Genomic DNA, 548,391 nt, shown 5'->3' with positions numbered 1-548,391 from the left:
AAACAAGCTTGAGACCCAGGGGCTAGAGCCTGCTGGAAATGCTCCTCTTGCGACCTGGGGCAACCTGATGTCTACGAGCTGCTGACCTTCTAGGACTCCGTCAGCAGCCTGAAGCCAGGAGTTGAAAGCTCACTTTTCTAGACGACAGGGACAATGCCTTCTCGACTATGGTAACCTCAGTGCCTTGTAGAGTGCCAGAAGCACAGCAGGCTTTCAATGAAGGTTGAAAAGGTGAATGAACGCATCACTACTGATTTTTAATTAAAGTAATCGAATAATAATATATACTGTTTTCAGTTATGATCATCAAAAAATAATAATATTTATCAATTACTAAATACATATAGCCTCTTTGGTGGTGGGTAGGGATGGAGAAGGGTGGCAAAGAGGAAGGTTGATTCAGTGGCATGGTCGGAGCAGATACACTGAGTGGTGTGCCCCCCACCGCTGTATTCTTTGAAGCATCAGTTGACCTTTTTGTGGAAACTTGCTCTCATTCTTCAAGCTGATTTAGGTGTCTCTTCTTTGTCTTCATATAACACTTTTGTGTGTAAGTAGTAGAGGACTTCATTTATGGAATATTTATCCACCGTTCCCTCAGTGCTAGACACGGTGATAGGTATTCACTGAACTGTATTACAGAGTGTATTTTGCAGAATATCTGAGCTATTATAGAAGGGTGACAGAGCCAGAATTATTAAAATCCAAGTACCCTAGCAACCTATTGTTCTTTTTTGTATGCTAAACAGATTATTTTATTGTGGATTGTCTTCAACCAGATTCACTTCTAAGACAGCTTTCATTTACTAGCAGATTTCCATGTTTCGGCTCTGTGTTTCGAAATTGGTATATTCTCTCTTTTTAAACATCTTTATTGGAGTATAATTGCTTTACAATGGTGTGTTAGTTTCTGCTTTATAACAAAGTGAATCTGCTATACATATACATATATCCCCATATCTCCTCCCTCTTGTATCTCCCTCCCACCCTCCACCCTCCCTACCCCACCCCTCTAGGTGGTCTCAAAGCACCGAGCTGATCTCCCTGTGCTATGCGGCTGCTTCCCACTAGCTATCTATTTTACATTCGGTAGTGTATATATGTCCAGGCCACTCTCTCACTTCGTCCCAGCTTACCCTTCCCCCTCCCCGTGTCCTCAACTCCATTCTCTAGTCTGCGTCTTTATTCCTGTCCTGCCCCTAGGTTCTTCAGAGAAATCGGTATATTCTCAGCAAATGCCAGCTACTCTTGATATTGGCCAGGGCTTGTACAATTAAGTAGGTAAAATGGTCAGGTAAGAATTATTTGTCATAACCAAATACAAAGTAATTTTTATATTATGCTTGCTGATGCTCTATTCACTGAATAAAAGTTGACCATCCATTTCTAGACCTTCTTCAAGTGCTTCCCCCCAAGTCATGTTTTTAAATTGATGTATAATTTGTATACAGTGAAATGCATATTTTAAATATACAGCTCCATGAATTTTGACAAATGTTGACACTTGTTTAACTACTACCTCAGGCAAGATATAGAATATTTCTATCTTCCCAGAAAGTTCTTAGAGTCCTTTTGCAGCCAATCCCCCTCCCAGAGGCAAACACTGGTTTAATTTAAGTAATCATTAATTAGTTTGCATGTTCTCAAAGTTTATATAATTGGATTCACACAGTATTTACTATTTGTGTCTAACTTCTTTCACACAACTTTGTATTTTGAGATCTATCCATGTATATCATTCCATCGTATGAATATACCACAGATTATTTTTCAATTCACCTGTTGATGGATATTTACATTTTCAGTTTTGACTACTACAAATAAAGTTGCTATGAACATTCTCAAACAAGTCTCTCTGTAGACATATATTATTTTTCTAAGAGCAGAATTTTGGAGTCATATAGTAAGTATATGCTTAACTTTATAAGAAGTTGGCAAACAGTTCTCCAAAATGGTTTTTACTCTTTTTACACTCTGATACTACAAATTTGTGTGGTTTCTAATTGCTCTACATCCTTGTCAGCATTTAGTGTTGTCAATCTTTTTACTTTTAGCCGTTCCAATGGGTGTGGATTTTCCTAGTGACTAATGATGTTGATTTTTAAAAAAATGTGTATCATAAGCTATTCAGATATCTCTCATGAAGGGTCTGTTTAAGTCTTTTGCTTGCTATTAATCAGGTGATTTCTTATATCACATTTATTTGTAGGAGTACTTATATATTCTGTATACAAGTCTTTTATCAAATCCATGCATGGTGAACATTTTCTCTCTGTTTTGGCTTGCTTTTTCATTTTTAAAATGATGTCTTTGATTAGCAGAAAATTTTAATTTTGATGAAGTCCAATTTATTATGTTTAAATTTTATGGTTATTGTTTTAAGTAGCCTATGAAATCTTTATCTACCCTAAGGTCATGGAGCTATCCTCCAATGTTTTCTTCTAAGAACTAAGCTTTATAGTTAGTATAGATAGTGTAGATATATAGCTCAAGTATTTACATCCATGATTCATCTTTAATTAGTTTTTGTAGGTGGGGTGCATGTGTGTGTATGTGTTAGGGTGGGGCAGGGCTCTCTCCTCCTTGTTTCCAGAGGGGTCATGGCTGCTGCCTAGGGCTGAGTTGCTCAGCTGCCACCCTGATGGGCCTAGAGAACAGAGCCTCAAGCTGAAGAGAATTATTCTTGAGCCTTAAAGTCTAATGGAATTTTCCCTGACAGGTCTCAGACTCGCCTGGGACCCATGTGACCCCTTCTTTTTGACTTCTTCTTTTGGAACAGGAATGCTGGTCTCACCAGTGTATTTTGAAGCAGATAATTTGTTTTGTAGTTTCACGTGTTCATAGAAAGGAATTTTGCCAAAGGATGAATCATACCTCTAGTTTCATCCATTTGTTCCATCACCGTTTGTTGAAATTACCCTTCTTTCTTCATTGCATTGTCTTGTATTAGTCTGGGTCTCTTTTTAGACTCTCTATTCTGTTCTTTTGATCTATTTGTCTATCCTTATGCCAATATCATATTGTCTCAATTGCTGTAGCTAATTAGTAAGTCTTGAACTTACTTCTTACTTCTTACTTCTTACTTCTTCCTTCTTCCTTTATTTCTGTTTCATGCTTTACTGTATTGGCTAGGACCTTCAGCAGTACAATGTTGAATAGAAGTGGTGAGAGCACACACCTTTGCCAAGTTCTTGATCTTAGGGGGAAAACAGCCTTTCATAAAGTCTGATGCTAGCTGTAGGTTTTTCACTGATTTTCATTATCATTTCATTGATACTGTTTGTCAGATTGAGGAAGTTCTTTTCTATTCCTAGTTTACTGGAAGTTTTTATCATGAATAGATATTGGACCTTGTCAAATGTTTCTCTGCCTCTATTGAGATTTTTCAGTTTTACTCTGTTAATGTGATGGGTTTAATTGATGGGGTTTTGAATTGTGGGAGAAGGGAATTTCCCCCTCTTTTTCCTCTTAGTTCTTTTGAATGGCAATTAAAATGACATAAGGCAGATTAACAGGAGAAAATCAAATTTATTACATATATACAGGGAACCCTCATAAGCATAAAGAATTCCAAAGGCAGTAAGGCAAGATGAGGTATATTTATTATTCTGGACTGGAGAGAAGGAGGTAGGGGTCTGGGACTTCAGAGGGACATAAGGCATTCACAGGAAGATGAAAAGAATTAATATTTGGTAAGCATATGTTTGCTAGGCCATCTAGGGACAGCGGAACACAGATAGGACTTTGATCTAACTAGCCTTGGTAGGTTCCTCCCTGTCTACCACACCTAGTTCATACTTTACTATAGTATCCATGGTGTTGACTCCTTCCTCAGACAGGTCTTCTATCATAAATTCTTTTAGACAATAAATAGGGGAAGGTTCAAAGTTTCTTCCTGAGCCTTTTCAGCATGCCAGAGTGGCACATCTTGGGGCAGCCTACCCTGAACCCCATCAAAATGCTAAACCAATTTTGCTTCCATGGGATACATGCTATTCGGTCATGATATATATTTTCTATATATTCCTTTCTATATATTTCTGGATTCTATCTGCTAATATTTTATTGAGATTTTATTTTTTTTTCATATGCTACTATCATCGCCAACTCCTAACAAAACATGCCTTTTTTTGAATAATCAACTTTAACTAGTGAAGAAAACTGCTGGGAGTCATAGGCCTCCAAAAGCCCTTTAACTTTTTCTTGTTTTGAAGGCTGTGGAATACCTCGTACAGCTGAACTCGTGTCGTTCACTTGCTAGGTGACGAGCTAATAATTCTCCTGTCGTGGCTTTGACCTGGCAGATATCTAGTTCCCTAACATTTGTAATATGTATATACAACACAATATGCCCTTGTTACCACGTAAGAGCTTCTAACAACCTGAAATGAAAGCATTCCAATTTCCTGCTGCAGAGTAGCTTCAAGAGTTAGGCTGAGTGTATTAATTTGCTAGGGCTGCCATAACAATAGAAACTGGCTGGCTTAAACAATAGAAATGTACTTTCTCACAATTCTGGAGGTACATTTCACAATAGAAATGTACTTTCTCACAATTCTGAGATCAAGGTGCTAGAAATTTGAGATCAAGGTTTTCTATTTTACTCAATAAGTCAAAATCCATTATTATCATTATTTATTTTGATAAATATATAAGAAATATTTATGATTCATAAATTTATCAGTTGGTTGGTTTCTTCGGAGGCCTTTCTCCTTGGCTTGCAGACGGCTGTCTTCTCCCTGTGTCTTCACATGGTCTTCCCTCTGTGCATGTCTGTGGCGAATTTCCTCTTCTTATAATGACACCAGTCATATTGGATTAGGGCCCACCATTATGACCTCATTTTAACTTAATTACCTCTTTATTTGGACCCTCTGTCCAAATAAATTACATCTTCAACATGTGAATTTGGAGGCATACAGTTCAGCCTCAAAACTCCTTCCTCTGGGCCCCCAAATGCACGTCCTTCTAGCATGCAAAATACATTCAGCCCGTTACAACAGCTCTCAAATCTTAACCATTCCAGCATCAGTTCCAAGTCCAAACTCTCATCTAAATATCCTCTAAATCAGGTATAGGTGCTTCAGGTGTGAGGCATTCTGAGGTAAAATTCCCCTTCAGCTATGAGGCTGTGAAACCAGATCTGCTTCCAAAGCACAATGATAGGACAGATAGGACAAGCCTAGGATATACATTCCCATTCCAAAAGGGAAAAATTGAAAAGAATAAAGGGGTCACAAGTTCCAAGCAACTCTGAAATCCAGCTGGGCAATTTCCACTAGATTTTGAGGCTTGAGAAGATCCTTTTCGGTTTGATTATTTGCTCTGTCCTCCAGGATGGGTGTGTGTGTGGGTGGTGGCTCGGTGGAGCTTGTAGGCACCTAAGTGGCGTGACGTGGGCATCCAAGCATGGGAGGGGTGGTGGTGAGGTTGAGAGGCTGGTTGCATACAGGGGAGTTTATCAAATAAGCAGAAATAGTAAGTTCAGTGAAAGTCTGGTTTCACACTGTGGGAGAAGGGGAATACATATGTGGAAAGAGAAAACTAGGATGAACCCTATAGTGCTTGATTGAAATTGGATATTTTGATATGAACTCATGGATTTAATAGATGGGTAGTTTTAGAAATAAATACAGTATGAGCTGTCCTAGCTTTCCTCAAACATGACCAAAGCTTTAGCAGAAAGAAAAATTAAGTGGAGCGGCAGATTCAGCAAAAGGGTGAACATAAAACTGTACCTAAGGAAGTATACTAGTGGTCAGGTCAGTGTGACATATCAGTGCAATTTTGCATAGTGGAGCCTTGGTGCTGAGAACAAGAAATATGTCAGAAGTTCAGGAAACAAGCTAAGGCAGAAATAGAGGTAAAGGTGACCAGCAGGAGTTGGGCAAAGTGAGATCAACCAGGATGTCTTTGTAAAAACGGCTAGTATATTTGGATCGCTGTTAGAGCTGGTCTTAGGACAAATAGTTGAATCATCCTGGAGAGTGAGTCCAAGGTAGTACCTCTCAGAATTGGAGAGCCCTGAAAACCAGGATGGGTTGTTTGAGTCATCAGCTCATGCGATGATCACTTTGGGCTTGTAAATAATGGAGTGAGCTAAGAGACAGAAAGAAACTTTGGTTTTCTTTCTGTCTCTTAGAAAATAGACATTTGGTTTAGAAGAAATACTGGGCCAGATTTGAGGATCAGGGGATGCACCTACCTTCCTAAGGAATAGGATATAGCAATTCTAATGGAAAGCTGGAAACCCTAGATGCTGAGGATGGAGATGAAGCAGCTTAGAATCTTTGGAGGATGGGAATAGACCAGTCAGTTGTCTCCTACTGTTGTCATCTTCTTCTCCCCCTTGCTTGGTGATGCTTGTCTTAGTTGAAGCCAGGTGTAGAAACAGGGGTCAAAGTCCATTCAGGTGGATGAGGCTTTTTAAAATGAGAGATGTGAATTATGAATTAATGTCTTTCAGTTTGGCTGTGCATGGATTAGTTACTAATACCTGATAAGGTTCTTCCCATTGTGGCTGCAAAGAATCTTTTATTTGATGTCCTTTCCAATAAACAAAATCTCTAGGTTTTAATTTATGATCCTTTTCGCTTCTTGGAGTTTGCTGTAAAGGTAGTTACTAATTTTTTTTAAAGTGTCTTAATAAGACCCTGGTAATAATGTAATATATTTCCTTTGAAACATTGTGGGTGAAAGTTTCCAAAATATTGTTTTCCCAGAAAACCATTTTCTCAGATACCCAATGGATTAAAGAATGTACATGCTGGGGAGGCTTCCCTGGTGGTGCTGTGGTTAAGAATCCGCCTGCCAATGCAGGGGACACGGGTTCGAGCCCTGGTCCGGGAGGCTCCCACATGCTGCAGAGTAACTAAGTCCATGCGCCACAACTACTGAGCCTGCGCTCTAGAGCCGGTGAGCCACAACTACTGCACCCGCGTGCCTAGAGCCTGTGCTCTGCAACAAAGAGAAGCCACCACAATGAGAAGCCTGCGCACTGCAACCAAGAGGGTAGCCCCTGCTCGCTGCAACTAGAGAAAGCCCTTGTGCAGCAAGAAAGACCCAACGCAGCCAAAAATAAATACATTTATTAAAAAAAAAAGAATGTACATGCTGGAGTAACGGCAGTTCGGCTTCACTAGACACTATAAGTTTTGTTTTGTTTTGTTTCATCAGGTCTAAACCATATATGCGTGGTGGGGTCAAAATTCCCCCCTTTTCTTGCCGTGTCCGTTTCCCTTCTGTAGTGGCAATTTCTTGAGCCTGTAGAAAGAAACCTTTTACTGGGTTAGCAGGGTTAACGGTGAGCATTCTCGAGGCTGAACAGGATGAATATTTAAAGCTGCTTGTTGGGCTGCAGCAACAGCAAGCTGTTTCTTTTAGCTTCTCTAGTGTCAGATTTGGAATGCCCTGTTGTCTTGGTAATTGCTAACTGTTTTGGCACTTGTATAACAGTTAATAACTCTGCAACCTGTCTTTTTTTTTTTTGCGGTACGCGGGCCTCTCACCGTTGTGGCCTCTCCCGTTGCAGAGCACAGGCTCCGGACGCGCAGGCTCAGCGGCCATGACTCAAGGGCCCAACCGCTCCGCGGCATGTGGGATCTTCCCGGACCAGGGCACGAACCCGTGTCCCCTGCATCGGCAGGCGGACTCTCAACCACTGCGCCACCAGGGAAGCCCTGCAACCTGTCTTTTCTTTTAGTTTTTACAGGTTGTCCTGAAGAGGTTAAAAACCTCATTGTTTTCATAGCATTCCAAAGTTTTGTGCCACTCCAAAAGAATAGCGACCATCATTATAAATATTTGTCACCTGGTCTTCAGCTAGTTGACAAGCTAGAGTTAAGGCAATTCACTCGGCTTGTTCTGCTGACTTTTTTTCTGATAAATAAAAGCTTTCAGTTATATCCTCTACGGATGTGATTACATCTCCAGCTCTGTAACGTCCCTGCTCGTCCCTTAAGTAGGAACCATCTGTAAATCTAATTAGATCAGCCTTATCAACGGGGCTTCTTGTAAGTCATTCCAGGGAGCAAGAAGATAATCTGTCAACAAAACGCAGTCGTAGTTGTTTTCTTCCTGTGATGCTGGAAGCAAGGTTACAAGATTAATGTTATTACATCAAACCAAGGTGGTGCGAGGTGCAGAAAGCAACATTACTTCATAAGAAGTTTGTTGGCTTTCAGAATTGTGCTGAATGTGGTGAGAGTTTAGAAGAGACTCAACTGGGTGTGGGACATAAATACTTAAAGGAGACCCTATTCCTGTTTCTTCAGTAGCCTCTCTGAAATAACCTTCAGACAAAGTGGAAATCCTTTTGCTACCTAGTCTAATTTAGTTTTGGAGCATAAAAGCAAGTCATCTGTAAGCATTTTTGTAAAAGCATCAGAGTAAGACAATAACTGTCTATAAATGAAAGACTTAAAAAGCGTTGTTCAATGCTTTTTCTCATGTATCAGAATTTATTGGTTAGATTACAGACTGTTTATATTGTTCTGACTCTGTAGCTATTATTTACACTTTATTATTTACACAATGCAATACAGTGCATTGTGATTATATTTTCCTTTTCTGTACAACTTTTTGTTTTGTTTTAGGGGTTAATCATTGTGCCATGTTTTTTCTTTGCTTAGTTTGGGATGTGCCTATGAGTAATTCATCCAGAAACCTCCATCTGAGATATTTGTCTCTTCTCAGGAAGTTCAGATACATAAAGTATATACCAATTTTATCTTCCTCTTGCAGACATCCCTCCTGGAACGTCTGTCCTCCTCTGCCAGTCTGGATTGGCGACTCTCTAAGCTTGCCTCCTGGCTACTATCCTGTCTAGTGTCCTGGAGATTCTCTTTTGTTCTCTCTTACATGCATCTTCTGTTTGCTCAGTTTCATGTCTTCCTCTTTCTCAATTTACTCTCCTGTTTGAAGATGGAAGAGATCATATCCTCCATTCATTTCCTCAGAAAGACTATTTCTTTTCCCCCCAACTTTTTATTTTGAGAAAATTTAAACCTAGAGAAAAATGGCAGGAATTTTGCAATCATCACATGTTATTTTAAATATTTTACCACATTTGCTATTTCTCTCTGTCTCTCTCTCTCCTCTCTGTCCCTCGTCTTCTCCCTATCAATCTATTATCTTTATATGAACTATGTGAGAATTATTTACAGATGTCATAATTCACTCCTAAATACTTCATTGTGTGTTTTCTGAAAGTCCTGCATGTGGGACCTGACTTTCATAACCACAGTACACATAACACACTCAGGAAATTTAACATCAATATAATACTGTTATCTAAAATACATCCGTACTCGCAGTTCCTCAACTGTCCCAATAATGTCCTTCACATATTTTTTTTTCTCCCATCCAGGAATCAAACAAGGGTCTTGCATTGCATTTTGTTGTTAGGTTTTTGTGATCTCCTTTAACTGAAAGAGTTCATTAACCCATTCTTTTCCCCACTTTTCATAAAATTGACATTTTTGAAGATTCCAGGGCAGTTGTTTTGCAGAATGTCCCTCGGTTTGGGTTTGTCTCATTTCTCATGATTATATTCAGGTTAAACATATTTTGTTTTCTGTAGGTATGCTATTGTATCCTTAAAAGTGTTATGTTTAGAAGGTTTAGCTCTTGCCTTTGAGACTCAGAGGTAAGCTATATAGAAAACAAATACATACATATACCTATGCATATACCTACACATATATGCACATAAAGTTTGTGCATAATTTCAAGTGGTCCACAGACCTTCCCTTTAAGCCTATCCATGTAAGCACATGAAATCTTGGCAAAGTTTTCTGCTGTAAGTACAATTGGCACGGGTGATGGGACTCATGTTTTCACTACTCAACAACAGTGCTTGAGTTACTTTTTAAGTCACATAGTGCTTACTAGAAATGTTACCTCTTAAGGTACTGTTATGGGCTGACTCGTTTCCCCCAAATTCATATGTTGAAGTCCTAATCCTCCGTACCTTAGGATGTGACTGTTTTTGGAATAGGGTCTTTAAAGAGGTAATTAAGTTAAAATAAAGTCATTAGGGTGGGTCCTAATACATGATGGTTGGCGTCCTTATGAGAAGAGAAGATTATGACACAAAGACATCAGGGAAGTGCACACACAGGGAGACCACTGTGTGAAGACAGCCATCTGCAAGTCAAGGATAGAGGCTTTAGAAAAATGCAACTCTGCTGACAACTTGATCTTAAACTTCTAGCCTCCAAAATTATGAAAGAATACATTTCTGCTGTTTACATCACCTAGTCTGGGGTACCTTGTTATGGCAGCCCTAGCAAACTAATATAGGTACCTTTCTGAATCCCCTGAAAAAAGTTTATTATTTCCTCTTCTATTCCCCTGGCATTTCATTAATACTACTAGTATAGCACATCTCACATTATATGATGGTTTAACATGTCTATTTCTTCTACCAGACTGAAGTTCTTTAGAAGAGATACAGAAACGGAACATTCTTGCATCTCCTAACACCTGGCATAAAATCTGGGGCTTGGTGGTTCTCAGTTATTATTGTTACTCTGCATTGAATAAAAGCACCCAGCGTGGCGTTATTTCATGGGTGAGGCTTCCTTTGAGGTAATAGCTATTTCTGAAATGCTGGATGTAGAGAAAGATTTGGATCACATACCTGTAAGGTTGTCATAATTTATAACAATTTGTTTCACTAGACATTTATGACTTAAACCTCCAAGGTCATGTCTGAAACCATTAAATAATTTTAGCAAATGTTCATTGAATGTTTTCTAGGTGCCAGCCATTGTGCTAGATAAAATGGAACAAAATGGCAAGCCTAACCTAATGTAGCCCCTGCATCAATGGAGCTGGAATGCCAGAGAGATTCCAAGTTTTGGGGAAATAGCCCAGTGCCTGTCAGGCTTTAAAGAAGTGGAGTGAACTCACAGCCCTTATCTTCATGAACTGACACTTGTGGGGCTGCTCTCCCAAACACTGGTGAACTCAGGCAGCATGGCGGGACTCCAGTTTTGGGATGTCTCTTCTGGAGATGTCCCTAGAAATTGTGTCATGAATGACACTCCCTTGAAAACACTAAAAACAGCAAGAGCCTAGGAAAGCTTGGACACTTTTTGGAAATAAAATTATTTCTGGGTTTTGAAATGAACAAGAGTGGGCCACTAGAATTCTAACACTAGTAGGGCAGATCTGCACTTGAGGCAAAGAAAGAGAAGTAGTTCTCCAGACCCCAGACACAACCTTAGAAAAGTTGACTGTTCAGTAGAAGACAGTTGCCACAATTGGAGGCATCAAATCAGGTTTCTGACTTTTTGAATCATCAGAGGTAGTAATCAAGGGTTCAGGTGATGAGCTGGGGTGGGTTTCTCTGGTTAAGTACATTAGTGCCAGCCTCCAAAACTGCAGAGGGTCAGTTAGTGAATATTTTAAGCTTTGTGGGCCAAGAGGCATAACCAAAGATACTATGTAGGTATGTGTATGAAATTAAAAATGTGTGTACTTATATAGTAAAAGGAAACAAATTTCACAAATTTTTATTGATAAAATTAAAAATAAAGTAGTAGAGCTTTTTTTTCCCCTAGGGTTGGGGGATAACCTTTTGTTTAGTTGAGGTTCAAAATTACTGTTACCTGTCTTCAATATGCATCTGTGCTGACTGGTAATGAGATTTTATGTATTTCATCTTGAGAAGTGTTTTTTCATACACGTAGGTATGCAAAATACTGATATCAGTCCACAAGCATTGATTCTACTTTATCAATCATTGTTTGGATGTCTAGTAACCCAGTCACTTTATTAGTATTTCAGTTCCAAGAACCAGGGTCCTATAGTCCATGGTGAGATTTTGCCTTGTCCTTTCCTGTATACTGCTGCCTCTTGGCCCTGGTTTTGCATTGCTAACACCAGTCCCACCTGGACAGCTTGGTCTAGATTCAGCTCCAATATTGGATCTCCACTTGCCAAGGGCTAGCATCTGTCCTTTCTATACCACCTGCCTATCTGGTTAGCCTTTTTTCGTAATAAGCCCTCCTTGAAGTTGGCCACCTGCCCACGCATCCCTGCTCTTATGTTACTTGAGGTCTCCCTGTCCTGATGGACTTTTTCTGCTGGACCTGAGCCTAATATGTACCTCACCTCCACCACCCTCAGCGTATCTAGTTTCTCTGAACTTTTCCTGTCTGGCTTGTCCAACTACCACCCAAGCTCGAGTGGGAGAACCAGCAAGGGCAGTTCTATAAGACTTAAGGAAGTTGATGTTGGCAGGCCCTTGGGGTTTTCCTGAGACATTAACAAGTGGGCTTTCTGTGATTCTAGAAAATTCCCAGAAATCTGTGGACAGGGGGACCTTGTAGAATGTAAAAAATATTTATGATTGGTGGGGGATGTAATGATAGCTGCTTTTCAGAGCCCAAGTGTTCTAAGCATTAGAATATGCAGAGTGAAGCTTTCAGAACCCAGAAGGTGGAGATTGTTCTAAAACTGAAGGGAAGAAGAATTGTGAGGCTTCCAAGTTTCAAGTAACTTAGAAAACGTAGGTTCAGATGACACAGGCAGTCTAGTCCAAAGTCTAAATTGCCGGGAAGCTGTGGATTTGGCTGGTGTCCAATGTTTAGGAGAACTGTTAAGAAATTTCTAAGACTTGAGAAACTCAAAAGAGGTTGGAGCTTAGGACTCAGGGGAATTGTTATAGCAGAAAATATGACCAGAAGCTGGGCAATGCCAACATCTCTACTGTACATACCTGTACATGTCCCAGGTAGATTGTCTGAGGTTTACTACCCTCAGGAGCTGAAGGATTAAGATATTTCTCCATTATAATATCCAACATTTATTAGCATGGAGATAATCTGAGATCACTTTGAAAATGAAGAATCTAATGTCAAGAGTCAATTAACTTGTAACAGACATAAGACTTTATCAGAGGCCTCCTGACTTCCTTACCTAACATTTTCTTGTGTTCTCAAGGTTGAAGGGGGTGGGGGAACAAAGGTGGAAGAAGAGAGGAGGGGTGTTCTGACAGTGTGGGAGATTAAACAACTGGTTATGATAGTGTAGCCAAGTTGACATACAAAACAAACCACCACAGAGACGTAGATAAAGCCAGGAGCACTGTGAACCAGACTCAAGGAGACTAGATAGATTGTCCTAAGTGCACATAGGCAATTAGAACCCAGAAACCAAGAAAAACTGAAGGCTTAAGTCAGATGAGTACACAGAAGCTGTAGGTCCTAGGAATCTCCTAATTTTGAGGCAAATTGCAATGTAGACTTAATCTATCTTTTATAAAATCAGTATGTCATAACACAACAATAACAACAAAATACTCTGCAGTGGGAGCCTGAAGACAGGGCAGAATCTCGTTTCTGAGAGATCGCTCACCAAGGTGATCTGGGCAGATGATCAAGTCCTCTAGCTTTATCTGTACAGTCATCAATTTTGATTAGAATCCAGAGTGAAAGTTTGCAGAAGAGAATCCAAAAGCGCATACAGGACTCAAAGCACGTGTTTAGACTTGATTTCGGAGAGGCAGCAGTGAGTGGTGGCTTGAAGAGAGATCTTAGTTCCCTGCCCAGGAGTTGAACCTGGGTAGCCTGGATGAAAACCAGGAATCCTAGCCACTAGACCAGCAAGGGGTAGAGGCTAGAAGCAAATTTTCCCTGGCTCTTTCCCCCATTGAAAAATGCATTTCTCAAGGAGGCAAAAACTTTAAAAACAGGTACAAAGTTGATTATTAGAGACACAGCACAACAACAAGTGGGAGAGCACACAGAGAGACAGTTTGTTTAGTTAAGACGGAAGCAAGACAGAGATACATACCAGGAGAGAAAGGGTACGGGCGTCCCCCACAATGTGGAGGAGCCCCGTAAAAGGCGGTTAAGTCATTTATACAGGTCAGTTCTTCCAGTCTTTGTCTTCCCTCTGGCCAATCGTCTTGTTTTGTTCCCTTGGCTAATTTGTCTCAGGACCCTCCCCTAGGTGCACGCGTACCCCTCAGCCAAGATGGATTTCAATGCAAAGGTATCTGGGAAGAAAAAAACAGGACATTATGGCCCGGCATCCCCTGACTTTTGAACCCCAAAGAGCCTTTCTTTGCATGTGTAGTGTCTCCCTTGCCCCAAGGAGGGGAAATACGTTACCTCTTGAGCCTTTACTCAAACAGGGTTTCTTAAGGTGTCCACAGGAGACAAAGCCTGGCTATTTACCCTCTCTCTGTTGTTACTTCCATTTCAGAGTAAACAGGAGGCTGATTGTAAATGGCTAACGTGGAGCCTACCTATCTCCTGTCTCAGGCAATGCAAACAGGAAGCTACTTGTAAGTGTCTGTTCTGAAGCCCACTTTTTCCTGCCCCATGAAATGTAAACAGGAGGCCAGTTGTAAATGCCTAGCCTGGAGCCCATCTGTCTCCTGCCTCAGATTGATCTTGGCTACATTAAAAAAAATCACGTGGAAGGATACTTAAAAATACTGCCGCCTTTGCCAAAAGTCCAGAAGATTCTAATTCAATCAATGTGGAGCCTGGCCTTCAGAATTTAAAAACTTAAAATTAAAAAACTACTTTGGGTGCTTCTAAGTTTACCTGGTACCAAGAACCATTTGCCAAACGTATTCAAATACGTTTTTGTTCATTTCTGAATTTTTGAAGACCTGGTAGTTCATTGTGGTCCATGGAAAGAAGTCTGCAAGACCGTGAATTAGATTTTCTCTGAACCTTAATTCCTTCTGTTACTGCAACAAATGCAGATGCTTCTACTAGCAGGTCTGTAGGTGGAGTTGGTGAAGTGGGGGGGCATAGTGGATGGAGAAAGTGACGGGAAAGAATAGCACAAATCCTCAAAGCCACGAAAGGAAACATGGCTTTTATGCTGCAGATTTTTTCATGAAGGGAGTGCACTTCAATGACAGAAAAAGGGATGTAGCTACAATTTTCAGAAATATTCTTAATATTTATGTCATTGTATATTAGGATAGATTCATTTCTTATTTCTTTCCACGGTCTTTAGGGTTGTAATAATTTGAATAGTGGTTTCCAAAGAATGTACTGCAGTCTACAGGATTTTTATAATCTTTACACTAAAAGAGAGTTTTCAAGCTTTATTTGATTAAATAAAGGAGGTTATCATAGGACTAATGTTCTGTTGACTTAAAAAAAATGCACAACGTGAGAGTTGCCAGTTAAGTTTTATTTGGGGCAAAATGAGGACTGCGGTCTGGGAGACGGCGTTGCAGATGCTTCTGAGAAACTGCTCCGAAGAGGCAAGGCGAGGAGCCAGTTTATATAGAAGTTTTGTAACAAAAGGCAGGTAGTCTGTACGTCAAAAAATTACTGTTAAAGAAAACCAGATATCTCAAGTTAAGGAATTTAGTACTCTTCTATGTATGTGAAGATGCAAGTGTCTGGGCTCACTGAAATCATTCCTTTAATATGCACCTCAGCTATCTGGGGGCCAGTGTCCTGTGTTTTCATATCCTGAGTTTCCTCAGCGCTCACGGTAGGGAGTGGCTGCCGTCTGATGGCTGCTAGATGGCAGGTATTCTTTTCAGCCCTGGGTTTCCTCAGGGCTCACTGGCTCATGTTGGAGGGTTACAATCGTTGATGACTGTGACACCCTTTGTTTACTGACATGGTAGAAAATATTTCATTTATCAGTTCCATGGAATCACACTTTGAGAATTATTGCCTTAGGGCGTTTAAAATAGAAATGTGTAAAACCCACCATTTATTAGAACTCTCTTAGGCCACACTGCTACTAATTTAGCTTCTTTCATCAGAAATCAGTAACCCCCTCTCAGCATGAAATATATGTATCATGAGACCAATCTCGTCTATGTAAATAAGAAAGGATCGCATTTAATTAGTTAGTGAAAATTACCTTGGATTTGGGGCTATAGAAGACTTGGGTTCCAGTCCCACTTCTGGCATCTAGTAAATGTGACTTGGGATAAGTAAGTCACATAATTTAAATAATCAGAGCCTTACTTTACTCATCTTACAAAATAGGGCTACAGTGTTTGTAAGGGATTCTGTTATGTTTGACATGAGATAATGCATGTGAAAACATGTCAAGGTGTGAATACTCTAAAATGCAAGTCATAATTATCACATGATTAATACTTTATACAGATTTGGCAGAGTTGGAGTTTTTATATGGTTAAAGCACATGGTTAATATGTTAGTTTTCAACAGTGACAGGAAGTTTATATAAATGTAGAAACTTTCTAGAATTTTGGTAACAAGGTGTTTTGTTTGGGGTTATTTTTAAAGAAAATCAATGATCATTGTATTAAAATTTGATTATTATATTATTCTTGTTACATATATTTTGATTAGTATTTAGTAGAAACTATAAGGAGAGAAAGAACAGTTGTCTACAATGTACTAGAAATGAACTTTTATCTCTCGACACTGTTATTTTTTCCTCTCTCTTGATTGCCCAATCACTAAAGAGCTGTGCTCTTCCCAAACATTTAAAAGTCAGTTACAGCCCCGTAATTCATACAGTTTCTCTTTGCCAGACTAGAAAAACGAAGGAGTTCTACCATTTTCTGGTAGAACAGGTTTATACAGCTAACAGAACAATGGATTCTACTCTGGGTTTATCAACGGAAGAACCTGTTATGAGAAACACTGTTAAGAAGTACAAAATAATTTGTATTGTAAGTACATTTTAACATTTTCGTCTCTGTAGCTTTGTGACTAATGGTAGGGGTATGACTCCCCGATTGTATTTGTTTGTGTTGCTGTTTAAATGTAAAGTTTTAAGTAATTGTGTTCAGTTTTATCCCTTATGACAACTCTAAAGCAAAGTGAATCACATTTTGCAAATAAGAAATTTGAGTAACAACAAATTAATATTTGATCAATCTAAAAGGTTGGGATCTGTGGCAGAACATTTAGCAGCACTGATTTTACCATGATTATAATTATATTTATCTCCCAAGTCACCATTTTTAATTTATTTTGCATGAATATTTTAAGACAAGAGAGTGAGGAATTAAAATCACTGTGTCTTATATTCTTCGTTGGACTCTTGATTTTATCCTATTTTACTTCACTCCTAGAGGTGGTCTCTTTTTCCTATTTTCTCTTTCTTGTTCCCTTACATGGTAAGATATTCCCTGTCCTAAAACAACAACAACAATAACAAAACAAAAACAAAAAACTTTCCTTGACTTTATTACATTCTCTTTTCCTTTTACCATCAAACTTTCAGCTCTAGCCATTGTCTCAATTTTCTCACCACCCAACCATTTTTTGTTCTCTAGCTTTGCTTTTACTGTACTCAAGTCACCTCCTCAAAAGTCAGCCCTTCTCCCCTATCCTTCTCCTGCTGAGTCTCCTAACAATAATACACAGATATTGTGGAGCAGTTTCTCATTTTGAATTCTTCTCTCCCCTTGCTTTCATGATGGCATTGACATTCCCATTTTTATCACTTTTCTCCTTACCTGCTTTATTGGCTGATTTATCTTTCTTCTCATTATGCATTTCACCAAACCCTATCTAAAGATCCTTTCTTTAGGAAATCTCACCTTCTTTAATGGTTTTAAGAGCATATTCTCCACCAAGAATTCCAAGTCGGCCACTAGTTCTGACCTGTTGCTGAGTGTCTACCACACCATTCCAAGTGCCTGCTTGCTGGCTCATCAATCCAGCACCTTCCTTGTAGCTAAAACCATTTGCATAGTTTTCTCACACCTATACTGCTGCAGTTTCCTCTTAAATTCCCTACTTTTCTTCTTTTTTCTTTCTTTCTTTTTTTTTTTTTTTTTGCGGTATGCGGGCCTCTCACTGTTGTGGCCTCTCCCGTTGAGGAGCACGGGCTCCGGACGCGCAGGCTCAGCGGCCATGGCTCACAGGCCCAGCTGCTCCGCGGCATGTGGGATCTTCCCGGACCGGGGCAAGAACCCGTGTCCCCTGTATGGGCAGGCGGACTCTCAAACACTGCGCCACCAGGGAAGCCCAATTCCCTACTTTTCTTAATGTCATTGCCATTCTCTCTGTCACGCAAGCATTGTTTGGAGGAGTAAATGAAACAGTGTGTATATGTATTGAGCTCAGTGACTATAACAAAGGAAACTCTCAAGATATTCTATTTATTTATTGTTCTGGGAACTTTGGCATTCTCTTTTAGCTCTTATGCCATTTACTATATTTATCCTACCTTATTAATTCAGGGAATTATCAACTCCTCGGGAGCAAAGTCTGTTCATCGTTTATTTCCCTTCGTTGTATCCTTTTAGTGGGTTGTTAGTACACGTAAACAGAAGCTCAATAGTTTAAAATCATAGCTTCAAAGTTACCCTATTGTTTCTAAATTTTAGTACAAGTTTTATTTAAAATTTTTTAATGTACCTATTGTGTTTCTAGCATTCTTTTTTCAGCCAAGCTAAAGCCAAATGTTGGTTTCTCAGTGATTTCTGGAGCCCAAAGCACTCCCCTCTCCATTTTGTAGATAGCGTAAGATAGTTTAAGATATATTTGCACCTTAATATCAAGAAGCTTGTTCAGAATTACATACCTAGAGTCAATGATTATACAACATTGAAAATGAACCTTTTTATCCTTGAGGAGATTACAGAATAATGCGAGAGCAAGTCATAAATATATGGAACAAGTACAAAATCACTAAGAAATAGACATGAAGATTTAACATTAAAAAGTTTTAAAGCATCCTAAGGACAGCTAGGTGTTGTCTATTGTTCCAGCAAGTTTGAATGGCCAAAGGACCAAAAATAAGATGTAAACTGAGATATAGCCGAAATGTAAATCTATGACACATGAGGTTTACCACAGGAGAGTTTCCCAGTGCTTTGTTGCTTTGTAGCGTTAGTAGCCTTAGTCAGCTGTGGCTCTTGAGCATCATAATAAGGGAAAAAGTGCTAATGATGTTATTTAATAACTGTTTATGTTTACTTTGCCCTCTCCATCGTCTCCACTGAATGAATACCTGCTGGAAGGTCACTGACCCTTGGGCTAATTTTGAGTCTTCATGTAAAAATTGTTTTCACAGTATTTTAACCATATTTTCCCAATCACTGAATTCACTTCTATTGTAAAAATTAGATATGTTAATTTCCAGATGATTTTTCAGAAGGAAAACAGACAAAATCTATAGTTTATGTAGGGTTTTTATTATCTAAGCAAATTTTGATGTTGTTTTTTTTTTCTTTTATAAAAGCGATTTTTAAAAAAGAAACATAACAAAGTTTATTTGTATTGTAAAATACTTGAAGTAATCTGTGTACCTGTTGCACTTGTATTCTTTATGGTGATACATATTATTTAAGCTCTGTCATCCAGTATGCTTATCATTGGACTTAATGGATAGGGAAAGAGGTCAGTGGGAAGAATTCTCTTTAATTTATATCACAGTTTAACTTCAGTAATAGTATAAAGTCCATTACACTGAAGAGCTTTGTCAGTAGTAGTGATAATGAATGACATACACAATCTTTGGTCCCATGACTTCCTGGTTACCCCTAAAACATTTGTTTGCACTGCAGATCAAAGCAGATAATTTGCTAGTTAATTATTTGGACATTATATATATATATATATATATATATATATATATATATATATATATTTATTTATTTATTTATTTTTGCGGTACGTGGACCTCTCAGTGTTGTGGCCTCTCCCGTTGCGGAGCACAGGCTCCGGACGCGCAGGCTCAGCGGCCATGGCTCACAGGCCCAGCCCCTCCGCTGCATGTGGGATCTTCCCAGACCGGGGCACGAAACCGTGTCCCCTGCATCGGCAGGCAGACTCTCAACCACTGTGCCACCAGGGAAGCCCTGGACATTATATTTTTATATGTTAAATATTCTCATTATTCTCTGATGGTCAGAGTGGGAGAGAAAAACCCTGCTTCCTGGGAATGAGGTAGTTGACGATTTCACAGTTTTGGAATGCTTTTAAATAAATGATCTCCAAACATGTATCTAGTTAAGAAAGGAAAATGGGCAAAGGTAAATGGCCCCTTGGTTTCATTTGTACTTTAACTCAATTTGGGGTTAAACTAACTAGGACTAACGTATTTGAATTTGAAGATCTGTAATAAATGGTATTTTAACATTCTTCCCAAACCTTTCTTACTTAATGCCTGAAAATAATCAGGCATTAAATAAAATTCTGTCCCCTTATCATTGTTGGATCTGGTAATGCGAAAAGCTAGCAGGCTGTGCTCCCTTAACAATCACCAAGGGAGGGCAGTTGTCTGGGTCTTTGTATATTTTAATAAGATGGTAAGTGTCACATTTTTTTGTTAATAGGTTCTTCTCACTTTGTTGGTGGCTGTGTCACTTGCGTTAGGCCTGGTGGCTGGACTCAGGCAACATGAAGAGCAAGGTACTCCCCTCAACATTTTCTCAGAAACTTTCCTTCTTTCTTCTTTCTCCTCCCCTTCCCTGTTATATAACCTGGACTCGCCTCCTTTCTAGGCTAGGCTAGGCTCCCCTTTCTCCCATGCCCCACTTGTCAGGAGCCCACATCTGTGGTTAGCACTCTCCACTGCCGCTTCTGGACTTTCCTCTTTGACCTCATCTCCCTGCTTCTTTGAGATTCATATCATTCCAGTATTTGCCCCTTTTCCTCACTTTCATAGAGGACTTTGGTAACTGAATCAAAGATTCCTTCTCTCCCAGCTCCTACTCTAATCATTAATATCCTATGATAAACTTGACTTCGAAAGTCTTAGTTGCTTCACTCCCATGACTTCCTACCACCACTTTTGTACCTTGATATCACGTTAGTGTTACCCCATCCCAGAAATATCACCATTTCTTGGTTAGGCAGTGCCACTTTCCTGAAATGTAGTGCACAATAAAAGCTTCACATTTTTTTTCTCGTAAGAAGCAAAGAAAAATAGGAGATCTGTGGCTCAAAGTATCAAAACACCTCCCATCCCTTTTGCCATATTGCATTAGTACGAACAGTAAATAAACCATTTGCAAGAGATTCAATAAAAAGCACTTTCTATAATCTTACTATGTATTGTTTTGACACTTTTACTAAGGGAAAGTATGAGGTCAAGTGTTAGATAATTTATTCTCCTTTTTTATCTGGTTGATTAACTTCTAATTTGACTCCAATGGGGAAAGTCTTCTTCAGTGGGAGACTCTTGGTGAGGTTAACTGGCAATTTTCCAATTATGTTTTCACTTAGTAATTTACAAACACTCAGTACCCCTGCTGTAACATGGGAACACAGTGGAACTGAAAAGATGGGCATTGGCTGGAAAATTACTGTCTTTTCTTGGTCACTTGGCTGTTGTGTTTCTGAGCTGCAGTACCAGTCCTAGATCTAGCAAATGCTGGCAGATCATTTTGGTGGTATTATTCTGATGTTAGTGTGCACAGGTGGGCATCATTTCTTGGTTATTTCATCCCACAAATCACATAAACTAATTGCAAAAGGCATATGGTAATCTCTGAGCAAAATCTCCAATTATTCCAGCTCTTTCCCTCCTTTCCTTACGTTAGTACAGCTACTGACTGGCTCCCTAGTCATTGTTCCTTATTCTCTTCCTTTCATCTCAGTCTATCAGGGCTTGTGTGGCATCACTCTCCTCTCCCTCCCACCCAGGGGATTGGTGTTTAACGCCAGCTTCTTTTTGCCAGCATCCTAACATAGTCACCCCCTCATTCTTCCACCACAACTGTTTCCTAAACCCCAACCCTTGATCATCTTCACCATTCTCTGCTCCAATTAACCTACTTTTCATAGGCAATATATATTTTTTCTAGTGCGAGTTTTTAAACAAGTTTTTCTAGTTTGAGTGACAAATTTCTCAATTTATGTGCACATCCTTTTTACCTGTTCTTCAACAATTGAGCACTAACGCTGTGCTAGGCACTATTCTAATTACTGGGGATATAGTGATAAAGGAAACAGACAAAAAATCCTTCAAAGGGTTTACATTCTAGCATGGAAGACAGATAATTAAAATTGAGCAATATATATATATATATATATATATATATATAATATGAAGGGAAAGTGCTAAGGAATAAGTAAAACTGAAAAGGGGAACATGAAATATTGAGTCAGGGTGGGTGGGGTGTGCGTAATGACTTTTGAGTAAAGAGCTAAAGGAAGTGAGGAAGAAACAAGGATATTTTGGAAAAGAACATTCCAGGCAAGAGAAAATAGCAAGTGCAAAGGCCTAAGGCAGGAGCTTATCTGGCATATGTTCTATTTAAGGAATAACAGGAGATCAGTGAGCTAGAGCTAAGAGGCCCAGAGGGAGGATAGTCATAAAATGAGATCAGCCAAAGAGGAGTTGATCACAGAGGGGTTGGTAGGTCAAAATACGGCTTTTGGCTTTCATTCTGAGTGTGATGGGGAGTGATTGGAGGTTTTGAGCAGAGGAATGACATGACATGCTGTGGTTTGCTTTTCAACATGATCGCTCAGGCTGCTGTGTTATGAATAAATGGCAGAGCGAAACCAGGAGAAATAGAGAGACCAATTAGAAAATTATTGCAATAATATAGACAAGCCATATGTCTTGGACCAGGGTGGTAGCATTGTAACTGATGAAAAGTACTTGGATTCTGGAGATCTTTTGATGTAATAGATAGATTTTATCAACAGATTGGATATGGAGTGAGAAACAGAGAAGTCAAGAATGACCTCAAGATTTTCAGCATGAACATCAGAAAATATGGCATTTCCATAATTCAGATGGGGAAGGCTATAGAAGGAGCTGGTTTGGGAAGAATAATCAGGAACTCAGTTTTGGATATGTTAAATTTGAAATACCTACTAGATGTCCAAGTAGAAAAGTCAAAAAGTAGTTGTATATAAAAGACTGGCTTTTGGGGGAAGTTCTGGCTGGACATGCAACATGGTGGTTACCAGCATCATACGTGGGATTTAAAGCAATGTGACCAGGGTATGCCAACCTTAAAGGACCGGAAGATGAAGGGAGGAGAACACAGAAGACTAGGAAGGAGGGTCAGGAATGTGGGAAGAAAGCCAGGTGATTGTTTTGTCCTGAAGTTCAAGTGCGGAAAATGTTTCAAAGGAGTGAATGTAAAAATGTAAAGACGTTTTATGTAAATGGCATATAAACTTTTCCCCTTACTTTCTCACAGGACTTTGTAGCTATCTAATTACAATGCATGCACTTATTGTTATGTACCTATCTACTTAATACATAGTGCTCTTTGGTGTGTATCCAACATGCCATTTGACCTATGCCCTCTCCCAGAGTTGCTTTTAGGAAATTTGATATCATTCTGACTTGTGATCCTGTACACATTTCTCCTGATCTATCTCTGGGAGCTTTCCAGATCTCTTTATCCCTATTGATCCCTTGGTGTGAGTTTTGCTGTGAAATTTGGTGAGCACCTTTGACATAATAATGTTTACTCTTCAACTCTGGGCAATTTTATTATGATTTCTTTAATAATATCATTTCCATTTTCTTTGTTTTCACTTTTCAGTAGTACCTCCCTGTTTCAAGGTCAACTAAGTAGTAGCCTTAATTATATCTGCAAAGTTCCTCTGCCATGTAAGGCAGTATATTCACAGTCTCGAGGATTAGGGGATGGAATCTTCTTGAAAACCATAATTCTGCCTACCACACCCCTCTACTGAGTTTTCCATTACTGCTCTCACGTTTTTATTTCTAAGAGCACCCTGAACGTGATTTCCCTTTTTAAAATTATAGTTTACTTTCTTATTTAATGGATGCAATTTCTTTTCTGAGCATCTCAATATCAGTTGTGTGTTTGTGTGTGCGTGATCGTGTGTGTGTTTAACTCTTCTGCTCCTTGCAATATTTCCTCTTCAAAAGTTTTTCTTTTTTTCTTGTTTGTTTTGGTTTTTCATGTGGATGCTATCCTCAAAGGTCTGGTAATCATCTGTTCACATTTAAGAGTAAGACTTGTTCATCTTTTTTTCTCATTATGGCCATCCTCCATGTCTGCTGTCTCTGTGATGAAAGCAACTCCTCCCAATTTCTTCCAAATTTTGAGCCTTCTATTCTGTAGTGGGAGGTGGGGTGGGTAGCTGCTGCTTCATATGCAGACTTTCAACCAATTCCACTACATTTAGCCTCTGCTTGTCCCTCCTACCCTCTCCTTATGGCCCCTGGTGTATCTGAGTCTGGGACCTCTCTGGAGTCCTGGGGAAAAATCACTCATTATGTATTACTCATTATTTATCACTTTGCACTGATGAGTCATACAGTGCAATAAAAATTATCTAATTGTCTGTCCTAGTCTGTGCTGGGTACTTCTTGGGCTTGCACCCTCAAGCTATGAGACTTCGGATAACTTCTAAGCACAGATTTCCTTATTCTTTCACTCTACAGGCAGCTGCAGGAAAAAATGCTTTGATGCTTCACATAGAGGACTGGAGGGCTGCCGGTGTGATGTGCAATGTAAAGGCCGAGGCGACTGCTGCTGGGACTTTGAAGACACCTGTGTGGGATCAAGTATGAATCCTGAGAGCAAGTTTATTAGCATGTTGGTTGTGCTATCTAATGATAGCACATTTGCACGAGCATTTGCATGCAAATGCAAATGCTCACCTTGTGTATTAGTTTGCTCAGGCTGCCATAACAAAGTCCCACGAACTGGGTGGCTTAAACAACAGAAATTCATTTTCTCACAGTTCTGGAAACTAGAAGTCCAAGATCTAGGTTTGGCAGGGTTGGTTCCTTCTGAGGCTGTGAGGGAGAATCTGTTCCATGCTTCTCTCCTAGCTTTTGGCATGTCTCCAGCCATCTTGCGTGTTCCTCCACTTGTGGCAGACGTAACTCAAAGCTCTGCCTTCGTCTGCAGATGGCCTTCTCCCCACGTCCTCACAGTCTTCCCTCTGGGTGTGTCCACGTCTGAATTTCCTCTTGTTGTAAGAAGAATACCAGTCATACTGGATTGGGGTTCACTCTAATGACCTGATTTTAACTTGGTTATCTGCAAAATCCTTTTCTAAATAAGGGCCCATTCACAGTCATGTTGAAGTTAAGACTTCAACATTTTAGGGGAGGGACACAATTCAGCCCATTACACCTTGTATTCAGGATCTAGTATAATCCTGACCCCCCTTTCAGTACTAAAGATAGAACCCACACTTTATTTAGTTGAGGTTGAGGAATAACAGTCTCCAGTAGATGAAATGTTGTCAAATTACACAAGTTTCAAGGGAGTTTTCTCATGGCTTTTCATCTTATTTAGTCTCATTTTTAGTGGTTCTCAAATTTCAGGTTGCATAAGACTCCACTGGAAAGCTGGTGATTCTTAGCGATTCTGATGCCAGCGGTCCACAGAACACAACTTGAGAAACACTGTTCTTGAGGCAGAAGAGACAGTTTGCAATATTTAATTTTCTAAGAAATCAAGGAGGTGGTGGGGGGAGGTGTCTAGTGGTTCGAGGAGAGAAGATTAGGACAGTACAGCTCCTTAAATTATGCTCTCTGAAAAGGGCAAGAAGGAGGGTATAGCCTAGTATGGATAAGATCTGTACTCCTTTTAATTCATCTCCAGAACTCTTTTCTTTCTAAGTACATAGTATATAATTGAGAATGAAGAATTCTGTGCATGACTGAAACACACAGCTGTCACCTAGCCAATGCATTTGTCTGAGCACAGGGGCTGATGTTGATTCTAGTCACTGTTTCCTGCAGGTGGCCCCAGGAAGCAGCCTCAGTCCAGCCTCTTGCTGTTGTTAGCACTGGGATTTATTGAAACTGATCTCACATTAAGTGCCTAGCCTGGGCAAATATCAGAGGCATGGTGGGGAGCTGATCTACCTTTCTTTCACTCTCAGCTGGGAGGTACCCTGCCTGCCTACATTCTTACAGACCTGACCATGTTCCTGTTACTTCTGTTGTCACTGCCACTTCCTTGTTGTCTGTCCTTAGATAAGGCTGGGCAGGCTGCTCTTAGGTGGCAACAGTCACTCAAGGTTAGTAGTTCTTTACCATTGGAAGTTCCTACCCTTGGGTGGGAATAGGACAGGTGTTCAGAGTTTCTCCAGACTCAGAGGTCTACCTGATAGGTAGACCAGAGCTGCAGCTTATAAAGCTACATTTCTCTCTGCCACCCATGCCAAACGAAGAAAAGTGGTGGATTGCCCCTTATTCGTATTATGAATTTTCATTTATGAATGAAGATAAACCAAGAATTTGACCATAGGATAATACAAGAAGAAATGCATGGAATTTGTATTTTTGTTATTGGATGCTTAAATTAAGTTGTATGCTCAAAACCGAATTGTGTAATTTTCCAGCTCGAATATGGACGTGCAATAAATTTCGTTGTGGGGAGACCAGACTGGAATCCAGCCTTTGCTCTTGTTCAGATGACTGTTTACAGAAGAAAGACTGCTGTGCTGACTATAAGAGTGTTTGCCAAGGTAAGCAGGTGTTGACCCATTTGCCTGCGTGAGTTCAGTGACCCTAGAGCTGGCCTAGGCTGCAGACATTAAATCAAGTCCAAGAATTTTTAGCCACTCTACGTGGAAGAAAAGACCCAATGTGTTTACTGTGGGAAGAAATGGGTTTTGTGCACGATAGAGGAAGGGAGCTCAGAGCAAAGATATTATAGAAGAGAAGAGAAAAGTTAACATTCCACATGTTCTGTAAAGCAAGGTCTTTTTCAGTCCAATGACTATGCTAGACATTCTTGTGGTTTGAGACACTGGACGGCAGATCCTAAAGTTAAAACATCACAGAAGAGATTCTCTGGCCTGAATAGCAGTTAGTTAAATGACTGATTTCGGACTGGCAGGGAGGTAATGCAGAGAGCCAAGGTTAGAATCCAGGTTATTCAACGCCTGATTTCACCTGCTTTGCCACTTTATAAGTGATGTAGATTTTTAAAAAAATCACCAATCCCTCTGCACATCTGATGAGACTTAGGAAAAACGTCATATACACATAGCAACAAGATTGCTTCAAGCTATCAACCCCTTTTTCCTAACACCACACCCAGTAGAGTTAACTAACTTACATGTGTAATATTTTTAGACAAAAAAAGAGATTAAGGTGAATTTTGATTTTTTTTAAATAAGAGGAAAATGTTATAGTAGAAACATTATTAAGTATAGTCCCTCAGTAAAAAATAGGCTTTACACTAATAGATGAATCAGTTTTTATGCAAAATGTAACTGAAAATCCGCTAAAAGGGGCAACCAGAAAGGAAAGTAAAAGCCTGAAATGGTAAGTCTGTTTTTAAATAATAATTGATATTTAATAGTGAATATCGTGTCATTAAAAATCCCCCTAAATTCACAAAGGCAAGTGTAGTTTGCAGTTTGCTTATTTCTCTAATAAGTTCATTGAGCACAGTGCCTCTGAGCTTTGTGGTCTCCTGCCTTCTGCCCTAATTTTATAACTCTTTTTTTTTTTTTTTTTTGCGGTATGCGGGCCTCTCACTGTTGTGGCCTCTCCCGTTGTGGAGCACAGGCTCCGGACGCGCAGGCTCAGCGGCCATGGCTCACGGGCCCAGCCGCTCTGCGGCATGTGGGGTCTTCCCAGACCGGGGCACGAACCCATGTCCCCTGCATCGGCAGGCGGACTCTCAACCACTGCGCCACCAGGGAAGCCCTAACTTTTATATTTTAAGTTCAGAATTTTGAAAAGAAATATGATGAATTTCTAACATATGGAAAGAATAGTGTGTTTAACCATATGTCAATCACCTTGCTTCAGTAGTGATCAACTCATGACCAATCTTGTCTCATACCAATACAGTATGAATGTTAAGCTGGCTCAGAGGATCGAAGAGATTAGAACTGAGAGAATGTTGGAATAAAATCACTAAAGATGTAACTTGTGGTGGGACACAAATGATTTGCTTTGCTACAGGACAATTTATCTGCTATCAGATAAGAATCAGTTACACTGCTATTAGTTTTCTACCAATTAACTCCTACCCTTACTAAGTTGTAAAATGAATAAGTGGTAAAGAATAAGCTAGATAAAGGTATATACTCCTAGATAACTAGATAATCCATAGGTGGGCTTTTTGAATAATTCCCAGCATGACATTAAAATGAAGTTTAATGATCAGTCCTCCTTTTGCTTATTTTCCAGCTTTGGGGTTTTTTTCTTAATAAAATACCTCCAACCTCTCTTTGAACATTTTAGATTACTACAAAGCAAATCCCAAGGTTAATGTCATTCATCTATAAATATTTTCAGTCTGTATCTAAAAAAGATGAAGATTTAACAAAATTAGAATACCATCAATATATCTAAAAATGTCTTCAATAATTATTTATTGTTAACAAATGTCCAATCTGTGTTCAGATTTTTTTGTTTTATAATATTAAAAAAATATTTGTTTGAAGTAGGATCCAAACAGATTCCATACATTGCAACTGGCTGATATATTTCAAGTCCTTTAAAAGTGGGTTCTCCCTTCCTTTTTTCCACCCCATGCAATTTACATGTTGGATAAATGGAGTCACTTGTCCTGTAGAATTGTCCAGTCTGGGTTTTGCAGATTGCATCCTCTGTGACTTAAACAGTTTGTCATCCCCTATTTTTCCTGCAAATTGGTAGTTAGAACTAGAGGACTGTTCAGATTCAGGTGTTTATCTTTCTTTCTTTCTATCTATCTATCTATCTATCCACCTGTTTACTATGTACCCTTCACAGGTGGTGGTGTTACTTCCATCAAGAGGAACATCTTGTCTGCTTGTCTCTTTTTTGGTCATGTTAGCCATTGATGATCATTGCCTAGATCCATTAGGGGTTGCAAATGATGACATTCATATTCTATCATTTCTACTTCATTAACTAGTGGGAATGTTTTATAAACAGAAACATCCATGGAGTGATGGAGTGTAATTTTTTAGTTACATGGAGTGTAATTTTTTAGTTACAATCTTAAAAATTTGTTTGTTTGATTTTCCCCGTTTGATGTTAATATCAATTATTCTCATTGGGGCTTCCCTGGTGCTGCAGTGGTTGAGAGTCCGCCTGCCGATGCAGGGGACACGGGTTCATGCCCCGGTCCGGGAAGATCCCACATGCCGCGGAGCAGCTGGGCCCGTGAGCCATGGCCACTGAGCCTGCGCGTCCGGAGCCTGTGCTGTGCAACGGGAGAAGCCACAACAGTGAGAGGCCCGCATACTGCAAAAAAAAAAAAAAAAAAAAATTCTCATTGGCTATTTCTCTTTTTTTTTATGCTTTCATTTTTCTTTAGATTGTATACCTATATTTATTAAACTCATTTTTCCTAGCAGTTGGGAAAACACTGTCCTTGAGGGAAAAAACATTATTTAAAAAAGAAAAAAGAAATTGTCCCTTTCCAGTTAAAGGAATTCCCTTTATTTTCTTGGTAAAGATGGGTTTCCTGGTATTCAGTTAGTGTAGATTACTAATCTGTGCAAATCGCTAGAGGCACTGACCTTGCCAACATGTGAAGTAGCATTTAACATGTTCTAGAAGAATTTTGTCATTGCAGTAACATGAATTAAGTCGTTTGGAAAGAGCATGTCCATTGAACATTGGTTTCTCTTTTCTTATCTAAAGATTTTGATGTTATGCTTTTCAGGAGAAACCTCATGGGTTGAAGAAGAGTGTGGCACAGCCCAGCAGCCCCAGTGCCCAGAAGGGTGAGAAGGAAACGGACATGTTTATTCTCCTTTAACAGACGGCACGCAGGAATGTAGCTGAGAGGCAGGGTGGAATTTCTCCCACTCTGTTTACATCTTAGAACAAAACAGTTAACAAAAGATTAGATTCCTTGTGGCTTCCAACTCATAACATACTTTGGTTTGCTTTATTGTTTAAAAAGCATTTTTATATTAAGTTATTATATTCATATTTTACAACAATGACTTAAAAAATGGTTGAAATATTTGTAGTAACATCCCAAGGTCCTACGATCAGGATTAGAATTTAGATCTAAATGACTCCAGCCAGGACATCCCAAAGCTGGGATTTTGAAATGTCTCTAATATAAAATCTCATTTCTGGTGATGTTTTATTAGTGCTCTGCTTGCACGCTGCTGACTTCTACCATAAAACTACAAATAATTAGCTCCATGTATACCTGCCCCTGTAAAATACTACATTTATTTGAGGTGAGGCAATGATACTAATGTGCCATGTTGTAATGATTCCAAAGTGCTGGGTGTGTGGGTTGGGACTGAGTTTTGAGAGGTTGAATAACTGCTCAGTTAAACAGCTCATAAAGAATGAAGCAGAGAATCAAACTTGTCTTTCTGAGGCCAATCCCTTCCTTTTTCTCCACAGTGCACTGCCTGGTCATTGTAAACACTCAGGGCTAGAGAAATTTCATATATGGTATACCTGGGTGTCACAGATAGCCAGTGCCAAGGAGCAAACAGAAATAAAGTTAGCTAACATTATTTAAACTCTAGAACTCAAAGGGTGGTAGATCTCCAAGTTGAAAGACCCAGATAAGTTATGTAACACCTTTTAAAAAATACTGTACATTTTTACTATGGATTAATAACGTACTGGACATACTGATTGTAAAGGGAAATAATTTTTAAAAAGAGAAAGGAAAACTTGACTTAGAACTATTTCTGGCTATATTTTCTTAGTGTTTTCTAATTTAGAGAATTATAAGTAGTACAGAAAAGTGTCTTTTTTAAAAAATCAAAATAATGGACAAATTCTTATTTTCCATTTTCAGATTTGACCTGCCACCAGTTATTTTGTTTTCCATGGATGGATTTAGAGCTGAATATTTACAGACATGGGGTTCTCTAATACCTAATATCAATAAACTGAGTAAGTCTCCTCTAATCAGGGACATGCAGATGATAGACACCTAGTTAGTTAATGTCTAGATTAACTAACACTTTTCTTTCTGACCTTTAATGTTAGCGGTTTGTCTTAGTTCTGGGTCCTCTCAAGAGTTTGATGCGTTTACTACACAACAGCTATTTTCATCCTTCTTGGCTCCTCCTTCCTTCTTCTGCAGTGTGTTTATCTTTTTGTTTGTTTATTTTGATTTGTTTTATATTTGAATATAACTTCTGCTCTGTGAAAATCTGTTCATGGATACTCTCTCAAAATTGGCATTTGTCAGCCCTGGGTTCTGGGTCTCAGCAAGGTAGATATGACCAGTAAGGATGGGAACCTGAAGGAGCCTGAGCAGACTGGACAGAATCGGCAGATACCAAGGCTCCAGTAAGTGAAAAGTCCAGTATCTCTGTCCAGTTCTGGAATCAAAGTGCCTGGAACCTGGCTCCACCACTTACGAGCTCTGAGACCTTCGGCAAGTTTACTTGCACGGTTGGTGCCCTAGTCTCTTCATCTGTAAAATGGTCACTTACCACCTCATAGAAATACTGTGAGACCATGGACATAGTGTACATTGGATGATTTTCAGTTATTACTGTAATTATTATTTTTATTGGCATCTTTATCATGATGTACTTCTGAGTTAGGGTACTTGGACTTCACACAGTTTTATAAAGTCAATAATAAAGAAGAATGGAGAACCTGAGGACGCAAAGTTAAGAAGTATCAGAGGGTTGGCTCTAGGGTGCATCGTCTTCACTGCCCTTCAGTTCCTCTCTTACTTCCCCCTTCTACCAGGCCCTCTTTTAACTCCATGGTCCTGAAAATTTCTGACAATTTTACTGGTTTCCTCTTTTTATTTTTCTCCAAATTATTAAAAACTAGCTTTTGACTTTGAGTAAGGTGATCACCTTTTCTGGGCCTCAGTTTCCTCATTTGTAAAATGAGAGGATTAGACCTAATGATTTCTACTACTAATCCCAGCACTAAAATTCCTTGACTGTAGAAAGATCAATTACTTCCCCCCTACAGCATAAGGGGCTTTGTCTCTTCAGGTTCTCCTACACTCTCTGAGGTAGATCTTTAGCAAAGAGATTTAGATGTTGGGCCTCTGACAGAACTGGCTCCAAATTCAGGATTTGTCACTTACTGCTGAGTTACTTTAGCCTGAAAAGCCATTAACAACTCTCAGTTTCTATTTCCTTATCTGCATTTCCCTTGGTAGTCTGGATATCAAATCCTGTGTCCAAAAGGGAATTTATCTAGCCAGGCTGAACTGCACCCCTTTAGAAGTGGAATTATTTTATTTGCTCATCCCCTTGAGAGTTGGAAAGGACACCAGTGAAATATTGGGCCATTAAGAGCCTTCCTTTATAAGGTTTAAAATATTTTTTAAGTCATTTGTACAACATCTCGATCCTTTAATGTGTGAAGCCATAACTAATTAGGTCTACCAAGGCAAAATGGGCTCTTCATTTCTAGGAGGTCCAATTAAAAGTAGATGTGTTAAAAGATTTAGGATTAGGACCTCCCAAGAATGGTAGGGTTGAGGTGAGGTATGTGACAGCAGGCATCACTTTAAGGAAGTCTAGAACCTCATCTCTAGTGTCTTATCAAGCTGCCTGGAAACTGAGCATGGACTAATACCACAGTGCAGTGAGTTATATCAGTGACTACTAAGGGGTCATGGACTCTAGTGAGAACATGAGGTTGTTGTCTTGTCCTAACGTGGGTGCGAGTAGACAAAGAAGGGCCGGGATCAACAAACTGTCAGGTGAGATAGAAATGATTTGGCTTGAACTAGAAGTCAGATTTCTTGGAAAGTTAGATGTGAAACTGGGGATAGTACAAGACTAGTAGTAAGTATCCTTGCATCCCAGCGATAAATCTCACTTGAAAGTGGTGTATGATCCTTTTAATGTGCTGTGGAATTTGTCTTGCTAGTATTTTGTTGAGAATTTTTACATCTAAATTCATGAATGTATTGGCCTGGAATTTTCTTTTATTATAGTATCCTTCTCTGGCTTTGGTGTCAGGGTAATGCTGATCTCATGAAATGAGTTTGGGTGTGTTCTCGCCTCTTCAAATTTTTGGCAGAGTTTGAGAAGAATTGACATTAATTCTTCTTTAAATGTTAGGGAAAATTAACCTGTGAAGCCATCTTGTCTTGGGCTTTTTCTTTGTTTGGAGGTTTTTGATTACTTGTTTTTGGTCTGTTCAGATTTTCTATTTCTTCATAATTCAGATTTGGAAGGTTGTATGTTTCTAGGAATTTATCCATTTCTTCTAAGTTATGCAGTTCGTGGGGTGTAATTGTTCATAGCAATCTCTTATAATCCTTTCTATTTCTGTGGTATTGGTTTCGGTTTCTGATTTTATTGATTTGAGTCTTTTTTTCCCTTAATCTAGCTAAAGGTTTGTCAATTTTGTTTATCTTTTCAAAAAACCAACTTTAATTTTGTTGATTTTTGGAACTGTGTTTCTATTCTCTATTTCACTTATTTCTGCTATAATCTTTGCTGTTTTTTTCTTTTTTACTAACTTTGGATTTTGTTTGTTCTTTTTCTAGTTCCTTAAGGTGTAAATTTAGGTTGTTTATTTGAAATTTCTTCTTTTTTAATGTAGGTGTTTATTGCTATGAACTTCTTTCCTAGTACTGCTTTTGCTGCATCTGTACATTCTTCAGCTATTTCACCTACTCATCCATTCAGTCTTCCACTTCTTCTTATAGTTTATAGTTACTATGGATATATATTTATTCCATTTATGTTTTCAGAATATTTTTCGGTTGGTACTTTCTTTTTAAAAATATGTTTTTTAAGGAGTAAAACATGCAAATGATAAACTTTTACAAGTGACATTACAGGGTATACAGTAAAAAAACAAACAAAAAAACCAACCAACCAACCAACCAACAGACTCTCTTTCCTGATCTTCCTCATTTTTCTCTGTAGAAGCAACTATTCTTATTGGTTTATTGTGTGTCCTTCCAGAATTATTCTGTTCAGTCATAATTTAGATTCTTAAGACCTGGAAGAAACAATGGTAGAAGATCTTGCTTTTGGTGAGTTATTCTGTAATAGCTCTGGTTCAAAGGCAGGTGATCGAAAATGGTAGCTTGAATCTGTAGATAGTCAACTGATGTGTCCTGTTTAAAAGTACGAAGGTGTCATGTTTTTACATCACTGGTAGCTTAGCTTTGTTTTTTATTTTATACTCTGTGCCTTTAGGCATTTAAGAATTTGAACCATTTACCCGTGTTTCAGGGAAATAAAAACAGAAACTGACCTTATATCTCTCTCTATTGTATGGTTGTTTTCCCCACTTAAATTCTTTTATCAGTGGATGAGATCTCATTTTATTTTCTATCACATGACTTCTTAACAATATTAAATGCGTCTTTCCCTGATTGAGGACATGATTTATTTATTGGGGGTATTGACTGAGAAAGAAAAAAGCTGATTATATGTTATGTCTTGGAGCAGGCCTCAAACTCGAGTACATCAGAACCACTTGGGGTGCTTGCTAGAAATGCAGATTTTTTGAGCTCCTTTTCTTCCACCTTTCAACCTCCCCCATCCCCACCAGAGTCTTATTTAGTAGACTTGGTATTGGATCCAAGAATCTTCTGAAGGAGGAAATTCCTGGATCATATTGGAAACACTGTTCTCGAGGCTGGGAAGGAGACCAGTTCCAAGCCTATCTGAGAAAACCTTCATTATTTCCAGTTGCAATGTTTGTTGCTTTCTGGACAACAATCCTTTGCACTTTTTGTTTTAACCTAAATAGAATCTCTAATGGTGAAGCTCTCTTTTAGAATTAGAGTTGGTAGGATTTTGGTATGGAAAACTTCTCATACTTCACTGCTGCAGAGGAAATATCAGTGTGCCTTAGTGGTTCTGACCTCCTTGAGCAGAGTTATTGCACAGATGAAAACAATAGAATAACTGAAAGCAAATTTGATGCCGTGCTTTGGGGAAAACAGATCGCAGGAAACTCCACTGATCAGATGGAAACTGTACTGAGTTAAAATAATAAGTGGGAAAGTTAGTTCATCTTGTAACATTGCTTTGTGGCATGGGCTTATGCATTTACACAAGTTAAATTCCTTTTCAGTTATCTAGATAGTCGTGTTCACTTTTGTTATATTGGATAATTTATGTATAAGAACTGGCTGAGAAGCGGATGTTATATAGAAATTCTTGTTGTAATGACCTGGGTCAGAAAGAGGGGAGCAGCAAAAGCAAACAAAGCTGGCACTGTGTAAAGCAGGATACATTTAGCTCAGGGGTCAGCAAGCTGTGGCCCACAGGCCAAATCCGGCCCACTCTGCCTGTTTTTGTAAGGCCTGTTAATGCTAAGAATTGTTTTCATTCTTAAATGGTTGGGAAAAAAAAAATATTTTGTGCCATGCAAAAAAAATATGTGAAATTCAAATTTCAATGTCTACAAATAAAGTTTTATTAGAACACAGCTATGCTCATTTGTTTACATGTTGTCTATAGATGCTTAGAGGCCTTAATAGCAGAGTTGAGCTGTTGCAACAGAGACCATATGGGTTTGCAAAGCCTAACATATTTATTATCTGGTTCTTTATAGAAAAATTTTCCTGACCCTTGATTTAACTCACTCCTCTCCTGAAAACTGTCATTCCTTGGAATGGAGGAATTTTAAGCATCAGAATTTCGACCTCTTTCCATCTAATTCACCCCTTAATTAGTTTTCTATTTCTCTGTGAAACTTGCACGTTCAGATTTTTAGTTATTCAAACAACTTCTGAGGAAGAAACAACGTCTTAATTTCTCACTATCCTTTGCTGCAGAAACATGCGGAATTCATTCAAAATACCTGAGACCTGTCTATCCGACCAAAACCTTCCCAAATCATTACACCATTGTCACGGTAAGTGCTTAGCCCAGTGGCAAGACTGACAGGCCCCCGAAGGGCAACTGACCACACCAGACATGCTTAGGCGGAACTGGCCAAGCCGCAGGTCACACATTTCACGAGCATGTGTGGTGGCAGTCACAGCTAATTCAGACTGGGAAGGAGTGTCTCAGTATGGGGTCAATCCAGGGCTGTGAGATGTTAACTATGAATGAGTGTCCCAGCATTAGGTTCATTTACCTCTGTGACAGGCCAGGATAGCCTCTTTGATGTGAGAAATACCCTCTATTCTGATCTGTTGATTAACCTCCATTTATCTGAAGGTCTGCTGGGAATGGTAGGCTATGTATGAGGACAGCCACTCTGATGTGGGAAATTTCTTTCTTTCCTAGTCTTTTTTTATTATATCTAATTTGATAAAGTCTCTTGTTTCATAATTGAATTCAAACCGGCTACATCTCTTTATAAATTTATTTATTTTAAAACATTTATTTATTTATTTTTGTCTGCCTTGGGTCTTTGTTGTTACGCACGGGCTTTCTCTAGTTGCAGTGAGCAGGGGCCACTCTTTGTTGCCGTGTGCGGGCTTCTCATTGTTGCGGAGCACAGGCTCTAGGCGCACAGGCTTCAGTAGTTGTGGCGCACAGGCTCAGTAGTTGTGGAGCACGGGCTTAGTTGCTCTGCTGCATATGGGATCTTCCGGGACCAGGGCTCGAACCCGTGTCCCCAGCATTGGCAGGTGGATTCTTAACCACTGCGCCACCAGGGAAGTCCCAAACTGGCTATACCTCTTTAGATAAAGCAAGTAAAGCAAATGAATTCTCCTCAATGTATGAGAAGACGTACATGAAATGATCAAAATGAACAAAAGGAAGATTAACTTATTTAATATTTATAGATTTAGAATACATCTTAAGGCGTTCTCTGCCTCAGGCTTTATTGCCAAAGGATATTATGTCTTTACTACATTGCATTTAGTCTTTTATTAGTATGGAACAGTAATTACAACTTATTTAAATTTTAGTCCTTAAGTAATTATATGTATGTATATATGTATATATGTGTGTTTGCGTGTGTGTGTGTGCATGTATAAATGCAGATTCCATTTTGCAGATTCACCTAAACATTTGAGTTACCCAGCTCACATGTTTCCAGCTGAGGTCTAACAAGGCAATACTCTGCCTTCTTGTTTTTAGCTCTCATTCTATAAACAAATGTTTTCAAAGTCCACTGTCTATTTAGTGCCATGTTTTTCACATGTTTGTGTTTTTTTCTTGGAGATTTTGCTGTTTACAATGGCCCTCAAGTGTGGTGCTCAAGTAATTTCTAGTGTTCCTAAGAGCAAGAAGTCTGTGATGTACCTTATGGAGAAGATATGTGTGTTAGATAAGCTTTGTTCAGTCATGAGTTATACTGAACTAAAAATATATATTAAATAAGGGATCTTCAAACAGAAACACACATAAAACAAGATTACATATGGATCAGTAGACAAAAATATTGTAACCAGAGGCTCACAGGAACCTAACCCTTTATTTTCTCTAGGAGCAGTGGTTCAATATTCACTAATTCAGTGTTTGCAGCAACTTTATAGAGCATAACTATTGCAAATAGCAAGAATTGACTATATGTACACATACATAAGTCTACATACATAATATATAATACTTATACATGTATATATAAATAAGGGATTATACATAAGTGCTATTAATTTCCTACATATGCATATGTATTCATATTCATATATATAGTAATGTTCTGAAATAATGACCCTAAAAATCTCTCTAAATGTAGTTACAACTGCATAGGGTATCATGGGCATTCAATAAAAATATGTGAATTGAAGGAATGACTGGATTGATGGATGGATGGAAGGGAGGAAGTACAGAGACTTGGCAGGCTTCCTTTTAAATTGCTGGTAACACATTTTAACCCATTTGCCAGGCTATCTGATACTTAAAAGCATCCATGTAGTAAATTTCTTGCTATTACTGACAATAAAACCAATAGCTAGTCATTATTATAATATAGAATCTATAATTAACAAACAGTTATTAATAACATGAGTTATATTAAAACCATCAGCCCAAATCATCTGCCTAATGTCATTCATTTGCAGCTATAGACCACGGTGGAACTAGTATATATATAATACTAGTATGTATATTTGGTATTAGGGTTCAGATCCAGGGGTTTTCTATTGAAGGGTATATGGCATCTTTTCAAATATGAGTTATGGGTCTCATGCTATTTCAATTTAAATGTATGTTTTATTAATTTATTATTTTATCTTAAATCTTTTTTAAAAATTATCATTTTAGGGGTTATATCCAGAATCACATGGCATCATTGACAATAAAATGTATGATGTACACCTCAACAAGAACTTTTCACTCTCTTCAAAGGAGAAAAATAATCCAGTTTGGTGGCATGGACAACCAGTATGTAGCATTCTCCTTGTGGCTCCAAAGTAACCTTCATTTCCCAACATGACAGTGGATCTCTCTTCTCTCTCCACGTTGAGTTTTACATTATCTTTTTAATTTCTAAGGGCTAGGGGTGAGACAGTGTTTCACCACTATTTATAATTATAATTTGAATCTTTTTAATGTGTATAGTTGTTCACCTAAATTGTCTTCAGTTGAAACTTGGATGTTGTATTATAAACGTATCAACCTGGAAATTACTCAGAAAGATTATCTGTTAACGTTTTTACTCATTCTGTTTTATAAATCTTTAAAAGGGAAAGAAGAACTGTACAATTTTACCAATTTGAAAAATGATCTTTCTTACTGTCCTATGTTTTTTGATTTTTGAAGTAGATGCCTGGATAATTACTTTTCTGAACTGCAACAAAGACAAATTTTAAATAATTTAAATACATTTTAATAGTTGAATAAATTTTGCAACTGTTAATACTGTTCAGTTTCTCATAAATGGCACCATTTCTACTCAAACTGATTATTCTCTTGACCTCCACTCATTTGAAATTTTCTCTTCTTATAGATCTGGCTGACAGCCATGTATCAGGGTTTAAAAGCTGGTACCTACTTTTGGCCAGGATCAGATGTGGCTATAAATGGCACCTTTCCTTCCATATATAGGACTTACAACAGGTACTAAAGCACCTGCAGATGTGATCTTGTCTAGGCAGGGATGATTAGAATTTTTTTTTTGTTGTTGGCTGCGTTGGGTCTTTGTTGCTGTGCGCAGGCTTTCTCTAGTTGCGGTGAGGGGAGGCTACTCTTCGTTGTGGTGCATGGGCTTCTCACTGCAGTGCTTCTCTTGTTGGGGCACACAGACTCTAGGTGTGCGGGCTTTGGTAGTTGTGATGCGCGGGCTTCAGTTGTTGTGGTGCATGGGCTTAGTTGCTCCGCAGCATGCGGGATCGTCCCGGACCAGGGCTCAAACCCGTGTCCCCTGCATTGGCAGGCGGATTCTTAACCACTGTGCTACCAGGGAAGCCCTAGAATTTTTTTTTTTTTTGGTCTTAATCTTGATGGTAATTTTATTTTTCCAGTTGTTTGGGCCAAACAATCTTGAAGTCAACGTTGATTCCTCTCTCTTACATCCCTCATCCCGTCTGTCAGCAAACCCTTGTGCCTCTAATTCAAAATATTATATGCAGTCTGAGAGCTTTTTACTACCCCCAGCATTAACACTCTGGTCGAGCCATCATCCTCTTTTGCCTGCACTACTGCAGCTGCATTTTTACACGTCTCCCTGTTTCTATTTCTGTTCCCTATAATCTATTCTCAGTTTATTAGCCAGAATAATTACTTAAAAGAACAAGTCCAATTATGACACTCTTGTGCACCAAAAACTTCAGCGGCTTGCAGTTTAGCAAAGAGTAAAGCCTACAAGGCCCTTGTGGTATGAGCCCTGCTGTGCCCCTGCCTCTCAGACTCCTCTCCAGCTACTTTCCTGGGTTCTGTCACTCTGCTCAAGCCATACTGACCTTTTCGGTGACCCCAGCATACCAGGCTTGCTTCTGCTGTAGGGCCTTTGCACAGGCTGTTCCTCTGCCTGAGACAATCTCACTCCATGTATCTGTACAGCCCGCTCCCTCACCTCCTTCTGGCTGTAGCTCAAAAATTACCTTCTCAGTATTGTCTTAGCCTCATCACACTAAGCTTTCAAATTCAAATTCTCCCACTCCAGTTTCTCAGTGCCCCTTATTCTGGCTCTAGTCTTGCTTTTGTTTTCCCATAGCATTTTTCACCTTTCAATACACTCTGTAATTTATTTATGTGTTAGGCCTATTTATTGTTTGTCTTCCTTGACTAGAATGTAACCTCTAGGAAGGACGTCGTCTTTGGTTTGCTCACTGATAAATTCTGTTTAAAATGAACAAATCATGTCTGACAAAAGATAGTGCACATAAATGCATAAATGAATGAAGTAAATAAAAATCAACAAATTGAACTAATGGATAGTAATGAATGGCCTTCTATTTTAATCGGGGGAACAGTGAAGGAAGGATGGATGAGAAGGAAAGAAAACAATATACATTGAATTTATAGTGAGTCGAGTGTATCTCCATATAGGTATTGAAAACGGGAATCCCTTTGAGCAGTACTGAATCCCTTTTATAATATATGGACACAAAATATCTGAAAATATCAACCTGCCTTCCTGAGCAGGCATATAATGAAGTTATTTTGATATGATTAATTTTTAAAAATTATTTTTACTTTTCATTTCAGAAGTGTCACATATGAAGAAAGGGTCTTTACATTGTTAAAGTGGCTGGACCTGCCCAAAGCTGAACGGTAATATCTAGTGTCAGGGAAGTGCTGGCACAGCGGGATGTTTGTGGGCATAAAATGAAAGTATTTCTTAGTTTAAATTACCATTTTGGAAAAAAACTTGGTGTTTCCTTTTTACAGGCATTTTTCAAGAATTATTCTTAAAACCAGACATTTAAAGAAACAACTAGTGTGGCAGAGAAAAGAGTCAGCAGAAAGTCATAAAGTAGGAAATACAGAGGGCTGTGGCTCATTAAGAGAGGTCTTAGCAAGAACAAGACAGATTTTCAGCACTGAGTCAGACAAGTGCTTACATCCTGGAAGGTCTCATTTAGTTCCTGCTAGACCACTATCCCTGCCAAAACCAAGCAGAACCACTGAACCACTGGGCCTGGTTGTAGAGAAGGAAAGACCAGAGAAAAAGAGGAGGAAACTGCCACAAAGTTCCAGACCTACAAATCTCCCACACCCAACTTGTACCTTTATTCCAAATGGGTAACGTCTTTCTCTGTTTCAATTTTACCCCTAGACCTGATTTTTATACCATATACGTGGAACAACCTGATTCTGCAGGACATGCTCAGGGACCAGTCAGTGCTGCAGTAAGTTTTTGTTTTTAAACAAAGCTAAAATCATCTAGCCTTCACCCACAGCGTGCAACGTTATTCTTTAATTTCCACTGAATACAAGTGTATTTGATATACATGAAGACATAAAAAGAGTTAAAAGTCTAAATGATTATCTGCTTTCATAACCACAAAATAGTTAAAAGTGTAAAAAGAATATCTGGCTTATTAAGCGCATCTTGATTAATTTGATAACACTTATTGAATACTGAGATGCAGCATTGTTATCTCACATCACGAGAACATCGAGGCTAGATCCCGTGTGTCAACTTAACGTGTTAATGTAGCCCATTTCGAGCCATGTCACCTGAAAGTCCATCGTGGAATATATGGCTGTCTATTCAAGCACAGTTCCAATCAGAAGTTCCTTATAATTGGACAATATATTATTGCATCAGGCAGAGTTATTCGCCTTCTAGGCCCCCATTATAATTGAGGTAGACTCTTCAATACTTGTTACTTCATTATCTAAACCATTTTGTATTTACTACAGAAATATAGTTCTTAAATATGATTTTTTTAAAAAAGCAGATTCTCTTCTAAAACCCACTCAAGGCTGCATTGTCTTGGACATGATATAAAGTTGCAAAGGTCCCCACGAGTATGGCGTTTCCTTACCCCATGGAAACTCATTTAACAGTTTTCCCCAGTTGCAATGCAAGCATATTCGTTCTGGCAGCATGACTTAGGTGTTTGTCAGAAATGCCCTTCTTCTTCCTTTTCATTAAATCAAAATGATTTCTAATATAAGCCCTGCTCAAGTCTGACCACTCTGAACCCATTAGTCCTCTTTCATATTCCTACACCACCCTTGAGTGTCTCACAGAATCTAACACTTAATCAGGTTATTCTAAGGGTGAATGGCTTAGTACCTATCTAAAGCATATTCACCATTTCTTCTTTTCCATTTTAATTGTTATCCCTGCTTTATATGATCTGAGAGGAGTTACTCTAATCTGCATTTGTCTGACCCCTACAGCTGACTTTAGGTGCCATATCTTTTTCTTCTATCCAATGCTCTAGTTTAGTACCCAAATAAATTTTAAGTGTAATTTGGAAAAGTGCTGCAAAGGGAACGATCAGGTTGCCCTGAGAGGTCTTTAGGGGCTAACCTAGTCTGGGTTGGGGATGGTTAGAAAGTTCTCTGAATAACAAAAAAGATAAAAATTTCACAAATGGCCTGATTAAGGGAAGAGCTGAGCACATTAGAGGAACAAATGGACAGACAAATGGACAGATAGCTAGACAATATGATAATGGTAAAAATAAGAATAGCAGCTAACTCTTATTGTGTGCTGCTCTGTGCCAGGTACTGTTTGAATTGCTATACGAGGATTATCTCTCACTAGTGTCAGGTGCACTGTGGACCAGGGGAGAGGGCTAAGAGGAAGCTTACAGAAGGAGGCAAGCGCCAAACCATGCGAGTTCTTCTAGGCCATAAGACGTGCAATGGGAAGCACTGAGGCATTTTAATCAGGGAAGGACATGATCAGATCTATGTGAATTTAAATATCACTTTTATCGTGTAAGAGGAATGGGCTAGAGAGAGCAAGGGAAAGTGGGGAGACATGAGTTAGCTTTTACGACATTTCAGGAAAGAGATGATGGTGACTTGGACTGTTGTAGTGGCAACCATCATAGATGGAAGAAGGTATATTTAAGATTCATTTTAGAGATGGACTTGATATGACTTGGTGTGAGATAGGTGATGGGGTGGGGGAATCAATGGTGATTTTCAGGTTTCTAGCATAAGCAGGCAGTTTCCTCCAATAAGACCACTGAAGGGCATCTTCTTGGAGGTGAAGATCATGTTGTGACTGGGATGCCTGTGACATCCAAATGGAGATGTCCAGAAGGCAACTGAATATGGATTTAAAGCTCAAAGGAGTTGGCGATCAGGTCGTTTGGCAGCATACAGATGGTGCATGGAAGCGGAGATGTCCTAAGGAAAGAAAGAGTGAAGAGTGAAACTAGAAGGATTAAGACAAAGCCTCATTTAAAACTTAAGAAGAGGCCAAACAGATGCAGAAACTGGAAGGCTTTATGGCTTTGCTATTGCTATTGTTAGGAGGCTGGCATCTACTCACTTCACGTTCAGTGCAACGTGCCATCTATGGAGTGTGTACTTTGTGAACAGCTCTGTGCTTAGGAAGCAGGTGATGAGTTTGGTTGCACAGTCCCTTCCCTGCAGGAGCTCCCATGCTCCTGGGGAGACAGACACAGGCACAGATGATTTCTAAACTGTGGAGAGTCCAAAGGTAGCGGGATGCCAGGGTGCCAGGGGAGGACAGAGGAGGAAGTGCTCTGAGTGCAGCCGGGAGGAGTGAGTAGGTGGACTGTGTGAAAGGGAACATAATTATGCTGTGATGACAGGTGGAAACCATGACTCTCACTGGCAAACCAGAGTGCGTGGTGACCCTGAGAATGAGGGTCAGGAAAGTGTCATGGAGTTGATGACAGATTTAGCAGTATATAGAGATGATTTGAGTTAAAGTCCTGCCCTGTCCCTTAGTAACTGTGGGATCAGCAGCATGTCACTTAACTGTTTTAAACCTCAAGTTTCCTGGTCTCTATAGCTGGAAATTCCAATAGCACCTTCCATGAATATTTGCTGAGAGGTTTCATGAGATAATGCACTAACACTCTTAACAGTAATTGGCTTGTAAAATCCTTTCTCAAAAAAGAAAACAAAAGGCAATCATTGTTATAATAGTACTAAGAAGATTAAACATTTTTCCCAATCCTGTGGGGAAAGTGCTATTATATTTTCTTATTCACTGAAAAAAGATGAGGTTATGTTAGTTAAAAGTTATTCGCTTAAACCTTAAGTCAGTTAAATATACTATATCAATAAAGTGTAGAAAAGTCTAAAAATACAGAAGAATATAAACAATAAAATAAAAATGAACTCCAACTCATTATTCAGAGACAATCACTATTAACTGTACCTTGATATATTTTCTTTTGGTTTTCTATATATGTGACTTTACTATGAAATGCTGAATACATTTAAAAACAAAATTGGATTATGCAATATGTATGGGTGTGTATACAGTTTGGCTTTAATTTTTTAACTTTAGCATTGTACGGTGATCATCTTCCTATGCCATTGTTCTTTAAAAATATTTTTAAAATTATTTTTTATTGGAGTATAGTTGCTTTACAATGTTGTGTTAGTTTCTACTGTACAGCAAAATGAATCAGTTATACATATACATATATTCCCTCTTTTTTGGATTTCCTTCCCATTTAGGTCACCACAGTGCATTAAGTAGAGTTCCCTGTGCTATACAGTATGTTCTCATTAGTTATCTATTTTATACATAGTATCAATAGCGTATATATGTCAATCCCAATCTCCCAATTCCTCCCATCCCCAACCCCTTTCCCCCTTCGTATCCATACATTAGTTCTCTACGTCTGTGTCTCTATTTCTGCTTTGCAAATAAGGTCATCTGTACCATTTTTCTAGATTCCACATATATGCGTTAATATACAATATTTGTTTTTCTCTTTCTGACTTACTTCACTCTGTATGACAGTCTCTGGATCTATCCACATCTCTACAAATGACCCAATTTCGTTCCTTTTTATGGCTGAGTAATATTCCATTGTATATATGTACCACATCTTCTTTATACATTCCTCTGTTGATGGATATTTAGGTTGCTTAAATATTTTTTAATTGTTGTTGAGTATACCTACTAAAGGATATGGTATAATTTTTTTCTTCTATTTAAATTGTAAATAAATAATGTGATGAATATCCTTGTATGTTTCTGGACAAATGCCCAGAAACAGAATTATTAGGTTATAGGGTATGCCCCCTTTAAACTCTCTGGCTACACATGGTCACACTGTTCTCTGGAACACGTGTAACCATTTAGGCTCCTATAGAAGTGTCTGTGGACTCTTCTCCCCAGCACTGGAAATTATCATGAAAACCTTTGCAGTTAAATAATGTTTGAATAATGTTGAAGTTGAACACTTTTTCTCAGGTATTTATTGGCCAGCAGTCTATTTCCCTTTGTAAGGAATATGGTTTAATTTTTTTTTTTTTTTTTTTTTTGTCTATAGAAATATAGGGAAGTGGTATTTGGTAAATGTAGTATGGGTGCTGGGCTCTGATATCCTATTTCAAAACCCAGCAATTTCAGAGAAGGAAATTATTTAATTTTTACTTGATTAGGTAATGGTTTGGTTAATTAAGCCTTAATCCATGAAGATAATCTTAACTCCAATTTTTTTTTCCTTAGGTAATTCAAGCCTTACAGTTAGTAGATTACACTTTTGGATTGTTGATGGAAGGCCTAAAGCAGAGAAACTTAGTCAATTGTGTCAATATAATCCTCTTGGCTGACCATGGTATGCTTTCTTTAAAATCATATTTTATCATTGCTTAAATCTTATCACTTTGGGGGGCATACAAAAAAATAGAGATTTTTAAAAGTCTATTTCTAGACCTAGAAGCTCTTAAATGAGCAAAGAATGAGCTTTGTAGTAGGCTGTGATGAATAGAGGACTAAAATTTATACTTTTAGTTTAATTATTCTAACATTCACTCTGAAAAATCTATCCATACACTTAATTTTCTATATATTTGGAGTTAGTAGTACTTAACAAGGATGTGGCTGGGCTGTCATCATAAAAAGTGTCTTCTTTTCAGTGAATGATTCATTCATATAGATTGGCTGCAGTTTGCTGAATTGGCTAGTTTTACCATGTTCTGTGTATTTTTTTGGTCATGTGAATAGACTTCTATAAAGTCCTGTCACTCCACATTTCTCTGCTTGAGGGTAGTTCTCCATTTCCGTCAACCTGAATATTAAAAGAAGTGAGACAGATGTCATGCCCTCTGCAACCTCACTTTTAAAGTACTCATTCATTCAACAAATATTTTTTAAGTGCTAACTCAATGCCAAGTATTTTCCTTGATGTGGTGTGGTAGGAAGTACGTAAAGCAGAAGTGGACCTTTTCTAGACAGGGTAATCTAGATGGGGTGAGAAGAGGAAAAGGGACACGTCTGCAGAATATTGTTTATATCTTACAACAAGATAATGTGAGACAGTAATTTATTTTAAGTTTCTAAAATGGTTCCCTAATACTTTGACCCATTGTTTTAAAATTGAAGAAAATATTTTAATGCATATTTTGTTAAAAAATTATAAAATATAAAAATAATAAAATGAATGGTAAAAATAATAAAAATATGGATGGAGTCTGAAGAATCTTCAAATAAAAAAGGTTTAACTACCAATTCTTTTTTAAAGCATATGCTTCTTATATAAATTTAAATAATACACTTACGAAAAGTAAAAATTATCTAGACTTTGTTCTCTTGCTTAATATATTGTTTTATAAAAATGCATGTTATTTTTTGATTTAAAAATATATCATGTTGCTTTATGTAAAATCAGATGTTATAAAGGTTTAATTAGCTTCCTACAGAGAACTTTCTTTTTTTTTTTTTTTTTTTAAACAGAGAACTTTCTTCTTCGAAATTACTTTAACAGATCTACATTGAACAGATGATCTGTTTATAATTCCTATCTGTTCTTCTCTTATAAACATGATCCTTGTCTTCCACTGCCAGGATTTTCAAGGCCTGCTAATTAGAATAAAATAATTGAGTAAATTGTAAAGGTTCTCAGTCAAACTTGGTTTGAGATCTGTAACATAAAATATCTCCTATTTGATCTGATCAAAGACAACCGATCGTTACCATCTTATACATTCAGTGAATAATTTTTTTTTTAATTCAGGAATGGATCAGACTTATTGTGACAAAGTAGAATATATGACTAATTATTTTTCCCAAACAAACTTCTACATGTATGGAGGACCTGCCCCCCGCATCAGGACTCTGAATATACCTCATGATTTTTTTACTTGTAAGTATGAAGATGACCACATAAAAAAATAAAGGTAATACTGAAAGCGAATAACCATAGCCTCCTGATTCTGAGGATGCAGGGATTCCCAGGCCCCCTCTTCTCACCTCTTGGGAAGACCACACAGAAGCAAATGAGAAAATCCCATGTTTAATTACAGTCTGTCATTAAGGTCTATGGTAATATCTAATATTGTTAAGTTAAAATATACTCCATTCTTAAATGCTAAAATAATTCTTTGCTTAAAGTACTTTTTTACTTAATTTTACCAGATCACAGTCATTAATAAATGTCTGTGTCAAATTCACCTGAATTGTTTATATTTTTTTGCAGTTGTCAGGTATCAGTTGTAATGTGATTTACTTCTTTTTCTTTTGAAACAGTTAATTCTGAAGAAATTGTTAGGAACCTCAGTGTAAGTATACAGTCTTCTAATGCATATGTTTAAATTAATGGATGTCTTTAATCTAAGTTTCAAGAAAGCTGTATTCTATATTTTCGAGTCCAAGCCATTTGTAATTTATTTCTTAAACCTCCATCAACTTTATTTTAAATTCCTGTCAGTTGGTTTTACCTTAGCTGTTTTTATTTTGGAGTTGACACCGCCATTGGAAATTTGTTTGGGTATCAGAGGCACTCACTCCTGAATTGAATGGGCTGATGTTTCATTCAAAGGAGCTGGGCTAGTGAGCTTAAGGCGGCATCATTTTTCATATTTTTTGTATGATCTAATATTGGAAAACAGTGAAGCACAGATATTATAGATCTTTTTGTACAGGTCAGAAAAATCAACTCCCTTAAGTATAATTGCAACTGCTTTTGATTGGTTCTTGTATCCCAGGTTGTAAGTAAATAAGCAGGACAAATTCCAGATAGCTTAAAGCGGTCGAAATATTAAAATATTTAATATTTTTAATATTAAATGAAATATTTATTTGTTTTATATTATATATAAAACCACCATTATATTAAATGAAATATTTAATATTAATAAAATATTCTTCTATGGTGGTTTTAATGGTTCTATGTTTAAAGTATATTTGCAAATATACATCTATTATATGGATTCATGAGTTTACCATGGCTTGGGATAGGGCTAGATTTATTTACGTATAGGCGATATGCAAACATAGTAAAAACTGTGAGAATAAAATGTGAATCATTGAACGCTGAAAATGTGAATAAGGAAACGCTGGGGAAAGAGTGGTTACTATAACCTGGGACCCACTGCAAGTTTGAAGTAAGAATGAACGCTTGAGCAGAATTCTTTAGTGTTAGTCACTCCTTTTGTCTCTTACACCTAATATTCTGATCTTGAGTAAGCATGATGGGTCATCTCACTCCCTACTGGTGAAGGTGGTGAAGGGTGTACCTGGAATGTGCCCATGCTGACTGGAAGGGTAGTGGAGAATTTCCAGCAAATGGACTCTCTAAATCCACATATCATTTTCCCTTTTTTCCATCACCTCATGATCCATATAGCTGTAGTCCTATTGGTGAAATGATGGCAAATGTCTAATAATCCTAGTGGCGCAAAGGGATTGGATACCGCAGGCTTTGGAAATCCATTACATGGCATCACAGATAGGACCAGGCCTGGAGCTGCAGAGCCCTGAGGAAATGGACTATCATTTTATGAAGTAGCCCATTATTCCCAGGGAAAATTTCCAAGTGGTAGTACAATATTTCCAGGAATGCTGATTTGTGGGCCTATATTGAGCTTATATTGGACAAACATAACCAAACATGAAGTGGCAAGTTCCACACATTCTGGCTGCATGACAGACAGCAGCATCAACTTTGTTCTTAGATAAAAGGACCAAAATTATATCTCAACTCTAGCGTCTTCATCTCAAATTCTCAGATGCAAAGAATAACCCCATACTTCTTCAGAGGTTGGCAGTGTACCACAAGTTTTCTCTGGATTTACTCGGGCTGTACATCCAGTCAGCAAAGTGTGCCTCATCAAATGATCGGCGGTCCTTAAGGGCACATTCTAGTCCCTTGGACCTTTGAGGAAGCTGCATCCTCAGCAGCTGCCACAATGTGCTTGCCTGGAAGTTACAAAAATAGCGGCTTAAGAAAGAAGTAATGATAAATGAAAACGTAGAAAAATAAGAAGACTGGAAAAGTAGGCAAGAAAAAAAAATATCTGGCAGAAATATCTGTGCAATAAATAAGTTTCTCTGCCCTTTTTCATTCTATAACTCTCTTCACTCTCCTACTCTCTGTATTTCTTTTAAATTTTTAAAATCAATTTTGTAGTGTCTCTTCTTTTTCTTATGCAAATTGAACATGAGATAATAGTGACACAGACTTGAAATATTTATGAGATTGTTGAGGCTTAAAATAAATAAGAAACTGAGCAAGTAGAAAACAATTCATTTCCCCTTATCCTTACCTGTATTTTTTTTTTCTGTTGTTTCTCAAAAAAGTCGAGGGAGAAAAAGGTTCTTTGTAGTTCTATTTCTCATTTGCTCACTTTTTTTACATGTATAGATACCAGTATGATTTGCACCTTTACCAAGTTTTTAAATACGCCATCTAGTTAACAGCAGTTATTATTAAGAAATAAAATTTCATTCCAGTTTGTGAAGAGACCCATGAATTTTTCAGAAGTGGGAGAACTGGACTAGATTTCAAAAACTATTGACTTGATTTGAAAATTAAGCAAATGTAGGTTATTTAAAGGGTAAATTGAGTCAATTGTGAAGGGATTTTTGGTGCAATTTAACTAATTTAAAAATTTTTTACTCATATTTATTAATGTCTATATAAGACTTTTCGTATATAATTTAGACTCCAAATTTGTAATTGCCACTCTAAATACAAACTTATATTTATTCTCTGTCGAAAAAGGAGGGGAGATTTATGGTGGTTTAATGTATATATACAAGAATAAAACTTCAGACAGCAAACAATATAATTTACATCATATGTTAAATTAGAACTTAAATATTGTTGCCACAATTAAAAACAATATAACTAGAGAATGTGACTACACATAATAAGTTTAATGTTCCTATTTTATTAGCCAGGCTTAAATCCTCTTACTTTTAAAAAGTGTTTAACAAATCATCTTAGGAGGTGAAATTGTTGAATTAGTTTGCATATCTTATAGGTGTCATGAAGAAATAATTTACCTCTTTTGCAGTGCCGAAAACCTGATCAGCATTTCACACCCTATTTGACTCCTGATTTGCCAAAACGCCTACACTATGCCAAAAATGTGAGAATTGACAAAGCTCATCTTCTGATGGATCGACAGTGGCAGGCTGTGAGGTCTGTGTGCCTATTAACTTATCTCATAATACTTTTTTTTTGCGGTATGCGGGCCTCTCACTGCTGTGGCCTCTCCCATTGCGGAGCACAGGCTCCGGACGCGCAGGCTCAGTGGCCATGGCTCACGGGCCCAGCCGCTCCGCGGCATGTGGGATCCTCCCGGACCGGGGCACGAACCCGCATCCCCTGCATCGGCAGGCGGACTCTCAACCACTGTGCCACCAGGGAAGCCCTCTCTTAATACTTTTAACAGCCATCTTTCATTATAAATTTCCTTGACCTTACCCTGCTATTATGATCACATGAATTTTCCTGAGTATGACAATTTCTTGACCTTTTATATGCTATCTAGCACTTCTGTATTTGAAATGACTGTTACGAGGTTGCCCGTCTTAGCCTACTAATCTTTACAATGTAGATGAGAATGAGGAAGAAGGCTGACTGTCGAGAGATTATCAGAACCAGCACATTCTTAACCACTGAGACCACTGTGGTCTCCTTTAGGTGGCAGACAGGATATAAAGATGGCATCAGTTGTCTCAGAGGCTGGTAATGAGTAATGGATTAGATAGCTCTTTAAGGTCTTTGTCATCTTTGTGGTTTTTCTGAAAGAGCATGCTTATGGCTGTAAGGCCAAGCTAACCAATTAGTTGTAACATTTCTTTTTTTCTAGCTATAATTGTGATTCATATTGATCATTGAGCATTTGCAAAATATAAGGCCATTTTGAGAAAATATAAAGCATTCTGAATCATTCTATCCCCAAATAACCAATTAATTAATTGACTCAACAAAATGTTCTTGATGCTTGCTATGTGTGTACCAAACCCTGTTCTAGGCATTTGGGATACAGGAATTATTCCTGCCCTCCTTGTCAAATGGAGAAGCCTGATAATAAGCCAGTAAACAAATAAATACACACTATCTGGTAGTTTAACTCACATTCCCTATTCTTGTGTTTTATTCCAGTATTTTTTCCATATGCATAAGTGGATATAAATAAAAGATATGTTTAGTAAAGGAAGAGGAGACAAAGTAAGAGAGGAAGTTGGGCTCTGACATAATAAATGTGTGCAGGATGAGGAAATGGAGATTTGCTGGGGTCTATTCACTGAGATAACAGGAAAGCCAAGCAGGGCACCGCTAGGCCAGGGAGTGTGCAGTTTAACACGTGGCCACTAGATGACACTAGCCTTTCTTCTTGGAATTGGAGTTTCATAGCCCTTTGGCTTAGAAGGCTGTCCTGTGGGTCAGGACAGCATTCTCTAAAAGAAGATTAAATTACATGAGATAAATTAAGCTTTACTAATGTTAAATATATAAGATTTTTAGTAGTGTGTGTATGTAATATATAAATGTGAGTTCTCCAGATATTTACTGTTGAGGGTATGAGATCAAAGGAGTTAGGAGACCAATGGTGCAAAATGAGAAGCTGCCCATCAGTTCAACAACATGGACTATGGGTTATAGAAGGAGAGTCCAGCCACCAGGATACCTCTGGGTTTCACACATTAATACTTAGTCTCAAATTGTGAGCTTTGTACATGTACTAGCTAGCAGTCAGATGTACATAGAGCAGCAGCCCCAGAGTTCAAGTCCCGGCTCCGCACCTAGTTTGTTGTGAGAACTTGCACAGATAAATATCTCAGGTCTTCATTTGTCTCATCTGTAACACAAGACGAACCTGGTTTTACTATTCTCTTGCTATTCATATACAACGTAAACTAACTTACATCAGAAGAAATGCTGACTACAGCCCCAATCAGAGCAACAGGAAGTCTCATCTGATTAAGTCCTGGGTGTATCCTATCCCCAACCCTTAACACATGAGTCTCAGGCTACCTATTTTCTAAGTTAAAATATGTCATCTTTAGTTATAATGTTCAATATTTGATAACTAGATTACCTTTTCAAATTATAGCAAATTTAGTGTAATCTATTTTCCTCCTTTTCCTCCTTATTTTGCCCTTTATAAAATGTGTTAGATTTTACTAATTTGGGGAAACCCAATTATTTGAAACTAGTTGAAGTAATGTTAAAGTTCCCTTTTAGATAACATGAATAATAGCTTTTTATGTTATTACTGGAAACTGACAAATCATCGGTTTGTCCAGGCACGTTTCTAAGAAATGGAGATAGGCACAGTCCCCATCCGAAGGATCTTCACCCAGGGAGGGAGGATGACAACAGTTATAATCAGGTGTAACAACTGTTGCACTGGGATCAAGTACAAGGCACAAGGAAACAAAGAGTGATTTCATACCCCAGGTGCGGATGCCAGAGAATGTCAGAGAACGCTTCCTCATAGGTGTGATTCCTGCTCTGGGTTTTGAAGACTCAGGATGGGTTAGGCTAAATGCTGTCACATAAGTGGGTCTCCCTGTGCAGTTGTCTGGTCTGTGCAGTGTACAGAGGCACTCAACCAAGGAGACGAGTGGGAGCGGGAATCTAACCCTTGTTCAGCTCACCAAGCCTGGACAGGCTGTGTCTGCAGAGGAGAAGGACCCCTTTTCCTTACTGGAAGGCACCCCTCTGCTTGCCACACCTTGAGCACTGCCAGGCTGTGTCTTCTCAGATTTGCTTCTTTCTCTGAATTCTCTGCTCAGAGCAATGGAGCACCTTTTTTTTTTTATTTATTTTTTTATATTTATTTTTGGTTGCATTGGGTCTTCGTTGCTGCGTGTGGACTTTCTCTAGTTGTGGCGAGTGGGGGCTGCTCTTCACTGCGGTGCACAGTCTTCTCATTGCAGTGGCTTCTCTTGTTGCAGAGCACGGGCTCTAGGCACACGGGCTTCAGTAGTTGTGACAGCACACAGGCTCAGCAGTTGTGGCTCGCGGACTCTAGAGCACAGGCTTAGTAGTTGTGGCACACAGGCTCAGTAGCTGTGGCTCGCGGACTCTAGAGTGCAGGCTCAGTAGTTGTGGCACACAGGTTTAGTTGCTCCGCGGCATGTGGGATCTTCCCGGACCAGGGTTCGAACCTATGTCTCCTGCATTGGCAGGCGGATTCTTAACCACTGCGCTACCAGGGAAGTCCCTTTTAATTTTTTTAAGTCAGTAGCAGCTCTGGGGCAAGGAAAGGTAGAAACAGAGGGTCAGGTTTCCAGGCAGAGGGACTAGATTCCATGAATTGCAAGTAGTTCCGTTTTGCTAGAGCACTTAGTGAATGAAGCTGCCTTCATTCAGGTCCTCCTGCATGAAGGACCTTATCTGTCAGGACTAAAGAGTGTGACTTCGTGAAAAGCGTAGGAGACCACTGGGAGATACAAGGTGGCTGGAGGTGAATATATTGGGATTTGCATTTCTGAGAGCTCACTCCAGCTGCCATATGGAGGAGGATGGTCAAGCAAGTGGCAGGGAGGCCAGTTAGAAAGATGTGTTGTGACCCAGTCTTCAGCGTGATGACAGACCCAAGGGAGGCTGTGGAGCTGTAGTGGATGGCAAAACTAGTCAGCACACTTTTGGGAAAGTATGGTGAACTTATGACCCAGATTTTCCAGAATAGTACCAGTTCATTATATTCTGTCTTCCATTTGTACTCATTAAAATATATGTTTCCATTTCCATCAGGGACATATAGGGTTAAATACAATTAGGGGTGTGTGTATGTGTATGAGTTATGTGGGAAGATTTTGGAGTTCAGAGTCAGGATAACCAATTCAGGTCAGATCTAGCTTAGAATGGTGGCAGTAGAGGAAAGCGAGGGAAATGTGACAGGTACGACAGAGAAAGATAGGACTTGGCACCTAACTGGGTATCAGGAGAGAAGGCTTGCTCATTGCCCGTGTGTGTCATGTCCCAGCTGTGGCAGAGGAACGGGGCCTTAATTTTGACTTTATTAATTAGACATGGAGAAGATAAAAGAGATTTGTTCCAAAAGATTTTAGATAGTACTTGGAAGTTGAGCTAAATTATGAAAGATAAAATCAACTCATCTTTTCCAATTGCCAGCTTCCATTTTTCCATATGTAATTTCCAGAGGCAAATTAATGGTTGGAAAGTTTGAATGTGAGCAATTAGAAAAGCAGACTTCTAAAGTTTTCACTTGGAAAGCAATAAAAAAGAGAGGTTTTTCTAACAATATTTTTATCTTTTGCTTGCAAATATGGTTTTGTAATACTAAAGTTTTCTAATGAAGATGGGTTAGGGGTTGGAAATATAAAAACAAACCAACAAAAACTAGATTTATCTGAAAACAGAAAGATAAAGGATCAATTTTAGAGAATTTTACCTATGGCTTAGTTCAAAAGACCTTTCCTTTCTTTCATTAATGAATACTCTAGCTTCCCACACAGAATTTAAAACTTAATTATACTCAATCAAATAGCTCCAGTTATCTTGGGGAACCAAATATATATGGAATAAGTATAAAATATTTTTTAGAACAAGTTTTACCTCATACCATCAATTTTATTGGCATTAACTAAGATGACATGAACTGGCACCTCAGAGTAACTGAACTTAAACCCCCTATTAAAAGGATTACTCTTGCTTTCCCCATTCTAGGTGGTACTTAGTTTCTCCTTTCTTCCCTCTATTGGGTAGAGTTGAGTGTGGCCTTGTGAGTTTTGTGATTTATTTTTTATTTTGTGATTTATTTTTATTTTTTTATTTAACCTGAGTGAGAATCAGTTATGAATTTTTTAAAAGTTGATTTTTTAAGACACTGAAGTCCTGCTCTCAATTAAGGTTACAATGTAAAAAACAAAAACTGTGCCTCTGTGTGTGTGTGTGTGTGTGTGTGTGTGTGTGTGTGTGTATTTGCCCAGGGGTTGGGTGCTGGGCATTGGGGAAACAAATGAGAGATATTTTTTAAGGCCAACATTTGGAAATATTAGTCATTTTCCCTTTAGGGGCCTAATTTGAACCTGTATAACATTATCGCTTTAAAAAAATCTAGGTTCCTTTATCACTATTTTGTTTTCAAGTATAAAAACTAACTACATATAAAATTGCTAATACTGCTCAATTCAAAGACTAAAATGTGAAAATGTAGGCAAAATACAAATGAATTAAATTTGAAAAGTCTTTCAAGTAATAGAACAACAACCTATGGAAGAAAATCCCAAAAGTTAAAACTAAACTCTGACTTTACAGAATATACTGGCTTTTCCTTCCCAAGTATTATAATTAACTTGCCCTGAGTATTCTCTATTCATATTTTCATATTATTTCCCTAGATATCTCTGACCTAAAATAGGAATTGATATTTTTTCCCAGTTCCAAAGATTTATTTTTAAAGCACTGAAACGCTTAACATAATATATTAATCAAACTACTCTTAATCACACAGACATGGATGTGTAAATGTACAGGTAAGCCCGAAGACAAAGTTTTTAAAAATCAGTGCCTTTGTATATCCTTCTCTTAATATTTAAAAGCCAAATACTTTGAATTCTATTTATAGATGCTGGAATTCTCCTTCCTTCTCTCCTACCACTCTTTGTTCCTCTGTGGCTCTGAATTTGAGCACGAAAATAAATATATTTATGCTGTTGTTGACAGAAAATTTTACTTATATAAAAGGAGAGACTACATCAAAATCCACTAAAGCTCAGTTTGCAATAAGGTCTCATATTAATAGATTCATCAGAGTGTAATAATATTATTTCTTTATAGGACTAAAGAATTTTCATCCTGTGGAGGAGGCAACCATGGTTATAACAATGAGTTTAAGAGCATGGAGGTAACTTACTGCTTTTTTTTTAAACAAATATTTATTGAGCACCTACTTTGTGACGGACAATGTTCAGGACTCTTGAATACCCTTGCGAACAACACAGATAAAGACCCCTGCCCTCATGAAGTTTTCATTCTAACAGGTGGATATAGCCAATTGACATAACAGAGCAATGTATGGCTGGTATGTTAGGAGATAAGTGCTACGGGAAATAAAGAAAAAGTAAAGCAGAGTAGGTGGAAATTGGGGGTGTTTTGGGGTGACATGGGGGCAGGGTGCAACTTTAACTAAGATGGAGATGGTAAGATTCATTGAGATGACGGCTGAGCAGAGACTTGAAGAAGGTGCAAGAATTAACCTTTCAAGTATTCAGGCAGAAGGCAGAAGAAACAGCCAGTGTCAAGGGCCTAAGATGGGAACGTGTCTGATATGTTGGAGGTGAGAGAACTTTTGTTAGGCTGTTAGGATATTAGACCATGGCTGCCGCTGATTGGAGAGGAAAGAGGGAGAGTTAGTTTGATATGTTAAATTCAAGGTATTTATTAGGCATGCAAGTGGAGATGTTACATATAGGCAATTAGAGAGTCTACCTAAAGGGATAGAAAAATTGAGTTTTGGGTATATAAATTATTTTGAAGATATGTGACTAGATAACATTCTCAGGGATTGAGTGTAGGTGGAGAAGAAGAGCAAGTACTGAGCCTTAAGCACTTTTCCTTGAAGAGATTGGGAGACAAAGAGTTACTAGCAAAGAGACCTGGGGGTAGAGCCAGTGAGGGAAGAAGAAAACCAGGAAAGTGTGTTGTCCTTGGAGCCCAGGGAGGAAACTATTTGAAAGAGCCCATGAGTAAAGTGTAGCCAATATTCCCCCCTCAGTAAAGCTTCATGATTTTGCAACCTGATTGTCTTACCTAGTTCCATTTGTCACACACACACACACACACACACACACACACACACACACACACACACACGCCCCTTTCCAAAGAAAGAAAAATGTGTTAGGCTCTATATGAATATACTGCCTCTTAACATTGTCATGATGAATTATATCTCTTTGTAAATACTTGAGAAGTTTCTGCCTTCTCTATTAATTAGGGTACTATTTGATAATTGAGTTAATTACTGCAAGAAAAACCTATGCCTCCAATTCTTTGCTGATTACCTTGGGAAAATATATATGTGTATATTTATATTCCTGTAGCCTGAAGAGAATTGCCTATCCGTGTTTGATACTGTTCTTCTAGATATTTAGAATCTAAAACAAATTAGATCTGTTATAAATAATATAAGGTTACCTTTAATTATTTAAACATAAATAAAAATATTTAGGTCTCTTCATCCTAAAAGTAAATGCGAGATGTCTTTGAGAAATCAGTGAGCAAGTATAAGTTGTGCAAAAATATTTAATACTTAGAAATGTCAGCATTTTTTGTCATGTAGTAGTAACATATGTGAACAATGATAAGAAAGGAGTATAAAAAGAATATATGATGTTGTATGATGAATGTCTAATTTCTGTTGTCCAGATGTTGTAGAATTGTGCGGGCATCGGTTGTCCAGTATTGCTTGTATTCTCCTAGTCTGTTGATATAGGAGGTGCTATGGAAGCAGGTGGATTTAGAAGTAAACACAGTATGGATTATATTTGATTGGACTTGGTACAACATCTCAGGTGGAAACGTTGCAAAAATCATTTTCGAAGCTGGAAAGCAGCCAATATTGTACGATAACTATAAATGGAGCATTTAAAAATTATGAATCACTATATTGCACACCTGTAACCTATAATATTGTACAGCAAATGTACTTCAATAATAAAAAAAACATACTGTTAAAAAAAAATCTGGAAAGGAATTCTTAAAGAGGCTTAAGATACAAATAAAAGAGCTGTTAGAAAAAGAAAATTGTGTCTCTTCCAACATCTGTTTTTGAGATTACATGGCATCTAGTAACAGGTGGACTATTACTGCCTAGGCTATCTTTCTGGCACATGGACCCAGTTTTAAACAGCAGACTGAAGTTGAGCCATTTGACAATATTGAAATCTATAACCTAATGTGCGGTAAGTATACCTATATAACTTCAAAAATCATACATGAATTGAGTTTTAAAAATATGAATTTTGAAGCTGGTGATAAATTGAATCCCAGAAGTAGATGCTCTGTCCTAAGGAGATGGAAAGTAGAAAAGATGAGGTAGAATTATTTACTATTCAGAATTATTTAGCGGTCAATGTGAGTTCTTTTCATTTTGTTTTGTTTTAGTAATGATAAACATTAGACCCTGGGAGACCAACTTTTCTGTTAGTTACTACATGAAAATTTAATTTAATAGAACTTAGATAAATAAAATTACACTTCCAACTTTTCAGAGCAGGGAAAACACAGCAAAAAAACAGAAGTATTTTCTTGTAATTACAGAGAGAAAGCTTCTGGAATAAAAGGATGGTAAAAAAGTCCTATTTGGATCGACACATTACACTCAATGTTAAAAAACAGTAAAGAATTAGAGTTTTGGGGAATCTAATCTACCTTGCTGCCTATGTGCTTACCTCAGACCACACATCATTTAGCTAGGCAAGGCAATGAATTGAGTTGCAATTTCACCTTTAGCTACAGGAATTTGGGAACATAAGTACACTCACAGTTGTCACTCTTCATCTTGCCACTGGCCTGTGGTAATTGAATGTAACTTAGAGACCAAAGAGTATCCATTTAAAAATAATGTGTTGTAGCATTAACTTAAATTCTTTGTTCCCAAGCCTGAGTTTATGGTCAGGGCTACTGGCCCTTTCCAGGAAAGGTTTAAAAAGAACTAGTTAAGATTGCAGTTCTAGGAGAGATCTCTTTGGTAGTCCTCAGCAGGGACTTACAAGGTTATGTTTGTGCAATATTTGTATGTTCTGTTTTTATAGGAAAAACTATAAAAAGTTCTCTAAATTTTAAGCAAAATTCACTAGTTTAATATTTTAAAAGTATCTGTACTTAGAGTATTTTCCTATAATTAAATAAATATACTACAAGTAAGATTGTAAATTATTTAAGTTCTTTAAACTTGTTTTTACTAAAAGTGTAGCTTTTTTATGCTAGAAAACCATGATATACTTAAGGCACAAAGTGATCATTTAAGCAGAGATGCTTTTCTCCGGAGGAACAGAAACAGTTCATAAACATTCCTATGGCTCATTTACAGCAACTGTTCCTATTTTCTAGAAAGACTAGGTATGGAAATTGGGAGGGGAGGGGGAAGCTGCTAAACTGAATGGTGTATGCAGCAGAATTTATTAAAGGAAGTGAACACTAAGTGTTTGTTTTCTCCCATCTTCTGCATAGATGTTGTTGCCTTCTAATTTAAAACTACTTTGAATTTAATTTTTAAACAGATCTTCTACACATTCAACCAGCACCAAACAATGGTACCCATGGTAGTTTAAACTATCTTCTGAAGGTGCCTTTTTATGAACCATCTCATGCAGAAGAAGTGTCAAAGTTTTCTGTTTGTGGCTTTACTGTTCCAGTGCCCACAGATACTCTAGGATGTTCATGCCCGGAGCTACAAAGTGTAAGTAATAACTTCATGTATCCATAAGAATGTAAAGGGGCAAACTCACCTATAACCAGAGTAGCTAACAACCAGGTTTGTGTTCTAGCTCAGATATTTACTAAGAGAATATGTGGTTTCTCTGAACCTTATCTGGAAATGAGAGGTACATTGTAAGATTAAGTATGTGAATATGTTTTGTAAGCTGGAAAGCACTACTTGGCAATTGTTAATCCACGGTGAGCTAACTGTCCGTAATCGTTCAAAACAGTGGAATCCTGGGGCTCTCTTTGATTTCCCTCATCAACCATCTTTCTTACAGCTTAAGAATCAGATGGTCATACTCGGTTATTTCAGAGCAGAAATAGCCCGCGGCGGCAGGGACTGAGATCTGGCATCTGACACACCCACTAGGGTAGGTGCTGCGGAGTCTGCTCAGCAGGCAGCCTAGCATTTAAAGTGGGAGGTATTCTTCTGGGTAGTAGTGAAGAACCCTTTGATGAGAGGACGCTTGGAGGCTGCGTGACAGACAGTCAGCATTGGGAAGGTCTTTTTAGTGGATCAGATGCCCAGCTGAGTTCAGCAGCAGGATTTCAGATCCCAGGAGACTCTCAGCCAGGTGAGATTCCAGTGCTAAGAGGGGTCTCCCAAAGGCAAGCAATCAGAACAGGAGCTCAGAATGCAAGGACCAAGCCCCGCTGTGAGAATTAAAGCACATGGGTGGGGCTGGGATATCGGAATGGAATTGGAGCCCACTATCGGGACTCCATCAAGCTAAAGCTAATGTCGAGGTGCATTTGATGCCAAGTCCCGAGGGTGGCTGTAAAGCTAAATAAACACCAGCTGCCTCAGGTAAGAATTGTTTCTTAGAGCCAGGGGTCAGGGAAGGCTTTCCATTCTCTGATCCTCAAAGTAACATCATATCACAGAAATAAATGCATAAGTAAATTACCAACCAAAAAAGATTTAAAAGGGCAAAAGTCTAAACTTCCCAGTAAAAATCAAATCCATCCTGAAAATCAGAGTAAATGTGTGGGTTTCCTACTGCTCCAGATAACCTCAATGGAACCACTATTTAAAGTAATAATAATAAATATTATAAAGTGGGTGTTTTCTTCCCCACTTTAGAGATAAAGAGGGCTCCGAAAAGTTAGGTAAATTGTCCAGTGTCACAGAAGCTCGGTCTATGTGACTGCAAACCCCAAGTTCTTCTTTGTAAGGAAGGTCCCTTCCTGCTCAGTGTGGTCCCAGGATCAGCATCTGCATCACTTGCAAGCTCATTGGAGATGCAGAATCTCAGGCCCCCCTGAGCTTGGGCTCACACTGAATCAGAATGTACATTTTAGCAAGACTCTCAAGGGAGTTTCGTGTGTGTATGTGTGTGTGTGTGTGTGTGTGTGTGTGTGTGTGTGTGTATATATATATATATAAAAGCTTGAGAAACCCTGGGATGTTGTCATCCCAACTTAGTAATTGATTCCAGCACGGTCAGAATGATCTGCCCCATCATCAATTACATCTTTGCAGACTCCCACACAACAAATGTATTCCTGGGAGTAGCAATGTCTCTATATTTCTGAGGTAGTGGCAGAACTGGAATTTAAACTCAAGTTAGTCTGGCTTTTTTGTTCTGTAGTAAAACATTCATGTGACTACTGCAGAAATAATCTTGATCACCTTTTAAAACATGTGTTGTTACTATGATTCATTTTCTCCCCATCTCCCACGTTATCTTGCAGAGTGCTGACCTTGACCGCGTGAATCAAATGCTAAATCTCACCCAAGCTGAAAGTAGGTCAATAGAAAGCACGTTAAGTCTTCGATGTTTAGACCTAACAGAATGCCACATTGCCTTTTGGAGGTTCTCCAAAATAAGCTTACAGGTTCTTTTGAACATAAAGATTTTCTTGCCAATATATAAGAGGGAAAAATGCCCCAGGTCTAATAACAACAGTAGCAGCATGGAATAGTTATGATGGTCTCAAGCACTCAGCAATTCCTTGAAATGGTGGTGCGTTGTCTACAGTTCCCTATTCACTTTTTTAGATGTGAAGAGACAAACTGCCTGGGTTTAAGTCCTATGTCTACTTCTTCCCCTCTGTGTAAGCTGGGCCAAATTACTTAACCTCTCTGTGCCTCAGTCTCTTCCATAATAATGGTACTCACCTCACGTAGTTGAAAAGATTGAAAGAGTTAATCCTTGATATGTACACACTGCTATATTTAAAATAGATAACCAACGAGAACCTACTGTATAGCACAGGGAATGCTACTCAATATTCTGTAATAACCTAAATGGGAAAAGAATTTGAAAAAGAATAAATGCATGAATATATGTATAACTGAATCGCTTTGCTGCACACCTGAAACTAACACAACATTGTTAATCAACTATGTTCTGACATAAAATAAAAATTAAAAAAAAAGAGCTAACCCATGGAAAGAATGTAGAACAGTGTCTGCCCTGGAGCAATATGATTATTACCTGTTATCCCTTTTATTTTTTACTTTAAAAATTTTTTAACTGAAGTATAATTGATGTATAACATTTTATTAGTTTCAAGTGTACAATATAATGATTCAATATTTGTATATATTGCAAAATGACCACCACAGTAAGTCTAGTTAACATCTGTCCCCATACATAGTTATAAAAACTTTTTTTTTCTTGTGATGAGGGTTTTTAAGATTTACTCTCTTAGTGACTTTCAAATGTGCAATACTGTGTTATTAACTACAATCAACCTGTTATCTTTCAAGTATTCTTGTATTGAGCTCTCTAGGCCTGTTTCATCATTGTAAAATGGAAATACCTACTTTTAGAGTTGTTATGAAGACTAAATGAGTTAACATACGTGTGTACTTAGAATGGTGCCTGGCACACAGTAACAGTTCAGTAAATACGTTGGCTGTTTTGACAATCTTCTTATAATCTACTGAGTGTTATTCCATGGCATGAATACTCTGCACATTTTTTAACCATCAGTAATTGGTGGAATTTAGACTAATGGCAGATAATTAAAAATGAATAAATACAGTAGGCATACTTTTAATAAAATTCCAATTTCTTTCCTAGGACAATTACGAAAGTAAGTCATCTTTGTTATAAAGTATGTGCTTTTGATTTTAAAGTTTTATCTCTTCGGATATGTCTTGTGAACTGTTAGCTGTTTAGCTAAGTAATTTATCTAAGCCTTAGTTTTATAATTTATAGAATGGAATAATAACACCTACCTCATAGGGTTGTTGTAAGACTTAAAAGAGGTTACATATGTAAAATAGTTATCAGAGTACCTGGAAAATAATAATCCATCGGAGATGGGTAGTTACTATACATAGAAACATTTGCTAATTTTCACAAACATTTTTATTTTATATTATTTTTATTTTAGTAAAAACAACAGAGAAACTAAATTTGCCATTTGGAAGGCCCAGGGTTATACAGAAGAACAAGGAACTCTGTCTTCTTTATCACAGGGAATATGTCAGTGGATTTGACAAAACTAGCAGGATGCCCCTTTGGAGTTCATATACAGTCCCTAAACCGGTAAGTTCCTGTGTCCATTGATTCACACAGGCTGGAAAGAAATTGTAGTTCTTTACTATACTAAAAGTTGAATTTTGATTTGCAGTAGAGATCCCAAAGGGAGCTCAATGGACCTGTGGCTTGTATTGATAAGACAACGTCCCAGGTTTTACTTACAAGTACTTGTAGGTGCTACATGGGTGCAAAAGAGGAATACATTGTGTTTTGCCTGGAGAAAGCAGAGTGTTTACAGGCCAATTGGTTAATTGGTATGGCAGGTAGAAAAGAAGATTTCAAAGAGAAGCAACAGGAAGTACAGAGGCACACATTTCATTTGGTATTTCCCAAGTGTATGGTGGGTGCACCTAAAAGGTGATGGTAACTAAGTTATAAAGGGTTTTGTTATTTATTTGATTACTTTAAAATATTATACTATCTGCTGTGTACCATGGTAGGTACAGTAAACACAATGTGAATAAGAGGTAATCCTTCCCTAAAGGATCTAGTACTCTAAGAAGCCAGGCTAGACTTACATGTATAGGTGTCCTATGTTACAGGTCTCTGCAGATTGAGGTTGAGAATCCAATTGTTTAAATCCTCTTACCTCTTTCACTATCTGGCAAACTCCTTTTCAATTAATGTCACCGGGACAATTGGCTACCATAAGAAAAAGAAATATTAGATCCCTACTTCACACCACATACAAAATTAAATTGATGGTGAATTTATAGACCTAAATGTGAACAGCAAATCCATATTTTCCTTTGTGTATATTTTTATGACCTCAGGATAGAGAAGGATTTCTTAGCACACAGAACAACAACAAAAACAAAAATTACGTAGAGGAAACTGATTAATTTACTACATTAACATTAATGTGTGACCAAAAAAATGAACTTATGGCTGGGACAATATATTTGCACTGCACGTAAGAAACAAGTGATGAGTATACAGAATACTAATTAGGATCCGGAATGGCTAGTAAATTCCTACCAATAAACAAGAGAATGGCAAGCATCTTAGTTAATAAATGGGCAAAGGATATGAACCAAAGGATATGAAACTTATTAGCAATCAGGGAAATGTAAATTAAAGCAAAAATCAAAGTCTGCCAAAAATCAGCCCAAACACTCCTTCATGGCAGGAATGGTTTTATTTAACATATTCCCCGGCACAGTACCGCTGCCCAGTAAATGGTTATTGAGTGAATGCATCAGATAAATTAATCCCAACCATTATTTTTAAAGAACTAAAGATGAAGCAGTACTTCCAACCAGAAGGGTAAATAAATAATCAGGAAGCTGTTTTTGTAGAGAAAAATCTTAGTATTTTATATACAAAGATTCTGATGACAACCCCCTACCTATTACTGTTCTTGTTAAGGGTACAGATCTTCCATCTCTTTTTATGGAAAGGAAATGATTGGTTGTATCCAGTTTATTTACTCTTCTTGTTCCAATTCAAGATTTCTGGAATAAGCATATTTTGCCACTACTAATTATGGCTTTATGTGTTCTGAAAGTCAACTCTCCCGCTGACAATGGTTTAATTGTGGTCAGTGGTAGGAGAGCACTAATGTTGTTTTCCAACGTGAGCAAATATTTTACAAAGTTACCTGAGTTCATATGTATGGTTAATGGCAACATCACTTTCTTAATATGCACAGTGTTCAGTTGTCTGTGATTTTCTTCAACATGCTATGAAGCGTACTATGAAACAATAATATGAAGTTATTTATTCCTTAAAATAATTTCTATTTTGTTTTTGATTTTGAGAGGGGCAGTATATTCAAGGCCAGTTTTATTATTCAATTCTCTATTTTGAAAAGTCCAGGTACCAGGGATTATGTGGAGTTAAGGGGAATGTTTATGTGTTTAATACTTTCCCCTGCTGTCTTGCATTCCTGAATTTATATGAGCTTTAACGGAAACCAAAGGCAGAGAGATTTCAAGTGGTCTCAGACTAAGAGTTTAGTACAATTCTTTTTTTGTTATTGTTTTAAAACTAGCTTCTTTGTTACCCAAAGTTCCTGTCCTTTCAGGATCCCACAGAACTACTTGTGTATTTCTCCTTCCATGTGAGAGGATGGAATTCTAGCAATTTTCTGCTTTCTAATTCAGAAATTGCTCTGTTAGTATGTCGTGGTTCAAGAAAATTACATACAAGGATGTTTTGAGATTCACATAGAAATGTTATAAATCATCTCTGTGTCTGAAAAATCAGACTTTACATAAGCACTTTTTGGAGCATGGATCCAATTGGCTTGTGTCTTTAAGTTTTATGGAACTTTTGTTTTTCTGTGGTTTTGGTGGGTTTTCTAATTGTTGTTGTTGTTATTATCTCAGAAGAGTTTGGGGGAAGTAGCTGTGATTTGAAATCACGGTCCTACAGCAATTGCTTCAAAACCATTAAGGTTGATCAGACTGTATAAGGGTTTTGCTTCTGGCCCTCCTCAGTAGGAAGATGAGAATTGTTTTTTATGTTGTTAGGTGGAAAATTAAAAATAATAGCAAGAATTACAATTATTTAGCATATCTAATTCAGAAATTGAATATGAAGTTGAAGGGCTTTTTCAGAGAAGAAAATCTAGTACACTTTGAAAAATCTCCCATAACTAAATTTTTACAAAGTCTTTTTTGTTTCTAAAGCTTGTTAGCACTGATATTGTAAATTATGACCCAAATGTGTTTTGTGAGTCTTTAAAAACTAGGGACACTATTGTGTATTGCAAAAGGTTTGTTTTTGTTTTTTGCACTATAAGAAATATTTTTCCCTATAGAAAAAAAATCACAACCAGAAAAATAATTTAAACGTGTATAATTATCCTTACCATAAGGCAAGATCACAATTATCCAATCTTCAAATAAATATGTTTTAGCTTTGACATTCAGTCTACAGATAAGGAGAGTCTATATAACTTCAATAAAAATAGCTTTATCTCTTGTTTAAGTTCTATTTTGTCTCCATACCAGACTAGAAATGAAAGTATCTCACTTTCCTGTCTGTGCTTATCATCTACTTCCCTTGAAGAATTTTGAGAGCTAGGGTTCAGATTTCATCTGAGTGTCTGAATTCTATTTATTGTTTTCCTGACTTCCTATCCCCTGGCTTAGAAAACTCTAAGGAACTCTGAACAGATGGAAGGATGAAACTATTTGTGAGTGTGTGTGTGTGTGTGTGTGTGTGTGTGTGTGTGTGTGTGTATGTGTGTGTGTCTGTAGGGGAGTGGTGGGGTAGTAAGGTGGTAGTTCACTATGCCTTTTCTCAAGAGCCCAAGATTCAGAAATGATGTGACTATACCTCCCCTCCATCCTTCTAGAGAGCTGCCTACTGCATGATCTCACCTTTATAAAGTAGGCCATATCCTGTCTTTCCCAGTCTTGATGTATTTATATTTGGGGGTTCAAGTTTGATATATAAGAAACACATCTAAGATTTTCAGTTAGCAGAAAACGTGTAACTTTTTTTTAGTACTTTCTGACTAAATACATCCTGGTCCTTTTCTCCCAACCCAAAGTCTATGCCACTTTGAGAAAATAGTAAACATTTTGCCCAACTGAATTGTTAGAGCACAACTTCCATAGCTGCAGGCACATTAAAATTACAATAAACTTCCCTCCTTAAGATTTTTATGATTTTAACTCTTGAATATAGGCATTTCACTTTCCTTATATTGTGGAAAATGCATCAATGGCTGCATTCATATATTATATATTTCTTGAAGTAAAATGGTAAGGTGTGTGGTAGGAAACATCAACTCACAATATTCTGGGTGTCTATAGGGCTGACTGGATCGGCTGTCAATCTCCCTAGTTCTCCCACTTTGCATCGTCTCTATGTGTCCCTTTACACTAAGTGAAGAAACCTTGTCATTCAGAATTGTTCACTATATGTTTTTGAAGGAATATAAACAAATGTTTTTAGCTTTCTAGTATCTGCACCAGAAGGAGAATGAAATAAATGGTGGGAGTGGATACACTGCATCTAATACTAATATCTTCATATTTCTTGGTCTACTCCTTGTTTTGGTCACTATATCACTGAGGAGCTTCCTAAGAAAGGAAGAAGAGAAGATACATATTTGAGACTTTGTGCATCTCAAAGTGTTTTTATTATTCTATCTATATGCTTAATTGAGGGCTTAGCTTTAGAATTTTAGAAACAGTTTTTCTTCAAAATTAATAGAACATTAGACTTCTAATGTGTTTATATTTGCCTTTCTTCTTTCCATCTCTTGTCTTTAATTCACTTTTTGAGAAATATCTGTAATTTCATTTTCTAGAGCTTATTGAAAATTTTATTTCTGCTGTCATATTTTTAAATCCCAAGAGCTCTTTCTGTTATCTCTTTCCTTTTTAAATGCTTTCTGCTCTTTCTCTATGGATGACATACATACTCTCATCTCTGTGAGAAGTGAGTTTTCTTCTGCTGTCTGTATTGTCTCTTTTTCTTCTTGGTTCCTCTCCCCAACCCCAATGCATATCTGGTGGTCCTTGGCTGTCAGCTCATAGTTTAAGGGTGAGGCGCTAAGCTACAGGGCTGAGCTTGCCAGCTGATAAGCTTCATTACAGGTTAATCAGGAGGAGAGCCAGACATTTTGTTGGGGACTCCCAATTGTACCTAGTTTTCTTTTCAGGCTGGTTTGTTTTTCAAAGAAAGGACACTTCTCATGTGAACCAACATACACGGGGGTGATGAGACTGGAGGGAATCTTACCATTCAGTACATAGATTTTAAAATTTAATTTCATTGCTTTCACCTGCTTTCCAGGGTGCCTTGTGTCCTTTAGTCTGGTTGTCTCTTTGGATCAACCTCCCCAGTGAGTAAAGCTTCTGTCTGGCCTCTTTTACAGACTTTCAACCTATCCTCTTCTTTCCAACTTTACATACATCCCCTGTCTTTAGGAGACTCCAAGTTCTACGCTTCTGGTGTTCTACAGAAGGAATCAGTTTCTTTGAGTTTTTCCCAACCAGAGGCTCTTTGTTATCAGTGTTTACTGGTTTACCAAGTCAAGGTGACAGTAGTAAACACACATGCTTATCTGACTTCCAGTTTCTGAAAATTTCTTATCATCTCTTATGTGTCTTCATCATTACTGTTCTTTTAATGGGATTTCAGAGGGGAGCAGAGATAAATGTTTGTGTACAATCAAGTTGAGAAATTTACTCCACTGCTGTATAGTGTTTTCCAACTGGAGTGTTGCAGCATGTTAGGCATACATCCTCTGCTTGTGTTTCCCCTCCTCTTCATCTCCTTCCTGTCCTATATCTCATCATGGAGCTCTCCTGCCTATGAATAGAGCACACAGTGTATGCTGCCTTTTCCTTTGTGAATTGATCTTGTACATTTTATTTATTTATTTTTCCCCAGCTTTATTGAGATATAATTGACATATAACATTGTATAAGTTTACAATGTGTACAATGTGATGATTTGATATGTGCACATATTATAAAATAATTACCACATATGTTTTAGACACCATAGCTACTTATTGCTTTTAGCACAATATAGTGACTAGAGGAAGAACATTCTAATTTAATTTAATCTTCTTTTTTATAAATTATAAAATAATTTTTAAAGAAATATATATGTTGTGGGCAGTAGAGGGCATATAAATCAGAATTTCTGAAAAAATTAAATGAATAGCAAAATGTTTACATACTCATAATTGTATGCTCATCAAAATATGATTATGTAATACTGTATTACCTTAAGTACTTAGGCAGTGCGTTTATAGATGCCTGCTAGTAAATAAATTATTGTATTAGTCTTTAAAGTTGCAAAGAAAATTATAAAAATATATTCCTATATTTCAAGATGAATAAAGCATAGCTACAAATTTATTAAAGTCCCCAAATAAGTAAATTTATACAACTACAGCTTCTTTGAGTTAATCTTAGGTTAATTAGAAGTTCTTGCTCAACTGAAGAATATTATCCTTAAGTCATATCTGTATTTTAAAAATAGTTTATATTTTATTTTCAATTTTTATTTGCAAACACAGTATATATCACCACCTAAAGTTAGAGCCTGAAATAGATTTGGGTTTTTAGCAGTAGCTCCCCTTATCCCTGTGCACTCAATTCAGGTTTTAACCTGCAAATATTCCTTTCCAAGGTGTATTTGATTTGCCCTTCCCATGTCCCTAACCAGAAGGGAACCACAGAAGAAAACATTGCTGAAGACATCCATTTCCATTGCTTGCGTAGACCTGATTCACTAACAAAATAAGAAAAGGTTAAATGAAAAACATTCTAGGGAAGTTACAACCCAAGTAAGGCGATGGGTGAGCCACAATGTGGGCGTCATTTTTTTTTTTTTCTTTTCTCTCTTTCAGCAGGGAGACACATCGCCTCTTCCTCCCACTGTCCCAGACTGTCTGCGGGCTGATGTCAGGATTGCTCCTTCTGAGAGCCAAAATTGTTCCTTCTCTTTAGCAGACAAGAATATCGCCCACGGCTTCCTCTATCCTCCTGGTTTGTATAACTCTTTTTTAGAGCAGCAGCTTAGAAAGCCCTCATCAGCTGGATGTGGGCATGTGCCCTAAACATATGCTCCCCACCAAAACTACCTGCTTGGGCTAAACTAGCGGCCCAGGAGGCTTCCAGTGATTGTGGACTGGCCTGGAGCAGTGCAACAGCTATAATAAACACTAATAAATTTTGAACTGGGAACCACACATCAGCTCTAATCTGGCCCAGATGTTCAGAGAGTTCGGCAGGTTTAAGTTTAATTCTAAAACTGAAGATTCTTTGGAGAGGGACACAAGTGTCTAAAAAACATTTTTTTTTTTTTTCTGGTGACTGGCCAAGCTAAGGCTTGCATTGAGAATGCCGCTGTGCCTGTGAAGACAAATCAGGCTGGAATTGGGGCCTCTCGCTCAGGCTGTATATCCAACAGCTTTATGTGGATTAAGCAGCTGAATAAACTTGAAGTATTTTTTCAGGAAGCTTCTCTCTTGGGAACGTGCAAAAGCCATTGTGATTTTTTTAAAACCCAAATCTCTTCTCTGTTCAGCAGGGATTGTCATTTCCTTGATTTACTCATGAGATTTTCAACAATTTCAGCTTCTGAGAATGGGTTTTCTCCAGATATTTGACTCCATTTTTCCGGAAGCCATGACCAAAGAGGTCAATTTAGAGATTTATAATTTAGAGGTTCTGAGATTTATAGTGGGAAAAAAAGGCCTAGTGAAAGCAAGTAGCACATCAATGTAAAATTCCTAACAGAGAATTAGGATAATAAACTGGTATATCTTGTTACAATATCTAGAGACAATTAGAGCGCCACCAAATTTATGTAAACCCTAGGATAATCCTTAAATAGTTGCACCATTTTATTAATAAAAAATTTTAAATTGGCATTATAAAATTGTATCTGTTAAGCCCTAAGATATTGGTTGATTTATAAATGTTTGTCTTGACAAGGAAATGAAGTGAAAAACTAATCAGCTTGTCTCAAAAAATATTAAGGATTGAATGAAACCACCTTCTAACTCTCCATTACAAATTGTTAGCATTTCCATTATAAGCAGATTCTTATGTTTCCTGAAAAGAAGGTAATGTTATGTTCATTGACTTTACAACTTTCAAAGTTTAGTTTAACAAGTAGAAAAGGCTTGTAGAGGACCGTGAGTAGCATGTGAAATCTTGAAGAAAAAGACAAAACAATCTTGCCTCTCCTGGCCTTTTGGTTCCCATACATTGGCCTTTCATTTGAGTATTAGTTAAGGTAGCCAAGGGTAGTTTAAATATAAAAAACATTATAATAAACATTCATAGGCTTGCAGCAGTTTAAGTCCTCACAATATTTCAGTGAGAGAGATGCCATGAGACAAATGAAGTACAGAGGGACATAGCGCTTTGCCCAAGTGGGTCAGCTGGCGGGCAGTGGAGCTGGGATTCCAACCCGGGCAGTCTGGTTCCAGAGCGCACAGGCTCAGCACACACTCCTCTAGTCCATGTGTCTTCAAAGCCAACCATTTGTGGTGCTGTCAGCAGTCTTCACTGAGTTAAAACCCACTTTCTTAAGAAAATTTTACTTTGGAAGAGTTATTTATCATAGCATTATTATTTTATGTATATTCAATAACGATGCTTTCCTATCGGTATTATATTTGTTTTCTAGAGACTGCTGTAACAAATTACCCACAAACTTCGTGGCTTAAAACAACAGAGGCTTATTCTCTCAAAGTTCTAGAGGCCAGAAGTCTGAAATCAGGGTGTTGACAGGGCCACGCTCCCTTTGCAAGAGAGAATCTAGGGTAGAATCCTTCTTTACCTCTTCCAGCATCTGGGGGCTCCAGGTGTTGCTTGGCTTGTAGTTGCATCCAATTTCTGCCTCCATCTTCGCATAGCTTTCTCCCCTGAGTCTCTCCTCTTCTCAATCCTCCTTCTCCTTGTAGGACACCAGTCACTGGATTTAGAACCCACCCTAAATCCAGGATAATCTCATCTTGAACTTTTAATTGCATCTGCAAAGACACTACTTTCCTACCTATCACATTCAGAGGTAATGGGGTGTTAGGACGTGGACCTACCTTCTTGAGGGTCACCAGCCCACTATAGGTATCAATCAAATGCATAAAACTGCCTGCATTATTGATGACTTCCATCATCAATAATGGAGATGTGCTTTGTATCTCTGTGTTTTGTGTGTTAATAAATTTACATTAGTATGTGTAATACTAATGGGCCTATTATGTGGAATGTCATACTTTCTCTTATAGCTAGACTTAATAAAATTCATTTGTTTTGCAGCAAACAATAGAACTTCTGATAGTCAATATGATGCTTTAATTACAAGTAATTTGGTCCCTATGTATGAAGCATTCAAAAGTAAGTATATACTTAGATTATTAATTTTAAAACACCCAAGTGACTCTTTGAACTTCTAAACTAAACACATATTTTATTGCAATTTGTTCTTGTTATCAGTCATTTTGTTCTAATTTTTTTTTTTGGCCGCACCTTGTGGCATGTGGGATATTATTTCCCCGACCAGGGATTGAACCCGCGCCCCCTGCAATGGAAGCATGGAGTCTTAACCACTGGACCTCCAGGGAAGTCCCTGTTCTAATGTTTTAAATATTGAAACAGGAAGGATGTCTAACGTAAATTCTTTTCAACTTACTTCAACTTTGGGTGACTTGTTGCTAGAATTTTGATAATTTTTTAATCCTAATTTTACTGTAAAGAGCTAACCACAAAATAAAATTTTACTGATACTCACCATAAATAAATGAAAAGTGTTTGTCCCTAGAGTCACAATTAATAAGGCAGTATGTGTGTTCTGACCATTTTTCAATACAGTCCCCAAAGCAGCTCAGCCCTAGGGAGGCATTTGGAGACATATTTAACTGTAATTTTGAGACTGTAACTACATCAGCAACAAAAAGCTATCATGGGTGTGGCTGTTTATTTTTGTTGCATAGACTATTTTGCAGTATTACTCAATGACCGCTGACAAGTATTAAAGCAGAATTGGATGCTATTTAAAAGTACCTGTTTATAATAGAAAATATTTCCATGTTCAATAGAGGCAGACATTTTTAACGATTTATTCTTTTATTTTTAGCAATGTGGAATTACTTCCATAGCGTTCTTCTTGTAAAGCATGCCATGGAAAGAAATGGAGTCAATGTGGTTAGTGGACCAATATTTGATTATAATTACGATGGTCATTTTGATACTCCAGATGAAATTACAGAGTAAGTAATTTGAAACAAAATGGACTTTTGATCTGGCAATAGGGTATCGTAAGGGGAAACCTCAATATTTAAAATTAAAGCTCAGTATTCTAAACATTACATAACATATTTATATAGAGATGCAATTGTTGACTATTTTCAATTAGTCTATCTAAATATTTAGCAAAATTTTTATATGGCAAAGATTTAAACTAATAGGCAAAGAAAAAAATGTCCAGGAATAGTTAGAAAAATTTTTATTTGGATAATTTCTAAACTAATGTGAAAGGGAAAACGTGGTTTTGTCAAGGTTAAGGAGGTAGGGAAGACTCACTGCGCTATCAGTAAACAGAGAACCAGTTCAGCAATAAATAAAAAAAAAATCAAGAAGTGACTATTCAAAATACTGCCCAGGGCTTCCCTGGTGGCGCAGTGGTTGAGAGTCAGCCTGCCGATGCAGGGGACACGGGTTTGTGCCCCCGTCCGGGAAGATCCCACATGCCGCGGAGCGGCTAGGCATGTGAGCCATGGCCGCTGAGCCTGCGCGTCCGAAGCCTGTGCTTCGCAACGGGAGAGGCCACAACAGTGAGAGGCCCGCGTACCGCCCAAAACAAAAACAAAATACTACCCAATATTTTGGATAGTGGATGATTCATAATAGTATCTCCCAGGAGATAGTGTAGGCTTCCTATAGAAAACTAGTCCTACTAAACTGTACATCTTTGGACTAAACCTGGTCATACATGTTGCTAAGAATTACTTTTGAACTCAGCACACAGGAATAGAGAGTTTTAGAAGTGTCATCCATGATTTCTCTTTATTATCAAAATGGACAGTACTGAACTATGGTACTAAGCCTAGATTATGTAAAGCAATGATTTCTACTCATACCTTCTGATAAGATAACATTCATCATCACTAAGTGTGGCCTTAAATTTTGTTTGTCTTGTCCTTATTTCAGTGTTTATTGATCCTGTCTTTCACCATTTAATAATCCTAGCAAACAATTTGATAGCACTTTACTCCATGCTAGGTATGCTTCTAAGAATTTACAGATACTTCATTTAATCTGAAAAACATCCACATGTTAGATTCCATTAGTTCCCATTTAGAAAAGGAAACTGAGGCACAGAGAGGTTAACTAACTTGTCTAAGTTCCACAGCTAAGTAGTAAAGCCAGAAACCAGACAGTCTAGCTCTGATTCTAAATCACAGTAATACATTACTACTTATACCAGTTCATTTTCCTTTTAGTGGACTCATACTAATAGCTTACCTTTATTTTGCATTTGAAACTTTTAAAAGCACTTTCATGTTTGTTATCTGAGACTAAAGGACTGTCGTATCAGTTGTATGGATTTGTCCCTGTCCATGCTGCGAAGTTGGTAGCATAAGAAAACCTCCATGTTAAAGTTGAGGAAAGTTAGAAAGTCATAGACTATTAGAGGATTAGTACACATCCAAACGACTAGTAGAAGTGCGCAGCTACAGCTGAAATCCCAGCTCCTTCATTTCCAGCCCCTACTCTATTAGGAAACGTCACTGTGATGTACAAGTCAACAAAGCTAGGAGGCAGAATACCATGCTCTGCTTTTCATTGTATTTTAATATTTTCCCATGATGTTAAAATGACCAGGCTTGGACTTCTATAATCTTGATTCAGACTCATTAAGGTTTAAAAATGTGTGGTAAGATTTTGTATTTTCTATTTATTTACTTTCTTTTACTATAATTTTACTTTGACATTTCTTTAAAAATATAAAAAGACATTTCTAATCTTCAGAAGCAAAAGTATAATAACATCAAATCTTTTCAATTATGTTTTTAGATATGTAGTCAACACCAGTGTTCCCATCCCAACACACTACTTCGTGGTGTTGACCAGTTGTAAAAATAAGAGCCAAACCCCCAACGCCTGCCCTGGGTGGTTGGACGTCTTACCCTTTGTCATCCCTCACCGACCTACCAACGTGGAGAGCTGTCCCGTGAGTATGCTCCTGGAGAGGCCCTGGGCCCTGAGAAAATGATTAGTCAGAGCTCATCTGGGCTTTCATAAAAGTGGCTCTGACTACAGTATATTTTTTAGGTGTTTCATGGGTTAGAGTTGTAGTAAATATGACCTCAGTTTTGAACTTTTCCTTAGACTGTTGATCTCTATGTAATTAATATCAATTTAAACATGTATATGCTTACATGAACATGTGTTTATATATGCATGTCATATATTTTATTTAGATATATTTTATTCACATTCACTAATAAGGAAAGGGGTTGTATCTTATTAGGCTTTTTATTCTGAATGCAAACCTTAAGGTTCTGTCCCAAAGTTGGCACTAAATTAATGTTTCTTAAATGAATATGTAAATATAAAAATTCCATCAACTTAAAACATGAGGTCTGAAAATACATATATATATATAGTATGTATATATATGTGTATATATATTTACCTAAATACATATATACATATATGTATTTACAAAATAAGTTAGCTCGAATAACATTCCTTTTTTAACATCATGTATTAGGCCACCTCAAAACCTTTTGGATCAAGGCAAATTATATGTAAATAGTTACTTCAACTTCATATATGTTCTTTATAGAAAAACGTATGTATTCTGGTAATTGGGTTTTACTGAAGTCATTCAGCGAATATATTGAATACCTATGAAGTAAACACTATCACGATAGAAGCTTTTTAGAATGCACCAAGGAAGAATACATTGTCTCTGCCCTCAAGGAGTTCATATATAACTTTGATATATAAATGAGATACAGACACATAAATGGGCCAGTCGATCATATAAGAATTATTTTAAAAATTAGAAGTAAGAGACATTACAAAGTTGGGATTCATTGTCAAATACTGTTGTAAGTATTTAGTGTTTCAAATTCAAAACACTTTGGCTGGAATAACAAATAAAGGTTACATAAATTGAGGTGGCAGAAGGGCTGAGCCCTGAAGGATGGGCGGAATTTGAACAGATTGAAAGGATTAGGAAGACTCTTCTGTGGAGGAAATGAAGAAGGGAGGGACTTGGCAACTGGCTGGATGCAAGAACCAAAGGAAGAGGGAGACTCAAAGCTGAATCAGAGATTTTAAATGCAGGTAATTAGGGGAAAAAAAAGAGGGAAGTTAGGAATGAGAACTGTTTTGGCAGGTAGGTAGGATAATTAAGTGTAGGTACATCTGGTTTGTAGAAATGGGTGTTCACGTGGAAAATCCCATGAGCTAGTAGAGATGGAAGTTAAAGCTTAGGTTCTAAGCCAGGTTGGGATTCATCTCTATTCTTTCATCTGTTCAACACATAACTGCCTTCACCATACTGTGTGCTATGGGCAATACACAGATAAATCAGACGTGAATTCTAGCAGAAAAGGCTCATTGTCTATCACTTAGAAGCCTAGTAAAATAAAAGAAAGAAAAATAAGTGGCACAAAGAGGGACAGATAAAATGTAGTAGGATTTCAAAAGAAAAATACTTTCTGGTAAGGAAGGCGACATTCTAGCTGAGTCTTGAAGATAGGATTTGAACTTGAGTGTTGAATGGTTGCTTTCAGTGACTCAAGATGGATGGCAAAGTTTAGAGGCTAAGCAGCGGGTCACTCATAGTCCTAGAATGAGGAAGAGTTTCCAAACAAGAAGCTATCAGGGGATGTTGTGTAGTTGAATCTCCTCCTATTTGTCCTGTCAGAAGTTTATTTAGTTGAGACAAGGGGAAGCCATCATTCTTCACTTCCTCTTCCAGTGGCAGACTTTGGTGACTGATAGGGTGTGGTGCTCTTTTCCACTGAACCAGGAATAAATAGTTCTTTATCACAGAGGTTCTAGATAGCCATTTTGGATTGGTTAGAATGGGTGTGAAAAGAAGAAATGATTCGCTATCCCTGGTCTAGGCCCTTATTGTTTTCTATCAGGACTTTTGAAAATGAATTTTAAGTAGTTTTACTGTCTCCTGTCCTCCTCTCCTTCACCTCTGTATTTCACTATCAAGTTGCTCATCTTAAAATTTAGTTTTTCATGACGACATCCTTTCTCATCCATTTGATTGTCTATCTACCCTGAATAAAACTACAAAAATAAACAAACAAAAATCTCCCAGCCTGTACTTAAGGCTCTTCACCATTTACCCTCAGTTGACTTTGCAGACCTAAGTTCCAGGCGAACTGAGGTTCTTGAAATTACTTGAACACCCCTTGATTTTCCCTACCTCCATGTGCTTGCTCATGCTCTTGTCTCTTCTAGAATGCCCTTCTTTTCCATCTGCTAAAAATTCCACCTACACCTCAAGGTAAAGTACAAATGATATGAAGCTTTCCCTGAACATCCAATGTGGAGATGATCTCAAAATTAACAGGGCATCATCTCTATTGAATAAGACATGATCACTAATAAATTGGACATATTCCAAAATTTTAAGGAATTGGCAGTATAGTAATCAGACTATGATATCTATAAAGATAACAATGAGGCATAATATGATGAGTATGAAACAAACTTAAACCAAGCTATAATTATAAGAGAGATTGTGACATTAATAAGATGTGACTGTCAATTAGATATAGGGAGGGAAGAGAGGATAGAGCCAAAGGTGACTGAAAATTTAGGTGTGATTGGCCAGGAAATATATAAGACAATCAGTTGTTTTGGGAAGGATACATTTGCTGTTGGTGGTCTTCCGATTAAGAAACTAGTTGAGGGCTTCCCTGGTGGCGCAGTGGTTGAGAGTCCGCCTGCCGATGCAGTGGACACGAGTTCGTGCCCCGGTCCAGGAAGATCCCACATGCCGCGGAGCGGCTGGGCCCGTGAGCCATGGCCGCTGAGCCTGCGCGTCCAGAGCCTGTGCTCCGCAGTGGGAGAGGCCACAACAGTGAGAGGCCCACATGCCACAAAAAAAATAAATAAATAAAAAAGAAACTAGTTGCATATCTAGGAGGGTATGTGAGAAGCAGTATAGAATAGAACGCAAATGCATGAGTTTTGGAGTTGAGTATCTGGGTTCAGTTACTGATTTGGCCTCTTTGGGTAAACAACTGAGTGTCACTTTCTTCAAATGTATAAAAAAAATCACCCCCTCATGATGTTGTTTTGAAAATTAAATAAGATATTTCACATAAACCCCTAAGAATTCTAAATACATAGTAAGCAAATGGTAGCCATTATAAAGAAATCACATTTTATTAAGCAATTACATTCTAAAGTCAACATAAAGTGAAATTGTTTACAGATAAAATCACTCAGAATCAAATCACCCACAAAGTACTGTACATACACAAGCTGTACCCTAATAAGTGCAATTCAGCCAACATTTCCACCAGCATTAGAAGAGGTCATTGTGCTTTAGGCACCCAATGAAATAAGCTTTCTTTAAGCGTCATGTTGTATGAACATTCTGCACTTTTAAATATTCTAATCACTGAGTGGGGGGAAGGTACTCGCACTATAAAATGTTTAAGGGAACAGATACCAGTTGTAGAAATGGTAGATTCACAATTCCACCTCACACTTGATGTAGGGAACTAGATTCTTATTTCCTTATATATTTTATGTCTTCCTTTGTTCTTCCATCATTTCTTTCCTCCTCCTTTTTCTTTTTTTCCCCTCAACTTTGTATGGCTGAATTCCTGTCAGATAAATGAGAACGCTGCCATAACTCCAAGTGACTATCATTATTGTAACTTAGTATATATTGGAAATGCAATTGGGGGTACACGGTTGTACTGTAAATAGAATTAGGGGTAGACAATACAGGTATGGAACTTGGAAGAGAACAGAACTATAGAGATAGATTTGGTATTAAATCACGGGAGTGAAATAAAATTTCTGAAGGGGAGAAAATAGAGAGAAGAGATCCAAAGATCAGATGGAGGAAAATGTCTATTCTTCCAGGATAGAAAAAACTAAAGTCAGCTGAGGAAACAGAAGGTGTCATCAAACAAGTAAGCAGAGCTATGGAAGACAAAGAAGGAACTTTTAGAAGCTTGGGGTAATAGCTAAGTGAAAGGTTTACAAAAATTCTACTGTTAGGTCATCCTTGACAAAATGGTTTTGTTAGTGTGATGGCAGTGATAACGAGACTGTAAGTGAATAAGGAAGAGATTAAGGAGGTGGTTAGGGGAGAAAAATACTGAAACTGGTATTGCCTCAAAAAACTAACAAACTGAGTTGTATTTTAGGTGTATACAATACTTCTATTTATGTAACAGGTCTAATACATATGTAATCAACCAACAAATTATATATATATATATATATATATCTAAAAGCATATATTTAAATATGGCTCATAAAAACTTGATATACACAAGGCTTTTATTCTCTTGGGATGCAGTGGTACAGCTAGAGCAGCTGTCTACAGCTGGCTTCTGTTCAGATTGGTTGGTGCTGGTGAACTATCTGATATGCAGTAGCTTGAGTATCACCCCTGCCTAGTTATAATTATGTTGTACTTAAGATCATTTAAGTACATTTCATTTCATTTAAGATCATTAAGATAATTTCATTGCAGTTTTAAAAAAGCGAAGACTGTCAGGTGTTCCCTAAACATTCAGTTAGATGGATACCAAATAAGCTGGGAGAAAATAGAGTTATAAAAGCCATGGGGGGGAAACTTTATGAAAAACGTTATCAAAACTATTAAATGTTACTAAAATGTGAAATAGTGCAAGCAAGAAAAAAAGACTGAATTGGATTCCCATTAGAAATATGAGTTAATATTAGTACATCACATATATATTTTAAAAAATAATAACTCACCTCATGAATCTCACATGGAGAAATACTTCAGAGGTTCAAAACAGTGGTTTTGTCTTATACTTCCTCTGGCTCAAATAGTACCTGCCTATTTTAATCTTGCATATTTAAAAAACAAGTGAACCAGTATGCTGAAGTCAACTGAAAGTCATTTAAGCAGACTCATCTAATTAAACAAACTTGTAGACTTTCTTACTTTTAAAAAATTTAACTGGAAATTTAGCAATATCATATGAATATCAGGAAATTAATAAATAAAGAATAAGGAATTTCACAGAAATCCATGGCTCTAAACTATTGCACTAACCTTTATATATACAGTATATATAGTATAAAACATTTTTTTTACTATACTATTTATTATACTATTTTAAACTATACTGTTTTTTATATGTAGTTAAAAACCTATTGAAAGTCAAATGGCCAAGAAATATCTGAAAAGATACTCAATATAACTCAGGGTAATAACACTTAAACGGGGATAAAGCACTATTTCACATCATGGTTTGGTAAGGATGTGGGGAAATGGGGATTATCCTCCATTGCCAATGGAACTATAAATTGGTATAAACACTCTGAGGAGTGCTAGGTTTAATATCTGGTGAAGTTAAAGTTACATGTACTCTATGACCCAGCAATTCCATTTCTATATCCTAGAAACTCATGTTCTTGAACACAGAAGACATGTGGTAATTTATCATGACACTGTTATTTATAATGCCAACAATACTAGCAATGTGGCAATGAAAAAAATAACCTGTGCTACCACAAACCATAGCTAAAAACAAAAGACTTAACTAGATCTAGATATTTCACTATGAATAGATTACAAACATAATATTGAATGAAAAAGTAATTATAGAATGCCACTTACATGAGTTCTATAAATTTGAAAACATAAATCAATGCTATATATTGTATACTGATGTGCAGTAAAAGTGTAAAAACACAAACTGGATTCACACTGACTCATGATAACGATTAACTCTGAGTAGAGGAATGTGGGGACTTAACTTCATCTTTAATGTCTCATTTTTAAAAAAAAATTGTATCTGAAGTAAATATAAAAATGGCTGTGGGCTTCCCTGGTGGCGCTGGGCCCGTGAGCCATGGCCGCCGAGCCTGCACGTCCGGAGCCTGTGCTCCGCAACGGGAGAGGCCACAACAGTCAGAGGCCCGAGTACCGCAAAAAAATAAAAAAAAAAGCAACAACAACAACCAAAAAAACCCAGGAAAAAGGAAAACTTCTAAGTTATAAAAGATCTTTCTGTTAATGAAAAATCATGCCCCAGGGAAAATAGTCTTTTGTTTTTCTTTTTCAGGGAAATAAACCAGAAGCTCTTTGGATTGAAGAAAGATTCAACGCACATGTTGCCCGGGTCCGTGATGTGGAACTTCTTACTGGGCTTGACTTTTATCAGGAAAAATTCCAGCCTGTCTCTGAAATTTTGCAACTAAAGACATATTTGCCCACATTTGAAACCATTATTTAACTTAATATATAAAACAACTTTGGCAAAGTGTAAATGATTTTTTCTGCTGAAGAATGTAAAAGTTTTCTATTTTTCCTTGACTCCTCTAAACGCCATGTTGTATAATTTTCATTATTCTCTTCTCTTCTTCATTTCAATAAAAACATATTATTTTAAAGTTACACTTTTTTTGCCAGAGATTGTGCTATGTTGTTCCTTGCTTATTATATGTATTATCTCACTTATAATCCTGGGCTATATTTTTCTTCCCAGCATTATCTAAATAGAAGGGAGAGTAGGAGAAGTAGGTCTCCCTTTTGAATCAGTTCTACATCAGTTTTGTTATAAATCTTTTTATACTTGGCAATCAGGCAATATTTATTAAAATAAAAAGTACACATTACCTTTATTCAGTAATTTCATTTGTAAAAGTGGTGTCAACAGATATGCACGAAATGCATGAAATGCATGAAAATGTCATCTTTTACGAAGACCAGAAGGTAACCTAAAAGACTTGTTGAGCAAATTATGGAGTTTATTTAAGCAATCAATGGGATGCGATTCCACTACTATAAAGAAAGAAGTTGATCTACATATTGACTGTATGACTATTGTTAAATGAAGAGAAGTGGTACAATAGCATGTATAGTATACTATCATTTTTCAGGGGCTGGCAAAACTTCTCTTTAAGTGTTGGATAATAAAATTTTTCAGGCTGTACAGACTCTGCTGCAACTACTTAACTCTGCCATTACACCAAGGAAGTAGTCATAGATAATATGTAAAAGGAATTGGAGTAACTGGTGTCCAACAAAACTTTATTTACAAAAGTAGATGGGGGCTGGAGTTGGCCCATGATCTGAAGTTTGTCAACCTTGATTTGTACACTAAAGCCAGGGTGGAGAGAGGCAGGAATTAATACCAAGAGACAGAGGGAGATAAAATTTTTATCTTGTGACTTTTGGCGTTGCATAAAATTTTTAAAAAACTCTCTATGTATCTCTTTAATTTTTCAAAATGTGATTATTACGCAAAGAGATCCCAGTACTCATTTGGGAGGCAATATCATTGGTCAGATTTTTGGATTTGCAGACTGGCAATGTTCCAGATTCATTTCTGATATATATAGACCAGTTCATACAGGGGACACAGGCTTTGCTGGTGAGAAAAAATCTTGTGGCACGAGCTTCAAAAAAAAAAATTATTTCTATTCGGACTTCAATGGAATTATGGTCATTAATTACAAGTAATTTAAATATTAGCTTAGTGCCATTGGGTTTTTTTTTTTAACTCTACTTATAGAGTTAGTTTTAAAACGTACAATTCAGAGAAGCTGAAAGACAAGTCAAAAATTGGAAACTATTTCCAGCTATGTGGCAAAAATGTTGATGCCCTGTATATAGACAGAATTCCTCCAATCAGTGGTCCCCTGCCTCACTGTGGCCTGGAAACTAGCTAAGATAACCTGGAATTTAGACTCCACTATGGGGGGAGACAAGTGAAGGATGGTTACAACCTTGAACTGAGTTTAACTCTGGTTGTCCTCATTGCTTCTGAGTTTCTCTTAAAGCAACTAAATTGTTTTTGATATCAGATCAAATGGGTGCTCAACATAGAAATAAAAATTCAGTCAGAGAAACATTAAAATTGCATATTTTGCATAGAGATTGTGTAAGGTTTTTTTTTTGGTATAATCTTATCCCATTAAAAAGAAATATGGGGCTTCCCTGGTGGCGCAGTGGGTGAGAGTCCGCCTGCCGATGCAGGGGACACGGGTTCGTGCCCCGGTCCGGGAAGATCCCACATGCCGCGGAGCGGCTGGGCCCGTGAGCCATGGCCGCTGAGCCTGCGCGTCCGGAGCCTGTGCTCCGCAACGGGAGAGGCCACGGCAGTGAGAGGCCCGCGTACCGCAAAAAATAAAAAATAAAAAAATAAAAAAAATAAAAAAATAAAAAAAAATAAAAAGAAATATGTATGTGTAAAATCATTCTTAAGGAAAGACACCACTGATTTAACAATTCATGGAATTACAGGGGATTTACAATCGTTACTTTATAACTTTCAATATGTAGCCTACTTTTTTTTTTTTTTTTTTTGCGGTACGCGGGCCTCTCACTGTTGTGGCCTCTCCCGTTGCGGAGCATAGGCTCCGGACACGCAGGCTCAGCGGCCATGGCTCACGGGCCCAGCTGCTCTGCGGCACGTGGGATCTTCCCGGACCGGGGCACGAACCTGTGTTCCCTGCGTCGGCAGGCGGGCTCTCAACCATTGCGCCACCAGGGAAGCCCTGTAGCCTACTTTTTAAATAATGATCTTGTCTTACTTTTAAAATCTGAAATTGTAAATAATAAAGTTAGTTGCATTTAAAAAATATTTATTTAGAAAGAACTTCAAAGATACGGAAAGGTTGTGAGAATAGTATAAAGAACTCTGTATAACATTCACCCATCTTCACTGATTGTTAATATTCTCTCTATGTATGTTTATGGATAGCTTTATTTTTTTCCCTGAACTTTCTGAGAGTATATTGGAGTCATTATGCCCATTTATCCCCCCAGAACTTCAAGGTGTATCTCCTAAGATCAAGGACATTAAGTCACACAACCACAGTCAGGAAGTTGGATGTTGATACAATATCATTATTTAATTTCCAGATCAAATTTAATTTTTTCTCATTTTCAAAAATGTCCTTTAAAATATTTTATTTTCTGGGATGCAAAACAGAATCATGCATTGCATTAAGTTTTCTTTCCTCTTTGGTACAACAGTTCCTCAGCCTTTACCAAATAATGTCAACGTTTTGAAGAGTCCAGGCTATGTATTTTGTAGGCTGTCCCTCAGTTTGGGTTTGTCTGATATGTCCTTATGATTGGCTCCATGTTCTGCATCTTTGGCAGGAGCACTACATCAGTGCCAGTGTGTCCTTGGTGCTTCACTTCTGGAAGCACAAGATGTTCAATTTTGCCATTATTATTGATGCCAAATTTGGTCAGTTGGTTAAGTTGGTGTTCACCAGTTTTCTCTGCTGCAAAGATAGTACTTTCTCCTTATAATTTAGAGGTTATTTGTGGGGAGATACTCGAGCCCCTATAAATATTCTGTTTCTCATTAAATTTTCACCTGTCTTTAGTATCCATTAATAATTCTTCCCTGATTCAATTTTTACTATGACAATTGCAAAAGGGTGATTTTAAAAACTGCCATTATTCCTTCTACATTTATTAGCTTTCTACTGTAAGGAAAAGCTTTCCCTTCTTATTTTTGTTTGTTTGTTTATTATTTGTTTCTTTTTAAAATTTTATTTTTAAGTTTATTTTTGGCTGCGTTGGGTCTTCGTTGCTGTGCGCGGGCTTTCTCTGGTTGCGGTGAGTAGGGGATACTCTTTGTTGCGGTGTGCAGGCTTCTCATTGCAGTGGCTTCTCTTATTGTGGAGCACGGGCTCTAGGCCAGTGGCCTTCAGTAGTTGTGGCTCACAGGCTCAGCAGTTGTGGTGCGTGGGCTTAGCTGCTCTGCGGCATGTGGGATCTTCCCGGACCAGGGCTCAAACCCGTGTACCCTGTATTGGCAGGTGGATTCTTAACAACTGTGCCACCAGGGAAGCCCTATTATTTGTTTCTTATTTATATAGACTCATGGATTCTTTTTTATTCCAATTGATTAAAATGCACGGAATCATTGTTTAGTTAAGTATTCAAATTGCCCCAAATTTGGCCTGTGCAAGCTCCTACAGGTGGGTTCTTGTGTCCTTTTGACATATCCTCATTATTTTCTGAGCAACTTCCTTACTTTCTGATACCAAAAATAATGTTTTAAGCTCATCTTGTACTTATCTGTGCTAACTCTGGAATCAGCCATTTCTCCAAGGAGCCCTGGTTCCATTTACTGGGTGCTGGTACCCTAATTACTTCTGGCGTATCATTGTATCTAGGCTCCTTTAGTCAACAAGAGTACAATCTATAGCTACATCTCTTTGTCTATGTGTCTCTATTTATATCTCTATTTATATTTATAATTACATGTGTAAAATGCAATGAGTTCAATTACCATTCAGTACTACATGGTTCTTTCTAACCCTTTCCCATTTCATAATGGTATCTTCCTTCTCCAACAGTGAGAAACTTGGTTCCCAACATTATCAACATATTTACTCATTTGCTCAATCCTATAATACGAAGAATGAAGGAATTACTAACCAACACCATTGAGAGAAACAAATCTACTACGTAGAATTCAAGAAATGTTTTTAGTTCTTTGTGTCTCAAGACTAAGAATTTATAATCACAATTCTGTGTTCCAAAATGACTTGTATTAATCTTTCCCCCTTCAGTGTAGTTATGTTATTCTTTCATGGATCAGGCCTTTGGTGTTGTATCTAAAATGTCATCCCCATACCCAAGGCCGTCTAGGTTTTCTGCTATGCTCTCTTCCAGGAGTTTTTAATTTTGTGTTTTACATTTACGTCTATGATCCATTTGGAGTTAATTTTGTGAAGGGTGTAAGGTCTCTGTCTAGATTAATTTTTTTTCTTTGCACGTGGATGTCCACTTGTTCTAGCACCATTTGTTGAAAAGACTACCTTTGCTCCATTGTTTTGCCTTCACTCCTCTGTCAAAGATCTGTTGACTACCATAGTTAATTAAGTCAATCTCCTATGTAAGGGCCTTTAACGGTTTCCAATATTTTGTAGTTACAAATATACAGCAATGAATAACCTAATCCATATGTAATTTTGTCCAAAGTGTATCTTCTGTGAAAATTCCTAGAAGTTGGTAAACATATATATGGCACTTTTATTTTTTAAAACTAAAAGTACTATATTGGCACAACTTTAATTCCTAAATTGGTATATTCAAAATCTGAATTTACTGAGATGTAGTTTTTCCCCACCAACAATGGAAATAATTTATTTTTTCTAAATCATAAAAGAAACACATACTCATTGTAACACTATCTAAACTACATGTATATATTTATACTATTTAACTACATATATAAACATTTTATATATAAACTACATTTACATATCAAAAATATATAATATATATTACACATTATTAAAATCACACATAATCACAGCAACCAATGATTATAACAGTTAAACTCTATTAATTCATGGCCCCTGGGCATAGCTCTCCTTTGAATATAATATTTGAACATAGGATTTGGAGAAATGTCAATCCACATTACTTTGGTTCAGAGTCAAATGTTTTTCTCAGGTGAATTTCAAAATTTTCAGGAAAATACTTATGTTTTAAGGATTTAAAGAATCCTTTCTATCAGAAAATTTAACTTATTGGAGTAAGTCCGGAAATGACTACTTGATATTTCAATAAATGCCTTGATTTTTTACAAATTGGTACCCAAAATGTGTAGCTGAGAATTAATGGAGCCTTAGGTGGGTGTAGTAAGAATCCATGTTAGCATCCATGACCAGTCATCACCCCAAGTTTCTTGAGTTATTTTTTGTCTTTTGGCCAATAGAACTATATCATCTCTCAGGTGAGGCAGTTGTCTTTCCTTTTTACTCTGCTGACATCAAAGTATATGATCAACTAAAGTTTTGACAAGTGCTTTGTATATAAATGATAATTTAATACTACAGAATTACTTGCTTTTTAAATAGAGGAAACTCGTATTACTTCTGTTTTTAGTTGTACGTGTTTTGGTAGACAGGCATATAAGAAGGACATTTTTGTGAGTTCCAGTGTTACTGAATCAAGGACTACAATTAATTCTTGTTTGTAGAAAGAGAACATTCTAACCCAAATGGGGTCAACTAAGGTCTTGGGAGCAGACTTGGAAAGAAGGGAAATTTTAAATGTTGGCTTATTTTCCAGATTTAGTTAAGATTATGGAAATTTATTTTTTCAATGCCTTTCTCCATTTAGTCTTCTCTTTTTTTTCTTTCTTTCCTTCATCTCTTCCTCTCTTTCTTTCTTCTTTCCTTTCTTTCTCTCTGTCTCTTTCTCTTTCTTTCTTTCTTTCTTTCTTTCCTTCCTTCCTTCCTTCCTTTCTTCCCTTCCCTTTCCTTCCCCTGCTCTTCCCTCCCATCCCTTCCCTCCCTCCCTTCCTCCTTTCCTTCCTTCCTTCCTTCCTTCTTTGCTTTCCTTTTATGGTTTTTAGTGCCATAGTCTGAATTAAGGAAGCTCAGATTCTGTTCTGCCATAAAATAATCAGAAACAAATGAGTTTTCTGGGCAAGTAGAAGCAGATGGGTGGAGATGAAGGGGATAAAGAGGTGTACCTATTTATGTGCCAAGAATTCATCTTTAGCCATTAATTTAGCTGGCATTTAGTATAAGAATGTCCATCAGTGTTTGATCATTTTAGAATAAGTACATGAAATTTCTCTCAGTCTATTTATGCTTATAGATTTGACTGATCTTGATGCTATAAATCCCATCTGGTTTTGGCACTTGAGTTTATTTCCAAGTTACATTTGGGTTCTTTGAAAATCTTCTTGCCCTAGGGACATCTCTTTCCTTCCTCCACCTCCATCCCCACCCCTGCATCACCACTACCCTACCACTACTGCTTGTCATCTGTTTACTTTGAGAGGGCTGGGCCTGGGAATGGAGACAGGACATAAACTGAAACAGTTTTCAAAAACACAAACAAGGCTGTTGGAAGAAATAACTTCCTTTTTACACAGCACCCTTGGAAGACCACAATCACTCCCTCAATCAGTGGACTCAACGTTTGAACAAACTTCAAGAAAGGAACAAACCTCAGCCTTCCAACGACAGAGGATTCATGCAATTCTGACTTGTCCCAAATCCATGTTGTAAACGTAGCTGAATAACAACTAGTAAATCATGACACCAGACTTAGACCTAGGCCGGTTCTGTTATTCTATGATATTACGTTACTCAGTGTGTAAATTCAAGATGTATAGGTGTAGAAGAAATCTGGAGCGGCTAGCTAGTCCATCTCATATGGCTCACTCCACTAAAGTATAATGTTTTATATGTCTAAGGGATAAACAAAGACCTTGAACAATTTTTCCTATTTCTTGAAATTAAGGAATTTTGCCTAATGATTTGCATAGTGTCTTCTCTATTTAATGTGTTAGCTGTAAAGTTTGTTTATAATAGTCTCCCAAGGAATCATCTCTTCTCGGTTGTGTTATGAGGTGGTAGTGAATTGATAAGACCATGAATCCCTAAGTTACAGACACTGGGGTTTAAATCCTGGCTTCCTAGCTGTGTGACCTGGAGCAAGTTTCTTAAACCTACAACTTAGTTTTCTCATCTGTAAAAGGGGAATCATTTAGTACCTACCTCATAGAGCTGTTATGAGGATTCAAGAAGTTACCAGATCTAGAATATGTGCAACAGAGGCTCTGCCGTGGTAGCATTGCCCTCTCTCAATCACATAGAAAGCACTCTTCTTGAATGAACAAGGCAATTGTTTCTGCTTCACTTGGGTTTGGGCACAATTTCAGTGACTCAAATTTGTGGATTGTGTCAGGTTGATCTTTGCCCTGTGATTTGGAGGTTGGACTCCTATATTTCCTGCCAGGATGAGTTAGTCACATTAATAGCATCCTCCATTATGGTTTGTGGTTGCCCTGATCTTTCAATTTGGTCTGCCTCTATTACAGTCCTTATTCATTGGTTAGTTCCAAGAATATTTTTATCAGTTATGCACACATTAGCAATTTAAGGGGGAAGAAAAAGCAACCGTGGCGTACTTAATCTTGTTACTCTGGGATACTGAAAAAACCGGAAACAGATTGTCCACAGTGTCTCTGATCAACTGGCTTTGGCAGTAGAGTCATATGTTTCCTCCTGATCTGTCTGGATGTCATCTCAGAAAATGGACTTATTCTGATGATTTTATCATCAGTTATCACCTCAGATTGTGACTTCAGTCTCTTACAGCATTTAAGCAGAGTTTTCCACAAATTAAAAACAGAAATTTAGAATCAAATATGTAATCAATTACTTTGATACAAAATATCTTCCTCTCTTGCTGTCCCTTTGAGACTGGAACCAACTACCTTTTCCTAGTCATTCAACAACATGTCTTTCCTGTTCAAGATCTTCTCATTAAATTTATTTATTCAACTAATGTTTACTGAGTTCCTACTATGTTCCAGATGCTGTTCTAGGGGCTTTGGATAATCAGTGAACAAAATCAACAAAGATCCCTGCCCTTGAGAAGCTTATATGCTAGTGAGGAAGATAAACAATAAATAATAGGTACAACAAATAAGAAAATTAAATTATTTATGTTAGAAAGAGATAAATGCCATGGATAAAAAGGAAAAATAAGGCAGAATAAAAAAGGACCAGGACAATGGGTAGTGGAAATGTGGAGCATAGTTTGCTAAAAATAATATATAAGGTGGTCAGGGTAGGTCTCCTTGAGAAGGTGAGATCTGATAAAGAATGGGGGACACGAGGTGTTAGCCAGGCAGATGCATGGGGGAAGCTATGAAGTAATGTCCCTGGTATGTTCAAGGAGCAGTAGGAAGCCAGAATGGCTATTAAGAAAAGTTTCTTGTCCCCTCAGACCTCTCGTAACCATTTCCTGCGATACACAGTAAGAATAAAAAACTAGGGCTTGCCTGGTGGCGCAGTGGCTGAGAGTCCGCCTGCCGATGCAGGGGACATGGGTTTGTGCCCCGGTCTGGGAAGATCCCACATGGCGAGGAGCGGCTGGGCCTGTGAGCCATGGCCGCTGAGCCTGCGCGTCCGGAGCCTGTGCTCCGCAACGGGAGAGGCCACAGCAGTGAGAGGCCCGTGTACCGCCAAACAAAACAAAACAAAACAAAACAAACAAAAAAAACTAGGTAAAGGAGATTTTTTAAAAGTTGCCACCAAATCAAAAAAGTGATCAAATTTTTTTCTTTCAGCTCTTTTTGACAGTCTGAGTCATTCTGTCCCAGAATAAGATCTTCTTGGAGGCAGAGACAATAATGAATGGGGCCTACCAAGCCCTAATTAGCAATAACAAGTCTGTTAGCTATAATAACCTCAAGTATAGCCCTGCATTTTACCACCTATTCCTATTAGGATAAACCAAATGAAATTGCCATTCTTGTAACTCAAAACCTGCTAAACGTTGACAATTTCATATGGTTTGACCTATACCCCACTTTGGTAACATTAAAATGACATGTGTTTCACTTTTGGCTAAAAAACAAAATGAATAAATATTGATAACAGAAAAAAATAACATGAAGTGTATTGATTTTCAGAGATATACTTTGATATTGTCATGGAGTTTTAATTGTTTGCTTTATGAAACATTTAAAAATTCCTAAGTGTGTGTACCAAACACTTTCACATATCTTCTCATTTAATTTGATATACTTATGATTACTCCCAGTCCACATGTAACAAACCTGATAAGAATAGAGATTGAATTATTTCCTTGAGGCCACAAAGTTACTAGAATGTTGAGCCAGGATTGGACTCCACGTTTTTTGATTCTAAGTCCAGTGCTCATTCCATTTTATCATAATTACAGTCTTTTACTATCAATTAATCAAGATATTGAAGGATACAAGAACTTAAAAACCCAGGTCTTGTCTTTAAGGAGCTGATAATACAGCCAGGGCAGTGTTTTCTAAGGTGATTTCTGTGGAATCCTAACGTACTGGTGTGACAGTTAATTTTACGTATTAGTTTGTCTGGGTCTCTTCTGGGTATTTCTGTGAAGGTATTTTTGCCCCATTTAAATCTGTGGACTTTGAGAAAAGCAGATTGTTTTTCATAATGTGGTGGGCCTCATCCAATCAGTTGACGGACTGAATAAAGCAAAAGTCTGCCGTCCTCAAGCAAGAGGGAATTCTCCAGAAGACTTCCTTAAGACTTCCTTTACAACATCAGCTCTTCGGACTTGAACTGTATATTGTCTCCTCCCTGGGTCCCTATAGTGTTGGCGCACCCTGCAGACTTTGGACTCACCAGCCTCCAAATTGTGTGAGCCAATCCTTAAAATCAATAGATCAATAAATATTATATATATTTAATATATATGTAATATATTATATATGTTATTTATATCTTATTAGTTCTGTTTCTCTAGAGAAACCTAATAGACCTGGAAAGCTCCATTACAAAACAGTCTATACGTTTAGAAAGTACTAAGCACTATTATGTCCTTTGGAAATATACACAGTACGCATTAATGTATCAGAAGCTTCAAGGATTAGTTTTACTTAAAAAAAACTTTAATCAAAACAGAAAGTACCAGCAACCTATGCATGTAGTTCTAGTGTTCTAAAGAATACACTTGGGTAAATGTGGAGCAACAAAGCCAATTTGTATAAACTAGTACTACACGGAAAGACCTGCCAAGTACTTTAGGAAAAGCACAGGGAAGAGGAAGTGTGCACAGTGGTCAGAGGCGGACTCTTGCATCACGTTGCGTGAACTCCGTGTGGTTCATTTTCATTGATAACATGGGATAATTTAATGCCCGTTGTAAGGATTAAGTGAAATAACACATGCAATATGCTTAGAAAAGTGAAAAGTGCTTCAATTATAGGTTGATACTTGCTCTGAAAATTTACAGCAAGCCTATAGGTTCCAATGTAAAAGAATTTAGACTAGTCTTAAAAATTAGATTGCAGAAAAAAATGTATTTTAATGACCATGTAAAACAACCCATGAATTTTAAAATATAATTTTTTAAACCACAGTAGAGGTACTATTAGACACATTATTGAGATTCAGTTACATTGTCAACTAGAGTCTTAGTGAAAGACTGGCTGATAGATCTTTGTTCTGTTCTGATGGACCTTAACTTCAGAACTTACGATGACATCACTGTCTCTTAAAGTAATTTTAGTGCATATATTGTATCACAATGATTTACTTAGATGCTTGTGAGCAATTTGAGAGTAAGAACCTTGTCTTACTCATCTTTGTACCAGTAACTACCAATGTGTCTGATTGAGAAGGGCTCAATAAACGCTAAGTTAAACTTATCTGGACCCGTTTAAGCTTATGTTAGAAAAACGCTAAGAGTTTCGGCTACACTAAACTACGCTTAGAGAGACTTTAGATGTAAGGATGTAATAACATGATTTGTCCTGCCATATGTTTAAACCTGAGTGAGAACAAATTCTGCTCAATTCTGATCTTTCTTCTTTTCTCTAGCCACCCAGGTACCCTGTAGATTGCCTGTAGTTTATAAGACACATGGACAGCAGACTAAAAAATTTATCTCATAATTAATTGCATTATATTCAGGTATGCAGAGGAGTCACCATATGCTAGTTGACAGGGAAAAAATTTAACAAAATCCAGTCTTGTTTAAAGCCTAGTGTGACCTTATAATGTAAGTGATATTTTTGGGTAGTGTTCAGACACTCTAGGATGAAAATATTTAGTTCTCATATAGTGTCTCCCCTCTTCTTCTCTCTTGGTTGGAGTCCAGGTTTAAAAGAAGTGGAGTTTCTGACCTTGTGGGGCTGGGGGGAGAGATCCCTGGCCTCCTGTTGTCCGTGAGCATGCGCTGGCTGGCATCTTCTGGCCTCAGAAGTAAGTTCCTTTCTGCCTTTCATGGAATTGCCCTATTCATCTCCAGGCTTGAAATCTACAAGTGGTGATCTCAAGGTCCATCCATTTGGCCTGGCCACCTCAGTCTCTGAGTCTCTCACGACATCCTCCGTCTATCTGGCTGGCCCTGAAATCCAGTCTTATCCCCTATTGTGGGATTTCCTCTCTCACACTGCTGGCCCTGAGCTCAGGATCCAGGCCACAGGGAAACTGAGTAGCTCAGGAAAGCTAACTAACTTCAGGGGCTCCATCTGTCTACCACTCTGCTCTGTGTCTATGACTGCGCCTTACATTGGATCAGGATAGCTTCCTCCCCAAGTTCACAATGCAAGACCACCTCCCCTGTACCCCCATAAGTTATTGCCTCATGAACCTAACATGTTTTGGGTTGCCAGAGATATAAAAACTGCTACAAATATCTGATTGCTTCTTCTACTCGTTCTTTATTCTCCTCCTTTCTGCAGTTCACTGAGGCCCAAAAGGAGCAGTCTTTTCTCCTTCTGGAGCTTCCTCAATGGAAACTCTATGTTTTGACAATCAAGTCAGTCCCTGAATATGTTAAAGGGGAGATGGAGGAATTTAGACAATCGTTTCCCCAAATAATAATCTGCCGTAAAGGTCTAGTTGTCTTTATGCAAAGTCCTATTTTTGAATATTAGAACATCAGCTTTTCTTTTGGTATTTGATAAAAGAATGCAAAACATTAATTTCTCCACTTCACCCGTATCCACGTTTGGGCAAGTCAGGATGACGGCTTGTGCTCAAAATAGGCAAAAGAGAAAAATCACCTTAATGCTTTTCAAAATGAATTTTTTTGGAGAATTAAAGATGCTTCTTGCTTAATGAGTTTATGGGGGGTAGTTATTATTAGTTACTTAAAAATGTTGCCCACAGTACTTAGGGACATAAAAGATACTGGAAATGAGGCAGGTAAAACTTTAGTATTTCTTTAATGCACTGTACCTTTCTAGGAAGACTTTAAAATCCTTTCTCACTTTTTTTCCACGCACACACAAAAATTATTTTTGAAATAATTATAGACTCACAGGAAGTTCAGAAAATAGTACAAGAGTCCAGTATACTCTTCACCCAGCTTTCCCCAGCGGTAACATCTTACATGACTATAGTAAAATACCCAAACCAGGAAATGTCATTGTACGATATTGTTAACTAGCCCAGTGGCCTTATTCAGATTTCACATGCACTCATAAAATATTACTTGTTTATATTTACACAGTACCATTTTTCTACACAACCCTGAGAGTAGGTACAGATGCAGCAAGTAAGGTTCAGAGAATGTAGAGTGTTGTCCCTCGTCCAATATGGTACCCCCCTCTGAAGAGTATATGGTGGCCAACAGGGTGAAACCAACTGGTATTAAGGGCCCTGCCCTGAGACAATTTCCTTCTGGAGTCTTAACTATGCCCATCAGAGATTTGCTAAATTCACCTGAAAACTTTGCGCCTTTTTTGAACTGCATATATTCCTAAGAGATTGACTCACTCAGTTCTTTATTTTTTTCTGGGATCTCAAGAAATGACAGATGCCCGAGATGTAGGTAACGCTTGGAGGATAAGATGCTGATGATAATGGGGAAGGACTAGCAAAGGGGAGTCAGAGGCTACCCAGGGCTAACATGCTCTCCTCCTTCACAGATTTGCTGTGGGAAAGCTGTATTCATTAGGTACTTCTGGGACAACTGTGGAATGTGGCCGCCTCAGACAGAGTGGGTAACTTGGGTTTTCAGATGCAATGGCATATGAAAAAGTCGGCTATTAAAACCTAAAATTGTGATTGTCTTTATTTTAAAATAAGAATAACGTAGATAATACATGAGCATAAAGTTGGAAACCCCCAAAACAGCAAGGATGAAAGTGGAAGAGTTACACTCATGTTTCAAAAGGCAATTAGGGAAAAACAGCACAGTGCACCATAAGGCTGGAAACCAGTGGTCTGGAGGTTTGAGCAGTGCCAATGAGGAGAAAAAATTTCCATAGAATTTCAATAACCAAGCAGAGTCAGAGTGACTCAAGACACGTCTGGAGTTCAGACTTATTTGATGGAAACTTTGTAGGCTGGGTTTTCCTCTTTCCCACTCTGACTTTACAAGCCAGAGCCCACATACTTGGAAACAGTAACTGGGCAATTACTAAATGGTTGCTGAGTGATGGCGTAAATAGTTGGAAAAAAGCTTGAATTTGGATTCATGACAGCTATCAAGGTAAGTCTTCCTACCCTCACGTTATAGTTTATATACTAATAGGACACATGATTATCGAAGCAAAGTCAAAGTTTGCTATGTATTTCCAGTTAAAATTCATCTTGATTTGTCAAGTGTTATACAAAAGTATAGAGGAAATGTTTTTTTTAGATTTCTAGAAAAGTTTTCTTAAAAAAATACTTTGCATTGGGAAGCTCCACGTGTTCTCGGAAGCCACCACAATGTGCTTTCTGAGAGGGCATACAGAAGGCTCCCATGTAGAGGGAACTTAAGTTAAGGAGTTAAGTTAAGTTAAGTTAAGTTCTGTCACCAAGGGCTCCAGGAATGGCCAGCTCTTTCTTCTCGGGAGCCAAAGCTTGGGACAAGGACAGGCTGAGAGCAGAATTGAAAGAGTCCTTGTCACTTTCATATTGTATATTTATTCATATATGTTTATGGGTATACAATGACTTTGTGTATTTATCCATCTGGTGGAAATAATATTCTCTTAGCTACGAAATTTCACTTCCATCACCACCACCACACACACATACCTGTTTTATTGGGTGAATATTTTGATAAACTGCCTGAGAAGGAACATAAAACACCCACGGGCCAGACTTAACCCGTGCTAAGTAGTTATTGGTCTGTGTTTTATTGCAATGGTGAGGGCTGTTGTTTGTGGAGGGTATTGCTGGCAACCAGCCCAAGGCTGGATTTCGGACAGTACCGAGGATTTTCTGATTGACACAGGAGAAGGGGGCAAACAGTGAAGATTAACTTTACTAAGTTTTGCTGGGTGATATGTGATGTAATTTCCTTTCTTCATCTCCCCTAGAGATCTTCAGTAAAATTGGCATTACTTATGAATGAATTTTAGTGTCGGATTTCTTTTGAGGATGTGGCAAAGAGCTGAGTTTAGTTTCAGAGTAGACACAGGGTGAGAACAGAAGCCACCACAGAATTTCAGGCACACCTGGGTTACTTAGACTTTCAGGCAGTGATCCATCTCTCAATTGAAAATGTTGTTATGATTATCAGGTTATCCGCTATTAATACTTGTTTTCCAACCTAGAATGTTGAAGCAAAAAATGACTTCTTTCTGATGAGAAAGTATTTTCTTTCATGTATGCTTTACGGTTCTCTCTGTGCGTCACTAACAAAAATTTAAACACATGTTAAACTTGTAATGCTAATAGGACGCTTTTTGCAAATGGGTATTTTGGACTATCCACTTAACAGGGAAACTTCAGGTGTAAAGAGAGATGAATTAATAAACAGTAGCATGGAATTTAAAATATTACCTTAAAAGCTAAAAATAACTTTTAAATTTTACTTGTTATAAACCTATAAATGTTTACTGTAAACAGAGAAATATAGAGAGGCAAAAGAAATAATACTCGAAATACTACCAAGCAGAGCAAATCACTGATAATATCTGAATGCATATCCTTCAAGTGCTGCTTGTATAAGGCCATATCCTGTGTATTATTATTTGTCTCCTATATCCAAGTACTGAGCTAAGTGCTCTACATACAATATTTTATTAAACCTCTTTCTATACTATGAAATAAATGCAATCTTACATAAATGGAAGCACTTGGTTCTTCCAACGGGTAGAAATTAACCCCTTTGGAAGTTTTCCAAAGAGCATTCTTTTTATTTATGGCCTATGGTACATGAAATAGGTAAGCTTTGTTGTCACTTATGTTGCAGTGCTCACCATAATTCTAGCTGTCCAGACACTGGTCTAAGTTGAAGAATTCCACAAGAAGATTTCAGGAATGTAAAGAAATTCAGACCAAATCCAAATCTCCTAATCTACTGAGGAAAGAATTTGGGAATATCCAACATACAAAGAGTTCTCTCTTTGTTAACTGGAATTGGAGTATAATATCCTTATACTTGACTCACTTTCAAATATGAAAGTGTTAGGATTGCCAAAGGAGGAGCTTAGCCATCCCAAATAATCAAGACAGTGTGTTAGAACCTTATATATTTTGGGATATTTGTTAAAGCAGTTAGCAGTCCCATAATTAATGCAATTACAATAATAGTTGTGGTTAAGAAATGAATATAGAGACAACATGGTGATGTGAAAATATCTTATGCTACAAAAAGTATATAACATAACACTTTTTAGTTTTAACAAGCTATGCATTCTTTTACCATGTTTCAATTTCTTAACAGACACATTGTACATTTGGGAAACATGAAAACTTCTTTCCAAATGAAATTGTTAGAGGCAAAATCTATGAAATATGAGTCACCTGCCAGGCTTCCAAGAAACCAATACTGGGTTTACGTACACATGGTGATTCACTCTTCCAGGATGTTTAAGCGGATGTCCTAGAAGGTGGGTGGCAAAGAAGTGAAGCTAAGAGCAAGAACAAGAATTAAAGAGTATAATGTGTCTTATTTCACACATATGGGTTCTCACCTGAATGTATGTTCCTGGTATTTTCACCCATTTTACGGAACTACTTGATCTTTTGGTTTTTCTCGTTTCTACTCTGTGATCGGTGGTAATTTACTTTAAGATGGAAGTTATCAGGAAACAATGGGACCACTGAGGGGCTGAGTCTTTTTAAGTAGCTAAATTTTTCACGTGCCTGGAGGTTTACCTTTAAAAAGCAATATTTAAAACCATGTAACCGTACTTGAAGGATTGCTTTATAAAATGTATTACAGCCTTTCCTGCTCCATTAAATAAGCTACTCTACACATAACCAAATATTTTCCTAAAGACCCTGGGTGTTTTCACGAACAGCAGTGCATGCTGCCCTTTGGTCGGTATCCTTTTATTAATGTCTTGTGTTCGTTCTTCCTCCACCCCTTATGGTCCCCACATCCACCATGTTCTCTCCCTTGGCTCCAGGTGGTTGGATATCACTTCTCTTTCTGCTGTTGTGTGACTGCTTAGACCAGACTTGCCTGCCATTTTTCTCGTTAGCATAACAGAGATTGTTTTATAGGCTGAATTGTGTTTCCCCCAAATCCATATGTTGAAGCCCCAATCCCTGTTACTTCGGAATGTCATTTCATTTGGAAATAGGATCTTGGCAGGTATAATTAAGTCAAGATGAGGTCATTACGATGGGCCCCACTCCAATACGACTGGTGTCCTTATAAGCAAAGAAAATTTGGACACAGATACTTACAGAGGGAAGATGATGTGAAGTTAGAGAAAGAAGATGGCCATGTACAAGCCAAGGAGAGAGTTCTGGAACAGATCCTTCCTCCAGAGCCCTTAGAAGGAACCAACCCTGCTGACATCCTATCTAGGACTTCCGGTCTCCAGAACTGTGGGAAAGTAAATTTCTGTTGTTTAAGCTACAGAGTCTGTGGTACTTTGTTACAGCAGCCCTAGCAAACTAATACAGGTTGACTTGGAAATCATTAATACCATGAAAACTAGCTATAAATAGACTATGAGAGAATGAAAGAATATATCTTCTGTGAGTAGCTCTTATGAGATTTATGATATGAATATTGGCTACCCTGAGGCCTAGTCACATTATGTTGCCTTCTTAGATGCTATTATTCATTCATCCAATTATGTATTTAATCAGTGAATGCTTATTGAACTCTTTCTGTGTACCAGACATTGTGCCAGACATGTCTGGCACAATGAAGTGTTTGTACAACCTTCAGGGAGCTTATAAGTCTCAGAAAGGAAGACCGTCATGTATGAAACTAGTTACAGTAAAGCACTACAGGTGCATAGGATGTTGGCGAGATTCAAAGGAAGAAGTGATTTATTTTACTTGAAATCTGTCTATGGAAATGGTGATTCTTGAGCACACAGAAGAGAAAAGAGGCAATCACACTTGGGGTGTGATTTGGACTGAATTGTGTCTCCCCAAAATGCATAAGTTGAAGCCCTCATCCCTAATGTGATGATATTTAGAGGTGGGGACTTCGGTAGATATTAGATTTGGATGAGTTCTTGAAGGTGGGGCCATTATGTTGGGATTAGTGCCCTTATAAGAAGAGACACCAGAGAGCTTGCTCACTCTCTCCTTCTCCACCATGTGAGGATTCAGTGAGGAGGGTAACCATCTATAACCCAAGAAAAGAGCTCTTACCAAAACCTGACCATGCTGGTACACTGATGTTGGACTTCTAGCCTCTGTAATGGGATAAAATGAATTTCTATTGTTTAAACCTCCCAGTCTAAGGTATTTTGTTTTGGCAGCCTGAATTGACTAAGACAGGGCATGAAGCACAGGGCATAAGCAGAGAGTCAAAAGAAACTCACGGCTAGAGAGCTTAACTGTTCATTAATTTGTTCATTCATGCATGCATTTATTCATTTGTTCTATAAATATTTATTGAACACCAGCTATGTGTCAGGAACAGTATTAAACCTTGGGAGTTCAGTGGTGAACTAGCAAAGTCTTTGCTCTTACAGAATTTATATTCTAATGAATATATAATAAACTAGTAAGCAAATAAACAAGATACTTTGAGATTGTGAAATGCTATCAAAAAAAGAACAAGAATGAGGTGAAGAGTAACCAGGGGCTACTATAGATAGAATGCCCAGAGAAAGTTTCTATGAATGAGTGACATTTAGCTAAGTTCTGAAAAATAAGGGTCAGGCAGCCATTCAAAGATCTGAGGGAGAGTGGTCCAGGTAGATGGACCTGCAAATTCCAAGGCAGAAAAGAGCTGCATGCATTCTAGGACCCAGAAGGAGGCCAGTGAGGCTGCAACACAGTGAATAAAGGGAGAGATAGGTGAGAAAAATTGGAGAGGTATAGAGTGGCGAGGTTATGGACAGTTTTGTGTGCCATGCCAAAGACAATCTTGTGGACAATGGGGAATGTTTGAGGATATTAAGCCAGGAATACCATAGTAAATGTTCTGCTCACTTTGATGACAATATCGAAGATGTGTTTGTAGGATCGCTGGATAAATTATAGTCTTCCCATCAATATTTGGAAAATATTTTCACTAAAAATATTGATTGTTTATCTGGAATTCAAACTTAATTGGGCATCTTGTATATTTATTTACTAGAATTGTCAGTCCTGGTTGGAAAGCATAGAGCAGAGGTGAGGCTGCTATTGTGTTTTCCCAGAGAGAGATGACAAAGGCCTGAAAAGGTAGGCAAGTGGAAGATTGAATAAAAGAGAAGGGAAGGGCTTCTCTGGTGGCGCAGTGGTTGGGAGTCCACCTGCGGATGCATGGGACACGGGTTCGTGCCCCGGTACGGGAGGATCCCACATGCCGCGGAGCGGCTGGGCCCGTGAGCCATGGCCGCTGAGCCTGCGCGTCCGGAGCCTGTGCTCCGCAACGGGAGAGGCCACGGCAGTGAGAGGCCCGCATACTGCAAAAAAGAGAAGGGAAATAGACCTAATTGGATATGGTAGTTGTTTATTCTGGTGGGAAACAGAAGTGGAAACTGAGGGAAAGAGAGGAGTCAAGAGTGACTTTAAGTTTTTTTGACTTGAGTAGATGACATTGCCTGTCTCTTAGAGATACAAGAAAAAGAGATTTGGGGGAAGGAGTGAGTTAGGTTTTAGAAATGCTGAATTTAAAGTTCCAGTGGCCTATTCATATGCAGGAGGTCATTGGATATAAAGGTCTGGAGGTCAAGAAGAGAATTCTGTGTTCCTGATTTGTGAGCCATCAGCACACTGTTTTCAGTTTTATCTATGAAAATGATCACACACGGAGTGCACATTAGAGTGATAAAGGGGCCAGGACAGATTTTATGATAATTCTGATATTTAAGGGGCAAGAAATGGGAAGAGAAACAAAGAGGAAGAGAAGCAATAAAATGTGGACACATCGAAGAAAAGGGAAGTTTAGAGAGAAAAAGAATAACTTCGCTTTTCAGGCAGTAAGAAGGACCAGCTAACCAGAAACATCTTTGCTAAGTAACACCTAGGTATGTTGGATAAGATATGACAAATAGGCTTTAAATGTGTAGCTAAATTTGCAAAGATTAGCTGCAACTAATAGGTGCGTGCGTGCACCTGTGGGCGTGTGTGCGCATGTGTGTGCGCGTGTGTGTGCGTGTTTATGTTGAAAGAGACTGAGAATGTTTTGCTAAGTTGTGTAGAAGACACCAGGGCAGGTTTATAGAAGTGAACATATGAATAAATGAATGAAAAGTGGCCTTAACTTCCTCTGTCAACTGCAGAGAGAAAAGAATCCAGAAGACTTGCGACGTGTGAAATTTAAGAATAGTTCTGTGGGGCTTGGAAAAGAAAGATTATTGGTGAGCAGATTGATAGATAGATAGATAAATAGATAGATAGATGATAGATAGATAGATAGACCAACCAGGTGGTTTTGAGTTCTGGAAGGTGAGTTCCCCAGATGGTTGAATTCAAAATACATGAAATATTACGATGTGTGTGTCTAGATATTTATCTATCTATATAACTACCTATATCTTTTAACCTAGTGGCATGCTGCCTCACATCTTTCCTTAGTTTCAACATCTGCTGCAGGCTTATGGATGCTAGTAGCTAGGACAGAGTGGGGAAGTAGTTAGAAGCCATGCATTATGTCCTGCCTCTGTTATTTATCTAGCTGAGTGACCACGAACAAGTCACTTAGCCTTTCTAAGCCTCAATAACTTCCAAAGTGGTTGTTTTGGGGATTAAATGAGATGAAATATGTCACAGGGCTTTGCAAAGTATAAGACCTTACATAGTCCAGTTATGATTTATTAAAGAAAAACGAATCTTTCCAGACAAATAAATAGTTAAAATTAATAAGTGACAAATGAAACCAGGGCTAAATCAGGTACAGGGAACATGTTGCTATCTAAAATTATCTTAGTTATTTTAGGTATTAAGTGGCTTTTTGTGTACAAAGTTCGGTTGTTTTTACTGTGTTGTTGTTTTTACTGCGTTGTTGTTTTTACTGTGGCAATACCAGTTAAACGGTGCTTCCTGCTTGATTGGAAAATTGAATGCTTACCACCCCTGTATAAGTGGAAGCAGTTGGAGATGCTCTTAGTGGGACTGGGGACATTCCCTGACGGGCAACATTACTTTGTAGTTAAGACTCACGGACTCGAAAACTATCCCCAACAATTTACATAACCTCCTTGTAAAAATGAGGTTAAAAGTGGTATCTGCCTTATTATGGGATTGTTAGGGGAATGACATGATGTGAGATTTATAAAGCACTTAGAGTGGCTGGCACATAATAAGTGCTGTGTAAGTATTTGATTAATAAATACTTTCTGCACCTCCAAACCGTCAGCTTTTATCAACTGCTGCCCCCGAGCTTTTCACCAAACGCTGGCTTTTCCTCTGTTTTCTTAACAACGCTGCGCACTGAAGCAATGCCTTCTCAGAAGGCCCCCGGGACTCTCCATTGTTCTGGATAATAATCTAACTCTGCTGCTTTCTCACTTTACAAGCTTGGGATGGGGGCAACAGAGCGACAGTCATTTATATTATCTCAGTGAATTGTCAGAGCCCCAGTGGAAGGGCTTCCTGGCAAAGCAGCGGATCTGCCTCTTCCCTCTCCTAGGATTGTTTTTGGAATCACTGGTTTGCTCTGCTCTTTGAAAAGGCTTTATGGCACTTTTCAAACATTGCTCGTGAACTGTTGGAGATCATCTTTCTGGAGGACAATGTCTCAGAAACCTCAGTAAATGTGCCGGTTTGAGTCTGGCAATGTATTTTGAATAATTGGCAGGTGCTCGAAAATGTATGAATGATGCTGTTGTGTTGTCGCTTAAAGTAATAGTGAAAAATGAGGAACTACCTAAATGTTCAACAATATTGAACAAATTAATGAATGATGGCATGCTCATCTGTATAGATAGCAGTAAAATAAGAGAAATTTTAATTTGTATATGAAAAGATCTATTACTAAGTAAAAAGCAAGTTACAAAACCATGTGTAGGATTTGACACTTCTTAAAAGAGTTAACTTTTATATGTTTATATTTGAATAGAAAAGGCTTGGAAGAATTGGCACAAAATTATTAATGATAATTACCTCTGGGTAGTGGTATTTTGAGTGGTTTTAATTTACTTATTTTCTTCTTGTTGATCTATATTTTCTAAACTTTCTTCAATGATCATGAATAGAATACACAAGGGCAAAAAAAGGAGAAAAATAGTTTAAAGAGGCATTTTATAACTTTGGCTAGTTTATGTCATCAAATTATTTGGGAAAAAAATGTCCATGCATCCCAAGAGGGCTATAGGGGACGAAAAACTTGCTTTTACCCGCCTAGGTTCTGTGGACTGAAATTGACAGAAGACAGAGTCGCAGGAGAAAAGCATACATATTTTTATGTGTATACGGGTGTCTTCTAAAGGAAAATGACAACCAGAAGAAGCCATTGGACCCCAAAGCTTATCTGTCTTTTTCAGCAAAGAATGATAAATTGTAGGAATACAATAAGACAAAGGGGTTTGGGCTAGGGGGAGTAAATTGTGAGATAACGATAGAGAATGTATGCAGGAACTGATGGAAGATAAGGGTTAATTTAGTAGGTTTGTTTGTACACCTATGAGGATGAGGATGTTCTTCTCTTCCTGGTGTAGGGTGGGCATCTCCCTCATGGGAAATTTTATCATGTGCTTTTAGGTAGAAAAAGGAGGTCACAGAGCCCTTCCTGTACCTGCTATTTCCTGAGTGCTTTCAACTCAAAATAATCAGTATGTCAAAGCAGCATATTTTGGGGTGACATGTTCCGAACCCCTTCAAGGCCATCACTGGCCTTAGGATTGACATGTTTTTCCCCTGACACTACTGGTGAGGGCCACATACCTGCGGGTTTAATGAAGGCTGATGGGGTAAACGCAAGTGCCGAGAAGCAGTACAATGGACACGTACTTCTTCCCACCTCCCTCCCCTTCCTCCCCACATTATTCTCAATGGGAAAGAAGATCTCTATTGCACAAGGTCAAAAGTGCTTTACTATCTAAGGTCTCAAGAGGGAAAAAAGGAGAGAACAATCTTTATCTCGACCTAGTAATCAATGGTGAGCTCTCCAAACCACAATGGCTCCCTTTTGCTAAACTAATTATCTTGGTTGAAAGAGTATCTTTGAGCTACTCCCAATGGACAAATCTCGGTGACGAGGAGAGGATCTGGAAGCTTTTGGCTAACAACTCCTAGGGGTGCTGCCAACAGGTCTCCTAAGGCTGTTTGCAGGCTTTGCGGGCAGATTCCCAAAGCCCAGAAGCCTAAAAAAAATAAAAATGAACAGAAAAAGACTAGATTCTTGGGCTTCCCTGGTGGAGCAGTGGTTGGGAGTCCACCTGCCGATGCAGGGGACACGGGTTCGTGCCCCGGTCCGGGAAGATCCCACATGCCGCGGCGCGGCTGGGCCCGTGAGCCATGGCCGCTGGGCCTGCGTGTCCGGAGCCTGTGCTCCGAAGACTAGATTCTTTTCTCAGGGCTTAGGCAGCCAGCCTTGCGCTCTTCTCTCAAGCCAAGGCTGGGGGGTGAACCTGCCAGAATAACTGATGTCACACGTGGTATTCTCTGATACTCCTGCCAGGGGGTTCTTTTTGTTTCTAGTGGCCAGAGAGTTCAGGTTCCACTAACTCATTGCCTAGCTGGGATTTTCCTTTTCATTAGAACACTTCTGATTAAATTCAGGCGTCCGTGGACCCAGTGTATGCAGAAGGAACAAGGCAGAGAGACGCATTTTAGGGTAACAGTGAAGGTCTAGGGCTCTGAGCCTGAGTCACTACTTACCAGCAATATTTTAAGCAGAGTTTCTAAGCCTCAGTCTCTGTCTTTGTGAAATGGGGATACAAATGGTACTCATTTCAAGAGGTCACCATGAGGACTAAATTCAATTGTGTCCTTAAATGTCTGGCATATAATAAGTATTTAATAAAAGTCGACATTAGCAAAGAACAGCTGTGAGGGAGTTCAGGATTGGCCTGATTCTGTTTTGAGGGGTGGTGGAAGGACAGACTGGACTGAGTTGATGACCAGACTCCATCTCACTGGGGAATGTGACCACCCTACTCCCCTCCAGTGGAGTCATCTAGGTACTTATGTCTTCAGTAAATGTACTTCTTTCTATTCCAAAACCCCAAACCATAGTATGTCAAACAGCACTACTGTTCGGAGGTTATGTTTGGATGTCTGTTTTCTTGAGTAGTTCATAAAATTTATGCCTATAAATCTATGTTCTTTAACCACAGAGCTTCAGATGTGCAGAAATCTGCTGGGAACGTTACCAGGGAAAAAAAGAATGCTTCTTCTCATGCTGTCAGTTTCCTGGTAAAGCGAATACCAGAAAGCTCAGAATATTTAGGTTATTTGAGAATAGTAGGAAAAAGTGAACTATGAAACACTAAAAATAAAGAAAAGCCATTGAATCTACTTAAACTGATCACTGCAGCTGGCAGCAGCTCTCTGAAAGTCAGTTGCAAAATGTTATAGCTTTCAAAGGACCTTTTCATATATTTTCTGAGGTTTCCCTGAAAGGATTCCTCTTTTCGTGAACATTGCTATTTAGGAGGATTTCTATAAACCAAAATGAATTTGAAGGTAAGCATGGTTCTTAAAGGAACAGAAGCCTGATTCAGAAATGTTTATCGAACTGGAGAACTCCAACTGACTTTCCCATCCAGACACACCAATTTTTCTCATTTTCAAAGCAGACCCCATGTTTTAAAGTCCCATTTAGGAAATCTGCCAACAGCTCCTTGTACACAGGTTAGTGCTACGTGTCTACAGTTTTCTGTGAGATTGGGCTTCTACCTGTGACGTTTCAGGCAGCACACACAACCCGTGTCCTTTCAGATTCTGAAATCACTTTTGATGGCCGGAGTGGCTTCTCTACCTCTGCTTCTCAGTTAAATGTTTGCCTCTCAGGCTAAAATCCCTTTTTTCTTCCTCTTTGGAATCCTCACTGACTTTAACTGTGCGGAAATTTTACAAACAATGAGATTCTGTTAATACAGAAGCAGTAATTCAAAGCCTTGGAAGATGAGCCTGGATGTACGGAAGTGGTGCCTTGCAGTGTTCCCGATGTACTTGGGGAGAGATGTCAGGTGCGTGTGTGCATCGGGGATCAGGCACTTTAAGCTAAATATGCAGATTAGATGAGATAATGTACCTGAGGAGTGCCTGACTCAGAGGTGGGCCCCAAGTGTTCTGCCTGCTCCTCAAATTCCAGCCCACCCTGGCAGCACCCTTTCTATACTAGAGGCAGCTATTATGTGTCCCCTGATCCTTCTTTCCTCTCAGGGCAAACACCTGGGGCTTTCTTCTTTTCAGTCACTCCCGATACGAGTCTCTGTACTTCCTCGGCATCTTTGTATTGTCCTCGGATTAACAATATTTCTTTCCATTTCAATTTTGGCACCTGGAACTGAACTCAGTACCCAAGGTGAGGTGACTTCCGCAGAAGGTGGCCTTTCTATCCTTTCTGAACAGGATTTCTCTACCAAAGCAGATGGAAATCACTCTCTTGGTTCACTCAGTGTGCTACTGATCTACATCAAGTCGCAGAGTCTACCTACACATTCCACCATTCATCGGTCAGGGACTCGTCCTTCAGTCTGCTGAGAAGATAACTACGTAATTAGTATCCCATAAAAGGTGTTATCAAATGCTTTTTGGAGATCCAGCTCTGCTCTTATGGCATTGCCTTTATTTACCAGTCTCCAAAAAAAGAACAGGGTGTTATTTTCAATGAGGGTGGGAATTTTTTCTCATTCAAAAGACATTTATTGGGGCTTCCCTGGTGGCGCAGTGGTTGAGAGTCCGCCTGCCGATGCAGGGGATACGGGTTCGTGCCCCGGTCAGGGAAGATCCCACATGCCGCGGAGCGGCTGGGCCCGTGAGCCATGGCCGCTGAGCCTGTGCGTCCGGAGCCTGTGCTCTGCAACGGGAGAGGCCACAGCAGTGAGAGGCCCGCGTACCGCTAAAAGAAAAAAGAACTCAGGTTTGCTTCCTCAAGGCTTCTACTCATCCATTACATGACCCTGCCTACTGACTTTCGTTTATCTATTTGAAAAATATTTATTGAATGCACACTAGGTGCCAGGCACTGTTTTTAGTGCTCAGGATACATCAGTGAATAAAGACAAAGTCTCCTGCCCTTATGAGTTTTAGATTCCAGTGGGAGGGACAGACAAAAGAAACAATATAATTTCATATAAAATTATATACATGTTAACAGGTGCTAAGTGCTGGGGCAAAAAGAAAAAGAAGAGCACGATCAGAGGAATCAGGAATGCTGGGCAGTGCGAGCCAGGGCCCGTTGTCATATTAGAGAGTGAGCCTCATTGGAAAGGTGGCATTTGAGCCAAGACTGGAAGGTGACGGAGTGAGAGAACCAGGCAGATCTCTGAGGAAAGGATTTCCAGGCAGGGGGAACTGTGGGAGCAAACGCTCTGGAGAGGGATGTGCCTGTCCAGTCCGAGGACCAGCAAGGAGGTCAGGATGCTGAATAGAAGGAGTGAAGGACAGAGGAGCAAGAGGTTAGGTCAGAGGGGAAATGACGCTCCATGTTGGGCTGTGAATTTAATGGGTGGGTAGGAGGCACTGGAATGTTTTGAGCGGAAGCGTCATACATTCCGCCTTAACTTTGAGCAGGGTCACTGCATCATCCACATTGAGATCAGACTGTGAACAGGGAGAATGTAGAAGGCAGGCCATTTAGGAGGTATTGCAAAACCCAGGCAAGATTTACTATCACTTGTATTCTGATAACCCAGACGTCAGTGGGATCAGTGGAGGGAATAAGTGGTCAGATTCTGCATGTATTTTGAAAATAGAGCCACAGATCTGCTGAAGGATTAGATAAAAGGATTGAAGTAGAAAGAAAAGTCAAGATGACACCAAAGTATTTGTTCTACCTCAAAGGATAAAGTTGACATTAACTAAAACAGAAAAGGCTAGGGAGAAGACGAGGAGCTTAGTTTTGACATCTTGAGGTTCAGATATTGATCAGACATCAAAATGCAGTAGCTGGGTAAGCAGTTGGGCACATCTCAATCAACTTTATGCATCCAAATACAGTTTATCAATAAAAGTCATTTACCATATATATGCTTGGAATTGTTGGTAAGCCCTGAGTACCTTTCCCCCATAGTCCTTATTTGCTTATAATTATATTGTTGGTATGATTCATTTATTAGCACCTTCATTAGACTCTAAACTCCAGGAGGGCAGGGATCACCTTTGTTTGTGCTCATTTGGTCACTCAGTATTGCCTGGCAGGTGGTAGGTTTCAAGGCACATATCAACCACCCAATAAGTATTTGTTGAATGAATTGATATTTGTTAAAAGAATGATTTTTTTTTTAATTTGGAAGAGGGATGTTGATCTGTAAATATTTGGAGATAAGAACAAAATATTTTTTGAATTTTTCAAATCTCATTGCCATGCTATTTTACCAGAAGTATCCACCAACTTTAATTCAAGACTAAAAACACAATTTTATCAGAAATTATATTTGTCCTAGATGTGAGATTTCAACAAGTTTGAGGCATCAGGACATGTGACTACTAATATAGCTTGTAAATTAATATATGTATATTAAATATTTGCATATATAAATCAAAAAGATATATGTATACGTATAAATTGTCCTCTTCAAGTGAGATGGCATGTCTGAAATGACAGTGCATCCCAGGGAAAAACATTAATAAGATTTATAAAAATTGCAAATAAGCAAATCAGAACTTTTCTAGAATGCTACAAGCTTGTAAAGAAAGACTCACTTTATGTAAACGTTATGGATTTAAGTAGATGGTACTGAAGTAAGTGAACAAGGAAATGGTGTGGGGTGAAGTGGGTGGAGGATCTTGATGCAGAAACCATGGGGAGATTGGATTCTGAGATACTTGGTCTTCTGTGTGCTTCTGAGGGACTCGACCACAAGGAAAGAAAACAATGTGTCCTTGGATTCACCAGTGTCCCCACAGGGGAGTTTTCTGGAGTCTCAGAACCACTTCTCTGTCTGCTGAGGTTGAAGAAAGGAATGGCCAAGACCCAAGTGAAACAAGTACATCCTACTTGTTTCACTTCTTAGACATTTCTGAATTCCTCATCCTGAGATAAGGAAAGCGCAGCTAAATCCCAGAGGAGCAGTGTTGCGTGAGGCCCAGCAGGACAACGGTGTACCTCGACGTATCTCAGTTCATTTAGCGTATTTCCGTGATTTTTCCTGAAGCACACAATTCTGACCGCGGTTGAAACCGGACCCTGGTGTGGAAAAAGTGAGATAATGTGTCTGTATCTATTTTTCCAAGGTTTTCAGGCCAATTCGTGGGTCTGTAAAACCTGAACGAGCCAAGATTTCCTACAGCTTTCCTGACCTACACCCAGCTCCTAAGGGAATGTCTCCCTCATCCATCAGAGAAATCCATCAGGGAATAAACTCTTGATAGATTAAACATCACAGACAGATCTAATGATATTGGTGTCATTATCTAATGATAATGGTATTGCTTATTGCGATTTGAATATATTTTCCAGTTCTCCATGCCTCCCTCTGCAGAGTGAAGGAAAATGTGTGCCTTTGGCAGTTACGCATAGCAACGCAGTGAAAATTTCTGTAACTTTCTAAGCATCGATCTTTTCATCTTTAAAATGGCATAATAGAATACATCAGACATTTTTATGGATTAATATATGTAAAAATATATGCTTATCAAAACATCTGGTACAGATTAATGTTCTAAATAGTTGCTTTTAATACAGAGAAGTTGTATGAAACATCTTTGTGATGCGATCTAGGCACCGGGGATCCCTAGCAACAGATGTAAGCCCATTGTGTTCCTTTTAGAACGCATCACCACATTTCCCATATTCTGTGGGTCACTATCTTACCTCAATATTCTTAGTGACGTGCCTGAAAAATGCATATATCTCTGGTTGTAAATCCTCCTGTATACTTCCTTTGACCTTGAATTAATTGACTGAAGAGTCAACAGCAAACAAATCTCCACAAATTTCTATCTTTGTGGCAACTGTGAGCAAAACAATTCCTGACAAAACCTATCAATGTAACTGCCATTGAAGGAACCAAGAAATGCATAAGTGTTTTGCCTTAAATTGGCAGAATGTCTAGAAGTGAACAGCAAATCCTCTGGCTGCTCTCAGGTATAAAGGATATAAAGTCCCCGTGGAGGGCTCCCTAGAGGAATGCTCCACGTTTCTGGGATCTGGGGATGGTCAGAGTTGTTTCTCACCTCCAGGACCCATCATCTTTACCTCTTCCACCCCATCTGCTCTGATCTTCCCTCACTAATTCTGTTCCAGGCACACTGGCCTCCCCAGCATCCCTGGGACTGGCCAGGCAGGCTCCAGCCTCAGGGCTGTGCACTTCCTGCTTTCTGCAACACTCGTCCCCAGATGTCCCCCCCTCTTCTCCTTCAGGTCTTTACTGAATTGTCAGTTTCTCTGTGAGGCCTTCCCTGGCCACCATGGTTAAAACTGCAGCCACCTCTCTCTCCCCACTTATTTATATCCACAGAATTGACCCCTTGCTAATATACCAGATATCATATTTATTTATTTTCCTTGTTGTCTGCATTCCCTCCACTAAACTGTAAATGCCAGGAAGATAGGGATCTGTGTCTCTTTCAGTCACTGCTACATTCCCAGTGCCAGCCATGTAGCAGGCTCCCAATATCTCTCTGTCTGATACATGGATGATGCCCAATAAAAAATGGGTGTAAGGGCCTTGATGGTGGTGGTGATGGTAATAGTAAAGATTCAAATAGGTAGCAAGGTGGGCAGATTGACCATGAGGTGGGAAGACTGAGGGACTGAGAAGGTCTGATGGGCCTGCTGAGATTAAACATATTTCTGACCTAGCTCTACAATGGATGTAGATTAGACGTCTGGTGACAATTCCTGGGCCACCATGTCACTGATATTAAGTAAGAGCACAGTTTTCTGAAAACAGAACCCTGAGGAGGACAACCCAGGAATCCCAGGGTCATGGGGATGGAGGACATTATAAGCTGTCGGAGTGTAGATGTGACAGCCCTAGGAGGGTAGGAGAGCAGAGAGAACACTGAGATGCAGTAGAAACTAGGGCAACCTGAATACTTTGGGAATATGGATCATCATTTCATGCCAAGGCTGTGTGTGTTCTTCGAGCGTGCGCTCTGTAACACCTTCTCCAGGTGTGCCTGGCCACTTACCCTGGATTTTTTCATCCCTAATGACCAAGGGATGTTCCATTTTGTTCCACTTGCCTCATCAGATGCGGGATGCTGGTTCATCTAGCTCACTAGTTTCTGCTTTCTTTTATCCAGATAATGAACGTTATCGTGAAGGGGGAATGCTGTCAGGGAGCGGTTCAATAAAATAAGGCTGCTGTATTTGTTTCCTAGGGCTGCTGTAACAAAGTACCATAAATTGGGTGGCTTAAAGCAATAGGAATTTATTCTCTCACAGTTCTGGGAGGCTAGGAGTCTGGAATCAAAGTGCCAGTAGGTCCGTGCTCTCTCTGAAAGCTCTAGAGGAGGATGCTTCCTTGCCTCTTCTGAGCTTCTGGTGGCCCCCAGCAGTCACTGGTGTTCCTTGGCTTACGGTTGTGTAATCTCAACCTCCAGCTTTACATGATGGTCTCCCCTCTGTGTCTTCATATTGTGTTCTCTCTGTGTGTTCATGTAGGAAAAACCTACACCCATCTTCCTAGGTTTCTCCTCTACACTCACACTACTACTGTCCTCACCACACTTCTGACACCAGATGTGTGTGGGGTTTTCCCACATCAAGCAATTCTGTGACACCCGCTGGGTCTCTTACGGTAAAACTCACTTCTGACACTGTCTCTTTGGAGACAGTATCAGGTCCCGCAGGTTACGTGCTCAGTCCCAGAAGACTCAATCAACCCCACTTGAGATGGCAATTGCAAGTAATAGGTTCCCAGGTTACCCCAAAACTCTGTCCGACTTAGCTATGAATTGGAGTTTCCTGTGACCTCCTCCTCCGGTTAGATTAATTTGCTACATAGGCTCACAGAACTCAAGAAAACACTTACTTAGGTTTACCAGTTAATCAAAAATAGGATAAAGGATACAGATGACCAGCCAGATGAAGAGATACATAAAGTGAGGTCTGAGAGGGTCTTGACCATAGAAGCTTCTGTCCTCGTGGAGGTGGGGTGCCATCTGATACATGGATACATGGATACATCTGATACATGATACGTGGATATACATGGATACATCTGATACATGATACATGATACATGGATACATCTGATACATGATACATGGATACATCTGATACATGATACATGGATACATCTGATACATCTGATACATCTGATACATGATACATGGATACATCTGATACATCTGATACACTAATCTGGAAGCTCCCTAAACCTTACACTCGTGGGATTTTTATGGAGGCTTCCTCACGGGCATGATCAATTATTAACTTCATTTCCAGCCCCTCTCCCCTCCTAGAGAAGTGAGGAGGGCAGGACTGAAAATTCTAAGCTTCTAGTCATGGCTTGGTCCTTCTGGTGACCAGCCCCCATCCAGGAGCCCAGCCAGAGTCAACTCATTAGAACAAGAGATACTCCTAGTGTTTCTACACTAGGAACTGGGGGCAGATAAATATATATAATGTGGTTTTGACACCTCACTTCTAGAGGTGGATTCTGTGTTTCCTTTCCTTGAATCTGTTTTATTTTTCTTTTATTGTCCATTAGATTTTATTCTTCATTCTGCTTTTGAACACTAACACATTTTTACTATGTTCTGTTTTTGCCACTCCCTGTCTCATTTGGGGGTTATTTCCTCCAGGTATATTCCTTTTGTATTAGTCAAAGGGGTAAGTTTGTACTGACTTCTTAGGCAGTACATGGGGTGGGCTTCTTGCCTAATGTGGCAGTGACACTACATGACTTACCAGCTAGGTCATAAAATTCAGTAACTGCCCCCTGGCTCTCCTGGGAAGTTTGCTCTCAGAATTCAGCCACCATAGTCTGAGGAAGCCCACGTAGACAAATGAGAGAGCACAAAGAGGCATTTTGGCCAATAGCCCCAGCTGAGGTCCCAACTAAGAGCCAGTATCAACTGATGAGTGAGAGTACCTTCAGATGATTCCAGTCTCCAGCTGTCCAGTGACCCCAGCCCTCACTTCTTTACAACTGAGGCCCCAAACACTGTGGAGCAAAATAAGCTTTCTTCCTGTGACATTTCTGAATTCCTGACCTAGAGAACCTGTGAGCACAATATAATGTTTTTTTATTTACATCACTAATATTGGGGTGGTTTATTAAGCAGCAATGGTGACTAGAACGGGTAGGGGAAAAATAGAGTATTCATTAAATGGTTCTGGAAAAAAGATAGGTGGCCATTTTAAAAATAAAACCCATATCTCATACCAAAATAAATTTCAGATGGGTCAAAGAGTGAAATGCAAAAACGTAAACAAAAATGTTACTAGGATAACATTGGAGAATTAAAAAAAAAAAAGCTTAGAAGGAAGATTTTTCTAAGTGTGATATAAAGCCCTGAAATTATAAAAGATCAATAAATATGACTACATACCAAAATCATAGTTGCTTGGGAAAAAATCATAAGCAAGAGTCATAAGTAAAGTCAAAAGATCTTGACTATATTATGGGTCAGTAAGAAGAAAACTGACAACCCAGCAGAAAAGTGGACTAACAAAAGGAGTAAACAGCCAACTCACAGAAAAAAGAACAGCAAATTCTTATATAAAGAATGTCAATCTTACTCATCGGAGAAATGCAAACACTACAGTGAGGTACCCCTTTTCAGCCAACAGACTGACAAAAATAAAACTTGAACCATAGAATGTGGGAATTAAAAGTATGGGCCCTGGAATCCAAAGCTGCCTGGCTGACCTTCGGCAAATTTGTTAATCTTTGCCTGCCTCAGTTTCCTCATCTGTAAAATGGCGATGATAACAATAGTATTTATCTCTTAGGGTTTTGTGAGGATTAAGTGACTTAATGTATGTAAGCCATTTAAAACAGCGTCCAGCATTATAATAGGCATCAATAAGGGACTGCATTTATTACTGCTAAATTGAGAGGCTGGGGGTGGGGACTGGCACACATGCATTGCTTGTGGGAGAGTAAATTCATTTACTCCATGTAAGGGCCATGTGCCAGGATCTTTAGAAACGAAAAGAAGTGACAATCCAGCATTTCCATGTATTTAAGTATATTCTACAAATGTGGTCCACATTTGGGAAATAAGGTGTATGCAGAGGTATATTCATTGTAACATTGTTTGTAGTGGCGAGACTAGAAACAGCCTAATATCGCACTCCATCCACAGGGAATTGGTTTAAAAATGTGGTTCCTTGGTACAATAAAATCTTGTGAAACTACTGAAAACCTTTCAGTCTCCTCAGAGTAAACAGATAATGAGAACTGCCTCATGAGTAGGGAGGGAGGGTGAGGGCACAGCTCTCTAGCTGTCACTGTCTTGTAAACAGTGAAGGGAAGGGAGCAAAAGCAGTCTGCAAATTGCACAGCTCAGTGCCTAGCGTATTGTAAAGGCCCCCAAAGTGGTAACTGGCATTGTTTTATTATTTGTCATCATTTATTTTCTCCATATAATAGAGCCACATTGCCACGGGCTCCACGGGCCACCTGGAGTTGTATCAATGTCTATTAGAGATATCATTGGCTTTAAGCCTTTGCTCAAAAAAAAAAAAAACATCTCTCAGCTGCTTGCCAGACAGGTCTGTCACAAGCAGCTGTTTCCCAGCCAGTCCCAGTCATGGCTTACAGCCAGGGAGCTGGAGAGCATGCTTGAGTGAACCCTTAAAGTTCTTTTCATCTCTGCTTAGGATTGCTTCACTCTTGTTTACAGTACAGCAACTGCTAGAGAGCAGGGCTGCCCGCTCTGCTCACGCGGTAACCTCTGCTCCCAGCTGGGAGGCCAATCGCTTCCCTGAGGACAAAGGCCTAACATTGTGACCCACAGAGTCCGCATCCCCCAACCCCGGTTGGAAAGACACATAATAATTTACGGAAATAAAATTTTGATACATTTTACAATCTGTGAGGAGGTTCAAATACTTCTAGTCTGAAGAAAGTGTAAAAATAACCAGGATGAATCTTTATGTTGTATTTTTTCATTTTGTCAAGCACGCATTCCTCTGAAATGTTTTTGCAAGTTTAACTGTGTAAGATTGAGGAGAAAAGGCACAACTTTCAATTTCCTTATAACCTATTATAGATCACCTGTTACTTAGAGTGTCTTAGAACTCAAGTTAAAACAAGAAATATTTTTATTGATTTCCTTCCTCAACATCATTCAGTCATTTGCTTTCTTTTCAAATCTCCTTTCAGAGGTACAACACCTCATTTACTGGGATAAAACCTTATTTTCAAATAGATATTTGAATAGATTTTCTAATTTACTGTTTCCTATGTTCAAAATGTACATACCTGAATCACATTTCAAATGTATATTATTGTTATCATCCCTTTCAAGTTTTTTTTTTTTTTTTAACTTGTCAATTCCAGTGCTTCCCTGTTCTCTGAATTACCAAACTGTTTCTGGCATTGTCGGGGTGGTGGTGGGGGATCTTGACTTATTCTCATTTAAAAAAGGGAACCCATAAAACTGGTGGATTAAGAACTGATGTCCGAATAGTTTCCAGTTTATGACTCATAGTCCATATGTCTCATTTCTTCCTATACACAGATCTTACACAACTAGCAAAAGCCATATTTCAAAATCATCTAGGTCTGTGGTCTTATTCCTACTTCTTCCTTATTTTTCAAATCTCAGTGAAAGCATTCCATCCTCAAGGACCCCTTCACTGACCACACATCCTACTCCTACCACAGATTGGTTCAGACATTCCAGTTATATATTCTGCCCTCTTATACTTCACCATAGTGTTTATTACCATTTTTTATTATAGTTCTCAGCATTTATTTGATTATTATCGATCTCCCTTCACTAGACTCTTTAATTCCTTGAGGAGACTGATATTCTCTTACTCATGTATCCTGAATATCTAGATTATTATCTAGAATAACGCTTGGCTCATAGTAGGGATTCAACAAATATTTAGTGAATAAATGAATAAATAGAGATGAAAAAAATGAAGGCATGACTAAAGTCCCCAGAACTGTGACCAGTATATGGTGGCATTCAATAAAATGATAGTTGATATGATTATTGCTGGTCTCCATTCCAGATCAAATCAATTTGCTGAGTATTTTAGTTTGTTGAAGTCTTGATGGTGGCTTCAGAAACAAAGTTATGTGCTCTTTCAAATAACTTTCTTACAGTTGAATTCTTTTCTGTAGTTATGCAATAGACAAATATGTAGATAGAGATAGAAAGAGACACGTGTGTGTATGTGTACACGTGACTGTGTTAATAAGGAATAAATCAGGGCTTCCCTGGTGGCGCAGTGGTTGAGAGTCCGCCTGCTGATGCAGGGGACACGGGTTCGTGTCCCGGTCCGGGAAGATCCCACATGCTGTGGAGTGGCTGGGCCCGTGAGCCACGGCCGCTGAGCCTGCGCGTCCGGAGCCTGTGCTCTGCAACGGGGGAGGCCAAAACACTGAGAGGCCCGCGTACTGCCAAAACAAAAAGAAAAATAAACCTACTAAAATCAAATCATGGCCAAAAGGAGGGGCATTCTTTTGAGAATACAACAACAGGTAAGATCCAAAGACAGTAAGTAAGGTAGAGCTGAGCCACACCGGTAGTGGGTTAGGGTGTTGAAAATCAGGAGGTCACTTCACGTTTTCTCCTGACTCTGCTTCTCTCCAAGTGCCCACTCCATACTTCCCTGTCTGTATCTACCAGAATCCTCTGCTGACTCAGCTTGCACGGTGAGTCCAGCGTGGTCTCTGTCAGCTGCTCTTTCTACATTGTGACTTTCGGCTCTGTCTGATTGCAAAATTCTCAAGCCGCAGCAAACCTTAGAGCTCAAGCCAGAGAAAACCCCGGTCACAGCAGAGTGAATGGATGGGCTGGATTTCTGTGAGGCATCTGATCAAATCATTCGTGACCGCAAGAGCAGGGCCATGTCCCAGGATATGTAAGGCTGTCCTTTCTAGTGGCTCTCAGGAGAATAGGTTTTCTAAAGTAGACGACAGGAGGTATAAGCAATGATAGTCATAAGGACTCTAGCCCTCCAGTTTGGGATTTGTACCTTTCTATGGGCTCCCAATACATTGTGCTGCCCTTTCATAGTTCTCAACATACGGTATTACAATTAACTGTGAATATTTCTGGCTTCCACACTGGGCTAGGAGCTTCTCGTGAGGTTGGACCATTCTTGTTTTTCTTTCTTTATCCCATGTTTCTGGTACAGTCCTTGGTATACAGTAAGTAATCAATAAATGTGCGTTCCAGAGCGCAGGCGGATTAGCATTCAGTATGCATATTTGCAACCTATTTTTCACACTAAATATATATTTTGGGTAAATATATGGTAATTAGCCAAATATGTTGATATGGTAATTTCTCGCCTTTCAGTTCTAGAGCCCTAGAGTCCAAAGGCTCTGTTTTATTTTCTCCACAAAATAAACCTCCAGTTTTCTGCTGACAAGGGGGAAGAATAGTCACCAGCTGCATGGAACTGGGGAGAAGATCTGGCCCTCTAACTGCTTCTTAAACAGACTTTGAACCAATTTGCCCGTTTTTTAGTCCTACCTTCACAGCCTCTAACAGAAGTACCTGGTGTAGCCCATTTTGCATATGTCTGGTTACATCTTGGTTTTCTTCACTTTTGGTTTAGGGTTAGGCTTTCTTTGGTCTGTTAAAGCATTTATCAAGTGTCCACCTGTTTTTCCATCCACTATTGTGTTATTCTCGTCATGTCTTGCCAATTCTCTTTGTCCCCGAGGATTTATGCCTTTAAAAAAGGCATTCTTTTGTCTTAGTATGGTCTGGGGAGAAAGTGAAAGCAAATGTACCCATTTGATCCATCATCTTTTTCCAGACGTCCCTGTTTGCATGATTTCCTTTTTTTAATTTTTAAAAATCACTTTTATTGAGGTACATTTGATACATACTAAAATTCTTTGATTTTAGGTCTACGATTCAATGAGTTTTGACAGATATATGCAGTCGTATAACCACCAATATCATAATGTAGAGCATTTCTATTACTCCAAAAAGTCCCCTTGTGCCCATTTATAGTCAATTTCCTCCTCTCACCCTGATCCTAGCAAACACAAGCCTGCTTTCTGTCACTACAGTTTTGTCCTTCTAGAATTTCACATAAAATTGTTTATAATATTCCCTTATCCTCCTAATGTTTGTAGAATCTGTAGTGTTTGTGCCACCTGTTTCACAATATTAGGAATTTGTTTCTTTCCCAACAAGTCTAATTAGAGGCTTATCAATTTTATTAAGCTTTGCAAATAAATATATTTTGGTGTCATTGAGTTTCTCCATTTCTTTCTCGTTTTGATTTCATTAATTTCTATCCTTCACTATGTTTGTTTCTTTTATATAAAATATAACAGTCCTTAGCTACCCATTATTAATATGATGAAAAGACATTTTTAATATGTTTTGTCTAATTTTATTTTATTGGTAATATAGTATTCCTTTGATTGGCAGTTCCCTATTATTAGTTAGGGCATTGCTTTGAATATTTTCTTGGCCATATGCTTTTCTATTTCTGGTAAGTGCCTTTCTTTTTTAATAAAAAGAGTTGGGTTTTTTGTCATTTTTTTAAATACTTAAGTTTTTCAAAATATCATTAACTTTAAATGATTATAAACTCCCTTGTATATTAAGAAAGATCATACTTCATCTCTCTCATTTATTCATTCTTTTAAAAAACGTTTGTTTGAAAAACCAGGAGCTATGAGGTAATTTTTGATAATCACCTATATTTTTTTTCATATGCATTTGAGGGGTTTTTGTGCATTAGTTTATGTTCACGTTTTTATCTTTTAGAAGTTTATACTGGAATAACATATGAGATATCTTTTTTTATACTGTTTTTCCAATATTTTGGCTTTAGGTGGCTTAAGGTATAAAGAAGTAGAAAGCTTTTCCCCCCACTATTCTCCATATTACGAGAATGAACAAATCTGTCTTACACTGGGCCAGACTTAAGCATCTGACATTCTGGATGATGTCACCAGCAGTGAGGAAGAGGAAATTCTTACTCTTTGGGGTTCACAGCTGCAGTATTCCTCCTTGTCTCCCAAGATTTTAGACTATGCTGCAACTATGGCATCTTTGTAGCACATGTTCTCTCAGATGAGTGAGAAGGAAAGCCATGTGCTTGTCTCAGGCTTGGTCCTGTGTGTCCCATGTTCATACCTAACCAGCTTTGATGACCACATCAACAGAAAAAATGGGATTCCCCATATTGATGAGTCAAAAAAATGTCAGCATCTTTCCTATATACGTGTTACATGTGATTATATACTTGCGGGGTAAATATGGATAATAATTTTGAAGAGAATGGTGAGTTAAATTTTTTTTTTCTGTGTGAGGGATCTGATACCTGACCAACTAGAATTATCCACTTGCCTCAGAGCTGGGAGAGGAAGATAAGGTGGGCAGCCTTGGCTTTATTATGCCCAATATACAAAGATAAAGGAATTGCTACCAGTTTTCAACTGCAAAAATATAATTGTAATACCTACTTCAAGGATACGTAACACCCACTTCAAAGCCAGGTGTCGTTAAGAGACAAAACAATTTCTAAATTTTTTAAGCTCTCACAAACAAATTAAGTGTGAAGCCTGAAAGACTTGAATGTTCAGCGGACTATAAACCGTGGGAATACAGAACTCAGGAGATGATGCATGAAAAGTCCCTGCTACACTGCAATGAGAGAAAGTTGACTCTTGGTTTCTGTGGAGTGTGGAAAGGAGAAAGGTGAGAGGGAAGTGCTCAGTTAGACACCTTTCTGATGGCTTTACCTTTTGTGAGCTGAAATCCTGGATGGGAAGGTAAGTGTTCGGCAGGTTGAATAGAAAGGCTGAAGCAGAGATGCTTCTACCCTACTTCCTGATTGGGCCTCTGTGGGCAGAACGTTCCCCTCATCGATATGGAGGGCCTTCGTCCAAATGAAAAATGTTTACACCGTGTGGCTAGGCAGAATCTGATGTAGCGGATGAAAGCTGGCTCTACTGTAGGAAGGGAGCAATACTGAATTTCTCGCATGCTTTTGGGGATGTGGAAGTTACCTGAATTGAGAGCCAGTGGAGTTACCCAGTGGGCCTTATAGTCAAAGATAAGATGACCCTAACAATCGTCTCAGGGTTCCGTAAACTGACCAAAGGCAGACAAGTTGAGAAAGCATTTATTCTTGAAAAACTGCTAGGGTTGGATAAGAACAGTGGGAGTTTGTAGCCTTTAGCCATCAGAGGGGCAGACTTGATTTCGTGAGGTGATGGTGGAGTGTGAAAATGGCAAAATCTATAGAAAACAGCAGGAAGAATCTGAAGTTTTAAGTCCAGGAGAGTACTGAAAGAAAAAATTCTCAGAAAAATAATCAGAATCCAGAGTAGCTGTAACATATTACCTACAAGTCCAGTTTTCAACCAAAAATTACAGTACTTGCAAGGAACCAAGAAAGTCTGACTCAGATTCATGAAAAAAAAATCAGTGTGTGTGTGTATGTGTGTGTGTGTGTGTGTGTCTGTATGCATACTGTGTTTTCTTAATTTCTTTAAAAAAACCTAAGGTTTAAAACAATGATTATAACACTGCATCATTGGCTTTATAACATATAGATTAATACTTATGATAATAATGGCAGAAATGAGGAATCAGAACATGGAGATCTATTACAGAAAACAATGTTATATTTTACCAGAATGAAGTCAGTATTAATCTGAAGTAGATGGTAAATTAAAGATGCATATTATAACCTCTAGAGCAACTACTAAGAAAGGAACTCTTTAGAAAAGGTAAAATTCAACAGAGGAATTAACATGGTATAATAAAACATATTTGAAATACAATTTTAAAGAAGTGAAGGAGAAACAGAAGGACAAAAAAAAAACCCATGAGGCATAGAGAAAACAAATAGCAAAATGGCAGGCATGAATTCAGATTACTTGGTAACCCCAGGTTTTGCTTGACATGAGGTGTAAAAGAGACAATGTGGGGTGGCAGAGGCCGTGGACAACCAAAAAGTGAAGACTGGACAGCAGTTCCCTTTAGATGGGGTCTGCATTTGCCATTTTTCCACAGTTTCTATGACTCAATTGCATTCACTTTCTGCGCTCACTTCACTGACTTTGTTACTTGACAACGAGGTGTGTTTTCTCCATCACAGAGGGGTCAGTATCCCTTCCTGATCCCATGGGCTCTCCCTTTGCAGATGCATATATCCAATGGGAGCTCTCAAACCTTCCCAGAAGTTATATTTAAATCATTTATAGTTATATTTAAATATTTAAATCATGCATAATTTATGTAAAAATTAAATCATTTTATTCTCTTTCTTAGGGGTAGGGATTGAGTGATTTAAATGTGGAAAGGATCTATTTAAATTTTTATGTAAAGTTGGGAAAATGTAAAACATTTTGTTGACATTTAGAGATACTAGTGTAATTTTATGTTATTATTTGTAACACCAGTTTATAAATGAGGCAACCAAGGCTCAGAGAGTTCTCGAACTCTGTACATGGTCAAATTGCAATCCAAGCTTCTTCCAGGAGAAGTATTTTTGCACTTACAAAAAAGAAAGAGAAATCAGGAAGTCAGGCAAAGTCTTAAAAATAAATTAATGCCATGGAAAAAAACTTTTTTTTTCTAGATCTCATAAAAATGAAAGAAACTTGTTTTTTCATTTTAGACTGGGCTAGATGTCTTCCATGTTCCACTGGAGAATTGGAGGGATTTCAGCTGGAGAAGCTCTGGAGCCGGTGCTAAAATAATTACTCTATAGTATATTTCATTTTTTAAAAGCTGAGAAGAGAGTTGTTTCTCAATTTCGAGAAGTCATAGTTCAAACATAGATAACAAGTTGGTTGTGTTTGCTGTTTTGGCCTTACTCATATCCAAAGTTTCAGGCACCAAGGGGCAAGTGTTTACATATTTTTGTACAGTACAACTTAAGGAATCATAAAATCTTCCACCCTCATCTTTTCTGCTGTACTAGATTACAGTTCTCAATCATTGAATGACACATTCATTGTTCACCTTTACACTAACCGGAGAAGTTTTGTTGCAATTTCTGTCTCTTGACCTTATTGTGCTTTGGAGTGTGAAGCTGTCCCTCAGATCATTTTGAATATAAACAAGATGGAGACAAGACTTGTCTATAGCTCAGCGTGTGGCTAAACAACATGCGTGGCCCACTTGATCCACTTTTATTCTAATTTTAGGGTTTCAACTGGATTTTTATAGTTACCCATAAAAGTCCCAGTTGGGTGCTTCCCTGGTGGCGCAGCGGTTGAGAGTCCACCTGCCAATGCAGGGGACACGGGTTCGTGCCTCCGTCTGGGAAGATCCCACAGGCCGCAGAGCGGCTGGGCCCGTGAGCCATGGCCGCTGAGCCTGCGCGTCCGGAGCCTGTGCTCGGCAACGGGAGAGACCACAACAGTGAGAGGCCCGCGTACCGCAAAAAAATGATTTTTTGACTTGGGATGCAGACAATACACTTATTTCATTTGTTTTCTCAAGTTCAAAGCCACTTTGGAATGACTCTGTTGAGTTGCTTTTAGAAGTTTTTACACTCATTTGACCAGTCTCCGTAAATCTTTGTCCTTGACTCTAATTTTTGGAAACAGTCAAAGGAAAATTTAGAGCCACGTTTGGGGTAAAAAATTGTGTGACTATGTGGTAGTGAAAAGCTGTTTCTCTTGGGTGGTTTGGTTTGAAAGCTGACTCAAAGGTAATTAAAAAAAAAAAAAGAGCTCAATAGTGCTTTGAGGGATGGCCTTTACTTCTTCCAGATGTCAGTTACCCTTTCCACTAAGCTCTCGTAATATACTATGTGTGATTCTATTATGCATATATAATTTGGGTTTTAGTTTTTTGTTTACTGCCTTCACCCTGTTTGATCAGACTGAGAGCCACTTGGGAAAGATATACTTCTGTGCATCTTTGATATTGTTGGAGACCACTGACATTGTTGGAAGCCAAGAGATTGAACTGAAGGATTCATTATTAGAATGAATGAATCAATCAAGCAGTATAAATGGAAAGCATCCCAAGTTAACTATTTTAAAGGGGACAACACACACCTTATATGTTAAGCATCCATTCTCATTTAAAAAAATATTTGTATATATTCCTGAAATCAAAATGAATTGAAAATTAATTGATATTGGATGGTATAACTTTCCTTGGTCACTAAAGTCAGTTCCGGGTATGGAAAGTCATTGTTTTCCGCTTGACAACCAAGACTCACGTCACTACACACTTGTGGTTTTTCTAATTGATGAGCAAGGAAATGTAAAAGTTGTAGAATCAAAGGTGAAGCAAAACCCACCAAGAATTATAGCCTACTGTTCGTGTCCTAGTTCAAAAACAAAGTATCAAAGTATTCCAGACTGTTGAAATTTTTGACGTTGCTAACAAGTATTGGCGGCAATCTCAGGAGAGTGCAGCGCGGACACTTTGAAGCTTTCGATGTATAAGGTCTAAAAGAACTAATAAACAAATAAAGCAAGAGCAGCCCTCGCCCCCAGCACAGAAACCACAGAAAATTATCTCTCTTTTATGTGTGCATTTGTAAATTCAGGTATTTTAAGGTTGGATAGTCCTGAGTAGCGTAGGTAGTGGATAGCAGGGCTTTGAGCGAATTCTTGTCTGTTTCTACGTAGGAGACAAAGGTCGCTTCCCCCAACGCTTGACCCCATAGCCTCTCTGCTTGTCCATCCAGAAACACACACGTCTGTCCTGACTGCACTCTCCCGCCTTTGAGAAGCTGCACTGGCCCGGAGGCCGGATCCTTCCTCTCCTACGCTCTATTTTGAGGCCCCATGATCTCATGCCCTCTGCAGACCACGCTCTGCAGTTCCAGTCCAGCCCGCGCCGCGAGACCATGCAGGGCGATTCCTCCAAGTGTTCGGCTGGTGGCCGGGGCGCGAGGCGGGTAAGGCTGGGGAGTGGGAGGTGGGGAGTTAAAGACGCGCCCACGTAAAGGACCCAAAATAACCCACACGCAGAGGGACCGCCATCAGACAGGAAGCCAAATAATCCGGGGCGTTGAGCTGCTTTCCCCTCATTCGCAGCGCCGGGCCGCGGGGGCCGAGCCAAGGGTCTGGCGGCGAGGGGCGGGCGCGGCGGTCGGGGCGGGGCGGGGTGAGGCGGGGCTCGTGCGGAGCCTATTAAAGGAGCGGCGGGGCAGTGATAGCCGAGTGCCCAGCGCCACGATGGAGCGTGACGGCTGCGTTGGGGTTGGGAACCGCGGCGGCGAGGGCGGGCGCGGCTCCCGGGAGGGCCCTGCGGGGAACGGCCGCCACCCGGGCCGTGGCTCTACAGCCGAGGCGCCCGGGGAGCCGCCGGCGGCCTCGTCCCTGCTGGCCCCCATGGACCTGGGGGAGGAGCCGCTGGAGAAGGCGGCGCGCGCCCGCACGGCCAAGGACCCCAACACCTATAAAGTGCTCTCGCTGGTAGGTCCCGGCCGGCCCGGCGCGCGGGAGGGCGGGGAGGGCGGCACCCGCTCCTGCGCTCCGAGCGGGCGCGGTCAGCACCCGGGGCCCGGAGAGAGACAGCTTTTGTGCCGCTCCTCTTCGCCTTCTCGCTCTCCTCTACCGGCTTTATCGGTGCTCATCACCGCCGAGCCTTCTCTTCCCCCCGGGGGAATAGTTCACTCTCACTTGTATTACTGATGCTCAGAAGGGCCTGTTTATGAAACCAGGCTGTTAAAAATCGAGATCTTTAGAAATCCCATCTCTCCCCCGCCCGAAGAGAGCACAAGGTTTTTCGTGGGGAAAACTGACCAGCCCGAAAATTGTTGGTCTTAGGAAGGACGGACAAGGTGTTTTTGTTTCGTTTTGTTTTTTTAATTTTATTTTTTAATTTAATTTTTTACCTCTTTTGGGGGAATCTGGGTGCAGTATTGATGACTTTCCTTGCATTAACCGATTCCACTTGAAAAGATTTAACAGAGCTCTTTAAGTTGTATCAGGAACTCTAGAAAATACTTTTTCTCTTGGCTCTGTGTAGGAATTTCCGTGCAGCTGTTCAGAAATTCCGTCAATATTCATGTTATGTGAATGTGAAGAAAAGTTAATGATTCTTCGTCTACTCTTTCAATCATAGGTGACACGGTTTTCGTTGCTAAAAGAAGTACTCACTCTCTCTCTGCTATTTTGTCGTGACAGTTGCAGGATCCACAGTCAATTTTATGAAGTGTGGGGTGGCTTTTCATTCTACATGTATGGTAGGAAGTGCTGGGCTGAGAGTCAGAAGCCTGGGTTCTTGCTTTCATGGCCGCTATTAATTGCTGGGGCCTCCTATAACTCTCCCCAAACCTCAATTTCTTCTATGTTAAAATGAGGACAACATCACTTCTATGTGCATCAGATAAGATTATTGTGAGGGTCACTGTGCAACATTGCATGTGGAGGAGTAAATTCGAAAACTACAAGGAGATACAATCATTTTACTGTATTATATGCAAGTGACAGTTCTATGTATAGTGTACCTTAAAGCATATAATCACTTACATATTATGATTAAACAATGCAGTGTAGAGGATATCTTTTCTGATTTTTGAAATCTTTCCTTTCATAAGCATTTCCATTTTCACTACGTCTTGGGTATCGTGGAGATGATACAGTGCTCTGAGGAACCAACATTCCTAGACTAAAGAGATGGTGTCATATAATTAGTACTTAAAAATAAGCCTAAGATTCAAAGGGTAAGTGTCCCAAAACACATACTGTTTGTATCTCAAGATACATTTCTGCATCATGTATCACTGTTTAAGAACACCTGATATTGATGAGAACTTAGTTTTAGTCTTTTGAGTCACCTTTTTTGTTTTTGTCAATGGAAGACCTTAGCTTTTGCAACACTATCACTTAACTTAGTATCAGTACTTTTCAGTGTTTGGCAGGCATTCAATAATTGTACGTCGAATCTGTAACTCCGGTGTGAAATCACTTCAACGTGCCAATCTACAGTCTTGAAAGTTTGGTAAATTGCCAGTTGCTAAATTCCATTTTAAAATCTTTCCTATTCATTTACCCATAAATCCACAATAGGTATCAGCAGAGATCTGCCTTTGGAACATGCATTTCAGTCTTTGACACCTGCAGTCAGCTGGTCAAAAAGCATTTCTTTATGCTCTGATGATGCAACTCTGGGCTTTGACATGGAAGTGTCTTTAGTACTTTTACAAGTAGGACAATCATGAATATTTTTTATGCCATTAGGAGGGGGTCTCTTGCTGTAACACACGTTGAGTTGGACAGAATTCTTACTTCATGACTTTTGATGAAATACAGTGGGCCATTAATGTACACCAAAACTCATTGCTGTATTTTTGAAACTCTTAATTAATGGTTTCAGGTGAAAGTGAAACCTCTTACCCATTCTTCTTTCCCTTCCCTACTTCAATACCCTTCTTCCCTCTAGACTTTCCCAAATGATGCATTTCTAAAGGGAAAAGTCTCTAAGAGGAGCCTGACAGTTGTCATCAAAGAGCTCTGGGACATGTCTTCTAGAGAGAAGCTGTAATTATGGGATTCCTTTTTCAGGTGAAACATCAGCACACTTTTCATAAACCTGAAGAAATGGGTTGACTAGTTGCATCTGGGATTGGGATTACAAGAGCCCAACCACTGAGGTGGTCCTCAGCCACACGGTTGTTATCTAGTAGGATAAACACAAGAGTTGCCTTCTGGAGAGATAGGCAGTGGTGACACGACTGTTGCATTTTTCTGAAAATGTTTCGGATAAACTTAAATGCCGGAGGTATGTGAGAGTAGATGCAGAAGGGACGATCCCGCCCTACGCTGGCTTCTCCCCATTTGATCCCTAGGAAGACCACAGGCTCTGCTCTGGAGGCTTTGGCCCTGGGCTCTGGAAGTACTCATGCCTAGGCACTAAGCCAGACTGTGGAAAACCCCAGAAGGGCAAATAAGTACATGCTTCAGTAGATATGTTAGATCTGGATGCCTTTACTGGTTCCAAGTTAAGTTTTGAACTGAAATGTCAGCTTCCACTGAGGTTGGCCACGGACATTTATTTGAAATAACTTTCCTGTTCCCTGGCAGGTATTTTCAACCACGTTGCAGTACACTTCTCCACTGTACAGTAAGCTCTTCCACGGCATAATTTTGTGTTTGTGACCTTCTGCTGTCCTTATGAATACATATACCTGTGTGTGTGTTCATAAGGGGCCTTGTGTGTGGGTGGCTGTGAGTGAAGACAACTTTCACCTTTTGATGAAACAGTTCTTTGTAAGTGGCAGAAGTTGCCTTGTTTATTAGAAATTTGAGTGTGAAAGTTATTAATTCTGTTAGCTTTTCTCTCCCTCTTGCATCATATCATCTTATTTCTAGAATACAGCATGGAGAATATTCAAGACAGTCCTCTGCTCTTAATCTGACTCAGAATTGACATTGCTTTTTGGTTTGTAAAATTTTATATCTGTCCAGCTATAGTTGAGCATTTTATTTCAAAAATGACCAGAACATCTTAGGGGCCAGAGACATCTCCTGTTTTCCCTTATGATGTTTGTTGCACATGTTCTAATAAAATGTACCCAAGGTTTTTAGGAACCCAGCAAGACTGTTGTGTTTACTTCTGGGCCAAAGATGGTACCTCACACTCAGTGTCAGCTTTTGGTCGAATGAATGAAGTGCACTTTTACTTAGACTGAGTAACACTTTGACTTGGAAAAGGACAAGATGGGAAGACTAAATACACAACCACATACCCATATGGCCAGTTGAAAGTCAGGAATCCAAATACAGATGCATTAATAGAGATGACATTGGGTATCAATTCAGGGATAAGATCAACCTGAAATATCATTTGTTTAGCACATAGGGAGACGGAAGAGGCAGTGAATGAATGATAAACAAAAGTTCCCAACTAAGGCCAGCATATCGAAGAGGCCAGCAGGGCCTCCACGATAACTTGGATTCAGAATCAAGATCTAGCTACTGGGCATGCCCTCAGAAAGAAACAAGGCAGGTGCAGCCGTTTGGCAGGTACAAACAAGGCCATCCTTCAGGTACAAATGGGTCTCCCTTGCTTATACCAAGGCATCTTCTGTTTTGGTGACTTTGCTGTCACACCCCAAATGCAGTCCTTGTGGCTCTTGTGGGGAACTGTTTTCTTCAGCATTGCTTTCTGTGACTTCCTTTCTTCTGCTTTGAGTCATATTCTGGTGTTTCTCTCTCTCACCATTTATATTTCAGCGGTTTCTACTTCATGCAGCCTCTTAGGAATACACAGGCACCCTTTCAACCCTTTTTTTTTTTCCATTCTATTCCACTTTTTCAGTTACCTCTGGGCACTCAGTTTTGCTGTCTCCTGCCCCATCATATCCTAATCATGACTGTGACTCATGACTCTCGCTAGAGCCATGTTGAGAGACCTTATGCATTTTGTATAATAAAGATCTTGGGACCATTAGCCTTTTTAGAATATTTATAGGAATTTTTTTATCAGCTTCTTATCTTCCTCCAGGCAACTCTTTTTCTCAGATATCAGTATTAAAGGCAAATGAAAGTAGTTTTAAATTCAGTTTTGTTTTTGATCATTTCCATTGCAAAATATCTGTGTTACTCTTAAGACATAGCAAATGTATTTCATCTATATTATGGACATTTTAGACAAGCCAAAGAACTTAATCATGATTCATAACTTTGGGGGAGGGTAGGTAGGGGGAAAGCCACTTCAAGTTTCAAATAACATAGGAACAAAAACCTTTTGGAATACAACTTGTAATTAGAGATCTGCCTCTGGTTAAAATAAACATGCCTCCACCAACCATGAAATATCCCCCAAACAACAAAAATAAACAAGAAACCTTTTAGCAGATGAGCCCAAGGCAGAACATAGGTTACTCTTCTAAGTTGTGTGCAACAAGAACTGATACTCAGAGTGCTGACCCAATATGAAAACCCTTTGGCATCAAACGAGAGCTAAGTTATGTATTTACCAAGGAAAGAAAGTATAATAATATATTTAAAAGGGCTTCTCAAAAGAATGACCCGAATGTTCAGCTAAATATTAACTGGAACATTCTGTTTCCTGAGTGTTTTAATTGTATGAGGTTTGATTACAAGAATTAAGATATTATCGCTATCATTATAGAAATCAAATAATGTGACATTTGTCTAAACTATGAAGTATACTAGAAGAAATAACTTAATAGTTAGTGAAAGAATACCACTATTAAAATCTAACATTTCTCTTTTTTTAAATTTCATCTCATAAGGTGAGATACTAATTTTACCTTGATCTTGAGCAAATTCAGAGATGAGAAAAATATTATCAAGCTGCGCATCTGTAGGTAGGGGAGCATGGGAAGATGTAACTGTCTCATCTTTAAGCAAGTATAAGGTCAGTGACGTAGAAATCAGTTCTGAAAATCCTTTCTAGTTCCATCTAAGTCAGTCTATCTTGTGCTGGGCCCCCTCCCACCTCCCTGAGAGTCTTCATTAACAAACAAACAAACAAACAAAAATATATTATTGATAGTATTTTTCATTTTATCCTCCCACTTTTGGTTTTTAGAATAACGTTCGGTGGAAAAGTAGGCGGTAAAAGTTCAGATGATTATTACATAGCACTTTGCACTTTCAGAAGCATTTTCTCATATATTTTTAATTGATCCTTGGCATATCAGCAACTCTGAAATAGGAAAGTATGGTGACAGTCAATCCTAGTTTACAGATAAGGAAACTGAGGCTCGCAGAGGTGTTTCTTAAACATTAGGGCGCATAGGAACCAGCTGGGAACTGTTAAAAGACCATAGATTCCAGGGCTCCAATCCCAGAGATTGTGATTTAGAAGATCTGAAATTCTTATGGACTGAAGGGTTGTGTCCCTCCCAAATTCATATGTTGAAGTCCCAACCCACCAATGTGATGATATATGGCAGTGGGGCCTTTCAGAGGTAATTAGATTTAGATGAGGTCATGAAGATGGAACTCTCATGATGGAATTTGTGGCCTTGTAAAAAGGGGAAGAGAGAGAGGAGGTCTGAGCACACACACCCACCCACAGAGGAAAGACCATGTGAAGACATAGTGAGAAGGCAGCCATCTGCCAGCCAGGGAAAGAGCCCTCACCAGGAAGCAAATTGGTCAATTCCTTCATCTTGGACTTCTGAGCCTCTAGAACTGTGAGAAATACATTTCTGTTATTTAAGCCACCCAGTCTATGGCGTTTTGTTATAGCAACTTGAGCAGACTAAGGTAGGAATGGATCTAAAGAATCTGTATTTTTTAAACAAGGACCTCAAGTTGTTCAGATGCAGTTGGTTCAGTTATTCCACTTCTAGAAACAGTGGGTTAAAATTATAGGCATAAGTCACATCATTTGTAAGTAGTGAACTGTGATAACTGAAAGGACTTTTAACTACAGAGTTTTATTCTGGACTAATGGCTAACCCCCCGTCCCCCATTTATTTCCCTTTTATCAGTGTGAAGTCAATAATCATGTTATCATGAGCTTCCAAAGTATACAGATTTGGGGAAAAGTGACTTCCTTCTTAATCTGAGTTTCCTTCTTAATATATCTTTAGGTGTACTACAACAGGAAAATAGAGTCATGATAGTCGTTTTGGAGTGAGTGAATTTTCGCAAGCATATCTCATTTGTGGGTCAGTCATTTTCTCACCATACCTTAGGACTTTACACAGATTTAGGTGGCAAATATCCTGTCAGTGATGTGGTTTGAGACCCTTAAAGATCACTCTATCTTGGTTTTCAGGGAATAGTCCTGAGAAAGTATTGGGCTGGCCAGAAAGTTTGTTCGGTTAATGAATATGTTGTTCAATAAAGTTCTTGGTGAAAATGAAAAATGTCTTTTATGTTTACTTAAAACCGAAGGAACTTTTGGGCCAACCCAATAGTTTATTCCTAGAGCTGACTTCTTTCCCTTGATAAGTTTTTTGGCATTAGCAAGCATCTGGAGCCTTTGGTCTCTCATGGAGAGAGAGAACTGAAAAACTCAACAGTTTTTTTATGATGCTATTATACAATAAAATAAATTTAGCTATTATTATGTGATTTTTTTTTTCCAAATAGAGTTTCATATTACTCCAGAGTACCTGTAAGTGATTTTGGATAAATATGTTTAGAAGCAAAAGGCAAGACAGGTAGAACAAAGCTTCAGCCAGAGTATTTCAAGCAACAGTTCTCAAAGTGTGGTCTGTAAATCCCTGAGGGGTCCCTAAGAGCCTTCCAAGGGGACTGTGAAGTCTAAACCATTTGAACATTGATAGACATTATTCACCCTTCTCACTGTGCTGCCGTTTACACTGCCGGAAAACTGCTTGCCCCTCAGCAGGAATCAGGGCAGTGGCACCAATTGTACAGGTCCTCATGCATCTGCAGTTAAAACCAAAAAAGCCAGTTTCACTTAATGAAGAAGTGAAAATGTCCTCAATGAAGCAGATTTTATTAAATTTGAACCTAAATTACCTTCCTTTTTAATATTCTGTGCGACGACATTGGAAGTCTGCCTTTAGCACGTCTGCTGCAGCCTGAAGTACTGTCGTTTTCTGGAGGGAAAGCAGTCGAGCTGCTGTTTGAGTTGTGAGCTGAGCTAGCTGCCTTTTTCATGGAACACCATTTTTATTGGAAAGAGCAACTGACAAACCAGTGATTCAGACTTGGGTATTCGGCACATACTTTCGCAAAAATGAAAAGCATTAGCTTGTCACTTCCAGGAAAACAAAATGAGGTACCTGCTGCCTGTGATAAAATTCGATCTTTTAGGTAAAAATTGAAATTTTGGAGAACTTGTTTCTGCCACTGTAAGCTTGACAGCGTCCCAATCCTTAAAGATTTTTTGGACGAAATAGATGGAGATAGTAAGGAATGTGATTTTTTTCATCTGGTACAATGACATGTGTCAACATTTGAAAGAAATACGTAGCTCAGTGAACCAATATTTTCCAAAGGACCAATGGATGATTCACAAAATTATGCATGGGTGTAAGTTCCAATCAAACTGCAAGATAGACTAATGAATTTTAATATAATTGCATTTGCCCCTTTCCTACCTTGAGCTTAAGAGGCACATTGATTAAAGTAGCCCCACCGCTCTTGTGTCTACAGGACATTTCATACACAGTCTGTTTGTTTCTTTAATTGCCTTTCCTTACCCTGCCTTGGCTTGTCCTTTAATTGCTCTTTATTGCTGTCCACTGTGCCAGTCTTCTGCCTTTGCTGTTATCTGGTAACACTCCAATGTTCTTTCCAATTCAACCATCCATCTGTCAGAATATCAAGTAGATTTCACTTTACATTGCTCCATCAATAGAACTCTTCAATTCAAAGTTTCCACTTCAGTACATTCTCAACAATCTACAATATGCTTGACATAATACCAAAACAAAGGAGTCTTAGACCAGGGCTTTTTCAAGTGGTGTTGATGTATTGAGTCAGGTTTGATGTGTTTGGCACAGAGTTTACTCCATAATACTTCATCGTCCAAACACACTGGCTTCCTGTAAAGTGCCACCCCGCACCATTTAGATTAGAAACTTCCGAGACCAGGAGAAATAGGTGAATGCAGTATATCAGGTGGGAAGGGTGTAGGTTAGGAGCACTGTGAATAGACTGTTGATCTTATCTCCTTTCGGATTAACCAGAGAAACAGTACAGAACAGCTCTGCTTGTACACTAATTAAATACCTTACTGATCAGCTCACAGGAAGTAAATGTGAAGAACGTTGACATAGGAAAGTATTTATGCCTTTGTCATTTCTTGGAAACTTCCAAAGGAAAAGAGAACATTGATTTTTCTGGGAAGCTTCAAAGATCTTGAGAGACGGGTCATGTGAAGGGTACTAAACCTGGAGTCACAAGAATTATTTGCTGTGTGACCTTTGAGCAGTTGTTTCACTTTCTGTGACCATAATATGAGAGTTTTGGATTAGGTGGATTTCTTCTAGGTTTTAAATCTTTGTATAGAGAGCTTATAATATTTGTTATAAAGATACTACGTATTGCAGAAATTTCAGAAAGTATAAAGGAGAAAATAAAGATTGTGTACTTGTTATTAATAATTTGGTTTTTTCTCTCAGGACTTTTCTATGTGCATGTATCACTTTTTTTTTTTTTAACAAAAATGGGATCATGCTGCATATACTGTTCTGTTTTCTTTTTTAACTTATATTTCCATTATGAGATTTTCCCATTGCTAGATGGCTTTTTTTTTTTTTAATTTTTGGCTGTGTCGGATCTTAGTTGTGGCACGCAGGATCTTCGTTGATGCTCGTGGGATCTTTCATTGCAGCGTGCGTGCTCTTCCTTGCGGTGCGCAGGCTTCTCTAGTTGTGGCGTGCAGGTTTTCTCTTCTCTATTTGTGGCGCGTGGCTCCAGAGTGCCTGAGCTCTGTAGTTTGTGGCACGCAGTTTCTCTAGTTGAGGCGCATGGGTTCAGTATTTGTGGCACTCGGGCTTAGTTGTCCTGCGGCATGGGGGATCTTAGTTCCCCGATCAGGGATTGAACCCGCGTCCCCTGCATTGGAAGGCGGATTCTTTACCACTGGACCACCAGGGAAGTCCTGCTAGACAGCTTTTTAATGCACCTTTCATGAATGGGATTTTGAGACTTTTATCAACTTTAGTTCATGGGGTAATCTTTGAAAGCATCTCTACTCATACCTCAGACATAATCATTCCCCAAGAATTTAAATATTTTTTAGGACACAGTTTTTGTTTTATTCATCCCTCAACTCCATCTCCATTGCCTATGTCTCTTCTTATGGTTCAATTATTAGTTTTCTGAAAATAATTACTTCCTTGCACTTTGTTTCCGCTCAGAATTTCTCAGAGACTGCCACAACACATGTGGGAAATTGTGTACTCCTAAATGCACTCTTCTTTTCAGCCTTATTTCTCGTCACTCAGGTAACAGTGTTACCACTGAGGGCTTAACACTTACAGCTTCATCCATTCATAGCAATCCTGCAGGCCTGGGACATATATGTGTAGCTATTTATTAGTCCATATTTGTTAAGCACTCAGAGCAGACCCATCACATAGTAAGTGCTGTGTGTTTGTTGAATTCCCATAGGCCTCTGTTGAGTTTACTACATGTCAGACCCTATGTTAAGCCCTTTATCTGCTTAATTGGCACAGTTGTGTGAGGCAGAAGGGAGCAAACGTGTTGGCTGGTGAGTGAGTCTGGTATGGAGCTCACACCTCAGGGGACTCTATGTCCCATATGTTATAGGGGACTCACACATATTATATGCGTAACTTGGATTTAGAAGTTCAAAGGGTTCAGGTTATTTTTCAGCTTCTGCTCTGGTGGTACTTTCCAATTTAGAGGGTCAGAAAGGGTCTCAAGATGCCTATCTCACAAAAGTTCCAGCTGTGTTGAAACACACCTTCCATTACAGCTCAGATTTTTACTGTTCCCCAGATACACTTTACAGGGACCATTTCTTTTCTCTACCCCAGAAGTGGTCTTTCACCTCCTTTTTTCTCACCCAACACCAGGTACCCCCTGGAATCCAACTGAATTTATCCTCCCAAAGGAAACGCTCCTTTACTGCTCTTTGGCTTGTATCCCCTGTCCCTGGATCACTTAACCGCAGTTGCCACTTAATCATATAAAGGCCGTAGAGCTTAGAGGTTAAGGGCCAGACTGCTGGAGTTGAATCCTGTCTCTGCCCATAACTGTTGTGTGTCTTTGGGCAAGTCCCTTAACTTCTCTATGCCTCTGTCTCCTCACCTATGAAATGGAGATAATAATAGTAGCTACCTCACAGGTTTGTGGTTTTTTGGGGTTTTTTTTTTGCGGTACGTGGGCCTCTCACTGTTGTGGCCTCTCCCGTTGCGGAGCACAGGCTCCGGACGCGCAGGCTCAGCGGCCATGGCTCACGGGCCCAGCCGCTCCGCGGCATGTGGGATCTTCCCGGACTGGGGCACGAACCCGTGTCCCCTGCATCGGCAGGCGGACTCTCAACAACTGCGCCACCAGGGAAGCCCTCACAGGTTTGTTTTGAGGGTTATATGAATTAATCTATGTAAACTAATTAGAAAAGTGCCTGAAAGATAGTAGAGGCTAGATTAGGGGTTATTGTTATTATTATGGTTATGGTTAGTAACTTTTTCAACAAATATTTAGAGTTCCTATTGTGTGGGCAGTAATGGTTAAGAGGCTGGGGGCTAAATGGTGGTGAGGGGAGAGGAAAGACTTACTCCACGTTCTCATGGTCCATCCCCACAGGACTGGATGTTTATCAAAAAATCCTGCAAGAGTGTCTCTCACTGCAGCTGTGATTGGTGTTGCCTAGAAATTATACGCAGGGCTGTGAGAGAGGGTAGTGACGGGGAGTTGGCCTAGTCAGAGAGGTCTAAGAAGGTGTCCAGGAGGAAGTGACAGGCGAGCAGAAGAGGATTCTGAAGGGAGGCAGCAGCACATACAAAGGGCCTGGGGTAGCAGTTAGCATGGTGTGACCCAGAATTGGGAGATGACCAGGTAGCTGGTAGGCAGAGAGATGTGTGATGGGTGATGAGGCAGGAAAGGTAGTCAGGGGCCAGGTCCAGGCAGGGCCTTGCAGACCATCTTAGGGCTTTTGGGTTTTGTTTTAAGAGCAACTGAAAATCACTGACATATTTTTCTGTTTGCTTGGTTTTGTTTCCACTTTTGTTCATAGTGACAAAGTCTCATTTACATTTTGGAAAGGTCATTTTAGCTTTAGCGGCAAGAACAAATTAAAGAGAGCATGTTGGGTGTAGAAAGAGCACCGTCTTATTTTTTTACTTGGCTATTTCATAACTACTTTCTCTTTTCTACTAGATTTTTAAGTTTCACATGTGACTATGCAAATTAAAATTTGCATGAATTAAAGTTCAAAAGCGTAAAAAGGAATTCAGTTCGTCATCATGCTGGCCACTTTTCAAGTGCTCAGCAGTGATGTGCTGGTACCACCCTGTAGGGCAGCACAGACAGAGGGAACATTTTATCATCTTAAAAACTTGAATTGAATCATGCCAAAGATGGTGATATCATAGGGTTTTTTACTTTTATGTTTTTTTCCAGCAAGTAATAATGAAAATGTACGTAAAACAAATGTTGTTTGTTGAAGAAACATTTGTTAGAAGAAAAGAAGTTGCTTAAGAGAGCTAAGTTGTGAATGCTTTTACAAATATAATTTTAAGATTCCTTATCCAAATGAATGCATGTAATTTTGTTGACTTAAGCCTAAATATACACATTAAATGGTGACACTTTTCTAAAATTATGGTTCCCTCCTAAATTATAAACCTCTGTATCCATTACCAGATTTTAAGTTCTGTCTTTAAGTTGTGACTGTAATTGTGATTGAGTGTAATTGTGATTGAGTACCTAACCACTGGATCTTTGAAGAAAGTAAATGGTCATTTTAATCTCCCTGTTAATCCCATTCTGTCCTCAGGGAGAATACCAAAAATCCTCTGGAAGTTTTTTTTTTTTTTTTTTTTTAAAGTGAATCATGCTGTATGGACACAGCAGGGTTTTGTTTGTTTGTTTTTAAGAAGATGTTGGGGGTAGGAGTTTATTTATTTATTTATTTTTGCTGTGTTGGGTCTTCGTTTCTGTGCGAGGGCTTTCTCTAGTTGTGGCAAGCGGGAGCCACTCTTCATCACGGTGCGTGGGACTCTCACCATCGCGGCCTCTCTTGTTGCGGAGCACAGGCTCCAGACGCACAGGCTCAGTAGTTGTGGCTCACGGACCCAGTTGCTCCGCAGCATGTGGGATCCTCCCAGACCAGGGCTCGAACCTGTGTCCCCTGCATCGGCAGGCGGACTCTCAACCACTGCGCCACCAGGGAAGCCCCTGGAATTTATCTTTTTGTTGTCTATTTCCACTGAGCTCATTTTTCAAGAATAAATGCAAGGTGCTCTAGTCATTATGTTCCAGAAATTGTTTCAGAAAAAACTAGAAATCAATCACATAAACTTAAATGAATATGATGTTCTTTCTCTTTTTGTGTTTCTTCGTCTCTGACGTACCACCTGCATAGGCAGGAAACCTGCCTAAGCAAGAAAAACAATGTTGTTTAGACAAAGCCCATAGCCCTTTACCTCTTAGTCCATCTGTTTCACCCTCCGCGTGAGGGTGGCAAGGGCTGTCCTGTACCATTAATAAACTGGTTTTCTCTCTTTCCTGTCTTATGAGCTAAAACAAAACTTAAAACATTTTTTCCTAAAATGACTTAATACTCCTTTTATTTAGTGAGTCATGTCTTTCTTGATTGTAGCTTCTAATGAAACAAACTGTTTTCAGGATTATTTTGGCAGTGCTTTTGTTGTTTCCCCTTGAGATCCAACTGAAGCAAGATCTAATTAAAATATGTTTTGCATCTAGGAGACTGAGAATTAAAAACAAGTAAACTCTCAGAATGAAAGTTCTTTGCCTATATTTAATTTAGCTTCGTTTATGCCTTGGGGTATGTGTATGTGTATATCTGATGTCTGATCATTTGCTGTATGGCCAATTAGAAAAAGAAAAGTCTATACCTGGTAATTTAATCAAGAGAATTTAATATAAGAAACCAGTTACAAAGGTGTTGGAAGAGCTGAAAGTCAAATATTGGAAGAGCCGAAAGCCAAACGGGATGGTATGGCAATGTGGCAACCCAGGGAATGGTACCAGAAAGAAGCTTGTGCTACCTTGAGGGCAGGAAAGGCAAAGGGAAAAGCTGATGAAACCCAGAGCTGGCAGCCAGGACTTCCCTGTAGGAGCTGGGACTCTGGAGAGATGCAGCCCCTGCCAGGGGTCCTGTCTGAGGCTAGAACAGGGAAGATGTATTCTGACTTCTCCCGTCCTCCCACCCTCCGATCTTCTGTCAGTGTTTCCCATTGGCTTATCCTGGTCTGATGCTGGAACCAGGGAGCCTGGGCAATATACTGATATTTACTAAGAGGTCCTTTCTCTGAGATAGAAGCTCAGGAGAAAGACAGTGTCAGAGTTTGGGTTTCTCAGGAAACTGACTCTGAGATGGAGACTGGCATCCCAGGGGTTTTATCAGGTGTGCCCTTGAGATCAGCTCCTATGGAAGGAAAAGGACTGCGGGGAGGGTGAGGTGAGCTGTGAGGCAGTCTCTCAGTGGAGGCCTCCCCCCGACTCCGTGAACTCTTCCTCCTAGCATGACCATTTAGAGCTGTCCAGGAGGGAGCTGGCTTTCCTGGGAAGGGGTGTGGCATTGGGCAAGTGCGCTCTTCAGTTTGAGGCAGGCCCTGCCGGCTGGCACCCCCAGCAGCCAGGGGAGTAATTCCTTCCTTCCCGAAGGCAAATCCAGGCAGCTTATCACAGTCTCCATCACTGACGGCGGCAGATGTGAAAGCAGCATCTGCACATTGTTTAGTTTTAAAAATCATGTAGCACTGAAATATATAAAGCGGAGGTTCAGCTTTTTCACTTAACAATACCATGTATTGTTTAAATGGGTCCATATCCCAACCTATGGCTCTACCTAAATTTAATAATATATATATATTTTAAAGAATTTATTGATAAAATAAGAAATGCTTATGAAATAATATTACATACAAAAAAGAAACAAAATTATGTATAGAATAATTTCTTGATTAAAAAATGCATATAGAAGAACTTGTGTACATTTACGTGTATGCATTTTTTTAAAAATTAAAAGTAGCCAACGTTTTTAAATAGTGGAAATTTTGTGGTGGAATAATATGGATTCATGCCTATTTCTTTTTTTCCTTCCCTTTTTAAATAAACTTTATTTATAGAATGGTTTTAGATTTACTGAAAAGTTGCAAAGCTAGTACAGAGAGTGTCGATATACCACACACCCAGTTTCCCTGTCACTAACATCTTATATTAGTATAGTACATTTGTCACAGCTAGTGAACCAGTGTTGGTACAGCCTTATTAACTAACGTCCAAACTTCATTCATATTTCCTTAATTTTTTCCCGAGGTCCTTTTTGTTTGTTGTTCTGGTATCCAACCCAGGAATACCATGTTACATTTCAATGTCACGTCTCGTTAGGTTCCTCTTGGCTGACTTTCTCAGACATTCTCAGACTTTCCTTGTTTTTGGTGACCTGGACAGTTTTGAGGAGGCCTGGTCATGTATATTTGTGGAATGTCTGATGTTTTCCCCATGCTGAGACGGGTATCATGTGCTTTTGGGAGACAGACCACAGAGGTAAAGTGTCGTTCTCAACATACCATATCAAGAGTCTATGCTATTAAGGTGACTTAATCATCGATGATGTTAACTTTAATTACCTGGCTGAGGTAGTGTTTATCAGGATTCTCCACCTCAAAGATATTGTCTTTTGTGCCTTTCCATTCTGTACTCTTTGGCAGGAAGTCACTGTGTTCAGCCCACACTTAAAGAGGAGAGAGTTCTGTTTCACCTTGAGAGTGGGCTATCTACATGGATTGTTTGGAATTCTTCTGTACTGGAGAGTTGTCTACTCTTATTAATTTATTCAATCATTTATTTATATCAGTATTAACTCATTGATATTTATTTTACACTTTGGATTATAACCTAATAATATGTTGTTCATATTTTTGCTCAGAATTATTCCAGCTTTGGCCATTGGGAGTTGGCTCCTGTGTCCCTTTGACATACCCCCATCATTGTGTATATGTGTTTAGTACTCCCTTACTTTCTGGTGCTAGAAGATGAATCTGAAAGTCTAAAACGTCGTCACACATGGTTACAGTTTTTTGTCTTGTGATGAAAAATTTTAAGTTCTACTCTCTTAGCAACTTTCAAATATACACTACAGTATTAGTAATTATAGTCGCGATACTGTATATTACATCTCCAGCACTTTATCACTTATTTATTATATAACTGGGAGTTTATACCTTTTGACATACCCCATCATTGTGTGGGCCTGTGTGTGTGTCTGTATGTGAGTGTATGTGTGCCTCCCCTTATTTTCTGGGATAGGATTTTTAGGCTCCTCTTGTCCTATTTTTTCTCCCCTAAATGTTTACTAACATTCTTGCTGCTATAAAGCTAGTGAGTGTAACCAAAAGTCCACTTCTCCACCTGAAAATTAGAAGTGGACTTATGTAAACATATATGCCTAAACTCTCTGTGCATTTACCAAAGGGAGAAAAGTACACATCACAGCACTCACATCCCTTTATCACTCTGTGGAATAGTTTCCAGACGTTTCCCTTCTCTGTGAAGTGATGAAGAACCAGGTGGTTACCTCTGAATGAAGCTGGCCAGCTGTGCACTTTCAGCAGAATCAGCTATTAGATTCCTTCATTTACCATTTTGCTGTGGAAACGGTTTAGGCATAAAGTCTGGGAGAAAGAAAAGCAAGCATGTTCTCTCATGTGGTCAGGAAGCCATGTTGGTTAGTACTACCAGCTTAATAAATTCATCTCTGTTCAGCATCTGGTCATCAGCTCTGTAGACTCAAAAGCCCCTAGTGGTTTTTGATGGGTCAGGGATTCAGGAAAGGCTTGGCTGGGCAGGTGTGGCTCAGGGTCTGTCATGCAGTTGCAGTCACATGGTGGCTGGAGCTGCAACAGGGAATGGAGCATCTAGATGCTGGCCAGGCATCTCTCTCCCACTTCATGTAGTTTCAGGACTTCCCCACTGGTCTCTGTGCCTGGGATAGTCTGGGCTTACTCACAACATGATGGCCTCAGAGTAGACTGCCAGCAAGGGGGCTGAAGGCTTTAAGAGTAAGTATTTCAGTATGGATTTACATAATTTTAAAGTAATTGGATAGTATTTTATATTGTTTGCGTTTACCATAATGCATTATATTAACTCAGTTGTTTATTAACAGAAATTTAGGTTATTTGCCTGTCTTTGGTATTACAAATAATGCTGCAATAAATAAATATCTCTATGCATATCCTCATCTGCTTATGTGAACCTTTCTATCAGATAAGAGATTTGGAATTGCAAGAGTGGAGGATATGTACATTTTGAATTTAGATAGATTCATCTAAATGACCTTTGAGAAAGACACTTATGCTTCTATGAAGACAGTGTGAAAGTGCCTGTCTCTCCTTATATCCTTGCCAGCACTTGTAATTATCAATCTTTTTAATATTTGTCAATTTCATTGGGTAAAAAAGGGACTCTTTGATTTATACTTCTTTGATTTTTAATGAAGGCATATGACATATTTTTATTAGCTGTTTTATTTCCTGAAATGTCTGGTTTATTACTTTTGGTATTTTAAAATTGTGAGTTATCTTTTTCTACTTAACTTTTATACACTCATAATCTATCATGGAAATTAACTTTTTGTCATATGTTGGAAAGTTTTACCTTAGTTTCTCCCACCCTGATTCTTCTTGTGTTAGGGGTTCTTTTTTTTTGGAATTTTTACAGAAATTCCTAATTTTTATGAAATCAAATATATCAGCTTTTCCATTATAATTTTTGGATTTTGTGCCATGCTTGTAAAGGTATTTATCACCCTAAAAAATAAAAATATTTGCCTATATTTTCTTCTAGTGATTTCATGTTATACCTTTAAATATTTATTTCAGATGTTATTTTGTTGTAAGGCAAGAGATAGAAATCCAGTTTACTATATACTTCCCTCAAGATCTCTTTTCTCAATAGATTGCTTTTCTTAAAAAGCTAAGGTAATTCTGAAGATTAGATAAAGAGAGGCCACAAAAATGTATTTTTCAATACTAACAGTCCTGTTGAAGACAGAAGACGGTTAAATAAGCCATCAGACTAAGAACAGTGTTGATATTTAATAATTCTGTGATCCCTTGTGGGCATTACCCATTGGTGGATGTAAATAGAAATTCTAGGGGCAGGAGGCTATATCTGAGGAGTTACCCACCAGCTTTTTAAGAGGATCCTGCTTTGTGTTGAGGTGTTTGCTGTTACTGATCTTGTTGATTAGGTGCTTGCATCTCAAGATTCAGTGAGGGTGTGGGAGTCATGGAAGGAAGCTTGCCATCAAAGCTGACTCTCTGCTGAGACCATTACTTTAAACTACCAAATGGACTTTTATCCTTTGACCTTTAACTTCAGAGGGAAACAGAGGGAAAAGTCTGTGAAGGAAAGTCTTCAGAGGGAAATGTCTGTGAAAGCAGTCACTGCGATCTGGGAGAAGTGATTTGCTCACTCAAGCAGAAGTTATAAGTACTGGATGTTTTTTCCTTTGAAAACGTTTGGTACTTTTGGAAACAAAAATAAATGATCATGTTTTTCTTTTTATTGTACCTGTATGAGATGATGAATGTTAGCTGAGCCTGTTTTGGTAATCATTTCACTATATATTTAAATCAAACCATCATACTGTGCGCCTGAAACTTACACAGTGATATATGTTAATTATTTCTTAATAAAACTGGGGGGAAAAATGAACACTATAGGAAAGGAGAATTACTGGCCTAGATAAAGCAGTTCTCTGGAGGCCTTGCAGGGTCCCCAGGAAAAGTTCTGATACGGAGGATATGGCTCAGGTGAGTTTCTGACCCCCTTTCTGCTTCACCTGGGAAAGTAAGGCTTGCAAGCTAGTGTTTCAGGTACTTCTCATGACAGGCCTAATAGTTTATTCCAATGGCCTGTGTCAACAAGAAATCTTAATACATGTATATATTTGGGGTAATATTCCTTAAGAGAGGAATGTGGGGCTAGGGGTGATCCAAATAAAGGTAAGATCAAATGTCAGGGGAAAGTAGATTCATAGATATTTTAGATTTATTAGGGAGAAGAGAAAATACCCAGTCCAACCCAATAAAGGGGCTACAGATAACGTGCTTTTCTCAGTATCACAAAGCTCCAGAAGTAACTCACATCTTAATTTGGACATAAAGGCATGAGAGTTATTGGTCTCTTTGAGATTAGGGCTACAATTCTGCCAGACTTATATTTTTAATCAAAAATGGATAGAATTTAAATAATTTACTTACAGTTTATGGTAAAGTTCTAACATTGTTTCTGTTTTCTTAAGCTAGAGTTTTAATTTGATATTCCATTTTAACCTGTTCTCCTAAAAAAATATTTTCCAATTATCATTACTAGCACCCATGGGCCACTAATTTGAGCTTTCTTTGAGACTTTTCTTCAGATGCTTATTTTACCAGGATAATTCATTGAAAATTAGGGAAATGATGACATGACTATTTGCTTGAATATTAGAAGTGCCAAAACCCTTCTCTGGACTATTAAGAGTTTAGACAAGACCCTCATAGTTTTATCTGCCCGGGAGACTGGTTCAACCAAGTGTGTACAGCACTGTGCTTATTCAAGATAATTGTTTTGAACTGCACTTTCTATTATCAGCGACTCCTAACAGATTTATGTTTGATTGAGGGCATTATCTTCTCTATCTTTCATGTACATAGTGTCATATCTGAATGGTAAAAAATATGTCTGCCATTATCTTTCTTTCTCACTTAGGAAAGGGTTAAAAGCTCAGAGCTGCTCAGTGACAGATGGGGGGAGCCTTTAAGAGCCAGTGTTAAAAATAATAATAATATAAATATTACATTAAATATTTAAATATTAATTTAATGATATTTTGTACCTCATAAAACTGCTCTACTGCCTTCTAAGTTTATTTCTCCTGTGTTCTTTTTTAAAAGGATATGAGAAAAAAGAATACCAAGGAAGAGTGTGTAGTTTCTCAATGTGAATATATTTCTTTTTACTCATGACTAGAATTCACTTTGGTAAAGTCTATTAAACTCAGCCTGCTACTGATTTCCCCCATTCACTAAATATGAGAAGTAGTTTGTATCTTAAGAAATGTGCCAGATTTCATGGCAATATTTCTGACATAAATTGGAAGAAGTACTGTTGGAAATGATGATATACATCCAGCAATTCTGTTAATCATTATTGTAAAAAATTGTGTCAATGATGAATTCTTAGAAAGTCAACCAAATTTTCTGTGATACGTCTTTGAAGCTTGTTTTTGTGGACTCCTGTCTTAGCATCTCTCGTTTTAAAGGTAATATTTTCCCTTTTATAAAGTTTGTGGAAAATATAGTCTCCTCAGAGCAGAGGTTCCTTCTATCCGTAGAAGTAAGAGTCTCTCTGAGGGGGAGTGCTACGGCTTGTGATCTTAGCTTGCTTATAACTCATACAGAGGTCCTAGAAGTGCTTTAGCAGCTGGCCTTGCGCAGGTAGTGACACGTTCTTCCCCACACGTATGGATCTGTCCAGAGTCAAAGGAACCCACCATGGTGTTCCTCTCCGTTATGTTGTCATTAGCCTTGTGACTGGTCCTTCTAGTTACTCTTAGAAGCAGTGGTTTGATAAATGGCCTTGATCACCAAGACCCTGGATGTTTTTGGGGTTTTGTTGTCATTCTTTGTGTGTGTGTGTGTGTGTGTGTGTGTGTGTGTGTGTGTATTATAGTTTAAGAAATTGCTAGTTATTGCTTGAAACTTCATAAAATGACTCCCCCATTACACTTTTATTTTAGCACCTCTTCTTCCCCTCTGTCATTGTAATCTTCAACCTATGCTAGTCATAAGCTGGTATTGTGATAATGATTTCTGTGACTCCTAATTGAGACCTGTCAATAAGAGAATAAATATTATCATTATTTTCTTAATTGCCAATGCTGATGTAATTGTGAGGGTAAAGGACATTCAGCTTAATACAGTTGTTGTATGAGATATTTCCTGGAATAGTACTGGCAGGGACTAATATTTCTTAAATTGAAATTGAAGAGGTTGAGCATGGGCCAGAGAGACAGAGATATAAAATATATATTTTTGGAAACTATCAGAAATCAGAAATTGAGATATGGTTTTGAAGTCATAATTTCATTTTATGAAGAAATTGTGCATGCTTATATACCTTATAAGCTATGTATTATATTATAAGTGAATTATCTTATATATGTAATATGTTGTATGAAGTTGGAACATCCTGTGGAGGACATAGGTATTGTGTAATTTATGGCGTATCCTCCATATATAAAGATATATGCAAGCTGATCTCACTTTATCTACCTCAAGTTGTGAAGGTGCTCTCAAACTTGAAATTTCCCCAATGTTTTTGGCAGAAGCAAAACATAAATCCTTTTTGGAGGAAAACACCATCATCCTCAGCGTCAAAGAATCCTGAAAATTTTTAACATCGATGAACAGAACACAGTTAAAAACAACTAAGCACACAAAGGAAAATGGCAACATGAGCAAAACCCAGCAGAAGTATCACACAGCAGAAGCAAACAAACAGTGGCTTCAGATGGTAGCGTTATCAGACACAGATTATAAAATTCTTGTCCTTTTTAAAGAAAATATGGAAGAAATAATAGTGAATTGAATTAGAAGGATAATTTCTTGTGACCTTTCTTTGTGATACATGCTAGATGATGTCTTCCGATCTATTTTTCAGCTCACAAATTCTGTCTTCCACTACTCTACATCTCTTCTGCTGTGAAGCCTAATCCCTTAATTAATTTTGTTCATTTTATTTTTCATTTTATTTCTAAAAATTTTATTTGGTTCTTTAAAAAACTGTCTAGGTTTCCTGATTACTGATAGTATTACCCCTTTTACCTTTTATTTTGGACACTATTTGAAGAGATGACAATTTTCTAGAACTGATGAAAGACATCAGTCCTTAGATTCAAGTAGCTCATTGAATCGTAAGCAGAATAAATAAAAGAAATATATGTCAAAAAACAACAGAATAACATTGCAGAATACAAAGGTAAAAATAAAAATCATTGGAGGCATAGGAGAAAAATGGCAAATTTTCTTCAAGTGTGACGGACTGACAGCTGAATTCTCATAGTATAATGAGATCTTCACTGTGCCGAAAGAAAACAATTGCCGGACTGGAATTGTATCCCCTGCAGAAATACCGTTCAAGAACGAGAGTAAAATAAAGACATGTATATACTAACAAACACTGACAGAATCTGCCATGAGGAAAATTTATAAAGATTTCTTTATGTAGAAGGAAACTGATTCCAGATGTTTCCAGATGAAAAGTGTAAAGGAAAAAATGCATTAAAATGCATAAACTTGTAAATATTTGGGTAAACCTAAATGTACTTATAAAACAACAATGTCTTAGGGGTTTAAAAGTTAGAATAAAAGTAATATTAAAAGAGAATAAAGTCTGAAAAAGCTAAAACCTAAGCGTCCATATCAACAACTTAATAAAAGAAAACCCAGAAGATTAGACCTGGGATATGGAAGGAAAGAAAAAAAATAAAGATGAGACCAGAAATCAGTAAAATAAAAAAGAGACTGACAAAGTAAAAAGCAGATTCTTTGAAAAGGTATGATCCCCCATGGTGAGCCTGATTACCCCGAAAAAGAGAGAAGGCACAAATTACATCAGGAATGAAAAAAAGGAACACAAATTCAGTGCTACAGACACTGAAAAAATAACAAGTGATTATTGTAAATCACTTTATACCAATGTAGTTGAAAATGCAGATGAAGTGAAAAATTCCAAGAAAAACTGAGTCAAGAAAAATGAGAGAATCTAAGTAATTCTATAATCAATGAAGAGATTGAACCAGAAGTCAATAAACTTCTTGCACAGACCTTTCTAGGCCCAGAGAGCTTCCACAGTTAGTTCTGTCCTTCAAGGAAAAACTAACTCTGATCTTATACTTCTTTACTGCTTATTGTGAAGTGAAGTTGGCATAGCCTTTCACTTGAAGATCTTTTTATTGTTAGTGTTCTGGTATTTTATAGTGATGTGAATAAGTATGAGCCTTTGATCTATTATTCTGGTTACTTGATATTAGTAGTATGAGCCTTTTGATTTCAAGATTTGTATGTAACTTCTTGAATCCTATTGAGAATACTATTTAGATGGGTTTGTTTTAAATGTTTTTCTCTCTTCTCCTTACTGTTTTTCCTTTGTGTTGATCTTAGACCTTTCCTTTTTGTTGATCTCATATTGTAGGCTTACCTCAAATGACTGGTGAATCATGGTGATTCATTGATATTTAAGAATGAGGGATTAGGTAGGTTAAATGGAGGCAGAATTTGTTGATTAGAGTTTGCTTAGAGTAAGTGGGCAGGGAGGACTTCTTGTTATGCTGAAGATCACTAAAATGCCAGAATGAGGTAAACTTTACTCTGGGTCACTAGTATCCATGCTAGCCCCCTGGGTTCTCCAGTATACTGATTCTAAAAGTATATGGGTTCATTGTGGAAACTGGAAAATAAGGGTAAGTACCAAGAATCACTGTGAGCCCATCAGCCAGAGATAAGACTATTTGTAAACTATGTATTATGTATAACATAAAATTAGCACCATATTGCCTATTCTGTTTTATAGTTTGCAGTTCATACTCAACGGTGTCTTTCCCCAGGTCATTAAATATTCTTCTAAATCATAACTGTTAATGGCTGTATAATACTCATATACATAGTCCATATTTTCTTTAGCCATTTTCCTATTATTAGACATTGTACATATGTCTGTTTTTGTTACAAATAGTACTGCATGTATATATGTATCTAAATATTTGTACGTAATTTTTTTGCCTTAGGATGAAGTGTAGGAAGTGTAGTTTTTGAGAAGTATGTATACTTTAAGGTGTTTGTTTCAGACTTTTTCTAGAGATTTTTATATGCACAGTGCTTGGATCAATCCACAGCTAATCTTTGTTAAGTGTGCAGATATGAATCTGTAGTAATCTCTAGTACACAAATTGGTGTTTACACGGATCCCTTTTTCAGTGGCATGGGTTGGAGAGCTGCTGTATAGGTACAACTGAAGTTACCAGTACAGCCATTCCCTGCAAAATAATAATTTGCTTTTCTTCTCTATTACACCTTTTTGACATATTTTCTTTACCAGTGCATGGTCTTCAACCACTGTTAAACAGATTACTGCAGAATTAACCACCCCCCCAAGAAAAAGGGAAATATTAGTATACTAGTTTATGGCATTTCTTTTAACAGCAAATAAGAAAGAATGCCCTGAAGTTTGATTAAACATTGATAAGGTTATATTGTTCCTGTGGAAGAATCTGTAATGTCTCAGTGCTCTAAGTGAGTTGGATATTCTTAGTAGGAACTGTCATTTATGGAGTACCTCAGTGCCCCAGTCACCAATCTGGGTACTTTCTGTAAATTATGTCCAAGGCTTGTGCCAATTTTTTGAGGTGTGTATTATCACCACTTCATAGATAAAAAATAATGTTTAGCAAGGATATGAAACATTTCTAAGTCACATAGTTGGTGGTTGTCTATAAGTCACAAGAAGGTAAGCTCCATGAAAACACTGAAATGTTTCCATTTCCTGGTGTATACCCAGCACGAGACTCTTCTTTTTTTTTTTTTTTTTTGGTACGTGGGCCTCTCACTGCTGTGGCCTCTCCCGTCGCGGAGCACAGGCTCCGGACGCGCAGTCCCAGCGGCCATGGCTCACGGGCCCAGCCGCTCCACGGCATGCGGGATCCTCCCGGACCGGGGCACGAACCCGTGACCCCTGCATCGGCAGGCGGACTCCCAACCACTGCGCCACCAGGGAAGCCCACGAGACTCTTCTTAACACGTGGTAGCCTCTCAGGAAATATTTGTTGAATGCTGAAAAAAAGGAATGAACGGAGGTGGGATTTGAACCCTCACCGTTTTGAAACAGAACCCCTTTCTGCCAGGTAGATGTCAACTTCTTCAGCGTGTTCAGGTTTCACGGAGAGGTTGAGCGTGAGGTTTGCCTCTAAGTGATGTGCTTGTCCAGTGCGTAGTATCTCCTTCCCCCTTTTCATTTGACCAGTTACATAAATTGCTTCACATAAAATTTCACTGCTGTTTGGGAGAATCTTCAGTTAAGTCAAATGTAACTAAAACGATACTGAGTATATAAGAGGCCAAGCAAAAGTTAGAACCTTGTCTTTAAAAAACTTCTCAATACACTCAAGCAGTTGTTCTAACTTCTACACTGAACTTTGTAACACTTCAAAGTTCTTCAAAAACAAGACATTATCTTTGAGCGTGCCATCCCTCTGAGCCGCCGGTGGGAGTTTCTTGGCCCTGGGCTTGTTGCATTAGGATCTAATCCTTATCCTCTAGGAAAGGAAATCCCCCGAAGACTCCAGCAACGCATAGGTCTGAGTTCCCACAGAGTCGTTTCCAGAAAGCATGCTGCTTGAGTAAAAGATCAGAGGACTGACTGATAGGCCATGTGGTCAGCTAATTCATCTTCAAATTGGAGAGGCATCTGTCACATTTGAATACCAAATCCAGCAGTTGTCCATTTCCTAAAAAAATGCTTTTCCCCTATATTTATTATAGGCACCCTTTATATAAAGGCACTTAACAAACTGATTGACTTTGTCAACTCAGATGAAGAAAAGGGGGAGATTTATAGTTTCCCCCCAAGTTGTCTAATTAAATCAGTTTACTGATTTTTCAGGCCAACAGTTATTTTGAATGTCTATGCGCTAGGCACTCTGCTAGACCTAGAAAATACAGAGATGAGTCAATAAATCCACGGCTCCCTGGAGCTCACAGTCCAGTCAAAGACAGACAGATAAACAAATCTCCCAGAGCATGGTCAGGGCTGCAGTAATTGGAAAGACCCAGAGGAGGACAGAGCATCTCCTGAGAGAAGACAGGCAGGTGAGTGGCTTACGGCACAGCCTTTCACAGTGTCACCAAAGGATCTTTCTAGAATTTATAAATCCAGTCATGTCACTTTCATGTTTAAATCCGCAGCAGCTCCACACTGACTGCCCCGAAGCCCACAGCCACCTTTCAGCCACTCCCGTGTCCACCCTCCTGCCCCACTCCCTTTACAATCTGACTGCTTCTGACTGCTTAAGTCCTAATCTTGCCCATGTCGCTTATCAACTCTGTGAATCTTGGCAAGTTGCTAACCTCTCTGCGGCTAAGTTTCCTTAAACTGGGTAAATACAATAATCTGTGTCACAGTGTTATTGTGAGGATTAAATGATTTGATAGAAAACTCTTAGAAAAGTGCCTAGCACATAGGAAGTACTACAGAAGGGATGGTTGCTGTTGTTCTGTAGAAGTGATGGCTACTACTCTAATCACTGTTATTCTCTCTTTCCCAGACTGGTGTTATTTTCTATACTTCCCTGGCTTTGCACAAAGCACCATTGCATAGATTTGTTACTGAATTAGACACCAGGCCCCTCTCTTGGGGTGCTAGCTGAACTGAGGCCCCCTGGCTGGATCAGGGAGTTCTTTCCCGCGCTCAGGTTCACGCTGCCAATAACGAAACTGAGTTTGGTGCAAGCAAGACAGGCTTTTATTCAGTGGCCAGAGAATGGAGAAGGGGAGCTCATGCTCTAAAGGCACCATCTCCTCTAAGGGAGGGGAGTGAGGGAATCTTAAGGGTCAGGAGGCAGACAGGTCATCAGGGCACTAGGAAAGGGGTGGAGATTTCCAGGGGCAGCCCGGGCATGTGCGGTCTTCCACACTCCTTTGCACACGGCACCAGTTGTGCGAGCAGAGTACCAATCCCCCTATTGGGCAAAGATCTTAGCATGGTGATGAAGCAAAGGTAACTCTTGGACTCCTCCAGGTTTCATCTGCACAGATGCGGTCCTGTGGTCAAGTCAGGGCCGGGTTCTGAGCGGTTGACCACTGTGTATCTCTCAAAGCATGTATCTCTCCCAGTAGAGCTGCAAACCATCGGCCCAACACCAGGTACTTTTGAAACAAACACAGAGATAAATCAGGGCAAGTGTCCTTCAGCTCTCAGGTGTTGATATGGAAACACAGAGATAAATCAACTCAAGGAAAATGGTGACCATTAGCATACTTTGTCTGCCATCTTGGATCTAGCTGGTTCAGTCTGGTTTTGCCGCGGGCCTTTGTGGCATCTTGTTGATAAAACACAGCTAGCCTGTACAGTTAAAAAATAGTTTCTGTACCTATGCATGGGTGCACGGGTAACACATTGTCACTATGTAGTTTAATTCTTAGGTTACTTCTCACTGTCTCATGTCTTTATCATCAACAAATTCTAGAGTTGTTGCCCTGAGTAGATTATCAACTCAGATTAGGGATTTCACCACAAATTCTTTTTGTTTTAATTTTGTGCTTCTCCACAGAGTCGAAGTCCAGTGCATATTGCAGGCACTCCAACATTTGTTTATTGATTGAAGGGGAAATTCCTTTTTTCCCCCTTTCTCTTTGTGAAGCCTTTTGTAACCATTCTCTCCTTTTCTTCTCTCCACTGTGCTGGTAGCATGTTAACATTTTTTACATATTTCAACTGTAGCTCTTTTCCAGTTCCATTGTAATCATTCATTTTAATGTCCACACGCTTTCTCTGTCAGGGGAGGAATTGCTTTCATTTGCATCTCTGGCCTTTAGCAAAGGCCAGTAGACACATTTGTATGAATACTTGATAAAGAAAGAATAATATTATGTTAACGCCACTGTGTTTGACGGAATTTGTGAGAAAAAAAATTGAGTGATTTCTTTATATCTGTTTTGGTTCACTAAATGTCCAAGAAATGATTCAGGGACTCTAACTAAACAAGCAGGAAACTCCAAATAAATATTGTTCTAACATAGAGGCAAAACATTCCAACAACTTTACTTTTGCTTATATGTCTCCAAGCTTCATGTTTTCTAAGATAAAATATTTTGTCTATAGCTTCTAAGAAAATATCAAAACTTGAAAACTACCTAAATTGTTATAGAGATATGAAAGGATGGTGGATTTTGACATTGTTGGATTAAACTACTTTGAGAAGAAAATTCAAATTGAATTAGATTTCACAGCTCTGATAATCGTTGGAGAGAAATTTCCTACTAAAAACTATTCTGATTGGGTGTTGTGTAACAAAGTAGTAGGTAATTTAAATTTCATCTTTTTTTTTTTTTTTTTTTTTTTGCGGTACGTGGGCCTCTCACCGCTGTGGCCTCTCCCGCTGCGGAGCACAGGCTCCGGACGCGCAGGCTCAGTGGCCATGGCCCACGGGCCCAGCCGCTCCGCGGCATGTGGGATCCTCCCGGACCGGGGCACGAACCCGTGTCCCCTGCATCGGCAGGCGGACTCTCAACCACTGTGCCACCAGGGAAGCCCTAAATTTCATCTTTTACAGAGGTGAAATGATTGTTTCTATGGTCATACTTCAGTTTCAGTTTCATGCTATGCATTATCTAAAAGGTAAATCTAAATAATATATTTTAGTAACAAAGAGGTGATTAAAAAAATCAGCATGCCTCTTCTGTAGCTTAACAAGAGGGCAAAGATTTTCATATATCATGTATGCTTTAAACTCATGGTTGCAATTTAAATGCTTGCTTACCACTAAATCTTTTCATAGTTTTTTTCAAGATGAGACTTATTTGTAGCAGAACTGTTCACAAGTTTTGTTTTATATTTAGTTAGAACAGTAAGGTTATTGGTAATACATCTTCATGACTGAATTTCTTCAGCAGTGAGGGAATATGTATTGTAAGTCAATAAATTTGAGAATATAAATAACTTCTCTTATCATGATTTTCATTCATTGTCAAAAGGTTAACTCCGATTACTAGTAAAAGTAGTAGAACTTTTTCGTCTTCTTACTTCCAGCAAGTACCTTACGCCAATTTCAGGTTTGTACTTTTGGGTTCACCTCCACTCCAAACCGTCCCACTTCTGAGAACTCAGACTCTGAAATTCTCTTCAGAGTCCATAACTTCTGTTCTTCTTCCTTCCTCACTCCCTCCCTCATTCCCACTCCTTCATTCGCTCGATCCTTCACTTCTCACGGTTCTCCAGGCAAATACCCATGTTCACATGGTCCTAACCCTCCCTGTTCAGCTGTTGCAGCCACACCTTGACTCTCTTGTTCCCTTTTCTGTTTCCCCTCCCTTCCTATCTCCCCATGCCATGTTATCTTTTTACCCCACTCCCCCACTCCCACTCCTGGAATTCCAGGCCTCTGGGTCTTATTACAAACAATTCATAATCTCAGTTAAGCTGGGCCCCCAGAGCTGGAGGGTCTGTTCACTCTTCCATTATTGACTCCATCTCTGTTGTCCCTACTGATTTGCTGCCATCCTTCACGTGGGGTCTCCTAAGCCCCCTTCATCACTTCAGAGCCCCACCTTGGCTTCCTCACTCTCCACAGATGCTTCTTACTTACAGAGAAGGATTGAAGGGCTGCTTCCAACTTCCTATGGCTACCCCTCAGCTTTTTTTGGTTTTTGTATCTTTAAGCCTTCTTCTTACCCACCTATCTCTGAGGCTAATCCCCTGAGAGTATTTTATTGTATGATTAACCTGACTGTTTAAACCAGTTTCTTATAATGAACTTAGGTTGTTTCTGGTTGTTTTTTTTTCAAATACAAACAGTTCTGAATTAAACATCCTTGGATATATATATTATTATGTTACATACTATATTACTGCCCACTTATGAGAGTACAGGCAGTGCTAGCTTTGCATGGTTCTCTGACATGTACAATTTCAGTTCCCACAGTTTAATTAAATAACACCAGTCTCCCAACAACATGGTTCAAATTTCAGTAACTAAGATTTATTGACCATGAGTAATTGCAAAGTACAATCTTTGCTACTAGCTTTTTCAGTCCACAAAACACTATGCAAATAGCAGATGCATATCATGGTCAGTGACCAATGTCACTTCTTTTAAAGTGTGTCAGTGATTGGTTACTATGCATCTGTTGGTCAGTTCAGCACAGACAGAAAAACAAGTACTTGTGTTGCTTTTTTATCTGCCAGTGGTAGACCTACATCACATTTTATAGAAATGAGTAATTGAAAGAGGGAATTGGCTGATAAAGTGCAGTTAAAAAAAGAGAAGTGATGGGCTTCCCTGGTGGTGCAGTGGTTGAGAGTCTGCCTGCCGATGCGGGGGACACAGGTTCGTGCCCCGGTCCAGGAAGATCCCACGTGCCGCGGAGTGGCTGGGCCCGTGAGCCATGGCCACTGAGCCTGCGCGTCCGGAGCCTGTGCTCCGCAACGGGAGAGGCCACAGCAGAGAGGCCCACACACCACAAAAAAAAAAAAAAAAGAAAAGAAAAGTGATAATGCTGGAAATGAAATTCAGATCAAATGTGGATGGGGTTACGGAAGAGATAGCTGACTGTGGGTAGGCTAACACTGCCGCTGTTCAACAGACTCTACATATGCAGCCAAAGGAACGTAGTGACAGCGAATTTATTGACATGAGAAGCATGGTTGTGATGGAAAGGATGAAGATGTCCCAGAGGAAGCGACAGTGATACAAAGGTTCATATTAATGGAATTTTTGGAGCTATTTCATGATATTAAAAGTACAAAGGTTAAAACGTTGGAAACTTATCTAAACTTAGAAAGGAATGTGACAATTTGCCAAGGCATATAAAAGATTCTCACTCTGTATTGTGAGAAGTGGATAAAACACTGTTCAAACTATTCTTGATAGGTTTATTACAAAGAAATAAAACTTTAATTTTCCATGGTTTAAATTACAGGATACTAAATACAGATTAGTTTTACTATTTTTTCATTTCCCTATATATTTATAATTGACAGTAAGAGAGTTTTTATTGTTTTTGATAGATTCTTTAGAATTACTTTTCCATAAGTTTGTGTTAGTTTACACCACCATTAAAGGCTTAGGAGAATCCATTAGTACTCTTACGACATTGTTCTATTTGCCATTCTTTACTTATTTGTTCAAGCTCTTCTTCTGATGCCTCTTTATTTTAATGGACATATATACATTTGGGTTTTTGATTTCCTAAAAAAAGAACCTGACCTAGACCCTGTTGTATTTTAGACCCACTGTACTTTCACTCTTTTTTCCTTTACCTTCGTTTTCTTTTGAAATGAGTTAGACCTGCTTCCTCAGTTTATTTGCCATTCACTTCCTCTTTAGTTCTGCAGTCCCTTGACAGTAGGCATGCTGAGGACAGAGGTCATGTCTCTTTTATTACTGAGTACCCAGTACCTAAACTACAGATCAGCATACAGTCAATACTCAGTATGTTTTATTGGAGGGAATGAGTTCAGAAAACATAAAAACGCCTCTACCCACCACCCACCCTGTCCCATTCACCCATCCCTCCTGTCTTTAGTATCTCTTCATCTTGGCTTTGGGGAAATGCCACGCCACCTTTCCGTACTGTGTCCATTCCCCTTTTTCATATTCTGGGTTCCAGCCAAAGTAGGCTGTTCATCATTCATCTGCCACCTCCCGTATGCCTTCCTTCCTGCAAGCCTTTCCTTATACCGGCTTTTCTCTGCTCTGCCCTCTCTTCCCTTCCATCAGCTCTGCCTGGCAATATCATGCCATCATTTCCCCTCTTCAGAGTCCAGCCCAGAGGCTTCCTCTATGAAGTCTTTTCTGATCTCTTTCTCACCGGCCACCGCAGCCTTTCTTCTTTAAACAGCGATAGAACTCTGCAACTAGAGTCTACCAAATATGAACCATTTGTGCTGTTGCTTTTGCCTTTTCCCAAAAGTAGAAGCTCCTTGGGGGGTCTCTTATTCTTTCCTTCAATGCATAATATAGTCTTTACACATAGTTGGTGCTCAATGAATATTTTATTGAATTGTCCTGAAATGTGACATTCCAGAGAGCCGCTCCATTCCACTGAAAAATATTGAGGACTATTTTGTAGATTATTCTGCTTTTTTTTTTTCTAACTCATAAATAAACTTCTGTCATTGTTCTTGGGAGTTATATGGTGTAATCGCTTACACCATATTCACCAAATGATCTAGTTAAAGTCAAATGTCAAAGTCCAGAATAGTGGAGAATGAGGAAGTTGCAAAATGTTAGAGCTGGAAAGATTTTTAGGGATCCAAGGAGTCCAGCCCTTTAATTTTATAAGTGAGTAAATTGATGTCTGGAATGTTAAAGTGACCTGCTCCAAATCTCTACACAACCAGTTTGTGGTAACATTTGGGTCCGGGATGTAGTCGTCCAACCCTGTCTGTTGCTCATTCCCACAAGCTGTCACAGTGAATATGAGAATAGTGTTTAGGTTTGTGTAATTAAACTGTTAAAAGAGGCATCTGATATTCTCATATTGCCTTTTATGGATTAACAAGTAGAAAATTGTTAGGTTTTCTTTTCTCCCTACCTTAATTATTATAAGTTTTTGGACTGGATTCATTTACATCAACTGGAAAATTTCTGGCAACATTAACCTAGGAAGGCATAGATTTGTTTGCTAATATTTAAGTAAACTTTGTTGAAGTATGACGTACATACAGAAAAGTACCTGAAGCAAAAATGTGGTTTGAATTTTTCCAAGGTGCACACATCACGTGACCAGCACCAGATCAGGAAACAGAGCAGCACCAACAAGTTTAGAAGTATTTAAAGAAATAAAACATTTGAAGAAATAAAAGGGCTTGGAAACTACATCTTTTTTTTTTTTTCTCTCCGCAGGTATTGTCAGTCTGTGTGTTAACGACAATCCTTGGTTGTATATTTGGGTTGAAACCAAGCTGTGCCAAAGAAGGTAATTAGTACAGTAATTTGTGTGTGTGTGTGTGTGTGTAGGGGTACTAGTCAGCCTTTTTCAGAATATGATTGAGATAAGCGTTATGTCCTAATCCCTTGAGTACTCCATAGATAGTGCAAATTTGATGCTGGTTTGAGCCTTTTTCTTGAAGCTCTTTTATTATTTTAGCCATATACTATTTTATTTACTTGCAGAACTTCATCCCATAATGATGAAGAGGGGCTATGACCAAAAAACCAACCAACCAATCAAACAAACAGAAAAACCTCAAAACAGCAAAAAATAAAGAACAAAGACACAAACAAGCAGCTGGCTGACAGGTTCTGGTGCTGTGCTCCTGGAGCCTGTCTCCCTGACTTCCTCCAGTGACTCCCAAACACTTTTTCTCCCTAAGGAGTTAGCCCTGGAGGTTACTAGGTAACCAGTTAGCATCCCTGGGCAACCAGAAACTTATCCTTACATGCTTTTAAGTCTTTTAAAATTGCAGACATTTCAAAGCAACAGTGATATTTTTAAGCTAATATATATATATATATATATATATATATATATATTTTATTGAGTGCAGAAATCTAGCCAACACTGACAAGATTACTATGAATAATAAAACTCTGAATCACAGTACACTGTAGCAGTCATTATTTTGGCTCTGAGGTAGTTTTTATTTTTTCCCCGTTAAAATCACTGATGGTCTTCCTAGGGAATTTGGTTTTGAAAATTGAACAAATCCTTCTGTTCAACTATTCTGTAATTGTAATATTAGTCATTTAAAAAATTTTAGTGATTGTTAAGCTGTCATTTATTGTTGAAATGAATGAAATGTAATTTTATATATTTAGTCAGCAACTATTCAGAGCAAACTGTCAATGTTTAATAAAATTAAAAAGCTATAGACTTTAGTGTTCACCTGTGTAGCCTTTAGACACAAAGTAATTCCCCTTGAGTTCAGTTTGGCATGTAAAAATAAAACCGAATGATTGAAAACAGTAATTTTAATCTAAACTCAACATGGAATGCATATTATTTTTTAAATGACTAGGAACATATTAGTGAGCTCCAAGTAATAGCTATTATTATAATAGCTTTTTCCCCTTGGGTCAGGAAAGTTAATATTTTTGACCCTAGAAATTATTATTGTCATTTCATCTCCTTAAAATTGCCTAGTTTCCCGGTGTTAAATGAGAGTTAAACTCTGTGGCAGTGACTTCTTGGGTCAGGAGACCATTGCAGTCAAGAGCTAGGATTATTCATTTTTTTCTTTTGGACTTCCATTATTTTATAAGTGGTTTTTTTTTTCTTACCACCCTGAATTTTTAGTAATCCAATAAAAACCTAGCTTATTCTAGGTAACTAGTAAAGAGTTACAATGTAAAATTGTTTCTAATGAAAAGTATTTTCCTTCCATATCTGCCATTTATCCATTTAACAAAAACTTATTAGTACCAGCTATAGTCAAGGCTCTTGCTAGGCACCAGGGATACAGTGTACTGGCTAACTTCCAGATGTGGTCTTTGTTCTTAAGAAGTTTGTGCTCTAGGGTGACACTGGGATATTAACCAAATGATCTAGTTACAAATGGAAGTAAGTGACTGAGATGAAGGGTAAGGTTTTATACAAACTTAAGAAAAGGAAAAAGGACCTAGACTGGGAGTTTGGGAAAGTTTCTCAAAGGGAGCAGGCTGGATCTGAAGGTGCAATGGATGTTTTAGGTGATGGTGGGAGATGGGTCCCACAGAACATGTTCTGTACAAACACATTACTTCTCCTTTACACCAGACTGAGAGTGATGTAAGTCAGGTATTCTCTGTCTTTCTGAAATATTCATAGATTATCACTTTTTAGAGAACTCTGCATAAAATCTTCAGAACAAGCTCTTCTTATTTTTCTTTTCTTTATTATTCAAAAGTATTTAAGTTTTATTACCCCCAGTAGGGTTTATAACATATAAAAGAAAAAAAGTCATCTTTTTTTCCTATGGCAAGAGATAAAATTGCAAACTCTGTAAGGTTACTGCCTTATATACTGCCTTACTGTGTCACTTTCTACATGTATTTGTGAAAAGATTCTTGGTTAACTTTATTGCCCACCCCATCTGTGTTTTCTAAAACAATATTTGAACCTGACTATAACTAACTTAGGTGTATTAATTGATGTTTGCTTTGTAATTATATAATGATTAGAAACATCTAACTCCTTCAATATTTTCAGTTAAAAGTTGCAAAGGTCGCTGTTTTGAGAGAACATTTGGGAACTGTCGCTGTGACGTTGCCTGCGTTGACCTTGGAAACTGCTGTCTAGATTACCAGGAGACGTGTATAGAACCAGGTAAAAATATGCAGGGGAAAAGATGGAGTCATGGGCCTTGGTAAAAGAGCAAAGAAAAGTTCTGCATCTTTTAGGTATGTGATTTACCTAACCCATTTGAGATTTTTAAAAATTTGGCCTTTATATTTTCTGAGAGAAAAAATTTACATATTTTGCCTTGTTAAAAGTTTTATGGATAGCAAAACTGCCTGTTTTTAATGTATGCTGACAGCCTATTTAGTCTAATTTGCATTTCACCTAAGTTCAGAAAGGCTGCTTAAAATATATGAATATTTCTATGGGCTTATTAAAGCAAGAGTTCTGAAGATGTCCACTTAAACTTCAAAGTAAAACCATCAGACTATGGAAATTTTCTGTCTGATTTGGTCTTCTCTACGTATGACATGGAATAACATTTAAATGAGAGCGAGCCAGGTTTAGATTAAATTTTGAGAACTCTGACAATGACTGGTGGAGGAAGCCAAGATGGACATGGGAGTTGTATAATAAGAATTATGTTTGTTTACATTTTAAAATGATGAGATTCTGGCTTTTTAGTGAATAATAATTACTGCCTGAATATTTTCTCTCAGTTCAGATTGACCACTGTGGTGGCAGGTTCTGTGACTGACTAAGGGTTAGAAAATGGTCCATTGTCTCTTCATGGATGATGTTCCAGAGACATTTCTGTATTCACTTTGGACATGTTGAATTTGGACCATGAAATGTATTATGTTGATATTTGTTTCTAGAACGGATATGGACTTGCAGCAAATTCAGGTGTGGTGAGAAAAGGTTGTCCCGAAGCCTCTGCTCCTGTTCGGATGACTGCAAGGACAAGGGCGACTGCTGCATCAACCATGGCTCCGTGTGCCGAGGTCAGGAGGTCATGCCCTCGCCGGGTTCAGAGGCAGGCTTACATCTTCCTAGGTCCTAGCGGGGTTTAGCACAGATGTATTTTTTACATTAGAAGTCATAGTTATTGACCCACCATATTAGCTGAAAAAATATTTAAAAAACATTGTATTAAGGAAAATTTCAAAGATATATACCTGAATAGAGAGAATATGTGATGAAGCTTGCATCACCCAGCTTAATAATTACCATTATCTAACATGGCCAGTGTTGTTTTATCTGTAGTCACTCACTCTTCTGCTACAACCCCCTCATGTTATTTTGATATTAGCTGCATATTTAACGCTGTACTTGTGGAAAGATCACTTTTGCGGTCCTGGCTGACTATATAACAGGTTCCTTTATAGTAAGTGAGGGCGATGTCTGCTGTGCATTGAGAGAATGGACGTGAAGTTAGGGCATAAGATTCTGTGTAAACTGATGTTATGATGATGTCTCGTCTAGGTGTTACAGGGTTCCTTGAAATTCTTTGACAGAACCTGGCTTTGTATGAGAGGAACTAAGACATCAAGGATTTAATACCAGAAGATTTTGTTGGGTGGATAGAAGGAGGGTTGTAAATTTTGGCTGAAAATATTAACAATTTGAAAATGGAAAAGGTGCCTTCAAGTTCTCCCAAATACAGTAGTATGTTTTCGTCTTGCAATTATACATTCATTTTTTAATTCCTGATATCAGCTAACTTTTATTTTGAAACAGAATAACTCCCTTTATTTGTTTTGTTTCCCTAGAATCACATCCCATATTATCTATGTATCTGTTAACATATTTTGTTTTTGGAATCTGTCCTAATGTGTCTCACAGGCATCACAATCATTGTTTCTATTGAGTATGTTTAACTCATTGTACTTCTTGAAAATGTTTTAGGTGAGAAAAGTTGGGCAGAAGAAACATGTGAGAGCATTAATGGTCCACAGTGTCCAGCAGGGTAAGATTATATTCTGAGATACTAATTTTTTTTAGGAGTACCATTTTTTTCTCTTTCCAAATAAAAATAATAATTATTCATTGCTTCAGTAAATATTATTTTTAGTTAAGCCTTCTTTTGGCACTGGTGGTATAGAGATGATTATGGCATGACTCCCCACGGTGGAAGCTAGTGGAAAAAAGAGAGGTCATAAATATTTCGTATTCATGAGTGTTGGGTGAAAGTATTTGTGTTTTCCTTCTTAGGAAGGAAGGATCTTTACATTCATTTGAAGTTTTTCAAGTTGAACTTACAGCAAATTACAGCTTCTTCTTATTTTTTTTGTGTGTTTTGGTTCATTTATATATTTTTGGGATAACATGTCTGTGAGAAGATGTTACATAATTTTTATAATTTATACTTGTTATTTTTGTATTTAGAGTATTTTTATAATACCTTATGTTTACAAGGTCATCAAAAAAAATTGGTGTGGAATTCAGAAGGTAGAAATTTGGTGACAGTATTAAACATAATCATCTTTGCTTCACTTGAACAAAGATATATGAATTCAAATTCATATAATTTGAATTATTAATCTTCAGAAATATATTTTTATGTCTTTAAAATAATGATTTTTCCAGACTGTTAAACATTTTAAAGCTGTATTTTAGCTTACTTATGTATATAATTTATTTTTGTTTTTTAAATATGTATTTTTGTTTTCTGTTGGATGGAAGAGTTCTTTTCTGTTTAAAACAACAGTAATAGCAGCAAAAACTAAACCCAAAAAATTCCAACAGAAGAGACTTTTTTCAAAGAGGACTTCTCATATATCCTAAGATGTCTGTTAAGTCCAAGGTATATTGGAAATTTTACACTTAATGAATTTTGAATCTTCCTTTTCCTTCTAAACATTGACTATTATTTTCCAATTGTAATGTTGACTCTGTTAGTGGAAAATATAAGTCCTTCTTTCTTTACAAGAAGACCATAATTTAGGACACATTTTATTATACAGGAAATTATTATACCCGTATATTTACCTGGAGGCCCAGCAAACTGTTTTTATGTTTTCTGTTGATTGAATAGAAATAATTTTATACAGACATGGACCATTGAGACTATATGCAGCTGATTCTGCAGTCTCCCAACAGAACTCTGGTACAAATACTAGTTAGTGGAAATTATACACAAATTTCCTCCTTTTTCCATTTGTGTTTGGGTATGAGAGTAAGCTGGGGAGGCAGTAGGGTTGGAAAAGGCAAGGTAAGGTAAATCTTTGTGCTCAGATTTTTAAATTACTGAGTAAACTTTCAGTAGAAAGTTTTTTCATGGTTATCCAATGATATACGACTTTCCTACTGTCTGTCTATCAGATGTCATTAGAAGCTGCAAAATTTCTGAACCATGCCTGTTTTGCTGTAGCCATGGAATGGTTGTCCATAGTTATTCTCTTTTGTTGGGAATATCATTATACATTTTTTTTCTGCTTCCCTCTTTGGATTTCCATACCACACATGTAAATCTGTGTGTGTGTGTGTGTGTGTGTGTGTGTGTGTGTGTATGTGTACCTTCATTGTTTGTTCATTTCTAGCTTTGGATCATTTCTTTGTTGTTTATATATTTAAATGTAGTAAATACCTCACCAACTTCTCTATTAAATATTAATATCTTTTAAATATGGTAAACTTAAAAGCTAAATATTGTATATAATTTATGTGATATGAGATACTATCTACTAGTTTCAAGTAGAGACAATATCAGAAAATGCTTTTACAGAAAAAAAATAGTGGAAACAAGAAACATAATTTAGAACATGCTATTTGTTAACATTTATTCTCTTGCAAGTTGGGAAAATATGATTACATTTTAGTTGGCTTTGGTCTAGCTTTTGGAATAGCAGGAATCATAAATGATGGTCTCTGTGTGGTGGCTCAGAATGGTATGAGTGCTTAATCAGTACTATTTGATGATATATATGATAAAATATAAAAGCATATATGTGAATATAGATGCTTACAAAATATTCTTTATGAGGATGTTTGCTGAGCTTGTTAGTTTACCTAAGATTACATACCAACCTCAGTGGAAAATCTTCACTGAATCTGTGTCTTCTTTCTTCTTCTTTAAACAATTTTTTTTCTTTCTTTCTCATTATCCAGGTTTGAAATGCCTCCTACCCTCTTATTTTCTTTGGATGGTTTCAGGGCAGAATATTTACACACTTGGGGTGGACTTCTTCCTGTTATTAGCAAGCTGAGTGAGTAACTTCAGAGTTTACTATTGGAGTGCCACAGTTTCAGTGAGATAGACTAAGGAAGGAGTCTTTTTTTCGAAAAATACTGGCAGAATCTGTTTTACTAAACTCCTCTATTGAAAAAGAGTTAAACCTAATGATAAGGAACTAGTGTTTAATATTGTAATTGTTCTGAAACTGCCTTTTAAATAATTCTGAGATAATAGTAGTTATTTTAGGATTTTTATGCCTTGGTGGTAGATGTAGATATAAGGATGAGATAAGATATACTTTTTTTTTTTTAGACTTGGATTCCTTTTATGGACAAATTATTTATATATTTATCTGATATGTATTACATCTTAAAGTAGCATTTCAAAAACTGAAGATATTTCTGCTACGTTTCTAGTAGGGTAGATATAGAATATTTGTTATTTATCTTATAGTATCATGTAGCATCCTTCCAACTTCTTTATCTCAATAAAGCCTTAATTGAATGATTATTGTATAAGTTACTAATGCAATAGTAAAATTGTCTTTTCTCAGTATTAATGCCAAAGTTTTAAATCACATTAACCACCAGTAATATGAGCATCACTTGTATCATCATGGTTACTGAGAAAAGAAAAAATTAAATATGGGTATAAAAACCATAGAACATTGCTTATCAGTGATCAGTATTTAAGTAGCCACAGTGTAATGCTGGACTGAACTAGAAGTAAGTAAATACACTGTTTTGGTGTTCTTCTGGAGTTCTGAAACATTATTTACTAGACTTGAGTATATGAGGTTGGTTTAAACATCAAAGTCACTCTCAGTAAATACATAGGTACGTTTATTGTACTTCTTTTGTGACAAACCAAAATAATATTTGGAGAACTTTTAAAAACTTCAGTTTCTAATTTCTCCTGGGAAGAAAATAGTTTTTATAAATAATCATTTGACATAAAAAAGTCTTTAGCAGAGAGCTTGCTTGGGCAAGGAAGGCTCTGTTCTTACCAGCCAGGCTCATGAGCTTTGAGGTTTGAATATGGCCCTTTGTTATCATCAGGAGGAAAGTTTGTTTCCATAGCACCAAATATGAGTTCAGAACCTGAGTTCAGAATTAAGGAGCTGTAGGTACCTATACATGAAGTTGAAAGGAAATCAATACACAGTTAGACTAAGTCCTCTCTTTGGGTAGTTGGGGAATGTAGCTTGTAATTCTGAACTATTTGGAAGGCAGTGAGATAGACAGACACATGCCAATCTGAGGAATATTTTCAGGCAATGGGGTATTGATATGCTAGAATCATTAGTTATGTATTCCCTCTTCAGTAGTAGAGGCAGAAGACGAATGTGACACTAGGGCTAAATCAGCAACAGTTTGACTTCTGTCCTTTCTTGTACTTGAAGCCAGAAGATGCTTTTTATCTTTAGAGCAGTGTTGAACTTGTCTAGAGTTAGCTAGATTGGATTTTTGGGATGGGACACTGTCATCCCAGCTACTGCTTCATTCTTGTTTTAATTTTGCAGATTTAGCTACTAGTGCAGTTTTTTGTTGTTAAAATATAACTACTTCCTATAATTTAGTATGTTACCACCAAGTAGTAGCAGACAAAGATCTAGCAAGAATCATTATGGTCCATCTGGAACTTAATGTTATTGATAAGTATGGGATAATTATTTCATTGGCTTAACTATTTTGTTTAATGATTTTCTAAGTAAGAGAAAAACTAATTCTTAACATTGAATTCGAATCCAAAATGTTGCTTTGTAATTCACCCTGAATTTTTATATGGTTGTAAATCCCTTCTAGGTTCACTTTTTAGTACTATTTAGAAGTCTGTGGTATCAAAGCTAAATGAGGGAAACAGATTGTTAGTTGTATTTAATAACAATATTTAATTTTTTTCCCTTGTAGAAACCTGTGGAACATATGCTAAAAACCTGAGACCAGTATATCCAACAAAAACTTTCCCCAATCACTACAGCATTGTCACAGTAAGCTCTGCATTTCAACTGTTATATGTTCACAGAAGTGAGATGTAAATGTAATATTTTCCAAGAGAATAAGTAGATTTCAGATCAGAAAAAAATAACTTCTTTTTCATTGTGTAGTTAAGCAAGGAAACCTAGGATCTGGTCTTAGCTTTTCTACTAACTAGTTGTGGCCTTGGGCAGGTCACTTTACTTTCTGGGTCTCCATTTCCCATCTGTGAAAAGAGGTGACTAAAGACTCCAAGAAATGATTTCTTGGTTCCCTTTCAATTTAAGAGTCTCTGATTCTTGGGTCCTGTTTTTTCTCATTAGTTTTTATCTTACTTTATTTGAGCCCCAGACTGTCTGCACTCACATGTTCTCAGCTGTCTTTCCAGTCATCTTGATGTATGAGTTCTAAGCAAGCCACTTTGCCTGACTTTAGGTAGGATTACAACTCTATTTTTGTTTCACTCAAAGTTTGGAGATTTAATTTGAATCCAGAAAAAAAAAAGTAGAATTCATTAGGCCTTAGGGTTGAAGCCAGAGAATTAATACTTTAGCTTGTGTTGGTACAAGCTATTCTTGGACCCAACCAAAAAGGAGTTTGTTCTGAAGAAATGTTTCACTGAGCAATGCAAAAGGACAACACAGTACATTTTTCAAAATTAGGCTGCTTCTTTATATAGAACTTCATCCATATCATTCCTAATTTATTTTCTCCTATTACATAAATTAAAACACAAATACTCCATAAAATCTCGAGTGGTTGGTTGTGTTTTAACAATACCCATTGTTTTTTTCTCCTCTCCTTAAGCTGGATTAAGTTCTGTGTAGCTAAAGTTGTCTATTTCTCTTTGATGATTTTGTTCTGTAACTTTAAAAACTTAAAACTTGCATAAAACTTCTATTTTATATTTTTTAGGGACTTTATCCAGAATCCCATGGCCTCATTGACAATAAAATGTATGATCCCCAAAGGAATGCTTACTTTGCACTTAAAAGTAAAGAGAAATTTAATCCTGAGTGGTACAAAGGAGAACCAGTGAGTTGTTTGTTTTATCTATTAAAATTATTTTTATTATCCTCATCTGTTTCTATCAGAGTAAAATCCCAGATTCCCTGGAGCTTTTAATAACTCATTTCATTTACTATGTTTTTTGCCATCCTTATGCAAACAGAGATGAATTCAGGTAACTCTAAATATAGCTTGTATCATTATGTAGTTTATTCCAGAGTGGGGTTTGGGTTATGCTGAGCCAGTTCTCTTTTCTGCTTGATCTTACCTTTTTGTCCTAGTAGCGAAGAGCAGTAGTCTGGGGGTAATATTTTGATCTACACAAAGCTAACTGTTTCTACAGGTGTAAACTTTGACTTTGTTTGCATTTGCTAACTTAGAAGATTCTCTCTGATTGTGATTTAGATGTGCTCTCCTTTTGAGTTTTTATAAATTGCCATGACAATTCTATAAGGTCTATTTGGATAGTCTTGCTATTCCTCTTGGAAGGAGAAGAGCATTTGCAAGTTATAAATTCAGATTTTAGCTCTGACATTTAAAGCTGTGTGACTGTGGGTAAATTATTCTTCCTGTGCCTCAATTTTCTCATATCTGTACTGTAAATAATACTGTAAATACTGTTAACTACCTCATAGAGTTATTGTGATGATTAGTTGAATTGATAATCTAGGATGCTATTAGTTGAATTAATTCATTGATTAGTTGAATTAATAATCTAGAATACTATTTAGAACTGTAATTGGCAATAATAAGTGCTTAATAAATGTTAGTTACATAAGCGAAAATGTCAATAAGTTAAAGATATGTATATTTGTAAATTTTTCTTTTCTTTTTCCTTTCATGAATTTTTCTTCTTTTAAGAAGGAACCTATTCTAGTGGGAAGCAGCCGCATAGCACAGGGATATCAGCTCGGTGCTTTGTGACCACCGGGAGGGTGGGAGGGAGGGAGATGCAAGAGGGAAGAGATATGGGAACATATGTATATGTTTAACTGATTCACTTTGTTATAAAGCAGAAACTAACACACCATTGTAAAGCAATTATACCCCAATAAAGATGCTAAAAAAAAAAAGGGGGCTTCCCTGGTGGCGCAGTGGTTGAGAGTCCGCCTGCCGATGCAGGGGACACGGGTTCGTGCCCCGGTCCGGGAAGATCCTGCGTGCCGCGGAGCGGCTGGGCCCGTGAGCCGTGGCCGCTGAGCCTGCGCGTCCGGAGCCTGTGCTCCGCAACGGGAGGGGCCACAGCAGTGAGCGGCCCGCGTACCAAAAAAAAAAAAAAAAAAAAGGAACCTATTAAGTAGAAGTATGACTATAAAAGTTGCAGGAGTTATCAACTGTTCATATTTTTTAGGTTAATTTCTGATTATTTAATTTCTCTTTGCTGCTGTTCACAGTCATATTACATTGTTATTTTGTAGTCTAACTGCTGGAGCTTATTAACGTCAAAAACACTCTAGCATTTGGGAGGAAAGCATTGGGGTTGCGTGAACAGATGTTTTCCTAAGAAATGAATGCTTGCATAATTTCCTAACTTTCCTTCACTGGCTTCCCCAGATTTGGCTTACAGCTAAATATCAAGGCCTGAAGACGGGCACATTTTTTTGGCCAGGATCAGATGTGAAAATTAATGGAATTTTCCCAGACATCTATAAGGTGTATAATGGGTATGTATAGCTGTACTTTTTCTAGGACCTATAACATAGAATTTTTTATTTTCTTATCATAGCCTGAGTTCTCTCATTTGAATGATATGTTGTTTGAAAAATGAGACCTGTCAGAATAAGAACTCTGTCTCAAAGAGTTTTAGATGGATGATAGATAGACAGTAAAACTATGACGAGTTTTTTCCTGGAGGTTTTCTAGAAAGCACTGGTAACATGTTAGAGTTTGCATTCAGATCTTTGGGCAGGAATAAGATAAGTCCCGGTGAAAGTAGAGGTCCTGCACATTTTCACTCTAGGGAGAAAGAACGAGGAGAAGGAGGTGAAAGTATTAAAGGGACACAGGTAGGAGTGACTCTCTGGTATCTGGAAATATTATTTAAAAGAAGATATTAATGGTACCCCTGGATTTGCATTTTCAAATTACTTTGTTAAACGTTCCATTTAATGTGAGAAGTGATTGAAGTAACCTCCCTGTGATATTCAAAATCCATGAGGTACCACGAAAAAAACAGAAACTTCTTTTCTGGAAAACTCTCTTTGGATCATTTTAGGGAGACTAGCAAAATAGTTTGGTCTCTCACTTGGGAAATTATGTCATAAAATCAATACGATAATGTATTTGAGGGACGAAAGGAAAAGTTCATAATTCCAAACAAGAAATGCATAATGATTTTCTATGGTGACCTTATGCTGTTGTTTATTCCTTAGGGTACACACGGGCACCTTGTTATTTGCCGTTAGTTTCATTCCATAGATGGTTATTGAGATTCTATGTGACAGGCACTGTCCTAGGCCTGGGGGATTTGAAGAGTAGTGATATATGTTCTCTGGCTTCTCAAGGTCTGATAGAGACCTTCTCAAGGTACAACTAAGTGTACTTGAGGTTGGGCAAGCACTCTGATGGAGACATGTAAGCAAAATCCTGTGCCCACAGGAAGGTGTCGTTAATTCTGCCCAGAAATTGTTGCCTGGAGAACTGTCTGCTCATTAGGTGTCCACTTCCCAATTTTACCAGGAGTCATCAATGAGTGAGTTCTTCGTGAGGTCCTCTTTGAAGAGTGTATTGACACATGGGTTATTCATGCCATAGCAATTGCTATTCTCAGGTCCAGGAGTAAGATCCTGAGGTAGAGTATAGGAAGCAAATCTTTTAAACCCGGCTACAACTTCCATATGTGTAAAATTTAATGTTCGTTTCTTTGTCGAGAAAACAATTTTAAGTTTTCAGATGAAACTCTTACATTGCTTGGAACACATTTGATGCCTTGAATTGTTTTAGTCTCTCTGCAATTTTCAGTGAGACACACATTTATACCTTAAACCCAAACAGTTGTCACAGATTTGTTTTCATTTTGTTTATCTTTCATATTAGTTCAGTACCATTTGAAGAAAGAATTTTAGCTGTTCTTAAGTGGCTGCAGCTTCCTAAAGATGAAAGGTATGTAGACGATTAATTTCTGTCATAAAATACTCCTTTGTTTTATAAAAACGTCAGAATATTTTAAATAGATGACAGGAAAACTTTGCTATTGGCTATGATGTTTTATATCCAAATTAACTCTTTAGTGTCCTATTACAGCCACATTTTGAAGAACTCTAAACATGTAAATCATTTCTCAGCAATTTTAGAAATGTTACCCCAGTGTTGTATTAACTTTTATTCACTATCAGTTGTTGAATTATTCTTTCTATTCTGTTTTACAATGTGTTCGTAAAATATTACATTTTGATACTGTTTGATTTAGACCACACTTTTACACTCTGTATTTAGAAGAACCAGATTCTTCAGGTCACTCTTATGGACCAGTCAGCAGTGAAGTAAGTACATTTTTATCAGTGATTACTTCATTAAACCTGGTAATATCTAACTGAACCTTGCTTTGAAGCAGGTTTCTAGACCATTCTATAAGAATCCATGATTTCTGGAAAGAGTGAGTATTAAGCACATTTTTATTAAACCAAAAGATGCACTTTAATCAAAAAGAGTTGGGAACATTGTTTTACGCTATCTACAGTGTTAAATTGAACCAGTGATGAGTTAAATTCTATATTTTCAATTTCAAATGAGACTTGTCACACTCCACCCTTTGTACTCTTTCCATCAAAACCTATCTCCAGTAATTTCAGTGTAGTTAACAACCCACATGCCCTTGCTTTGATTCTGTCCTTCAGCTAAGTAGAAATGCTCCTTCTTAGGGGTGGGAGATGTGTGGCCGTCAGTGCGGCCATGTCATAATTAGACAAATGGAAGTTTCCTGTAGTTCTTATCTTGGTTCGAACAATTGGCCAGATGCTAGTATAATTTTTATTCTTTCACTATTAAGACCTGTGTCTAGGTCAGTTTGGCTACAAGAAGTCTAAGGATCATTTTGTAATTGATTATCAGATCACATAAGTTTTAAGACCAGTGCTATTTTTTCTATTCACTAAAGATTTCCCAAAGTACCTGCTTTTCTGTTTCATCTTCAGTCAAGGTCGAGCCCATCGCTTTTCAAATCATATTCATCAATTTATAAACTCAGTTAAACGCTAGTATTATTTGCTCATCGAAACCCACTTTATCTTCATACTTAAAAATTCCAGTCCATGTTGCTTGGATATCTTTGAGTGAAAGAAAGACCATGTTGAAAGAGGTTGTTTCATAATACAGTGAAATACACAGACTATAGATAAAGGTTAGACTGTTTTGATACAGTACCGAAGACACAGGCAAAACTGCACAAGAATTTGCCTCCCGTGGTTTTGCCCGGAGAGAGGAGGAGAGAAGAGCCAGAGGTAATTTGCCAAAATCATACACCATTCTGTGTCCTTGTGGTATTCATATGCAAAATAATACAGTTTGTATGGAAACAATGGGCTGTATTCCTAGAATTTTAATTTTAATTTTAAAAAATTAAGTACATAGAACTATAAGAAGCATTTCATGAATACTTTTAACTGCATGACATGAGGTTATTTCCCTTTCTTAGGTCATCAGAGCTTTGCAGAGGGTTGACAACATGGTTGGCATGCTGATGGATGGTCTAAAAGAGTTGAACTTGCATAGATGTTTGAACCTCATCCTTATCTCAGATCACGGTAACCTGAATTTGCATCATTTTTCCTTCAGGTTAAATGGTGCCCCCAGAAGTTTACTTGATTGATTATTGTTTTATTATTTCCTCTGACTTTTGTAGTTAATTCTTTCTTTTAAATGTGATTTCTTGTAGAAAGCCTTTAGAAAATACTACATTAAATATAAATCACAAGTGAAACGTAGAATTCACAGAAACCTAAGAGCCTATTAACCACAATGCACTCATCTCCTGATTTGGGGTGGGATTACACCAGGAACTTGGAGAGTTAAAACAATTTTTTTAATATTAAATTTTGGTAAATCTACTCTAAAAATTTTAGGTGTAATTTGAATAGATTATTATGTGCTGCTTCTGTTTTCTCTAGCATGATAAAGCTGACTTTTAAAAGCAGTATGTATTAATTTTGGCAATATTTTAAGTTAACTTTTACTTACTGTGACCTTTAGAACATGTATGTGTATAGCCTTGGGACTGTAAAAGCAATGTATATACAAGAAAATAGGAAAGACGTTCTTTTTGTTTGTTTGTTTTTGTTGTTATTATTGTTTACTTCAGAAATAATTACTGAAAACTATTTCTAGAAACAGTCCTAAGAAGCTGTATCCTAAAGAAGCCCCCAGTCCTGGAATGAGGTTGAGAGTTTTATACTCATAGTTAATATGCTAGGTGATTCTGAGAAAGTAACTACGCTTTCATATTCAGTCTAAAACTGTGATATTCCTCATCACTCACATAAAGATACTGTAATATATAAATAAGAAGAAATACTAATTTTGGATGAAGGAAAGGGAAAATTTTTTTTTTAAGTGACGTGGTAGGTATACATGAAATTCTGTGTCTTACCTATTAGATGTTCAGCTGTCATGAGTGCTGACCTCATGTTTATTGATTTAAATTCTGGAAGGGAAAGAAATTCTGTCCTACATGTTAAATGTTTTTTATTAAAGTTGTAACATGTTTGGGGATTTTTTTTCTCCTAGGCATGGAACAAGGCAGTTGTAAGAAATATGTGTATCTGAGTAAATATCTGGGGGATATTAAAAATGTTAAAGTTATATATGGACCTGCAGCTCGATTGAGACCCTCTGATGTACCAGATAAATACTATTCATGTAAGTATATCTCTATGCTAATTTTGAATATGATTATATTCACAATACATTCCTCAGAATCATTATGTCTCTAAATTAAAGAGGATCAGTTAATTTCCTTTTCATGATTAAATCTCCAGGGCTGATCTTCTGGGATTTTATGGAACTAGATGTGAGGGCACAAGTCTAACCGCTTATCTGTTATTCATGGCTAAGAATATTATTTGATGAACTTGGTACAATTTTATGTTATCGTTGTATCTTTTGCTTGTGTTGGGTTCAAGATTACTTGTACTAGAAAAATAAAAACTTAAGAGAAAAGTTCGACTACATTTATTCAACTTTAATTAATGTCATTTCATTAAAATAATTTACCGATGTTATAGGATAATATTCCATTATGAGGAGGAATGCTGGCAGAGATGATTAATTCTATAAGCAACTAATTTTTATTCTCAGAAATGACTTTCTTAAAGTGTTCCAAAAAACAATGAGAATGTATTTTTTGAATAGAGAAGAAGAAATTTCACATTCTCTCTTGACCCCATGTTGTACTCAAACTAAACTACCAAGAAATTTTAAATATTCATTCTTTTGAAAGTCAAGCCTATTTCAGAACTGATTGCACCTCTATTATACCCCTCTTTTTGATTACCATCCTTGGTAATTCGCAAATACTAAGGGCAGTTTTGTTTATCTTTTTGTTACAATTACCTTTGAAATGGAAAGAGAAAAGAGCTTTTCTGGCAGTCGTCAGCATTGGATTAGGTTTGGGTATATGCAGTGCTATATGTTTCAGTAGATACTGTTGAATATTCATGAGAAGAAGTAGATTTCCCTGCAGGAAAATAGTTATGCAAATATATTAACATAGTAACCCAAAGCACAGACACTAACTTGTACAATAACAAGTTTTAATTAGTGTTTAAAAAATTTATTAAAGTAGTACATGATTGTTAGAAAACCTGTTATAAAACTATACGGGCAATGGCAGTCCCCAGAGATGTTTAGGATAGAATGGCTAAGCTTAGCCACACCCTTATCTCAATTAGGCCCCTAAGTTTCCCAATTTCAAGTAAAAATTACATATCTCTGTATCTACATTCACACATTAAAATATATATACAGTACATATTCTTTTATCTGGATAATTTTCTCAAACTTATGTAAAGTATAGCTAAAAGAATCGTAGGGAGCTGGGCAGTTACTGTTTACATCACAGAGTACACTAAGTAAGTACACTGTGGGCTTGCTGTGAAAATTCAGTTTCAGAGCTCTTCTACCTGCCCTCACTTCTAAATCCCCCTATGTCCTTATCTGGAAATTCTGGAATTATCCTTGAATATCAAGGTATGTAAAAAGTAACAGTTTTCCACCCTAGATCCCCCTAATTCACAGCTCAGTTCCTCTCTCTAGAGATAAATACTTAGATTTGGGATGTATCTTCCCAGGTATTTGCTATGTATATGTAAAACACATTCATTTTAATTTTTACAAAGTGACATTATACAGGATCTAGATGGGTGGATGGAAGGATGGATAGATATTTGGATGCATGGACAGATAGATAGATGGATGGATGGATAGGCAGATGGACAGGCAGATGGATGAATGGACACACATATGAATGACAGATGGGTGAACTGATGTTCTATAACTTGCCTTTTCACTTAACAATAGGACATAATTTCACAGGCATGGTGGTAGTGGAGGTTGGGTGGTTCCTAAAGATCTGTCTTATTCCTGTCAATGGCTAATATATAATAATTGAAATCAGTGGTCCCCAACCTTTTTGGCACCAGGGACTGGTTTCGTGGAAGAAAATTTTTCCACGGATGGGGAGGGGGGATAGTTCAGGCAGTAATGCGAGCAGTGGGGAGCGATGGGGAGCGGCAGATGAAGCTTTGTTCACTAGTCCGCTGCTCACCTCTTGCTGTGTGGCCCAGTTTCTAACAGACTGCAGACCGGTACCGGTACGTGGCCTGGGGGTTGGGGACCCCTGATTTAAATGATGGGTTTGAAACCAGCTTTGGTATTTAAATATAGGGTTTGAGTCTGACATTATATATTTTTTGTATTATTTTTATTTCTAATGATAGCATACCATTCAACTCTTAATTCTTATCTTTGCCCCCCTTCAGTTAATTATGAAGGCATTGCCAAAAACCTTTCTGTGAGTATCTTTTTTCCCCCATTACTTTGTTATTACTAGTTTTGTATAAAATATATTTAGAAGAAAGTTTCAGTATTTGTTCTTGGGATTGTAGAATTTAATCTAATTTTTTGAGTATCTGGGCCAACATTTAAATGCTCTGAAGTTTTTAAAGACCTTTAAGGACACGCCTCAATAATGTAGGTTTCTAAAATTTTACGCATTTATTTATTGACATTGTTAAATTTATATGACAGTACAAGAAATAACTGAAAACAATAGAAGGGAAAACCCTAGAGCTGTACTACCATAAACACTGTTAGCATTATGAGGTATTTTCTGCCAGTCTTTCTTATGCCTATTTTTTAAAATAAGCTTTTGTCCTAGTGCTGATTTATCTATACTACATGTTTTTACTTGATAGAAAATTCTTAAGATTTTAAAGAAAATTCTTAAAATTGTTATAAGAGTGTTTGAAAATATGATCATCAGTAATAACACAAAGGTAAATGAGTGACTCAATCTAAGCATCCTGGGACTCTTATGTAATAATTATGATTTTTCTAGAAAAATAAGAATATTCAATAGTTGGGAATATTCAACTTGTACTTTATATCGCTAGTAAGAACTCAGGTTATTTGCATCTGTGACTTGTTGGGCATACTGATTAAATGTTTGTGAGAAAAAATTCATATGGGGTTAGGAAGCAATTTCAAGGGAAGTTTACACTTACGAAAATATGGAAATAATGGTTTTTCTTTGCCTTCTACAATTTCAGTGCCAGGAACCAAACCAGCACTTCAAACCTTACCTGAAACATTTCTTACCCAAGCGTTTGCACTTTGCCAAAAGTGACAGGATTGAGCCCTTGACATTCTATTTGGACCCTCAGTGGCAACTTGCATTGTAAGTTCTGACAATCTCCCAGGTAAACTTAGCTTGATCTTGTAGTAATTCAAGGTAACCACTGGGCCCTTTCCAATGATGTCGTTATATGAAAACTACAAATATGATTCTCTTCACTCTATCCCAGGGTCTCTCAACCTTGGCCTATTGACATTTTGGATCAGATAATTCTTTGTGGTTGGGGAGTTGTCCTGTCTGTTGTGGGATATTTGAAAACATCCCTGGCTTCTACTCACTAGATGAAAAAACACCTTTTCTGTAGTTGTGACAACCAAAAATATCTGCAGACATTGCCTGAAGTCCCCTGGGGAGGGGAGTCACCTCCAGCTGAGAACCACTGCTCTGTCCCCTCACATCCGTCTTGATTATTTCTTATGCTCCACATTTGTGTAACCACTTGCCATTGTATCTCTTCTGCATGTTACAGTTGTGCCTAATAATACCTTCAGAGTCTGACAAATAATTGGCAAAACTCTTTATAATAATGAGCCATTATCTTCTTCATTAGACAAAGCTGTTTTTTCATTCTTGTTATACTAGTCCATTAATAAACCTCAGTTTATTGGTGTGTTCAGCAAATTATTTGGATGGTTCGTATTGTTAATATCTCAAAACTTGATCATTAACTCTGTATGGTTGCCAGGAAGCCAGGGATGATAAATACCCCTGTCCAGCAAAACCTAAGCAGGGAACCAGAATTCAGTCAACAGAACTGCACTGTCTCTGCTTTATTAGAGAGCTGTGCTTTCAGTGTTTAGAAAAAGAATATGAAAGAAGAGGAGGTCCTTACCTTCATGGGAGAACTAATATTAGTGAGCATCTACTGTGTTCTAAGCACTTCTTTAGTACAAACCGTTTAATTTTTATAAACCCAGCATGACAAATTGAAACCACGAGAAGATAATTAAATCGCCAAAGTCACAGCTGAGTAAATAGTACGGTTAGGGTTCAAAACCATGCTAATGGTTTTCTCCTTTATACCATATTGCTTATAATTGATTCGTCTACAAAATGAAAGATAAAGGTGGCTGTCCCTTAATGCTTTTCAAAGACAAGTGTTTTATTTACTTTTTTTTGATTCGCTTAACAATAGTTACTTATTTTTTATCAAAGAATATTAAAAATGTACAAAATTATTAAAGAAAAATATTAAAGAATAGTTACTCTATTAATGGAAATAATGTCATGATTGTCAGTTTTGCTTTATGAATGGACTTTACATTGTTAATTTATATTATGTGAAAATTAGGAATTCTTCAGAAAGGAAATATTGTGGAGGTGGATTTCACGGCTCTGACAATGCATTTTCAAATATGCAAGTGAGTAAACCTATTATACAGTAAAAATTATAGTTTATATCTGAAGAAAAAACTGATATATAAAGTTTTAGACTTAAAATCATAGACTGTCATTATATGTCTTGAATGAGAATTAATGAAGCTTATAATTTCATGTAGCTGTTTTACTTTGGACATTAAATAACTTAATAGAATTTTGTTAAATATTTATATTCATGTTTTATGAATGTGACTTATACCTCATACTAAATTTCTAGTAATTATTTTGTATGTATTTGTGCTTCATTAAGAATGTTGCTCCACAGTAAATGAAAGCCAGTAATTCAATAGGTGAAAAGATATCATAGTTATGTTTCAAATAAAGATAATGCCGGGAATTCCCTGGTGGTCCAGTGGTTAGGACTCCGTGCTCTCACTGTTGAGGGCCTGGGTTCAATCTCTGGTCAGGGAAGTAAAATCCCACAAGCTACGCAGCGCGGCCGCCCCCAAAAATAATAATGCCCTCCATTTACCTGGCACTTTAAAAATTTCAAAATATACTCATAATAATTTTCTGATTTGATCCCTACGGCACTGTGTGTGGTGGGAAGAATGAGATTTAGATCCCATTTCACAGTTGAAAAAAGATTTCATCATCATTCTGTTCTGATTGTCACGTTAGGAATTATAATGCAGTTAAGAAAAAACCTAGATGTCCTTGGATTAAAAGTGCAACAGGTGTTAAAATAATATCCTAGAAAGTCCACTGGGCACAGTATTTTTCCACTTACCTTAATATAACCAGTTTATATATGTACAATGGGGAAGATATAAAATACCTCTTTGGTGACCAACTCCATACATAACTGAAATGAGTAGATAAACTGTTTCTTTTCTGGCCAACGTAGGCCCTCTTTATTGGCTACGGACCTGGATTCAAGCATGGCATTGAAGTTGACTCCTTTGAAAATATTGAAGTCTATAACTTAATGTGTGGTAAGTGTGAACAGGCATCTTTTCTCCCTTCTGAACACAGAGCTGGGATAGGATTATCAAAAGTAGGTCACATGTTGGGCACCTTTCTGGAAGTGATGATATGGCAAGACAGACCCTTATATTTCCACCTTTCTTCTTCCTGACCTAGAGTCATTGAAAAAATGTGCAGAACATAATCATCTGATGACTGACCTGTTCCTTCCACTAGACTGCACAGTGGTAAAGTACAGCACTCAGAGTAGGGAGGTCTGTACATCCCAAGCGCCCAGTACTTTGCCAGGCCCTGGACTTCATTAAATGACAGTTGAACCAGATCAGGGTGGAAGCCAGAGAAAAGAGTTTGGGGTTGTGAAAGGTAGACAAAACAGGTGGATCCTCTGGTAGCAATAATAGTTGAATGGATGGCAATGTCAAGGTTATAGAAATGGAGGAGGACATATTGAATATGTTCTTAGTTGACTCTGTACCTTCCAAATTAGTACTTTTATGGTTGAGTATTGCATTTTAAATATTACTTCCTTTTTCTGATAACAATACTGGGCATTTGTAAAACCTTAAATATGTTCTAAGTATAATTATTTTAGTGAGAGCCTGTATACTTAAATGAGTTAGTATATCCTAAAGCACTTAAACAGTGCCTGGCATATAATAAGCGCTTTAGTGTATAAGTGTTTGCCATCATTATTTTCAAGAGCGTGAGTCTTAGACTTGGACAGAGCTGGTTTTGAATCCTAGGTCTACTACATTAGTAGCTTGAAATCTTGAGCTAAGCACTCTGGTTACAGGCACACCTTAGAGAAATCGCAGGTTCAGTTCTACACCACCGCAGTAAAGTGAATACTGTAATAAAGCAAGTCACGTGATTTTTTTGGCTTCCCAGTGCATATAAAAGTTACATTTATATTATACTGTAGTCTATTAAGTGTGCAATAGCTTCTGTCTAAAGAAACAATGTACCTACCTTAATTAAAAAGTACTTTATTATTAAAACATGCTAACCATCATCTGACAATGTGGGGTTGCCACAAACCAATTTGTAAAAAATGCAGTGTCTCTGAAGTGCAGTAAAATGAAGTACAGTGAAACGACTCTGCCTGTACTCATCTACCAGGTATTGTCAATAACTTATTCAATTGTTTTGAGGATTAAGTAAGAAAAATATATTAGCGTACTGATCGGCATATAGTAAGCATTCAACGGGAGATAACTATATTTATTGTATACATTAAAATTTAGAAATTTTTATAGCGAAGTACAGCATGCGTATCAGTATTTCCATTGAGAATAGCATGGTCATAAATACTCTACAACCTAAGAGAGAGAGAGTTATAGTTTTATTTTAGGTACAGAGTTAAGGACTCTTAAATAGATTCGGCTTTAAAAGATAAAATTCGTAGTGCAAGTCTACTATTTGTTTAGTTTTGAAATTTCTAAGTAAATCTTTATTTACCATTCTTGAAATTATGCAGATTTACTGAATTTGACACCAGCTCCTAATAATGGAACTCATGGAAGCCTTAACCACCTTCTAAAGAATCCTGTTTATACCCCAAAGCATCCCAAAGAATTCCGCTCCTTGGTCCAGTGCCCCTTCACAAGAGCCCCCAGGGAGAGCCTTGGTTGCTCGTGTGATCCCTCGGTAAGTAGTCCCAAGAAGTTTAGCCCAGTGGGTATGATTTTTTAACACCCTCTGCATAGCATATGTTGTAGAAATACATAATGATTAAATTAAAATTTATGAGTGGGAGTAAACATATATTTATTTTCAATTCCAGTGACACGTGCCGACCGTCTTATTATTTATTTTTGCTGCTCCGGGTGTTTGCACTCTCGCTCTATTTTTATCCCCCTGTGTCGAGACTTGAATTGGCTGCAGGCTGGGAGAGGTCTAGCCGAGTCCTGAAATGTCCTGAATCCCAGAATCCGTGCTGATATCCTAGCAGTGAGGTCTTTTATGAACCAATCACAATATTCCTTTTCTAAAATACATCCCAACCTATTTTAAATTTAGAGGGAAAATATCAGTTTTTGGCATGAAATGGATTTATGACACTTTTCCTTTTTTACTCCTATCATAATATACAGTTGTTGTAAGGAGATGAAAATATATGACAAGTTATGAACAAAATTGATAGTGTCCATAAAAATAGACATTTGAGTAGTTCATCTTATGCTTTCCATTTTGTTTTAGGTTTAATTTAGACTTGTATAAAGACTGTTAGAGTAGAGATAAGAATTATAAAGCAGCAAGTACATTCTTGTTTTCGATGACTTGTGTTATGCTATGCTAACAATTTTGTCTTTTTGCAACTGTTATCCCTATTCTTTTATCTCTTCTTCAAAAAAAATAACTTTCACTTGCACAGAATGATTTTAAATTTATCTTTGTTCTATGGAGGAATACTGTAAAATCCATTTATTACAAAATGAAAGCATGTTTCTCAGTCCTTAAAAATTGTATCATTAATTTTTTAGATTTTGCCAATTGTGGATTTTCACACACAGTTGAATCTGACAATGGCAGAAGGTAAGGCATGCTTAGTCTTGAGCCTGGGATGTGGAAGCAAGCTTTTTCTCAACAATGTGAACCACAGAATTAGTTTTGGGTCATTGTTTGGGAATAACCAACAAAATAAGGTGGTAATGGAGGACCACCTGAAGAACCGGAGAGATTTCTTTGCTTGATAGTCTAGACTATTAGTCATAAGGAAAGAAGGCGTGTTTACAGTGGAAACAGCATGTAATATAATTAGTGGAAGCTGAATCACTCTTTATGAACTTAGTGGAGTGTTTTGAGATTTTGAAGATATTTATAGGTTTATACACTATTATAATAATAGAGCCTCAGATTTCCATTTAAAATACCCATTAGCTTTCTATCTTACCTAATTCTTAGTTAATTATAAGGGAGTATAAATTGATTTATTTATCTAAAGTTATTTCTTTATAACTTTTGAATGAAAGTTAAGAATATGCAGGCAGCTGATGAAATGTGGATATTAAGTATCACTTTGACACAGTCTCTGACCCTTAAGTTACTTGGCTCACAGCTTTTTCTTGCTGGAATAAAAAGGTGAATTATGCATTCATATATGCAGAATGAATGAAGTTCTGCATTCATTTATATGAATGAAGTTCTGTTCATATAGAACTTCTCTATATAAAATCTCTGTAAATGTTCAGATTAGAGAAATCTCTGATGGCCCCATGGTGGCAAAGTTTTGTGGTGAAAAGTGACACCTTGGAACTGAGCAGATATGGGTTTGAATATGAGCTTAGGAACCGTATGTCCATTGAAAAAGCATTTACTCCCTATAAATTGCTGTTTTCTCATCTATAAAATGGGCATATAACCTTAATTCTTAGGGCTCTATAAGAATTAAATTCAATGATGTATACAAAGAACTAAAAAAGCATCTGATGCTTGGAAAAAGGGGCAGTAAACGGTGTACATACTATTGTTGTTTCATTCAGTGTAGTCTCATCATTTCAGTTTTGAACTTTTGCTTTCCAGGTACACACATCATCCAGAAAATTTTCCTTCTGTAGTGTACCCTGGAAAATAAGTAATAAAGACAATGTTAAAGTATTTTAGTAATATAATTTAAGTCCTAATTGCTGAAATTCCTAGCAATTTCATGTAGTGTCTTGTGATATCTTAGTATTACATTGATCTTTCAGAATCTTCATAGGCAAAAACTGCAGTGAACTCCTTTTATTGTAAATTGTTTATAGTTCTGCTCTTTGTAATTAGTTTAATTTTATAGTTACAAATAATTTTTCAATAGGGTTAAGTAGAGGAAAGAATTAGATCAGTGTATCATTATGTATTATCATATCATGCACACTAAGTATATTTGAATGGTGGTTTCATTTTCCCCCTATGACCCAAGAGAAGGCCATTAAGCGTGGCACTCTACCTTATGGAAGACCCAGAGTTCTCTGGAAGAACAGCACTGTCTGTCTGCTTTACCAGCACCAGTTTGTGAGTGGTTACAGCCATGACATCCTGATGCCCCTTTGGACAGCCTACACCGTCGACAGAAATGCAAGTATTTGTCACCTCTTTTTCTCTGTGTGGTTATTTTATATTATCATTAAGCAAAACATTGAAAGCATAGTTTCTCACTGTCAATCTTGGCTCTGTAATCAGTTCCCAAATTAGAAGATCACTGAACTGAGAGTCAGAAAAATTAGATTCTGGTTCTAGCTCTGCTGCTAACTAGCTATGTGACTTTGACACTCAGAGCAAACTTCTTTTGTGAAATGAGGGTGTGCAGTGAAGATTTCTCCCTTGCTTTTGTTTTTTCTCAGTTTTAATATTTGATGATTCTAATTTCTAATTTAATGAACTCAGTTTTACAATCAATTTATCTCAAAATACATAGCTGTGTAAGTACAAGGATCTCCCTTGGCTGCCCAAATCGTAGGGGGTCCTCAGTGATGGAGAAGGCCATTAAAGTTCACTTACCTCACTGTGTGTACCACCTATAGGAAGACATCCACACCAAACCAGGGAGAGGTCAGGGATCCTGTCTACCACTCAGGCTAGAAGAGTTTGACTTTGAAAGAAGTAGGGGAAAATATCCCAGAATAAGACCACCATTCCCCCTCACTCTCATCCCTTGGGTGCAGTGGTAGAAAGATAAATGATGAAGGAAATAGGCCTTGAGAAAGAGAATGGGGGGAGGAGATGAGATTTAGATCTTATCCGGAAGTGAAGTTTTAAACTAGGCTGACCAGATTTTCAAAAACTGAAAATGTCTGGCAAGCTATAGGATGCCCTTAAGGGATGGAAAGGGGATTTGAGAGAGCTTAGTTGACTGTAGCAGTTAGATTTTAAAAACAGAGTTTTGTTACTACTCACTAAGACTGCTAAATAAAAAGATAGGGAGACGTGTATATATATGTAATTTCGGTATATTGAATACACACAGACATTTCACATATTAACATGTTTTTACCTTAATTTGATTTTTAATTTTTAAAGAGCATCTTCAAACACTTTAAACACATTTTACTTGACTTTGTAGTATATAGCAGTTTACCCAGTGTTTTGTAGGTCCCCATCCTATTTATTATTGTTTAATACCTTAATTATGGTGTTCTTGGACTCTGAATTTTCAGTCTTCTTATATAATGAAAGCTGCAAAAATTCAGAGTCATCACTACTCCTGAGATTTTCATATTGAATTGCTGTTCAGTGGCTTTTCTCCACCCCTAAGCCCCACTACTTTTGTTGTTGTGGCTGTGTTGGATATGAAAGAGTCTGATCTCTAAAAATCAGCAATTCACTACACAAAAGTTTGAAACTGAGTAGACAAAAACATTAGAAACAAAATTAGCACAACATAGTAGGAAAATATTTGCACATATATGATTAATACCCTAATATTTTAAAGAGTTCTTACACTTCGGTTAGAAGCAAGATGAATACTCTCGCAGAAAAATGGAAGATGGTGAAGGACATGAACTGACAGCCAGAACTCCATGATTTTATGTTGTGGTTCACCTTTAACTATTTATAAAACTCTCTCTTTTTCTTCCGTATGCCTGATCCCTGATGGTCCTTTTCATTTTGTTCTTCAGGATAGTTTCTCTACAGAAGACTTTTCCAATTGTCTTTACCAGGATCTCCGAATTCCTCTTAGACCTGTCCATAAATGTTCGTTTTATAAAAATAACACTAAACTGAGTTATGGGTTCCTTTCCCCACCACGTAAGTCTCTTCCTCTTTGGCCTTCCCTTTCCCTTATCTTCTCTCTCTCTTGCATTTCCTTTTCTTTCTTATGGGGCAGTGTACGTCTTGTTTATTTATTGGTGAAAACTGTGAATGGGAGATAGAACTATTAGGGAAAATTGTCAAGTGTCTAAAAACTTGAGTTTTGGAAACCTTTTTACTTTTGTTTGGAGGGTGATGGATTTAGTGCAGGCCCTGTAGGTAGAACATTCTTCACTTTTCTGCATTTCTTTTCAACAGAATTTGGGAAAACTCAGGTCAGAAGGATGCATCAGGGTTCTTAGGAAGGAGGTATCATTTTGTTGTTTGAAAAGAAGAATGTGACTTGTCAAAGAATTAGGTAAAGGGAGAGCCTAAGTGTGCTTGTTCTTTCACTGATACAAGGCCCCCAGGGAATGGCTTTTTTGGAAGTTAAGTGTTCTGTGTTTTCAAGTGGCAGACTTGTATGTGAATGAGAAGACAATTTGAATCTGTCCTAAAAAGGCAAAACTCAGACGCCTCCAGGTGCTCAAATACACTCAATATCCAATCGAGTCCCCAGAGCGAGCTTCTGAAGTCAGAACTTGGCTATTGCATTATAAAAATAGACAGGTCTAAGCCAGAAGTCCATACAAAGAAGCCTTGTACGGCATTTTGGGGCAGACATCCTGTGATGTTTTTTCTAGTTAGTAGGTGTTGTTCTGAAGCCAGATATTCTCTTTTTTTCTTTTCACTCTGAGAGAGTTTAAGGAAAGAAGATTGTTAACACTATATACTTTAGTTGAAATAAGGCAAATGAGGTAAAATTTGAATATGTTTAATTTGGGACCTTCATGTTAAAGATTCTGTTTCATTGATAAATTCATCTTGAAGAAGAAAAGATCCAAATATTTTGGTTTTTTTAAGGGACTTGACCAAACACACTGCATTTCCCCTTGACCCAGTACCTGGGAAAGTTTTACAAGTTTAAGATGATACTCAGCTGATGTTTTTAAATGCCTCCCATGAGAAAGTATAATTCCTGGTGTTATTTGTGAAGAATGAAATAGTTGACCTTGTTATTTTCTTTGTAGAATTAAATAAAGGTTCAAGTCAAGTACATTCTGAAGCATTGCTTACTACTAATATAGTGCCCATGTACCAGAGTTTTCAAGGTAAAAAATTTTAATCTTATATCTCATAATTTCAATGAATTTCCCTAAATTATAGGTATGATTTATATGTAATAAGACTGATGCTGTAAATTAAATGACTAAACATCAGATATGTTCTTATAGGTTTAACTTTGAGAATACCAGTACATAAAAAATTCTACAAGTATTAGAATTATGGTATATTCCTATAGTTATTATTATGCTTTGTACTTAAGTGTTTACAAGCATTTCTGGTGGAAAAAGTGTGTAATGTTCTTCCTAAGTTATATAGCTAATACGGTCTACTAGCATATATTAAATTTCAGTCTGTTGTACTATTTAACTATTTGGAAGTTCTTGATAATTGTTTTTTATTTTAAAAGAAATAGATTTTACATCATTATTAATTATTGCAGTACTTGACTCTTATAAGAATAAATACACATTTATACTTTGTGACATAGAATTTCAAAATATAGAGCATACAAGGAAATTTTTACTCTAATTTACATCTAGAATGCTTTTGAATATTTCAGAAAAATTCAGATATTAACAATAAATTTGAATAACCTGCCTTGTTTGTGTTCATGATTTTTTTTTTATGCTTAATGATGATGTGTGATCACAGCTTCATGATAATGCCCATGTTTAAGGATGGCTGAAATAGAGTTGAATTCAGCATTTGCTGGTTAGTCCTTCCAAGGGCCAAAGCTGAACAGTGTATTTTTGGCCAAACTTGACTTTATCCCTAATTATGACAGATGCTAATTTGGAATCATGGTGTTGATTTATTTCACATGACAACATGGCGCCTTGTTCTTTTGAAACTATACTGTCCTCCTCCTTGTTTCAGTTACATGGCACTACTTTCACGGCACCCTACTGCAAAGGTATGCTGAAGAAAGAAATGGTCTCAATGTTGTCAGTGGTCCCGTCTTTGATTTTGATTATGACGGACATTATGATTCCCTGGAGACTCTGAAACAGTAAGAACGTATTTCATTTCCTCTTGAAAACAGCTCTCAAGTGAGATTACCATCCAGCTGAGTCAGCAGAACCTTTTCTATCTGATACTGTTCATATTTATGTACATGACATTTCTGATTACGCTGGAAGCCCCTTGAAATATCTGATTAATTTTGATGTTTTGCTCAGTGTTAAATATTTTTTAGATGAAAGTAGTGTTTATCGCCCACTCAGCTCAGATGAATAATTCTGTAGTTCCTATTAAATACTGAACTCTGCCTTTGTTAAGAAGATAACATCAGTGTTGAAAAATCTCTCTGTGTGGCTGTTGTTAAGATACTGTCTCAACTTGCATACTGCCAATTAGAAGATGAAGAATGATATAGTGTGGCTGGAGGCACCCCGAGTCAAGGAAGCAGAAGGCTTATAAAGCGGTAGTGCCCCAGGGTTGCCCCTGGTCTAATGTCACAGCTTTTAGCCAACTCTGCCGGGAGGGGAATGATACAGTGACCTTCTTGAGAAACCATCAGTGGTGCTGTTTTTATAAAGGAGAGGGGAAGAACATTTTAGAGACTAGTTAATCTTTATTAAAACAATAATTAACAATATTTTGGGGAGCAATTTTGTTGCTATTCAGACTGTAAGAAAAAGAGAGTGAAACATCCACTGAGGTTCAGCCCCTTTCTGAGAACCACTCTCTCAGGCAGATTTAGGGATTACTGTTTACACACATACACCTGTGACCACTTTAGTTTGTAAAATTACATTTTTCTTTTTGTTGTTTTTACTATATCCCTTGAGGCATAAGGGTCCCATGTAAATGCCTCAGAGATGACAGCAGTAGAGCGGGTAAAGAAGAGAACTTATACCTTTCCCATTCACAGCTTCAACCAGAGCGCTGTTTCCATCTATTTTATGTATCATGGTTCCACATACGATTATGTTTAAAAACAATGATACCACTACCTTAAATTTTGAAAGATGCTAAAATACCACCCAAACAAACCTAGGTTGTCTTTTTTTAAAATTTCAAACAAATCTAGTTTTGAGACCAAAGGAAATGGCAGAATTAAGGTGAGGTAAAAGTGTCACTTGGGACATCTTTGAGAATATGCTTCAATTAAAAAAAAAAAAGTTATGGGATAGGAAAGAAGATCCAGGTAAAACATAGGAGAGTTCATAGGTTCTCTGAAGGATCTAGAATAAAAAAGTCCCAGACCAGTTCTCTTTCACTCTCTGTTCATAACTGCCTAGAATATAAGAGACTATCAGTAATGCTTTAGAGTCTTGGTTGTACAAATTCAAAATTGATATTTTTCTCTTTAGTGTCTCAATTTCAGTTTGTTAATGTAGAATTACCCCCCAAAATCCAAAGTTTAATAAATTTCTATAGAAAATCACATTATTTGGATTGTGTTTAGCTGTCTTCTAATTCTTATTCTTTCTCCATCTGGCAGAAAATGTTGAGGTATTATGATAACTAGCTTCTTACAGTATGTTTAATTATTTGACTGAATTTTATTTTGGGATGTGTTGTATTAACAATATACTTGAGTGAAATATTCAATAAGAGGAAGATAGTTATTTCTTTCTTAAAGTGAATATTACCATATTTTACAGAAACAGCAGAATCATCCGTAATCAAGAAATTCTGATTCCAACTCACTTCTTCATTGTGCTAACAAGTTGTAAAGATACATCTCAGACTCCCTCACAGTGTGAAAATCTAGATACCTTGGCTTTCATTTTGCCTCACAGGACTGATAACAGTGAGAGCTGTGCTGTAAGTAACCTTTTTAAATTTACCTTAAACATTGATACATAAATATGTTTGTGTGTGTCATATCTAACATAACTGGTACATACATGTACTTCGAAATTATAGGGTGGTTTTAAATTTGACCCTCTAAGATGACATATCTTCAGAGAAGATCATTCTTGTCTGTTAAAAGCACTAACAGTAAGATCAAAATGTCAAAACTTAGTGACTTCGTATGGCTTAGCCATTAAATCCATGTATGAATTCTGGGCTCTTCCCTGCAAAAAAAGGCAGCAATAGACTTATGCTTACATTTCACTGACCACAGTGATGTTAAGTGCCATGAATTAGGCATTGAGTTCCTTTTCCATCTGTACATTCCAAAAGCTATGGTACCGATACCTTAAATACAAGCGTTTAACAAATTCTATAATGGCAGTGTAATTAGAAGACACTAAATATTGAACGTGATCCAGAAAGAGGATTATTTGAAGGTGTATCACACATACTCACAGAAATGGTGACTAAGGATTAGCTGGATATTGGCCTGAGAGAACAGATCCCTTGTGTGTACTTTTTATTTATTCCTGTAAATATTGGAACAGATGGCAGATATCTACTGGCCAAGTAGTCTATTGAGTCAGAGAGTGAGGACTGCTGCCGAGGAGGAGACCGAGTGGAGCAGCAGTTTTGGGTAGTGGATGATTGGAGGCTAATGGGAAAGTGGAAATTATTGGTCTGTTCCTTTTTATGTGAAACGTCTATATTTGCCATTTCCAACTAACAATATCTTAAGGGTACATGAACCTTTATTGAAGTATGCCTTTAAAGTATAATCATAGCACACCAACCAGTGGATATATTCTTCATCTGACTTTCTCCAGTAGCCATTTTCAGAAAAATGTATACCAGCACATGGATGTATGATTTCCATCCCTATTACCTGCCTTAGCTACCATCTCTGCTGCCATGTGCCAGAGCCTAAGGCTTTAATTCTTTTTCGATCTCGTATTAGCTAAAACTTCACCACCTCACCAGAAATGAAAGTGCGTTTTACCACTTCCCCTAATCCTTTCTTCATCGCAACCACATAGATAACTGATTCGGATAAGAACTAGCGTTTGTACAGTGCGTTTGCACACATCATTACATTTGATCTTCAGAGTAACCCAGTAAGGAGGGTGCAGGTAAGAGAATTAGGATTCAGATGTTAAATAACTTGCCTCAGTTTACCTGGTAGGATAATGGTAGAAACAGGACTTGAATCCAAGTTTCTTTATGCTAATTTCCATATTCTTTCTACATGGCATGTTGCTTCTGTTTTCTAACATCTTTTAACCCCATACTGTTGACGTTTCTTGCACCAAAGTAATAGAGGAACATCTGTTCCACATATACTTTTCCCAGATTTGATACATCTATTAAACAAGCATGCATGGTACGTATTAGATAGCGAGCTACTCAAGAGGGGATTGTGCCTAACAACTGTCGTGGTATATGCCATTTAAAAGCCAAGGTGTCACGGCTGATTAAAATGGGGGAGATGGAAAGTTCATAGGGAAGGTTAATTGACTGCTCTCCAGTGACTTTTCTTCCTTTCCCACGCTCATAGCATGGGAAGCATGAATCCTCATGGGTTGAAGAGTTGTTGGGGCGACACAGAGCTCGAATCACAGATGTTGAACACATCACTGGACTCAGCTTCTATCAAGAAAGAAAAGAGCCAATTTCAGACATTTTAAAGTTGAAAACACATTTGCCAACCTTTAACCAAGAAGGCTGATGTTTTTTATTCCAAAACCACGCCGTAAATCTTTTTGAAAGAACCTTCTATTTTATACATCCTCTATTTACACTATTGCATTGTTTGGAGACTGTTGACCAGAGTTAGAACTGGGAATCCTCTTGTGATACACAACCATCTCAGGGAAACTTGTGGCCTCCGCATAACAGTAGGAAAGTGTTCCTATTGAGTCACGCACGTGTCTGAATGTGTAAGAATTGTTCAGATTTGGGAATAAAGACAGACCATACCTAAAACTGCTCTTCTACTTCTCTTAAGGGCAGAAGTAGCTGTGAACATTCTCTGGACACCAGATGTTTGAATCTTACTATCATTAATAAACTTCTATGTTGCTGGCAAACACTACACTAATGAGTAGGATTGGAATAGGCCATGTTGCATTCGTTTCTTCATAAGAATTGAAAAGTGATTCTGGATTCTTTTTAACTTGGAGTTTATTTTAATTTTAATCATAAAAGTTAATGGAAGCAACAATATTTGAGGCCCCATTTCTATCTTTTCTGTACAGCCCCTCAAAAGCCAAAGTATGTAATCCTGTGTTGTTTTTTAACTGTGACTGGGCTTCTTCAGATTTAATGATTCTTTCAAGTTAAACTTTGAGGGAAGACCTGTATTGAGTACATCTTTTTTATAAAATTTTACTCAACATGTGTACCAAAGAAGAAAAATATTCCCATCCTTCTCACTGGTATTTAACATAGGTTGAAAATAACTCCCCAAATGGTGGTTTTAGACTGTTAAAAGTGTGTCTTGTCTTAATGAAGCTTCACAGAGCTTGTCAACTCATGCAAGGTGGCATTTTTCATCCAGATAGTAGGAATGTTTTCCTCTGTGCACAAAAACCGATGCTACCAGCAGCAGAGCTATACTGTTCTGAGCTGTTCATTTTGAAGTTCCATTGATTTGAAGAGAATGTGTTACCATCGTTTTATATCTTCTCGGTAGTCATGATAAATGAACTTGATTTCTCTGCTTCGTAGACTATACCCTTTAGTACCAACCTGTGGACTTTCAAAAGCTACATTCACTTTTAGGCTACTTGGGTCTGATATAAGTGCTATATTAATTCAACAAAGATCTGTATTTGTCCTTCATATGATACTTGTTCTTCAAAAGCATAGGGGCCACAAAGACCTAATTTAGATAATACAATTTGCATCTGAAAATTATTTACTAATTTAGAAAGTCTCATTGGTTTTGTTTTAGTCCCACAGATCCCTGAGGTTCTGTATATTTTTTTTTCCCCAGTCTGTTTTTTTCTTTGTTGTTCATATTGGGTAATTTCTATTTTTCTATCTACAAGTTCACGGATTCTTTCCTCTGTCTAATCCATTCTGCTGTTGAGCCCACCCACTGATTTTTATATTTCAGCTATTGTGTTTTTTTATTTCTAAAATTTCCATTTGATTCTTCTTTGTAGCTTTTATTTCTTTGCTGAGAAATTTTATCTCTTTGCTGAGACTTTCCATTTTTGCATTTGTTTCAAACATGTTCATAATTGCTTCCTGAAGATTTTTATGATGGCTGTTGTAAAATCCTTGTCAGATAATTTCTACGTGTGTCATCTTTGTGTTCGCATCTATTGTCTTTTTTCATTCAAAAAGATTTTTCTGGTTCTTGTTGTAGTGAATGATTTTCAGCTGAAACCTGGGTATTTTAGGGATTATGTATGAAACTAGGGATCTTATTTAAACCTTCTGTTTTAGCTGACTTTCTCTGTCATCACCCTAGCAGGGGAATTGGGGGCACTGTTTCATTATTGCCAGGTTCCTTACGCAGCCTCTATTGACATGGGGTAAGAGGGGACCCTTGTTACTAGGCAGGGTGAGAATTCAGCTTCCCACTGGGTCTCCGTTGATGCTTCCCTGGCTGAGATGTGCAGGGCACCTTGTTACTGCCCCCATGTGGTCTCCACTGATGTTGTGGACAGGGGTGGCAGGGAAAACTTTATTATCACTAAGTTGGAATGAAATTACCAGTTTCCTACTCAGTCTTCTCTGATGCTATCCTGGCAGAGGACTTGGGGCACCTTTTCACAACCTGGCAAACCACTGTCTTTGCTGGCATGGGTGGGATCATGGTCTTTTATGTGGTGTGTAGTTGGAGTGGAGCAGTTACTGTTTTCTCCCTTGCTAGACCACTCCTCTTCTGGTCCTTTGGCTGGTGAGATAGCAGGCCTTTCTTGGGACTTCTTTTTGTCTGTACTCGTTGACATTTCCAGGTTACTGACTTCTTCAGCAACAAGTCTGGCATATATGAACTAAAAGAAAACCCAGCAGAACTCATTACAGTGTTGTTCCTTGGGTCCCGAGATCCCTAGCCTGTCTGCCTTCTCCTCTCCACCTTTCAGAATCTTCCTATGTTTGTTTTATATATAATAACGAAGATTTTTATCTGCACTTAGCAGAAGGATATCTACTTCTTTATAGAAGTGTCTCATTGATTTTTATATATTTTTCAAAACACATGCAGACACAGTTGCCTCTACGTAGAGCATCTTAGCAGATCTTAATCAAATGGATAGATGCCTTTCTCCGTTGCCAGACAGCAAGAATACAGAGAAAAGCGAGTTACGATCCTTCCAGTCTTGGTGAGAGAGAGGAGGCAGCAGAAGTGTAAGTGATCCCTAAAAGATGGTAAATGTTACAGTGGAGCCATGGGCAGGGTGCCAGGGAATACAGAGCAGGCACTGGGTCCTGCTTGGCAGTATCAGCAGTGGCTTCCCAGAGGTGGTAACGATTGGGCTAGGACTTGAAGGACGAATTGGAGCTCTGCAGGTGAACAGGTGAAAAAACGACATTCTAGCCTCCCTTGGGTGGATACATTTGGGGCATTTTTCCCTTGACTGCTACTTCCGATACTTTCTAGAAGTGTCACTGTGACCAACTTACAATATACAACTATTTCATTTTTCTCACTTTGTTAATCTCCCGTTCTTAAAGGAAATGTCAGACTATAAATTCTGGGCTGATTCTTTAAAGGAAAAGGCATCCACATCTGTTCCTGCTTAGCTTTCAGTTGCTCTTATACAATATGCTTTTTTTTTTTCCTCTTGTCTTGAAAGAGACCCTTTCTTGCACTCTTTCATCTACTTAAGACATGTGACTAGTCCTCAGTTTGAATGGTAAATTCACATGATCATATATGGAAATGTATGTATCCTACTTTTTTCAATAAAGGCTATTCTTTCCTTTTCAAATGCACAGCAAAACCTTTATTTATCCCTAATTTTGCTGCCATGCCTCCAGTCAGTACTTCTTAAATGAGGGTAAGTAACTCTCATGCATAATTTTCTAGCTGGTTAGTTTATTCATGGCAGAGCAAAAAATCAGGTGAAACCTAAAGATATTTCCAAGAATCAGAGAAAAGAGGGCAAACCTTAGGGGGAAGAAGGCGAATGTTCAGGTTCTAGCAGGGTAAGGAGGTATGCAGAGCATGGTTAGGCCACTTGGCCTGGTTGGTCCTGTTTAAGGAGATAAGACCCACCAGGATAGAGCTGAACCACTGAGTCCTCCAGGATAGGCTACGGCCACCCCCCCACCCCTTGACTATTTTCTGCCACTAGCTGCAATAACTGTCCAGCCCGGATCTGTGGGTACGTGTTTATCTGTAATTGAAACTGTTGTTTGAACTTGGAAACTAAATGTGATTATGCTTCACGCTGAAGCCTGTCACAGGAATTTGGTGTGTGGGTGCTTTCATAAGCACCAAGTTAAATTTTGTCATGGTTGTAGTCCAAGGGCATTTTCCCTGATTTTTTGGCCAGTCTAAATATTGTAAGGTAGGGAAAAAAAACCAAAAACCAAAAACCAAAAACTTCTATAGAATAAGTGTCTCTAAGCTAAGAAATGTGAATTTACAAATAAAAGCTGTATATACAGAATCTTGGCTGCTTTCCTGCCTGGATGTGGGTGTGTGTTTGGAGGGTGGGGTCAGGAAGGGCGGGTGGTGGTGTTTCTCCAGGGATTGGTGCTGGGTTGTAGACAAATAACTCCAGCTGTGTTGTCAGGAGGAGGAAAAAAGATCTGAAGTTCATTTCAGGTTCACAGAGTTAACCATTTCTGATTTGTGACCTATATCCTTGTTTGTGTTATTTTAATTACATTTAGTCATACTTCTAGGTAACAGCGAGTGACAGGCATATATAAATATCTTTCCAGTATTTCAAATGGTCTGAAACCAGGAGGAAAGTCTCCAACTTGTAACTTCCATAGATTTTTTTTCTACATAAAATTTTTGCATTTATCCTTTCTGTGATAGATAAATAATGAGTGAAAGAAAAGATATTTGCTAGAAATCATATCTGTACCAGTAACAGTAGAGGTATGAAATACGTTTTAGTGTACTAGAAATGAAAGAATCTCTGGAATAGGTATTATACCCATAGGATGGCAAAAGGAAGCAATGTAATCCTACCCCAACGTGGTTGTTTTAAATTTAACTTCATACTTTCACTCAAATCCTCAATTCAAGGGACTATTTGAGGATTTTAATAAAGATATCTAACACATTACTTTAAAAACTCATATCCAATTTCATTATATATCAGAAATTCAGAACTCAGAATCGACTTTGACTTTCACAGAATAGAGATACAAAACAATTCAATAAACATCCAGGAAATGAGATTTTTACATCTCTTGATAATTTTGTCCCATGATGTCCAGGTATTTTTCACTATCAAAAATCACTTAGATGGCATTGCGCTGGGTTTAAATAAAGGAAGCAAAACGGGTCTCAGAACTGAACGTTTATAAGCTAATAAAAACTCGAAACAATTTTAAATAAATGAGAACAAAATTTTCTCAGTCCAATGAGTAGATCTCATTGCTCAAATTTTCACAATTTAAAAAATCTCAAAATTCTCAATCATAAACTATTCTATACCTTGACACAATTTCACTCTTTTGAAGAGTTACTCACTTTTATTAAGGTCAAAACAGAAACAGGCTGGTAGATCTATGGGGCTTTTATTTGTGGACTTGTTTGTTTTTAAGATAACGCCACTTTTTAACTTAATAGCACACTTTAAGACACTGCAACTAGATTAGATTCAATTAGATCAAGATTGACAATAAATTTCAAAGCTGTGCTTACTCTGTGTCAAGGAATTAGGCATTAGAGATAAATTGGGGAATAGGACAGATGGGATGCCTGCACCCCTGGTACTTACTTATCAACCTCTTAAGTTCTAGCCCAATGCACATGTCCTTTTGAAACCTCGTCTCTATCCCGCTAAGGGATCGATCATGGGATCATACCCTCCTAGACTTTGGAGATTATAAATAGCACATGCCCTCAAGTCTAGACATTCTTAGGTAGTTGCACCCAACTGCCCATGTTCCATAACCTGGGCACAGTGTTGCTAGATGGCATTGAGACCTACTAAGAGATTGTCCCCAACCCCTCTCTTCCCCCACCACCCTGCCCCCCCCCCCATTCTAGGTCCAAATACATGGCTTGCTAAAGGCAACCTGTAACCATAAAAGGAAATAAAATGATTTTAAGGTGATGTGGTTATAGGTATAAGAGGATTGTTGGCTTCTACTTGGGCCTTCCAGGGAGGGACCTGGCAGGATTGTCTCCTAAAGAGAACACATTACCACAAACCATACAAGGAAAATGAGAAGTCCCAAGAAGCTGCATCATCTATACTTTTCCCAGCCTGTGATCTTCTGTTAAATTTGCTAAGACTGTATCCTTTGAGCTTATCTCCAAAAGCTATAACTTTGATGAGATATATGTTGAGTGATGTTGAATGTGCTCTTTCGCCAGGAGTGCAACTCTATACTGTGAGATTTCTTTCCTCCCAGTGGTTGTAACCGTCAAAGAAAATTAATCAGTCAATCTAAGAAAGAATTGGAAAATTTTATTGGAGCCAAATTTGAGGATTATAACCCGGGAAGAGCATCTCAGAAAGCTATGAGAACTCTTCTGCCTGTTAAAAGTCAAGACACAGTTTATATAAGTTTTTTGAGACAGATGGCTGTACATTAAATGATGTATTATTGACAGTTTACATAATCCAGATTTAAGTGCCATGATGGTGGGTCATGTGATCCTTTACAAGATTAAGAAGGAATGTTATCTTCTAAGGACTTGTCTTGTTGATGCTAGGAGAATGTTGCTGTTTATGGTTGAGCAGGTATTCCTGCTGAAGGGGAAGGTTTGGTAAATGCATAATGCTGATACACAATGCACAGTGGGGGGAGAGGGGAGGACAAAGGGCAGAAAAGAATTTTTATGTTTAAATTTTTCCTGTCTTGCCATAAATACGAATTTTATTTCACATAACTCTCATTTGGTATTTAGCATGTTTCTTAAATTGATATATTCCTTTCATGTATTTATTGTCTTGTCTGCAAAGTCATCTGTCACTGAGAACAGAAATAATCTTTATATCCTCTGTTTCTAGCACAATGCCTGGCACATAGTAGTTGCTCAATTTAAAGAATGCCCAGGTGAATAAAAACCAATGAGATGATCCTAGCAAAATATCCATTTAAGATAGCCAAGGAATCACAGGTTACAGAAATGCAGCTGGAGGACAATCACACTGAAATTAATTATTCTTTGCATCCCTAGTTTTTAAGCACCAGATGGAATTTTCAATAGGATATTTTTTAAAAAGAGTTCATCTATAGATACGTTTCTAGTGCACAACGCAGATTTTTAAAAAAAATAATAAACAAAAGATCAAGAATGCCTTTCAGGGATCATTCACAGTTGTTTCATTGACTACATCCTGTGGAGAGTATGATGTCTGGTGAACTGAAAACAAAACAAGGAACTCTTCAGAGTTTTGACATGTCAAACGAAAACCTCTCCGTAAAGCACACAGCATTTCTCCAGTAACAAGCTGCTGTCATAAACATTCAATGGCAAAGGTGAAGGTGCATGGGAGTGTCATCCATGCTATGTAGCCCAGGCCCCAGGAGCAAAAACTGTTTTTTTAACTATACAGGCTAGTTGTGTTTTATCAACAGGCTGCCACAAAGGCCTGGGGCAAACCAGACTGAACTGGCTTGATCCAAGATGGTGGACAAAGTAGGCTAAATGTCACCACTTTCCTTGCCTTGATTTATCTCTGTGTTTCCATACCAACACCTGAAAGCTGAAAGACACTTCCCCTGACTCATCTCTGCTTGTTTCAAAAGTACCTGGTGTTGGGCAGAGGTGCTTTGCAGCTGTACTAGGAGAGATACATGCTTTGAGAGATACACAGTGGTCAGCTGCTCCAGACCTGGCCCTGACTTGACCACAGGACCGCACCTGTGCAGATGAAACCTGGAGGAGTCTAAGAGTTACCTTTGCTTCATCCCCATGCTAAGATCTTCGCCCAACGGGGGCATTTGTACTCTGCTTGCACAATTGGTGCCGTGTGCAAAGGAGTGTGGAAGACCGCGCATGCCTGGGGTTCCCCTGGAAATCTCCACCCCTTTCCTAGTGCCCTGATGACCTGTCTGACCCTTAAGATTGCCTTACTCCCCTCCCTTAGAGGAGATGGTGCCTTTAGAGCATGAGCTCCCCTTCTCCATTCTCTGGCCATTGAATAAAAGCCTGTCTTGCTTGCACCAAACTCAGTTTCATTATTGGCAGCGCGAACCTGAGTGGGAAAGAAGCCCCTGACCGAGCTCGGGGGTGGCGGTGGGGGGGGGGCCTTGGTTCAGCTAGGGCCCCAAGAGGGAGCCTGACATCTCATACAGGAGAATATCTTAGTTCTCATGTTCATCAACTCCAGGTAACACCTTCTGCTGTGGGGGAAAGCAAATCAGCCTGGAAGAAATAGGTAGGTGGCAGCAACCACACGAGAGCTTCTGGAACAGACAGCCTTCAGGCAACGTCCCTTTACCAAAGAGGAGAGATTTTCCTCTTTCCCACACCTTCCTTCTATCTTTGAAATTTAGGGCAATGGAATCTAGCATTGGCTAAGATAGTAGTGAACCAAGAAGTGTTAGAGGCGGGTGAAATCATCCCATCCATCTCTGATGGAAGGTTGACAAATGATTAAACTTAAATTTAAGTTTAATTTAAATTCAAATAACCAATGAATCAGTAATATTATTATGATAACAAAGATCTTGAGATCAATCAAATATGATGTTAATTATAATAAATACCTATTACTGGGTACTTATTTTGTTCCAGACATTGTGCTAAATGATTTACATATATATTCTCAACAATCCTGTAATGTGAAAATACTCACCTAACCATAGCTAGTGGGTTATCCCTGGCAGGGATTTGAACCCAGGTCCTGGCAAAGTTCATACATTTAAGGAGTATGTCATATTGCCTTCTTAATAAACACAATGAAAATGTTCAAGTTCATCAAGTTGTACTCCATCAGTAATTGAACTCTGAAACAGTTCTTGAAATAAATTTATTAATAGTGTATTAATAGTACGACATATCACCAATTTTTTTAAAAAGCACTTAAAATAAAACAAAGATACGTTAACCCTCAATTGAAAAATGGGCAAAAGTCTGGATTAAGACATGCACAGGAAAGAAATGAAAAGGGCAAACATAAATTCATTAATTAATGTATTTTTGTGCTTACCACGTGGGAAAAAGATTTAAAAGATGCAGATCTCCAGTGTTTCAAAGTTATAGGCAGTCAGACCTTGAGGAGGGCAGCACAACATAAGATGCTATGACATCTCTGACGGCAATTTGATAACTGTGTTCTGAAAGTCTAAAAATTGTCCACAAACACTTCAGTCTTCGGTATGAAGAACTTTTTAGTTCTTCAAATTTGTTCTGAAGAAGCCATGATTCAACTGCTGGAAGATACAAAGTAATGCTCAGTCTAAATGGTTGACTGTTACTAGAGAAACAGTAATGGTGTAGTATATTCATATAATAGAATAAACTCTTAAAAAGTGATGGTTATCTAAATTTACTAAAGTGGAAAACTTCACACCATAGGAATTCAAAATGACAGCTTCTAAAATAGCATATGATAATTTATCGATTCTGGTGAAAGGAAAAATAAAATCCCTTTTCCTCCTCTTTCCCCTTCTTCTTTCTTCTCTCCCTTTTCTTCTCTTTCTCTCCTCTTCAGTGTCACCCCTCTCATTGTTCCCTCTGGAAGTTAATGCCCTAAAATATTAACGATATTTGTATCTGAGTGGTGGGATTTGGGGTGATCATCAGTTTCTTGTTCCCCTATAATGCATTAATTTTATAATCTGGAAAAAAACAGTAAAATTCATTTAGGCAAAAAATATTTTGAAAATTCATAAAGTATTTGAAGTGTCTTTACCCATGTCTATATAGGTGGTAATAAATGTCTGAACAGCAGAAAGGATCCAGTACCAAAGGATATTGACTAGGTACAGATTAATAGTGTGTATGTGCCATTCCCTCATTACATTGCTGTCTGCCATGGCGATGCTAACGCAATTGCAAAAGGCCCATTCTGACTTGAATTCTGCCATACTGCACAAGACATGTGTCTTTTATCATCTTCCTTCCTGTTTTCTGTGTGCACACCTGGTCCAACTTCCTTCTAATCCATCATAGAAGAAGTGTGATTCTTGTTTTTTTTTTTCCCCCAGACCTGACTCCTCACTTCCTCCAGGGCTTTGTTTTCTTAATGATTAATTCTTCTTTCTCACACACACATCTGTGATTCCTGCCTCTGGACTGATTCCACATCTCTGTTTTGACTATGCACGTGTCCTTCTTCTATTTTTCTAAAGTATTTACCCTGTGGCATCTGTTCCCTCTGGCTCCCTCAGTCTTCTCTCACTGTAGGAAAGGACAGATAAGTGATTGGTTTTTATTTCCTGATGTTATTTCTTCACCAACCTCTCCCCTTTCTTGGAAACTCCAATAAATTGGTTTCAGACCACCTCTCCAAACTTCACTACTTTTTATAACCTCTCTTAAAAAAAATAACAATTTCCTAATTGACAGATTTTATTTTTATTTTGGCAATTTAAAAAATATATTGTAAAGTATAAGGAGGAAAATAACAATCATCCAATGCAGCCACCCACTGTTAACATCCTTTCCAATTTATTAACTTATTGATAATTGCATTAATCTTTTTGTTTTATATTTTCAAACACTATGATTATCTTAAGCCTCCTTACATGGCCCAGATTCCATTTTTCAGTAAAGTTTATTTTCTTCTTTCTTATTTGTAATTTATGATTTCTATATTATTACTTCTTTGAGCCTACTATCCCTCTTTTAAAATCTCCTCCTATTGTTTTATTATACCTTCCTTAAGTTTATTTTTATTTTTTGGATTCACATTTCTGTTAACCTGTTCTGTAATGGGAAACATTTCTTTTGACCTATGTGTTTTTCTTCTAGATGGGATTGATGTAATGAGCTCTTCCTTTCTTCCCTCCTTCCTTCCTTTGTTCCTTCCTTCCTCCCTCCCTCCCTTCTTTCCTTCCTCTCTCCCACCCTTCCTTCCAGCCTTCCACCTTTTATATCCTGTAGTAATTTGCTGAGCTTGATGCCATTTCTTTTCATATTACTCATCCTATTTTGTTCTGAGATGAAGCAATCATCTTCCAGTGGTATCTGAGAGTTGTTTGTGTTTTCCTTTAAACTGTGTCAGGGAGGAACATTTTATGTCCTATCCAATTTTCTGAAGTCCAAGGGGAGTGTAGGGATGGGAGGAAAGATGGACTGAGGTTGTCTTAGACTTTCTAGGATATTTGAGATCTTTCCTTCTTCAGAGATTGTGTCTCAGAGAAAGGTACAATTCACCTTAGGTTAAATAATCCTATGTTGGATAATTTTAGACTTTGACTTATTTCTCCAATTTAGTGCATACCAAAGAGATTTCACATATCTGTCAACCATATTTTCTCTTTCTCTGTTTCACTGGTTTTCCTCCCATTATGTCCCTATTTAACCATTATAATAGATGGTTGGCTCTTTCCATTCCGAATGCCTCTTTGCTATGTGACTTTGCTGCTCCATCCCTTGAATGTGGGTTAGCCTTGTGACTTACTTTGACCAACAGAATGCGGCAGAAGTGACACTTCTCCACTGATGAGGTTGTCCACCAATGAGGTCACCTTGCCACTTATGCTTCTGGCTCTGAAAATGCTCCTACTACCAGGTAAGGAAGTCAGTGCTTAACTACTGAATGATGAGTAACTATGTAGGAAAGAGGCTCAGCTCACAGCCTGTTCCAAGGGCCCAAATGAGAGGATGGCCTCTAGCCCCAATGGAGCTGCCAGATGACTGCAGCTGTATGAGTGGCCCCAAAGGAAACCATCAGAAGAACCACCCAGCTGATCACAGTCACAGAATCATGAGAAATATTAAATCATTATTTTAAGCTACTATGTCTTAGGGAGGTTTTTATGCAAAAATATATAATTGATACCTGAACATGGGTGGTATCATAAGGCCAACTTGAGACATGTGACATTGGCTTTGGGACCAGGCAGTGGGCAGAGGCTGGAAATGGTAGAGACTGTTGAAGGTAGAAGACAGGACTACTTGTGTTATGTGTTATACGATGTTGCTGTTCTTCAAAATCTGTCTCCAGTTGTTTGTGAAACACTCTGAAGGGGACAAGACTGAGTTGAAAATTGAGACATAAGGCATTTGTGTGCGAGTGTTGATTCCATATTTGAAAGGACACATTGCTGCACATCAGTGTTCATTGAAGCATTATTCACGATAGCTGAGAGCAGCCCCAATGTCCATGGACAGATGAATAGATAAGCAAAATGTTGTCGATACATACAATAAAATATTACTCAGCCTTAAAAGGAAAGAAAATCTGTTACATGCTCCAACATATATGAACCTGGAGGACATAGGCGAATAAGTCAGTCAACAAAAGACAGTATTGTATGGTTCCACTTATACGGGGCTTCTAAAGTGTCAAATTCACAGAAACAGAAAGTAGAGTGGTGGTTACCAGTGGTGTGTAGGTGGGGGAAATAGGGAAATGTTAAATGGGCATCTGTTTTGCAAGACAAAAAAGTTCTGGAGATCTGTTGCACGACAGTGCAAATATATTCACCACTACTGAACTGTACACTTAAAAATAGTTAACACGGTATTTTTTCCTTTTTTTGTGGTACGCGGGCCTCTCACTGTTGTGGCCTCTCCCGTTGCGGAGCACAGGCTCCGAACGCGCAGGCCCAGCGGCCATGGCTCACGGGTCCAGCCGCTCCGCGGCATGTGGGATCTTCCCGGACCGGGTCACGAACCCGTGACCCCTGCATTGGCAGGCGGACTCTCAACCACTGCGCCACCAGGGAAACCCAACACAGTATATTTTAAGTAAGGTGGTTTTTGTTTGTTTGACCACATTTTTTTTTTTTTTTCAATCGAGGGGTGGGGAAGGACATGGTGACAAGATAGGTGGTAAATCCTGATTGTAGATGGGGAATTTGCAAGTTTACAGTTATACTTCACAGCAAAAATAAATATAGCAGGAGCAAAAATAACAAAAAAAAATTGTCATTTTAGAAACATTGTTAGCTCTGTAAATGTAAACATGGGATAAAACTGAATATAGGAAACTCCTGTAGCCACGGTACTTGGTAGATTTCAGCACTAAACTAAGGAGCAGTTCGCCTCCTGCTGGCCATCTTGGAATTGTTCCATTTTAGGAAATAACCAGGACTGATGGAATAAGCATGTTCCCTGTAAGATTAGGTGCTTTCATTTACCAAAATATTTCCGGTGGAGACTCTAAACTCCCATAGCTGTTATCTGCAATTATTCACTCATTCATTCTTCCATTTTTTAAAAATGAACGTACAGTTCATTTGGATATAGCTCACTCATTCACCAACCTTTATTTAACCCCTAATAGGTGCCAGGAGCTGTGCTATACTCAGGTTTCAAAGATGACACTGGTGTAGAACTGAATTTGGCATCTAACAGAGTGACATTGACACGTAAATCATTAAATTCAGTAAAGAGTTATAAATGTGATAGAATTTGTCTGTGTACTAGAGAATAAAAATTGGGGCATAAAGCGACTCAGCAGAAGTATAATTAGTAAATGGGATCCCTGCCCTTAGAATTCACTAAGAAGAAGTAATCTGATCATACAAATATTAATATATTATTTGTACATTAATACATTCTTTTTTCTCTAGTTGGATTTTTCAAGAACGGCTCTTTATTTTGAAATAATTATAGATTCACAGGAAGTTGCAGAGGCAGTACAGATAGTCCCACGTATACCTCATCCTGTTTTCCCAGAGACTGCATCTTCAAAACAGAAAGTTGATAATGGTATAAAGTGTGTGCATAGTTCTGTGTCATTTTATCAGATGTTTAGATTTCGTAAGTGCCACTGCAATCAAGATTCGGAAGTATTCCATCACCACAGACCTCCCACAGCTAACCCTGGAGAGTCACACTCACCTCCTCCCTCCATCATCCCTAACTCCTAACAACAGTTCATCTGTAAAAGATGACATTGGCCCCCAGAGATAACAACTAATAGAAGGATATAGACAGGTAAATCGTGTAAATCAAATTCAGGAGATATATACATATATTAAGGTAGTTTGTCATTTCAGGAATGTTATATAAATGGAATCATATAGTATGTGGCTTTTTGATACTGGCTTTTATCTCTACACAGCACAATGTCCTTGAGATCCATCCTAGCTGTTACATATATCACTAGTTTGTTCTTTTTTTTTTTTAAATTGCAGAGTAGCATTCTTGTTATGGATGCACATGGTCTGTTTAAACATTCATCTATTTTGGTTATTTCCAGTTTTTAGCTACTACATGTAAAACTGCTATGAACAACCACGTGCAGGTTTTTGTTTAGACATAAGTCTTCATTTCTCTGGGGTAGATGCCCAGCAGGAGAGTTGCTGGGTCGTATAGTGAGTGTATGTTTAGTTTCTCTGAGAAACTGCCGAACTATTTTCCAGAACGACTGTACCATTTTACGTCGCCACGTGTCATGTATGAAAGATCCAGTTTTCCCTCATCCTTGCCCACAATCTGGGTGTCAGTATTTCATTTTTGCCATTTTGAGAGGTGTGCAATATCTCATAGAGATCTTAATGTGCTTTTCTTTATTTGCTAATGATGTTGAATGTTTTCATGTCCTATTTGCCATCTGTATATCCTCTAGTGCAATATCTCTTCCTGTCTTTTGCCCATTTTTTAATTGGATGGTTTATTTAATTAATTTTTTTACTGTTGTGTTTTGAGAATTCTTTTAAAAGTCTGTATATGAATTCTTTATCAGATATGTGGCTTGGAAATATTTTTCTCTTGGTCTGTAGATTGTCTTTTCAGCCTCTTAACGGGCCTTGTGAGGAACTTTTGATGCACTTACTTAGCAAAATTAAAGTGCTTTTAATTTTGATGAAGTCTAATTTATCCTTTTTTTTTTTTTTAAATGAATCATGATTTTGGTGTCAGGTCTAGGAACACTTCACCAAGCCTTAGGTCCTGAAGATTCTCTCCTGTGATTTCTTCTAAAGCATTATCATTTTATGTTTTACATATAAATCTATGATCCAAAACCTTGAATTAATTTTTGTACAAAATGTGTGTTTAGTTTATATTTTTGCCTGTGAGTATTCAATTTCTCTAACACTATATGTTGAAAAATCTATCCTTCTTCCATTGCATTGCTTTTGTACCTTTGTCAAACACTAATTAGGCATATTTTTGTGGGTCTATTTCTGGGTTCTTTATGTTTTTCCATTGATCTATGTTGTTTACTGAACCTATATAGTAAATGTTGAAATCAGGTAGAGTGAGTCTTCCCATGTGATTCTTTTTTTTGTTTTTCTTCAAAATTGTTTTAACTATTCTAGTTACTTTACCTTTCCATATATATTTTAAAATAATCTTGTCCTTGCCAACAAAATATCTTCTGGAATTTTGACAGAAATTGCAATAAACCTGTATATCAATTTGAAGAGAATTGACATCTTTTCTATGTTGTTTTCCAGTCCATGACAGCAGTATGTCTCTTCATTTATTTAGATCTTTGATTTCTTTCATTTATATTTTACAGTTTTCATCATGTTTTTATTAGATTTACACCTAAGCATTTTTCTTTTTTTCAGCAGTTGTAAATAGTATTGTATTTAAGATTTTGATCTCCAAGTGTTCATTGCTAGTGTACAGAAATACAATTAGTTTTTGTATGTTGCTCTTGTATCATGCAATTTTGCTGAACTCTTTTACTAGCTCTAGGATTTTTTTGAATAGATTTCTTGGAATTTTTTATGTAGATAATCATATCATCTGCAAATGAGGACAGTTATATTTCTTCCTTTCCAATCTGTATTCCTTTTATTTCCTTTTTTGCTTTATATCACTGGCTAGAACATACAGTGTTATGTTGAATAGCGGTGGTGAATGGGCATCCTTACCTTGTTCCCAGTCCTAGCAAGCAAACATTATTTTTCACCCTTAACAATAATGTTAACTGTAGGTTTTTTGACAAACGTTGGTTGATAGAAATGCCATTTTATTTAATTTTTCTCAATCAGATTAAATCTGAACGTTAGTTGCTACGTTTTTGATGAGCATCCACTTTTTATGTTTATAAAAACAGTAGGTTTATATAAAACAATTAGAAAAAATAATACTGTGTGGAGAAAGAATTTTCCTCTACTCTTCAAAGTTTCTTTCAGCTCATCTAATAATCAAATTGATGCGAAACAGATAAACAGGAGAAAAACAAAGTTTAATTTTGAACATATGAGGACTCCACATACATGAGAGGTTCAAAGACAGAAAGGTAAAATGAAGTCTATATGCCATTCTGAGCTAAGGAACGGCTTAGGGGCCTGAGCCTTCCAAGGTTAGGGGGGTCATTCCCAGGACAATAAGAAGAAAAGCAGATGTTGGGTAATTAGATGTTTGCCCTGCCACACAGATGGGCCACTCAAATAAAACTGATCTCTGGCAATAGCTCTAAATCTGGGAAAAACTCCTAATTTAAATTCTTCCAGGTACTCACAGGAGGGGCAAAAGTTTCTCTTGAATCTACAAGTTCTCCATTGTCTTTAGTGCAAAATAATCCACATACCACAGTGGCACATTTTGGGGAGACTTGTTCTGAACCCCTTCAATACAAAGAAAACTCATTGGTAGAATTTTTCACCTTGCAGTGATTATATGAAAAGCAGTGATCACATTAATAATTATTTGACCAATTACTTTAAGATATCTTTTGTATTTTCTCTTGGTTATTGTTTTTCTTCTTATAACAAAATCCTCATTATTATGATTAGATTAAAGTAAGAAAAGAAAAAGTCAGCAACTATAGTTGGCCCTTGCCATTATGTTTATGTAGAATTGATAAGCCGAAATCACTTTGCCAAAAAATTGAGGTGACTCTCATTTTGTTGATAGGATAAAGTGGATAATCAAAACCTTTAAAATGTTATTAGATCACAGTGAAATATCACCATAGGATCCCTTCAGTTTGGGAAATATTATGGTGCTCATGAACTAAATATACAGATGCCATGGGAATTCCTTGGGAAGCACTGCCTATCATTTTGAGTATCCGTTAGAGCACTGACCACTGAGAGGAACTGTTTGGAAGAGTGTCATATAGGAGAAGTACCTCCCCTTGTATCTCACAAGTCACTGAAGTCTGGGCCAATCAGCAGAGACCTTCAGCAGGCATGTAGAAGCTCTCAGAACAGCCAACGATGGCTGCAGATGTCCGTGCCATTTCTCTGAACTGTCTGTACTATCTTTATTCAGCTGGCTTTTGCTTTAACAACAACAGTGACAGAGGACAAACAGCCCAGAAGATATAGCTACTTAAGAGTTCAGTTTGTCCTTGAGATACAGTTTGTCCTTGAGCGCTGCTTCTCTTCATCCAGCAGGTGGCGATAAGTGATTATGGGAAGTACTGTAACAAGCATCCGCGTGAAGGACCTAGGAGTTTACTTAGGCTGCTTAGAAAGGGTAATTCTAAGGGCATGTGGGACATAATGCTAATCTGAAGGTATCTTTTAACTTGAATATCACCTGAAACCCTGTTTTATTTGGTGCTTCTAGTGAAGTGGTACCTACTGCTTAAGCATAAAACAGATTTAGAGCTGAGCTGCTTTAGTTGAAGAGGGGCATGAAGCCACTCTCCCCCAATACAGCAGACCTGTGGGACTTTGAAGACCCTGCGTTGGCTTAGCTTCTCATTGGAACAATTGACCTGTAATTCTTACGACTAGGTGACTAACCTCCGTCTAGATGTCTGACAGTCACCTCAAATTCAACGTGTTCAAACCAGGCTGTTCTGTGTTGTGTCCAGCCTCAGTAGGCTCATAAAAGCTGATTGATAATTTGTCAGAGATTTTGCAAGTGGGTTGACTTTACATTGGTAACTTGAAATTGTCTATCACAGAAGCATTTACAATAGAAATTTTCTGTTGCTACAAACCAGTACCTTCCATCTCTTCCAGCTAGTTGTTAAATATTTACCAATATTCTGCTGATACAAACACACTTGCTTTGTCCCTTAACAATACCTCTTGTCTTGCTCACACATCCTATCAATCCCCAAACCTCTGATTATCTCACTCTCCAAAGCCCAATTTAAATTCCCTTCCTCCCATGGTCAACTAGTATTTGACAAGGGAGCCGAAAAGACAGTCTCTTCAATATGGTGCTTGGAAAATTGGATATTCACACGCAAAAGACTGAAACTGGGCCCCTATCTTACACCACTCACAAAAATTAACTCGATATGGATTAAAGACTTAAATATAAGGCCTGAAACCATAAAACTCCTAGAAGAAAATATAGGGAAAGAGCTTCTTGACATTGGTCTTCACAATGATTTTTTTTTTTTTGGATATGATACCTAAGGCAAAGCACAAAGCAACAAAAGCAAAAATAAGCAAGTGGGACTATATAAAACTAAAAAGCTTCTGCACAGCAAGAGAAATGATCAACAAAATAAAAAGATAACCTACAGAATGGGAGAAAATATTTGCAAACCACATATATGATAAGAGGTAAATACTCAAAATATATAAGGAAAGCATACAACTCAATAGCAATAATAATGAATAATAATAATAGTAAATCCAATTTTAAAGTGGGCAAAAGACCTGAATAGATATTTTCCAATGACCAACAGGTACATGAGAAGGTGCTCAAAATCACTAATCATCAGGGAAACGCAAATCAAAGGCACAGTGAGAATGACTCTCATCAAAAAGGCCACTTTTTGATGAGAGTACAGCCACTGTGGAAAAGGTATGGAGGTTCCTCAGAAAATTAACAAGGTACAGCCACTGTGGAAAACAGTATGGAGGTTCCTCAAAAAATTAAAAATAAAGCTACCACATGATCCAGATATTCCACTTCTGGGTATATATGCAAAGGAAATGAATTCACTATCTGGAAGAGATATCTGCACCCTCATGTTTATTGCGGCATTATCTATAATAGTCAAAACACTGAAACAACCTTAAGTGTTCCAATGGATAAAGAAAGAAATTGTGGTGTAAATGTAGAATGTTATTTGACCAAAAAAAAAGGAAATCTTACCATTTACAACAACATGGATGGATATTGTTAAGTGAAATAAGTCAGAGAAAGACAAACACTGTATGTTCTCACTAATATGTTGAATCTAAAAAAACTGAACTTACAGAAACAGAGAACAGATAGGTGGTTGCCAGAGTTGGAGACTAGGGGAAATAGGCGAACAGGTTCAAAAGCTAAAAACAGAAAAAACGAATTCACCTCCTCCTGTAGTGATACTGAACTTGCTTCTCTGACCCCTGCACTTCCCCCCATGCCTCTGACTTCCTAAGACACTTGGTTTATGTCACAGGGTAAAATACCCTTATTTTATGATGTGTGTTTCTCAAAAGTCTAGTAAGTAGATACTAGACTGTGGGTTCCTAGAGGGGACTTTGAGCCCATGCCTGAGACATCATGGTAACCTCAGTGGCTATGGTAGAACTTGGCACATAGTAGCTACTCAAATGGTTGTGGTTTTGGTTGTTGCCACAGAATAACTTTGCAATTCTTTTACGTTGACCATCTGACCCCAACCAGATCATTAACATCACTTTTTACTTCTCATCTTCAGTTATCCTGTTGTATTTGTTACATTTTACTCAAACCATGACCCTTGATGTACCCCATGGCCACCTCCGATCGTCTCCATCTTTGTGTGTGCTCTGCCCTGTCCCCATGGAGTATCTTTATCCATTTCCCTCAAGGTCCTACTCAAATGCCTTATCTTCTGTGGAGCTTTTTTTTTCTCCTTATTCTTTCGATTCTGCCACTCTAAGTAATCTGATCTCTCAACAGCACGTCTTCAAATTTGTCCACTAACTCCTAAAATTCCGTGAAAAGGGGAAACTGAACTAATCCACTGTGGTTGACTGGACCGCAAAGGGGAATGCCAGAGTTCATGAATATTCTGAGAGCCTTGCCAAAGTCACTCCCTTGTCCAGACCAAACAGGAGTGTGAGTGATAGATAGAGATTTTGGATGTGGGGTATAATGAAGGGAAGGAGGGAAGGGCTTGAGTTCTATCTCTTTAAACTGGTTGTCTGTTTGGCAGCCCTCCCTGGAGGTGAGACGGGCATTTGTGCTCTCACCCGTATCAAAGGTACCGTTAACACCCTCCAGGCCAGGACTGTTAGCCTTCCTCATAAAACCATGTTTGGAGAGATATCTCTGGGGAGGGAATTTGGGGTTGAAACTGGAAAAGAAAAAGAAAGCCTGAAACTTAATTGGGAAGTAAGAGATATATCAAGGGGAAAAAGGCAACAATTTTGATGTGGAAAATATCTTATGAGGAATAAAAATAGTAGCTTTTAGGTGGCACATGAGGCAGTTGGGCTGCTAACCCTTCCATTAGCTGACTTCCTGTGTCCCAAGGGGACTGTCCTCTGAAGGCTAATTGCTGCCTTCGGCGCATCTAACCATTTGGTATCACTACCATGGCCATAGAATCTGGGTTTCCAGAAAGACAGGTAGATTAGCAAAGAGTTAAAGAGCTTTGTTTTGAAAAAGCTGATCTATCAATCACTTATCAAGAGTTTGTTAGAGGGAGATATACAAAAACAAATATGTGATTCAAATTTTGTTTGTTTGTTTTTTCCTCTTTGGTGCTTTGGATAAAGTGAATGGTTTTCGTTTGTCTGGCAAGACAGCATAAAGAATGAAGTGGTTGCTTATGCCCCATCGCTCACTCCTCTCCCTCAGTTCAATTCAGCACACTTTTAGTAAACCCATGCTCTGTGCTAAGTACTTTGATAGGCCCTGGGTATACACATTTGAATGAAACATCATCTATTTTTCCTTTAAGGAGCTCACTGCCTAGTACAGGAGGCAGATCTGTACACTTCTAATATCAGTCCCTGATAAGTTATAATTAATGGATGTACAAAGTGCAATGGAGACTTGTAGGAGGGAGTAAGTTGGGGGAGGCATTATGGAGGACTGAGAATGCTTCACTGCTATTTTTGTCTCTTTTAGTTACATACTTTATTATCTCAAACTACTTGTTAGGCCCTCGAATCCCTGATCCAGAGAGATAAAATAGACAAACAAACTTTTCCAATAAGAAGAGAACACTACATAGGACAATCAGGCTTTTCCACTGAGCCTGGACGCGGCCTCAGAATCCTCTCGACTCAAGAGCTCAGGGGAGCCATTCACAGCCATTGCCATTTGCACAGAGTAGAGACCTATTTCTCACCCCAGGACCCCTCCCGAACTGATATGCTACTCCCGCATTACATTAATTTTTAGGGGTCTAAAATTTCTGTTTTTGTGCCCTAACATTCCCTCATGAAAGATTATTTAATCAAGGTTTTATAATTTTGAATTGTGAACACATATTCCATGGAAATTCTCCACAGCCTGACTTGGGAATATGCCCCTCCAAAATGGTTTCCAGTTTGCTTTAGTCAGGCACACTGAAGATATTAGCATTTTGGGACTAACCTTTATATTAATCTCCTAGCTTGAGGGTTCCCAGACTATATAAGTAGTGCTCCTTCAAACCTCAAACGACTTATGGGAAAGCCCACAACTATTAATGCCAGAAGAGACTTTTTTTTCCTATCCAGTCAGACAAAACTGTTTCTCTTGTGCTAGTAGTTTGATTTTTTTTTTTCTAGACCACCCTTTCAAGTGTTCTGGCTTTACTGGGAGAAGAGCTTGGGGTGGTGGTCTTATTTTCATCTCCACCTCCTGGCATCAGAGCTTCATATACTGTGTTCATGTGAGTGCTAAGACCCCAGACTTACGGTTCCCGGGGGCTGGAACCCTCTTCCCTCCCAGGATAACCTCAGTGTTATTTTGCACTCATAGCTTTAGTTTTTAATATCTTATTATTTGAAGGCCCTATAGAATTCCTTCTTTTCTTGAGAGCTCAACCATGCATTTTAAAGATTGTTGGCTGTATTTTACCCAGAATTTCTAGGCTTAGACATGGTTGGAGAATGTTCAAGTTGTCTACTGCCCAGAAACAGAAATCCATCTGGCAAACACTTAAAACCTAACACCATTCAAGCCGTCCTTAGCATGCATAGACATACATGAAAACAGAACGGGACCTGTGACAATGTCTTCCTATCTGATTATTTGGACCTCTACAGGCTTAGATATAGAAGACTGAGTCCTGCCTTCTACTCCTCATGGCAGAAACAATATAGTTCAGACATGAACCAAATCACCAATTTTTAGTGTACAAATACAGTCACATTTCTTTATTTTTCTGTGGAATCACTTTAAATCCAACTGCCTTTATTGAAAAAGTCCAATATCTCTCTTTTGAGGCCTCACCCTCTCAGCAAATTATTCAAGAACTCCTAGGGATTATTTAATGCAAAGGGAGTCAGTCCTCTTCCAGCCCCAGGCGGAGAGAACTGCCCTGTACCTCAACACAGCTATTGTCAGTCATTGCCACATGGTGTCGCTGTTGAGCGTGAGTCCCGCCGGGTCCAGGGACGGTTGTTTACTGCTACAAATTTCTTCCTTGCTGGTAGCCTCATTTGGACGGCAAGGTTACAGCTCTTTTAGTTCACTCTCAGATTTTCAGCAATTGTTTTCTAAAGCTGTGACAGAGTAGCTGGTCCTTAGGGCCTTTTCGCCTCAGCCAACCACTGTGCCAACCGGCTTATGCTCACTCAGATTCTTGCCCTCCTGTTTTGCCGTAGTGTTTAGACTGTATATTTTTCTCAAGGATATTAAGCTCCCATTCTTTTCACTTCTCACTTATACTAAAAAAGAAAAAAAACTTTTTTAATATAGTGATTACTATTTAGTAATTTACTGATACTCAAAACCCACTCTATGCAGGCAGCACTGGGACCCAGAAAGAAGTGACTTTCCCAAGAGAATTCTACCAATTACTGTTAAAACTGAAACTCCACTGTTCTCTGCACCAATGTCACGTCTTTCAGACACTAACTCTTGCCACGCAGTAAGCTGTTTGAGTACAAATCAAACATCTCCTGTATATCTTCACACATGTTTGCTTATTTAAGCGCAGTCCCCTCACTAACGGTCTGCTCTAGATTGTCTCCATTGTAGTAGTTACAAACACAACACTAATGATTCTCAAAGCGTGGTCGCTACACTAACAGTATCAACATCACCAGGAAACTTGTTGGAAATACAAATTCTCATATTCTACCCAGACGGGCTGAGTCAAAAACTCTAGGTGCGGGGACCAACAGTCTGTTTCCACTAACTTATGAGAAACCCCGCCTCACAACACATACAGTCTTTTACCTGTTAGATACTCTGATACAGTGCTTGCCCAGGTACATAAGATTGTGAAGGCCTACAAAAACTTTTGTAATTTGAAAAACAAAGTTTCATCTACAAGTCACAAAAAGAAAAGGCCAAACTGTAAATCAAAATTCATAAATAGGTCACTATCTACAACACAAAACAATATGTCAGTCAACCAAACCTCAATTCTTATAATTATCTATATGTTTAATTAGGAATGTGGGTGCATTTTAATACGTTTGATATGATGTGCACCGTCAAAATAAGTGTAACTTTGGTCTTGTTTCATTATTTACTTCTTGAACATAGAGACTCAACTCCTCGTATGGCATCCCTGCAGATGAAGGTTAAATATGCAGACGGACAATCGTCAGTTTCCAGACATGTGTTCAGATGACCACAAATATTGGTGTAATTAAAGGAAAGAACAAATGACTATGCTGCAGTAGACTCCCACTAAAATGTCTTTCAAAACTAAATAATTACAGGCAAATGAAACGAGAAAAAAACCCAAACTATATAGCCCTATTTGTCTGTTTTGACAGAGTATCATGCTTGATTTCTATTTTCTTCTTATCTCTGCTCTTTTTCCTGTGCGTTCTCTAATGTAATGACATTAGATGTTTAAGTACCATAAGATGAAAAAGAAAGAATATTTACTGATTTCTTACCTTATAACAGCTACTATGTGCCTGCTACCTAATAGACGATTGAGAGAATTCATTGAATGCAATACTAAATTTGATATTCACATTGACGAAGGAGGCATTTACTATTGTTACTTTTTAAGGATGGGAAAACTGAAGTTTAGAAAGGTTAAATTACATTCTAAGGCCACACAACCATAAATGTCGATCCAGGAGTTAAATGTCTTAGACGCTAGAAACTCATGATTTTTCCACACTACCATGCTACTTCTCTGAGAAGTAGCATTAACAGTGAATGTTGTCTCTGGACAGTTTTTACCGTGCAAGGCATATTGTTGCCATTTACTATTGCTTTGGGATCTGGAAACTTGTGCAGTAACTAAGCCTTTCTATGCCAGTATATGTAGGCATATGTACAAAATAATTATTCTTTATGTATGAGAAGTCCAGATTTGCTATATTTGAATTGAACTTCAAAAGTTGACATTTAAGGGGAAAGTTTCTTATAGGAAAATCTATTTTGAGACTTTATTATTCCCCATTCTCTTATAAGACTTTAAATGCAGCACGTCCCATCAATCTGTTTTATACTGGTTGCTTAGAGGCAGTCTGTAGCTATTTATGCTTTGTCAACTCTACAGAGTCATCTCCTAAAAATAGTATTATTGCTTGATGATAAGCTTGTACAAGAGAATAGCCCACAGCTACTACTGACAGACAATAGTCTGTTATTGTTACTGCAACTAGGGCAAGTGTAATATGAAAGGTTTAGCTTACAAACACTCCTTTCATCCAAGTCTCTACTCTGTTTCCTAAAAACACATCTCACTGAATGGTCCAGGACTCCCCCACCTACTAGCTCTCTGCCATCAATATTTTAGGAAAAAGTCTAATTAAGGAATGGAGATTCAACTCATAATTTGCTCCGCAATAAGCTCACCCAGCAAACAAGGATCTCATTTATTTTAGTCCTGATGAGGTTGTAGATGAATATCTATTCATATGACAAAATGTTCTTAACGTCGAGAAGTGGAAAAAAGTTATTAAAAAGTTTGCATAGTACTTGGCCATTAAAAATTATGTTTATTTAACAATCTAGAAGATATACATGAATACATAATATAGCAGCACTGTTCAATAGAAATATGAGTCGCATATATAATTTTAAAGTTTCTAGAAGTCACATTTAAAAAGCAAAAAGAAATAGGTGAAATTAATCGGAATGATGTATTAAATGTTCTAAACTATATTAATTTTACATGTATGTATTTATGTAATTATATATTTTACACAATATATAAATGTTATATTTATATTTAAATATGTTAATTTATTCTATTAATAATATATTTGAACAATATATTAATTTATATAATAAAATTATTAATGATATATTGACTGATTTTATTTATATGTGAAATCAATATAAAATTATATATAGAGAGATATACTTTACATTTTTTCATACTTAGTCTTTGAAATCGGGTGTATATTTACATTTACAACCCATCTTAATTTGGACACTAAATTTGATGTGTTTAGATTTCATAAAATTTATAGCTAAAAATAGGTTCATATACTGAGTTATTCCATTTCATAAGTCATACATAAAAGTTTTCCAATAACTGAGTTGAATGTCAATTTTAAAGTTAAATTAATTAAAATTAAATTTTAGGGCTTCCCTGGTGGCGCAGTGGTTGAGAGTCCGCCTGCCGATGCAGGGGACACGGGTTCGTGCCCTGGTCCGGGAAGAGTCCGCATGCCACGGAGTGGCTGGGCCCGTGAGCCATGGCCGCTGAGCCTGAGTGTCTGGAGCCTGTGCTCCGCAACGGGAGAGGCCACAACAGTGCGAGGCCCGCATACGCAAAAAAAAAAAAAAAAAAAAAAAAAAAAAATTAAAATTTAAGAATTAGTTCTTCAGTTACACTAGACACACTTCAAGTGCTCAATGGCTACATGTGGCTAGTGGCTGCCTTTCTGGATGGTGCAGTAATAACATTATTTTCATGAAGTCTCTGACTGCATAATCACTTCCAGACCACAGAGGATGGTCTTCCTGTTCTGAAGCCCAGGACAGCTGAGGCTCTGCCCTCCTCTAGCTTGGCCTGCTCCCAATGCCATTTTTCTCTTAGCAGACACAGTTCCCTTTGTCAGGCCCACAGTATACAGTTACACAGATGGCATGCAGCATAATTCCAGGGGATACCACTCGCCCTGTAGTGCCCTGCTAGTGGACTTTGATGCTGCTGCAGGTCAGTCTCACCTAAAGACCGTCCTGGTGGGCAGGCCATCCAGAGCACCCTCAGGTCCAGGTTTTCCCTCCATCAAATCTCTCTTGTGATGTGCTCTGCTCCAGCTCCTCAACTTTCCTCCAAGTCTGCCCAGAATCCAGGCAGGCAGCCGCGTCTCCTCTGAAGATCTCTTTAACATGAACGGACACCTCCATAATAGCTCTGTGATTAGAAATTGATTGAGACAATGTCCTTATGTTCCATGATGAAGAAGGGATGAGATTAGACCTGGGAGTCAGACTCATAATCTTGGTCCTCATCAATCAAGGTGAAAAAATATTTTTTAAAAAATGTGAAACAGTAATTAGATTCCAGAAGTTCTCTTGCTGGAATTAGGTGAAGAGTCACCTGATTTTATCATTAAAGAGAAGCTATGGAAACAGTTTTACTAATGGTATATCAATCAGCTCTGCTTCAAAATCAAGAGGAAACCTAGTGGTGTTTTCTTCAGACTGGAAACGTGAATTCAACGGGAAATGGAAAAAACTAGAGGGCTGAGATGCTCCATCACAGTAAGAGAAATCCATTAATTACTGAGGTCCTATGACTCTAAAAGTAGTAGAGTTAGTTCTGTAGAGTAATAAAGTGAGAGTGGGATGTAGAAATCACTTTGAATCTTGGGAGCAGAAATGCAGCTTTACTTACAGAAGGAATCTGCCTCAACAACTGAACAGTTGCCATTGGACAAGTTAAATCAGGAAGAGGAACTAGGCTTTCCTGGGATCAGAGTCAGTGACCCTTTATTGAAAGTTCAGGACAGCCAAATGCCCGAGGGAGAAACCCTTGGGGCCACTCAGGAAAAGAAGTACCTCCTGCGAGGAGCCCAGAAGGGGGAGCTACAGAGATCTCTTGGAAAGATGGAGAGAGTGAGAATGGTGTCAGTGCAGGAGTTCTGGAGTCTGGGGGAGCAGTCATTTGGGGCCAGAAAGTTCAAGGCACATTTTTGCCCTGGGTCAACCACAAAAATGTGCTGGACTTAAAAGCCAGCTTTTCAGCAGCTCCCACCTCCCCAGAGGCCACGGAGCATCTCACTGCATAGCATCTCTTTCCATGCTTCTCCCATTCACTCATATTCCTCAGGTTCAATCTCAAACTTCTCACTTTTGTCCTGCTGTCTCCCACATAGATTCTACTCTTTGATCTTTGGATGATATCTGACTTTTAATTTCTTCTCGAAGCTCTGTCTTTGGGCTCCACGTTTTGAGGATGTGTTTTTCCTCACCCAGAATAGCTCTAGGATAAAGCATTTAACCCACTGGGCGGCGCATGCACAAATCCTGGAGCCTATAAGCATTTTAGAGACCTCTCCTCCACCCCCTGCAAAATATTTGAGTCCTGAAAAAAACACGTATGGCTCCAAATAATATAAGAAGACTGGAAAATTGAAAGTAATAAGTGTTTAACTAAAATCTACAAATATAGCACCATGTCAACTGTATTAATTGTCAAATTTAGTATTTATACCAATTTCATTGCCTTTGAATATAATTTTGGTATTTGGAATTTCTTACTTTGAAATACTTCCTAAGTATACATGGTGATAGCTGACAAATCATAGTCAACCATCAATCAAATGCTATTTGTAGCCAAATAACTTCAAAGGTAAAATTATAAGCATCCTTTTAAAAAAATTTACAGCTGAAAATTATATTTAGTGTGGGATGCGGATTTGTTTTGATATGTTTTATGTGATGCAGTGTGAAGCCTCCATAATAAAAGAACTCAGGGCCTACCAAGGCCTTAAAATGACCCTGAAGACCCCTCTCCACCCAGCCCATACCCGGCCTTTCCTGTTCCTGGATAAGACAAGTCCACATAGCAGACAGCATGATGTGTTAGAAAGTCCATGAAGTTCACATCCTGGACAAATCAATTTCTAGCAGTGAGAAAGTTGGCAACTTCATAAGCCTCTCAGACCTTTCATTTATTTGAATATTCAGAGATTCCTGGGAGGATTACATAAGATGACAATTGAGTTCAGTATCTAGCAGGTTGGTAGGACAGTCTAGAAAGAGAGAGGATAGGTTAAATCCTTGTATCCCATGGCAGAACAGAAACAGAGGAATACAACTGAACTCGTCATCAAGGACTTAACTAAGGAGTTAAAAACTGCAGGAGGTTTCAGAACCACAAACTTTACAAAATTCAGCATCATTTACTGCGAGAAAGATACACTTAAGATACCTACGTTAATTGACTCTCGTGGTAGTTGCATCACTGTACCCACGACTCAGTCCCCTTCCCTGTAGGATAATTATGCATTCTCACCCATTGCCACAGGACTTGTAGAGCCACCCTATGGGCTGAATACACTTGGCCCCCATGTCAACTTGGCCATGTGGCTTGTTTCAGCCAATGGAAATGCAAATGCCACATCCAAGTAATAGCTTTAAGGGCAGTTGGGTGGTTTGGCTCTGCATCTTGCCCTTTCCCCTTGGACTCAATAATGATGTAGTGTCCCAAAGAGGGGCTGCTCTTTTAGCCCTGTTCCTGGCATGATAAGGCACATGGAGCAAAGCCACAGCAGCCAAGGCAAAGCTACTAACATGGAACTGTGCGAGAAATAAACATTTGTTGTTACAAGTCACTGAGATTTGGGACTTGTTTGTCGCCACAGGAAAGCTGATTAATATAGGCATTTAGGAGGTAGACACTTCCAAGTAAGAGGATTATTCGCCTTGTTCTTTTATTGATCTAATTTGAAAAAGACGATTTTTGCATTAATAAGCAGTAAAGAACACCAGCATGTTTCACTCTCCCCAGAATAGTGTTGCGCATAATTTATAGTAATTAACACTTTAACAGAATTAGTAAATTAACATTAAAGGTATAATCCCTGTGCCACCTGTCACATGCCACAAGGGTCCATGTCAGGATGGAGTCATAGAGATATTTGAACTCCAATAAAATTACTTATTTGTCCCTAATGACATCTTCTGGGATTTACTGACGTAGGCATTTTAGGTTTTTCAATTATAAGTGTGAAGTATTTTTGTTGCCAATTTTGCTAGTGTTAGGAATTCTTTGCAAGGTTCTTTCTGTACTTAGAAAATCAGCATTAATTAAATCAACTCATTTCCCAAAGGCTTAATTTAGCACACTACTTATTTCTTTATGGTGAAAATCTTGTTTCTTCTCTGAGCTCTAGATAAAGTACCTTGACTCAGAAGAACGTAACCTTTCATTAATTAAAGTAGCAACTGCTAAGATTATTTTTTTGTGGTTGTTGTTTCTGGTTTACTTTTATTTATTGAGTGAATGCTACTTTTAATTTTTCTTAGTGTAGCTCTCGGACCAGACAGTAAAACTTTATACAGAGGGATGGTCTGTCTTCTTGTGGAACCTTGGAATTCTTGCACTAATCTGAACATTTCTGCGTTATCCCATTGTCTCTGTGTCTGCCCTTATTTTTCTCACCACATTTGCCTCATTCATTCATTCAGAAGATATTTATTGACTACATGTCAAGTACTGTTGTATACCCTACCGATATACAAGAGAAACAATATCTTATTCCATTGGACTTAACATTGTTAGAAAATTCGTAGGAAAAGATCTGCCTCAGTAGAGGGAATAGAAAGTCAAAAAGCCATGAGGCATGGTTGAGCTTAGACCATTTAAGGCATAGCCAGAAGATAATGTTGCTGAAATAGAGCTAAAAAGGGGAGAGTGTTAGGAGATGAGGCTGGGAAAGTTGACAAACTCTAGATCATGGGAGCCTTGTGAACTATGTTAAGAAATCCAGATTTTTTTCCAAGCGTAATGGGAAGCCATGGGAGGATTTATATTTTCCAAAGATCACCCCACTGCTGAATAGAGAAAGGAGCGTAGAAGGGCAAGAGGACATAGGGAGACCTCTGGGAAGGTGGTTAGAGAAATCCAGTAGAGGGACCGTGATGATGTGACGTGGACTGGAGTTGTGGCAGTGACAGTAGGAAGAAGGAGTCAGATTCAGAATGTATTTTGGATGTAGATCTTGCTGACTGGCTGACTGTGGGGTGTGAGCAGAAAAATATTCAAGGACGACACCTCAGCTTTAGGTCTGGATGATTGGCTAAAAGGCAGTAGCATTACCTGGCATGGAAAAGACTGGGGAAGAAGCAAATTATTTGGGTGTGGAGCAGTGGGGAGAGATTATATATCTTAGCACATGAAAGTGTTGTATCCAGAGGCATATTATCTGTTGCTGGAACTGGTACTTGTTATCATGAAGGCTGTCACCTTTCTTCCTGGGTTCCAAGTATTTGTAAGAGCCACCTGGACACTCAGTAGACTATTTTAATATGAAGCCAGGTGGACTTAAAGGAAAAGCAGCCTCCTGAAAGTCATCTGTTAAGATTCTCATTACAAAGAGGGGGCAGGGCTGAAGACTCAGAGAAGCAGGTGTACCTATATTGTACTATGCGTGTCGTAGATACCTACTGTTTGTTTTTTTGTTGCCTGACTTCCATCCTGATAATTGTATTCAATTTCTCTCTAGTACAGGGCCTGCCTCCTGATTTTGTAAATAAAGTTTTATTGGTATGAGGCCATCCCCATTTGTTGACATAATGTCCATGGCTGCTTCTGAGCTACAAATGACAAAGTTGAATAGACAGAGACTGTATGTTCCTCAAAGGCTAAAATGTTTATTATGGGGCTTTTTACAGAAAAAGTTTGCTGATCCCTGCACTGGTGGAATCACCATCCTCCAGCTTTCAACCCAGGTGCCTTGGGTAACGCTGATTCCACTCATAGACTCCAAGGTCCGCCTGAGTTAAACCACTCTCCACATTCCCTTCCGCTGGCATGAGTGACCAGTTCAGGAGTGAGCGCTGACCTCAGCTGGTCTAATTTATGAGAACTCAGAATTTTGCCTGGAATTCTGGGTCAAAGACTACAGCTTTTTGTGAATCCAGAAGGCTGTAGGTCTAGAAGTGCTGGTACCTCTTTTGTTGGCAACAAAAGAATACAAGATGGAAAATAAGAGTTCTGGAGAGAGAGGGGAAGAGGAGGTGCAGAAGGAGGGGGGTGGGGGGAGAGAGAGAGAGGGAGAGAGAACCAAACCCTGGTCATGTACTTTGAGTTCTTTCATCCAGTCCTGTCTCAAACCAGTGTACCTAGGACTTTTCTGTTAAACTCTCTTTTTTTTCAATAAATCCCCTTTTTGCTTAAGCCAGGGTAGACTGAGTTTTTGGTCATTTGCCACTGAAAGAAACCTAATAGATGTAAATGGTTATCATGCTGGGTCATAATATATGTGATTTGTCTGATATTGAGATGACATTAAGAAATGTATGCCTTAGACATTTTATCTTTCCTAGAAAACCCAACTCAAATGGTTCCTTTGTCATAAAGTCTCAGCAGAAAGTGAATTTTCATTCCTTTCGTCTCCTATAGGATTTTTTTCCAGTGCAACACTTGGGAAATTTAACATGTTCTACCTTACTTTGTGATTAATTGAGAAATATTTCTACTCTGTACATAGGTTTTAAGGTCTGTGAGAGCAGAAACCACATGTTACTCACCTATGCATCTCCCCTAGAACCTAACACAACGCATAGCACTACCATAGTAAGGACTTAAAAGAGGGTAAGCAAATCACTGAGTGCGCCTTGGTAGCAGTTTAATTTGAAGCTACAAATTAAAGATGAGGCAAAATGAAGTAGAACAAGTTGAGTGAAAGAGAAAACAAGTGCCACCTCCCTCCCCACCACCCCTGCAAACTTTGCTCCCTACTTGGAAGGAGAAGATATTTAAATTAGATGCAGATTATAGTTTTGATTTAGATTGGAATAGATTTTTTTTAAATATCTGAATATAAAAATTGTATAATAGCTAAAAATAAACCAAATCTCTGGGATCTACCTAAAATATAAAGAAATAGGATCAGGATACTTATAAAAAATGTGTAATGTCTAGGGGTTAGGGGGTGGGTGAGAAATTAAACTATTTCCTAAGTGTACTCTACTGAATTCAATCCATTCAATAAGCTATTTACATATATTATGCCTGATTTGTCTTGCATTTCTAGCTTTGGAATTTAAATGCAAATGATCAACTCTTTAAAAAGATATTTAAATTTTTAAAATTATTCACAAATAAACATGAGACCTGATTAATTTAAAGATATGACCCATATATTTATGTACTCGCATAATTAAATAACCCATTTAATTTAACCCATGTTTATTGAGAATCTTCCATGTTGAAGCTGAGTTTCTGAGCTCAAGAACTTTGGAGTTGATAGAGAAAGTAAATCTATGAATAACTAGAATGGTGCTTTCAAGTATAACTTTCTGTGATGATGAAGATGTTTGCGATATCTGCGTTGTCTGATCTGGAAGCCACTGGCTTCTGAACATTTGAAATAATGCTAATGTGAGCGAGAAGCTGAATTTTACACTTTATTTAATTTTAATTCATTTACGTTTAATAGCCACATTTGTCTATTGGACAGCAAAGAACTAGAATATGGGTAAAATTGACATAAGTGACACAGTACAGATATAAACAGAATGTTTGCTAGATAGTTTTAAAGAAAAGATGGCTGCTGATAGGTCAAGGGAACCAGGAAAGGATTTGTGCAAGTGACTTCTGGGAAGCGTTTTAAAAGATGTGTAGGGTTGACATATATAAATGTATTTATGCATTTACACACATACACATTATGGAAGAATCAGGGGAAGAATTTTCCAGGCAGAGGGACTAGACTGAATGAAGGCAAAATGTGGAAACTATTTGGAAAATATGGTAAGCCCAGTTTGGTTTTGGCATAAAAAGTATGTACAAGAGTAATATGAACTTGGACTTCCCTGGTGGCACAGTGGTTAAGAATCCGCCTGCCAATGCAGGGCACACGGGTTCGAGCCCAGGTCTGGGAAGATCCCACATGCCGCAGAGCAACTAAGCCCATGTGCCACAACTACTAAGCCTGAGCTCTAGAGCCTGTGAGCCACAACTACTGAGCCCACATGCCACAACTACTGAAGCCCGCATGCCTAGTGCCCGTGCTCTGCAATAAGAGAAGCCACCGCAACGAGAAACCTGTGTACCACAACAAAGAGTAGCCTACGCTCGCCGCAACTAGAGAAAGCCCTCATGCAGCAAGGAAGACCCAATGCAATCAAAAAAAAAAAAGCAAAAAACAAAGTAATATGAACTTATTCTGAGTAGATGCTTTGATGTTATTTTGTAGATCTTGAATACCATCCTGCAAAGATGGTATTTACCTTGATAATAACTTTTGCATCTTTTTCAGAGCACAAAACTTATGTGACCGGAGATGATAATCTGATGGCAGTAATTAAGAAGAATTGTGGAGGAACAGGAAAACTAGTTAGCAGACTCATACAAATATTGCTGGCAAAAGTAGTGAAATCTGTAATAAGAATGACAGAAATGGAAAGCTGGAGATGGTTTAGAATTTTCTGAGTTTGGAAGCATGTGAATAGAAATTGGTACCTACCATTTGTCTATAGAGATTTGTGAAGGTAGGCATGCAGTAATAGCAGCCACCATTAAGGTAAGAAGGGATTTTGACACCTGGGAATAAGACGGAGGGAACTGCAACCCAATTAACAGTTTTATGAAGATTTCAGAGAGAAGGAAAAGAGGACTTAGTAGTTTCCACTGTTCACTGAAGCATCTGAGAGGTTAGAGAAGCGGAAGAAATAGTAGAACTACCCAGTGACTGCTTGGGCCCCATTAGGAAGCCCTACTGAGAGAATCATTTAATTCAAAATATTTTAAAATTTCTCTTGAGAGTCCTTCTTTGACCCATGTGTTATTGAAAATCTTTCTGTTCTTGATTTCTAGTTTAATTCCATTGTAGTCTGAGAGCAGACATGATATGATTTCAATTCTTTTAAACTTGTTAAAGAATATTTTATGGCCCTGAATATGGTCTATACTGGTGTATGTTCCACGTGAGCTTGAGAAGAATGTGTAATATGCTGTCGTTGGATGAAGTAGCCTATAGATGTCAATTATATCCAGTTGATTGATGGTGCTGTGGAGTTCAACTATGTCCTTACTGATCTTCTGCTTGCTGGATCTGTCCATTTCTGATAAAGAGGTATCAAAGTCTCCAAGTATAATAGTGGATTCATCTATTGCTTTTCATAGTTCTATTAAGTTTTTGCCTCACATATATCAATGCTCTGTTGTTAGGTGCATACACATTAAAGATTTTTATGTCTTCTTGGACTACTGACCTCTTTATCATTATGTAATGCCTCTCTGTATTCCTTATTTTCCTAGTTCTAAAGTCTGCTCTGTCTGAAATTAATATACCTACTCCTGCTTTCGTTTGATTAGTGTTAGCATGGCTTGTCTTTCTCCACCTCTTTACTTTTAAGTTACATATATGTTTACAGTTAAAGTAGGTTAATTGTAGACAACTTATAGTTGGGTCTTGTTTTTTGATTCATTCTAATAATCTATGTCTTTTAATAGGTTGGAACACTGACTTTTAACGTGATTATCTATATGATTCCATTTTCACTCCTTTCTTAGCACATCAGTTATACTTCTTTTTAAACTTTTTTTCGTAATTGCCCTAGAGTACACTATACATTTAAAATAATCCAAGTGCATTTTCAAATAACACCATATTATTTCATGGGTAGTACTTTATAATAAAATAATCCTAACTCCTCCCTCCAGTCTCTTGTATCATTGATGTTATTTAGTTCATAAACATAAGCATACATAAGTATATTGTTGACAAATTATTATTTTTAGATCAACTAAAGAAAAGCAAAAGTTTTTTTTTTTTTTTTTAAGGAATTACATTGTTTTATTCACAATGAGATCGTCCTTTAAAAGTGTTCAAAATATATTCAAAATATATTATAAACACATTCTAAACATATAACAAATTTAACAAGATAAACATAAATAGAATTAATTATAATTTTAAGTAAGAAAACATATCTTAGCATTTATTCATTCATCCCTGTGGTAGTATTTGTCACTTTATTAAAATGATATTAACTGAATTAGATTGGTGAATTTTTCTTCGCCTATAGAAAATTAAGATTAAGAATATTCTGCAACATTTTTTATTCTAGTAAAAAATCAATATTGCTTGATAATAAATAACAACATTAGTAGCTTACAATAATCAAGGCCATTCCTTTCTGAATAAATTAAGGAATATATTGCCAATAAATAATTAAAGGAGTTGGCAATTATGTTGAATATTTCTTAATATTTTGAAACCTAATCTAGTGGTAATCAAGGGAAAATTAATGAATTATGTTAGTATTTGTTTTATGTCATTACTTTAAAATGTATTATATTGCTGTATAAGCAAAATGATTTTATGGGAAATAATACAGATTATACACACAAATAGTTAAATTAATTATTAGCAAATCACTCTATAACTTGTGCCAAGAATGAAAAGATGGTACAGCTGGGAGGATGGCCAGTAAGAGGAAAAAGCAACAAGGGCTTTCAAGAAGTGATACTCCGGATTGCAAGTTGAACATTCTGCACCAATCACTGTCCAGTTCTAGAGAGGGATGGATTTACTCCCACATTTCCTTGAGTGTGACACTGCACCATGATTATGCAAGGTAAAGCCTTTAGTTATTTCTGTATTAAACGTAAGGATATTTTTAAATCAGGAAAAATCTGATCTCCATTTGAAAAAAAATCTATAAAACTTGCATTATCCTCAATAATAATTTTATAATGGATTAATTGTTTAAAATCTGGAATAAAAAATACCAGTATTATAGGAAATAGAAAATATTTAAAAAATCTTTAGATGGGGAAATAATTTTTTATCAGTACACCAAAAATTGATATTCTAAAGGTAAAGGAAGATGTATCTACATGAAATAATATCATTAATATTAATTATATTAAAACTTATATATGGCAAAGAAAATACATACCAGTGCCTCCCCTACCACACACGCAAAAGCACAGTCAATACAGACACGAATGCAAATTGAGACATTTGATATAATATGACAAAAAAGGGTTAATGCCTTTACTTTTTTTTTTTTTTTGGCGATAGGTATACCTGGTTTTAATTCTCACTTCTACCGCTTGGTAGCTGGATAGCCTTAGGCAAGTTTCATACCTCCCTGAAATTCACTTAATTCAGTCTGTAAAATGGCATAATAACTTATTATAGCATCCTTTTAGGAATTTTAAATCAGTTCTTGAAATAAAAGTACACAATATATAGACAAGTATGGATTCCTCAATAGGTGTTTGACCTTTCATTTCTCCAGTATCCCACCCGCATCAAATAAAGAAAAATACTTTTTAAAATTTACGAATATTTCATTGTTGTAAAGTTAAAGCCATAAAAATAATCAAATGGCCTACTATCATACCGTTAGAAGAAAAAAAAAAAGGTGTTCATGAGAGTTCCATATTAGAATACAAGTTTTCCTTAGGCACCTGTTTATGTATGCTATTCTGCTCTTTACAATAAATAATTAAATTTAAAAGACTTAATTCCTCACTTTTAAGACCTTATTAGTTTACAAATTACATATTGACCTATGCTAAATTTTATACCGACCCATGCTAATGAATTCAGTACAGAAAACAAAAAACACTGCACTCAAGCAAACTACATATATATATATATATATATATATATATATATATAACTTATATGAGAATTGCTACTCCAGCTTTCTTTTGGTTTCCATTTGCATGAAATACCTTTTTCCATCCCCTTACTTTCAGTCTGTATGTGTCTCTAGGTCTGAAGTGGGTCTCTTGTAGACAGCAAATATATGGGTCTTGTTTTTGTATCCATTCAGCCAATCTGTGTCTTTTGGTGGGAGCATTTAGTCCATTTACATTTAAGGTAATTATCGATATGTGTGTTCCCATTCCCATTTTCTTAATTGTTTTGGGTTTGTTATTGTAGGTCTTTTCCTTCTTTTGTGTTTCTTGCCTAGAGAAGTTCCTTTAGCAGTTGTTGTAGAGCTGGTTTGGTGGTGCTGAACTCTCTCAGCTTTTGCTTGTCTGTAAAGGTTTTAATTTCTCCATCAAATCTGAATGAGATCCTTGCTGGGTAGAGTAATCTTGGTTGCAGGTTTTTCTCCTTCAACACTTTCAATATGTCCTGCCACTCCCTTCTGGCTTGCAGAGTTTCTGCTGAAAGATCAGCTGTTAACCTTATGGGGATTCCCTTGTGTGTTATTTGTTGTTTTTCCCTTGCTGCTTTTAATACGTTTTCTTTGTATTTAATTTTTGACAGTTTGATTAATATGTGTCTTGGCGTATTTCTCCTTGGATTTATCCTGTATGGGACTCTCTGTGCTTCCTGGACTTGATTAACTATTTCCTTTCCCATATTAGGGAAGTTTTCAACTATAATCTCTTCAAATATTTTCTCAGTCCCTTTCTTTTTCTCTTCTTCTTCTGGAACCCCTATAATTCGAATGTTGGTGCGTTTAATGTTGTCCCAGAGGTCTCTGAGACTGTCCTCAGTTCTTTTCATTCTTTTTTCTTTATTCTGCTCTGCAGTAGTTATTTCCACTATTTTATCTTCCAGGTCACTTATCCGTTCTTCTGCCTCAGTTATTCTGCTATTGATCCCATCTAGAGTACTTTTAATTTCATTTATTGTGTTGTTCATCGTTGCTTGTTTCATCTTTAGTTCTTCTAGGTCCTTGTTAACTGATTCTTGCATTTTGTCCATTCTGTTGTCCATTCTATCTCCAAGATTTCGGATCAACCTTACTATCATTATTCTGAATTCTTTTTCCGGTAGACTGCCTATTTCCTCTTCATTTGTTAGGTCTGGTGGGTTTTTATCTTGCTCCTTCATCTGCTGTGTGTTTTTCTGTCTTTTCATTTTGCTTATCTTACTGTGTTTGTGGTCTCCTTTTTTGCAGGCTGAAGGTTCGTAGTTCCTGTTGTTTTTTGTGTCTGTCCCCAGTGGCTAAGGTTGGTTCAGTGGGTTGTGTCGGCTTCCTGGTGGAGGGTACTAGTGCCTGTGTTCTGGTGGATGAGGCTGGATCTTGTCTTTCTGGTGGGCAGGTCCACGTCTGGTGGTGTGTTTTGGGGTGTCTGTAGACTTATTATGATTTTGGGCAGCCTCTCTGCTAATGGGTGGGGTTGTGTTCCTGTCTTGCTAGTTGTTTGGCATAGGATGTCCAGCACTGTAGCTTGCTGGTCGTTGAGTGAAGCTGGGTGCTGGCGTTGAGATGGAGATCTCTCGGAGATTTTTGCTGTTTGATATTATGTGCAGCTGGGAGGCCTCTTGTGGACCAGTGTCCTGAAGTTGTATCTCCCACCTCAGAGGCACAGCACTGACTCCTGGCTGCAGCACCAAGAGCCTTTCATCCACAGGGCTCCTTAATTTGGGATGATTCGTTGACTATTCATGTATTCCACAGATGCAGGGTATATCAAGTTGATTGTGGAGCTTGAATCCGCTGCTTCTGAGGCTGCTGGGAGAGATTTCCCTTTCTCTTCTTTGTTCTCACAGCTCCCAGGGGCTCAGCTTTGGATTTGGCCCCGCCTGTGCGTGTAGGTCGCCGGAGGGCGTCTGTTCTTTGCTCAGACAGGACGGGGTTAAAGGAGCCGCTGATTCGGAGGCTCTGGCTCACTCAGGCCGGGGGGTAGGGAGGGTCACGGAGTGTGGGGCGGGCCTGCAGCGGCAGAGGCCGGGGTGACGTTGCAGCCTGAGGCGCGCCGTGCGTTCTCCCGGGGGAGTTGTCCCTGGATCCCGGGACCCTGGCAGTGGCGGGCTGCACAGGCTCCCCGGAAGGGCGTGTGGCTAGTGACCTGTGTTCGCACACAGGCCTCCTGGTGGCGGCAGCAGCGGCCTTAGCATCTCATGTCTGTCTCTGGGCTCCGCACTTTTAGCCGCGGCTCGCGCCCGTCCCTGGAGCTCTCTCAAGCAGCGTTCTTAATCCCCTCTCCTCGTGCACCAGGAAACAAAGAGGGACGTAAAAGTCTCTTGCCTCTTCGGCAGGTCCAGACTTTTCCCCGGACTCTCTCCCGGCTAGCCGCGGTGCACTAACGCCCTGCAGGCTGTGTTCACGCCGCCAACCTCAGTCCTCTCCCGGCGCTCCGACAAAAGCCGGAGCCTCAGCTCCCAGTCCCGCCTGCCCCGGCGGGCGAGCAGACAAGCCTCTCGGCTGGCGAGTTCCGGTCGGCCCGATCCTCTGCGCTGGAATCTGCCCGCTTTGCCCTCCGCACCCCTGTTGCTGTGCTCTCCTCCGCGGCTCCCAAGCTCCCCCACTCCGCCTCCCGAAGTCTCCACCCGCGAAGGGGCTTCCTAGTGTGTGGACACTTTTCCTCCTTCACAGCTCTCTCCCGCTGGTGCAGGACCCGTCCCTATCCTTTTGCCTCTGTTTAGTTTTTTCTTTTGCCCTAACCAGGTACGTGGGGGGTTCCTTGCCTTTTGGGAGGTCTGAGGTCTTCTGCCAGCGTTCAGTAGGTGCTCCGTAGGAGTTGTTCCACGCGTAGACGTATTTCTGGTGTATCTGTGGGGAGGAAGGTGATCTCCGCGTCTTACTCTTCCGCCATCTTCCCGGAAGTAAGCAAAAGTTTTAATTGTACTTTACTTACTTCTTCTTTGATGCTCTTTCTTATAGATAGCTTCACAAAGTACAGAAGTCTAGGTTTGTGGGCTTTTTGCTGGAAACACATCGATTGTTTCACTCTACTCTCTTCTTGCTTGCATGGTTTCTGGGGAGAAATCAGATGTAATTCTTAACCCTGCTCCTTTATAGGTAAGGTATTTTTTTCCTCTGGCTTCTCCCGAGAATTTTTCTTTATCTTTTATTGTCTGAAGTTTGAAGATTATATGCCTAAGTATAGTTTTTGGGTTTTTGTTTGTTTGTTTGCTTGCTTTTGGTATTTATCCTGCTTGGTATTTTCTGAGCTTCCTGGGTCTCTGGTTTAATGTCTGACATTAATTTATGGGAAATTCTCAGTCATTATTGCTTCAAATATCAATTCTGTCCCTTTCTCTCTTTATTCTCTTTGGTATTCCCATTATGTGTATGCTACATCTTTTGTAGTTGTCCTACAATCCTTGGATATTCTGGGTTTTTTTCCAGTCTCTTTTCTCTTTGCCTTTCAGTTTTGGATGTATCTATTTCATATCAAGCTCAGAAACTCTTTCTTTAGCTGTGTCAAGTTTACTGATGAGCATTCTTCATTTCTGTTACAGTGTTTTTTGATCTCTAACATTTAATCTTGATTCTTTATTAGAATTTCCATCTCTCTGCTTACATTGTCCATCTGTTTTTGCATGTTGTCTACTTTTTTCATTAAATTCTTCAGCATATTAATTATAGTTTAAAAACATTTCCTAGTCTGATAATTCCAATATTTCTACCATATCTGACTCTGGTTCTGATGTTTGTTCAGTCTCTTCAAACTGTTTTTCCTTGTTTGTTTGTGTTATTTTTTTTTTTGTCTTTCAGTATGTTTTGTAATTTTTTATTGAAAGGTAGACATGATGTACTGAGTGAAAGGAACTTCAGTAAATAGGCCTTTAGTAATGTAGTAGTAAGGTGTTGGGGGAGGGGAAGCATTTTATAGTCCTATGATTGGGCCTCAGTCTTTTGGTGAGCTTGTGCCTCTGTAAACATCAACAGTACTTTCAGTCCCCCCTGTCTTTGGTGTGATCACATAGCTGGAGGGAGCTGAAGTTAAGTATTTTCCTTCCTCCATGTAGGTTAGATTCGAACAAAATCCCAATAGGTAAGGCTCTAGTAAAATAATTTCTCCTTGGGCCTGGCCTTGTTAAGAAGAACAGAGTGCTCTGGTGTATTTTTAAATGGTTACTTTTCCCTTTCCCCTGCATGAAGCAAGAGGGGATTTTCCTCCGATATTCACAGAGCTCCTGGAGGTAAGATTCACAAAAGCATGGGACTGCCCTTATGACTGGGTCTGGGACTACTTTCTCTATAAATAAATTTCTAAATTGAAGTTAAAATATTTGAGTGTGAGTAAAAGGAAAGTGGAGGATTCCATGATAATGGAGTGTTCCCACCAGGGTAACAAGTAGAGTAATAGTGCTATTAATAGAAATGCAGAGTCACATGGAGAAGTTGATTTTGAGAGAAATTATGATGTTCTCTTAGTGGGGAGCATAATAAGACCAATAGTATTCCTCTTTTTTCCCTAACATCAAGGATGATTCACCTAAGCATATTTACACAAAACAAACAACATCCTCCCTCAAAAAGCTCTTCAAGCAGATGATCCCTGGGCCCAGCTCTCTATTAAAAACACCCAAGGGTGCTTCCAGTCAACATCTCCCAGGAGAGCCTCTTGACTGTTGCTCTTGGCAATGACCACTTCTTGGCCACTACTTCCAACAGTGGTCAGCCAGAATTTCCATAGCAGCAGCTTCCAGTGGCCACCCATATGGTCACAGATGCTAACCAGCAGCAACACATCCCAGCAGGTCTTCCTTCCTTTCTTCCTTCCTTCCTCCAAGAGATTGCCAACAGTTTTACAGCTTATCCTTGGAAGCCCATTAAATTCTAAAAGATTTAATTGTAAAGGATCTCAATCCCATACATCTTCTCAAAGGTCTTCTGGTTTCCCTCAGTGACTAATGGGAGCATTAGACTTCCAGCATCACTCCTCAAGCCCATATCTCAATAGGCTGTCTATTAAGCCCTTTAGGGGCAGTTAAGATGTCACACTGTTCTTTCAAAGTCCTTTATATCTCCATTGGTTACTCTACATACCTGGTAGGAAAGTCCCATAGACAGAGATGCTGGGCTTCTGGCTTGAAGGACTGATGGGTGTTTACTCATTGTGGGGTCCTCTATGGACTCCAGTTAGCCGAGCAATCTCTGGGTATAGGAGGTCACTAGACAATCATGTTTGGAGCAGAGAAACAGAAAGACTACCTGGAAAAGATAGTTAGAAAACTGACAAAGACTCAATCCCAAAAGGATGAAAGCCACCAGAAACCAGAAATGAGAGAACTGAGAATATGTATACTATTCTGTATACAGGACACCATTTTCAGTTGTCTTTCCCACTTTCTTTTGCTGTTCACCAAGGCAGAACACATGAACTGACTTCCCCAGACTTCCAGCCAAGCTCCCGTCTTCCTTAAAATGTATCTCCCAATGGTCACATTATAAATCCCATAACTCCCTCCTCAAATCTAGGCAATTTTAGTGTTTGGCTCATGCCCCACACACGTCCCGTCTCTCACCACATCCCTATTTCAAGGTGTTTATGCAAATGGAGTTCTGGGAATTTCTCAGACTTCTCAGAGCTCCTTAATATAAACATGGAAACTTGCCTAGAGTTACAAATTATCAGTGACATGAAATAGTTTTCATATTAAGATTCATCAGCCCAAATTATAGGTAAAGTTTAAAAACCAGCACATAAGCAAAATGCAAAAACAAACAAACAAACAAAAAACAGTCATGTAGAAAATATTTCCTAAGCCCTTGGATTTAATGTCATTTTCAGTATTTCATAATAACTCACTAGAGAGGATACAACAAATACTGACCACAGATCAGAAAGAATCCAGGAAGGGAAGAATTGGGGAGAAAAATAAAGAGTTGAGCCTATGCTTAGTTAAAAAAAAATTCCTCTGGAATGATATAAAAGAACATTTGAAAAAAGAATAAAATAATAATAGTTTGTCTTTTTTTTAATGCTAAGGGTTTCAATTTTAAAGGACTTCAATCTCAAAAATAGAATAAATCAATATATATTGGATTGAAAAATGGAGAATATAAACATTGTTAGCAGTTAACGTAGAAGTATAAATTTAAATTTTGATCTCAGTTTCCCAGTTTGAATTAACCCAATTGTGTTAACTGTGCTGACAAAAACTGTGTTAGAATTTGTTGACCTAATGCAAATCTTACATATGTTTTGTATTCTTGAGACATAAATTTGAATTAATCAGTGACATTCTACATTTCTTACTATTCTTTGTCTTTTAAATATCTAATATGGAAGAGGATCTCCATATCTACTGTTTTGGATTCTATATTTAGATTTGGAATGTGACAGTATTTTAAGAATACATTTTACATTGCTTACTTTATTCTTAGTCCTAGCAACAGTCTAAATATAATCAGTATGATTCATGAGATAAAGAATAGTTATTGTAAATTTACAGAAGAAAATCTTCCATGAATTTATTTATGGAATTGGAAAATGAGGTAAGAGAATACACTTAACATACATGAATACATGTAGCCTAGAGGTTATATGTGTGTTGCGCATGCTCCTGGGAACCTGGCACATTAAGGAATAGTGACTTGAATGGCTTAGCCATCTGTTTATGTATCGTGAGCTGTTTATCTAAATCTGAAATCATGAAAAACTCTAACACTTTTGGGCATATTCTTGCTATTTTTTTAATGAGGAGTTAAAAGATTTGTTTTTTAAAACTTTTTCTGATTATAAAATAATGCATGTTCATTTTGGAAAATTATAGAAAATTATTTTTAAAGAATATAAAATTACTTTAAATTGAATATCATGAGATGAATACTACTAAGAGATTTATTTCTCTTAAAAGTCATCTCTGGATTATGTCTGGAGTTGGTACAGATTAAACCAATCTCTTCTGAAGCACCATGAGCTGTGTAGAATAACAAAGATGTGAACAAAGATATGAAACCAAAGTCATCATGGAAGTATTACATTTAGTGTATAATGAATAGGTTTCCTAATATTCTCAGGTGGTCAATTAGGCTTTTTCTTTAGCTATCATAATGAGCCAATCAATTTAAGGATAGATGATAGGCTTAATACACTGCAATTCTTATTCTCATAGAAGCTCAAATTGCCCCATCTTTATTAGGAGTCTCTTCAATTTGCCTCCTGAATCCTTTCAGTATGATCTTAATGGTCCTTGTTAGCTTCATTATTATCCAATATATAAAGGTGTTCCCTGCATAAAAGTATTTATCTTACACATTTACTGCCCCAGTTCTGGAGTCAGCCATTCTCCAAGAAGCCTTAGGTTCTTTTAGTGGAAAATAACAAGAGCACAATCTGGACTTAGGGATGCTCATTGCTTTTTAGTTGTCATTGTAGCTAAGCTTTTTCAGTGAGCAGACGTAGGAAGAAATGTACATACATGTGTGTGTTTTAAAAGATAAAATACATCATAAGTTTACACTGATATTTCTAATTCAAAGTCAGGACTACAGAATCTAACTTAATCACTTTTATATTACATCTGTATTTTCTGACTTCCTCACTAAGAATTCTAGGAACTCACCACCACTTGGGATAGTGTTAGAAAGTCCATAATGGCTAATTTGCTTGATTTCACCTTACACACCCCACAGTCTAAGAATAACAATACCACCACCACCACCACCAATAAAAGGAGTTAAATGTGTGTGCATGTGGCATATGCTACTTTCATTCTCTCCCCAAACATTTTATGGTTGCACTCCACACTATCAGAGTATATAGCCACTGTATACTATACTTTTTCCTCTTTAGCCTTTATTTAGTCTTAGTTCTAAAGATAAGCTATATTTAATGCTCACCACCAGTCCTTACGTTAACATCTCTCAGACATTTTTGTTTTTTGAGCTTCTTCTCAGGTAGGCTCCTCAGAAAGTGTTCATAGGAACAATATGCCCTGAGGTCTTACATGGTTTTGGTGATTTGGCTGTGTCCTTTATTCTTGAATATCAGTTTTGAAGGGTAAAAATTCTTTGGCTCACATTTTCTTTCCTTCAGTATCTTAAACATGTTATTGTAATTTTTCTGATTTGATGTGTTGCTGTCATTATCAGAATAATGAATTAATTTTCTTTTACTTATAATGTTCATGTTCCTTTTGCCTAGATGTCCCAAAAGTTTTTCCTTTTTCTTTATAGTGAAGCAATTTTACTAGAATATGTCTTAGTGTTGGCTGATTTTATTAAGTATATGGCATGCTTTTTCAGTATCACTTTCTTTCTTTCTTTCTTTTTTTCTTTCTTTCTTTCTCTCTTTTTTTCAGTATCACTTTCAAATCACTTTTTATTTCAGTTTTCTTGATTTATAGTTTTTGGGTTTGTTCTTCTTCAGGAACTCCTACTATTCATATGTTGGACCTTCTTTGCCTATCAGTAATATTTACCACTTTTTCTTGAAACCATTTAATTCTTTTTTTATTTAAAAAAATTTCTCTCCTCATTATCTCTTCTTCTTAAGGAATTAACTGTTGTCTTTGTTCACTCTTGTGTTCCTTCTATTTTTCTAACATTTCTTTAATTTCTAATTCTTTCTTGAGTTTTTATCATCATATTTCCAGGTTTTACTAACTCATTTATGTTGTTATTTTATGTCATTAATCATTACCTTTTAATCATTTATGTCCAGTGTTATTTTCTTAATGTTCTTTTGAAATAGTAGGTTATAGTTTTGACATGTTTTCTGGGCATGTATTTCTGGCATGCTTTTACTATCTGTAGATATGTTATTCTGTCCTTTATTATTTTTTTCATATAAAGCATTGTATGCATTTGGCTTTTTTTTTTAAACATCTTTATTGGAGTATAATTGCTTTACAATGGTGTGTTACTTTCTGCTGTATAACAAAGTGAATTAGCTATACATATACATATATTCCCATATCTCCTCCCTCTTGCATCTCCCTCACACCCTCCCTATCCCACCCCTCTAGATGGTCACAAAGCACCAAGCTGATCTCCCTGTGCTATGTGGCTGCTTCCCACTAGCTAACTATTTTACATTTGGTAGTGTATATATGTTCATGCCACTCTCTCACTTCATCCCACCTTGCCCTTCCCACTCCCTGTGTCCTCAAGTCCATTCTCTACATATTATGTGTCTTTATCCCTGTCCTACCCCTAGGTTCTTCAGAAACTTTTTTTCTTTCTTTTAGATTCCATATATATGTGTTAGCATATGGTGTTTGTTTTTCTCTTTCTGACTCACTTCACTCTGTATGACAAACTCTAGGTCCAACCACCTCACTACAAATAACTCAATTTCGTTTCTTTTTATGGCTGAGTAATATTCCATTGTATATATGGGCCACATCTTCTTTATCCATTCATCTGTCAACGGACACTTAGGTTGCTTCCATGTCCTGGCTATTGTAAATAGAGCTGCAATGAACATTGTGTTACATGACTCTTTTTGAATTCTGGTTTTCTCAGGGTATATGCCCAGTAGTGGGATTGCTGTGTCGTATGGTAGTTCTATTTTTAGTTCTTTAAGGAACCTCCATACTGTTCTCCAGAGTGGCTGTATCACTTTACATTTCCACCAACAGTGCAAGAGGGTTCCCTTTTCTCCACACCCTCTCCAGCATTTATTGTTTCTAGATTTTTTGGTGATGGCCATTCTGACTGGTGTGAGGTGATACCTCATTGTAGTTTTGATTTGCATTTCTCTAATGATTAGTGATGTTGAGCATCCTTTCATGTGTTTGTTGGCAATCTGTATATCTTCTTTGGAGAAATGTCTATTTAGGTCTTCTGCCCATTTTTGGATTCGGTTGTTTGTTTTTTTGTTATTGAGCTGCATGAGCTGCTTGTAAATTTTGGAAATTAATCCTTTGTCAGTTGCTTCCTTTGCAAATATTTTCTCCCATTCTGAGGGTTGTCTTTTCATCTTGTTTATGGTTTCCTTTGCTGTGCAAAAGTTTTGAAGTTTCATTAGGTCCCATGTATTTTTGTTTTTATTTCCATTTCTCTAGGAGGTGGGTCAAAAAGGATCTTGCTGTGATTTATGTCACAGAGTGTCCTGCCTATGTTTTCCTCTAAGAGTTTGATAGTGTCTGGCCTTACATTTAGGTCTTTAATCCATTTTGAGTTTAGTTTTGTGTATGGTGTTAGGGAGTGTTCTAATTTCATTCTTTTACATGTAGCTGTCCAGTTTTCCCAGCACCACTTATTGAAGAGGCTGTCTTTTCTCCACTGTATATTCTTGCCTCCTTTATCAAAAATAAGGTAACCATATGTGTGTGGGTTTATCTCTGGGTTTTCTATCCTGTTCCATTGATCTTTATTTATGTTTTTGTGCCAGTACCATACCGTCTTGATTACTGTAGGTTTGTAGTATAGTCTGAAGTCTGAGAGCCTGTTTCCTCCAGCTCTGGTTTTCTTTCTCAAGATTGCTTTTGCTATTCAGGGTCTTTTGTGTTTCCATACAAATTGTGAAATCTTTTGTTCTAGTTCTGTGAAAAATGCCATTGGTAGTTTGATAGGGACTGCATTGAATCTGTAGATTGCTTTGGGTAGTATAGTCATTTTCACAATGTTGATTCTTCCAATCCGAGAACATGGTATATCTCTCCATCTGTTTGTGTCATCTTTAATTTCTTTTGTCAGTATCTTATAGTTTTCTGCATACAGGTCTTTTGTCTCCTTAGGTAGGTTTATTCCTAGGTATGTTATTTTTTTTGTTGCAATGGTAAAGGGGAGTGTTTCCTTAAGTTCTCTTTCAGATTTTTCATCATTAGTGTATAGGAATGCAAGAGATTTCTGTGCATTAATTTTGTAGCCTGCTACTTTACCAAATTCATTGATTAGCTCTAGTAGTTTTCTGGTAGCATCTTTAGGATTCTCTATATATAGCATCATGTCATCTGCAAACCGTGACATCTTTACTTCTTCTTTTCCGATTTGGATTCCTTTTCTTTCTTTTTCTTCTCTGATTGCTGTGGCTAAAACTTGCAAAACTATGTTGAATAATAGTGGTGAGAGTGGGCAATCTTTTCTTGTTCCTGATCTTAAAGGAAATGGTGTCAGTTTTTCACCTTTGAGAATGATGTTGGCTGTGGGTTTGTCATATATGGTCTTTATTATATTGAGGTAAGTGCTCTGTATGCCTACTTTCTGGAGGATTTTTATCATTATGGATTTGGCTTTGATAATTTTGTTTTTCTATTTTTTAGGTAAAGTTAGTTTTCCTGGACTTTATTTAGGAAGGAGCCTTGGTTTAAATAGCTTTTCTGACTTCGTAGAGCTCCCTCTTTGGTTGTTTTCATGCAGCATTAAAAATATGGTCATTTGCTTCCTGAGATTTTGAATCTGTTTCTATTCTCATTTTTACCTGGACCCTGTCTCTCAATGTTTTTGCTGTCTCTGACTTGCTTAATTTTTATTTTACTCCCAAGAATGTGGAGTCCTCCCTTGGGAGAGAGCCTTGGTTTCTAAGTTTTGTTGGAATGGGCAAAACTCCTACCAGTTTCATAAGCTATCCTCAGATTGATCTCCTATATTTCACTGTTGGATATTTTGGAGCTCTCCCCTTCTCAGAAGCATCAGATACTCTGCTGCATGCCTTTGCTTTTTCTCACATTTATGCTGACATAGTGTGGGTCTTGTGGTGGTTGATGATTTTCCCCCTCTCTTATCTTGGGGCAAGGGATGCTTTGTCATCTAATTTTGTTGTAAATATGTCTCATGGTGTTTTGATTTTGTAATCTAGTTACTCTGTTTTTATGTAGAGATTTGGAAAATCTAAAATCTATGCTTCTGTTATTACTACTATCTTCCCAGAATTCTCAAATTCCTTTTTAAACAGTTAGGCTCATTTACAATGGCCCTTCATCTTTGCAGCTAGGAGTCAACTGACAGAAAGGAAATGTAAAGCAAACAGTGTGCTCTGTGTGTGTGTGTGTTTGCATGTGGGTTTATTTGGGGAAGTGGAGTGCAGCTACTGATGGCATTGCTGTATACGTATGTAGGTGTATTCTAAAAGTCCAATGTTTTGACCAGAAATACTTTTCACATTTTGAACATGGGAAGCTTTCCCTTTGGTTTGTGGCATGGGTACTGATTGTAGAACTAGTCTTTATTTTCGGATGTATTTTTGTCTCTTAGAATGACACTGGCACTACAACATTGCTAATTACCCTGTGAGGGCTTTTTCTGCCTCCAACTAGATTCTAGCTCCTAGAATCCACAGCTATTCTGATCTAGAAAAAAATGGGCTTTTAGTTGTCCCTGGAGTGTTTCTTTTGTTTGCCACTTATGTCAGTTGATTTTTCAGTGGAGACCTGGTGAGGTCCAATATCATTTCTACACAGGGCTTCTTGAACAATTTCATTTTGTCAAACCATTTGCTAAATTATTGATTTTGAGATCTGATAAAGTGAAAAGCTTGGGGAAATGGAGGAGTTGCTTTTAACTTAAGGCAAATTTCTATGATACAAATGAATGGAAGATTTGCTTATCCTTCTTTTTCTACTTATGCCATCATGTATTTGTGATTTGTTTTCTGGCAACTGAAAGCAGAACTATGCAAAATAAGACTTATTAAGTTGTTCCACTTTAGTGGAGATTTTATACTTTTCCAGACTTAATAGTAAGATATTAAAGTTCAGAAATAGATCTACAGTAGAGCATACAAATTCAAAAAATAGTTAAAATTTTTCTATGTGCAAGGCACATAGGCTAGTGTGTGATCTACAGTAGAGCATACAAATTCAAAAAATTTTTCTATGTGCAAGGCACATGGGCTATTGTGTGATGACAGGTTGGAAATTAGATGCCTACAATGGCCAGAGAGGTATTAAATGTAAACAGGACCAAGTGTAGTACAACAGGGGTTAGTGGAGACTGAAATAATCTAGAGAGAATTGAAGTGTTTATAAAATACTGTGAAGATAACAAAAAAATGCCTGTGTACTCAATACAGTGTATATGCCTGCAAATTTGTGACACCTGATTCAGTGTGATGTGTATTCATATAAAAGTTCTATTGAAGGGATTAACCAATTGATTAGATGATTAAAGATATCTAGAAAATTATAAGTGAATTGTTTTAAGACAAACAAAAGCTTTCCATTTTTACTCAAGAAAACTCAGAAATGTTTAGAGAATAAATGAATAACCAAGCCTTTTGTAGAAAAAATATATACTTTATTTTCAACTAGAAAGGTGCAAACATGTAACTTTTGGTCACACTCTCAACAAATAAACTGTCCAAAAAAACAGTCATAGTCAAAGTAGAAACAAATGCTTCCAGGTGGAAAAACCAATCAGCTATACAGAGCCATTCATTTTTTAATAAAGGTCATTTGTACATTAAAAGTGAGCCTACCACATTTCCAACCTACAAATCAGACTTCCAAGGACATTGCTGCCTCACCTTCAGCAAAAATCCTGTTTTGATGGACTGCTGCTCTAACTGAGCAGAATTTCCATTTGAATATCCATTTCATGCTTTGAGTTATCAGACAAGCTTTACGTCCTACCTATGGTGTTCAGAATTGAGGCTAACATTTGAAATATCAAAGCATTAAAAACATAAACAAAAAGGCACAAACAACTTTAAATTAACTTAGATAACTGTACAAATATATATATATTTATATATATATACACAGTATTTACAATATCAATAAAAAAAAAATCTGGCTTGTTACAGGCAAATTAGCTTGCCACAAGCTGTCCAGTCTAATAGACAGGATTCTGATTCCTGAACACTGTCATCCGAATCAGAAGGTCAGAGCTGAATCTGCTGTTATGACCTAGAGAAGAACTTGACTCATCCTCATGAACGCACATCCTAGCTGTCACTGGAGCTACAGGCAGGTCAGTGAGTCTTCCTTCCCAGTGACACTCCAAATAGCAGGGACATCACTACTGTAAGATGACAAGGCTTTCTATTGGTCCCCTCCCACTGCTCCTAGCATACATGCTGGTGCTATGCACTAATGCAGTCCCACAGTCAAGTCTTACTTCCTTCAAACCAGTGTCTGGGGTTGACAGACTGTTTGAATGTCATAAGGCACAAGATTTTGAATTTGGTGGGAATTTTTCTTTTCCCCAGTTAGAAAAACAAATTTAAATAACCTGTGCTACTGAAATCATGTTTACACAAAAATGAGATGTGAATCAGTTCAAGTGACAGCCTAAAGAGTTCATGTCTCACACTCTCTCTGGCTTTAGGCCATGTCTCCATACATCTTCCTGTAGTACAGTGACTCAAAGATGTCATTGTCTCCGGGGCAGTTGTAATGGCAGGCACAGGTCTTGATGAACATCATGCTTTTCTTCATGACCTCGCCATCAGGACACTTGAACTCCACGGGAAGGGTTGCGGTTCTGTGTGGGGTGCAGCACCGCCCATCGGTGCACACGCCGCAGAATTTAGCCCGGAATGTCTTTACGCTGGTGCAGCCAGAAAGCTCAAACTTGACAGGCTTGGAGATTTTGGGGGTCCGGATGCACTTTTTGCCCTTCTGAGGAAGACAAGGGAGGAGAGAAAAATCAATGACTCTGCAAGGGGTGTGGCTTTCTTCAACCTCTGTGTGTTCTCGCCTTAGGGCTGTCTGACTTCTGTTTATATTTTGAGGATGGGAAGGTTGAGTCTCATTTGCCAGTTTTCCAAAAATAGACATGGCCTCTTCTGGGATGTCTTGAATGAACTAACACTGTGGAGGATTTCCGAGTGGAAAATTGGTGGCTCCTATTACATAACATCTCATTCCATCAAAACAGTTCAATGGTTGGATATTTTTGGAGATGACAGGCCTATAATAACAAGGGTGGTAAGAGACCTAACTTTGGTCCTGTCCTGACTTTGGTCCTGTCCACTCTTGTTCCATGATTATGAGTTAATTGGAGGAGAAAACGTACCTTAATGTTCTCTTCCAGGTCAGCTTCACAAGGCCTGACCATGCAGAGGCGGCTCTGCTTCTCCAGCCTGCAGAAGGCGTTGTCATTGGTAACCCGGGTGGAGATGCCCATCCCGCAGGTCTTGGAACAGGCACTCCACTCTGTGGTCTGGACCAGGCAGTTGGCTCGAATCATGGTTGGGTCTGGGCCAAACGTGTCTTCCAGTCGGTAAGCTGTGAGAGCAGGGAACACAAACACGAGGTAAGACCCCAGGCTAAGACATTTCCCCCTGCCCTTGGCAAAGTCAGGACTCAGCCCCAGGGGGGAGAATCACGAGGCTGGCTTAGAGGAAGACTCAGCTCACCAGCGAGGGCAGGGCCGACCACGGTGTGGTCCTTGGGCTCGTCACACACCCACTCTTCGCAGCATTTCCCGGGCAGCTTGACCCTTCGTGGGAAGGGGCAGTCGGGGCTGGGCAGGCGGACATCCATGCTGCACAGGGGCACGCAGCCCACCGCTCCGTCCAGGCAAGTGCACTGGTATTTGCAGCTGCTCTGGAAGGACTCTCCGCTCCGGTACACCGACCCTCCGAAGACGCAGGGGGCACCATCTTTGGCTGAAGGAGCGGAAGGGAAAAAGGGGACGTGCAGGGGTCAAGCATCGGTTCTCGAGCCTGAACAGGAAGCGCGTCGGGGATGCGAGCTGGGAGCAGGGCTCCAGGGAAACAGCCTGAGGAAAGGACGCAATTCGAGCGGCTTTCTTTTCCGGAGGGACGGTGAGCGTGAGGGAAGAGGTGGTGGGACATCGAGTGTCCCCCGGCGCCCCGGTGGCGGTGGCGGTGGCGCGGGGCGGGGACGGGGGCTGCAGGTCTTACCGGTGCACACGCCAATCTTGCGGTTGGCCGGGGAGCCGAAGTCGCAAAAGAGGCCCTTGTGCGGGTCGCAGGGGTCGCGCTCGGTGCACAGCTCGCCCAGCTGCTTGGCGCACACGCGGCAGCAGCCGCAGCTGTCCAGTACCAGGCTGACGCCGGCGGGGCAGCGCGGCGCCGGGCCGGCAGCGCACTGGCACCGGCCGCCGCAGTCCTGGCCGGAGGTGGGCTGCGGAGGGAGGCGGCTGTCAGCCGGACGCACGCCCTTCGGCGCCGCCGGGGTCCCTCCCGGTCTCCCGCCCGGCCCCGGCCGCCGCGGGGGGTCTCCGGTGCTTACCCGGCTGCAGAGGGCGAGCAGGAGCACGAAGGCGCAGCGGACGGGGCCCAGGCCAGCGGCGGACATGGTCGGGGCGCTATGGGCGGCGGGAGGCGGCGGGGCGGGCGTGGCGCGGCGGGCCGGGCTGGCGGCTCGGGTTCGGGCCGGAGGCGGGGTCGGGACGCGCCGGGCTGCTGTCTCGGGAGCTGTCGGCCTGGGCGGCTGCCGTCGAACTGAAGGCAGTGGGTCGCCGGCGGTGGGAGTCGTACTGGCTGCCTCCTCTCGGCGGGGAAGAGTTGTTGTGTGAGGCCAGGACGGGCGGCCCGAGGCTTTTATACGCTCAGGGCGGCCCCGGCTCGCCAATGAGCTGAATGGAGTCCTACACAAACAGGGACATTCCTCGCATTCCTCCCCACCTTCCTGCCTCATCAACTCACACCGGATTGATCCTGACCCCTTGACACTCAGCATTCCTCCCGTCTGAAAAAGCTGGCACACTCCAGCTCACCAAAAAAAAAAAAAAAAAAAAAAAAGGCTCAGTATTTCCAGCCACCAAATAGGATTTTTTTTTTCTCTTGCCTCTTCGCATCACTCCTGATTTATATCATTTAAAAAACACATCGGCAGTGATTATCATTATTTTTATGCCACTCACTTCTGTTTCTAATAGCTGTGCCTGTTCTGCACACTGACATAAATCCTTTGTAGGAGGTAGGTAGCTGAAGAGGCTAATAGCAGGGATTCCTAAAAAATTCGAAAGGGTTTCCTTTTTTATTGGTTTGGTAATGATTTTTAGTTTTAGAGGCTGTCTGCCTTTGAAACTCTTCAGAGAGCAGAAAAGGAGTTCGTTGCTTTTAACTGCTTGAAATCCCCTAGAAGCAGAAGCATACCTGCAAATTCCTGAATCCCACATTGGAGATGCAGGAATTTGATCATTTGTCACTTGGAATAACGGTTTGGATGCCCATGCCAGACGAAAAGGAGAATAAAGCTAGGGGTCTGAGTATGGATGCAGTTTTCTGGGAGGGATTTCCACCACTCTTGCTTTGTTTTCTCTTAATATGTGTAGCAGTTTTATCGTTGGGGCTATAGAGAGGGAAAGGGGATGAGTGGACATCAACACTTCCAGAAAAATCCATCTATTGTTATGTCAGAGCAATAATGTTGGGTAGGTAGAAGCCCTGGGTGTTGGGATGGAAAAAGGGGTGGGAAGACAGGGGAACCATATAGGAGGGGAGCAGCAAGAAGCTTGGGGTTCACTCGGGGAGTTTTAAACACATTGGTGGGTCTTTGAGAAATGAGTGATTTTTCTTATGCTAAAACCTATAATCTTCAAATGTGAAGATTTAGTTGTCTTGCAGTTAAAAAAAATCTGATTATATAACGAGAACACGGTACCCCCATTATATTTGGTTATAAACTAAGAGTGTCAGTAAGTAATATATTTTAGTGACTCTCCACTCATCTGTGAATAGTAATTGTTACTTCTTATTACCCAAGGAGCCTGTAGCCTAATGGAGGGAGATCAGGACAAGGAAAGAATAGGTTTTATTCCCTCTGCTTGTGTGCAGATGTCAAATATGGCCAATAAAGTCTAAACATATGTCCCTTTCCTAATATTGCTATTTAGCTTCAATAAGGAGTCAGTTAATTAACTGTGCTTCCCTCTAGAATCTATAGTTTAGTTTTTTGTTTGTTTGTTTGTTTTTGCGGTATGCGGGCCTCTCACTCTTGTGGCCTCTCCCGTTGCGGAGCACATGCTCCGCACGCGCAGACTCAGCGGCCATGGCTCACGGGCCCAGCCGCTCCGCGGCATGCGGGATCTTCCCAGACCGGGGCACGAACCCGTGTCCCCTGCATCGGCAGGCGGACTCTCAACCACTGCGCCACCAGGGAAGCCCAGTTTAGTTTTTTTGTTGTTGTTAATAACTCCAGTTTCCACTTTATGTAAAGAGAATGATTCCAGGGCTATGCCATTTTTTCCTATTGTAATGCCACATCCTTTGATGCTGGTATTACCCATGAGTTCATTCATTATAGTTGCTGATGCTTCCTTGTATAGGCTGAAATTAACCTATCTGTTTCAGATGCAAAGGCAAGCTTTCAGAAGCATTATAGATTTATAATTTGAAAATAGCCTGTTTAAACTGGCCACATTTTTTCAAGTTTCATTTCATTCTGTTGAAAAAGAGCCAAGAAAAAAAAAACTACTCCAACTTCAGCACAGACCACATCATCTGTGCACAATTACCTTGTTAAGCAGTCCACATGTTGTACAGTGTAGTTGCATGTCAACAGTGGGATTAGCCAGCCAACGATGGGGGTCTCTGAAGCTCAGGAAGAATTTTCATCATTGTTATTTCATGTTCTTTCCAAGCATTCCTCAAAGAGAAGAGGCCTTAAAAGTTCCTATTTAAAGAAGGAACATTCCGAGTTACGTTAATAGCTACATGTGTATTAAAGGCAACTTGGCCCCCAACTTTTTCTTCCCCTGTGGATGATTTTAAAAGTCCAAAATATGTGGGAAGCCACAGTGAAATCTTTCAAGACCTAACCCCCCAATTATATCTACCACTAATGGTTGGAAAGGTGTGGTGGATGGAGAAGGGGAGGGATGTGAAACTGGGACCTCACCCAAAGTGACATGTGGCCTGGGCCATGAGCTCTTGTGGCTTGCAGGGTGAGGTAGATGGGAGAACTGGTTGGGAATTTTTGAATACTCTGGAGAGTCTAAGAGCCACCACTTCATGCCCAGCAGAGTGGAGACTCTCATTCATGGAGGGGCTAAATTGCTGGACTGGGTTACAGCTGGGTGACCTGGGTTGTATTCTTGGAGCTGCCATTCACAAATCTTAGGGAAGTCACAAGTAGGAGTCATATTCCCGAGTTTCCGTTTATAAAATGATGATTTAATGATAGTTAATTAGACTACAGTTCTCAGAGAACTGGTGCTTTTTTATTTTAGTTTATTTTTAAATTTAATTTAATTTAATCTTTTTGATCTTTCTTGATTTTCTCTTTCTCCACAAGCATAACAAGTGTATTCCTATTCTGCTGTGTTGTTAAAAATATCGGGAAGTATTATAAAAAGAATTTGGTTTTAATAAAATCCACGTGGTCCCTCAAAGTCTCAAAAGTCCATAGTTAGCTCCAGTTGGATGGTTTTAATATTGGCTAAGAGAAAATAAGCATATTGAAATATACCGAACATGGAATCTCAGAATAGAAAAATATGCCGTGCATGTAAGGTTAGATTGGGACTTTATGATCAAAACTCTTTTGAAAGGTTTAAAATGAAAGATTATTAAGACAGTGACAGAAAGAGGGCGGGAGAGAAAGAATGAATACACCCAAGACATTCATAGACTCAAAAGTATGTTTATATTGTGATATGGACCATCAAATGCCAGGAAATTCAAAGGGAAAGGCTGACACTCTGTCCTTCACTCATGCCATGGGGTTTGAATTCTTGCACTATTATAAATGACTCAGCAAATGTTTGTGTGTGCCTGGGCAGTAAAGTGGAGATCGTGGCTTCTTATAACTTCTTCCAGCTCTGACTTATCCCAACCCTTTTGATTGACAGCAGGTCAGAATTGGGAGAAAAAGTCCTTTGAATTTGTGTGTAAAATGGTTAAGATGCACTAATTTTGTCTTGTAAGCAAGTGTTTATCCAGCAAATGCTTTTTAGAGAGCATTTTTTCTTTTTCCTGGTAGAATGAGGAATTCACTGAGCTGGCCACTGAGTCCTATTTACAGAGCTATATAAGGTACGTGTGTGTCTACTCAGGCATCATTTGTACAGGTCGTTTGGTTAAGGCTTGTAAGATGTTCAGCTGCAATGTACTACATTCCTTCCCTTATGTTTTTCGTTGTTTTTTTTTCTCCCTGAAAAAAAGGTTACTTGATCAGGTATCAGACAGAGAGAAAACCTGGCAGGACTACAGGAAAGTGGCCAGACTTGGAGTGTTTGTGTACTTGAAGAAGGAATCTTGCACATTTCAGCTTTCAGTCGTAGACATTTTCTTATACGAGCAAGCAGGAGTCTGTGCCAGCCCTCAAAGCGGAAATCAAAGCTCCCAGGGAATGTGACTCAGAGCCAAGACCCATACGCAATGCATACACTAAGCCATCAGATTTATAGGAAGTCTGGCCGTATAAGGACATCTGGATGGGGAACGATTTGTCGTGATGGTCAGTTGGGAGTGGGCTTCCGATATTTCTGACATGCCTCAAATCCAATCATGTAAATGAATTCCAGCAAAAAACATGGTGTGCCAGAAGGCTTTTTGAAAAATAGTCATAAATATTATCCTAAAATCTTCAGGGACCCTGGCTTGGCTTACATTTCCTTGTATTTGCTTAAAACGAAGGTTAAAGAGAGGGCGTACTCCCTGGGAGTTCAGAGGTGGGAAAGAAGCACGGGTGTTTACTATCTAAATTACATTCATTTCCTTCATGTTTTTCCCTCCTTATAATTAGTTCTCTGACTTTCTTAGGATATTTTCTGATGCAAAGTTATTTGTCAGAAGGTAGTCAAGACTGTTGCATGTGGTCTGTTTCATGTTTGCCTGTTCATTTACTTGCTGGTAAATGGAACTGAGGCTTAGACGAGTGAGGAAGGAAAAGAATTTTTAAAAATATGCTATTTCCTTCAGTTTGCTACTTGTCTCACTTATCCTGTTCGTTTAGTTAGAATCCTGTGTTGCCTGTAGTCTGCTTGCATTAGTCTGAGATGGTGCTGGAGGATACAGATGCTTCTACGTGGAGGCGTCTCTCTAACACTTTTCCTGACAGATTAGCAACTCAAACGTATTACCACAGCAACCAGGAGTATTTACAACCCCTTGTTTTCTCTACCTAAACAGGTAGAGTCCCCTCGGTGATACTTACGGAGATAAGTGAGTAGGTATGAAAAGAATGGAGGTAACCATTCTTTCAAATGTGTGATTTGGGGAAAGCAAATCAAAAGGTTTAAGAGGAAGACAGAATTGAGATGAGAATTTATTTCAAAGAATGGGAGTAAATGAAAGGATAAATATTTTGAAAGCCCCTTCTCACAACTTCAGGGCTTCCTGGAATACTTTTTGAAAATCACTAGGTAGGACCCAGAGAACCGGCTAGGAGGGTGGAGGTGTGAGTTCCACACCTGCCATTTACCTGCCATGGGAGCTCAGTGTCAGACCTAATCTTCCCTGAGCCCCCAATTTCCCACCTGCTCATAGTTATTTTCCAGCCCAAGGAGACCATGTTTATGAAAGTACTTTTAGATAATGTATGAGGATTTTTTTTGACATCTTTATTGGAGTATAATTGCTTTACAATGGTGTGTTAGTTTCTGCTTTATAACACAGTGAATCAGTTATACATATACACATGTTCCCATATCTCTTCCCTCCTGCGTCTCCCTCCCTCCCACCAGCCCTATCCCACCCCTCTAGGTGGTCACAAAGCACGGAGCTAATCTCCCTGTGCTACGCGGCTGCTTCCCACTAGCTAGCTATTTCACATTTCGTAGTGTATATATGTCCATGCCACTCTCTCACCTTGTTACAGCCTACCCTTCCCACTCCCCGCATCCTCAAGTCCATGCTCTAGTAGGTCTGTGTCTTTATTCCCATCTTACCCCTAGGTTCTTCATGACCTTTTTTTTTTTTTTCTTAGATTCCATATATATGTGTTAGCATATGGTATTTGTTTTTCTCTTTCTGGCATACTTCACTCTGTATGACAGACTCTAGATCTATCCACCTCATTACAAATAACTCAATTTCGTTTCTTTTTATGGCTGAGTAATATTCCATTATATATATGTGCCACATCTTCTTTATCCATTCATCTGTTGATGGACACTTAGGTTGCTTCCATGTCCTGGCTACTGTAAATAGTGCTGCAATGAACACTGTGGTACATGACTCTTTTTGAATTCTGGTTTTCTCAGGGTATATGCCCAGTAGTGGGATTGCTGGGTCGTATGGTAGTTCTATTTGCAGTTTTTGTTTTTTTTGGCGGTCCACGGGCCTCTCACTGTTGTGGCCTTTCCCGTTGCAGAGCACAGGCTCCGGAAGCGCAGGCTCAGCGGCCATGGCTCACGGGCCTAGCCGCTCCACGGCATGTGGGATCTTCCCGGACCGGGGCACAAACCCGCGTCTCCTGCATCGGCAGGTGGACTCTCAACCACTGCGCCACCAGGGAAGCCCTATTTGTAGTTTTTTAAGGAACCTCCATATTGTTCTCCATAGTGGCTGTATCAATTTGCATTCCCACCAACAGTGCAAGAGGGTTGCCTTTTCTCCACACCCTCTCCAGCATTTATTGTTTCTAGACTTTTTGATGATGTCCTTTCTGACCGGTGTGAGATAATATCTCATTGTAGTTTTGATTTGCATTTCTCTAATGATTAGTGATGTTGAGCATTGTTTCATGTGTTTGTTGGCAATCTGTATATCTTCTTTGGAGAAATGTCTGTTTAGGTCTTCTGCCCATTTTTGGATTGGGTTGTTTGTTTTTTTGTTATTGAGCTGCATGAGCTGCTTGTAAATTTTGGAAATTAATCCTTTGTCAGTTGCTTCCTTTGCAAATATTTTCTCCCATTCTGAGGGTTGTCTTTTGGTCTTGTTTATGGTTTCCTTTGCTGTGCAAAAGCTTTTAAGTTTCATTAGGTCCCATTTGTTTATTTTTGTTTTTATTTCCATTTCTCTAGGAGGTGGGTCAAAAAGGATCTTGCTGTGATTTATGTCATAGAGTGTTCTGCCTATGTTTTCCTCTAAGAGTTTGATAGTGTCTGGCCTTAATTTAGGTCTTTAATCCATTTTGAGTTTAGTTTTGTGTATGGTGTTAGGGAGTGTTCTAAGTTCATTCTTTTACATGTAGCTGTCCAGTTTTCCCAGCACCACTTATTGAAGAGGCTGTCTTTTCTCCCCTGTGTATTCTTGCCTCCTTTATCAAAGATAAGGTGACCATATGTGCGTGGGTTTATCTCTGGGCTTTCTATCCTGTTCCTTTGATCTATATTTCTGTTTTTGTGCCAGTACCATACTGTCTGGATTACTGTAGATTTGTAGTATAGATTGAAGTCAGGGAGCCTGATTCCTCCAGCTCCATTTCTCGTTCTCAAGATTGCTTTGGCTATTCAGGGTCTTTTATGTTTCCATACAAATTGTGAAATCTTTTGTTCTAGTTCTGTGAAAAATGCCAGTGGTAGTTTGATAGGGATTGCATTGAATCTGTAGATTGCTTTGGGTAGTAGGGTCATTTTCACAATGTTGATTCTTCCAATCCAAGAACATAGTTTATCTCTCCACCTATTTGTATCATCTTTAATTTCTTTCATCAGTGTCTTATAATTTTCTGCATATATGTCTTTTGTCTCCTTAGGTAGGTTTATTCCTAGATATTTTATTTTTTTTGTTGCAGTGGTAAATGGGAGTGTTTTCTTAATTTCACTTCCAGATTTTTCATCATTAGTGTATAGGAATGCAAGAGATTTCTGTGCATTAATTTTGTATCCTGCTACTCTACCAAATTCATTGATTAGCTCTAGTAGTTTTCTGGTAGCATGTTTAGGATTCTCTATGTATAGTATCATGTCATCTGCAAACAGTGACAGCTTTACTTCTTCTTTTCCGGTTTGGATTCCTTTCATTTCTTTTTCTTCTCTGATTGCTGTGGCTAGAACTTCCAAATCTATGTTGAATAAGAGTGGTGAGAGTGGGAAACCTTGTCTTGTTCCTGATCTTAGAGGAAATGGTTTCAGTTTTTCACCATTGAGGAAGATGTTGGCTGTGGGTTTGTCATATATGGCCTTTATTATGTTGAGGAAAGTTCCCTCTGTGCCTACTTTCTGCAGAGTTTTTATCATAAATTGGTGTTGAATTTTGTCGAAAGCTTTCTCTGCATCTATTGAGATGATCATATGGTTTTTCTCCTTCAATCTGTTTATATGGTGTATCACATTGATTGATTTGCATATATTGAAGAATCCTTGCATTCCTGGAATAAACCCCACTTGATCATGGTGTATGATCCTTTTAATGTGCTGTTGGATTCTGTTTGCTAGTATTTTGTTGAGGATTTTTGCATCTATGTTCATCAGTGTTATTGGCCTGTAGTTTTCTTTCTTTGTGAAATCTTTGTCTGGTTTTGGTATCAGGGTGATGGTGGCCTTGTAGAATGAGTTTGGGAGTGTTCCTCTCTCTGCTATATTTTGAAAGCGTTTTAGAAGGATAGGTGTTAGCTCTTCTCTAAATGTTTGATAGAATTCGCCTGTGAAGCCATCTGGTCCTGGGCTTTTGTTTGTTGCAAGATTTTAAATTACAGTTTCAATTTCAGTGCTTGTGATTGGTCTTTTCATATTTTCTATTTCTTCCTGGTTCAGTCTCAGAAGGTTGTGCATTTCTGAGAATTTGTCCATTTCTTCTAGGTTGTCCATTTTATTGGCATAGAGTTGCTTGTAGTAATCTCTCATGATCTTTTGTATTTCTGCAGTGTCAGTTGTTACTTCTCCTTTTTCATTTCTAATTTTATTGATCTGAGTCTTCTCCCTTTTTTTCTTGATGAGTCTGGCTAATGGTTTATCAATTTTGTTTATCTTCTCAAAGAACCAGCCCTTAGTTTTATTGATCTTTGCTATTGTTTCCTTCATTTCTTTTTCATTTATTTCTGATCTGATCTTTATGATTTCTTTCCTTCTGCTAACTTTGGGGTTTTGAGGATTTTAAATGTACCCATCTCTTCTGTCTTTCAGTGGCTCTTCCTCCTCTTAAGTCCAACTAAGCCTTGATTTGAGAAAGCCCATCGCAGTCTGACTTGATAACACCATTCATCTTTGCAGGGATTTCTGAGTGTTAAAATTCCGTGAGAGCTTAGAGAACATCAAGTCTGACTTCTTCATTTTTTAGATTAGGTGCTCAGAATTGGTAGAGACATTTAACAAATGAAACTTTTAGGTAAAAATATCATGTGGAAATATTCAAGAGACAACTAAAAATTTATTATTATTGCCTGTTTCAGTGAAGTTTTCTTTAGGTTATTTATTCCTCAGAAACCAAGATGGTATTTTTTTGCTTAACATAATGCCAGAGAGATATTACACTCTACATTAGACTTTCTTCTTTCAGTTCCTTTTTTTTTTTTTTTTTTTTTTTTTTTTTGCGGTACGCGGGCCTCTCGCTGTTGTGGCCTCTCCCGTTGCGGAGCACAAGCTCTGGATGCGCAGGCTCAGCGGCCACGGCTCACGGGCCCAGCCACTCTGCGGCATGTGGGATCTTCCCGGACCGGAGCACGAACCCATGTCCCCTGCATCAGCAGACGGGCTCTCAACCACTGCGCCACCAGGGAAACCCTTCATTTACTTTTAAATGTGAACTATGCTACCATGACAGTGACAAGCAAGTTTTCAAATTGAATGGAAACTGGTAGCCGCTACATGCTAAAGTGTTAAAAACTAAGTTGTTCAGGGCTTCCCTGGTGGCGCAGTGGTTGAGAGTCCGTCTGCCGATGCAGGGGAAACGGGTTCGTGCCCCGGTCCGGGAAAATCCCACGTGCCGCGGAGCGGCTGGGCCCATGAGCCATGGCCACTGAGCCTGCGCGTCCGGAGCCTGTGCTCCGCAATGGGAGAGGCCACAACAGCGAGAAGCCCGCATACAGAAAAAAAAAAAAAACAAAAAAACCCAGAAAAACAAAACTAAGTTGTTCAAATTGTCCAAAGACTTTTGAAAATATTCCTCTATGTGGGAATTTTTAAATAACTATGCCTATGGGAATCATATATTAAAATCTGAACAGATGGATAAGGCTTTTTGTGAAGGCATCAGGCTTCTAGGTCAGAGCTTAACACCATAAAGGAAGAAAAGCCACTCTATTTAAACTCTTGACATCATCAGTTCTGAAGTAAATGTGAACTAATGCATTGTTTAATCTGATGTTAGAACTCACAATGCCAATTTTGTCTGATCAATTTAACAAGAATGCTTCTTAGTGCTCTGTCAGGGTGCCTGAAATGGATACTGTATATGGCTGTATCACCTTCCGTTTATGTAGAAATTTTAAATTTACAAAAGGCCTTTCACATACACGATCTCACTTCAGCTTCATAACAGTCCTGTGAGAGATTATTCTCCCCATTTTGCAGGTGAGGAAATTGAGGTCCAAGAAGGCTAAGTAATATTACATAAGCTTGGGCAGAGGTGGAGCAGGGACATGTGAGTCTGAATTCGGTTCTAAAGGGAACACTTCTTTTCAAACTCCACTGCTTCTTTTCTTCACGTTCTATATACACTGATCTCTGAACAATATATGTTCTTAAGATAGTTATCTCAGAGCTTCTTAAAACTCTTAAAGCACAAACCCTAGAAGGCATATAAAACACAGTGGGCTAATTAGTATAGTCAGTATTATGCTGCGGTCTGAGATAAGCATGAAGTAGGAAGGTAACGTTTACTGATCTGTATTAGGAGAGACTCTTGGGCTTAGACAAAGATTTCTGCCCCCCCCCCACGATTAAGATTTTTGTGATTTTTGCTGTGTAGGCAGATGTGTTGCTTCTTATCCGCTAAGGAACTGATGTAGCTAAAAAAGGAAACATGAATCAAGATGATGGGTATGCTCTGGGAGGCTTAATATCAGGGTGTGTACTACTATGACATCAGCCGCAGCCCACACTGAAAATGTGCAGTCTCTAACTCAGTGCTGTCTTGTTTAGGCTGAGACTCGGACCAACCACAGGCATCAAAAAAGTCTTCTTGAATAATTGCATCATTCACTGATAAGCGACCCTTGTGCATAAATACCATGGCAGACTCTCAGGCCATTGGCATTGAAGCCGTATCTACCACAGACAGAATTTTTTCACAAGTATCCCTTAATAGGCATGTCTCAGTGTGTTATTAACATAGTGCTTATTTTATGAACTTCATCTTCAGTGAAAAAGCACTTTCCTCATACGGAATACAGTGTGCATTTCAGGCTTACAGCTTTCCCCTTCTTTTGCCATGGGATGATTTGATTTGAATCCTGATGAGTTTCATGTTGTTAACGGAATGAGGTCTATGTCGTCACTACACATGGCAGAGATTGAGAGTGCTGTTGTCTAGGAGAAGCAGGTTTGTAATGTGGGGATATTCGTACGGACCCGTGTGTGTGTGGAAGTGAACAACTACAGGATAAAGTTTCACGGAACCATGGACTTACTTGCTCATGTCTGGAAATATTTCACCATTAAGCCATTTCTCACATATAGATGATGAAAGCTGATTTTGTCCAAATGAATCTTTTCTGGCATTTTCATCATCTCTGACTGCTCTCTGTTGATTCTTCTTGCTCATGTGTTTTGCCCTGCTGTTTCCAAATGTGGCTGATTCCTGAGACTCCCACTGCTTGCTTTCAACTCTGAAGGTAAGCAGGCAAACTTCTGGCTCAGCTTCAGAGAGACTTTGAACCAACTTTACTTTGCAGTGGGATGAGGCACTGCTAGGTGCTGTGCCCGGTGGGGCACTGTGGTGGGTGCTGTGCTGGGTACTGTGGTGGCTGCTGTGCTGGGTACTGTGCTGGGTGCTGTGCTGGGTACTGTTGTGGGTACTGTGCTGGGTGCTGTTTTGGGCACTGTGGTGGGCACTGTGCTGGGTATTGTGCTGGGCACTGTGGTGGGTGCTGTGCTGGGTGCTCTGTTGGGCACTGTGGTGGGTGCTGTGCTGGGTGCTCTGCTGGGTACTGTGCTGGGTGCTGTGTTGAGTGCTGTGCTGGGTGCTATGTTGGGCCCTCTGTTGGGCACTGTGCTGGGTGCTCTGCTGGGTACTGTGCTGGGTGCTGTGTTGGGTGCTGTGCTGGGTGCTGTGTTGGGCACTCTGTTGGGCACTGTGCTGGGTGCTGTGCTGGGTGCTATGCTGGGCACTGTGGTGGGTGCTGTGTTGGGCACTCTGTTGGGCACTGTGCTAGGTACTGTGCTGGGCGCTGTTGAGCTGGGCACTGTTGTAGTAGAACTGAGCACAAAGCCCTGTTGGCTTTGACTCTATCTGCACAGGCCCTTCCTCACCAGTCCAGCAGATTCCTCCTGGCCAGCTTCTGGAGGAGCTGCCTGTGAGGGGCCCCCATAGCGTGGTGGTACCTCTTCTGCTTCTCTGATGTTCTCTTCTTAATCACGGAAGCCTGGCCTTAATCTAAAGAGGGCTCAGGAGCTCCAAACTCCTGTATTGCTCGCGCTTCACATCCGACTTTCCAAGAAGGGAAAATGACCTTATATTGAGCAGAAATGGTGATCTGTAGACTTCTGTCTACAACTGCCAAAGACTAGGGGATTTCTCAGACTCCATGTGTGTTGAGGGCAGGTGACCAAGTGCATTGACAGTGCATCACCTGGCGTCCTTTAGACAAGCACAGCTGAAGGTCATTTGCTTAGGCTCCTTCTTTTTCACTGTTCTACTATTTCAGGCAGCCCAGTATTCAGTCAAGCCTAGGAAAGCAAAGGAAAAAACAAAGAAACCAATAGATCATGTTTTAAAAAACCTTGGTGTTTACGTTTTAAGATCTCAAGAATAAAGCCTACAAAGTGAACTTGATTCGTATTTAATTAAAGATGATTTTCAACAGTTCTAGTTTGATATTCTAGTAGGAACATTTATTACCTAAAGTAGGTTAATTCTGTATTGGAAAAGCAGTTCCTAAGATTAGCCACCATTTTGGATTTAACCAGGGCAACTTTTGTTATCTTGATTTCAAATGTGCTATTGATAGAGGTAATACAGAAGTGACATGAATATAGAATTTGCTGGACTTAGTATTCCTCTTTTTGACTATTTCAGGAGAGACCTTTTTTTCTTTTTCTTCTTTACTTCATTAGTCAGCTGTTTTATTAAATGTGTGACATCATGCAAACTGCTTAATATATCTGAGCCTCAGCTGGTTCCCCTTAACTTGGAGATATTACCCTACCTTATAAGACTGTTGGGACAATTTGTGAGGATTAAATCCCTCAAATCTTGCAAAGTGCCAAGCACAATGTTTGTCACAGAATAAGCCCTCAGTAAACGTTCGTTAAGGTAAAATTTTCCTTTTCATTCATATCTAAATATTTTTACATTAGCACATTGACCAAATATTAGCCCCTTAGCCCAGTAGGTTTCGGGGTCATGCACTATGCAGATTGCATGGAAAGAAAAGAATGTGGTAACAGTTTCTGTTGACAGACTTTTTCTAGCAAAACGCATACTATTGTTATGTCACTTGTGAATGATTTATGACTTGTGATTCTGTCCTTAGGATCCCATCATTTTCTTTTTTTTTTCTTTTTGCCATCAAATTGCCACAGTTGGGAGTATAAGTTCTTGAAAGAAGCAAAGAATACCGTTAAGGAATTTGATACCAATTATTATTGAGTGTGCATATCTAAAACATCTAAGCAGATTATATTAATATCCATGAGAAAGTAGAAATATTTATGATAAAATAATAAATTAGGCTGCTGAATAATAAATTAGTCATTAAATCCATCTTGGATTTAATGACTTTATGATAGTTGCAAAAATAGTGCCTGGAAAATGTCTCTGTAGGACATGGAGAGATGTGTGTGTGTGTGTGTGTGTGTGTGTGTGTGTACACATGGGCAATATTGGCACTGCAAGAGAGGGAAGAAAATTTAAGTTTCTAGTTTTTGCCATTAAAATCATGAAATGAAAGAGAGGAAAAGAGAGAAAGGAAGTGCTGATATGTATAACACAAGGATGAGAGTGGCGTGGCTATGATAATATGACACAGCCTCACATCAGGAATGATACTGAACCTACCCTGTACATATGAGAAAATTTAACTTTATGGAATTCAATTGCTAGAAAATACAATTCCAAAATAAAGAGAACTGTGCAAGTGGAAAATGAAATATCCCTTTGAATGATACAATTGCATTTAATAGCTACAAAAGACGTGACCTAATTTTATGATAATAACAGTCAGAAATGTGGTATTTCCTCTGTCTCTTTGGAGAAAGTGAGGCACAGCGAAAGTGTTAGGGAAGCTGAAGAGAGAAACTTAAAGGTTGGGTAGGGTTGATAATGGTACCAGCGTGACCCTTGCCTGTTGGGAAATAGTCACCTTGGCAGGTGGTTTGTCAACCTTCTTTCTATCTCTCTGCTTCTCCCCTAAAGTCCTCCTTCAGGACCCTGGTATGCCACAGATGAGACCACCTTTCCCACACTGCCTGTCTTTTCCCCCTCTCCAGTTTGGTGTAGAGTTTTGAAGAAACTCTGTCCTAAAGATTCTTATTCTTATCAGCGATCTTCCTGTGTGTCTTATTAGCACACTTAATGATTTTCTGAGCTGTCGAAGGCTTTGTACCTGGCTTCTGTTCTTCCATTGAACCCTAACTCCTGCCACCATCATGGGTTTACCCCAGTATCCACCAGAACTTACTTCTAAGTTCTTGTTGCCAGCATCTTTAAAGCCAACCAAGACTCGCCCCAAACCTTGCCATTACCTAGAAGTGCCCCATCCCCTCAGGCCCTAAACCATCTGCTGTCTCCTGCTCTCTCTCTCTCTCACTTACCCTTTATGTCTATTCTTTGACCTGATTGAGACCGGGATCTCTTGCCCCCTTCCTTTTCTTCTAAACACACGGCTTCCTTCTCTATGACATCACGTTTTAGGTCAACAGTCTCTTGCTAGCACCTCTGGCGTTCCGCCTCCCAATCTTTTTTCCAGCCAACTGCCCTGCCTTAGTTGCTCCTACACTGCCTGCCATATATTTGTGGTCTCCAGTCTCAGCCAGGCCCTCAGTTCTGCTCTGCTGTGCTTTTAGTCTTTCTGGTCAGCCCTTTCCTATCCGCTCCTTGGTGTCGCTTCCAAACCTCCCCGCTTCCCTCAAGGTTCCTACCCTGCCCTCTCCCTCCCAGCACATCAGTCCTCCTTCCTACATGAGACCATCAGGCATGAGCCACTCAAGCCTTCCTCCCCAGGACTGGTGGGTCCTCAGCCCCATATTCACTCTAGCTTAAAGCTGCAGTGTTCAGTTCTGTAGATTCTGGTTACATATGACCATTTAAATTTAAATTCATCAGAATTTAAAATCCATTTCGTTAGTTGTTCTAGTTGCATTTCAAGTGTTCATATGGCCAGTGGCCACTGAATTGGTTGGAGTGGCGAACCTTAATGTCGTACAGAAAGCTTGATTGGACAGTACTGATTTAGACAGACTTCTGCTTGTGCTTTTGGTCCTTCTCCTGTCTACTGTGGAACGCTTTCACTGTTTCTCATCTTTCAATTTCTTTTTTTTTCTCGCAGCTTCTTCTCGGCCTATAAAGACATGTAAGTTTCTCCCACATAAAAAAGAAAAATCCCTGATTCACTTTGTTATAAAGCAGAAACTAACACACCATTGTAAAGGAATTATACTCTAATAAAGATGTAAAAAAAAAAAAAAGAATACTCCAAAAAAAAAAAAGAAAAATCCCCAAACAAAATAAAACAACCTTCCCTTTGTCCTACACATCCCTTTATATAGTGCTTTTTCATACTCTGAAGCTCCTGAAACACACACATACTCATAGCACATGATGACAAACACACACGCATACACAAATCCTCTGTATTTACTGTCCCCATATACTTACCAGGCAGCCCACTGCAATAAGGCTTCTGATTCTAGCACTGCAAATTGCCACCAAACAACCTACTCATTGCCAAACCCAATGGATTCTTTGCAGTCCTTATATAACTTGATTTCTCTGTGGCTTTTGTAGTTGAGTTCTGTCCTCTCTCCATCTCTTCGGCCATTTCCTTTGGTCTCCCTTGAAGTCTTATTTCCCTCTGCCTGCCCCTTTGATGAGGATGCCCCATAGTCTTTTGTCCCTGGTCCTCTTTTTACTTACATGTTTTTCCATTGCCACATTGTTGATGGTTCCCTGCTCTCTGGATCTCGACCAGAAACATTTGTGCCATGTACAGGATATTAATCTGAATGTCCTACACAGACCTTAAAGTAAGCATATTCAAAGCTACACTCATTGCCCCCACCCCCAAATCTGCTCCCTTTAATGTTTCCCAGTCTTAGTGATTGGAACCACCATACCACCATATTGAAGCCTGTATATTGTTTGATATTCTTTTTTCTCTTTCACCTCTTATATTTAATCAGTCCCAACGCCCTGTAGACTCTACCTTCTCATGATATCTTCCCAACATATCATGCCATTGGCATCTTTTGTCTGAATTACTGCATTAGTCTTTCTGTTATTAACTGGTCTTTGACCTGCCTTATTTGCCCTTTCCAATTTATTCCCTGCACTGCTGCATGAAGAATCTATCACTGCAAAGTATTTACTCACCTGCTTAAAACCTTCACATGGTTTCCATTGCTTCCAAGATAAATCCCTTTGTCTGGTTCCTATCTTCCCCATTCTTATTTATCAGTACCCACCACCCCACCCTTATAAATTTTTATTTCCTATTTTGTTCCAGTCAGTTTCAGTAAAGTAGTTTCATCATGCTAATCATGTCGTTATAATTTACTAATCTTGCATATCCTGCACTTGGAGGAGCTGTAAAGTGTGTTTACACCAAATGAACTTTTGACTATAGTAGGAGCTTGTTTTATATTTGTTCCAGTACATATATACTTACAGATACACACACAGTGGAATAAAAAATTTATGGAAACAATATTTATCATTACTATATGTGATAGCTTTGGTATTTTAAAGTCGATTACATTCCATTAAAAAAAATGCTGATCTTGACCTCCATGATACTGTGATTTATAAGAAATATATTTGGTCCTTCAGATGACCAAAATGTATTTCTTATACATACTCAGTCTTTGTGCCATTTCTGGCTCACGGCTTTCAGAACACTTGAAATTTCCTAAGTGTTGAGAGCGATAAAGGTGTCTTTTGTTATATAAATGAGGTGACTTTTGGAAGCACCTAAGCATGGAGCTGGTTGCCATTGGCACCAACCATGAGATTAGAGGGTTGGAACTTTCTGTCCACTTCCCCCCCTCACGCCCCCATTATACCAGACCTCTGGGGAGCTGCGAGGGGCTGGAGGTGGAAGCAATTACTAATGGCCCATGATTTAATCAACCATGCCTATGTGATGAAGCCTCCATAAAAACACAAAAGGACAGGGTTCGGAGAGCTTCCGGGTTAGTGAACACATGGAGGTTTGGGAGAGTGGGGTGGTGTGCCTGGAGAGGGCATGGAGCTCAGCGTGCCTTCCCGTGTACCTTGCCCTATGTGTCTCTTCCTTCTGGCTGTTAAGTAAAGTATTTCTCTTGAGTTCTGAGAGCTGTTCAAGCAAATTAATAGAAAGCAAGGAGGGGGTCATGGGAACCTTTGATTTATAACCAGTTAGTCAAAAGGACAGGTAACAGCCTGGCCTTGCAACTGATCTCTGAAGTGGAGGACAGTCTTATGAGACAGCCCTTTCATTGTTCAATCTGAATTGTTTGTTAATGTGGGGAAGCCTACACACACACACACACACACACACACACACACACACACACATACAACACACTCACTGGAATAGGGTCTAAGAACCCTTGCAATCTCTAAGCTTATTTTACTGTCTAAAAGAACCCACACATTAGAAATAAGATATATAGATATAGCGCTGCAATCCCAGTTGATCAGGATAGCCTGTCTGAATAAGCATTGGAGGGAAGTGGAAGGTCATGTGAGGATGTGAGGTTTGGGGATGCTGTAGACATTTGGGAAGCATTAAAAGAGCACCTGTAGTTTCTGGGAGACCAATGTGTGGAGTGCAAGTGAAATACAGAGTAGAGATGCAGAGAAAACCCGGGTTCTCGGTACTTAATCAGTTTTATCAGTTTCATGAGCCATTATGTCCAGCCCCATTTTTTTTAATGGGTTCTGGGTATTGTACTCCAAAATGTCCTAGCTGATACAGACTTCACTAATGTGAGAGAGGGAATAGTTTTACTTTCACATTTATATTTTCTAATGTAATCACTTACAACATTTCCTAATTCTTCCGTAGTACTAGGATATAACAATGCTTTCTAACCCACCCCTTTTAAAAAAAAGACATAATGGAATACATAGAAAATGATCATATTTTTATGGCATTTTTGGGCAAAGGCTTTCTAAAAGTTCTAAAATTTTGGAATGGCAAAGGTATAGAAATTCCTTTGGTTTGAAGATATCAAAGATCATAGGGAAGCTTGCTGGAAAATTGCTACTTAAAAAAAAAAGTTTTTAGGTAATTTAAGGTATTTCTTGGAAGTTGATTTCTGAGTATTTGTGAATAACCTCTCACACAGCATCGAGTACAAACAAATCTGCCATTGAATGAATTCCTTATATAAAGTTTGAGAACTAGCTTGAACTTTAAAATAGCCTATAAATATGCTATATTTAGCTATAAAACTCACAATTACTAAGGTTTTAGGAACTATGGTGATTTATATTATAGCGTACTTCTATCAATTTATTTATTGATCATATAAATAAAATATCTGAGGCTCATGTATTCATATCTGGTAAGTTTGTGGTTTTCAGAATACTAGGGAATACAGTGTTTATTTCATTCAAGACATAATTTATTGAAGTAAAAAATTCTCTAAAAAATTGGATACAAGGTATGTAGGAAAAGTTGCTGGTTGGCTGGCTGACACATTTTCTAAAAATTAAGGCAGTTGTCAAAATTGCCTAACCTTAGGCATAAGAAGATATTAGTGGAAAATTCTTCCAAGCTAATAAATTTGTTCAAATGCTCTAAATTAAAACTCAATCAGACATTTGTTATTGTTTCCCTTTCAGTGAAATAAATAATTCACAAATATTTTGAGCATTTGATATATTTCCAACATTGTTTTAAACACAGTGGGATATCAAAAGATATCTGGTTCTTGCTTACAAGGAGGTTATGATCTATTTGCAGAAGCAAGTTACACATGGACTAAGCAGTAAACCCATGATCTTCACAGTTTTCTGACATGGTAACCACACGACACTGAAAACTCTGGAGGATTGGTGTGATGTAATATTTCATGACCCAAAAGTTTATTAGAACTTTTGAAGAACTTTGAGGTATAGATAATGATAGAGCCATTTGCTATGAGGCTTGAGAGCTCTTTCTCAAGTGTCAGTGGGTGAGTGGTGAGTCATTAAGTGGTCATGGAAGGATATAGCATTAAGTGTTCTGTAAGTGAAGAGGAAGGAGAAGTAACCAATGTGGAAAACCCAGCGTGACCTTTTAACGGATATAAGCTGGGTTAAAGGATGAGCAAGGACATTCCAGACCTTAGGAATGGTGTGAACAGTCTTGACTTTGTGAATGTTGTGACATATATGGAAGAGAATAGACGGACTGTTTGGACGTAAGCCAACATGGGGATAAACTGGAAGGATTAAGGAAGGGACTACAGTGCAGGAACTGCAATCCTAATTTCTTTCTTTTACTCTAATGTTGAATATATTAGTTTTAGTCCTCTAGTCTTTGGAACATATATATTGCTTTATAATAGTTTTTAGGGCTTAGAGAATGTTAAGAATACACTTGCAGATTTATAAGGAATGATTAAGAGAGGTCTCAAAACTCAGAGTTAGTAATGCTGAAATTATTGTTATGCTCTGTTTCTCTTCTGGCTTTAAATAGTATCTATTATTTTTTCTCTCCACAACCTGCAAAGCGCCAGGGATATGGAAAAAACACAAAGCACAATAAACATTTGTTGAATTAATGCATCTTTCTTGAGAGCAGACATTGTATTTCTTCTTTTTTGTGATTCTCCATGACTCCTATATGGCATTATGCACACAGTGAACATCCCATAACTATAAAGTATTGAAAATGTTTATGTTACCAAGAAACAAACGTGACTGAAACCAGTATTACTTGCTCAAACTGTCTAGAGCATTCTTTCATTCATTCAGCCACTCAGTAATGGGTGCATTCACAGGACACTTCACTAAGAACTTTTAGTCTGAGGGTGATTTTATGCCTTTTACAGGCTGGCCAACTCTTACTGATCCTTCAGCTCTCAGCGCACATGTCACTTTCTGTTTTAGCATTCCAGACTGGGTTAGGTGCTTATCCTTTCATAACCGTGTTCTCTAACTGTATGGCAATTTGCTCCAGACGGTGCTCCACAAGAGCAGAAGTGAGTCATTCACCTCTTGGTCCCTAGTACCAAGCCCAATACCTTGTTTATAGATGTCACTTGATGAGAGTTTGTTGAGTAAATGTTTGTAGAACAAATATAATCTTTAAGGATGATGCTGTCAGGTATATGGCTTTGAATTGGCAATTTGGCTTTTAAGTATCACATTCAGAAAACTAACTGAAAAATCAAAACTGCCACAGTTATAACAGTTTGGAGACAAATGTGAGTCAACAAGGAAGAATAATTAAAAAGTCACAAAAATGTGATATAAAATATAAGATGAAAAGTACCATTAATAAACTATTCATATTATGTGGGTATGTACATTTTTTATTGCGGCAAAATTTTACTGTGTATCTAGTAATTAAAATGTAATTGTTAATGAAGGGGTGATGTTTATTCAATGTATGATTTAATAAAGACTGTCTTTTTAAATAACTAACTTAAATAACACTCAAAAATTTATTTTTGACGCTCTCAAATCAAATAAGTAATGATTGTTATCTTTAGGCTACAAGTGGAGACGGATTAGATTTAAAATATTTTTCAAAAAGTTAGCAGTGTTGTTTGTAACAAATAAAATGGAATCCGCTAGCATGTCCCTATTTATTTGATTGTGAGTTTTCCATCCCCACCAGAACTTTTGGAGAATAAATAGAATCTACGTGTAAAGTAAAATTTGCTTTATAATCAGATGTGCCTTTACACATTTGGAAGTTAGAGACAACTCACAAGTCTTGGATTGGGTGAAGGCAATGATGCCATTTCATCCTCAGAACGCTATTTGGAAGAGCAGTTAAAATAAATGCAAAATGAGGGGGAAGACTTAGCACAAGTGGATTTTTGTCTCATGAGATTCGCTGAAGTGTATTATTTTCCCTAGAAATGCCTTAGTCCCAGCTTGTGCTTGTCTTAATTTTCTCCACAGCCCTCGCAGGGTCCTTTGCATATTAGTAAGTATGAGCTGACTTGAATTGAATTAAGCTTGGTGCGATCCAGCTGCTCTTGAGGCAGCTGGCACCCCAAAGGCATGGAGATAGAGCAGTCCTTTTCAATAACTAATCTGTGGAACTATTTCCTACTCTATGTAAGTCCTGGAATTCTTACAGACAGTCACAAAGTGTGGAAAATGGCTGGATATTAAAGCAGGACGTTACAGACCTACTAAGCCAACCTTGTCAGATTTCTTTTCCCTTCACCCCGAAGTAGGGTATCAGGAGTTAAAACTTCAGGAGTTACGCAAAACTCTAAGCCACATCTACTCTTACATTCTTGGGATTATTTGGGTCAATAGTTTGTCTTTCATGTGGTGTGCTTACATATGGTTGGAAGTGGTGAAGTCATTTTCACTGAGAGCATTACAAAGTAGAGAGTCTGAATGCTACAAAGGGGGGTGATTGTTATTAACAGTCAATCAAGAGAAACAACAATTGAATCAGGAGTTGAATGGGTAAAACAATATAGAGTTAGTGTTTTGTGAATTTTGTGTATTTAAAAAAAAGACCTAGGGCATTAAACCAAAAGTAAACCAACTGAAAATTGGTAGTTCTTTTAATTTTATACTCATTTAATTTGTGGACTAATTCTTGATGCATATGTTTAGCCAAAAGTTGAAAAGCAAATACAAAGATCAAATTTCCGCCTCCACTCCCCACCCCTAAAGAAGGACGTTAAAAGTACTTAACTTACACATTTTACTGGGTTGATTTATTTAAAGCTCAGTTGACCTAAATGTTATAAAACGTCTACACATAAAGATGTTAGCAGGTATTTTTATATGGGCAAATCCTGAATATGATGGAAATGTAATTTCAACTTGGAACATACAACTAGCAAATTTAAGAATAGGAGTTTTCTTTTTAGCTTGTTGTGGAAATAACACCATGTCTTTGTTTTCAGGTAACAGGGTGAAGTCACTGCCAGAGCTTGACTTCCTGCTATGAAAAAGGTAAGGTATGAAAGAAAGGAACAATCCCAGTGGAAATTCCACCATAAGATCACATACCGACCAAATCTTACTATTTAGTATTTCCACTTGTAGACTAGATTTTATTTGACATAAATATATCAAAAAATATGTGCTTTTAATTTAAATTTCTTTCTTTCTGAAAAACAAAAGGCAAGGCATCTGTTCTATAAAATGAATAAACTTAGGTAGAGTTTGCTAAGTACCGTGTTTTCTAACTGTGGCCTCTAGAGTTTATTTAATGTGGTTCATCTTCAGGAAGTTGCAGAGTAATGAAGAGTCTTACAGGAAATAGTGACAGTTTTACTGTTATCTTTAGGAAAAGTCCCACGAAACAAAGGAAACCATTTTTAAACTGTCTTAGAATTTTTTTTTAAGCTCAGTTTAGGATTGTATAATAGAGTAAAGCGTGCCTATTGTTTGCAGTTATTCCTTTAATAATAATAATTATCACACATGTTTTGGTGATTAGTAATACCATTGATATGGCTCCCTAAAAACCTCATGAATTTTAGGTAGGTTAAATTAGAGTTGTTTTTTTTTTTTTTTCTTTCCCTTAAGGCTTGGAATAGATATTTAAAGACTTGTCCAAAGCCACATAACCAGTTAGTGGCAGAACTGGTGCTAAGGACAGGTTTGCTGACTTTAGCTTCATCTTCATTGTTTTGTTTTTTTCTCATTACTTCATCCTATCTTATTTAATTTACTATGGGGAAATATATTCTGAGGAAAATAAAAATAAATGGAAAAGAATAACATGAATTCTAAATTAAGGTTGTTGTTTTAGTAATTTTCAGCATCCTGGTTTATTTCATTCCCAGGATGTTAATGCCCTGCAGTGGCTGCTGACATGCAGCAATGAGGCTCCAGACTTGGGCTCAGGAGTCAGGCACTTGGGTGGGGCTTGTTCTGCCCCTCACTAAGTGTGAGAGCTTGTGTCTCAGCTGCCCCTTTGGAAGATGGAGAGCATAGCAAAACCTACCTTTGGGGGGTTGTTGTGAGAATTCAATGAAGTATAGTTTATTTAAAGTATTTATAATAGCATTGATGTATATACTAAGTGCTCCCCACATGTTAGAGACTTTATATTTACTTTAATAATTAATATTACCAAGGAAGATGAAAGATTCATTTTCCCCAATTAAAAAACTAAAAAAATTAGGGATCAAGGGGAAATTCACTTTCTGGAGAGGGGCTTGTCAGTGCTCCAGTGATCTCATAAGCATTGTTAGTTCGTGGTAAGGGCCATTGAATGAGAAACAGAAGAATAATGTTTTCAATTAGTAAACATTTTATAAACAAGGTAAATTAGCAGCTTAGTTACTAAATTAAATTATCTTGCTTTGAAACTCAGGCTTTCTTCTAAAGAAATATTTGTTAAATAGACTAAGAAGTCCCTTTAGATGTGGCATTACTTCTCAGAATAAGCACTGTCAGGAATTCTGGGTAAATGTATTTAAGACATGGATTAAATATTCACTAAGTATGTGAGTTTAAAAATTATAAAAGTCTTGGGAATTTGTTTTAGAAAATCTACCAAAAGTAAGCACCGTGAAAGTAGTAGTTTAATTTTTGGTTCTGATTAGAGAAACTGACACTTCTTTTTTTTTTTTTTCTCAGCCAGTTAAATATATATAGAATTAGAAACTGGTAAAGTTGGAAGAAAACACTTCTGATCATGCGGTCTTATGCTTTTCAAGCTTCTCACCATGGCACCTAATTACAAAAATGTAACCTATGAAAACCAGGAGGAGCAGCTGTAGTTGTTTCAAGAGAGGGGGTTGGAGCTGGACTCACCGCTTCTGCAGAACTCTGCAAAGCCCGTGAGCGCACCTCCCCTTCAACAGGTGAGGAAACTGACTCCGTAGGCAATGTGCGCCTTACTCAAAGACACACTTTCAGACAGACAGTGGCGGAGCCAGTTCTTGAATAAATACCCTCTCCTCTTTTGATTTTACCCTATATCCTTCGTAGTAAAGGATCTATAAATTAGAGCCCTTTAACAATCCAGATCCTTTTCTCTTCTCCACTTTTATTATAGAGTTGTACTGACAGAAAGTCCATTTAGCTTGATATCAGCATGACGGGCATGTCCTTGGATCAGTGCAAATCCATCCCAATTAATGTTTAATTGATTAACTCATTAATATCTGCTAATCACCTGCTCTGTGCACCTACTGGGCGCCATATTACGCCCTGGGAATATGAAGTTGATGAAAACGCCATCTTTTCCCTCATAGGTAGAAGAGGAATGTAGAGAGAGATGCATAAATAAATACTGTGTCTCTTGTGGCTTAGCTAGAAAGTAAAAATTGTGTGAAAAATATTAATTCTTTAAACATTAAATATTAATCATTATATAATGCTCTGTTCATGGTAAATGCAATACTTATATACTGGAAGGAAAGGCAGGATTTCGATTAATTTTTATTAATTTATATTTTTATTTAAACTTTTTTAAAGCAAAAAAAGTTACTTTATTTTTAATGATTTTTTTTATTAAGTAAGTAATTTAGTTATTGCTGTGAGTCACAAATCCCATGGGCTGGATGCCCCCTGATCTCCGTTGGATGGTTAGGTCACTGATGAAGTTGAATAATGCTGAGGATGGAGGGTTCTTTCTTGTAGTCTAATCCTACACTGGAACCTGAACGGGTGGTAATGCAGTATAGATCTCCTGATAGAAATATATCTCCTTATGTAATTACTGATGGCCAAGGTCGCTGTTTATTCTAACTAGTCAAAGTTGCTTTAAGCCTAGAGTGGTTCCTCTCAATGATTAAGCTTGATTGATTAGCCATGATCAAGACAAAATCAAAGACTTCCTTTGGCAGGGAAAATTAATGGCACCAGAGACCCGTGCAACTATGCTAGGCCTTACTTCGGGATTCCTTGCCTTCTAGAAGCCTTGTTCATATTAAAGTTCAGAATTTTGAGGATCACCTAGCCCCTGTTACAAGTACTCACCTGACTGTCGCTACCTCGATGTTGAATTGTGCTTATTTTTGATTGTTACAGTAAATCAGAATTTCTCTATTGCTTGCTATCATAGTAGGCTGCCCACCATACAGTGAATCCTCCCTTACTTTATTCTACCATGTCGAACAATGTTTACTGCTCTACCAACCTTAGGGAGGGTATCTGGTTCTCTTTTGTATCCTGATCCATGTATCTGTGCTTGCTTCTACCTGAAAGCTTACCGCACTAAGCGTTCTCTGTAATAACGTTTGTACTGTAGACTTTAGTTTCCATGATGGAGTCATTTGTAATGGACAAACCTTCCTGCAATAAATAACTAAAAAAGCTGGACAGAATGTATAAGATAATAGATTGAAGACATTGGAGAGCAACCGACATAGTCGGGACGCAAGGATGGTTCTGATCCTTGAGAGAAGAGAAGCACATTGGCTGCACTTAAATTCTCCCTGGCTACCCCTATGAGAGCATTGTCTAAATTTTAGCACAGGTAAATGAAGTATAAGAAGAAAGTGGTGGGCTTCCCTGGTGGCGCAGTGGTTGGGAGTCTGCCTGCCGATGCAGGGGACACGGGTTCGTGCCCCGGTCCGGGAAGATCCCACATGCCGCGGAGCGGCTGGGCCCGTGAGCCATGGCTGCTGAGCCTGCGCGTCCGGAGCCTGTGCTCCACAACGGGAGAGGCCACAACAGTGAGAGGCCCGCGTACCGCAAAAAAAAAAAAAAAAAAAAGAAGAAAGTGGCAATTGTTATTGGACTAAGGAGAATGATATCAGACTTTGGGGCAAACAAAGTGGCTAGAACTAGAGGGGAAAATTTCTGGAAGGGAGTAAGCCTCAGAAAAGTAGCCCAAATATCTCCATATAAATTCTGTTCAAGTCAATTGTCAACTACTAGTCTGTACATAAGCAGGACAAAGACCTCAAGAAATGTAGCACAAAAGGACATCTGAATGGCTAAAAAACAGATCTCTGGGGGTATTTTAGCCTCATGACACCAGGGAGAGAGATAGGAATTCAAGTACAGGGGCATTGGTAAACGACCTCAGGATCTCAGTGGAGACCCTGTCGGTCAAGCCCTAGGAGTAGGGACCTTACCCTAGGAGAAATGAAATACAGCAGAGCTTTAAATCAAGCTTAGACAGGATCAGTTGATCTACCAGCATTTTTTTCCTGAATTTCAGAAAACCATTTAACTCTCTTTTAAGGACCATATCAGAGTCTCTGTGATACTCAGCAGTCAATAAAAAATTACAAGATGTCGGGCTTCCCTGGTGGAGCAGTGGTTGGGAGTCCGCCTGCCGATGCAGGGGACACGGGACACGGGTTCTTGCCCCGGTTCGGGAAGATCCCACGTGCCGCGGAGTGGCTAGGCCCATGAGCCATGGCCCCTGGGCCTGCACGTCCGGAGCCTGTGCTCTGCAGCAGGAGAGGCCACAGCAGTGAGAGGCCCGTGTACTGCAAAAAAAAAATAATAATAAATAAATTACAAGATGTGCTTTAAAGCCAGAAAAAAAATAATGACCAAAACCCAAGAGAAAAAAGACAATAAACCCATACATGATTTAGATATTGCTATTGTCAGATAGGGACTTTAAAATAACTATGGTAAATCTGATCAAGAAAATGGAGAAAATGATGTACAAAATAGATGAAAATATAACTTCAACAGAGAATTGGAATCCATATAAATTAATCAAATGGACCTTCTTGAGCTGAAAAATACAATATTTTATGTTAAAAACTTTGGATGTTTTGAACAGCCAGGTGAACACATTATTGATGAACTAGAAGACACAGGATTGATGAACTAGAAGACAGGTCAAAATAAGCTAAGAGAGAATGGAAACAGAATAGAACATAAAAGACACATGGTACACAAACTGACTTCTGAACTCACTATTCTCCAGAAAGAGACTTCATACTTGGAAGCTCTATGGATTGCTTTTTTCTAGACTATTGGATGCTACTAGAAACATACTTAGACATATCTAATTCCATTGCTGATTCAAAGCATTTGCATTTTCAAGGGAACTTAGGGAACTGAGAGATGCTTTTGTTAACCTTAATGGAAAATCTATTTCCTTTAAGTTGTATCTTTACCAAAATTTGACAACTTCTGAAAAGAGAACAGAGTACAAGATCTTAGGGAGTAGAAATAATCTATATCAAGTTTTCTTCCTAAAGGAAATAATGCAACGTCTTAAGAGTGTATTTTCATGTTTTAGTTTTTTTTTTTTCATTTTTATTCTAGTTTTTATTTCAAAACTATTTGGATCAGTAGCAGATCTCTGTCCCTTTTACTTTATCCTGTTTTCTTTGCTTCCCACTTTTGATCTGTCAGTGCTTGTGTTCTGTGCCTTTTTACTATATTAAAAGTCTATAAGGTTTTCTTTCCATTTCTGGAAAATTAGGCAGAGAGCAGAATTTTTGATCCAAGTCTTCATAATTTGCAGCATGAGAACTGTTTCGGTTGCAATGCATCTTTTATGGGTTTTAAACTATTTTTTCTTGAGACTTTTGTGCATTGCTTGTAGCCCACCCTGACACTGTTGGGGGAAAATAACATACTCTGACAGTAGTCTTACTGGTGTCTTGGAAAAAGACAAAAACGTGGAAGGCAGATTAATGAAGACATTAATGAAAAGTGGATAGTGTATTTTATTTCTTTCTATTCACTGATTCTCAACTAAAAATTAACCAAAAGCCAATGCTTGGTAACATAAAACCTTGGCTATGTAATATATGTGGAAATGGCTTCTGACCTAGAAATAACATTGTGTTCCCTCCCACCCCCTACCTTTTTCACCCAACAGCCTCATCCCTTCCCCTCCCCGACAAATCCTTGATGATAAAGAGATTTCCTCTGTATACCCAATAACACATGAATCCAATTGCAAAGAACTGATTACACCACAACTCTGCCTAATATATTGATACTATGATGACCCAGTTTCTGAGGCTAAGATTTTTTTCTTGATCATAAAATGCTTTCACAGATGTTAAGTCATTTGATTTTCTCAAAAATTGTGTGAGGTACGGAGAGCGAGTATTATTACACCTATTTCACAATAAGGAGACTAGGGTAGATGAAGTGACTCACCCAAGGCAATAGCTAGTAAGCTTTAAAGCCAGGACTCATGCCTTTGCTACTCTTCAGTGTTGACACCCTTACTTAGGAGGCTTGGGTGGAATGGTAGGTGGATGCTAGGAGCATTGTTATTATTGAAATGTTTTCATAGTATAAAGTAGGACTATGCCTACCTTAAATCCATGATAGGTATAGACTATATTTTGACTACTGTTCTAGCGCTAGTGGAAGAGAGATGTTCTACTTTGCAGAAGCCTTTTACAATATGAATCCCTAAATCCTTTTGGGAAATGGTAAAAAACAATAGTTTTAGAAATTTGTGCGGACCTTAATAAAGAGGAAATGAATACCCATAAGTGGTTTGACAAGCTCAGGAAAATGTTCTTGGGAATGTGCAATAATGGTTCAGATTAGATGACATCCTGAATCAGAAAGGACTTTGCAGATCCACAGTTATTTAAGGTGTGGACCAACAGGACGCCAAGCACTAAAGCATGTTCTGTGAATACTCCTAGTGTCAAGGTCATATTGGGAGACAATTCTTGGAGTGTCTTGGAGTCTCACATTTCTCCCTGTCTTATGAGCAAAGGAAGTAACTAACTTTATTCCACTCTATTATTTCCAGAATGTTTGTGCAGTGAACAGCCTTAGAAGATGTAGATAGTGTCTCCCTTCAGAGCAAAAGGCAGGCATGCTTACTGTCCAGTATAAAAGATTCAGGTTCCCTAAGCTCAGGGTCCTTCTCCTATAATGCTTATTGTATGTACAGGTGTCACCTGACCCTCTTTGGGTTGCCCTATGGGAATTGGCTCTCTGGGAACTAGTGCAAGAAAATAATGATATTCTGGCTACCACTACTGCTGAGAGGAATAAAGTCAATTGTCTCTGACACAGGCATGTCACATATTCTTCCAGCATCTGTAAAAGTATGAATGTTAGTTTGCAAATAGCCTTCACCGCACAGTTCTGACATGTCTCAAGCCATCTCCTCCTCTCCTAATCTCTGTTCTAGTGCAAAAAAAAAAAACCACAAGACATTTTGAGTCCATGAATGTGGTTTTCTGAGTCTTGTGTATTTTTAGCAGGATGATTCTGGCATTTCACAATGAACATTGTGGAAACCAGATATGTAGTTGGTAGAGATCAATCAGCAAATCATGACACTGCAGAGAAGTTGGGGATTCTTAGATAATTCACTGCTCCTCTTCCCCTGCAGACTTCAGTCTCTTTAAGTCCAGCCTTGAACAAACCTGGGATATAGGTCTTCAGTCTGAGGAACTGCTTTTATTTTCCCATTTTATTACTCAACATATTTGGAAATTATCCTCATTGTTCCTCACCAGGCTGGATTTTCATCCTTAGCTCATTACTAGACTTCCATTTCTGCATAGTCCTCCAGTTCTTGGCAAGATAACTGTGTTCTCTCTCTTGATTTTTTATGATGGAAATTAACACAAAAAACCATCTCTGATAATATTTAAGATCATTTAAGATGGGGAATGTTTTTTAGCATTCTAGATTAGGTAGGGGCCAGTCATGGGTAAGAAAGTTCTCCAACCTTGGACTCTCCTCTTGTTAAAGGTTAATACAATTTTCTAAGACTTAATGCTGCCTAAGGACTCTGAGGTTCACTTCTGTGCCTGACCCCTTTTATTTATGCTCTCTGTCTTCAGGATTTGGAGCTTAGTTTGAGCCCATTAACTTATGGTTTACTTATTCTTCCACAGTTCTGCCTTCTCCCTTCCAAGCCCCCAGTAAGTCACCCATTTGATTCTGGGAGCTGGTCAACCCTGATGCCTTGCAGAAGCTCAATAAATATTTGTAGAATGATTAAATGGAGGTACTGGATCTTTTTTTGAGCCTTTTAACCAGAGCTCTTCAATCTAACCAGTACCTTGATTTCTCCAATAAAAAATACATGGAAAGAGAGATAATAATGCTACCAGTCATGCATAATATAATACCAATACTGGCCGAGAGCTTACCTTATGCTTGGTACCGTGCCAAGCGCTTTAGATATATTGCCTTATTTAATCCTCGCAAATTTACTACATGATTACCAACCTTTTACAGATGTAAAAATGGGCACAGGGAGAGTTTGTAATTTTTCTGAAGTCACACAGTGACAGAACTGAGATTCTTCTACCTTGTAAGAGCCAGAGTTATTTGGTGCACATATTACATGGTTAAAGAAGAAAATTGAACGTTTACTTTTGGGTAAGGCTAACTTAAATCAGCCATAAAAATGTCTTCTTTGTCTCAGGATCAGGTAAAAGATCAGAGTCAAGCCAGAAAACCTGAACTTTGTGGAAAGCAAGCCATGGGTATTCTTGTCCAACTCCTCATTTACACAGCTCCCTCTCATATCAGTTGGGTGATTAGTTAATTTCTTCTTTCATTTATTCTAAGAATATTTATTGAAACCTGATTTGGTACATAGCACTGTTCCTAAGAATTCAGGCTAAGTGAAGAGAAGTAATTCCCCTTAGGGGAAGGAGAGCATTCCTTGTGGACCTGCCTGAGGCCAGGAGTTTCCCCCAAAGAACTGGAAGAAGATAGAACTGTTGTGAAGGGTCGAGATACAGACTGGGGACTCCTTCAGTGCTTGTAAATTCCTGAGGGCAGGGACTGTATCCGTGTCTTTCATGGCTGCATCCTTTGTGCTGAGTACACTGCCTGACACACAGGAGTTGCTTCAAAACTATGGTCCAACTGAATTAAATCAATAGCCTCCTAGGATGGTTTTTTTTTGCCTTATCATTCTTCTAGAATTTTACTAAAGTTGTTGATTGGAAAAATTGGATACATTGGTTTATTATAAGTGTTCAGATATTAGATTAAACGTGACCAAGTTTCAGTTTCTGCTTTTTCTTTTTCTCTAACCAGAAAAGAACTTTGTCATTTACCACATTTCATATTCCTTTAGTACTGTATTTTGGATCAGGACAGTATTTCTTTTTTTTTACTTCCAAGATGCAGAAAACAATACTATAGAAAAACTGCTCACATGTGATAAACTAAACTATGTAAATATACATAGTCTGCTAGGTTGGGTCATATGCAACTGACAATATTTGGGAGTTTTTGACCTTTAGTGGTTAAACTTAATGGATTATGCTTTATTTTCCTCTTCTTTTTTTTAAATAAAACAACTGAGATGTCTATAAAAGAAGAAAAATTTCTCCACAAAAATTTCTATGGCATTTTCCAGGTTGGTGTACTTCTGGCTATAATGAAAGATGTGTGCATTTTTCCTTTGCCTTATCAGAATTCTTCCTAACTGGATGGCCTGTGGCACAAACTTACTTTCCCAGCTCCAACTATTATGTGAATGTGTGCTGGATAATTTATTTCATATTATTTGAGGCCTTGTGAGTATTATTAGAATGAGAGGAAACCATGAAATTATGGGTTCTTGGTTCACTACTTTAACAAATATTTACTGAGAGCCAACAAAAACAATATTTACTGCCTGAGCGGAAAACGAAAAGACACAGTTCTTGCCGCCTTTGACTTTATTTTTTTTACTTTTTAAATTTTTTGGACTAATATCTGCTATTTATTGGACAATTTGCACAGCACTGTGCTACACATCACATACATTATTTCAGCTGTTTCTCACGGAAGCCCTATGAGGTAGATATTGCATCCACACCTTACAGAGAAGACAACAGTTTCAGAAAACTAAGCTGCTTGCCCCTGATCACACTGCAAGGGAGAAGCCAAACCATAATACGATCCTAACCTGTCTCACGCACCAGTACAACCTGACAGGGACAAAACTTATCTCCATGTATGAAAGATCCAGGTTTTCAAAGAGAGGTAGAATCACTTCATTTTATAATCACATTTAGTATCAGTGGCATCAGTGTCTGAAAAAAAGGTCTCTAAACCATTCTTCCAGTTTACTAATTCTGCTAAAATGTCAGAAATGGCATCATCAGTGAAGCTGCCCATTAGCCCTCTGGAACAAAACATCCAATGAAATGGGCCTTTGTTTATATTTAGTGCAAATTACACTTCCAGGACTTTAGCTTGGAGCTATCCCCCTGCACAGATATGTAAGCAGATTAAATAAATTATGGTATTTTCATTTAGTAGAACCTTATGTAGCCAAAAAAAGAAAGAGGTTCTTTGTTCCTTACCTACGGATATGGAATGACCTGCACTGGGGAAAACACCATATATAGTTTGCTATCATTTGTATAAAACACCCCCATACATGTGTTTGTTCAGGCACAAAATCTTTCACAAAAGGATATAGGAAACTAGTGAGTGCCTGAATCCAGGAAGAGGAAGTAGGAGCTGGGGGACAACACAGATCACTTTGTATTGACCCAGGGGGAAAGTTATGTATTTAAACTTTTTTTTCAGTTAAAAATAATTATGGACTATTATACATTTGAAAAATTACAAGAGTAATTTATGGTTGCAGAAAGAAAAACACAAAGTCTTCTTATGAGAATCACTATAAGTTATAATGTAAATACATTTTTTTAATGTAAAAAGGCATGAAATTTCCTTTATAGACAACTTCTCATTTATCTACCATGTAGTGTCAAATGCGCCTGTAATCCCATGAAATAAGTATGATTCTTATGAGAGAATAGAGCCAGATCAAATGCATCATTAAGAAAAAATATGCATACTAGACTATGAATTCTACTGAGGACAAAGGCCATTACTTTAAATACTTTAAAATTCTCCAGTTCCTGATAGGGTTCTCAGAACAGAGTTTCTTGGTTAATGAATAGCAAATTGATTTATTGGTTAAATTAGCAACTATGGAGCTTCCTGACAACAACATAAAATTAGTGGATAATTCACCAGAAACTGGCTTCTAGATTTTCATTTTAATTACTACTTTGAAACAACATAATTTAGTACCAAAGGTTTAAACACCCAATATAATTGCTAGACTGTGAAATCAGCATTATTTATATCTCATCAGCTCTACAAAACTCATCAATTTTTCTTTTGAAAACGGTAGTAGAAATCCCAAAGAATAAGGGAGAGACTACTAATTTAAGGTCATGTTTACTAATCTAGCACCATAATTCCATTCTCAGGACCTCCCAAGTGGCCAGAAGGAGGAAGGGAAGAAGTGAGGATGTTTGAAAAGTAAGGGTTGTTCTTAACTTGTGGCCCCATTTGTGCTGTAAGGCAATACAGGGTCTAGCAAAGAAGAAAATTGCTGAGGCTGGAGACGAAAACAAAAGCTTTTGGTTCAGGTGGTAAAGGAGGCCCTCAAGAACAGTAGAATCAGTTTATCCAGGAGGCAGTGCTGGAGTCGGCCTCATGAACTAGGGGGTTTCTTCTTGGTGTCCACGTCCTTTTCAATTTCTTCAAGTTTTTTAGCCAGGTTTGGTATGTCATAGCTCTGAGCCAGATACTTTCCCACCACGTTGCCAAGAGTAAATCTAAGCAGGAACTGGAGCATGTGTCGGCAAGGAGGGCTCGAAGGGCAGCTGCAGCTCCGTGGGCCAACCGAGGCTGCCTCACCCGGCATGATGCCTCCTTTGACTTTATTGTTTATGGTTTCTATTGTTTATCTCAAAGAGCCTTGTAAATAAATATAAAATTATAGTTGTGATAGGTGCTTTGAAGGAGAGTGCATAATAATATAACTGTAAATACTAGGGGGAATGGGTCAGGTTGGGGACGTCAGGGAGGATCTTTCTGAGGAAGTGAAGGCTGAGCCAAGGTCAAGTACAATTTTTACCCCGATGAAAGGAGACCAGCAGTGGGGATATGAAACAACACAGTCCAGTTCAGTTCACTGAATGTTTACAGAATGCCTACCATATGCCAGACACTATGATTAGATGCTGGGAAATAAAAAATGAATGAGACATGGTCTTTGCCTCAGTAAATTACTCACTATCAGGGTTTCATCTTCATGCAATTGATAAATGAGGAGAGCCACACCGTATGTGTTTGTTTTGCTTCCATGTAGTTTGAGTTTCCTTTGTGTCAGGATTCCCTCAGCTAGCCAAGTCCTTCTGAAGAAATCAAACACAGTCTTTTTGTCATGGAATCAAAGTTTAATAAATAAAAATACATAGTCTTCTAGATTCAAGTCCAGCAAGGCTATTCTAGTCTTTACCATCAATTACATGTGGCCTCACAGTGGAGCTCAGGCCTGTTTCAGACCCGCCAACAGCACGGCACCAGGAAGGGAGCCTGACTGCCACCAAACAAGAGACCCAGTATTTCTTTCTTTCTTTCTTTCTTTTTCTTTTAACATCTTTAATGGAGTATAATTGCTGTACAGTGATGTGTTAGTTTCTGCTTATAACAAAGTGAATCAGCTATACATATACATATATCCCCATATCTCCTCCCTCTTGCATCTCCCTCCCACCCTCCCTATCCCACAAATTCCCATACAAATTGTGAAATTTTTTGTTCTAGTTCTATAAAAAATGCCATTGGTAGTTTGATAGGGAGTGCAGTGAATCTGCAGATTGCCTTGAGTAGTGTAGTCATTTTCACAATGTTGATTCTTCCAATCTAAGAACATGGTATATCTCTCCAACTTTTTGTATCATCTTTAATTTCTTTCATCAGTGTCTTATTGTTTTCTGCATACAGGTCTTTTGTCTCGTTAGGTAGGTTTATTCCTAGGTATGTTATTCTTTTTGTTGCAGTCGTAAATGGGAGTGTTTCCTTAATTTCTCTTTCAGATTTTTCATCATTAGTGTATAGGAGTGCAAGAAATTTCTGTGCATTAATTTTGTATCCTGCTACTTTACCAAATTCATTGATTAGCTCTAGTAGTTTTCAGATAACATCTTTAGGATTTCTCTATGTATAGTATCATGTCATCTGCAAACAGTGACAGTTTTACTTCCTTTCTGATCTGGATTCCTTTTATTTCTTTTTCTTCTCTGATTGCTTTGGCTAAAAATTCCAAAACTATGTTGAATAATTCGGTGAGAGTGGGCAATCTTGTGTTGTTCCTGATTTTAGTGGAAATGGTTTCAGTTTTTCACCTTTGAGGACAATGTTGGCTGTGGGTTTGTCATATATGGCCTTTATTATGTTGAGGTAAGTTCCCTCTATGCCTACTTTCTGGAGGGTTTTTATCATAAATGGGTGTTGAATTTTGTCGAAAGCTTTTTCTGCATCTATTGATATGATCATATGGATTTTATCCTTCAATTTTTTAATATGGTGTATCACATTGATTGATTTGCGTATATTGAAGAATCCTTGCATTCCTGGGATAAACTCCACTTGATCATGGTGTATGATCCTTTTAATGGGCTGTTGGATTCTGTTTGCTAGTATTTTGTTGAGGATTTTTGCATCTATGCTCATCAGTGATATTGGCCTGTAGTTTTCTTTTCTTGTGATATCTTTGTCTGGTTTTAGTATCAGGGTGATAGTGGCCTTGTAGAATGAGTTTGCAAGTGTTCCTCCCTCTGCTGTATTTTGGAAGAGTTTGAGAAAGATAAGTGTTATCTCTTCTCTAAATGTTTGATAGAATTTGCCTGTGAAGCCATCTGGTCCTGGGCTTTTGTTTGTTGCAAGATTTTTAATCACAGTTTCAATTTCAGTGTTTGTGATTTGTCTGTTCATATTTTCTATTTCTTCCTGGTTCAGTCTCAGAAGGTTGTGCATTTCTAAGAATGTGTCCATATCTTCCAGGTTGTCCATTTTATTGGCATATAGTTGCTTGTAGTAATCTCTCATGGTTCTTTGTATTTCTGCAGTGTCAGTTGTTATTTTTCCTTTTTCATTTCTAATTCTATTGATTTGAGTCTTCTCCCTTTTTTTCTTGATGAGTCTGGCTAATGGTTTATCAATTTTGTTTATCTTCTCAAAGAACCAGCTCTTAGTTTTATTGATCTTTGCTATTGTTTCCTTCATTTCTTTTTCATTTATTTCTGATCTGATCTTTACGATTTCTTTCCTTCTGCTAACTTTGGGGATTTTTTGTTCTTTCTCTAATTGCTGTAGGTGTAAGGTTAGGTTGTTTATTTGAGATGTTTCTTGTTTCTTGAGGTAGGTTTGTATTGCTATAAACTTCGCTCTTAGAACTGCTTTTGCTGCGTCCCATAGGTTTTGTGTCATCATGTTTTCATCGTCATTTGTTTCTAGGTATTTTAAAAAATTTATCTTTGATTTCTTCTGTGATCTCTTGGTTATTTAGTAGTGTATTGTTTAGCCTCCATGTGTTTGTAGTTTTTACAGATTTTTTCTTGTAATTGATAGTCTCTGCATTGTGGTCAGAAAAGATACATGATACGATCTCAATTTTCTTAAATTTACCAAGGCTTGATTTGTGACCCAAGATATGATCTATCCTGGAGAATGTTCCATGAGCACTTGAGAAGAAAGTGTATTCTGTTGTTTTGGGATGGAATGTCCTATAAATATCAATTAATATGTTTAATATGTCATTTAAAGCTTGTGTTTCCTTATTTATTTTCATTTTGGATGATCTGTCCTTTGGTGAAAGTGGGGTGTTAAAATCCCCTACTATTATTGTGTTACTGTCAATTTCCCCTTTTATGGCTGTTAGCGTTTGCCTTATGTTGAGGTGCTCCTATGTTGGGTGCATAAATATTTACAATTGTTATATCTTCTTCTTGGATTGATCCCTTGATCATTATGTAGTGTCCTTCTTTGTCTCTTGTAATAGTCTTTATTTTAAAGTCTATTTTGTCTGATATGAGAAGTGCTACTCCACCTTTCATTTGATTTCCATTTGCATGGAAGATCTTTTTCCATGCCCTCACTTTCAGTCTGTATGTGTCCCTAGGTGTGAAGTGGGTCTCTTGTAGACAGCATATATATGGGTCTTGTTTTTGTATCCATTCAGCCAGTCTGTGTCTTTTGGTTGGAGCATTTAATCCATTTACATTTAAGGTAATTATGGATATGTATGTTCCTATTGCCATTTTCTTCATTGTTTTGGGTTTGTGTCTCAGTTCTGCTGTCTCATTTCATTGTTTTCTTACTTTTCACTCTTTTTTGCAAGGACTCACAAACTTCCTTTATAGTTAGTGTCAATATATTATACTATTAAGCCTCTCTCATCCTGGCTGCAAATCCTAAACACTTGTTTTCTTTTCCTATTTTTCATTATTACTATTTCTTTGTTTTTTCATCTTTGAGGATTGATTTGTTAGAGGGCAAGTAATATTTCTAAGGGGACTCTTAGATATTGCATCACTAAGTGACTTGTCCAACTTCACAGCATGCCCTTGATTATGGAGCAATCAAGTAGAAAAGAGGAAAAGCTCCCAAATTTTCTTTCTTAACTGAGTATGCATAGCCAATATTGCACAGATTCAATAAATATGTTAACTAAATGGTAGAATATTAGTAGTTTGGGTTTATCAACTAAGAAGTTTTAGTTTAAAGACTGTAAGAAATTATGTTAGAGACAACAGCATTAAGTGGCCTTTTGGGTAATATACCTCTGTATTCACAATCCATGAAACTTTTGAGACTTTGCTTTTGAAAATTCAGCCTGTGTTCTAAGAATTCCACACTCTTCCTGTGAAGAGTTATTATCAACCCTGTTGATGAGAGCTGTGATTTTTGCCTAAAATTTCTAAATGAATGTGGTGAATGTCTAGCAAGTGTCTGTCTGTCTAGCAAGTCATTTGTGCTGTCTCATTTCCAGATTATTTTGTAAAAAGGAATTTACATGAGTACCATTTTACCCCTTGAATAACTATGTCTGCTAATTTATTTTCTGGAAGTTTTATTAACAATATACTGCAGTAATGATCTAGCCCAAGACGTTCTTGTATTATTTTGGAGCTAGTCGCTCGTGATTCATAGCACGTTGGACATCCAAGCTATGGTTAACTGGTGGTCAAGTTAGGAAATTCTGTTTCCATTAATTCTCCCTTTCTTAGCCCAGAACACCTCTCCATTCATTCTTTTCCTTTTGATTCGTCATGCTTATAGTCACTGCTTGGTGTTTTCAACCCCAAAGTAGACACAATGACATGCCATAATAAGTATTGTTCCTACTGCACTTCCAGCTTAGCTAAAAACAGGAAATACAGGCCATTTTGTGGAAAAGCTCACTTTTGTGATATTTCTAACCCAAGAGGTTTGGATCAGCTTTGGTTGAGTGTCTGAACTCTTGGCTTCTTACTTACAGTAAACCTTCTAGCTTCAGAATTTTAGCACCATTTCTACTTATAAGATTATACCTTCTTTATTTAGATTATGCTGACACATGAATCAGTTTGCTTTGAAACCATTTTTATTTAATATGAGGAGGTACTTGTAGCCAAAACGTGTACATAAGAAAATTGTGTGAACCATAAGATTTAAAGCATAATAGTAGAAATAGCCTTACTTCCCATAGTTTCAAGACTTTCCTTACTCATTGGACAGTTTATTTAAAATGGGCCTATTATTTTAAGGCTTTACCCATTAAGTGAACATTTGATGCAGAAATTTACTGTGTAAAATAAATCCAGAAGCAAAAAATGCTAGATTAGGTAAAGTAGTCAGACAATTCTTTTGGTAAGGAACACCAGGCCCTACCAGAAAATAAATCTAAATTACTTTGCACTTAAACAATCAACCAATTGATTTTTAGTAATCCTAGGAGGCAGAGGGAGTTTAAAGTTAGAACTTCATGTACACTGTATTTTTTTCAAGATCCAGTGAGGTAAAAATTGAATTGGGTAGATTAGCAAAAGAAGCCACATAAGGTTACACTTATGTGATTCCAGGAAAATGGGGTGGCCTTGGGCAATTCATTATGTTATTTTTCAGTGTCAATGAAGGGCCTGAGTCTTCTTGGTTTCTTCCATATTTGTGAATGGGGAGTTGGCCATAATGAATCAGATGGATTGCATTGTTTCATTCATTCTCTTCTGACTTAGCCATGTAATGTGATCCTACAAAACGTTCATCATGGTTTTCAAGCATGATAAATGGTGACATGAGCTATAATTCCAGATTGAGTCATTAAAGTTTATTTCATTTGCCTTTGTGAGATACAATTTGCTACATTTCTTTTTCCACCTTTGATCTAGTTTTAAAGACAAGTCATCTCAAGGAAGGGAGATGAAAAAAATAATAATGTCAAGGAACGTGGAGGTTAGAGATAAGAGAAGCATTTTCAGAGGAATCAGAGCTCTTCAGCCTTAACCTTTATTGAGAAAATATTTTAACTCAATATTTGTTGAAGTTCTGAAATGACCGAATAGCTCCTTTTATTCTATGTCTTCTTACTTCTATTTAGCTGGAATGTACTGGACAGGATTAGAAATGGCTATTCTTTCGGTTTTTTGTTTGTTTGTTTGTTTGTTTTATGGTTTAGACTAAAAACAAAGTTCCAGAGTTCTTAAAACTAATCTCTCTTTATGAGATTCCAAGCCTTTGTGTAGGCTCAGAAAGTGGAGACAATATCTAGGTTTTTAAACAGTTTATCAAACTGTATATAACATACTAAACTTTAAAAATTTAGCTCATGGTTGAGTTGACAATACAATCTTCCATCCCAGGTCAACCATCCTCCCCTAAACCTTCTTCCAAAGCAAGAAAAACAAAGTAAAAGACAGCTAATACCTGTTAAAATCCTGCATAAGCCAAACATTTTTCTATTGTGTCTGTATCACATGATATCCATTTTCCTCTGCATAATTCTTGGAATAATATCACTCACAATTTAAGATCTTACATTTCAGATTTTTAAGCTCTAACTGAATAATACTGGATGAGTTAGAAAGTCCTAATAGTGAATTTATAAAGAAATGTTGACAGAGCTTGGATTCTCATAATGCTGGTGGGTACCATGATTATAATAATGGTTTCCTTTAAAACTCTTCCATTAAATGTTCCAAACATTGGAATTTGTAGTTTTTCCTTTGGTCCAGAGATCAAAAACATGAACAATTTTACATTTCTAAGGTTGGACAGCATCTATGTTTCCACAATTTCTGTGGGAAAGCAATCCACCCTTTCTCAGTTTTATTAACAACCACCATTTTGGCTCCAATATGTGCCATTTCAAGCACTTTCATTATGTCTCATATCTCCTTTTAGGAAGTAGGAGTCTGCCTATTGCTTTTTTCCCCCTTTTTTCTTATTGACTTTGAAAAATTACATACTGTAGTGAAAAGTGGTTTAAAAATTGAAGATAGTGTAACATAGTGGTTAAAAAGGTATTGTGAGAGACAGATTGTTTGAGGTCAAATCCTTCTGCTCTTTAGTAACTATGTGAGTTAGGCAAGCTGTGTGACTCTAAGCCTTATTTCCCTCATCTGTAAAATGTGTATATTAATAGTATTTGCCTTGTAGCAGATACTATTAATCCTTTTGTGAGGATTAAATAAGGTGACGAATGTAAGGCGACTGGATCATGGTAAACTCTCAGCAACTGGTGCCACTACCAGATGTTCTATTTATTTTTAAAAGATAATTTGGAAATATTTTCTAATAGCAGTTACTGTCTTACTAAGATAATTTTATTTTGTAACAAGCATGTTTTAGTGTTTCTATTTTAGAATAAAATAAATTAAATCTGATTTATTCATTCAACAGCTCTTTCTTAAGTACCTAGTATGTGCCAGTTGACTAAAGACAGCTTCTTCCTTTATAAATTATGATGTTTGCTGTAGGCTTTTTCTGTTTTGTTTTGTTATTGTGGCTATCAGATTATGGAAGTTCCTCTGCATTCCTAGTTTGTTACAAAGTTTTTCTACTATGAATGAATGTTGAGTTTTATCAAATGATTATTTTTTTCCTGGATCTTTTGAGATGACCATATGAGCTTTCTGTTTTCTTTTTCTTTAAGTTTGTTGAATTTTATTAAAAGATTTTAAGTATTAAATCACCCATGCATTTCTAGTTGAAACAAATCTTGGTTGTGGTATTTTATCCTTTTCATATACTACTAGATTCGATTTGCTTATATTTTGTGTATGATTTTTATATCTGTGTTCATGGGAGAAATTGGCTTGTTCTTGTTGTGCTTCTTTCTTATAAAATTCTTGTCAGAATTTGATATCAACCTGCTGTCCTCCCAAAATGAGATTGGAAATATTTCCTTATTTCTTTTTTCTAGAAGACTTTGTGTAAGATTGGTGTTACTTCTTCCTTAAAGGTTTCAAGGAATCACTGATGTAAGCTGGGCCTAAAGTTTTCTTCCTGGGAGAAAAATTACATTTTCTTCTTGGGAGAGAAATTGATTTCTTTTACAGATACAAGTACTATTGAGACTTTTCATTTTTCTTGTGTCAGTTTTTCTTCCTTCTTTCCTTCCTTCCTTCCTTCCATCCTTCTGTTTTTCCTTTTTTCTGCAGTTCTATTTCTATAACTTTAGTAAATACGTTGCATACATATACATACCTTTAAGAAATCAATGTTATCTATGTTATTCTGTGGATTGCCTTATCTTTTAGTAACATAGCTTAGAGGTTTTTTTTCTATATCAGTAGCTATAAGACTTTCTTATTCTTTTAATGGCTGCATAACATTCCACAGTATGAAATCACCATATTTTATTTAATGAATCCCCTACTGAGGAATATTTAGATTGTTTCCAAAGCTTGATTATTGTAAACAATAATGTAATAAGCCTTATTGCACATATATCTGAATGTATACATAGAAACATTTATTTCATTTTACTTTTTTTATACCTTGGTAGTAACTGTATCTAGCATAAACAGTGGAAATTAGATTATTGATTACTGTCTTCTTCACATTCTAATGAGGTAGGCTTAGAATTATTTTTTATTTTCTGAATGATATTTTTTGCACTACACTGGCACCTTGGTGTGTCACCTTACCAACCCTGCCTTCATTACTTATTACTGCTCAGGTTTGGTTTATTGTAATATCCTTTAATTGATTTTCACTTCATTTCCATAAATTTTTTCAATAGAGGAAAATCTATACAGGGACAAAATTTTGTCTCTTTTGTTCAGTGCTTTATCCCTAATGCTTAGTATAGAGTCTGGCACATAGTAGGTGCTCAAAAAAAGGGAATAATTCATGGAGAGACACAGTGAGATATAATGATTTTAACACAACAGTCACTGTGAGCTGAGAGATATTCATTCATTTATTTAATGAATGATTTTTAGGGGTTATGGTAACCAGTGGAATGTTTGGTGTTTAAGATGCTAAGATGACTAACATACCAGGCCTATGTCTCACAGACTAGAGGGAACAGATGCATAATGGGCCAATTATAATGCAATGTCATAAGTACTGTAATGACATTGGGAGGCAGAGAAGAATGGGCAAGGAAACTGACTCAGAGAGACATGGAAGGCTTATGGAGGGCAGGATGCTGGAACTGGAGGTTCCAGCAGGAGGTAGTAAGAGGAGTAGTAGACACAGAGGTTTGGAGATGTGTGATGTAGTAGGAAAAGGGGAGAAGTTCAGAGTCATTTGATGTGTAGAAAGCATTGGTGAGAGCAGATTGTTGAGGGGCTGTAATAACGCATGGCTGAGGTATGAGAAGTGATGGTAGAAGGTGGCTTGGGTTAGACTGTGAAAGTCCCTGGGTTTTACAGGAAGAAGTCTGGATTTTTATCATATAGTCAGTAGAGACACTGTAGGTTTTAAAGTAATAGAGTGTACACCTGTAACTAACACATCATTGTTAATCAACTATACTTCAATAAAAATAAAAATTAAAAAAAAACCTATGCCAGCCAATCAGCATAATTTCAAATGTCAAAAACAAGTAATACAGAAAACCTGATAAAACAGTGGCTTAAACAAACTCAGGTTTGTTTTTCACCAAGAAATTTGAAGGCTAGTAGTTGCTGGTTTTGGTTCAATGTCTCGAGGGTGTCAGGGGCAAGGTCTTTGTGATTCTCCCATCTTCTCCTCATGGTTGGCTGCTGTAGCTCAAGCCACCACGTTCAAGTCTCAGACTGGAAATTGGTGGAAGCATCCCACAGCAATTAGTGGAGTCCTTATGAAGAATGCAAAACGTTCTCTAAAGATTTAAACTTTCTGGGGACTTCCCTGGTGGTGCAGTGGTTCAGACTCCGTGCTCCCAATGCAGGGGGCCCGGGTTCAATCCCTGACCAGGGAACTAGATCCCACATGCATGCCGCAGCTAAGGAGCCCGTGAGCTGCAACCAAGGAGCCTGCCTGTCACAACTAAGATCTGGTGCAACCAAATAAATTAAAAAAAAAAGAATATCCTAGATAAACCAGTAAAAATTATTAAAAAAAAAAGATTTAAAGTTTCTGTCTCTCTGGCCAGAAATGTGTTTCATGGCACTCACCTTACCTCAAGGAAGGCTGAGAAATGCTATCTGGGCATATTTCTGTTCCAAAAACAATAGAGGTTCTATTAGGAAGGGAGAAGGGAGAACAGATTGTGTAGACAGCTATCTGTGTCTACCATAGGTGTGACATTAGATGTGGTTCTTAGGAAAATACCTGTGGGCACTATCAAAGGTGATTTGGGGCTAGAAGATTTGGTTGACAAATATATTCTCCTAAGTTTAGTGGCCATGATATCTAGAGATTATAATATTAATGAGAAACATGAAGGTGATTAACGATTTATAGTTCAATGATATCATTAGGATGTTTTAAGTTTTTTTCTATTTGAAAAAAGTTACTAAGAAACAATTAACGGCAAACATATTTAATAACCATCTAAGAGCCATATCTTGGTAATGTTAATTCATTTCGTTTCATTCATCGAATGTTTATTGGGCACCTCTCTATGCAAGATGTTGTGCTAGGTGCTAGGGACAGAGCAGTGAAAAAGATAGACCAGTCTCTATTTTCACAGACCACAAAGTCCAGTTGGGGAGACAGGCAATTAACAGGAGACCCAGGCTTCCCTGATGGCACAGTGGTTAAGAATCCGCCTGCCAATGCAGGGACACAGTTCGAGCCCTGGTCGGGGAAGATCCCACATGCCACGGAGCAACTAAGCCCATGCGCCACAACTACTGAAGCCCGTGCACCTAGAGCCTGTGCTCCGCTACAAGAGAAGCTACTGCAGTGAGAAGCCCACGCACCGCAAAGAAGAGTAACCCCCGATCACCACAACTAGAGAAAGCCCGCACACAACAACGAAGACCCAACGCAGCCAAAAACAAACAAATAAATAAATTTATATATATAAAAAACAAACAAACAGGAGACCCAAGCAGCAAGATTATTATAGGTTGAACCATGGGATACTAGAAAAGAAAGAGTGATGAGATAAAGTGACTGGGGTATAAGGGGCCAGGTGCTATTCAAATAATGTGGCCAGGCCAGGAAAGCGTGTCTGCAGAGGGAAACTTTGAGCTGAAGGATGAGAATGTGAAAAAAGCCAGAGTATATGTGTTGGGGTGAGGTGAGAGTTACAGGTACAAAGACCCAGAGGCAGAAAAGGGCCAGAAATAAGGGCTTGAGGCTGGTGGGAGGTGTACCCTGGGAAGAGCAGGGAGATACCCTGTGGTGAAAGAAGCAGGGGCCTTTCCACGTAGGGCCCATCGGGCCATCGTGCAGGAGCCAGTGTCATGAAGTGCCTTGAGTCATGAAGGTGATGGTCTGATTTATGTTTACAAAGGTCCCTCTGATTGCCATCTGAGAAGATTGGAGAGAGGCAAGTGGGAATGTAGGGAGACCAGTTAGGAGGACCAGTTAGGTGGTTAATGCTCTGGCCCAGGAGAGAGATGATGGTGATTTTGGATGAAAAGGGTTTCAGAGGAAATGGAGAACACCCGGAAATATACAGGGGAGCATGAACTGACAGCACTCGCTGATGGATTATATAGGGAAATGAGGAAAAGCCTGATTTCTAAGTATTTTAAAAACTTAGTTTTGTGTTACCCGTAAACTCTAATGGCAGAATCTTAACTGGATACTTCCAGTTCTTCTTAACTCAACCTTCATACATTAAAATGTTAATATCAAGTGGGATGGCTGTTTTCTTTTATCTTGTAATTAAAAAACAACAACAACAGGAAAGGATTTTTAAGAGAACAATAATTCCAGCTTGGTATTTGCCCTTGAAGATCTTGTATGTGTCCTTCATCCTAAAGGGAATTCCTCCTTTTCTGTTTTTTTCCAGTTCACAAAAACAAATATCCAGAAAAAGAGATATAATATAGATATTTTTTTTAGTAGAAGAGAGAGTAAAAGAAAATAACAACAGCAACATCTTTCTCATGTTACTCATATGTATTACTGTGGAATTTAATGACCTGAAGGAAAGCAACTGGTTTTTATGTAACTTTATTTGAAATAAACTTAATCTACACCAGTGAGTCCCTCAATTTAATGTGCACATAAATTGCACAGGGGTCTTGTGGTGATGAAGATTCTGACTCTGAGTCTGGCTGGGCCAAGGTTTTGCATTTCTACCAAACTCCCACCTGGGTGAATAGGAAAGATCTCAACTTTACTCCAAATGGGCATTGTCCCTGCTCTTAATCACTTATACTTTTAATTTTCAGTGTTCAAGGATCATCAGATTGGAGAAACTGACTCAGTGGAACTTAAAACATACTTGGTAAGTAGAAGAAACAAATAAGGAATTTTTTCCCCCCTCTGGAATTTATTTCTTGATTTATAATTCACTTTCTGTTTTTGGTCTAAGAAAACCTGGCATATTGATTGTTGTCTGGTATGTCCTTTACCCTAATGACTAAGAATCTAATTACATTCCAAATTGTGACTATTTCCCTAAACATTCCCAGCTGCTTTCAAGATGAACTCTATAACATTACTAGAAATAGGCTCTGTGGCCTTTTTGGGAAATCTAAAACATGATCATATGATCCCAAATAGCTTTATTCAACATGTGATGTTCAGAAGACCACAGAATTTTAGGGTGTCTTTTCAAGTTAGCATTAATCATACGTGTTTTTCTTCTGAAAGCATTTCTTTCAAAATGACCCACATTTTGAAAAAGAAAAAAAGCACGTATCAGTTTAGATGAGATATTGAGGGAGAGGATTTGACTCAGAAACTTTATCTGGAAATAATAGATTTTAATATTTTCTTTCTCAGTAGTTATTTGGTATATACTATCAAACTACTTGTAAACCAAAGGGGAGGGCTCATTTAAATAATAAGCTTAAGTACTAATTTACAAGTGCTAGTACTATGTACAAGTGTACATAAAATTGAAGTCAAAATTATTTTATCAAAAAATGTTTTGTACAAATTACTAGTTTATAAATACTCAGAATATCATTTTTAACAGAAATATGACTTTTGAAAGCCTCATAACTCCGAAAGATAGGCTAATTCTAAAAGGCATCTGATGACCTAATTATTTAAATGTCATTCAAATTGGGATTTACAAAAATATATATTTAGCCAAGTAGTATTTACTCAGTTGAAAACAGCAGCAAGAGATTCTCCCTGCTATTATATTATTCATCTTTTTTCCAAGCTCACCCAATTTTCTGCCTCTTCTACCTTTTAATTTATATGTTAAAAAATTATATGTAAATATAAATACTTTGTGAAGCACATTTTAAAATGAATGCCTGTGAACCCATCACCTCCATGAGAATTAGAAAAATACCAATATCTTTTTATTCTCTACTTATCCATCTCCTATTTCCTTCCCAGAGGTAAACTCTATGCTGAATTTTTCATTAATCATTCTCTTAAAAAATAGTTTTACCGCATATCCATATGAATTGAAATGAGATGTAATTTATTTCCTTGTTTTTTAAGCTTTATAAAAATGGTTTCATATTTACCTGTCTAGTCTTTTTCTACTTGATGTTGTTTCTACGATAATGCATATTAGTGTCTGTAGTAGTAGGTGGTTCGTTTTCATTGCTGTGTGATATTAACTTTGTGATTGTATCAAAATTTGTCATTTTAGAAACGGAGAGTTGATTTTCCAGTTTTTTCAGTTATTATGAAACACACTTCTCTAAACATTCCAATACATTTCTCCCGAGGCACAAATAAAGAGATTTTCTAGGTTGTTTATATTTTGGAACAGAATTGCTGAGTCATAGCAAATGATCAACTTCTCAAGATAATATCAAGTTCTTTTCCAAAGTACAATTTTATATTCCTACAAGCAGATCAATTTCCATTGATCCATCTCTTGATTTTGTTATTTGTCTTAATTTTTGTTAAAATAGGTATAATTTTGTTATCTTAATTTGAAGTTACTTGACTCTTCCTAGAGTTGATAATTTTTATATGTTTATCGACCATTTGTGTTTTCCCCTCTATGAAATGTTTATTCATTCTTTTGCTCATTTTTCTACTGAGTTATTTGTTTTTTCTTATATGTTTCATTTTGCATTTAAGGACCTTATTATTTATTGATTTTTTTCTAATTACTTTCTAAACAGGGAATACATTTAATCTTGTGTCAGGTATGGGTTCTTCTTCTAGTAATGGCAGAATAGCTCAGATCAGATCAACCATCCCAATGAGAACAATTACACACATATACAGTATATACATAAATTCCCAATATACACATAATTTTATACCCACACACATAGATGCATACACACATATTGTGTGTGTAATTATATGTATATATGTGTGTGTGTGTATATGTATATATATATCACAACTATCTGAAGCTATTGGAGGACAAACAAAGGTGGCAGAAACTGAAGAAGCATTGATACTTCAAAGAGGAGAAAAGCATTAAGTGAGTTTCCCACATTTAATGAACAGAGACTCGGTCACTTGTAGGATAGTATCAGAAGGTCTAATGTGGATATAAGTGGAGTCTGAAAAGGAGATGGAAAACAATGCAGAAAAGAGATTCAAGGGAATAATGAACTAAAAGTTCCCAAATTTAATGGAAGATATATTTGGTATTGTTAACAAATCCTGCTAGTTCTTTTGCCAGAAATCTCTATGAATCCAGCCTCACTCGCATCCTCCTACTGCCATTCATTTGAACTACTGCAATAATTTCCTATCTGGTTACCTGGAGACCTGCTTCTCCCAGTTTTAGTCTGTCTTCCACATTTTCACCAGAGTTACCTATCTAAAATCAATCTTTTTCAAAATCAAAGCTGATAGTGACATTATAAATTAGGTAAAATCTTAAACTCAGCATGGTCTTTGCAATATGATCCAACTTATACCCCCCGCCTCTGTTCCTTAATACCTCTCTCCTGTATGCTGTGCTTCTATTATAGTGAGCTTCTCACCGTTCCCTGACAGGACAGATCCTTTCATACCCTCACACTATCTCTTAGTGGTGTCTTAATGCCATTAACATCCTTTTCTTCTTCTGGGAGCCTCCTATCATATCTGCAGTGAAGTCCCCTTTAATCACTTACAGTTAGTGGTCTAGTCTCTCTGTTTCCATGGCACGTGACAAACATTGCTGTTAGAGCAAACACCTTGGGAGAAAGAGACTGCACTATATGCTCCTTTAGTGCAGGAACTGTTCCTCTTTGTATCTTAAAAACTGACAATGCCTGGCACAAAGTGGGTGCCAAGTAAGTATATATTGGATAAATAGACTATCTGGTAGATATTGGGTTGGCCAAAAAGTTCGTTTGGGTTTTTCTGTAACATCTTACAGAAAAACCCAAATGAACTTTTTGACCAGCCCAGTATTATATTATGTATGTATGTATTAGGTTGACTCATAGGAAACTGCTGATTTTGATAATTTTTTACTCCAGAAGTAGCAATCTTGGTTCAGCACACACATGTATATCTGTGAACAGCTTAAGTTTTATACTCCAGCTGCGTCTATTAGCATTCATCAGAAAATGATACCAAGAAATCATCTGATCCAACCCACTGCCTTCGGGCATGTGACATATTCTTATGTTACAGAAGAAGTTCAGAGAAATTATTTGCCTGAGGTTCACAGAGCTATTAAGTGGTAAAGCATGCTTATAAATGTTAAAGCAAAAGTACATACATATGCATAGACAGTCATTTCATTACTATATAAACATTTTAAGTACCTGCTGTCTACTCAAACGGTGACAGTAAGTGACCCATGTCCACTCTTCCTTTATAACTTAGATAATTTTTCTCAAAATATTATCATGAAAATTTTTAAACACACAGGAAAGTTGAAAGAAGTATACAGTGAAAACACACAATTTTAATGAATAAGGCTATGAAAAATTAGTATGTTCATATTGTCTATAAACCTCTGAATTAGAAGTTGTGGTAATCTATTTTAAGGGGAGGGCTAGCAAGTATGGGAAAAGAACTTTCTGTAAACTCAGATGGATATAGATTTTATCACTTTCTTGGTAAACTTTGGATTTGAATTAAAGATATGAGCAAAGTTTTAGCCACTTATGGTCTAAGTTAATGCTGGACATTGGATTTGGCGCCTTAATTTTGTGTGGGATACCGATCAAGCCACTCTATGACTCTCAACTTTCAAAGTCAACAGTTTCCCAGCTCAATAATTCTGGGGGCCGATGGTGTTTCATATTCATTTGATGATGAGGTCCGTAACTGCAGAATGACTCATTGGATCTTCCTTTCCATTTCTCTATAAGGGGAGCCCTTTTGGCCTATAAACATTTCCCAAATACCCACTGAGTTTTTACTATGTAATGAGAACCATATTGGGGATATAGGAGTGAATCAAATAGAGGCCCAATACTCATGGAGCTTAACAATAAGTAAGGTAAGCAGACTTGAAATAAATAATTTTTACAAGTTATTAAACAAAGAATTGATTACAATTTACTTACTTTAGGTAAGAAACAAAGAATTGATTACAATTATGATCAATCCCATCAGCTGTCATTAGCTGTCATCCTGGGTCAATCAATGTAAACACAAGCATGTCCTAAGAAGAGAGTTGAAGTCTGTATCTGTAATACTCTCACCCATATGTTTGACATGTGGAGATTCTGATTCTGCTGATTCTGAGCTGACAAGAAAAACAATAGTAAAACCCTACTGATTTTTATTTTTAGTTTAGAGAAAAATGCAAAGCTTTCATTTCTCTTTTTTTATATTAAGCAAAAGAATAAAGTAGAAGTATGCCAACATTGCTATTTCTGCACAGGCCAGTAATGGTCCTAACACTCCTTTCTGGAGCATTTCTTTCAGCTACCTCAGGCCAAATGACTCAACCACATTTCTCCTTGTAGGTGAGCCTCATTAGGTCTCCAGGGCTGTCACCCTTGCATACCTGCCTAAGCTTTTTTTTTTTTTTTTTTTTTTGCGGTATGCGGGCCTCCCACTGTTGCGGCCTCTCCCGCTGCGGAGCACGGGCTCCGGACGCGCAGGCCCAGCAGCCATGGCCCACAGGCCCAGCCGCTCCGCGGCACGCGGGATCCTCCCGGACCGGGGCACGAACCCGCGTCCCCTGCATCGGCAGGCGGACTCCCAACCACTGCGCCACCAGGGAAGCCCCCTGCCTAAGCTTTTGAGAACTGTTCAGCTGAGTCTGAGCAATGAGAGGAAACCTTCTGGGTGGGGTGGGGGAGGGGTGGGGACTAAGGTAAACAGTGCTGTGAAGCAGGATGGGGTTGTCCTAAAGGCTTCATTACTTCGGTAGATCATCACTTCTAATGATGGCTCCCTTTCATCTTGAGACCGGACCCTTGGAACGTTTCTGAGGAAGGGCAGGAATATTGTGAGATAGGAAGCTTTTTACTTCAGGCACTTGTGAAGCTTTCTCTCCCCACCTCTTGGGATGCAGAGTGCTCGTGCCTCTGTAAGTCCTTACTTAGTTAGGATATTAGGTCTCTAGATCAGAGAGAATGGTGAGAGACACCGCATTTTCTCTTTGGTGACCAAACAAGCCAACTGTTAGGGGTTGAACTGTGTTCCCCAAAAAGGTATGCTGAAGTCCCAATCCCTGGAACCTATGACTAGGACTTTATTTGGAAACTGGTCTTTACAGATGTAATCAAGTTAAGATAAGCTCATACTGTGTTAGTGTGAGCCCTGATTTAATGACTGGTATCCTTACAAGCAGAGGGAAATTTGGACACAGACACACACAGGGAAGAAGGCCGTATGAAGACAGAGGGAGAGATTAGAGGGATGCATCTGCAGACAAGCTAAGGAATACCAAGAATTGCCAGCAACCTCCAGACACGAGGAGGGACAAGGAAGGATTCCTCCCTTAGAGTCTTCAGAGAGAGCATGGCCCTAACAACACCTTGATTTGGGGTTTCCAGCCTCCAGAACTTGCAGAGAATAAACTTCTGTTGTCTTCACCCACTCAGCTCGTTATGCCAGTCTTAGGAAGCTAGTACTCCAAGCAGTAGAAAAAGAATAATCCCAGGCTTAAGATACAGACACACAAACTTTCTGCTCCCAGATCTTTCCAGATCTAAGCAGGAGCTCTCTCTCTCTCTCCCAGCCTCTAGGACAGGTAGCATTTCAGTCTTCTAGTACAATCCTTCCTGTGTAAGTGCTACAGAACAAATGAGGCATCTCTCATGAGACATGGGAAGGCAGCCTCCAGCTTCCCCAGGGGTATCCACAGGTCTCCTGAGGAAAAGTCTCCTCCAGGCTCTGCAGGGTCCAGGTTGTCACGCAGCCTCCACACCTTAGGCCAGTGTGCAGCCTGCCAAGGCTGGAACACAGTTCCTGACGTCATGTGCACCCAGCTCTTCTAGCTTGCCCTCTGCAGCCAGACCATCACCTCCCCAGGATGTAAGGGTAAATTACTGACCAAGAAGGAAGAAAGTATTTTGGAGTAGGGTAGCGATGTACTTTGAACAGTATATATACACACATACACATATATGCATGCATATATGTAAATATGAATATGTATATTTTACTTCCCTGTTCAAATACTTTTACAGGCTCCCTATTTTTTGGTGAATAAAATCTAAAATAAGCTGTAAGCTTGGTTTTCAAGATTAACTGCTGTATTACCTGACAACTCCATTTATGTATTCTGTAATCTAGCTGAACTCTTTTATTAAGTGCTGCCCATCTTTCAAAAGGCAGATCAAATATTAACCCCCCAAAGAAGGCAGTCTTTCCTCATTTCCACACCCTTTTTGGAGGGACTACGATACTTTGGTTTCACCTCTCTAATCATGTCACGCATTGTGTTGTATGTTTTGGTGCGTTTGTCTGACCCTTCTTCCCTGGTGGGAAGAAAGCTTGCTGTTATTAAAAATGAAATTAATGGCACACTGTATTTGTGAAAACCGAAAGCACAGAAATTCTGGAATGTTTTCTTATGTAGAAGGGTCGTCATGGGCACTGCCATCACTGCAGTAGCTAATACTTACTGCGGGTTTATTCTGTTCCAGGCAATGAACTAAGCATGCTACATACATTATGTTAAGCTCTTTCCACTAATGCATGCCGATGACTCATTTATCTTTGTGTCCAACATAGTCCATGGCACAGTTGCAGATACTCTATAAGTGTTTGCTGAAAGATGAATCTAGAAGGCAAATGCATGTAGAACATGAGATTCTGAACCTCCTCTCTTGACCTTAATAGATGTATTGTTTTTATGAAAATTATGGCTGAGCTGATCCATTAGGAAAAGTACTCCAATCCAAATATCTGTCTTGGAGTACACTCTAAACTGAGGAGGTTATTTATGAATGATGATGTGATACTGAAGAAAAATTCTGAGTCGTAATCGTGAAGTGTTTTCTTTATATATATTTATATATCATACAAATATAAAATAAACTCTTGATTATTTTAAACCATGATCATTATGATAATGCAGAAAAACATACTGAAAGCAATATTAAAAATGCAGAATACGGACTATCTTATATGTTTAATTCCACCATTTAGTGTGTGAACTTACAGAGAACTAATACAGCTATGAAGTTTTCCTGTAATAACTGAATTTGTATGTTTAAACGTTAGTGTAAGGAATTAAGCACATATGCTTTTTAATAACCTTTTTTTAAATCAGTTCCCAGCATTGTGAACTTGGTCACAGGTGATTGTGCTTATTTAAACCATGGTTCTTCCAATACATGCAGAAAAACATACTGAAGGTAATATTCAAAATGCAGCATATGAACTGTCTTATATGTTAAGTTCCACCATTTTATGTGTGAGCTTATGGAGAACTAACATATAAAACTCTGAACTACAGCTACAAAGTTTTTCTGTAATAACTGAAATTGGATGTTTAAATATTAGCATAAAGATCTAAGCACATAAGCTTTTTATTATTATTATTTTAAATGTTTAAATATTTATTTATTTATTTATGGCTGCGTTGGGTCTTTGTTGCTGCGCGCGGGCTTTCTCTAGTTGCTGTGAGCGGGGGCTACTCTATGTTGCCACGTGTGGGCTTCTCACTGTGGCGGCTTCTCTTGTTGTGGAGCATGGGCTCTAGGCGCGGGCTTCAGTAGTTGTGACATGTGGACTCGGTAGTTGTGGCTCGCGGGCTCTAGCGCGCAGGCTCAGCCATTGTGGCACATGGGCTTTAGTTGCTCTGCGGCAGGTGGGATCTTCCCGGACCAGGGCTTGAACCCATGTCCCCTGCATTGGCAGGCGGATTCTTAACCACTGCGCCACCAGCGAAGTCCCCATCTGCTTTTCAATAACACTTTTTTTTCCTACCACATCCCAGCATCATGAACTTGGTCACTGGTAACTGTTCAGAGCTCAACACAGCTCACAAGAAGCCCCTAAAAACCAAGCCGCTTTGCGGACTTGGCATTAAATTCAGACGACTTTGAGAAGCAGTTCAGATCTTCTGTTTTATTTCTTTCTTTGTATTTAGTTCCGTAAGAAAGCTGAGTCTGACCTATTTTTAGGATTTGGCCCATGGAATTGAACTTGGTGGTTTTAGTTTCACTGTTGTCGTTTTTCTTCTTTTAGGTAAAAAAATAAAGCACAGGAGTCCTGGCTGCCGTGACTAGAAAGACACTAAAGCTTTCTTCTTTTAATTATACACTTAAAGGCATACTAGGGTAGACGTGTGCTTTCTATTTCCTGGAAACTGTGGGATTTTAGTTCCCATAAACCTTCTAACCTCTCCTTTTAAGTTACTCACTGACTTCTAATGGCCCTTGAAAATGACATCATCAAAACACCTAAAATTAATCTACGTGGATGTTAGTTTCCATTTTTTGTTTGTGGGGATTTTTCACCATCAAGAATTCTATTTTTTTTTCCTGCTGTTATTCGCCATCTTACTCTTTGTGTATCTTATAAAGCCCTTCTCTCTTTAGAAGGGCTGAAGAAGATTGACATAAACTCCTTTACCACACCAAGATCTTAGTGCGAACTAGAGGGAAATTATTGAATATTGAGATTTTTCCATCCGAAGAGGCTGGCCCTTATTCCCTTTCCACATTTTCCTGAGTCTTCTGTGAATTCTTACTAGAATAAGTGTTAGAGGAAATAACTAAAACATGATTTATTTTCAAGCGCTTCTATTACTGAAGTTAATGAATATTAAATATGTAGGCTTGAACTTGTTTTCAAGTTTGGCAGGGTTTGAATGCTCCTATAAGTTCCATTGCCTTAGGCAGTTATAGGATTTCAGTTCTGGGAATAAGGATTATAAATATAAGGAAAACATGATAGGCAATTGAAATGTTTAATCACCTAAACTCTCGAAATTAGGGCAGATTGACCATCTCAATAGCTTGAAGAACCACAAACGGACTATCAAAAAATAACTGCTGTCACTTTTGTTCCAAAGTTTTTTTTAGAGGTTCCGTAGCATCCACTGAACTTTTCCCCTGACTATCTTAACACATCTTTTTCGTATTTGAGACTCTGGCCAGGATTGGAAACAGAGGTGTGAAAGAATTACGAGAGTGGCTGTTTTTGCAGTACTTTTGGCTAGAAGTAAAATAAGCAGGAAATTCTAAAATGTCTTTAGAAAGTTTGTCCCCAAGAAAATTCTAGCTTGAAGTTTTTTTAAAACATGGGGTTCAGACATTTAGGCTCATATTTGAATAAAATTGTGCTTATATAGATACCAACATAATTGCAACTATTTGAACATCTTACTGTCTATATGGTTCCCTTCTAGGATTTTCAATATTCTTTCACGTGCTTTTTCTTCCTCCGATGGCTACAAACACAGTATCAGGCAGAATAGTTTGGTGGTGTTACTTCTGTTTTACAAATTAGAAAACTTAAACACAATGTTCATAGCAAAGTTTATTTTGTTGCTTTGTGTATGGTACCTTTTAAGGCTTTCTTAAATGCTTCTATGTAGCTATGTATGTAGCTTCTATGTAGCTTCTATGCAGCTATGTAGATAAAGGTTATTCTGAAACTCAGAAGAACTGAGGTCTGTTCCCAGTACCATTTGTGAATACAAATACACCTCCTCACTTTATGAATAATCTACAAAAAGATGTATTCAGTGCTTACCTATGCATGTTGCTGTGCTCAGTCTGTACTTTCCTAGAATAAAGATATTCAACAAGTTGTTCTGCTATTTCTGACTTTATACAGAATTATAATTTAATATTGATTTGAAAGTATACAAGCAATCAGACAAATCCAAATTCCTAGAAAAGTGATTAGTTTAGGATTAGAATGAAGTAGGATTTGGATTCCAGCATTTATAGGAGTGCTGTGGTTGCCTGGAGCTGTGGCAAATGAAAGCAAACAAAAATGAATACATTGTTACTCATAGCGTTTAACTGAATAGAACTCATTAGCTTAAAACCTGGTTTGTGATTTGTGATGCCTGTTAGATATCCTAGTGGAGGTGTCAAGTATGCAGCTGGATATTAAGTCTGGAAGTCAAAAACGAGGTCAGGAAATAAATATTTGGGAGAGCTCAGCAAACAGATGATATTAAAGACACGAGCCTGGATGAGATGACCTAGAAAGTGAGTAAACACAGAAAGGAAGACCAAGGACTGAATCCTGATGAGCGGTTTATTGGGAGAGATGATGAAGGAAGGAGACTGAGAAGAAATGGACAGTTAGGTAGGAGGAAAACCAGAAGAGTAGCCCTGTGTTGGATGTCAAGTGAGAAAAGTGTTTCCAGTAGGAGGCAGTGATTGTCAGATATTGAAGCCTGTACAATTAAATGAGGATTGAGGAATGACTACCAGCTTTGGCAATGTGGAGGTTCTTAGTGCTCTTGACCCAAGCAGCTTCTTGGAGTGGTGGTGGTGGGGAGGCGCTCTTTGAAGTGAGATGGAGAGAATGGGAGGAGTAAATTGGAGGCAGTACGTACAGACAACACTGGGGAGGCTTTTGTGACAGGAGGAAGAGATATAAGGTAGTACCTGGAGGGGTAAGTGCTATTAAGAGAGGGTTTTGAAAGATGAGAGGACTAGGATGTTTGTTTTTTGAATAATAATGAGTAGAATGGGGAAAATGGGTGCTGAAGGAGAGAGAAAGGAAATTTGGACAAGAGGAGATGGGAGCTGGGCACAAGTGGAAGGGTTGACATCAAAGAATCATAGACAGTTGATAGACTGATGGGAATATGGAGGAATTGGAGTTTAAGAAGAAAAATGGAGAATGTTTGAAACAATTTTTAAAGGAAGAGAGTAGGAGAATCTACATACTACTGAAATATGATGGATGGATTCCATTGTGGTCTGAGGATTGTTGGAATGAGACATCTTGAAAAAGCAAGATGAAAATATAGGGTGGTGAATAACTGTCACAAACTGAGTGGCAATTAGTCTGTTTCCCACTGAGTTGTAAGGCAAGAGGGTATTGAACATTTCCCTGAGATTTAGAAGTGTCAGGAGACATTTTTGGGAACCGTAACTTTGTGCATTTAGCAGAGCCAGGTATACTTATCTGGGAAGACCAGATTAACATTGATGTAGACTTCCGCACAGTATGTGGCAAGACTAAATGAATGATCTTGGCCAGTAGCTTTTGCACTTATAATATGTGCCAGTGAAGGGAGTGGGGCTAGTTGGATAAAATACAGCCCCTAGGGAGGGCTGGAGCAAGAGACCTGTGCATTATGCCTTCCAGACCTGAAACGGGAAGTCAGGTTTTAATAGCTTTGACTTACAAAATTAATACCCTCCAAAGAAAATTCACCTGTTACCAAATCTAATGCCAGGGTTTGGATGCTCACAGTTCCTTTAAGTCTCTTGTTTGTTTTCATTTCTTTCTTTTTTCTTGTTCTTTTCATTCTGCTTTTTTTGCCAGAGTGTTCTGGCCTTTTAGGGACAATTACTAAAGGGCTTGTAATCAATCTTTTTGCTGAATTGTTTAATCAGAAGGCCATAATGAAAGAGAGGGAGAAAAAGTGAGAGAGAGATTTTAAACATTTTGTAAAATGCATTTCTCCTGGCTATGGATTTCCGTAAATTCTTTGTGTACATATAAATATACTGTTTATGTCTTGTAATTTGGCCCACTTATTTCGAAATCCAACTCTTCCAAAACATGCCTTTTTAGTTCGGTAAGGGTGAAAACCAGCAGTTCTGTCAGAAGTTCTATTGACCTAGGGGTGCCAAGAACTTCTTGCTTTTGTTCCATATACCTTCATTTTTAGAATTAGATACCTCAAAGCTGCTAAACTTGATCTTTCACACCATCAGATGTCAGTATTTAGCAAATGCTGTTGCCACTAATAGTTTTTACACTTGGGTTGTTTCACAAAGTCTACTTTTAAATCTTGCGAATTAAAGATTCCATTCAGTATCACCAACAAGGAAGCAAGAAATATAGACATAGTTTTCTCATAAAGAGGATATCAAAATATTCATACCACACACATTTTTTGGTGTTGGTTGGTGTTAAGAGTAAAAGGATTTAAAGATCACTTAAGATTTGGCTGAAAAAATGTGAAGGGATTTAGACGCAGGAGTGCTAGAATATATTCCCATTATTCCTTATTAGATACATTTTAAGATAAGTTATTTTCTTGAATTTATTTATATTACTTTGAGTTTTGACTGAGATCAAGAACGGAAAAATGGAAAATTATTATTACTATTACTACTTTTGATAGAGAATGGCTTTTCCTAATCATATACATAATACATGCTCACGTAAAACATTCTATCAACAGAGAAATGCATAAACTACAAAGAACACGTCCTCCCCACAATCCCACCTTCCAGAGATAACCAAATTTAGTAGTTCAATTTGTATCCTTTCAGGTTTATCTCTACCTGTGTGTATGTGTGTTTGTCCTTAGTTTTTAAAACAAAGTGAGTTTTAATATAGTCATTTTAGCCTCTGTGTTTATTTTGTTGGTAAATTATGCACCTATTTCCATATATATTTACCTCACTCATTTTACTGTATGGATGAGCTAATATTTATTTTATCATTGATGAAATTATTCACATTTCTAATTTTTACTATTGTAAGTAATGCTGCTCTTCACACCTCTATACAATGGGATAACGTCACCAATCTCATAGGCTTATTGGTATTAATAAACAAATACACTATTACGTTTAAAGTGTCAAAAGAGTACATGACACATAAGTGCTTCAAAAAGTACTTATTTATTATTCTGTTTATTTTCTTTATTACTAGTGAATATGACTGTGTGACAAACTCCTAGAAATGAAATTATTCAGCTGATAAATATTACCAAATTGCCCTCGAAAAAGATTCTACCAAGTCATACTCCCTTCATCAGTGAATAAAGAATATTTTTCCCCACACTATTTAAACTTTTAAATAGTAGCATAATATTCATATAGAAAAATAATGCACTTGATAAGTATTGACTCAACAAATTGAATCCATATGTGTAACCAACACCTGATCAAGTCAGAGTACATTTCCATCTGAGAACATTTCCCTTGAGTCATGACCCAGTCATTATTTGCCTTTCCCACCCCAAAGTTAAGCACTATCTTCCTTCTATCACGGTGGATTAGTTTTGCACTGTTATATATAGCTTCTTTCACTCAACATTATGTTTGTATTAGATGATTATGACCATTCATATTGTTGCAGATATCAATGGTTCAGTCATCTCTACTACTCTCTTTTAGACTATATTGTAAATTATCCATTGTACTGTTTATGGACATTTTATGTGTTTGACTGTTTTATGTTTGTTACAAGTTAGACTATTTTGATTCTTCTGCATGCCTTTTGGTGTATGTGTGTATGTATATATATATGTATATAGATACACACATAATTTATCTTTACATAACATAAACATGATATACACACACGTGTTTCTGTTGGAGAGTTACCTCAGAGCAGAACTGCTCGTTCATAAGGTAGGTGTACATTTAGCTTTAAAAGTTTCCCAAGTTATGCCAATTTATCACAATGACAACAATGTATGCTAGTACCAGTTGTACGTCATGGCCCATTCTTGGTATTATTAATTTTCAAAGTTTGGTCATTCTGATGGGTGTGTAGAGGTATATCATTGCGGTTTTAACTGTATTTTCCTGATAATTAATGAAGCTTAACACCTTTTTGTATGATTATCAGTCTTTTGGATGTCCTGTTTTATGAAGTACTTTTTCGAGTCTTTTGCCCATTTTAAAAATTAGCTTGTTTTTTTCTTATTTATTTTAGTAGAAGTTTTTCTTTTTCTGGTTATGTGTCTCTTTATATATATAATTCCTCTTAATATATACAATTAGAGATATTTTTCTCTTAATCATGTCTTTAAATAAGCAAGTTCTTAATTTTAATGAACTCTGCCTATTCAACCTTTTCCTTTATAATTAGTGTCTTTTGTGTCTTGCTTAAGGAATCTTGGCCTACCCAAGGCTGTGAAGGCATTCTCTATGATTTTACTAGAAGCTTTGTCATTTAGCTTTCCTTTGTTAGATTTATAATCCATCATAAATTGATTTTACGTGGTGTAAGAAAGCAGTCCATACTCGTATTTCCCCATATAGAGTCAATTTACTGCACTATTTATTGAAAAGTGCTACAGTGGCATCTTTGTTGTAAATCAGATGATCGTATAGATTTGTTTTTCTGGACTATTCTGTTTTATTAGTTGATTTATCTGTCTTTTGGCCAAAACCATATACTTGATAACAAGTCCTCATATCCAGGAGTGCAGGCCCTCTACTTTTTTATTCTACAAGATTGTCTTTGCTACCCCTGGCCTTTTGTTTTTCCACGTGAAATTTAAAATAAACTTAGCAATTTCCACAGCAAATCCTTCTTGGATTTTGATTGAGATTACATGAATGTATTTACTCACTTTGAGAGAATTTGCAGTTTGATAGGATTGAGTCCTCTAGTCTATGACATGGTACCACCCGCCATTTACTTAGGTCTTGAAGTAGTAGAGCTAGTAGAGGTCTTGGATATATTTCATTTTGTTTATTCTTGGATATATATTCAATGTTATTTATATTTTACATTAAATATTTTATACATTTAACATATTTTTAAAATTTCAGCTTTATTGACATATATAATACAAATAAAATTGTAAGATATTTAAAGTGTACATTGTGGTGATTTGATATATGTATGCATTGTGAAAGGATTCCCCCCTTCTTGTTAATTAACACATCCATCACCTCACATATTTATCTTTTTTTTTTTTGATGAGAACATATAAGTTCTACTCTCTTAGCAAATATATGTTTTCTGCTAGTATATAATAATAAATTGTTCTTTACTATGGTCAATAAACATGTTGGCATGATATTATCCCTTTAAAACTTTGAGACTTGCTTTATGGCTGAGAATATAGTAAATTTGGGGGAATGTTCCATTTGCAGTTGAAAAGAATATATATCTTGCAGTTGTTGTGTAGAGTGTTCTGTTGACGTTCCAAATTGCTGATCCTGTCATTACAGTCTGTATCTCTATTATTTTGTCAGTTTTTTAAATCAGTTATTGAAAGAGGTGTTTAAAATTGGCATATATTATTGTGGATTTGTCTGTTTCCCTTCTTATTTCTATTTGAAGTTTTTGCTTTACATATCTTGAGCCTATGTTACCAGGTGCATGCAAATATTTTGATTGTTTTAGCTTGCTTTGGATTATCATTATAAATTATAGCTTCTATTTGAAATAATTCTGCTTCTTTTAACATCTTTGTCCATTTAATATTAATATCAATACACCAACTTTCATTGCTTAACTTTTTCATGGTAATGTCTTTTTCATCCTTTTATTTTATCCTTTTTGTGTCCTTTATTTAAGACATGTCTTTTAAACAGTATATAGCTGAACTTTAAAATCATTTGACACTCTTTATCATGAAGTAGAATATTTAGTTTATTTACTTTTAATAAAATTACCAATATATCTGGGTTTAAATCTACTATAATGCCATTTTTCTTTCTTTTTTTTTGACTGGTCCTTTGCTTTTTTCTCTTGTATCACCTTTTAAGGTGAACTATATCATGTTTTGCCTTTTTAGCAAGCTATTTATGCCTTTTGTTATTCTCTTTGAAGTTAGCCTAGAACTTACAACATTCATCCTTAACTTAATAGAGCTATGACATTACCACACTGTGGAGAATGTAAGGAACCTAAAATAGTTTAATTCCACTCATCATCTTTCTGCTTATCTGATTTTCCCTTTTTTCAAGAGTCTTAGATCCTCAAATTCTATTTTCCTTGATAACTCTGAACTCCAACGCTTGTCTCATCAGCTCTATCAGAATGGGAAAATCTTTTTATCACAACTTTCAGCTCGACCTCAGATCCCTGCACCAAGTATTGGCTGATTTGTGACACCTTCAAGCTGTTTTCAGATACATTTTATCAATCTTATCTAGATTATCTTGGTACAAGTACTGGTCTGATGCAAAGTACTCCATCATGGTCAGAAGTAGATGTTTCTGTACACTTTTATCAAGTCTGGTTGTTAGCTACCTTTTTATTATTTGCTAGTTTGGTGGCCAAAAAGTTATCATACTGTATCCATCAGTTATATGGCAGCCATCATCTTGGTTCACTGTGACTCTACCCTTTAAGCCGTATTTAGTTGGTTCAGGTGTGGGTACCTGATTGGAGTTGTGTCGCTGAGTCCCTTCTCTGAGGTTTTGTGCTTGGAACCAGAGAAAATTTAAAGCTCTGAGTATAAACTCAGGCACTACTTGACATCTGTACTTTCTACCATGTGGGAAAATGTATTTTGTAGTAAAGATGAAATCAGTATGCAGAGAAATGCAGTGAAAAGGCGTGGAAAGAGAGAGTGGGCTATGCTGGATTTCTTGATTCCAGTTATTCAGTAATCCCAGCTGCATCTACTTTTCCTATGGATTTTTTATTATGGTAAAATATATATAACATAAAATTTACCCTTTTAACCATTTTTAAATGTATAGCTCTGTGGCATTCAGTATATTCATTGCTGTGCAACCGTCACCACTATCCATCTCTAGAAATTTTTTTCATCTTCCAAACTGAAACTCCCTCCCCCTTGAACAATAATTCCTATTCCCTCATGCCCCCAGCCCCTGGTAGCCATGATTCTACTTTCTGTCTGTATCGATATGACTATTCTAGATATCTTATGTAAATGGAATCATATAGTATTTGTCTTTCTGTGACTGGCTTATTTCACTTGGCATAATGTCTTCAAGGTTTATCTATGCTGTACATGTGTCAGCATTTACTTCCTTTTTAAGGCTGACTAATATTCCATTATATGAACATACCACATTTTGTGTATCCATTTATCTGCTGATGGACACTTGGATTGCTTCTACCTTTGGGTAACTGTAAGTAATGCTACTGGGATTATGTGTGTATGTGGATTGTTTTTTGCATTTTTAAATTTGTTTTCTTGATGCATTTTTTGTTTTGCTTAAACAATTAGCATGCTACTTGTAACCAAGAAGGTCCCAACTAATATGCATGGATCTGTTTTCAGACTCTCTATAATATTCCTTTGATCTACCAGCCTTTTCCTGAATCAATACCAAACTGTCTTGATTATTTTAAATTATAGTACATTTTTGAGGCTTGGTAAACAAGCTGTCCCTCATTACTCTTTTACAAAAATGTGTTGGCTGCATTTTCAGTGTTTTTTTTTCCAGATGATCAATTGTCAAGTTCTAAAAAGAAAACAAATGGAATTTTGTTTGGTATTGCACTGCATTTTTAGTTGATTTGTGGAGAATTAACATTAAACCTTTAAAAACATTATCTGTGTAACATATTTTTTTGTAAAAGAGTCAAATAATACTAATATTGGCCCCCTTTTCTAAATATCCCAGTCCTTTTCCAGTTTGATGTTGTCTTGGAAAAACTCTGTTTCTTCCTCTACTTACAGGATACTTTATTTATGACCCCCAAATGTGTGGCGTTTGTCTCACACAAAGCAATTCTGTGATACTAATTGGGTGTACCACAATTCAGTTAAATTCTGACACTAAGCAGAGTTAGCGCAGATCCCATAGGTTAAGGGATGGGTCCCATGACTACCTACCCTATTTCAGACTTTAGTCACAAGTCCAAATTTTCACCTGTGCTTCTGACTGACCAGCTATAAATTGGGATTCCCAGGACCCCCTCCTTGGATTTAATAATTTGCTAGAATGGCTCACAGAACTCAGAGAAACATTTACTTATGTTTACTGGTTTATTAAAAAGGATATGGTAAAGGATACAGTTGAATGGCCAGATGAAGAGGTACCTGGGGTGAGGTCCAGAAGTGTCCCAAGCATAGTTGTTTCTGCCCCTGTGGAGTTGGGGTGTGCCACCCACCCAGCACGTGGATGTATTCACCCTCCTGGAAGTTCTCTGAACCCTGTACTTCGGGGATTTTTATGGAGCCTTCATCATCTAGGCATGATTGATCATTAACTCAAACTTAGCACTCTTCCCTTTTGGAGGATGGGTGGGGGGCGGGCAGGGGAGGCTGAAAGTACCAAACTTCGAATCATGGTTTGGCTTTTCTGGTGACCAGCGCCCATCCTGAAGCTATGCAGGAGCACACCAAGAGTTGCCTCGTTAGAACAAGAGAGTCTTTTATCACCCAGGAAGTTCCAAGGGATTTGAGAGCTCTATGTCAGGAACCAGAGGCAGAGACCAATATATATACTTTCTATTGTTTCAGAGATGTATAGCCTTCTTTATACTACTCATCTAATTTTTTTTTAAATTTTCTTTTAAAAAAACTTGAATGATACACGGCATGTATTTTTCTTCAATGTCTCTATTTTGAGATCTGTCCATGCCCATACAGAAATATCCTCTTCATTCCTTTTATTTGCCACCGGGAGTTCCATTGTATAGGTGTACTTTATTTATCTGATGGTTAACCTGTTGATGGACCTTTAGGTTATTGCTATTTTTCAATATTACAACAAAACTGTCCTGAAACTTTGAGACATACTTTTCGTCACATTTTTTTAAGAGGAAAGCTACCAAAAAGCAGGTTGATGGGTTTAAGGATATACACATTTGAATTTTCAAGCTATTATCACATTATCCTTGAGGAAGTCAATCCCATTTTATACTCCTAAGGCAATAATAGACATAGCTCTACCTCCTTATACAGTCAAGATGATTATCATTAAAACTTCTGCCCATTCAGAGAAAAAGAAAAATAATCTGCTAGTTGTTTTTACTTTAATTTTAATGTTTACAGTATGGTTGAACAGCTTTACTTATTCATTTCATAATTTGCATTTCTGTGTCAGTAAAAAGTCAGTTTATAACCTTTGCCTGTTTTTCTGTTTTTGTCGTTGTTTTAACTATTCGATTTGTCTCATTGATTTGGTCCTGTTGATTTTCACTATGCATTTTGAGTATTAACATTTTATCTTTAATATATAAAATTATTCTTCCTCATGCTTTTTTTAAAATTTTTTTTTAAATTTAATTTTATTAATTTAATTTAATTTTTTTATTTTAATTTTTACATTTAATTTAATTTTTTAATTTAATTTTTTAATTTAATTTTTTAATTTAATTTTTTTTAATTTAATTTAATTTTTTTAATTTAATAGTCTTTATTTTAAAGTCTATTTTGTCTGATATGAGAAGTGCTACTCCAACTTTCATTTGATTTCCATTTGCATGGAAGTTCTTTTTCCATCCCCTCACTTTCAGTCTGTATGTGTCCCTAGGTCTGAAGTGGGTCTCTTGTAGACAGCATATATATGGGTCTTGTTTTTGTATCCATTCAGCCAGTCTGTGTCTTTTGGCTGGAGCATTTAATCCATTTACATTTAAGGTAATTATGGATATGTATGTTCCTATTGCCATTTTCTTAATTGTTTTGGGTTTGTTTTTGTAGGTCTTTTCCTTCTCCTGTGTTTTCTGCCCAGTGAAGTTCCTTTAGCATTTGTTTTAAAGCTGGTTTGGTGGTGCTGAATTCTCTTAATTTTTACTTGTCTGTAATGATTTTAATTTCTCTGTCGAATCTGAATGAGATCTGTGCTGGGTAGAGTAATCTTGGTTGTAGGTTTTTCCCTTTCATCACCTTAAATATGTGCTGCCACTCCCTTCTGCCTTGCAGTTTCTGCTGAAAGATCAGCTGTTAACCTTATGGGGATTCCCTTGTATCTTATTTGTTGCTTTTCCCTTGCTGTTTTTAATATTTTTATCTTTGTATTGAATTTTGATAGTTTGCTTAATATGTTTCGGCATGTTTCTCCTTGGATTTATCCTGTATGGGACTCTCTGCGCTTCCTGGACTTGACTGACTATTTCTTTTCCCATGTTAGGGAAGTTTTCAACTATAATCTCTTCAAATATTTTCTCAGACCCTTTCTTTTTCTCTTCTTCTTCTGGGACTCCTATAATTCAAACGTTGGTGCGTTTAATCTTGTCCCAGAGGTCTCTGAGCCTGTCCTCAATTCTTTTCATTCTTTTTCCTTTATTCTGCTCTGTGGTAGCTATTTCCACTAGTTTATCTTCAAGGTCCCTTATCCGTTCTTCTTTCTCAGTTACTCTGCTATTGATTCCTTCTAGAGAATTTTTAATTTTATTTATTGTGTTGTTCATCATTGTTTGTTTGCTCTTTAGTTCTTCTAGGTCCTTGTCAAATGTTTCTTGTATCTTCTTCATTCTATTTCCAAGATTTTGGATCATCTTTACTATCATTACTCTGAATTCTTTTTCATGTAGACTACCTATTTCCTCTTCATTTATTTGGTCTGGTCAGTTTTTACCTTGCTCCTTCATCTGCTACATATTTCTCTGTCTTCCCATTTTGCTTAACTTACTGTGTTTTGGGGTTTCCTTTTCTCAGGCTGCAGGTTCATAGTTCCCATTGTTTTTGGTGTCTGCCCCCAGTGGGTAAGGTTCGTTCAGTGGGTTGTGTAGGCTTCCTGGTGGAGGGGACTGGTGCCTGTGTTCTGGTGGATGAGGCTGGATCTCGTCTTTCTTGTGGGCAGGACCGAGTCCGGTGGTGTGTTTTGGGGTGTCTGTGACCTTATTATTTTAGGCAGCTTCTCTGCTAATGGACGGAGTTGTGTTCCTGTCTTGCTGGTTTTTGGCATGGGGTGTCCAGCACTGGAGCTTGCTGGCCCCTGGGTGGAGCTGGGTCTTATCATTGAGATGGAGATCTCTGGGAAAGCTCTCACCGATTGATACTACATGGGGCTGGGAGGACTCTGGTTGTCCAGTGTCCTAAACTCAGCTCTCCCACCTCAGGGGCTCAGGCCTGACACCAGGCTGGAGCACCAAGACCTCTCATCACCCTCTTGGGCATCAGCACAAGGCAGGAATAAGCTGCATTCTTTATTTATCCCTCCTATTTTTCCAGAACCTTTTCTTCAAGGAGAAATCTCTGGGTTCTTTAGGAACAGTGAGTTGTGACCATCAGGTAAATCTGAGACTAAACCAAGTTCACCCAAAGTGGTGATACTTATTTCCCTGTAGGAGTCCACACGGTATTAAGATGCACTGTGGGAAGACTATATTAGTAGCTACCATATCTTTGGTCCTGTGGATTACCTTGGGATCCAACAATCATGCTTCCAGTATTTAGGCAACTTCTTTGAAAATCTATGTCCAAATGCAAACAAAGATGCAGTTATGCACAGCAGCTCTACTCATAATGGCTAAAATCTTGAAGAAATCAGAATGTCCTTCAATAGAGGAACGCATAAGCAAATTGGCATACATCCATGTGAAGCCGAGTAAAATATGCCACCCCAAAATATCTGTCCATTGTCTTTTAATATTGTATATGATATCTTTTGCCGTACAGAAGTCTTATGATTGATACAGTAAAGTCAGTCTTTTTCTTTATTGCTTTTTAATATACATCTTAGGTAAGAGGGCTTCCCTACTCTAAGATTATATATATTTTTTTCCTTCATTTTCTCCTATTGATTTTACACATCTTATTTTACATAAAGTTCTTTGACCTCCAAAATTTATTTTTGTACATGTGTTAAAACTGCTATATAATTTACTACCTTTTCCCCTATTTGTATTACTATGTCTGTGAGTTGTCTGATCATATTTTTCACTCATTTTTCTGTTGGGCTGATAAAGACTATATTCTGCCCCGATAATTTGTTGGAATAGCTACTTCTATCCTTTCCATATTGAACTGAAATGTCCTCTTTATCATATACCACATTATATTTTAGCCATGGCTCTATTTGTATATATTCTGTTCTGACCTACTTGACTACTTCTCTGCTAATATAACACTATTTTATTTACTGTGAGTTTTAGAAATAATGTTTATTCTTAAAAAGTTATCTCCACTTTTCTTATGTATTTTATTTTTAAATGAAGTTTAGGACCAACTTGTCAAGTATCATCTACAATCTTATGGGGAATTCATTGCATTTATAGATTAATTTGGAGGCAATTTATATTTTTATAATAATGAGGCCTTGTATCCAGGAACAAGGTATCCCCATTTATTCAGGTCTTTTTGTGTGTGATTCATTAATGTTTTATATAGCTCTTTTTTTTCATATAAGTTTTACACCATTTATGCTGAGCCTATTTCTAGTCATTTAAATTATTTTTTCTAGTGTGAACGAAAATTTTCCAGTTATTCCAGTAACCAGTTATTTTTAGTATGAAAAGAAAAACTGTTAACTGTTAAAAATATTTATCTTATGCTGAGTGAAATAAGTCGCAGAAAGACAAATACTGTATGATATCACTTATATGTGGAATCTAAAAAGTACAAGCTAGTTCAACAGCAGAAAAGAAGCAGACTCACAGATATAGAGAGGAAACTAGCGGTTACCAGTTGGGGGTGGGCCAGAGGGTCAATACAGGGGTGGGGAAGTGAGAGGTACAAACTGTTGGGTGAAAGATAGTCTCGAGGATGTATTGTACAATGCGGGGAATACAGCCAATATTTTGTAATAACTTTAAAGTAGGCTTTAAAAATTGTATTAAAAAATTAAAGACTATAAAAAATTTTTCTCAAACATGAGTAGCTTACTGAAATGAATTTCTTATTTGATTCTCATAAATTTTCTTGATGTATAATCATAATGTCTGCAAAAGTAACTTGTCCCTTTGCTATGTGTATGCTTCTTTTATTGCCATCTTTTTGCATTAGCCAGGACCTCCTGAGTAGTGTTGAATAACCATGTTGATAACATATGTCTATGTCTTTTCCTGTCTTTAATGGGAATGGCTTTAATGTTTCATCCTTAACATGGTGTTTTTTGCTAGTAGCTGGTGAAGAATTTTTATACTACAGCCATGGTATATGTGAGCATATCAAAGTTTAGAGTAAAGAATTGAGCACAGTATGTTGGAAAGACCTCAGTTCTTAGAATAACCAGCTTGGAATTCTGGCTTCATCACTTACTGGCAGTATGATACTGAGAATGATACTTTCTGAATCTGTTTCTACATCTAAAATAGGAAGATAACAATACACATAAGGATAGCTCTATTATGAGCAATTAAAGAGATATGTCAACAAGCTCCCAAAATGCTTGATATAGGTTGGACTCAATAAATCTAGATTCCCAACCGGATCCCAGAGGACTTGGGCAACAGAGAAAGCCAAGTAAAAAGCAGGATACCACTTATTGTATTCCTTCTATCCTCCCACTCTTTGTTGAGAGCACGTGACTTACTAACATAATGTATTGCACATTTAATTTCGCTAAAATGGGATCTCTAAGGCTGGCTCCACACTGTAACTAAATCAATTATACAACAAATGAGTGAGCCTATTAAGTGTGAATTTTTAAAAATTTACAAATATGTCAGAAAGACAAATATCTTTCAGAGTTGCATAAAGTTGATTAACTCTGTATATCTACAAATAGAAAAAAAATCTCATTACACTAAACCTTTTTATTTTAAGGTCCAAATGGCTTCATCAAGATTTGAGAAGTCATCCAGGAGTGTTTGAATCCAAGGTAAGGGTCGCTTTATTATGAAGGTTTATTAGTGTTGTTAGGGACAAGTTACTGCTAAATTAATCAACATAATTAAAAACGAAACAAGCTTATTATGAAGTACTTTATACATGTTCGAATTTTGCTAACTTAGAAGGACAGAGGCCAGTCCCCACACGGAGAAAAGTTTATTTCTTCTACTGAGCTCTAGTCACAGCTAATAATCATAATAGTTTGAATGGCCCTACACAGTTTTTCAAATTTGGGCAAGTCCCATCCTGTCATTTGTAATTTGAATGGCAAATATCTACACACATACCTATTATTTGTTTTTTTTTTTCAGCATCAGATGGGTTTTATTTCAGATCAGTTTTATTTTTTCTTCTTCTACTTTTATGGAGATATCATTAAAATACAGCACTGTATAAGTGTAAGGTGTACAGCATAATGATTTGACTTACATACCTCATGAAATGATTACCACGATAAATTTAGTGAACCAATCATCTCTTAGAAATATAAAATAAAAGAAGAAAAATATCTTTTTCCTTGTGATGAGAACTCAGAATTTACTCTCTTCACAACTTTCATATATAACATGCAGCAGTGTTGATTATATTAATCATGTTGTACACTCTATTAGTTGTTAGTTACAACATTCACTGTGATTTTGTGGCTTTTAGAGAAATGCTCATTTCATGTAAGTCTCAGTTTCCAAATATAAAACATGGAACATGTGATGAAACACGTTTTAATCTACCCAGGTGAGTGGGTGAATCCCTTTGAGCATGGACCACGCTTTCTGTGACTTGTACCCCCATAAAATTCAGCAGAGAATTCAGAACACAATATGTTCTTCCCTAGATATTTTAATGACAGTTAATGAAAACAATACTTGAGTGGTTTAGGGAGTTTGGCAAATTTTGAAGTTTGTTTTTCCAAAGAGATTTTATGTTATTTGTTGATAGAGATATAAATTACTCGTGTCTGTAATAGCAACAAACGCTAGTTGAGCGAGTGGTTTGTGAAAAACAACTATTTGATTGCTATCAAAACAAAGTTTATTGAGTGAACTGCAATTAAAAATAAAATAGGGTAAAGTATAAAGAAGTATAAACTTAAAAATAAATAGGTCCCTTACAAGAAGATAGATTAGCTAATAAACTCAGGGGAATCTTGTTAGAAAATTGTTATGTAAGTGAGTAACGTCTATAATGGTTGATAGTCCAGCTTGAAAAATTAGGGGGCAGAGGTAATGCCCTTCATGTACCTTCACGTTCAGAAAGCTGGATGACCTTCTCTTTGAGCGGCGGGGGCATTCCCTTTTGTTCTCCAAATGCACAATCATACATCCTGAATCAGAACCACTGAGATTAATGACTGTGTCGGTGTTGAAAGCTTGAGGCCAGACAATTGCTGTTAATATACTGAAAGCCAAATATGTTTTAAAAGAGTGTGGTTGGTCCTTGAAGTGTGGACGCTGAGAATATTTGAAGGCCAGTGAGCAAAATCTCCAAAGGAGAAAGAAATGATTTTATTTTTCACATAACCTATCAAAGGTGAGTTTTGCTGCGTTCAAGCAAATCAAAATGATTATAGGAGACTTATTGCTGCAAAGATGTTTTGTGTGCGTGTGTGTAAGTGTACACACATCAGCAAGACTTTTCTGTTTCCAAGAGGAAAGCTATTTCTATATTCCCTTAATGTGAGACTTGTGATTTCCTCAATTTTCAGTCCAACTGGGAAGTTTCTCTTTTTCCACGTGTCCCCAGACACAGGAGAAAGCTTAAGGAGAGTGACACAGGCAGGGGCCTGTGGCCTGGCTTCTCCCCCTTCACTGCCTGCCTTCTGGGGCCTGGCCTGGTGTATGGCCGCTGTTTATATCTGCTAAAGTGCTTTCAGTGTTTGCGTTGGCGCTGCCACCTTACGTGCTAGAGCCCCAAGCCATTCATGAGGTCTGTCCCAGAGCTTTGAAAACTGCAAGCTGGCGCTGGGGCGAGAGAATGTCTCTCTCATTTTTTGGGTGAACTCCATGTTTTTTCCAAGAGGTTAGATCACTGTCGCAGTCCAGGCTTGCTAGACAGAATGTAACAGTTACTGTTGGAGACACTGTTGGAGACACTCTGAACTTTTAAGGGCAAAAGGCAGAGGGGGAAGGGAGAGAGGAAAAAGCTCAAGGTCAACTTAACAGCTTAAAAGTGAACATTTTTATATCTGGTAAACAAAGGTTTTTACGGAACTGGAAAACTTTATCACCAAGGAAGGAAAAAATTATATATATCACTTCTTGTTATGGCAAGAGGCTATGTAGTTCCAGAGTTCCCAATTCCATCCCAAGTCTTGTTTGAGACCAGACCAGATTAATCAGTGGTCATGGCAGGGGTGTTAGGAGTGATGTAAGTTTTGTAGAAATTTACCTGGCTCTCTCCCTGGTACTTTCATTGGCCCTAATGATTTTTAGAAGATGTGTCTTCTTCAAAAGTGGCAAAATTAGGAAAACTCTGACACCTGCTTGTCCCCTGCCCACCATTCTTGGCTTTTCCTTCCCTGTGCCCATTTTTTGTAGTATTAGAAATATCCCAACTGTTTTTTGGCTACGATTTCTCTCCCCTCATCTCTTTCCATGGGAAGTCTCGGTTGATGGGAGAAATTTTATTTTGAGTATATAAGCTTGGGTGTGACTAGAATTATTTATTTTCCTTCTGTTTGTGTGTGTGTGTGGATGAATATGATATAGATGTATAAAAGACATCACATATGAGAAACTAGTAAATTATTAAAGTGTTTTACACCAAAGTGTAACAACATCCAAATAAAAAAGTAGACACATGGAAGAATTGAAGTTTAAGGCTGAATATGACTGAATTCCAAGGTTCATAGCAACTTTGTTTACAGGAAAACATAAGAGAGCCCTTGTTACACCCTCTTCCCCACCTCTGACCCCCAGTGAAGTACAAGGTCTGTGTTCTTATAAATATGTTAAGAATTTCATCTGTAATGTTTGTCTATGAAGAACATAAAAATGCCTTTGAATGGAGTAAATGCCAATCTTATTTCACCAACCCAAGGGAGAAAATTCCTACTCTTGGTTTCCACCTAGAGAAATGCTAGTGAGAAATGAATAAGCTCTCCTGGACTCTTCAAGGTAATATATTTATTCTTGGGTCAAACTCAGTGATCTTCCGTTTTACAGTTCTACCCCCTTCTTCATATTTCATTCCCTAACCTGACTCATGCTGTTTGTCTGATAAGGCTGAAGGAGGTCTACACCGAACATTTAATTTGACCTTGTCTGGAAGCAGTACCATTAGTCTTATATTAATTTTAATGTGATATGGCTGTTCCAACATATGGGATGACTTTGTTTGTCATTCAAGAGATTTATTGATGTAATGTGTATTCCCTGGTCCTTTCATGAAAAAATGTTTATACCTGTGGGCATATCCAGATGGCAGTGAATGACTCGCATTCATGAGAACAGCATTCAGCAATTCATGGTTGCCAAGGTAAGCAGCAAAGGCATGCCCTCTGTACTCTACTGCCTTGTAAAGAAATAGCCTCTAAGGTAACAGACTAGCACCCTTGAGGCCAGCGTTCCCTAGTGTTTTAGACTTGGTGAGTAGGTGGAGGGGAAGAGAAGAGCCAGAGGGACAACATGAACTAATACCAAGGAAGCAGTTTTTTGTTACTGTTCTGGCAATTTTAAAAGGGGAAAGAGTTGAGGGAAGAGGAGGGGGTTCAGAATGTTCCACTTTGGGTCTCAATAGAGATTTAATTTGGATCTGCCCCGTGCGTTGTGAGCGTGATGCCCCTTTCCTAGGCTAATTTCAGGGACACAGGCAGCTAATGGTCCAAGGCATGACCGAAGGGACAGGCTCTAGGCTGTCACAGGCTATGACTGTCAGGTGGTAAATAGGCAGGCGCTCTGATTCTCTGGGAATTTGTGGCATTTTTAGGATTGACGTTTTTTTCTGTGCTGTATCCCCTTAATGCTATCATTGCAATGGTAAAATGTAACCTGAACAAGTATTCTCCAGAAGATATTGCTGGCCTGGACTTAACAGTCTTGATGGGAAGGATTTTTTCATTCGATCACCTTCAAGTGCAGAAAATTATCAGGTGACAGCTTTTAGTTCTTACAGCCAGTGGCAGTGTAGATGTGAACCCGGTAGGTAATACTAGGATATTATATCCTTTATAGAATTTGGCCCATGGTTACAGCTTAAATACATGATACATTGCGGGAGGCGGGGGGGTTTCCATCGAATTAGAGAGGTTCTCACATTAAAAGAAGACAATGGTTTCTAATAACTGAGTTTGCATTTTGGTGTTATTGGAGAAAAAGAGCGGTCCTTAAACATCACAAAAGGAGCCTGGATTATAGAAACATAATAGCTTGCTTTGGCTAGCTCTCTTCTTGTCAATATTGTTCAGGTGTTATTGAAATGGCCTTGGGGGTGGGAGGAGCAGGGACTGGCATATATGTTAGTTTTGAAACCCAAACAGACCATAATGAATGTATCTGGTTGGACTGGCATAATGTCAAATCCATTCTTAACACCAAATAGTAAGTGAATTACGACACACTAACAAAAAGTCAGTTTGGGTTAGAAGAACTTCCATTTGTTCGAATTCTTTCCCTTTGGTTTACTATCAAACCAAGAAGTATATTTAACAGGGTATTTAACAGAGAAGGACACAGTGAATAGACTGTGTCTTTAATGCTCCCTCATGTGACATAGCAGAGGGTCAATGGAGGGGTCAGTGCAGCCTTGGCAGCAACCCACTAGGTCACGAGGGCAATGAAACTGCCCCTTTTTCATTAACCCCTTTGAATGGGGTTAATGCAGACTCCTACCTTTTGTACCAGCAGCCTGGGAGAGGGACCCATTCACACTCACAGAATCTCCTGCCATATAAAGGATTCCTTGCTGTACACCAGTTAAGATAGTACAGTGGTCTCCTCACTGTATCACCTAGTTACAGAGGCCTGGGCCCAGCCCACCACAGCAAGATCATACAGTATTAACCACAAGAGGCCCTGGAAGCCATCAGTCACTTCTGATGTTGAAATGTTATCCATTCCCTGAAAAATTGTATTAGGTAGAGGGAGGGTGAACTGAAGAAAGCCTTCATGAGGCCTCAAAACAGGGAAGGCTATAGAGATATCCTCTTAAGAGCCTGATTACTAAACCCTGTATAAAAACAGAATAATAGGACTCAAAGGGACTTCATAAGATTCACTTGTTTAAGAGTCTGCCTTTAAGCAGGTGACTAAGTTATCCAGGAAAGAGAATTAGTTATTCCTTTCTCAATATTTTCAGAGGGAAACACTACGCATAATCCCCTGAAAGTTAATTCCGTGTTTTGGCCCTCCAAAGATATATTGTGTGAAATAAAATCCTAGCTTTAGAAGTCAAGCTTCTTTCTTACCGTTCATTAGCTGTGCATAAACACTCTATAATTCTACTCAATACAAATTGGATATATTCCTAAAATTTCCTGGCAAATGAATTTACAGGAGTCACCAATTTGTGTACAGATTCCAGTTCATAAGGATGTTTGGAAATTTGCCGCCTATGTAGAAATGTTTTATTTTTTAAGATTTATTTATTTATTTAATTTATTTTTGGCTGCGTCAGGTCTTAGTTGCGGTATGCAGGATCTTTGCTGAGGCACGCGAGATCTTTCGTTGTGGCGCACAGGCTCTTCACTGTACCACCAGGGAAATCCCTGTAGAAATGTTTTAGATAATGATAATAGTATTTGTTGTATGCTTGCCATGTGCCAGATATAGTTCTAAGTGCTCAGTGTGTATTAATTCAGTTGTTCCTCTTTAATAACCATATTAGGTAGGTACCATCTTTCACAGATTATTAAAATCGAGGCACAAGAAAATGAAATAACTTCTCTAAGGATCACACTGATAGCAAATAGAAGAGTCAAGAATTAAACCTATCCTGACTTGAGAGCATAATACACCCAAGTGGTGATGATTCTGCCACTTAGTAAAGGCTGAGTTGTTTTTATTAAGTCTTTAGCCTCCCTCAGAAGGGCCTTTCAAATATATTAAGCTCCTGAAATGGAGCATTCTTTTAATAGAATTGCAAAATCTATCACTGTGTTTAAGACTGTGTGTGAGTGTGTGTGTGTTGTGTGGGTGTGTGTAAATGCTCTCCAATTTCCTCAGCCGCATTCAGTTTTTTTGTTTTTGTTTTTCTTTTACTTAGAACAAGGCATAACATAAAGGGTATGAAAAAGCTTCTCCCGTATCCTCCTAGATCTTAAAGGGGAGACAAAGTTGCATATTGATAACACTTTAGGTTCATAAAGGATTAGAATGGAAAAGTAGACTTGATGGTGCCAGGCTTTTCATTTCAGGGGCAGAGCAGGCTAAGAAAGGACTGGCTTGGGGCATAGCGTGGTAGACCAGATGGCGGTGCTGGAGAAAAGGCAGCGTGATGAGCAGGGAAGTGTCAAGAAATAATTCATCTGAGCTCACATTTTTCCCCTCTCTCCATTCCTTCATTTCATGCCATCATTAGACTTGTCTCATATAATCCACTTTGGAGAGAAAGATGAGGAAAAGATAAAATCTAGAGATGTTAGGACACTTCCCCTAGCCAAGGCAGAATTTGTGGCAAGAAAAGTTTGGGATGGGGAGAAAAGCATTGGAGACTATTTTAATAGGGGAAGGGGACTGACTACATGTAGCTGGATGGGTTTTTTTTTATCTTTTTTCTCTCTCTCTTTTTGTAATCATCTCTTGTAGCTTCCAGGGAGGTGATACTTGGAAATGAGTCCAAACCCAACTTAAAAAAATGAGTGGCCTCTCTTTTCTCAGCATTGGGAAATTTATTGATTGCCTCTTCTGATTTTGGTCTATAACAACACCACTAGCATTGAGTGGTTTCTGAGTATGTCCAGGAGCCAGGCTATGAATTCCAAAAGATAATGAGACCAGAGTGTGCTGAAGAGAAAAATAAGTAGGCTTTCTTCAGTGGGACCTGAGGGACATCTTCTGTAATTCTATAAATCAACATTAGAATTATGACTAGAAAGAAAAAAGACTGCAGTGGAAAAACATGTGAGATATATTCTACATTGACTACCTCAACTTCCTTCATCGACTCGGGATGACATTAAGGACACAACGAGAATAATGATTACTTTTTTTAAATGAGAAATTTAAACTCTTTGTCTGCAGCTATAGGAACTTTTTCAGGATCTCAGATATGAGGCTTCATTTGTTTTATAGTTGGGTTCAAATTTAATGGCTTAGCAGATTGTCATTTTTACATTTATTGTATTGTAATCATTGATTTAAATATATTTTTGTGCATGACAATGAACACATTGATTTTAAGACACATTCTGATTTCAAGACATTGAAATGTAATTTAGAATCAAGGAAGTATGGTTTTATATGAAAGGCAATATTAATATTTCATCATTTTAGCTCACTACTTTTCACTAGTGAAATTCTAGTTAGATCTGTCAAAAATAAATTTAAATTTACTTAGTGTTCATATTTTGGTGGAAACTTCTTACATGATGTGATAAATAAAATTTGGATGCCATAATAAAATAATCATGGGAAAGCCTCAACTTGATATTCTAGAAAATATTTTCACTCACTGAATTCCAATTAAAATTATGTGTTTGTAATTTATGTAATTTCATCTTAGCAATGAGGAAACATTTTTACAGGATGCAGTGTGGTGGAGTAGAAAGCAGCCTGAATTGGGAAGCAAGTAATTGGGGTTTCAGTGTATGCTCTGCTATGTGTGTGATATTCAGGCAAGTCAGGTTGAAATCCCTTGGGTCTTTTCAAGGTTTCAGGAGCCTCAGATTTACCATTAACCACATTATATTTATTTCACTCGTTTCCATTTAATTAATAAAAATGACTAGAGAGAACCGTTTCAAATTACTTATATTTATTATAGGATTATTCAATATAAAAAGAATTACCCTTTAACTCATTTACTTTATGAAGACTAAAGCTTCCTTTTAGGTAAGGGTTAAAGGCAATGATATCTATCTAGGTAAATACCTGCAATGATCCTTTAGTCGCCTCGTATGTGGGGATGCTCTTGGTCTCTTTTCTGTTACTGCCTGGGCCACCCAGGGGGACTGGATCCTGGAAGAAGACTCCTTTCAAAGTGCAGTCCAGAACCTTGGGCTGGAGCCTTGATCTTCCAGCTATAGGAGTGTGGAGGGATATCTACTCCCCTGCAGTGAGAGCAGTGTCCTCACTGACTGCAAAAGCTCCAGCTTTGTTTTCATAGCCTGTGAAGGGGGATTCCCTTTTCCTAAGGTTTCCTTAGAGGTGTTGCAGTTCACAGCCTTGCCATGATTGATTGCATGCAAATTACACTAGTATGTTGATCCTAGAGATGTTGGTGCAAGTTCTGGTCTGGCTGCCCTCACCCATATAGCAGGAGATGTAATAGATTAGAAAATTAGTTAATTCGTTTCAATTTTATGTTGATGCTACGATATGATTGCACTTAGGCAGCCCTTCTATATAGCTGTTTCATTTAGAACTAGGACTCAAGTCATGATTCATACATTCAACAGTCATACAATCAATAAAATGAAGGGGCTGGGGTTGGGTCTCTTTATGATCTAAATAAATAAACGAATACAGTATCTCTAAATTCTCTCTCTGATCCAAATAAATATCATGGAAAATATTCCTAAATCTACAATCCAAAAATCTGATTAGATAACAATGTATTCCTTACCTGAATGCATGGTACCAGAAGATTCCCCTTAGTTGCAAATATAATTGCCTGGAAGTTTACTTTTAAATATTTTTATTAAGGTAAAAGAGAAAGAGGAGTACAGGGGCATAGTGAAGTAGCATGAAAAAATCAAACTATCTCCTCACAATTTTGTCTCTAACTGTGCTAATTATGAGTATCAGCATGAAGTGCAGTCTTAAAAAAACCTCATCTTTTGAGTGTGAGTTGATTTAGAGCAAATTTGAGAGAATTTTCCCCAAATGTATATAAGTATTCAAAACCACATAAACACATAGAGAATGCTGGTTGCCATAGCTGACTTTTATCCTGATGACTGGAATGGGTCATTCCCAATCAGAAATGGCTGGAAGACCTAGGTACAGTATAACAATACATAGAATCTGTAGTGCTATTTAAATGCTATTTAAATACTAACGATTAACAATAATAAAAGCTGTTAGTATGGTTCTGCAACTTCCCTTAATTAGTTTATATTATATACATTGGTCCAATTAAAAATGAAGATAAAAAACTGGAAAAATGATCTTTTTCCTCTCTCACTACTCAGAAATTTTTTCTCATTTTCACTCTAAAAGCATTAACCTATAATCATGTCAACTTCCATGCTTTTCTGTTCCACTTAAAAATAAAAGCGAAAGAACTACCAAATTTTGGCCAAGAGATTATTTATTTATTCGTATCGGTTTAAAGCCTCCTTTAGAGATCTCTGTGACCTGAGGGATATGAAAGTAGGATGCTTGTATAAAACACTATTCCACTTATGGTCTTTTGTAAAAGTGAAGAGTGAAGAGACTTTTCCATTTTTATTGTTATTATTATTTTATTTATAAAGAGACTTGTGTCCACTTTTTCAATGTTAATAGCAATCAATTACTACAACTGAACTAGCATTTATTGCCATTATTTCTAATTACTACTTGAAATAGATATAAGTAGATACTTTCATAATAAAAAATAGGTTAATTTATGTTGATTATCAAATTGTTTTGGGAACGCCTGAAAAAATTCAGCTATTTTTTTAGTTTCCAGAAAAATCCAAGTCTATGTCTCCTTCGTCCCATCTGAGAGATTATCTGATTGGAAAATATTTCCCCCATTACTAAGGTTATATCTGCTATGAGGCCAGTATTTTTATATGTATAATAAACACATTATATTTAATGTTTAGCATATTTCAAAAGTCCATAGCTTTGCTAGTGTTTCATCCCACAAGGAAGAGCTCCAGATAAACATGTATGACCTATTGCACCCAAAATGAATTATGGAAGACTACAGTAAAACTGATTGTCCAAAGAAAATAAAGACTTCCAAATGGAGAAAAAAAATGTGAGTAACTAAGTTCCTGAGGTCCAACTTCTGTTCTGTAAAGTAGGTTCTAATGTCTAAGGAGCCATGTAACCTTCGGTTAAACATAAAACATCTGTCTAGTCTCTTGACAATTAAAATAATTTATTGTTGAGAAGCCCTTATGAAAACCTATTAGGGAGTCTGTTATGCTCATCAATAACATACCCTCAGAGGCTGTGTCTACACAATGATGGACAATGGAATGAAACAAAAAGGTTGCTTCCAAATAGCTAAAATACACATGTTATTCCCCCTGGTTTCCTTTTCCTTTCATTCTTTCTTCCTTTCTTCCCTCCTTCCTTCCTTCCTCCCTCCCTCCCTTCCTTTTTTATATTTATTTATTTATTTGGCTGCACTGCGTTTTAGTTGCAGCATGCAGGATATTTTAGTTGAGGCATGTGGGAGCTAGTTCCCTGACCAGGGATCGAACCCGGGTCCCCTGCACTGGGAGCACAGAGTCTTAATCACTGGATCACCAGGGAAGTCCCCCCTGGTTTTCATCATAATTTCTGTCATTTAGTTATTTTATTGTGGTAAAATATGTATAATTATGTAATTTACCATTTTTACCATTTTAAATGCATGGTTGAGTGGTATTCCTTACACTATTGTGCAACCATCACCATTATCCATCTCCAGAACTTTTTAAACCCAGTATACTGAAACTCTATATCCACTGAACAGTAACTCCTCCTTCCCTCCTCTTCCTAGCCCCTGGTAACCACTACTGTTCTACTTTCCATCTCTATGCATTTGACTATTCCAGGTACCTCATGTAAGTGGAATCATACAATAGTTATCCTTTTATGTCTGGCTTATTTCACTTAGTTTAATATTTTCAAGCTTCATCCATGTTGTAACATGTATCAAAAGCCATAATAAAGTTCTCTAAACTCTGAAAAGTAAAGGATCTTTATAACAAGAAGGATTTTGTGGAAGAGGTGAACATTTGACTTGATAATGGAAATAGTTTGTGGTTTTTTTTTTAATCAGGGACTCTAAAGTTATGTTTCAAGAATGATGTCACACTTCCCTTCACACCAGTCAAAAGAGCATGGAAATTCACAAACTCACATCTAACACTATGCAAAATGTGTTCTGTGGTCTCTCTACTTCCTTGGCTTTTAGTTTATTTAATAGTCATTGCCTGGATATACCCACTATCTTAGCAGCTTGCCCTCCCTATTTAAAAATGCTTTTAAAAATAGTATTTTTTAAAATTTAATTTAAACAGATGGGTATTTACTAGTATTAACCATGACCTCAGGGCTATGCTATGCTATATTGAGGCTACTTTTAGAGGGCAAAATATACTTAAGATATGGTCCTTGCACTTGAAGGGATTAAAAATTTTCAGGAGAAATAACATGCATAGTCATGAAACTGTTAATAATAAAACACAATAGAAGAGAATTAAGAGGCAGTGTTGTAGTATTGATGGAAAATTGCCTGGAAGCCAGGACCCTGAGTCTAGTTTGGACCCTGCTCATACCTAGTTGTGAAATCTTGGGCAAGACACCACTGTGACCTTGTTGTCCTTACTGTAAAATGAGTATGTTAAGTTGGATCAGCATGAAAGGCCCTCCTGGCCTTTGAGTCAGAAGAGATCATATGAGTTTAAGAGGAGGACGGTTGTTCAAGAACTCAGCAAGGAAGCAGGATATAAACTGGGACTTGGAAGATGAATGGGCTCTGTTGCCATTTGGCGGGGGGTAAATGATTCCTCCTGTTTGATCATAAACTTCTCAAGGGTGGGCATGGTGCTTTGTTCAGTTTTGTATCATTCTAGCACCTTGTGCAGTACTAGTTAGTTTCCAAAACCCCTGAAACACTTTTCCAGAGGCAGGGTTAACTGTCAATCCCAAGCTCACCCAAGGCATTCTGTACCCACCCCTTATCACCCTTGCCACCAGGTATGACTTTTCATTTATCTGTTTGTCTCTTTGAAAAGCAGGGATTATGTCTTTGATCTCTATCTCCAGTGTCCATCACAGTTCCCCACCTATAGTAGGAGCACATTAAGTTTTTGTTGATTGAGTGAACGAAAGAATAAAGACAGAAAAGAAGGTATACGTTTTTGAGTAGAGGAGCAATATAATGAAAACTCTGCTTGAGGGAAATGAGTCAAGCAGGCATGTGAGGGAACGATTGGTAATAATAATTATTAATATAGCATCATCAACATCAAAAAGTATGCATTATGTCGGTGTTTTTGTGCAGTATTGTAAATAAATGCTACTAGAAAGATAGCTATTGATTAGGTTTTACTATACTATACTAAAACAGCCCAGCTTTTCCTTTATGGTATGTATCATAGTTTATAGTTATATACTTTGTGGTCTTTGCATCTCACATATAATATGTAAACTCCATGAAGGCAGGGGCTGTGGTGGTTTTGTTCACTGGTGAATCCCTAATATCCAGCATACTCCCTGGAATATACTTAGTTTTCTATTACATATCTGTTGAAATAATGAGAGAAAACAAGTTAAGGAAAGGTTGCAAATGCAAATTCAAGCAGAAGCAGGTAATTAAATCTAAAACTTGAAAAATTAAAAAAATTTACCTTTCAACATACAGGAAATAACACAAACTGCTGGGGTTACTCAGAGAGATCTGGGCTAGATTATTAATTTTCATTGTATCCCTTTAATTGGTTCACATAAAACTTCCTGTAGGAAAGTAGTTTTAGATCCATGTTTCTTGAGAATAACAAGAGATGCACAAATTTGTTGGTGAAAATAACCACATTTAAAATGGGTCAAGTTCAGGAAGTTATTGTAGTATTAGAATCTTCCTTCCCTTTTTCCTAGCAATCCATTTAGTTTTATTCTTTGATGTCAGAGTTAAGAAGAACCAACTCACATTAGCCGCGCTGATCTCTTGGGGATTCTGGCTGGATCAGAAGGAAATATTTTAGGACACTTCCAGACCAATTTAGACAACTCAGGCACTTCAGATAAACATCCTAATTTTTAATGTTTATCTCAGCTGCATCTCAAGTGTGGATCACCTGATAGTTGGAGAATAATGTTGCCCTTTTAAGGACATTGCAAGGCTTGTTATAATACCATCTCTGTAGTATTTTTCAGTTATCTTGTTAGTATATTTCCATGCAATTTACTAATTCTTACTATTTTGGACAAGTCTGGTGTATAATTATCATGAAGTCTGAATAATAGGATCTGTACAATGAAGTAGACTCTATTACTTTTAAACTCATAACTGTAACAAAGTAGAATTGTTTGAATAAGGAGAAAGGGAAATCTTTCAATTAACATGTTAATTATTTACTGGAAAAGGTACATTTAAAAATATCTTATGGCAATTCTAGATTTCTTCCTAGTCAAAAACAGTACAAAAAATTCATTTGGCTCCTATTATGTAAAAGGTCAGTACTAAGCACCACGTGAGGGTACAAAAAAGAATAAGACCTAGGGATGTGTGTTCTCTGTACTAGCAAGACAAACAGGACATATACATAAGTTGCTTTGATCAAAGGTTCATGATGTGAATGCATCTGTAATTTTGCAGAAGCACCAATGTGAATGGGAGGCCTCTGTGTGGGGGAGCCATTTTGCTATTATGTCAACCGGGTTACTTCAGCTTTAGAGCAGAGTTTTATCAGACAGTGCATCTTATTAACAACTTTGGATGAAAAAAAATGCTCTTTTAAATGACTTTAGGGGAAGGCAATCTATGACTCTAAGTGGAAATGATATTTCAGAGGAAGTAAGAAGCCTGTGAAAATATTTGTGAAACTGGGGCCTTCTGAGCTTGTTTGTGTGGGTTATACTTACCAATAATTACCATATTAGAAATTATGTTTGAAAAAAATTTAAATTTGTATGTGTTAATTTATCTAAAAATAATAAACTCATTACATGTAAGCATAAACATTTTATAAAAATAATTATTTTCAAAAACAAAAAAATAGTGAGAAAAGTGGCATTGTTTTCCGTTCTAAAAATAATGCTTAGTTTAAGGGAGGGTAGCAATATTCTTATATCTGCTTCTGCAACCATTTTTTTGGTGTGTGATATTACATACCATAGAGGCAAATAAATTCTTAGTAGTGTTAAGAAAATAGTTTTGACTTCACAGAGCCCCTGAAAAGATCTCATGGACCCCAAAGGTACCTGGACCCCACTTTGAGAGATACCCTCCCTACACTCAAGAACCCACTGAACAAGTAGTTGTCATAGTAGGCGGTTTGTGATAATGACCTAAAACAGGCAGAGACAGTAAATAACAGAGGAATGATTCAATGAGTATAATCTAAAACAAAATAAAAAACACCCAAAGCTTGTGTTGATTGGATCTTTAAGGCAAAATTTTCAACTTCTATGTGCTTTGTTTTTCCCCTTTGTGATAAGAGAGGAACAATACAGGGTTGTTTCGAGGTTTGCATGATATGACAAATATTAAGCGTTTGGAACACTGCCTGGCACAAAGTAGGAGCTCAATTAATGATCACAGTTACTTTTGTTAAATTCAGCTGGTGGAGGTGGAGGGAAGGATGCACCCCGGAGAAGGTCGCCGTGAGCAAAGGCCCAGAGGCAAGATGGGGCATGGCGCATTCTGAAAGTTGTGTATTAGCTACACTAGGCAGGCAGATTGATTCGGGAAAGAAGCGAAACATCAAATTGTGGAGGTTCTTTCGGGACAGGTCAGGTGGTTGGGACTTTATTCCCCATGGAATAGGGAAATCATTGAAATCATAGAGGGAGGAAGTGGCCAGATTAGATCTGTGCTTGACTGGAATCCAATTCTACCTGTGTCATAGTTCCCTAAATGATTTGCCCAGCTAGTTCTTTCTTCTTAGGTGAGGGGAGAGAAATTTTACGCCACAGTCTATATCCCCAGTCAGGTGAAAAGTTAAAATTCGCACTGTTATTTCTGTTTTGCTTCTGGGCAAACTAAAGGCCGTAAGCAGCTAACTCAGTTATTGACACTCATACCTTCCCTTGGTGTTTACAGTCACATCTGGGACCCAGATACCCACTCCTGTGTTGATGGATTTAAAAACTCATGTCCAGTGATCTAGGAGCTGGAGGGTGGTTTTTAAGGGAAGTGGGGTTTGAAAAGGACAAGGACAAAAAGAGCTCCTGGAAAAAATAAACAAATAAATTGCATTCAGGATGTATTTTTAAAAAAACCCTGGTAGGATGAGAAAATCATTCTAGCCTTGCCAGTACTTTATTGCAGATCTTTTAGCCAGACCCCAAATAGCAATTGCCTTGACCATAATTCCTGCATTTGTTTACTTGTACATTGCTTTTTATTACTCGTGGTCAGCTTTTAGACTTTGAAACTCTGTGGTATGTGAATAGCTTTAATACTTCAGGTTTTGGTTTTTTTTTTTAATAAATAAATCATAATTTAACTTTATTTTGAAAGCTTCCCAATGGCCTAAGGTTTTGTATCTTTATTACCTCAAAAGGATGTTTGAGGATAAAGTGAGATAATACATGTAAAAGTGTTTTCAATTTTTAGGTATAGGGAGGCGGTTTATATGTATGTGTGTGTGTGTCTCTTCTGTCTTTAGTAGTTTAGGCTTCAAAGAAAAACAGGTTCTATGCAAGAAACTTATTTCGATTGGTTTAGAAACCCAAGCTGTATCTGAGTCAAACTGAAAAAGCTTTTCTTTTTCTTTTTTTTTTTTTAATGTGGTAATAGGTTATGGTTGAAAGAAGCATGGCAGTGGATATAGACAGGAATGTTTTAATGTCTTTAAAAAAAAAAGAAAAGAATCATTTTCTCTTCATAAATCTTCCTATCTCTCAACACACAGAATTGGAAGTTTTAAACTCTGAAGTTTCTTTGTTTCAGCAATGGCAGTATGACACCCTTGAGGGATGTCTTCAATGTTACCATGAAGAATGTGCTAAAAGCAACATTTCAGGTACAAAAATGGGGAAGAAATTCTATAACTCTGTAGCTATGGCTCTCCCATTACTGTAAATGTAGTTAAGGCCATTTATAATAGCTTGAGAATGCAATTAGAAAGGCAAATAAGACAAGAGGATGCAAATTATTCTAGTTATGTACCAGTATTTATTTTCTCTTAAAAAAACGACTTGTATTCATCTCTGATTATAAAAATAACATGTCTTCACTAGAACTTTACAAAATATACAAAAGTGTAAGGTGAAAATGAAAATTGCTCACAACTTCCTTACCAGGCAGAGATGATTCCTTTGACCTTTGCATATATTTCCTTTTAACTCTTTTTATTCATATGTATTTTGCTTGTTAGCAAAATTGGGATAATGCCACACATATATTTTTGCATGATTTCCCCCTAATTATAACGTAAGCATGTTTCCACATCGGTAAATAAAGTTTGAAAAGATTTGAATGACTGTTTCATGTTCTATTTTATGGATAGAAGTGTGAGGTAATATGTGTAGGAGTTAAGGCCATGGACCCTGGAGTCAGACTGCCTGGGTTTGAATCCAGCTCTGCTGCTTGCCAACTGAGTGCCTTTGAGCAAGTTAGTCAACCTCTCAGTATCTCAGTTTCCTCATCTCTAAAAAGAGATAAAAATAGGAGTACAAAGTTCATAGAGCTGTTGTAAGGATTAAATGGGTTAATCTGCATTTATCAAACCATTGAGAATAATTCCTGGCACAAAGTAAGTATGATTATCATTATAATGATAACTTAAGTAATCCACTATACCTTATTATTAAAAAGCCATTATTATTATTAACTAATAATAAAGTGAGCCATTATTATCATTATAGCATGATTAAATGAATATAATGTTAGATGGGCTATTTCTCACTTTTGTCATTAAAAATTAAGCCACGATGAACATTCTTATAACTAAGTATTTTTCCATCTGATTATTTCCTTAGGATAATTTTTTTAGAAGTGGAATTACAGAGCCCAAAACAATAAATGAATGACTAAATTGCATTCTAGAAAGATTGCAGGACTTTACCTTCCCACTTCCAGCTAAGGACCTTGTCTGTTTCACCACAGTGATGATACTACTGAAAATTTTTATGTGAAACATTTTATACTAATATTATAATGTCTTAATTTAAATTTCTCCTTCTTTGACTACTATTTAGAATAATTAAAAAAATTTTTTTATTATACACTTTTCCCCTGTAAGTTGTCTATTTGCTTCCTTTTTCCCTATTTGCTTGTAGAAATTCTTGACATATTAATATTTCAACTTGTGATCTGCCAGATATTTGGAAACTGTTTTCCTCAAGTTTTGTTTAAAAATTTTGCTTGAGATGCTTTTTGTGACCCATACATTTTTTATTTTTTAAAGGCAAATTTACTGACCTTTTATCTTTGTGGGTTTTTTTTTTTTTTGGCCTTAGCTTTTGCACTTAGTAAATCTAAAAATCTCAAGATCTCTGTCCAATCTTTTCTTCTAGTTTTTTTTTTTTTAAACATTAAACATCTGGAACGTATATTGACTAAAATTTGAAGTAAAGATTAATGTTATATATTCTCCAAGTAGATAACCTTTTTTCACAGAATTATTTATTGAATAAAACTTCCTTTTCTTTTTTCTTTAAATTGAATTATGGTTGACTTACAATATTATATGAGTTTCAGTTGTACAATTCAGTGATTTAGTATTTTTATAAAGATTATATACCATACAAAGTTATTATAAAAATTTGGCTATATTCCCTGTGCCATATATTACATCCTTGTAACTTATTTATTTTATACCTAGTAGTTTGTACCTCTTAATCCCCTTCATTTATTTTGACCTTCCCTTCACCCCGTCCTCTCTGGTAACCTCTAGTTTGTTATCTGTATCTTGAGTTGGTTTCTGTTTTGTTGTAGTCATTTGTTTGTTTTATTTTTTAGATTCCTCATATAAGTGAAAACATACATATTTGTCTTTCTCTGACTGACTTATTTCACTGAACATAACACCCTCCAGGTCCATCCATGTTGTCACAAATGGCAAATTTTCATTCTTCTTTATGGCTGAGTAATATTTCATTATATATATATATGTGTATATATATATATATATATATATATATCACATCTTCTTTATTCATTCATCTGTTGATGGACACTTAGGTTGCTTCCAATGTTTCTCACATAATGTTCCTTAGATGTTAATAGATATTTCTTGAGAAAAGTAGTCCATGGTCATCTCCAAGTGGCATTCTTTACCCTTCTAGATATATCTTGCACGTTAGCTTATCAAAGCAGCTGAATATAAACATGTTAATGTTGTTTAATCCAGTATTCTCAGAACCTATCTGAGCATACAAAGCCACTCCCTCTTTTTCCTTTCTTGAGGAACACTTCCTACAGAGCACAGCATTTTAGGAAAGACTGCTACAGGGATTGTAAACTATTTTCCTTTCACTGGGTAAATGACTAAAAATGTAGAATTGCAGCCACTTGATTCAAGTTAACCTCTTATTAATTTCAAAAGATGTGTTCTTTAGTTTAATCTTTATCAAAGAATGAATTAGTTAGTTCTCTAACAATTTATCATACCATGTGAATTAACCCACATACAGAGCAACTACAAACAATATATGAATCAAATTACAGGTGGTTTCATGTTTTGGTGAAACTTAGACACTGCCCAGGTATCCCTGCCCTCATGATCTTGGATCTCTTCTCTTTTACTCTGGTTTCCATTTTGTTTCTCTTTTCCTTGCCAGTCCATACTGGATTAGTCACCATTGACAAATTCTCCGTCTGTACTGTCACTCTTTGGCAGTCACTACTGCCAAATTCTCAGTCTGTACGCTGCAATGCAAGCTTTAGTTGGATAATTCATATTTATTGTGAAACACATTTTATGAATGATATTCTTTGTTCTTAAAATTTGTTTTCTCTGCTAATTATATAGAAATGAAGGGGAGAGGAATTTGCCTCCTATGTGAAAGTAGTTTCAGCAAAAACACTTGCTTATAAAATTTCTAGACATGGTTTGCATAAGAAGCTCCATGACTTTAGTCCCAACTCACCTAGGCGAGGGTTCCCTAGAAGACTCTCCACCATTAATTACCCAGAAGGCTCTGCTTCTATAGGATAGCTTTCAGTCTTCCTCGTATCCTATTCTTTTTTATTGCAGTAACTAGGGATGAAGCAGTCAATTTACTGTGATGTGAAAGGATGCTAAAATTTCAGATTTTAGAGAACTAGGTTTTATAGTATATACCTTCTCATTTACATTATGAGGCATTTAACCAGAGGTGCCTGGCAATGTCAAGATAGGGACCTGGGAGAAGGCAGACGAAATGGCTATCTACTGGGAGGTAGTAGTTGGCCAGCCTCGCCATTAACCAGCAAGGTTTGGAACATAGATACTATTGCCTTTAACTTCATATAGTTGTGTGAGGATTGTGATTTGTTAGATTTCAGAGGGAGTATCATTTAATGTAGTTGGCCATAGATGGGACAAGCCCAAGGACTCATTGTAAGGAATCTGCAACAATACATGCATATTGTTTGCAGACTGAATAAAGTAGATGTTTTATAAATTAGATGCTTTAAGAATACGATGGCTAAGATATATAAGATTCCTGCTTAGGGAAAGATAGACAGTAAATAAATAAACAATAGAAACGGCAGATAAGGGTAAAACTTCTATGCAGAAGATTAAAAGAAGGTAATGTGATACAGAGTAGCTGGATGGCTATTTAATTGGGTGGCCAGTGAAGTTCTTTCTGAAGTGGTGTCGTTAAAACCAAGATCTGATGACTAAAACGGAGACCACGTGCAGACCTACAGGAAGAGTATGCCATGTGGAAGACAACAAGGGTAACGGTCCTATCAAAGCTAGAAGTTTGATCTGAGGATCAGAAAGAAGGCTAGAAAGTTAGGCAGGGTCCAGACCATGAAGAGTATTGTAGGCTCAGGCAAGATGTGGGTATTTTATTCTTGGTTTGGTAGGGAAACATTGGAAAGCTTAAATAAATTTGTGTTTTATGACCTGATCAGAATGGGTTTGAGAGTAATCACTCCTTCTGCTTGTGGTTTGTAGAGGGACAAGTTTGGAGGCAAGTTTAGCAGCCTGCTTGTGAAGTAATATCTTTAGAGTAAGAACAAAATCAACAACAACCGTAGCTAACGTATTCTGTACTATTCTGTACAGGTGCCATGCTGGGCATCGTGTGCGTTATCTAATTTAGTTATATGTGAGTGGCTGTCATGATCAAAAAAATATAAATTAGATTAAAAATGTCCTAATCATAGTAATTTTTGTCACCCAATTAAAAATGTTGAAATTGTAGTTACACATGGAAGGGTTGGAGCAATTTCTTGACCTTAAAGTGACCTTCATATTTGAAAATACTGGGAGTGAATATGTTGGATGGAGAAGAATACTCAGTCCTTCGCAGTGTCTATCAGGAATGGCTCCCAGGAGGGTAATAGCACAATGCGGAAATGGGAGGAGCTTGAAGGGACTAGTTTAGCAAAAAGAAGTAATGGAGACAGGACACTCAATAGATCCTTCCACCTCAGTAAAGAGACTACAACCTATAAAAACCCAAATTCAGGGAGTGTAGTAAAAATGCCATAGCAAGCAAATACCAATCTCTGGGGTTAGAAGACCTTGTCTGAGAATAACTGGGGAAAAGGTTTTGGGGACTTTTGCAGTAGACAAACCCTAAGACAAGTGCAGTTTGAGTTGTCAACTGGAGAAGTGGCTTGACTTACGATTAAGAGAACTAGAGTTAGATTTTAACTCTAGGAGGCAAGAATATAGTAGAAGTGAAGAAGGCCCCCTAACCGTCCATCCGTGGGGGACACTGCCTGTGCCAACTGAATGCCACAGAGTCAGGGCACAGAAAGAGGTCCAGAGTGGGAGAAATAGGACCAGAGCAGGTCAGGAAGGTCGACTAGACTCTCCAAGGTAGAGCTGAGAGCTTACTCACCCGAAGTTTATCCTAGTGCCTCAGGCTTCATGACTCTTTGGCTCGTTGGTCAGCAGATGTAGAGCACGAAGGTGTCTGGGACCTAAATATAACTTCAGAGGGAAGGAAATCCCCTGCTGATAAATTCTGTTGGTTTGGGGGGCATGGGTGGTTGACATGAGCGATGTGCTGGAGCCAGCCTATACATACGTATATTTAGTGACATCATCAAGGTGGTACCTTGAAATTGACCATGGCAGGAATATTTATACCATAGAAATCAGAAAAGACTATAGTCAGCCTCTTCCCCCACCTCAAGAACTGGTTTAACAGCTTACCATTGGTTGGCACAATTCACAAGTAACTGGTTACGATACAGCAATGGTACCTAATTCCAGGAGATATAATGTTATGTGAAAATTGCTCCCGGGAGTTTTGTTTTTTGTTTTTTTTTTTTTTGCGGTACGCGGGCCTCTCACTGTTGTGGCCTCTCCCGTTGCGGAGCACAGGCTTCGGACGCGCAGGCTCAGCGGCCATGGCTCACGGGCCCAGCCGCTCCGCGGCATGTGGGATCTTCCCGGACCGGGGCACGAACTCGTGTCCCCTGCATCGGCAGGCAGACTCTCAACCACTGCACCACCAGGGAAGCCCAACTCCCGGGAGTTTTGTAACAGCAGTCTTAATGATTATTTCAGATGGCTGACATCACGAGGACAGTGCAGCAGGACTGATAATCCACTCAAGTTTACCTTGAAAATAAATCATAAATCTACTTTCACATCACCTCCCTTAAAATAAGCCATGGTGAGAATATGTTACAAGGGTAAGCATCAGTCCTGTAGTCTCCACTGGAGCTGCACGGTGTCGAGCGCAATGTGCATCTGTGGCCACGCAATATTTTCAGGTTAATAGAAAGTCTGACTTGCTTTTCAGATTCAAAAGTACAAATTGATGTTATACAGTTTCTTGCTTGTAAAGTTTGAAAGCTGGTTTAACAAAAGACATAAGGAACTGTATTACTGTACAGTTGAATATTTCCACAAGAATGTAAAAGTGGTTTAACTGCTTTGCCTTTATCAACTCGAAGCAAAAGTTTAAGGTAAACCAGTTAGCTTGACATTAAAGCATTGTCAAGTCCATGGTGACAGGTAGAATTTCCCAAGATGGTGTTCCACTTAGAGTGTTAATCTGATATGAAATTAAATTGAAACATAGGTTCAAAAGGCAATGTTGAAATATTTATTTGAGTTCAGATAGTTACAGGTTTCCCCACCTCTTTTGAAGTATTTAAAATAAACTGCTCAATTATAAAACTCTTCCTCTGACAGAATTTCCATTGAGTGTGGTCAGCTTTCTGGGAAAATTAGATTGAGTTCAAGAATTTTGAAATCTGAACTTCAAACTTGCTGGATTTCCATTGGGTTTCAGATTTTCTTTCAAATGTTTTATTGCGCAATTGACTCAGCATTCTCAAGAAATCAAAATATAATAATAAGGGTAACAGGTATATTATGTAAAGGACACCCATCTGGAACCCATTTTATTCTAAAAGAGCATACCTGCCATGTTAAACCAAATATAAAGCACTCCAATACTGCTAAAGTTTTGGAAAATCTTTTGCTTAAATTATAAATTTTAATTATTTGGGTCTTTGTATTTTCTTCTCCGAAATATTTAAAAATTCCTCTTGATAACCAGGACTGTTTCTTTGAAATTTGATAGGATTCAGGTGTCTCCAGTCACTCATCTAACACGCAGAAAATTCTTTCTCTTCCCCTCCTCTTTATACCCTTCCATTTACTCTTTTTGAATGCATACTACTGAACGCACACATTCTGAAAGCCAAAGCAAGCCCCTGTGCCACATCTTCCTGCCCTTGATATAGATACTGCAGCAAGCTTTCCTCCACCCAGATTCCTTTATAGCCACAGTAATCATGAGAGTTTTAACATCCGTCTTTACTTTCTCTCTTCCTTTGGTCTTCAAGCCAGGTATGAGCTATAAATTGAGGTAGAATGTACAGCTGGGTCAATAAAGGCGGGGGAGGGGGATGAAATAGGTTTCCTATCATTTTTCACAAAGTTGGAAAACAGAGCTGGCAAAGAGGAAAAAAATAAAACAGGAAGCAGGATTGCACATATAAATTAAATATTTTCACCCCAGCCCTTTTTAGATAGCCCAGAGGTATTGGGAGGGTGTGTGTTTTGGATGGACTCGGCAAGCATTCCAAGAGTAAATGGCTTCCTGTTCAGCATGTTCGAAGTCAGGGTGTCTTTTAGGGTTGGTTAAAAATATGTGTGAAATATGTACTTTTATTTCAAGCCAAGTCAAATGTTTTCAATCATCCCCCCTTACTTGCTTCTCCTCTCTTCCCATCCTGTCGTTTCTTGCCCCCCAGACAGTAAAATATACCGCCAAATATGTTTTTTTTTCCCAAAGGGAAGTTTAGTGATTAATTATGAGTTCCATGTAAGCATATATTATTGCCCTCGAAGGTATTCACCAAGAACCTGGCCAGTGTCATTCCTGGCTGGCATTTGTGAGTGTTAGATCTTGGTGAATAGAAGTCAGGGAAGCATGCGAAGAAACCAAGTATTTGGCTTGGGCACAGCAAGGAACCAATGGATAATTGAGGGTGAGAAATGGTCTATAACTTTTCACCCCAGTGGTGATGAACCTATAATTCCCAAATTGTTTGTGTAATTTTCTATTTCTACCACATCAGTGACAAATATTATTTTGTACTGCATGTTCCTTGTGGATTTTTTTTCATCAGCAAAGTCCAGTTAGGCTGCCTGAAAGGAAAATAACATACCTGGGGCCATCATACCTGGCAAGAAATGCCACAGATGTACCCAGGAGGAAAAATATAGACTTCTGGGGGAAGCCACAGAGTCCCCTTCTGCAAAACACTACTCTGATGTTGATAGACTTTAAAAATGTATGTCATATGATCTAATTAGAGGAAACTCTCAGATATTCAAATTCAACATTAAGCTGTCGAGGAACCTTTTCTATTTGGCATAGCCTACTGAGGCTACAAGTGCTTTCTACAGAAGGCTCAGGCAGTGGCTTTGTTTCCCCACTCCCCGTTTGACTGAGCCTGTTTCAATTCAGCAGTGTTTTTAGACAACTATATTTACTAATGGTGTTAGGTGTTAGAGTTTAACCCTTTCCATATTTTAAAATTTATTTAGTGTAAAACGTGATTTTTAAAAAACTCCGATGTGAGTTACATGGCTTGTGTGGGGAAAAAAATAGCCAACTTTTCCAAATGAATCTCTAAGGATAATTTCTTCAAAGAATGTCTCTTGACATGTGATTCCAGGTTTTTGGTGTTTGCTGTTTTCAGATTGGTTTAACTCAGCAAACACTTATTCAGTTGTTGACTGTGCAAAGCTCAATGCTAGATGCTGTTTACAGGATGTTAGTGACCTGGAAGTAATTCACCTTGACAAAGTCTAACACCTTTTATTATGAATACGCTCAGAAAAGTAGCAATATAAGGGAACTTCTTTAGCATGATAAAGAGGCATTTATATTAAACAAAACCAAAACAACCCACAGCTAACATCAGACTCAATGTTGAAAGACTGAAATCTTCCCCCATAAAATCAGAAACAGGACAAGAATCCCCATTTTTACTGCTGTTATTCAACATTGCTCCGGAAGTTCTAGCCAGAGCAATTAGACAAGAAAAAGAAATTAAAGTTTCCAAATTGGAAAGGAAGAAGTAAAACTATCTTTATTCACAGATGACATGATCCCATACATAGGAAATTCTAAAGAATCCACAAGAAACTACTAGAGCTAATAAATTCAGCCAAGTTATAGATGCTCCATTTTTTGGTTGTAGTTCAGCACTTAGCATCCTCACTAAATAAATCTAATTGCTTGTCTTCAGCAATTTGCTAGGCAGCAAAGCTAGGACTTAAATTCACATGGGTTCATCCAGACTGGTAAGAATTCAAGAGCCCATGCCTTTAACCACTATACTACATTGCCTCTCAACCATTTAATTCAAATCCCAGTGAAGCCAAGTATTTCAGATTGGGTTGTGTCTCTCAAAAAGACACATTGAAGTTTTAACCTCCAGTACTTCAGAATGTGACCTGAATTTGAAAATAGTGTTATTATAGATGTAATTAGTTAAGAGGAGGTCATACTCAAGGTGAGTGGACTCCTAATCCAGTATGACCAGTGCCCTTATAACAAGATGGCCATGAAGACACAAGGAGAAGACCATGTGATGACAAAGACAGAGATTGGAATTATGCTGCCACAAGCCAAGAACACCAAAGATTGCCAGCAAACCACCTGAAGCTAGGGGAGAGGGAAGGAAGGATGCCCTACAGGTTTTAGAGCATGTAACCCTGCTGAAATGCTAGCCTCCAGGACTCTGAGACAATACATTTCTGCCGTTTTAAGCCACCGAGTTTGTGGTACTTCATTACAGTAGCCCTGGGAAACTAACATACCAAGTAACTTAGAAAGACGTTCCAGTGTCTGCCCAGATGCCCGTTTAGCCCACGAGCACTTCTCGCCTAGTTATCGTTTTGCCCCTCTATCACATCTGTGAGATAACTTGGTGCCCAGCCACATGGGCTGAAGACCAAGGACAGTATGTTTGCAACTGAGACTGCATGTCTTGGAAATACCTAAGAACACTCTGACTGACTCACAGTGAATAGTTTGTTGAATTTGCCAACACTGTGTTCACTTTTTGGGAAGCTAATCATTGTATATTTTTGTTTGTTTTAGAAGGGCAGTGATTCACAGTATGAACTGTGCTGCTGTCATGTAGCAGCATGTAGATATGTCTACCTTGTAGGAAAAACTGTGGGGTTTAAACAACTATAGATTATCCATGAATTTGTCCTTTTGTCTTAATTTTCATTCCCATATTTAGCGAGATTGTAGTTTGTCCAATTTTAGAAAATCAGTATGCTTCTTGGCTTAAAAAAAGTAAAACAAATTTATAGTTTATTCCATACTTTGCTAAAAAAATAAGTCTTCACTATGAAAATAACTGTTATGTTGAATGAACATGTGAAATATGATTTAAGACCTAATTTTCCTTTTATCATATCAGGAGAAGAGTCTAGAAGTATCACCAATATCACAGAATACCTTGTTCTCTAACATATTTTCCCCCAACCATCTGTTTATATCCCTGATTTATTCTCCTCCTCTGAAAGAATACCCTCTATAACCTGATTGGTGCCTGAAATTGTAAAAGTGATCCAATTTTTTTTATACTGGGCATTACCTTCTCCTGGCAGATATGATTTATAAACAAAACTCATAGTAGCTTCTTTACAGTGTCAAGCACTCTGCTAAATGCTTTTATGGATATCATTGCACTTGAACTTTATAGGACTCAATGAAGAGTAGTGAGATAGGTCCTGATGACGAATCTGAAGTTCAAATTAAGTTATGTTACTAGGTCTAGTAAATGGCATTGCAGGTTTCAAATCCAGGGCTGTTTGAATCACAGTGTATTTCCATGCCCTATGCTCTCTTGAGAACAAGAGTGTGAACAGCAAAAGCATGGGGCCCTGAAAGGGGAAACAGGTAGGTGTCTCAGTGGAGAAAAGAGAGAAGAGGAGCATTAAGGACAAAGCTCTGGCATCTTCTAATTTTGCCTGGGGCCTTCCCTGAATCATTTCAACGACTGGTTTTCAAAGACAATATGAAAAAAGAATGCAAAATATCTCATTGATATTTTTTATATTGATTATGTAGTGAATGATAATATTTAGATAATATTGGGTTAAATAAAATGTACTATTAAAATTTCTTCCACCTGTTTCTTTTTACTTTTTAAAATTAATTTTATTTATTTATTTTTGGCTGCGTTGGATCTCTGTTGCTGCACGCGGGCTTCCTCTAGTTGCGGCGAAGAGGGACTACCCTTTGTGGTGGTGTGCGGGCTTCTCATTGCCGTGGCTTCCCTTTGTTGCAGAGCATGGGCTCTAGGCATGAGGGCTTCAGTAGCTGTGGCACACGGGCTCAGTAGCTGTGGCTCGTGGGCTCTAGAGTGCAGACTCAGTAGTTGTGGCGCACGGGCTTAGTTGCTCCGCAGCACGTGGGATCTTCCTGGACCAGATCTCAAACCCGTGTCCACTGCATTGGCAGGCGGATTCTTAACCACTGTGCCACCAAGGAAGTACTACTTTTTTTTTTAATGTAGCTACTACAGATTTGAAATTATATATGTGACTCCCATTATATCGCCATCAGACACCACTTTAGATGTTCAGATAATCTAGACACCCTGAATAATGTTAACTTAATTTAAAGGAAAAAATGGGATTTGACTGTTTGAGAAAGGCAAGTAGTACTGCAGTTCAAAACTAATACAATTTTTAAAGCACACAACATATTATTTTTTATCTTCAAGATAATACTATTGTTCAAAGTTTAAACTCAATTTCTAAAAAATTGTAATTGTGAGAGGTGAAGGTTTTAGTCTTTGTGGTAGATTGCATGCAAAACTGGACTTAATTTCTCTCTGCTTTTATTTGAGCTGCTTGGCAGCTCCTCTTAGTAGGAAGTGGGGTTTATTTTCCTACTCCTTAAATTTCCAGTCACAAGGGTTAACCTTGTGAGGTGCTTAGGCCAAAGAATATGTCAGAATGGTGATGTTCTGATTCTAGGCTTAGATATCAACAGGCCTTGCACTCCACCTACTCTGCCTCTTGGAATCCTGCCCATCCTTCATGTGAACAAACATTGGGATAGCCTGCTGGAGGATGAGAGGCCAAGTAGAGCAGAGACAGCTGTCCCAGATGAGACCATCTCTGTTTTCTATGGTGCTATAACAAAGTACCACACATTAGTGGCTTACTACAACACTAGTTCATCATCTTACAGTTCTGTAGGTCAGAAGTCCAACACAGGTCTCACTGGGCTAAAATCAATGTATCACCAGGGCTATGTTCTTTTCCAGGAGGTCCAGGGGAGAATCCTTTTCCTTACCTTTTCTAGTTTCTAGAGGCTCCCTGCCCATCTTGGCTTATGGACCCTTCCTTTATCTCCAAAGCCAGCAACTGCTGGTAAAGTCTTTCTCACTTCACATCACTATGACCTCGTCTTCTGACTCCCTCTTACACTCTTAAGGACTCTTGTTAATTGGACCAACCCAGATAATCCAGAGTAATCTCCTTATTTTAAAATGAACTGATTAACCTTAATTCCACCTGCAATCTTAATCCCCCCCCTTGCTATATAAAGTAACATATTCTTAGGTTACAGGGCTTAGGGTATGGACATCTTCGGGAAGGTCATTATTCTGCCCATCACACCATCCTTGGCCAGCCAGTACCTAACTAACCCCAGGAGGTGATTGGAAATGCATGAGTGCGTGGCTGTGATTAGAACTGCCCAGTTGAGCCCAGTCCAGATTGCTGACCTGCAGAATGATGAATTTAATAAAGGTTTATTAAGCACATTAATCAAAAGTTAGCTGGTTTGTCGTGCAACAGAAGAAAACCAATAGTCTTTGAAAAGGTCCAAATGCTAACTGACTTCTTATGTTTCTGTAAAATACTGTAAAATCTAATTTCTGAAACAATCCTGATAATTTGAGGCACTCCATTTTTATTTAACTATTTAATTAATAATTTTTACTCTTTTTTTTTAAAGATAATGACGATATGGTTGGGACAAATTCTGTCTCCCACCTGAATTATTTGCAGCATAGGAAGTCATATTTACCCACCCTTCCCTACCAACATTCTCAACTTTGCTCTTCGAAAATAACTTCTAACAAGAGGGAGGCTTAATCTCCAAGTCCTTGCCTTTGAAATAATAATAACTTGTAGCCTGGCCCAAATTTCCATTAGTGACTAAACAATATTCACTAATTATTATTAATGTTAATAATAATATTAACAACCTCTCCAGCTGTTTAATTATTCTTTTAGTTCTCTTTTAAGTGGATTCAATATGTAGTAAATTACTTTTGGTTTGCACTCTGTTGTATCGATTACACGGTCAACTTTTGGAGGAATCAGGGTTTTGTTTATGGTCAAGGGAAGGCCTTGATATGCCTCATGACGCAAATTCTCTGTTTCAACTGTGAAACAGAAAGATGTAAAAAAGTCAAAGTGGCTTTTTGTTAGAAATGACATTTTACCGTCCTGTGTAAAATCTCAGAGAAACTGGGACTTTTAAAACAGGTTTCAGATGGAAAATAAGAGCCGAGCAGAAGAATTTCTAATTGAGGCACGTGAAGTTTTTACTTTGTAACGTTTTTAACTTTATAACGTTTGATCTAGGGTCTCAATGTTTCCATGTCACGTATTAGTAGCAAATTGTGAAAATGGTGGGTCAACATAATCAGTTTGGTGGCAGTCTCCTAAAACGGAACCCATCTGCCTATGATAGCCTCGTGCTGAAAAAGTTCCCCCAGATGTGTGTGTGTGTATCAGTGGTAAGAGGTTCTTCATTACCAGCCAAATTTATTACTAAAGATCCTGAAACTGGAAAGTCATAAACAAAGGTAATCACTTAGCAAACTAATAAAAATTCACACATTCAAAACTCTTGGAAGTTGAAGGCATCTGCTAATGGTTCCCAGTTTAACAGATCATGGAAATACATTTAAGGATAAATGAATAAGCTGCATCATTGAAATTTCTTGTTTTTTGTTTGTTTTGCTTTTCCTTTCTTCTTAGAGTATTTTAAACTTTGTCACCATGAAATCTTCTATCTGAGAAGTGTGTGAAAGAGTTTAGTTTTCTATTTTTTCACATAGAGAGCAGAATGGATCTGGAGTGACCTATGAAATTCTGAGATTTTTGTTTATTGGGGTAAATTCGGAGGCGTATATGTTTCTTAATTTCATGATTATGTTTCTATTGGGAATCACGGAACCAGATATTAGCCTCAAGAGGATGCCACAATGTCTTTTGAGTTGCAAATTGGATACAGGCTTCATATTTTCTGATGTGGCTAATCATATTCTCACTGGAAAATTGCATCCTTTCCCCTGCACCACTAAAATGGCTTTGCTGCCCACCAGCAATTAAGACATAAAGCATTTCACTTGGACAACTCTTTGGTGCCCCCGGGAGCTCTAAACAAACCTGCGCTTGTAATGATGCTGCCTGGCTCTGTTTGTTATTATTAACTGGGACCAAACAGAGCAACTCACATGTCAGCACATGTGTGTGGTGTGTGTGCACATGTGTGTGATGTGTGCGCACATGTGCAGATGGAGACTCACGGGCCTATTGGAAAATGAGGTGAGAAGAGACATATTTTCCTACTTACAAAAGAAGGTAATGTGCTTAGTGGGTCTTTGTAAGGTGTTTTTACCTCACACATTAAGACAATATTGATTCAATTCAATTAGCCTGATAAGTGCAAATATTAGGTGTATAAAGATCCATAGAGATGGGAGGAGGAAACACATTTATTAAGCACTTCCTGTGTATGCACCTCCATTACCCTCCTCGTATTCAGTGATAGTAACAATAGGTGTTACATTTGCAGCGTATGGATAAGGAAACAGTTTAGGGAGATGAAACCACTTTATATGTCAAAGCCAGGATTCAAACTCAAGTGTGATTCCAAATGCTGTTTTGTGGCCATGATACGAAGATGCCTCTTCACCCCAATAGGAGTTCATGATCTAGTCCAATGTAATGTTCATGAACATTTACTGATACCCTCTTGATTATGATGTAGGTGGATTTTACACACATTTGTCAGAAATGATGAAAGAAATGAGGTTTTAAAAAATATCTTTATGGAATTTATAGTCACAGACACATTTACATAAAAAGAGACACCTAATTGTGTTTTACAAGTTCTACACTTCTTTCTTGTGATGTTTAATCAGGACTGGAATAAAGAAAAGTAGCACTTCAGGTGCCTGTTTAAAGAATCATATTGTCAATATGTATTCAATATTGCTTAATTCTTTAATATATTTCTTACAAGAAAGAAATTAGGACAACCTTTAAGGATAAGACTGTAGATATCATCTGTTATAAGTGTCTATGCCGTAGTTTGAAAGTGCAAAATACTTGACCCACGTATACCTTGTATTTAATTCTTTTAACAGCCACATATTAGGCATTAATTTCCAACTGTAAAAAGTGAGAATCTCAAGGCTGTAGAGGTTTAGTAACTTATAAGTATTGGCACCAGGGTTTAAACCAGTCTTACTCTAAGAACCAGACTATTTCCCAGATATGACATGTTGCCTTCTCAAATACAGACTTGAATAAGAGATATCACTGAGACTGTTTAGGATGATTGCTACATTAATTTGAACTAGAAAGGTCAGAAAATGGACGACAGAGTGAGAAAAACAACAGCTTTTTTTTTTTTTTTAATCACCGAATTAGAATAGCAGAAGGAAGAATTCATAGGTCAAAAAGTAGTTTCAAGTGGTAATCTGCTAGCTATAGCAAGAGCAGCTATGGGAATGACATCACCAGGGAAAAAAAGAGTAAATAGTTTGGCAGACAAGTAATCTACCTCAATTAACAGATCTAAAACAAAACATCAGTGATAATCCTCCATTTCCTTTTTCCTGGCTACAGTGCTGGAAAGAGCTACATGAGCATATGACTGAATTGTTTTGCAAGGCTGGGGTGACCTGCAGCTGGTTCACGGTTAATTGCTGGAACTTCATTGGAGATGTAAATACTGTTAGTCTTTATAGTTTCATGACAGGTACCTGAAGAGCACAAACCTCTATGTAATGGATCGGAGAGCAGTACATACATGCACCATATGTATACTAACATGCACCATATGTATACTAAACAATAATGATGTACATGGAAAAATCTGTTTAATGGCAGAGAAACAGAAGTGTGTAGTGGTTCTTGAGCTCTTAGTTTTGTGTCACAAAAAAGAATTCCAATCCCTTCTGTTCCACTTGCTAGCTGTGTCTGTTTTTCTATCAGTACAATGCATTTAACGCTCTTGGGACAGCGTTATTGTGTAATTTAAATAAATGGATGTATGTAAAAACACTTGGCGTGGTGCCTAGAACAGAGTAAGACATCAAACAATAGCTGCTATTTGTGTTCATGTCGTAGGATGTAGTGTTCTGCTGCCTGACCCTTCTGAAAAGGAAACCAATACCCAAATTTGTCTCAAGTGAGTTTTGGGCTCATAGGATCAACCCCAGAAGGCCACTCGCAGAGCCAAATGGGAGAAAACCCAGTGTCTGACTTGTAGCTGCGGAGGGCGAGTATTTACATTTGGGCTGTGTCTTTGGTCCCTTTTAATCTGGCCAACCTGGTGCTTCACCAGCATGAAATTACTTCCTCCCAAGGTTTTCACTTGCAGAAACAAGAAGACCCTAGAGGCCAGTAACTAGTTGTTTATTTTTAAATGTTCTAAAATAAAAATAATAGTGTGAGACTTCTGCTTCAGCTTTCTTTCTGAAATGACTCTTGACAGGAACTGGAAATAGTTCTTGTCAGTGCAGCCATTATCTCTTGTGACCAAACGGGATGTAGGAGGTTGGGTGGAATTTCTGAGTTCTTTGTACCTGGGCATGAAATGCCTGTCATTTAGTTAAAATAAAGTATTGATTCTTAAATCAAATCAAAATATTGAGTCAAACAAGTGGGTAGTGTACTTGAATTCTCCCTTATTTGTAAGAACTGTTTTTCACCATTTCATGAATAGTGGGGGAAAATAAGGGGGTTATAAATAATGAAAACATGTTTTGGGCTTCCTGAAAACCATAGAAGCAATTATAGGACAGTCTGGAAAAAAGTTTAAATTACCATTATTTCCCAGGAAAAAAAGTAATTCTCTTTCTTGCCTTATCAGATAAGCAAGCTAACAATACGCTTTGAAAACAATTGCAGAATATTTAGTTCCTCGTTTCATTGGAGGCCTGTGCATGAAGCTCAGATCGCTCCTTCCAGAGTCCAGCACTTTCTCTTCTTCTTGGGAAGAAGGGTGTTAAGTGTCTTCAGCATCACTTCAAGGCTTGGGCTTGGGAAAGCCTTAAGAGCAAGACAAATGACTGGTTTTGCTGGAAGGGAACTAGAGAAAGCTGGACACATGTTCAGTGGAATAGTAGCCTAATGACAGATAGCTTTCGCAGATCAAGTGTTGACTTACTCCAGAGATTAAGAGATGACACAATTTGGGGTTCCTGTGTTGTTGCTTCAGGACTTGCAAAATTTAAGCATCCGTAGCCTAGGAGTAAAGAGTGGGCAATGATCTTTCTAGTTTCTTATTTAAATTACTTCCAAAGCTCTAATTGTCCCAGAAGTAAACTCCCACGTTCTCAGCCTGAGAATCTGGATTTCCTTGCTCTGCTTCTCCCTGCTTATCCAGTTCCTGCGGTTCTAGTTCTCTCTTCAAACATTGGGCTTCACATGCTAAACTCATAACAAATGACTGTCACTGTACTACGTCAGAAATGTGCCTCTCAGCCTTTGAATTTCATATTCCTTTTGTCCAGAATGGCCTCACTCCCTTTATTGCCTAGACTAAGTGATAAATTATCATTTAAAACATGCTACTCAGCCCAAAATCTGGGCTGTGTGTACCTTCTATGCTATTATAAAGTATCCCTTATTTTTCTCAATCATTATATTTATCATATTGTAATCTACTGCTTCATTATTTGCATCTACTGCCAAACTAGTGACTTTATTTAATTGGTGTTAGGTGGGGCCTTCTCCTCAGTGGTCTATTTTAAACGCTGCCTGATGAATTTGGTTCAGTTAGGATTAAGACCCACTGGATTAGACTGAAAGCTCCACGAAGATAGGACAGTTGAGTGTCTAGTTCACCATCATTCCCCGTTTTCTAGTTCAGTGCTGGAAACATGGTAAATGCTCAGGAAATATCTATGGATTAAATGTCATTGTATCCCCAATACTTGGTACAGTGTAAAACATTAATTGTTGAATGAATTAATATGTTAAATTCTACAAGGGTTACACACACTTGTAAACCACAGGCTTTACTTTTAAAAAGTGATAGATAGGGATGAGGGGAATTAGAGAAGCACACCAAGAATTTTGATGTAATCACTTATACAATCAACGGTAAACATATTTACAATGGTTATAATGATTTCTTATGGAGAATATCTTTCATAGTGAGGATCTTTCTTCTTTCTGAATGCAGAAATTTTCCAGGTGGTTTGGCAGATGTCCAGTTAATGGAAGCTTTGAGCAAATTCTGTTTAAATGCTTCAGAAAACTGCTAAATCTTCTGAGGTCATTTCCAGACCATTTGCCTTTCTCTGTTATGCACTAAGGCAAGAAATGTTTTCCTCCACTTCGAAATGAGCAATTCTAGGGGCAGGTAAAGAATGCACTCCGTGCAACATGCTATCAGCACCCTCCAGCTGTTTACCATGGTCTTTTTCATTCTTAACAGGGACATCAAGTTCTTTTGGATACTAGTTATGGGTTTATACATAAGACAAAATAAACATTTCCTGGAGGCCTTCGGAGGGTAACTACTCTTAGGTCTCAAACTGCATTTTCCTTCAATCGAAAAAGGAAAAAATAAGATTTAATTTGAAAGACGACTACCATTTATCAGGTTATGCTCTAGTCAGCCAGTTGGTACATTTCTCTTCCTTTTCTATTTTTTATAAGCCTGAAAGCAGTACAGCCCCACACTGTAACTTTCCCCATGTTGAATCACTTAATTTTTTATACTTGTTAGTGGCCATGGCCCGCCCCCCACCCCCTACCCCCCCCCCCCCCCCCCCCCCCCCCCCCGCTCCCAAGGTCATCTGAGAACAATAGTACCTGAGTCACTGACATTCTTAAGGTCTTGTTTGGAAGGGGTTGCTTGGAGCTGCTGTAGTCTGATCTGAGTCATCCCACACTGGGCCAAGGAGGCTAAAGAATTGGACTCTTCCCAAAGGAATGCTTGTTATTGTAGTGAATCTCCAGAAAGAGACATGTAGTTAGAGCTAAGAGAACATGCGCTTTGCCTCAGATTTACCCTTGGACAGGGACAGACTCTGACCTTTTAATCAGGAGAGGCTTAGACGGGATATTTTGTACAGAGTAAATTGGCTTCTGGTGGAATTTCCCAGAGAGACCACCCTGGAGGAAGGTATGATGATTTAGGGAGAAGACCATGAGATTTGGAGTCAGATAGACTTAGGTTTAAACCCTGACTCTACCTGTCTCAGTACGCTGTCTGTATCACGTACTATGTGAATTAGGTAAGATGCTTAACCTCTTTGAGGCTTAGGTTTCTCATCTATAAAATATAATGACTTACTATAGAAATGAAATATTTCTGAATTTGTCAGATGCAAACTTTATTTTAAAATATTAGTTAAAACTATTCTATGTGCTGTACAAATAGAAACAGAGTTCATGCCTGCCTACTAGTCATCTTAAAATAGAGAAACATGTAGGACAACAAACACTTGAATATGGCAGAGCAGAGGAGCATAATGGAAAAAAGCATTGAATTTGGAATCTCAACTCTATCTGTGTAACATGAGACTCACTTAGAAATAATATCTACCTTAATATTTTTGTTTAGAAAATCGAATCGTGTAATGTTTATAGATCTACCTTGAAAGCGTTAATAGCACCATGCCCACATTAATTTCTAAGAACAGGTTGCATTTCTTCTCCTACTGACCAAAACCAAAATATTTTAAGAGTGGGGAATGGTACACAGTTGGGGAAGGGGTATTTTTTCAGAAGCCAGGAAGAAAGATGGTGAATTTAGTCATAATATGCAGCTATAATTAAATGCATAATGTATACATAAACTAATAATGTATACATATGCAACTAAATACATAATTGTAGGCATATGCAACTAAATGCATAATGTATGCATTTTCTCAACTACCCCTTGGAATTAGAGCTAAAGGAGGCAGGCCAGGTATTTGCTCAATGGTGTGAGTTGGTGGGGCTGAGATGGAGACCTGCCTGAAATAGAGTAGTCCTTCATAAACTGGGTGATGTGTTTGTGAAAAAGACCGTGGTGTGTAACACTATGGAGGGAAAGACTGAGGACTCAGAGAAATAGAGAAAATAGAGGTTTGTGGAAAGAGTAATAAAAATGATTGACGTATATGTATTTTTATTTAAACATCACAGTTCATAAATATTCTCAAAGACATCCCCTACTAAAATGAACTAGATTTACTGGTGTTAAAATGTTGCTCCAATAAGTAAGCATTTTCCTGACCATCCTGAATTGTTCTGGAAATCTCCCGAAACAGATTTTTCCATGAGTCATATGTTTTGCAAACTCATTTTAAAACTTTTGGACCCTACTGACTTGAGATTTAACATTTTTTTGCATTTATCATTTGGTTAATTTCCTCAAGTATTAGAAAAATGTTTGTGCAGCCACTCTGCCTGGGCCTAGTCTTCATCCCACAAACCTAGACGGTGGAGCCTCTACTCTTTGGGGGCAGGGACGGGGAGTAGTATGGCTTTGGGGCTCTTTTGTTTAAAAAGATTGAAATACACCAAATACAGGTAACAGTATTGCAGACTTTAAGTTGTCATACAAACATAAAACTGCATGTTCTTGTAATTTGAAGCCCACGTATAATGAGTCACTCATTTGGGTGACACTTGGGAATTGGTATAGTTATGTTATTGTGAATGGATAAAACACTGAGTTTATCATCTATAAGCATTCATTTAAAGTTAGTTTATCAAATGAGCAAATAAGTTTTGTGTCCATAAGTGTGCAAGTCAGAGAAATGTAGTGAGTGTAGGAGGGATGCAGAGAAGGTCTGGGGACATGGGATGTTGATCCCAAGGAGTACCCAGTGGGAGGCCCTCATGGTGGTATGAATATGCTGAAGGGTTGAATGGCGGAAGGAGATGCAAACAAAAATAATGGCAGAAGGCCACTGTCTTGTTCCTTCTTATTTTTGCCTAGAACTGACCTTGTTTAGAAGGAAGGCTTCAGCACTGCTGCTTTTGCTGTGGTGAAGACTTTAGCTGAAAATAGTAGATTGAGCTTAGTTAATTATTGTGGCAACGGCTGACAGACTTCCTTATACAATCCTATCAACACTAATCTTCAGATACGTGAAGAAAAGACTAAGAAAAAATAGAAACCAAAATTTTATGTGTAAATGCTTGACTTATTGTGTTCTTGCTCACCCTTTAGAATTTCTGTGTTTCCTAGTCAAATTTATTCTTTGCCCCCTTAAAATCAAAGCACAGGTAATGGTGGATACATGTCACTGTAGATTTGTCCACACCCACAGAGTGTACAACACCAAGAGTGGGCCATAATATAAATTTTGGTCTTTGGTGATAATGATGTGTCAAAGTAGGTTTATCACTTGCAACAAATGTACCCCTCTGGTTGGGGATGTTGATAATGGGGGAGGCTGTGCATGTGTGGGGTCAGGGGGGAGATGGGAAATCTCGGTACCTCCTACTTAGATTTGCTGCGAATCTAAAACTACTCTAAAAAATAAAGTCTAACTAAAAACAAAACAAAGCACAACAAACTAGATGAGAAGTGAGAGCAAAGGACCATGAGAGATGGGAAAATTCAAATTTGGTTTTGGAGAGCAGGGCACAGGGATCAAGTAAGAGCTCATTGAGATGTCAAATCTGAGATGGACCTTGAGGGAAGGGTGAGATTTATGAGAAGACTGATCTTGATGTAGGGAACAGAATGGGCAAAGACACTGAAGTGTGCTAACAAGTCCAAGTTACATAAGTGGTGTAGTGTGGAGTGGTTGGACTGCGGAGATGAAGGTGACTGATTGGTGGTAGCTGCTGTCATGTTGAATATTTCTTCCTGAACTTAGGGGGGAAATTGAACTGGACAACATGTTAATTGGAAATTCTTTCCGTATTACTAACATGAGACATGGGAGATCTAGAAAAGAATAATGTAAAAATTAATAAAATAACCCTTTTAATATTCCTATTTAAAACATTGTTCTTCAATTTCAAGTCTCTTTTGCTTTGCGAGTGTTGTTTTCCACATTAGCTAATTATACCTTAGAAGTATTTTCGTGGCTATTTTTCCATTTCATTATAATATTAGCCATTTTTTTAAAAAAGCAGAATCATAAAATTAAAAGAACGTAGTATTTGAACAAGGATTTATGAATTTTTAAGCTTCTCTTCTCTAGTTCCACATTCATAAATTGGAAAAGAAACATTTATCTGGCCAAATTGTAGAAAAGAATCAGAAAATATCAACCCAGTAATACCTTCAAATTTCAGCAATTCACCCCATTGAACTGCCTTTGCTTGGCTTCTTTGTGAAGCTTTAGAGACCCCAGAAAGATATTTATTCACTACCAGAGCTACCTTGGTAACTGCTCAGCAGCTATTAGGCTGTTTCTAGTTATATAATTTAGAGTATATGCAGAACTATTTGACTATTTCAGACTCACATGTTTGGGGTTTTGTTTTGTTTGTTTTGTCTACTTTCTTTTATTACAGCTTTAGTTATCTACTAGAAGAATATTGTATTTAAGCAGAAGCGTAGAAGATTGGGAAGTGGTATCTTTACAGTTTTTTCCCAATAAAACGATATTTAGTGAAACTGGAGATTTTAAGAAGTTATTTAAGCATCAATAAAATCTCATTATAGTCTTCAGAAGGGAACCAACCAATCATGCTCTGTTCATACTTGATCTTTCATAGTGGCCCTTCCTAACACAGTCTGAAATCAGGCATCTTCAATCATATAGGTTGAAAAACATCTTGTAATATGCACTTGATCCAAAGTGCCTATTACACTCTATTCTTTGGATAACCTGTGTAAATGTAAATGGACCCTAGAATGATTTGTCTTTGTCACCAGGCATGATTCTGGGCGCTTAAGGAAGCATGTGTATGCTGTGCCTGTCACAAAGTAGGCCCTCAAAAATTATGCTGTTGTTTAATTAATGCAGATGATTTTACCATTATTCTTGTCAAAATGTAAGTAGAAGGTAAAATTGAGATCTAAGTACTTATGTATTAGGTTTAATGTTCAATAGAAAAAAAAACAGTATCCTTACTTCTTAGGTCTTTACAGTTTTCAAAGCCTTCAGAATTTTGAATGCTGTATATGATTACTTCTCTCCATGCATGGATATCTAAAAATTCATTAACAGGTAAAGGATGGAAAGATTTGGAAATAAGATTGACAAGAGAAGATATTTGAGACCTGGGATCCATGGTCTACATTTTCAATCTTCTCCCTTCACAGTATTTCAAAAATTAGTTGTCAAATGTTCTATATTTTTATGTTGTACTTGACGTAAGGTAGACATGAACGATATACACCTAACATTCAGGGTGACTTCATAGGCACATTCTTGTAAAAATCAAAATCTGATTGTTAGTAATAGTTAATAATAAATGACATGGCAACAGGTTAATTTCTTTTTTTAAATTTTTTAATTTTTATTTTTTTATATTTATTTATTTATTTGGTTGTGCTGGGTCTTAGTTGTGGCAGGCAGCCTCCTTAGTTGTGGCTCGCCGGCTCCTTAGCTGCGGCATGTGAACTCTTAGTTGCAGCATGCATGTGGGATCTAGTTCCTTGACCAGGGATCAAACCCGGTTGCCCTGCATTGAGAGTGTGGAGTCTTAACAACTGCTCCCCCAGGGAAGTCCCAATAATTTCTTTAATGACCTATTTATTAGATAAACTCTTCATTTCTTAATGTTATTTAAAGTTACTTATGGGTTCCAATTTTTCAGATATTGCCCACAAATCTAAGTGAAATCAGAAGAAGGCTAGAAGGGAAAAATATATTAAAAATGCATGATTTAGCTGCTTTACCTTTTAAGAACTTGAGAGAGAGTTCAGAAAAAAATTGGAGATATTGTAAACAAATTCAACATTGTTGAATATCCATTGACCTAGACAATGATGTGCTTTAAGAGCTGACCAATATTGATGTCATATGTTATTTCACAGCATGACTTTGGACAACCCCAGTGATTTCTTAAAGATTATATCATGAGTAAATTTTGTAACATGGATCAAATGTTTTGTATTTTCCCAAGAACTAGTCGTATTAAAATGTACTTTTCCAGATCCTTAAAGCAACAAACATTATCTGAGGACCTACTGTGTACTAGGCCTTAGAAATACAAAGATAAACAGATGTCTCTGCCTTCATGTGTAGTGTACCCAGTATGACTTTTCACATGAACAATCATATACTGCCAAAGAAATGACAATCTGAATTGCTAATTAGTCATGAAGAACAGAAAAATTAACCCAAAGAAAATGGAAAGAAACAATTACGATAAGAGCAGAAAATACTAAGTATAGAGAAACATTCAACACAGAGGATCAACAGCAGAGAAGATTAGTTCATTGAAAAGGCTAATAAATTTGACAGACCTTTGACAAAATTGATCAAGAATAAAAGGGAAGTATAAATTGGGAGATTGGGATTGACATATACACACTACTATATATAAAATAGGTAACCAGTAAGAGCTTACTGTTTAGCACAGGGAACTCTACTCAACACTCTGTAATGACCTATATGAGAAAAGAATCTTAAAAAGAGTGGCTATATGTATATGTATAACTGATTCACTTTGCTGTACACCTGAAACTAACACAACATTGTGAATCAACTATACTCCAATAAAAATTTTTAAAAAATGAAAAAGAGAGAAACCACCAAAAAATATTAGGAATGCATGGATGCTGCAGACATTGAAATGAAAACAAGAAGATGTTATAAGCAACTTTTTGCCAGGAAATATGAAAAGTTAAGTGTAATAGAAAAATTCTTGGAAAAACACAATTGACTTAGGAAGGTACAGAAAACATTAATATTCCTTTAACTATTAAATAAAATCAGTAGTTAAGCACAGGAGATTTTTAGCCATGACATAGCAACCAGTAATGAATTACCTCTTGCTAAAAACAACTATAAAACAAGAAAATATGTGAGACAGCTGTTTCTAAGCATTGAAGAATGGGCATCACAGGACTATAATCATTGAAATAAAGGAAAGACACAGGGTGAGCCCTACTATTTTTCCAGGTTGTGTTGTTTTCTTTTCTTTCTTTTTTTTTTTTTTTAGCCTGAGTAGTAGATTCTTGCCACTGTACAGGGATGGGGAATCCATATAGACAAATAGACACGCAATCTCGCTGAGCTTTGGAGGCAGAGATTGGCGTTCGAGTCTGCCTGAGCTGGAATTTGTAATGCAGGGTACCAGAGAAGAGGAAGCTGCACGGAGGTGGGAACCAAAAATTTGTATAAGGATTTACCATGGCTCTTTGGCTGGGGGTGAGCCAAGTGTGAGTAAGGCGAGATTCCACGAGACCTAGCAGGAACGTGCTTACAGGATTGAACAGAGGTTGTGCATTGCTGAAACATATTGGAATTCTGGCCCAATCCGAAAGCAAATACAAAATTTTATTTATATACACAGATCTTCCTCAATTTACGATGGAGTTACATCCCAATAAATCCCATCGTAAGTTGAAAATATCATTAATTAAAAATGCATTTATTTAAAAAAAATTTTTTTCCATCTTTATTGGAGTATAATTGACAGCCACTATGGAGAACAGTATGGAGGTTCCTTAAAAAACTACAAAAATGCATTATTACACCTAACCTACCAGAACGTCTTAGCCTAGCCTAGCCTTAAACGTGCTTAGAACACTTACATTAGCCTACAGTTGGACAAAATCATCTAACACAAAGCTTATTTTAGAATAAAGTGTTGACTATCTCATGTGTACTGAAAGTGAAAAACAGAATGGTTGTGTAGGTACAGGATGGTTGTAAGTGTATCGGTTGTTTACCCTCATGACTGTGTGGTTGGCTGGGAGCTGCAGCTCACTGCCGATGCCCAGCATCATGAGAGCTCTGTATTGGACCAAATATCGCCAGCCCAGGAAAAGGTCAAAATTCAAAATTTGAAGTACAGTTTCAACTGAATGTGTATCGATTTTGCACCATTTTAAGGTTGAAAAATCATTAAACCATCGTAAGTCGAGGACCTTTTGTATATTATCCATTCTATGTTATATCCATATACTTACCTAAATAATAGTGTACTCTCTTGCTCTCTCCCTCCCCCACCTCTTTATATATTGTTTTTAAAAGTAGTATAAAATAACTTGTCTGTATGAAAGTGTGTCTGTTCCCCAAGTCCTGCTGGAGTAATTCCTAGGAACAGAATTATCCATGATTTATCCTGTCTTACAATTATAACGTTAACATTAATTTGTAAAGCAGTGGGTAAGAAGTTGCCATCTGATCTTTAAATCTAATAATCTTAATACAGTACTGAATCATAGTAGAGGAGCTTTGAATTCACAGAGTATTCAAATTATTTTGAAATTGATCTGGGCTTAACAGTTCTCAAAACTGATTTTCTAATGAACTTTCAGCTTTAACTTTTAAGAATTGGGACTTGAGAAATTAATTCAGCTTACTTTGTACTTTGGCATTCAATATCATATATTTGGCTGCATACAAAATCCTTTGATGCAGAGTTAAAAACATTGAAGACTTTTACAAGTCAAGAACAAAAGGAAATTAGATTTTTCAGGAAGAATTTTGAGTTCTAGGTAGAAACCTATACTATTCCTGAGTTGAAAACTTTATCCCCAGACATTTTTAAACCTTGGAAAATAAAAAGTAGTCATCTGTTTAATGTAGAATAATGTTATTTTTAGTCACCTTGCGTATGTGACTAAGACGGCACAAATTATAGATAGAAGACCAACACAGTCTTGAATTATTAGCAGGGGAACAAAAACAAGACCTCATGGTATAAAACAGTCTTGACCCAGTGACTAAGTGTATTGCACAGCTGTTTGAACTTTTCAAAAGCCCTGCTATCTTTATAACGCACAGTTTTAGCTTTCTGTGTTGCATTGTGTGTATCTATGGTTATTCATGCTGAACCGAGAACAGTTTATAGATGATTATTCCTAGCATCTAAGCAACTTTACTGGTACTATTTATTTTGGTCACTTTCTGTTGGCTTGGATGTTTGCAAGCCTATTCACGTAGAAAGTGGAAAGAGGGGACCATGTAGAGTGGCTCTCTGTGTTTCCTAGAGGTATCATAAAGTCATTCACAATTATTTGTGAAGTTTGAGTCCCTGTAATGACTAGTTCTGTAGAGTAGAAATGTATATGAGAACCAAGAATATACGATTTTACCTTTCATTGTGTGGTCACCTTCCTAATGAGCTTGCCTTTTCATTTGGCCAGGTATTTTGCTTCTTAGCTGTAACATATCAAGACTTCCAAACTCCATACACCTAATAAATAAGATCCATATTATTAGAATTATTCAGTTGAGTTGTATCACTCTTCTATATATTTGTCTCATCCTTTTTATTTTTTAGCCCTGAAAAGAAACCAGTTTCCCACATATCACTTAAAAACATGGCATAAAACAGTTGCCACCTACATCCATTAAAGATTTATAGATCAATATTTGAAATTTACCTATAAATTTTAGACTTCAATTTTCTTTACTTAGACTTTAAGTGGAAAAATGATATCGAGAGTGTATGATAGCTTGTTTTCTCATGTGATTCTTTTAAAGTTTACAATTTTGAGCTTATCTTCAGAATTTAATTTATGATCATTGTGTGACACCTGAACTGAGTGTATATTCTTCCAGATAGGATACTGTTTGCTTCAGCTAAGCAATAGGGGACATTATTTACAGAGTGATAATTCCTTACCTTGAGCTTTCTCAAACCCCACAGGTAGTTTAAATTTGAACCCCAATCCTGTAGTTTTGAATATTTTTCCCCAAAGTCTAGACAAAGACCAGGAAGTTTTCTTGACATTTCTCTTTGCCAGGAGATCAATATTTTCGAGACACCCTCTCCTGCCCCAGCCCTGAGGGTCCAACTTTATGGCCAGGATCTATATTTTAACTCACCACTTTGCCAAGTATCTAAATTAAAACTCAGGGCTCTTTAGGTTCTTGGGATCAGCAAATACCCACAGGGGAAGATTTAATTTCAACCTTCATTTGTCTCTCCACTAACTGCTTCCTTACCCTGGTAGGACCCTGGAAATATTCCTTCTTTCTTTCTTGTTCAGAAATACTTTTTCACGTGTAAAATGTTTACTTAAATATAATACATATACATAAGAATGCACAATTTATAAGTGTACAGCTTGATGAGTTGTTACAAATTAAACATATGCCTATAACTACCACCTAAATCAAGACAGATAGCATCAGAGCCCAGCCACCTCCTTATCCTCTCTAAAAGCATTACCCTACTTACCTGGGAGAGCCACGACCCTGACTTTTATTATCTTTGATGAATTAGCTTTGCCTGTTTCTGAATACTAGATAAATGGAATCATACAGTATATATATACTCTTTTGTCTGTAAATATTTTTGCACAACATCACATTTGTGAGCATTACCCATTTTTGTGTGTACAGTAGGGTTTTTTTTTGTTTTTCTTTTAATTCGACTGCCATTTACCCATTCTATTTGTTGATGGATGATAAGGTTGTTTCTAATTTGGGACCGTCACAAATAAAGCTGCTATGAGCATTCTTCTATATGTCTCTTAGTGAACATATGTATGCATTTCCATCTGATACGTAGCTGAGTGGAATTGCTAGGGTATACACGTTTTCCAAAGTGGTTGTCCTCATTTACGTTCCCATCAGCAATGTAGGAAAAGTTGCTGTTGCTCCACATTCTCCCCAGCCCTTGGTGTTGTCATGTTTGTTTGCTTGTTTGTTTGTTTGTTTTAATAGTAGCCACTCTGATGAATGAGCAGTAGTAACTCACTGTTTTAACTGGAATCTTCCTGTTGGTTAATTACTTTGAATACCTTCCCATATGCTTATTGGCCATTTGGCTATCCTCTTCAGTGGAGGAAATTGGTCTAATGAAGAAGGTTTTTTGAGTTGTATTTTTCTTTATTTTTGAGTTCTTTTTCTATTCTGGACATGAGATCGTCATCAAATATATGTATTGCCTATATCTTCTTCCACTCTGTGACTTTTCGCTGTCTTAATGTTCTTTTAATGAAAAAGTTAATTTTAATGAAGTACAATTTTTCATTATTTTCCTTTATGATGAATGCTTTTTTTGTCCTGTTTAAGAAGTCTGCCCTTCTTCATTCATGAAGGTATTCTTTCGTGTTACCTCCTTGAATCTTTATTGCTTTGCATTTCATAGTTATACATTGCAATTCACATGAAATTGATTTTTGCTTATTGTCATAAATCAAGAGACCATATACTTGACCTACTGTTTCTTGATTCCCTTTTCTGTTCCATTGATATATTTGTTTTTGCATCAATACCACATTGTTTAAATTACTGCAACCTCATAATAAATCTTGAAATCTGGTAGTGTGAGTTCTCCAACTTTGTTATTCTTTAAGAATTGTTTAACTGTTCTTGACCTCTTGTGTTTTCATGTAAATTTTAGTACCAGGTTTTCAATTTCTGTTGAAATACCTATTATATTTTATTTGGATTTTATTGAATTTGTAAATTAATTTGAGGATATTGAAAGTTTTATAGTATCAGTTCTGTCAATCACTGAATATTTATTGAAATCTTTTACATTTCTCTCAGTAATATTTTGTAGTATTGTATAAAGTATTATACATCTTTTCTTAGATTTATTCCTATATATTTAGATTTTATGCTTTCATAAATGTTATCACTTTTTAAAACATTACATTTCCATCTGTTTTTGTTAGCATATGTAAATATAAGTGACTTCTATATCCAGGAACCTTGCTAAATTCACTTATTAATTCTATCAGTTTATCTATAAACATTTAAATTTTCTATATTCACAATCAGGTTTTCCAGTTCTTGTATGTTTTCTTCTTTCTCCTTTCATTATTTAACCGGGTAATGAATAGTTGTGGTTTTAGCAAACACTCTAGTTTTATTTCCAAACTTTGGGGTAGGCTTTCTGTATTTCACCAGTAAGTATTTTGTTTACTGTAGATTTTGTAGCCATCCATTATCACGTTAAGGATGTCTCTGTCTATTGCTAGTTTGCTAAGAGTTTTGATAATAAATTTCTGTTACATTTTATCCAAATTGCTGTTAAGTTGTTTTGTCTACTGTACCTTTATTATTCATTTTCTCCAAAAGGTAAAATTTTAGTTTTGTGCTTGAGTAAAACAGAGGCAGTCATCTGTTTGGTCAACATGTGGGTGATTTTAAATGTCTAACTTTTCTTTTAAAGATTTCAATCTAACCTTCCCATTTTTAGTTCCCCACTCTCTGCCCCATGCAGTTTGTAACCCCCACTTTAAGAGCACCGGATGCCTTGAATTCCTCACACGGTTTCCAGGGTTCTTAGTTTTCTTTCTTACTGGCTTCCTCATACCTGTCCTCCTTTACCCTAGTTCTGTTGACGTTTAGTATTTAACGATCTGTAACTTGCTAAATTATTTACCATTATTCCCTCTGCTTTCCAGCCTCCAATATTCTTATTCATTCATTTGACAAATGTTTTTGAGTTAGGATGGCCAGATTTAGCAAATAAAATCATAGGACACTCAGTTAAATTTGAATTCTAGATGAATAACAGATTTTTTTTAGAGTAAGTATGTTCCAAATATTGCATGGAACACACCTATACTAAAACATTACTTTCTCTTTTTATGAAATTCAAAGTTAACTGGTGGTCCTGTATTTTATCTGGCAAGCTTATTATGAACACCTAGTGGCTCAGGTATTATAGGTATAGATGATACAGTGGAGATAAAAATGGTCAAAAATCCCTGCTCCCAGAAGCTTACATTCTACTAGATGAGACAGATAATACACACAATAAGTAAATTATATAGTATATTAGAAAGTGATAAATGCTATGGAAAAAAATGCAGTGGGTTAATGGATATTAGATATGTAAAGATTGGGATTGGACTTTAGGCGTGTTGGAAAAGGTATCAATGAGAAAGTGAAGTTACAGGTAGCATTTGAGTTGTGTAACTCTGGGGAGAAGGGTACCCCAGGCAAAAGGAGCAGCACATGAAACCTGAGGCAGCAGTACAGCTAGTATGTTGGAGGCAGAAGGCAAGTATGGACCAAGCAGGTTAGCAAGGGCAAAAGTGGTAGGGCAGGTCAGGAAGAGAAATCCAGACCAGGTAGGGCATTGTGGGCCGTTGTGAAAATTAGGAACCTCCTCTTAAGAGGCAAGGGGGCAGTGGAGTGTTTAAACATGACTGATGTCATTAGAATATCTGACATTGTTAAAAGAAACAATGGCCGCTATGCTGAGAATGGGCAGCAGTGGGTCAGGAGAGGCCAGGGAAGAGACCCCTGCAGTAATCTAGGCAAGAGATAATGGTGGGCTTTACTAGTGTGATAGCAATGGAAGTGGTGAAAAAACGGCTAAATTCTGAATATATTTTGATGGTAGATCTAACAGGATTCCCTCATGGATTGGACATAAGTATTATCTCAAGAGAGTTGGAGTCCAGGATGATGCTAAGGTTTTCAGTCTGAGGAACTAGAAGGATGGTTCAGTTCTACACCATTTCTCACCTATTTTAATCCTCTCTTTTCTTATTTTTATCCTCATTGCTTTATGCTTGTTTATATTCCTTCAGTGATAGTTTAGTAGGGCTCTGGGTTGAAGCAATGATAAACCTGTGTGTTTAACTCAACATGTTTATCCAGAAGTCCATAGAGTTGTTTTGATAAATTAATTTTACTTAATTTTGATTCGTGGCTAAGAAACACCTTTGGCATTTAACTGTAATGTGATACTTTATTTTTTAAAAGGTGATGGAAATAAATGTCCCTGACCCAAAACAGTGTGGCTCAAGTCCATGTAACACATGTGATTCAATTAGAATTTCCTTGCTGTATTTGGTTACTGTGGAGAGAGATTATTTTTACCCTCGTGCCACTGCCAAAACGATATGCATGAATTAACTTCTCTGTAATTAAACTAGTCCATTTCTGTATTTTGAAATAACTGATGGTAATTATCCAAGAACTTTTATGTGCCCACAGAGATGCTGCATGCCCTGAATAATTCCACAAGGCATTGAGAAAGGTCCAACTAAGCAGAGCAGATATTTAACATTTTTATTGAAAAATATGACAAGGATCCATCAAAAGAGCTAGATAAATATATAAGTTGTTATAATCAGTACTTTCTTAAATAGCTTCACTCCCTGTTTGAGCATGGCACGTCAGAGTTTTATGCTATTGTTGGCTAGTCACTCTTTTTTTTTTTCCTGTTTTGTAGAAGAATGTTAAAAGTTTATTGGGTTTGTTTATTTCTTTTAGGTATTTTCCACATCTCCCTGTCCTTTCCATGGCCAAAAGTGATCAGCTAAAAACTGTTAATAAAGAAACAAATTATCATATTTTTTAAGTGATATATTGTAAAGCATTCTTTATATGAAAACCTGAAAATTTTAACAAGAGTAATTTGGGCAACCTGAGGCACTCATTGAAGATCAATATGATGACTTTAAGTTATTTTGAGAATCAGGTATACCTTCTGAATAAATTAAAACATATAAAATTCAGCAAATAAAAAGTGCACTTGATCACATTTTAATTTTTTTCAAATTGTTAATACAGATGTAAATGATCGGAGAATCAGAATTCTCAAGGTTTATCTTGAGTGCTTCTTGGCACTCAAGTAAGTGCCTCTTACTTACTTAAATAATTTGTGTGATCTATTTCAGTGGCAGCATGCTAATTGGAATTCTGTTTATATCTCCTGGCATTATGCCTCTCAAATTAGAGTAACTGAATCTCTGGGAAGCCATGCTGGGATGGTCAGTGGTTGATACCCCAGGATGAACAAGGTAACACTTCCTGGAGCATCCATCTTAGAATTTTTTGTGAAGACTTTCTATGTTTAGGCAGATATCTGTTAGTGTGTAACACAAAGGAGACATAAAAGAAATTTCTCCTTGCCAGGGCCCCCTTTGGACTGTATCTCAACCTACCTTCCATCTCCTCTACCATTTGGGTACTTTGATATAAATATTTAGGAAGCTCATTTTGACAGTCTTCAGGAAAGTCCCTATGATGCTAGCACATCTTTCAGAGATTTCTAGGGTTAAATACTGATGATATCCTATTTCATGACTCACAAAATATGCAAAATATTCTAGAATAGCCTGCAGAATGTGATGTAAATGTCTAATTATCCTACTAAGTTGCCCAGTTTCCTTTCTTACCAGAGCATGCCTACTTTTGTCTCAGCTAAGTCAATTCAGTGACTTTGGATGGCATTTTTCAGTTCTGTATAGAAAATAATTATAATAGGTATGAATTGAGAGCTTTCTATGTATGAAGAGCCAGTTTTGTATTGTCTCTTTTAACTATCACAGCAACCCTCTGAGTTAGGTAGTATTCTCATCCCTTTTTACATATGAGAACTTGGGCACAGACTGGTCAAGCTACATTCTCAAGCTCACACAGCCTGAAAGAAAAGGATCCAAGATTTGAACTCAAGTGGTCCTTGTTGGAGGCTCTACCTTAACATTGTTCTTTGTCTGGAAATCATCTTGAATTAACAACACTCCTTTGTTTAAAAAAAGCAAACAAAATCCTTATAATCATGGATAGCATGCTGACTTCTGCAAAGTGACGTCATCTGTGCTTAACGGGTAGGATCCAGCTGCACACAGTGCTCAGCTTCTATGAACAGCATTGACTTACATACACTCAGTTGCATGGTCAATCTCAAACCAAACTATGAAGTTGATGAAATTCATACTCCCTTTTCACAGTCCTCAGCTTCCACATTCTTGACCTGCCTTTGCACACTCCAGCTGCTTTCTAACCTTCCCCTGTTGTGTAAACAGAAGAGAACTCGATACCAGCCTTTAAAGTGTGGTTGATGGATTCCACTTTACCTGGGTGTGAATGAATTTCAGTAATGTGCATCATCTCAACTAAGCATTTTCATTCAAGACTTTGGTTTTATCTCTAATGGAAGGATTTGAGTCCATTAAAATACCAGCCTCAGTAACCATGTGGTAAGATAACTTGAGTGTGAGAGGCCCTGGAACTAAATCTATATCATCATAAGTTACCCCATTTAATGAGACTGAGAGGGTAAAAATGGTCTAAAGGAACAACACCACAGAGTTTGTTTGCTTATTCAGACCTTCCTTCCTTTGGTACCACTAAGGCTAACAGCAACCCATCAGTTACAGCAGCAGACATTTTTCAGAAGTTTCTGGGGGCAGAAGAGCATGTATCCCATTGCTATCATTTTCTTCCAAGACTGAAACAGGTGTCTAGGGCACATCCGTTCCTTCCACATACACTGCCCACCATTGCTGCCTGTACAGAGGCTTCAAGATGAAGCAGCTCAAACCTCCTGTGCATTCTGATGCTGTGACATTTTAGTAACCAGCAATGGGCAATAGCTTTTATAGAAACACTGCTCTTGTGACATCCTGAAATACCTATGTCTTTTGTATTACTTTGATCTCTGATAAGAAGTTGCTGAAGATAAAACCACCTTATTAAAAGAGTTAACACAGTGGACGTTTCCCTCTGTCATACACAGTTTTTAATCTGTGTATATGTTTATCTCTTCCACTGGACTCATTGAAGTCATGGACTGTTTCTTTTTTCTGCATCCTCAGTGCCCAGTAGAGCACTTGGTACAGAGACAGTGCTCAGTAAATGTGGACTGAAGTAATTAATGACTAACAGAGTGGATATACAAATTTGTGTTGAGTCTATATATAACTCTAGGCTCTGTAAGAATATGGTTAGAGTAATTCTCCAACAGATTTTAGTAACATCATAAAGTGCCCTGCAGTATTAGACCGCATAATTTATGCTATTAGAATACGATACTGGCACAGGCAAAAATCATCCCATTCATTAACAAAAATTTAGAACTTAGCTTATAAGTAAGTACTAATTTTAGATTATTTTCCAGACAGGCTCCAATTTAAGGAATATTTTTAAAGAGTCCCACAAAAAATTTGAAACTGGCTTTTTAAAATTTATGGCTTAAGTTGTATAAAAGAAAAGACAGTAGTCCTTCATTACATATCACATAGATTTATAATCCTCTTTGAACTATGTCTAGCTCCACTCTCCCCTTCCATTCTAATGTCCTTCTACTTCCCACATGCAGCCTTTCTCCATGCAAACCAGTATCCTCAAAAATCTCCTGTTACCCAGCACACTGGGCTCTTTATGGCCTTGACTCATTCCAGTCCTCCTCCTTTTAATAACTCCTTCCCCGTCTTTCATCAGTCCAACTCAGAGTCCAATTCAAGTCCTTCCACCATGAATAATTCCCTGACAGCTCTTATAAATGATTTTCTATTTGTTCCTCTTCTGAGCTCCTAGTGCACATATTGTTAATGCCACATTTACATTCTTATTTCATCTTTTACTTGCTCTATGTTCATTAGTTTTCTCCCCAAATGTAAACTGTTTAAGGGCAATGATTGTGTCAAAACCTCTGAATCCTCCACAATACCAAATAAAATGCTAAGCACATAAAAACATACATGGAGCAAAAGCAATGAAAGCAAAAATAATTAGTAGGACTACATCAACTAAAAAGATCATCAAAAAATGAAAGGACAATCTGCAGAATTGGAGAAAATATTTGCAAATCATATGTCTGATAAGGGTTTAATATTCAAAAAATATAAAAAACTCATACAACTCAATAACAAAAAAAAAACCTTAAAAATCCAGTTAAAATATGGGCAGAGGAACCGAACAGATATTTTTACAAACAAGACATACAAATGGCCAACAGGTACTTGAAACAGTGCTCAACATCACTAATCATCACGGAAGTGGAAATCAAAACCACAATGAGATTTCGCCTCACTCCTGTTAGAATGGCTATCCTAAAAAAGACAAGAGATGACAAGTGTTGGTGAGGATATAGAAAAAGAAAACTCTTGTGTTCTGTTGATGAGAATGTAAACTGGTGCAGGCACTATGGAAAACAGTATGGAGTTTGCTCAAAAAATTAAAAGTAGAACTACCCTATGATCCAGCAATCCCACCTCTGGGTGTATATCCAAAGGAAATGAAAACAGGATATTGGAGAGATATCAGCACTCCCATGTTCATTACAACATTATTCACAATAGTCAAGATATGGAAGCAACCTAAGTGTCCATAGATGGATGAATGGATAAAGATGTGGTGTATGTACACATGTCATATTTAACCATGAGAAAGAAGGAAATACTGCCATATGGGACAGCATGGATGGAGCTTGAAGACATTATGTGAAGTGAAATAAGCCAGACAAAGAAAGACAAATACTGCATGGTATCACTTATACGTGGAATCTCTTTTTTAAAAAAAGTGAGGGCTTCCCTGGTGGCACAGTGATTGAGAATCTGCCTGCCAATGCTGTGGACACGGGTTCGAGCCCTGATCTGGGAGGATCCCACATGCCACGGAGCAACTGGGCCCGTGAGCCACAACTACTGAGCCTGCGTACCTGGAGCCTGTGCTCCTCAACAAGAGAGGCTGCGATAGTGAGAGGCCCGCACACCGCGATGAAGAGTGGCCCCCGCTTGCCGCAACTAGAGAAAGCCCTCGCACAGAAACGGGGACCCAACACAGCCAAAAAATAAAATAATTAATTAATTTAAAAATAAATTTAAAAAGTGAAACTCATAGAAACAGAGAGTAGAAAGCTGGTTGTCAGGGGTTGGGTGGTGGGGGAAATAGGGAGAGGTTGGTGAAAGGGTATAAACTTTCAGCTACAAGACAGAGTCTGAGAATCTAATGTATAACATGGTGACTATAGTTGATAACACTTTTTGTATAACTGAAATTTGCTGAGAGAGTCGAACTTAAATATTTTCACTAAAAAAAAGATAAATAAGTGAGGTGATAGGTGTGTTAATTAACTAGATTAAGGGGGTATCCTATCATGATGTATATGCATATCAAACCACCACATTGTGCACTTTAAATATCTTATAATTTTATACATCAATTATACCTTAATAGAGCTGAAATTTTAAAAAACGTACTCATCAATATTGCTTGTTTGTTGGCAGAATTGAGTTTTTAAATATTTCACTGACCCCTTTATTGGTACTTGGCTTCTATTATTTGATCTTCCTTAAAAATTAAAATCACTTGTCAAAATCCTTTTATAACCTGTCATATCTTAATGCTATGCCTTAACCAAATGATATTTAAATTCGTCTGAAAGGAAATTTTGTCTTCCCATTGGAACGTTACTCAATATTCTGCCCACCAGAAGTCAGTGCTGCTTTTGGAAACACTTTTAGTATTGTTTCCCTTCTCATCATTCAAAGAGCACAGTCTGTAGTTTAAAGATCTTCATAATTTTAACATCTTGGGGGTGACTTAAATCCAGGAAACTGTATGGCCACAGCCAAATGGATAAACAAGGAGTATACCAAAGGTATACTTATTGGAAAGAATATTTTCCCCAACTTTTCACATACAGCTAAGAAGTGAAATGAGTAGAAAAGTGAAGGGTAACCTGTAAGTCTGAAATAGCACTTTTCCAGGTGCAAGAGAGGATGTAAAATTGCTGACATTGGTTTTAAAAAGTTTAAATTGTAAAGAAAAAGGAAATAGTACCTAGGATGGTGGTTTTTATCTGAAACTGAGATCAATGCTCATCATTTCCAAGTATAAAGTAAGTGGAGGCTTTAGGAATTGCTCTAATTTTAATAAAATACAATTTTCTAATTTTTGTCCACTCTTTACTGGTTCATGCCTCTGCAGTTATGTTGATTTAGAAAGTCTATATTTGTGAAAGAAATCATTTAAACACTTTTCTTTTAACTTGGTAATGCGATTATTAGCAGTGAGGTCCATTTGTTTATCCCCTGGACTACTATAATACTAATTAGAAAGGTCAGTGTATTTCTCAGATCACCATGTACCTTAATACACTGAACCTTCTAACATGTCTAATTGTACTTGTCATACTGCGACGTCTCACATTATAGGAGGCTATGGTGGAGGGATTTCATTTCTTAACTTAAAATCTAGAAGAGTTATTGTCCGGATTTTAAATGATCTTTGCCTACTTTGACAAAAGGAAATGGACCAAAGATTTCATTCTTTCTATTTTTCCTTGTTAAGTAGAAATTGGAAGGGTAGACGGAGTTTCAAGTGTGGTTTGGGCCACTTCAAAACCCTGCCTTGACATTTTGAACATTTCTAACTATTCTGCTCTTTGAACTGCCTTAGCACTTTTTAAAAACAATTGGGTCAAGATAGATACTTTTTTAAGTTCTACTCTTTAGACTTAGACTTTATAGATACATCAGTTAACATCATGAGTCCTGTGAATAACTATGCTCTGTGCAGTTAATCAAATTCCCACTTTATCTGTGGATTTTGGTGGCAGATGACACAGGACTGATGAGTGATTAACTAGCCAAGAGAAAGGTAGGGTCACAGGAAACACCCCAAGAAGTTGAAATGAGTCCCCCTCGATAAAAATTCTTTGAAGAATATATTTAAATTAGAAAAAATATATTCAGTCATGTGAATGCTTCTTACAGGGACAGAGTGAGTTTACATAAGCATTTTATTTATTGTTTTAATTTTTATTGAAGTATAGTTGATTTACAATGTTGTGTTAGTTTCAGGTGTACAGCAAAGTGATTCAGAGATATCTATATATATATATATCTATATATATACATATATATATTCTTTTCTAGATTCTTTTCCATTATAGGTTATTACAAGATATTGAGTATAGTTCCCTGTGCTACACAGTAGGCCCTTGATGGTTACCTATTTTATATATATATTTGTGTGTATATTTTAATCCCAAGCTCCTAATTTATCCCTCCCCCCTTTTCCCCTTTGGTAACCATAAGTTTGTTTTCTGTCTGTGATTTTATTTCTGTTTTGTAAATAAGTTCATTTGTATCATCTTTTTAGATTCCACATATAAGTGATACCATATATTTATCTTTCTCTGTCTGACTTACATCACTTAGTGTGATAATCTCTAGTTCTATCCATGTTGCTGCAAATGGCATTATTTCATTCTTTGTTATGGCTGAGTAATATTCCATTGTGTATATATACCACATCTTCTTTATCCATTCATCTTCAGTGGACACTTAGGTTGCTTCTTAGGTTGCTTCTATGCCTTGGCTATTGTAAGTAGTGCTGCTGTGAACATTGGGGTGCATGTATCTTTTCAAATTAGAGTTTTCTCTGGATATATGCCCAAGAGTGGGATCACTGGATCATTTGGTACTATATTTTTATTTTTTTAAAGAACCTCCATTCTGTTCTCCATAGTTGCTGCACCAATTTACATTCCCATGAACAGTGTAGGAGGGTTCCTTTCTCTCCACACCCTTTCCAGCATTTAGTATTTATAGGCATTTTGATGATAGCCATTCTGACTGGTGTAAAGTATACCTCACTGTAGTTTGATTTACATTTCTCTGATAATTAGCAATATTGAGAATCTTTTCATGTGCCTTTTCACCATCTGTATGTCTTCTTTGGAGAAGTGTCTATTTACGTTTTCTGTCCATTTTTTGATTGGGTTGTTTGGTTTTCTTGATATTGAGCTATATGAGCTCTTTGTATATTTTTGAAATTAATCTCTTGTCCTTAGCATTGTTTGCAAATATTTTCTTCCATTCTGTAGGTTATCTTTCTGCTTTGTTTATGGTTTCCTTTGCTGTGCCGAAGTTTTTAAGTTTAATTAGGTCCCATTTGTTTTTTTTCATTGTTCTTATTTCCATTACTCTAGGAGACAGATCCAAAAAACTATTGCTGCAGTTTATGTCAGAGTGTTCTGCCTATGTTTTCCTCTAGAAGTTTTATATTACCCAGTCCCACATTTAGGTCTTTAATCCATTTTGCATTTATTTTTGTATATGACATTAAAGAATGTTCTAATTTCATTCTTCTACATGTAACTGTCCAGTTTTCCCAGCACCACTTGTTGAAGAGACTGTCCTTTCTCCATTGTATATTCTTGCCTGTTTTGTTGTAGATTAATTGACCATAAGTACATACGTTTATTTCTGGGCTTTCTATCTTGTTCCATTGATCTATATGTTTGTTTTTGTGCCAGTACCACACTGTTTTGATGACTGTAGCTTTGTAGTATTAGTCTGAAATCAGGGAGCCTGATTCCTCCAGCTCCATTCTTTGTCAAGATTTCTTTGGCTATTTGGGGTCTTTTGTGTTTTCATACAAATTGTAAAATTTTTTGTTCTAGTTCTGTGAAAAATGCCATTGGTAGTTTGATAGGGATTGCATTGAATCTGTAGATTGCCTTGGGTAGTATGGTCATTTTCACAATATTGATTCTCCCAATCCAAGAACATGGTATATATTTCCATCTGTTTGTGTCATCTTCAATTTCTTTCATCAATTACATAAGTATTTTAATAGCCCCTTGGGTATCTGCTAAACTTTGGTAAGAAGGAGAATTAACATGGACTCTCTCATATTGAAAGGGGACAGGGAAGGGCTTTTTTTTGAAGTAAAAGCAATTTAGAAGATTCAATTTAAAAACAACTTTATTTAGACACTTATGACGTCCACGTGAAAATTTCGAATGCCTATAATAAAGTCTTTGTGTGTATGTGTCATCAGGATTTGATGGACACAGTCAGTGTCTGAACTAGCAAAAAAAGGTAGTCAACTATTTTTGGAGTGTCTCATGACCCCAACATTCCTCTACTACTTTTATGTTTCCCTGATTCGGGACAGGTTGATGTTTCTTAGATCAGGAGTCAACTAAAAACTCTAAGAACAATTGTTCCAACCACTTTCCTAGTTTTGATTTCAAGAAAAATGTCATTGGTTACACTTGTTAAAAAGTAAACTGAGGCACATTACAACTTTTCAAGAGTTTATCTGAGCATACATTAATTCAAATCAAGCGGCACCAAGCCAGAAGTTGTTAGGAGAACCCCACGGAAAGGAGCAAGAGGCAAGGAGCAAGGAGATGCTGAACTAAAGCTGAGACATGATTTGACTGGTGATAGCTTAAGCAGTTGCCTTATTTGGGAACGCCTAGTTGACTGTTTGTGATTGGTTGTTACTAAGTTTCATTTTCTTGGATTCCAGTGCTTTGATGTTGGCTTCGGTTTGTGTTCACTTATGTAGGCTGCCGAGGCACTGGAGACACCTCAGTCTAATGGCCTCCTTTTTTAAATACTTATAGACACAAGCTATTTTTTAGCATCATTAGAACTATGATTTGCACTATAAATATGGACCAGACTAGAATTCAAAACTATGTAGCATATTGTTCAAAAGTAAACATCATATAACATCATTATTGTGTGTCCAGATATTTCTGTATACCATATGCTCAGAACAAAGTTTATTTATTCTAAGAATCTTCAAAAGATCCAGAATTATTAAAACTGTATATTCATAAAAGCATATAGCATCTAACTTCCCAATTATAGACCTAGGGATTTAGGTCAAGAAAAGAATTGCAGCCATAAAAACCTGGAAATCACTGTCATGTGCAGTTGAATGTGAGATGTGGTGATCTTGGAAAAAAGCACGTTCTCCATGTTTAAAAGACATGGAAACCCTTTAGAACTGTATTTTGTCACCATAATCAAAAGACATAAGTTTTCATCATGTGCTTTCTCCTTACCTTGTAACATGAATGAGAAATATTTCTAGGTTCAGAAATCAAAAACTCAAAATCCCCGTTACAATTATGACAGTTTACTGATAATTGAAACAGAAAATTTTGCAATTGTAACTGTCTTCATACATTTTTTTCTTACATGCATCATTGATTAGTTTTTATTCAAAGAAAAAAAATAACTGTTTATATAACAATATAGAATATTTCTCAGATTCACTTCTTAGAATGGGAGAAAAAATACAAGTCTGTTTACTGAAACTTTGTTCCTGAGATTTTTTTTTTATTGATTCAATGGACTCAACTTGGTGTCTTCTGTAATATGTTTCTAGTCCCTTCATGCTTTTGGCTTTCTAGATGTCCTTCTGAACAGGTCTTTACATGAACTATATTTGTTCCTGGAGAATGCAGCATGACCACACAAATTCGTTCAAAATAATGAGCATTCCTTTAAAGGCCAACTGAAGGAGAAAGGTTTTGCTCAGCACATTTTTATCACTGATATAACTTCCTCTCTCTCTCTCTCTCTCTCTCTCTCTCTCTCTCTCTCTTTCTCTCTCTCTCTCTCTCTCTCTTACTTTTTCTTTTCTCATATGAAACATCACATCTTTCCTTAGGATGAGAAACTCACAGACTAAGAATGTAAGGCTTTCTACGTGTCTGGAGGAACTTTTGTCATTTAAAGTAAAATAGCTCTTACCAAGCAAAACAACCTTCCTGAGTATTTCATTCCTGGGACTGTTTGCATTCTTTCCCAGTGAGCTGGAGTGATAGGCACCAGAACCTATTTATAACAGGCAAGAAGAGCTATTAAACTATTTGGGCTGGGTTAAGAATAAAAGCTGCAAGTGATTGGTTGGAATTTTGACATGCCTCTTTCCAGCAAGCATCCGTTGCCCTTTTGGGGAAGATGTGGCTGTATGTCAGATTTGTGAGAACCCAACTCAGGAACAGCATGCAACGTGAAAATGGAAACAGTTGGATTGAAACCATACATGGTGAAGTCAGAAAGATGCTCTTTCTTGAGCTGTTACTGAAATATGCTGGGGATATTTCAGTGTTTGAAGAATAAATAGAACTTGAGGTACTCTGGAGGATAATGTAAAAGTATGTGAGAGGTCTCTGTGAATTTTCCCATGCAGCATCTCTCAGCCAATTATATTTTAGCTTTCACTCTGACTTTAGAAAACATTATTCCAGTGCGATAATGTCTGAGCCCTTTGTGAGTGGACACAGACTGCCTTGCTTCTTTAAAGACATGAGACAGGTTTCTACCTAACACTGTGTTCCTCAGGATTAAAGCACAGAAGCAAAACCGAAAGAAACAAAAGCACAGCTAAAACCCCAAACGAGCACAAGAAGACATTGTAAATTATCAATACTTGACAACTAGTGAGAAACTACTCAGAATCATAGAATGTTTGACCTGCGCAGGACACTAAAAACCCGTAGTCCAAGCTCTTCTTTAGATGAAGAAAACAAGACACAAAAAATTTAAAATAACCTGATAACCTAACCATTTATAACAGAACTGGAATCACTTCTCATGGCTTCCTGTCTCCCAGTCCAAGGGTGCCCTTCATTGGGAAATGCAAATTAAGAGCAAAAATTACAATGGAAAGCATGTCTACAATGTGTTGGAGCATTGCTAGACTTACACTTGTTGAGTCTGTGGCCCCTGGGCTGTGTAGCAGCCATAAATAAGCCACAGCATTTTGGTATTACAAGTACTAAGGCTTATCTGGTTTGGTTACTCCCAGGGAGAATAAAATAGCTGGGTATTTTTAGGAACATATAGCCATTCAAACTAAAGGGTGGGATGGTGCTGGTACTGTGAAAAATAGACGAAGACAAAGGTTTAGGCAGTTAAGGAAGATGACTGGTCAGAGACAGTCTTCTCTGCATTTTTTTAGCTCTATTTATGAAGCACTGAGATGTTCTCTTTGAATTATGTAAGCATTTAATACTACGAGAATTGGTCTGTTTAATATAACCAGCCTTCCTAGCTAAATCTTGTTTCCTAGCCAAAGTGTACTGATATATGAGAAATATACTTCTTCCTCTCTATGAGAGTGTTTATTTAAATTGATATTTTGAACTCTCCTGCAGACACAGACTTATGTCTGTGAGAATCTCAGCATCCCAGAAGCACATCCATCTGGAGGGTGGTGCTTGTTACTGGTATCTCATTTTTGTACTGGGGTACAACAACAGAGAGGAACTTTTCTTCTAACTCAACAATGCTAAGACATCAGACTTACACTAGAAAGCAATTTTTGAATTTAGATCAGGTTGTGTTATGAATTTGAGACTTAACTCTGAAAGTCTTTCCTAAGCTTTTCTTTTCAGTACCTTAATGGAGAAAACATTTTGAGAATGAAGGAGAAAGGAAAATCTAGATCAACCTTTTGGTTACTATGGGTTTTTATCTTAGCAGATTTTTGAGCAGATCAAGTGAAATAATTCACATAGAAATTTAAAATATTATTATAGACTTTAAACATTAACTTGAGGAAGTTTATTTTAACTGATAATGTTAAAATATATAGAGGGATAAAATATATTAAGAAATTATAATAATGGCACATATGTTACATTAGCCACTGACCTGAGTATGTGCATTGATGATTTCACATCATCTTCTCAACCCTATGAGAGTAACTATTATTTATGTTTTTAAATGTGAAAATTAAGGCCCAAAAAAGTCATGCAGCTAGTAAATGGCACAGTCACAGATATTTATGACTCCAGAATATATACTTCTGACCACTAGGTTCTACTGCCTGAAATAAAACTGCTACTTTTCATGGTATCACAAAAAAAAAAAAACCTTAGAAGATAACTTTGTAACTCTACTGGTCATGTACTAATTTTATCTGGTTCTGATTGGTTTTGTTTGGTTAAGTCTTTTTTTATAAAAGATCTTAGAACATTTAAATTATCCTGTTTCTTATGAAGAGAGATCAGAACAAAGCAGGCTGTCAGCAACTGGCAAGAATCAGTGATTCATGTGAGAGACTATTATCTTTGTTGATAATAGATAGTGCTGTGCTAAGAGCCCAGTGACAGGAATCTGCCATATCCCGGCTGTGAGATTTATGTCAACACTATTACTGAAATACATTGTCTACAATTCCTTTCCACCTCTAAAATTCTATGATTCTCTTACAGAACCTTCCTTTGGAAGATCTTGCATTGTTTATTTAAAAGGCATATGTAGTTTAAACCACAGGAAAAAATAGTGGTATCAATACAGAATTAAACTCACACTTAAGAGTTCCATATTCCATTGGAACGTTTCTCAGAAAAGCAATAGCATCAAATTGAGAGTAAAATGACCAAAGTAAAAATATAGTAATGTGTATCATGAGACTAATTTTGCCCATAGTATATGAATGTTACTCAAGGAAGAATTCTTTTGTGTATGAAAATAGTGAAACTGGAAAAAACACAAACATACCTTTATTACAGGAGCCAGTTTCAGACAAACTTTTTTATCCCTTATTCCCTATACCACATAATAAAAGTTTCATAATATCCAAGTGTGAAGACTTGTTGCTATGGACTGAATGCATGTCTCCAACCTTTACATCTATATGTTGAAACTCTAACTCCCAGTGTGATGGTATTTGGAAATGGGGTTTGGGGAAGATAATTAGGTTTAGATGAGGTCACAAAGATGGGGTTCTCATGATGGAATTAGTGCCCTTATCAGGAGAGACACCAGAGCACACACTCTCTCTCTCTTTTACGCCTACTCCCCTGCCATATGAGGATAGAGAGAGAAGAAGACAGCTATCCATAAGCCATAAAGGGAGCTCTCACCAGAAACCAAACCTTGCTGGACATTGATCTTGCAGCCTCCCGAACTGTGAGAAAATGTATTTCTGTTGTTTAAGCCACCCAGTCTATAGTATTTTATCATGGTAGCCCACTAAGATACTTGTCATACGGCAATTATCAATATACATATGATTGGCCACTGAACTGCACAAAATATCAAGAGGTTTTATTTGTAGGATAATTTACCGTATTTTGTCCCCCCCCCTCGCCAACTTTCAGGTTTCTCTAAACAGCCTAAGAGACTCCTTTCTAAGTCTAAAAATTTGTAGGTTTTCTTGGATTTCTTGTGTGGACAGCAATGCCATTTACAAATAACGAAAATTTTGTTTTGATCTCTGTGATCTAAGCCATTTTATTTAATTTTTTTGTGGTATTGAATTGTCTAGCATCCCCAGTGTATCACTGAACAAAAGAGATAATGTAAGATATCCTTGTATGATACTTGCAGGACAGTTTTGATAGAAAACCTTTATCTGGTTAAGGATGTTCCTCTTCTATTCCTATTTGCTAAATTTTTGTTTTTCTACATGAATGAGTATTGAATTAACTTTCATTACTTATTGGGAATATAATTTGTTAATTATCCTTTAAGGGGTGGATTACATTGCAATGCATTCTGAGATAAATCATCACTATTTTTAGGAGTAGATTTTTCTGTGAGGGGCATATAGTAGCTTTAATAAGGTAGATGTTTCTTTCTTTCTTATGTGAGTCTAGTTAGGCAGTACAGGACTGAAAAATAGTGCCAGGGTATCATGGATCCAGATTTCTTCTAGTTTCTTCCTGTGCTTTGTGTGGTCTTCATTCCTTATGGTCAAGGATGGCCTCTTTAATAACAGCTTTTTCATCTGCATTCCGGCCAGTTGGAAGGACTATGAGGAGGAAGAAGAGAGGCCTACATTTCATAAGAACAAACCTTTCTCTCTTTTTTTTCTTTAAATAAATTTATTTATTTTTTTGACTGTGCTGGGTCTTCATTGCTGCACGTGGGCTTTCTCTAGTTGTGGCGAGCGGGGGCTACTCTTCATTGTGGTGCATGGGCTTCTTGTTATGGTGGCTTCTCTTGTTGTGGGGCACAGACTCAGTAGTTGTGGCTCATGGGCTCAGTAGTTGTGGCTCGTGTGCTCTAGGGCACAGGCTCAGTAGTGTGGCACATGGGCTTAGTTGCTCCGTGGCATGTGGGATCTTCCTGGACCAGGGATAGAACCCATGTCCCCTGCATTGGCAGGCGGATTCTTAACAACTGTGCCACCAGGAAAATGCCCCTTTCTCTTATAAGACTCCAGTGTCCAGAACTTACTCACATGTGCACTCTTAACTATAAGAGGGGCACACTTTACCAATTTCTTATATTTACTATTTCCTGTATTATACTTTATTTTGACATATTCTATCATTTATTATCTAGCTTTGTGAGTCAAATGTTTAACTCATTTGTACTTAATCTTTCTAGTTTCTTTATCTTTCTAAAATTATTGAGGGCTATAAATAAATGTTCCTTGAAAATCTCTTAGAGGGCTTCCCTGGTGGCGCAGTGGTTGAGAGTCCGCCTGCCGATGCAGGGGACACGGGTTCGTGCCCTGGTCCGGGAAGATCCCACATGCCGCGGAGCGGCTGGGCCCGTGAGCCATGGCCGCTGAGCCTGCGCATCCGGAGCCTGTGCTCCGCAATGGGAGAGGCCACAACAGTGAGAGGCCCGCATACCGAAAAAAAAAAAAAAAAAAGAAAATCTCTTAGATACATCTCAGTTGTGTTCAGATCTATATCTTTTATAATAGTCGTTGTGAATTCTACGTAAAACCATTAGTTATTTAAAGAGTGCGTTTTAAAATTTTCTGTATGGTTTAAAAATACATTTTAATATTGATTTCTTGTATAATTGGCCAGAAAACATGAACTATATGCTACAGATTTTTAAAATACTTATTGAGATTGACTTTTCACTTAATATATGGTCAAATTTTGTGACTGTCCCTTTTGTGCTTGAAAGAAATTCATATTCTCTATTTATTGGATACATGAGTTCTGTTAGATCCAGCTTATTAATTATGTCATTTATATCTTCCATAAAGGTGTTAATTTTTATCAGCTTTTATCTGCTTAATTTCTGCATACTTCTGATAGAGGTATGTTAAAATTTCCTACTGATTGTAGATATGTTCACTTTTCCTTATATTTCTGAAGTTTTTTCTCATATTTGTCTTTATTCACATATAAGTTCTTGACTATTATATCTTTATGTGGATTTTTCTATTAATTTTTACCTTAAATTCTAATGTATCTCACATTAACATTGCTAAATTAACTTTTCATCTTCATTTGCCAGTTAACTTTTTGGTATCCTTCTGTTGTCAATTCTGTGTGCTTTGTTTTCGTGTTTCTTAAAACAGAGTTAGCTGGATTTTTAAAAAATTAATAATTTCTTCTTTTAATATGTTAGTTTAATATATTTGCATTTATTGTGTTTGGTGATTTATAACATCACACTTTGATTCTGTTTTCCATACATACATTTGATTTGTTTATTTTTCCTCTTTTCTGCATTTTGTTTGATTAAAAAAATTTTTTTGAATGTGCCTTTATTTCCTTTGCTGACTTGAATGCTATTTCTTTTCACTTAGTGGACATCCACTAAATTTGATGCTACTTACTTAAGTATACATTTTTTCTAACAAAGTTCAGAGTTATTCAAAATGTCTGACTTCTCCTGTGAAGGATGTGGATCTCGGTATGCTTTAACTATTCACACAACACCCAATCCCATAATCATCCTTTTAAAATATTATATAGAATTTTACCTATCAATTTGAATCTAGCAAATACTTTAAGATTTTACAGTCTAAAAATTTTTAAAGTTGCCCTTATTCTTGAATGACAGTTTAATTAATGATAGTTTAATTAAGTATAGAATTCTAATTGAAGGTTAATCTCAGTACCTAGAAGATATTACTTCATTATGTTATATAATCTATTGTTACTGATAAGATTTGTCCTTTCTGAATGTTTTCCATTTATAGTAAATCCTTTTTTCTTTCCTTTTTTTTAAAAGAATTTTATATTTTTCCTTGGTGCACTGTATATAGTTTCCTTTTAATGTGTCCAGATGTGAATTTATCTCTATTGTTTCTACATTTTACTTGATGTATGCTTTCAATATCAGAATTCATATCTTTTTATCTAGTAGGTTCTACATCAATAGCCCTTTAGTCAGTAATCCTGGTTCTCATATTGACGACACATTGATTAGTTTATGTTCTCTCCAGGTGTGTAACTCTGATAAATTTAGATCACAAATCATTATTCTGTAGGGGCTGTCTCAATGTGAAAATAAAATATGTTCTCATGTTACCTCCATTTGTGATAGTTTGTTACAATAATGGCCCTAGTGAATGATGCCTCTCAGTATCCATGTCCTTATATAGTCCTTTCTACATTGACTTTGGGCTTGGACATGTGACCTTCTCTGCTTAATGGGTTATCAGCAAATATGACATAAGCAGAGGCTTAATACATGTTTGTGCATTGGGGCTGGCCCTATGGGAACTCTGAGATAACCATGTTATAAGGACTCAGAGTCTAGCTTCTCCAAGATGATCCCAGTCAATTCTTTAGATGAATGCAGCCACAGGCAAAAGCAGAAGAACCAGCAAGCCAACATTCAGAATTATGAAAAATAATAAATCCATGTTGTTTTAAGACACTGAGTTTCCTGATAGAGCAATAGTTAACTAATACGATGTCTAATTTTTTTAACTTTCCTCTCCCCAATAATATGTTCCAAATTACGTTCAGACTTTTATACCTACTTGAGATGATGGCACACATAACGAGCTATTCAATCCTCTGTTCCTTATAATTAGTTATTCCCAGAAAGAAATCATAGCACTCTGAGGTACAGTTAATCATATTTATAGAACGTATGTAGGTTATCAAGGGTCTCAATGTGGATAAAAATAAGAACAGTTTAAATATATAAATAAAACAGTTTTCTTAGGGCTGCAAAAGAAATTAAGATAGTGTTGTTGTGGGTGGAACAGTGTCCATTAGAAAATGCCAGCGCTCTGAAAAAAAACAACAAGCAGATGTTTGTAGGTAAAGTAGAAGCTGTGAATCACGATTACTGTTGTGATTTCCCTTCCCAATGGAATGAAATACAATTTTACATGGAAAAGACATGATTGCCTCTCATTACACAAAGAACTTTCAAGTCATATTTCCTTGGAAGCCATGTGACTGGACCAGAGATCAAAGTTTAAGGTAGTCATTTGCTGGTTTCCAATCAGGCAGGGTGATTTCACAGTTTAGAAGCAACGAGCCATCTGATGGAGTTCAGGCTGAATATTTGCAAAGGGTTTCCCAGGTTGCCTTAGGGGCATAGATAACTCCTTAAAAGCAGATCACTTCCTCATTTTTTATTAACAGTGTGTCTGCCTCTCTTTGGCTCAGGAGTATTCCAATTTGAGACCAAAGAATGCATTTAGGAGACTGGGTAATCTTTATCAAGATTGATAAAGAGAGGAGCCATCTTTTGCTGAGAACCTGACAATTTCCAAGGAAACAGTTTAGGAGGTATAGAAGCAAGCTACTAGTTATGTCCACTCAACCAAAAGGCTCTTTTAAGAAATACTTTTATCTGAAAACTTAAACTAGAAAAATAAAGATTATCTTCCTAAAAAATTCACAGAAAATAAAGCAGAATGAAAGATTTAAGAGGAACTGTTTGGGACTGACATGTACACACTGCTATATGTAAAACAGATAACCAACAAGGACCTACTGTATAGCACAGAGAACTCTGCTCAATACTCTGTAATAACTTAAACGGGAAAAGAATTTGAAAAAGAATAGATACATGTATATGTATAACTGAATCACCCTTTCTGTACACCTGAAACTAACACAGCACTGTTAATCAACTATACTCCAATATAAAATAAAAATTTTAAAAATTAAAAATTATGAAAAAAAACACTTCACCACCATTTAGTGATGCAGCAATAATTAGTTCACTTGCCAGGTGAGGAGGGAAGTTGAGTGTAGATTTCCCTATCCTGGACATTTCATGTAAAGAGAATAATAGAATATTAAAAAAAAAAAAAGAGGAACTGGACACACATTTCACCTTCTCATAATCAGAGGGTAAATGTTCCTACCCTTTGACCCTCAGAAGGTAAATTTGGCCACAAGTCTCCTTATCCTCCAACAAAGTTAACTGGCATGTGAAGAGCTTGCCAGAACATAGAATTGGGGAAGGCTGAAGTGAATATTGGTTTTCACTGTGATGGACATTGAAGAAGCTAAACTTTTATGTGGTTTAAATAGTTTAACTGTATTGGAGTGAATGTGTCTTCCAACCAACTCACTTGCACTTCCTTTTCTAGGCTACATGATTTGGGTTACAGAACCCTCTCACATTAGAACCTTTGTATTTTTTTGTGAAAATAATGTTGGTATTGAATACCCTTTAACTCTCAAGAAAAAGAGAGTTACATTAACCTAACCCTGGCTATTTCATCATGTTGAGAGTATGAAATTTCTTCCTAAACCTACTGGTTGAACAACAGCACAAGATACTGAAAGTGGACATACATATATCTGCCTTATCCTGACGCTTGCTTCCCTTAAAGATGTTGCATAATTAACTGACTTTTCTAATTTATTTGTTTATTAATAGGGAATTAGAGTAGCAAAAATATGATATAAAATTTGAAAGAAGAGAGACAATTTAGAATGGACCAGGAAGAGAGGAAATAATGAAACAAACAAAAAATGAAAAAAGATTAAGTTATGCCTGATCTTTACAAATGAGAGAGGACCTGAATTATTTTCCACTGTACTTTATGAGATAAAACTTAGAAGAAATATCAAGTATGAAGAGATGGGCCAAGGTCTAGGGTTCAAGTTGAGCAAAAAGAGTCAAATACTAAATGAATTTGAACTTCCTCAGGGAAGCTTTCTCTAATCTTCAAAAGGTATCAGATGGTGTCATATACAAAGCCACAGTTGCCTGTACTTCTCTTTTGTTGCACTTATGATAATGGAAATTTTTAAATTTTTGGTTGGTTAAGATTTTTTTCTGCCTAATATTAAAACTCCATGAAGGCAAGCACCAGATCTGTTTTGTTGAATGCCTAGCAGTTGGCCAATGATCAATTTGCTGAATGAATGAATGACTGTATAGAAGACTGGAAACAACTCCTCAGATAGGAACAGATAGTTGTTCAAAAATAGCAGAGTAGAGGCAGAGCTGTTAATCTAACAAGAGAGGGTCTCAGTTATTACTGAAGTCAGTCATCTTGATGAAAGTAGAAAAAGGGTTTTGGACGTGGAGTTCTGTAGCTACTGGGATTTCGAAAGGAGGCTTATTCCCTTGAGGACCCCAAATAGCTCCAACAGTGCCTCCTTCTGTGTTGCAAGGGTCTGCTCCTGTCTAGGGTTTTGTTTTTTCAGAGTAGACCTAGTGAAAGGGTCATGATCTGGGCAGGCTGAAGCACAAATGATCATGTGGGCTTAAAAGCCAATATTCTGATTCCTTGTTCTTTTTAGTTTGGCAGGTAGAGATGCCTCTTGCAGTCATGAAACTTTTCCTCAAGTGACAATGGCTTGAGAAATCATGAGAACACTAATAACTAATGCACTGTACTCAGTGGTATTAAGCAGTTTTTACCTTCCGGATGGATTAAGGAAGGCTTTTTAGAGAAAGTGACCATTTAATTGGTCTATAGAGGATGAATAGAGCTCACTAGACATAAGATGAGTACAAAGAATTTCCAGATAAATGAAAGAGAAACACTAACGGCATGAAGATATTGAAATGCATGATAAATTGTAGGAATGATATTAGTTGTCATGCTTAATTAGTATTTAGGGTGCACAGGCATGTAGGGATAGTTATAAAACGCTGATGTTTAGAGATGAAATTGATAAATTTCTTTGGAATAAGATTTTAAGAAATTTTCTCTACCAAAGAAGGCAATTTGTTTATCATTGATGGGGAACCACCAGAGGTTATTAAAGAAGAGAAAAGAATAATGAGAATTGGGACTTTTTTATTTTTCTACTTTTTCCCATGTATTGTGTTTTAGGATAACACTGGTGATTACCATGGGAAAAGACTACATAAGAAGGGCAAGTGTGAGAGTTTCAGCCATCATGAATGGCTTGATTAGATTAAGCCAGAGAAGGCTGTTGTCAGAGGGCTCTGAAAGTGTTCTTTTCATTGATGTGAGTCTTGAATATGAATGAAGATAAGAAGTATGTAATATCAGGCCAAATGAATAACACAGTAGGGTTTTGAGTGTAAGAAGGTGGCTGGGAGCAGCATTTAGACTTGAAGTCAGTTCAGAGTAGAGTTTGAGAACATAGCCGTGGATTAAGGTTCTAATTTCAGATGGATGAAAAAAGAAACCAGCAAGACCAGAATCAGGACGCAGCCTGGGAATTATGTCTCTCAATCTGGATTGAGACGGCAGGTTCACACAACAGCTCTACTGGCTTATAACTGTAGCTCCTAGGCTGCCAACATTTCTCCCTTGCTTTTAGTCCAGATTTTGTGGTGTGGTTATACAGTACAAGAAAGTGTGGGAAGCTCTTTTGAGAAGACCTCACATTAAAACAAGGTGTTTTTACTCCAGCTGGACCATATTGGGGCACCTTGTCATTGCAGCATTGAGGAAGAATATCAGAAGGATATCACATGTTAAACCTGGGAGTTTGCCATAAATGTAGGGAAGAGTCCGAGACAAAGAGACATATAGGGGGAGAAGCTTGGACGCAGATGACCAGCAGCCAGACTTGCTATAGAAGTGAAAGTATCAAAGATGACCCAACCAAGACTGCATTGGTGAGATGCTTCCAGTAGCCACTGAGAATATGGGCAGGGGGAGATTAGGTCTATTTGAAGTTAGAATTATATGTGAAGACACTTACAAATCAAATAAAATGCAGAGCATATTCGGGAAGGGAAATAAAGTAGAAGTCAATGATTTTTAAACTACTTATGACTGAGATTTAAAATGTTGAAATTAAACATTCTAAAGGATATTAATACAGCAGTGTCATTTTAACTCAAAGAATGTTTAGTTTTAAATATTTGTACAGGAATGTCAAATGCTTCCTGAATGCTTATGAAAAGGAAGAAGTTCCTTTCCAGCACACCACATCACATCTGAGCCCTGATAGTAGCTTAAAAACAAATAAGACAAAAGACAAAACTACCCCCATCACTACTACCATTTCTTAAAAAACACAGAGCCACCTTTTATGGTGCATTCCAATTTAGTTAATATCTTTCTTGCCTTTAATATACATGCCTCCAACCTAATTCAAGCATGTCAGTCAGTTAACTTAACATCCAAATAAAAGATTGGAGCTGGAAAGTGATTATGAAGTAGAAAAAGAAAAAAAAAATCCTGGGAAAGTCAAGGACTTCTTAAGAATATTAGAGAAGTGAGCTCATTGAATGACAGAATAAGTAATGGTAGAGTGATAAGCTCAGAAAGCTACATAGGACTGAAGTTGTTTAGACTCCAAGTTTATCAAAGTATTGAATTGATTTTTTTGTGCAGGTTAACAGCTATCTCAAGAAAAAGCCCCAATTATTTCACTACATTGGAATTTTAGTTTATCTGTTATGATTTGCCGGGGGTAGACCACCAGTTTCCTTTTTATAGTGCTCTTTACCCCAATCAGGGAAATTGGGGAATTGGGAAGAAGCAGAGATGGGGAGAGGTACGTACTGTCTCATTTCAATAAGAAGTCCAAACAGCAAGCAACTCTCTTTCTACAAAGGCACAACCTAAAATAGTTCTGAAGTTTTGCCACGTCACAGTTGGGACCCTATTGTAGTTCAGCTTAAATTGGGTGTCCCTTCTAATCCTGGGGAAATTCAGATATCATTATCCTTTCGATCATTATCCAATCAATATCCTGTAATTTTGGCATCTGAAAATAAATACACTATGTGGAGTAGAAGAGAATAAAGACACATTTGATATAAGGCCAACCATTTTTTCTGTATTATAGGATTGCCATGTAACATTTTCAAACATGGACAGATTGAAAGATCCTATTAACATTTATACCAGGACAACAGGAGTAAGGAGGAACTGTCCTGGAGAGATGGGATGTATAGTTAGGTTAGCCATAGAGAATCACATTTCCAAGTCTAATATATTATTTCTTTAGTTTTTATATATCTTTTTTTTAAACATTTTTATTGGAGTATAATTGCTTTACAAGGGTGTGTTAGTTTCTGCTTTATAACAAAGTGAATCAGCTATACATATACATATATCCCCATATCTCTTCCCTCTTGTGTCTCCCTCCCTCCCACCCTCCCTATCCCATGCCTATAGGTGGTCACAAAGCACCGAGCTGATCTCCCTGTGCTATGCGGCTGCTTCCCACTAGCTATCGATTTTACGTTTGGTAGTGTGTATATGTCCATGCCACTCTCTCACTTTGTCCCAGCTTACCCTTCCCCCTCCCCGTATCCTCAAGTCCATTCTCTAGTAGGTTTGCATCGTTATTCCTATCCTGCCCCTAGGTTCTTCATAACCATTTTTTTTTTTTTTTAGATTCCATATATATGTGTTAGCATACGGTATTTGTTTTTCTCTTTCTGACTCACTTCACTCTGTATGACAGACTCTAGGTTCATCCACCTCACTACAAATGACCCAATTTTGTTCCTTTTTATGGCTGAGTAATATTCCATCATATATATGTGCCACATCTTCTTTATCCATTCATCTGTTGATGGACACTTAGGTTGCTTCCATGTCCTGGCTATTGTAAATAGAGCTGCAATGAACATTGTGGTACATGACTCTTTTTGAATTTGGGGTTTCTCAGGGTATATGCCCAGTAGTGGGATTGCTGGGTCATATGGTAGATCAATTTTTAGTTTTTTAAGGAACCTCCATACTGTTTTCCATAGTGGCTGTATCAATTTACATTCCCACCAACAGTGCAAGAGGGTTCCCTTTGCTCCAAACCCTCTCCAGGATTTACTGTTTGTAGATTTTTTTGATGATGGCCATTCTGACCAGTGTGAGGTGATACCTCATTGTAGTTTTGATTTTCATTTCTCTGATGATTAGTGATGTTGAGCATCCTTCATGTGTTTGTTGACAATCTGTGTATCTTCTTTGGAGAAATGTCTATTTAGGTCTTTTGCCCATTTTAGGATTGTTTGTTTTTTTGATATTGAGCTGCATGAGCTGCTTGTATATTTTGGAGATTAATCCTTTGTCAGTTGATTCATTTGCAAATATTTTCTCCCATTCTGAGGGTTGTCTTTTCATCTTGTTTGTTTTCCTTTGCTGTGCAAAAGCTTTTAAGTTTCATTAGGTCCCATTTGTTTATTTTTATTTCTATTCCTCTAGGAGGTGGGTCCAAAAGGATCTAGCTGTGATTTATGTCATAGAGTGTTCTGCCTATGTTTTCCTCTAAGAGTTTTTTGGGTTTTTTTTTGCGGTACGCAGACCACTCACTGATGCGGCCTCTCCCGTTGTGTAGCACAGGCTCCGGACGTGCAGGCCCAGCGGCCACGGCTCATGGGCCCAGCCATTCCGCGGCACGTGGGATCCTCCCGGACCAGGGCACGAACCCGCATCCCCTGCATCAGCAGGTGGACTCTCAACCACTGCGCCACCAGGGAAGCCCTCCTCTAAGAGTTTTATAGTGTCTGGCCTTACATTTAGGTCTTTAATCCATTTTGAGTTTATTTTTGTGTATGGTGTTAGGGAGTGTTCTAATTTCATTCTTTTACATGTAGCTGTCCAGTTTTCCCACCACCACTTACTGAAGAGGCTGTCTTTTCTCCATTGTATATTCTCTCACATTCCTGTACACTAATGATGAAAAATCTGAAAGAAAAATTAAGGAAACACTCCCATTTACCATTGCAACAAAAAAGAATAAGATACCTAGGAATAAACCTCCCTAAGGAGACAAAAGACCTATATGCAGAAAACTATAAGAGACTGATGAAAGAAATTAAAGACGATACAAACAGATGGAGAGATATACCATGTTCTTGGATTGGAAGAATCAACATTGTGAAAATGACTATACTACCCAAAGCAATCTACCGATTCAATGCAATCCCTATCAAACTACCAATGGCATTTTTCACAGAATTAGAACAGAAAACTGCACAATTTGTATGGAAACACAAAAGACCCTGAATAGCCAAAGCAATCTTGAGAAAGAAAAACGGAGCTGGAGGAATAAGGCTCCCTGACTTCAGACTATACTACAAAGCTACAGTAATCCAGACAGTATGATACTGGCACAGAAACAGAAATATAGATCAATGGAACAGAATAGAAAGCCCAGAGATAAACCCACACACAAATGGTCAGTTTTTATATCTCTTAATAGCTAAATATAACTTAGATGTATCTCATATTTACAAAGTGTAAGCTTTTGTTCTTCAACACTGTATATCTTTGTGAGAATATTTGGTTGCACAAGGCCTGTACCTTTCATTTTATCAGTAATAAAACTCATGATCCGAAAAAAAAAAAGAATTAAAGTAAATAATTGTGAAATAAGTAACCTAAAGACGTCTAAGAGATCACACATGTACAGGTTTTAACTGTATAAAGTAAGTTTAATTAGTCATAGGAGAAAGTGGCCTACAAGGCACTAAGTGGTTCATAAAGGATAAACAGTCTAATCTATTCATAAACAACAGATTAAACTTTAAGTCAATAACCATCATAGAAAATAGAAATGAATTATGGTGAGTTTTATTCATATCTGCATCTGCGCCTTTAAATATATTTTAATTAAACCGACTTAAGCTTTAAATTCTTCAATGATAACTCAAGTATGAGTTCCTCATTCAAAAACTAAAGAAAGTCATTTAGCATCACAAGAGGAAGAAGGAAAATATGTAATTTGGGTTCACCAACAACTGGAACCAAAAGCCATATTTAAACAAATATAAACATTGTTCCCTGGGCCACTTTTTTCCCCCAATATTGAAACTGTTCTGCAGTGCCAATGTTGTCTTTCTTAATCTTGTCACTAACATACTGCTGCATCCTTTTCATAATATTCTTGGTATTTGGAAGTGTGTGAACACAGAGCCCATTAATTGTAAGTCTCCCCTTTGGGAAAGGGTAGTACAGACCAGCTCTCTGCTTTCCTAAAGCAGAGACTATTTCCTCTAAATAGTCTCCCCTCTGGGTTTCTCCTTCTACTCCTCTCCCTGTAGGATGACCCCTCCATCTCTTCACCATTCTGACCCCCTCCTATTTCTTTTTATAGATTTCTTTCTATAAATAGAGTCCTATTTTCCTATTTCTTTCCATCTTTTCTTTGGGACTAATCAATCAAGCATTTATTATATGTAGTTTTCCCAAAATGGAGCAGTATTTTGCAATACTGCAAAAAACAATGTATTTTGTTTCTTCACTAGATACCTTTTTGTCGAGAACTCACCATGTTCCAGGGGCAGAAATTAGCAGTGAATAAAAGAGACAGAAATCCCTGCCCTCCTGACTCTTATAGGATAAAACAAAGCCATTCTTCTAGGTTCGTCAAAGGGTGAAATATATACAAAACAACTGTTTCTAGTACTAAGATTAGGCACCTTTAAGTCGTTCGCTGGCATTCATTTCATAGGATATATTATATTTATATTGCATATATATGTAAATGCATAGCAAAGTTTGGGAATAACAATAATAAAATAGGTTCATTTTGTGTGTATGCATTTGTATGTGTCTGTATGTTGTATGTATGTGTGTAATCATCGTACACAGTAATTTGCGTTTGGCACTTAATAGATCATGGGTTTTTGTGTTTGTTTTCATCATCATACAAAATATATTTTCATATCAGCACATATAAGTTTATCTCATCCTTTTAATGACTCCTTAGGGACCTTGTCTCTATTTACAGAACAAATTTTCACTGTTTCAAACAATGGTGCACTAATCTTGCACATGTCTTTTGTACAGATGTGAGTATTCTTATGGGACAGATTCCCAATTGCTAAGTCAAAAGAGACGGTTACATTATATACAGAAAAATACCACCTACTGTAGGGTGTACTTCAGCATCCCGAGAAAACCCAACTCAGAGGAAAAGTATGGGGTATAGAGAAAATTGTTCTAATTTATTCAGGATATGGCTGTATTGCCATTTATCAGAAGCAGAAGTCTGTGTTATCTCCTTAACAATGGAGAATAAACGTATAGAACACAAGAAATGATTGTGTACATCCGGGGGATGGGATGAGAGAGGATGAAGAGACTGGGACAGGGGAACTTTTACTTTTACTTTCTGTACTATTTGAATAGTTTATAACAGGTAGGTATTCATTTCATATAAAATTAAGTAAATTTTCAAAACCCACGTACAAGAAGCCCCAATATTTTCTCTATATTCTCTCAGTGAAAATCATATGGCTTCATTCATCTAAGAGAAATGACAGGGACCGGTTGTTTTGGGGGTTTTCTGTTTCTTGTTTTAAGTAAAGTTTAATTAAAGAGCTGCTTCTAAAGCCTTTAGGGTAATAGGAAAGAGTCTGTCCAAGTAATCAGCTTTTTAAACAGGCAAATATGAAAAATAAATTTAAATTGCCTCTGAACCCCAATCCTAGTTTTCCCAGCTTAGTTTATAGGTCCTGATCTGACAATGAACACCACATAATTTGGCGTAATTTCCGTGTGTGTGTGTGTGTGTGTGTGTGTGTGTGTGTTGCCAGGGTGGGGGTGGGGGAAGGGGGAGAGAGAGGGAGATTTCACAAAGGCTTTAAAGAAGCACTTTTTAAGGAAAATATATTATTTTGGTCTTTCTCATTATATCCATTGACTGTAGATTATATTGCTAGGATATCCACTGCTGTGTTACTGTATTGGTTGGGTGGTTAGAAGATACTAAGAAGTGAATCATTTTACTTCAATGAGAAAGATCGGTGAGGCTATCAAAATCCAGGATTGGTACCAAACTAAATTGCCCCACCCAGTGTGTCATATCCCAGACATCACTAATTGTACATCTCAGCCAGACCTGCCCTGCTCAGAACGCAGCCTGCCTTCACCTTCACCCCACACCCCTACCACCCCACATTCGCACTAGATATCACCCCTCTGGGAACAGCTGATTTTCTAAATTCTCTGAGCAGGGTACACAATGAGGTGTAAATGGCCTATTTACCTCTTCTAAGGAAAAAATCAGTCTTTAAAAACGACTGCCCCCCCAACCCGAGGGGGTGGGCGCAGGGGTCGGGGGTAGGGGGCGGAAACTGCTATAAGACAAGACAGTGCCTGAATTAAGAAGAATGGAGGTGAGGATTTCAGTCAGTATTGCTTGTTCTTGGGAGGGGTGGCATTATTCTCTCCAAGGCCTACTGTTTTCGTACTTAACACTGCCATTTCTAATTCTCCTATTTTCCCTTGTTTAACTTTCAGCGCCTTTAGGAAAACAGATTGCCATTTTGATCATGTTGATGTTATTCAGGGCTGTTTTGAGGGCCTTGTTATCTTACTTTTGGCTGCCCTGCATGTATATCAAACAAATTAAAATCCACCCGTCTCCCACATTAAATATAATTTATACTGCAGTTATAAAAGTAGAGTTGAAGTTGACTAGTTGATGTAATGTTACTTTTTTTTTGTAGACATTTAATTATTTATTAATTTCCACTTTGCAGCTTTCATTTTGCAGTTTGGAACCAATACTTTTTTTTCCCCAGGTTTCAATTATTTTTGTAGACCTTTAAAAATCTTACAGTACATTGGCACTGGGCTCTGATGAGTAATGGATGAAATGTCCTTGATGATGTCAATTTAATAGATGAGTGTATTTTAAAACTTTTTTTTTTTTTTGCGGTACACGGGCCTCTCACCATTGTAGCCTCTCCCATTGCGGAGCACAGGCTCGGGACGCACAGGCTCAGCGGCCATGGCTCACGGGCACAGCCGCTCCGCGGCATGTGGGATCTTCCCGGACCGGGGCACGAACCCGTGTCCCCTGCACCGGCAGACAGACTCTCAACCACTGCGCCACCAGGGAAGCCCTAAAACTTTTTTCTATAAATAGACCCATTTAGAATATTTTGCCTTTTTAATAAATATGTGGGTCTTTTTTTACAACAAACTACCTTCTTGAATTTTTCTGTATCTTCTAATTATCTAATTTTTGAGAAATTCAAGTACTTTTCTTTACAGATGATTCTCTTTGCTTTCATATTTTGATATTTAAGTTCTAAAGTTACTGTCCTTTTATTTTAAGGCGATTTCTGTAATTTGCTATTCAATGCCCATTCTCTGAAACAATGATGTCCAGAGTTGTCCCTTTCAAAAATTAGGGCTCTGCCTTTCTTTTTCTAAAAAGATACTGGCTGATGTCTGGATGATGACACCTCCAACCCCTTGACTGTAGTAGCTCCTACAGACACTGTGTGTGTGCAAGCTTCCCCTGCATATTTCTGCAGACAATAATACTTACTAACATCTAAATCGCAGTGCACCATGCTGCCCCATTTTGGAAAACGATGCATGGAATGTAACTGCGGGATGCTCTGAAAAGAAATCCAAAATCAGGATGCAAACTAGTCCTTTTCAAAACATTGGGCACCCTCAAGTCAGAGTTTAGAATTTCTCATGTCCTTCAAAGTTGGGGAGCATTTTAGTAGAGTCTGCACACTGTTCTTAGGTTGCTTGAGAAACTTCTTCCCTGTGGATTCTTGGTAAACCTCCATCTCTCAACTTACAGAGACAAAAATGAAGTGCTTTTCCTTCTCTGCTCTGTCTCATATTCTACTTGATGTCATCCGGGTGAAATGCACTTCCATATTGTTTCATTCAGTGGAAAATATAGGCCTCATACCAGTCTAGTTGTTTTGCAAGGAGAGAACATTTTCTGTGTCAAAGAGGGTGACACTTAGTAAAATCGGTAAAGTTTTAGTACCTGCATCAGGAAAACACATATTTATATCATTAAACCTAAAGCTTGCTTTCTGATACAATGTTTTGTGGCCTCACTAAATTATTGCAGTGCATTTCAGGATGGCTCAAAATGGCACGAAGAACATATTAAAGGAAACTTTTTTTTCTGTTTCTTAGAGTCCTGAAGGCAAACAAAAATTGTACTTTTATTCTCATCCACATTGCCTTTTTCAAGATTTCAATTTTATACCTTTGATGTTTTCAGATACCTATAGAGTCAGAGTCCTCTTATTTGGAAAACCTGAATACAGTATTGCAGCACAAAGTCTTGTTCATACTGTCCACCCTTAGAGGATGCCATGGAATTCACAGCTACAAGAATGTTTTGGAATGCTAGCAAAGGAGCAAAAACAGTGTGTCCTCTACACACATTTAGAAAACTAGAGGTACAGAGGACATGGCGTACTTCTTATTAAAGGCTTTGAAAAACACCACACCTCAGTAAACATTCCTCAGGAGCTGAGGAAACACTCTGGTCAATGACTTACCTCAGATCCCTCAAATCTGGTTTGTGTGAAGCAGACAATAGTACAGACACAATGCCAGACTTGGAAGAGAGAGAGCCAAGGACACGCAAGCACACTCTTTGAACAAGCCCAGTGTCCTGGTTCGGGCACTTTGTGTTGTGCTGTCAACCCAAGAAGCACTTGAGATTTGCTGAGCACACGTTGCTAGGTAACCAGGTCTTAATGCTTTTTTCTGCTCCTAAATAAGAGACTCAGCAACTTCCTCCTTTTTTGGTCTTCAGAGCTCCCAATGGGGCTCCCTTTGTACATCCACAGAGGCCAATGCAAATCCAGCTGCTCCTGACACTAGTTCATTCTCCTCCCTCTAAGTTTGAAAATGCAAGTACCGCCCTCTGTGACAGTAACCAAAGAGGACCGAGTATTCAGCTTATGGTGGGAATGCATACTGTCATTCCCTTTTGCTTCCTAAATGTTTCATCTGAAGTATCTTTTCCACTGGGAAGAAAAGAGCTACTAAGAAGATTCCTAGAGTTTTTGAAAAGACAAGCAACATTCCCAATTCATTCCCATGACAGGAGGTTTGCACTAAATTAGCTTCCCTTCTTATTTGTGAAGCAAATACTCTCCCTTGATGACACTTTCCTGAATTACAACCTGTTCACCCCACTCCAGCCCCTTTAAACAACCCTAGTATCCGTGAGTGAATCTATGCTGGACTTTTGTAGAAAGCTAAAGAAAGCCCCATTTCTGTCTCCAAATTTCTGCAGAGCAGTGGTCTCCTATGCAGCTCCATAGCCATCAGAAATACGTGGGGAGCTACGAAAAAAGACAGATGCTTGGACCCCATTCTGAAGGTGCTCATTTGGTAGGTCTTGATGAGAACTTAGTATCAGTGTTTTCTTAATTCTTCATGATCCTAATTCACAGCATGTTTGTTAAATAACAATTGAGATCACTTTTGGTTTGTCTACTCCCCTCGTCATTTCTGATTTCCCTGTTTCATGATATATCTGCATATCTCAGCTTCCTCTGTCTCGTCTCTTGAATCGATGACGTTTTTCACATGTGCCACCCCAACTTCAGCCTCTGGCCCCCCTCCTGGACATGACTCATGCTTCCTGCTATTCTGGTCCTGGTCCCTACTTGGGCCCCCTCCTGCCAGGAAAGGATAGTCAGAAACTAGCAACCAGCGGACAAGGTCTCCAAAGCAGGGCACTGAGCAACTGCTTGATTTGCCCCACTTCAAGGAAGGCTTAAGATAACGGCTTTATCGAAAGTATTTATGAGTGATACATTAAAAAAATAATTACAGAAGGAGACCTCCACTCTCCACCTTGGGCTGCAAAAAGTGCATTGTCCCTGGCTGTGTCTTTGCTCTGACTTCCAAGGTGAAAATATAAGAACGATGTTAGCTATAGTGGTACCTCTAAGTAGCTGTCACACTCTGAAGGAGGACACACACAAGCAGGCATAGTGCAGAAGTTATTTGTGATTATATGAAGCATGGTTCCAAAAGATTCAGCCACACTGGGGACTGCTGAAGATCAGTAGCAGCATATACGGACCTCAGAGGGCACAGTCTATGCTGGAAATGCTTATTTGGAGGCAAGTTACCAGAGCCCCTCAAAGGTTAAGAGCAAACAAATAACAAGAACATAAACATTAATTTAGGGGAAAAAAAGGATAAAAATTAGCCAAACCAGGATGGAATATATAATACTTTGGAATTCCAGGCTACAGTTGTATGGCAAAATGTCTAGGGTGTATTGGTAACTTTGGTACATATATATTGCTAATTCTGAAGACGGAAGGTCAGCTAGAAAACAAAATCCTTTGGGTACAAACTATGTTTATTCAGTGTTTTGAAACAGACTGCAAATAGTTGGAAAAGATCCTATGTGTAAAAGTTTGAGTTTACTCTGCACATTTCCCAAAGAAGGCTCTTTGAAGCTCAGGAATTTCCTCCAGAGGAATGCACTGAGCTGATATTCTACAACTATGAATGGGACTGAATTTTATCACAGTCTAGTTGGTTGAGTGTCAGTGGATGACCTTGGGCAGATACAATGTAATGAGCCCAGCAGTATTCTTTTTAGTGGGTCAGATCTTCTGCCTTTATTTTCTGCCAGTTTCCTACTTTTTTTTTTTAGTTCTAAATAGCGATATTATATCCTTTACCAACTCTCTTCCAGGATATATTCTATATTTTTTGTGTTTTAATATAATTTTATGGACATATACTGAAAAGTGCACAAACCATAAGTGAGTTATCACAAAATAAACACATGTAATCCCTACCCAATCAATAGAATATTAACAGCATCCTAAATATTCTCTCCCAAACTGCCTTTTAATACCATAGATTAGGTTTTACCTGTTTTTGAACTTTATATACATGGAATTATACAGTAATTCTATGTCTTATTTAACATTATGTTAGTTCGATTAGGCGATACTGTTGGGTGTACCAACAGCACATTCAATTTTTTAAAAATAAAGAATATGCTCAGATGTGTAATATGCAAATATGTCTGTCAAAAGAAGACAATCTGAGACGCTATTAAGACCAAAGCATCCTTTATTTACACCAAACCCGATTCTCTCGTTTACTTTACCTGTCTGACTCTTCTAGGTGCATTTTAGCCTTTATGTTGAATCAAATATACAAAATATACAGAATGGTGCCTATAAGCGTACAGAAAAGTAATTTTCATCCACTAAATATATCTGTATAACCCCTACTAGGATAAAAAGCAGAATATCATCAGCACCTGCAAGAATTCCACTTTTTGATACCTTCTAGTCACTACTTACCCCCAAGGATAATTACTATCCTGATCGCTAGCAACATATATTAGTTTTGCCTACTTTTATATTTTGTGAAAATGACATCATGTGGAATATTCTTTTTGCCTAGCTTTGTTTCTTTATTATTATGTTTGTGAAATACATCTAATTTTGCATGTAGTTATGGAATACTCATTCTCATCACTGTGTGGTATTCCATTATGCAAATGGACCATAATTTATTTATCCATTTTACTGTTAGTGGGCATTCTGAACAGTTTCTGTCTGTGACTGTTAGAAATAACGATGCTCTGAACATTTATTTGGGGGACGATTTCATGCATTTCTGTTGAGAAAATTGATATCCAGTGGTGAAATTGTTAGGTCACAGAGTATACTCCATTCAGTTTTGGTGGTTACTACCAAAGAGTCCTCCAAAGTGATCCCACCAGTTTATATTCCTGCCATCAGGATTTGAGGATCAGTTCTGTAACTTTGCCTACACTTGGTATTGTCAGTCTTTTTAAGTTTACCTAGTCGGGTGGGTGTCCAGTGCTCTCATTGTGCTTTTACTTCGCATGTCACTGATTATTGTTGAGGCAATCAATTATTCATGTGTTTCTTGGGTATTCAGATATCCGTTTTCTTTAATGTGCCAACTTATTTTATACATTAGGCTCACTGCCTTTTTTTCTGATTTGTAAGAGTTCTTTATAATTCTGATATAAGATCATTTGTGGAATAGACAGATGTTGATGTAGATACAGATATACATATATTTGCCTTTGCACTCTCTTCATAGTCTTTTGATGAAGAGAAATTTCTAATTTTAATGTAATCCAATTTATTAACTCTTTTCTTTAGGACTAGTGCCTTATGAGTCCTGTTTAAGAAATCTTTGCCTGCCCCAAATCGTGAAGATATTTTTTTTTATGTTTTCTTCTGGAAGATTTATTGTTTTACCTTTCATATTTAACTCTACCAAATACCTAAAGTTGATCTTTGGATGTGATGTGAGGCAGGAGTCCAATTTTATTTTCTTTTTCCATATGCACCCCCAGATGACCCCGCACCATTTACTGAGAGATGGTATATTGCCCTCTGCTTGGCAGTGCCGCCTTTATCAAAAGCAGAGTGACCATATATGTGTGTTTATTCCTGGACCCCCTGGTTTGTTTCACTGCTCTATTTATCTATCATTACACCTTGTCTTTATTACTGTTGCTTCATAATATGCCATAAAATCTGATAAAATAAGTCCTCCAACTTTCTTTCCCAAGAATATTCTGGCTCTCCTTGGCCCTTTATATTTTCATATAAACTAATGTATTGTCTGGATGCTCTGTGGATCTATTTCTATTGCCCGATTATTTTTTCTTGGTTTTCTGTAAAAATTATTCAGTGTCTTACCATTATCTAGAGGATAAAGTCCAAGTTCTTTATAAAAGTTTGTTTGCATTTCCGTGATTACTAATGAGGCAACCAAACGGTCCTAAGTTTCACGAATATTCAGATATCCACTTTTGTAATGTGCCTGTTCAAATCTTTTGACCATCTTTATAATTGGACTGTCTACCTTTTCTGATTTGCAAGAGTTCTTTTTTTTCAATAAAGACATATTTGTCTTCACCTAGTTCTCTCTCCCTCATTACCTACCAACCTTTATTTCCCAATTTGCAGTACTACTATACTCAATTTGTAGTATTACTTATAGTTTAACTGTACACATGTTAGTTTGGATATTCTGCTTTTTACCTGGAATACCCATCCCATTCCTTCTTAAACTGGCCAATTCCTACTCATCGTGCAAAACGTAGTTTAGGCCTGACTTCTGTTCAGAATTTCTTCCCAAAGGCACTACTCTTAGGATGGCTTTTATGCCACTCTGTGCTTGTCTCTGTCTTGGAACTTACTGTATCAGTTATCCTTTTGTGTGTCTGCCCTGTTTCATGTGTCTTTTTCATATCTGTGCACCATCCCTTTACATATTTTCTGACTCATAGTAAGTATTCAGTTCACTCTGCATGAATGGCAGTCTCCAATCTAGACAATTCTTGCCCAAGAGCAGATGCTGAACAGCTTCAAGTTTTATTTGTGTATTTGTTAGAGTTGTTTTCAGGTTTGACACTAATTTTTACAGCCCAGACGATGGAGTGATGTTACCCAATAATAATACATGAGACTTTATTGTGCTGAAGTCTCCTGATTTTCTAAAGTAGCTTTGGCTACTTTTCCACGGGGAAACGCTCACTTAAGGCACTTAGCAACTTCCTCTTTCTGGCCTTCCGGGTTTCTGTTTGGACTCCCTTCTTGATCCGCATAGGCTAATCTAATTCTAGCATGTCCCTCTAAAGAAGTTTGGGCTATAAATTTATAGAGACCCCTCGCCTGGGGAGAATTAGAGTTCTGCTGCCTTGGAACATTAAAGCTCTTTCAGGGATTGCCAAACGGGAGAAATGCTTCAACCAACATCTAATTACGAAGGCAAATGAAATGAATAACTTAACCTCCCACTTTTACTACATTCAAACGATCCCCAACATGTTTCAGTGCTGTTCTAAAGGCTCCTTTATGCAAATGATTTGTATCTTTCATCAGCCCCAGTGGACTGGATTGAAATCCTAGGTAAGAACACACTGTTTCTGATGACTTTGACGTCTACGAGATATAATGTCATCTTTTCTGTGCTGGTACAGTTCTTAGCATAAGTGATATTTAGCTTGTGTGTACGCATTGGGGTGGGGAAGGGGATCAAGTAGGAGTAGACTGTGCTGCCAACCAGAATCTGTTGTTTCTTGTAGTTGAACTGGTTTCTCCCAAAGAAGTGTTTCATTGAAACGTTTGCTTCAAAATGACTCTGTTCTGCTGTAGTGAGGAGAGGCTTCCAGTTAAAACATTTAATTAGCTCCCAATTTAGATGGCCAGAATGATCAGTCAGCCAGTGTTTTGGAACCTGAGTTTGTACATTCCTTGGGATTGGTGAGTCTTGCCCAGCGGATGTGGTCAACTGTGAATAGTTTGTATGCAATTCACATCACAGAACAGATTTTTCTCCAGTCAGTCCCTTGAAGGACAGCTAGAAAGGGATTAGGAAAAACTTGGGTGATATAAAGATAGTATTTCTCTGTCTTCTCCTTAATGTCCCCACAGAAGCATATAGTAAGAATATCTCCAGTCTTAGAAGTTATAGAAGCTAGGAAGTGTATATGGAACTAAAGCGAGCAGAAATCTGGTTTAAACTGGTTAGATTGTTTTCATTCAATTTCAGGGTAATCATGACCTGGGTAGTGGTTTTAGATACACTGCTTATTGTGTAAGTTTTTTTAGCTAATACAAATAAATTGCTATGCTAGTGTGTGTGTGTGTGTGTGTGTGTGTCTGTCTGTCTGTCTGTCTGAATATACATGCTGTATATCTGTGAAAAATTCAGTTCTTCAGTCAAGCTAACCTTCCTGTTTATTTCCATGGTATAAATCTAACTTCCTTTTTCTGTCTGTACCACAAGATAGGAAGCTCTTACCCAAATTCTATACAGTAGTTATAAATTTGCCTAATGAGTTTGTAATTCTTTGCTGAGAGAATGCCTTCAGTCTTTCCTCCCTTCTAGTCAAGGGGCCCTTGAGAAGATGGGTCTTCTTTGATCATTTCCAACCTAACTCTTCTCCTTCACAGAACTCCAATCTCATTAGTCATTTCTCTAATTCTAGCATTTAATGTTCTAGAAAGAGCAAATAGCATAGATTTCTGCATGATATTTCACTACTACTTTTTTGACTATGCCCTTTACTTACCCAGAATGCCCTTGCCCCGTCTTCATCTGTGTAACATCAAAAATGTTTTTTCTTCCAGGAAGTCATCTCTAAACCCTCTTGGGCCAAGGGCCTTTCCTCTGAGTTCCCTTCTGCTATCATGATCATCACAGTGCCTGGCTTGACAGGGTCTCAGTGTGTGTGAGTGAATGCATGATGTTCACAACCTATGTTGAATTATATCTTCAGTGTGTCTCTGTTTACTAGATGATGAGCATCTTGAGATCAGGGACTCTATTTTATTCATATTAGTCATATTTGTATTCCTAGAGTCCAGCTAAAAACCCGGATGGAATATGGGAGGTGCTTAATAATTGATAACAAAACTGATAGGAGACATTTTAATACCTAGAAAACAACTGGAACTGGGCCCCTTCCAGAGAGCAACATAATTTCTTTGAAACATTTCCCCGTGTCAGAATTTCCCAAGGCGCTGTAGCCAAAAGCTCACAGATAAACGTGCGGCCATGTATCACACAGTCATGTCCTCCTGTCTCTGGTTATTCATCTGAGGAAAGGGAAAACAGCAGTGATTTGCAAAGCATTTTTGCTAGTAGAGACAACAATGTCATAGAGCTTCAGGAGAATGACATGATCTGATAAAACTTGAGTGTAGAGAAGGTTTTTATGAAGAATAATTTATAGGAGGAAGTCTTGCTAATGTCCAGTATTAGTGGGGGAGAATCAAAGCAGAAATAGAAGGTAAGTGAAGGGTACTTATCAATGAATCATCTGAACAGTATTATAACAGTCGGCCAACTCAAACTCTGTTTTCTTTTCACATTTCATTGTTTTTGATCCAGGCTAGTGCATTAAAACAAGAGAGATAAAAACTCATATGTGGGCTAAATAACACATAATTGTTTTGCTATATATGTCTCATTCATTCAGAGCCTACTTTTATACAATAAGCTTTGTGAGCTTTGTCGTTGGCAATGAATGCCTAAGTGGAGTGTAAAAGATAACATTCTTGGAAAGCTTTTTAAGATATTTTAGTCTCTATTTCAGAAATTAATATGAATAAAAATGAGAATGCTTTATCTAAGGGAACCGAATACCTTTGAAATATATATATTTAAATGATTTGGAAATTTGTTTCTTTGTTCTTAATCATGCTGTAAAACAGTAAGAATTGTGTTTCCTCAGATTCTAACATGTAATATTCTACTTACTGTCAGATACCCAAAATAGTGTTGGAACCTAGGACCTACAGAAAATAAGCATGGAAGGGGATGGTTAAAACCAAAAACAAAATAGTCTAAAACAAAACATTACTTACCCTCGAAGAATAAGGTCTATGGGAAAGCTAACAGCTAGGTAAGAATAAGCTGCTAAGGCTATCCTTACAGTGATGTGGGCACAAAACAGGATTTGACCAGATAAATTATCTCATCATATTTTTTCTATCTTGTGTTTCTGGGTTATTACAATGGGCTACCTACCATTATTCTGAAGAAAGCAATCCTACTTTTCACTTACTTGCATGGGAAGCACAATTATTCATAGGCTGGGGATATTTTTGCAGAAGCTTGAAAGTAAATACATGAAAATACCCAGGACTACTTGATATGCTTAGAAAGAAAGAGTTGTTAGTTTCCGTCCATACAAGTTTTGGCAAGTCTATTAGTTCACACAGTTACAACACAAATCCCAGGTTTTAACTTATGCTTCAGTAAATTCAGTAAATGAGTGAATTTACTCATACTTCATACCTGTTAATATGCATGAGCTGAAAAATAAGATAGCTAAATAGAATATACTTTGGCCTGATCTTCAGTAAACTTGAATTATCTTCTTAAGTTTATGGCAGATTCACTCTAATATTGTGGGTAGTATTTAAATATACAAAACTGAAGTGGTCATTAAGTTGAGAGATTGCTATAGTTTTTGAAAATTTCTCCAAGAAATAGTACTTCTAAACACAATTTAAGTAGAGTAAACATAAAGGGATTGCCTTTGCTCACTTTGGTAACTGTTGTAAGTGGCACATTTAAAAATTTACTCCAGACGGTTATAATCTAATGACACAGTACACTACATAGTATCACTGAATTTAGAGAGTATATTTTATATCTCTGTGCTCTGAAATATTACCCCCTTGGACTGCTGCCTCCATTTGTCCTTTTCCCATTTTCCCACTCCACTCTTGGTCCTGCAGCTTTGGAAAAGAAACCTTCTGATATTATTTCACATGCAGTTTCCACTCCCCCACCTTCCAGGCAGCACTGGCAAAATCACAATTCTTTTACCAGCAAGAGAGAGTGAGACTTCTCCCCTGAGAGCTGAGAGCTCTGGCACATCCTTTGATCGCCTGAAAGAGGTGGAAGGTTGTTTATATATCTGTGGTCTCTGTGCTTGGAAATGATGCCATACTGATGCTCTTTGTCACCTGAGGGGGTTGAAGGGGTGGTACCAGCAGGATGAGAGGATGAGGCATTTTCCACTGACTTTGCAGAATGGTGAGGACTGGCCTTGATTTTTGAAGAGTACTCTTCAGGCTTCTACCTTCATTTTGTTCAAATTGGCTCTGATTGTTCAGATTGAGCCACTCCACTGCTTGCTGCCAGCTATGTTGGTCAGCTGTCATGAGTTGACTGTCTAAAGATAGTGGTGCTTAAATTTTTGGCCTCAATATCCCTCTATAATCTTAAAAGTTACTGAGAGTCCTAAAGAGCTGTTGTTTATGTGGGTTCTATCTACTGCTGTCATTTCTATTAATATTAGATATCAAAACTAAGCAATGAAAAAAATGCTTAATGATCGATTCATTTAAAATAACAATCATAAGTTCATTACATACTTACCTTTATACAACTTACCTTTATAGAAAAGAACTATATTTTCCAAACTAAAAAACTAGTAAGAACAGTGACATTTTTACAGTTTTGCAAGACTCCTTCGTGTCTAGATCAATAAAAGAAAGCTGGATACTCATATCTGTATCTCCATCTGTTGTGATTCGTTGCTTTGATTCAAGTTTATGCAGAAAATCTGTCCTCGCACAAATAGGTAGTAGTTGGAAAAGGGAGGGGTATTTTAATAGCCCTTTCAGATAGTTGTGGCTATTCTTCTCTGACACAGAAATCAAAAAAGTTAGTTACAGTGTGGAATCTTAAAGCATATCAATGAACTTTCATACTCTTACTTTAAAATCCACTGAGCTGTCCTATATTTTGACTGTACCTTCATTCTGCAGAATCACACATATATCATTTGGAACATATTATTAGTTCACTAAGTTTTGCAGATCATACAAAAGGTTAATCTATTTTATTATTTTATTTCTATACAGATAATATGTATATTAAAACATTTACTATCACATACCATATCACCACCTGTCTCATCAGAAGTCTTAACCTGTTGGAAAGCTGTCAAACTCAAAGTGACAGATTTATGTTTACCAAAATCCTAATTTTCACTTTCACTCTAATTTTATCCTGGGTATCAAAAACTGTCAGTTTTTTTCTCTAAGGTAATAGGATAACTTCATTCATTTTTGAGAAAATGTCCGACAAATACCCAAGTTTAAATAACTATAGTTTGTCTGTCAATCATTTTTTAAATGAAAATCGTGTTCCATGAAGAAAAGCGGTTAGTGCAGCTCTAACTCAAAAAGATCACAAAGTGCTTTTCCTCGAGACAACCATCATATTTTAGCAGAAGTGCAAGGCGCTTAAAGGTTGAACTTTAATAACACTAATAGTTTTTACTGTTTCACCAAAAGCATCTTAAGTAAAACTGAACTTTTTAAAAACTGCAAGTACACGGTAGTGAGGAGATGATCACTACTAATATAGTTTGAGGCCACTGCCCTGGAGTCATGCTACAGCATGAGAAGTTTAACCCTGTTGCTTTCGCACTGAGTAGGTCAACACAATGTAAAAAGCAAATAATATTAATATTATAATGAAAGTAATTTTTACATTGCAGACTACTACAAGGGTTTCTGGAAGCTTAGGGGTCTGGGAACCACATTTTGAGAAGTGATGCTTAAACGTATTTTTTGGTGTGATTTTGTATTTTTTACATTCCCTTTCACTTGCTTTTGAGCAATATAGCAGCTTTTCTGAGGACATTTTCACTCAATCTATTGCCAGCCATTTTCCTAGATGCCACTGATTACTACTGCCATGTTACTTGAAATCAATTTTGCCCATCCACATGGTTGATGCAGAACTTCAGAAAGCCATGGAAGTAAAGGTTATGTTTAAGGTTGTAAGAATTTAATGAGAAGATATCTGTAAAGTACTTACCCCAGGGCCTGGCACTTGTTAAGACGCCAGAGTCTGTTTCATGAAGTAGGCCTTCAAGAAATATTTCCTGTACTTAATCAGGCTTTCGGGGGAAAATGATGGGGTCTAGGCATCTGTGGGATATCCAAGAGTAGATAGATATTTGGAGATGTGTACTTTATGCTCTACATACAGGACTAGACTGGAAATATATAGGTGAAGCCATCAGCATATAGATCATAACTGAACCATGTGGAAGGATAAGATTGTGCAGAAAGAAAATATAATGGGTAAGATAAGGGAGCCTAGACTTAAGTACAGAACACCAAATTTAATGAACATTGAGAAACATTAGGCCCACAATGAGACAGAGGTAGCATGGCCAATATTCTTTTGATAAATGTTATTGATAAATCACTAAGCATTACTCACCCTGTATCAAACCTTGTGATAGACCCTCTAGGGGAAAAAAACAAACAAACTCTGAATATTAAAATTAGGTAAGAGCAGTAATTACAGGATCCTTGTGACCCAAACTGAAGCATATCCTGAAGCCATTTCAGTATTTTCAGGTTTTTATCAGGAAAAAAAAAATCTCATTTAGAACTGAGATTAAATAGGGAAAACATAAAGAGAGGACTATGGGGTTAGTAATACAAAGGGTCCAAAAGAGGAAATAATAATTAGCCTGAAAAGATGACAAATTATTTCACACTCTTTGGAAAGAGACAGCTAGACGACAATGGTTAATGAGCTGTCAAGTAGAGCTGGCTTCCTCTGGCACTTTCTGGGAACCCTCTTAATCCAGAAAGGGATGGGATGGGCACAGTGGCTTGGCAGAGGTGAGGCTGAGCAGATGGAGAATCCCTTTGCAAGAGTAATTGTAACAGCTTAAGAGAACACTCCAATACAACAAAAAGAATAAAATACCTAGGAATAAATCTACCTAAGGAGACAAAAGACTTGTATGCAGAAAACTATAAGACACTGATGAAAGAAATTAAAGATGATACAAACAGATGGAGAGATATACCATGTTCTTGGATTGGAAGAATCAACATTTTGAAAATGACTCTACTACCCAAAGCAATCTACAGATTCAGTGCAATCCCTATCAAACTACCAATTGCATTTTTCACAGAACTAGAACAAAAAAATTGCACAATTTGTATGGAAACACAAAAGACCCCGAAGAACCAAAGCAATCATGAGAAAGAAAAACAGAGCTGGTACAATCAGGCTCCCTGACTGCAGACTATACTAGAAAGCTACAGTAATCAAGACAGTATAGTACTGGCACAAGAACAGAAATATAGATCAATGGAACAGGATAGAAAGCCCAGAGGTAAACCCACACACATATGGTCACCTTATCTTTGATAAAGGAGGCAAGAGTATACAATGGAGAAAAGACAGCCTCTTCAATAAGTGGTGCTGGGAAAACTGGACAGCTACATGTAACAGAATGTAATTAGAACACTCCCTAACACCATACACAAAAATAAACTCAAAGTGGATTAAAGACCTAAATGTAAGGCCAGACATTGTAAAACTCTTAGAGGAAAACATAGGCAGAACACTGTATGACATAAATCACAGCTAGATCCTTTTGGACCCACCTCCTAGAGAAATGGAAATAAAAACAAAAATAAACAAATGGGACCTAATGAAACTTAAAAGCTTTTGCACAGCAAAGGAAACCATAAACAAGACGAAAAGACAACCCTCAGAATGGGAGAAAATATTTGCAAATGAAGCAACTGACAAAGGATTAGTCTCCAATATATACAAGCAGCTCATGCAGCTCAATAACAAAAAAACAAACAACCCAATCCAAAAATGGGCAGAAGACAGAAATAGACATTTCTCCAAAGAAGATATACAGATTGCCAACAGACACATGAAAGGGTGCTCAACATCACTAATCATTAGAGAAATGCAAATCAAAACTACAATGAGGTATCACTTCACACCAGTCAGTATGTCCATCATCAAAAAATCTACAAACAATAAGTGCTGGAGAGTGTCAGTTCTCAATACATTTATTTCCAATGTTATTTTTCCTTACATATGTGATTAATAAATATTAAATTTTTCTAGGCTTTAAAATGATCAGTTGTATCTATCTACAATTGCTAACTTATATGTTAAAGCTTAAGACTTTAGTTTTTGATTGACAGTCAAAGGATATAAATTTCCCTTTAGTTTAGGGAAATAGTATTCCTCTAAACCTATTTGAAGCCAGCCCAAAACTTTTAAAAGTCTTATGCTATGGCATTAATATGTTCGGAGCCTTGCAGTTTTCACAATACTCATGATTCCATAAAGAAAAATCATTAAGGAATCACCAAATCAATACTATTATAATAGTAATTTCAGGTTACATTTCTTTAGTAATAGAGCGTTTTGGAGTCTACTAACTAGGGGATTAGTTCCTAGGAGAAAAAAACATCCTCTTTCAATTTATTGTATAAACTTGTCAAACTTAGAAAAGTACATCTAAGAATTATGAATACTATTGGTTAACTACATATATTTCAATTTACAATTTTTTTTAATTATAAAAGGCTGTAACCTTTATGGCTTTGTTTTGGATCCTTATACATACCACTTTGAAAAAAATAGATAAACAGCATGTTGCATAACCAAAATTAACAAGAGTGAACCTGACCTGGTTACATTAAATCTTTGAGATTCATCTCTGTTTCCATTAGTTCCTCCATTTTCATCTACTCTGTAATCCTGACTTTTTCCCCAGGCCAGGCCTCATGATTCATCTCTGATCCTATTCCAACCTTCTTCAGATGTCTGCGAGGAAAGGACAAGATAAAATTAGGTTACCTGTACAATGAGAGCAGTACACTCTCCTTAAGATCAGAGTTGATGGATATCTCCAATGAACAAAGTGACATCTGTGAGACCAGTTTCTTATTGATCTCCTGCTCTTCTCTTACTATGTCATCTTTGTCTCTGTTGTTAGCTCTTTTTCACTACTCACCCCAATAATATTGGTGCTTTCCATCCTCACCTATTCTCCTGATCAGTATTCTCCATACTCATAGCTTCAAAGACCGTACACTAATGACCTCCAAATATCTATGATTTCTCCTCTTCAGGTCACATGTTCAGGTTGCCTATTGGACATCCCATTGGACAATCTTTAAGTAACTCAAACCCAACATGTGCTGAAGTGAACTCCTCACTTTCTCTCCATATCCTCATAATTATCCTTTCCCTCTCATTTCTGTTAAAGACTCTCAAAGTCACCTACTCATAAGAAGGATTGTATCTGTTACAATGCATTTGTTTGTAAGTGATAGAAAACATTGATTCGACTGGTTCTAATGGAAAAGAGTTTATTATCTCACCAAATAAGTAGTCTAAAGTTAGAGTACTTCATGACTGGCTAGTTCACTGTCACAATATCATCATCAAAGACCCAGGTACTTTCATCTCTCTGTGTGGCCATTCTTGGCATATGTACCTCTTCTGTAGGCTAGTTATGAGTTGACGTCAGCAATTCCAGATTTCACATCCTCAAGACAATATCCAGGGGCAGAAAAAGGGTGTGCTTCTTCACTGTGACTCTTTTTGAGATTAAGACACCTTTTTCCCAGAACTGATTGCCTACTCCTTGCTTCCAGTGTGGAAAAGAGAAAATGGATTTGGTAAATATATAAGTAGTCTTTATCTCAGTTACCTTATTAAACCATAATCATGATTGGAGACTCCTGCTTCCATCCATAATGGAGTACCTGATAGCAGACTTACCCTCCTGCCATGAACAACTAGAAAACTGGTTAAAATATGTAACATCAGCAACTGGAACTGGATAATAAGCAGCCAGAACTGTGGTGTCTCAGAGAAGGAAAACAAATAACACAAGCCCAGCAAATGTCCTTGTTTTCTACCTAACGGCACTTACCGAACCATGCTCCATGAAGCAGGAGCCCAAACAGAGCCTCTCAGTTTCACTGAGTTGGGGAGGTAGAGACTGGAGCTGAGGGAGGGAGAGACAGGTGGAATTTGCAAGTAGACCCTCAGTGTGTGAGCAGAATACTATGCAGAGAAGGACCTTCACCTTTCTGCATTGGGGTCCCTTGAGTCTGTTGCTGAATGTTAATACTAACGAATAACGAGGATGTGGTACATATATGCAATGCAATACTGCTCAGCCATAAAGAAAGAATAAAACAGTGCCATTTGCAGCAGCACGGATAGACCTAGAGATTGTCATACTAAGTGAAGTAAGTAAGAGAGAGACAAATATCATAGGATATCGCTTACATGTGGCATCTAAAATATGACACAAATGAACTTATTTACAAAACAGAAACAGACTCACAGACATAGAACACATACTTACGGTTACCAAAAGGGAAATGTCAGGGGGAGGGATAAATTAGGAATTTGGGAGCAACATGTACACCCTACTATATATAAAATAGATAAACAACAAGGACCTACTGTATAGCACAAGGAACTATAGTCAATATTTTGTAATATCCTATATGGGAAAAGAATCTGAAAAACAATGTATATATATTCTTTAATTTCAGGTACACTTTGCTGTACACCTGAAAGTAACACAACCTTGTAAATCAACTACAATTTAAAAAAAAACTCCACAAAACTGGGCAGAAAACATCCAGATGACAGGGAAGCTGTAAGCTGAACAATTTCTAGAGCTTACGTATAACTCATGATTGGGGTAAAAGTTCATCTATCTTTATTTCTCTGAAGCAGATATAGCAAGTTCTTTACTCAGGCTATCAAGAGTCATGTGCTCTATATCCACAGAGTGTCAGTTCTCAAGACTGAATATTGTGTTGTAAGCTCTTGAAAATGACAAGCCCCCACTTTTTTTTATGTTTCTCTGGTCTCTATCCCTAATCCTTGCTTACCCATTTGAGCATAAATGAGGACAGGCAAAGATGACAAGCTGGGTTGAGTTTCATGGTTAACTCTGAACTCCCTTAAAGGATCTAAGCAAATCACAAGTTGATGCAGTTTTGTTTGTACTTAAATATACGTGACGCACCTCTCCAAGGGTCTCTAATTCTGGCCCATGCTGAGAGCCACGTGCAGGGTCATCCAGCTGGTGAGAATAAACAACCATTCAGGGCTTTTGGCTTTCTGTGTGTGTGAGTCACGGAGGGGTCCTTGTTGGAGTGTTAAGAAAGATCAACACATGGCAGCTTTCTAAAGCCTGTTTCTGGAAACCTAGCAGGAGGGAACAGAGAGCCATTGTTCAGAGCCTGTAAAGTGTTAAGAGACTGGAGTGGGAAATGCATGCATAGGGAAGACCAACATTTTGATGGATCAGAAATTGAAAATGATTGTAATTAAACTGAAATTAAACCAGTGATGACAGAGGGATTTTGGGGTGAGAAGATACAGTGGTATGAAAGCAAGAACACAGGGGTTAAGATCAAGTAGATGCCAGGTTCAATTAGATCAGGAATTCTCATAAGAAAACAAGACACCGGAGGGTTTCCTCTGCAGTAGACTTGAACATGACCATGAGAAGAAAAAAATATGTTGAAGCTCTTTTGCTAGAAGTGAATCTACAACTCTATTCCTACATGGTAATGGCCACCTTGATAATACAACATAATACACAGAATTACCAAATTCTAGTCTGAAAAGGAGCCTTATAATAACATCCTTTTGGGGAAATTTGTTTGTGCTTTAAACCTTTTTGTATTCTACACATCCATGAAAACACTTGAGAAATCACCTTCGAATAGTACTGCCTTTACATGCAAGTAAAAGGGCCAATGCCCTTAGCTCTGCATCTCCCAGATATGTGATAAATAAGATTGGTAAAGAAACATGGTGCCCTTACCATTGACCCAGTGCTGACATAGCACACCTGGAACCCTAAATGTCTGCACTTGTGACTGACATTGTTCAGGCTCCAGGGAAATGCCTCTGCCTGTCTTGCACCCTGTGTCCTAGAAAAAGTGATTGTATCTGGGTCACTATTACCATTGAAGAGAGAAACTGCTTTGGAGTGGATTTGAACAGCAGAAGCCCTTAGGTAAGAGAAAGTATATTAAATAATTTATCAAATCCCTCCTCTCAGATAATATAAACATATCCGTTCTTTCATCAAAGTGTTGTTTCCCACGGTACTGAGCAACCATTTTTCATTTTTCATGCTATGCCTTTTTCCAATTCATGATTCTGGAGATACTCACAAACTAGTGTGGTATTCATAACAGTTGCATATGGTGACTGTGGAACACTTCAAAATGTTAAAAAATTCATACTATTTTAAAATTTCTGTACCTATTTTATCAGTCATCCAGGTATCACTGGACACCCAGACATGTGCAATAAAAATTAATATGCTTATCTTTGATAATTTGCTAACTTCCAGTCATATAAAAATCATAGATTTATACTTTGTCATTAGGACAGTTACATACAGCAACGTAAGAGAATAAAACATTTTTTTTACAGTGTGTTAGCCTATTTATAACTTAAATATTAAGACATATGGTAGGATGACCTCCAATTTCACTCCTAACTTGAGCCCTGCACTCCCCAGCCTGACCACACTTGACCCAGTACTATCCAAGCTACCAGAGTTCGGTGACCTGGCTTACTGACATCTCAACAAGGAAAGGAAGTGTTGTCCTTTTAATCTGACAATATCTTTCTGTGTACTCAGGAAATATTGTTAGTTAGTTGCCTTGGACTCTGGTGATATCATTTCCTTTCCAAACATTTTCTTTTCTGGAAAAATCAGTCATTTTTATGTTCTGTCTGACAAAGTTTTGTCACTGAAATTTCCATGCTTTGAGTTGCAGTACACAACATATGCAGAATAAATTCTTGTCCTGCATAGAGAAAGGCTTAGGGAAATGCTCACTTTTCAAAGGTCACTCCTTACCATCCACAACACCTCTCATTTAACGGGACTTTAGAAATATTGTTTTATGAGTCGTTTGCAGGAATAATAAAATCAGATGATAAATTACAAATATATGTTTATAAAGAGTTTACCTGGGTAAATAAACCAAGATAATGAGAAAAGAGAGAAGTGATGAAATATTAAATCTACCTTGGTAGCAGATGTAGTGCCCAGTAAAAAATTTTCCACAATACTAAAAGCCTCTTAGAAGTCCTGTGTTTTATGCTGAAGATCTGTTTTAATATAAAATTATTTTTTAAATGACACCATTAAGTAAAGTGGGTGCTCCAGAAAAGTGCTCCCTACTGAGGCTATAACTTGAGTAAACTCTGTCATTGACGCTCACACAAAACCCCCTGGCCACAGTGTGAAGAAGCACAGGCTTAAGGGATCCTTAGCAGATCCTAATTATATGCTGTTCATCGTATATATTCGGTGTGAAGAGTGGCTTTTGAAGAATAAATTCTTCTTCAATTCAAAAAAAAAAAATACTAAAAGCCATCTATTAGGGTGAGTTTCCCAGAGTAAAAAGAATATAGTGATTGTCTTCAAGGGCAAATGACAACGATGGGCCCCTATCTTGAGGGGGAGTCCAACAGCTAAGATGGAAAGTTCAAGCCTCCTGCTTTCTTTTTTTTTTTTTTTTTTTTTTTTGCGGTACACGGGCCTCTCACTGTTGTGGCCTCTCCCACTGCGGAGCACAAGCTCCGGACACGCAGGCTCAGCGGCCATGGCTCACGGGCCCAGCCACTCCACGGCATGTGGGATCCTCCCGGACCGGGGCACGAACCCGTGTTCCCTGCATCGGCAGGCGGACTCCCACCCACTGCGCCACCAGGGAAGACCTGCTACTGCTTTTTATTTTACTAAGGAGATGATCAAATCTTTGAATGAACCATCCAACAAGATGCATCTGGGCTAACAAGAGAATTCCCTGAGATTCCAGGTTCCAGGATGAGTGCCCCTTCTCTCTCCTCCTACAAATCCAGAGCTACTTGGACCTGTCCTGCTGCTTGATTTTTACTCTCAGTTATTTCCGATAAATAACTTATGCCTTTTCTTCCGAGAAGTTAAAGAATCTTTAGCAGCACTTTGAAACCAAACTCAATAAGCCTTGCCCTTAAAACCATAACTTTGAGAATATCACTGCTAAAGACTCTGTGTTCATTCCCAACAAGCCTTGTAAATTTAGGATAAACCACTTAGATAATGATATCTAAACTTTAAGAGAAAATACTACACATATTTTAAAAATATATATGGTTCTTCCTAAAAGTGTTGCCTGAAACACAGTATGTCAATGAAGTAATGAAGCCTGGTTTCTGGTGGACTTAGTAGCATTAGATGTACTCATAATACCCAAGAATTTTCAAAAGTGGTTTAAAATTAATTTCATTTTAAGAAAAATTTGGCAGAAGTTCACGTCATTGGGCCATAATTACAGACATGCTCCCTTAAGTGTCTATAAACCAGACTATTGATTTCCATGATGCCATCTTCTGTGTAATAGAGAATGCCATCAGCTTTGCTTTGTTATTGTTTTCCTATTTTTTATTTTTTTTCATAAAGCCCTTTAGACTGAAAACCCCATTATACAATTGTCAAAGTGAAAATGATCTTTAAATAAAATATGTGTTGCTGTCTGATAGTTTCTCCATAAAATTGGAATCATACATAATAATGAAAATCAATTATCTATTCACATTATTTCCTCCTCTTCCAGGTTTCAATACTAAACCTCTTATTTTCTCTTACTGTCTTGTCTCCCTTTCTCTTAAGCTATTTTATACATTCATTAGTTTTCTGATTCTCCAGTATATATGTCTTTCTTGAGCATTAATTTATCTGTTCCAAGCTATTTCATAGGCATTTCTATTTATTTTATTTTTTTCCATCTTGACTTGGTTCTCACTTCCAGAGCTTTTCTGCAAGGGTTCTCTGCTTTCTAATCTCTTTATGTGGATGAAAATCCATGTGGCTGCTTTTAGTGTGGTTGTCACCAGCACTGAGCCCTTTCTGCCAATTCCATCCCTTCCATTTCTTGCCCCTTCACTGTTCCGATTGATGTGTTTTTACCCATAACTTGAATGGGGCTATCAAAGCTAATTAATCTGCTTGACCGTTTGACTACCCAAAGCCTCTAGATTGGCTCTTTCTCCATTATCCACCCAAAACCATATAAGATTTAACAAACTAGGTCCCCCAGCTAAATTAAGCTATGCTTCTATATTTTCCTAACTTAAAAAATCTTATGAGCAAAAAATACTTAAAAAATATTTTTGATAACTAGGTTATCATGTCCAGGCTGACTTCACCAATCTTCACAGTTTGTCTTCTCTTTCTTCCAAAGAGTTACCTTCACTAAACAAATCTTACTCTTCTCCAGATATTCCCTCTGGCAACTCCATTTGGAAATGAACCGTGTGGACCTCTCATTCCTCTTTAATCCTCTCATACACAGTTCCAGTCAACAAATCCTTGATCAGTTTTTATGCAGATTCTCCTCCTTCACCCTGGGGATGGAACTGGGAGGAAAGAAACTGTCTTGTGTTGCTTTTTTACTTGAAAAATTTATTTATTTTCCTTGTCCCACTTCACACATTTCTCCCCCCTGCCACCCACCCCTTTCAGGCAGATTTTCCATGTGTCAGGGCTCCAGCCCAAACCAATACCACCACTCATCTGTGATTTCAAAACTGCAACTACCACCAGTGAAGAAGCCCAGGTGCCACCAATGCTACAACTTGTCTCTTGTCAGACTTTTCTGTAGACTATGGTGTATGCAAGTCTTATCTCTCCAATTAGATTGTAAGCACTTTAGGACAAGCACTGAGTCTGTTTCTTTGATTTTCAAACCAAATGCCCTACCTGGTGGGTAATAAAATCAATTGAGAGAGCTGTCACCAGCACTAAAAATAGATAAAATATAAGCAGAGAGAAAACATTCCAGTGAATTTCTCATAATAAGAGAGAATTGTTATGGGGAAATGTTTCAGTGCGTGTGCACTGCACTACAGTGTAAGGAAACAATAGATACTTGGTATTTGGTCATTTACGTTATTGAAAGAGTTGAGGAAAGATTTGGGAGAAGCCTGTCTGCGAAATTATAAGGATCTTCTTGTGGCTCTTGGTCTTCGGCCCATCAGTCTAAGAGTGGGGTCTAAGCATTCCCTAAGGTCACTTGCTTCAGGAGCCTGGTTGAGCACCCCCTTCCCTTGTTTGGAGCATTATATATAAATTCCCCCTGAGGGAATTTATATACTGATGTAAGCCTCAGAGTGAACACACCCATAACCCCTAATATGGATTTTCAGTCACCCAAATGGGAAGTTAATTATTATTGACATAAATATAAGTTCCACAACCTCCCATTTATTTTAGCAAATGTTCATGGAGTGCCTCTTCTGTGCCAGGGTTGTATGGACTGAAGATACAGAGTTGAATCAGACACAGATTACCCCTTTGAAGAAGACCTTATGATTTATTGCAGGAGTTGGCAAACTACAGCCCATGGGCCAAATATGGCCTAGAGCCTGTTTGTGTCAATAAAGTTTTATTGGAACTCAGCTAGGTTCATTCATCTGTTTTGTCTACAGCTGCTTCTGTGTAGCCACACAGAGTTGAGGAGTTGTACCAGAGAACATACAGCCCACAATGCCTAAGTAGTTAGTGGAAAATATCTATCAAAAGCTTGCCAATCTCTGATCTAGTAAAACATCAAAATTTGTTTAAAAGAATATATCTTTCTGTGAGATTTCCATATACAAAAATGACAGATATATCAAGGGGAATATAATATTTTCCATATTTTAATGATGAAACAACATAGATGGTACAGCCTTAAGAGGATTCAAGGGGCTCTTTTTGAAAACTTGGTGAGAGAAAAACATTATGATCTCAATGAAATGACATTTCATGTTTTTCAGTCTTACACATCCATAATCACCCTGCCCAGAACTCGGGTTTCTGATTGCGAAGTCCCAATACTCTCACAAAAAATTACAAAGCTATATCAGCTGAATATGAGATCAAGGATTGCCAATGGCCTGCCCATTAGCTGGGGGTGGCCCATCATCATCATATGCTTGGCTCTAAATTTCTGAGAAACATTCATTTGAGAAATTCACTAAATTTCACGTTAACATCTAGGTCTCCCGAGTCTCTAGAGAAATCACATTTGGCAGCACGCAGCCTTCAGTCCTGCATGACGACAGCCCACTGGAGCTGAAAGGCAGCTTCCGCCCTTGGACAAGGCACTCACGCTGCAGACTTCCCCAACCTCTGCTGCTCCGAAACATTTCCCTGACTCAAGATGAAAAGTCAGTTGCTGTTTACAACTAGCTTCCACTGTTATTTTCCGCAGTAAAGAAATTTCTCTGTAACTATTCTGTTTTAAAATTGTTATAACAGGATTAACCAAGAAGATGGTATGTTAAAAGAAAAAAAGTTGTCTCACGTGTTTAATATGCAGTCAAAAGGTATGCAACCTGCAGGTACTTGACAGATTTAGGTTCTTCCCTAGCCAGTGTGGAAATGGCGATTTAGGACTAATATCTTGCACCCGTCACAAAAACAGAGCTGAAATGTGCCTTAAAGCACATTTCCGAAGAGATGTGAGCTTGCCCCAGCTGTATTTAAGATAAACTATTACAGTTCGGAGAGAAAATGTTAGAATTTACATATATCTCCTTTTTAATTTGTATTTTATATATTTTGTAAGTTTATAATATAGTTATAAAGCATTACACGTATACACACACACACATCTGGACAGATATTCAAATTTGTTATAGCGACTGAGGCATGTGATCAAACTAGCTTGTTGCCTTTAGTCTTGGGAACCCAGAAAGAATCCAAGACATCACATCCAGACCTTCATTATACAAATAAAGCATGTGAAGCCCCCAGAGGTGGGATGTTCTAGTCAGAGGCAGGGGTATGTAAGCAAGCAACAGAGGCCAGCTCTCTCCTAACTCTCATTCCTGCACCCTTTCCACTACTCCACACAGCCTGCTTTCTTAACGGACACGTCCTTGAGAAAATGAGACAAACGTGGTGATAAATAAATCCCCCGAAATAGCTGGGCAACTTGTAGGAAACTGTCAGACTTCTTCCTCCAGCGTAGCACAAATTTCAGCGGGTGGTACCTAGAATAGTTTCTTTTTGTGTGTGAAACATGGCATCTGATCAATTTCTCCACTGCCAGTAGAGGCCGCCTGCTGTTGCGACGTTCTCATTGGCCAGGTCTCATGGGCCAGCATCTGCCTTCTTTTCCTGTGGAAATAAAATATAAGGGCAGGAGAAAGGACATATTTGGTAATGTTACGCTCCTCAGCTTCCTGATCGGGGCTGTCTCAGCTGCAAAATGTCAAGGGAAAAAATATCCCTCCAACTTGGAATGAATTCCAGACAGACCCTGATGCCTGCAAATTTGTCAGAGGGAGCCAAGTCCAGAAAGGCAGAACATGAAGAAGGTTCATTATTCGGCTTCAAGAGACTCAAATAATCAGACACTCTGGTATTTATGATTTTCCCCATTTCAGATGGTCTGTAGTTCACATCGTTCCCTTCCCTTTACCGCTGATTCTGAGCTTCCTTTTAAATTAAACCTCAGCAGTTATAAAAAGACTCTCACATTACTTGTAAGCCACAGCACTACTGGGAGACACTGTTCGTACAGGGCTGTTTAGGGCTGGGGAAGGGCAGCTCTTTTTGAATATTAGTCTGGGAAGGGCAAGCCAGGAAGTCAGACTCACTTCACCTTGACCACGCCACAGTCCTCATCTACTTCTGACATCTGTGCCAGGACTCCCTGGCACTCACAGCATTTGATATGATTGTCTTTACTAAAAAGCAGTATTTCATTCCATTGGCTTGTTTTTTCATTTTAGCTTTTATTTTCATCGGGGGGGGGCATGGAACAACCAGAGAGTTTATCCTGACACTCCGAGTTTGTGAATATACCATCAGGGCTATTTGTAAGGTTGAGTTTTAGGGGATCTTAGTCTTTTCTTGGCATTCAGCGCGCTTTCTTTCTCTTGTAAAACCATTGCCACATGCTGGCAAAAAGGTAAGGAAAGAGAATTTGTAATCCAAATGTCATTAAATTGCTACATACACATTTTCCCTTCGACATTTTTGCCCTTCATTTGTAAATGCCTTGGCATTTGTTTACACTTGGTTACCCTAAATTCTTATCTGGGTTCTCCAGGAGGCACAAAGGCATCCAAATATCAGTTTTAGCAACTGGTGGAAGTGCCCACACGAGGCATGGAGTGTTCAGTCTTGACATGTGGTCTCCATGAATAAGGGTCTTCTTTTTTTCTTTTCCTAAACCGTCCAGCATCTCAACTCTGGTTTTGCTTCTCAACAGTTTAAGGTTTGTGCTACTTCCATGGTGATCAACTGTTAGGTCATAAACATCAGACTGTGGCCTCACCGAATGAGTTAGTTGGGAGGAAGCTGGTCTGGAAATGCAGATGAAAGTCTCTGTCGACAGATGGAGGCTTTCTTAATCATGGCCTGTGTGGGTAAAGGGAAAGCCTTGCCAGGTCCACCCCCGGCACTGATTCACAAAGCTGGGCCGCTCTGGAGGAGTCTGGGAAAGCCCATCCTCAGGGAATCCCAGTTTTTCCTCTTCCAGGCCTCTCGCAGGACACCCACACAACTAAGGGGAGGTGGGAAGTGAACAACAGAGCTCTTTCTGGTTACTTTTTGAGAGTCAGCAAAGTAAACCAGCTTGCTTTTTCTTTTAAAAATCCTGTAGGGTTTCTTCTTAAACAGCTTATAGTGTTAGCATTGCCTATTACTTGGTGCATTCATTTTTGATAAGGTTACTGTTCCGTGTTATCTACCTGGTCTATAAAATGTGCATCATAAGAGCTCACCTTTATAGAAAGCAGGAAGTAGAACTAGACAGTATATCATTAGGTTCCTGTCCATCAATTCTCCCTATCTCTTTGAAGCACTGGTCACTACTAAAAAGACACCCCTTTGCCATATTTTTTAACATAATTCCTTGAGCCCATATTTCATTTTAGAAGAATTCCTTCAATATTTCAAAATTTGGGGTTTCTGAGAACACAGGTCAGGAGCCGTTGTGCACTAGGCTGCTAGGAGACCTGTCAGTAGGAGAAACAATGCCCTTCCCTGTGTCCACTATCAAGAACTGCTCAGTATTTCTGCCAGCCTGTGAGCCTTTATCGCCCGGTCATTTTAGACCTGAAAGAGAACATTCCATCCAGGGAATCAGGTTCTATCATTTCACTGGAATGCAATGTAAGACCACAGAAACTCTAGTACAAACAAATTTACCATGGCTCAGATTAATATCAGATAGCACTTGAATGGTCTGCCCCAGTTGTATTCCCTCTCTGCTAAGGATAAAATAAACAAAAATAAGTTGAAAATTTTGCTAGGAGGCTCAGACCAGACATAAGGAAGAACTTCTGCATTAAGGATACAGAAGAAGTTGTGAAGTTTGCCTCTTGGGGAAAATCTTTAACATTGGCCTGGAAGAGCATATTGGAATGATTAAGATGTGGTTCTGACTGGAGATCGGGACAAGATTCTATGATTTCCAAGGTTTTCTTCAAGACACAAGATTTTCAAAGTTGTTGAAAAGTGACTCTGTGCATGACTCATGGCTATTAAGGTTGTTATTCTTGATCAGGCTACTTTTACATAACAAAGTCAGATTCTCCTCCTTGGGAGATAACTGAGGAGTTGTTAATTCCATCCCTCTTGTTTCACTGATGAGAAAACCTGGGTACCGGGAGTTCATTGTCAGATAGCCAGCAGAAGAGCTGGGCAGACCCCCTGGCTCCCTGTGTCAGTGTCCTTTCCTATACTTTGTTTTTACGAATCACATAAATCTGTTTAAGATGCAGTTCCATTTTATAAGAATTTTGTTTATTTCATAAGCAGTACTGAGACAGAAATATGAGAATCTCTGGGAATTGGCATGGCTAAATATTACAATTTAGAAGAGTAGCTTAGGCAAAGTACAAGAGAGGAAATGCTATTTAGATGAGCTCATTTCTACTCACTAAAAAAATTTAAAAATTAAACTCAAGATCCAACAACTTCTTCCTTCACTTAGCCCAACATCAGAGGCTTACACAGCAACTCCCCAAACAAATCTGTTTCATATATTTCTTCTCCCCAAACTCAGGAATTTCTTTGATGTCTAATCTCACGTTTATTAACTTCCCTTGGAAAAAGTTCTATTTCATCTCTACAAATGCAACATTTCACCTCTCTTTTGTTGTATAATCCTTTAAATGGATAATGCTGCCTGATATTAGAAAACATTCAACAGTTTTAATTGCTAAGTTACAAATTCTTTCTTTCCTTCCTTTCTTCCCTCCTTCCTTCCTCCCCTCCTTCCTTCCTTCCTTTCTTCTGTATCTTGGAGGGTAATTTGTCCATTTCACATAGGAATCTAGTTGAATTATTCCTCTTGTTTTTTCCATGGGAGCTGTATTTGGAGGACTTCCTAGATCCCACTATCAATCAGAAGTCACGCTTCACAGATTCATTTGCTTATGAATGACTTTAGGAGCGAGCATTTTTAATACATGGGAAGTAAAATTAAAGTAAAATTAAAATTAAAACAGTAAATGATAAAATTCTCACCTAAAGCTGATATTAATATTACAATATCTCTTCTCTTTCTTATTTTGGACTTTTTAGAGTCTTTATTCAGTATCTTAAGAAATCATACTTTCAGTGGACTCCCCCTATAGGCAATTTCTTAGTTGGTTTGATTTAAAGGCTTCAAAAGCCATTCTTTTCTTTTAATTTTTTTAAGGTTTTTTGATGTGCACGATATTTAAACTCTTTATTGAATTCGTTACAATATTGCTTCTGTTTTACGTTTTGGTTTGCTGGCCCCAAGGCATGTGGGATCTTAGGTCCCCGACCAGGGAGTGAACCCACACCCCTGCACTGGAAGGTGAAGTCTTAACTACTGGACCACAAGGGAAGTCCCTCAAAAGCCATTCTTATCCCAAATAGTTCTTCTGTTGACCAGTAAGCAACTGAAATCCCAATCATTGGATTCCATTGTTCAGGTTAAGACATCATTGCCAGAAAACTATGCCAGTTGGCATCTGGCAGGGTCAAAATATTAACCCATTATTACCCACAATACCTTAGCTTTATATCCTGGATCCATGAGACAAAGGAGAGTTACCTTTTGATAATAAATGTAAATGGCCTAGATTGATTATGCTGGGGAAAAGAAGCCCAAGTTGGGCAGTAGCCGTGGAAGATTAGGTGAGAATCTTTGCAAGCTGCCAATTAAAATGAGAGGGTGCCAAAGAAACCGTCACCGGTCTCTTTCCCCTGTTGGGGGGGGGGGGCTCTATTTATATTACTTTTCTCTTAGGCATCCTTAATACATTTATTTGCTTCTGTTGAAAAGGTCTTCATTGCCATTAATCTATTTGAATCTTCATATTGAGTCAGAAGTATGAGTTACATGTCATTGAGGTTTGCTAGATTCAGAAGGTTTTGGAGTACATGTGCCTTAGAGTAATTAAAAATTTTAAAGGGCAAAACAAGAGGGCTAGTAGTCAAATTTTATGGTGGTTTACATGGGTTGGGGGAGGCAAGCAAGGGGTAGAATGTAAAAAACAAGGGAATTTAGGTCATTCTTTAGGTTAAGGATAAACAAGTTGAGAGAATGAGAGGTCTGGCAAGAGTAGTACAAACTAGAAATACACTTTCATCCCAGAGGTGGTCTCCTAGAAATAAGTCACAACTCAGCCCAATCAAGAGACCACTGTGGCCTTGCTTTCACTGCTGTTCTTTTCAGGTGAAGCAACAAAATGCATTTTTATATATCAGCACTTTCATCCTTTTGTGTGTGTGTGCACAATTGATTTTGGAAGACACAGATAAACCCTAAGCTATGTATTATATTTCTAACATTCACTTGATGAAAAATGATCATTGCCAGCTAGGATTGGCTATTTATGCCCAGCAGACCAAAGGAATTCTAGTGATATGCAACCACTAGTTTCCAGAAAATGGAATTTTTTTTTGTAGGGGAAGAGGCTTCTTTCTGGGCACAGAAATTCTTCTAAAGGTTTGATTTTGGAAGTTGGTTAAACTCTGGCAATCTTACTGTGGAGTGGAGACAAAACCAGAGTGGTGGGTTGGTGGGATTGAAAATAAAACTATTGCCGCTTGCCTCTCTCCGTAGGAGGCTGGATGCCACCTAGATAGGTCATCAGGAAAAATAGTAGCAAGAGTCTGAACAGTTAAATTTTACTTTTGAATTATGGAGTTTGTACAATAATGCTTTAATGACTGTTTTGAAATCAAAATTTGAACACATGTAAAACACATCCACTGAAGAAATATATTTACATTGCTCATGCATTAGTAGTTCATTCTACTATATAGATAGTATATATATATATATACTGTGTATATATATATATATATATATACATATATATATTCTGTATCTATACTATCTATCTATATATATCTGTAAATCTTATATATATATCTATATCTCTATCTATGAGAGATTGATTTTAAGGAATTGGCTCACACATGGTTGTGGAAGCTTAGCAAGTCTAAAATCAGCAGAGTAGGCCAGCAAGCTGGAGACCCAGGGAAGAGTCATAGTTCAAGTCCAAAGGCAGTCTGCTGACAGAATTACTTCTTGCTTGGGAAGGTCAGTCTTTTTCTACTAAGACCTTCAATTGATTGGATGGGGCCCATTCACATTATGGAGACTAATTTGGTTTACTCAAAGTCTGCTTTCTTAGAAGTTAATCTCATTTTTTAAAATACTTTCACAGAAACATCTGGAATAATATTTGCTCATTTATCTGGGTACCGTGGCCTAGCCAAGCTGACACATAAAATTAACCATCTCATAGTGCTAAGGCGCAGTTCTAATTATCATAAAAATAGCCATTATCTTATGGAGCTTACATTCTCATGGCATTCAGAGTTTGAGACATGTTGCCACAGATTAAAAAAAAAATTTCCAAAGTTAAACCAGTTGGAGGCATTCTTACTCTCACCTTCTGGTTGTGGTTGTGATGATGATGATGGTGATTTTGCATCTTCCTGGGATTGCCTTATGCAAACTAGTCATTGCAGAGGTAGGTTGTTGAGTGATGGCAGTGCTAGAGTCATAAGAATCTTTCTGAAGAATAAAGCTTCCTTTTCTTTATCCTATAGATTGGAGGAGTACAGACTATGAGTAAATAACACTTTTCCTGATACTATTAGAAAATTATGCAGGACATCTCTTTGAGCAGAATCAGACTGTGAGGCCCATGATAAAACAGTGGACAGCTGTGATATCAAAGACATATAGGAGCTTTTATGACTCACTGTATATTTACCTGCAAGGGAAATGCCTGAAAGCCTGAAGTATATATTACACATAGTTTGGCTGCACTTAGAGGAAAATCTTGGATTGCCTGAACCTGCTAACTTTTATCAAACAGAGAACATATTGTCCCCTTCCTTCCCACATCCATTGGTGAAGCACAGAAACTTTCCATTCATTTTCCACTTTATTATTATTTTATTTATTTCCTCTTTGCCCACAGTTTGATTTTTCACTTCATTACACCTGTTTTCAAGTGCTAAATGAAATCACTCCTTATCCTTGGGAGAAAATGACAGACAAGAAATGACAGTCATGGAATCTTCCTCTGGATATGGGAGCAGAAATAACTCTCAAAATAAATAGTGACCACCCACAGGTAGCTTCTTCATGAGGCAAGTTGGTGACTTCACAAGATACGCCCTTTCCCACCCATCTGGGATGAGCCAGACCAGAGTGGCCATCTTCTTTGGGGGTCTATAATTATAGTACAAAGATGCATCTATGAAATGCATAAGGTGCATAGATGCAGAAGGTGCATAGATGCAGAAGGTGCATCTATGAAAGCAAACTCTGTCCCGATTTTTTCAAAGACACACTCTACTTTTCCAGATTATCTCAATGGAGGGATCATATTAGAAAAAGTCATAGAATGTCTCTGGAAAGATCCATGGAAGACCTGGTACCATTGTTTCCCCTGGGGTGGGGAGCCGGGAACTCTGGGTAAGGGCAGGGCAGAGGCTTGCTTCTCAATGTATACTTTTTACTATCGAAAATCTGAAAATTTACCACATGCAAAAATTACCTCCTTAAAATTAGCTACTTCCAAACTAATTAGTTAACTAAATTAATAAGATATAATAAAAAAGAAAGGTTAAATAACTGGAAACAGGTGGACCTTCCTCTGTTACTATTTAGCTAACTGCTCTGTTTAACTCTTAAATCACTTATTTCTTCTTTTTTTTTTTTTGTCAGAGAGACTCTGTACCTAAGTAACACTGACCTCCTTGTTCTTTCTCGAACATACCAGGCACATTCCTGCCTCTGATTCTTAGCAAAAACAATTCCAGTGCCTGTAAATATCTCATCTTTATCAGTATGGCTCACTCGTTTACCTACTTTGTCTTGACTCAAATATCTCATTTTCAATAGGGCTTGCTTTGACCACCTTATTTAAAATTGTAATCTCAAGACCCAGAATTCCCCCATCCACTTTATTTTTCATAGTAACTATGTTCTTTTAAAGTATTGTATGATATATTTAACATCTTTACTGTATATATCCCAACAGTAGAACTAAATTCCATGAGGCTTGGGATTTGTCTGATTTGTTCACTGCTTTTCCCCAGCATCTAAATACTGCCTGGCAATCATAGGTTGTTCAAGAAATAACTGTTGAGTAAATGGGAGAGAGAATGAATGCGTTTTGCTTTTCAATTTGTTACTCTTGATTGAATATTATTAAGTGATTTGAGACTAACACATCTAGTTTTAAATTCTATTAATGGTTACTGTTAAACTTTTTGAAAACATTCTTTGATGTATATTTTGAAAATCAAGAATAACCTTCTCTCATTATTGCGAGGGAAAGTGTACGTTTCCTTCTGTTACTTCACAACTCTTCTGCCTAGCCACTATCCTCATCTTTGTGAACAATCTAGATTATTAAGATACTATACTTTTATTTATTTCTTTTGAACTTCTGAGAATATTTTGGACATAATCATCCTGTTCTGAGCAAATTTGCTATAATTGTTTAGACTTACCTATGATTACAAGCTTTCAATGCTCATCACCTCAAACAGTCAGGTTTAATCAACTAGAGTAGTTAACTAGTTACTTCAACCAGAAGACTTAAAATAGGGAATTAAGCACTGAAAAAATTCATTGGAGAAGCGAGGGCCAGAGCAAGTCTCTGTGACCTTTGGGAACTGAGGAAGTTGCAATTTACAAGAAACCATCCCATTGCTCCCAGTCTCAGCAGCAGCTGGCAGCACTGAGGCAAGCCATTTGCAGATTTCCCAGAAGCTACTGGGAAACCCCACATCTGCTGTCTGCTCCAGTCCCTGCATCGCCCACTTCTGCTAGAGAAACAGTAATGGCTCTGCTTCTCCCCTTTCTCTGGAATTAATATTTCCTAATGTTCTCTGTGATATAAATGGACAAAGGTTTACCCTTATCCATCTCCAGAGGTCCCTTGATATACAGATTTCTATAAGCCTTACACCTAAAAGAAAGAGAAAGAAAGGGAAAGAATACTGAATTCTTCATCAGAATGTCATCCTTATATTTCCTAAGCCCATTCTAATTTTTTTAACTTTTGAGCTGACAGTGTTTGCTAGTTTATGAAAGTCATTGCTCTAAGTTCTACTCATGGGCACATTTGGTAGGTAAACCCCAGTATTGAGCAAACATATTCTTTCTCAAGTTCTTTGATAACTATGACATGAAGGGCCAGACCTTCTATATCTTCTCCCAAGACAGGAAATATAAAGGTGGGAAATCACAAAGGGACTATACATAATCCACATAATATACCTATACAACTATTTATAAAAACTAGCAACTATTATTATGTTTAATTGATAATTGCCCATTATTTGCTTATAAAGCCTTTCCCTACCAGTGTTACCTTGTCTGCAAGATAAGAATATAGTAGTACTCATTTCATAGGATTGCTGTAAGGACTTCATGAGATTAGACAGAGAGAGAGAGAGAAAGAAAGAGGGACAGAGACAGAGAAGGAGATAGTGTTTGGTAGTAAATGGATAATAAAAGATAGCTGCTGTCGTCATCATCATTATCATTACCTTTACTCTTTTCCAGAAAAACTGACAGGTTTATGTGGTAGATTGATAGGCTGGGCTGAATTCTTCATTCCTCTCTGCAACTTTCTCCATGATCTCTTCATGAGCAGAGTGTGAGTCTTCCCTACTTGAATTTGGACTTGGCCATATGACTTGTTTCAGTCAAAAGCATATGAGCAAAAGTAACAATTTGCCAGCCCTAAGCCTAGGTATTAAGAACCCTGTGTTTCCACTTGCACCCTTGAATTTCTGCCATTGCCATGAGAAGAGTTCCCTCCCCGGTTGTTTCTGCCCTTTCAACCTGAGCCCCAGAATGAATACATAGGGGCCAAAGCTGCATTGGTCAATCCACAGAATTGCAGTTATAAATAAAGCCATCCAGCCAAGCCCAACCTAGATTATCTGAACCCCATCCCACCTACAGAGGGGGAAGCAATAATAAATGATTGGGTGTGGTTAGTTACGTAGCAATAGTGAACTAATATGCTTCATTTCAGATGTACCTACACAGACGACCTACCAGTGACACAGTCAAGTGATGACACCTGCTCCCTGACTGTATTATATTACATGTTTTGCCCAAATGTTGGCCTGGTTCTCTGTGAACATTGCCCACAGGAGTGCTGTAGGGACTGAGTGAGTGTGGGGAGCAGTAAGAATCGGTGCCAGGTTCTGCCTTCTGTGTTTTTGCCACCTTCAACAGTCTGCCAGCTGGTGCAGCTGCACCCTTTGGGCAAACGATATGATATCCTGGGCATTAGCCTAAATGGTACCACACATGCAAAGAACCACAGCTGCTGTTTTTGTATTTCTTGCTGTTCTTGGCTCTGCTGCAATGACTGGGGTGGCATAGATTTCTACACACGCCGTGCAGCTTTCCAAGATTCATAGATAGAGGTTGGATCAATGCAGCCACTAATGATGATGACTGTGTATTTGGAAAACAGGCGAGGATCATTTTTGAATAGTCTAATATTCTTTTCTCAGAGTGAAACTTGTTCAAATCAATTAATTACATAAAATGATGGTATAACATCAAATAGATCGTCCTTCCAAGAAAAAATTAAAACCTCGCCTATGTTGTTAACATGTTTTTATATTTTTTAAAGGAGAAAATATCTATTCTTTGCAGAATATTCATAGCATATATGTAGATAAATCCCATAAGTTAGTCATTTAATAAAATCAAATTTATAATTAGTTTCCATATAGTAAAATGGTGATTTGTTTTGCGTGTGTTGCCTGGAATAATTGAAAACCATTACTGATTAGTACATGTGGCTGGGGAACGTAATCCATCTCAAAAATTTCTGAGCTTATTTTGAAATCGAAGAATGAGAGAATATGAATAAATGTTCATCAAATTTATGATCCGTAGCATATATCTATTTCTAGCCCATTGAAAACTTACTCAAAAGTGGGTTTTTTATTATTGACATCATTTGCTAGTACTATGGAGATGAGAGAAGGCACAGAGAAAAAAAGAAATGTTATATATATCCAAAGCTCATAATTTAAGAGGATAAAACATAGCCATACTTCAGAGCACTCTCAATGAAAATCTAGACAAATAAATATATAATGTACTTGTTTTCAACACTGGTTGCAAATTAAACACTTGGGGAGATTTTCAAAATTATCAATGCCAAGCCCCACACAAAGCTTTCTAATGTAGTTGGTGCTGCTCGGGACCAAGGAATTAGTACCTTATGGAAGCTCCCCACACAATTCTAATGTGTAGGGTTAGGCTCACTATGGTACGGTATTTTGAAATTGTCTTAATTCTAAGGGGATGCTAAAATGGGTACAGTGACTAATTTCAGACTTCTTTAGAGTAGGTTCATAGAGCATTTGAGCTTGTAAGAAGTGTTTTAAAGGAAAGAAGCATGGATTGACATAGACAAGTGTTTTTCTTTTAACATCAATTCTGTGATTTGGGATTTCTCAAGTTTTATCATTTCACCCAGCAAAACTTAGATGAATTAATCAGTGAGATGATGATCTTTTTTTTTTTCGGTACACGGGCCTCTCACTCTTGTGGCCCCTCCCGTTGCGGAGCACAGGCTCCGCACGCGCAGGCTCAGCGGCCATGGCTCACGGGCCCAGCCGCTCCGCGGCATGTGGGATCTTCCCGGACCGGGGCACGAACCCGCGTCCCCTGCATCGGCAGGCGGACTCTCAACCACTGCGCCACCAGGGAAGCCCAGATGATGATCTTTGACTACACATTTCCTCTATCCATATTTTTACTTGATGTCAATATCGATAGCATTTTCATATCTGTCTCCTTTGGTAGAATTATGACTTGGGTCAGTGATGTGCTGGAGCAGCTCATAGTGGCCTGTAAAAGTTGATTGTGCATGTGTCTTCCTAACTCTATGTTCAGAAACGTCAGGCTGGTAGATTGAAATTAGCCACAGTGAAAGTGTTTACACCACAGACATCGGCAAATGCTAAAAATCAGATACTCTCTCATCCCAAAGATGATTATTAAACATTCGATAGCATTCAACTAACTCCACTGGAAAAGAATTATGGCACATAAATTAATTTTTTAGTTCTTCATCCCAGCTATCTTAAAATTACAAATCTTAATTTTGAAGTACCTATTAATCTGGGGAAAATTGAACTTGCATTTTACAAGAATACCTTTCTGTATTTTTATTTCCTCTTGAGTCTTGCTTCTCATTTTACCCTTACCACCCAAAACAGAAATTCCCACATATTCAATACTGAGAGGAGATTGATTTGTGTTAGCTTAAGAATCATTTTATGTTTTCTCATGCCTGTCTTCATACCATCCCATACCACAGATTTTAGTTTTTCATTTAAGCTTCACAGCAGTCCTTTTTTTTGTTTGATGAGAAAAGATAACCAAGAAAATAAATTAGGAGCCTTATGATTGACCTTATTTTTCTGTTATTCAAGGAAACCCAAAATGAAGCAAAATAACCAAATTTTGCCAAGGAAAACTTTTTCAACCATTTCAATTATGTTTTAATTGGCTGGTCCAGCTACCAGATTATCCTCTAATCTCTACAAGAATGCTATTTGGGAAAAGCTGAAATGTGCCCTGCATAGAAGCCACATTCATCCCCTCAGCATATTCTAGTTGGAATGAATTTCTCTCAGCATACTGGAATCAATATTAGAGCAAAATTGGCAGTTCCTGGAAGAACATAATCCACAGATCATATAAAAGCCTAATTCACTATCAGCATATTATTGAAAAGTCTGAAAAATGTTGTGTGCCTGAATCCAAGATAAATAAAAGTGATGATATTGAGATGTTTGTATAACAAATACCTCTAGGCAATGTGCAGACGTGTATGTATGCACATGTATGTGTGTGTGCGTGACTCTGTATGTCTCTGTGTATATTAAGTAACACAACAATAGAAGGAGGATAATGGTTTCAATTATTTGGATGGCTTCATGAAAGCGTCTTGGGATGTGGGTTTTATGAAGATTACACCCAGAAATAGTCCAGGCTGCTTATCAGACTTGTGGGTTTAGAGACAGGAAAAGGCTTTTCTCATTTGTTTGTTTGTTTGTTTGAATTGAGTCTTGAAAAGTCTGCTATTAAGATGAGGTTATGACATCTTCAGATGGCCATTTCCAATGTGTTCTCAATCAAGTGGGATAAGAGCTACTGTGCACATTGTTTTTAAAAGGTTATGTGTAGTTACGTTCCTCAAATAGACTCCAGGAAATGCACAAAATAATATGTGTGGCTATGATCACCAGTTGGGTTTGCACCCTTGACTAGTCTCTTCAATAAATTTGGGTTGTCTGGCACTATATTGAATTTATAAAATTCAAACCAAGTAAAAGACTGCTAACATCTGTTTCATATGTTAGGACAAGTCCCCCATGAAGGAGCATGCTATTAAAATCCATGTGAATGTGTTCCAGGGGTGACCTCTGCAGCACACATTAGCCATCCTCTAGAGCCTCATTGCTTAAAGTATGGGCCCCAGAGCAGCAGCAACACCTTCAGAGAGCTTGCTACAAATGCATAATCTCAGACCACATTCAGACAACTGGATCAAAATCTGTATTTGAACAAGATTGCCTGATGACTTCTATGGGCATTAAGATTTGAGGAGCACAGGTTTAAATTATTTATCTAAGAATGGAAGCAAGTGTATCTATTCAGTGTCTATATCAGGAATACGATGGATACCACAGTATTTACTGGAGTATTTATCAGTAGCTCTAAGAATAGGATAAAAGTGGACTTTATATATGGTGTTTCAGCAATTAGTTAAAATACCATCTATTCATTCCTTCAAAGGTTCCATTGCTAAGATTATTAAACCCATTGTATGTACTTCAAGATCTCAAGGATTGTACAGTGGTAGCCGGAAGTTTTGCTCTGGCTGCTCAGAGTAATGTTTTCTTTGAGAATCTACTCTGTGGTGTCACGAAGGTGTGGAAAGATGTCTTCATACTTAACGTGATTAAATGACTGGAAGTAAGTCCAGTTCATTTATATTCTTCAATCAGACTTTTTTAACAGGAGTCCAAAAAAGAGTAAGACGTATAGTTGACCCTTGAATAACACAAGTTTGAACTTCATGAGTACACCTATATGCAGATTTTTTTGAATAGTAAATATTACTACAGTACTACACGATCTGCTGTTGGTTGAATTCGTGGATAAGAGAATCACATGTATGTAGGGCTGGTTGTAAGTCACATGGAGATTTTCAACTGCACAGAGTGTGGGACCTCTAACCCCTGATTTGTTCAAGGGTGAACTGTAGCTTGCAAGGTCCAACCTGCATCATTTAATTCCACAATGGTACTGATTTACTCAAGAGACACACAGGTAATGAATTTTTAGAGCTGAAATTATTGAGAGAGAGTAAGAGGAAGGAGAGGGAGAGAGACAATGAGAAAGAAAGGAGGACACAGAGTTCTCATACTTTGAAAAGAAAGAGATAGGGAGAGCAAGAGAGGAAGAGACAGAGAGAGAGGGATTGATGGGGAGAAGAGACAGAGAGAGAAGGAGAAAGAGAGAGAAGTAAAATTTGCTACCTAAGATGTCTTCAAAGAGTTGCCCCTACTTGGGCTTCACAAGTTTTGCTGTTACTACAAGCCAATTTTAGTCTGAATGCAAATGAACACATTTATGTTGACCAAACCATTCAAAGTGCCTGAAAAATGAGACTGATCAGTTAAATCAACAATTCCCAAACCATGAGAACTCTGTATCCTTGCGTTCCCACATTAAAACACTTTGATTCCAAAGAGTCATGACAAAAGGAAAACTACAGCCAAAAGCAATTTTTTTCCTACATAGTGTTCTCCTGAATCCCTGTCTTGTTACTGATCTTAGTGAACTTTCAGGATGACCCGGAAGGAAATGAAAAAGACTACAAAACACCATCATCTCTCCGCTTCCTCCCCAAAGCAGCCTGTAGTCAGTTCCCAGCTTTCTTGTTATGGGGTCTCACCCCTGAACTCTCCAGAGCAAAAGGGTCTCCCTCACTCACCAACACCCGCTCCATCCTCAAACAGAGGAAGATTCTCCCAAAGGCCCAGGAACCTGAACACCTGGGGACCTACCTGTTAAGAACACAGGGCTCTGGCAGCAGAGAAACCAGGGTTTGTGTTCCAGCTTAGAAGCTTGGTGGCTTTGGGCAAGATGGTTTTTCCATCTTAGTTTCCTCATCTATAACAAAACATCTATTTCAGAAGATGTCATGAATATTATACACAAGACTGTAATTCAATAACTTAGAAAATGTTTATTATGTATGGTAACTCTCCATCCTCCCACCCTACCTCCAAGTTCCTTTTCCCTCTTTGTTTCCTCTCTTTCAGTCTGTTTCTCCCTCTCTCTTTTTTTGCCCATAGTCCTTTCCCTCTTCCTCCAACCTTCACCATTCTTCATGTTCAAGACAAAAAGCTCACAAGCAAAATATTACAAGCCAAAATTATGTTTAGCCAAAAGAATCTCAGGAGCCCCAAAGCCTGTAAGTCTGCAGGGACCATCAATCATTTCTTCCCTTCCTGGTTAATGACCCATTTATTTCTGCAACCAACAGGTCCTTCTCAACTTCCCACCAGCATTTTTGATGCTCAGGCTTAAGAGGAACTGGCTTAGAAGCCGTATGTGGTACTTTTCACCTTAAGCTGAATCACTGTTCCAATTACCCTCAATCTTTTTGATTGTAGTTGTTTTACGCCATTATCAGACCTGAGTGGACTTCTATTATCTCCTGTATCTCCTGACTTCTCCTTCTCCATCCCACACAGAGATTTTTCTGTAAAGATTAAGTGGAGGTGGCAGTGAGACCGATATTTTCACAACAGTGCCTGAAATTTTAGCAACTAGAATTCCAACTGCAAGCCCAACACGACCATCCTTAGAGTCCCCATGCTGCCCGAGAACAGGTTGATGTCCTCTCTCACTGCAGCACTTTCCAAATTCCTGTTCTGGCTCTGAGTTGAATGGATCAATTGTCATAAAATAGTTTGGTGTGAATAAGTCTTAGAGTACTGAGTTTGTGACTGAGTTAATTTTTATAATATCAGTTAGAATGCTTTATAGTCTAGTCTGGTGGTAGTGTCTCTCTCATTTGCTTGCACTCTGATGTGCTTTGCAGGAGAGAATAGAGTTGCAGGAAGTTGCTCCAAAATGATGACCAGCAGCCTCTGGCCACCAAGTAAGAGAGGCTGCTACTGAGAGACCATTAACAATTGCGGAGATTCTAAATCATTGAAGCACTTGACAAAAGAGAGTCTGTGGATCATATGAAAATCCACATATGCCCAGGAGAGCATACTGAGCACGTAAATGTTCTTGCATACATGTGTCACTGAGAAGAGAAGTGTGTGAGCCACTGTTTTGGAGTAAGAGACAACAGAGAAGAATTCAGTTTCAGCCTGAAGTGGCTTATTTAGCCACTGGCCATCAGAAATGTAGACATAACACACCATTGTAAAGCAATTATACTCCAATAAAGATGTAAAAAAAAAAGAAAAAAGAAATGTAGACAGCACCACATTTCCCTTTGACCTAGATTTGTAATGACGGGATGCACCGAATTCCTTCGCTCAAGTGAAATTTGAATGGTTCGGTAGAACTCTAAAGTGTCAGAAGGTGTTTTACCGGGCTTCCCTGGTGGCGCAGTGGTTGAGAGTCCGCCTGCGGATGCAGGGGACACGGGTTCGTGCCCCGGTCCGGGAAGATCCCACATGTCGCGGAGCGGCTGGGCCCGTAAGCCATGGCCACTGAGCCTGTGCGTCCGGAGCCTCTGCTCCGCAAGGGGAGAGCCTACAACAGTGAGAGGCCCGCGTACCAAAAAAAAAAAAAAAAGGTGTTTTACCATAGTTAAATTTCTTGACGGGATAAAAAAATTTATTGTTGAGCCATCAAAACTGCTGAAGAGGAAACCTGTATGTGTTATACACCCCCATACCACTTGATTGTTGAGTAAGGAAGAAGTGTGGAGGTCTTCAAATAGGATGGGAAGACTTTAAACGTGAGTACTGTGTGCTTATTGTTGCCTAGAGTGGACCCTTTTTGCCCCTCCATTTATGTGCAAAATGAAGTTGGATGTGGTTGGTCATGTGATTTTTAGCTAAATTAGATTGTCCATGGGAGTCAGCTTCTTTGGTCTATAACTGAGACCTTAAATGCCATTTTATAAACACTGAAAAAGAAGTCTCTCTCTAGGTAAATGTTAGTAGAGCAGGAATTTGGGGGTGCTAATTAGTAGGTCTTATAGATTTTATACTTTGAAAACATACTATTTCATAACCTAGCATGGTATCCAATACAGGAAAATTAAAGAAAAATTCACATGCAGTAAGAGTAGTATTCCTACAGCAGGAAATAATTATGGTCAGCAATGTGACAGTAAAGTCATCCCAAAGTTGGCTGACTATGGTGGATTAAGTTCACATCTGGCTAGTAGAGACTATCCCCAAAATGATTCTGGGAATGCAGGGAAGCCTTTGACAGGGCTGTGGCTTTGCTCTGTCTTTGTGAGCATCAGCTGACAGGGCTTCATCAATACATTCATTATGACATCATATGTGGACGAACAATTTGTGGGCCAAGAAGTCTGAGAATCCCTGGGGCAAAGGGAAATTCCACAGATGTCCATGGTCTTGGATGCTCAGTGAGTAAACTCTGGTTTTTAAGCAGTTCCTAGAGCCTGAGAAATAGTTGGTCATGACCCAAGCCTACACCCTTCAGCCTGAGCTTTCTCAGGGAGGGTTGGATATATCTGCAAACCCCACACTGCCCGACATGTCCCTAATACCTTACAGCAAATGAGATTAATATGGCAGGAGATGTTCTGTAATTAAACTCTTTAATGGAGAATGTTCATGTAAGGAGCCAGAAAGCTAGGATACCGATGCGCTGTCTCATTGATGCCAGTTAACACCCTGTCATAACACTGGCATGTGTGAGGCACGAGCCCAACCTTGATCCAGAAAAAAACTAGTAAATTTCAAAAATTCTTATGCCTGAATAAATAAACCTTCATTATTATAATATTTTAAGTATTATATGGAAAGATGCACTTTCATCTTTGTAGCGATAGATAGATAGATGATAGATAGATAGATGATAGATAGGTAGATAGATACATAGATAGATAGGTAGGTAGGTAGATGGTCATCTACCCTGGACACACTGTCTACCTTTCCTATATTAACTAACTCTCATAACTCTGTCAGAATTCTGGCTGTTACCTAAACTAAGCTTATTTCCTTTCATCATACCTTCATTCTGCATCATTTCCACTACTGCCCCAGCCCAGTCTCTGTACTTCTCCTTTAAGACAACTAAAAAGATATGATTAAATTTCTCTGAAGGATCTGACTAGACAATGACTCTGTCTTCCTTTAGCTTCCAGGATTTTGTTTTCACCTCTGTCACTTCACATTCCCTTCCATCTTGTGACATGATCATTGTGTACATGCTCAAAAGTACGGTCTGTGCACTTAAATGTATACTAAATTTTGGAAGTGACCTGTTAGCTTTTATTGCAGGCAAACTTTGCTTGTAAAAGACAAAACTAATCTGTATGTTTCACTTAGTGAACTTGGCTTCTCTTTTTCTGACTGAACACAGTCAATCAAAATAGTATGTGCAGAGCCAGGTAAAGTAAGGGCCATGTGCAGAATGATTATATTTGTAAAGTGACCCCTAGTGCCATAATCCCTCTCTTTGGCAATAATATCCATGGACCTCAAAATCAGAAAGATCTGTATCTCCTGTAGAGAGGGCTCACGAAGATAATGCTTTTTGGCCTATTGAAATGATTCTAATTTAATTTTATTTTTTTGAGCTATGTGATGTCAAGTTAGATATATGAAGAACATAAAGAAATGAATGGTATTCTCTTGACTAGACATACCCTTAGTTCTAAATGGACCGTTTCAACATCAAACATGTTTAATTTGTCAAACGTAAGTGGAATATAGGGGTTCTTTCGGCAGCTACTAATTTGTATGTCTGCCTGTACCCAAGGTGTATATTACTCTCTTATGACCCCATCCTATGTAAATAATGTGTACATTATTGACTCCTAATGAAAATTACTAAATATTAAAGTGCTACTTTACCTGACTCTGCACATACTGTTTTGATTGAATGTGTTCAGTCAGAAAAAGAGAAGCCAAGTTCACTAAGTGAAACATACAGAGCAGTTTTGTCTTTTACAAGCAAAGGTTCCCCGTATTATCTCACTGTATATGTTTGTGAAAGCATGAATAAACCTACAATGATGTTATGAAAAAGATGAGTATTTAAAGAAGGACACTAAGAAATGAAAGTTTTAGCAAGGCAACTCGTTCTTATATTGAACCTACAATTTCCATTACAAATTATGGTCTTATTTAATGTCTGCTTTAAGAAAAAACATTGTACCAAGCTAAGTTTGCTTTAACTGATAGGTATAGAAGCTTTGTTGTTTCATGTAATAAGAATTCAGTGCAACATTTAATTTTAAGTGAAAATGAGACAAAAAGCAGTTAATACTTACATTGCCGGTCAAAGCTGTTCTATACTATTATGAAACACAAGACTTATTTTAATATATATTTACCCAAAATAGTAAACATATTTCAGTGACAATGTAGCATCTTATAAAGAACATGGGCTTTGACATTCGACAGACCCAGATTCAAATTATGCTTTTGCCACTTAATAGCTGTGTACCGTTGGGTGACAAACTTAAACCAAGCCTCAGATTCCTCCTCTATGAAAAGAGAATAATGATCCTTTAAAAAAGCTATAGTGACATGTTCAGTGAAGCACTATTCATACTAACAAAACTGGAAAACAACCTCAACGTCCAATTCTAGTTGCATTCATCAGCTCACAATAATGCATGTAAAAAACATCTCCAAACTCAGTGGTCTGCAACAGCAGGCATTTATTTAATGCTCATGTATCTGCAGATAAGTTGAGATTGGCTGATTTAGTCTAGCCTCGAATGGGCAACTCTGCATTGGTGGTACTTGGATCCAAGGTCCAATTTGGGTTCTGATTTGTTCCCATATGGGCTTACTTGGGGGTCCAAGCTGGAAGGACAGCAGCTGCCTATAGTGAGTCATCAAAGCATTAGAACCAAACTAACTTGGTCAAGCACAATTAACAACTCCGTTTGCATAAAATACATTAACTTCCATTGGCCAAAATAATTTCCATGGCCAAGCTCCATATCAACAAAATTAAAAAGTTATCTACAGTAGGAGAGGAGGAAAGTAAATATTTACTGTGCAATAATCCAAGTTATCACAGTAGCTAAGTAGTAAGTGATTTAATGATTAAGCAACATTCATAGGATGAAAAGCTATCTATCCATTTAAAAAATTGTAATAGGGAAAAAAAAGCATAGTAATATGCTTAGGATCTATTTTCAAGAGAAAAATTACACTGTAAAAACACATGTGCATGGAAGATTTTGGAACAAAATATTAACAGTGGTTATCTTTGAGGAATGCTCTGTTAAATGATTTTGATTTCTTCCCTTGTACATACTCTTCAGTGTTTTCCAAGTCAGCTGGATTGATTACATATTATTTTTGTCATTTTGTCAATTCAAACAGTTAATTCGTAAAACTTATTTTTCCAACTTTGAAAAAACATAACTTCTTATTTGGGGCAACAGAAAACAACCACATTAATATGTTTTAAATGAGAAAATAAATGTGAATATGTTGTAAATTATAAAGCAGAAAAAGTAAGGGATTATTTTGATAATTTGGACTATATTTCAAATTCCAGTATTCAATATTTTAAGTGGTTTTTCCTGAGAATACAAAATTGTCTTTATCTTATTCTCATTCTTAAAGGATAGTTTTACTGTGCATAAAGTTCTAGGTTGACATTTATTTCCTTTCAAGCTTAGAAGATATTATTCTGGTTTACAGTGTTGCTATAAGAAGTCTGCTTCAGTTTATTTTTATTTGTATGAAGTTATTTTATCTTGTCTGTATTTTAAGGTGTTTTTGTCTTTGATGTTATTCTGTTTCATTGCAATGTGTCTAGGTGTGCTATTTTTTTTAAGTTGCTTAATATTTATTGGATTTCCTGGAGCTAAAGATTGTTATATATCAATAATACTAGAAAATCCTAAATAATTAAATCTGTGAATATTTCCTTGTTCCCATTCTCTCTCTCTCTCTCTCTCTCTCTCCATCTGAACCTTCAGTTACATGCGCTGTCTTCTGTTTTGCTTAATTATCTTTCAGATGTTTAATCTCTTTGGCCCCATCCTGTATTCTCAGTGACACCTTTATTTTCAGATTCTTTAACTTCCTGGTGACTTTTAAAAATATCTCTTGTCCTTCTTCATAAACTTGATATTTTCTTACTTCTTGAAACATGTGGCTGTTATTAATTTCATAGTCTTTATGTGTCTTTCCAAAATCTACAACATTTTGAGTTGGATTTTTCTGGCGATGTTCACTCATAGTTGCTTGTATGTCTTCAGTCTCCTTGTGAGGATATTCTTTCCTAGTTCATCTATTCATGTGGCACATTTTGGAAGCTTTTGGTTTTAGACTACCTCTTTGCTCTTATATCTCCCCTTGCACAGACTCCAGGTTTTGTATCTGCTCTGCCCATGCAGCTGAGCCACCAGGTATGGCAGATGCCCTCATGGTAAACAGTGATTTTGGAACTTGTCTACTTTTCTGTGTTCACACCTTTTTGACATCTGCCTATCAAGATCTTGACTTTCTCATGAGCTCAGACAAGTAATACAAAAATATATCATTAAAAAAGTTATTCAGTATTTATGGGTATTATTTTCTGGAAGAGTTTTTCTGGACAACTAACCTACCATATTTTCAAAAATAAAAGTACCTAATCATCTTTTAAATTATTTGTTTTCTCTAGAAAAATGAAAACCCTTCACGGATATGTGCTATGGTATGCATGTAGAAATCCCCAAAACCAAACCCAGTACCTGGCACATATAAGGCAATGAAGGAATAAGAAAGAAATGAATGGCGCCAATCATATAATCTTATCGCACAAGGTCTTTGAAACTACAAATAATTCAAGATATATGACATTACTATTTCCCCAAGGGATTTGGAAGTCATATTGAGTTTCTCATTTTACTATAAAGGTATCTAAAAGAAATTGCATGGGGCTTCCCTGGTGGTGCAGTGGTTGAGAATCTGCCTGCCAATGCAGGGGACACGGGTTCAAGCCCTGGTCTGGGAAGATCCCACATGCCGCGGAGCAACTGGGCCCGTGAGCCACAACTGCTGAGCCTGCGCTCCACAACAAGAGAGGCCGTGATAGTGAGAGGCCCGTGCACCGTGATGAAGAGTGGCCCCCGCTTGCCGCAACTAGAGAAAGCCCTCGCACAGAAACGAAGACCCAACACAGCCAAAAATAAATTAATTAATTTAACAAATAAATAAAAAGAAAATAAAAGAAATTGCATAGCCCAGTGAAAATGTAAATTATCTGACGAAATAGAAAAGTCAAAATATTGCTAAAAATCTATAATTTTTGCATAACTAGATTTTTTTAAATTTATGGCGACTGGCAGAGAGAGTGCAATTTGATATTAGACTATTATGCTTTAATTGCCTAGCTTTGACTTAATTGTTTGCACTCAAGAAAAGGACAATCTGATAGGTATCTTTATCCCTATCTTTGCTTAATTTGGTAGCAATTTTCTGTCCTCTACACAAATGAACCCATGTGATAGAGGGGAAAAAGCAATTTATGCTAGAAACTCCTATATTTTAAGGAAAGTTTTTGGAACTGGATCCTAGAGGAAGATTTGAGGCATATTAATTTATTTTCAACTTTTATTGACTATGTATGGCCTGATCATTAAAAAAAACTTACTTCCAAGGTTTTTATTTTTTATATTTTTAGGGTTTATGTTTTAGAATAGTCACAATATTTGTAAAGCCAAGCATTTAAGTATGGAAAGAGACATGAAACTTTTATATACTTTTACTGGGATGATAATAGTCTTCTCTAAAAAAAAAACTACATTGATGAAAATTCCTGGGAAAAGGGCAGACCTGTGTCAGTGTGTGTGTGCGTGTGTGTGTGCATGCATGTGTGTGTTGTGTCTACCTGTGTGTTTATACTTGTTTGCGGTTCACATATTTTGTGGTTGTATTATCCAAAGTTTGTTCCCTCCCTTCTGATGAAGACTTGCATTCCAACTTCATTGCAGTGTGCAGTTCTTCTGTGTGGTTTGCTTTTTCTTGCATCTGAAAATAATTTGGGAGAAACAGAAACATAAAATTTGATCTGGCCTGAAAAATCTTCTCTCCATTTGTCTTTAAAATGTGACCAGTCCAGCCATTTCAGCCATTTCTATATAAGGATAAAGAGTCAAAGACAGGCTAATCCAGGAAAAATGTGAACCTGAAGATTTCCTCAAATCTGATATTTGGACAAACCAATCCCAAAATATCCAAGATTTATTCCTTGGCTCTGAGAATTGCAACATCATACGAATAGTTCTTTTCCCATTATTGGCCGTTCTTTTGCTTGTTCACACTTTGCCATCGAGGTTTTCTTCTTAAGATTCTTGAGAAAGCTTGAGTTTAACTAGAATGAACACTGCTCTCCCAAAGTCCCAAGAGGTGTAAGTCAAAATGGTTTTATGTTCAGGCATCAGTGCAAAATATTTAAGTCTGGAGGACTTCACTCCAAAATTAGACCAAAAATAGAAACCATTTTGTAAACTATGGACCATTCAATTGAAGGCAACATCACCCAGGCATATTTACAAAAGTTTTGAAACTATGGTGTGTGATTATCATAATGTTCAATGGGAAAGTAGGATCTAAAATTACATGATGCTATATTAGTACAACTATGATTTTTTAAAAGCTAGGATAAAAAAATAAATCAGGTAAAAATATACCATAAAACTGTTAATAGTCATTATCTTTTTGTTTGCAGAATATGAGATTTTTTTAAAACCTTTGTTAATTTAAAAAATTTAGTAGTTAAGTATTTTTCTGATTTTATTTCTGTATTGATTCATATATTTATTTTGAAGGGGCAGAGTGTCAAGGCAGAACAAGTTTCCAGGGACCTGAGTTCAGATTCTGTTCCTTACCATCTACCTAACGAGGGTTCCATACTGGAATCTTTCAAAAAATACTATTTTCCTGAAACTATATCTCATTTCATACCTTATGCTGGTGATCCATAGAAAATGTATTTTTTTCTATTCCTCTTATATAGGAAAGTGGGTAGTTATTTAGAAATATATTTGTATTGAGAGATGTCACAAATCACGTGTTTTACTTTGAAGTGACATTTCAGATGAAAATGTTTGCCTTGATGACCCAAAAGAGGGTGGGTCTGACAGAGGGTAAGGTGATTGCCCTGCTTGATGTGGAGAATAAGTGCCAATATGTGGTACAGAACAATGAAAGCACAGGTGGGTTATGAACCATCACTTTGATGGGTTTCTGCGTGTTAGTTTTTTCCACTTCAAGGCACATTTCTCTAAATGTTGGATATTGCTTTAAATCCCCAGGCTAGTGGCATTAATTCATCATAGCAAATACCTCATGTGGAATTATTTACCCAATAACTGAGTATATTTTCTCTCAACCCAACGTTTTACATCTCCATATCCAGTCAACATAGTTCTAAACTAAAATAAAACCATGAAAATTTCCAGAATTTTCAACTCTAATGTACACCCTGGTTCTGATTTTCAACTGTGGTAATCCAGTTTTTAACATAAACTGTAGAATGTGCCTTTAATCCATTAGAAGTTGCATATTTTTCTATTCCTTGCTCTCTTTCAACAGAAATATTTCCCTCTAACCAAAGGCTGATGCCTTCTGGTACCTTCAAGTAATACCTACAGTGAATATGATTTCTTAGAAGTTTTTTTTTTGAAAAACGTTATAAAATAGTCTACACAGACCACAAACATTCCCCTGCAACATAGGGCAAATTCTACACAAGTCTCATTAACAGCCTACCTGTTTAGATTATCCAGTGGAGAGTTATGCCAGTGGTTTGTCTGTGGAATTCCAGCCTGTGCCATTTAAGGCAGAGCAGTTACCTTAATTTTTTTCAGAGGACATTTGTCTTCAGCACTCTGGTTGAATTTTTTCAAGGAGAAAGACATTTCTCAAGCAGTGAACATCCTTATGGATACTGGAATCAATATGAAGTTGGAATCATAGTCACCTATGGAAACCTGGGCATTTTTAGGTAAATACTGGTAAATATTCTGAAAGGCCATTGGGCATCACTCAATCTAGAGGTTCAGATGGGTTTTATTCAAGATGATTTTAGACTTTATATTTTAGTTGACGGAGGCTAATGGATAAAATTTTAGGTGAAAACAAATATTGTTGCGTTATTGTATCTTATTAAAGATTTTAACATTCTGTATTATAAGTAACTTATTGACCCAGGTTGGGTACTGGCCTCACTACTTGACCCATGAGGAAGCATATACCTCCAAAGTAAAACTGGGGTGCTATTACCAGATGAATGGGAATGAAAGCTGAGAAGGCAAAAAAATTGTCCAGTCTTTTAAATTTATTTCACCTGTTTCATAAGTCACGTATATGAACGAAAAATAGTGGCCTTTTCCCACAACTGCTGATTTATTTGAAATATTTTAATATTCTTTTTCTCCCTCCCTTCCTCCCTTCCTTCCTTCCTTCTCTCCTTTCTTCATTCTTTCCTTTTCTCCTTCCTTCCTCTCTTCCTTCTATTAGGGACACACAGGCATTTCAAAGCACAAGACTGAATGTAACAACGCAGTTCAAGTTAACAATTGAGACTCAGAATCAAATCAAACAACAATTCATTTATCAGAGCTTTTTCAGTTTTGTGGCTTGCTACAAAGTCATTAGATATCTGTGAAGAATCAAGCTATCTTTTCTTGTAAGAAAGTCGTACGTGCTCTTTCAAATTTTAAAAACAGATTTTTTTCAGTTTCAAGTATTTTCCCAAATGTGTTTCTTAAAACTTTGTACTCTGTCTGTCATACACAGTGAAGTAAGTCAGAAAGAAAAAGACAAATACAGTATGCTAACACATATATATGGAATTTAAGAAAAAAAAATGTCATGAAGAACCTAGGGGTAAGGCAGGAATAAAGACGCAGACCTCCTAGAGAACGGACTTGAGGTTATGGGGAGGGGGAAGGGTGAGCTGTGACGGGGCGAGAGAGAGTCATGGACATATACACACTAACAAACGTAGTAAGATAGATAGCTAGTGGGAAGCAGCCGCATGGCACAGGGATATTGGCTCGGTGCTTTGTGACAGCCTGGAGGGGTGGGATAGGGAGGGTGGGAGGGAGGGAGACGCAAGAGGGAAGAGATATGGGAACATATGTATATGTATAACTGATTCACTTTGTTATAAAGCAGAAACTAACACACCATTGTAAAGTAATTATACCCCAATAAAGATGTTAAAAAAAAAAAAAAAAAAAAAACTTTGTACTCTGCTACTATAAAAACAATTATAGAGTTAGAAAAGTATTTTTAAAAGAAAAAAATTATGAAAATGGTCTAGGACTTTTAATTTGTGTCTTGTGCTCAGGGCTACTTTTAGTTATTGAATAAAGACATTTTTCTGCTATTAAAATTAGTCCAAATTTATATAATGACATTAAATATATGTATTTTTAAATGGCATCCTAAAAACTACTAGAACTTTTATGTTGCCCAGATGAATAAGCTAGAGAATTTTGTTACGTGGCACCGTAATTTTCCTGGCGGCTGTTGTTGTCAGTATTAGAAGTTTCACGAATAAAATATATTTTGTCTTTCTTTTATTTCCCCCTGAAACTCATTGCCTGAAAAACCCGTTTATATTGTGCATCTCTTACCTATTGGCTGAATTTGTTATATTATCATTAGGTCGGAAGATGTTATATAAGCATGGGGTGGGGGCACTTTATGACTATGCATCACTGACCCAGTAGAATCTTTCCAGAGAAAACAGGTTAAACTTGATTGCAGTTAAGATGATTCACATCTTTTACATCCAATCACATATGTAAAGAGGTCATTTTCTACTCAAGTAATAAAGTTAATGGAGCTCATTTCAAACTCTCTCTTTAAAATGAGAATGCTTATACAGTATAGAGAGGTAGGAGTTCAGTCAAAATTGTCAGTAAGAGACTTCCACTTCTTAGAATATAGAGTAGACATATTTTTCCTTATTTTTCTCACTATGAACAATTAAAAGTTCTGGTCACTATGTACAAAACAAACATAGGAAGACTCTGAAAGGTGAGAAAAGAAGGTAGACTGACTAGGGACCTCAGGACCTAAGAAACAACACAGTGGTGAGTTCTCTCTATTTTCCTTTTGCCTTATACATCCCAGACTTGGAGCTAAAGAAACTGGCAACTAAGAAACACAAATGGATACAAATTTTAAAAACCCTAGCAGCCAAATAAATAAGTTTTTAAAAATTCATTAAAAAAAAAAAAAAGCCTAGCAAAAGCCTACTCTCTTTAGCTAAAGGATCATGAACAGGGCAGTCTAGCAAGACAAATTTTTTAGACAAAAGCTGCTCTACTTCAACTAAATACCGCAGGGAAAAAACTGTGATTCCACTCCCCACTCATGCCAGCAAAGGCTGACAGGGGAGTCTAGACTTCCACCATCACCAGGATGTAAGGAGAGCCCTCCAACACTACGGTGTTGTCACAGGAAGCCTAGTGGAACATCAGGACTTTCACCATTGCCCAGCAGTAATGAGACCCCACCCTCTGGTATCACATGGGAGAGCAATAGGAAGCCCTCCCATCTCTACCAGCCAGGTGGTATCAGATGATGCTAGTGGGGAGGCTGAATTCTCATCCATGCCTAGCAGTGATAAGGAGCTCCTTCTCTTTTTAGAAGTCAACAGAGGCTAGGCAGAAAACAAGAAACACTTCTAGCAGTTATGAGGTGACACATGCACTTCACCTGCCAGAGTAGTGTCAGAAGAAGCTAACTGAAGCAAATGAAATTACCAGGGACATAGAGGGACATTACATAATGTTAAAAGATCAATTCTCCAAGAAGATATAGCAATCCTAAATTCATATGTACCAAAAACAGAGCAACAAAATATGTGAAACAAAAACTGGTAGAACTACAAAAAGAAATAAGTCCACAGTTATAGTTGATTTCCATACCCTTCTCTCAGTAATTGATAGAACAACTAAACAGGAAATCAGCAAGGATATAAAAGAACTCAAAAACACCACAAACCCACAAGCTCAAGTTGACATTTATAGAATACTCCTCAACCAACAGCAGAATATGCACTTTTCTCAAGGACCCATAGAACATATACTGAGATAGACCACATCCTGGGCAGTAAAACAAACTACAGCAAATTTAAAATAATTAAAATTATACAAAGTGTGGTCTCTAGCCACATTGGAGTCAAACTAGATACCAATAACAAAAAGATAACAGGAAAACCTCTAACCACTTGGAAACTAAACAACACATTTGAAAACATGAGTTAAAGAGGAATTCTCAAGGAAAATAAAAAATACTTGAATTGAATGAAAATTAAAAGACAATATATCAAAATCTGTGGGACATAACGAATAGTTTTAAGGGGAAATTTTATAACACTAAATGTTTATATTAGAAAGGAACAAATATCTCAAATCAATAATCTACACAAATAAATTTAATAACTTAGAATAAATGGACCAGATTCTCAAAAAGCACAAGCTACCACAATTCACTCAATATGAAATATAGAATTAGAATAGTCCAAAATCTATTAAGGAAATTGAATTCATAATTTTAAAACTAATTATACAGAGTGTGAAAGAATAATTCATTATACCCAATATTTTTCAGAAAATAGAATAAGAAAAAAACATTTACCATTTAGTTTTATGAAGCTGATATTATTCTGATACCAAAACAATGCTAAGATACTAAAAATAATAATAATAATAAAGACTAACAACCCTTATGAATGTAGATGCAAAAATTCTTAAAATATTAGCAAATAGAATACAGCAAAATATAAAAAGAATTATACATCATGACAAAGCAGGGTTTATTTCAGGGCTACAAGGCTAGTTCACTATTTGAAAATTAATAGTGTAATCCACCATGTTAATAGATTGAAAGACAAAAAAATCACATGATAATATCAATTGATGCAGAACATGTACTTGACAAAAATTCAGTATTCATTCATGATAAAAGCTGTCAGAAAATGAGGAATAAAGGGGAGTTTCCTCAACTTTATAAACAGCATCTACAAAACCAAAAAACCCTACAACAAAGATATCCTTAGTGATAAAAAGACTAAATGCTTTCCCCCTAAGATCAGGAGAAAGCTAGGATGTCTGCTCTGACTGCCTTTATTCAAATAGTGCTGGAAGTTCTACTCAATGCAATACAGCAAGAAAAGGAGATAAAAACCATACAGAACATAATACCCAAAAAAGTGAAACACTTTGGTATAAACCTAACAGAATATGTACAAGATCTGTATGGGGGAAACTGCAAAACTCTGGTGAATGAAATTTTTTTTTAAAGGACTAAATAAGTGGAGAGGTAGTCCACATTCACCGATAGGAAGACAATACTGCCAAGATGCCAGTTCTCCCCAAATTCATCTATGGATTCATTGCAACCCCACTCAAAATTTCAGCAAGTTATTTTGTGGATATCGACAAAGTGATTCTAAAGAGAGGTAAAAGACCAGGAAGAGCCAACACAGTACTGAAGGAAAAGAATAAGTCAGAGGACTGACACTACTCAACTTCAAGATTTACTATAAGCTACAGTAATCAGGAGAGTGTGGTAAATAGATAAATATAGACATACCTCAGAGATATTGAGGGTTCAGTTTTAGACCACTGTAATAAAGTGAATTTCACAATAAAGTGAATCACATGAATTTTTTCATTTCTCAGTGCATACAAAAGTTGTGTTTACACTATACTGTAGTCAATTAAGTGTACAATAACATTATGCCTTAAAATGTATAGACCTTAATTTAAAAATACTTTATTGCTAAAAAATGCTAACCATCCTCTGAGCCTTCAGTGAGTCATAGCAGTAACATCAAATATCACTAATCACAGATCACCATGACAAATATAATAATAATAAAAAAGTTTGACATATTGTGAGAATAACCAAAATGAAACATAGAGACATGAGGTGAGCAAATGCTGTTGGGAAAATTGTGCGAATAGACTTTCTCAACACAGGGGTGCCACAAACCTTCAATCGTAAAAAATTCAATACCTTGGAAGTATAGTAAAACTAAGTGCAATAAATCTGCAGGTATGCCTGTAGATCATTGGAACAGAATAGAGAGCCCAGAAAGATACACACACAAATATATAGTCAAACGATCTTTGACAAAGGAATAAAGGCAATATAATGGAGCAAAAAATGTGCTAGAACAACTGGGCATCCACATGAAACAAATGAATTCTAGACACAGACCTTACACCCTTCACAAAAGTTAACTCCAAATGGATCATAGACACAAATATAAAACACAGAACTATAAAACTCCTAGAAGATAACATAGGAGAAAATCTAGATGACCTTGGGTATGGTGCTGACTTTTTAGATACAACATCAAAGGCACAATCCATGGAAAAAATAATTGAAAAGCTGGACTTCATTTAAAATTAAAAACTTCTGCACTGTGCAAGACAATGACAAGGGAATGAAAAGACAAGTCACGGACTAGGAGAAAATATTTTCAATAGACACATCTGATAAAGGACTGTTATCCAAAATATACAAAGAACTCTTAAAACTCAACAATAAGAAAACAACTCAATTTCTTTAAATGGGCCAAACAACTGACGCCTCGGCAAGGAAGCTATTCAGTTACCAATTAAACATATGAAAATATGCCCCATATCGTATGTCATCAAGGTAATGCTAATAAAAACAACAATGAGATACCACTACATATCTAGCAGAATGGCTAAAATCCAGAACAGTAACAGCACCAAGAGCTGGTGAGGATGTGAAGCAACAGGAACTCTCATTCACTGCTGGTGGGAATGAAAACTAGTACAGCCACTTTGAAAGACAGTTGTTTCTTACATAACTAAATATACTTTTACCATACAATCCAGCAATTGCACTCTCTGGTATTTACCCAAAGAGTTAAAAACGTATGTTCACACAAAAACCTGCACACAGATGATTATAGCATAATTGCCATAATTTGGAGGCAACCAAGATGTCCTTCAGTAGGTGAATGAATAAATAATCTGTGGTACATCCAGACAATGGGCTGTTATTCAGCTCTGAAAAGAAATGAGCTATCAAGCCATGAAAAGACATGGAGGAACCTTAAATGCATATTATTAAGTGAAAGAAGCCGATCTGTAAAGGCTACATACTGTGTGATTCCAACTGTACAATATTCTGTAAATAACAAAGCTAAGGAAACAGTAAAAAAAAAAAAAAAAAAAAATCAATAGTTACCAGGGGTTACAGGGTGAATAGGCAGAGCACAGAGGATTTTTAGGACAGTGAAAATACATAATACTATAGTAATGGATATGTACCATTATAAACTTGTCCAGAGCCACAGAATATATAACACCAAGAGTGAATGCTAAGGTAAACTATGGACTTTTGGGTGATTATGATGTGTCAACGTAGGTTCATCAGATGTAGCAAATGTACCCTGTGGTGAGGGATGTTGATAATGGGGTAGACTTTGCATGTGTTACGGGCAGGGGGTATATGAGAAATCTCTGCACCTTCCTCAGTTTTGCTGTGAATCTAAAACTGCTCTGAAAAAAGTCTTAAACCATACAGACCATAAAGAAAAAAATAAAAGTACCCCTATTTGTAGATGACATGATTGTTGGTGTAGAAAATCCCAAGGAATCTATTAAAAACTACTAGACCTGTTAAGTGAGTTCAGCAAGATTGCAGGATACAATAAACATGTAAAAGTTAATTGTAATTGTACATACTAACAATGAACACATGGACATCAAAATTAAAAATACAATGGCATTTTTGGTCACTCCAAAAAAAAAAGAAATGTTTGGGTCTAAGCATGTACAGGACCTATAAGCTGAAAACTATAAAATGCTGATGAAAGAATTCAAAGATATAAATATAGAACCATATTGTGTTCATGAATTGGAAGACTCAACATAGTAAAGATGTTAGTTTCCCACAGATTTCTATACAGGTTTAAGACAATTTCTATCAAATTCCAAGCAAAGATTTTATGTAGCTAGGGACATGATTATTCTAAACCTTATATGGAAAGGCAAAGGAACTGGAATAGCTAAGACGATTTTTAAAAAGAGTAAAATGGGAAGAAGTCTCTCCCTTATTTCAAGACTTATTATGTAGTGACAGTAATTAAAATAGTGTGATATTGGTAGAGAATATACACACAGATCAAGGCAATAGAATAAAGAACCCAGAAATAGACCCACATAATTACACCAAACTGGTTTTTGACAAAAGAGCAAAAGCAATACCGTAGAAGGAGGACAGCATTTTCAATAAGTGGTACGGGAGTGATTGGATGTCTGTAGGCAAAGAAAAAAAAAGAACTTAGACCTAATCCTCACACCTTATATAAAATATAAATCAAAATGGATCATAGACTTAGTGGTAAAAAATAGAACTCTAAAACTTTTAGAAAGAAACAGAAGAGAAAAGAGAAAATCTATTTACTTTCAGACATTTGCAGACATTGTAAAAAATCAGGACACTGGAGGTACAGCTGTCTTGTACTTAAGAGAAAGAAAAAAAATTTATTTAAACCCATGGAGGATCCTCAAAATTTTTTATGAATAGATCACCTCCTGAGATTAATGGATACATTAAAAAGGCAATATAAATAAATGAATTGGGATGAATAAAATGGATAGTAATGGGATTAAAACAAAGGTTTCACCGCAGCACTACCAAAGGCTGGATGGGTCAAAGTGATCCTCTGTTGGCCCCTCAATATTAAAGGAACCTAAACAAGTCAGGTCTATTTACCCCAGTCTGGAGAAATCTGGAAAGCCAGAAGGCAGAGATTACAATGAGAAACCTGACCAACAACAGTTAGGCCAGTTAATCAAATTAAAGATGGACAAAAGGGCCAGGATCCCTCGGCTTGACCCCTCACCAAAGCCTTTTGCACAAGAGTAAGTAAAATGGTCAAGGGGTAGAAAAGAGGGGTTTCTAGGACTCCTTGATATGGGAACCCCACAAGTGTGACATCAAAACCCACTGGTGGAGCTCTGACTCTGGCTACAATTAGGGTGGAAGAATATAGAAATATAAGTGTTGATAGAATTATGAAAATTGGAATGTTTAAATAGGCTTTATGTTAAGAAGTTATGCCAACTTTTATTTGAATGTTTTATGGGAATAGATATTATGTCTGGCTGGAAACAATTTCCCCACCCAATACTGTAAAACGAAAACCTATTCATGAAATCCTAATGGAGGCTATAGTTAGCAATGTAAGAGTTGATGGAATTAAGGTAAAAAGTTTATAGGAGAATTGGTATATTTGAACAGGCTTTATAAAATAATTGCATTTCTTTTACCTGATTATATTATGGACATGGACATTGTATCTCACTGGGAGATGTTTCCTTTACCTAGTATTGTAAAACAGAAGGTGTGTAAATCTGCCCCTCATGCAATAATAATAGGACATGCTAAAGGGAACCAACAAAATTGCCTGAGCAGAACATAAAAATCATTTGATTTACATCTTAGTTAGAAATCTCCTTGATGTAAAGAAGCAAATCGAAGATATTGGGTGGGTGCATCAACTATCCGTCACATAATGTCATTTAAGTTACATCTTACAAATCTTTGCAAAATTATAAATGCAGCTCTAGAGGCAGGTCAAATTCCACCCACTCCTTTACATCTATCACCAATTTATCTCCCAATTTATCTCAGCCTCTCCAGGAACTTTTATCTAGACCATCTACAATTCCTAAGACTGAAGAAGAAAAAGGGACAGGGGAGGTGGTTTTTAAAAAATACAAACTGCTGTAGAAGCACCCTTGTCCAAAAATCTAGTTGCAGGAAAATTTTAGAACAAAAACTGTAAGGTCTCTGTATCTGTCTGTATGTCATGTGTGTCTTATTTATACATGTATTAGAGATGTGTGGGTTTTTTTCTACGTTCAGATGGTATTGCTAAAAGTAATTTGTAAAAGAATTCTATTTAATTGGCTTAAACAAACAAGCACTTATATATAAACTAAATTCTCAGAAAATGTAATAGACACTAACCTAAATGCTTTTCAAGTTCAGATGATCTAGGATTACTCTTTAGTAAATAAAAGCTAGTTTATGTTTTTTGGTTTAATTAATATAGACATGTCTTTAGTGTTACCAACATTATGTATACTACTTTTATTCAATCTAGGTTACTAAAAGTCAGATAAGCTCATATTATCTCTTACAAAATTTGTCCGCCAGAAAAATAACTTAGGATGATGACTGAAGTTGTATAATGTCTAATGAAGTTTTTTTGTAGGTAACTAAACATGATTGTTAAAAGCAAATAAATTAAATAAATGTAAATGAGTTGAGAGTTTTTATGTGAACGTTTTAGCAATGATTGTTTTATGATATTTCTACTTAAATAGTTTCCCAAATCTCTTTGGCGACATACACCCTTCAAATTTTGCTAAATTAAGTTGAACAATGAGTTGTTACATTCATTGAATATCTAGATCATTCCCCAATAAGATGAGAAACTGAAATATTAATTACTGAACATAGGCTTCCGTTTACAGAGAAGCTAAAGATATTCGGGAGTATTAGTAAACATGTTTGAGCTGTGCTGTGAAATTTTCTATGAGAAAGCACATATTTCCAGAAATTATAAAAAGTATTTATGTTTGCCAGTATACAGAATGCTAATATAAAAGACAGTTCATAATTGGTTACTCTGTAGTCTTCTCTAGAAATGAAAGGTTTCTAAGGGTAAACAAGGAAGCATCTTCATATGCAAGGAAAATAGGATGTGTGTTCTCGGTAAATGAAGATCTATGAAAAGGAATCTTTGGAAAGAAATTTTATATGTGGTCAGGACTGGATAAAATTGGAATGAATATAATTAAGTAAATGAGTTTTAATATCAAAAGTAAACTGGTGCAAAATTGGAATTCGGTTTTCTCTACATTAAAAGGACAATTTGTTTTCTATTGGTCTGCTCTTGATAATAACAGATTATAACAGGTTTCTCTTTACCCTTAAGTAACCTGCCTAGAAAAAAGGAAAGATCTTGTATCTTGTCAAAATAATCACTTAACGTTCTGTGTTGTCTTTATCAGTCCTTTGATTACTTAAGTAAACCTAGTCGTCTCGATACTAAAAGAGCTACGTTTTACTCAGAACTATATAACCTTCTATATCTGCCTATGAAGTCTTTAATCGTTATTTTGGTTAAATGGGTAAGCATTGTTTCAATTGACCTATTATTCTATTTGACGATTTTAAAACATTTTTGATGTTTTAATAAATTTCCAAAATCAAGCTCTAAATGAAGTCTTTTTGATTTAGAACTAACTTTGATATATGAGACATTTCAGAGGCCTCTGAAATATCTCAAAGATTTGTTTTCTCTCCTTACGAAAAAGAGATATATAGGTATGTGTTATAAGTGTTCCAGAAATTGTGTGAAATTCCTGAAAGTCTGATGTATCCTGGCATAAAATGTTGTCTGTCATCAAAATTGGGGCTCACACTGAAAGGACTGACCCTAGCTGACTTTAATGCAAAGGCAGCAGCAACATACTGTTGCCATCTTGATGTTTTTGTAGCATGGCAACAATCTCCTCCTGAATCAGGGATATTACGATGGGAAACAATTGCTGTAAATTAAACAAACAGTCAGGACTGTGGGAAACAGAGGACAACCCCTTCGTTCTTCCCAGCTCCCTGGTAAACACCATTTTTTTGTTTTTCCTTTCCTTCACCCACTATAGTGTATTTAAGATAGCACAAATTGGAAATAGATATTGGTGGGGAGAATTCCAGAAAATTTAAAAAATAGTCTACCAGCAAAGTCTGACCCAGCAGAGGCCTCAGATCTTCTGCCTCTGGACCCTTTGAATACCTTTGAATACCACTTAATATGGGTTATCAATATGTTCTTGTTATTGTATGTGTTTTCTAGATAGGTTGAAGTCTGCTCTTGCCAGAAGGCTGATACCCTCACAGTGGCAAAGAAACTATTAGAAAATGTGTTTCCCACTTGGGGTATATTTTCCACAATCTCCAATGATCAAAATACCCACTTCACTGGGCAAATCATATGAGCCTTAGCAAACACCTTGCAAACTTCTTGGAATTATCACTATCCCTATCACCCTCAAACATCAGACAAGGTTGACAGAACTAATGGTTGGTAAATTATACCTTTATAAGCAGAATTGAAACATTTATTTTTTTTCTCCCTACTTGATCCCTCCAGAATTCAGAAACGTTCAGTGAGTAGTCTTGCTTTTATGACAATAGTTATTTGCATAAGTTCAGTAAGAATCTGTTCTCCTTATAACAGGACACAACTGAAAATTGGTTATATTGGGCTTCCCTGGTGGTGCAGTGGTTGAGAGTCTGCCTGCCAATGCAGGGGACATGGGTTCGTGCCCTGGTCCGGGAAGATCCCACATGCCGCGAGCGGCTGGGCCCATGACCCATGGCCGCTGAGCCTGTGCGTCCCGAGCCTGTGCTCCGCAACGGGAGAGGCCACAGCAGTGAGAGGCCCGCGTATCACAAAAAAAAAAAAAAAAAATTGGTTATATTACCAAGACTTTAGCTGAAATGTCAGATTTAAGAGAATGCATAAACTCAGATATGACCAGAGAGCTTTAAGGAACTAAGCAACTAAGATTGACTTTATGGAGCCAATAAAGCTCCTTGGAAAAACAGCCTGGTACCTTGCAGGGTTCCCAGCAGCCTTACCAGGTGAGTAAGGAAGGTCACTTCCTAGCAGATGCAGGCCTCAGGATATTTTAGGGACCTTGAGAAAGGAGACATTCACCAAAATCTGTAGGTATTGCAAACAAAGTCTGATTGTAAGTTGTTGGCTTGGCTTTTCTGGCCTCGAGAAGCCTAGGTCAAATTATATACTTTATCAGACACGCCAAGTCTTAACATGAAAATAGTACAACCAGGATTAGCCACAAGCAATACCAGAAGGCCCGAGTAAGCAACACAATCTGGCCCAGACTTCCGTTTCATCCACCACAGTTGTACCAAGCAAGACTCTGAATCAATATTTATATATGACGCATAGGGGATGCCTTAGGACAGCCGACAAAGGAGGAAAGGAGCAAAGCTGATTTATGAACTGTCATCCCAGTATGTGTGCACGAACTAAAAATGGATTGGAACTTCTCTCCATGGTGGGGGGAAATCTTTCTGATAGGCAGACTCCATGGTGCAACTGATTGCCTTCTTTTGGTGAAAAGAGAATGGCCCAAGATTAAAATCTATGCGAATTCATGGGAGGCAAATAGCTTGGGAGGAGAAAGGTGGAGAGATCACAGGCAACGAGCTCTGCAGTCATGGTATGTGGATGGATGAATGGGAGAAGGCACAAAGTGTGGAGATCTTTGCATGCGTGTTACCAGAGGGCATCTACTCTGGAATAGGCATTGAACAACCAAGTAATCACAGTAGACAAAATGTCAGCTAGTCCATGTCAGCCATCTCTCTGTCATCTGAGATCACAGCGTTGGAACACCAGGCACAACGAACAGAGAAACCATGGTGTCCAGAGACGGAGGCTTTACATGGGTCTAACTACATGAGCTCCCATTTACTAAGAATGGCAAGAGAGACCAAAACTAACTCCCACATACAGCACCATCCCTTCAGGAGGCCGACCAGCCACCTGGTGGCAAGTTGAATACATCGAACTCTTTCCATCCTGGAAGAGAACCCATTCATTTTGAATGAACACTTCTTGCATCTCTACATATTCTAGATATGGATTTGCCTTTCCTGTCTGAAGAACCTCAGGCAGCACCATTATCCATATGATTACAGAAAGTTGAATCCACCTGCATGGAATCCCATATGATATTGCATCAGTCTAAGGCAATAGTCTTAACAAGGGCAGTATTTCCCCACCCCAGGGCATATTTGGCGATGCCTGCAGACATGGTTAGTTCTCACCACTGGGAGGATGCTACTGACATCTAGTGGCTAGCGCCCAGGGTTGCTGCTAAACATCTTAATGTACAGGACGACTCTCCATAACAAAGAATTATCTCACCCAAAGTGTCAATATGCCACTGTCCAGAAATCCTTGACTAAGATACTCACGTTATAGCGAAGGAGGTGCAACTGTGGGCCCATGATCATGAGATCCACTGGTCCTGTCATGTACCACAGCATCCGAAACAGCTGGCATTGAAGAGCAATAGAAGAGCTTATAGATGGCGTAGAAAAGGCACAAGTTCAAAAATGACACCATGCAAGGATAGGGAGTCATCTTCCAGGATGCAATACAGACTCAAATTAACAACCATTATATAGTTCTGTGCCCCATTAGTTAGACAGAATACATAGGGTCAGGAACCAAGGGATGAATGTAGGAATGATCCGGAGGGAATTTCTGCTTCATTTTTCTGAAATCTGGCCTCTGTGTGTTTACTGGTCTTAGTTCTTAATGTGGGAAACATCCACCAGGGAGATATAAGCTATGATTTATGCCTGTGTACTTCATACTTCTCATACCAAGGGGCCAGCGGGCAAGGAGAGGAACATGATATTGATAGAAGCAATTGATATGATCTTCAGGAGGAAGGCTGTTATGGCACATTGGGGATGGGGAGGAATATGTTTGGCACTTGGTTATCTCTTAATACTTCTTTGCTCAGTTGTGTTGGTAAATAGACAAATACAGTAGCCAAGGTCTGAGAAGGGCTTGATGACCAGGGACTTGGATAATCCGAGATATGACTTTGGGTCACCCCACCAGCTAAGCCACCAAAAGCAGCACAGGTGCTAACTGTGAGAGAAGAAAATCTAGGATAAACTGTGGAAGAAGGAAACTGTACAGTGTAGCTTACTTATAATAGCAGAGTTAAACTGTAGGAGTATAAATTTTATTCATTCGTAAGCATCAAAGACTTTTTAATAGGGGAGAAATTTTGTTTTTGTTTTAGGAAAATGACTAATACTGCCACTATATTTAGGATGGATTGCGAGAGGTGGGTTCTGGAAGTCATGAGAGGTTGAGAGAGGCAAGGATTTTTAACTGTTGAGATGAGATATTGAGGGCCTGGAAAAGGGAATGGAAAAGAAGGATCAGCTCTGAGTTTTACTGAGTTGTCTATATATCCATCTGTGACTAAGCCCTTGAAAACCTAATATTCTTCATTTCTGTATATTGTAAGTCATATAAATAGAGAACATAACTGGATATACCTTATTGGAAAACCACCCCGAATGTAGTATTTTATGTTATTGAGTCATCACACTGACTCAATGTGCTAATATTCAACAATAAAACCAAAAGTGAAAACCCAGATGCCTAGGGGAAGAAAAGTTGGAAACACAAACTTCTGAGAATTAAGTAGGGTATGTTTTTGTTTTGTTTGTTTTTGCCTTTTGCTGCACAATAAGCAATTGTGATTCAGGTGCATTTGCTTATTCTGGGAGAAAAAAATCCTCCCCCTAAAACAAAAGGACCATTATAAAGAGTGAGAGGTAACTGACAACACCCAACTTCGCCACGTTGTCCATGATGGTAACAGGGTCACATTCAGGGACTGTGGACCTGACTTTGTTTCTTTTTTTCTTAAGGGCATTTTGGGAATTGTAATACTTCTCCATGTTATAAAGCATCATTTGTCTAGGGGAGAGGGGTTGGGTGTCAGCATAGAGAGATGTAGGGGTTTCTAAAATGGTCACTTTGAGAGTCACTTCATAATATATTTGTCAGCATGTCTTTCTCCCAGTTCTGGTTTTGTTACCTTCGCTCTGTTTTCAATATAAACAGTGGTGCAAAGGGAGCTATCTTCCTGCTGCTCAAAATAACTACTTAGTTGGGTAAAATTTATAATGTTGGATTCTACTTTTAGCCAGGAAATGCAAACAAAGCTTGGAGACTGCTTGTTCCCTGACCCCAAATTCATTTCATGTTGCTATAGTATCACCCCTGAGAAAATGGGCCTGCCTGTTTTCCTCCCCATAGACGCACTCAATGGGCTTTTGTCAGCTCTTGAATTATAGCATTAAAATTTAAACACTGGGGATTTAATGGAGGATTATTATGACACTCCAGTGCATTCTTTCTGTTGCCATTAGCAACAACCCAAGGATGAAATAAATTGTTTTAAGAGGTTCTATTTTCTTAAAAGATGAAGGATCTACCTTACATTCTTGGAGTTTTATAAACTGGTTTATGCAGGTTACTATTAACATGAGAAGGGTACTGGTGGTATATAATACCAATCCAATAACTGAAGAACTTGGCTCTATTAGTTCACCAATCTACAAAGAAAAGATACTTTCACAGGCCCCCAGAAGATGAACTTCAATCTGCTGCTCCCAAACGCATTCTCCACTGTCTGGAAGACGTGCAAAGGGAACAGCACAGCGTTCTCCAACTCAAATCCTTCAAAGTGCTGTGGGAATAAAAGAATCCCCGCCAAAAGCCCCAGAGAGATCTGTCTGTCTGTATGGTATGGTAATGACCGAGGCTAGTCCAGAGGGGCTTCTGGGAGAAACTCAGCTATTGAAACCTAATGAATAGAACTGAGAATTTCTTGTTACAATACTAGTTGTTTCTTTGATTGGTCATAACCTTGTATCTAAGAAGACATCAAAATAAATAATGAAAGCAAGATATTGTTGGATGGGCCTTTGAATTTCCGTTGGAGTATATATTCTGCAAATTTTTCTCATAGGTAACTTTGCATCTAGATTTATTTTCTCTGCCAGACATCTGCATTTCTAGTTGTGTGTCATTTTTACCTCTTCCCTGTTCCAATGTCAGCATCCAGGTTTATATTCAGGATTGTATCTTTCTTTTCAGCAACAGAGATTACAACAATTTTTGTTGTTCTCTCAGTTACCAAAATATGGATATAGCCTTTCTTCTCCTATATTCTTGCTGTCAAATGCTTTTAAAATATTTCAAAATTTTTTTGTCTTTGGAATAAATTTAAGTTCATGGTAGAAATAATACAAGATTAGTAATAGGCTGTGAATAAATAAATAGTCCTTTGGGTTTTTTCACCACCCAGAGATAATACCTGTTAACCTAAGTGTGATTCTTTATATATGGCAATGAAAGTAAGTCTTATTTGCACCAAAGTCTTTCAGGGCTCCCTGTCCTTTTCTCAAAAGCAATCCTATTACCAGTGTCTTTTGTTTCCATTCAGAGGTAGTCCATGCAGACAGCTTTATATACTCGACTTTTACATGAAAATGATACTTTCTAAGTTTTGAGCTCCTAGCTTTTCCCCATAACAGTAAATCTTGAAACCAGAATTTGTCTGTGAGAACATAGGGGTGATATTCTTATGGCACCAGAAGGTTAGGAGTTTGAAGGAGGAGACTAAGAATCTTGCTTTAAATTTGGATTTGCTGGGCTTCCCTGGTGGCACAGTGGTTGAGAGTCCACCTGCTGATGCAGGGCACATGGCTTCGTGCCTCGGTCCGGGAGGATCCCACATGCCGCGGAGCGGCTGGGCGCGTGAGCCATGGCCGCTGAGCCTGCGCGTCCGGAGCCTGTGCTCCGCAACAGGAGAGGCCACAACAGTGAGAGGCCCGCGGACCGCAAAAAAAAAAAAAAAAAAAGTTGGCTTTGCTAAGCAAGCCTACCATTATTTGTTAGGTTGTGTGGAGCTAGTCAATAGAGAGAAAAGGTAATGAAACATGCTTTTATTCACACTTTACATAGCACTGAGAAAATACTGTTCATAAAAACAAAAAAAAGTTAACATTATTTTTATTTGTCATGTTTTGGGTTAATTTGATACAGTTTGTCTGGAACAACTAATCTCTCTGTCCAGTCCCTAAATGAGAGATTTTTAGTAGTTCTTTGTCATTTGCTAGCAAAAACAATGTTGCAATAAATATCCTTGCAAACATGACTGTAGGCACACGTACCAATCTGCATGTACTCTAAGTTACTAGAAATCGAATTACTTAGGTCAAAACAAAACATACAGAAACGTTCACCATAGTGAACCAGACCAGGTGTTTAGAAGCATCTCTCTGAATTGAGGGCCCCATTCACTTCAGGAATCACACTGAGAGATGAAATTTCCCCTTGTGGGTGGCTGCCAATTTTCATGCCAGGCTAACATGTTGCTGGGGCCAAGCTGACTGTGCTCTTGAATATATTATTTTCACCTGACAAGTGAGGTTTATTAGGCCTTTCCCACCTCGTTAGTCATTGAGTCGCAGTTGACCCCCCCCCAAAAAAAATGGGAATAGCAGGCCATAGAGTCACAAGGTTTCTGTGGATCAGGTGTTAAGCTTTGCCAAGAACCTAGTAGCAAGCTATTAAATGGTTTCAAAAAAGCCTTACCTGGGCTTCCCTGGTGGCACAGTGGTTAAGAATCCGCCTACCAATACAGAGGACACGGGTTCGAGCCCTAGTCCGGGAAGATCCCACATGTGGCGGAGCAACTAAGTCTGTGAGCCACAACTACTGAGCCTGCGCTCTAGAGCCCACGCACCTACAGCCCGTGCTCCGCAACAAGAGAAGCCATTGCAATGAGAAGCCAGTGCACCACGGCAAAGAGTAGCCCCCGCTCGCCTCAACTACAGAAAAGCCCAGGTGCAGCAACAAAGACCCAGTGCAGCCAAAAATAAAAAAGCCTTACCCTGTAGCCTGCCGGAGAGGCAGTTAGTCTGAAACCTCAAAGGGCCCCTCAGGGCAGAGGCTGCTTCCCTTTGCCAAGGACCCGAATTGACTGAAACCTGTCAATGAAACTTGAGCTCAAAGGTGTCATTACTGTTGTGAGTTCTATTAGCACTTCTCTACATGCAGTTCTTCTAGGATTGGGAGAATCCCCTTGGCACTCCTGGGATGAGGAAGTACATTCAGATGTAGAAGCAGCAATAGTACATTAAATTGGCCCAAATCTCTCAACCTCCAAGATCACATTAGCTTCCTTTTCCCACTGTGAACCGTGCCCAAAATCCATTCACCGAATCTGGGTACTGACTCCCCAGGCAGGAAGAAGTAAGATGACAGCTTGAGTATTTGTAGCCAGCAGAGCTCCCCAGCATAATAAGACTGATGTGTATGATCTTTGGTCTCTTTTGGGGACAGGGAGAGCTCTTTGTAAAGCAGCTGAGGTCAGCAGTAGAGTGGAAGAGAATAATCAGAGGGCATCAGTGGAGAGAGAAGCTCCTTGCCAGTAAACAAGGTATTGCATTCAATTTGAGCAGCTTTTGAGTAGGTGCTAGCTCAAAGCTCAACAAAAAGAACTTCTAACTATTTACTATTTTGGTCTGTCCAAAGCTCTGTGTTGAATAGCAAGGTCCTCACTGCTGACAGCAGTTATTTTGGCTTTGAGGACTCTTTCGTTCATCAGTTGCAGCCTCATTACTTTTTGGCTGAAGCTATAGGCTCGATGCCCCATTGTCATGGTAACATTTGCTCATCCACCCTCCCAGAGGAGAATGAGCGATAGCCACGGCACCGTTGGAGCAGCTTACTTTAATCCTACCTCTCACTGCTCTAAACATTTATCAACAGGCAGGACAGCAGGGAATAGTTATTACCACATCCCGCCACCCCCTGCCTAACATTTGCTGTCAGATCCCAGAGTCTTGTCGTAGTCCCAAACCTGGCCTGCAGGACCCTTGTCCTTTCTCTTCCAAAAAGGCACATCTCAATCAGCATCCCATCCTTGTCACCAAAACTGCGGAGAATTGTGATGAGTCTGCTATGTCTTCTTACTTGCAAGCTAACAAGTTAGTCAGCCACAGGCTTACGGATGCTAAAAGATGACACAAGATTCCTAAGTCAAAGGAATTTATTACTCAGAACATGGTAAACAGTATGAATATCAGCTTATTTCTGAGAGTTCCTTCTGCTCCCAAGTCCTATAGAGAAGACACAGGAGGGCCCAGATATAGCCTACATGTGTAGTGGTTTGCATTTCAAGAGAGAAACTGTTAGCATAGAGAAGGTCAATGTTTTAAAATGGGTAATAAGCATGTCTGCCTTTTGCTCCAGAGAGAGATAATATCTTTATTATAGCAGACAGTAAGCATGCCTGTTCTTTGACCCAGGGGGAGACACTATCTCTATCAAGGTTATTCATTATACAAACATCCTTAAAAGGATAGTTCAGAAGGAAAAACAGTCAGTGCCTCTGTTCCCAAGATGTGCTAAACTGTGAAAGACCCATTAGAATTGTTTCCCAATACATTCCATGGTTTGGATGTACTTAGATGTATTCAACTACCCCCTCTCTACTCCTCCATTGGTGGCACTACTTTCATTAAAAACCAGTACCAGCTGCTGTAATAACCCTTATGTATTGCTTATTTATTCCTTTGGATAATTTCCCAGGGGAGTGATTAGGTAGAAGTGGATACATTTAATTTTAATATATTTTGCAGGTTTTCTCTACCAAAAGGCTGTTAAAATTAACATTTCGAGTGTCCAAGAATGACTTAGTCCCTAAAGTGGAAAAAATAAGTGATAAGCCTCATATTCTTAAATTTAATCTTTCCTAGAAAAGCAACTTAATGCAGAGACCATAGAATTTAATTAGAACTTCTTAGTCCTAATAAAATGGGCTGCTATAATAAAAATAGACTGGCTGGCTTATAAATGATGGAAATTTATTTCTCACGGTTCTGGAGGCTGGGTAGTCCAAGATCAAGGCACTGACAGATTCAGTGTCTGGTGAGAACCCACATCCTAGTTCATAGACAGCCATCCTTTCACTGTGCCCTCACATGATAGGAGAGGCGAGGGAGCTCTCTTATTAGTGTCTGTATTGTAAGGACATAAACCCCATTCATGTGGCCTCCACCTTCATGACCTAAGCACCTCCCAAATCCTCACTTTCAAATACCGTCACATTGGGGATTAGATTTCAACATATCAATTTTGGAGGGACACAGCATTCAATCTATAGCAAAGTTTAATAAGAAACCTTAAGCATAATGGTTAGACAACATATATAGCTGCTTTGAAAGGACAAAGCTCTTGTATAGCCATTGTGTCTTATCAGAAGGATAAGAAAAGTCTAGAAAATATTTGCACACTAGTTTTCATAAAATGTAATATAAATCTACATTTAGCCCATATCTTGTCATCATGAAATTTGAGTTTTTGTCTGTTTATTTTCAAAGAAAGTCAAAAGGTTTCTCTGTATTATTAAAAGATTCTAAGGACTTCTCACTGGTAATTCCAATAGTATGTCTTTTTTTTAAATAAAAAAAGTACACTTGTTAATGTAATATTTCTTATAAAACACTGTATTCACTTTTTTTTTTTTTTTTGCGGTACGCGGGCCTCTCACTGTTGCGGCCTCTCCCGTTGCGGGGCACAGGCTCTGGACGCACAGGCTCAGCGGCCATGGCTCACGGGCCCAGCCGCTCCACGGCATGTGGGATCTTCCCGGACCGGGGCACGAACCCGCATCCCCTGCATCGGCAGGCGGACTCTCAACCACTGTGCCACCAGGGAAGCCCCTCACTTGTTTTTAATTATGTTTCTTGAATGAGATTGAGGTTACCCACTAGTCTCACGATAATTAACTCATTCTTAGACATCACTGATTTATTCTGTAACTGCTTTTGTAGTGGCTTAAACTTACTTGGTAATGTCAAAGAGGCACTGAGAACATTTGTTAAGCTTTCTACTGCTATATAATCTTGCTTATAACAAACCTTGTGATTTAACCTATTCAACTCCGACAGGCAGTAACGATTCAAGTTTTTCTCTTTAGAAAATTCTGTGTCAACAATGGGTATTATCACTTGCAATTTCTACTCAGCCAATAGAGTAAAAACAGGACCTCATTGTTGCATTAATCCACTCCAGATGAAATTCAGGTCCTCAGGATTTTTATTTATTTTTGGCAGTGAAATGTTATCTCTGATCAAAGATCACAGCAAAAGAGAACCACTGTCACTGGTGGAAGTCAATGGAATCAACAAACAATATATATAGATCTCATGGACTGCAGATATTGAAATGTTTAGATCTAAGACATGTATAAAATACTTAAAAATGGAAAGTAAAATGTTTCTTAAGATAACAGATGGATTTCAACAAAATACAACTGTTAAGGATGAAAATATAATCTTGGTATAATCTTGAACCATCTCTCTGGTTCTCCACAGCTGAGAAATGGTCTCTGCTTTTAAGAACTGGTATGATCAGATTGGGTCCACTGGATAATCCAGGAAAACCTTGCCACCTCAAGATCCTTAATGTTAATCACATTGGCAAAGTCCCTTTTCCCAAGTAACAGAATGTTCACAGGTTCCAGTTATTAGGACATGGACATCTTTTGAAGGGCCATTATTCTGCCTATCACACCCAACAAGCATATATGAAAAAAGAAAATTAGAGATCATCAACATATGTGCAATATATATGCAAGTATTCTAGACAATATTTTGGCAACAAATACTTTGGGACTCTTAATTCATGATCATATTATGATCAAGAAATTTAACAACGTTAACTAGCTTAGAAAAACCTATGAATGTAATTCACTCTTTTAAGAAAAAAAGGCATTATATAATAATCTCAGTAGGTAGAGAAAATAATTGCTAAAATTCAACAATTATTTATGATCTTAAAAACTCATAGTAAATGAGGAGAAAAAGATAATTTCCACAATCTGATAAAAGAGTTCAACAGAAAACCTACACTAAACACCAACCTTTGAGGTAAAATATTAAAAGTGCTCCATTTAAAGTCAGAAATAAGTAGACCACTCCCATTCAACATGGAAGTCTAAGACTGTCAAGTAAGACAAAAAGAAAGATAAGTTCTAAGGTTTGGGGGGAAAAACCTAAAACCTTTATAATTCACAGATAAAAAATTGCAAAGAATCAACATAATTAATAAAACAATATGGTCAGGTGCTTGAAAAACTTAATGTATAAAAAGCTGTATATAGTTACAATAAAGCATTAGAAAATGTAATTTTAAAAAAGATACCATTTGTTATATCAACACAAAGTATAAGATGCATAGAAACATATCTAAGGAAAATGTATAAGGCCTTTATGGAGAAAACTTTTAAATACTATTGAGAGACATTAAGGAAAACCTAAATAAATTAAAAACTTTGCCACCTTCAAAAAAGACTTTTCCTATCATAAAAAAGTCAGTATCCCTAGCTATTAGGGATATATCATCTAGAGAAATCTTTTCATATATGTCCTCGATCTTGAGACAGGCATAGTAATCTTCTAACAGCTTTATTCATATAACAAAAAAATACCTGAAACTTAAATGACAATGAACAGAAGATATTATAAATAAATAGGAATATATAGTGACACAGTGGACCAGGATATAGAAGTGCAAACAATGAAGCCTTGAAGCACATGTAGGAAACAAGTGATTAAATATTACGTATCATATGATTCAATTTTATAAGACTCAAAAAAAAAGAAAAATTAAACTATTCACCTGTTAAGAAATATATTTTGGGAAACTTTAAGAAGTGAACAATAAACTGAAAAGTCAAGAGAGTGGTTACCTTTAGGGATAGGAAGATGAGATTTGGAGAAATACACAAGCATACACAGGTATTTCCAAAGCTATTGATAATATTCTAGCTCATGTATCTGAATACGGATTCACTGTTTTTATTTTATTATGCTTCATAACATATGTTACATACATTTTATATAGATTAAGTACAATATGATAAAAATTTTAGAAATTGTGTATTATAAGAGGAACAAAATTATTGCAATAAAACACAAAAACAACTACAATGTTCTTGCCATCAATGATAACCTTGGTTAATATTTTAGTGTATTTCCTTCTAGTACACACATGCACACACACATTTCCCGTTTTATTTTCTAAATAAGGTCATATTATTTAGACAATTAGATATTTTCTCTTTTTATTAACATTATTGTGAACCTTTTTTTCCCTTAAATAGTACTTTAAGACATAACTTCTAAAGACTATGTTATTTCCCATCATCTGAATCATTATAGCTTATTTATCCAGCACACCAATTTTGACACTGACATTGTGTTCTTTTATTCTTGTATTGTTGTGACTGTTATGAACACTCTTATACTCAGTCCTTCGTACATACAACCTTGATTAATTCCTTAGTGTAAGTTTCTAGAAATAGAATTGCTGAATCAAAGTATACAGATTTAGGAGGTCAAATTGACCTTTACTTTAGGCTGCACCTTTAAGTATGAGTAAAAGCTTTCCCTCTCCCACATACTGTGGTATTAAATACCACAATGTAGATTCTGGGATGAATAATAAACCTAGTCAGTGGAGAAATCAACATACCATTTCCTCATCTTTCTCTCTTCGTCCTTTTTGTGCTCCATTCATATATATAAACAAACCACTACAGGTCATCAAGTATTGGGAGAAAACCAACAAGAATAAAGAAGGGAACCAAGAACCAAGGAAAAAAGAGAAGTCTTCTGAAAGGGAAATTTAAAATAATCATCCTCAACAAGATTCCAGAAAACATTGTATCAATAAAACCAAACTATGCTGCTATGAGAAAAGAAAAGCCAGAGAACCAAAAGTTTTCTTGGAATTTAGAACTTTTATGCTTCTAGAAATAAACATATTTTAAAACCATGATTGTGGAAATAAAGTTATTCATAAAAAGGATGAATAAAAGAATAATCCTGGTAGAAGATCTAGTCACATCAAGGAAAATTTCTCAGAATGAGAAGCAAAAAGATAGAGATAAAAATTAGATGATTGATGTGAAAATATTTTGGATGTTATTAAACAATTACACATATAAAAATAGCATTAGTTGCTGGAGAGGGTGTGGAGAAAAGGGAACACTCTTGCACTGCGGGTGGGAATGTGAATTGGTTCAGCCACTATGGAGAACAGTATGGAGGTTCCTTAAAAAACTACAAATAGAACTACCATATGACCCAGCAATCCCACTACTGGGCATATACCCTGAGAAAACCAAAATTCAAAAAGAGTCATGTACCAAAATGTTCATTGCAGCTCTATTTACAATAGCCCAGAGATGGAAACAACCTAAGTGCCCATCATCAGATGAGTGGATAAAGAAGATGTGGCACATATATACAATGGAATATTACTCAGCCATAAAAAGAAACGAAATTGAGCTATTTGTAATGAGGTGGATAGACCTAGAGTCTGTCATACAGAGTGAAATAAGTCAGAAAGAAAAAGACAAATACCGTATGCTAACACATATATATGGAATTTAAGAAAAAAAAAATGTCATGAAGAACCTAGGGGTAAGGACTTGAGGATATGGGGAGGGGGAAGGGTGAGCTGTGACAGGGCGAGGGAGAGGCATGGACATATATACACTAACAAACTTAAGGTAGATAGCTAGTGGGAAGCAGCCGCATGGCACAGGGATATCGGCTCGGTGCTTTGTGACAGCCTGGAGGGGTGGGATAGGGAGGGTGGGAGGGAGGGAGACGTAAGAGGGAAGAGATATGGGAACATATGTATATGTATAACTGATTCACTTTGTTATAAAGCAGAAACTAACACACCACTGTAAAGCAATTATACCCCAATAAAGATGTTAAAAAAATAGCGTTAGTAATGGGTAGTAGAATGCAATATACAATGGAAGAATTCTAAATATCTGGACAGAAATTTGGGACAAATGTATTCACCTAATATATAAATATGTGAGTATAACCATGTGTGTATCTGGTTAAACAGTTAAGTTGCGTAATAAGCCTAAATCAGTTTTTCTTTCAGAAAACACATTTTATTATAGAATTATTTCTCAGCATAGTGGAAATCACATAGATTCCTAGAAATCACAAGATGCAATTTCACACAGGCTGAGAATGTGGGTAGCATGGAGTTTCATGCATATTCTGATACTTCTGTGCTTACAGAAAAGCAATGCTTGGGTCATTAGAAAGATGGGCCAGTTTTTTCAACTCCTTCAAGCGTTCAGATTTACAACAAGGATTCTGAATAGTTTTCATTTCATCCCAAACCAATTTTCCTTTTTAGTGGCTTTGAAACCAAATAGCACAGAGAATTTCATTTGCAAGTCAAGCTCCCTGTAATGCATTTTGGTTTTTGTTATTATGCAATTTGAGTGTCTGCAGAAGGATTTTTCACAAAGACTTGTGCTTCCTACAAGATATAAATGCTCAGCTTGATGGCTCCAATCTCCTAAAATAAGACCCCAAACACCACTGAAACCTAACAATAATGCCAAGAAGTCCACTAATACCCATCCTTTTAAACCACAAAGACACGCTATTCAGTAAAAAGCACCTTTAGCCTAGTCTCACTCTTAGCAACAAGAACTTAGGTTGGTGGACACACCATTTCCTACAGAATGAGGATACCTAAAACCACTGACTAAAGTTGTCAACTCCAGAAATGGGGGTTAGTTATGGAGAAAATAAAAATATTAAATAAAGTGACTCTGATAAATATTGACTTTCTGGCAAGTTTGGATCTCTTCATGCTAAATAAAAATATGAAGTTTCTTAGTGACACTTGATCTATGAAGTCATCTCCAATAATGTTATAATACATTGGACAAGAAATGCAAAACAAATGAATCTTCTAACTGAGCCAGATTATTACAACAGCCTTTGACTAATTCTCCACATATTATGCTTTCCTTTGCCAATTACCACCCACTTCCTCAGTATGGTTTTCCTTGTTTATAGGAATTTCAGGCTGTCAATGTCATAAACATAAAGAATAATAATGACCACAAACAGAAAGTATAAACAAAATGTAATCATAATGTGACATCCTATTTTTGGAAATAAAGGTGAAAAGGGGCACAAAATTACTGAAAAATGTACAAGAAACAAGAGACAAAGTTTCTTGGTTGGGTTAAGTTTATTAGATTCCTCTCAGGAATTTCTAATTTCTATCTTCCAACTCATTTCTGACTTCTTGTAAACAAAAGTAAAGTCTGGGGCTCCTCAACATTTTTCTCTTTCTCCTCTCTTAAACTGGGTTTAATTCAATTTATCATCATATTCTTCTACAAAAAATGACAATTGTTAATACAATAATCCTATACTCTGCCCAGGTACATCTCCAGGTAAATAACAGCATAAATAGTAGAATTTTTGATGGTATGTATGCCCGATGAAAAGCACAATGGTTCAGGGCAGGTTATGGTATACGGAAGAAGGAATAAAAATAGGAAAAGCAAAGCATGGTCCCTGTACTCAAAGAACCATTTACTAGAGGAAAAAGACACATTCAGAAAAGTTTCAGGCACCTTGGGTTTAAAAACGGGTGAAGGTAGAGAGAGGAGGAATACTACATGTATGCTGGGTATACAACTAGGTTTTGACATTTGAATGCTGATTTTATGGCATGAACTTTTAAAAAGTCCCACTCCACTGCCATGATAGACTGATCTTCCATATCTGAGAGAGCAGGTCACTTTCAAATACTGAGCCATGGTATAATGATGTAAGGTGCTCTTCTGGGTAGAATTTCAGGAAAGCCAGCTGTGCATGAAGTTAAGATGTATATATAATTTCTGACTCCAGCCAATGGGATGTAATACATAATTCAAAAAAAGTCATTTACTCCATTTCCATCAAAAATTCTGACTTTAATATTAACAAAATAATTATTGGAATTTATCAAAGAAAAACAATCCACTACATTTTATGGAGATAAAAATGATTGTTTGGTTGACTGAGCTCATTTTTCAGCCAATTGTGGTTTTATAGAAACATGATCCTGGCTTCATATCTCTCCTTCTTTTCCAATTCAATTTATGATTCATTTTATAACCATGAGAATGTAGTAAACTAGTGCCCTATTTATCAGTGGTTTAATAGTCATTTCTTTCTGGATATTGAATAAATCAATTGAACAGATAATTGGTAAGACTGGAGAAAAAGGTCTATAAAAGTGCTAAATAGTCACAAAATAGATCTGAGTTCCTTCCTGTTCTACCACTTAACAATCTGTGTTTCCCTGAGCAAGTCACTCAACACGTCCAGAGGGATCCCTAGTGAATAAAAACGAGTCAACATCTGTTTCCTCTGACTTCTCTACATTAAGAAGAAATTAAATTAACATAGGTTAGTAGAGGTTTATTTTGTTTTGGTTTGGGTTGGGTTGGGTTTGTTTTAATCGGGAAGGCAGAAAAAACTGTATTCTAGTTCTGGGTCTGTGTCCTGCTCACTGTATGACATTACGTACATCTTACTCTTTCTGTGCGCCACCACCTTCTTATCTGGAAAATAGAAGTTGGACTAGATGATCTCTCTGGTCCTTTCTAGCTCAACATCCTCTTTTTGGGAAAAAAAAAAAAGTGCCTCTAGGCTTCTAATTTGAATGCCAGGTTTTAGCCTGACGTGAATTAAACTGTCTGGGTTATAAACCAACTACAAAACAAGATTTGTAATGGAAACAGCCAGTGACCCTTGGCTGCAGCCAAGCTAACAGTTCCCGCCTATAATATTCAGTTACCGCTCATATCCCTGGGCAGCAACTGGCTTGTTATGTAACAGTGACTATTGCAGGATTACCGAATCCTTTCACCCAACCCTAATTGTACAGTCTGCCTGTGGCTCCTATAATACCTGGTTCTCCTCAATGACACGCTCCAGGATATATGTGGCTGCCACCACCAAACCCAGCTCTTACTGGCTTAAAATAACACAGTTATGTGCAACTTGCAAGCACCATCCTTTTTAGAGTACATTATTTTTGCTTTTTCTTCTGCCTCTTTCTAACTGGCAATGACTTCTTGCCCAAAATGACCTAGCACTAGGAAAAATTCTAACAAATAATAAAATGGTCCAGTACAGGTATAGTACATACCGTCCTCTAAGGCACAGACCAAGTAAGGAGCTCCAGCTGGAAAGATCTAGAGGAAAGGCAGAGAGAGATGATTCACGTTAACTACGTCAAATCCTCAATTGAATGGAATTGATCCTTTTTTTGTCTTTGTATTTAGTCTGTACTCCCTTTATTACATATAAATGTTTTAACTCTCAGGAAAAGAAAAATTAATGGAAAATTTAGAAGAAAAAGAACATCACAAAATAGAACTGGATAGCTAGGTAAATATCAGGTCTGACACTTAAGATGAAACAGATTTGTTTCAAGGTGTGAATATCATCTAAAAGTTTACTTATTAGAAACAATCTAAACACATGTTTCTCAAAACAGGACAATCCAAGAATATATTTCTCAAAATATAATGTTAATTTTTCTGCTTATAAAACTTCTACATTTCCATTTTAGAAAATACAAGTAAGTAGAAAAAACAAAGTAAGAATCAAAACAGATAACAACTTATCAAATAATCTTGTATACTTCCTCAATGCATGTTTATACTAACATAATAAAAACATTATCTGTGCAATTTTGTATACTGTTTTGTTTATCAATCATTGTCATGTAAGCATTTATCTATATTATTTAAAACCTTTGTGAATAACATTCTAAATGGGTATGTGTTTTGTTAGTCATAATATACACATCCACTCTGAGTGTTTGAATTACAGATTGTACACAATTTTTTGGTATGTATTATTTTATGAACAATGATTCAGTAAACATCGTTTTGCAAACATTTTCGCCAGAATTTCTGATTATTTTATTTCTTAAGCTAGTAATACAGCTTAAGCTACATTTCTCAAACTATTTATACAGATTGCCAACTAAATCTAAAATCTGGAGCTAAAATTTCAAATTTAAATTTATTTTCCATCCACCAGAGGGAAATCCTTATGCAAAACTAAGGGTACCGTACAAAGGTAGAAATTATGTAAGATAGAAGTAAAAGTGAAACTGATTATGTCATACAAAGTGTTGTATACCTGTGTATTTTATATTTTAAATTAATGTTTAAATATGCTAAATTCTAAAAACTATCCAGAAAAAGAAAATTCATTTAACTACATGAGTTATGTTAGATAAAAATGTTAGCGTAAAACAAGATTTATAAATGACAACCACGTAAAGACTTGGTTATGGGTAGATTTTTAAACATACTAAAACAAATTGCCAGTAAGATGAGAACTTGCCACTATTAAAATTACATATGGGACTTCCCTGGCAGTCCAGTGGTTAAGACTTCACACTTCCACTGCAGGGGGCCGGGGTTTGATTCCTGGTCGGGGAACTAAGATCTTGCAAGCCGCGTGGTGAGGCCACACACACACACACACACACAAATTACATATGTATCTGCATTTACAAACCATCTTGTTGTCTTTTTCTTTTCTTTCTCTTCTTTTCTTTACAATGACAAAGTTGCTTCTGCTTCTTTCTGAAACTTACTGCTTTTTTTCTTGTCTTGCCCCCAACCACCCCCTGCTTTCAGGGATTTTGCTCTACTGTCTACCTCCTCTCTATGTAAAGTTCCTCTCTCTCTACTGGATTTTTTCATCAGTGTTTTAAATGTGTACAAGCCTCTTCCATTTTTACGATCTTTCTTAATCTCTACCTCTTCCCCTAGTTATAACCCTGTCTTTCCTCACTTTGACAACCAAATACATTTTTTAAATGTCTGTTCATACTGACCGTCATTGTCTAATCACACCTCAAGTCACTGTAATATGGCTTCTACTTCTATTATTCAACAGCTCTTGTCAAAACCCTTAATTTTCCTATGACGTCTCTTCTCTGGCCAGTCTCTGTGTTTTCCTTCTTGCTTTTCCCCTTGCATAAGGATGTTCCTTGAGATTTTGCCTTTTCATCTTTTCTTTTCTCATTCTACCCAATGTCTCTGGGTGATCTTATTCACTCCCATGATTTCAAGTATCTTTTATAAGCTGATGAATCCCAGAGCTTCATTTCCAGCATAGATCTCTTTACATTCAGAACCGTATATCCATCCAGCTACTGCTCCTCTCCATTTAGAGATTCCTGAAGTACTTCAAACTCAACATGTGCAGAACTAAATGCATGTTTTTCATCCCAATCTTGCTTTTTCTCCTATTTTTTTTTTTCCTTTCTAGTGAAAGACACCGTCGATCATCTGGTCCCTCAAGGAAAGAACTTGGACATTATTCTGCATTTTTTCCTCTCCCATATTCTAATTTTTGTGGTTTGGTCCATGTGTAATTATCTTTAGGTAGCCCTCCCAGATTGTACAGGTTACAGATAAATTCCTGTCCTATGTGACCGAAGAGTATTCCTGTTTCCTCTATCACAGCCTGCCTAACACAATTAAATTAGTCAATTTGCACCTCTATAACCACCACAAGACCCATAGCTTTATGTCTATATTTTCTCCCTTGTGTTCTCCATATCTAGCAGTGTCTGCCATGTAGTATATACTCAAGAAATATCTGTTAAATAAGTGAATAAATAATCATCTATTATGCTCTACTTGCTGAAAGGGCAAGTGGTAAGAATTTTGATTCTGAATAACAAATGCTTATTATATAATCTTTAAATATATTGAAATATAGTAGATTTTATCAGCAAATATATAATGATGGCATTTATGGGTAGCTATATAATAAAATATTTTTTTGTACCAGACAGTCCATACCCCTACAGCGTCTTCTCTGTAAGGGTATACTACATTCTTCTAAAAAGTCATAGAAGTCCAGACATGCCTGTACACCACCAGTGGTAGTATAGTCTTATACTACCATAGACTCACAGTTTACCAAGATTTGACCCATGTAACTCTGTCTTCCTGGGACCATTGAGTCAACTCAGAATATGGATCTGACCTGAAAGCAGCTTTCTGTAAGCTTGACCCATTCAGATTCTCTCTCATGGAAAGAGACATACAGAGTCAGTCAGTTATGGTGCAAGGATTAGCAGAGTCAAGATTATCTGCATTAACAGCCCCAGAGGACTGTTGGATTTTCACTGGCCATAGATCATTAGAACATTCATGGTGTTCTTAATGGCAATGAATTGATTCCAGGCAATGAGGCTGCTAAGGCAGAGCCCTGATGCCTTTTTTTCCTGTGTATCAGTATGATTGGCCAAAGACTATCTACCGCTAGTTAAGCTAACATTAGTCTAAGACCTGCCAGTTACTATAAGGTTTCATTTATGTCACAGTTTGCTACCTTCTGTCTTTAAATTTTGAATACTACATTGTTAATTAAATAGTCAGCTTCGTAATTTATATTAGTAAACTTTGTCATCATGATTAAGTACTTATTCAGTTTTTGTTCACAATTATGCATTCCCTTATGTGACATAGTTTTTACTTTCTCTTAAGCCTACCACTGGAGCTAGAAAATCCCCCACTGAAACCTTTTTCCAAAATCCTAGAATTTTATAAGTAGAAAGGCAAGTTTAAAAAGTGAAGTTTAACATTATTTTAAAAAACATGTCTATCTATTTGCTAGAAAAAAGTCCTTAAAAGCATAAACTTATCCTAAACAAGGATCAAAATTTATTTCCAACATAAGTAGAAGTGGAGGGGTAGACCTGAGAGGTTTGGATGCCCAGCAGACTGCTCTGCTCTTGTCAGAGGTGCCTAACACTGGCACTGGAGAAGATGTCCATCTTTGTATGCCTCACACTCGACTCAGCAACTGACATACACAGGCCTTGCACTTGCATAATAAAGTGTTCATGGAAAAGAAGATTCCAGGATGACAGTCTGTAGTTAGAATTCCCTCTCTCATGGCAGCTCCTGAGAAGATTGGATGGTGTTTAGTCAGATGCATATGAGGTCCTGCCTATTTTTTTTTTTTTTGCGGTACGCGGGCCTCTCAGTGTTGTGGCCTCTCCCATTGCAGAGCACAGGCCCCAGACGCTCAGGCTCAGCGGCCATGGCTCACAGGCCCAGCCGCTCCGCGGCATGTGGGATCCTCCTGGACCGGGGCATGAATCCGTGTCCCCTGCATCGGCAGGCGGACTCTCAACCACTGCGCCACCAGGGAAGCCCCCTGCCTATTCTTTACATACCCTAAGATATTGTCCTTTAGTTCTTTCAAAGGAATTTGTATTTCTAGGAAGTTTAAAATAGACATGGAAAGATAGTGCCTATTTTCTAGTAATAAACTTCATTAATGCACTTGTCAATTTGATAACACATTTAAGCTTTCTAATTGAATTTTTGTCCTGATGTGGCTTTAAAAGAGGGTTTATTTTGTGTGTGTATGTTTAGGACTCTCTGATTTGGGCAAGTTACATGGGAATTCGAAGTAGAAAAACTGACATCGGCTGGTGAATTCTTAAGTAGGTGAACTACTCAGTGATAGACACAATCAGATCACCTCTGCTTAGCTCTGAACATCTAGATGCTTATTGTTTTATTGTGTATATTTTATTTTTAATATAACTTTTTGTGGGTTCATTAAAAGGCTGCTCAAAAGGAATACTGCTAAAACCACCAAAAGTACGTAAAAGAAAAAAAAAACTGTTCTGTAGACTAGAATAAAATTGTTACTTGGACTTGTAAAATAAAAAAATAGACACACCACATGTAAGGATAAAATTCTCAGTGGGAGACAGAGCCCAAACACCAAACACCCTGCTAAAGGACATACAGTTGGTAAACTTCTGCCCTTGTTTGGCAATGATCAATCATTCCGCAAAGTCGTACAGCCACACAGTGGAAGTTGGACATAAAACAACTTAGCCATTGGGTGACTTTTATTACTTATCCAAGTAAAAAAAGCACATTTTTAGAGCATGACAGGCTGAAATATAAGAGCATACAGTACAAACCGTACACTAATAAAATTTTGTCTTGTGTGTAGGTTGGAGGTTAGACCAAGTTATAACCACATTCTTGGGTTTGGGATTTTTTTCCCTCTTTAATAGTTCAAGGATAACCTCTGATTTTGTAAATGTAATCTTAAAATCTGGATTATAGAGTAAAAAGTGGAAATGATAATAATATTGCAATAAAAATCTGAATTAACCTTTGGAAAACAGAAACCATTTTCCAAATGGCTAGTCAGAACTCTATCTTAATTTAGAATAGATTTCTACCTAAGGCAGTGGCAAAAAAGCCGACAAAATCACACACACCAAAACCAAACAATGATAATGTATATCTAGCACTATTTCGGCCTATCTTTGAATAGGATAAGCCATTTAATATAGGAACTAACTATGCTTATCAAGCCAGGTGAGATATTAAGGAACACACCACAGCCAAAGCCTGGATGCCATCAATAATGAAACCCTTTCTTCATATATATCAGGTAATATAGCTTGGGATAATGTGATCTGAACACAGTAGCTGATTCAGGTAAAAAATAATTCCACTATAGTTTCAGCTGCAATAACTGTTTTAAGGCAGTAAGATGAGACGGAAAAAAATCAAGTCCCCAATACCTCATCATGAGCACAGGACCCCTAAAATGTTTGGGTAGTTTTCTGAACAGAGGGTAATATTCTCATCTATATCATTGAGCTTAGCTTCTTGAAGAGCAAAGATTTATTTGTTTTACCACCAGCACAGAGCATAACATCTTTGATATTGAATTTCTGAACAAAAGTTTATTCAATTAACTTACTAAAATTTTGGAAGTTTAAATAAAGTACCTCTCAGAATAACTAGAAGAGTTTTTAGGAGACTTCTTTAAGAGTCAGTATATTATTCACAGCCTCAGATTGAAAAGATCATTTAAATCAAGGCATGATCAGGACATAAAAGAAATTAACACATTAAGTAGACTGAATTTATTTTTAGAGCCTTTTTCTGCCATGTCTTGTGAAGATATAGTAAACACCTCTCAGAGGCCTCATGAAGGCATTTTCCTGCATATAAGACCTCAGATTCACGCATAAATTATCAAATATTATGAAATATGCAAGTAATTATTGAGACACGTTCTAGGGATGCAAGGATAATTAAGATAAGACATAATTCTGGTCTTCATGGCAATTCTAGTTTAGTTAGTGTTCAATGAATTTTTCTATTTTTGTCATGTAAATTTTCAAGCATACACATATGTGGAGAGAATAGTTTATGGAACTCAGTGAACCTATTACTTACTCTCAACAGTTGTCACCATATGTACTCTCTACCCCACGCTAGCCTGATTGTTTTGAAGTAAATCTCAGACATCTATCATTTTATCTAAAAGTATTTTCGTTTGTATTTCTTAAAGACAGTAACTGTCTAAAAAATCCATAATACCATTATTACACCTAAAATATGTTAATAATAGTTACTTAATTGCCATAAAGAATCAGTGTTCTCATTTCTTTGTTTATTTTACATCCAAACACACAACTTTTTATAAATAAGTTCCATGTTAGAGTGATATGTCTGTTAAATTTCTTTTAATTTAAGGTTTCCCTCATAACATTGGTGTGTGTGTTAAAGAAACAAGATCTTTTACCCAGTAGAGTTTCCCTCCCTGGAATTTTCTAATACATGCCCATGATGTCATCTAACATATTCTGTTTTCCCTTAAATTTCTTATAAATTATTAGTAAGACCTAGAGTCTTGGTCAGATTCAAGTTTGATTTTTTTCATTCTTTTTGTCAAGACTGATTCATAAATGGGTGTTTGCTAAATATACGTTTTAAAACAATATGTTCAGATGTTTATTAAAATTAAGCATCTTTAGAAAATTAAGCTAAACTAAACATGTGATTAAGTATTTTTTTCAAATGTTATCTAAACTCCAGGAACTAATACATGATTATAGCAAGGCTGCAGGATCCAAGATTAATATACAAAAGTAAATTGTGTTCCTACATAACAGTCATGATCAAGTAGAATTTGAAATTAAAAACACAATAACATTTACACTAGCACCCCTAAAATTAAATACCTAGGTATAAGGCTAACAAAATATGTGCAAAATCCATATGAGAAAAACTACAAATCTCTGATGAACAAAATCAAAGAAGAACTAAATGAATGGAGAGATAGTCCATGTTCACAGCTTGGAAGACTAAATATTGTCAAATGGTCAGTTCTTCCCAATTTAATCTATAGATTCATTGCAACCCCAATCAAAATTCCAGCAAGTTGTTCTGTGGATATTGGAAAACTGATTTTAAGTTTATATGGAAAGGCAAAAGACTCAAAATAGTCAACACAGTACTGAAGAAGAAAACAGGTGGAGGATTGACACTACTCAATTTCAATGCTTACTATAAAGCTATAGTAAGCAAGACAGTGTGGTTTGGAGAAATAATAGGCAAATAGGTCGATGTAATAGAAAAGAGAACTCAGAAATAGACGCACATAAATATAGTTAACTGATCTTTGACAAAGGAACAGAGGCAATGCAATAGAGCAAAGGTAGTCTTTTCAACAAGTGGTGCTGGAACAACTGGACATCCACATGCAAAAGAAAAAACAAGAATCTAGACAGAGACCTTATACCCTTCACAAAAATGAACTCCAAATGGATCATAGACATAAATATAAAACATAAAACTAACCCCCTAGAAAATAACACAGGAGAAAACCTAGATGATCCCGGGTATGGTGATGACTCATTTTAGATTCAACACCAAAGGCATATCCATGAAAGAAATAATTGATAAACTGGACTTCATTAAAATTAAAAATTTCTTCTCTGCACAAGACAATGTAAAGAGAATGAAAAGATAAGCCGCAGACTGGGAGAAAATATTTGCAAAAGACACATCTGGTAAAGGACTGTTATCCAAAATGTACAAAGAACACTTAAAACTCAACAATAAGAAAACAACCAACCTGATTCTAAAATGGGCCAAAGACAGACACCTCACCAAGGAAAATACACAGATGGCAAATAGGCATAGGAAAAAATGCTCCACATCCTATGTCATCAGGGAAATGCAAATTAAAACATCAAGACACCACTCCACATCCAGTACAATGGCCAAAATCAGAACACTAACACCACATACTGGAGAGGATGTGGAGCAACAGAAACTCTCATTTATTGCTGGTAGGAATGCAAAATGGTACAGATGCTTTGGAAGACAGTTTGGCATTTTTTTACAAAACTAAACATACTCTTACTGTATGAGCCAACAATTGCACTCTTTGGCATTTACCCAGAGTTTAAAATTTACATCCACACTAAAACCTACACATGGATGTTTATAGTAGCTTTATTCATAATTTCCAAAACGTGGAAGCAACCAAGATGTCCTTCAGTAGGTAAATGGTTAAATAAACTGTGGTAGTCCCGGCAATGAAATATTTAACTCTTTATGCTATCAAGCCATGGAAAGACTAAGTGAAAGAAGCCAATCTGAAAAGGCTACGTACTGTATGATTCCAACTATATGGCATTCTGGAAAGGGCAAAATTATAGAGACAAGAAAAAGATGAGTAGTTACCTGAGGTTGGGGGAAGGGAAGGATGAAGGGAGCACAGAGGATTTGTGGAGCACTGAAAACTATGATTAGTTTAAACCCATAGAATGTACAACACCAAGAATGAACCCTAAGATAAACTATGAGCTTTGGGTGATTATGAAGTGTCAGTGTATGTTGATCAATTTTAATGAATGTACCACTCTGGTGGGAGATGTTGATAATGGAGGAGGCTATGTATGTGCGGGGGCAGAGAGTAAAGGGGAAGTCTCTATACCTCCCTCTCACTTTTGCTGCGAATCTAACACTGCTCTAAAAAAAAGCCTTTTTAAAAAAAAAGATATCTAGACCATTGTGATGTGTGGCATCATCCAAGTCCATTAACCTGCCTGAACCACAGTTCCATACTGATATGAAAAACTCTTCCAACTCTGAAAGTCCAAGACTCTGAGATCTCAGTTTGAGATCACCATATTCCAAAGCCATTTACCAACATCCTTTTATTATCCAAAGGCAGTTAGAAGGAGTCTGATTTATTACTTTTATACACAATCAAGTTCATTTTCAGCAAGTTGGAACCATCTCAGATACATTGAACTACCCACAATTATTCCCTTTGTCTTTGAAGGAGATAGCTAACATTCTAGAAAGTTATATTACCCCTACCCTCATCCCATTTCCCAAAATCTCACCTGCTCAATTCTGCAAATAAAACTTGTTAAGTAAATTCTTTTCTGATAAGGTGAGGTTGTCTAAGCAAACAAAATGATTTAAATATTTGAAGTCAAACTTGTTACTTTAGTACATTACAGGAAACCAGCAACAGCTTCATCATCATATTGTTAACTTCGAAAAATCTTTACAAAATTCTCATTTCATGGATGGATCTTCAGTGAAATCATGCTCATTTTATCTACTTAAGAATTCAGAACTTTAAAATATGCATTTTTTTTCCCTACTGGAAAATACTGGCTTGCTAAAGGGCCTTAGTTTTAGAGTTTCTCATTGTCAAGAGAATGGTACAAGTTAACAAATATCTGTAAGATTAAAATATAGTCTATTTGAACAATCATTGGTTACTCCTGGATGTTGTAGCCATGACCACTTAAGGATCACATAAAGAAGCAAATTCACTGAATTTACTACAGACCTGTCTTTGCATCCAGTATCTTCAGGGCAACATTACTTCATAGGTCAGGGGTCTGCTATCAGGGAATGCACACTGGTCAGCCGGCAGGACAGAGTAGCCAGCAGGAATGATCACAGACATCTGCTCAGTCCTCGGGGAGTTTGCAAGCTTGTTTATGTTAAGAGCTCTTTCTGCTAGACAGCAGAATGAACTTCTTTAGAATTTGTTCCCATAATAGTCCCTAAGGCAATGACACACAGCTGTGGAGAGGAAATAAGCTCTTTAATTTGTTAACCATGCCCAGAAAAGAAGAAAACAAAATGCTCAAAAGAGACTATAAAGAGGTCTTTTAAAAGCCTTCTCCAGAAACAGCTAAAAAAAGAAATACAAATATTCCCCCCAATCACATAGAAGGTATATTTATGTCTTGTTTCTTCCTTAATATATATCCAAACTTCTTTTTGAATCCCATGAAATCTTTTTCTTCTGACTTTTCAGTTTTACCTCTTAGTGATCACATTGTTTAAAGACTCTGCTACCATAAGACCTCTAAATCATCGCTGTTGAAAGATCCCATTTGGAAAAATTCAGAAAGTCAGGGAAACAGGCCTAAACTTCTGGCCAGAAGATTGAGGTTAAGATAGGGACATGCTTTCCTACAAATGAGGGTCCCGGATTTTTAGAGTAGAAAGTTAAATATTTTAATCCAACTTCAATTTACAGCCCTTACCCAAACCCATTTTTTAAAAAAATGGTTTCCAGTTTCTATGTTTCAAATGCATTTACCTTGGTTATCATGACATATTTCAAATACAACAAAGTAAGACTTTACCATAACAAGTGTCTGCAACCAAGACCCAGCTACCAAGCTCTACCAAGTTCTGAAAGTTTGCCATATTTGCTTCAACTTCTAATTTTTTTTAAAGAAATAGCTCATTACAAATACAATTGATGTTTTTTGACTGCCTCTCTTACATTTTACGGCAGTTTTTTCCTCCTTCTTTGCCTCCCCAGAGATAATCATCAACCTAAATTTGGTTATCATTCTCATGTATTTTTACACTATTGCAACACAATAATCCAGAGTTGCTTGGCATATTTTCAGATTTTTCATAAATAGTATCATACTGTATTCATCCTTCAGTAATGCCCTTTCTTCACTTCATGTTGTATTCAAGATTTAATCAAGTTGATATGTACAGCTGTAGTTCATTCATTTTCCCTGGTGTACCACATCTACTGCAAGATGTTTCACAATTTATCCATCCAATGTTTTCATTTTTTTGCTACTACTCATGATGCTATGAACATTTTCATACATGTTTCTTTGACCGCATATGTAACATAGTCTCTAGATTTTCAACTTATTTAATATTGTCAAAATACTTTTCAGAATGATATAGCATTTACACTTCCACTAGGCTCCCAATCCTAGCCAACACTTGATATTACTAACAATAGATGTAAATTTTGTTAATCTGAAGTGTGTTTTTCAAATTTGAATATCCCTTTTTACTAGCATTCTTTCCACAATGTTTATTAGATTTCAGCTTCTATTCCAATACGTTGCATGGGTTTGCTATATTTATAGGAGTTATTATTTCTGCATAATTATCATTTATTAGATATCACAGTTATAAATATCTATTCCAAATTGTAGATTTTTAAAAACTTCTTTCATGGGTGTTCTTTTTCTGACTGAAGAATCTTTTAAAATTAACATATCTCAATTAATCCATAGTGAAATTCTTCTTTATCTTAAGGTCATAAAGATATTCTCTTAAATTTTCTTTTAACAGTATTAAGTTGATCATATAACTTTGCTCTTTCAACCTACTAGGATATTCCTTAATAAATGTTAGATTTAATTTCTTAGTACTTCATTTAAATTTTCACCTCAAAATTCACAATGAAGTTTGTTTATATAATTGACCTTTCTTTTACTGTATTTGTTTGGCTCTGGTATCAATATATATTAATCTAACAGAATCAGTTGGCAATTTTCATTTCTTTTACAGGCTACACATAGTACAGGTTACCTGTTCCTTGAAGGTTTTATGAAACTTACATAAAATTTCCCAGCCCCTACTTGGAGGGAGAGTTTGGAACCCTCTAGAATACTAAAATAATTGCTTTAATTGTGTCAAGGTTTAGTTGTTATTGTCTTTCTTTTTTCAATTTCAACAAAATTATTGGCAATTCTTCTATAAATTATGCATTTTATCTAATTATTTAAATGTATGGGACGAAAATCATTAATAACATTCATGAATTATTTTTAAGTTGCATTGGAACTATAGTTACTTCCTATTTATGTTATTTATTTATGTCTTTTTTTTCACTTTATCAATCATGTAAAATATTCACCATATTATTAGCCGTTTTAAAAACCAGATTTTAATTGTTGGTCTTTTCTACAGTTTCTTTGTTTACATTTTCTGAGTTTCTGCTTTTCCATAGTAACATCATTTCTTCTTTCTTTAGGTTTTTCCCTGCTCTTTCTCTAGACTTCTTGAATAAATCTATATTTATCTATTTTCTAAGCACTCATTTTATGATAAATGCATTCAAAAGTCTAACTTTCCCTTTAAATATCTCTCATTAATAACTTTACTTTCAGACTCATTCTAAGGGAGGATTTTAATTTTATTTTCGTTCCCTCTTCCTTGCTCCATCACCTTCTCTTCTTATGTGATAGTTTTGCCTCAACAGATGACACATTGCTTTTTATTTCTTTAGATTCTTTTTCCAGGGGTAAGGATAGTCCCATTCTAGGAGAGATCAAGACTATAATAAGATTTTAAACTTACATATATTTACCTTTCTGACAAATCATTAATAATAGTACTCAAGGGCTTCCCTGGTGGCGCAGTGTTTGAGAGTCCGCCTGCCGATGCAGGGGACACGGGTTCGTGCCCCGGTCCGGGAAGATCCCACATGCTGCGGAGCGGCTGGGCCCGTGAGCCATGGCCGCTGGGCCTGCACGTCCGGAGCCTGTGCTCCACAACGGTAGAGGCCACAACAGTGAGAGGCCCGCGAACCGCAAAAAAAAAAAAAAATAGTACTCAAAATGTTAAGAAAATTACTATTTATTCCCTGTCCTATGAAAAACTGATATACAAAAACCTTTACATATAAGAGAAAGAATTTGAGGGGGAATGACCACTATGAAATGATAAGATGTCTTAATGATTCCTGTTATGCTTGGACCAAACGTTGTTCTGAGCATTTTAGATATTTTGTATATATCAGTTGATAATTAACCCCTTGGCCTGGATGGCAAGGCAGACAAGAGAAAGCCTAGAGTTAGAATCTATTGCAATCAAAAATAATCAGGCACTATCTCTGGACACTTGTCATTGAAAAATGAAAAACAAACAAACAAACAAACAAAATACCCATGGTCTCTAACAGTATATGCATCATCTAGTTAAGCTAAAGCAATGTTTCAATCATAATGTATGTGAATGAGGAAATAAAACTCATTTTAGAAAATAATATATTTGAACAGAATTCTTTGGGTTATATCTATGTGAAAGAGACCCACAAAAATATAGAAAATAAGACTATGCATAACTGAGAAAAGAATATGCATAACCAGAAAAACAGGTGTGAAGAAGATATTTGTGTTAAAAATGCCAAAAATAGCATATGCTTTACTTTAAAAACTCAGAATCATCACAAAAAACATAATACAAAGAACTTAAATCTGGGCAATTTTTTGCTTTTCATAGAAATTTTAGTATTTCACATTCTTGAACTTCAAATTACTTTAATCTCTTTTACTTCCAGATTTTTGTGGTACTTTCCCCAAGTTGAGGACCAATGTTTTAGAATAAATTCATACAATAGCCTTATAATGAGGAAATACAAACACAAACCTAGCTTTTCCTGTAGTGCAGTGGGAAGAATACTTTTTAAATTTGACCTACCTTTGAATTCTGCCTCTGCCATTTGACTCAGGTAGTCAGAAGTTTCTCTCTGTGATGTCTACATAAGGTATTTTTGGTGTTGCTGGTAGTTTATCTATCTATCTATCTATCTATCTATCTATCTATCATCATCTAACTTGGTATCTCCTTCAACCTACAGTTCATGTTTATTACATCTTTGCATTTGTGACCTATCACTCTTCTGTAATTTCTATACATTGATGTCACAACTTCTAGATCTACCTTTCATGTCATTTAATTTTGCTTGCATATTTTCAATTTCTTTATCTTTTGTGGTATGTCCTATAAGAATCATTTGGCTTGATCTTTCATCATGTTGATTCTTTTATTTAGCTTTTTTAAGATATGATCTTTAGTCTCTTACCATGGGAAATTTCAAACATATTGAAATAGAAAAAAAAATACAATGAAACCCACATATCTATCATTAAATTATCTTTAACAGTTACTGACACACAACCAGTTTTGTTTCATCTACCAGCACTGACTCTCTTGAATTTTAATTTCTGTGGTCAGATTTTTAATTTAATGATATGTTTAATTGTTTTTTAATAGATTAAGTGTTTACTTGTATCATTCTGAGTTTTCAGGTATAATTTATTTGGTTACTCAAATTCATGGGCTCCCTTTCTTTGTATTTTTAAATTTTTGGTGATTCTTGATTGTGCACTCAATTTTGTGGCTGAAATTTCTGATTATATTGTCTGTTGTATGTGCTTTGCACAACCCAAAGAGGGTTAAGTGTTGTGATGAGGTGCTGGAATTTGTGCAGCAGCCTGTTTGAAGAGATGTCCTAGAAGCAGAATGTGGGAATTCCCTGGCTGTCCAGTGGTTAGGACTCTGTGCATTCACTGCTGAGGGTGCAGGTTCAATCCCTGATCAGGGAACTAAGATCCCACAAGCCATGAGGTGTGGCCAAAAAAGAAAAAAAAATAAAAGAAGATGGGACAGAGTGCATCAGCAGCTGGTCTTCTGGGTGTGAGGACACATACTTCTAGGTCTTGCCAGCCACTTGGAGTCCTGCCTCATTTCTCAAAGCCAAGCTCCCACATACTGATGCCTCTAGGATGAAGACATCCTGAACAGCCAAGAAGTAATGTACCAGGAGTTTGACCTCCTAGAATATCTTGCTACTGTACCCAATTAATTACCCCAAGAGTTACCCCTGCTTCTGTCTCCTCTCTATTCACCCCCCTCCAGCTTCTGACCCCATTATCTGCCTAATGTTCCTCTGCTCCTGTTTACATTTCATAGTTCAGTTATTTCCCATGGTTTCTAGTCAGTAAAAGGTTTCCTTTCTATTTTTCTAGTATAGTTATGAATTAAAATTTTTTATTTTGTAGGTGCTGTATGACGCTGAATAAGAGTATGGGCTCTGGATTCAGACTGCTTGGGTTGAATCTTAGCTCTACAATTTCCTGTGTGGCCTCAAGTAAGTTTATTAATCTCTCTGTGCCTCAATTGCCTCAAATGTAAGATGGAGATCAAAATGGTCCATGGGATTGTTATGAGGATTAAATTATTGGCATCTAAAATGCTCAGAACGATGTTTGGTCCAGAGTGTAGTATGATTCTAAAATACAATTTTATTAAAATTGTGAAGCAAGGAATATCTGTGTTCAGAAACACAACCTATCCAAACAAAACCTGAAAAGATCTTATATACCATTCTAGACAAGCACATAAGATCTTGAAGAACTCTATCAAAAATAGGAGACAATTCTGAGTGGCTCCTAGATTCAAGCAGGACTACTTTAACATACCTGGCATTCTGATATGTTCCAAGTTAAAGCTGGCTTGATTTTAACCTATAGTTTTGATATGATTTCAAACAGCCAAGTTCCTCAAGGTGTATGATTTTAAGCAAGAGGTTTTCTAGTGTTATGTCCTTGCTACCAATATGATTCAAAGTACACGGCCTTTTGGTACTCCATCCTTGACGTTCATAAGCTGGAATGCTGTAGATAGTGCACAATAAAGGTTACTTGCTATTACTATTGTTATGGTTACTATTTGAAGTGAACGTTGTTACCTGTGCTCTTTATGTGGCCCTGGTGCCATATGACCTTGGGCAAGTCACTCAACAGCTTTCAACCTCATATTTCTCATTAGCAGATGGAGATAAAACAATACCTATCTCACCAGGTTAGATTGCCGTGAAAACTAGAAATAATATACTTAATTGCACAATCATGAAGATTTTTCAATAAATTATAGTTCTCATATTAATTAGATATCTTATTCTGGTTCAAATGACTATAATATCTTTTGGAAAACACAACTGTCCTTGACTTGGCTTGTGACCAGCCAGGCTCCAGGTGGGAAGATGTGCTGTCAGATAAGTGCATTAATGCTCGGTGATGGTTCAATTACTGGCCCAACAGGAAGTACTTGCATATTATTACTGTGGAATATTTCAGACTGGTGCAATTTCCATTACAGAAGTCTCCCCTTATCTGTGATTTTGCTTTCTGTCATCTCAGTTACCTGCAGATCAAACCATGGATCAACCATGGTCTGAAAATACTAAATGGAAAATTCTAGGAATAAACAATTCATAGGTTTTAAATTGTGCACCATTCTGAGTAGCATGATGAAATCTGTGCCATCCCACTGCATCCTGCCCAGGACGTGACTCATCCCTTTGTCCAGCGTATACTGCCCATTAGTTACCTAGTAGCTGTCTCAGTTATCAACTCCACTGTCACGATATTGCAGTGCTGTGTTCAAGTCACCCTTAATTTACTTAGTAACAACCCCAAAGCGCGAGAGTGGTGATGCTGGCAATATGGATATGCCAAAGCGAAGCGGTAAAGTGCTTCCCTTAAGTGAAAAGGTGAACGTTCTCGACTTAATAAGGAAAGGAAAAAAGTCATATGCTGAGGTTGCTAAGATCTATGGTAAGAATGAATCTTCTATCCATGCTATTGTGAAGAAAGAAAAAGAAATTCATTCTAGTTTTGCTGTCACACCTTAAACTGCAAAAGTTACCACTGTTAGGCATGGTGAGAGCTTAGTTAAGACAGAAAAGGCATTAAATTTATACAAGATATTTTGAGACAGAAAGACCACATTCATATAACTTTTATTACAGCATATTATTATAATTGTTCTAATTTATTATTAGTTGTTGTTAATCTTTTATTGTGCCTAATTTATAAATTAAACTTTATCATAGGTATAGGAAAAAACTAAGTATATATAGGGTTCAATATTATTCAGGGTTTCAGGCATCCCCTGGGGGTCTCGGAACATATCCGCTGAGGATAAGGGTGGACAACTGTATCGTCAGAGAGGACATTATTCTACCTGAGCTGTATCAGCTCAGAATAGTGGGAGTCAGGCCGTCACAGCAGAATTAAATGGTAGCCTAGAACAGTGACCCTTAAATTGGGATAACCTAGGTATATGCGAAAAACTTAGTAAGTAGTAGGAGACATAGGTTTAAGACAATACATTTCTAGGTCTCTAGTTCCACTTAAACTCTTTCTTCTGCCTGAGGACCAATTAAAGGTCATGATGGAAGTGGGAACCCCGCTCTCCTTCCTGTCCTCCCCTTACTACCTCCTTCCTTTTTGTGCTCGCCCACTTTTCCTTTACAAAAGAAAGGCACATCCAGGGGGGTACATACTTCAAGGATATCAAATAAAAGGACACTATGAAACGGTGGTGTCTTTGGGTAACGTCATATACCAGTCAGGTAGTTTTACACTCAACTTTCAACAAAAATGAAGAATAACTTAATCTATTAACTGATGAATCAATAAAATTCTTTCAGTAACAGATAACTATGCGATATTTGGCACAAAGTCAAGAGTAGTTCAAAGAACTGAGTGTTAGTGCTATAAAAATAGTCACCTTCACATTTTTATGTATGTGATTAAGGTTTTTTAGTGTTTACATCTATGAATATTTAAAAATGAAATAAGATTGATACTGAACTCTCTCTCACTCTAGCAATAAGTAATATTCCCCCAAGGATATGTGATAATGAGAATAAGGAAAGCCCATTATCTCATTGCGAGCTACATTCCTAACATTTTACCTTTTGTCTTAATAATTACCATTTTAATATACTCTATATTGTTTTTAAAAACTGTGTGTTAATAATAATTGTCATGATAACTTAATCTAAAGCAAAACTTTTAAAACATAGAGCCTCATGGGCATAGTAAAGTTGAAAACTTTTAAGTTTCACTTTCCTTCATTCAAAAAATATTTAGCCAGCATCTACTTTGTGTTAGGCCCTGTCTCAAGTGCTAGGAATTTAGCAGTGACCAAACAGAAAAGAAATTTCTATCCATATGGAGTTTGCATTCTAGGTAGGTAGAGTTCAGATAAAACCAGATTAACAAATGCATATAAAATATAATGGCAGAGATACATATTTTTCTGCCAGAAGACTGTGGTAGGGTGTTTTAAGCATAAAATATATTAGAACAATATTCTGTAGGGAAAAAACATGTTTAAGAAGGAAAAAAAGGAACATTAAAATGAAGAGCTTGAATATGCACTTTTAAAATGGTTTATGGTAAGGATTCTATAGCTATAACCTTAGATTCCACTGGAATATTAAAGAGTCACATAATAGTACCCTAAATTTTTTTATTTTATGTCTTTTTTTACAATACACTAGAAATATCACTCTTCAAAAATGATTTTAAAATGTAGATGTCTTCTTTAAGATGTATGAGAGAGCATATAATTTTGTAAAACCATGTGAGCAAATTTAAGGACACTGGATAGAAGGCACAAACTCTGATTCTTAGTACCTAGACTATGGATGGTATTAAACCTACTTAAGTTATGTGATGAAATATCACTTAAGGACCTGAGTGTAAATTCATGTTAGTTTTCCCTAAATATTTGTTTTATATTTATGTCAAAACAAGCAGTTTGCTTAACATTTGAACACTAAATATCCTCTTAATAATACAAGGATAGACCAACTCTTTCTGATGTTTCACTGAAAACAATTTTATAAAACTTCAGAAAACAAACAAAACCTATGTACTTTGAAGGTATTGCTAAATTACTTAGGAAAAAATAAAACAGCCTACCTTTTTAAAGTCATCATTATTTAATTTGGAAACTACCCTCAATGATAATAGAAGATTTTTTGTGTAAACACATGCCACATTCCTCAGATTAAACAGATTCCAAGACCTGTGATGCTGAGCATAAATGAAACCTTCTAGTACATGTATTTGTTAGGATTCTGAACATCCAGTACTGTATTAACCTAACTCTTTTTTTGCGGGTTTCTACTCACAATAAGAAAACTATCATGGGTGAAGCTCGGAGGTCTTGTCTCCATCTAGTGGTCAGTGTGTTGTACTAATACTACGATTTTAAAATCAAAATATTGTGGGCATTTTATTTTCTTAATTGTCATGAAAAATGACCTAACCAAGATACTACAGTAAGTCCCCTACATAGGAACCTTCAAGTTGTGAACTTTCAAAGATGCAAACGTGCGTTCACATGTGCAATCACATAAGTTAGTTCACATGTCTGGTGTACATTGTCACATGCATGCATCCTCTACAAGTGGTTGTGCTTTTGTGTACTTTACTGTATAGTACTGTTGCTGTGCAACACGAGGAGCTTAGTATTGAAGACCTGATGGAATTGGAGGCCAAGAGAAAGGATGAAGAGAGACAAGAGGAAGAAGAAGTAACTGAAGAACCAAAGAGATTCATGATGTAGGAAATGGAAAGGGGATTTTCTTTATTTGAGGAGACACTGTTAGTTTTTGAGACTCAGGACCCAAACATAGAATGGTCCACAAAGGTTGCAGCAGCCATTCAGAATGCAATCCAGTGCTACCATGTCATCTGTGATGAGAAAAAAAGAGCTACTACCCAGACATCACTGGATCGTTTTTTCAAGCACGTAGATAGAATTGAATCCAGCAAGGAACCAGATTCTGTGCCATCAGCGTCAGGCATGAGTGAAACTGCAGCTCGCCCTCCGTCCCCTATTGCTGATGATCCTTCAGCTCTACCACCTCCCACCTCCTCTCCCTCCTCCAGTCAGTAACTCTTCTTGCCTGTTCACTCCATGCCAGCCCCTGTATTCCAGCTGTTATACTGTACTACTGTACTTTTCAAAGTAGTATACTGTACCTTGATTAAAAAGTCTATTTTTTGCGTTTGTTTTTTACATATTATTTATGTGAAAAGTATGATAAACCTATTACAGTACAGCACTATATAGCTGATAGTGTTAGTTGGGTACCTAGGCTAACTTTGTTGGACTTACAAACAAATTGGACTTATGAACGCACTCTGGGAATGGAACTCATTTGTATATGGGGGACTTACTGTACTGTTACTTTCTAATCATGGCTATCAAACTTGACAAGTAAATAATCAGGTAGAAGATATATAATCTTAAAAAAGATACGTTGAAATATATGAATTGACTATATCGTCCAAAATTCCATGAAGCTATTTCTCTGCTACTAAAAAAAAAAGAATTTTTCCTATAAAATATAATCTCATAGTTTGGTCAGTTACCTTAGTCACATTGTTACAGACAGATACATTAAAAGTTTTGATTTTATTCTCACATTAGGCATTTAATTTTGATACCTACATATAAAATAATATTCATTAATATATACTAAAGGTTGATGACACTGTTTGGGGTTGCTCCTAACAAACAGAAAGAATATTGTATCTAATTAATTTTAAAATATCACTTACCAAATAAAGAGATTAATTCCTAATAGGTCTCTTTATCACACCTAGTATTTTCTTTGTAAAAGTGTGCTATTCTTCGTAAAGACTTAATTTTTTTCTTTCTTTTTCTTTTCCTTTTTGTAAACCCATTAGAGATAAGAGGTTAGAGATAAGAATAAAAATCACATATTTATTGAAATTGTATTATAAAAATAACACAACCTTTCTTTTTTGAAGATGTCACAATTTACAAAAGGTCTCCTATAGTTTGTATTATTACCCCCATTTTCATTTAACAAAGGTGTTAGGTGAATCTCCCACCCCATTAAGACCTCAGTAAGATTGGCTTTTGTACACCTATTTATGTTTTTAGAAGTTCAAAGTCCTTCCCCAAGACTTCTGCAAATGTCCAGAGGGCTCACGTCCTCAAAGCCATCTCCATCTCTGGGCTCCTACGTTCATGAAATACATCTCTGGTCTGTAGTATGGCCACCCTGACATGAAACCCAGATCCATTCATAATTCCAAAACATTACCCATTCACCCCTGGCCTGTGTGAGTGTAGTAAATGTTGCTGAAGATTAAGAGGAATGGAAGGAAGAAGGAGAAATTTAAAGTCCATTCAAACTTCAACTTGAACATTAGGTAGCTGGGTTCCAAAGATGTTCTTCTGTCTCTCCTCTACTGGGAAATTTACAGTGGCTATTCTCTCCACCTGCTCCTTAGGTCTTATGACAAATAGGATGCCCTCCTTAGGAAGGAACTGCAAACATTTTTTTATATAGACAAAAAGAAATTTATGTTCAGATGCACAGTTTCACAAGAATACTGTGCTGAGTACTTGATACACAGGAAAGTAAAGATGGCTTCTAGAGCTCAAAACCATACATTCTGTTTAAACTTTTAAAGATTCCCCAAGAGAAAAATGCTTGGCCTATCAGGTGAGAAGTTATTTCTTATATAAACTGTGGATTTAATGTGCAAACAACTCAGAACAGAAATCTATACAGAACAGGAAGCGAAAAAAATTGTCTTTGTTTTTGATTGGGCCATTTATGGCACAAATCAAAACTGGATATAGTTTTATTTTGTAACCTCGAAATTGCTTGCCTAAAGGCCCTAAAATCTGTGGCAAAGGGGATTTTTATACCTAAATTAAAAATTCAATATATTAGAAATGAAGGCAACATCCTGCCTTCACTTTCTTTAGCAATAAAAATAGGTGATCTCAGATGAATTATTCCAGGTTAGGTTTGACTTATTTTTAAAAATTGTGGTGTTTGGAATATCTCCCCCTCAGCCTCCTCAGATCTTTGGCCAGTTTTCCCTTGGCTCTGATTAACAGGAGGAGTAGACAGGCGATGAATCAGGAGAATAAAGGGATAAGATTAAAGGCTTGCCTTCATTTAAGAAAGGACTTCATGTTGTACAAAGGAGTGACATAGTATGGAATGATAACAGAGACCAGTTCATGTTAGCTCATTACGTTGGCAAGAGTGTCATATTCAGACAGTACAGTCCTTTCATGTCATAAGAGAAAGTGTTTGTTCTGTAGGTTAAACTTGGCTTGATATACTGGGTTTAAATAGTTAAAGATTTCTGAGCCACTAGGACAAGAGTCAAATGGCAACAGATTATGACTAATGACTTCCATGGTTTCTTCCTCCCTCTGGGAAAGCTGTGCAGGATTCTTAGGAGAAAAATGGCTGAGTGTACTCAGGAAAATCTTACAAATAATAACTCCCACAGGACAAGTATAATTCATATTAGAAAAAGAGAAAAGGAGGCAAATGTAATGTATTTCACTGCCACAGAATGTAGAACAGCTAAGCTCTCTAATTCCTCGAAAAAGCCATTTCTCCTTGCTTGAAAGTCAGTTTCCCTCCTTTTTCCCATCACCTGCTGAAACAGCTAGTCTCCACAGACAACCTTGCCTCCTTTTGTTCACGACCTTGTGTATCTCTTTCCCTTGGATCTGGGCTTTCCCTGTGATTCATTTGGAAACAACAGAATGCTGAAGAAATGATGCTGTGTGATGTCTGAGCCTTGATCAGAGACGGTCTTTTTTTTTCAATTTTTATTAGAGTATAGTTGATTTACAATGTTCTGTTATTTTCAGGTATGCAGCAAAGTGAATCAGTTATACATGTACATATATCCACTCTTTTTTAGATTCTATTCCCATATAGGCCATTACAGAGTATTGAGTAGAGTTTCCTGTGCTATACAGGATGTCCTTATTAGTTATCTACTTTATATATAGTAGTGTGTATATGTCAATCCCAATCTTCCAATTTATCCCTCCCCCCACTTACCCCCTGGTAACCATAAGTTTGTTTTCTACATCTGTAACTCTATCTCTGTTTCATTGATAAGTTCATTTGGATCATTTTTTTAGATTCCACGTATAAGCAATATTATATGATATTTGTCTTTCTCTGTCTGACTTATTTCACTCAGTATGACAATCTCTAGGTCCATCCATGTTGCTGTAAATGGCAATATTTTGTTCTTTTTTATGGCTGAGTAATATTCCATTGTATATATGTACTACATCTTCTTTATCCATACCTCTGTTGCTGGACGTTTAGGTTGCTTCCATGTCCTGGCTACTGTAAATAGTGCTGCAATGAACATTGAGGTGCATGTGTCTTTTAGAATTATGGTTTTCTCCGTATATATGCCCAGGAGTGGGATTGCAGGTTCATATGGTAGCTCTATTTTTAGAAAATAGAAAGCTTTTCTGACCCCATAGTATGGGTTAAGCATCCCTTCTAGGTACTGTCCCATATTTCAGTTTTCATATTATATTATAATTATCTGTTTATTCTTGTGTGAGGTTAGGAAGAGAAAGAATCATGTCTGAATTGATTATCATTATACTCTCAGGACCAACAGTGCCTGATAAATATAGGAGGCTATAAACAAGCATGACCCACTGAATCAATAAATACATTTATTATGCAGCTAAATACTGATCTCTTGCTCCATTGAGAAGAAGCCCCTTGCATGTTATACTATGTGATAACCAGCTTCCAGTAAAGGAAGTCATTTAAATATATCTCAGCAAAGTATAAGGGCAACAAGCATTGCACAAGCCACTTAGCTACCTAAGTTATTAAAATATATGGAGGATTTAGAAATAGATCTGGGCAGTGAGAATTTCTTTTCTAAATATTCACTGAATTCCTCTGTTCTGGATTTTGACCAATAAGAGGTTGATTAATCTTGCATTAATGCTATTCTTATAGTTTTTATGGATAAAGAGAATTTTAAGACCATGAAGTTTCATTATCTATGTATTCTAAATGAAGAAAAATGCCCTCTTGTATCCTATAAATAAGACATCCGTGAACTGGCAAATGCTAGTACAAACAAGTTCATTTTTTGACAGTAAAACTGTCATGAACACATTTAAACTGAAAATATACAGCTAGGAAATTTTTACAAGAGGCAGATGTCATGTGAGGCAGTGAATTGAGCCAAATGACCCAAAAGATGTAATGGGGAGGGATTTTTATGAAATGAGTAAGAAATCAGAGAAGGTGAAACACACATAAACACACACAATAGGATGACTTCCCTATTATGTCACTTGGTGGGTACCTAGAGCCATCTGAAAAGTGGAATATGTTTCCCTAAGCATCTGACCTTGACTGAAGAATTACCAAGAAAAAGGCCAAAGGTAGTCCCAAGTGCTCAACCCTGGCTGTCTCAGATAGGAGCTTTGATAAGTCTTCTCAACCCTTTAGGAGTGGTTTACAATTTCCTGTAAGACCTACCTAGTGCTCTGCTATCACTTTGAGTTTGAGAAGGCACTCAGTGATAAATGGTGTCACGGCTTCTGCCTCACACAGCAGCCCCTAACAATTGTTTTCTCTGGGACATTCTTTAGGAAATGAAATTCCAATTCACTGACATCTCAGTTAGAGCTCAATTTCTCCTACAATATATTCCTTACCAAGCATTTCCTATTAAAGAAAAGTACAGTTTAAGAACTGGACCAAGGCGACAATACATTTTTTTCTGATACACTGTAAAATGTAACATGCTTTTTTTTATATCATAATTTACTTTTATATTTGCCTTTAAGGTCTTGATTGTCAATTGTATGTTATATTATTTAAACATTATCTAAGAGTATATACAGGAGGGAAAACCCCTCTGAAGTCAATATTATTATTCTAGGTTTTCCTAAGGTGAAAAACTGAGATACAGTTGAGAGGTTACATGTCATAAATTAGAAAAAATACAGTACAAAGGCACGACATAGCAAATTGAAGCCCATTTCTTTCATAATTTTGTCTCTCCATATTCAAAATTATATACATTTGAACTCAGCATGACTTTAAACACGTATTCAAAAGTCCTTATTTTAAAGGCAAGGCCTAGAAAGTTTAGCTAATTTGCTTGGATTCACATAGCTGGTGACAGAGCTGGGATTACCTGCCAATGTTCTTATGTGTTCATTTGACATTTAACTTATTTCTCAATGAGATCTGGATATTCAAACTTCTGAACACATAGAAAGTAAAATTCCCTTGAAGAACAGGCAGAATGCTTTATAAATCCTGTGTCCCAAATAACTAAGTACAATGAACAGAGATATACCACTTCCCAAAAGATTTGATTTGCCCTCTAAGTGACACAGGAAAAAATAAGAAGTTTTCCCCAATAACAGCAGCCAAGAATGGTCAGATTTCTCCCAATACATATCTCTCTTGATCAAATACAGTATTCTGACTTCTTACAAGGGAAAAAAAAAATAGAACATGGGACAAAATTATTCAAGAGAACTGATTTAGGAGAAGGTTGTTCATTTTCTTCTTTCAGTAAAAGAAAAAAAAAAGGTGGGGGAACAACAAAATAATCTTTTGGATAGCAAGAGAAATATTGAGGAAAAAGGTCAAAGTGGGAAGAGACACGGGAATTACAGGAAAAGAGCTCTTTAAGGGAATTAGATGCATAGTTGTTTGAGTGTCATTATATCAAAGAAAAATTCTGGCACAATTTCACTCAGCATATCTCCCTTCTCTTGCCTTTGCTCTACTGATCATGTCTCTCTCCCCCATTCAGTCAATCCTTGGGCATTAGGGAATATTCTTATAGTGCCAACAGATAACCTGCATAAGGCGTAAAGTTGATTTTAAAAATAAAGTTTTAATTGGTTTCTCATGCCAAAGATCAACAGTAATCCTTTCCCAAGGTTTTCATTATGTCTTTACTATATAACATTTTTAATGGCTTTTTGAACTCAAGAATCACAAACAAAATGGGAGCCAGTAGGCCCTACACAAAGGAGTTAGGATGAGTCCATGGACAAGCCAGATGTTCCATGTGCTTGAGAACAACATTGGTTTTCCTCATCCGCATTGTCAAGCCACTCAAGATGTTCTTACTGAGCTCGAAGGAGCTGATCAAAGAACATATCTTTCGAAAAAAATTTAAGAAGATGATTACATTAAGCTTGGTTTCCTCCTCAGAGGTGTACTAAGAGGGAAAGACTCAAATACTTCTGTAATCTTGGTATACGGCTTTTAATGAGGCTGAAATGCTAAAATCTGCTTTAAAGTTCATGACAATGAACCTCTGATATTCCATAGAAATGATAACTCTGTTAAAATCTCTTCCCAGGACCAAACCCAGAACATGGAATTGAAACTATCAGCGTTCAGAGGACCCTAAAAGATGAAAAATATTTCCATACATAGAAAAAGAACACAAATCTTACAAATCCAGGGTTAATTCATTTAGGCTGGGTGTTAAGAATCCAAATCACTTCACCCATGCCTTGTTGACATCAGAGTATGACTCTAGGGACATATTAGGATAGTTAACATAATATTTATATTTTCTTTCTGCAATTCTTTTCCACTTTCCAAAATAATCAGAAACTTCACAAAATCTTGGGTAACCATGTTACCAATTTGTCTTTCATATTTAAGAAATCCAGCAACTTATTTTTGGATGAGCATCTCTAATGCATAACTGGAAATAGCTACATATGTGGAGATAAGTTTAGAAATGGATTGCAAACATCTGCTTATAAGTTATATACATGTAAATAATTTTATAAATTATCTTTTTAGAATTTGGATAAGATCAGCTGATTTCTCAAAATTAGAGTCAAAACAAACAAGCAAAATATCTTTGAAAACCACAAAGGAAGCCTTAGACTTTGTTTTTATTATTGACTGTGTTTGTTTGGTTGGTGGGCGGGTGGGTTAGGCAGGCTTTTTTTCCCCATAAGGAGGAGAGTAATACTGTCCCATGTGTGTTTCTTGGGATAATTCGAGGATTTCCTTAGATGATGGTAAGTAAAAGTGGTATGGGGAACAATATATATTGAAGACACCCTTCTCCATGTGAAGACATGACAAGAACTGTATTTTGGTGCCTCGTGCTCTTTTATCTTATTTAGTCTTCACAACATCCCTGCGACACATGTATTTTATGATTATTAATTTATGGATAGGGAATATGAGGTTCATAAAACTAGAGACTGAACTGATTTTTTTTAGAGTATTAGGGGAGAAATAGATTTTAAAAAATTTTCCCCCAGCAGAAGTTTCTATTGAATCACTCACAAATCTGTTCTTAAATTTTCCTCTCCCCATGCAACAGTTATACTATCTCTTATTTTGTTAATGTATTTAACAAATATTTATGGGTTACCTATTATATGTCAAGTACTATTCAGAAGAGTGCAAGGGATAAAGGAGTAAAGTAAGCAAAAACATAATTCTAGTAAAGCGAGACAGAGAGTAAAGAAACAAATAAGTAGAATATATAATATTTGTATCAGATGGTATTAAATGCTAGATAATAAAAAAAGCAGGAAAGGGGAATATGGAGTGCCAGGATGCAAGAGGAACACAATAGGTTGGTCAGGGAAGACCTCACTGAAAAGGTGAATTTAAGAAAATATGACAATGAGGAAGTCACCAGCATTGCCGACATCTGCGGGAAAAAAATTTCAGTCAAAGGGAACAGTTAGAATAAAGACTGTAAGGCAAAAGGGTGCCTAGTATGTTTGAGGAACAGCAAATAAAGCCGGTCACTTGAATGGTGGGAAGGATGGAGAGAGCTTCAGAGAGGTGATAAGGGTCACATTGTAGAGGACCTTGTAAGCTTTGGTAAGGCTTTGAGTTTTGAATGGAATTATCACCATCTGATTTAAATTTTCAAAGGATCCCTCTGGATGCTACACTGAGATTAGTTTATGGAGGAACATAGATGGAAGTTGGGTGAGAGTCAGACTAAAAGATCATTCTGCTTGCTAGACTAAGATTAGTTTATGGGGGACCAATTTGGAAACAGCCAATGTGGCTTGTTTATGTAATTTCCCATTCATCTCAGCCTTCCCACCTCTTAAGACTTAGTTTCAAATGCAGTCCATGGAAACCCCTTCTAGCAGTCCATGCAGACAATTCCCATAGTTGGAAGTAGGAGGTTTTTACCTGAAAACTTACTTATGTGCTACTTGCGGAAAAGTGTGCTCCACAAGCTTTTATATTTCCTTGAATATAATCTATCAAAATCACTTTACTATTAGCATTCAGCTGTTTGACTATGGTGTATTTAGTTTTGGTTTTGCACTATATTTATCTTGCTTGGGGTTCACTAAACTTGAATCCTATCACAGATCTTCAGACACTGATTAATTTTTGCTGTTTTCCTTTTCTTTCTTTCTTCCTTTCTTTCTTTCTTTTTCTTTCTTTCTTTCTTTCTTTCTTTCTCTTTCTTTCTTTCTTTCTTTCTTTCTTTCTTTCTTTCTTTCTTTCTTTCTTTCTTTCTTTCTTTCTTTCTTTCTTTCTTTCTTTCTTTCTTTCTTTCTTTCTTTCTTTCTTTCTTTCTTTCTTTCTTTCTTTCTTCGTGTTTCTGTGTGGATAAATTTTATTGATCAGTCTTTAAATTCAAATGACTAATCCTTTTTCAGCTGTGCCCAGTCTACTGATAAGTCCACAGATAAATTTATTTCTGACATTATATTTTCAGTTCTATAATTTCCATCTTACATTTTCCATTTTTCTGATGAAATGTATCATCTATTCATGCATGTTGTTCACTTCTCCATAAGGCTCTTTAACATATTTGTCATGGTTATCTTTTAAAATCCTTGTCTGGTAATTCCAATATCTATGATAACTGTGAGTCTTCTTTTATTGACTAATTCTTCTTTTGGTTTTGTATTACATTACTTCCAGTTTCTTTTCCTGTCTCATAATTTTTTGTTTGCTTCACATGCTGTTTGTCTGTCTCTTTTAAGCTATACTTTCACTTGATCTACAGGTTTAGTTTCTTTATTCACTGCCAACACTTTTCTGCTACTTGTCTTTTCCTTTGTTTTATTGTCTCTCCTTGCATTTTTATCACATTAGCCTTTTTTGAATGCCTTGGAAGTAGTGAGCTATTTTATTGTGAGATAACCAAGACGCTGGTTCACAAGATACTTGCATCTATTGAAGTCTTAAGACCAACAAATACTCCGATTCTTCTATTTTGGAGAATTCTGGCTCATAGCAGAAAAAGATTGAGGAAAGGTATTATGAAGGATGAGGACTTGAAGAGCGGGTTAGATATTGACCAACAGAGAGGAAAAGGGAAGCATTTTTGACAGAGAGAACAAAAAACACAGGGATAAAGAAAAATAAATAGGACGTCTGTAGGTCTGTGAGGAGATGAATATGATGAGAGCAGTTATGTGAGGTCAGAGAAAATGCTGATGAAAGAAAAATTTTAATTCTCCTTTCCCTCCTTGCCATTTTCCCCTTAGGATTAAATGATATGAGTAATATAATATCCTCTAAACTATCTTCTAAACAGAGAGCTATCAATGATATTTCCTGCCCTAATATCTTTATATTTTAGCCTCTATGTTTAATAACCTAATCAAAATACAATTAGGTTGTTTTCCATTTAGACTTGACTTTTCCTTGACACTCTAGATTCTTACCTCTAAATGTCAAAACAAATGATATAAAAGTGATGAAAGAATTTCAGCCAAATGACTGTTTCATCTCCGAGGGATTAAATCACCAGTGTGAATAATTTTTCAGTGAATTGATTCATTTTTTTACCCAATTTGCCAATCAATAACGTTAAAATAATTGAAGTATCTGTGTAACTAGCAATGAATCATGAGACCAAAACTCATAATTTTCATTTTGTCAACTGCCAAGCTAGAAACTGTTTTCTCTTCCATATAAAACTTTGCATTCTCTTCTGTGACCTTTAAATTCTCGACTCTGTTGGACTTCTAACACATCAAGAGCTCCATCACTATTCTACAAAGCACAAAGAGTAATCACAAAAAAGTGTCTGCTCTGTGGTAAAAGGAATTCCTGACAGGTTCCTCCCTAAATAAAAATAAATGGAACGACTCCCGTAAAATTCATGTGGTCCACACAGAAATAGTTGGACTACATCAAGACCTCAAAAATGTCTGGTTAAAAACATGAGAACCACACTGGGATAAACTTCCTATTGATGCAATCTCTCAGATCATGGAATCCCCATTAAGAGAAGCTTATCACTGTCACCTTTGAGAAACACACTGGGCGAAACACCAAACAGTAAAAATAGAAATCATGTATTACGTGGAGGCACAGCAAAACTCCATTTTATCTCTAAATACTAAGATTCTCAGAGATTCATGTAATACGTGCATTTTGCCTCAAGAAAGGTGTTTCTTGAGTTACAAATTATGTAGGCATATTTTGCCCACGTGTTTTTGGTTCAGTATCTCTGACTTATTCGATTGTTGATAATCAGTGAAACAAAATGAAAATGTTCTTATTTAGACCCCTCTGTCTCCAAATCCTAGGATTTCAGCAGTGTGCTCAGCATTGGTGATGGAACTCTATCTTGACTCCCTATCTAATCTACGGTAGGGTGAAGGACCTACATTTATGAGAGGACTGGCTAGGACAAGGCTGCTCTCTGTGGCCTTGGAAAAGAAAAATTATTAGGTTGCCAAGGATTGAACTTATAATGTAGATTATGTAGAACTAAATTGCCTTTTAAGAAACTAGTACGAATGTAAGTAGTAGTATTTAAGACATCTGGGTGTTACTTAAACTTGAATAATTGTTATGGCAAAGTTTAGTCATAAAATCATTAAAATCACAGTATATGTACAAGTAAAAATATGATGGTGAAGATACAATGTCCAATAATTATGCTGTATTTGAATAGTGACCCCACACTTCAAGATAGCAGATAATATTTTAATGCTCTTGGAGCTATTTAACACAGAAACTTCTACTTTGCCCGTATGCTTCTTTAACTAGGCTATAGAAGCATCCATAAGAAATATATGAATTAGGCATACCCCTTATATAAGCACCTTAAAATATTACTTATGTCATCTTTCAATCTGTCTTCCTCCCTAAATTTTGGAGAGGGGCCATTTCTTTTTACATTTGCATCCCAGATTCTAACTCAGTTCTGTCATATCCTTTAATGAGCATTTATACATGCAATGTCTAGGCAACTGAGAATTCAGTATCCAGTTTATTTGCTTCTTTTTGCCATATATAAAAACAATGCATGGAAATGGAGCAGAAGTAAACAGGATGAAAGAAACATATTATCATACAAATATACTAATAAATTAGTTATTCCATGTAGAACTATTTAAGGCTGCTAAGTACCTTCACCAAGCTACTAACAGTTTATAGGCCACAGTTTGCATAATCGGAAATCTCTACGTACATAAATCATATAAAAGATTTCTGTAAAAGAGTATGGTGCATCTAATTTAATTGTTATGGCTTCATTTCTACGAATGGGCAGAATTTTACTCCTTATCAGTTGCCAAATACAGCCTAGCTTATGTAGTTCTGGTGTTTTATATACATTTTATGTGACAGGCATGGGGTTTTCTCAACAGCCTGTAACACCATAGCTATGGGTCAGGGATGTGGTTCTTGTGTTGTTCACAAGGTATTTCTGCAACTTGGATGCGGTTCTAGGTATCACTGATGTGGTTTACACATCTTAAAGAATTTTTTTTCATTTGTTGTTGTTGTTTTTTCTTCAAGGAGGGACTCATTTAGAATTGCTTACTCTGCAGGATTTGGGGTTGTCATATTGAAGAGAACAACCTTGTCATGTTAGGAGAGGAGCAACTAGTGTCTTTGATGGAAGGTTGACAAAGGTGTTTTGTCCCTGGAGTTATTTTTATTATATGACTACTGTGTTCTGCCAGGAGGACTGAGACCACCTACCCGTACATTGAAAAACACAGCTGAGATCTGTCTTTGTGACCCAGACACATGCCCTCTCAACTCTTCTCTGTCCTGAAGGAAAACATCACAGCCCAGGCCAGATGAAAACAAACACATTTTCCCCCGCTTTTTCTGTGGGAAAGATGAGCTGAAACCAAAGCTAATATATTTGAAAAATCTGGGAAAAAAACAGAACAGATTTTTTTAAAAGTCATTCCTTTAGCCCCATCGGTATGTTACTTGCAGGAGTCTTACAAAGAAAACTTCTGTTGAAGTGGAAAACACTGGAGGAAACCCATGTTATGTGAGACTTTAATTCCCTGGAGCTGGGAAAGGTGAAAGAATCAGGTCCCTATACTCTTGGACTGTTTTCATTCATTACCAAGAATGTTTATGCAATTGATTTTAACCACTTCATCAGGAATCCCCTTCATCTGCTTGGTACAGTTAACACAAATTGGTTGAAGCTAATTTTTAGAAGGTATACTGTTATATTATATAAAACCCATTCATGAGGAAAGACAAAGATGCAGAAGAGGAAGAAGAATTGACTTGTTCATTTTTTCATTCTCTGTATATCGGCACCCTTATTTCAACAATAGAGCCTTGCTACAACTTCATGGAATCTGTGATTTATGTCTCAATGCTTTCTTCTTGGATGGGACACATCTGGCACAAAATACCCAATTTTACACAATTAAATCACAGACCCTGGGCCAATCTTGTCAAACCATTGGCTCTTATAAAGTTAAATCACATAATATAATTCCTACACAACAACCTCTTCTATTTTGTTTAGTCACTCTATTCCTGGCAAATATAATTCAACAACACCAAAATGAAAATGGCTGGGCCACTTGGTATTTTGCATGTTGGACTCCCCCAACTTTCCACCAAAACAGAGGTTCATTTTTATCAGACTAAACAAATTAATTTAACAGAGTGAACTTTAGATCAGTATTTTTCTAGCTTTTTGGAGTTCGACTCACATTAAGAAGTATATCTTACCCCAGGTCCCATATATAACCTGACACAAATTTTCATGATAGAATACTCATGCTTATTTTTTTCCCCTAGGAACTAAATTTATTTTTTATTTTATCATATTCATTTTTCTTTCTTTTTATTATAGGAAGAATATTTAACATGAGATCCACCCTTTTAACACATTTTTAAGATGTACAATACAGTATTGTTAAGTATAGGCACCATATTGTATAGTATGCTCATGCTTATTTTATATAGTGCTCTTCAATATGGTCTGTTCTACTTTATTCATGTAAATTATTTGTTTGTTTTCACTACCCACGAATGTGTCATGAACAGTAATTTGAAATACATAGCTTTAGGTAACATTATCTATGAAAGCCTGACACAGAATAAAATTGCACCTAAGACCATTAGTAATAGCCAACCCTTATTGAGAACTGAGCTTAACACTTCTTTTATTTATTCATTATCCTACAAATCTCCATCCCAAGCATACATTTTATAGACGAAGGGCGTAGAGGGGCAAATATCTTACCAAAATTTACACAGCTAGTTAGTGACAGAGCTTTGATATGAACCCAGGACTACCCAGGTTCTTAGCCACTAAACTAACACCTAAACAGAAGGCTGAGTCTTGGCTCATGTCCTAGACCTAGAAATATTCTGTTGACCCCAGACTCTTGAAATTAGAGAAGATATTTATGAGGCCTTACATGGTTCTGAGAGGATCTCTATAGCTCTAAAGTATTTACAGCCTTCACAACAGGTCTCCACATTGTTCTGTCCTTCCATGGGCAGAAGAACAACTAGACACTTGTTTCATGGTTTTTTAAAAAAATAAAAATCCTAAATATGATGTCACAAAAATGTAAAGTTAGTTCACTACTTTATCTATGCTTATATATAAATATATCTCATCTCCAAAATGTATTCCCTTTGTGATGGGGAAAGTTACTTAAACTTTGTCTCATTTAAAGTGAGGATGCTCGTAGTGCTTATTCTGTAGGTTTGTAGTGCAGTTTAAATGAGTTAATGCACATAAAATAGTATAGTGCTTGGCATGATAGTCAGTGTGCTGATGAAAGCCTAGCTATTAGGACTTTTACATCTATACCCTCCTGTGAAGAAAAACTTTTCCGTATGACTAGTAGAGCTCTCTGTAAATGGAAAAATCTCTTCTCAAAGACACACACCCACTTACTAATTTGAAACTAACAGAAGTCTGAACAGAGTTTGAAAGAGATTTCTCCTTAAAAAATGCCAGAAATTTCCATCAACCATTTAAGTTAAACAGTGAATACATAGGTATTGTGCATTCAAAATCAAGTAGTAATAGTAACATAAAAGAAAAATCAGGGCTTCCCGGGTGATGCAGTGGTTAAGAAGCTGCCTGCCAATGCAGGGGACATGGGTTCAAGCCCTAGTCCAGGAAGATCCCACACGCCTTGGAGTAACTAAGCCCGTGTGCCACAACTACTGAGCCTGCACCCTAGAGCCTGCGAGCCACAACTACTGAGCCCGTGTGCCACAACTACTGAAGCCCACGCACTTAGAGCCCATGCTCCGCAACAAGAGAAGCCACGGTAATGAGGAGCCCGCACACCACAACGAAGAGTAGCCCCTGCTCACCGCAACTAGAGAAAGCCCGCACGGCAACGAAGACCCAACGCAGCTGAAAATAAACAAATAAAATAAATAAATTTAGTTTTTAAAAAAGAAAGAAAAATCAGAGGATGCTATGAAAAAAGAAATAAAGAGGATTAAACGATACAGAGGATTGTTAACACATTATTCCAGAATAGTTTTTTCTATTCTTAAGGTATGGCGCTCATGGTTTGTAGGCAGCTGTACATTCTGTATGAAAGACTTTTATACACTTTAATATAGAAGTCCTTAAATCTTTTCTTCATGTGTCTTCTGGATGTAAACTATTGTGATACCTTATATTCCGAGACTCTGGGATTTGAAAAGGTGATCTGTGAAGAATTCTAAACCATGAGATTTATGTCAACAACATAATACTACTCATTTCTGGGTAGAGAACTAATTTTGAGATCCATTTGGATCTAGGCTTTCAGAACAATAAGCTCATGAGAGTCAAGGACAGTGATAAATGGATATTCTAAGGATTGTAAAGAATCTAATGAAGAGACATAAGTTCTCTGGGTGTCCAGTGGCCATTTACTGCCTCTGCTCTTGTGAATGTTGTTGATAATAATGATGAGGAAAGTCTTTATCTCCTGGATAACTTTGACCACAGGGATAAAACTAAGTCTCTTCAAATTTTCTTTCCTTAATTTTTAAAATGAATTTTTGATGGATGAAAGGTGCTTTAGGGATGGTATCTCTGGAAGCAGCGGGCTGTTCTCACAGGTTGGGGACAGGCCTGTGTGGCTTGCCTTTGCAGCTCCCCACAGTGTTATGGCAAAGACAAGTTAGGCTTGGCCTGGAAAAATAGCTCTCTGCCACTCTCTGGATGTGTGCATCTTCAGGGCACAGGCTGCCAAGACAAACAGGCACCATCAGATTCCTTTCTACCTCCCACAGAAGAATGGTCTTATTGAGGATGACCTCTAGAATGGGGAGAAAGGATTCATTCACCCATCACTGCCTTAACCCTCCCAAATTCTTAGACCCCTCACTTGAACCCTGCAGGGGATGCAGACAATCAGCAAAAGAATGTTTTGGTAAACAGCATCTTTCAGACAGTCCTTCATCAGTGAAAAATGAAGACATACCAGAGCTCTGCTGTGGACAGGTTCAAGAAAGTCGGGAAAGCTGGCTTTTTAAATGCCACCTTGCTGCTGAGCATGGCATTTATAGACCTACATATCCAAGCAGATATATTTAATCTAAAGGCACTCACTAGCAGGATGTGAGATTTGCCCTTGCTGTTCGATAAGAAGTGTCAGAATGTTAAGGGCTGGAAAAGATCTCAGAAATTAATTAATCCAACCCTCTTTCCACATAAAACATGCCTTGCTTGTGGCCCAATAATTCATAATCACTCAAGAAAATGCTTACTGTATGAAATTTCTCAAATAGTTTCATAAATTTGTCTACCATTCCCCAACAGTTTTTGAAAACATTTATTTTAAAAGGCAATGGGCCTAAGTAACCTGTTAATTCTGATGCATGCAAACTGTGAGACAAATGAGAAAATACTTTGAATTTGGGGAAGGAAAAATCTATTATTAAATATATGCACTGCAAGTATCATTATTATAATTATCTGATTCTAAAAGCATTTTTCTTTGGTCGTGTTTTCAAACTAATAAGCCAAAAGCAATTATTCTTCTCGCTGGCTGATGTGTTCTAAGCTCTAAACTTGGTACCTTGAAGCACAGGAAAGAAGTGAGAGGCATTTCTTGCTCACAGAGATGTGGCAGCAGTGAAGGTATTACAATGCATTCAGGAATCGGAGAAGAGAATGATGGATAGACAGAGCCAGATCGCACAGCGCCTATCAACAGGACTCTGAGCGAAAATGGAGATCAAGGGTAATTGGGGAAAATCTTCTGGAAGAGATGGGATTTGAGTTTGACTATAGCTACAAAGGGAAATCTTTTGTTTTTACTCCATTTACCATGGTCCTCAGCATAGAGAGTCTCTGAAGCATGAATTGTTATGAAAGAGCTACTTCTGACCACTTCACTGAATGAAATAACCAGCAAGGGAATAATGTGGGTTTTACAGACCACACATCCACTAGTCATTGATTGGATCTCCTGGTCCCTAACGTACTGTTTCACTTACCAGTTCTGTTTTCTAAGTTTAAATACAACACCTGATGGAAAGAAATGTAGGTTTAGAAGCACTGACACAACAGTGAAGCAAAAATCATATGACTTCTTCAATTACAGTATTTCATAGCAGTTTAGCCCCCCATCCTAAGTGTACTTTTCAGATTTTCCCATATTAAGTTGCTCATCAGTAGTTAACATGTAAAAATAAATGTTTTTGAACTTAATGACAATGTCGCAACAGGAACAACAACAGCAAATTCAGAGAACGAAAGGTCTCGACTGAAGTTTGTTCAGCAGCTGAGCTTAGTGTACAAGGGAAATCACTGACCACCCCATCGTATGAAAGTATTTATAAAATTATGCCACACATGCATAATTATATGCACAAGTCAGCATGTTCACCACTCTACCCAGCAAATTTTCAAACTCATTTCAGATACATCCTATTAGGTTACCCAAAGGCAGATTGCGTTCGTCGCTATTTATGAAATGTAAAGATATATACTTTACTGAAACCTGGGATAAATAAATATATGTGTGTGTGTCCATTTGTAGTATACACACATACATATAAATATATAGTAGCATACAAATCTATTTATAGCATGCACACATACCCACATTTTCCTGAAATGTAAGTATTCACTTAAACACATGAAATACCTTTTCATTGTAGAATTAGCTACTGAAGCAAATATTTTCATAAGTGAACGATGGTTTCAAGGTTTAGAATAAATCTGTACCTTATCTTGCAAATGAGTTGACAGGATCTAAAAATGTTGACCCATTAGAATCTCTATGACCTATAGACTGGTGCATTAGTTATCTATTTCTGCATGTCAAATTACCCCAAAACACATGACTTAAAACTAATCACGTATTATCTCTCACAGTTTCTGTGGGTCATGAGTTTGCAAAGGGAAAGTAGGGACAGCTTGTCTCCATTCCATGACGCTGGGGGCCTCAGCTGGAAGACTGAAGTCTGGAAGTGGAATTATTTGAAGCTTCTTTTGCTGACACTTAAGGCTTGCTGCTGGCGTCTGCCAGTAGCTTAGCCGAAGCTTCAACCAGAACATCTACATATGGCCTCTCTCGTATGAAGACTAGGCTCCCAGGCAAGCATCCTGAGAGAAAAAGCCAGCTAGAAACCTCATCCTTTTCATGACCTAGCCTCAGTAGTCACGTAGCATCGTTTTTACATACTACATTGATTGGAGCTTTCACAAGCCCCTGCCCAGATTCAAGTAACAGCAGACATAAATACAGGTCAGTAGTTACTTCTCATTGGGAGGAAAGGTGAGCTAGTTCTCCGGAATGGCTCTCGCAGGTCTTCTGAGGAAATGGGTAATGTTCTACTTTTGAACCGGGAGAGAAAGATTGTGTGAGTGTTCTCGCTGCATCTCTTCTCAAAACTCTCAAAACACACCTGAACATATTCATCCTAAGGGATCACCATTTTTCTAAAATTACAGTTTAACCTTCTTAGTTTGTCACAACAGCCTATGTCTCCTCCAGCCCCTGCCTACCTCACCAGTCTTATCTTTCACCTTCTATCCTACACCTGATTTTTATTACGTGTAAACTTTTTTTTTTTTTTTTTTTTTTGCGGTACGCGGGCCTCTCACTGCTGTGGCCTCTCCCGTTGCGGAGCACAGGCTCTGGACGCGCAGGCTCAGCGGCCATGGCTCACCGGCCCAGCCGCTCCGCGGCATGTGGGATCTTCCCGGACCGGGGCACAAACCCGTGTCCCCTGCATCGGCAGGCGGACTCTCAACCACTGCGCCACCAGGGAAGCCCTACATGTCAACTTTTTATTCAAAATAAAAGGCCCAAACAGACTAAGATTAGAGGTTGGTGGCTCAAAACTATTCCATTTTGGACTGGTTTACATTAAACCTTGGTCTTTTGTATCTGAACCCTCTATTTGTGTATTTGGCTTTTTGTTGTTGTTGTAATCGTTGTGCTTCTCAGCACTCCTTTGTCTGTTCCTTGAGAGTAAAGCCATGAATACAATCCCTGAGATGATGACGATTCTTCAGGTCTTTCCTGGAAGCTAGAGAGGAAAAATGTGTTTTACACATTTGAAAAGTTGGAAATAGCTATTAAGGCTCTGGATTTATTCAAACCACCGATGTCTAATTTGTAAAATTCTTCACATGGTGTTGGGCATAGAAAGCTGTACTAAAATGTTTGAAGGTGTTTACTTCTCTGAATTTTGTATGTGTTTTTGGTCGTTTCCTTGAAGGGCACTTCTAGTGAGCACGGCTTGTGCTCGGTGTTCCTTTTGGCTAAAGGTACAACCCTGTACTGACTTTTTGGTCAGAACATATTTCTTATGTTCCAACCTGTCAACAAGTCTTTGTTTAGCAACTCTTGCGTGCCAGGCACTGTGCTAGGTCCTTGGTATTTTGTGGTGAACAAGATTTCCGTTATTTCTGCCACTATGAAGTTATAGACTTGTAATTATACAGAAAGCCTTGGTTTTGTTATATTTAAACCGAAAACAAGATTATTTTATGATTGTCTTGAAAATTTATAAAAAGGATGAATTCCTTTACAACTTTCTACTTACGCTTTATGAGGGTTTGACTATCTGATCCATTTACAAATATAGGACAGACTTCAACTGAAAAGAAAGGACAGAAAAGAAAAGAAAAATCACATGAAAAAAGTAACACTAGGAACTTATTACTAAATAGGTCTAAGTGATTATGGGTAATCTGTTAGCCAGCCTTTTGTTCCTCGTGCTAAAAAACTGTGGTTCATGAAATGAAAAAGGTCCAATGGCAGCGTCCTAGACCTCATGTTTCTTGTATAAAGTACACTTCAAACTGGATGTTTTGGCTTCCTGTATGTTTGAGAACATCTTGTTTCTTACCAACATAGAGTAAACATAACATTTAATAAGAGTTTGTCACAGTTGATAGAGTACTGATGCCTTTTGATGCCAAAAGGCACCAGTGACCTGGTTCTAAGATGGCTGTAGATACTCAAAGCTGCAAAGATGATAAAATCCATTCTGCAACATTTTTATGTTTATAGGAGATAAATAACTTCTGTGCATCAGTTGTATAAACCAGTAAAATAGTTTTAAATGAATTTTACTTACACATCAATCTTCTTTTCTCAGCCACAAACAACACTGCTTCTCTTAATTCCAACTCTTCGTCCAAACCATGGAGGGAAAAAATAGTATTTGATAAAACTGAATTGTTGTATCAATCCTAAATACATCCACTCTTTATTTCTTTTTTGGAATTGCTGCGAAATAAATGTCTTCTATTAAGTTTTGGAAATTTAAGTGGTTCTCAAGAAATAGTCCCTCAGGTAAAAACAACAGTAAAAGAGCCTAGAAATCTTCTTATAAATCACTACCTGACTGGTTTTTCTCTCCTGTAAAAACAAAACTCATAGAAAACTGACCTGAATTCAGTATTTAAGCCATTTTTCATATAGAGATAAACTTTCCAAGTAACTTTGAGGCAATTTGGAAGGCGTTTCTATCTTAATTAATTTTCCTAAGAGTTTTGTGGAAATGTTAACTTTCTTAGATTAAGAAACATACCACAGTTTTTTCTAATTATCTGTTATATACACTGTATGTGTATGTGTGTGTATATATATGTATATATATGAAGTATTTATTTATAAAAGAACAAGGCAGATCTGAGAGAGAAAAATGGACAGTTTATTTTGATGTCTGTGCTCCTAAATACTATCAAAACATCCTCTTTTGCTGCCTATTCAAACATTGGTAAATTACTTAGCAACAACAGCATATATTTGGGGCATATTTTGTAGTTACCACATCAGTGTCAGGGATAAGAAATATTATCAGTTATGTACCTTCCAAAAATACCACCTTATCAAAAAAAAAAAATATTGCACCAAGTAGGTCAACCATTCATTAAAGTCTGGGGTGAGAGCAGTCACAGACTCATGTCAAGAGAAAGTAGGGCTAGCACAAGGTAGAGAAAAGTACTTTGTCTGCAGTAGACTGAATACTAAAATTTGGATATAGAAGAGGAAATTGCTCCCTCGTCAACGTTTTTTTTTTTGTTTGTTTGTTTGTTTATCTTTAAGCATTCATTCACCTGACAAATATTTATTAAATGTCTACTACGTTAAAGACACCAGTCCTGGGAGTTGGGGCAATTGGGGAATTGTTGTTCAAAGGATATAACGTTTCAGTTATGTTAGATGAATAAGTTCTAGAGACCTGCTGTACAGCACAGTGCCTTAACGATACGATATTGTGCTCTTCAAAGTTTGTTAAGGAGGCAGATCTCATGTTAAGTGTTCTCACCACAAAATAAATAAATAAAAAATAAAAAGACACAAGGAAACTTTGGGAGGACTTGGTTATGTCTTGATTGTGGTGATGGTATCATGGTTTGCCTATGTCCAAACTCATCCAGTTATACACATTAAAATGTGCAGTTCTTTGTATATCAATTATAGCTCAATAAATCTGTTTAAAATTTTACAAAAGAAAAAAGACACTGTTCTGGGCATTTGGGCATAGCCGTAACAAACCTTCCTGGATCTTACTTTCTAGCAGAGGAGAGAGAAAAATCAACATCATAGAGTATCAGTTAGTGATATGCTAACATCGCCAGTGACACATCTTAAGGTTTGAGTTTATTAACATCATTATCACACACGTAAGCATAGCGTCACTACCTTAAAATGACTTTTATTCAACACTCGTATAAAGAGCCACTAGGTCAAATACTACCCAAAACAAGTTAAAGATGCTAGCTCTGTACCCTGGAGGCATTTGTTACAGAAGAAATTGCCACAAGTCAACAGAAGAACATCAAAGTTGTGCAAAAGTTACACAGTTAATTTGCAATCAACGATGGGTCCTATGGAATGTGAGATATTATAGAATGTACAAACACAGAAGTGATATGGAGGTTGCCTATCTTGTTCCATGGGTCAGAAACTGACCTCTTCAAAATTTTCACCAACAAAGGAACAGACTTTCATTTAACTCAGTGAGTTGCCACAATATTTTCCCCTGACTCAATTATTCGAAGAACTCTTACATAATCTTTTGACACTTTCTGTGGCAGCGGAACCAAAGGTTGGCATGAACAAGAAGACTCCTTCCTGGGATGAAGGCCCAACGCAGGACATGTTTATTGTTCTCATCAATTCTGTCTTGCTTGCAAAGAAAACTCCAGTATGGGGACAGGGTATCAGGAAAATGAAAACCAGAAAACAAAGTGTAGCTGATCTCGTTCGAACTGAACTTGCATCCTGGATCTTCCTACCTGAGCCATTAACCATGTTCCACATTATGACTTTGCAAATTCAGGTGATAACAATTTGTGGACTTCTTATTTTAAATTGCTGAGCAATAATAAAATGGGCACAATACATCTCTAATTGGGCAGAGTCTTGTATCAGGTGATGTCATAGGGTGGTGCTGGTCAAATAATGGATTACCGTTTCTTAGGTACCAGGTCAGTGCGTGATACAATCAAGGACAGCGGTGTGTCCTGTAGTTCATAAGGCTGCAGCTAAATGCTCTGAGTCGGAGTTCCTCGGGATGAAGTAGTGAGCAGGAGAGGAAATGAAAATGTTAGTGTTCATATTAAATGGAAATATGTTACCTGGAATCAACCACAGAATAACTCATTGTATTAGCAGGTAAATTAGCTATCCCACAGTGGATCTCAGGGTCTCAAGGTGATGGGAAAGAGAGCAGGTAAATTTAGCTGGAGGGAAGGAGAATAAAAGAGAGAAGGGGAAAATTAAGGAAGCTTTCCAATCCAGAGAGGTCGTCTTTGGGTGGTATGTAAATGAGTGATTCTCTGGGCACATACAGATACCATTAGCAGACTGGGTCCCCCACAGGGAGAGAGGGAGAGTAGCTGTCAAAGTGGGGTGGGTAGAAAAGCAGCTCTTCCTCTTTCTTTGTTTTGCTAGAGGCCAGACCTCTCTGTGTGACATGAGTGGCAAATTTTCAGCTTTCATCTGGATTCTTAACAACATAGATACACTGTTGATGGTCATGAATAATCTAACAAAGATGAAAGTATAAAATGCAGAAGCCATCAAAATCCTTCCGAGACTGAGGGGGAAGTAAGCTAATACTAATAGGAATGAGCTGAACACATCTCCCCAAGCCACATAGTCCTTTCTGGACACACTCAAAGACTCAGCTCCTTGTCTTCTACAGGAAAGGCATAGAATGCCCGCCAGTAAAACTACTTACCATGCACTCTGCGAGACCCCTATTCCTTTCCAGAGGGTCCAGCTCTGTGCTAAAAAGCACAAGGAAAAGCACATGGTTTGGAAAGAAAAGTTGTTGATGTCTCTTCTCCCCAAAGGTACTTCAAGCCATAAATGAACACACACAATCTGTGTTTATTTTCTTTTAAATATATTTTTGAAAATATGCTGTGATCCAAACTATGTGTTTTCAATTTTGCCTGCCATTCCATGACCATGAGTGATGTATTTTATCCATATTCATAACCGGGCACAAACTTTCTTTTCATAGCTCACTCTGCAGTATAAATTCTGGCGGCCGGGAGGAATTTCCTTGTGTAGCCCGCATCTGGTAATCCTTTACCGGGGGCCTGGCTCCGAATCAGTGTTTGCATTCCTCCAATGGCTCAGGTTAAATGTAAAGGAATGAGGTATTTGGGTCTTCCTTCAGAAAATTAACTGCATTTACTTGTCTCAGGTAGGATAGGACAGTATGTTCATAAGCTCTTGCTAGCTTCAGGAATGTCTAACCTGATTTCCTGTCATAAATATTTCATTTAAAAAAAAAAAGGCTTTAGAAATATGCCAGCTCAAACTCAGTGCAGACCCTTCCAACACCAGTGCTCTGTGGCAGTGGGAAACCAACACCAGAAGGTCATGGGCATCCCCACTGTCCTCCTCTTCATCCCCAGTGTGAGGGAAAGCCATTCCCCCTTGGGGTTTCTTCTGGGTGGTAGAGGTAGAATTGTGGGTGGTAGCCCAGTGTGTGTGCAAAGCTTGGAGAGGAGGAATGTTTACTAAGGGATGACTTCAAAGCTGTCTTACAGAGAAAGTGTCTGTCCCCATGTCCACCCCTGCTCCAGAGAATAGGGTTTTACTTTCAGGTAGGAATCTTGGTTGGTTCTCTCTCCTTGGAGTGACTCCTAACAGCCCCTTTCCTCTCACTTTGATGAGGTGACACTGACCCGTCACAGGTTCATCCTGGTGCCCAAGCTTGGAAGGTACCATCCAATCCGCGCCTGTGGGCTGATACCTGAGACGAGCTGACCTTTGGGAGTCGAGTTGCCTCCTAGGTTAAACAGTGAGCCCAGGGTGTTTTGCTTTTCAGAGTTCTTCTCCCAGTCTCATCTTCCCACTTGGCTCTCCTTCCTGGGGCTGCCAGTGAACTGAAACTGAGAGGCTATGAAAACATACACAGGACAGAGAGGTAAAGGAAGGGCACAGGGTGTTCTGCTGGTTTCTTGTTCTCGCCTTTCTTTACGTGGCCGTCCTACCCCAAATAAGATATCCTCCTGCTTCCTTTGATTTGCCTTAACTGGGAACATAAGGTCAACTTTGGGAAGGAAGAAAACAGATGTATTTAAATCCACTAGGAAGAAGCCACAGAATGTTCCTTCTTTCCGAGGGTAAACAGGAGCAGAATCAGGGTGTTTTTATCATACATTTCCCAGATGCAGTTCTCAGGTTTCCCTCAACGCAACTCAGGAATATCCTGTTTTTACTATTAAACTTGGGTTCATTCATGTAGAGTTGTTTCAATCGCTGTTTTGAGTGTTTTCAAACTGACTGGCATAAAGTTAATAACACAGACGAAGGGCAGCTGTGTCAACAGAGGCCAAGAAATTATTGAATGGCCAATTCATTGATGATATTTATAACTCTTGTCTGTGGATAATGTGCAGTATCATCAGAAACAACAAGTAGTGGAAGGTTGATCTACATACACAAAAGATAATTCATCAGTCACCTTCATATTAGTAACTTGGATATGTGTCTCTTTCCAGAACAAATCTATATTCTGCTTCACCCATCAATTGTATACTCAGTTGTGTATCTAAAAAGGATTAACGAGCACCTACATTTTCTGGGAACTGTGTGCCACTCAAGGGATACAAGATATGACTTTCTTCCTTAGTAGATAATACAGGTGAGCAAACCAACAATTATGATACAATGCTATAAATATAAATTTGGAGATGTGCTTAAGGTGCTACAGAAATAAGAGGTATATATCTATGTTGTATTGGGAAGTAGGGTCTGTGAAAAAGTTTCTCTGTAGAAGAAAACTTTGGTTTACTCCTAACTGATGGATAAGATTTCCCAGGCCAGCATGGGGTAAGGAGTGTGGTGGGTTGTTCTAGCATGTGCAAAGGCATGCATACATATGAAAGAGTATTAGGAATCTGCAGAACCCATAGTGTGCTAAGATTGGAGTTTAGTATTACTTTGGGGACACCCAGAGTTAAGGTGGAAAAGTGTACTCATTTTTCATGATTCATGAAAACTCTTTGATGCCATTCTATGGGATTTGCAAGTATCCTGACATCATCACCTTCCTTGGGAAGCCGATGCAAGGTTTTATCAGAAGAATGATCTACAGTTATCATTTTAGAAATATCATTCTGGCTGTAATATTGAGGACTGATTAAGAAGAGAGGGGCAAGAGAAGACTCAGGGAGGATATTAAGTAGCTACCAAATTGGTTTTCAAATAAAAGGAATAACTCTACAGCCTTGAAGGGGAATATGCTATAAAGTTCAGTGCCCAATTTGGGGAAAGGGTGGGTACCCGAGTGAGGGAAATGTCAAGAATTGTAAAAGGTCAAACATTTTACACTACTTCCAAGCTAACAATTTAACCTGCCATAGTTTCATGGATGCTGAGAGCAGACACAGTCTCCTGTGTCAGAGACAAAGGAGAGTTTAATCCTCATAGCAATAGCAGTAGTCAGAGTATCTGCATTTTTGTGCCAGTACCCTGAGCCTCCATGTCCATAGGGTGCCATAAAGAAGGACCAGATGTCACTTGCACACACAACAGATTTCATTACTGGAAAAGAACCCTGCATTTAGAGAGCCTAAAATTTTTATCATGAGCATTAAGCATGCATGCCTTTTTCTCTAGAGGAAGATACTATCTATATCTTCTAAGACTATGAGCAAATCCGCATGCTGTGCCAGAGAGAGACACTACTTCTATCTTTCAAGACTCTTCATTCTACACACGTTCTTGTAAAGACAATCTTGAAGAGTGGGCACTCAATGTCTGGCTTGCAAGATTTGCAGAAATGCAAGACACCCGCAGAGAACTGTTTCGCAACAGAAACACCCAAGAAAAAGAAGAAATTAGAATGACTTCCGGTTCTGTGGCATGAACAGCAGGTGAAGAAATTGTAGGAACAGGAGGAGAAGTTTGGTTTCACGTATGTATCAAAGCTGAAATGGTAAAGAGCATGACACAAAAGAGTCTTCAGTATCACAATCATATGTGACAAACAGTTAACCTCTAAGTTCATACAGAGTTTAGATTTCGTAGTAAAGAATCTCCTTAACCAGTATAGTCCCTTCTGGAAGAAATTCAGAACTTTTGCCAAGTTTGAACCAATTGCCAGCTTGGATATCTTGACCTACCTGTCCTTCTGGCCTTGTAAGAAGAATCAGTGAGACTAAGAGAAACCATTGCAAGAGCAGAATTAGAAGGAAACACATAATTCAGTCTTTGACACGCTTTATGAGAACTGTAGATCCTACTCAAATTTCCTCGGACTAGGGGCACGGACAGTTGTCTACAGGCTGTTATCATTCACAGGGCATCCTCCAACCTAAAAGAAAGACCACTGAGTTTGTCATGAGCTGAACAATGATTTCGGAGACCCTCACACATCTATTTGCAGCCCCACTGTAGCCCTGATTTCTGAGTTGTAATTCTGGTCACAGTTGTTCATCTCATCCAATAAACCACAAGTTTCTAAAACTAGGGAGTGTCTTATTCATCTTTATATTTTTCTTGCACCTACCTTCAGTCTGATTATGTTACATAAATCAGAAATGAAAAATCTATTTTAAGTTTAACCTTTGCATTTTAGAAGCTCCTTTGTCCTCCAAACCATATATCTTGGATGCCATCCAAAAAGTCAAATTATCTTCAGAAATTAAGTAGAATGGCACAAACAGTTTCTACAAGCAAGAATTAGAAAATCTTATTTATATACCATTAATAGTTTATTCATGGATGAACAGAATCCTCTCATACCAAAAAAATGAATTGCTCTAATCCATATTTCCTTTCTTAAGGTCATAAGGCTTTGGCTACTTCAATGGAACAATAAATTGCTTTGTAAAGGAAATAGTGGCATCATTATATTAATCTACGAATTAAGTATAAAATTTTAGTTGCTCTGAATTTTAACAGCCCAATTACCATTTGTCTTGCCAGTAGCCTTTTTAAAGATACAATCTACTTACATGTGTTAATGTTTTTCAGTTGCTATAGATTGCCTAAGCCCCAAGGATTATATCACCAAAACCATTACAGCATCATAAAGTGATTTGGGTATTACACAGAGAACAGTCAGTGGCTTTGTATACCACCATTGACTTACATCAGAAAATCAAAGGTCTAGAGTTTTGCCACTGAGTGGGATGGTAATAATAAAAAATAAAATTGACAGAAAAGGAGAGAGTTTTTAGATATCTGAATAAAATGATTTGGAGCTGGGTTGTGGAGATTTACTGGGATTTTGTTAAATCAAATACTTCTTCCTTAAAAAGTTCAGCTATTATATTAGTCTCTGAGGGTTGCTGTTAACAAAGTACCACAGACTGAATGCCCTGAACAACAGAACTTTAGTGTGTCACAGTTCTGGAGCTACAAGTCCAAGGTCAAGGTGACAGATGGGTTGGTTCCTTCCGAGGGCTATAAGAAAAAATCTGTTCCTTGTCTCCCTCCTCTTCTGGTGGTTTGTCAGGAATCTTTGGCATTCCTTTCTTGTAAACACATCACTTCAATCTCTCTGCGTTGATATTCACGTGGAGTTCTGTGTGTGTGTGTGTGTGCATGTGCGTGTGTGTGTGTCTGTCTGTCTGTCTCCAAACTTCCTCTTCTTATAAGGACATCAGTTATATTGGATTAGGACTCACCCTAATGACCTTGCATACTTCTGTAAAGGACCCTATTTCCAAATAGGGGTCACATTCTGAGGTACTGGGGGTTAAGAGTTCATTTTGAGGGGGACATGATTCAACCCATAACAGCTGTTAATACCCAAACCCCAACTTTAACGAACCTCTTCTAACGTATTTAGCTCTGTTCCCCAGAACGTACAATCTCTTTCAATGACACACATTAGCCAATGAGAAATAAATAACACTCCAATGAACTTGGTTCATTGGAAAATAGTTTTTCTCAATTGTATATTTCAGACATTCAGACACAATTTTTTTTTTAACATAAGCAAGAAGTAAAATTCCAAGTGAAGTGAGATCAGAGCTGGGTGCATTACCACTCTCAACTTCCATCTAGAATTTCAAACGTCAAGTAAAAGAAACTGAATTGTGAGCTTAATTATGTCAAAATGCCCAGGACTGTTCTGAGCACATATAAGATCCTTAATAAATAGCGGTTACCTTTCTTTAAATATAGCAGTTATGGGCTTCCCTGGTGGGGCAGTGGTTGAGAGTCCGCTTGCCGATGCAGAGGACACAGGTTCATGCCCCGGTCTGGGAAGATCCCACATGCTGCGGAGCGGCTGGGCCTGTGAGCCATGGCCGCTGAGCCTGCGTGTCCGGAGCCTGTGCTCCGCAAAGGGAGAGGCCACAACAGTGAGAGGCCCGCGTACCGAAGGAAAAAAAAAAAAAAAAAAAATATATATATATATATATAGCAGTTATAAATCCTAGACTCAAGAAATAATTTATTTCTCTATTGTCTACAGAGCAAACTAATTCCCTTACAAAGTCCCCACCCACTGGGTCAGGAGGAAATTCCATCGTAATGAGATTCTAATTGTTTTGCACAGACACATCGTGCTGAGCTATCCCCATCTCATCTCTCCAGGTATAACTCTTTACAGTTCAAAAGAAGACTTCTCCTTATCTCCTTCTTTTCCAAATCACTACCTCTGACCTCAAATATTATTTGAAAACTAGATTTTATGCCACAGTATAATCAGAAACTGACTCATCGGCAATTAGAACCTATTCTTTCCTTCAGGAAAAAAGATTTTAATATTCAAATCTCACAAGAAAGTAAAAAAAAATGTTTTAATCTTCTAACAAATTTTAAAAAAGGGACAAAGAAAAGAGAATTATGTTTCTGTAATAAAATTCACATTCAGGCTAGACTAGACTGTAACTCACCTGAGAGCAGGGGTCAGACCTATTGAACGCACCTCTTCATACACAGTGAGTTGATGAATGAATGAATGAATGAAAGTAGTTCTTTATCGATATGGACATAGGAAAAGCCCTAAGGTATCCTGATGGAAAAAGTTGGGGGGAAAGGCAATGTATTTTAGTTCAAAAGCTTACATTTTGTAATGAGAAAATCCATGTTCAAATTCCAGTTCTTGATGTTTCACTCATTTGGAGCCTTGTTTTCTGCAATTGTAGGTAAAATGGAAATAAAATCTTTCAGAATTCTTGTGAAATTTAGAGATAATTTGTCTCAACTGCTTGATACATAAAAGTACTTCACATATGGGTAGTTGTGATATTTGTTATTATTACTGTTTTGCTGTTGCTATTGTTTTACGTTCCCAACAGATCCTGTAGAGCTTGGAACATAGTTACTGCTCAGGAAAATGTTAACTATGGAAAGCTGAAGCTTCCTCATGGTTTCAGGGTCAGATAATCTGGGTCTACTGAACATTAAACTTTAGTGACTCACACTAAGACACTGTGGTAGATAGAATAACTCCCCCTAAAAAAGATGTCTATGTTCCAATCCCCAGAATTTGGATATGTTACTTTATATGACAAAAAAAAAAGGACTTCATGGGTATGACTAAGTTAAAGATCTTGAGATGGGGAGATTATCCTGGTGGACCCAATGTAATCATGAGACTCATAAAAGGAAGCAAGAGGGTCAAAGTTAGAGAGAGAGAAGGGAGGCAGATGCAGAGTTTGGAGTGACCTTGGAAGGTGGAAGTCCAGGCTGCTATCGCAGAATACCACAGACTTAAAAAACATAGATTTATAAATCTTCTGATATTCCAGGAACTGACTTCACGAGGAGAGAGAAGGACCAGCCGGAGTTGTGGCAGATTGCTGAGATTAGGTCCCTGCTATGGACAAGTACTAGTTTCCCAAGTACATTGACCGAGCATGAGAAGCCAACACCACGGGAAGTCATTCTGCGCCTGCACTCCATGGGACATCTTCATCCTGTAATCCTTTTGATTTTATTAAATTACATCTTTTTTTTTTTTTAAACATCTTTATTGGAGTATAATTGCTTTACAATGGTATGTTAGTTTCAGCTTCACAACAAAATGAATCAGTTATATATATACATATGTTCCCATATCTCTTCCCGCTTGCGTCTCCCTCCCTCCCACCCTCCCTATCCCACCCCTCCAGGCGGTCACACAGCACCGAGCTGATCTCCCTGTGCTATGCGGCTGCTTCCCACTAGCTATCTACCTTATGTTTGGTAGTGTATATATGTCCATGCCTCTTTATCGCTTTGTCACCGTTTACCCTTCCCCCTCCCCATAGCCTCAAGTCCATTCTCTAGTAAGTCTGTGTCTTTATTCCTGTTTCACCCCTAGGTTTTTCATGACATTTTTTTTTTCTTAAATTCCATATATATGTGTTAGCATACGGTATTTGTCTCTCTCTTTCTGACTTACTTCACTCTGTATGACAGACTCTAGGTCTATACACCTCATCTTATACGGCTTGTTTTGGTATCACAGAAGACTTCAAGAAAGAAGAGACACGATGGTCCAGAGTACATGGGATAAGAGGCAAGAAAGTCAGTCAACGAGGGGATGGAGTAGGGCAGGTAGAGTAGCCAGCAGGACAGGAGAGACCTGTGTGTAGGTGGTTCATTGGAGAGGTTCTGCAGAGAAGAGGAGGAAGTGTCCAAATTCCATGGTGATTTGTATGGTAGATTCTTCCCAAAGGGAGAGATGCCAGTATTTCTTTGTCACTAGCTTGTTGAATATAACGAGAATCAGACACAGGCAACAGTGCAATAATAAGAAAACCAAGAATGTGCAGTATCCTGGAACCCAACTGAAGAAAGTCTAAAGGGACGATCATTCATGTCAAATGCTGGTGATAGGTCTGATGGGATGTAGCCTGAGTGGTAGCCTGAGATTTATAGCTGCTATATTTAAATAAAGCCAATTCATAATTAATATAAACATCTGTTTTATGCCCAGAGAGTGCTAGGCACTCAGGCACCTAATGAAGACCATAACTTTTATTTGATATTTTTCCCTCTCTTAATTGTGACTGGGGGTGGCAATGAACCAAACTTTCACTTTCACTTGTATTATTCACTCACTCCCACCCTATTACTCCTCACCTCATGGAGGATCTACTCCGATCGCTCTTTGCTTTTTTCCAAACAATTCCCTCACGTGTAATTTTCTACTTCGTGCTCCTCTGTCGTCACCCTTGTCCACCTAGCCATTCTTCAACCAAACTCAAGTGTCTCTTCCTCGACTGGAATAGCCCTCTTCTTTCTTGATTTTTGACTGACATTTATTAGAGGCAACTCTATGCTGGTACTGAGCTCTCATTTTCTATACATGGTCTCATTTAATGCTCAAAACAACCCAAGGAGGAAGGTCCTGTTATTATTCCCATGTTACAGGAAAGGCACATTGAAGATAAACAATTTGCTTAAGGTTCCCTTACTAGGAAGTCGTAAGGCTAGGTTTACAATCCAGGTCTGTTGGCTGAATTCAGAACTGGGGATCTTAACTTCTATATCACCCTCCCCTCCCATTGTCCTCTTGTTCCCCTCCCTCCCCACTTCCTGCCCAGAGAGCCACTTGCTTCCTCTCCATGTACCTGAGCTCCTTCTTTCCTGGCAGTAGGGTACCTGTAGTCACTTCCTGTGTTGTTAGGCAGTTGAACACGTATCTGACTCACTGGACTCCGAACCTACGCCTTTTCTCTTTTCCTCACTAGTGTATTCTCTGTGCGTGGTGTAGGGTTGTATATATAGTAGGATCTACAGTAGGGCCTTAGTGTTTGTTGATATCTTTCCCTTCTCCAGAGAAGAAAAACCTTCTGTGTATTCTAGACTTAATACTCAGCTTAACAGCAAAGTTTTTTGGTTGTCACATTAAAAACAAATATATTAATAAGAAGTTTCTTCCTAATTCTAATTTTACCACATAAGCTCCCCAGGGTGACATCATTTAACTGTTGTGTTTCTTTTTTTTAACTGGAGAGTTATGATAGCAAAAAGCAGAAGAAAACAGATTTTTGATGGGTATTTTGATGCAATTGATGCTGTTTATAAAGAAGTGCTCATTTTCCAAAACCTGAGTGTTCAGAGTATGTGAAATAAAGCTGAATATTAAGGGAATGTTTTTCACATGTTTGCTTCCTATGTCATAGTAGATACACTACTAAAATCATCAGTTCTATACTAGGATAGTGGTTTTTAAAGTAATGAAGAGAAAGGTGCTTGTATATTTTTGCTTCTCAGGCTGAGACCTCTAGTCCATTATTAAGACAGTCAGCATTTTAATGAAAACTTTATCAGGTGTTGGCAAGACAGGTCTGAACTCTGAGTCTTAAACCAAAGAATAAGTTATGCACATTTGTTTGCTAATATGTGAATCATGTTCATTTTTTTTTTTACATCTATCATGGTAAATAAACGACTTTGAAGTCCTGTAGACAGAAATGCCACCTCCCATCAGCCCTGCCTCCTGACTGGATCTTCAAAGCTGGTCTTACCCTAAAAGGTCTCTTCCTGCTGGCAGCCCCACGCTGTGAGATGGCCCTCCGTGCCCAGCAGGCACCAACTCTACCCGTGCAAGGTCATGATGCTCAGGCCCTTTGTTTCAGGAGGGTTGCTGTCTTACAGAAGTGAAAAATGCAATCAACCTTAACCACATGGACCCTGCAGGGAACGTTGCTGTGGATAGATATGCTTTGGTTCTAGCAGGGTATTTACTCCCTGAAGTATTATATGTCAGTTTCAAAAGTAACTAATTTGAATAGAAGTCTTTCTCAACAGCTTTTTATGTTTTCTTCTTCTTGAACCAGTAATCAAATGTCACTTGAGATTTTCTTCATCACTTAGTATCACCCACATGGACATTTCTTAATGAGCTCTGTTGCAAGGATATGATGGTTCTGGGGTTTATTAAAATTGATAAGGATTTGGACCCTTGCACTAAACTTATAGACATATTTTTTTCCATTTAGCTCTTTTCTCATCATTTCCTGTGGACTCACTCTCTTCTGTGAATATAGAAGTCAACGACTGCAGATCTGAACTGCCTTGGGTTTGGAAACAATTTACATCTGTAGTAACCTTTAATAAGTTGTGTGATATGGTAATAATTGTGATGTATGTGTGATGATAGTAAATACAGCTGAAGTGAGGCCAGCTATGGCCACCCAAGGATACGGTAACCGTGCCTTAGTGCCTTGATTGAGCGTGTTTTTAGCAGCTCGCAGCTGCTGTATTTTTTTTATTCCTGGTTTGCAATTATACTCCAAATATATAAGGTTGCCAAGCCGATGGCTTCCTTAACAGACCAGGTACTAAAGCAGTGAGCTCATTTCTCTCATTCCTGTACTATTATGTTCATCTGTAGAGTTCAAAACAGAGCTTGTACCATGTGGTGGGTAAGAGACTGGGCTCTGTAACCTGGCCTGGCAGCTTGCATATCCCTTCTCAACCACTTATCAGCTGTGTGACTTTAGGCAGGTTGTTTAACTTTTCTGTGCCACGATTGTCTTCTTATAAAATAGAGGTAATGAGGGCTTCCCTGGTGGCACAGTGGTTGAGGGTCCGCCTGCCGATGCAGGGGACACGGGTTCGTGCCCCGGTCCGGGAGGATCCCGCATGCCGCGGAGCGGCTGGGTCCGTGAGCCGTGGCCGCTGGGCCTGCACGTCCGGAGCCTGTGCTCCGCAACAGGAGAGGCCACAGCAGTGAGAGGCCCGCGTAATGCAAAAAAATAAATAAATAAAATAAAAAAATAAAGGTAATGAAAGTGCCTAACTAAGGGGCTATTGTGAAGAATAAATATGTGGCATCCATAGCGCCATGCTTGGTACATAGTAAGCATTCAGTGAATGTTGGCTTTTGTTAACATTGTTATGGCAAACCGGAACTGTAGATACTTGGTGTTTCCTTGAGTCACTACAGGTGCTCCATATACATGATCCATCTTTAATTCTACTTCCTGCAAAGACATTTTCCAAATGTAACAGACCCTGTCTTTAAAATGCCAGGGGAACTTTGATCTGCTTTTCTTTTGGTGCTTATCTTGCTGTACCTGCCATTGCAGTTATGGAAAAAAGCTCAGAAGAGAGCAAGAACCACTGTATTGATCACCAGGACCTAAAGCACCCAAGACCGATCAAATACTAGTTTTGAACGGACAATAGACATATATTTATATATCAGGCAGCTCTTTCACTCAACAGTCATATATCAATTACTTCTTGAGGAATATCCCCAATTAATAGTATTCCCACAGAGGAACACTTGCCTTGAGGGTGAGTAATGTTTACCAGAAAAATAAAATTTTCCAAGTGCTTTTTTGGGCTGCTAAATCTCAGCTATGCACATCAGTAGAAAAACCAACCACCTCAAAGAATGCGATTCAGTAATAGCAACAGGACTTTCCTCTCATGCCCAGACCTTTTGCTGGGAAAAGGAAAACCAATACCCCACAGGGGATCCTCCAGGTTGACTTCCTCCGGGGTTGCCCTGCTCTGCCAATGTGAGTGGACAGCCCAGATGGAACATGTTGGAACACCTGGATGCTCTTCCAACAACGTCAAGCTGAAGCCTGTGGAACATCTCTCTGATATAACTACCCTTTCACATACTCTCCCAGTTCCCTCAAGTGAAGAGGGAGGAATGTGGATTAAAGGCATGACACCTGATCAGTGGTAACTAGTCTCTTTGGATCATTGGTTATAGGTTACAGTACCGGGCAGTTCACAGTCTATGAAAAGATTCATGGACTCCACTCAAAAATGTGTTATGACTAAAGAAGAGAAGTTGCGCTCCATAGGGTATATATTATGTGTGGTCACTTCTAAAGACAAAAATCATCTTTGAGGGAGGTTTAGAAAGAAAAAGAGAGATTCATGTTAGTTAGGAGGTGACCTGAAGAGAAGCATGACTGTCCTGAGGAGAGGGGGGAACTCGGCCTCGGGAGAAAGTACTACAGGCAGGACCCAAGTTTCCTGATTTGCAAATAAACTTACCACCACTTTCCCCCGCCCACTCCAACACCAGCACCCCCAGTTCCAGCTGCTCCACTGCCCTGCTTTACCTCTTCTGAGGGGAACTCTTTCCCCCTTTAACCTCCCTTAGCCTCTCCTTGCTGCAAGACAACCAGGCTAGACTGGACTCTTTACACCATCTTCTGGCAACACCTAAAAACGTTTTAAAAGGGTGCGTTTTTGTTTCTTTTACTCAGAAGTATTCCCAAAGGTTTCACTTAGCTCTTCCTTTCCTAATTAAATAAGCTTTAAAAAAGAAAAAAAAAACATTTAAGATAACTAGAAATTGGTTTCATATTATTAAATAGTGTAACATATACTATTTTGTACTCTAGTAGCATAAGTTGTTGTTAAGGATCCTTTATTACCATTCTTATTTGTGTATTCTTAGTTTTGTGCTACTGATTAGCAATGAACTTCTATGATGTAAGCTTCTTTTTTTCAGTTGAAAAAAAGCAGAACTACCACTGAAACAATGAAGCAATAGTAATATGAAATATATGAAATAAAAATAATAAATAAAATTTTAATGTCAGGAAGGATATAGGGACAGAATCATATTCCGGTCTTGGTGAGCTCTGTTGAGGGTTTCAGAACTTCATTCTCAGATGTCACTGAGAAGCACGAGATAACTGGCTGCACTTCTGCTTTCCCAAGCAAAGCCCTCCTCAAATCGTCTACAACAATCATAGACTGCTATTATTCCCCTCCCTTCCAATAAAATCTCTACAAATTATTGCTATCTCTCAGACCCTCCTTTGTTCCCAAAGTTCAGTAACTTGGAAAATATATGGTGTGTCCTACTTAAAGACTAAAGCTTCCGTACAAGAGAACGGTTGAATTTGAAGAAGCCTCATTAGAGTGTTTGGATTGTTCAAGATAGAAGGGATGTGAACAAATAGCTAAAGTCATGGAGGTGTCCACGGATGAAAAGAAATGTCGACTTAAAAGAAAGTAACAAAAAAGAGGGTTTTAGATTTAGAAAGAAATTTCCAAACTCTCATTCATTGGCTGGAGAAATAAAGAGACATAACCAAGGTCATACATGGCTTACTGGTAGCCGTGTGGGACAAGAGCCAAGAATCTCTGATCTCCAGCTCGTTGGACCTTCCTACAACAGAGAAGGAGATTCGGGCCATGTTGAAGTAATGCCAGTGAAGCTAAACAGGACAGTGACAGCAGTGGTCCCCCCCTAAATCTAGACTTATCTGGATGCATTGTTCTGCATGCAATATACAGAATTCTATGTAGAAGAAGGGGAAGATCTAATCATAATTGGATGTACATTGAACCGCCTTGCCCACAGTTTTGGATAACTCCATGAATAAAGAGACAAGGCCTTTTATATCTTCTTCTTAAAGTTTGATATATATACGCAATGGAATATTACTCAGCCATAAAAAGAATGAAATATTGCCATTTGCAGCAACAGGATGGACCTAGAGATTATCCTACTAAGTGAAGTAAGTCAGATAAAGACAAATATTGTATGATATCACTTATATGTGGAATCTAAAAAAATAATACAAATGAATCTATTTACAAAACAGAAACAGACTCACAGACATAGAAAACAAACTTATGGTGACCAAAAGGGAAAGGGGGAGGATAAATTAGGGGTATAGGATTAACGGATACACACTACTGTACATAAAATGGACAAGCAACAAGGATTTACTGTATAATACAGGGAATAATATTCAATATTGTATACTAACCTATAATAGAAAATAATCTGAAAATAATATATATATATACAACCGAATCACTTTTCTGTATATCTGAAACTAACACAATACTGTAAATCAACTATACTTCAATTAAAAAAAAGAAACAAGGGCTACTTTTGGACTTCTTGCCAATCACAGAAACAGATTTCAGCAGATTGTTACACTAAACGTTAATTAGGTGAATTCTGAAGCTGTTTTACTCTTGGACGTGTAGCAGCTGCAGACATGGTCCTCCAGTTTGCACAAGGAACCTCTGGTGCAGGCTTCAAATGAGGCAGCTGATGGGTAACATCCCTCTTGCATATCTCAGTTCCAGCAAAGCCAAACTTCTGTGTAACCGTTGTCTGTTCTAATCTCTCTCAGGCAAGGATTTCGATGAAAGTTCTCCTTCTGTAAATAGGAAAACATCACATCTGATTTTTATCATATTGAGCTAAGGAGAATTTCCTTCTTGTAATGGTTCTCTCATTAAAACTAGGACACTCTTACTATTTTTCAAATGACTTTTGCATCTGCACTTGAGGAGTAAGCGAGGAGGAAGACCCATGGCTGTCTGGAATCCAGCATGCTTCCCCAGCATAGAAGGTACTGTGCTCAATGGTACTCTTGTTGAACACATTAGAGGCAGACATGCTGGGACATCCTCAGTCGTGTGAAGTCAAAGAAGCGTTTGCTGCAGGATTTGGCTTGACAAGCTTTGAAACATCCCCCAGCTTTTCGGAGGTATTATTATATTCTCCACACTTAATGGATCCACTTTTTTATGCTGCCAAAATGTGGTATCTGGGAAAGACAAGATGGAAAGTTGCCTGTGTTTACAGAATTCTAGTTACTGTATGTTTCTGTGATCTACACACACAAGTTAGGACCTGGGCTCAGTCAGGAGAGCAATTACCACTGACATATCACATTACTGAGCCACTAATTGGTATATGAAATGGGATATCTAGGCATTCAGAGAACAAAGCATAAGTAGTACAAAATAGTGGCTAAGTATGTGACCTCAGACGCATTGTTGCCAACATATGAAATAGAACATTTATCCTTTGGATTTGTTGCGAGTATTAAATGGTATAATGCAAGTACAGCAGTACAGGTGCGGTATTCTAAAAATGTTACCTACCATCAGCATTACATGATGCTAGAATCCTGGGTTGAAAGTGGGAACAAGACATTAATCCAGACTTTATTTAAATGATTAGGAATATGAAAATATTTGAAATCATTTGATCAACTGATCTTTTAAAGATTTGAAATAACACTGGCTTATCCTTAAATTGCCTTCTTTAAAGAGTTCATTTCACATCAGGTCCCTAGCATAGTGTTTTGCATGTAGTATTGGTACAATAATTGTTTGTCAAATAAATGAATTTTAAAATGAATGAACAAATGTATTGTTATCCATCACATGGTATATGATTTGTTCTTTCATGAAAAAATTGTGTAGAAATTTATCTTTACCCTCCATTTGTCTGAGCATATATGAGAGCTGTAGAAAGATTTGAATACAAGTCCATGAATTTCTGGCCCTCATTTATATGAATATGTTCATTTCTAGCGATAATATGTTAGTCATAATAATAATATCTTACTATTGTAGGGTAACTCAACAGTTTTCAAAGCACTCTCACATAGACTTCATGGGAGAAGTAGATGGGGATCATTGTCATTATTTTACAGAAAATAAAAAATGTTCAACCAGATTGTAAATTAAATGAGTAAATGAAAGAAAGGGAAGAGTGTCCGCACATGACTAGCTCTCAATACATGTTTCTTGGATGGATGGAATACATCTTTCACCATAACAAAGCCAGTTATACACATTCTAAACCTACTGCTTTTTCTACTACATCAAAACAAAGAGATTGAAGAACTGTATCTTAGTGCTTGTATCTATTTCTAATTTTAACATCTTTTTATAAGTTTATGGCAAAATTATTTACCATATTTGAAAAGCAAGTTAATCCGTGCACAAATAATTATCAGTATCTACTAAGTATTAGATATTGGTGATATAAATGTGGAAAGGAAGAACTTCTTCAAGGAGTTCATATTCTATTTGGGAGTTGGAGAACACTGACGGGAAACACTACAACAGAAGCATAAATGTAACCTTTTCCATTATTGCTAATCTATGGAGAAGATAAAATGGAATAATATGATAGAGTCTAGAATATAGGACACGGGGTTGGGGAAGATTAATGTTTTGCACAGTTAATTGAGAAGTCTTTTCTGAAGAGGCGAATGGGAAGAAGGCTGTTGTGAAGATGTTGCGAAAGAGTATTAGTTTTTCTTTCAATAAACCTTTGTTTGTAAATGGCTTTAAGATATCTATATTTATACACTTCTTCATATATTATTCAACATGATTACAGAAGCCTATTAATGTATAAAATCTTCATACCTTATTATTATTACTTATAAGCATTCTATATTAATTTTTAAAACACTGCTAATTCTCAGTACTTTTAAAGCTACTTAATAATTATATTTTACAGTGAGATTGTTTATGCATATATTTTAAAATCTCTTTTGTCTCTTTCTATTTCTTGCTCTAATTGGATTAAGTCAAATTTTAGGAACTAAAATTTCCTTTTCTCCTTTTTAAAAAATTCCATTCGGATCAAAACAGTCTGATAAAAATATTGGTACCAAACGATTTAAGACCAGCTGGAGTAAGATAAGATCAGGAAGGCAGGAACAAATGACTGTGCCTTTTTTCCAAGATTTTGATTGGATACTCTTTATTAGTTTTTTTTGTTGTTTTTTGGGGTTTTTTTTTTTTTGCGGTACGCGGGCCTCTCACTGCTGTGGCCTCTCCCGTTGCGGAGCACAGGCTCCGGACGCTCAGGCTCAGCGGCCACGGCTCATGGTCCCAGCCGCTCTGCGGCATGTGGGATCTTCCCGGACCGGGGCACGAACCCGTGTCCCCTGCATCAGCAGGCGGACTCTCAAACACTGCGCCACCAGGGAAGCCCCTCGTTATTAGTTTTGATGTAAATAATGGTTAGTGAAATTCATGATTCAAGCAAAGCTCAAGAGATCTGGCATCTTTCACCACAACAAGACTAAATTTATAGTAAATCTGAAATAGAACCCCAAGGAAAGTCTTACAAAGAGCCTGTAACTTTACAGTTGTTGAAGATTTTTGCAATGAAAATAACACAAAACAAAACAAATTGTAGCAGGGGATAGTCTTCTGACCAGCTTGATGCACCTCGGTGGATGCATCACGATGGCAAGTTAGGGGACAGAATCCGTGGCCTGCGATCTGCTGTGTATTTCAGGCAGAGGAGCAACCTGCAGACGAGAGAACCCAGCCTGTCCAGTCCACTGATTCAATGGCAAATTTTAAGAACTCTGTTTGCAATATTCAAACATACATACAATATAATGCCTAAATTGACGGTAAAAAATTAAACTATGGTGTTTCTGTGTTCAGGAATAAACAAGGTAAAAAATATACAACAAGGATAATAAGAAGTGATAAAAGCAGCATGGTGGGAGTGGGGGGTAGGGGCTGTGAAGATACAGACATTTATTCACTATATAACTTAAGAATTTTAAGCCACCAAACTCAGTCTTCTCAAAGGCATTTAATGCAATTCAACTCAATTCAATATAATATTGAGCGTTTAGTATGTGCCAGAACTTGGATGCAGGTCAATTTTAGCCATATCTCCAAAACCAAGCCTAATGCCTAGTATATGCACCGTAAATACTTCTGAATAAATAAAAGAATGAGTGAATAAAACTGCATGGCCCATTCAAGGATCTGATTCCAAAACTAAAATCAACCATGCTTTTTTTTTTTATCTGATTCCGTCTCTCATGTTCACTATCTCACTTAAAGATGGTCGTATGTTTCCAGTCACCCAAGTTGACTTTAGCTATTTCCTCACCTGGATTGGTTTTCCCATTACTGTTACAACACTTGACCACAAACTTATTGGCTTATAACAAAACCCATCTATTATTCCACTGTTCTGTAGGTCAAAAGTCCCAGTGAGCTCATCTGAACTCTCAGCTCAGGGTCTCGCAAGGTTGAAATCAAGGTACTCGCTGGGCCGGCTCTTTTTGGAGGTTCTGGGTGAAGAATCGCCGTCCAACCTCATTCAAGTTGTTGGCTGAATTTCGTTGCTTACAGCTGCAGGATAGAGGTCATCATTCTCTTGCTGGCTGATAGCTGGGAGTCACTTGCAGCTTCTAGAGGCAGTCTCAGCTCTGCCATTCCATCATCAACCAGCAGTGACCAGTCAACCAGTCCTTCTCATGGGTGACTTGAGTGCTTCTCATTCTTTAAATCTTTCTGACTTTCTCCTCTGCTCCCAGGCAGAGAAAACTGTTTTTCAAGGGCTTATGTGATTAGACTAGCCCTATCTGGACAATCTCCCCTTTGTCATACAGCAAGACATAATCACAGGAACAGTATCAGGGGGTGAGGGTTGTGAAGGCCATCCTGAAATTCTGCTTACTATACTCCCTATAACTTCTCACTTTGAATTGTCAAGCGTTACAGATTCTCGCATTCAATTCCTTGCGTTACTACTACATACAAATGAAGGAAGTGGCCTCGTGTATTTGCCAGGAAGTGGTAGGAACTAAAGAACAGATGCCTCCCCTAAGCAGCAGCCCAATGTTAGGTTTTAAATAAAAGCCTAAAAATCAAGATTTGGAGAGAAAAGTATCTATTTTAGCTATAGCAATAGAATTTTTTAAATCTATACAGATCAAAACAAACATTTTTGCTGGCTCTATCTAACTCTGGTTTATCATGTTATAATTTCCACACTAGACTCTGCACAGATTTTTAGCTCTTCTCAAAACAGGGGCTGTAAATGCATATCTCCAACATCTGGAATTTCTCTGACACCTGTTAGGTGCTCAATTAATGTGTATTCAATGAATTAATGGCAACGTTAATCTTTTAGTTAAAATAGGGTAATGGTGCATGTCATCTGCCTCTCTCACAGGAATGTAATGAGAATCAGATATTTTTTTATCTCCTTAGATAATAGACACTGCACCTGATTTACGATCACAAGAGTTATTTTAATAAATGAGGAGTATGGTGTGTTTCAATGTACAACTCTACCACTGAAATTGAGATTGCTCAAGAAAATTCATTGGGCCTTTGACAATATTTATATCCACATTATTTAGAGATTGCCCAAAAGCATTTATTCTGTGTATGAAGCCATACTTTAAATACCCACAACCCCCAAGCTAGTTTATTGGATACTTCACAAATGGACTTTTTACTCTACCTGAGGCCCAGCGTTTTGAGTACGTTGTCAATCCCTCTGCTACACCAAGAATTTCCCACATGGCTCTTTCCCAGTGTAATAGTCTTACCTAATATTATATTTAGCAGCAACTTTGATGTCTCTTCCAAAATTGAAATGTTATGTTTTCAAAAAATAAAACAGCCCAAATGATGGAGTGGGTGCTGGGTAGGAAAGGATTAAGAGCGTGAACGAGGACTTCACCGAGCTGTCTCAGTCAATGACATAGATAAAAGGTCCATCAACAAAGCAACATGCAATAAATTTTGAACTCCTGGGACAATTATCATGCTTCATTTCCTTGGACCCTCATGCTATTTGTTTCCATAGCAAAGAAAACGCACCGTTGAGCTCAGAAGCTATCAACGAGGAAAGGTAGAAGAACTGCCAATGTTATTGCTACTGTTCAAAGATTAATGGCATCTGCTGGATTAGCCTGAAAATTAACTCGGAGCTAGAATGTTGTCACAGTGTCACTTACTGTCAAAATTAAAGTATATGGGCTTAGATAAAAGACTAAAAACAAAAGCTTGCTCTGGGTTCATCAATAAATATATGGTTTCACAGATGTTGTCTCCCAGCAGATACATAAAAGTGTTATTATTCTCTCTTTAATACCCAAATAGTACGTTCCAAAGGGGCAAGGCACTGGATTCAGATAAATCATTAGCCATTTTCAGTAGGCAAGTCTTAATTTTTCATTTGAAGTTTTATGTGCTTTATGAAAAGAATGACATCTATAAACTGAAAGGAAACCTGGCATTCTTAAAAATTGTGGAGAAAGTTAACCTATACTTTGAAATAGAACATTCTGATTTTTCTTTTATGATTACCTGTACAAAACTAAATTTAGTTATCCCACCAATAATGTCTAGTATGCTATGCCAATTGAATTAATACTGAGTTCTCAGAAAAATTAATGAAACGAAATGTGTTATTTTAAGGGAAATAAATCTCAATCATATAAGATAGCTGCTTTTCAAATAATATCAGTTGGAATTTTAATAAAACTTATGAGAATTTTGTTTTCTTCCTTTTGGAGTGGATGTTTTAAGTCAAATATAGTAACCAAAATCTACAGTTTGGCTTTCTTCCCTCCAGGCATTCTTATGTTCAATTCCCACTATTTTTAGCTTTCAGCAGTTGTTCCAAGAACATACCTTTTCTCAGAAAGCAATATTTTCTCCATTCAACGAGAAAAACTCAGGAGAAGTTCAGAAAATGCAGACGCCCTAAAAATGTACTTGGCCTGCTGCTTCTTAGAAATGAAAAACAATTGGGTCTCTTCAGTTCAGCCTCTCTAAAGAACAAAGGCAACAGCAGAATTGGTTGTAACTAACTTGACCAACGATAATCTATTAAACTTAGACTTCAGTACCTTCAAACCACTTATGTCCCCTACTGTTAGCTGACTTACCTTATTGTCACTGATTCTCACAGTCAAGACTGGTCTTGATAGTCTACAACATTTTAGCCCAAAAGGCTCCACTGCCTTTTTAGTTTTTCTGTTTAGGAAAATTGGGAGCTTGGCAGTATAATCATATCTGACTAGCATGTGATGATCAGGCAGGGTACGCAGTAATTGCATTTATATCTTATTGTAGGGATGTGACATAATGATATATTATAGAGATGTGATATAACATGGTATGTGCTATAATGAATAACAAATAAACAAGAACAGGTGATACTAGTATAAAAATACCTAGAAAAGTATGAGGTCGGGTGTCAAGTATAATTCATAGGAATGAAAATGATTAAAAATGAAAACTGTGGTGATTTCTACTTTCTAGGGGGTAGAGTAGTTGTTTGGATAATTAATAGTGAAAAAACAAATTTCTATTCTGTTCCCTTCCACGTACAGAAGCTGTTGCAGGGCCATGGGCAGGGGAGTGGGGGAACGTTTTAAAGCCTCCACTGTATGATGATGTGGTTAGGTGGATCTTTGTTGATTGCTGTGTATCAGTGAGTCCTTTGGAGGTAAGAGGAGGCTCAGAGGTGAGTGGATCATGGAGGGTTAACTTGAAAGACACTATAAGGTGTTGGGCCAAAAAACAAAGGAGTAGAGTGTGGTAGGGGAGACCTTAAGAAAGGGATGGATCTGAGTACCATGACTACAGTAGTAAAGGCAACCAGAAGACTTAAGAACAGGGATGGGCAATAATTAATTTTGAGTTACATGCATTCCACAGCGGTAAAAAAGTCACTGTGTCGTACATAAACTTGGGTACAATCTGAGCTAAACACAGTGCCACCAGTCTGGTGAACGCAATCATTTTCAAGCATTAGCTCAAACGTCATCCTCTCTTTGTGACTTCACCTGACCCACCCATCTCCTGGGAAGTCCATCAGAGAAAATTAACTGTTTCTCTTTTTTTTTATCAATGTTCATTGAAATATAGTTCATTTACAATGTTGTGTTTAGTTTCAGGTGTACAGCAAAGTGGTTCAGTTATATATATTCTTTCTTAGGTTCTTTTCCATTATAGGTTATTACAAGATATTGAGTATGGTTCCCTGTGCTATACAGTAGGTCCTTGTTGCTTATCTGTTTTATATATAGCAGTGTTTATATTTTAGTCCCAAACTCCTAATTTATCCCTCCCTCACCCCCTTTCCCCTTTGGTAACCACAAGTTTGTTTCTATGTTTGTGAGTCTATTTCTGTTTTGTAAATAAGTTCTTTGGTATCATTTTTTAGATTCCACATATAAGAGATATCATATGATACTTGTCTTTCTCTGGCTGACTTACTTCACTTAGTATGATAGATCTCTAAGTCCATCCATGTTGCTGCAAATGGCATTATTCTTTCCTTTTTATGGCTGAGTAATATTCCTTTGTATAAAGGTGCCACATCTTCTTTATCCATTCCTCTGTTGCTGGACACTTAGGTTGCTTCTATGTCCTGGCTACTGTAAATAGTGCTGCTGTGAACATTGGAGTGCATGTATCTTTTTGAATTAGAGTTTTCTCTGAAAAGTAACCTTTTCTTGCTCTGTGTTCTCATAGTACCTCATCCATAACTTCTAGAACTTACCTACCTGAATTATATGGTATTGCTTTGAAAATCTGTCTCATCCATAATACCATGAACTATTTTAAGTCAGAGGCCCTTTCTAGTCATCTGTGTAACCCTGAAATCCTAGCACTATGCCTGTCTGGCACATAATAACCATTCAACACATCGTGGCAATCTTCTACAAGTGAACTTTTTAAAAAGAAAGAAAAGGTAAAAAATAAAAATCTTCAAAAACCACTTATTGGGCTTCCCTGGTGGCGCAGTGGTTGAGAGTCCGCCTGCCGACGCAGGGCACACGGGTTCGTGCCCCGGTCCGGGAAGATCCCACATGCTGCGGAGCGGCTGGGCCCGTGAGCCATGGCCGCTGAGCCTGCGTGTCCGGAGCCTGTGCTCCGCAACGGGAGAGGCCACAAGAGTGAGAGGCCCGCGTACCGCAAAAACAAAAAAACAAACAAACAAAACAAAACCAAAAAAACCCACTTATTGATCAGATAGAGAGATAAATTAGCTTAAAAAGAGAGAGAGAGAGAGAAAGAGAGATCAAAATTGTACTGTATTGTATTGGTACTTTAATTGTATTAAAGTACCAATTAGTCTGGACCTCTAATGTTTGGCAGGTCATTGTCTAGGACACATGTCATTTTGTACATGAGTCCCTTGTAGTATTTAGAAGGTTGTATTGCTACTAATTGTTTTCAAATCTTTCACTAGACTGTAAACCCTGTTGATGCTAAGACTGTTTTATATACCTGTATACATCCCCAGCAGCACAGTACCTGACATATATAATAAGGGTCTAGAAAAGTTTGAGAAAGGAAGAAGGAAAGGGAAGAAAGAAAAGGAAAAAGTTTAAAAGGGTGGGAAAAAAAAAAGACAAAGAGTGAACCCTTAAAACTGTAGTACAAAAATATTACAAAAGAATTTTTTGCCAGGTTGGGGGTGTCTAGGCCAAATAAGGCTCTCAGACATGTAAGAGATTCCAAGTTGACAGTGACTGAGCCAAAAGAAAATCTGATTCTTTCCCGTCTCCTCTTTGTTCCTCAGGTGCCACATGTGTATCTGACTAACGTCAAAACAGAAAGCTGGACTCCTTGTACAAAAATGTGCTGGCGAGCCATCCAGTGACCTTTAAGAATCAATCATTGCAAACGAGCATCGGAGCAAGAGGAAATGATCTTCAGCTGGGCCATTTCTCTTCTGCACACACTGGCTGGCGAAGAGGCAAGCATACAGTTACAAGGAGCACAACTTTTGTTTTCAAACTGCCTGCCCAAACCTTCCAGTATTTTCCATAGCTTTACTGCAAAAAATAACACAAGTCTAACAGGATGTGAAAACTCCCTCCATGTCTTGAGACAATTCCCCTCCCCTCAGCTCAGCCTACTGGCCTCTTCTTAGCCAGTGTGATCTGCGTCAATTGTTTTAGCAGCCAGATACTGAGAACAAATATTGGCCTTTCTCCTTCCTGTGTCCCTGAGTTCTCCCTTTATCCACGTGCACCTGGCAATTCCCCAGAGTCAGGAGGTATTGCCTAGTTCGTATTTGCTAGCTCAGTGCGGATAAACACAGCTCATCAGTAGCTACCAGCCCTACTTCCTTCCTCAACCCTCCTCTTTCTTTCCCAGTGTGGGGTCCAGCTGCCTACCTGAAGCTCTTACCTGGGCCTCTTTTTAAAATAACTTGTAGAGTGGAATGGTAGGCTCATACCTTTCCAGACCTCTAAAAACAGGTAGAAAATATTGTTTGTAGAATAATATTACTCCTTTGACGTTTGTCAAAGTTCTGGCTCACAAGCTTATACATTGTTTGCCATTGAATAGTTAATGGGAATCGTCAGTTCCTGTTATTCTTCTAATGAAGACATAAGTGCCTGCAGGAAATGTGTTTTGTTTATTTCTTTGTTTCTCTGTTGTTTGCTTTTGAAACAGAAGGAGGAGGTGAGGAAAGGAAGTTGCTTTGTTTTTTAGAATACATTCTTTTAAGGTTAAAAAACCTCTGGTACATCAGCTTTCAAAAATCATACTGTATCAGTCAGAACTTTGGATATAGGTCATTTTTTCCTAAAAGATAAATTTCTAGTTTAAGGAGGTCAATCAGAAATGAAGGTAAGCTGCTTCTGCTACTGCTAACATTTAAGAAGCAATGTTATATTAGGATAATTCGACTTTGGATATAAGATTTTGTCAACAGCTGATGATAAGTAACTGCCTAGCTGAAGAAGTTTACATGATGTTCAGAAGTGAATCTAATATTGTAGGCACAATACTGATGATTAAAACTATTTTTCCATTTTGAACAAATCTGTAAACTATACTACCTGTAATAGTCACTGTATATCTAGCTGTGAATAAAATGTGAAGATGTAAATGCTTGTGAAAAAAATTCGTATTATATCCCCTGCTAAAAAACTTTATTAGCTTTGTCTTTTCTTTTTCAGATATCATATGGGAATACATTTCAAAATCTCTTCATCTTTGTCCTCCGCTGTTCTTATTTCTTCTTAGAAATTTTCTGGGAATGCGTCTTTTGAGCTTTAAGAATGCATTCCTATGAGCTCAAAGCCTACCTAAGCAGAGGGAGAGGCTTCTTTTCAACAAGCTGGTATAAAACTAGGTTTGTCCTACAATACAGTTGACATCACTCCACTGGTAGGAGACATCATTAATTAAGGAAGCTACTTTCTCCTGCAGAGTACAGATGAGACTCAACCCTGCCAAATACAGAGCTCAGACAGCTAAGGAAACCTAGCCCCTGGACTGGTTATAGAGCTGGAGGAGGTCAGTTCGATTCTCTAAATTCCTTCTTAATGCCTTATACCAGCATATTTTGTTTTATTCCACTTCACGGATCCTGCATTTTTTTACAAATTGAAGGTTTGTGGCAACACAGCAAAGTTATTCAGCACCATTTTCCCAACAGCATTATTTATTTATTTATTTATTTCCATTGAGATGAGACAAGCTCTTTATTATGACTCATGTGTATATACAAGCTCATATATTTATATTTCCACACTGTGAGCAGATCTGAATACTTCAGAAAATCAAAGAGGGAATAATAAACCCAAGATTAAAGTATTGAAGTCTAATAAAATTAATTTTTTCACAGTTTGTACACGCACAGAAGATTCTGAATACTTAAAGTCTAAGTACATTAAGCTAAGCAGGATGGGTTTCCACATCAATTTATATATTTGAATGTTGATGTTGAATTCAGTGGCGCTGTATTACTGAAACACAATATCATATATCCCACATAAAAGAGACTGAGAATCACATGGCAATATATGCTTGTGATCTTTATGACCCCATTACCTGATGTTGCTAGATGACAAATGGCATATGTCTATACTCTATTTTCTTTTTTTTAATTAATTAATTTATTTTTAATATCTTTATTGGAGTATAACTGCTTTACAATGGTGTGTTAGTTTCTGCTTTATAACAAAGTGAATCAGCTATACATATACATATATCCCCATATCCTCTCCCTCTTACATCTCCCTTCCACCCTCCATATCCCACCCCTCTAGGTGGTCACAAAGCACCAAGCTGATCTCCCTGGGCTATGCGGCTGCTTCCCACTATCTATTTAACATTTGGTAGTGTATATATGTCCATGCCACTCTCTCACTTCGTCCCAGCTTACCCTTCCCCCTCCCCATGTCCTCAAGTCCATTCTCTAGTAGGTCTGCGTCTTTATTCCTGTCCTGTGCCTAGGTTCTTCAGAACCATTTTTTTTCTAGATTCCATATATATGTGTTAGCACACGGTATTTGTTTTCCTCTTTCTGACTTACTTCATTCTGTATGACAGACTCTAGGTCCATCCACCTCACTACAAATAACTCAATTTCATTTCTTTTTATGGATGAGTAATATTCCATTGTATATATGTGCCACATCTTCTTTATCCATTCATCTGTAGATGGACACTTAGGTTGCTTCCATGTCCTGGCTATTGTAAATAGTGCTGCAATGAACATTGTGGTACATGACTCTTTTTGAATTATGGTTTTCTCAGGGTATATGCCCAGTAGTGGGATTGCTGGGTCATATGATAATTCTGTTTTTAGTATTTTAAGGAACCTCCATACTGTTCTCCATAGTGACTGTATCAATTTACATTCCCACCAACAGTGCAAGAGGGTTCCCTTTTCTCCACACCCTCTCCAGCATTTGTTGTTTGTAGATGTTTTGATGATGGCCATTCTGACAAGTGTGAGGTGATACCTCATTGTAGTTTTGATTTGCATTTCTCTAATGATTAGTGACATTGAGGATCCTTTTAGGTGTTTGTTGGCAATCTGTATATCTTCTTTGGAGAAATGTCTGTTTAGGTCTTCTGCCCATTTTTGGATTGGGTTGTTTGTTTTATTTATATTGACCTGCATGAGCTGCTTATAAATTTTGGAGATTAATCCTTTGCCAGTTGCTTCATTTACAAATATTTTCTCCCATCCTGAAGGTTGTCTTTTCATCATGTTTACGGTTTCCTTTGCTGTGCAAAAGATTTCAGTTTCATTAGGTCCCATTTGTTTATTTTTGTTTTTATTTCTATTTCTCTAGGAGGTGGGTCAAAAAGGATCTTGCTGTGATTTATGTCATAGAGTGTTCTGCCTATGTTTTCCTCTAAGAGTTTTATAGTGTCTGGCCTTACATTTAGGTCTTTAATCCATTTTGAGTTTATTTTTCTGTATGGTGTTAGGGAGTGTTCTAATTTCATTCTTTTACATGTAGCTGTCCAGTTTACCCAGCACCACTTAATGAAGAGGCTGTCTTTTCTCCACTGTATATTCTTGCCTCCTTTATCAAAAATAAGGTGACCATATGTGCATGGGTTTATCTCTGGGCTTTCTATACTGTTCCATTGATCTATAATTCTGTTTCTGTGCCAGTACCATACTGTCTTGATTACTGTAGCTTTGTAGTATAGTCTGAATTCCGGGAGCCTGATTCCTCTGGCTCCATTTTTCTTTCTCAAGATTGCTTTGGCTATTCAGGGTCTTTTATGTTTCCATACAAATTGTGCAACTTTTTGTTCTAGTTCTGTGAAAAATGCCATTGGTAGTTTGATAGGGATTGCATTGAATCTGTAGATCGCTTTGGGTAGTATAGTCATTTTCACAATGTTGATTCTTCCAATCCCAGAACATGGTATATCTCTGGGATTTGTTTGTATCATCTTTCATTTCTTTCATCAGTGTCTTATAGTTTTCTGCATAAGGAGTCTTTTGTCTCCTTAGGTACGTTTATTCCTAGGTATTTTATTCTTTTTGTTGCAGTGGTAAATGAGAGTCTTTCTTTAATTTGTCTTTCAGATTTTTCATCATTAGTGTATAGGAATGCAAGAGATTTCCCAACAGCATTATTTTTTAATTAAAGTGTATGCATCATTTTGTTAGACATAATACTATCACACACTTAACAGACTACAGTATATTGTCAACAGAGCTTTTATATACATTGGGAAGCCAAAAATTTGGTGCGACTCCTACTATATTTAAATATGTAACCAATAAAGACCTACTCTATAGCTTAGGGGACTCTGCTTAATATTCTGTAATAACCTAAATGGGAAAAGAATTTTAAAAAGAATAAATACTTGTATATGTATAACTGAATCACTTTGCTCTACACCTGAAACTAACCCAACATTGCTAATCAGCTATACTCTAACATAAAATTAAAATTTTCAAATAAAATAAAAAGCAAAAAATATAAATAAACCACAAAAGAATTGATGTGACTCACTTTACTGTGATAGCTGCTTTATTGCTGTGATCTGGAACCAAACCCATGATGTCTCCAAGGTCGGCCTGTCATTGTGGTTTCTTATCTCTTACGATCACTCTGGGCATTCCTCATGGCCAATTTGAGAAATATGGTCATATTATGATTACCTACAGCTTTTCTACAGTACTGTAATGGATAGAAAAGGGTTTCTGACCTCTCCAATGTTACGAGTCAGAGAACTTTCCAGAATATTAATAATGCTAGACAAGACCTTCTCCTGGAGCAGCAAGTGCCACGACAGGAGGGTCCTGCAGCTGTGGAAGGAGCACATTCCGTTCCTTTCCTTGATCAGCCAGATTAAACTAGAGCAGGGCTCCCCTCATCTCTGCAACGCGTTCCAGCGTGAACTGGAGAGGTGCCCCTGACACACGGTGTTTCCAACTAAGAAATGTGCTAAAATTACCCAGAAGTTCCTCAAGTCCTGGCTCAGAGGATGCCACACAATCAGCATCACTCCCTTCTCCTCTTCAGCACTGTTTTCCTTGCTATTTCTGGAGCAAGTTACCTTTGGCATTTTGGAGGATTTATCATTGTTGGTCTTAAACTTGGAACTCTCCAGTAATGACCAAATAGTGGAAATTTCAGTGAACACAATTTTTGACTATATGAATTCCAGGCATGAGCTGCTGGATTCTGTTTGTGGATTTTTCCTCCACAGGCCCTACCTGGCGTTTGAAGCCTGAGTCCAAGGAAACCTCATGAAATAAAAGCTCCTGATGGTCACATGTGTTATCTATTGGGCCACCCCTTTAGTATTGTCTCTTTGGGACAAAGGTGCCATTCTTTCTAATAAACCATCTGGGGGTGAAGGGTGAGGGGGCCTGCTCCTCTAAGACCAAGTCAGAGGCATCACACACAACGTGGCCTCATGCAGCTGAGGCAGGGAGCCTGCTCCCTGTGAGAGCAGCCATGCTTGTGCCAGCCCCCAAGCCCTCCAAGTGAACGTCACCTAGTCTCCTTGTTACTGAGTCTAAGCCCTTACCCCACAACAGGCCAATCAATGGAGAGACAAGGTGTGGAGGCAAGGAATGGCAACTTTATTCAGAAAGCCAGCAGACCCAGAAGATGGTGGACTAATGTCCTAAAGAACCATCTTGCCTGGGTTTGGATACTACTTTCTTTTATGATACAGGAAGATGGAAGTAAGGAGGTAAAGTAAAAAAGGCCATAAGTTGCTGCAGCTATTTCCTGGTTCTGGCCAGACTCCAGAGGGAATGTGTTAAAATTCTTCTTTCCTGCAGTTCTTCACAGGTGGACCTGGTCAGGATGTTTCCTGTGAGCTAAACAAAGGCATTTTAGCTTAACGTTCAGGCATGGTGGGCAGGGTTCCTGGAGATGGATTATTATGTATGTTTTAAGCTACAGGCAAACTTTCTTCAGGGATTCACTTGCAGCAAAGGCAATAGAAAACAAAGGCTGAAGTCAAAGCAACAGATCTAATATGGAGTCAGATTTGCTGTTTCCTATTATAGCCTCACGGAGGTGGTCCAGGCCAAGGGAGACAGCTGAGGGCTTCCCCTACCTATCCCAGGCTGACTCCACACCCCAACACAAACACTTGTTGGATTGCTAACCCCACCCCCTCTAACTCTCACTTCGGCCTGACGTTTCTGCCCACCCTCCGCTCCAGCCTGCTTGGTGCCCTCACCTCGCCATGACTAGCTTCTCTTCTGTGTCCCTCACAGACCTACAGTCCTGCCTTCCTGCTAACAAGATAGACCTCTGTTCCAGGGCTCTTTCTCTCCAGGTCTCTAGTGTCTGTCTGGAACCTTTAAATCAAGATTCTGCTTCCCAGAAAGCAGGAAGTTGGGACAGAGCCCAGAAGAATGGCTGCTCATGGGGTGAGGGGCCAGGGAGGAGTATGGTGCTGGGTGATGAGCACGGCCTGGAGAGCATGAACTCCTTGGCTCCCAACCGTATGCAGGTCTCTTACCTGCTCTGCGGCTTGGCTTTTACATCCTAAAAACGTGACCTTACTAACAGGCAAGGATGAATTAAACAATCTCTTCAAAGCCTTGAGTCCTGGCTTGGTACCTGGTGCCTCTCCGTATTAGTTTTTATTATTACAGGGGTATTTACCAATGCATCTCCTAAAGAAAGCAGTCTTGTGATTGGCCACACCAAAACATGTTCCAAGTTCAAATATGCCTGGGAAATGGTATGAACTGAAACTTACCCAAGGTCAAGGGAGATTTGTAAATTTCAGAGTCAGTTCTTCCACAGAGGAGCCTGGATAAGTTTCTTAACTGCTCTGCTTCCATAAAATGGGGCCAGTAATAGTCTCTTCTTCCTATTATTTTGTTAGCATGAAATCAGGGGCCATATATTAAACATTTAGCAAAATACTTGACCAATCATATGTGCTCAATACATGTTAACAGGGAATATTAAAATTATTACTATTACTACAACTATTTAATGATACTGAGAATTCCTCAAGTTAAAAAAAAACAGAACAACTTGTATATGTTGTTGAACCAAGTGTTTCCCAAACTTACTTGACCACATGGATCTTCTTTCTGGTGACAAGTAGAAAACACAGGCTAAAGAACTGAACCCTTTAGACATGTGTGGTTTTCAACAAGAACCTCTGGACCCAAAGAACATTTCAGGCTACAGTAATATTCACTGAACTCTTCTTGGCATGGATGGTTCATGCTGCAGAAGGAGAAATGTTGAAGAGGGCACAGTAGTGGCAAAATTATGAGCTTCAGAGCCCAGATGTGAGAGCATCCCAGCAGAGTGCCAGGAGCATGAGCCTATGACTCAGCTGGAACTGACTCTAAATCTTCAGTGAGCCATTTTTTATTCTTTTGGGGGTAATAAAGGGGAATTACTTAATCTCCCTAAACTTCAGTTTTCTCACCTGCAAAATAAGAATGATTGTGCCTACTTCACAGACCTGTTATCTAGTATAATAAATGATATATAACTGAACCTCAAAAAAACTATATCTTCGGCTTCCCTGGTGGTGCAGTGGTTAAGAATCCACCTGCCAATGCAGGGGACACGGGTTCGAGCCCTGGTCGGGGAAAATCCCACATGCTGCGGAGCAACTAAGCCCGCGAGCCACAACTACTGAGCCCGTGTGCCCCAACTACTGAAGCTTGCATGCCCAGAGCCCTTGCTCTGCAACAAGAGAAGCCACCGCAGTGAGAAGCCCGTGCACCACAATGAAGAGTAGCCCCACTCGCCACAACTAGAGAAAGCCTGGGCTCAGCAACAAAGACCCAACACAGCGAAAAATAAATAAAATAGAATAAATAAATGTATTAAAAAAAACACAACTATATCTTCTTGTTATAAAAATTGTATTATTTTTATCTTTGTTATTTGTACCCCAGGTTCTTACAGAGCTAGTGTATGACCTTTGGCATGAAATATTTTTGTTAGGGAACCATTCACCAAAACTGCCTGCCTTGGCCAGGCATGATGATAACTACTTGCCTGAGTTGTCTCACAGCAGGAGGTCCTGAGAAGGAACATGGTGCTGCCGAAAACTAATCAGGAGATTTCAGGAGGGGCCAAAAGGAGAGAGGAGACACCAGCCCATAATATGTCCTACCAACCTCCCAGAACCCTTCGCACTGGAATCCATCTTGTCTGAGAGATGCATGTGCCACTGGGAAGGACCCTAAGTCAGACCAAATATGGGCCAAGCAGGATGACTGGCCAGAGACAACCCAGAAACTAACCTCATCACCATAAACCTGAGAATGCAAGCCACGAGGCAGAGCAGCTCTCCTGGGTTCCCTTACTTTGCTGCTCTCCGCCATGGGCACCCCTTCCCAATAAAGTCTTTTGCTTTGTCAGTATGTGTGTCTCCTCAGACATTTCATTTCCAAGTGTTAGACAAGAGCCCACTCTCTTGGTCCCCCTTTCTATAACACTTTTATGTGTTGACTTTTGAGGGTTAAGTGAGAAAATGTGCATGAAGACAGTGGCACTGGGAAAGTACTGACTATAACTCTGATCCTTCCCCCTGCCTGTACCTTCCTGTGACACTGATTTTCATTTTCTGCTGGTCTCCATTGTTTCTTTTTTTTTTTTTTGCGGTACTCGGGCCTCTCGCTGTTGTGACCTCTCCCGTTGCTGAGCACAGGCTCCGGACGCGCAGGCTCAGCAGCCATGGCTCACAGCCCTAGCCGCTCCGCGGCATGTGGGATCTTCCCGGACCGGGGCACGAACCCATGTACCCTGAATCGGCAGGCGGACTCTCAACCACTGCGCCACCAGGGAAGCCCCCCATTTTTTCTTATATTGAGACTTTTTTTTTTTTGACCAGACTATAGATCCTGAAAAGCAAATTGTAAATTCTCTCCCCTCACTCTACTCTTTTCTAAGTGCTTAGAAAGTGCTAAGCATATAGGAAAGTGTCTGTGATTCTCTGTGTGAAAGGAATAATGGAATGTCAGGCATTAAACCAGACCAGTGTGGAAGAATTTTTCAAAGTAGCATCTTTTTGGAACACTGCAAATCAAAACCAAGGAGAAAACACCTTTTCTAGTTTTGTGTTCCAAAGTGAACAGGCATCACCTCTCCTGTGGAAAAGAGCAAACAACTCTTGGTGTACTTTATTCTTCCTGAATTAAAGTATTATTATGTTGGATATGCCTTAAGTTCAGTCGCAGAGTCCCCAAGTTGAGAGAAAAAAAATCTGATAAGCATTTTATTCCGCAGAATCCTATCTTCCCAGAACTAGTCTGCTAATTTCCAGGCCCTCTGCAGCTTCCAGAAGGCTGCAGAATGGTTACCTCTAGGGTAGAGTCAGTGGCCCTTACTTTGTTCTGAAGGGTTTGTGCTAAGGTAATTATATGGAAAAGGGAAACTCTTCTATCTGAATGTCTTGTGATCTCAAGTTTCTGTGTTCTATAACTATTCAAAAGGCAAGAATGGGCCTTGTTCATTTTATGTGTCAACGTGACTGGACTAAGGGATATCCAGACAGCTGCTAAAACATTTTGTATTTCTGGGCGTGTCCGTGAGGGTGTGTAGGGAGGAGATTAGCATTTGAATCGGTGAACTGAGTAAAGCACGTTTTCTTCACCAATGCTGCAGGTCATCCAATCCACTGAGGGCCTGAATAGAACAAAAAGGCAAAGGAAGGATGAACTTGATCTCTGTCTATGTCTCTGTCTCTCTTTATGTCTGTCTCTCTCTGTTCCTCTCTCTCTCTCTATCTATCTCTACCTCTCTCTCAGCTAAGACCTCCATCTTCTTCTGCCCTTGGGCCATCGATGTTTCTGGTTCTTGGGCCTTGGATTCAGATAGGGACTTACACCAACCTCCAATTCTCAGGCCTTCAGACTCAGACTGAATTACACCAGCAGCTTTCCGGCTTCTCTAGCCTGCAGACAGTCCTCTCCACTCCCATAACCCTGTGAGCCATTTCCTATAATAAATTTCCTCTTATAAATATCTATATATATCTTATTCGTTCTGTTACTCTGGAGAACCTTGACTTATACAGGCCTCATAGGATGGCCATATTGTGCAAACAGTTTCATATTAAAATTTTATTTTCACTCTATTTTGGAAGTTTAAAAAATAGAAAAATCAGCCATAAAAGTATACTTTTTGGGGGGAGAAACTAAATTAATATATAGCTTATTTTTAAACAAATCTACCACCTAAACATTCATTTTTTAAAAAGTAAAACATAGTGGGTAGTTATTTGCTTCATTGGTCAGTGCACTCCTTAAAAAGTAAGGACTTTCTTTTCTCACTATACTTTTCTCTCTATACAACTTGTATGCAGTACAATACTGACACGTAGCAGGCACTAAATACATGTTTAACACAATAAACTCCTTTCAAGTGCATTTAAAATATAAAAGTTAATTTACACAGCTTTCTTTGCCCAACCCATCTATTTCATGAGAAAGATGGCATCTGAATTCTAGCAGACAGGTAATATAATGTGAGGCTTTCCATTTATTCATTAAACAAAATTCAATGAAACCAGTATGTTTTTATTATGCCACACCCCTGCTAAACATTCAGGTTCTTGAGATAGAAAATTTTAATTTAGTAGCATTTCTCACAAATAAATATTGACAATAAATTTGGGGAAGTTTTATTGTTTGTTTCTATTTGAAGTAGCTAGAAACACTTAGCCATGTCACTATTTTTAATGAACACCAGATGAGAGAAGACAAGGGAAGGAAACATTGAGTTCAAAACCAATACTTTATAACAAATGTTTTTTAACAGGCTGTATTAAGATGAACTTTCTTGTTCTTCTTACGTAATGCTAATAGGAAATGTGAAATTCTATTAGGATTGCATTCAAGGTATCTATGCATTTCCTCAAATGCCCACCCGCCCTTTTGGCAATATGTAAATTCTTACGTTGGGAGTCCTTCCGGAGAAATTTATCACTCTCTTTGCAAAGTGACATATCTACCACAAGAGGGCAGTGTCCTTCTAATTCAATCTAAAAGAAGCTAAAATTCGAAACAGCACTCTGTCCTAGGTTACCGGAGAAGGTTTCAGCTGTTGCAAAAGAAACACTTGCATGTGTCTATTGTATTTGAATGGAGATAAAAGAGAGAAGTCATTATTAGCTCAATAGTTCCAAAGGCAAGAAAACAAGTGGAATGAGAACTGTTGGTTTGTCAGCACTTCTGGTCATTTTTATTCATGCTACAAGAGGGCGCCTCTTCCCCCATCACAGCTGTGCTGCCAGCCCTGAGCCAGTCAGTTTCTTTTTCAAAACTCTGGGTTGGCAATCAGCGCTGTCATTTTGAAGAAAGAATATTTCTTGTAAGTAGAAGCTTAATTAAGAAACTTTAGAATTTTTTTTCATCTACTTATGAAAATTTTGTATTTTTCAAGGATGGGTTTCTGTCAAAGATGATTAAATGTTAGAACAATGAAATGAAGAGATATTTTCACTCTACTTGAGGGATTTTCTCCAGCCCCTGAGCACAGCCTCATTTAATACAGGTAATGCTGGGTTTCACATGGTCCTTAGCTTCCAGTACAAGGTTAAAACCCTCTCACCAAAACCAACAGAAATACTTTGTTTAAACAATAGCAATTCATCCATGAAAAAGATAAATTATTTTTTGAGGAAAATGATTTCATTATTCAGTGTTACAATTAGGTTTTCAATTCTTCTGAGTTTAGCTGGGTAATTTTCTAGCTGGAATGTCTGCCTTCATTGTGCCTTTTGACTTGCAGGGTCCATTATTAAACTCCTCAAGCCTGAGGCACTTCTGGGCTCTACAGCAGCACCTGGGACTATGGTTTCTCTTTGTCACATTAGGGTGCTGCCTGCTCTTTAGGAAGAGGAATAAAGAGAGCAGCATGGCTGCCAATGGTTCCAGTAAGAAGTATAGACTGATGATATAACAGTAAGAATATTGATGAGCATTTTTAAGTCACTGCATTGCTTTAATGAACCAACTGTGAATGTTCTAGGCCCATCCCTGAGATTATGCTTCAGTAGGTATGACGTGGCGACTGGGACTAGGGTTCTTTATTTTTACAAAATTCCGCAGGTGATTCTGACACACATCCAGGTTTTGGAATCACTGACAAGGAGACTATGGCAAAAAGATCAAATGAGAGATAATAAGGACTTGAGTTAAACTCCTAACAGTGAGAATGGCAGAGAGCATTCAAGGGTCTACAAGACATAGGGACAGACAGACCGTGAGGACTGAAGAAATGGGTGAAATTGATGATGAGTTCAAATTCCAGTTCAGGTGAATGAGAGGACTGTGTGGCCAATTCATAAAAAAGGAGATAGATAAGAACATAGACGTTTTGGGGCAAGAGGAGTTCTATCTGGGGTATAATAAATTTGAGATTTGAAATTAGAGATATATAATTACATATACCATAATATATATTATATATAATTAGCATATAGATAATATGTAGATATTATATATAATTATAATTGTATAACATAATTGTGTACATATATTTCTGTTGCTATATCTAGTCCAATATGTTTGAGGCCAGGAATTATCATAACACTCGTGAACACCAGGGAAGACAGAACCCTAGAGAGCAGGAAGGTGCTAAATCATATAAGTATATTTTGTAAGGTCTGCTCAACACTTTTTTAATTAAAAAAAAAATCAAAACCTTCAGTTGAGTTTTGTGTTCTCCGATTTGGACACAGACCTCTTCATTCCACATTTTCTTACGATCATCAAGTAAAATCCTTATTTAAATTACCCACTTCGTCACCATAGTTATGGCATTTCCCTCCTCGATTCAAGGACTGTGTAGGGTTTAAGAAAAGATAAACGTCCAGGAAAGAACAGAGAGAGAATTGTAATGCACGGCCGGGGGGGGGGAAATATGAAGAAGACAGAAGGAGATCACTGTGTTAAATACAGCAGAGACGTTAGATGAGATTGATCTCAGAAGCAACCAGACTTTTCATCTGATAATTTATGATAGAATGCATTTATGCAACAAATGTTTATTGAGCATTTTCTCCGTACCTGGTAGTATGTTAGGAACAAGTGAGACAACAAAGTTATAATTCTTGTCTTCATGGAATTCATAGGCCAGAGGACATAGAAAAATATATAAGGAACAATAAATCCCCCAATGATGACATCTTATATAATCATAGTATATTGTCAAAAGTGGTAAATCAATACTGTTACAATACAATTAACTCAACTATAGACAATGTTTACATTTCACCAGTATTTGCATGTACTTTTCTTTTTTTTAAGGAGAGGGGTGCATAGTTCTATGAAATCTTATTACCGGTACGTATTTGTGTAACTATCACAATTAAGGGACAGAACTATTCCATCATCACAAAGAAACTTCCTCGTTTTACCCCTTTACAGTCAAATCCTACACCCAGCCCTAATTTCCGGCAACCACTGGTCTGTCCTCCATCGCTATAATTGTGTCATTTTGATAATATTTTATAAATGGAATCATACATTATGTAATCTTTTGAGATTTTCTTTTTCACTTGGCATATGACATTGAGAAGTATCCAAGTCCTTGTATCAATAGTTCACTCCTTTTTACTGCTGGAGTGGTAATTCATAAGTTGCATGTACCCAGTTTATTTTTCCATTCGCCCATTTAAGAACATTTGGTTTGTTTCCAGCTTTTAGTTATTATAAATAAAGCTTCTACAAACATTCATGTAGGGCTTTATGTGAACATGAGGTTTCCTTTCTCTAGTGTAAACACCCAGGAATGTGATGGCTCCATGAATGAGTTGTAGGCTAAATGAATGCTTTTCTTTATAAGAAACTGCAACCTTTGATCAAAGTGGCTGTACCACTTTACATTCCCACCAGCAATGTGTAAGTTTATATATTTTTGTTTCAGATCCTCATCAGCATTTTTTTCTGTGTTTTTGACTTTAGCCATTCTAATATATGAACAGTGGCATTTGCGTGATGGTTGTTCATGGTACTGCTTTCCCTTGAGGCTGTCAATTCCACAAAATCAGGAAATTTGTCTTGTCGATAACCCGGCCAAGTTTGGTGCTCAGTAAATGTGTGCCGTCTAGCTGAGAGTTTGCAAGACAGAATGAAGACAGGAGGGAGAAATGGAAGGTGGAAGGGAGGGTGGGGAGAGAACACGGAGGAAAGGAAGAAGAAAGATGAGAAATCTGCGGGACCACAGTGTCTGCTCAAACCTCAGACTATTGTTCTGTCTGCAAGAGCGGACTGCTGGACCCTCCAGGATCGAGAATATTTCTGTAGCTGCCTGGGCATCTGTCCCCACAGTGGCACCCATGTCCTTTAAAACCAAATGGGGACTTCAACGATGTGTTATTCCTTCTATTCTTTGGGAAGGTCACACCTACCACAAAAAGGGGAGAAGGAACACTGTTATCCTTTGACATTTCACCCCATAACGTTTTTTCTTGATTAATTAAGGCCATTTCTACTCCCAGAAGACTGAAAGAAAATGTAGCTGTTGTGTATGGGGACCCATTTTAAACTTTGCCTTAGACTTTTCCTCATGTTAAACCACAGGCTCCTATTTTATACTGAAGTAAATATCTTGCTGCTTTTACGGATGACAGGAGAGAATGCATTAAATGCAAATTACCTTGACAAACCCTGGTTGTGTGGCTTAGGCACACATATAGTGCTAACTACAGAAATTGGACAGAAGGTTGTCTTAGATTCTGTTTAGTGGCCATTATTTTTTTTGCAGGTAGTCTTGTTCATTCTTTCATCTGAATACTCGACCCACTTCATCTCCTCCAACCTTCTTACCTCCACCACATTCCATTAAGTTCCTTCTTTCTGGGCTTCCCTGGTGGCGCAATGGTTGAGAGTCCGCCTGCCGATGCAGGGGACATGGGTTCGTGCCCCGGTCTGGGAAGATCCCACATGCCGCGGAGCGGCTGGGCCCATGAGCCATCGCCGCTGAGCTTGCGCGTCCGGAGCCTGTGCTCCGCAAAGGGAGAGGCCACAGCAGTGAGAGGCCCGCGGACCGCAAAAAAAAAAAAAAAAAGTTCCTTCTTTCTTAGGAAGGAATAATATTTAATGTATTAGCTTTCCAATGACCAAACAATAACGTTCTATTTTTGAAATTTTAGGCAGTAGCCTGCTAGGCAGAGTTTTTCTATTCATCCTCTAAGTATCTGAATTCATAAAGCTAGATCACATGATGGTTATCCTTTTGCCTATTTACAAAGCAAGCCCTGCGTACCAGACATGACCTTAAGCTAGTCTCATAGTTCTGGTTACTGTGTTTTTCTACCAACAGTAAGATATCCCATAAAAGAACTTTATATGAAAAAGTTTGATTTACTTAGTCTGACATTACGTGCTTTATGTCACTTCTGGTACCAAAAAATTCAAAATTTTTTAAGTTTTAAATATTAAACATATTTAGCCTACTGGAAGTTAGCAACCTACTTTTTTCTTTCAATTTTATTTATTTATTTATTTATCGTTGTGTTGGGTCTTCGTTTCTGTGCGAGGACTTTCTCTAGTTGTGGGGAGTGGGGGCCATTCTTCATCACGGTGCGCGGGCCCCTCACTGTCGTGGCCTCTCTTGTTGCGGAGCACAGGCTCCAGACGCGCAGGCTCAGCAGTTGTGGCTCACGGGCCTAGTTGCTCCGCGGCCTGTGAGATCTTCCCAGTCCAGTGCTCGAACCCGTGTCCGCTGCATTGGCAGGCAGATTCTCAACCAGTGAGCCACCAGGGAAGCCCAACCTACTTTTAAAAAACTTTAAAAGCGTAATTGGAGATACTCTAAAACTACATATTTCAGAATTCTTTAACTAATACTTATAATGAAATTACTATAGGCAGTTCACTGTGCTAAACTGTATCGGGGTTACAAAGGAAAATGAAAAATTTTCAGTTAAATCCCATTAGACAGTCTAATGGACATGAATTTTAAAACGATGATTTAAAGAGGATTTTAGAAAATTTAATATCTTATTCTAGCTTCTTCATTGTACTTGGGTCAACTTTAAATCAATCTTATGTTCATTGTAATGAAGTAAGGCAAAGATTTAATGTCAAGTCATCACATCAGAATAAGTACTAAAAGCTGCTATGACCCGGAGACTAAGCATTCTGTAACAGTTCCAAGCAAAAGTGTTTTTCTGTAGATGTGGAATATGAGCCACAGAACACAACCTGAGCTCTCCTCCTCTGAGAGCTCTCTGCTCACTCCTCCTACCCTTCTTACTCTTGTAAGCGGAGTGCTCACAAGTATAATTTATAAATTAAAGCTGAATGAATCCACATCACATGAAAAGTAATATTCATATTAGAGATGCAGGCATATCTTACTTAAAGGAAACTCTCTTAACTGTTAAATAAACTCATCTGTAAATAATACAGAAAATAAGCTAACAGTCCTAAAAATATCACTAACATTGACGGTAAATACAACACTTAATTGTAAGCAATATATAGGTCAAACATTACGATAAGTAAAGCTGTGAACTATATGTAAAAAAAAACCTATGTCCCATGGCTATCAGAATTGCTGCTGTATTAGCTATGTAAAGAAAAGTTAAAAAGAAAAGATCTGTTTAAAGCCGTACCTACAATCTTTTTCTCCTGAGATTTGAACTTGAGCTTTCTTGTTCACCAGTGTATTTCAAGTCTGTAGCAGCATGTCTGGCTGAAGGGTAAATGATGGATGAAAAGTTAAAATTGTTTAAAGGCTGCACACGGACTTCCTGCAGAGCTCATATGTACAACCACATCTCAATTATGCAAAGGACAGACTGCAGGAAATCTTTGTTAATTGTAAAAATGGACGATTTTAATAAAGAAAAAAAGAAAATTTCTCCAGCTCATTAACAATCACAAAAAGTGACAGAAGAAAACAGGCAACCCCAAGAGTAGGCCTAGTTACCATATTTGCTCATTTCTCCAAGTGCACTGCCCATATACGGCTCCTGGCTAGGGGAATGAAAGTGTCATAGTTTACTCCAAATCCTGTGCTTTTATAATTTGGAGACTATGGAGTTGTAAAGAACAGAGTATTTCATTCGAGCACTAAATGGTCTGTAAAAAGTAACACTATCCTTGCAAATCCAGTGTGTCATCTGAGCAATAGGGTTTATGACTCTAGAAAGATTAACCAATGACTTCAAGCACTGAAGACAGCCTCATCTGCCCTGGGAAACCCTGTACAGGGAGCCAGTGATGTAGATGCAGAGAGTTTGGGGCAAAATTTCCTCCACTTTTCCTTGTTTATAGAGTGTGTTCTCGCTACTGCTCACAATCCCACTTAAGGGCATCAAGCTATTATTAAAGAAGTCTCTCTCTCTCTCTATATATATTTTTTTTTTGATGGAGAACTAATGGACTTAATAATAAAGAGATTGGGAAGAAATGATTAAGATGGTTAGATCAGAATTGAAACTGGGAATTAAATTTAAAAAACGAAAAGAAAACAGTGAGAGATAAGATAACAGAAAGTTGAAGATCTAAATAATCCCAAAATCGAAGGTGAAAGTATAAAACACAAGCTACAGTAAAATGACAATTTGGAAATTTTAGAAAGAGGCTTAGAATCATCACAGTAAAAGATTAAGAAACTTAAGATTGACCTTCGAGCTAAACCCTCAGAAAGAAAGCTTAAACTTTAGGTAACTGAATTTAGAATTAGCAAGAATAAAGGTAATATGGAAGGAAGTAGGAAGAGTCCAACATGTGAAGCCTCAGAGCAGCTGGACGAATCCAGCATGTTTAAATCCTGCTCCAGAGCTGACAGGATTGACGAGCGATACACAAAGCGCCCTCTAGTGGCGAATAGAAACACGTTCCTTGTTTACTATGGATCTCTCTCTCACCCCACTCTTTTATTTCCCCCATCTTTCCTTATTTTTGGTTAACAGAGTATCATTATATTTAGTAGGATTATTTAGAAGAGTCCATTTTCCCAGAAATATCTTAATAAGAGAATACAACTTATAAAATAATTTCTCAAGGTGAGGTGAAGTTACTGTAATCAAATGTGGAAGAAAAAGTCTCATGAAGCAATAAAAAATAGAGAACTTTAAAGCTATTCACATAAAAACTAATCACATAAAAGACAAGAAACAGTTCATTTGAACTCTGAAATATCATTAGTTTCAATGAGAACAGATTATTTTCAAGAGGAAATAAAAGAGCAAAACAGTATTTTACCTCTTTCGAAACATAAAACATAACAAGTAGACAGTCATTAAAGATTTTTTTTTTTGAGGGCGTGATTGCCAAATTCACTCAGACTAATGTTCATTTGATTACGTATCATTCACTCAGCAAAAGTGGTTTGGTTAAAGTCAAATTTCAGTTGATTATGTCTGTAAGGTAGGAGAGAAAATCTGCATTTGTTATCAGATACTGTGCACCTGAAATGTGAGATCTTGCAAAGCGAGGACAAAAACTAATATTGACAACTCATTGTGCCAGGTGCTATACCTTCATTATCACATTTAATCCACAAGCAATTTTATTAGGTTAGAAATTATTATCCCTACTTTACCAATGGGAAACAGAAGCTTAGTAAATCCAAGTAATTTGGATCTAATTTATACACGTGTAGTTTGTAAAGTGATTGAAACTTAGGTCTGCTATGATTACTGCAGTACAACGCGCTGTCTGCTTAGCTTTTCTGAATACAAATACTCACTTGTAAAAGCAGTTTTAAACACTGAGAAATGTGAAAGCACTTTGCAAATTCCAAAGCATTGTATAAATATATGGAATTATTTTGGTTGTCAAGATTTAATGGGCTTATTTAAAAATATTAAGGGAGAAATTGGTTCAATTCAGGATTGCATTCTACATTTGTAGATGGTTATTCCCAATTTTAATTGTTTTTCATTACATCAATTCCACACCATTAGTCTGTGTCTATAGGTCTGAAACTTTCCAAAAATATAGTCTTGTCAACACTTCTCAGATACCTTATTCATGCCATGTAATTCATTTTAGTGTATTTTTTTAATTAAAAAAAGTAAATTCCCTTTTCTTTGTTCTCCGTAAATTGTACTAACTCTAGATTAATAAAAAATAGTGTTTGTTGGCAAAAAGAACAGCAAATAAGGAATAGACCAATGAACACACGTGGAAGGCCCGTGTCTTCTGGGCTATGCTTTGCAGCTAGCCATGAACACGTTGCAATCTTCAGAAAAATTGTTCCATAAACCTGGACATGCTCTGTGGGGAAAAGTGTGTGCCCCAAAGTTTGTTCCTTAGGGAACATTGCTCCACTACAACGTGGTAGAGTGGTCAATGAGTTCGGGAAATGTTTCATTCTATATAGCTTGGACTTTCAAATGTACATTCATATATTTGAAACTCTGAAAAGTGCAACAGTAACCCTCTTTAACTTTGTATCAATTTTCCACCGCTATTCATATTTTCCATGGAACACACCTCTCGCCAGGGGGGTAGGGGATGCTGCCATAAGTCTATTCAATTGACCATTTTCTTCTCATAAACTACCAGTTTGACTATGCTGGATTTGGATACAACTGTCAATCAAGATCTTGTAAGGCTAAGATGACCAAAATAGATAAAACTATATAAACTATGTTCGTGGTCCAAATAATCTATGGAAAAGGGATGGTTCAGGATGGTGAATAAGCATTTCATAAAGCTAAATTTATTCAGTTTGAAGGACTGACACTTATTCTGAATCCTTCCATTTAAAAAATAAATAAATAAAGATAGGAGATTATATTTGGCTCAGCTGTGAGCTTTACCATGCGGCTATAATCTCCATCATGGCAGAGACAATATCTGTTTTTACTCACAATCATAAGCTCAACATTCTAGTAAGAGCCTGGTTCCAAGTAGGCTTTCAAAAAACTTGTTAAATAAATACTAATTATCCTGTTTAGTGACCTACTTGACAAATATATATATAGTTGACAACACTATACTGGTCTGATAATTGTCTCTAAAACTCAAAACTCTTGGAATTTACTGGATTAGATGGAAGTCAATTTTG

The 548,391-nt window shown here is 37.8% G+C and overlaps 5 protein-coding genes and 2 long non-coding RNA genes across 14 annotated transcripts; 3 read left to right on the top strand and 4 right to left on the bottom strand.

The window, feature by feature from the left end:
* Positions 1-16,504: 16,504 nt before the first annotated feature.
* On the top strand, positions 16,505-81,083 carry ENPP3 (ectonucleotide pyrophosphatase/phosphodiesterase 3). The gene is made up of 25 exons (XM_067702937.1): positions 16,505-16,642; positions 20,264-20,339; positions 24,313-24,435; positions 26,232-26,357; positions 29,507-29,567; positions 30,617-30,714; positions 35,552-35,631; positions 37,941-38,060; positions 38,626-38,735; positions 40,326-40,391; positions 40,897-40,969; positions 45,250-45,358; positions 46,757-46,885; positions 47,269-47,300; positions 50,040-50,167; positions 55,787-55,853; positions 57,825-57,912; positions 59,233-59,411; positions 61,130-61,181; positions 62,783-62,937; positions 69,260-69,395; positions 71,679-71,756; positions 72,496-72,628; positions 74,436-74,592; positions 80,684-81,083. The coding sequence occupies exons 1-25, from the start codon at positions 16,565-16,567 to the stop codon at positions 80,852-80,854; spliced, it is 2,625 nt and encodes an 874-aa protein (XP_067559038.1). The 5' UTR covers positions 16,505-16,564; the 3' UTR covers positions 80,855-81,083.
* A 13,456-nt stretch (positions 81,084-94,539) lies between these two features.
* Positions 94,540-195,399, top strand: ENPP1 (ectonucleotide pyrophosphatase/phosphodiesterase 1). Of its 3 annotated transcripts, none has more exons than XM_067702074.1 (25): positions 94,540-94,569; positions 155,862-155,934; positions 158,146-158,262; positions 158,994-159,119; positions 160,024-160,084; positions 162,226-162,323; positions 164,203-164,282; positions 165,184-165,303; positions 166,831-166,940; positions 168,313-168,378; positions 168,686-168,758; positions 169,910-170,018; positions 170,998-171,129; positions 173,250-173,281; positions 174,039-174,166; positions 175,416-175,485; positions 176,352-176,439; positions 177,909-178,078; positions 178,915-178,966; positions 180,333-180,487; positions 182,029-182,158; positions 183,232-183,312; positions 184,145-184,277; positions 185,878-186,040; positions 187,629-195,399. In XM_067702074.1, exons 1-25 carry the CDS (start codon positions 94,555-94,557, stop codon positions 187,797-187,799), a joined length of 2,553 nt encoding a protein of 850 aa, XP_067558175.1. In that variant the 5' UTR covers positions 94,540-94,554; the 3' UTR covers positions 187,800-195,399. The 3 variants fall into 3 exon arrangements, with proteins under 3 accessions (XP_067558175.1, XP_067558174.1, XP_067558173.1); XM_067702073.1 differs by lacking the exon at positions 94,540-94,569 and adding an exon at positions 123,400-123,519; XM_067702072.1 differs by lacking the exon at positions 94,540-94,569 and adding an exon at positions 123,796-124,039.
* A 41,878-nt stretch (positions 195,400-237,277) lies between these two features.
* Positions 237,278-240,500, bottom strand: CCN2 (cellular communication network factor 2). The gene is made up of 5 exons (XM_067702069.1): positions 240,206-240,500; positions 239,875-240,097; positions 239,365-239,616; positions 239,022-239,233; positions 237,278-238,624 (listed from the first exon to the last, which is right to left on the bottom strand). Exons 1-5 carry the CDS (start codon positions 240,269-240,271, stop codon positions 238,328-238,330), a joined length of 1,050 nt encoding a protein of 349 aa, XP_067558170.1. The 5' UTR covers positions 240,272-240,500; the 3' UTR covers positions 237,278-238,327.
* A 2,811-nt stretch (positions 240,501-243,311) lies between these two features.
* LOC137204532 (uncharacterized) lies at positions 243,312-528,481 on the top strand. Of its 6 annotated transcripts, XM_067702070.1 has the most exons (10): positions 243,314-243,954; positions 255,452-255,475; positions 262,197-262,245; positions 285,741-285,796; positions 309,335-309,389; positions 431,476-431,508; positions 434,666-434,802; positions 477,382-477,470; positions 511,909-512,078; positions 528,213-528,481. In XM_067702070.1, exons 3-10 carry the CDS (start codon positions 262,237-262,239, stop codon positions 528,291-528,293), a joined length of 630 nt encoding a protein of 209 aa, XP_067558171.1. In that variant the 5' UTR covers positions 243,314-243,954; positions 255,452-255,475; positions 262,197-262,236; the 3' UTR covers positions 528,294-528,481. The 6 variants fall into 6 exon arrangements, 1 of the variants encoding a protein (XP_067558171.1); XR_010933681.1 differs by lacking the exons at positions 255,452-255,475; positions 431,476-431,508; positions 434,666-434,802; positions 511,909-512,078; positions 528,213-528,481 and adding exons at positions 263,884-264,110; positions 481,621-481,660 and having other exon boundaries at positions 243,312-243,954; XR_010933679.1 differs by lacking the exons at positions 255,452-255,475; positions 431,476-431,508; positions 434,666-434,802; positions 511,909-512,078 and adding an exon at positions 263,884-264,110 and having other exon boundaries at positions 243,313-243,954; positions 528,213-528,254.
* Positions 272,831-273,766, bottom strand: LOC137204970 (short transmembrane mitochondrial protein 1-like). Its single transcript, XM_067702936.1, has one exon. It carries the CDS (start codon positions 273,764-273,766, stop codon positions 273,623-273,625), a length of 144 nt encoding a protein of 47 aa, XP_067559037.1. The 3' UTR covers positions 272,831-273,622.
* On the bottom strand, positions 408,747-424,878 carry LOC137204534 (uncharacterized). Its single transcript, XR_010933683.1, has 3 exons — positions 424,674-424,878; positions 415,979-416,132; positions 408,747-410,204 (listed from the first exon to the last, which is right to left on the bottom strand). It is a non-coding gene; the product is annotated as an uncharacterized lncRNA (long non-coding RNA).
* LOC137204533 (uncharacterized) lies at positions 431,749-453,520 on the bottom strand. The gene is made up of 4 exons (XR_010933682.1): positions 453,383-453,520; positions 452,411-452,611; positions 447,891-447,971; positions 431,749-432,824 (listed from the first exon to the last, which is right to left on the bottom strand). It is a non-coding gene; the product is annotated as an uncharacterized lncRNA (long non-coding RNA).
* Positions 528,482-548,391: the final 19,910 nt, after the last annotated feature.

Source organism: Pseudorca crassidens, chromosome 13 (genome assembly GCF_039906515.1).
Source record: "Pseudorca crassidens isolate mPseCra1 chromosome 13, mPseCra1.hap1, whole genome shotgun sequence".
Classification (NCBI taxonomy): domain Eukaryota; kingdom Metazoa; phylum Chordata; class Mammalia; order Artiodactyla; family Delphinidae; genus Pseudorca; species Pseudorca crassidens.
Note: the sequence above shows the minus strand (reverse complement) of the source record. Positions and strands in the feature narration are given on the sequence as shown.

Coding starts and splice junctions, on each gene's coding strand:
- ENPP3 (XM_067702937.1), top strand. CDS start 16,565: ATGGATTCTACTCTGGGTTTATCAACGGAAGAACCTGTTATGAGAAAC. Junction 16,643..20,263: donor AGTACAAAATAATTTGTATT/GTAAGTACATTT, acceptor TTTTGTTAATAG/GTTCTTCTCACTTTGTTGGT. Junction 40,970..45,249: donor AGGGACCAGTCAGTGCTGCA/GTAAGTTTTTGT, acceptor TTTTTTCCTTAG/GTAATTCAAGCCTTACAGTT.
- ENPP1 (XM_067702072.1), top strand. CDS start 123,800: ATGGAGCGTGACGGCTGCGTTGGGGTTGGGAACCGCGGCGGCGAGGGC. Junction 159,120..160,023: donor CCATGGCTCCGTGTGCCGAG/GTCAGGAGGTCA, acceptor AAAATGTTTTAG/GTGAGAAAAGTTGGGCAGAA. Junction 182,159..183,231: donor TGGGTTCCTTTCCCCACCAC/GTAAGTCTCTTC, acceptor TTTTCTTTGTAG/AATTAAATAAAGGTTCAAGT.
- CCN2 (XM_067702069.1), bottom strand. CDS start 240,271: ATGTCCGCCGCTGGCCTGGGCCCCGTCCGCTGCGCCTTCGTGCTCCTG. Junction 240,098..240,205: donor TGCTCGCCCTCTGCAGCCGG/GTAAGCACCGGA, acceptor CTCCCTCCGCAG/CCCACCTCCGGCCAGGACTG. Junction 239,234..239,364: donor GGTCGGCCCTGCCCTCGCTG/GTGAGCTGAGTC, acceptor CTGCTCTCACAG/CTTACCGACTGGAAGACACG.
- LOC137204532 (XM_067702070.1), top strand. Junction 431,509..434,665: donor CTTCACGGATATGTGCTATG/GTATGCATGTAG, acceptor AATTTTTTTCAG/AGGACATTTGTCTTCAGCAC. Junction 477,471..511,908: donor AATTTCCTGTGTGGCCTCAA/GTAAGTTTATTA, acceptor CTGATATTCCAG/GAACTGACTTCACGAGGAGA.
- LOC137204970 (XM_067702936.1), bottom strand. CDS start 273,766: ATGCTCCAGTTCCTGCTTAGATTTACTCTTGGCAACGTGGTGGGAAAG.